We start from the raw sequence: 576,716 nt of genomic DNA on the forward strand, positions 1-576,716 counted from the left end.
TTCCCACAACGAACCAAGGTGTTTTGTTAATATATTTAGCACTTTTACACCACTTAAAGAACACTCACCGGACTGATAAGAGTAAAAAAAAACAGGAAAAAAATCGGAAAAAACGCACTCGCAAATTTTCTAAAATAGATTTACGTGTGCGATGTGTAGCACGCATGTTGTTTTCTCTTCGTGGAATTCCTTGTGATCTTATATAATGCTTCAACTATAAAACAGGTATAGTGGATGCCAGTATTTTTTTAAAAAAAACAGCTAAAGTAGTTTTTAAGAGCAAGTTTTAATTATTATAGTGGAAATTGCTTTGTTAAGTTGTTTTTATTATCTTGTGGTCTGTTGTTTATTCTGGACTCACTGTCCCTTACCTTCTGTGCAAAAACTAGATTTAATAAAAACTATATAGCTACAAAAACTGTTTATGTCTTTTGGGCTAAAAAAGCGACTTCACAATTTTCCCTAAAAAAAACCTGACATTGGCGTGAATCTACAAAGATGTTAAGCTGAAGAAGCAGTGAAGCCAAAAAGGTGTGAAGTAAGTCAAAAAGTGAAAGTTTATTTCACACAATATATACCTACTTATACAATACAATAATAATGATTGTGGATAAGAAGGATATTTTGAGGTATTATTCTCTCGATCAGAATGTAACATGGTACAACTTTTCATGGTCAAAAGCTCACAGAAGAAGCTTTGATTAAATAGAACAACAAGTATCAGGATTAAAGTAAAACTGAATTAGCCAAAACTTACCTAAAATTACACATGACAGGTTTAAAGTTAGTAAACAAAGATTCTTTAAAAAATTCAGCCCCGTTTATGAAAAGGTGACTGGCGTAAATGGTGACCTGTATATAATTGGTTTAAAAGTATCACTTGACATTTGCCGACTGGGGGAGAATGAAGGTAGTGAAAAATAGCTAAGCAAGTAAAACCACGTCACCTCTCCCTAGAGAGAATGTGCAAAAAGGAATTTTGGGTATTGAACACAATGAGTTATTTCACATTAACAGAAAGGGAGGGGGGGGCACAAGACAAACAAACAATGCTATAAACATGCAATCACACAGGAGACACCCACAGCTACAAGACAATGCATAAGCTACACAAAAAACATTGTCATCAAGTTGTAAATAAGTAGCTTAAGGGGGGGGAATTCTAGTTGTTCCTTTGTCAGTTGAAAGGTTGAGGGGTTATTCTAAATATAGCTAAGCCTAATTCTTCAACTTTTCGCAGTAGTTTTAGGCCCAGGATGGCAATCGGAATAGAAAATATGAATCCAGTATTACGCACCAACATTGAGATTATCAAATTCGTGGTATCGGGAAAATATTTGTCGGATTAATTTATCTATCATCTCTCTTTTGTTAAAAAGAAAAAATGAATTTTTCTTTTAGTTCTTTTTTTAACTTCTGTTAGTTAAGATTATTTAATTTGAAGCATTTTAAAAAACATTTGTAACATTTAGTTGCCTGAAAGTGACCCGGAGCAAATACTATATTTTCGGGGAATTTTGTACATTTGATTTGGTCTTTTTGCTTTTGTCTCTCACTAGCGCGCGCTAATTAAATTGACAGATTTGTTAATTGGCACAGCGCCAATTTATGCGAACGCCAGGTTTGACCAGCGAAGAAAAAAATTAAAATAACAAAAATAGTCCTTATTTTCAGGTTTTAGAAGCTATTTTTTATATTATTATTCATCTGGGTAAGTTGAATCGTTTAGCGGAAAAACACCTTCCGTTGCTCTTTTCCTTAACAAATTTTTCCCCGATAAACTTCGGGACCCGCTAACACGCGAGTGAAGAACACAATGCGCATGCCCTATCTTTCACTTTCAAAATAATATGGTGGCAAATAACGTAAATATTCATGAACAACGACAAACGGGGAGATGCAAACTGCTGATCCTATAGCACATTTTTTTATTATTTTAGATATATTTTATCTAGCTATGCTTATCATCGTTTTTAAGACTAAATTAAAGCGTTTTAGTCAAACGTGCCGTGCCAGGCTAGCTTCAGAAGATTGCATCCATTCCACTTCTCAGTAGTCCAGTTGGCCCCATCACGAACCAGGAATCCTGTGATCCAGATATTAGCTGTCCAGGAAATCTAGGATATAGAAAATTAGGTCCCAGACCTAGATTCCAGACATTGGATCCCCTTGAACTAGGGATATTTGATGTTTTCACTACTGTTTTCGTTTGTTGATAAGTTGGGGATCAGCTAAGGTATCCATACATTCCAACCTTCCTGATTTGAGCGAAAGACTTCTAGTATTAGGGCCATACTCCAGATGTTCTGTATGGTATGCATTTTGATATTTAACGTATTTAACAATTTTTTGTGAGCGCATTTAAGAATTATTTTATTGATATGATAAAAACATTTCTTGTTCTTCCTCAGAATCAAAAGGAAGCTTTGTTGGATTAATCAAATTATGTTTGAAAAACAAGGCACAATATACATGTTGTACCAGACTCCTATGTTCCAATTATTAAAATCCGCCTAGTTCATGAAATTATGATAATTTCAATGGAATGCAGAGAGACTACATTTCAAATAGTCAACTATATATATTTAAAAATTCATGCAAAAAGCATGAAGAATGTTTGTTGTAACACCCTACCAGTTATGATGGTGCATTTTGTTTCATGTTTGGGATGATTATTTTCTTTAGTAGCGAAGTTGCAGATATATAAAAAGAAAATTTTAAAATAGCAAAGTAAAGAATTAGTTACATTTATCTGCATTTCAGTGGCCCTTTATTCTTAGTGTAAAAAGAAGAAACAGAATCTAGGCATCACCATCATCATCATTCTTGGCTTAACGCCAGTTTTCCATGCTAGCATTGGTTGAACTGGGTATATTAATGACCCTCTTCCAATCTGATCTAGACTGTGTTAGATCTAAACTCAACTTCCTCTGTATCAAGTCTGTTCTTATAACCTCCTGCCAAGTCTCTACACTCTCTTACCCAATTATCCTTCCCCATTTTTTCGAAGTGCCCCAGCCAATTCAATCCTCTTATCTGGATAACATCTTTAATTCTACGGATACTTAGCCTGCTTCTTAGCTCATCTGAACTCTTTCTGTCTCTCAGACTGGCGTTACACATCCACCTAACCATTCTCATATCATTCCTTTCTAAACGGTCAAGATCTTCCTGCTTAACTGCCCATGTTTCACTACCGTACAACATAGCACTTTTTACACAGGCCTCATACAACCTACCTTTTACCTCAAAACTCTGCTAGTCAACAAAGGAAGTAACTCTCTTCATTCTCCATAATCTCACTTTGCAATGCTTGCATACAAACTGAATGTCAGCTGTTAACCTTCCACCAATACTACTGCACTTCTTATGTACCCAATGTTTGCAAGTCTGAGAAAAAATTGAGTTACTACCAACCCCTTTCCTGCAAACTCCACAAGGCTACTTTCCAACTACAAGGTCACACTTGGCTGCAATGGGACTAATCATGACTTTAGACTTTGCTGTGTTCACCCTTAGCCCTGTCTCTTCTAATCCTTTCTTCCACTTCTCAAATTTTTCAACTAATTCTTCCATCGACTCTGTTATGCGAACCAAATCGTCTGCATACAATAGCTCCCATGGACAACCTGTTCTGAACTCCATGGACAGCGCTTCTAAGACTAGAACAAACAACAAAGAGCTAAGTACAGAACCCTGATGTATACCAATATTTACACTAAATTCATCACTAAGTGAATCGTTAATCCTGACACGACTTCTACAGGCCATTTCTTAAATAAAACTATGCCAGAGCTACAAAGTGCTATGCGAAAAATCGCACTCGTGAGCAAAATTTAAAAGTCCTAGTCCTATGACAGGCTATTCCTTGAGACGAGTGCGATCGCACGCACTCGCCCGCACACTTGTAAAAAGATTTACGAGTGCTTTTTATCGCACTAGTGAATTTTTTTCTTTTTCTAAAATATTATAAAGCGATGAAAAAGGCTATTATGCTGATTACATAACTTTCATTTCTTCGTGATTGGTTTGTTTAAAAAGTATAGAGAACATTAAAGTTGGCCCCTTTCCTTCATGCTGACACTCTTATGCTCGGCTGGTGCATTACACTGAGACTCGAACGAAAGACGGAAGACCATTTGGCCTTCATCGAAACAGAGAATACTGCAAGAAGAGTGCCCACTCATGCAAGTTAAATATAACCAGAACATGGGAGAGGTTAGGTGTCCTGTACCTTAATACAGCTTTCGAACGGATGTTCTCGTGATGTACTACCAAAGAAAAAACATGTTAAATAAAGTTTAAAAAATCTTTTTAAAAGGGGAAAGAGAAATCAAAAATGTCTAGAAATATTTTTAATGCCAAAAACATATAGCGAATCTGCCAACACATCATCGCGTTCAACGTTGTTTCAACCTTGCCCTTGTAATTAATACGTTTTACCATGGTTTTACAAAATTTATTTCTATACAGCTTAAATAGCATATAACATTTAAATGAATAACGTTTATAACGAATATTTGCAAGTGTGAATCACACTTGCAAATATTCACATCGCACTTGTAAATTGTGCTTACGAGTGTGATATTTCGCACACCATGGCACTCGTAATTTTTTTAACGGGTGCTTTTTGTAGCTCTGGCATAGTTTTATTCAAGAAATGGCCTGCTATGAGAATATTTGCAAGTGTGTTTCACACTTAACTATTTTTTGTTTTCCATAACATGTCATAATATGTTATTTAAGCTGTATAGAAATGATGTTTAAATACTAAGAAATCGTCTCTACGATTGCTTCAAATCGTATAATATTTTATTTGAATTGATCTCTATGCGATTTTATAAAGTGAAAATACCAATTTGGATCGTTTAAAAATCATAAAGACAACATCGTAGAAAGCGAAAATATCGCTGTAGATTGTTTAAAAATCAGGAAAACTGAATCGTAGAAAGCGAAGAGATCGATGTAGATCGTTTAAAAATCATAAAAAACGGATCGTAGACAGCGAAAAGATTGCCATAGATCGTTTAAAAATCATTAACACAGCATCGTAGAAAGCGCAGAGCTCGATGTAGATCGTTTAAACATCATGAATACGGGATCGTAGATTGCGAAAAGATCACCGTAGCTTGTGTAAAAATCATAAAAACAGCATCCTAGAAAGCGAAAATATCGTTGTAGATCGTTTAAATATCACGAAAGCTTTTTTCATCACTCTATAGCTAATATTTTAGAAAAAGAAAAATTCACAATTCAAAATTCATGTAAAAATATTAACCATGTGTATAATAGCAAAATGTGTATAAAAGAATTTATAAAAGCTTAAAAAAAATTGTTTTTTTAGTTTACATGCATTTTGAATAAGAATGTCAAATATAGTAAACGATACAACTTGTGGAATATCTGATATGGAGAAACCTAGAGGGCGTGGAAGAGGGCGTGGTATGATGCACAAAAAAGATACTCCAATTAAAGAAGGTAAGATTTGTTTTTTCAGAATTTCTCTGATTGAAATGTTGAACTTAGTCACTCATAAACACCTAAATTGATTTACAGTTTATACTCCATGAAGTACTAGTTCACAAACTTCCTTATGTTTTCTCTCTATTAAAAAATATTTTGATCAGGTTGACTTGCACTGTATACAATAGTATACAATAGCATAATAGTATATACAAATCTTATTTTTGCAAAAGCTTTCTCAAATTATCAAAATTATGATAAAGGCGAAATATAAAGTCATAGAACGATTTAAGAAGGCTTTGCAACACTTATTGTCAACTTAAATCCTTTCATGTACGTAGAAAATTGTGTAATTAAAAAATGCATATTTATATAAATTTCTTATATAAATCACTTTAGTTCTTCTAACGAAGTAAAAAATGGAAAAATAAATAAATAAATAACAAGAAAGCAAGACAAGCCTCTAATAATAATTCGATCTAAATTTATTTTTAGATCTTTCAGCTGCACCAGTTTCTAACACATTGAATTCTAATAGTGACAATAAAGATCACTCCTCTGACCAAAGTCCTAATAAACCAAGAGAAACTAAAGTTCGACGTACAAGAGCAGGATTTGAACCATATCAAGTTAAAAAGAAGGTTGCTGTCACCCCTCCAAAAGACAATGAAACCACCAAAACAAAGTTATTATCTTTAACTACTCAGGAAAAGAACAGTAATCATAAAACACGCTCCTCAAGCAATAGAAAACCAAAACCGCATAAAAAGCATTCAAACGAAAAGCCCTCAGGTTTTCATGGATCTCGAAATCAACACAGACAGAGACAGTCTTTGATTGCAAAAACGGAAGGAAACCATTTTCCTGAAAGGGAAGATTGGGATTTAGAGGCTTCCCTGCAGAATAATTCAAATAATGATAGCAACTGTGCCAATCCAACTGTGTCTATGGAGGAAAAAGACGAAAAAGAAAGTTCAACGTGTAATGGTGTCAGTATCAAAAATGATGATAAAATTATACTTAATAATAATAAACTACAGAAAAAGGAGGATATCAAGAGAAAAACTCAAGGTATTTCTTTACTAGAATGTCCGTGCACATGTAACATGTCTGGTGATAGAATTGACAATTGCATTGGTGAATGCAGAAGTAGGGAAGCAAGTCCAAGTTTAACAACCTCCATAACTACATTAAACTTAAACGACAGTATTGATAACAAGTTCTTAGTTGCCTCTCCTGTTGAGGCACAGGAGGAGGTTCCAGAACATTCTGTTTTAGATTCTGATGCAGAGAATGAAGAAGATGGAAATGCTTCTTTGCAAAATATATCAAATAACAAAGTAATAACTAAACATGATAATGATATCATCATGACAGAGAATAAGAAGAAAAGTAATGATCTCAGAGATAGTGATAGTAATAACAGTTTAGTAGGTTCAGAACCCTATGACTTTAGAGCTGGTTTAATTGATTGTTTACAAAATGAAATAGACCGACCCTCTTCAAAAAGCTCACTTTCAAGAACCAGTAGTTCTGGGGAATCGTCCCTAAGTAGAAAATTTTCAACAGGCTCAGATAGTTTGTTCACAGTAACGAAACCCTTCAAAGAAAACACTAAAAATATGGATACAGCATCTAATTTTGACAAAGCTAATTCAAATCAAATAACAACATCTGAGACCAACCATAATGTAAAACCGCGAAGTCAGATGAATAATATATTGTCAATACTTAATGAAAACAAAAGTAAAAGCACAGGTGATGCACAGCAAGATAGAGTCCAGGATAGGCGCAAGGTAAAAAACCGAGACGAAAAAAGAAAAGATAGATCACCTGCTGAGAAGAGAGATTCGCGACACAGAAATTCCAAACAGTTAAAAAATTTGCCAAATAAGAATATAGCTGATTCTGAAAATACCAATCATAAGGAAACTTCATCCAAAGGTGGACTTATAGTTTTACCAAAATCTGAATATATCGATGAATACGATAGATCGACAAATTATAGCACATCACCAAAGCATGTTCATTTTTCTGCAGATGCAGGTATGTATACAATATACTGTTTATGTCTAATTTGACATTCCATTTTTTTTATTTATTTATTCTTTTTTTAAATTGCATTATATTACGTGTATTAAATGGGTTAGATAAATTAGGTTATTCTAAATGTTCTATATATACAATTAATAAATAAATTGTCAAGTTCAATAAAAACAGTGAGTGTTAAATATAATAGCTAAAAAACAGACACACACATAAATAGCTGAAGAATATCACAATAAGAAAACTGAGAAGATATATTGAACAAATAAGGCCATAAGAGACGCTATTGAGGCCAAAAAAGTCAAAATCACACAGAAATTTGCTACAAATTAGAAAAGTTACTTCAATCCACACCACTAGCAACGTTATCTAGACCTTGGTCCCCAATATTCTCATATTGTCTGAATGGGACTCTTGAACCTCTCAGACAGAGTAGTAAGGCATGAGTTATTTCCATTGAGAGGCGAGTTGTAAGGCACGTTATTACAGTTCCATAATTTTCATTGTTTTTTTCCAAAAATTTATTCACTAGCATAGATAGAAACTTGCTGCACTCGTTTCCAACACCTCCATTGGTACCAACTATCAATGGTGTAAAAATGCCATGTTTGATTTCCAAAATACGGTGTAAATACTCTCTCTTTTTCTCGCTTGTGCCGCTGGAAAATTTTATGGGTTGCCTGATTTCTTAGTTAATGACTTAATACCTAAACCTCCTTCTGATGGTGGCAGTGATAGTAAATTGGGTTGCTCAACAGTTGTTCCACAATCTCCCCCAAAAAGTGTTGGAAAAAACTTATCGTTTAACAAGTTATCGATAGGCGAGACAAAATCGTCAAAACCTTCCATTGTTCGGAGAAAGTAAGTAAACTTCGACTGATAGGCTTTTGGTTTGTTTGTGGTTGAGAATCGGCTATTATGCAAAGAGTGTCAAGGTCTCTTTGCCATTTCTGTACTAGTTGTTCGCAATATTCCTGTTCGTACTCTTGTGATCCAATGCATGCTCCAAGATGTCTTTGGCCTTTCTAGGTTATTGTAACTGAGTCTTTGAAAATTTGTTTTGCTTCCTGTGCTAGTCTCTCAGATTTAAAAATTAAAACACACTTTTGCAGTTAACAAAGTACCCATGCTTCTCACCTATCTTTTCAAGTTCCAAATACCATCTATATAACGATGCTATTTTTTCTGCAGCACTTGCATCGTCAGCCAGCCAGACTTGATTGATAGTCGGCTCAAACGTTTTCAGTGCTTCGATTAGCATTACTGTACTAAGTGAGTACCACGGCATTGCTAGTGGGTCCCCTTGTGTTGTTCCTTCTTGTGATAGAATAGTATCACCACCTTGTATAAATAACTTGGATGGTGCACAGTACGTATTAACTAAGTAATTGGCGATTATTGGGCAAATCATTCTGATATTATGCAGTGCAACCGATCTATTTAGACAATTGAAAGCATTACTTGCATCAACGCGTAGGACTGTGTCTGTGTAATCTTCCTGATAAATGTTCCTCATTGAAGGTATAGTTGCTTCTGCACCTGCAGCGTGTCCTGCACACTTTTGTAAGGGGTCAATCAGCCTCTGTAATCTTGTTTTTACAATGCTGGCTAATGACTTTACCTACAATTCTTCGTTAGACTTCGCCTATCCCTATTGGACGTATACCTGGATTTTTGTCTAACGCAATAAGTTTTGATGAGATGTATCCTTCAAGTAGGCTGGGATGGTATGTCTTTGATGCTACATTTCTTGCAAAACTTGCAATCTCCCCATGAAATTCTTTACTAAGTTCAGCGTCCATTCCTGAAGGTCCAGCAGAACCTTTTGTTTTGAGTGCTGCCTGAAAACCGTTTTCTTCGTCAATTTAGTCAAAAAAACTACTGGGTGTACTGTGAATAGGCCCATGCAGTAAGGGTGTGTCGTGAACTGGTGAAGGCTGAGGATGTTTTGATTAAAGATCTTTCAAAACCTCCTCCAAGTCTCGAAGTACACCCGGCGATTCACAGTCTAAAAATTTTAATGCTGCTGAAAGCTTTCCTTCCATAACGAGCTTGGCGAAGATACGAGAAACATCTTCTATATTTCGTTGCCTTTTTCTCGAAACGAATCTACTCTGGATGAATCTCCCTTCCTGCATCAACTTGTCAAATTCGCCATTCTTCCACAGTATCACATGATGGCTTAGGCACTCAGAATGTTCCTTGGCCTTTGATTGAGAAGAAGGCTGTTGTAGCATGAGTGTTGAAAGTATCATGAAAGCTTTATTAGCTACCGTATTCAGTTTTGTGTTTAGATTAAACTGCCGTAGCCAAAAAGGTAATTCCTGAATGTAGCATTTCCCTGATTTTTCAGGAGGCACTCTGAACAAATTTTTCCTGAAGTTCAAAATTTCACTATAAATGTTTGAGACATGTGCGGCTAAACAATTACAAGGGACAATTCCCCATATTATTTCATCCTGGTTGCAATCTGAAGCATTTACTTCGATTCCAGGAAGATAGGGTACGCATAGTTCATTGTAATTTTCTAACTCAAGAGGTATTTCTATGTCTTCATACCCTGGCTCAGTTTCTACTGATAAATTCTCTTTAACGTTTTTGATATTGTTAACAACGTTGTTTATTGCTGTTGATGCAGTGTGATAAAGTGCAATAAAAACTCTACAACTGCTTTGATGAATCTTTAATCCCTTGACGGTTGAAAATGTTTTACTGCAGCTTTGGCAGGTAGAAACCATGCCGTAGTTGTTTTGTAACTTATGTTCACATGAATATTCACATGAAATTTCAATATATCCTCTAGTATTTATCACCACAAAACTCAACCAAATCAGTTGGCATCACTCCAACAATAAACATTGTTTTCTTTGCGAAGTTCAAATAATATAACCAAAGAAATTGTCAAAAACAATTATCAATACTTAAAACACATCTGCACTTTCCAATGACTGGACATTCGCGTGAATCACGCGCTTTCGATATTTTTTTTGATTTTTTCAATTACACATGCCCCAATTTTATGATCAGCGAGCACGTTTATAACCACTTTTTATTAAATCTTTTGAAATCTTACACAAGGCTAAACCCCATACTTTTGATTTATATTTAGGTCAAGAAAACCCTCCAGCTGATAAAAAACAAATAATTAATCAATATTTAACGGAAATCAAAGACAAGCATTATCAACTTAAAAAACTGTTGGCACGTGGTTTTCAGTCTCTGGAGTCAATTAACGTGATGTTGCGGGCATCAGAAATGATTCAGCAAAAATATGGAGAGTTGATTATAACATACCAAGATTACGCATTTCGTTATGATTACGAGAGCTCTCTTTGGAAGAATGCTTTTCATAATATTATTTCTTGCTTCAGGTGCGTATATAGCAAAAATGTCATGTGTCTCTCATAAGTACCAAGGAACTGAAAAAAAGAATAATGACTTTCAGAAATTGAAATCTGCTTTTAAATCATTAACCTCAAACATTACGCATTTAAAAGTACTATCTTCCATAGTTTTTAATTAAAGGGGCTACGAACCGGTTAAAATGATCACATTCTGTATATCCCACACACATATTAAAAATCCAACAAACCCGTTTTGCGTAATGAACAGACCAACGCACTTTGCTCATTGCTTCAATATTTTTTTTTGAAAAGTGTTTTACAAAGAAATTTTACAGCGAGACTCATTCTGGATGAAAACATGACTAGGGCTGGAGAAGATAATTCTAGCCAGAAAAATATTCAGTTTTTTTTCGCTGCCATCAGCTCGACTTTCATGTGAGTCCCTAAAGTCGAAAACCAAGAGCTTTTCTGTAGCCCCTTTAAGATGTGAAAAGGCCTAACCACCAAAGTTTATTCTCAAAGAATTTATTGAAATATATCATTCAGTTAATTCTTGGAGAGATCTTTGGAAGACCATTTGAGAAGGTTATTTCTTGTCATAGATTTTAATTGGGGCTAAGTACAAAAGTTATTTACCTTTATTTCGTGATTTTTTTGGCATGTGAAAGTTTCTGACTCTAAAGTATTATCAAGATAAATATATTATCATACATTTTGCATTATGTCTTGCTTATGTTCTGGAAATCACTTTAAACATGTATATAAACAAGTGTTGTCAATTTAATGTCTTTTTAGAGAATTTTTAGAGAACAAAACTGTTGCACCCTCTACATTGCAAGAGATTGGTAAGCAATACTGGAATTTTTTGCAGAATGGTGTACAGTTTTTAGACTCGCTTACTCTCCAATTACAAGAAGAAGGAAGATTTGATTTAGATGATTATTTAAACGATCCTGTAAAGATGACATCTTGCGCAAAACAGGTAGAATTGCTTAACTTCTTTCATTTTCATACTACATTGGTGGACATTGTAAACAAATTGTCTGGGGACCTTATTCTACCCATCTACATGTTAAATATATGTGTGAACTCCAACTTTAGCATTTTTTTTGTAACTCCTGCATAAAAGTCCCTCAAAAATGGTATGAATTGAGAAACACAAATCATTGAATTCTTTTTCACAAGATTATCAAAATTTTACGAAGTTCACAAAATATTAAGAAAAGTTAACTCTGCAAAAATTAGCTCTCATGAAAATTAGTTCAAATGAAAATTAATCTCTTAAGGTAATTAATAGTACATTTCCGTAAAATACAAATTTTAAGATTTGCTAATACAAAATGAAAATTAGATGTGTCTTTTGATTTAATTAAATTAATTTTTCCTTATGTAGCATATATCTGTATTTTTTTTAGATAAAGTTTGCCCTACGTAGTTGCCACCTGTTGCTTATTTTTATTGGTGACCTGGAACGATACATTGCTCAATTGCAACAAGAAAACAACTTTGAAAAGGCACAAGTATGTTACAAACAGGCTCAAATATTAGCACCGAAAAATGGAAAATCTTATAATCAATTAGCAGTGGTAGCTGTGATGACAAAACACAAACTTGACGCTGTGTATTATTACACCCGTAGCTTGCAAGCGAGCAATCCCATTTTAACCGCCAAAGATCGTCTAACTTCTATTTTCCAAGAAATTAAAAAGAAGGTAGTTAGTTGACTTTCTTAGTCACATGCATTTGTTTGATCTTGTTATGACAGGTGTTTATTTGAGCTTTTTAGGTTTTGTCCTAGTACTCATAGAATTGTGATTATTTTAGGCTGCAGTATATAGACAGAAACATAATACAATTGCTGACACAGTTATCACATCAAATAGTGTTGGACTTTCCTTTGCCACCTCTAACTCAAACAACTTTGATCGAAATACAAAAAAGAAGAATGCAGATCATTTACGGTAAGACAAATCTCAATAAGTTTTCTTGAGTAACACTTGAGTAGACCACATTTAATTTTGAACAGTTCAAAGAAAGTCCTCACCACTAGATGTTTGTATAAAATCAAATCTGTTTAAGATGGTCACTCAGGGGGGGAAGGCCAGTAGCAAGTAGATCAACTGATTTTCAAATGTGTTTAATAATAATTATTTTATTAATTTGTGCTTGAAAATTGGCTATTGGCTGCACTGAGGAGATATGAGTGACACAGGATTTTTACTTAAATGCTTGAAAGTTCTTTAAACAACCTGTTTTTCTATTTAAGAGATGAAATCTGGATATTTTACCGTAATAATCATATGTTTAAAGTCATGCTAACTGACTGCAACGAAATCATCAACCTCACACCCAGTTCTCAACTTGCTAAACAACAACAAAGAAATGAAGACTTAGAAGTGATTATACATGACAAATTGACCTTGAAAAAGGTATGTATATTCTCAGACATGTGATGTCTTTGTAACGTGATACCAATTGAAACTGCTGCTTTGCTGGCACATTGCACTCACATTGCATTAAAAATGCCAATAAACAACCACTCTATTTGAGTTCATCAAAGACAGAATAGACTTCTTTCATGTCATATTGGCTTTGTATGTGCAAATTTAAAAATGTAACAAGGCACTTCCTTTATTTTTATTTATTTATTTTTTTTTTTGCTTTTCCTCATTGCCTCTTGCTGGTATTTTCCAATTTTGTTCCAAAAGTTATATCTGACATGCCACCCAAAAATGTTGTTTACCTACCCATTTTTAATAGAAAAGGGCTGTCAGTTCAAACGAGGTTTGAAAAGATATGCAATGTTGAAAAGCAAACAAAAATTTGTAGCTATAGTAATACGAGAAGCAGATTTTGTTTTCTTTCCATTTTGCAAGTTTGATTTTTAAAACTAGTTGTGTGATCTCTGCTGTTATTGCTTTAGGTTAATCATGGTTTTATTGTCCATTTTCTGTTTCTTCATTGCAAGTTATACACCAACATAGGGTAAATTTTGTTATCTGCTTCAATAAATAGTTGCACGAACACAACATTTTAAAATGCTTTAATTCTTTCAAATATACCTCTAATTTATTTAACAACCTTTTAATCCTGTGTTTTTTTCTGTTTATTTGCATTTGTTTTTTTATTTGCAGGCTTGAAGAGTTTACCTCTGTTCATGAAGAAACGCTATCAGATTTAACAACTTTATTAGCATATCCAAAAGCTTCAAGTGTCAAACTCAAAAATCTTATGAAATACATGGCCATCAATATTTTCATGATTCATAATTTAATTGAGAAGCAAGGTCTGTCTGTTATTTTTTGTAAATTTATTTTATTTATTTATTGATGCATGTCCCTCCACCGATTTCCCTGATTCACTGGTTTCCATGCCAGACCCCTTGGAATTTAAAGCTAAAAGAACTGATAATGTACTCATTCAAATTTGGGACATTGAGGAAGGGCGCTTATCCAAGGCAGCTGATCTTTTTAGTGATGGTCCTCATTAATTATATTGAAAAGATAATAAAATTATTTTCAAATGCTTGAAGATGAAGAAAACAATTTCAATTTAAAAAGTTTTTGTGAAAATCTTACATAACATCACTACTTGAAAATTCTACGAACCAACTTGGTTAAATAATTTTGGTGTTTTAGCATTATTGAATAATTTCCATAACAAGAAACTTTTCAATAAAGTTGCAACATTATTTTCTATATGGAAGATTAATAAGTATTTCCGCTCTATGTACTTACGAGAAAGGTAAAAATAATATTACACTACAGTAAATAATACCAGTAAAAGAAATTAGTATTAAAAATTTAGCTTTCTTTTTAGATCATAATGAAGTAATAGCTGGTACAGCCTTGGATTATGCGATTGTATTTGGCATGGACATGTTTGCTGTTATTTGCAAACATTGCAGTAATCTTCTGACTGCGGACCCAATCAGTGAGTTTATGCCGATTTTTTCCAATAACAATCTCTTTCTTTTTCTGTAGTGAAAATTTATTATAAGGGAAAAGAACGAAAAATGTGTGTGATAAGTTTAGATGAAAATTTCGCATCGAAAACTAAAATCTAAAAATTTGAATTTTTTAGAAAATCTAACAGGAATTATTAAATTAGGGTTTAAAAATTGCATGTTTACCATTTACCACAAAAAAGAGAATATAAATGAAACTTCACAACGTTATGTAAAGACATTTTACATGTTACAACTGTAAAAATAGGACATTTTAATAAAAAAAGTGATTTTTCAACTGACTTTAAAAGAAAGTTGCAAAGACATCAGAAATAAGGAAAAATTCAAAAAAAAGAAAGAATATTGGTATTTGTGAAAAAAATACAAAATTTTAGTATTCGGAAACAAGGCAGATTTGCAAACAGTAATCCTGCATCTTATCTTAAAGTAGTCTGCGGTCGGTTTTCGAACAAACACATTTGAACTAATAAAAAATGCCAAAAAAAGTTTACTTTTTCTTTACATTTGCATTTTTAGATCATAGCTTAGTAGTTCAATTTCTTCCTGCTGTAAGGATATGGCTTCGTTGGCTATCTCAACACTCGTCTATTGTGGCGAAATCGTCCGTCAGGTTTGTAGTCTGTCTAACCAGAGATGACCATTATTTTTATATTTTCTCAAAACTTTTGTAAGCTAGAGTACATATTTTTTCATGTAGTTCGATGCTTGATCTCTGGGCAAGTGTTTGTGAGTTATTGAATGTTATTGAAAGTGCAGAGGTGATTGATCCAGTTCCAAGTAAGTTTCTCTTGTGATAACATGCAAATGATGCATTTTTGTTGTGCTAGTGGTATTCTTAACAAGCGTTAATTGAACTATAGTTTTCAAGACACCTGTACTGTTTTATTAAGGGAAACCAGGAGGACATATATTGCTGTGAAAAGCATATTTTCTCGAGTCAGCTTTAAATTCCAAATATTCCTACAACAATGTTAAGTATTATAAGGGTCAAGTTGCTTGCATCTTTCGAATCAAACATGTATAACTTATAAACAATATAAATAAAAGGCCTACCCGAGATGCAAATCTGGCCTTTTCTTTTGAAAGGTTTTAGGAGAGTTAAAATGCAGGATCACTGGTACCTACCACTTTAAACAGCTTAGTTTCTGTCAAGTGGGACGTCAGTGATGTGGCGAAAGGTGACAGGACCACATCCCTTGTTGTATTTGTCACGAGTGTTTAAATGGGCCATTGTAGAAGACACATGCGTAAGAAGTAGAAGGTTAAAATTTGAAAAATAGCACGAATAGAAAAGTGAAGGGTAAAATAAGCTGGAGTTAACCAAGGGTGGGATGACAAAACTAACTGTATCAACAGATCAAGTGTTTAGGATTGTGAATTATTGGTTATAGGTGATAACGAGAATGTCAAGAACGTATATTTATTAGAAGACCTGGATCTTGCTGGTTTTAAACCCTTGACACCTGTTCTTACTTATCGCTCGTTGTCAAAAGAGGAGGAGGTTAGTATCGAAGTTGTCCAGTTATAAAACCCTGTCTAAATTTCCTTTTTTTTAAAAACCAAACACCTAAAGAAAACAGTGATCCTTCCATTTTTTACTTTATTGGCAAGTGTTTACCAATCTTGTTCAGATCAATCATTTATGGCCGTTTTATATTACACCGACATATTTTGAACTTGTCGATGTTCACAAGCGAAGGACTCAGGATCTTACGCTATTTGCTTAGCTCTGAAATCTCAGCCTGTACTAATTCTTACTGATGTCTGCCCGTCCTATTCTTTATTTTCTACCTTTGCATGTTGTCATGTTAATTGTTCCAAAATGCAGACATCACAGGAACTGTCACTAGTGCAGTTTCGATGTTCTTTAACCAGCTTACATATCGACCCAAGGATGACAGCTGCGGAGCATTCTTTCGACCAAGCTGTTTGACAATTTTGAAACGTAGCCAAAGAAATTCCAAACAAATTACGAACAAACTTGTAGTTGATAAGTAAGTTAACTGGCAATAGGTACGAAAGTAGTTCGAGATAATTAATTCCTAATTTGTCCGTGATTCGAGTTTATGAGTGATATGTGTAAGGAACTGTATACACAGGTTCAAGACCAAGACAAAATGTTTGAATATAATAAGTTTTGGTGTCTAATTTCCCAGTAAAAAAATATATATATATATATATATTTCATTGTTACTGTCAATTTATTGTGCCCTCCTTAAAAAATCTACTAGCGTTAAAATACCAGTACCACTATTCACATTACCACCTGCCGTCACATTTTGCTGTTGTTGTTGTGTTTTAGGAAATTGGGTGTTATAACCTCCGTATATGTGACATGAAAAAATTAATCAATAAAATAGATGAACATGGTCAATTACCGTTTGCACTCGACGAGAGCGAGAATGTGTATAAGCCTGTACAGTCAACAGTAGTTTCGTCCTCACCTTCAAAATTACCGAAAATGTTAGAAGACGAAGATGAAGTCGAGGTAATGTATTGACGACAGAAATAAATCTCCCGCCGTGGGTACATGTCGGTGGTTATAGTTATTTTTAAGTAATGTATGCAGGACAGAAATATCTCTCTTTTCGTGTGTGACTAACAACCAATTTCTAAGAACTCTAGCCTCGTTTTTTGTAATTATTATGCTATTTGTTATTGTCTCATTCTCTATTTGCTCCTCCCTATGGTTAGTACATACGTCGGAAATGCGCTGGGCGCGTTTAAATACAAAAAATTGAAGAATCTAACTTTGTTTCTGTTTATCCCATTTTATAAAATTGGACTACTATTTCCTTAAAAAATTAGTTTATTCATTTGTTCTCGCACTCAAATTTAATGTCCTGATTCAAATTTTTATTTTTAAAAAAATATTTAAAACCATTTTCATTTAATTAGGTTTCTGAAGATGTTGTGATAGAGGACGAGGAGGAAGACTATGGGTAAGTTCGTTTTTATTTGACTAACTGAGGTATACTGAATATATACGCGTTACTAAACCTTTAAGATCTGTTTCAAACCTTAAACTATGTACCATAAACCATCTCATTTAATGTATTTCTTCCTTATTCACTAGGGATGTGTCGCATGTTGACCAGTTAAAGGTATGCAGGATTTTTTGTTTTTGAACAGTCTCACGTAGTCATTCTTATTAGCCTTTCCATGGTCATTTGTAGGCAAATTTAATTCTGATTTTGCCAAAAACCTTTAAAATATTGATCTTTCAAAGAATTTAGCTTAAGATTCGATGCTGGCAACTACGCATTTAATTTAAAAATCCTCACCATTTACGATTTTTTTCTTAGACAATGTTCCACTTCGCTAATAATTTTTCTTTTTCGTACTGCACCGCGAAACAGGAAATGGACCCTAAAGAAATATCTCCGTGAGGTGGAAAACAGGCGTTATTGTCTTAAAAAATTTACTATAGATTTTATATTTGTACAAATAAAAGTTCTTTTAACCTTGTAGACTTTGAAAGCGACGTTAACGAAACAAATACAAGATCAAGAATCGCAGAGGCAAACAGCACTTGTAAGTCACAATCAATTAAATTATATGATATCCAGCTGGACGAATCTGGGTACAGACGTTATGTTTTTTGGATCCAAGACATTTTAAGAGATGTTTCCTACCTAATGTTTAGTCAAGGTGTAACAGTCTTTTACTACATTTTTTTTCGTTCGCTCGTTCACTCGTTCGTTCGTTCGTTCTAGTATTTAAACAAAAATTTAGGCAGTGCTGGAAAGTCACAAATCACAAGGTCGACATCTTTCAGAAAATTCACCAGCTTATTTGGTAGCAGATACGAACTGTTATATCGATCATCTGCAGTACATTATACAACTACTGGATTCGAATGATTTTACTCTGATTGTACCTCTCATCGGTAAGCACGTTTTCCGTTTTTTATATCACTTTAAGTTATGTATGGTGGTTGATTTAGTGAATACTGTAAATGACGGATAAAACCCCCAGGGCGATTAGTTAAAAATTTCATCTTAACAGGGGGCGCTTATTAGAACAGGGGCGCTTATTTACAAATTTTTCCTAACCCCATGGCGCTTATTGAGCACAGGCGCTTAATCTGTCATTTACGGTAACGAAATCTTAGAATTATGTGATAAAAACCGTTTCGATGGCACTACACTGTGGATGGCTTTTTAAACCGTGTTGCCCCTGAATAATTTTTTTTGTATATTTAAACGCGTTAATTTTTTAAAAAAGTTTTTTTTTTTGTTCTATTTAGTCCTCACTGAACTGGATGGATTGAAAGTGGGATCGTATTATGACGAAAAGAAGTTTCAGGAAAAACAAAGGAATGTACAAGAATATGCCAGGTTCGAATTGCAAGCTTTAATTCTCTTTTTGTTACTTTTTTTAGCTGAAAGCATTTAGTGCAGGCCTATCAATAAGAAAATAACACCGGAGCAATAAATCGCTCCCCCAAGGTTACAATAATTTAAACTGGGCGAGCAATCTGAATAAATAGAATAAGTTTATAAATGCATATTTTATCACAAACTCTTTTTTTTATATATTTTGGTTCTTTTTTACTGTAAATAATAAAAAAGGAAACATTGATTTCCATGTGAGATGAATTGATATTGCTCAGCAAGAAAAACTTTTTTTGTGGAATTGGGGGAGCAATTAATGGCTCAGCTAGTTTCTCATTTCTTAGAATTGGGAGAGCCTTTGCGGGAGCAAAAGCAATTGTTCTCCCCTTATTGATAGGCCTGTTAGTGTTAAGTAAATCCAGGCGTCTGTGGTTGTTGTTGTTCTTGTTGTTTTTGACGTTGCTGTTTTTTTTCTTGTCGTTGTTGTTGTTCTCGTCGTTTTTCGTTGTTGTCTTAATTGTTGTTGTGGTTGTTTGTTTTTTTACATTTGTTGTCGTTTTTCGTTGTTGTCTTAATTGTTGTTGTGGTTGTTTGTTTTTTTACATTTGTTGTCGTTTTCTTTGTTGTTTTAATTGTTGTTGTGGTTGTTTGTTTTTTTACATTTGTTGTCGTTTTCGTTGTTGTCTTAATTGTTGTTGTGGTTGTTTGTTTTTTTACATTTGTTGTCGTTTTTCGTTGTTGTCTTAATTGTTGTTGTGGTTGTTTGTTTTTTTACATTTGTTGTCGTTTTCGTTGTTGTCTTAATTGTTGTTGTGGTTGTTTGTTTTTTTACATTTGTTGTCGTTTTCGTTGTTGTCTTAATTGTTGTTGTGGTTGTTTGTTTTTTTACATTTGTTTTCGTTTTTCGTTGTTGTTTTAATTGTTGTTGTGGTTGTTTGTTTTTTTACATTTGTTGTCGTTTTTCGTTGTTGTCTTAATTGTTGTTGTGGTTGTTTGTTTTTTTACATTTGTTGTCGTTTTTCGTTGTTGTTTTAATTGTTGTTGTGGTTGTTTGTTTTTTTACATTTGTTGTCGTTTTCGTTGTTGTCTTAATTGTTGTTGTGGTTGTTTGTTTTTTTACATTTGTTGTCGTTTTTCGTTGTTGTCTTAATTGTTGTTGTGGTTGTTTGTTTTTTTACATTTGTTGTCGTTTTTGTTGTTGTCTTAATTGTTGTTGTGGTTGTTTTTTTTTTTTAACATTTGTTGTCGTTTTTCGTTGTTGTCTTAATTGTTGTTGTGGTTGTTTGTTTTTTTACATATGTTGTCGTCGGTGTTATGGTTGTTGCGGTGTAAGAGAGTGGCCGTGGTCGTTTTTGCTGTTGTGTTGAAGAATTTAGGTCGTTTTTTCTTTTAGATTATCTGTGGATGTATTGGAAGATCGGTTTAGTCGGCAGGACTCCAATATACGCGCCATCACTAGTAGCGGGACGGAGATGTTAACGATAGCGTTCCGCGCAGAAGAATTGTCGAGTGACAGGGTGAGTACTCCTTCGCGGTGATGATAATTTTTCTTTTTGTTTGAAAATAAAGCCAATAAATTAAGATTACGAAATAGGTGGAAAAGATTTCTAACTTTTATTATTTTAAATTTTTATCCAGGGTACAAACGATGATGTGATTTTATCTTGTTGTTTAAAATACTGTGAAGAACAAATAATACGTACGGAAGGTAAGTCAAAAACTTTTGGACGCAATCAGGAAGTTAGTGATATCCAAGCTGTGATAGGGGGGAATGTTTTAAGCACATGCTAGGCATATTGCTAAGCCTTAATGAGTTCTTCTTTTTTCTGGTGAGTATTTTAATTAGACAGCCTTCTCTTTTTTCTTGTACAATGAAACTTAGTTAACCCTGTTATATTTTGCATCGTCAATTATACCTTTAGTTTTTTTCTTGGATTGTTTTGAAAAATAATGATATATAGCTCACGAATAAGAATTATGAATATATAGGCCACGGTTCAGTTTTTAATTTGTTTCTTCAATTAGCAAACGTTAGCAGGCTTTAGTTTTAATAATGTTTTCAGCAAGATGTTTTTGTATTGAAATTTTTAAATTTTTGCATATAAAGTTTTCGAGGTTTTTTTTTTTCGCGCATCAATGATTGTGTAAAAAAAAAATAAAAAACATTCACTTTTTTTGTTTAAAACCGAGAATTTTACTAGTCTTGTTATTTGTGGGAGAATTTAAACTTGTGTTGTGAATTTTTTTTCAGATGATACTAGTGTCGTACGTCGTAACGTCGTTCTTTTGACAAATGATCGAAATTTACGAGTAAAAGCGCATACCCGTTTTGTACCAACAGTCGATATTGCGACGTTTATGAAAATGGCGAAATTTGTTTCGTGAAATTTCATTTAGAGTCGTGTTTATATTATATTTTTTATTTTTAATGTGTATAAATTTCAAATTATCTATCTAAAGTTTTTTGTTGTGGTTTTATAATACCTCTATTACCCGAAGGAGACTGGAAACTAATACTACACACGTGATCATTTGTATGGCTAATAAGTTTAAAAGAGTAATTCACTGTTAAAAAGGTTTTCCATACTACTGTCGTGCAACACGTGACTATTAGTATATGGCCGTGCTTGAAACTGCTCTATAGTCGCACGGGGATTGCATAAGTTATTGTTGTTTATTTGATATTTTTTGTATATGCTATTACCACGTGTAAACCGGGACTTGCCTGTACTGGTCATAGATATTTGTGAAAATTGTGCTTAAAAGTAAACTGCTTTTTGGTTAGCCTTTCCGTGGTGAATTTTTGAGGTGAACTTTTGAGGTGAATTTGAATGATTTTCCTAAAAATCCTATGTTTAAATGTTTGTGTTAGAACTTTAAAAGATCAAGACAGTATCAAAGTTCGTCTGTATTTATTTGTTTATATTCAAATATAAACCTCTCTTCCATGGTTCTAAGAAGCTGTGGAATATATGTGAGAAATCTAGTCATGTTTTATCATAGTTGAAATAAATTTTTACTGATTCTTCCGTTGTCATGTTTTTTCTTGGAACCCAGAATGTTTTTATTAAAATAAATTGAGGTGATGTCAAGGGTTTGAAAATGCCATTGTGCTTTGAAGATCACTGGGACAGGGTTGTTTATATTGCTTTTAGCAGCTCGATTTTTCAAGATTTTGTCTACATATTTTCTTCGGTGTTCAAGTATCGAAAATTATTTTGGCTAAGGAAGTCACAAAAATTGTTGTTTTACGGTTTGGACTTTTCAACTGATTTTCGTGAAAACTATTTTAAAGGCTCCGGCAAAAAAAAAAGGGCATTTTATATGAAAAGGCTGGAAAAGTTCTCTACGAATTTGTATTTTTTTATTTAAAACTAAAAATCTGCATGTGACTGAGTGACTATTTATATGGAAAGTATGACGGGTTTAAATCCGAGAGCAAGCAGAAACGGGATCTCGGTTCCCCCAACATTACTAAAACAAGAAAGCCACATGGCTTTGGGTCTGGTGAACTCTCTCTCTTAAAAACGTGTGTAGTATAAGCTACCGTTTGTCAAGCCCTATTTCTAGAAATCATAATGTCTTTACAGTATGAATGAGCCTAAGTTTCTAGAAAGACTGAGTCGACACTTTTTAGAGGTAGAAACTGTTAAAACATATGTCATTGGAAAACTTTTAATTCATAGAATATCTATTTAGAATAGAGAATATAATTTTTTGACTGAAAAAAGATAAAATATGCAAATATTTTTAATAAAATTCTTTTATAAAGTTCAATGCGAGTTGTCCATATATTATTAGAACGCAGAAATCTTTAGATTGATAATTTTCTTTCAACTTTAGCGAGACGATATCTCTCGATATCATTCTGTACACGTTTTCATTTTGTCACATTATCCAAAGATGTTTTCGCTGCCACCGCAAAATAAAACTATATTATCGCTGATACAGTTTGTATGATTCACAGAGAGCATTCTAGTTCCCAGAGCTTTTTGAGATAAACCCCGAGGCTTTTTTTTAAAGAGCTTTAGAGTCGAATGCAGAAAAGGAAAACGCTTAGCAGCCTTTTTTAATTTTTCGTATTGCCATAGCAATCGATAACACCATCGGCTAGGTATTTTAACAACTTTGGTAGATATTTTCAACTTTAGGCATATGTAATATCATGGAAGCCTAGTAAGAACGTTTCTTTGGGTTAACGGGGGAAGTGGGAGGGGGTTAGCACAACACCAGCCGTTAAATTTCATTTATCTTCCTGATATAATCTCGGACGGCAAGACATTGATAGAGAAGACAAAAAGCCTAGGGACGAGATTGACTTATCCAAGGTACTCTAGAGTACTTAATAAAATAATTAAAAAATTTATATCAATTTTTTTGCTAAAGTTTCACGAAAAAGATTAAAGGCTGAACTACACCAAGTAAAAAGTTGAAATAGGGAATGTAGCATTTTAACTTGATCCTTAACCTCAGCATAAAAAAGCCACAAAAGTATCTGGTGCATTGATTCATTATAAACATAAAAACCTTAGTTTCTCCCTTAGGTGCTGCGTCTAGGTAATATAGTAAAAAGACTATGCCCAACCTCGTCTCCAAGGGCCTCGTGGCGTCTGAGACGTTATTACGTAGCAGCTGATATCAAATTTATTGAAAGGCAAACACCCTGGAAACGAGGTTGTATCATGCCAGCATTAATGCTCCTCGGATAATTAAGAAATAAACGCCAGCTAGTAGAGTTTAGTTGCTACTCGCAGCCAGGATATAATAAATTTGCAAATTAATTAGAGCATTTCTCCTCTAACATGTGCCGAACTTGTAAATTCATCTCTATGTCTATTTAACTTGTTTTTTTATAAAATCTAAATAACCTGGAGATGAAGTTGTAAAACTCCAAAAATATCTTTCTTGGTTTATCAGAAACATTTCGCATGTGCATTAAATTATTTTCTCAAACCATACTTTTTTCTGTCTTGAATAAAATCTGTTAAAATTAATACCCGCAAAAATTAGCACCAGCCTAGTAGTTGTTAAGCTGTTAAAGAGGGCGATAAAATTTAAAAAGGCTTTTTCCTTCATGACGCATATAAGGTGTGACATTTGGCCACGTTGTATTCGTCAGCCGTGAACTGTTAAACCTCTCAATTTTAAAAAATTAATAAGATATAAGAATTAAAGACGAATGGCTGTTTATCAATGAAGACCCAGCGTGATTATAAGATTTGATTTATTTTATTTTTTTAAATATATTTATAAGCAACTATTTTATACGCAAATATATAAACCTGCAGAAGTTCTAAGTAACAGGATTATAAACAATATTGGATGTAAGCAAATTGCTTTAGGTGTGGTTTTAAAAATGCATTACTGGGCTTACACTGATTTTGAAATCGTGCTTCTTTTTGTGTAAATTGAGATATTCGTTTAAACTCACTGAACAACATGATCATTTTCCTGTTTTTAAAAATATATATCCTTAAAGTCAGTGATATCTTCTCATTCTTCATAAAAAAAAAATAATTCATTTTTTAACTTATGATGAAGTTGCAGTAGACGAAGTTGCAGTAGTTGAAGTCGCAGGTAGATGAAGTTGCAGCAGATGAAATTGCAGTAGATGAAGTTCCAGTACATGAAGTTGCAGGTAGATGAAGTTGCAGTAGTTAAAGTTGCATAAGATGAAGTTGCAGGTAGATGAAGTTGCAGAAGATGAAGTTCCAGTAGTTGAAGTTGTAGCAGATGAAGTTGCGTAAGATGAAGTTGCAGAAGATGAAGTTCCAGTAGTTGAAGTTCCAGTAGTTGAAGTTGCAGCAGATGAAATTGCAGTAGATGAAGTTCCAGTACATGAAGTTGCAGGTAGATGAAGTTGCAGTAGTTAAAGTTGCATAAGATGAAGTTGCAGGTAGATGAAGTTGCAGAAGATGAAGTTCCAGTAGTTGAAGTTCCAGTAGTTGAAGTTGTAGCAGATGAAGTTGCGTAAGATGAAGTTGCATAAGATGAAGTTGCAGTAGACGAAGTTGCAGTAGTTAAAGTCGTAGGTAGATGAAGTTGCAGTTGATAAAGTTGCAGCAGATGAAATTGCAGTAAATGAAGTTGCATAAGATGAAGTTGCAGGTAGATGAAGTTCCAGTAGTTGAAGTTGCAGGTAGATAAAGTTGCAGTAGATGAAGTTGCAGTAGATGAAGTTGCAGGTAGATGAAGTCGCAGTAGTTAAAGTTGCAGGTAGATGGAGTTGCAGGTAGATGGAGTTGCAGTAGATGAAGTTGGTGTAGATGAAGTTGATTGATTTTACGTGTTTTTGTTCACCAAAAGCTATATTTATTAAAAATAAGTGTCTAAAAATAGGTGTTTTTAGGCGAATTAGCCCTTTCAACATGAGTTCGCATTTGCCAAGGAGATTTCTTTTCTTCAAAAAAATCGAAATAGCAGTTGGAAAATATAGGAATTATGCTGTATAATCAAAACTAAAAGAATGAATATATGTGAAACGCCATATTTTTTAAGTGGGGGGAAACATTATTGCATTGCAAACCCCTTATTTTTATTTACTTTTTAAAATGGTAGCAAAACATGACCTTAGATTTTTTGCATAAAATATGACGTGGAATCATAGTTAATAGAAAAATCACTATGATGGAATTAAGCAATTCCTTGATTGGTAATTTTTGACAGGAGTTTAAATAACCTTTTCTTTTTTCTGCTAAGTGACTTTCCTATTACGTTGAAGAGATTTGTCAAGTCTTAGGTCCGAAGTTATATTATTATAATTATAAAACTTGAGTGTCTTGACAGATTCTACAAAAAATCTTAGGGAAATATAACGATTTACTGTTATTTTAGAATAGAAAAATGCTGCATGCATCTGTACCACACAACACATCAACACTTCTTCCAACATCATCGCTGTTAACCAATAATTTCACGACCACCCAAAACTCCGCATATACCAGTGAATACCCATTCGGTCATACTTTAAGTAAAAACTTCGCCATCTTTATTGCCTTTTGTTTTCTGGTCATAATTGTAACATCAGTTATCTGCAACACAGTCTTGATTTTCATTATCGTGTCAGTTAAAAAGCTGCACTCCGTCACACATGTTTTCATTATAAATTTAGCAGTCAGTGACTTGATCACCGTATTAGGAACAATTCCATTCGATGTAGAAATAATGATAAAAGGCTACTTTCCACATGGTAAAATAGCATGCGGTATAATGTATACTACGTTTTTCACATCATTACCATCTTCGGTCCTAAATTTAACTTTACTGACTGCAGAGAAATATATAAAGATTAAATATCCGTTTTACAGTATTGTATATTTAACCAATCAAAAAGTGATTTTTGCTGTTTTGACAACTTGGTGCTACACATTATTCGTTGCTTTATTTCCCACGTATTATAACCCCAGTGCTATACGCGTGTACCATGGTCTCTGCTACCTCACACACCCTTATTTTTATGATATATTTCAACTGATTGTTAACTTTCTCCTACCTATATTATTTATATGCTACGCCAATATTGGTATGTTCTTAATTTCCAAGAGACAAATACAAAGAATTCGGACATCTAGCACACCTCTCGGATCGTTTGTCGGTGATACTGATGAGGAAAATAATGACGTAAAAATCAAGAAGAGTCGTTTTATCGACTTAGCTGGTGATTTTAAAGCGGCAAAACGTACCGCTTTACTTGTTGGCGTTTTTTTATTTTGTTGGTTGTCGTATATAATCCTAGTGACGACAAATATTTTATGTGACGTTTGTCATTCTAGGGAGTTGACGTGGATGGGTAACGTTGTGAATTATTCAGCAAGTGCTATAAATCCGTTGTTATACGGTTTATCAAGTAAAGCAGTCCGCAAAGAAATTTTAGAAAAATTCCGCAAGGTTCTGGGCCGTTACTCTGAAAAAGTTGAAGAACCAAGAGTTCGTTTAAATACTTTGATTGTTAGGCTTTCTAACCTCAGAGACGAGCCGGTTAGCTAGAGGTAATCTAGTACCCAGACCTCGTACGAAGAGGAAACAAGGCGAATTTGGAAAAAGTTGTGTTTAAATAAGATTTACATTTAATTTATTTTTTTCTATATTTATTATTGTCATTTTAAGGATACGTGAATATATGAAATAAAGGATGATATGCTACCTCGTACTCAGGGTGTTTTTTCTTAAGAAATTTGGTAATCTGATAGCAGCGTAATAACGGCTCAGAAGCCAAGAGACATAAAAGGAAGATATAAGGAAGGTTAATTCTTGTTCTATATTTTATACTTACTATTTTTTCATATGTGGCGTTTGTAAGTACCCTTTAAGCCATAGCCTGTTAAGAACCAACCTCGTTTCCAAGATTCTTATTAAGAAGTATTATTTAATAACTAGGAGTACAATATTTTCCTTAGAACAAGGGCAGCTTCAAATTGATAAAGCGCGCGATCTCAAAATGTTTACCATTAGAAAACTTCGTCATATAGTCAAATTAGCAATTTTAATTCTCTTGTTCTTGTTATGCGCAGAGTAATCTTGTATTTAAGATTTTTAGGCAGAAGATTCTTGGTTTAAGGTTACCAAAGAAAATTAAAAAATGTTTCACCGGCCCCTCTTTTTTAAGCTACTTGTTTCTAAACAGACAATGCTTAAAATTTTTGTATAAGCAATCGGAATACGGGAAAAATGGGACACATAAACCAGAGACACTAAAGTGTGGAACCGGGACCCTGGAATGCAAGGCAAAGTCTTTAACCCAAAATAATATGAAGACCAACATGCTGCAAGTTTAAGCGTAGCCTAGTTGACTAAGTTTACTTTGAGGATATCAAAATGCTGTTTCTCTCAATCGATAGACGCAAATCCTCAAAATTTAAATGCACCAATAACACAAAGCCAGCGGGGTCACTTCTTACCCCCTTAAAAAGTAAGGAGAATTAATTATATTAGTTCGGGTGGCTGAACCCATTTGCGCCTAAAAAATGATTCCCTTATAACAATCATGTGAGTAAGAACAACAGAAATAACCAATCAAAAATCGAGATCAGTTTTTTGACGGCAGAAAATTCGTTTACGACCCTGTAGAATTTTTCCCACCTTAACTAATCCGACTTCCCAGTGCTAAGAGAAAGGTTTCCTGGCTAACATGGTAGAGATATAAAGCAAGGGAGGAACTTTTCCAATGCTTTGGTTATTCCTGAAAAAAGATAATACGAGAGTGCCAAGAAATGTACATGAAGGTAAAAATGGCAAAAGTTTGTCCAAATTCTTTAAAAAAAAACAACACTCTTGCTAGTCGTGTGAAACTAGCTTTGGACATCGTGAAAAAAGATTGTATTAACATGGCTATCCAAGTATAACTGAAACAGTCAAGCTGAATTTTTTTTTATACTTCTTTTCCGTATTTGTTTTGCGACGCAATGAACCCTTTTTGACTCTCTCATCATAATCATTCTTTCTTTTGTTAGGCCAGCTAACTAAGCTTTCCCTGGGCATATCAAAATTTGATTCAACACCATATTCTTCTGATTTTCTGATGGTAAGAATAATTATGCTTGATCTTCTGAATATTCTTATCCAAGAGACCCAACATATTTTTTCTAACCACTAAGAAATCAGAATAGTTGAGGTGGGAAAAATGATGTGGGAAAAATCAGTACTGAGTTAACTAGGCTAGGATTGTTTGTTAAACCAACTAAAGTGTTGGCTTTCTGTTCCCTTTTGGGCATGAGCAGGCGTTAAAATTTTAAGAAAAACTTAGCCTACATTCTTTGATTCGAGATATTAAAATTGAGTACTTTTCCGATTTTCAGGTGGTAAGGTCAAGGCATGCTGGTTCTCCTGTACGCAAAATTCTGCCCTAACCATTTCAGTTTTGGACTAAAGTCGTTTTAAGTTTTTCACATATACGAAGTAAACATGTCGATACATACCAAGTTATTTTTCCACATAGGCATAAAGCATATTGTGGCGCCGTAGTTTAGTGGTTATAACTCTTGCACTTAGTGCATGAGACCGGAGTTCGATTGCCCTTAGCGGCGATGCAATATGGGCGACTGAATGTTACCATAGATCTGGGTTAACCTAAGTCATATGAGAAAAATTGGGAAGATGGCACACTGTGTGGGCCGTTGGGTGTTGCACGGAGTTGTCTGATTGGGTCTGCGTAGCTTAAAAAGAGAATTAAATACTCTAAGCCATGACCCCTACCGGAAATAATAGACAGGGTATAGATGCATACTTCGAATGAAACACCTGGTCTCACCTATATGTCGAGATATTAATTTGGTTTTCAGAACATGTCTATTAAAAAATTAACTTGTGTTTCGCGTCCCATGCTCTAGAGTACTTGGATCCCTGGTCCCACTTTTATTGTATGCTTAAGCAATCCCCTTAAAATAGAAGTTTATTAATAACAGTCTCCTTCTCCAGAGCTCTGAACCAATTTATATTAAAGAGCACTGAGGCGAGTATATGTTTGCAGATTAATCTGTCCTTCCTAAATTATTTGTCACATTTCAATGTTGATAAGTTTTGTGTTACACAGAGTACATGTCACTAAATTACAACCTCGTCCCCAGGGTTTGCTATGTGTTTTTAATAAAAACGCCTAACAAGTCCTGGGGACGAGGTTGATAAAATCAATGCATAAAAACAATCTTTATTTGTTTTCAGCGAATACGAAACTGACCTGTTAGGCATGTCCGCCTTTAAACAGTTAAAATCCTTAGACTGTTTGGTGCAGATAAGTGATGTATAGACCCTTTTTCCTTATGGAATTTAAATTTTGGAATATAATCGTTCATCCTCAGCAAAAGAGCCTAGTAATAATCGTTAGCACAGGATATATTTATAAATGTACATAAAAACTTTTTTAAGCCATACTTATACAATAGCTAACTTGATTTTACTTCAAATTCTCAGGGCTAAAAAGTCTCAAGGCTAGCGTTTTTTTTATTCGACAACTCGCTAAATAACTCTAATCAAACTACCCAATAGACTGACGTAAGGTATTTCTACTTCGTCTTACTCGCATTCCGCCTTAAATTGAAAAATATACGAACAAAAAGTCCAAAAATTCTTTCACTGTTAAAATTATACTTTGGGTTATAATTATTTTTTTGGTCTTCTCTTGTTTTACCTTATTTGTCTTTTTCTTTCATCTTATTTGTAAACAAAGCTGTAAATATAAATAATTTTCATTGCATTTTCATTGTGTTTTATTTTAACTTTGATAGTTTTTTGTTTGGCTTGTTATACAAACAGAAATAACATCACGAAATTGTGTGTTTGCAATATTTAACTGTAAGGTAGTACTCAAATATGGTAATTCTTTTTTCCCAGACCTCCTGTACTTTCATCTGTGACGGATTCGCGCCAAATGATGTGTATAGCCACACAGTAGGAGAGTCTTGCAAAGTTTTTTGGCGCACTAGTAATATAATTTCGAAAGAACTCCATAACACTAACTAAAAGAGATATTGCACATAAAGCAGTTTTTGATAATAGTATGGCGTTCAAGAAAAAAGAGCCCTGGGATCGAGTTTGACACATAAAGAAAATTATATTTTATTGTACTCTAAGCTAATAAAAATATTAATGCTACGTAATTAATACTACCCAATCAAATTCAAGGACTGTAGTTTGCAAGAAATTCAAATTTAGCAGCTGTGTTCATAAAACCGTGTTTACAAATACGTCCGAATATTTAATTTCCTATATAGCCAGAAAATGCAATATTATGTTAAGCATATATTTGTTAGCAAGGTCAAAGAAACTCGTGTCCAGGATAATCATCAGGTAAGATAAAAAGTTAATTCAGGGATTGCTTTATGTAATAAGAAGAAAAGAGTCTGTTGTGTCCCATGATATTGATGTTCTTGTCTATCAAGACTAACGATTTATTTCTTAATTTTTTATTTTTATGTGTATGAATCAATACAGTGATTTGACAATAAAGATCGAACAGACTTCAGGCGTTTAATTTTTTTTAATTATGCTTTTCTCGAAGCTTTGATATAGTACTTTCGGTTTATCCTATTTTTTTTTTAAAAAAAGATATTCCGTAGGCAGAAATTATGCCGCTGAAGGTGCTATCAGAATCCCATATCGAAACTGATATTGGAATTGGCGAAGAGAAATTTTAAAAATTAGATATAAACCGTGAATCCTACCTATAATTAAAATTATAATTACAAATAAATAAAAAAGAACAGATGAAAGTATAAGGTAATGAAAAATCTTTTATTCTTGCTCCACAGAAAGATTTTTGCAGTAATTTGTGGTAAAAACCCAATATATAAAAAGAATTAACATGTTTATTACGTCCTCCTGTAGGGGGTGGGATTTTCTTTTATATAGCTAAAGAAATAAACGTCTTCTTCTTCTTCTTTCAACTCACAAAGGTTAACTTAGTTAGTATCTAAGTTTTAAATTCATCTTCAGACTCTCTTGGCTGTACTCGCCATCAACATTTCCTACATCAGAAAAAAAACTGAAAACGAAGTTCGTTTAAATTTTTATTTACAGTTTATGAAAGAGCGTATGTGTGTTTTTGTTTACTCCGTCTACAACAGAGCACGCCCTGCCAGTGTTTTACAGTGGGTTAACCTTCGTTCCCAGGCCTTTTTTCTGACAATCTGTGACAGCAAGATTCTTCTTGCCATTCAAATCTGGCCAAATACATTGACGGATTATTTCCAGCGCAACACGTTGGTCTAATTAGCTATCGGTAACTTTGCCGCCCTTTTTGATATGTCTGGCGGGAAAAGAAGTTGAAATGTAAAGGATGACGCATATTGTGTTTATGCATAACATGTGTATATTATTTCTGTTTCTCTTCTTCGAGGACTTCAAAATTAAGCGAGGACATACCATGTACCATGTATGAATCTTAATCGATTTTCTTCGGATCTTTATCAGTAAGCGTGTGGGTTAGTGAGAAACAATCCTGGCTAATCGAGAAGCATCCTTTGAGGTGCATATTTATCGAAGTCATTGAAATGTGTGTGGTAAGTGTGAAGAGGTTGGTCATCACTTAAAATTTTCTGTTCACAAAAGCATTTTGTCGATATGGAATTTCATGATGGTATTCACTCTTTGTCCAACGAGGAGAAGTAGTTGTAGTAGTATTAGCTTATATTTGTCAAGAGTTTCATGAAGAGAGAGAGAGAGAGAGAGAGAGAGAGAGAGAGAGAGAGAGAGAGAGAGAGAGATCTTTATGATAGACAGTTTTTCGAAATACTGGAAGATAATGTTGACATCCCACACTGCTGTCAGTTTTGGCTAAGGCGGTCTTAAGTTAAAAATTGAGAGCCTGCTATATGGTGGCAGTTGCACAATAGTTCCAATAGATAATTTGGCAGCATATATGGAACTGGTGGTAAGGAAATCTCAAACAGGTGTTGCATTGACATCCCTTGTAAATTCTTCTGCAGCACTTTTTTAACCTGGAAATATTATACCTAGTTCTAGTAGTTAATCGCAGTGAAGCTTGTATGTAATTTCTGTTGTTGCGGTTTTATTTTTGTTGTCAAAATCACCATCAGAATCCTTCTCTTTGACAGTGAGTGTCTTGAATCCAGTCTACGAGGTAACTTAAGCTAACAAACTACTATAGTTTGTTAGCTTTCACTGGGAATGTTTTCTTGCGTTCAGCTATCTTCGCAGCGTGAAAATACCAAGATTGGGTAGACCAATTTGGAAATACTAAAATCTAGCTCTAGAGTCATTTCTTTTTATATTCGCTAGAACCTTCCTCAATCTATATTATAAGACCCGTATACGTCTGTCCGTCCGTCTGTCTGTCACGCAAAATGGTAGCTTAGCTGCGCAGGTAGCGAGACGCACGCAATGCGGTATAAAAAGGACGGGGAACCTGTGGATTTTTCCACGGGCTAACGACTAGTTTCAATAAAAGGAGGAGATGTATAAATAAATTGAAAGTTCCATTTAATGGTATCAGGTTCTGGCTTTCAAGAAACATATTTGATCAAATGTTTATTGACCTTGGAAGCAAACAATGTCAAGACACCCTAAGTTTGTGAGCAATAAATCACCACCAAAGCTTAATAGTAATTTTATTGCATTGTGGTGATCTCATGCTACACTTTTATTCACATAATCACACATCTCCCTCACATGATTATGGAATGCAAAATTGCTTTTAGTTCAATTACACTGATGTGTAATTCTTGCTCTACGAAACTCCACATACCATGCGAAAACCTATTTAATATTTCTCATCCTATGTTGTGTGCATAAGCATGAATGGTGATGTCATCCTCAAGTAAGTGGATGTGGGCAAATGCTGATATAATATTTCTCTTCAATCATAAAATTCCGCTCTTAGCCTCTGTGCTCAAGGCACAACGTTTATGAAAGGACCCTTTTGATAATTGACCCTGCGAAGCGATCGGAAAGGCAGCAACAAAGTTTCCTATAAGAATAGAAATTTCTCTAATTGTAACAGACGTTAAGTTAGAAAGTATTTTCTCACATAAGTTTTTAATTTTGCATTTTTTCAACTCGGTTATTGTGATAGTGATGTCAAAAGAGTTTATAACAAACCCAAGAAAGCGAGTTTTCACGAAAATCCAAGAACTGATTTATCTGGCCGAATAGTAAAACCAGGCAGCCTGTTCACTGCTAATATTTCTCATTAGAAAAAAACATATAAGCCCACAAAAAAGTGTGGATAATTAATCTTCCTAATTTAATAAACATTTTTTTTTTGTATCAAAAATTTGTATTTTGAACCGGATTTTTACTCTGGGCCTGTTTATTAAATGACGTCGTTAAGTTCCTCCTTTCTTTGCGGGGGTGGTAATAATACATCACAGTTGTTATAGTTACAGGATAAACATTTCGGGTGCTGCGCTCAGGAACTGAATGCAGGTTTTAATATACGAATTTTTTTGTCGAAAATGATGATCCTGTGGTAGAATTCTTGCATGATAAAGGACACATAATATTTAGTACTGGGAACGAAGTTGATTTTAATTTGACTCTGGCAATTTCAGTATGCCACAAATACACATTACAGAAAGATTACATCGTTTTTAGAATGTACATGAAAAAGAGATTAATCTTTGTATGTTACTTAAATAAAATATTCTTTATTGAATGAGTTAAGTAAAGAAGTATATAACTGGAAGATAACAGAGTCTAAAGTATGAAAGAAAACTTCGAATTTAGATCTTGATGAGTTTTTGTAATATATTTTGCTTCACTGTGCTGTTAGGGCTTGGTGATTCGTATCGTAAAAAATAGTGTCTGCTGTGTCAAGTAACGTAGGAGTAAACACAATGGAAACATTATTGTTTTGATAATGAAGACAACTTTTTATAGTTTTATTGGATATAAAAATCGACATTTATATATCATTTTTTATTTTTTCATGGTAGAGAAAACCAAAGAATGACTGGGAATGTGAAATCCAGCTCAAAAGAAAAATTAATGTGATGCAATATTTATAAATTTATTAAAATATTTAAAATAATTTTTAATAAAGTAAGAATATTTATCGAAGAAAAAAACAAAGATATATAGGTATGTGTCTTTTCAAACCTTGTCTCCTATAGCATTCTTTTTGGTCTTTTTGACAAAAGAGAATAAGAGCCCTGGGGACAAGGTTGGCGAGCATTAAATATTTTGTTTCCAATCTTCCAGCAGTACAGCAGTGTTTTTATCCTTCTCGAATACTTCCCAAAATAATGTCAAATCCGCCAAAATTTAATACAAAAATATCTCAACTTTCGTTATTTCGCATCCCTCTATTGTTTTGCGCGATTAATTTTCGCACCTTTAATTCTTGCGCAAAGCTGTATTCGCGCAGGAAAATTTTTGCGTATGTGTATTTTTCGTGATGTTAAAAAGTTTTAGAAAAGAATGAATTAAAAGGAATAATTCTTCCTTAAGAATACACTATCCAGAAAACTAAAACGAGTGCAAAGTTCATTAAGGTCACTACATATTAGGCATAAAACATAACCATGTTAACGATTAGTCTCTTTATAATAAAAGTCATATTCTGTCTGTCTGTCCGTGAGAAAAGCGTCGTGCAACAGGCTCACGAAATAACGTGTAATTTAAAGACAGACGACAGTGTGGGTTTTTGCACGGGTTAACGACCTTTAATAATAGCCGTATTCTCTGTTTTTCCGTAGGAAAAACGTTGGGCCACGAACACACGTAAAAGAAAATCCGATTTATTAACAATATATATTAACTTAAGGATGGGGAAACCGTGGATTTTTAACGGGCTAACGACTAGTCTCTATAATAATAGCCGCATTATATGTATTTAAAAAGGTTGCGTGCAGCTTCATTCTGGTTTCTTAAAGAGTTCTGAACAATTAGCTAATTGGCAAACCCTTGGACTTTTCTACGAGTATAATGCTAGTTCTATAAGATTTATTTCATTTTTCTAGTGACACGAAATGTTATCTCCAGTAGAAATAGATACCAAAGAACTTATTATCTGTAATAGAATCATTCCTGCTGCTAGAGTTATTAATGAGTTCACCTGCGCAATATTTTTACAACTTTGTTTAAGGTAGGGTTTCAACATAAACATTGCGAAAAGTTTGATAACTACATCACATTGCTAAAGCGTAGCGTAAATTACACTCCGTCGTTGCTAAAGTTCAGAGATTAAAGTTCAAGGCTAGTAAGAAATGTTATAATTGCATGTAAGGGTGAGATGAACACAATATCAAAACATTAAATATTCTTTTATATGTTGAAATTTATAGCGGTAATTTTTACATTTATTCACACTATTAAATATTTTAAATTGTTATATTAACAAAAGCTTTACCAGTGTTATCGTTGAAACGTCACGAAAAAGAGGCTAAAGGTTGAATAACACGACCTCCCTTTGGTATGACTGCTTTCCGTTGTTTGCACGAGCATCGCTAAATCATGAAATAACTGATGTTTTGGTTTACTGAAAATAGCTGGCAGTTAAATATTTTTTCTTCTTTTAATGAGATCTGCCTAAAAAGTTAGGACTTGTGAAAATTAGCAGCTTTAAGTGGGTTAAACAATTGCATCAAAAGCAAAATAGTTTGCCACGTGATTGACGTCACGTGATTCCACAATTTATAGATTCCTTTTGTTTATTTTCAGCCGTTAGAAATCTTCATCTCAATGTAATTTATACAAAAGTTTAATACGACAATAATAAACTGAAGTAATATACTTTTTTATTGAAATATTCATCATATTTTCAACGAATAAAAGATCAGTCTGTGTCTGGCGGATTGTTCTTGACAAATTATTATGAAAACGAACATAAAGGGTTTGTATACCAGCTATGATCCTATGATCCTATCTTTAATTTTCATTGTTTTTTTATGTTTTCTTGTTATTCTAGATTAGAAAAAAAATGCTACATGCAACTGTACCATACAACACAACAACACTTCTTCCAACATCGACGCTGTTTACCAATAATTTCACAACCACCCAAGATTCCGCATCTGTCAGTGAATACCCATTTGGTCATACCTTAAGTAAAAACTTCGCCATCTTTGTTGCTTTTTGTTTTCTGGTCATAATTATAACATCAGTTATCTGCAACACAGTGTTGATTTTCATTATCGTTTCTGTTAAAAAACTGCACTCCGTCACACATGTTTTCATTATAAATTTAGCAGTCAGTGACTTGATCACCGTATTAGGAACAATCCCGTTCGATGTAGAACTAATGTTAAAAGGCTACTTTCCACATGGTAAAATAGCATGCGGTGTAATGCAGACCACGTTTCTTATATCGCTACCATCTTCGGTCCTGAATTTAACTTTACTGACTGCAGAGAGGTATATATCAGTTGGATACCCTTTTTACAGTCTTACATTTTTATCCAAGCAAAGAGTGATTATCGCTTTGTTGACAACTTGGTGTTATACATTCATCGTTGCTTTATTTCCTACGTTTTACAACCCAAGTGCTATCCGTGTGTACTATGGTTTCTGCTACCTCACATACCCTTACTTTTACGATATATTTCAACTGATTGCTAACTTTCTGTTACCTATTGTATTCATTTGTTACGCAAATATAGCTTTGTTTTTAATATCCAGAAAACATGCACAGCGTATTCGACGCTTTAGTACACGTCTTGGATCTTTTGTCGGCAACACTGACGAGAAAAAGACTATGGTTAAAAGCCGAAGAAAAAGTTTCAGCAACTTTGGTGCTAATATTAAAGCAGCAAAACGTATCGCTTTACTTGTCGGCGTTTTTTTGTTTTGTTGGTTGTCGTATATTATTCTAGTGACGACAAATATTTTGTGTGACGTTTGTCATCCTAGGGAGTTGACGTGGATGGGTAACGTCGTTAATTATTCAGCAAGTGCTATAAATCCACTACTGTATGGTTTATTAAACAAAGCAGTACGTGAAGAAGTTGTCAGAACGTTCCATGTAATTATTGGCCATTGCTTTAAAGAACACGATCAAAAAAGAAATCGTTCAAAAACTCTTATTGTTAAACTCTATAACGGCGAGGAGTTGGAAGTATGTCGTGAAAGAACGCCGATAAGGGTTAGCAACAATTAATCAACCTCTTACCCAGGGACAATTGATATCATATGGAAGAATCTATATTCATTATTTTATTTATTATTGTTATATTTATTTTTTAGCATGTTAATTTTATTTATATATTTCACTTTAAAAATATGACGTAATCGCTTGCATTTGATTAGTTAATACACACAATTCAGTTAGCATCATTTTTCTTTGCTACACTTTTAGCAACCCAGTTTATTTAAGGGTTAAGACCCGGACTAAAAATTATGCACACCTTTAGCCCCGCACTTGCCCCTGAACATATTTCCTCCACTTTGCGACTTTCCTAGTTGTACGATGACAAATATTTTCTCCGAAACAGTATATCAGGGTTTAACAGCACCAAACTCCCAAGACTCTTTTTATACCGAGACGACGAGCGGTATCAAAGGGTGTAAAAAGTCTTGAGTCTGAGCTTCCAACCGCTCTGTATTGTGTTTGTGTTGAGCTTACTACTGACAAACACCATCCAAATGCATCTTCATCCCTAGGTCTTCTTGGTCCCTGAGCTGTAAGTAAGGCAAAATGCCTTGTGAACGAGGATAAATCCATATGGTCATAACAGGGCTAATGATGTGGCAAAAAAATTATGATAAGCAGTCAGTTAAGTAACCCATTCTCGACCCCAGAGCTTTTTAAGATAAACTCGAACCTTTTGAGGTTTTAATCTCAAAGAGCTCTGGGAAGAGAATGTTCTGCTTACATTACTGGGTGCTTTTCATATTTACATTTTTGTTGTTATGGAAAAGTAGGACAAGCGAAACAATAACATGTAAGCACTGTATTCGTTACATGCAAATCCAGGACTATGCTACGATTGCCTATATCCACTTATGTTGAAATTTCTAACAGTATTTCTTGTTTTGGTAAGAGAGTTTTAAGTTTCCAACAAAATACTTTAACGTGATTTCAGATAATGGCTTTAATTTGACCCAGGCATATGCATGTTTTGGTAAGTATACGCAAAACACATTCTCATCCCCAGGATTTTTTTTAACAACAAACAAGTAGGTTTCGAGGTTTATCTAAAAAGGATCTGGGGACGAGAATGCACGAAACATCTTTACATTCGAAACATCTTTACATTCAGAAAAAGATAAAATGATAATAAAAAAATATTCTATAGCATGCACCCTGCTAAAAATTTGAGCACGGGCGTAGCCGTTGAATCGCAGCTAGAAAAAATTGTGCTCAAAAATAACACAAGTTTAAAAAGTTTACCTAGGTAAATATATAGATTATTTGTTTTGTTAACTAAGTTTAAGAAAATGAGAAGACGGATGAACTTCGTGATCTTCTGTTTTATACATATCATACAACTTTCTACTACGTTGGATTATCACAAGAAAACTTTAAAAAGTATACATCAAGAAAACAATGCATTAGGTGAGATGTTTACATACCCAAAAAAGTGTTTATGCTTCAACGCCTGTTTGGTAAAACTCATATTTTGGTAGTTATTTTTGTATGCTAGATATAGCTGGTACACAGATTGCTAACTAAAAGTAACAAGACGTATGATATACGCAAACAACCTCGCGAATAAAGTTTACAAAAAGCTGTCTATCAAATTGGGATTTTTGTTACGAAGTTAGACACGACATATTTTACTATTCAGATACGCAATAATATTTGTTACACACTTATTTTTCAAAATTGATTTGTGAGACCTTCCTGAACGGAAAATTCCTCGAACTTTTAATTTTAGATGGGTCCGTCTTGGGTGAACCGACTGACAGGAAGGAGAAAGACCACAAACCCACAAACCCCAAAATTTGCGAAATTTATTAATTCAGTTAATTCTGCCTACATTCACTTTTAAAAAGTTTGGTAGAAACACCTTTATTTACTAGTTAGTTAAACAAGTGTTTTGAACACTTGTCTTATCTTTTTAAGAAAGAAAAAAGAAAAAAAAAGTAAAAATAGTTACCAAGATGAGATTCGAACACACGACGACTCCCGTGTCGGTGCTCAGGGAGGCAAAAATTTCCATTCTTGTAGGACACATTTGCGTTTTAATACAAGCTCACGAGCTTGTAAAAACTGTGGACTCGAAAAAGATTTCTAGTCCACAGTTATTATAAGCAGCATAACTGCCAAAAAAGTTTTTATGTTTACCGAAAACACTGCAAAATATACTGTTATTCCCCCTTGAAGCGCTTTACGCTCTCAGGCCCGGCGCTAATAAGAATCTTTCTACACCGACTTTATATATATAAACTCCGTTCTTCATAGCGGCTCACCCCGAGAGCTCCAACTTCTGATAGCATTTTTGTTTCTTTTTTGCGCGGAATTTTGTTGATTTTGAATAGTTTTTTATTTTGACAGCGGCTAGATACCGTATAATACGCTAATGAGATTTCTCTCAAAGCAAAATTTTCCGCACACTCTTGTAAAAAGTTGGAGCTCGTGAAAGGTACTTTTTCTTCTTCTTTATTGCATATTTATAAACGAGTATATTTACTGACTCAGCAAAAAATAAACATAACTGTTTCTATGTGCCTAAAGGCTAATATTTTCAGGAAATAACAAAGGAAATTCGTATAGATAACACACCGACTGAAAAACCCGTCTGTTTAAACGACTAAAACAGCGTTCTTATAGACATCAATAGTCTAACCAATCATGATACTAACTATTTTATAACTTTTTCTTGATATGTTTTTGGAAATTTTAAAATCTAGTTTTCGCCTAAAAGCTGTAAATATTTTGCTGCTTCCTGTGGTGTCTACAAGCTTGGGTACGGCACATAGAGTACTATTACAGTAGTTTCATTCCTTTTATCGTTATAGGTAGTAGCGCATGCGCCGCAGGAGACATGAATTACACAGATGCATCCAAACTCATTCGTGACCTGTTTAAAAAATACCCAAACTATCGACCAACCTTTTTAACATATGGAACAAAACAAAAAACAGTTAAAAGCAGCACAGTCTACCAAGGTAAAGAAAGAAAAAAAGTTGAATTCTCATTACAGAGTGGCAACCCAAGCATAAACAACTCTCAGCCGTTCACTAGTCTAACCTTAAGCATACAGAACCCACCTTACTCTACGTTTCTTTCATACAAGAAAATGAGGGAAGGGGGAGGCTATAAATTATGGATTATTTTCTCGACCTCCTTTCACGGGACGTGAAAAGAACACATACGTTTGTTGTCACCTCACGCTAGTTATTTAAATGAATGGTTCTTGTGTAACAAAATTTCGACCTCCAATCCCTTCATTAAGCTCTTCTCCCCTTCGCTCTCGCTTCTCTCCCCCTAACCTCACTAACTCTGTTAGGGTTAGAATTTTAAAAAAAAATCACTTCTTGTATTTGTTACTCCGTCTCCTAAGTGTAAAAATATTTTATTTTTTTTCTGCAGGCTTGGTAAAGATACTTCAACGAAACGGCGGTTATGATGTTGTGCTAACAGACGCTGTCCCTCAAACCTTTGGAGGTAGCACGTTTCGTTCTGGAACAGCACATACAACACAAATGTACAGATGTACCAAAGGTACTGCTTATTTGTTTATTTATTTATTTATTTGAAGTCTAGAGTCAATACGTGGTTATCAAAAATGATATAAACCTTATTCAATGCATTTTAACCCGCTTCATCTCGTACTCAAAACTGTTTGAAATTAAAACACTTAAAGAGCTCTTGGGTTAAGTATAAACCCGCCTTGCATTCAAAATATAAATCAGAACCCAATTTTTTCACTCAGCTGACCTACATAATTCAAAAAAAAAACTTTCTGATATGAGGAAGGAAAAACGCCACAGGTCCTAGGATCGAAGTTGTGAGTAGCTATCAATTATTATTATTATAAAATTTTATAAATATTATTATGATATTTTTATATGCCATATTTTATAATAAACAAACTTTACTTAACTTCAGCTATTCAGTTTTGCACGGGAAACCCACGGTATTGTCAATTTGAGGAAGGGGACATTGGAACAAACGTCATACTTATAGCACCACACGGCGGGGGACTGGAACCAAAACAAATGGCCGCACGCACTAGCGGGTACTTTATCAATGGTAAATGTCACTTTGAACACAAATATAACAAGAACGGGCTGAAGCCGGATACTGAGAAATGTCCTGTGAATATCCTTCGAGATGACTACACACGAAAATTGACAATCACTATAGCTGACCGTATTAAGCAGATGACAGGAAGAAGACCTCACGTGATTTTTGTTAATTTAAAGCGATCAAAACTAGACGTGAATAGAGTCATTGAAGAAGGAACTTTTAATGAAGATGAGGCCACGGTTGCTTATGAAGACTTTCATGCTTTTATCGCTTACGCAAAGTCATTAATTAAAGGAAGAGGACTTTTGATTGATATACATGGTCAATCTCACAATCATTATTTAGTGGAACTTGGCTATCACATCCAGGCTAAAAAAGTAAATGAAGGTATGTCAGGTTGACCACTAATAAAATATGAACAAAAGTAAGGATATTAAGGAGAATTAAAGAGACAAATTGACATTTTTTAAGGATATTTTGCTGCAAACGAGAATAAAAAAAAAAAAAAAATAAGGATAATTAAGGAGAAACCAATTTTAGTTCTCTATCTTTAATGGTACATACTAAATTCTATGAGAAGAAAATTATACATATTATATAAATATACATAAAAATTATGCCCTGAAAGAGAGAAAAAAAAGGATTTTCTTTTTCTAAGGTTATTTAAGGAAATTAAGGAGGAGTGGTCACCTTGTATGTGTGACCACTACTTTTGCAGGAACTCTTTTTATATACTTCTCTTCTTTTAAAATTGATTCTGCAAAATTTCTACCATGAAAGATGTTTTTTCCTGAAAAATTTTAAGTTTGTTATTTTCCTTATTCTGATTTTATTCCCGGTCTCATTCCTTCTATAAGGTTGTTTTGGAAAAAAATCTCTCAGTAATAATAATATTGCAGTAAAGTTGATAAAACTGTTAAAGACAGGAACCTATTATTCTCATATTAAATTTTAGTATTTCCGCAGGAATTTATTTCACGCATTTCCAAATTTCTCTGCGTACGTTATTTTTAACTACTACAAATACAAAAAATAACGATAATATCAGAGTTCCCGCAAAATTTGATATTTTATTAAGATGACTTTGATTGGTCATAATTTTTGTAAGTGTTTTCTCTACAAATTTCATATTTTAAAATTGGGGCTAATGAAAATTCTGAGATTGTCAGATTATTAATGTCTCCACGCCGTCTCGAATAAATTAGGCTGCATTCTCTTTAAGCTCTTGTTAAAAAGGCTAGTAGACAGTGTTGTAAGCTGAATTTTAATGTTTTAGGAATTCTACATGCGAACGATTCATCAATCTATGCACTCGCAAGACACGTTAAAATTTCATTCAAAGAACTATTCCATGGAAATGCAAGTTTAGGTTATTTTCTTGAAAAAGAAGGGATCGGTACCATTCCATCACCTGTCCATGAAAACAGAGTACCTGGCGAACGGCAGTACTTCGATGGCAAACACATCACCAAGTTTTATGGTTCAGAAAAATCAGGTTTAGTGGATGGTATACAAGTGGAAATTCCAAAAACATATCGCAAGAAAGCGACGTATCGAAAGTTTGCTAGAAAGTTGGCAAAAGCTATTATAAATTACATGGAGCTGAACTATGTACACCGAGGTATTAGAACACACCACGATTTCTTGTAGTAAGAAGAATAAATAGTAACATTACAATTGTAGAGGGAAACCATGGAAGTACAATCTTGATCACCTCCGGAGGACTCTTAAATGTTTTGTTTGTTTTGAAAAAGCATAAGAGAGTAATGATGATGCACGAAAACTCAAAGAAGAACAAAGAAGTGATGCAACGGAAATTTGTTGACTTTAGGATTTTCCACACATTTCAGTGACTTTCAACTGAGGATTATTGTTTATTTTTTTAAGATTTTTAAGCTGAGATGATACACAATACAAATACTTTGCTGCTTATTTCCAACTCATGACCTGCCTACCTTCAATAAGATCCATTTTGTCTTATCAGACGATACTATGTAAACTCGATTTGTGCTTGATTTTGGTTTACAATTCAACTTCTAAAAAATTAGATGCGACGATGAAACTTCCAGAAAAAAATTCTAAAAACCAGTTGTCGAGTAAACTAGAAATGGGTTTATATATTTACACGATTTTTGTCTTACAAAAATTAAAGATTATCATATCATACAAATATTTATAACAAGTCGGTAAATATCTACCGCCATATAATAGCTACTACATGCCCATATATGGGCAAACTTATCTATACTGAAACAATGAAGACGTAGGTTTTAGAATAGGCAATGTATTCAATTGAATATAAAATCAAAAGGCCATATATGGGCATTAAATATCCATATTAAAACATGGCATAAATATATATGGTTTATAATAAATACTGTGTCCAACTGAAGTTTCCATCTACAAATAATGTGCGTTTGCTAACGGTTTGCTAGGGAGTACAAAATATGGATAAATAATTCTCTCTGAGCTAAAATAAACATGGCCTACCATATAAAACTGTGCAGGGATATAACTATTTTAAAAGCATAGATGTTTACAAAACTTAAACCTATTATTCAAAACTACTGTTCTGTATAGCGATCAAGATGTTGGTCTTGAAGTACTGGAGGTTCGGCCTAAAATACCGTTGGAAGGTCTGTAACTATCTTCATTTTTACGTGGCCGATAAGACGGCGAAGTTAAGCTTGTTTCAAAGGAACTGGACGAAAATTTAAATGATCTGTTTCGGCGTGAGCTAGATCTTCGAACATTTGCCGGCGACGTTAAACTGTCGTCACTTCCGTAGACGTCATCTAAAGTGATGTCTTCGTCGGAAGAAGCAGCCATCTCCTGTTCAAGGGATTCTTGCAAATCACGAATACGTTTTTCTGCAAGAGACAGTTCCGTCTTTTTGAGCGATAGTTCTTCTTCCATGTTTTGCAAACGATTCTCCTGCAAAAAAAAAAAAATAATTCCAATACTATCATAAGATTATTTAATCTTAATATCACAAAAAAAAACCTTCTGTATTGCTACCTTGATACGACAGACAAACACATGGTTTTAAAAACGGGTTAACGACTAGTGCCCGTAATAATAGCTGTATCTTGTCTGTTTGTCCGCGGGAAAAACGTCGTGCAACAGGTACACGAAATAGAACGGGCGACCCCGTGAATTTTTCTACGGGTTAATGACTAGTCCCTGTAATAATTGCCGCGTTCATTCTTCTTAGAATAATTGGGCAAAATTCCATATTTCTCCACGGTCTAACGACTCGTTTCTGCAATACTATAAACATTCTGTTCAAAAATGGGAGATGAATCACTACTTTGTGTTAGAAATGCACGAAATAAAGATGTCCGAAACATGCGCGACGTGTGAAAATGCGATGCCGGATCGCATACGTCAGGCGAACCTGTGGAATTTTTCACTCCCAAAGTTAATTTAATTCTGTAGTTAACTGTAAGAAAATCCCCACTTACAAAAAAGCATTTGTACAGAGCAAATAAAACACATGCGCAGTGATCGCAACTTCAAAATGATGGAGAAGGAATATATACATACCGCCTCTTCTTTGCGTCTTTTATGCTCTGCTTCCAAACCTTTTACGCTTTCCAACTCATCGCGAAATTCTTTTACTTGCCGCTCGAATCTAAATAAATATAAGCAAGTGATTATGACAAAATCAAGAAAAAAAACTTAACGTCAATCAAATAAAAGTTTTTTTCTATACCTTGAAGAAGTTTGCAGTACACGGCTGTGATTATTTTGTAAGTCTGTACGTTCATCCGACACACGCTCAAGTTGGCCTTTCAAACGGTTGACTTGATGCTACGAAGAAAAACACAGGGTTAGTTTATCTTGTATACAATTACGCACAATTTCGCTATACATTGGTCTCCTTCTTCTAAGTGCAATTTTCCCAGCGATTAAAGTGTCGCGATGGGTGCACTTGCTTTAGCTGCCAGTGACCATAATGGCGGTTGCAGTGACGACAAAGCCATTTTAGATTAGACAGTTTTTAGAATGTAAAACTGCTGTTTAGTCTTTTGTAGACAAAAAAATGTCATAAATTTTAGAAACTGTGTTAAAAGTGCACAAAACACTGTAGATTCCAGCAGCAGGAGTTATTCGACTAAGCACGTCATAGATCTGTAAATATAAATACAAACGTCACCTCTAGCTTTATCTTTGAGGCTGTCTCTGTTTCGAACTTTGATTCGATGTCACGTAGCTAAGATTACAAGAATGTATTCAACATTTTAGGTGGGTGGTAGTATGTGTGAAAATACAAATATGAAACGACGTTATCAACATTGTACCGAGTGATGGAAATAGAAATCAACTCACCCTAAATTCAAGCCGCTCAAATTCTGTTCTTTCAATCATATTTTTCTGTTGAGATTCCAGTTTTTGAGTGAGCATATCAACCTGAGGTAATCAACAAATATGATTTAGACAGGGTGACCACTATTAAAATGAGAACAAAAGTAAGGATATTAAAGAGAATTAAGTAGAGAAATTGACATTTTTTAAGAATATTTTGCTGCGAACGATAATAAAAAAATAAATAAAATAAGGATAATTAAGGAGAAAACCAATTTTAGTTCTCTAACTTTAATGGTACATACTATGTTCTATGAAAAGAAAATTATACATATTATACAAATATTCATATAAATTATGCCCTGAAAGATAGAAAATATAGGATTTCAAGTAATATGTGTAATAAGAAATATGTCTTATTTCACTGGTGATGAACAAACCCTGAACACATTTCCAAAAAAGTTACGATCAGAAAAAAATAAAAAAATAAGGAGAAATTAAGGAGAATAGCTAAAATTTCCATTTTTCCAAGTATATTTAAGTAATTTTAAGGAGATTTTCTTTTTCGAAGGTTATTTAAGGAATGTAAGGAGGAGTGGTCACCCTATTAGAGATCAATATTAGATCTTGAGTATGTGATTTAGGGTAAGAAATGTAGGGTATGAGATGTAGGGTATAGGATGCAGGGTATACACACCAAAGTAATACTGCTATGTGAAGCTAAGGCGGAACAATATACATTTTACAATGTCGAACAGACAACTACGAATCAACCTTATAAGAATTTGAGGGTTTATTTAAAATTTAAAGACCTTTAGAACATACTACTTATATAATTTATCTTTAATTTTTAGCAGTAATTTTTTATAGAGCATGATGACTTGTTTAAAGTTTTTTCCTGTAACAATATGTTCCGATGAGAACACCTTAGAACAATATTCCAGGATAAAACTAAATCAGCCTCGCCAAATTGTTAAGACGTTCTTATAAACACAACACGTGCACAAGTTAACGCTCATTAAGGTGATGATCTTGCAGTAGGCATTTTTTTTGTTAACCTTTTTTTGAGGAAACTCCACACTAACTTATAATATAAACAAAAGAAGAAATTCCTTCTTCATTACAATTACCTTCTGTGAAAGAACATCTTTTTCATCTTCGATAGATCTGTATCTTTCACGAGCGTCTGACACAGCACCTTGAGCCTCCGACACCTACGTGAAAACAACAACAACAACAATAACAACAACAACAACATCAGTTACGTACTGTAACAATATATCATGTCGAATAGTCAAATCAAAATCTTCTTCATGTATGCGTGTAAGGGGCTTGGCCACTAACTAATCAAAAAATCGCAAATAAAAATACACGCATAATCGTATTTTGTCTTATCCCTCGTCCATCTATCTAGCTGCTTAGAATAATTGTTTGGAAATAAACAAGAAAAATCTTTGGTCGAGCAGTTAATAAGAATTAAACCAGCCAACCCCGGGATAATTTTTCCTGTTAATCATTTGCACTCTGTACTTAAAGAAATGTGACAAAAAACAAATTTCTTAACGCGAGGTTCTAAAAACAACCAAATTTGTGAAATTAATTATCTGTGTATGATTTATAAAATCTAAAGCTAAAGAAGCTAAAAAAAAGCCACAAAAATTTAAGTTTTAAAAAATAAGATTTTATTCAAAATTGTACGCAAAGTCTTACCTGCGAGATAAGCTGTTTATTTTTTCGAATCAAGTCTTCAACTTCATCTTCAATTTCGTCTAAGCGCGTTAAATGTTCGGCATTTTCTCGAGATAATATCAAACATTTCTCTTCAATCTAAAAAACAGAATAATCATTCTTTGAGAACGTTTACACACAATTCGCAAGTTAGTCTTGAGAGTACCATCGCTGTTCTTTGCTATGTAGATGCCGTCTTTCGTTGCTATGTAGATACCGTCTTTGTTGCCATGTAGATGCCGTCGTGATGCAGCTGGATTTTTATAAAAGCATTTAAATTATCTGATAACCCATTTTTCTGACATGTGATTGGACACATTTTTTATCCAACTACAGTGTGGCTTTTGCTACTCCTTGTGCACAGGGTCGAAGCACCTCCTAAAATCTCCTAAATAACCTAAAGTTTGACCAAAATACTGATTTCTTTCAAAATTGTTTATCTGGCATGCATCTTTCTAAGTTTTATTACCTTGTTTTAAAAAAGATTAACCAGTATTCACGTCAGGAAAAGCTGGATAATTAGTAACTATTGTCATATTCCAACTAAAATTCAAAATCAAGAAAAGGAATGGATTCTGTACGTTTTAGCGTTTCCTTCTAAATTTTGACCTCCAAACCTCCTAAATTCTTTAAAATCTAAAATTATGAAATTTTAGAACACAATTTATTGGAGTTTTTTTTTTACACAAATCAAGAGTTTCAAGAGTTGCTATTGCGATTTCTTTTGTTTGTGACTTGTGCATGTGAAGCGAAAGTAGGAGAAATGTATTAAATCTTAAGTCCTGGTTGTTCACAGAGCTGCAACAGAAAATAATCAAAATTAACACCACTTTTTTTCTAGTTTACCTACAAAACAAAAACAAATAGCAATACTAGTAGGCGAGTCAATTTTCTAGCGGGGAAAGGCGGTAAAAGTGTATCCAGTGAAATTCGCGGCACTTGAAAACATCCATAATGGCTGCAGGTTGTTCGAAATCTTCTTTTATGCGAGCTCAGTGCACTGTGTAGCGCATCAAGCATAAAAAGCTAGTTAATGAAATATATTTAAAGTACCGTTTCTCTTGCGTTGGATAAATTTTCGTTCTGAGCTGTAAGTTCTTCTAGATCAGTCTCAATTTGAGCTTTCGCTTTGATCGCCATATGCTTTGCAAATTCCGCATCCTCGAGCTGACAAATATATATATGAAGCAACGTCAAGGCATATAAAATAAACGGCCAGGTATATACTTGATCAAACCCTATCAAAATCAAGATATGAAGAATTGAACCGAGCTTACAGACCATGATGCTAATATTAATACCTGATTTCGAAGTGCTTTTAATTCAGAAGAGTCTCCTGATCTTGCAGCCTAAAATGTACAATAAAGTAGCTATTTATATTAAAGCTAAAATTAGATCATAAGGTTATAAAGAGGGGAAAGTTAACACAGATAGGGAATCGTCAACAATAAATATAATCTGTAACTTTTTGAAGTGAAAATACCTGGTTTTCCAAAGCTGTTTTCGCGTCCTTATATAAAATCCTCAACTTTTTTAATTCTTTCTTCAATCGTCTTTCCATACTTCTGTCAACATCATCAGTAGAACTTCGAAGTTCATACACTTGCCTTTCTAACTCACGTTTCACCTGCAAAAATAGTTGATAAAGTTTTACTCAGAAATAAAAAAACATGACGTCGTATTAACATTTAGGACAATAATAACCCTTAAAGAACATTTTTGAAAGGACCTCTTTTTTAGTCAACACGCAATCAGCTTCTCCAAAATCGATTGGTGGCTGTGGACATGGCAAAATGTTCGTACTAGGCACCTTTGGGTAGCTCAATTAATTCTCTTTCTAATAAAACATGGAAGCACTTTTCACAACAACCTGGAGAGTTACGGCTGTCCAACTACAGGGCTGTTTTTGGTCGAGTTATACCGTGAGGGAAGATCAAGAATCCTGGTATTGCATTTGTACAGGTCTTGGAAATAGCATATGAATAGGGTTTCATTTCTCAACAAGTCGCGAGAATTACCTTGTTAACATCGTCTTTTCGTTTCATTTCTTCATCCAACTGCTCCTCCAATGCGCGCATCTAAACGATAAACACGATAAAAGGTTGTCTAAACAAAAAACACGATAAAGGGTTGTTTTAAACGAAAAGCACGATAAAAGATTGTCTAAACGAAAAACAGGATAAAGGGTTGTCTAAACGAAAAACACGATAAAAAAATTGTCTGAACGAAATACACGATAAAAGATTGTCTAAACGAAAAACACGATAAAAGGTTGTCTAAACGAAAAACACGATAAAAAATTGTCTAAACGAAAAACACGATAAAAAATTGTCTAAACGAAAAACACGATAAAGCGTTTCTCTTAACGAAAAACACGACATTTTGTCTAAACAGAAAGCACAATAAAGGGTTTGTTTTAGCGAAAAACACGATGAAGGGTTTGTTTTAACGAAAAACACGAAAAGATTGTCTGAACGAAGAACACGGTAAAAGATTGTCTGAATGAAATACAAGATAAAGAGTTGTGGCTGTAGGAATGTGCTGATATGCCAGCGCGATAATGATAATAATAAAAAAAACTTGTTTAAGATTAAAATCTAACAAAGTATATATGTAACAGTTGATTATCCAGTGGGCAGGTTAATTCGTTGAGCTCTATTTATTTTCACCGAACCACAAATACTGTCAAACATTTTAAAAAGGATAGCCTTCGCAGTTATTTCATGTGATAAGGAAAATACATTTAAAACACAAATGCATTCGGGTTAGATAATAATAAGAAAATTTTGCTAGTATCTCTGTTTTAAATACTTTTGAAGCGCCTTTTTTGGAAAAAAATATATAAAGCGCGATTTCCTCAAAAATATAACACGGTGCTATGTTATCCAAAAACATATATAAACAATGGGACAACAGTATTAAAAAGATAATACCTTTCTTTGGTGATCTGTTCGCATTTGTTCGATATCCTCATCTTTCATGTCCAAGTCTCTTTGAAATTGATGTCTGTCTCGTTGACTGGCCATTTCCAATTTTAATTTAACCTGAAAAGATAGTTGGTCGTAAAAACTAATCAGAAAAATTTTAATACCAGATTTCATTAAGTTAGTTCGATGTATTAAACAGATTAGCAACAAAACTCGTTAATACCGCATTAATTTCTGTTATTTAGTTTTTAAGACGTTCATGCAAGCGGAACTTAGACAAATATAAATAGACATTTTGTCACACGTTTTAATAAATGTTATATTTGAGATTCACATTAATTTCATTAAAAAACTTAACTTAATAACTCGAACTTCTAGTAATTTAAACTGTTTTTCACTAATCCTTTTTTATAAAAAACACTAAATGGAAGTCAAACATCTGATAACCAACTATTTTAATGGTCTCCTGGTCCAAATACCTTCTGATAACTCAAAGATGTTATTATTTTTCTTTCCAGAAAAAAAATTGAATTTTTAAGAATACAAACATCGTTTCTTCAGTAAACTTTAAAGAAAAAAACACTCGCATACCCTCTTCATCACTAAGATCATAGTTTTGAGTTGAAAATTTTCAAGAAATTCGAGTTAACAACGTCTCGATAACTCAAACTATTGTTCGGAGCGTCAGAAGTTCGAGTCAAATTTAACGTAAATTAACAACACTGGTAAATATAAAACGGCTAGACATTTGTGCGAAAATCACTACATTATCTTTAGATGAATTTTAACTGTAGCAAATATTTGTAGGTCATTCATCAGTATAGAACGTGACGGCATATTGAGCTATATTTGTCCTTATAGCTACATCAGGAGGTTATTTGCCAAACAGAAAGTATCATAGAAGATAAAGATAAAAAATTGATTTTAACTACATCTTAAGCGCCCACCTGTTCCAGTTGTTGAATTTGTCCGGCTTGCTCGTCCAACTCCTCTTCTTGGTCTTGTACCTTCGTTTCCAGTTCTCTTTGAATTCTCTTGACCGCAACAAGCTAAATATATCAATGCGTACCAATGAGCAGCAGTTGCAGTCAAATAACCGGCAGTCGAGAAAAATTATTATTTTACCTCCTGCAAAAAAGCAATCTAAGATAAAATGCGAATTAGCACTTTTGCATTGATACAAGTCTCTTTAAATATAGCCGTATTGTCTTTTTGTCCGCAAGAAAAGTGTTTTGCAGCGGGCACACGAGATAGCGTGTAATTTAAAGACGGACGACCCCGTGGATTTATACACGAGCCAAACAGAAAATTTGATATATAAAAGAGGGGAGAACACGTGGATTTTTTCACGGGCTACCGACTAGGCTCCTTAATAATAGCCGTATTCCGTCTGTCTTTGATGCGCGAGAAAAGAATCGTGTTACAAAAATAAGAAATGCGATATATAATTTATTTTGGTTTTTGCACGGTTTTTACTTAAGCTAAAAAAATTGTGATACAAAAGTCATAGGTAGTTGATTTTGTTTAGTTTGTTCCCTTAACGCAGATTCTTTGTTGTAAATTCGTGCACGGAAAAAGTTACGGGAAAATAACATTCAGTTGTCTATTTCATTAAAAAAGATTTAATATTCGCGCCTTTTAAAAGAAACTAACAAGAACAAACTTTATGATGAGAAGAACAATAAATTTTAAGAAGATTGTGTAAGTGGATTTTTTGTTTGTTGTTTTGTTTATTATGTTCCCGCCTTTTAATTGAAATTAATAAATCGACGGTATTTACAAACTCGTAGGTGGGTTCATGCAAAAATAATTTTGTTCGAGTCAAGTTGGAAATTTCGAAGTTCATTGCTACAAGTAGATATACAGGCGATTTCCATACACGATTCACGAAATTTGAACATGTCAACTTATTTGGTTAGATTCCAACTCTCAAAAAGTGCCAACTAATGCCGACGACAGCGTGGTCATTTTTTCTAAAATCTCGGGGACTTTGTGTACCATGACGTGGATTATTTCTTGAAGCGGACATGTAGCGCAAATCAAAGGCTGCTTACCTGGCCTACGAATCTAAAAAAGTATCAATTCCGCAGCTATTTTACGAGTTGATGCTTTTTGCCAACTGTAAAATGGCAGATAAAGTGCCATTGTTATAATATCCTCGCAGGGGTTGTAGCTACAGCTTAAAACTTACTTCAGCATCTGTTTTTCCTGACAAGCCATAATCATCGATTTCTTCATTGAGGCGATCGATTTTTCGTTTGAGTTGAATTATCTCCTCTTCATAGCTAGTTATACTGTTTTGCAAAGCAAGTTTCTCTGAATTATTTTTATCTCGCTCTCGTTGCGCTGTCTCGCGAAGTGCCCGCTCTTGCTCGAGAGCCTCTTGCAGATTTTGCATTTCGTGGTCAAATCTAGAGAGGAGGTAGATTCGAATAAACGAGACGATAAAACACACTACATGACAATGTGGAGAAACATTTCACATATATCAAGAATATTATGTCTCAAATTTTTTAATTCCCTCCTTAATCGAGTCAAATAAGCAGAAAATATAAAACAACATAAAAATAAAAAACAGAAATAAAACAAAAACAAAGCAACTCCATAAGAGAAATATAAAAGATTAAGCATATTTATTAGGATAGTATTAAAACCCATTCAAACTAATGACACTATTTTGAATAACATATATGTAAGCGTTTAATGCGTAGAAGAATCATGAAAAGACGGTTAATGAATAAAAATGCTCGACAGAAATTGACAATAGCATAAATGCAAAAAATCTTAAGATTATCGCACGACGAAAGTAACTAAGCCAAATTCGATATAGTTAATAAATATGATATTTAATCGCAGGAAATCTCGTGACGGAGAAATTCTTAACTAAGATGAAGAATTTCAACGATATTGCGGAGAATCTCAATGAGACGGTAGAGAATTTGAATGACATGGTGGAGATTGCAACATGGTAAAGAATTTTAATGACAGGGTGCAGAATATGAGTAAAATTGAGGAGAATTAAAATGATATTTAGGAGATTTTCAATGATCTTGTGAAAGCACTATTGTAGGGGAGTTCAGTGACATTGTCTATGACAACATTAATATTTTGAAAAGATTCGATAATTGTTTATCTGGTTTGTAAGAATTACATCAGCTGTTAACACATGCAAGCTTATGGCATAAATAATTTGGGAGGAGTTTTCAGTCTACGACTCTCTCATGATTAAAACATTTGAACAGCAGCTAATTAATTAAATAAAAGAACGTGATTTAAGAACATTTAAAATGTTAATGAATAATTAAAAACTAAAAGACGACAAACAAAAGAAACAAAACAATCTGCTCACTTTCGTTGCTTCTTCTCCACGTTTGAGTTTCGCCCTTGCAAACCTTCAAGCAACAATTTCAAATCGTCCATCTCTGCGTTGACTTTGTTCAACTTACGTTTCGTGTTCGCTAGTTGTCGACGCGCTTCATCTGATTCTGCTCGTTCTTCCGCAAGCTAAAAAAACATACATTCTGCAAAATATGCCAACCGCTGCACATTTACATGAGAGGTTTCTTGTTCCTCGTAAGAAGGAATAGAGGAAACGTTTTAAACATAGACTCTGTGAAATATTATGTTTTTGATTCCTCCAGAATTCCTGTTGTAAAGACAATAACAAAAACCAAACTACGCAAATTAACCAAATAGTCTCGCCTAAAAGCTTTCATTTAGGGATACCCGGATAGTAGGCGGACACCTCTTTTTTGAGTTCTTTTATTACTAGAATTTTCTTCAAACAAACATACTGGGACCGCATGTGTAGAACGGGGTGGTGATAAGTTGGGCTGTCTACGCTCCAATAATGTATTGAATGCAAACGTGCTGTCTACGCTCCAATAATGTATTGAATGCAAACGTATCCCTGCCCATGAGTTTATTAAAACAACGAAAGAAAATACTTTATAATAAAGAAGTTTTAACATTTAACCAGTGTCGTGTCAAGATTACAAATACATCTCAAATCATCGACAAGCCATTGTAATTGACATAATAATGACATTTCTATCACTAGCTCATCCTAAAACGCAACTGAGATCGTGTTTATGAGATGCTACACAAAAATACACTTACAGCTTTTTCACCGCTTCGCTTTAAGTTCATCAGTTCTTGAATTTCCTCTTCAGCTTGATCAGTCAGATTTCTGCGGGTATTTTCTAACTCGCGGGACAAAGCTTTGTACTTCTGTCTCCACACATTATCTGAAAAATGTGAAACATAGACACGCACATACATATTGACGCATATCATAGAAAGTTCCCTAAGTTTTGCCAATTTTCTAAAGTACAAGTTAAATTGTACATACCCTATAAAAACTTTCTTACCACTAACATCACTGATTTTTAAAAAATATCAGCACTTTCCTATTTTTTTGACCACCAAAACATTTTGTGACATTCTCTAATTTTCCAGACTCTGTAAAGCCTTACAGGGGGTACGTTTTCGTTTTACGTTACATTTAATCAAACGAAGGTTTATAACAGTGGTAAAAGCTTTACTTATTCACGCCTATATATTAATGTAACTAGAGAAGGTCAGAAAAATAAATAAAATTCGTGATAGAAACCAAACTAATCATTTTGCAAATAATTGCATTCAATTTATTGAAAAGCCTAAAATTTACTAGCAGCAATACCATTTTCTTCCAGTTCTTCTGCATCAACTCCTCTCTCGTAAGAAAAACCACCATTTGAAATAGAATGAACCTTCATATCACAGTACTCAGTTTGTAGCTGATCGTACTGCCGTTGGATACGTTCAGTTTCCATCTACAAAATAAATAACAAAATGTAAGACTGACAACGGATCCAGTGATTTGTTTCAGCAGCGTATTCAATTGAGTTCCCAGACTTTAACATATATAACATTCATCCTTATAATAAAAGTCTGGGTAGTAATAGAACTGTTTCTTTGCATGAAACGATTTTAATTTACAACAATTGAGTCCTCGGAATGCAACAAAACTGGGCTAGAGGTTTATTACACAACAGTTAGATGACGTTCAGATCAGTAGTCGAGAAGTACGCAAACTACCAGTTTACAAGGCTTACCTTTGCTATTTGAAGGTCTTCTTCCAATCTTTCTCTTTCGGCTGTCTCGTGGTCTAGTAACTCTCCTGCACCGTTTGCAGATGAATGCACCTCACTAAGTTGTGATGATAATTCTTGTACCTTGAAAATGAGAAGAAAAAGAAGAAGGCTATAGACAATACAGATCAATTCACATAGGTTTTCCTAAAACCTAACTTTAAAACTTGGTAAACATTTGCTAGTGGTATATGGTATAAAAACATAAAAACTTTTAGGGATTTTTTTACCCAAATTTAACCAAACACGCACAAAAATGGCACACACAATATTTTTGAATGCAATAGAGAAATTAAAGAAATCTGAGAAAATATTTCTACAAAATTTTGTTTTTTAGATATGTTCCAATGTGATTATAAAGAAAAAATTTTTTTTAAAGGCAGTGGTGTTGCTGAGAGCAATGAACAGAAAAATAACACTAAACGAAGTATTTTAAAAAAACAGGATTTCTTATACAACTTCACATCAACGATACTGCTATGATTAAACAGGGGTCTAAAACCAGTACTCTGAATTCGGTTGAGATCATGACAACTGATAAGTAAAAAAATACGAAGACGGTGACAAAAACAAACAACAATAACACCACCAACAACAACAACAACGATGGCAACAACAAAAGCATAATACAACACTTCAGAAACAAGTTATCACAGTTAATCACAGTTATAATCATTGGTAAGTCATGAACCAATTGTCATTTAAAAACACTCCAGTACCATTTTATGGAAACCAGAAAATACATCTGTATTATCCCATCACAACTTGTATTTCAGTAACCTCTTAAATACTAGCTCGTATTTTTAAATAAAAATTTTCAGAAAATCCACCATTTTTGTAAGTCACACCTTCTTTAAAAAATGTTTTCTTTATATGTTATGAAAAGTTAAGATCAAAAAACATTTATAGAGCACATTAGCACTACATCTCATACTTATGTTTTCAAACAAACTCCCTAGTTTCACAAAACACTTGTATAAGACATTAGTAAAAATTGGTTTAGGATTTCACAACAAAACAACAAGAAGAAGAATAACATACTTTCTTTTTAAGTCTTGCATTTTCATCTGTTAAGTCGCTATTTTCACTGGTTAGTTTGTTGATCTTGTTATGTAATGTACCAACTTCAGACTAAAAGTATGAAATATATTAATTCTCTCATTTGCCTAGTCTCAATAATGGCAATGAAGCAGTGCTGCAATTTTATTACACAGAAATGATTTCTAGTTTAACAAAACTGACTTCGTTAGTCAGGATATGTAGAAACGTGGAAATTAAACTGCTTGAAGGTGAATGACCATTATATCTTCTTTGTGTTGTCTAAATCCAACTACACAAATTCATGAAAAGTTAGTTAATCAGATATTCATGAATCGTTGTTGGTTTGCTGCTGTAACTATGTCATAACAAACGTTGTATCATGGTCATTGATAAAATTGTTGCCACACAGAATATGACATTATACACCAAATACTTGTAGATTTCTCCTGATGTCACTAGTCCTCTTCCTAACAATTTACATAGCATTATATGCCACACTCTAATATCCTTTCTCATTATTAACTCATATAAATAAAATATCACACGTACTGTTTTGCTTTTGAGCTCCTGTTCTGTTCGGTGAACATCTAGCAATGGTAAAACCTTTGTGTACACTCTCCACCACGGCCAATTTCGAACCAACAAAAATTTACGCACGTTTTTTTGCACACAACGGATAGCCATGAGTTGTAACTGAAATAGAATTAATTTTTTTCCCACAAAATGCTGGGCTATAATTCAATTGTGAGTACACAATAACTATTCTTGAGGTTTCAAAAAACTAAATAGGAAATAGAAAGTTTGGGAAAGTAAAAGGTGAAAAACTTTACCTTTAGTTTTTTCAGATTTCTCCTCGCTAAGACACCTCTACACAAAGCTTGAAATTCAGTAACAGATTCACTAAGTTTTTCATCCCTCGTATCTTCTAGCTGCGGCAAAACACCAGATCGAAAGAAAATCTAAAAAGTACAATCAAATCGAGGATATAATGTAGAATTAATGAAATTATTATTATAGGGCTTTGGCCAGTGTACAGTTTTTCCTTCAGTATATTTTAGGACATTATGTAAAGTACATAAATATAGATTGGGATTTAAAGTTGAGAATCAACATCTTTTGACAAATCTCTGTGTGTTGCAATCTATCCAAATTTTTTTCAAATTATTTTTGATTTTTACTTTTAAACCAACTAATTCGAATAAATAACAAATTATGAAATAATAATCATATAGAATAAATAACAAATTATGAAATAATAATCATATAGGAACAAAAAATTTGAGATAGGAAAACAATTCTTACTTGACTTATACCAAGTTTGTAGCTACGATCTTCAAGGTCCAACTTCTCAATCATCGTACTGACAGTCTAAAAGAAATTAAAAACCTGTTGATATCATGAAAGTCCAATTTTTTTTAAAGGATTACAATCTGACCTAATCGTCAAAATATGACTTAATCAAGAAACAAATATTGTTTTCATAATCTAAACACCTGAGTTAAATTACCAAGGGTAAAAAAGTATGGTTACTTCTTAAGTGAGTGTTGAGGTTTATTTTAACTTTGAAACAACAGATCAGACAATTTTTGTCGCAAAAAATGGATGCTTAATAACTATTCACTTTCTACACGTTTAAAAAAAATTTTGGTATTCATTAGTTCACATTTACTTAGAATAATATGTACTTTGATAATTATTATAAACAGTGGTTGCTTCTGTAAAACTCGACGAAGCTTACTTACTTTAGTTTCAAAAAAAACTAAAAAAAAATATATAAACATATACATATTATAATATCAAAATAAAATTAAACCTGCTTTTCATCAAGTATAGTTCGGTTTTCTTCATTTTCTTTTGGTAAAAGGATTGAAAATCTGCGAAGGAATTCCGAAAAATTCATATGATCAGGGTAACCTAAATACAAGAAATTATTTTCTTACTAACAAGTAATGATTCGTGTTTCGCATAGGGCTTTACAATATTATTCGTCCTTTACCTTCACAACAACCACAGATTACATTATTGTATGTGTCAGCATAATCATTTGTACTTCGAACTAAGTATACATGCTTTACGAAACCATTATCTCGCTTTGGCCAGAACTTAAATGAATGCGAATATATTCTTCCATTTGTGTTGCATGGTTTAAAAAAGTCATTTTCTAACAATGTATCAGATTGTAGATTTCGGTTCTCCAACCCATTCATTTCTGTTATTTACACATCATATAATAGGCTGTATTAAGGTTGTTTACACTACTGTTTAAAAATTATTATTTTAAAAGACCATTTCTCAGTAGTTGTTAACCTTTTTGTTTACTGTCTAAAAACTTAATTCAGACAAAAAATCGAAAGGGACACTTAAAAGTTTGTCATTTTAATAAGAAACTTTAAACATGTTTAAATTATTTTAAAATAACTAATAATTATCTCCTTTTTCCTGCCCCTTGTAGTTACATGGGAGTTGTTCCCCATAGATCCTTGACCCCCTTCTTTTGGAAATTTACGTAAGTTTTCAGGCACTTAGAATTTCGATAATATTTTTGAAACACTCCTTAAAAAGAAGAAACATTTACCAGAATTGGAAAATCCTACCCCCACCCTTTCCTCCCAAAACAAAACCCACTTTTTGAAAATAAGTAACTGAATTGAAAATAAATAACTATCTAACTGAGTGCTTTAGCCTGTACATACACTTCCCTTAACTTTTCACAACTTCAGAAAATAAACGAAACGAAATGTGTTACTGCTATAATTCATAATAACATTTCAGTCTTATTAATTCAGTTGTTCTTTCGTCTTTTTTTTTTAAAACAAAGGCTTCAATGTTTTTTCCTTTTAAAATTCTTAAACACATGTAAAGTAGATACATGCAATAAATGATCTCTCTCTCTCTCTCTCTCTGAGCTAACACATATTATAAACCTATAAAACCAAACTCACATAAAGAATCTGGTAACAGTCAAACTGCTTGTGATTTATAAATTTTCAAATAACATAAATAATTTGTGAAAATTTTTTTTCTTGAGTTCCATAGATTGAAGCTTAAAGTATTAGAAGAAATTGTACAGCTGGTAGAATAAAATATAAAAACTTGTCTTTTAGCTTCATTTTATTTAATAAAACTAAACACAACAACAATGAATTATTCAAAGGAGAGTACCTACTAAAAAAGAGAATAGTAAAGAAGGGATCAAGAAATAAAAGGACTGCACTTTCCTTTGCGAAATCTGTTTACAACATACTTGCAGGGATAATAACAACTGCACTAACAACAACAAAACAAAAAAAATTAAAACAAAAAACATACAAAAAACATACAAAAAATGAAAAATAAACACAACAAAAAACAAAAATAATTGACAGTAATGACAGACAAAAACAAAACAAACAACAACAAACACAAAAAGACAAGAACAACCATTGCACCAGCACTAACAAGACAAAAAAATAATAGCAAAAATAATTAAAGAAATGGAACATATAATATACAAAAACAACAAATAAAAAAAATAAAGATGTATAATATTTTAGATCAATATTAATTTGAAACAGCACAATATCATACACAAAAAAACAACCAAAACGGTGAAAAAAATTAGATCTGCATTGTTTCCGATAAAATAAATTTTAACGAATTGAGAAATCATTAACACATCTATACATATTTTTATTTCACTTCCTTTAGTTGCCAAAGTATAGAGAAGAAACAAAAAAACCTCTTGAGAATGCCCGTTAAATATATTGTAAAAATAACATAAAATCTTAATTTTTTTTAGCAGTAAACTTCTGCTAATCTCTCTGATTATTTTCTTTCTAAAACATGAACTAAAGTGGCTGTAGTTCTAAAAAGGACAGATGATCAATGTAAAAGAAAGCAGCATAAAGAATTACCTTAAAAATTACTGTTCATCAAAAAGAATGAAAAAAAAAAGCACAAAATTAGATACATAGGCTATTACTTGAAGAAATATACATTACAATCACATAAAACCATAACCTATCATGCTAAGGATGGTTCACCGCATTCTTTCTTTACTACGTCTTTTGTTTTTTAAACCCCTTTCGTTATTGGTTTAAATTTATTTGCACTTCAAATTCACAACAACCCAGTCAATTATGCATTTAGTTAACAAATAAGAACTATCAAAAATAAAGCATGTAATAATGCGAAATAATTTAAACTTACAGTTTATTTAAAACAACAAAACTAAACAGAAAATTACATCAAACATGTATTTTCTTGCAAACACAAACAAACATAAAAACAAACAAACAAAACTAACAAACAAAAAACAAACAAAAAAACAAAAAAAAACGAACAAACAAACAAAAACAACACAATTCCCTGCTCTTACACAATAACTCGATCGAGAGAAAACGAACTTGCTATTCTAAGCCATCACAACATCTAACAAGTCAGTAACACAGAATTTTTTTTAATTTACATTAAAGTATTTATAATACAAATGCTGACAGTTATGTTTGTGTTTCGAATTAAAAACCTAACTGATAGACTGAGTTTTCGTCTTAACTAGTAGATAATCTGTTTATTCTTCCTTAACATATGACAGACTGGATAAAAAAGGTGGAGAAAGGAAATGCTTTTGATGTCACAAATTCCATTGCCATGAACATTACCAGACTGTTTTAGCAACCAAGTCAAGCAAGTAATCTTTTAATAACAATGAAGTCACTTCTATATATAATAATTCTTATATAATTGAATCAAGGTAGATTTTTAATGACTGCATTGTTTTAGATTCAGTCTTAGGAGGCCTTTACATAAAAACGACACCTAGAGTGAAGCAATATCCGCAGGTCATAATTAAATGGTTGCAATTGGAAATTGCATTAACTGTTTGCATCACCTATTTCAATAATGGTTGCTGCAACAAAATAACCATTATTAAGGGATCATTGGCAAGTGGCCTAGAGTGCTCAGAGACTACAGCTGGCTGTGGTTTCCTTCTCTACAGCTAGCATATTTTTGCAAACTTGCTATACTTCTAATTTAAACTCTGTGAAGTGAAATCACTTCGATTACCATTGATGAGCTTTACAAAGAAAATTCATTTAGATCTAAATTTTACTTTTTACTAACCTTGCCTATGAATCCTCATGCTTTCAACCAAGTGTGCACTTTTTAACTGCTGTCGTAAAAATGGAACATCAAAAACGGGTGCTGATGATTTTTCTCTTTTACTTGATTGTTTCACTGGATTTAAACATCCATCTAGAGGTTCTGGCAGGAAGCAGTAGACAAAATGAACTGTTGTACGATCCAAAATCTCAAGTATGCGTTCCTAGAGGAAAATCGGATACAATAAAGCATTTTTATAGTCCATTTAAGGATCGGAGCAAACCAAACATTTTGATAGACTATGATTAAATTAACTCTATTTGGTTTACATAAATTACAAAACATTTCTGACCTTAATATTTTGGAAAAATATTTTCCACTTTTTTTCTAATCAGAAAATTTTTATTTAAAAATTAAGATGAGATAGAAGACAAGGCATTTCCTTTCTCAATCAATTGCATGCAAAGAGTCATTAACATAATAGACAACAAAAATTTTCCACATGCAACGAGTCCCCTAATGGAAGAGATTTATATTAAACTATTCACCTTATAAAAAACAACTCTTGTTCAATGATTTTTTATGCAGTTATAGCAGCTATTCGTGATTGATGATTTTAAATTAAGATAAAGCTTAATCAAATACACTCTGGCCCATATAAAGAGAACAGTATCCATTAGGAACTTTGAACACTTAAATGTTGGGACAACAAAGATTTTCAGATGTCAGAATTTCGTTCAAAATATAAATTATCTTAAAATTCTGGTAATTAACGTCTATTATTATTCAGTTGGCTGAAATCAAAAATGGTTACCTTACAAATGGTTACCTGTATTACCAGGTATTGCATTTGCTGTTGTATATTTGTATTCTGTATTTTTTCAGCCTTCATTTAATCAACAAGCACAAAAACAGTGCTGCATTGCATTATTAAAAATAGTAACTTTGCATACCATAAACATTTGATTAAGCAGATCCCCCACTTTTAATTTATACATTATACACAGGGGATTTAAATAACAATATTTTTTAAAAAAACGGTCTAACCATTTGAGTTTTTAATTGCATGCTGACAGAGTTTCTTCTAACTGATGATAAAGCTGTATGACCATGTGTCCTTCTACGATTTCCACGTGTATGTTGCGAACCTTCAGCCTGGAATGTTCCACTTTGATGTCCAGCATATAACTCTGTTACATGGGACCTAGTTTTAAATTTAACTTAAAATAATAAAAAAGTCGAGGGAAGCAATTTTTTATAAAACAACATCAAAAAGATCTACTTTTAAACAATTCCATAGATGCAAAAATATATTGTAATGTACAGACAGACAGGCAGACAGGAAAGACAGACAGACAGAACACTCACTTAGATGAGTCTGACAACACACTATATGCCATTTTCACAGCAGGATGTTCTCGAACTCTTCTCAACCATCCATTAACATTGTACTTAACTGAACATGTGTTTTGTAAATGTGATACCATAAACATTTCTGGAAGATTGGCATCAGTTGTCACTATACTGGTTCCTATCAGAAGCAGAAATTAGTGTCATACACGTGAAACCTTTTAAACGTCAAAAAATCATGACAAATGATAATGTATTCTTGTACACATTAAATATAATTATTTTAAATATAGTATTACAAATTACATAACTCCAGGGCACATTATTTAGATGATTCCGGCTATTTGTAGGTAAGAGTAATAAAAGTAAAATCGATGAAATAACTAATTAATATTTTTTAAAAATCATTGACATTCAATAGTTTAAAATAAGAGTACTTTAAAAATTGCTAACCAAGCAAGTACATTGGATACCTCTGTTTACAGTATGTTGTGTTCTGATCTTTTCAACTAGTGCAATTTCACTGGGATTTGATCGAACTGCTTCCTCTTCTATCATCCAGAACAAACCTTTTGCATCAGATATATCACCATGTGAAATCCGTCGATCCTAAATACATAGTAAATCAGTACATCAGTATAGATCAATATTTCATATGATCTGCACAAATATGTTTGATTTAGCCTTTCTTCTTCCCTAGAAAAAATAGTGAGCCACAAAATCAGCTTTGGCTTGTTTTTGCTTCCGTGGACAGACTTTTCAGAAACATTTTTATTTGCATTGACTTGGGAAGAAGTATCGTTTTATGCAAGACTCATAACTTCATACGGAAAGTCAAAAAAAAGGCAAGAGTTTTTTTGTCCAAGCAATCTTGTGAGTTGAGAATGTGATGTTTTACTTTTTTCCGTACTACTAGCTATCAAGTGATATATTCTTGACATATGTTCATGTTTTTGCATCACAAACATTTTAGAAATTGTTTTGTCCCCCAACAATATTTTAGCTAGCTAGCTAGCTGCGTTATAGCTTTTAGTTCAGTTTGTATATTTGTTTGTTTGTTTGTTTTAGGGGAATGGTAGTGTGTTCAATTACTGCTGGTGAAATAATTAAGAAAAATGAACTGTATTACTCTTTCTGTAAAAATAATGTGGCTTTAGTATTTTTTTATGGAACTTTTAATAATATAGTAGAGTTTATTGTTCAACTATGGCATTAAACATTCAAGGAAATAATTTTTATAGCTCCTATAATTTTAAAAATGTTATTGACATGTTACGCCATAAACTTAGCAAATTAGCAATGCTTGAAAGCAAAATGAACACAAAATTTGCTATTTAAATATGATAATTTATGCAGCATAATTAAATCTAAAATTCTTTAAATGAAAGACTTTTTAACCAACTTTTTGAGCTCTATAATACCAGTCCAACATCACTTTATATCATAGGTTTCCTTTTAGAGAACCAATAATGCAAGATGCATATGGATGCAGAGGTTTTTAACGAGACACTGGTAGAAAAAGCACTTTTTTCTTCTTCCAAATACTGTCTTAGAGAAATTTAACTTATACGATATGAGTAACTAGCTAGAGGTTAAACAATAAAATGTTGAGACATATATTTAACACTGGTTAACATCACATACCACGGTTAATTTATCAATAACAGCAATAGTCATATCTGGAGATGCAGTTATTTCGTAGCTGTAGTTACAATCAATATTCTCCTAAATATAAAGCAGCAACAAACAGATTAGTACAAAAATCTAGAAATCTTGGAAATATTGATAGCATAAGCAATCTGTCAAAATATATTAAAAATAATTTCTTGCATTAGGTAGAGATTTACACACTGATCAAATAAATGTAAAGAGCACAAGCAACCTTATATATACTTTATTGAAATAAAAATAGAAAAAAGTGGTCACACATACCCTATTATATCTCTCAATTTGTGAAGTAAAGGTACAATAGTGCATCAACCACTGGAGCTTTTCACAACAATAATTTGAACATAAATCTTCAAACGTGCCACTTTTTCCAATTAACAATTTATTTTGAAAGCCTGGTCCATCATACATATTAACAACAGAGGATACCCGTGCAGCTGTATTTATTGCTCTATTTATTAATCTCATCAAAGCTGTGAATGCTTCAACATACAGGCCAGCTGTAAATGCTTCCAATGAAATCAAACAGTTATCATACATTGTCTCGCACGAAAGTAATGACATTGTAGGTGAAACAACATCACCAACTCTCTGTCCACTCTCATCAGATTTATTAAATGTCACAGAGCTCCGTGATGCAGTAGAATTAGACCTTGATAAAGTTGAACCAGAACGACTTCTGGATGCCATCTGTACAGACGATGTAAATATAATACGAGAAAGATTCTCTTCTGTTGTACCAAGTATACTTGCAGCCTTTTGCGCAAAGGTGGGATTGTTAAAGTAGGGCTTCGATCCAGGTGCTAGACAAGGATGGTTGTTATAAACTTATTATGTGTAAGATTCACAATATTCCCTTTTGGCTGTTGCAATTGATATTCACATTCGGCAGATCTTTTAATTGAATAGTAATTTGAGAATAGTTTGAGAAAAAAAGTATCTTTTTGGTTTTAGCAAGAGCAACAAGAGTGCAATTAAAATAAATTTGCTCTCAAATTTCAGCCACTGAGAAATACTAATTTTCACTGAAAAGGTTGTTCTTTTTGTAGAAAAATATGCTGTTTTATGTAAAGGTATATTTACACAGCGCATAAGAGTGCATTATTTCTTTGATTAGAATTAATGAAGCGTGATAAATTAAAATTTAACATTCCTAAAACATTTTGCTGGATAATCCTCCTTTTTTTTGAGGCCTAAAGGTACAGTATGTCAGAAGATCAAGGGAAAAACACAACAGCATGATATTAAACTCAAAAGTGTGAGACTGTAAAAACTTGTTTAATACTATCATTTGATGGAGACTTTTTATAATTTTATATAATTTATTTTAAAGTTTAGGAAATAAAAACAGTATTATGAACATATATACTTGTAGCAACTCCAGCAGCACCAAGATGCAGGATAGCTGCAATGGGTGAAATAATCCCTTTCACTTCATCAGGAGATATGTTTAACTGTTGGAAGGCTGTTTGCAGCCTACTCCAATTTTGCAGGTGTGTGTCTTTATCAGAAAACTAAAATATTAAATGATTTTTTCACTAATAGTGGGACAAAGTAACAAAAACCGTCTAGAAAATGAGTGGGCAAGAAAATGACATCTTATTGAAGCAAAGATAAAGGAGTACCTGCTCAACTGAAATTTTAAACAAAGTCAAAATGCCTATGTTAGATGAAAAAACAACCAGGTAAAAAAACAGAAAACACAAACAACTGTTCTATAAAAAAGGGAAATTTTGCCTATTTTTACACGTCAACTGGACAAACTACCTACAAGCATGGCTGCATGCAGTGTAATGGGTGTGTCTGTGGCAATCAGGTCTAGGGATCATGGATCAAATTCCTGGCAGTGATGAGCAAAGTAGTTCTACTTGAGTTTCTTTTTTTTTCAATATATGAGGCATATAAAGTAGTCTAAATTTCTTTGCAAGTGAAAATATTTTGATACTGTTAATAAAGTCATTTTTCGTAAAAAAAAAGGTCCCTTGCCCACCCTTTAAATGAATGTCCAGGTAAAAGAAATTTGCAAATAAATAGTTAAAAAGGGTAATATATATCATGACATGCTAAAACAGAAAAAAATTTATAGACAAAAACTACAATGAATAATGTTTTTAAACTAACCTTTTGTTCAAAATCAAACAAAAAGTTTCCTTCCCTTGGGAGAGAATCCAGGAAAAGGTCTTGCTTCAACTTTTTATCGCAACCATCAAGTAACTCGTAGAAAATTTGATATGACGATTCATTTGGTACCATCCTTGAAACTCGAGTTTTATCCAAAAAGAAGTTCTGCAAAAAAGTGATAATGCATATACAATGAAAATAATCCAAAAAACTAAAAAACTAAAGCTAAAAACTAAAAAAATCATAATCAATGAGAAATGTTCTGACAGAAATAACGATGCTGCAATTTGGTTACTTTTTATATGTTCATTCTGTGTGATGAAATATAAATTTACAATTCGCAGCAGATAAAAAGAGGCAAAATTAATACCCATTCAGCATTTTATACTCCATTCCACAGAAAACTATATTTAAGCAAAATGTAAATTAAGTTAAAAAAAAATCTCTTTAAATACATATATGTGACGATTCCAGGGAATTTGATAACAACCTATATTTATCGATCACTATTTAGCGATAATTCATGAAAAAAGAACAGAATTATCGATAAATAAAATGGATTAGCGATCAGGTCATTAGCGATCAACAATGCTGAGCTATAATTATTGCTAATTTGATTTGCTTTGTCAGCAGATTATCGATAATAGTGCAATATGGCCGACGCATAAATTTGTTAGCTTATTATGCGAAAAGCAAGCTAGACAACATTCTTTTAATGTTTGTTGATTAAATAACTTGCAAAACAGCAAAAACGGTTTACTTGATGTTTTCATAAAGTGTATTAATATTCTTTTTAGAAGTAAATATAACTTGTTTGATCGCTGTAAAGAATAAAAAAATAATTTAGTTAGTCTCTTTTAATTTTTTTTTGTTCTGCAAAATATCACACACTGTAAACATGCGGCACTGTCCAGAGCCCTTTTTATTTTAGATTCTTCTTTTGGACGTAATGGCTGCGCTGGAACAAAACGTTATTAAATTAACTTACTACTTTATAATAATAAGTAAGAAACAAGTTTCTTTTTGTATAAAAGTCTACGCCAATAAATTTACAGCTTTTTTAAAAATAAAACAAGTCTCGGGTGCTAGGTAGCCTCTAACAGTTGCATTGGAATAATTTTAATTGTGATCGTTTATAATATGCCAAACTTTCACCAAAAAACAGCAGGAACAAAACCTTGAATTAGCTAGCTACTTTATGACAAGTAAGAAACAAGCTACTTTTTGTATAAAAGTCCACACCAGTGAATTTATAGCTTTCTTAAAACTAAAACAAGTCTGGATCAAGGGAGCTAGCTAGCTAGCCTCAGCTGTTGCTTTGCAATAATTTTAGTTGTGATGGTTTAATTTGCCAAACTTTCAGTCTGAAAAATTATATTATATCGGCAAATAAAATAAGAAAATCTGCTTAAATGCAAATTGATACAGCCAAATTAGGGGGTGTTTTTGTTTGTGTCACTTAAAGCCCTGTTTACACAAACCACGCAACATACAAAACACTACTGGAAATTCCTGTTTTTAACCATGTTAGATTTTTTTTACTGCTTGCATGCCATTTCTTTATATTACACAAAATTGCAGTATCAAAAATATCATTTTTAGACACTGCCACAATAAAGCTAGTGTGTGGTCATTCTGTAACTAATTTTTCCCACACCTGTTGAATTACATAACTTTTTGTAATGTTTTTTTTGGAGTGCCAGTAAAATCATGTATCGGACATTTCATTTATATGAGAAGGTGTCGTCAGACATTTGATATTTTGATACCCAATTTTTGGGCGAAAATTTGCATTGCATATTCCTTTAAATTTAGAATTATGGTGTTACATGGTGGAGAAGAGTTTTGTGTGCTTCAGAAATCTTGATGGTTCCCATGTTCCACTCCTGAATTATATATTTATAGTAATGTATTTTAACCAAAAAATAAATTTAACCTCTTATTTTTGGTTACGCGATAGTGAAGTTACCTATAAATTAGGGTCTGTTCATACGTCAAAGCTTTTCTCTAGGTCCACTCATCACGATTTTCTGATTTTTTTACACAGTTATTTATAAATAAATACTAGGAAGTAACATTTTTGATTATCATTACTTTTTTCTATAAATGGTTTAAAATATTATTGCAGATCATTATCTAGTCCCACATGCGGCCTCTGGTTTCAAATTTTTTTCACATTTTCTTAAAATATAACCTGAGAACAATATTATTTACCAATTTCAGTTGATTTAATGCTACCACCCAAATTAACCGTAAATAAGGTTTTCATGTTTGTCTAAAAATTTCATTATTTATTCTCATGTTTGATAATCGCGTGTACAATCACTGTACAGAAATAATTTTGATATGGTTTACATAATTAGTAAGTAGCACAATTTAAATTTTAGAAACTTTCTTTGTTTATATATATATATATTTATTTTTTAAATGTTAAACTTTGAAATTGTTGTTAACTATTAATTATAATATATCATGAGGAAAGTATTTACATCCGTAGTTTTTGCATTTTACGTTACAAAATAATATGAAATGGAAATGTTTATGTATTCATTTTAGTTTTACCTTGTGTTACCAAATTAATCCCTCATGAGGGTGGAATAATTTCTAAAGGAAGAAACTGTTTGCAGGAGAAACTATGCAGCCATCCCCAAAATTTGGACGTCCTTTTAAGGATGACTCTATGCATTATGAAAGAAAAAATAGCCAAAGATCTATTCCCCTACCTTGTTACAAAATTTGTCTGGGATAGAAAGTGACACATTTTATTTATTTGTAACAAAGAGTACATGAAACGCGTGCCCTATTAAATTCCTTGGTTTACTGATTTTATTACAAACTTTGTTTTGTAAAGAAAAAGTGTTACTGTTTCCTAAAGTAAGACCTACATGAAAACGCGCTGTTGAAGTAAACAAAACACAACTATCCACATGTTCGACAGCTGTCCTCTTGCTTTATTCTCTAGATTATGATCCTATAAAAATAAAATTTATCCTGACTAAAAATCAAGGTAGCTAACTAGCTAAACTTTCTTGGTCAATTTTGAATCTTCTGATTGCTTTCCTTATCTAGAAAATAATTATCTAAAAAGAATAAAATAACAGAGATCAAACAAAAATAATTATTTAGCTTTTAGACACGGTGTTTTTCCCCGCAGCAAGGGATCAAAACTCGGCTTCCTTTAGCTCGCTAGCATTTATCAAGTACCGCTGTCATTATTTTAATTTATGCTAATTTAGCCCTTGCAAAATAGCGATAAATAAAAAAAGAAAATCCCTTAGCGATATTTATCGATAATTTTATATTTTTAATCTAAATTATCGATAAAACTTTTTGCTTAGCGATCAGGCACTATAAGTGATCGATAATGAAAAATTATCGCTAAATAGCTTGTTATCAAATTCCCTGGAATCGTCACATATACAGGCAAGTTAATGCAGAAAAAAATGTTTATGGTCAACAGTTTAAATCACTCAGTCCATGAAGCCTTACCTGTATTGAAGCACCTATCACAAGACCTGAAGTATCAAAATCGAGAGTATACAAAAAACGTCCAAAAGATGCATTATGAGAAAGTTTTGTTCTAGCTTGCGTAAACGATCCAATCAATGATAATGCAGCTTCCATGCTCATCGCTAAAAAAGAAACAACAAATTTACACAAATGTATCTTACTTACTTTAGAAAAGGTTGCTTGAGAAACAAATACTCGCTGGTTTTTAGTTTACAAAATGTTAATGCTGTCCTCCAAAGTCATAACTGCAGTGTCCAATTTGCAAAAAAACAATCTTTGAATTCTAGTTTGGAATATTTAAGTGATTTGTTTAAGCAAGAGAAAAAACTAAATCTTGTTCTAAATAGATCTGAATATTGTTAACTATTTGTACACAAAAATAGTAATAGAGAATTTAATGAAAAAAGTTCTTAATATTCAAAAATTCAAAAAATATTCATAAAAATGAATCCTGCAAATTTCTATATTTTTGGCTAGGAATAAATGCATTAATCATAGTTGCAAAATCTTAAAAACATCAGACATATTTTATTTTCACCAATAGGATAGCGTTATTTTTATAATGATATTATATAAAAGAAATATGTATTTTCTCATGTTATGGTTTTTAACATCAGAAAACAACCACATTCTACAGTAAAATTTTACCGAAACACATTTTTTCTCGCTATAATGTATTTAGTATTTGGGGGAGGATTAACTTGAATTAGAAAAGCATAAAAGGTTAACACTGGCAAAAGAAAAAGTATATAAGGCAAAACATTCGGACACACATTTGTAGAAAGAAGGTGTATCACAGTACGCAGTTTGATAACAACATGACCATCATAAACAAAACAACAACCTGTAGCATTACTTTCCGCTGATTTTGTTACCGTAGTGAAGTATTTTATCAATTGGTGCAAATTATAGGTTTTCCCAGAGCCTGCACAACCTTGAAGGACAATAGATTGGTTAGTGTTTGCTGAAAACATTGTCCGATAACATGTCTGGGCAGTTGCGTATATGTGGGGTGGCATATCTTCTCTTTTACAACCCTTAAACATCCACATAACCTAAAACAGAAATTATAACTATGCAGTGTCTTTAAGGAGTTGTATAAACAATAATTTTTATGTAATTATCAATATTGAAAATTTTAATTCTACCTTCAATCTGGTTTTACGTGGCGTTTGTTTTTACTCTCAATATTAACATATGAAAATTTTTAACTGTTGCAATTTGGAATTTCTGTTTCTGATATTTTTTTTGAGTTATATTAAACTTACGGGTAAAATTGTCAGCAATAAAAATTCAAATGATTTGAGCAATGTTGTATTAAGCAAAATGTTTTATTATATCATAACAAGATATAGTTCTTATTCTTTCCACCTTTTACTTTGTTTTTTGTTGCAGTTGGGGACTTTTAAATTTAGACTTGTATATCATTTTTTGGAAGTAAAATTATGTGACTAATGGCCACGCATGTAAATACAGATATAACAGTAAAATGGCCTCCTTACTTAATCATTTTTAAACTAAGGCTTTTCCTTGACACTTTTAATTTTTGCCTACGTTTTTGAAACTGAAGCTGTTAGGATCATATTGAAGAAGTACTCTGTGTCACTAACATACTGCCTGGCAATGAGCAGGATTCAATCTGCGGTCCCCAGAACTGGGAGCTGCAGATGAACCCACTAGACTACGTGCGGCAATATGTTAGCGATGAACTCAGATAGTTTATCCGGATGGTGTGTATTATAATTATTCATCTTATTATAATATTCATCTGTTAGGATCGATTGGAAATTTCATATAAATAAAAAAATAAACAAATAAAAAAAAGAATTCTGTTTTTAATACTTTTTGCTTATAAATTAGGTTTATTTATTAAACTCTTTCTCTCTCTGTTCCCTGTAGCAATTGTGAGTCCTGAACTAATATCTATGTTTTCTTGATAATACTGAAGATACTGGAAATTTCAAAATACATTTTAGTGTAGGTTGTATGGGGTGTACCAGTGACAGTATTCGAATGGATGCTCAAAAATAATTTGTAACACCTGTCCTTCTATTTGTCTTTGTCTGTTTGTTTGTTCAATTGATGCTCATATATGTCAATTAACACGAAATCCCTTAGAATCTACATCTAAGACATCTAAGCAATGCTAGATTACACTCTGCTTTAAAGAAGCTGAACCTCTTAGGCTAAACTCCCTTTAAACATGCAACAGTAAATAAAGAAATAAAACTTCATCATTTAGAAGAATACCTTCTCAGGGTATATACATTCCTTCTTGGTGTATATACATACCTTCTCAGTGTATATCCCCAACTTATCTTTTGGTCTAATGGCAACCAACTTGTTACCAGCATATGTGTAAGTTAAACTTCCAGCATAACGCTGACGTAAGGTATGTAAACAACCAGATTCATTAAGATAGCGTAACGTGCACAAGTCTTCAACTTTGTCAAACTGAAGTGGATTGGCCTAGAATATAAAATATATATATACTATGGTTTACTAGAAAAATGAGATGATTTTAGAAATGGTTATAACGATGAAAGTAATTTTCACCTTAAGACTTTTTAATGCAAGTGTGAGGTGAAAAATAAAAAAAAAATAAATAAAAAAATTAAAACAAAATTTAAATAACATCAACACTTCTATACTTCAGAAAGAAATAAACAATACAGGACAATAATATTACTATATAATTGGGTATTCAATTCCTCTTTAGTTGAAACAATTAAAAGACAATTTGTTTCTCAGATAGAAACAAAAAAATATTCACCTTCTCAACAGCATCTTCTTCCACTTCAACCACCTCGCCACCATGGTCCAACTTAACTTTACATGAATACGTTTCACCATCAGCATTTTTTTGTTTATATAATAATCCAGCAGAATAACCTCCTTGGTGTACCAGCCAAACCTTTTCAGACTCGCGCCATGAACTTTCATTCACAGAGTCACTTTCTGCTTTATTTTTCTGAAATAATAATTTAATTAAGCATGAGGATATAAAAAAAGTAATTAGTACTGTACTTGGATATGTACTCTCTTTGAAATTCATGTTAATATGGATAAGGTTGTGATGCAAGGTAGTAATTATTTACTGATGCCTTTATGCAATATGATGAAATAAAATTAAGATTTTCAGATTGATAATTCTGGCTATAAATGGAGTTGACTGGTGCTCACATGTACACACATAGTTAATTAAAGAGGTGTGGTATAGGATGTCATGTGTGAAGTGTCAATGTTATAGAATTTCAGAAAAAGGTGGGGGTTGGATAATTTGGCCTATACAGGGGGATTTTCCAGAAAGGGGGAAAGTCATTTCAAAGGTGAAAACGACCCATTTAGGGGTAAGCTAGAAAATCTCCACCAGACATCTCACATATAACATGAAAACGTATAACTTTACATAGGCTGCACTGTCTAATTGGTATTATTCATATTGTCTTAATACTGTTTAAGTATTTTTGGAATGTTTTCTATTCTATACAGCGTTGAGAATGATAATCTTGCCAAGCATGCACACAAGTTCAACTTTCTGATGATTTTAAAAGGAAGGGGTAAGGGCGGTGTTTCAATGGGGTTCTAAACTATCTGAACTATGTAAAATAATCTTTGTTCATTATTTTTCTATTTTCTATTTGGAAACACAATAATTACCATAGGGTGTCTGTAACAAAGAGATACGTTGGGTTCTACTCTGATTTCTTATATTTCGTAATGTGCAGTGTGAATCAATTTAGCAAGACAAATCTGTTTCTAGGTTCAATATACCTTATTCCACTATCTGACATACCAGAAGCCTTTGGAATTTTGTGTACACAGTTTTGGTAGATGACTTTATGTTATATGTCAAACTAAATTCGCAGATCTAGATTCCAAATAAATGTGGCATAATATTAGTAAGACTGGGTAAATCTTTCTAAGCTGAAACTGTAATACGTAAAAGAAACATTTTTTGTGCAGACAATTCACTTTTATAGTTTATTAGTCACCTAAAATGATATAATCAAAATCCTGATTTCTACTACGCAAAGTTTAAATTGCTATGTTACTTGTTTTGCTCCTTGGAATGTTTGACACAATTTTTTTATTTTTGCATGGTTTAAGCAAAGTGAATTTTATGTGTCTCATATACCACATATCTTTGAATAAACTTCACTTTGAATATCTTTCAGATTATCATATTAAATGCCACACCAAAATCACCTTAAAATGTCAAAAATTAGAAAACATAGCTTTTTGCAATTTTACCAAGATTTTTAGGCCTACATACTTGTAATGCTGAAGAAATTTAGTGAAACTCTATATGGAAAGAATTATTCTGCAGTTATAAAACCTTTTAAAAAAGTTGAGGAAAATCTTTAGGTTGTACCCTTAGTTTCTTTTTTTTTGTTTGAACAATTTCCTGATTTCTTTCCTGTATAAACCATTTTTTTATATATTACTGATTTTCCAGAGCCTGCCCTGAACCAAGTTTTTGAAGCTTCAAAATGTCATAAGTATTGTTTGCAAACTCTGTTTTTTATTTTACAGGGTCATGCTTATTAAACTTCTTGGGCTATAACTCAGTGCATTTACTGGGTGGGTGTCATTAAGTTAAAAAAAACATCAAAGAAAAAATATTTGAGAGATTTAAATTAAATTGTATTAAATATAAAATTGAATTGAATTTTATTATTATTTTATTATTATAGTTATTCAAGCATGTAATTTCTTTCTTTGGGTTGTGATTATGTCTGTTATGAAATAATATACAGATTAAAACATAAAAAGTTAAAGATTTAAAAATTGTATTATATACAATATAATATTTTTTGCATTTTAGTAGAAAACAAAAACACATGCATATGTTTATATCTATTTCAACATATAAGACGCACATCAAAACATAGAATAATATATGTATCAATTTACATTTAATATTGTATCTAACCTGAATTCGGACACTTTTGTTTATTTTTGTAAAAAGTTTGTATACAGGTCATGACATAGTTATTTTGTCGAGACTTTTTACTGGTGTAATCCTTTTAATAACCATTTAAACCACTTAATGATTTATTAAGAAAATAAAAAAGATGTTCTCACGGAAAAGGAATACATATTTTTTACATACAAAAAAAGCAGAAACCTATTCTGTAATGCTGCCAATTATAACAACGAAACAGCATGTCAACATTATACACAACTAACTAACAAGCTATCTATTTCACAGTTTAATTTTTTTTTTAAACAGTGGTTATCAAAAGGTCCTAAAATTTCATTTCTTTTTAAGAATCCTTTTCTCTTACTTTTATTCATAAGTTGATCTATAAACAGGAAGGTATTAAGAGAATTTAAAATAGGCATTCCGTGTAAGTAAGCTTAAACATTATAAATACTAATCACAAAACAATTAGGGGAAAATACATAAAAGTGAATGCATAAAATGTCACACTGGCCTATAATTACCAGCCTGAATTTTTTTTTACTTTATAATGATAAAGAATGAAGACAATGCCAGTGAATCCTCTATAATGTTAAAAATCACAAAATGTGTGTGATCTTAATTTTAAATAGATTTTTAATTAATAATGTATGTTAACCATAACCATGTTTCAAAAATCAGTGTCAAAGAAATTCATGTTATATACATAATTTATGAAAGCATAAAGTTTACTGTACAAGAATTTTCAAGATTAATAAAACAAAATAAAACGAAAAAATGTCTTGTGAATCATTGCATACCTGCACATACAAAACTTGAATCTATAGGATGAACAGGTTGTGAGTAAAAGTAGTCAAAGGAGGCAAAATTGCTCCCGCAAAACCTTTTTGGTTAACAAAAATTGCACTTTCTATACAAAGACAAAATTAATAACTCAATTTAACTTGTGATTATGTTTAACCGTGTGTTTACCTGTACCCTAAAATCACTATAGGTTGTGCGTATGAAAATGTAGCTGAGATTACAAATAATTTTTCGTACCAAAACAAAACCTCAGCGTATTTCACTTGCACACTGTCAAATCTAATCAGCAAAACAGGTTAAATTTAAGAAGATTTGAGGTCTTTCGATGAGAATTTTCAACCTTTTTTTATAATAAAATTGAAGAAATTTGCATAGAATAATTAAGTGTATCTGTCAGAAATCTATTAAAGAAATCCCCATATTGTATAACAACAATACCACACTTTTGAAAAAAATAATTGACAAAAGTTATAGGCCTAAAAATCCTGTTAATTTGATACAACAAAATGTTTATAAAGCTGTAATTAGTTTCGTAATATTCACACATTGTACGTTAAGACTTTCTAGTTTTAAATGAACCATATACAGACATAAAATGAACGATATACAGCATATAAATCACAGGCTACGGAGATGAAAGGAAATATTTTTACCCCTGGTATTTACATGCAAAAATTTATCTATACTCTGATAATAAAAGCAGTTCATTAAAGAACCACATGAATTAAAACTCACCTTTATCTTTGCCAATGAACTACCTGAACGTGCTAATGAAGCCACTCTGCCTAGCTTGGGTGAATGAGCATGCACTGCAGCAGTTCTTGAACTCAATTCAGCAAATTCAGGGACAGGGGCAACTTTTAGTGTCACTGAATTACCTATAATGTGAATGAAAAGTGATTTGAGGGATATTACATATTAGAAGCACAGTTATACGAAATAGCAAAGTACATCTCTAAAAGATAATAAAGATTGGTATAAATAGAATGAAATTCCATTGAAATTAGTGAAAAGGAATAGTCCTGTGGGAGTTATCCAGGGAGAAATATCCAAGCAATTATCTAGGATAAATTTTTCTCTCACTGCCACCTTAATACCACACTACAGACACAAAAAACATAATGATGGTTGAACCACAGATTTATCCTCTGATACAAAGATCTAAAAATTATAATACCTGTATACGTCTGTTTGTCAAAATGGTAACAGAAGTAGCGACACCCACAAAATGTGTTATAAGGAAGGGCAACCCCATGGATTTTTCCATGGGTTAACAACTAGTATTTATCAAACACCTATCAACCAAGACTGGCTACTGCTGTAAGATAACTTGTTTTAACAACGGGGTGTGCGCTGAGTCAACTTTAATAGTCAGTATTGCTTACTATGCAAACAGATTGATTTGGTTTATTAGGGTAGGATAGTCTCCTTAGGTTATGTGCATCCATGTTGAAAATATCTTGCAGAAAATTAGGCCATTTTCCAAAAGCAATAGAAGGAGGTGCAACACAGCGCTTGGATTCTTAAATTAAAACAAACTAGGTGCTAATGTTCTGACAGCGCAAATGAATCTACATATTTGGTCATTGAAAGGTAATTTGATAGAATTTTTTAAGCTAATATATAAAAGTTGCGAGTATATATGTAATGGAGAAACAATAGGTAGCAAAAACCATTTTGATAGCCTAATTAGGGGAGATAAATGGCCTATAGGCTATGACAGACTAATTAGCCTAATTTGCAGTTATCCACTGCTAAAATGCATGGTGTATGTACAGCTGTAGTAGCTACCTGCTGATGCAACTTTTTCAATGATTTCTTCCCTACTGCAATTTTCTACATTTTGACCATCAACAGATACTAAACGATCACCAGGCAATAAACCAAGAGACGTATTATCATTTGTAGGTTCAACAAAATGAACAACTTTATCACCATCTTTTTTTACGGTAGATCTTCTTAATGCAATACCATAGTCACCATCCTGTTTTCTTGTAACAGTAACTTCTCTAGTGGAATTGGAATTAGGCTCCGTTTTTACTTCAGGCAATTTTAAATTAACTCCTTTTAATTTTTCTTCTGTTGCTCGTAAAACATCAGCAGCAAAACTTTGGAAAGTCAATGATGAATCAGTTCCAAAATCTAAACTAAGTGATCCACTATTGGAGACTTGACGTTGATGGCTATTAACAGAAGAATTCTGCTTGCGTGTATCATTATTTGTTTCTTCTACAACAGGTTTCATTATTTGATGAGGTGCACGAACAAAATGTCTTTGAGTAACTGTATTTCCAAAACTTTCTTCAACACGTATGCCGTCTGTATCAGGAGAATCTTGGTCCTGCAAATTCTCATGTTTCTTTTTGTCTCTCCTTCCAAATATAAAAAGTTTCGAATGCCTTTTTAAAGAACCATTTTTTTCCTTCTCCCCCTCCTCATCAGAAGTAAAAAATGAACCTTTTCTTTCCTTGTCTCTTTTCGACCTTCGAAACATTTGAGTTGATCTAATTGAGCTATACTAAGTGGGACATGCACGTATCAATGATCTCTCACATATTTAAGTGCTAACCATCAATGACACATTTCTGAGGTTTAAAAAAATTCCTTAGCATTTGTTTTTTTTGCAGCTCACATTTGCATCAAGCTCCAAACAATCCAATATGGTAGAAAGAAATTATAAACTCCATCACAGGGTTTATTTTTTTTTTCTTACCGTGTAGTTACGCCGCCATCTTCAAACAACAACCGCCGCCTCCTTTGAATGCAACACGTCGTGCGCATTTGCAAAGCATAGCAGGGCTGGTGAAACAAACTGTTTTTGTCATGACTCACCCCTACTCTTTCTTTGTAAAAGCCAATTTTCAAACGCTCGTTATGCACCAATAACGACGACGATCTACGAGACCTCATCCGCCTCTTCTCCTCGAGAATAGGGTTTGGGAGTTAAGCTGCGAAGGAAGAGTCATGGACACTGCAATAAAATCCGTTTATAGCAGACACCTTGTAATAGCCACACTTTTCGCTAAACCAGTTAAATCGCTGTTAAACTCCTAGGAAAACTTCAATATATTTTATACCGAATAGCGCAAACGTTTCTTTAAGGGGAAGCACACCAATTTTCCGAGCGAGTTAAAAACACTCTGTTTCGAGGCGCCTTGTCCCTTTTCTTTCCCTGATGGAAAGAAGTTAAAATTAGTGGCAACTTTAATAATAGAAGTGTAAGCTAGATCAAACTGTTTATTTTAAAAACCCTAGGAAATAAGATCAAAGATTGAGATTAATTTGAAAATTTTCTTAATATTCAAGAACCTTGATTACAAAAGTTGTAAGTAAGTTTTGATTTTCCTTTCGTCTGTCAGTGTCACTTTAGTTTTAATTTTATTAGAAACAAACTTAATCCCATCTTTCCACTTATCTTTTCAAATTATTCTTCCGACCTTTTCATATCAAATATTCATTCATAGAAATGTCTACTGAAACCAAGTCAACGAAGGACAAATTTTTATAGCATCACCTAAGTCACCTGGCGTTGGTGGTCTTCACACCTACGAAGGAGTTTAAATGGTAGATCTGCATAATTGAAAAACTATAGATCGCTGCGTCTGGAATTTGTGACGCACTGGAATTAGATAAAATCAAACTAGACAGAAGAAAAAAAAAACTGAGTCATTAAAAAGTTTTACATAAAAATGGTAAAGTAAGATAAATTACAATTCTTGGAACATTATCAACACACTAATTCAGACTTCTGAACAGCAAAATACACCAGTAATGTACAGCGATTGCGAAACAATGCAGGTTTTTAACTGGTATTCACAATACTTCGCTGTACAGATATCCTACTTATAAATCACGTATTTTTATATCTACATAAATATCAATACATTAGAACTTTTTTTCACCGAATGTATATACCTTTTAATAAATCTTTCTACTGTTTACTCGACCACGTCCCCTGAGCTTGCTAGGTCTCTTTGGCACGAAATCCATCAAGTTTTGAGAATGGGTTGCAGTGCACGAACTAAAGAGTTTACTTGGAAGAGGAGTGGCGAAAGAGAGAAACTTTTTGATAAACCACAAAGCTAATTTTCACATGGTTGTTCCTTAAAAAAACAAAAATCCTGGCCTTTTGCGCAAAAACCCATTTCATATTCCAAAAAAAATATTTTTTAAAATATTAAAGAATATTGGCCAAACGTAACAACACCCACCCTCAACCCTACTCTCCAGAAAATAAAAAAGGAAAAGAATAAATCATCACAGGATCAAATATTTTATTTTTGTACATTTAAAATAATTACGTAATTGTCAACCAATAGCGTTTAAGCGTGAGCAGAACGAACCCTCACCTAAACAATAATGGCAGCTCCAACACGATTAATATTAGTTTAATTTATATAACACAGCTTTGAACCCAACTCCGCTTTGTTTTTACAAGAAAGAGAATTGGGTACTAAGGTTGTTTACAGGATAAAAATCTATACAAATATACACTTTCCTTAACTAAAAATTTGACTTAGACCACAGGCAGGTTTTTCGCTAAAACTTTTCTGCATTAGGATTACAACTTTGAAAGCATTGTGTTTGTTTAAATAATCGCGGAGAAAAGAAACATTTTTAAGCTAAAACTACAAAGTTCTAACCAATAAATTTAATATCCCTTTATAAATAGAGAAAAGACAGCTAACTTTATTTTTTTTGTCTCTTACATCATTTTTTTTTCACATTACGAAAAGACTTAGCGAGGCGTTTAGTGAAAAGCAAACACACAAATTTTAAGTGGGATTTAGAAAGACTAGATATGAAGCAAGTTAAATATCCTATTTATAAAATCTGCACGGCATCATCTGTCGTACGCACGGCATCATCTGTCGTATGCGCAGCATCATCCATCGTACGCATAATCAGCTTTATTATGCATCACTAGTTCATCGTTAACGAAATAAAAACTATCGGATTTTGTTTCGTAAGGAGCTCTCACCATCTCAGCAACTAAACGAAAAAAAATTGTAGAAAAAATACTTAACACCAGTTGCAGGGACCATGAAAAATCCACTTTACGAAATTACACACATATTATTATATAACACAAGTCGTTATTCCGTGGATCTACGGAAATTTGGTCTTCGCTATTCGTAGATTAAGAAGCTGATAGAACAGCAGAGAAGGTAAACAAACTTACTTTCTTCTTCAGACAAACCAGGAAATTCATATATATGTTCACATGTGTTTTTACTGTTAGGCATGCAAAATCCAAACGTGAAGTCAAAACTCTTTAGTAATTTATCTTTAAAGTAGTGTTTCTCAATCATTCGAAAGTTCTCCACTGGTTTAGGGCCAACTGTGAATTCAACTCTAAAAAAACATAGATACATATATTTGGGTTTACTTAAGGCGTGGTAGATGATCTCACGTTGAATTGCTCATACAAATACTTCAACTGATTTATGAACAGCAGAGGAAGGGAAGGGTTGGAGGGTGGGATTTTGAAAAAATGTATGAGACAAATGCGAGATTGTAAGAATGAATCGGTTTGTTCAACACACATACAAGGGTAAATAGAATTGCATAAAATAAAAATCTCACGACTTACGTGGCACCAACTGAAGTAAGACGCAGAAATTCATCAGTGAAACGATACCTAACAAATCTTCCAGAATCGGGATCGTCCTCGTCTATTTCCATTTCGTCATCAGGATCTTCCTCAGGTTTAGCTATTTCAAACAATACAGCACCTGATTCAATATCACGAATTTTGAAACGAGTGAAGTCAATTTGATAGGGATTCTTTCGGCCATCAACTAAGTAACCTAAATTCAAGAAATATAAGAAGAGAATGACCATGTACCCCGTACAAAGTATTTAGCTGTGTTTTCAGGTAGTATAAACTTTTTCACATTATTATAAATAAACCATAAAAATAATACTAAAAAAAGAACTTATGATGTTGGCATCTGTTCACTCCAATTTGTAGCAAAAATTGACATGCCCTATTTTTGACCTATGGCTTAACCATGACAGAACATTTGCAATAAAATACCTGAAGGGGTTAAATTTCACAAGTACTGTTGTTTTTTTATATTTTGCAGGCATTGACATTCCTCAAAAAGCTCTGACTATTAATTACTGTTCTTTAAAACACGAAACTCCTTGCATTTCGCCGAGCCACATTTGTATGAGAAATTTCGAGTAGAAAGTCACCACTTAACGTCTTTAAAGATTTTTTTATTTTTTTTGTCTTCCAATCACTTTTAATAGATGCAGACATAAAAGAATATTTAGTTATTGCCTACTAAAACTTTTTGATAAAAAGCATAATTTTTATGCTATATGTTGATTTTGTGATGTATAAGAATGTTTTAATTACAAAAAATGTAAGTGTTTCTTCTAGTTCCCCTAGACTTACTTTTGTCAGTAACTTAACCTGAGCTAAAACTTTCTGACTTTTTATAAAATTTCATAAGCGCCAAGAATATATAAAAAAAAATTGATATGACGTCACACCTGTTGTCATGGTGACACATCTGTCAACAGGTAGTATAAAAAAAAAACTAAATTTTTTGTAGAAATTGTTGCACATTTAATTTATGCATTACTTATAGGTTTTTTAAACATATTTATTTGTTTATAGGTCTCAGAGCCCCCAAATAGCCCAGCTTGAATAGGACTAAACTTTTTTGTCAATCATTTTCTTAAATTCTCAAAAGATATTGTATATAACTTGAGTTAGTTCATTTTTTCATGTGTCATGTATGCAAATTCATTTCTCTCCACTGCAATGCCTTCTTTTTGCGATTGATTGATATTTATGACCCAATAAACTCCCTTTCTTTTGTTTCCTAATGTACCCAAATACTATCGAACAACCTGTTTTTAAATATTATGTTTGTATGCTAGGTGTGTATTCTACACGTAAGCACAATCAAGCACAATGCACAATAGCTTTTTTGAAAATATTAGTAAAGAGAAAAATAATTTTCAACAACTAAATTAACAAATCAGCTGACATCAATATTTATATACCTATATTAACATAAGCGAAAATCTAAAATGTCTTTGTTCATTGAAAAAACTGTACATTTACGCAATAATCTATTACAATTTTGTTGCAGATAATTTTTTCCTTTGAAAAATCCCTTAATAAAAAGCCATCTGTCTGTCTGTTCAACGGTTGCCCCACAGCTCTATTTCAAGCCTGAGTTTGAGTGATCTTAATATTTGAAGTTATAACAGGAATGCACAAAATACCGATGTCTGTAATTCAGGCAATCTGTGCAGTAGCAAATGTGCTAATAATGAGTATAATAAAGATTTTTTTGTATTAAATTTTTAAGCCATGTTTGGTCTGCGGTTTCCCTGCCCCCACAACTCTTAATTAGCTTTCCCAAACAGAAACAAACTAAAGAAAGGAACAAGAGCAATATATTTTACTAAGTAAATTTAAGAGCTGACATTCAGTTTGTATGCAAGCGTTGCAAAGGTGAGATTATAGACAATGAATTATTTTCAGGTTTAATGATGTATAACAGTGGCTAGTTAGAGATAGTTCAGAACTTCTGTTACTTAGGTGATATGTTGGGTAGTGAAGGAGGTGTTAAAAAAGTGTTGCTTGCAGGATAGGTTCTGTTTCTAAAGTCTTGTCAATTTAGGCAAAAGGTAGGTTGTATAAGAAGTGTTATGTTGTACGGTAGTGAGACATGGGCAAAGCCCAAAAGGAAGACCGGGAAAGCCTTGGGAGAAGTTATAAGGACAAACCTGATGCAAAGGAATTTGAGGTTAGAACTAACCCAGTGTAGCTCAGATTGGAAAAGAGTCTTAATACCCAGTTCAACCCATGCTAGCATGGGAAACAGACGTAAATAGGAGAATGATGATGATGATTTACACACTTTTCTATAATATCATCAGAAGCTTAAAATTTTCAAAATAGTGATTGTTTCAGCCTAAATTCAATTTGGTGGATTCTAACACTGTTTGAAGTTTTAACAATGTATATTTGAAGTTTATTAGCCAAAAGATATTTAACAACATGCCCATTTTAAAAAAAACTAATCATATGTTTAGACTGGATTTTTTAACAATTTTAATTATTTGAGTCTCAGATGTTTCTTTTTTCCTTATTTAGCCCTAAAAAATCTTATATACAGCCATGGTTTGGTTTTGATATATATGTTTGTAAGTACTTTTCTGTATATTTGATTCAAGAGAAGTTTAAAGATTTACCATTAATTGGCATTAAAATAATTTTCTTTACCAAAATTTATCACCTTGTGTGTAATTCAATGTTTACACATGTTGTTTTGTGCTAAACCGTTTTAACAGAAGACACTTATAATTAGCATTCTATTGTTACATAACTAAACTAAATTAGAAACAACAATTTAAAAGAATTGATTAAAAAAATAATTAAAAATTAATTTTAACCTCAGTGAAATAACGTTAACATAAAACTTTATTTCATTAAATTTTAGTTCTTACTTCTCATTAGTATATATTTTTATTTCTATACGTTTCTGTGGACAACCCTGAAGAATTTTTCAGTCATGTTATAAACTGTCCCAAAACTTGAATCTTTTTCTTTTCGTGATAAAAAGATAAAAACTGTCCTTTATGTTTTCAAAAGGAATCAGCTTGATGTCCTAAGCAATGAGAGTGATCCCACCCCTTGCAAAGAAGTGTTGTGTGCATAGTTCACTAAAGTTGTGCTTTGTAAAAAGAGTAAATTTAAATCCCTTGCGTGGACATTTCTTTTTTAAAAATAAAATTAGTTTAATTATAAACTCTTACATCCATAAATTTGTTAACATGGTTGTGGTGCAGCTATCTTGACAGATGAAACTCACATATACAGTACTGGAAAAAGATTGTTTAACATATCGAGAGCGCGCAACGTGCGTAGACTCCCTCGATATGCGATGTACCACGTTTATAATAATAAGAAACAATTAAAATAAATTGTCGCGATCTATCGAGTATCTAGTATCGTGACAAAATCCGTCTCGATGTGTCGCGATGGTATGTGATAATGAGAATAAAGAGAAAGTTTTTTTAATGAGAATAAAGAGAAAGTTTTTTTTTTCAAACACATCTCTGCTTTATCTTATTTTTATTTTAAATAGGTGTATATTATAAGAAAATTTTTAACTTTCGTATTTATTAAAGTAATTCTAGCGCATTACTTTTTCATGTATTTTTTTTTCTAAGGCTACTTTTCATTCTTAAACTTTTAAAATGCGATCTATCGAAGCTTTTCAATCGTCGTTCTTCATTCTTAAACTTTTAAAACGCGATCTAAAACGGCATTTCTATCGTCGTTTTTCATTCTTAAACTTTTAAAACGCGATCTAAAAAACATTTCTATCGGCGCTTTTCGTTTATAAACTTTGAAAATGCGATCTTAAAAAACATTTCTATCGCTGCATTTCGTTTATAAACTTTTTAACCTTAATCTAAAAAAGCATTTCTATCGCTGCATTTCATTCTTAAAATTTTAAAAGTCGATCTACAAAACATTTCTATCGTCGCTTTTCGTTTATAACAACTTTTAAAATTTGATCTAAAAATGCATTTCTATCACAGCATTTCGTTCTTAAGGTTTTAAAATGCGATCTAAAAAAACTTTTCTATCGCCGTTCTTTGTTCTTAAATTTTTAAAATGCGATCTAACGAAGCTTTTCTATCGTCATTCTTAGTTCATAAATTTTTAAAATGTGATTTAAAAAAGAAAGATTAACGCTAGCTGTATACTCAGATTGTTATGCATAAGTTAAAAAATATAACACAAAGGAAGTATAATTACATTTAAACATCCGCAATCATTGTTGAATACACTCTTATTTTTAAAATAGTTCTATTATGAAAAAGTGTTAATGGCCTCGATAGCTTCAAGAATGACATCGAGACGGATGCATCGCGAAGCCCTCTTGATACAATTTGAAAGTAAAAAAATGTCTATCGCGGATCGAGAATACCGTCGCTACACGCGAAGCGCGATGTTAAACCACCTTTTTCCAGTACTGTAATGATATAAAACAAAAAGATAAAACAGGTGTAATGAGAAAAACGAGAAGTTAGGAAATGAAATAAAAATCAACAAGAACTGAGAAATATGTCTTTTTACCATGGATACCATCCGTTATTGTAAGTCTGAAGGTTAAAGGTTTAGTTCAGACCCACCTACTCATAAGGCGTGACATAATTATTGAACAAATCCTAAATAGGTGTTTCTTACATTCCCTTTCTTAATGTGTCTTTGGTAACACTTGTACAACAGCAAAAAATATGTGCAAGAACTAAATTCGTTATGAATTCGAGTGCCTTTAAAACAGTTAATTAATCACTACATCAGTCTTCATTTTAGACACTTATTATTCCTATTTTAATAAAAGATTCCTTTAATTTTGCTTTCATTTACTGTGAGCAAAAACAACAGAAGTATTTAATAAACATAACATAATAATAATGAAATATACTAAAAGTATAGTGTGTCTAATAACCTTTTTCATGACCAATATTGTATTCACGGTGTTTGCTACGTTTTAACTTGTGTATTATTAGTCTATTATTAATTTAACAAAATGGGTGCCACAGTTATGTTTTCTTTTACATTGTTTTTTAAACAAATCATTTTTATTTCTAATTTTGTTATTATTATAACAATTATTTTTAGCAAACACCATGGGAACAACAACATTGACTGACAAAAATTGCACTTGAAACGGAGGCTAAAAAACAGCTGGCGTACATTTAAAACGAATAACAAAATATGGCTGCGAAATATGATATTTTCGTAATTTTTTGGGAAAAATTTTTATCCGACCGACTGACTCACTTTTGTAATTAGAAATGACGCTAACCAAAAATATTTTCGACGGTGGCCTTATATACAGGTTTTAACTAACCCTGTCCTGTCAGTCTATTATGCACACTTTCTAAAGAAGCATTACGATTGGATAGAAAAACTTACCATCAGTAGCCTTTTCCAGCTTTTTAATATCTTCTGGTGAAATTGTATCCTTTCGTAATAACTGTTCTTCAGTGACAGGTTCAGCTTTTTTTGACTTTGCAACCTGGCGACTTAAAAAACCTCCTCCTTTCTTTTTACCTTTTGAGGTAGCATTCTCTGAAGATGGCATATTTAAAAAAAAACGTTTTAGGATTAAATTCTACTAAAACAAATGCCTTTACATATCTGGTAAAAAAACTTCACCTGTGCGAAAATTCACTTTTAAAATGTATTTACAAACACTGCCAGAGAAATCAGCTAAATTGAAATTTGTAATCGGTGATCAATCAAACTATTTTTTTTTTCGCAAGAGAAATGTGTTTACACACGTAACTGAGTACTACTGGCCAGCATAGATGGTTTCGTAAGTCCACTATGTTTTCCCGTAGCTTGTATTTCTCACCTGAGCAAAGTTGATTTGTCTAAAAAAAAAACAGGAGCGCAGCACACCACGTTTGTTAGAAGAAACGGAACAGAATGATGATGATGTGCATATTTTTACATGGCTAGCCTCACAAATATCGAGGGATATACCCTGTCTATTATTTCCAGGAGGGGCCATGGCTTAGATGGAGAGTCCTAGAGTATTTAATGCTCATTTTGAGCTACGCAGACCCAATTAGTAGGGCCCACGCTCTACTAGACAACTCCCGGCAACATCCAACGGCTCACACAGTGTGCCATCTCCCCAATTTCCCTCACATGGCTTGGGTTAACCCGGGGCTATGGTAACATTCACTCGCCCATGTTGAATCGCCGTCAAGAGGAATCGAACCCCGGTCTCCCGCACAGAGTACGAAAGCTATAACCACTAATCTACGGCGCCACAATCTACGGCGCCATAAAAATTCTGTTTTCGTTATCGTTTTTTTCGTTTGTTTTATTGTTAATCAAATAACCCTCCATCAAAAGTGGAATCTTTCACTACATCAGGTGCTTTGCTTCGTTAAATAGGGAGCTGACAAAGGGGCATTAAAAAATTATATTTAAATAATATTGACCTTCACTCCCATCCACCCTTCTATTTGCTCATAATCACACAAGAACTTGTGACTATGGTTTGCTCAAGATTGCTTTTGACAAAATCCCTATCTTTTTGTTCATTCTTACATTACTGAGACTATTCCTTGTTACCTTTAAAAATAATGGCTAGACCACTTTTTACGTGACGTAGTTGTTTTGATTTCATTTTAAGAATGCTCGAACTACTTTTGTGTAATTAAAAAAGCAGGACTCTCAAAGGGCAAAATGGCTATTAATGAAGATTACAAAAATGCTTGTTATACAGCGTAAGCCGAAAAACTTTTACTTTTAATAAAATGTTGTTTTTTAAAATATATTTTTTAAAATACAGGAAGAATTATTCCTTTATTGTTTTAAAAGTTATACAGAATATACTTGTGCTGTTTTAAATAAACAATATATTAACTATACATCAAGTTCTTCTCCTCCCACTTGAAGTAATAAAAAAAACCCAGAACTATATATTATTTTCTTTTAAGAAAATTTAAATCTAAGTGCAAAATCTTTTTACGGACTTTTGTTGAAATTATTTAAGTCTTTTGCAGAATTAAAATTATATATATTTGAACTTCAGATAGAGGAGGGTGTTAGAGGATAAAGCACACAAGTGACATATCTTACAACAAACGCAAACAAAACGAAACGAGTCATAATAAACTCACATTTTAAAAATAATTGCTAACAAAAAATACAGCCTATCATTCATGGTTGAAAGTCTTACGATTGAAACGTTTATCTTATTATCTTAAACAGCATTTAGTTGACAAAAAATCAAGTTCAGCATATTTTGTTTGTTAACTGTGGCAAATTATGTCCAAAATAAAGTAGTTTAAATTTTTGGACCAATTTTTGGCCTAAAATGACATTTAGGTAACAAGAAATCAAAATTATAATGTAGCCATTATGTTCAGCATACTTTTTTTGTTGGCTGTGCCAAATTTTGTCAAAAAAAAATACCAATTTGGCCTGAAACGTCATTTAGATGACTTCCCAGTACTTAGGGAGTTTGGGTACGAAGTTTAAATCTGTGACATTACAATTGACCATTTGGGACAGGGTTAGTTAGTCAGTTACACCAATACTATTCTCCTTTCAGAGGAGCGTGAAATCCCAGGGTCGATTTTTTCTCAATAAATGTATCAACAAACATGATAAATCAGATGAATCAATTGAAGTTTCTGTGTTATTCTTTATTATTTAAACATTTTAACTTACCGAAATCAGACTTCTTTGCAACAACAACCTCTTCTTGTTGTTGTTTCTGAAGATAGCTTCGCCTTGCTAGCTGTCTTACTTTTTGATTATTTTCCTTTGTTCCATACAGAAACATTATCAGATCTAGACAATTAGAATACCTAAATTTTTAGAATTTCCCCTTTTCACAATGTGCATTCTCCCCCGTTGGGTTTTTTTGCTTATAATATGCCATAATCCCTTCATGCTAATAAAAAAAAAGCGCGTGATAAGCATTAATTATCATAATTAATAACTACGAGACAATGCTTTGATTTCTTTTTTCTGTTTTGTTTTGTTTGGTCTCCAAAAACAATGGGGAATAAAATAAAGACAAAATGTGGAGAAAGTGACACAGATTTTTTTGCCACAAGCCGGAAAGAACAACATGAACCTACTATATTGGCGATTTTATCGAACTCCATTTCAGTGCTCATTTAAAGTTAAGGCTGTTTGTTTACCTACGGTTTCACTCAAACATTTTGTGACGGCCTGTTTATTAGACAATCTTGTTTTTCACTTATATTTTGGCGAAAGTAGCTAATTTTTGTTAAATCACATAAAAATAAAACTTTTGTTTTCACCATTACAGTGGATACAACGTGGTACGGCACAGCCTTTCTGCTTGTTCTGTGTTTTAATGTAATCCTGCAGTATGTACTAGCTAAAGGTACTTCCTACGATGAAGCAATGTTTTGTTAATATATTTAACACTTTTACACCACTAAGGGACTCAATAAAAGAAAAGGAAAAATTAAAAAAAATTGCATGCACAAATTCTCTAATATGGATTCACACGTGTTGTTTTCTTTGTGGAATTCCCTGACTTCTAGGATAAACAGGTTATTGCGCTTGTTATTGAAAAATATCATCATGTTCATTTCATTTTTTAAAATAATATATAAAGAAGGCAGAATACCCTTTTCATAACACCCTTCTCCTTTATGACTTACATGTTTTTCTCCTTGTTGATTATACAAAAATATGTAAAATGTAATATTGTTGTTAAATGTACCAACATATGGGAAAAATGCTTGCTGTAACACCCTCCTTTGTTATGGTTTGAAATAATTTTAATGCTGCAAAGGACATTAACTATTGCCAAATCCTATATATATGTGTGTAACTATGTCAGTCACTTTCTTATGACGTGGTTTTACGCTAAAATTTACTAAAAACATAAGTAAGCCACCAAATGAGAAAAAAGGGGGTCCATATGTTTTTTTTCTACAGCACTGTACCCGGCGATTATGTCCTAAATAATTTAATTTTACCTCCGTTTTATCATGCATGCGACTTATCTAACAGTTGTTTATCAACTGTAAAAAGTAATTTTTCTGTTGTTACTGTTTTAAATGCTACGCTTTAAGTTGATATCTTTTTTGTACGACTTGGCAATATATGTTGGATTTTTGGATGTCTGGGGTGTACTTCTGGCATGGCAAAGCAAGTATAAATTTTAGCAGATTTCGCTTTTTACGGAACGGTTGTTAGACGCCTTTGATTTTGTTGGACTTCTACATTTTAATTTTATTTTTATTTTTTGTTGCGCCTGCTTATATTTTTAGATGTTTTGGTTTTAGCGGGTATAAATATGAAGTAATGAAAACTGTGAGCAACCTCGATCCCTTGTTTTTTTCTCTTTTTGCTGTTTCGTTATAAAAAAAGAGACAAAGAGCCGAGGTTGGATTGTGAGTTTATTGTGAATTTAAATTACTATGTTGTATGTTTTTGTTTTGCTATCCCTTAAATGCATTCAATGAGAGAACCTCTCATTGGACACCACAGAAACAATATTTAGTCTTGTCAAGACTGAATATGTAACCGCAAACACAAAAAAGATAGTTTCAATATTTTCTCAGCACTGGGCGATTACTACTATTACTCATAAGTAAATTATAATAATATTTAGCTTAGTCTTTTGTAGCAACAGACTTCCTGAAGTAAAACTTAAAAGATGCTAAATGTGTAAAACAAAATATAACAAAATATTTCAAAACAAATTAATGGCTTTTTGAGTTTTAATGGGTTTTTTAATGACATCATCAACCCGTCCGTTTACATCATCAACTTGTCCGTTTTAAAATAAGTTGTTTCACCTAGCTGCTAAAAATTGGTTTAATGTTGGTCCCAGATGACATCAGTTATTTGTATAATGTATAAGTACATTGCGTATTAGCTTTTCAAACTTAATTTAAGCTTTTGACCTTAAATTAATGTTATTGACGATGCAATTTTAATTTGTCAATTAACATAAGCATGTTCGCTATGGGCGTTACAGACCAACATATTATCGTTCTGCTTCGAGTTGACGGTCATTTCAGGTGTTGACAATTTGTGATATTTCTTTTAGTTTAACTGAAGCTGGGGACACACAAGACATTTTTTAAAGAAATTTTGATAACTCTTATCAGGTATCAACGGAATAAAAATAAAGGTAGCAGGATATATATAAAATTTATTTTTAGAATTTTAAAATTCCACCAAAAAATCAATAATACATAAAAGAAAGCAAAGATGAGCACTATATTACAGAAAATTGCAGAGATTGAGTCTGAGGTTTGTTTCAAATATTATTAATTACTTTACTTTAGGCCGTCCTTAAAAAATTTATAGTTTGCTGTTTTCCGACCTACCTTCCCAATTTCTCTCTGTTCACAAAAAGTTTTGTTCGGGATTTTTTTACATTCTTTAATTTCCCAGTATTTTGCCGATTTCCGACCCAAAAACAGTGGAACTTCCAACTCAAATTATTTTTCCATAAGGTGTAAGTATAGTTAAATAAAAATATAGGAAACAAATCGCTAAGCAAATGAATACTTAAAAAACAACAGATTACGCCCGTGATGGCGCACTTCAAGCGGCTACCATATTTGTTTATATGTATCGGTACCGTATGTATTTACGCTGACGTGTAGAGTAGACAGTAAAATCTTTTTTTTTGTCTGACGAAAAGGTAAAAAAAATAATCTGTTAACTGACCGACCCTGCAACAAAACTATGAGTCGTAAAACGGCAAACCAACAATTAATAAAGGACGGCCTTATTATGCTTTTAAAAACTCCTGTAATGATACAACCATTTAAAATCTTTAACCCATCATATATATCATATATGCATATACTTATTTAGATGGCGAGAACTCAAAAAAACAAAGCTACTAGCCATCATTTGGGTACATTGAAAGCAAAACTTGCAAAATTAAGACGAGAATTGATTGAACCGAAAGGTGGAGGTGGAGGCAAGGCTGGAGAAGGTAATAAACCTTATAGAAAGATAGTATAGGTGCCTCTATCCCAAGTATTTCCAGGCACTTTCGATTTCCAGGCACTTTCTTTATGTTCCCTAAAGTCTCGTGGGAGTATTGCCTCATTCTTTCAAGTTTTATTTATGTGTATATGTATATTGAACTAATTATGTTATATTTAATAAGTGTAAAAATTTCCTTGGTAGCAACAAAAATCATTGGCTGTTAATAATATTTAATAATATTTAAACAAATTTACTTTCCTGTTTTTTGTGTATACATTGCTAAAAAATCTCTTTTGCGTTGGTTCTTTTTACATTGTTATTTTTAAATCAATTAGTGAAATTTAGAAAACAATACCATATTTCGAAAAAAATATTTTGTGTCTAATTTAACACTAAAATGATTACGTCAGCATAAAGATGTCAAATTTAGGCCTTTTTTGCAGTGAATGGAATTTTAATGAATGAAGTATTTTTTGCATTTTCTTTTTAAGCACTGTTCAGTAATTTCTACACAAGTAATTTTTTGAACAAAAATTTTAAAATTTCACTTAGACTACATGGGGCTGATTTTCATATTCTTTTCAGTCTGCAAAAATATGACATTGCCACCTTAAAAACTGTACAGTTTCATATTATATAGGCATGCGGGGGACCTTAAAAAACCATAAAAGAATTTTTGCCTTTTAAAGTGACAAAATGCACTGTATATATACCATGGTGGCTAATTTTTATTCAGGTTTTGATGTTGCGAAGACTGGTGATTCAAGAATAGGTTTCGTAGGATTTCCTTCTGTGGGGAAGTCAACACTGTTGTCAAATTTAGCCGGAGTGTACTCTGAAGTTGCTGCCTATGAATTTACAACTTTGACCACTGTTCCAGGTGTGTATAAGTATGAACAAAATTAGTTTTTTAATAAAGAATGAAATGATTGGTTCATTAGAATATGACAAATATATTGTTTTGGCATAATAATTATCCTTTTTAATTAAGGTGTTATACGATACAAGGGTGCTAAAATACAGGTACCATATATTTCTTAGTAATTTTTCTTATAGCAGTTGTGTAAAAGGTATTTGGATAAGGGGTGTTGATTTTAGTCTATTGTGCAGGGCCATGTTTTATAAAGTGATAAAAATAATCCCTTTATACTGATGTATATTTGCTTTTTCTGAGAGTTTTGCTTATCATTTTTGTTTTAGTTGTTGGATTTACCAGGAATTATTGAAGGAGCTAAAGACGGAAAGGGAAGAGGAAAACAAGTTATAGCAGGTTGATGTCTGTTTCTCTGTCCAATATTTAACATGCTTACCTAAGCTCAACATTGTCCTTTCTCTCTGCTGCTTATTTTTATTTAAAGGCATAATGCTTATAAGCATATTTAGGCTCAGATAGAGAAACTTTTTAAAGCATATAAGCTAAGCATATTGCTTAGCCATGTTCAATCCTTTTTTTTAATTTCTTTATCCTATTTGAATCAGACTTTTAAACTTATTTGACACACGTACACTGAACTTGTGTGCTTATACCTTTAGTTTGTGGCTGTTCTTTTAAAGCTAAAAACAAGACCATTTCATCTTATCCTTATAACTCAAGACAGCGTTTAAATTTTTTTATTTGTAACCTAAGCATAACTTTAAGCCTAATTGTGTTTTTGGCATAAGCATATCCCAGCCTGGTTTCGAAGTAAATATATGCAACCAAGGCCTATCCTCTGTTAACCACTGGAACAATAACCTAATTCTCTTCTTGAATTGGGTAGCTTGGTTGTTAAGATGAGATTTTGTTTATGATAATAGGAAACTAGTGTTCAGCAAAAATTAGGTTGTGTTAAATAAGGCAAAATACTTTGACTTTAAAATGCCTCAAAATTTCTTCAAATTTTTCAAAAGTCTAAAACAAAAATACAAAATGAAAAGAAAAATGTGTTCAGTTTAAATTTATTATTGTGGCTTTGATGAAAGCAAAAATATGTAATACCTACTACAACATTGAAAAGCAGTGTGTCAATTATATAACATGAAACTATTACATTTAGATAGTTTTTAAAACAAAATTTGGGTGAAATATGGACACTGTGATACATGCAGGAGCTAAATATTGACTGCTAAAACATAATAGCTAGGAGCTAGATGGTGTAAATTTCCATTTAAATTTGCATTCACATTCTAATCTCGATTTCATTAAATTTTTATACGGCTTAAATTTATTCATTGTGTCTTGCAAATGTCATACATTGTGTGTGAACCATGTTATTTCTTGGGTCTTCTTAATGTTAATGTGTTACTTTTTGTTATAGTTGCACGCACATGCAATCTCATTCTAATTGTATTGGATGTGTTAAAGCCGCTTCATCATAAAAAGATATTAGAGAAGGAATTGGAAGGCTTTGGTATAAGGTGTGTTTTTTGTGTTTATACCTAAAAAAGAAATTATCATTTGAAACTTACTTATTTTGATTTATATGACTTTGTTAAATTGTCACAATTGATGTTTGAGGTGAAAATAATGTTCTTGTTTGTCTTTTGCTGTTCTTTTAACACAAAATTCCCACGTCAGTAAAAACTTCTCAAATTGATATGCTATGTGCCACCGTGTTTGTTAAATATTGGCATTCACGTCGGAATTTGCTTATTGCTGACGTAAACTAAAAAGCTAAATTTGTAATATGCTGAATTTGTTATATCCTTTCTCTTTTAAGCTCCCTCCTAAAAAAGGAGTCATTTTTAATGTGATAGATTTGTCTAGTGAATAACTAACTTAACTGAGTAATTAGTAGGATGGAAATTAACATTGTTTAGAAATTGAGAATGACTATACCCGTTGAGTTTGCTTAAAATACAGGTCTCAACGTCGGTTTTTGTCTTCCTAGTTAAAATTGATTTTGAAATAAACACCTTATCTTTAAACAAGGTCCTGTTACACAGTTTGAAATTTTAATAATCTTCCTACCTGCTCAACCAAAGCATCATAGTGGTCTGTTTTGAAAATATCGCTAAGTTCTTTAACTTTTTTGTGTAAGCTAAGCTAACGTAAGTAATGTAACAATTCACTGTTCGATAACACAAGAAGTATTATGTCTGTTTTGGCTTTAACATTCACAGATGCGTAATCGTTGATTCTAAATGTGTTTTTTTTTAAACTTAGCACGTTTGCAGTTAGAAAGTTGCTCTAAATCGATCTGCAACATGGTATATATTGCAAGTGGATCAGAGATGGAATCGATTCATTTACTGAACTAAATATTCATTTATAGTACACTTGACTTTGTTTTCTGTTTAGATTAAATAAGAATCCACCAAACATTACTGTACGCAGGAAGGAGAAGGGTGGAATCAATTTAACAACTACAGTGAGTAAACGTTTGCACAAGCTCTATCATGGTAGACATTTTGATGTTTTTTTTCCTCGCTTGTAACGAATGCATCAGAACGTTTTGCATAATTCTGGAAGCACGATTACTACTCATATCTCTGAAAATGTGCGTTAATAAATCTATTTAAATTGCTCTGGGTAGAAAATGGTTAATGCTAGTTTTGCTGTTTTATTATAATGGCGGTGTTCAACTTTTATTAATCATTTCGAACTTTTTTCATTAACATTGTAAGTAAAATAGTAGGAAAGATTGGAAAGGATATCCACTTTGTCAGGAAATTCAGGAAATTGTTAGGAAAGAATGCGAAAGCCTGATATGTTTTACTCTAAACTATTTTCTTTCGTTAAAATATTGTCTAGGATCGGATTTCAGATTTGTACTTGAAGAATTGGGCCTATCAATATCCTTGTATCAAATTTACTCTATTGAAATTTCTATATTCTCCGAATAGTTTGGAAAATAAGGGAAGTGTCAGGATTTTTAGTCTAAAAAAATCTAAATAATGTCAAGGCAAAGTTTTAAACTAACATTGCAATTTCAATTGTAGTGTGCACAATCTATCCTTGATGCTGACTTCGTCAAATCCATCTTGTCTGAATTTCGAATATGTAACGCTGATGTCACGCTACGTGAAGACGCCACAGAAGATGATCTCATTGATGCTATCGAAGGAAACAGGTTTGATCTGCTTTTCTTATGTAAGATTTGTGTGTCTATAAAACCCTAATTCCCCTTTACTGTATGTCTGGTATGTTGAAAGAATAACAAAGGTAGGAAAGAGAAAATGTAAAGTTAGTAGATTAGCTATATATTTTGATTTGTTACATCCCCCTTCCCCTCCGTCTTCAGTGCGAAATCCACGCCAAGCATGATTCCGAACAATGTAAAGTGTATATTCATTTTTGCATCCAAGTAGATGTTCTCTAGTATTTATAAAAAAAACTAAACTGATTTGTTTTACATTCCAGGATATACGTACCCTGCATATTTGTGTTGAATAAAATCGATCAAATCTCTATACAGGTAATATTTTTTTGTATATGTATGTTTCTGCATTAAAATTGAAACCAGCACAAGACAATGTTTACAAATAACAACAAAAAATTGTTGTGTGTAAAGGCTGAGATGTATTTTCATTGTTACTGCTCCATAAACGCTTATAATAGTGATTTTAAAAATGTAGAATTGTTGTTTTGTTGAGAAACGTAAGCAATCAACACGTGCTTGCTTGCGCAGTTAGTTTCATACACGCGAATTTAAATCTATTTTGAGATTTAGCTGTACGATGATTTCTTACTATCCTTTCTAAGTCATCTCATAGTAGTTGGGTCCTAAAAGACAGTATTATAATAACCCTATACTAGAACCTTTATCTTTTAACCAATCAAATAACGTCATTTTTGTTATTGGCTTGTTCGTCCATGTATAAACAATAACAAAGCATTCTAATTTTAACAGCGAACAGAATTTTTTTTATTGCTTTTATTTTATTTTGCGTTTAGGAATTAGATATTATTTACAAAATTCCACACTGTGTGCCAATCTCTGCGCATCATAAGTGGAATTTCGATGATCTGTTAGAGAAAATTTGGTCGTACTTAGCGCTAGTTCGAATGTACGTATTTATTGTTGTAAAACTGAGCTAACTTCACGGTGTAACGCTCTAATGTGATGCGCTGTGTTGTACTTTGTTTATCCTGAACCGTTCGTTTATCCTGAACCGTCTTGGTTTATCCTGAACCGTCTTGGTTAATTCAGAACAGCTTTGAACCTTATAATGTATGCTGCTGTGTGATTTTTTATCTATTATTTTTGTGTTTTAGCTACACGAAACCAAAAGGACAACTTCCTGATTACACAGCGCCCGTCGTGTTGCAGCAAGGAAAAACCACCATCGAACACTTCTGTGAAAATATACACAAGTCGATAGCCAAACAATTGAAATAGTAAGTGGTGTAATTTTGAACAAACATCTAAGTACGTGTGAACACGAATAAAACAAATTTAGACAGGAATGCCATAATTTTACGTTGCTGACATTGTCTTAAAACAAAATTACACAAATTAAAAAATTGACTACACAAAAGATTTTTATATTTTATCACTTGACTAAAATTTAGTCATTTAAATACTCCATGGGCGAACTCACTTTTGAAGCGAATCGTGTTATCATCAAATCTTGATTTTTATACAGTGCGCTAGTATGGGGAGCATCGGTAAAACATCAACCGCAAAAAGTGGGAAAAGAACATGAACTAATAGACGAAGATGTTGTACAAATTGTCAAAAAGTAAGTGCTTCAATATATATAGTAATTTTGGCGATGTTGTATAATGTAATACTTTATTGGGAGAAATCGTTGTCATAAGAAATTTCCCTAATTTTTAAAGATTTGCGAATCATGCAAATTTAGACATTTCGCAAGAATTTATTATCGCGAATACGCCTTGTAAAATGTAAACCGCATAAATATTGAACCAAAATGCGTTTTCAAAATAACGACTTACAACTGGAATTACTAAATATTCTGGGTAGCGAGTCCACTTGCGAATAAGCCAGTAAATATTTCGCAAGAAATTATTCCCAGAATTAACCATGTTTTTGTTGCAGGTAGTGTAGAAAACTTCGGATATTAAACAGGGTTTCCCACGCTCCTCAAAACTCCTCAATTCTCCTCATTTTTGGAATTTTTTTCAGAGTCCTTATCCTCTCCAAAAGTGGACATGAGTGCAGAAATAATTTGTTCTTCACTCGTCTAGATACCTTTAAAATTTCCTCAACTTTTTTTTATAAAATTACCGTCATCTTCTTAAAAAAGCTTGCAATTTCTCATCAGAAGTCCTATAAATCTCTATTAAAAGAACAACCCTGTTAAAGTTCTTGCTAAAAATTGCTGCCCGTTATTTGTGTTAAAATAGTAAAATTTGATTTTTGAACTAGCAAACGTAAAAAATTGTTCTCTTTTGTTTGTTTGTTTGTTTGTTTGTTTGTTTGTTTATTTTTTAAAGCGCTCGATGTAAAATATAAAAAATCGCTCAGATCAACCTCAAGATTTTAATTTTTTTTCCACGCTCGCTTCAGGAGTGTATAGCAAGATTTATTAACCACTTCTACTTTTTGTTTCAGGGTGTAACGAAAAAGATGAATCAATACATTATTACACAAATTTGATATATATCCGAAATAAAATTAATCGAAAGAGATCTTTGCGTTTTTGTAGCTTCAACTAACCATAAACCCTTAACCAGGTTAACCTTACTATTTATTTGACTTTTTATATTTATCTATCAGGCACCTGATTGTCAAATTTTGAGGTCCCATACCTCTCATACCCTTGATATTGGCCATTACTCGAAACTACCCGTCAAATTTCTATGAAATCCTTATAATCGGAAAATTAAACTTTCGTTCAAGATTGCCAAGCCTCCTTAAAGTTTTCTCCAAAATTAGATTTTTTAACAACTTTATGCTATTTTTTTCCCAATTGTAGTGTAACCAATTTTGCAGCAATCTTGTTCAATTGTAGTTTTACAACCAATTTTGCAGCAATGTTGTTCAATTGTAGTTTTACAACCAATTTTGCAGCAATCTTGTTCAATTGTAGTTTTACAACCAATTTTGCAGCAATCTTGTTCAATTGTAGTTTTACAACCAATTTTGCAGCAATCTTGTTCAATTGTAGTTTTACAACCAATTTTGCAGCAATCTTGTTCGATTGTAGTTTTACAACCAATTTTGCAGCAATCGTGTTCTCCACGTTTAGCGTCACCTTTAAATCCTTTCAATACGAAAATGTCCTCCAATCTCAATTTTTTTGTGAAAATACCGTCATGTCCTTGAAAAAAGTCGAAGACTCTCAGCAAAACTCCCCAGCCAATTTCATCAAATTTAACGCTATAAAAAGAATGACAACCCTGGTCTTCGATAAGACAAAAGAAAATAGTTCAAGATCTCTTGATGGATCTGATTACTCTAATTAGAACAGGCTTCAGATATTTTTAAATTTACCGATGCAACAATCCAAAACAGTTTGCCAGTCTGATTATACTTGGGGATGTTAGATCCTATTACGTAAAACCCCATTGAACGTATCATTTGTCCCATGAAGGAAATGCCTTTTTTGCTCACGTGTTCTCTTTATAAGTATATTTTGAATTACGAAGAACTGATCAGGATTTTTTGTAGAAAAGTGGAAGTCAGACTATGTCACATCACCAAAAATAACCTTACGAAGACACCTTTCAAATTAGGAGCCTTAAAAGATTTTTTTCCACTAGAATGGCGAACCTGACTAAAAAAATGAGCAGAATTTCTCTGCACACTCTCCGTCGCGTGTCCCATGGAAAACATGCTTTGTTATTTTCTCTTGCGTACTCTATATTTTCAAGTGTAAACAAGGTCGGTTTTCGTTAAAACAAAAAATGTTGCATTTAATTTTTATAGTGTTATTAAACACAGCTTTACATTGATTTTTAAAAGACTTGTCATCGTCCAACTAGGATTGTTGCTAAGTGAAGGAACAGTAGTATTCAGAGATGTCTGACATCAAGAGGCTGCTATATTAATGGCTAGATTTGAATGAGGATTATTTTTTTCAAACATGTATAAAAATTAGATAATCCTTTGTAAAAATTCTCTTATCAAAAGTGAAAATGGAAAAAGTTTTTGTAATGAAGATCTTTCTGGATTGCCAATGTACGGCTCGGTAGGATTTTCCAAAGTTAACTTGGTTGTTCGTTTGTTTCCAAATCGTGCATTTTTAGAATCACTGCAAACTGGCTGTGTTGCACCGTAAAGGTTGTTTTCCACTTCAAGAAAATTTTCCGCGGAACGGAACGGAAAGGAACAAAAGTTTCTGAGCATGCGTACTTAAAATGTTTACATCACGTAAACGGAAAATTTTCTTGTCCGTTCCGTTCCGAGCAAAGTAGAATCGAGTTCAACTTTTTCTTTACGTTGTGTACGGAAACGACAGGTAGAAAACTTTTTAACCAATCAGATTATTTTATTTCGTGAGAATTGCGCAAAGTGTGTTTACATTCTGTATTGAAATGTGCGCAATATTTTGAAGTGGAAATTACTTGTAGAAAATTTTCTGTTCTGTTCCGCGGAAGATTTTCTTGAAGTGGAAAATACCCTTAATTATTACGCCTTTCGCGAATGCTTATTTTGGAATCATGACACATCTTATCTTCCATGTTTACCTTCTTCTGTTTCATTAGAGAATAAATTATAGTCGTGAATATCTTCTCATTTTTATCTTTATCAGTACATTCTGATTTCTGTTCCTGCGAATCCTACTTGAAGAATATGTTTAAAAATCTTTCCACAAACAGGTTTTAAAAATCTGGCATTGCCTCATTATAGCAAATAATATGTGATTCGCTCTCGATCTAAAATAATTTGTTGCTATGTAAATAGGACTAAGAAAACATTGGAACGAAGTAGTTTTGTAGAAGATGTCACTTGATCTTAGACGTAAAACATATTTGCTTTTATACTAACAATACCTGTGACATAACAGTCCCTAAAAGCTCTCTGGAGACGAGATGGTAATTTTTATAAAGGCACGAGGTATTTCAAAAATGTAGCTATTTTTTTATTAAGTTAAAAAATTCAAAAACTTTTTCTATATTATTTGGTACTCTGGAATACAACATCTCTCTAGAAATACTAATCATCTCATCTAAATTTCCAATCTACTGAATATAGAGAACATGAGAGGAAACAACGGGAGGATGGGGGATGAGATCTACTTATACGACATTAATGTATTGCCTCCAGGATCTTTTATTATCGCAAAACTAGCCTTTTCACCATTTTGCGATTTAACTTTATCCTGACACCCCAGAGCAGGTTTTTGAAACAAAACCAACTTGGAAAGAGCCCTAATCATGCCTGATGTAGCGGACTCCTCTCCATAGCGGAAACATTTTTTTATTTATTTTCAAATTTGCATCCATTTTAAGTCAAAACAAACAAGTACTTTTGTTTATTTCCACCAAAAGATGCTATTTTGATTATTTTTTTCCTGATAAGACGGAAAGTCTAGGCCTGTCCATGTTTAATAAGTAAGGCTAATGACAGATATCACTCTCGTTTAAAATGGCGTAAGATACGCTAGAGGAAAAAAGAAATTACAACCAACTGAGTTAATACAAGGTAAATTTTTGGTTATGAAAGTCTAACTGGACTATAGTCATTCCTATTTTAAAACTTTGGACGTTGGTTCTGAACTTGGAAAAAGACTACATTACATTCTAACTCTTGTATAACTATAATAATATTTTATTTCTTTATTGCCCTCTTTATTGTTATGTTTATCTCTATGTGCCCATCTGTTTATATTGTGCCTAGCTCAAAAAAAAATTCTCATGGAAATATTAGGAAAAAAACTTCTCTATTTTTTTAAAACCAATTGGGTTTCTTCAAAATAAAAATTGGCAACGTTTCAAGAGTGATACTATTGTTACATATATGCCGCACAACTCGACGTTACTTTCCTGCTACTCAATTTCCCACAAAGTCTTTGTTTTTGTCGGAATTGTCAGTACGTCATCGCAACAATTCATCTTGTTTGTACACACAACATTTTCACATTAAGGGTGGGTTTTTATTAGAGCTAATAATGTTTCCAAGCATGTCTCCGCTACTTAAATGCAATCTTATTGGTTAGCTTAATTATTTACAGCTATAATTCTTACTTTTAATGAACAAAAAAATGAAAAATCAAATAAAAAAGCAACATGAATGGTTGCATCTGTTATTGCAAAACTCTCTACCCCGTGTAAATCCGCTTTAAGAAACAATACAAGCGTAAAGGAGAATGGTAACGAATAAAGAATAATCATAATGGCTGCAATATTATTTGGCGGGAAAGAATAACATTGGGCTATTTCTATCTCGAAATCGAAAGGGACCAGAAGATTTGTTCGAGATAGACAAAAGACGTGCAGAGAGAAAAAACGGCAAAAAACCCGTATATTTATCGGAGAAAGTTATAATTTAGAGTTAGAGGGTATTCAGGATAGAGATAACCCACTTTAAGTAGAGGAAACCAATGAACTGGATTGGAATTGATAGAACTTCTACACCAACATTTAAGAAGCATATTGGTGACTCAGGCGAATAAATCTTATGTTCCATTGCTGGCCCTTGCACACAAAGAGAAAAGATAAACTCATATTTACATATGAATAAATAAATATGCCTTTTGTTTTTTTAAAGAGACCAATGAACTTCCAGACATCATTTTTTTCTCGAATTTACCAGCCAATGAAACATCAAATCTTAACAAAACTGGTTTCCTATTGGTTACTACAAAACTAACCCTCAATGCTTCCTGTATTATCGTCTTTTCACCTGCCATCCTAGACGAGTTTCAAGCAGTTGAGTAAAAAAGTTTTTGAACCTCGTAGACATGAATGGTATTTTTGTCTGTGTTGAAGTATTCTACTGATGTATGGTTGAGAGAAGTTATTTTGAGAAGAATACAAACAAACGAAACATGACGTGAGTTTTTAATAAAAATGTTAAAATATTCTGTTTAAAAACATCTAACTTGCTGCGCCTGCTAAAATTGCGTTGCACACTATTTTTTCTAACTTTCATATCCCAACCTCGTTCCCAGAGTCTGTTATTTCTTTTTTTATAATGGAACGGCGAGTTGACGTCCCGAAATAAAAACAACAAGTGTTGATTCTTCATATATGGTTGCACGTAGGTTTATTTCGGACCCTCTCCCCTGAAAAAGTAAATCAGCACTTTATGTTAACAATGCACGAAATATCATCTTTTTTTAACGGACTAAAGACTAATTATTTTATGTATATTTTGGCATCTTCGATCCCAGTTCCTTTTTCTATAACATAGAATTCATTTGATATATGTTGATATATGGTGTACCATCAAAACTGTTACCGATAATGTAGCATTAGTATCGGACGATCCTTTCCACCTTTTATTATTATTTTTTTGCTTCTTAAAAACTTAAAAAGTTTTTTAATGTTGTTCTTGGCAAATTCATAATGAGTAAAAATTTAACAACCTCGTGCTAAGGGAATCTTGTATCTTGTCATGTTGTGTCGCCGGTTCCGATTACAAAAATGGTACTTGCCAAGCTATACTTTGGCAGGGGTGTAAGTTCAAGTAGGCAACGTCAAAAATACGATATCTGTACTTTCTGCAATGTCCGCACAATGTCCGCACAATGTTCGCATTATGAAACAACCTGCTAAACGACCCTAAAATGTCCGAAAAATTGTAGAACTTAAAGGTGCTGATGTCAGCACAATTTGCACACTTTAAGATTTTGGAACTAACCAAATAACCTAAAGATTCTAAGTTCCGACATTGAGAAGTTTGACATGTTACGTCTGGTATTGTAACAACGTTTTCTTAGAGCAACACGAGGAGGACTGGTACTAGTCGTGACGTCTCACGTAGAGAATGAACTTAATCAAGCGAAATATCATTTGAGAGCTTAGTTTAGTGAAATATAGACTCTCTAAGAAATAATTATACAATAATAAGGGAAATTCTTATTTAAAATTAATTATACAAGTTCGTTCTTATATTTTTGCGTATATATATATACATGAGTTGTAAATCTTATATGCTGCTTTAACGCAACTAAATGTTCATAAGCTGAGAAACCACCAAAAGATGTTTAAGGCAATAGCTACAAACGCTAAGATATATCAACTTTTAGGAGTAAAAGTAATTTTTGTTTAAAAAAATTAAAATAAAAATATTTAGCCTATCCTTAAAAAAAATAAAAAATGATGTTAACCTCCCAACTAACCTCGTTTTCATGGTGTTTTTAAATTTTTTGTAGGAAAAAAATTCCATGAAAGCGAGGTTAGTGTTACTCTAAAAATTTTAAAATTAATATTTTATCATTATTGAAATAAAAAGTTTTCGTTTCAAATTTTCTTTAAAATTATTAACAGTTATAAATTTCCTAAAAATATAATAACAAACAAATATTAAATATATATATTATATATGTTATACATATATATATATATATATATCAATATTGGTAAAAAAACATACCCTTCAGTTCGCTATACTTTATGGCAAATTTTCCATGGTTAAAAAATGTCGTGGAGACTTCATATTTACTTATCCACATGAAATGTGTAACAAATTCCAGGACCATAGCAAGTAACAGAGAAGGGTAAGCTTGACCCCAGACGTAGAAAAATGCACCATGAATAGAAAAAAGGTCTGGGGAAAAGGTTGGGAGTGAGTGATGAATATTTCCTAAATGTTTAGTCATCAAAGTATTTTTCAATTTTTTTTGTTAACTTTAGACTACGAAGTTTTCGAGATTTTAGTGAGCTCCACCCCTCCACTACCGTTCTTTTACACTCTGCAAATTTTATTTTTCTTGCTATGGCTTTGATTTTATTTTAAATTATTAAAACAATGATATGGATTATCAAGGCAAACTATAGATATAGCGATGAAGAAATATGTTCTTGCCAGTTGGAAAAAAATTATAAAAAACATTTTAAAACATTTAGAAAAAAGGAGGGAAAATATCGCAATCTTATGCAAAAAAAAACAGTCCATTTTTCCTATTTTCAGTCAACAGTATAGTCAAGTAAATTGATCATTGGTTTTTTACACAAAAATTGAATATCATCAGGTAGGAAAAAAGATTCGTACATAGAATGAAATCTTCGCAATTTCAAATTAGCGGTAAGAAAAATCATGATCAACATATTATATTTAAAACCGTTCCTGAACTTACTAAGATAAATTTTTACTAATCCTTGCTCGTATATATTGTTTTACTTAAAAAAAGTTTTCAACTTTGCACAAATTCTGTACAAATATAATTACATGTTCCGGTAGAGCAGCTACCATTTTAATATTTAAAATATCAGCCTGAGTATTAAATAAACTGCTTGGTTGCAAACCACCATGAACAAATTCTCACGTTCATCCTCATTTCTTTTTTGTTTTCTTTTGTTGTCGTAAATTCGGCCATCTTGAATTTTTTTATAATTTCGATCTAATTGATCTCCCATCTGAACCAGTCTTCTAGATGACATAATAATCATCGACTGCATGATTTGCGTGTTCACACTCTCTAAGTTGACAGTAGCTACTTTGCGTTTGATTTTTTCTTCCAGTATGTGTGGCAAACACATTTTTGAAATTAACCTCATATAGTTATGAAGAGATGAGCAATCCAGTGAAGACAAGTTTCCTTTCGTTTTCCTTGGTTTCATATACCTTTAGTAACAAAGTAACATATTAGTGCTACATGCTTTCAGTACGTAAGTTCAAACTTTATTTGCCATCTATAAGGATTTGAAAATATTTTATTCCTTACACTTTCGAAGAGCGCTTCTTTTTCTTTTTCAACTCGTGACTTGTTTACGTCACAAATAGTAAAAAGAAAAAAAGAAATTGGTAACTAGTTTCCAGTCTCATTTAAAATCCCCCGGGGGTAACATGACACTGCAGTTTTGAAGCCCTTTTTAAATAATGGTTTTCGTAAAAGATCTTTCTCTTTACATAAGAGAGGTCATTTTCTTTACATAAGTTTTTTATGTAAATTTTGCAAAAGGCATCTCCGCCTCCTTTAATAAATTCTTTTTTTCTGCAACTTTTTATTTTAATGAGTCTCGCGTTGCCATCAGCAACAAAGAAACAAAATGCTACCCCAACAGCGCAACAGAGATTCTTTGTTATTTTATAGCGAAACAAGATTTTCTTGCAAGGTGGTCCACTGCTTTTAAATTTCCCAGACCCCGGAAACTGCATCCAACGCAACACTAAAATATTATTACTAAAACAAACACTAAGGCTAAAGAATTTGTTTTGAAAGTGAAAGCCAAATATATTATCTAAGGTGAGCCCCACCATGGTTAGGTCTCTCTTTTCCTTAAAGGAAATAGTGTATTCAAAGCTATCCGAGCTATCTCCGAAGAGCCCCCCCCCTTGGTTTTGAAGGCCCGTCACACACAAAAAGCTAATTAGGAATAGCTTAGTTTGACAAACCGGTTTGTCCCTGACGATTTAATTCATTACTACATAGTCACAACCAGTAGCAAAAAAAGTTTAAACCAATCACCAGAGAATTAGAAGGAGTACGTATAAAAAAGTTCATGCTTTTTTTGAGGAAATTTAGTATAGGTCATTAATAGTGAAGTTTTTTTTAAAAATTGCTCAAACTTGCCTTTTCCACAGATGTAATTTGAAAAAAAAATTAGACATAGAAAGACACATTCCACGCACGGAAACAACAACAACAACAACAGTAACAAACAACTACCATCCTGTACCAGCAATAACACCAATAGGAATTACCAAACAGCTAAAGTACTTATTTCTTTTTCTCCAAAGAAGTAAAAGAGCTTTCTCTAAGCCAATGAGATTTCAATTCGCTCATAGCAACACGATAAACCAAACAGTTGCCATGACAATGAGAATACAATTTTTTTATTGAATTTTTATTGAACAGATAATATATTGTATAACGCTTTACCAAATTTAGACATTCCCAAAACAGCTTTTAAGAAGGGTTTTTCCCGGCGAAAATTGTGGGGGAGTCACTCATGTGAGATTTTTATTTAAGTTTTATTATGGTGGTTGGTAGGGGGGAGGCGTTCGAATTTGTTTCAATGAATCCCATCACAAAAGCTAGCTAGTTTAATACGTCTCTCTACTCTCGTTATAGTCTCATTTTGTTGATAGTTAAGTTAGAAAGAGAGGACATGTATAAAATCATACTTCATGTTAAAATATATAACTGCTGTTCGCTTTAAAGGATACTTTGCTGCACCAAATTGCATGTTATTTCCATGCCCATAATGATAGCTGTAGATTTTCATCATTTCCTGTAACAAATATGTACTGTACGGTGGTATTTGCCACTTCTATATTGATAGATGCAAATTTCTTGTAAGAAATACGTTCTATATGGTGGTATATTTCACATCCATATTGATAGCTGCAAATTTAAACTTCTTGTAAGAAATTTGCTCTTTATATTCCACTTGCAGATTGAAACTTTTTGTAACAAATACGTTCGATAAGGTGTTACACGGCACTGCACATTTAACTTACGCATTGTCAGCCTCATATCTTATAGAAAGTAAATTAAATTGATTTGATTGTTGAAAGCTAAATTCACCATCTACCCCCTTCCCCTTGCACTTTTGTGATGTCGCTTCATAATTAACTACTTCCCTGATTCGCAAGAAAAGTTTTCATTTTCTAATTTTTGATGAGATAACACAGAATGTGTCATGAACACTAAGCTTACCTTTATTTTGCATCAGTTTTTATAGCAAAATGTTTTTGGAATATGAACCTTATATTTTCTTATCTATTTTTTCTCATAGTTATTCCTCCATTTCATATATATTTTATGTTAGATTATAACAGATAAATTTGAAAACATTACGCAACATTAACTGTTTCCTTACATACTGTGACTTGAAGATACAACAGACTAGCTGGGAAAACCACGCCTTCTTACAACCTCATCTCCATGGCTCTTTTTCATCTATGATAATCTGACTGAACTGTTCCCGTCAAAAATATCATGAGAGCAAATAAGCTCTGGAGACGAGGTTGTTTTCATAGTAACTTATTATTACAGTAGGGTGGGGCCTAATTTGCTTCTGCAAGAAATTCCTTTGCATGAAATTTCATGGATTTTATTGTGAGAGTTTTTTTTAACAACATTTTATTTTTATTGAAACAAATTAAAAAGATTGCTTGCCTTTAAAATATGCTGACTCTATATTGTTAAAATGCAGCGGGGAATACCTCTTTAAGGATAAACTTTGTATGGAGCAATCAAAAAATATGCTGACTCTGCAAAATTTTATATTTCATGATGCAGCAGGAAACATCTCTTTAACAACAAACTTGTAGAGTGTATAATCACAAAGTTGCAGTGTTTACATCATTAGTAAATAGCTATAAATAGGCCAATAAGTTTCCTGCATGCGAGACAAACCAGAAAATGGATGATTGAAGATTGAAGGAGGGATGGTTTCTGTTGATTGCTCGACTTATAAATGCTTGCCTCGTAAAAATGTTAAGTAAAACTGACTATTTGCTATATGTTTTTATGTACAATTTCCATGAACAACAAGAGGCTCAAATCTTTTAAGAAAATAAAGCAACGAAAAAAAAAAATAATAATAATAATAAAAAGTACTAAAACGCAAACTAATACACAAAAAGTATACAATAATAGTCGCTGAAACATATCTTGCCTTAAAGGTTATATAAGTTTCATGCAAAAAAAGTTTAATTTCAATTGGCTCATTAGTCTAAATGTGAAAGAAAAGTGTAAATTTGGTCATTTCAAGTAATGAGTCAACAAGCAATAACTGAATAATGGTTAAGCCTGTAAACAAGAAAATATTAAGCAAAATTAAACAGTAAAGCCGAAATTTTATTGCGTATAAAAAATATGTGTATTTCAAGAAATATTCTCTCAACAACAGATCCTATATTAGAGGACAATGTCCTCTATAAAAACTACATTGTCTTCATTTAAAGGATAAGACTTATTTTTTTATAATGATCTTTAGGCTGTTTTCAACATTTAGTAAACAATTAAATTCTAAATTTAAAACCATCTTTTATATCCAGTAATGCAAGTGTTTTCAAAAAATTGACTTTTAGTTATTCTGTTCTGTAAAATACGCATAAGAAATCACGTGCTCGTTCAAACCAATCAGGTGTCAAATACAAGCCGACCCCGCTAAATAATACGTGGGTACATATTACAAGAATAAACACATGCTACGGGGAAAATATTAATAAAGTAAAAATCTTCTCCTTTGTGACCGACTTAATTGATAAAAAAGAATCCAAGAAACAGAGAATTGTCGGTGTAAAATAAAGCACCGTGTAGGAGAGTAACTCATTAATTGTATTGTAATCGGTTTCATAGCATACACATACACAAAAGAAATTTAGGGTAATTTTTTTTTATATATATTTATTAAAAATAAACACCATATGCTTATGAAAACAAAGAGAAATTGAAGTTAGTAAAAGGGGATCGTGTTTATATTAATTTAAATATTGTCCCCCGGCTACGTTGTTTATCCAAATGTTTCTCTCAGCTAGACTAGTTGGTTTTAAAATTTAATAGGTTACTCGGATTTTTAAATCGGGATACGGGTCTATTACAACTTTGCGCAGAAAGAAGCTGCCACCAAGTTATGTTTCAAGCGAAAAAATTGTTTTAAATTCAATTTATCAATGAATAAATCAAATAACAGATGTATACTAAAAAAACATTTTTCGTCCTGGAAACTTAAACAGGTATAGACACTTTTCAATGTTTACATTTTCCGCTCAAAGTTATTTTGACTCTAACAACTGCGTCGTAGGCAGAAAAAGGAATTTGCTGAAAAGAGATCTTTTTTGGTCGTTGTTTTTTTTACAGAAAAGTTCTTAAGTGGTTAAACTGTAATGGGTTGAAGACGGATAGATACCTTCTGATTTATCTGTATTTATTTAAAATATATTTTTGTACAAAAAATTGACTGAAAATGACATCGCTATACCTAGCGTCCGCATTCTAATGCCTATCACGCAATTGCCACAAATAAAGGTTTACATTCAAAAAAAATCTATCGCTTTCTTTTCTCATGCACTTTGTTGGTGATCATACTAAACACCATGTAGTTAATAAGAAAATCTACAAGGAGTGGTAGAAGCAAAGTTCCTATACTATCTCCTTAGTTAGATGCAACCTGATTCTCAGACCCTTCTTCAAATGGAAAATTTAAGATTCTAATTGAAAACACACTTCTATTGTGACAAATTAAATTCTAGTAAAAGCAGTATATTTTTAGTAATAGTTTATAAATAGATCAAAAAGTTTCCTGCATGCGAGACGAACCGGAGACGCATTTAAGAAGGAGGGAGGGATTCTGTTGATTACATACCTTATTTTAGGACAAAATATCTCCGTGTTTGCAACAACATTTCCAGACAAGATATATACATAAAGTGACTCAGCTAAGTTGAACAATAATAATAATAATAATAACTAGTCGTTAGCCCGTGGAAAAATCCACGGATTCGCCCGTCCTTTTTATACCGCATTGCGTGCGCCTCGGTACTTGCGCAGCTAAGCTACTGTTTTGCGTGACAGACAGACGGACGGACAGACGTATACGGGCATTATAGTATAGATAATAATAACATAGCATCCACCTGTTTTCTTACAAGCAACCCAATGTTTTAGCCTGGACTCTCAAGTTGTTTAACAGGTTTCTCTGCAACTAATTATCACATTGCAAATGCTTTGTAATTGGAATCTTCTGAAAGAAACAACTGTTGTTGCTTTTTGAAAGACTTTGTTTTAGTTAACAAGCAAGAGGGTGCAGTAATGATTATAGGACGGGAGAGACGCCTCAGTCTAAGACCTAGACTCTTAGCAACTAGGTCGCTTTTATAAAAGAATGTGTATTTAAAAACAAAGATTGGATTCAAATGTTGTTAGTTGGAATTTTGTTCTGGTAGTCTACCTATTTCCTTGAATACCTGTTTCTTTCTTATGCGACCCTAGTATATAACAATGTTGAGTCTGAATTTTTGACGACAATTAAAAGTCACAAAACGTATTCAATCTTTCTACTTAGATCATAAAAAAAAATAATAATAATTTGAATCTAAAGTTACTTAAAAACAATTCTATTTCTAACCAGTTTTTCGTTCTTTTAAGATCATTCTACTTCAACATCAACTATTTCTTCCAAAACTAGTAAACACAATTGAAAGAAACAGCTTTGTATCCCAAACTCTTAGCTAGTGTGAGAGTCTCAAAGTCTATTTTTACGAACTTCGTATATGCAGAAATAAAATAGTTTTATCCTCTATTCACGATGAATTGCTGATTGACGTTCACAATACCCTCGTATTAACAATTGACTTCTTGCATATCAAAGAACAAAGAAAGAATTTTAAAACGTCGTACGAATAACACCTTCCAGTGACTTAATTATTTCAGAAGGTTTTACCTTGTATTTTGGTACTGTGGGTATTAAAATAAAAATTATTTTTACTATACTGAATTTTAAACGTCTTTCTTAAGCAAACGTTCAAATTAGACGCCCTGTTATGAATACAGAAAAAAGGTGCTTATTTGGTACGAGCCAAAGAAACTACATATATTATAAGGGTTAAAAAATATTCAAAATAAATGTTGAAAGTGAAGATTATATGCTAAAACAAAAATTAAAGCAAATAAAATATAACAATAAAAATAAAAACATGGAAAATAAAAAAATTAAAAACAAAACGAAATTTATAGAAAATTACCACCAATTGATTTTAAACTTCATTATTAGAATTTTCAAAGATCAACTCTCTCAAGCCAACTTTAATTTCCAGCAACGATGTAATAAAAATCTTTGTAAAGTAAGAAAAAAATTGTCCTAATTTTTTCCAAACTTATTAAAAATTCAAATGCAATGCATAATTTATGTCTTCGGACATTTTGTTTGTGTCATTTTATTATGTAAGTAGTCTGTAGTTCCCAAGCTCTATCCTGTTTTCTTATTTGAAAAATAGCGCAAAAGAAAGAAATATAAAAAAGACCTGGGAACGAAATCGTAATTAGTGACGGTCCTAAGATCCTTACTATTTGTTTATTTATTTATTTGTTTATTTACTTATTTTATTTTATATTTAGAAGTACAGAGAGATGGTATTGTCCATCGTCTTGCGTCAACTGAACTCACCCACAGAGCTTCGTAACCACTCGCTGTTCTAAACGTAAATCACCGCACAAAATAACAGAGACAAGCTTTAAAGAACGGTAAAGGAACGAGCGTTTTATGTCCAAGATATCTTTACACGTTTCCACAAAATATATCTGAATTCATACTAAGATGTTTTGGAGGCGGAGTTATACATGAGAAGCTATATGCAGATTATTCCAAAGGATCTCGGAAACATATGGCGTGCTTATAAAAGCTTAAATAATAGCTTTATTATCCATCTTCGTTCCCAAGCTTTGTTTGTGTTGATCTGTTATAACAGGGTCGCGGTCAACGTCTTCAAAAAGGCAGGAGGCCCCGAGAACAAGGTTGTTCATTTTTAAAATCCTCTTTTATATATTCTCTAAATACAAAAAGTCAGAAGATCGGCTTCACTTGCTGGTTCTCTTACAGTACCAGACTCAACCTCGTCCCCAGGGCTTTGTTTTCTTTCTGGCATTCTTAAATGGCAAGGAGATTGTCCGAAAAAAAGAGCCCTGGGGACAAGTTTTTGTCATACTATTTCACTTTGTTTATAGCTTTATCATAAGGGCGTGTTCTGTTAAGTAAATAAAAAGGCTGCACAGGCAAAATATTGTAGATGCGAACAGGTAACGCTTTTTTATAGAGGAATATGCGTTATAAAAATATCAGGCTGGGATTTCAAGTTAAAAACAATGGTCTTTTGCTTAGAACAATAGAGAAAAAAAGAATAATGATCAGCCTGGTTACAATTTTGATACTCCTATAAAAAATATATATAAAAATAAATGTTTTCCAACAAGCAAAAAATCTAGTACTCAATCTTGTCTTCATGCTTCTTTGCTTCTTAACAGCGCTGCGCTTTTTGATAGTTCTAAGGTGCTGGGGTCTAACTTGATAAGTACTTATAAACTGCGCATAAAGTAATTATTTTTAGTCTAGAGTGGGCCTGTTTCATGTTTGATATTTTGAGGCCTCTTCCCGCACTCAAATTGACTAAGTCCTTGCGAGTTAGTTGCGTTGTCATTGCAAGGTAGTAATAACAGGAGTTTTATCATAAAAAACAGCAATAAAATCAATGTTTATAATACCAACAGTCGTAGCAGACAGAGAGGGAGGGAGGAGGAGGGGAGGGGGGATGAAGGGTGGTGAGGGATAAAGCAAGGGGACAAATACTGGAACGATAGACAAGCTCATAAGATTTTAAAAATAATGTGCTTATGTTTCAAAACACATTGACGATATTACTGTATTTTTGCCGTATTCATTTTAAAAAGGTGGGCGGACGGACGGACGGAAGGAGGGATATTATACTCCAGAATTTTCTGTTTGTAATTTTCAAAAGATCCAGACGATAATTACACCTTGTTAAAATTTAATATCGAATTGAATATCGTGGCCAGAATTTTTGTCATACAGTACATCTTATTGAATATTTCGTGCTCTCTTTGTAATGTTGCAAATAAACATATCTTATAAAAGGGAGTGCTTTTTTATCCCATTTTCAACTCATCCCCAGAGCATGTCGTCTCATCTTGATTTTATGACAACGAGGTGAAAATAGCATTGGCTTGAAAGAAAACTGATTGGCGCGGGTTCATTGGAAAAGGCGGCGATTTTGTAATCTAACAAAATGGCTGATTAGTTGTTGCTTTTTCATATAAGTCTTGCAGATCATTAAAATTTAATCAGTATCAAACTAAAGTGTTTTTATCTTCTAGTTTCATCGCTCAATAATATTTCTTACTAAAGTTTACGGCTTTTACGAAGCTACAAATTCATAATTCAACTTTTAAATTAGTCGCTCACACCTGAACCTGAACAGGGTTACGGCTCGTTTTCAGCTTTTTAGTTACATTTTATCACTTTAGTGACGGCATTCGTGTATGTGACTAAATTCAAAAATGAAGAAACGGTTTCGTAGTCTCTTTCACACAGCAAACTTATGTCTTTATTTTATCGATACTATTATTTTTTGTTGTTGTTGTTGTTTCGAAATCGCGGGCGGACACTGTTTACACACTGACACTTTTTGTGCCGGTTTTAACTAGCGTTAGTTTTTAAATGCTTATATCCTACTCTCCGGTTACTATCACGCTGCGTTACAAAAAAGCACCATCAATTACGCTTTTAGATTGCTCAGAAAAGAACGAGATAAAATCACTATTCCTTTAAAAAACATTTAAAAAAGCACAATAAAAACCGAAATTTAAAAATCCTATAAAATTATAGCATTGAGATTGAAATTCTCCTAGGCTTTGAGCTTGGTTTCGGACAACATAAAAATTGTTGAGCAACTTGTGTGCATCATTTACACTTGCGACTTTATTGGAAACACATGTTGGAGAACAATGCGATACAAGAGATTCTTTGTGAGAAATTTTTCCCTGCAACAGTTTCAGACGTTATTGGACAACAAAGTGCATTTTTCAAAAAGTATTAAATTCCAGAAGACAGTAGCAAGTGTACGTAAGTGAAAACATATATCTGTTAAAAGTAGGGTTCTTAGTTGACAGAGTGCTAAACATTTTAGGTTTCGACAGAGAATTTTTTCGTGTGGCTGCATTAGACTAAACAATAACGATATCATTGCATTTTGCATCTTCATGTGTTCTACCGTAAACAATATTGTTCTAACACAAACCACACCGTTCTATCGTAAAACATACTATTTTACCGTAAACCGTAATGTCATCCTCGTCTCCAGGGTTTCTCAACCCCTGAGCCATTATTACACTGCTGTCAAATTTATCAAAAAGGCAAAATGCCGTAGGAAGGAAATTGCTGTACTGTTCCACCGTAAAGTTTACTGTTTCTCTACTGCAAAACGCACTGTCCTACGGCAACCGTGCTGTTTTACCGCAAACCACACTGTTCTACCGCAAACTGTACTGTTCTATCGTAAAACTGTACTGTTCTACCGTAAACCATACTGTTCTACCATCAACTGTACTGTTCTACCGTAGAAGATATGTTTGCTTATGACAGTATTAATGATGAGGATGACGATATTGATGATGAGGATGACGATATTGATGGTGCTGATAATGCAGATATTGTGTTAAAAATATGTATTTCATTGTCAAGGAAAAAGAAAAAAATTACAAAAATTCATTCAACTTCTATTTTAAACACCCCCTCGAATACACGTCCTACTAAAAACTGAGCAATTTTCAACGCCCTGGGCGGTTTATTAGAAGTATTGCGGTATACACATTTTAAAAAAAGAGCCTGAGGTATTGCCTTAAGTATGAGCTCCAACCATTATTTTTTTGGCGGGAAAGCGTGGAGGATAGAATATCAAATTAACTTGAGCGCCTCATACTAATATATTGAAATAAATAAGAAATAAGCGCCATAAGAATGAACGCAATATATACCTGCGTATTTATTTCTTGCAAAAGATGAACACTTGCATGCTTGTGAAGTTCAAAAAACGTTTCTGCCTTGACCAGATGTGTGTCTATCTCTAGAAATATTGTTTAAAAAAGGATTTTAAAGCTATATATATTTCGTACTAATAAAAGAAAAAAATATTTAGCTGTTGTTTTTGTGTTTATTTTTTCTTTCTTTTTATTTTAATTGCTTATCCCTGCATCCCAACCGACAGGAGGTCTGGTTTATAAAAGGAGGAGAATCTGCTCTCCTTTATTCTGCATTCTACTTTTTTTATACATTTTTACATTGTCTTTTTTATTGCATGTTATTCCTTCTGTTAGTTCTTATATCCATCACATTTTCAGAATATTGTCGAAAGCAACATTTCGTGGATTTAAGTGACTGTTTCCCGTGTGCATAAGCTGCTTTACTATTTCATAACTTGCTGTGTCTCTTAAGAAATATGGTAACGCAGTTGGTTACATGATTACAATGGACTTTTTTAGAATTTTATTTTTGATATACCGCGGGGTGAAGGGTGAATATCGTGCTTAAAAATTGTTTAGTAGCTAAACAATTAAAAATCAAACAAAATGCTACTTTTTCTGTTAATCTCATCATAATCAGCCTCGTTATGAAAAAGACGCTGGTATGGACAGGTTAAAATATCAGAAGTATATACGATGCCATATATACAAAATTTAAATAATCCAACAGGCACATTTACATTTACACAAACAGTGCGCACCATTTAAAGATGGTAGCCTTCCGTTACGTGTGGTTAATAATTCATATCAAATGTTCAAAACAAGAACACGATCAACTTCAGAGTTTATTCTTTTAAATCCACCATCTGAGAAGGCTATTGTAAAGGATACCACAAACATATTCTCTGTGATTAAAATTTAACTGCTGTGCTAATTGTTTGGAAAATTATGCACACGTGACCTTAAGATGGCTTAGGGAGGTCCAATCTTTTAAGAATCGTATTTTTATTGAGAATACATGAAGTATTAGCTGCCTTAAACATCTGTGTACGCTTTATTTTGTGTCTTGATTACACGTTTTAAATAAGTTCAAAGTATTGAGTGCTGGTAGATTACAAAACAGATGTTTACAACTATTAATCCACACCCATTTGTTTTGGATATTGTAATATGTTTAAATATATATTTCACTAATCCGACAAAGCGCCTTTATAAGCACACTGGGGTCTGCTACCGTTATCTTTAACGATTTCGTTTCTAGGATCCTCTATCTTGCGTAAACTTAATTAAAAGTGGTATTGTAGGGTTTGGGAACCAGGTTGATAGTAAAGCCGTTATACGTGACTGGAAGTCACATAACTGGAAATGAACTCGCTTTTTAACCTCGTTCTCAGGGCCTTTAGGTTTTATATCAGAGACGGTGCAAGCAAAAATGTCCTGGAAACGACGTTGCTCGGTAAAACCTTAAAATTCTTCTTAAGAAGAAAGAAGGCTGGTCTTGGTAGGAGCTAGGATGATTGGAAACGTTTCTCCTAGGTACTAGGTTGTTTTCTTAGAAATCATAACTGGATTACTTTGGAAACCATTCTTTCGTTAGAAAGAATTTTTTCTAAAAAAAAAATAATTAAAACCCATACTTATAGTGTATTTATTTATTGATTTAAAGAAAAGTAAACTTCTTTATAAGACAAACTTAAAAGGAGGAGCGCTTATTTAAAATTAGTCTTTAAGATAAGCAAAAGAACCACAGAGTTTTCGACTATGTCTTTTTTGAGGTAGAAATAAAAAATATATTTTAAGTGCTAGGATTCAAACAATGTATAGTAACTTCAGACGACTTGGAAAGAATCTTTATGGTCATGTGTAAACATATCGAAAGTAAAAACATGTTCTTTTTTTGTGTGAGTAGGTTAGGAACAGCCCTTGGTACCACATTTATTTATTTACCTTGAATATACAAAAGACTTCGTTTTTAAGAGGAGGTGGTTGTGCAAATAACCAAATCAAATATTTTTATTATTCGTCATTCCATGTTTGAACTTAAGTGTTGCTTTTAGAGATTACACAGATAAAAAGAGAGAGGTATGGGGACGAAGTAGGACTACTTGTTGATCACCAGAAGGTCGTATTGTGAAGTCTCTATAAAGTCGAAGTTAACCAAAGACAAATGAATGCAACTTTTATATATTTATTTTTACCGCTATCTAAATCTATTAACAAGATGGAATGAAATTTAGCATGTTTCGTTTGTTTTTATCAAGTCTGTAATTGCTATGGTAACAATAGCACAGCTAGTGTGAAGAAGGTCTGATTCTTTTTATCTTTTTATTTGTATTCTTGTTTTCTTCTTATTATTATTATTGTTTTTTATAGATGTTATTGTTTATCGGATCCTTAAATACAGTAAATATAAATAAAAATAAGCAAATTCGCTCGTAAAAATAGTTCTTTCACTGTCCCAACCGCGTGCTTAGGCCTTGTTGGATCTAACTAAGACTGACGCAAACGTGAATCTAAATTCGGGTTGAGGTTTTAAGGAGATATTAACCACGCTGGGATGGGGATGTAAACGAGAAAAAGTAAGGCGATAACCCTTCGTCTTGTGGCTTCCATTTTATAGGATATTTCAAAAACAGCCAAATATTCTTGTTTTAGTGTTAGGACATAAAGATGATTGTTTGAAAAAAGATTTACTTCAAAAGTTGCGTTAAGTTCTCAAGAAAGCTGTTAATTATTATACATGTTTACTTCAATGAAATTAATGTATCACTGCAAAATAAAACGGCTGTCACAGCTTAACAAGACACTGGTTTCCATATGCAAGTTGTGTGGTATGGAAAAATATTTGAATTTATAAAAAAAAAATCAAGCAAAGTTTTCTCTAACGTAAAAAAAAGTTCTGATGAGGCGTAGAATTACATATAGTCTTGTATTGCTTCAATTAAACGCCCCCTTTTTAATAGTTATTTTCAAACGCCTCTCCAATAAACGCCCCTTTGAAACTTGAATGAATTTGCAGGCAGAGGAGGCAACCCAACATTTATAAAATAAATATAAGAGTAATGATTAGGGCGTCCCGTCAAAATACCATGGGCGCAGAAAGGTCCTTGTGAAGAGGTTGAAAAATAGGTAAAAAATAGAAAAAATGACAAGATTGTTGTTTGACTAATAATCTTTCTTTAAACAGCAAAAGAAAAATATCTGGAAATACATCTTTCAAGGCAGAAATCAACCTCGATCCGAGGGCCTGTAGCGTTTTTGATATCATCCTTATAACGAAAAACGCTACAGGCACTGGGATCGAGGTTGGGCAGAAATTTTTACAGAATTAATTGTCGAAATTCTGAAAAAGTTGTACTTACATTTTACAGCAGTGTTTTTAATGTAATCTTAATTAATATAAAATAAAAGAACAATTTAAGACTAAAAAAATGAAAAAAAAAGTGAAAAATAAAAATAGGAACACCTTCATCGCATTTTATGGTTCTTTTTAAAACTGTCCACCTGATTAGCAAAAAGCTGGGTCAGATCTTTTGTGTAAAGCAATGCATTTGATCTAAAATGTTTAAAAGCCAGTATCAGAAAAGCTAAAAGAAAGAGCGCATAATGTTCTAGCTTCTAGAAGACAGTAAAAACCAGGTTTATTAAAATTAAAAATCCGAAATAGACAATTTATTAAGTGTGCCACATAAAACGCTGCATTGAAAATGATCAAAAAAAAAAAGAAAAAACGCTTGCAGATCCACTTTTTCGAAATAAGAAATTAAATATATTTAAACAGACATTAAAATATTATTTAAAGTAATCAATGTATTTACTTACTATTTTAATTCATAGACAGATGTTTCCATTTCTTTGTATACTCGCCGTTCGAAAGTGTTAAAAACATCAGAAGGTGTGACATTTAAAGCCTAATATATCTAATATTTAAACCCTGGAAAATATATAAAAGGAAAATCGAAATTTCTGATTAAACTTTCGTTTCTATATTGAGAAAAAAATTGGAGTCAGTCGATAGATTACTTACAAAGCCATGCGTTTAGTTGCAGTTTTTATTATTATATGTTATATATAAGATAATATTAACCGACATTATTGGCATTAATGTAATGTATACGAATTTGAGACAGCAGTTGAATAAAGAAGCAAAAATTCGAACTAGTGATGATGATGATGTTGAAAAAGAAATGGAAGAGAAAGAAGTTGAAAGGAGAGAAACTGTAGAGCGTTGTTTAGAGGTGAGCTTGCTTCGTACTTAGTTCTTTTATGAGCAACTTTAACCATGCATGTTTTTTTATACAACTCGAAAAATGTTTGGGACGTTTCTCCTGCAGAAAAATATAAAAAGATTCTAAAATTCTTATTAATATTTTCGATGTTTTCAACTCTTATTTTTTGACTTGACTTTGAAAGCCTTTATGTTCTTATAGAGTTCTTTCTTATCATACAAACGCGGTGAAAACTCAAAAGCCATTGTATTGTTTCGTTCATGTTGGTCTAACAAACTGTATTACATTATTAAGCTTACTCCAGTTGCCAGTTTAGCGTTCAGTTGGTTTTAAACTTCGTCTCCAGATCACCAGTTGAAGCTGATGAAGATTTTCATGGCGTTTTTCTATTGATTTCCGTTAACTCTTCGTTTTTAATACCTTAAACAAATCCTGAGCTTTTAGATGGTTAAATAGGTCCGGTACCTTACCGAGTCATGACTTAATGGTTTGTCAATGTCTTCTAAACTCACTAATTTTTTGGCGGTCAACATTATCCACAAAAAACTTTCAATCTGAAATTATACCCTTCATCATATTCTAAATGCTTTGAATAATTTTATTTATGACTTACGTTGCAATTTATTACTTACAGTCTCACTTGTGGCTTTCTTTATAAGCCTAAAATTTGCCAGATATGAATTTTACAGACCAGAATTGTAAACTCAGAAATTATGTGTGTGATTTTTATCATCTTAAGGGCGAAAAACTGCTCTAATGTTTCTAGTCTTGTTTATATTAGTAAATTTTCTTTATGTGCTTGCTTGCATGTTTTTATAAGAGTTTGGTTTACAAGAAATTAGTAGCTCAAATTCAAACATGGACCTGGTCTAACTACTTACTTAGACCAGGTCCAGCCTTAGTTAGCTATCCAATGCAAACTGCGTCGCACGAGACCTGGTTGTTATATCTTCTCAAGATCTAGCTAGGCCAACCTAAAAAGCGCGTGAATTTAGCTGTCGCAGGTACCATCTTAGGCCTACAGACGGGGTTGTACATCCGGCCGAGGTTCCTATAGGTTGTGTCGAAAAAATCCACTTAGGTGGAATGCATCTATGCAGCTTTTTATGTATAATGTCTTTTTTGAAAAAAAATATCTTGCACTCTCGGCTGAAAAAAAGCAAAAACTACAACGAACACAGTCATAACGAAAAACGGTCACTCATTATTTTCCATCTGAGGAATAAGTTATCGTGAAGTTTAAAATTTAATCGTGAGCAACAATGGATTATTGCATCCATCTTCAAACCTTAACACCACAACTTTTAAAATGGCTCTTGTCATCCTAGCTATAATTGTTTCATGTTGCTTTGTCAGCAACAAAGGCGATCACAACAAAGTTGTTAAAAACATATCGCATTTGTTTTTACGTGAACTTAGAAAACTTTCGTACACACAGATTACAAGTATTATTAATATAGAGAGATATTGGAAACTAAAATTTAATAAAAAAGAAAAACTTTATAGAAACAAAGATTATTCTCGATGTTGTAATTTGGCGCTTTGTTACATTTAGAAAATATTAACTATTATTTTTAGGTTTAACGTTGACCTCATTCTCGTCACCAGAGCTCTTTAAAATAAACTTAGGTACTACTTTCGAGGCTTATTGCAAAGAGCTCTGGCGACGAGAATGAGGTCAACGTTAATCCGCAAATATGACACAGGTCCAACTTGCGGTACAGGTCCAACTGTTTTCTTCATATTTTAATGTAAAAAGCAGTCGGTTTAGTTTCTGCGTTGCTCAAATTATTGATTACAAAATAGATTTAATTTTCAAAAAATATCATCTCTGCAATTCAGCTAAAATATAAGTATCATGTAAAATATTTAACAGTGTTTTAGCCAAGCCACGAAGTTCTTAGATCCTGTGACGTAATCCGAAGTGTTAAATATTCCTGACGTGTATCAAACTTGCGTTAGTTTAAATTAAATTTTTACAGGAAAATTCTAATTCTTAGACTGGCTTCTTTGTTTCTCTTAGAAATCAAAAAGATATTTCGCAGCTAATTCGCTGTCGAATTTGCTTCGCTTTGTGAAGCGAATTCACTTTCAAGCAGGTAATGTAATTTAGTTACCGTCAACGTTGAAGAAGAGCCCACTGTTAGAATGGAATCCCCAAACACCTTAAAATTTTCCCTTATTAATTTCCCGTTACTTACTCTCCTCTCCGGCAGGTTCAAGTTCACAAACTGTCAGGTATAAAGGCGCGTTCGAAGTCGAAATATTGTTGGCGAAATAAAGCGTAAATTACGGATTCTTTGAAAAATATCGTTTTGAAACTGGTGTGCTAATTCATTTTTCGCTGTGAAAGAACTTTCGATTATAAGGAGTTAAACATTATGATGTAATCCAAATTTTTGACTTCAAATACCATTTTAGGCCAAAACGAGTTCATAAATTTTGATACCTAGTAAAAGAATTGGTCATTTACTCGACGGATTTGATAAGGTTACCAATACTAAAAAGCTAAGATTGTATGCAACAGCACACGTTGTGTTTCGTGCTCGGCTGCCTTCATTTATTGGTTATATATTCCATGGAACCCTCGTGTGACAGGATCACAAAATAATAGTCTATACGACGAACATTTACTATTAGAGTTGAAGTGCAAATTCTATCCGCGAAGTCTTGCGTTATCTATACGCGAAAATCAAGCGATATAACATGTGGGTAGATTTTATTTATAAGCTTTCAATACCTGCAGATGTGCACTTTCTCAAGTAAATAGAATTAAATCTTACCATCTCCCATCATCGACTGGTTTACTTGCTCATATTTACACGCAATGGTATAACGTAAGACGCTACAAGAAATTTTTCTGTGTGGTCTAAAAACCACTTACTTTGTGTATTTTTTATTAGCATTTTCCAATTATTACCGAAAGCGTCAATTGGTTAATCCTTCACAGCAACTATGAAGGTAGATTATTATTTCTACCTCCATGCAACAAATAAGCTAAGAAATTACTAGTTTTACAGATACGATTTCTCACCAAAAGAATTTCAATATCAAATATATTTTTGTAGATTTTACAGAACATGTGACGCAACAGGGAGTTGTGAACAGTTGGCAGTTTTTAGAAGTAAGTCCTTCAAAACCTTGCCAAAACTACGTCACAGAAGGAAGAAGGAGTTCATCATGTGTTGTATTGCTAGTGTGAACGGGGGAATAAATTACCGTAAAATAAAAGAAAAATACTTTAGGGGCAGAAACTTTCGCGGGCATTAACTTTCCCGTGTCAAAAAAAGGTTCATATTCGCGTGAAGAAACTTTCGCAAATGGGTAAAATCCAAGAAAAAAATTTATACGTTAAATCACATCTCGGGTATTTACCGTAATCAAAAATGTATAAAATATACAAGGTTAGGCTATGTAAATTTAATTATCTCCCTCTTCCCATTCTGAGTCAGTATCGTCGCACTTTCTTGTATCTTGCTTCCACATAACACTTCAAATTTCTCAACTGTGACATCACAAACTCCTAAGAGATGGCCATCATCTGATTGCCCAACATCATTACTCAGCATCGGATCTATATCTTGGAAAGGATCAATCGATGGCATTTTGCCTGAACCGAACAAAACCAACAGAAGATATAGCGGTTGGAAATCTGTTCAATTTCGTCATGACGTTGCCGCCTACAGTCATTACACCGCAAGCCACCGGCAAAAGGAAGAAAAGGCTGCATCCACAAGCACTACCGTTTCAAATAATCGGGACACCCGAGAAATGCTTGCAGCTCCAAAGAAGAAAAAACACCAAGTTTTATTGTAGTTGACGACGATTAAAGTAGAAATAAATCATTACTTTTGACAATTCCCCATTTTTGTGATTTTTTTATGATGAAAAAACTTTCGCGTTCTGAAAAATATCCATGATTTTGCGTGAAAAAACTTTCGCGTTTTGATGATTTAGAATTTCCAAAGTCATAAGCTTTCCCGAAAATGACTGAAAAACGCGAAAAACGCGAAAGTTAATGCCCGCGAAAGTTTCTGCCCCTAATATCTGAGTACCAGAAAAAGAAAATAAACAAGGAAATAATTAGAAACACCATGCCGATTCTGACAGCTCGGAAATAATGTAAACACGTTAAATATTTCTCTCGATTGGTTGCAGTCAATGCAATTTCAATACAAGTTATTAAGATGAACAAAGTAACTATCTAATTTTCTTGTTAAATTTAGCCTGTAATCAATTTGAAACAATATATCCGAATAAATGCGCCCAGTCTAAGATAAGGAAAGAGTGGCATCTCAAGAAAGTAAAAAGACTTTTCCTTGATGTATCCATGTTTTTTTTATATTCCAACCCTCGATTTTTGCATTCTCCCAATTGATAATTTTGTTACATCTGCCCATTAATCATCTCCCCCTGTCTATCTGATACTCTACATTAATGCAGGTGTAATTTAGTTGCGAAAATGAGTTTTTCACGTTTCCTTAAATAGTCTAAAATGGCATATGTTTCCTTATTTTCGACCCCAGAGCTTATTTGTATTTGTGCTTTTTTTGAACCAAGCACGCAACTCTTTTTGGTCGCTTTGCAAACCAGCCTCCCTGATAAATTTACTGCTAAAGCTTTTCCAGAAGTCATAATTTGCGGAACAGATATCCAAGAGAACTGATTTTGAGTTTGAATATGACATAATGAAGGAAGCTTTTTTGTGCCTAGTGCTCTTTGCAAAACAATTTTTTCAAAGAACTCGGGGTTAAAAATGTGAAGGAAAAGTCAGCAACGCATCTCAGTGCCCACTGTCTCCATTTTGTATTTTTGACGACGAGGAGAACATTTTTCCTCATATCTATCAATAAGCGAAGCGTCAGTAAAGACAAAAGCCCTGGGTACGAGGTTTAGCAACGTATTTGATTTTATTGTCCAACCTAGTTCCAGGCGAATGTTGCCTCTTCTTTATTACCCGGAAGGCAAGTCTTGGTGTCAGAAAAGATACAAAGTGCTCTGGGGGCGAGGTTGCTAATTGTGTGAGAATTTAAAGTTACATACTTTGTAGTGAAGTAATTTTATTGGAAAAAGAAAGATCGATGAAATGCACTTCAAAATTTTAAATTCACGCGAAATTTTATCCGCGTAAGGACAAAACAAAATACAGTGTTTAGCCGTTACGTAAATAGCCCTCTATATATTCGAAGACATTTATTTCATAATCATTATTATCACTTCGTCTCTAGGGCCTTAAAAACTTTTGATATTAACTTGACTATAAAGGGTGGGTACAAAATTACAGCTAACACAAAGCCATTTAATTGTTAGTGGATATTAATAATATAAATTATTTCTTTGTTGTTTCAGCTGTTTGTTCTCTCCCTCTTCCTATAATTAACATTCAATACTTTTGGTGCTTCTTTTTCAACTATAAAGAACTTAATGAAATAAGAAAGGAAACAACTAATTTTGACCAAAACAGTGATCCCTCATCATCATATTTTTCGCTTGGAATAATTCGCGATAGGTTAGCTTTGGGCATGGAGGAGAGTGGTCGTTAATGCGGCAAACGTTTACAACGGGCCGAGCTGTACGGAAGTCATAACAAATATGGCGGATGTCTGTGTTTCAAACAGTACGTTTCAAACGAACAACAGGGTTATGGAACCGTCAAACTGCAATGCATTCTAAATCGGTTTTGTTATTTGTATGCTCTTATGTTTTTGGTAGTTTATCTTATGATTGTATTGGCAGCATTGCTTTATTTTTCCGTGAACGTTAGGTAGCTTTGATTTATAATAAAAATACATGATAGCTGCGCTTTACATATAGATAGCTATTAGCTATAGTTAAATGTTCGTAGTGAGATAATAACTTCCAAAAAAGACGTAGTTCTCTTTCTTTCTGTCAGGGGGATGAGAGGGAAGAGGGGGACTGCGAGAAACCTGTAAAGACGTCTTTGCTTCAATTGGTGCTTGATGGTCAGACCAAGAGTTTGATTTGGTTGTAGCTATATATAGCTATAGCTAGCTAGCAAGCTACCTTTTGCAGAACCACTTTATTCACATCAAATAGATATGAAATTTTATGGGCACCATTTAAAAGTTCACCTCCTGTGAAAAAAAGAGCTTTAAAGATTGCCTAGGATTCTTTTTTTGATAATTCTTTGTTAGTTCTTGAAATATATGTCTTAAAAGTTTTGCTAATTAGCGTATAATCCGCCAACTCCGTGAAAAAAACACATTTAACGTCCTTATATCCATATCGTCAACATATCGGTTATTTGAAACTTTTATTATCGTAGCGCTATCTGTCGTGGACCGTTTGGGGGGTATGACAAGAAAAAAAATACATTTAATTGTGGACAAATAAGCCGGATCTGACATGTACTATCATCCGATAATGCCGTGATGGATCCTTCAACTCCGTGAAATTTGAAAAACACGTTTGCTTTCTGATGACTAGCAAAAATATTTTGAAAATTAAAATATTCATTTGAAAACATTCTCGAATCATTGGAACCTCAGTAAAGGTATATATAACATGACCATAATTAATTAACTGAGATAACAATATATATCAAAAATGACCACCGTCGCGCTTAACTTGAAAATCACAAAAAGTTGTAGCCGGCTGAACTTAGTGCTAAATTTTTGTCATGTGCAAGTTCCGACACCCCTAAAATGATTAGGTGGTAGTATCAAACCCCCTGAATCGAATTCATTCATTAAAAATGGTAGGCAGAGCTGTGGTAAGTTGTTGTAGGCTTCGAAAGCAGTTTCACGGAGTTATCGGATTCACGGAGTTGGCGGATCATACGCTATACAAAATTTTGACATCATGAACTAGCTTTAAAACATGGCATTGTTGTTATGGAGCATAGTGGTAGTAACTAAATATTATTTTATTTGTGAAACACCAATCGGAATGAGCAGAAAACATTTTTAACCGATATGCTTCAGCAAAACTGGTAAATACAAACCTTACTCAGAGCTAGTTCATAATTTCATTCAATATTAGTAAAACTTCTAAGTTTAAAATCTTTTGAACCAATAAATATATTTTTAAAGAATATACAAATTCCTTAATAAGGTAAGCTTTATATCCAATAATGCATTTACAGAATTCTGCGTTTAGCATTTTTTTTCTGATTGTTTTTGTGTATAGTTTCAGATTATGTAGCTTATTTTATGTTTATGTGTAGCTTACTTTACTTATTTTAAAAAAATAAAGGAACTTCTTATTTTTTTAAAAAATTAAAATCAAAAAGTAGCAAATTTATCATAAGAAATTAATCATTTATAAACGGGTTCTAAAGTGTGTATGAATTTAATGCACCTTGACCTTTTGATTGGTCCGTTTATTACATGCCATTCTTCATATATTGCGAGCATTGAGCTTCTTAAATGTTCAGACACTCAGTTCTCATGTTTGTGGTTCACAAGTTTAACTGTCCACTACTTTTCTCTAACATTGATAAAGGATAATAACATAAAAGTAAAAATGCAAACAACCAAGATAAATTACAACTGCACACCACCGTATGTTATAAAATTTCTTGGCTTGTGAATATTGCATGCAAATATATTTTGAAATTAGTTAAAACATGTACATTGTTATATTCTTTTAAACATTTAAAGCTCTGTTTGTGTAAAACTATCATTATGTGACATGTATACAGTTTGGCAAGGACATAAATACATCAGAGTGAACCAAACTATGAATATAGTGACTTTGTTCTGCTTTGAAGTCTATGTTCTTTTTGACATTTCGAGCTAACCTTTAAGCTAGGCGCTGTCAGGAAAGTAACATCCTACCGGTATGTGCTGATTCTTGCAAATTTGTTTCATTTTTAAAAACAAACATAACTTTTGATATAAGGCCTATACATCAAAAGTGAACCCATGCTAAAAATTTAGGACAAAGAAGAACTTCATACTAATTAGCAGTCTATATCTATATCTTAGCAATCTAGTTTTATCAAAATAGACAAAAAGATAGGAAAAGTTTAAAAGTAATCAAAACAAATCAAATAATGAATATGGCAGCTACTGTCAAATAATTTTAGTTGTCCCATATCTTAAAGTCCAATATCTAAAATCATTCATTTGCTGTGTTTTGTTGTTTTGATGAAATTTTAATTAGATAATTTCCCATGTCCATGTGAGCAATTTCTCTAATTGGTTTTGATAGATCCTAATAGGCATTGTTTTATTAAAGGAGTTCCTCTTTACTATCAAAGTATTAGCTTTTCATGTAACTATAGTAGTTTTGAATATCATGTTCATACAAAATTAAACTTAACAAATATTTTCTTCATTGTTCAAGTATCTCCATTTTTTAGAAAAATCAAATACCATCTACCTTAAACACTTCCCGCAAGCCACAAAAACCAAAGATGCAACGTAAATACAATATGGCACTGCAGCATTTTTACCAAGCAGCCACACACAGTACTACTGATGATGTTAAAGCCAGACTGAAAGATTTGTCAGACTCTGAAGAAGAATTATTTTCCATGGAAAAAGAAAAAGAGGAGTATTATGAAATGGACGAGAAAAATTCGGACATGAATGACAACACATATTTTACATTCAAGAAAAACATGAGTGTGAAACGTGTTAAACCTGTTGGTGTATGCACATTGCGGGGATGTGGAATGTTGTTGCTATGGCTATTGTTGTTTTTATTGGGTGTTTTAAGTGCAACATACTTCTTACAGATGGCAATTGGTAAAATAAAACCAAGAAATGAATATATTAGTTACACAGTTTATGGAAGATATAACGAAAGTAAAAATACGAAAATTAAATTGACTAATTATTCCAACCATAGCTTGAAAATGTGTTCAGATTTTCATGTAGAAAAAGTATGGCATCAAACATATGAGAAATTTCAAACTGAATCAGCCATACGCTTAGTTGATGTTAATGGGGATGGTGTGGATGACATCATATCTGGTTTTGTTACAAGTTTAGATGGCTACGGTAAGATTGGCGATCGTAAAAAAGTATGTGAAAAGTATTTTAATGGTATTTTTCCATGTTTTGGTGGTATTGTAGCAAGTGATGGAAAAACAGGTGACCAACTCTGGATTCATTACTCTTGGCATGATGTTTATGCCCTAAACTGCAATGGGGATATCGATAGAGATGGTGTAGCTGATTGTTTATGTGCTGGCCGGGGTGGCGTATTTGAAGCTGTTAGTGGTAAAGAGGGGAAAATGTTATGGGTCTTTCTTGGTAAGTTTTTTGTTAAACACTGGCATTCTTATATGTAAAATTTTTGTCTGCATTGTTCATCTTAACACCAAAAATCAGAAATTTATTTTCAAATTTGTGATACGTTTAGATTCACATTTTCGTGACGAAATGATGAATTTGTATACACCACAGTTTATTAATGATATCGATCATGATGGCGTTATGGATGTTCTACAAATTCATGGTGGTGACCCTCAAGCGTAAGTAAATTTATGCATATGTAAAAGTAATGTCTGACTCGCATAGGGATTCCTGCATTGAAAATAATATTTTTGTAGAGAGTAAAAAGTTGTTTATCATTCAGTCCTTTAAAAATATTTGCAAGTTTTTTTGTTTTTAAGATGTTCAAATATTTAAAATCCAGGAATAAATAAGCCCTGACTGTACATTTCTATCGATGATTAAAGATAAAATTATTCCTTAACTACAAAACTTCACAAGATGTCAAGATATCACCAAGAATATTGGTGCACACTGCTTAAATGTTTTGAAATTATGTAAAAGTATGGAAGATATTTTAAGTATTAATTTATGCTTACTACATATTGCATCATCAACGATGATGTCATAAAGTCAAGGAAATCTTTGAGGATAAAGATCTTAAAACATACAAAAAATTCATTTTTAATGCAGAAATCACTTTAAGTCAGAATGACTTGTAGATGCATCTATAGTCTATTTACTTCCCATATATTAATCCTTGTGTTTGAAAGGAATTTCCTTTTTTTGTACATTTTGGTTTAGTTTTTTGTATAAATTCCAGCAAGCTTACAAAAACGGCATAATCAAGCGTCTGCTCAAACTAAAAATCTAATTTTACCAGATCGAGTTTAAGACGAAAATTTCATTTATATCTAATGCTTTTACTATAAAAGAAATACATGACACATAAAGTGCAATAGCTTATAAAATACACTCAAAGTGATAATTATATTAATCCTACGTGTCTTTGATTTGCTTCATAACAGATTTTAATACCACATTTTGTGCATTAATAGAATTGATTGTGAGTATTAGTGAGGTAAATAGGCAGCCATTATAAAGCTATTTATGTCCTTAAATAACAGTACAATTGGACTATTTAATAGGATGGAATGTGTGCTCGCACTACTGTGCACCCACACTACTGTGCACCCTCACTAAATTAAAAAAAAGGTTTTAACATTAAAAGTACCGACAATGTTTTCTTTCCTAATTACTCCAGGAAATTAATGAGAGAATTACAAAATGAACACAAAGTAAATAAGAACCAATCCCTTCAACAAAATACAAAAAATTTAATTAACGTGATTTGGCTGAACTGATTTACGAATAATACGAAATGCGAATCAGGAAATTCAAGACAAAATTCCATAGTCAATGGATATTTATTTTGAGCATAGGTTCATAAACAACCAGTTTCTCTTGTTTTCTTCAATATCAAATTGAAATTAATTATTGGGATTACTAGAAAAATATTTTTTCGAGACTATAATTGCAGATTTTAACTTGTAATTTTATATTATATAAATTAACTTGTAACTTTTTAAACGTCCTGGATATTTACATTACATTTAATAAGACACGGTAAATTTTGCACCTTGTTTATTTCCTGGAATAATGTTTTTTTTTTGCATAAATCGTTTTGTGAAAGGTATAACCAAAAAAATTATAGATAGGATATTAAACCATTAACAGTACAAAAAGAAATAAAATTGAGAATATTTAAGTGGAAACCAAGAAATTATCTTTTGTAAGATTCAGGCTAAGGAAAGAAGGAAATTTTTTGTCATTATTTTTCAAATATGTATACAGGATAATTAAATTTTGTTTCTTTTGTAATGCAAAAAAAAAAGTTTGTAACTATTCTAAGGTTCCATACATGTAAATTTTGGTTATAGAATAGTAACATACAATGCTAAAATGTTGTAGATAAATTTACAGTTCATTTAAACAAGGGATATTTCTTCTATACACCCCAATGGGTGAAATATTTAATAATTGGCACAGTGACGCTAATAAACTGGAAAGTATAGAAATTATCATTTTCAAGAAAACACCTTTCAGTAATTTTTTTTCATAACATTTTTCTGGTGGTTTTTGATATTATTCGTTTAATTTTCAATTTAGAGAGCCTTTCAGTAAAAAACGACGTGCTGGAAAAATACTGTTTCTATCTGGGAAAACTGGGATGGTTCTATCATCACAAGAAATCCCAGACAACACCGAATCATACTTTTCACCAGTTATCTACAACCTGAAAAATGGCAGCGAAGTTGTGATATATGGTAATGGTGGGGAAACACATAAAGGGAGTTTGTTTGGAATTCTGCTCAAGGATTTATACAAAGGAGAGGTGAAGAAATCATGGAAAATACTTTCAAACAAAAAGAAAGGTATACAGACTTTTATTTTATCTCTTTTATTATACTGCCTTTTAATGTTTTTACTTTTTGTTTTTATATTTTTTTATTATGGTACTTTTTTACTACCTGGGCACTTTTATACGATGACCTAGAAGGGTCAATATACTTGACACTGCGTACTTCTGAAATGACACTATGCACTTCTGACACAACGCCCAGCGTTAGCGTGTTAAGATCCGATTTTTGGACACCTATTTACTGTTAACTAAATCAAAAAACAACACAAAGTTTTTTTTCCAGTCAAATATTAAAGAAGTTTTTTTCTTAAATAAAAATAAAAGATGTCTCAAATAAAATACATACTATAATGGTATTTAAAAGAAAAAATTTTAAATAAAATATCAACCTGTATTTACCGATTTGCAAAGAAAAGGGTCAAAAAACGGGTTTTTTTTTATAAAAAGCTGTGTTAAAAGTGCGCAGTGTTGGACAAGAAGTTCACAACAGTGTTTTATCAAAAGTGCTTAGTGTTGTATTAGAACTGGTCAGTGTTGGACAAGAAGTGAACAGTGTTTTATGAGAAGTTCGCAGTGTTGTATTACAAGTGCGCAGTATTGGACAAGAAAGGCGCAGTGTTGTATACGAAGTGTATACTGACCCTTCTGTGCCATTGTACTTTTGAACTTCAAGTTCTGAAGCTGTTTTTTCCCGGGCGCTTTTCAAATCGTGACTCTGTATTAGGGCGGTGCCTTTATTTTTTATTATGTGGCAAGCAACAAGCGAATTTCAGCAAACTTTTTATTTTTTTTTCAAAAAAGAAAAAATTAATTTAAATATTGAGACCCATATTTGTAATAAAAGAACTAACTAACTAAGCGTTTTTTTACAAAATGTTTTTAAAATTACACAAAAACCCAAAAAATGGAGGATCCATTGCCGCTGCATGACTTATTATAAGGCCGCACTAAGAAGAGCTGGGAACTAGAGAGAATATCTTATCTGCAATATTTGACACAAGCTTGGAAAACAACATGGCATGATAGTGTTTTCTGATGTAAAATTTATGCTTAGGTTACATGAATCCGCCAATATTAGTTGACATCAACAAAGATGGCGTCGTAGACATAATCAGCGCGGGTTTTGGCGAGTTCATTCAAGCAGTGGACGGCCAGACGTTTCAAGTTCTGTGGACGTATTCAGCTCCTAACTCGGAAACGTATTCGTAAGTTGGTTCGTTATCGCAATCAATCCGAAATAATATCCAGCCCACACGTTATAAAATGATGAAATTTAAAAAAAATAAGTAACAATATTAAATGTTTTCAAATTTTGAAAAATAGTCCTGACCGCACTTGATAATAATTTCTGCCGTGCTTATAGACAAACCTGAAAATAGGTTTAAAGTTAAGTAAGTACTCACTAACTTATCTATCCACTTCATAACCACAGGTGGTATCGACCCGAAAATAGACGTCTAAAAACGTCTGTTCTAACACTAAGCAATGAGCCATTTAAGGGACGTTTGTTTATGTTTCTTTATGAATATTTAAATGTTTGATAAACAGTTTTCTGTTTTTCTGTTCAGTGCAAAGGAAAGCTTGTAGTTACATGACTTTTCATGATTTTGTGTCTGGAATAAAGCTTTCTGTTAGCTGTAATCCTGTTGTGCTCTTCACATTTGCCGTTATTTGCAAGCGTATAGACTGCATCCTTGTATTTGGTTTTAAAAATCGATAAATTCAGCGAATTCTGTTATGTCCAGTTCTTGGTCAGATGTTGTTAATAAAGTGTAACTTTTTTCAGCATTCCTGGTGTGGGATATTACAATGAAGATGGCGTAGTTGATTTTATCATTCGAATTAGTGTCGGTACCGGCTTTCCAGTATATTTCTACTCCAAAGTATGTAGGAGAACTTTTATAAATGTTTAATTAATACTTGATTTGTATTTTGTCTTCTCCCAAATTTTATATGCAGTTGAATATATTACGTTATTTCTTTAATCCTGTATTCATATTCTTGTAACATATTGATGTCTTTTAAAATGTAAGCTGGCCAAATTTTTTTTGTATTATAGCTAGTTCTTTTTCTTAGGTTGTTATTATTGATGGAAAGAACGGTCGACCTTTGACGAAACCATATAAAACATCTGCCCCAGCACACTCCTCCCCGTTGTCGGTGAGTATGGAAGGCACTGGTAATGATTTATTTGTATACTGGTCTGTTGACTGTAAAGAACACGAGCACGAAGGAGGAGCGTACAAATTTGTGAAAGGGACGAATGTGCATGAGAGCAGCCGCGCCGATAGCTGTATGCTGCGATACAATACGAAGAGTTTCAGCAAGTTGTATGTCATGAACAGAAAAACTGGATTTCCAGGAAAAGAGATATACTTTTCCGGTAAGAAAGTTTGCCATGGTGTTATGTGCAATGTTTTGATCATAACACCTCTATCATCTCATTATACCCTCGTTTTATGCGGGGTTTTTTTCCTCGCCGGTTCTGATACTTGTCTGCTTTACAGTCTTTTATTTACTGATGCTATGTAACCTTGTAAAATGTTATTTAATACTAATAATAATAACTCGCGAAATTTTATTATCAAAGGACAAGTTTTTGAATCTATTTACCTCAGTAGTCCTCCAAGTTAAGGTGATTTGCGGTCGGTATTTTGTTAGGAAGTAGTGTAGAATGTTTATATCTCACCATCACTTCTCGGAATTTACACTTGCGTCAGTGAGCGGGGATACCGGTCGAATACAGCACACCGGTTAAAGTAAACACACCGGTTATCTAGCTTTCTACTTGAAAGTACCGAATAAATTTCGTTATTCTGTTTTTGTTTAGACGACTACTTTAATATCGAGCACGGGATCTACAGAAGACATATCGGGATTCCCGATCACGGTGGCGTTCAGCGCGTACTACAAACCGGCTCCATCGTTCCTTCTTTAAACGTAAATACTTCACACCAGTTGAGTGAGAGTTTTGACGTGGTATTTGCAATGTATTTCATCACACCGCCTGCTGTTCGAGCAATACTACCATCTGATGTCAAATGTATCAAAGATTTTCGCAGAAAGGCCAAAAATGGTGAGCCATTATGTTGCCAATGTCAGTGACGTCATCAAGTTCGCTACTTGTTTTGGTACTGCGTTGTTTGCAAAGTGGATTTATTCCTATTTAACTAATTTCAAATAAACATTCACTACCTTTATTTCTGAAAACCATGGAGTAAATATTGCTCAAATTTTTAATGATAATGCGAGCCAACATTTTTGTGCTTATAAGTTAGCTAGATTGGAAGCAAAGATAATGTTCTTTTGTGTAAGCCACATTTATTAGCAAACTGTTCTTCAAACTAATCGCCACAACATTTTGTGTATGCTTTCCAGTACTCTCCATTCGTCGAGTACTAAGGACTATAAAACGTACATCTTGGTTAACGAAATTGCTATTTAGCATATTTGAATGTTGAGAATTTAAAAACTTCTGAAATGTTTAAATGCATAAAGCAGAATAACATTCATACCTATTTTTTATTATGTGGATATAATTTAAAGATGTTCTCGATAAGGTGCTTATCCGTGTCTACTTTATCGTCTGTGGTAAATGTTGGTGTTATTAAACCAATTTTACCTTTTTCTACTCTTCATAAAGTTATAAAATGTCTTTTTTAGGTCAAAAGACAAACACGGTTGACATTGATGAAAACCTCCGCTTGGGTATATACGATGAGGGCGACTCGGCTGTCAATTTCTGCCTAGGTAAGCGTTTAAACGGAACAAAATTCGACAATCAAGAAACAGCGAACAAAAAGAACTTTAACACGGGTAAACTAACATTTTATCGTTTCAAAGTTTCTTGCAAGTGTGAACACGGAGAAAAATGCGCTAAAGTCTTGCCAAAGAGTGAACAAGGTTGGACTGGATACATGGGCTCACTTGCTAACGGATATTTTAATCAAAGACCTAAAGGGCGTTTTGAAGTGAAACCCAAACCATTATAATTATTTCCCGAATACACGTGGTTCCATGGCCACACATGACATTGCGTGATCTTATGCCCGGTCAATGTTAAACCGCGGATGTGCCACAAATGTTTGATATTACATGTAGCACACATATTCCAACCGTTTTTTCTGGTCTATACGTCATATGTAGAATCTTATTCACGCGTATATTTTTGATAAAGCTACTGTTACACTTGACATTCTTTCATCAATTATATCTTCTCTTCACATATTATATATTTAATATATTTATTCATTAATTTGTACATATTAGCTAGTTTGGGAAATATTTGTAAGTTTATAAAAAGAAGATTTTTGACGATTTTTTTTCTTTTTCTGTAGCAAATGTTTTTATGCTCTCGATAACTCGAACCAAGAACAAATCTTGAGATATCAAACGTCCGAGTTACCGAGACATTCCATTACTCGAATTTTAGCGAAAAAATATTTTTTTAACTCAAACAAAGATATTATCGTGAAACCTCGTTCCCAAGGCATCTTTTATCTTTTCTGACTTCGGGACTGCCGTGCTGATATGAAAAAAAAGACAACATGCGCTGGGAACAAGGTTGATTATCGTGTTAATCATCAAAGTTTGCACGTGTCCGGTACTTTGAATTTATTGAGGATGAACGTTGGTATCTCTCCTTGAATAAACAATATTCGTTTAAATAAAAATTATAAATTTCAGATTTAATGAAACTTCAACGGAATACTAACTTTGACAAAAAAAACTTATCGTTGTTGTTGTTTCTTTCGTAATAATTTGTCTAACCTGCTTACTTATTTTTAAGCTATGTAGAGACATTTTCCTATGCAAGAAGCAATATCAATCTATATCTCACGCTATTAAAATTTAGTTTACTACTTGGTATCCAGCAATCTTGAAAAACAGCACAAGTCAAGAAAATATAAAATTAGTCAGGGTATTTATTATACTCGTATACGTCTTTCACGCAAAAAGGTACCGCAAGTAGCGACGAGACGCACGTGAAAAGAAAGATTAATATTTTAATGATAAAAATTTCGGGGAAAAATGAAAATAAAAATTGACTAGCCACCTTCCACTGAAATACATTTCAATACTAAAGCGTATAAAGTAATCGAGTGAAAACCATGGCAACCCGTATTTGTGCACAAAAATTTGTTTTATCGAGTTTACTGTGGAAAGCCTCTTGTTCAGTCATGCAATTTATAACTTCGCTCTTTTTTCTACACGCTCTCCTTCATCGTTATTTCTTTTCTGTACCTTTTCTCAAGTCGTAAGTAGACACTGTGAAGGAGAGCGTTCAAAGGCGGTTACTTTGAGCATGATTATTCTGCGATTTTTAAAAATTGTTCGCACGCTCGAAACATCGAGCCAAATTGAACGACCTACTTATATTCACACAATGGTTGCTAATTTATCTTGTTAAAAATAAAAATAATTATATTTTCTATACTTGAAACTTTACATTTAAAACATTACTTTCAAACATGGCGGATGTAACTACAAGCGATAAAGAAGAAGCAGATTCGGGTTAGTACTTTGATTTTATTAGATCTCACAACCCTCACTTGAAGGTAGTGCTTTTAAAAACGCCTAATCTCAAATGTAAGGAAAGGCTTTTTGTTTTCTTCCTTGCTCTTTAAAGAGCAATCTGGCTCTCCTTATGCCCATATGTGTTTTTGATTAATCTTTTGGTTAGCTGCAAGATCCATATTAGCAGCATCCATTTGCCACAATCCGTTTCCGAAAAAAAAGCAGAGAATTCATACTTTTATTTTTTTCCAGATAATTTAATTTAATTTTTTCTAATTGTTCAGATGCTCCATCATTTACTGTGGAGGAAGCCATCGAAGCAATAGGTTTTGGGAAATTTCAGATCAAAGTATTAGCAATGATCGGATTTGCATGGGTATGAATAATTCACATAGGGATTACTTTAGATACTGCTTTTATAGCTAGCACTTTTTCCTTTCACTTCAAAATATCTGTATTTTAAGTTGCATTCTTCAAATTTAATTTTTGCGTATTTCATTTTATTTATTTTTTTGTGTTTATATTCTAGAGCGCTGACTCTTTAGAAATGGCTCTTTTAGCAATATTGGCCCCTGCAATACGATGTTATTGGAATCTCACACACTGGCATGAGGCGTTTTTAACAACAGTAAGTTGCGAATCACGTGAGTATGTGCCCAAGCATATCTGCCCAAACCTACGTTAAAATAAGACGCTTTAAAATATGAAGGGGGTAAATACCCTCTCTTAACAACCACGGTGCAAAACATGATTTTTAAATTTGATTATACGTTTTTCTACAGCCCTCTAAAAATTTCGAAGGCAAACCATGACACAAGGGTAAAATTTCTTAAAAAATTTAAGCCTCCAGATTACCGGAAATCACATTGAAATTAAAAAATCAGTGCAGTGGATTAGTTTTGGAAGAATGAGGAATCGATATTGTCATTATTTTGTTGTTTTAAATTTTACCACTACAGCACTGTTTTATAAGAACACTAAGCTGCGAAGAAGCCACCATGATCTTTAACTCTTCCCCGTTTCAAATGAATTGCTAAGTACTTTATTGATGTGGTTTGTCCAGAAAGGGATTATAGAGGGAGTGTGGTAGTACGCGCATCTTGAAAAAAACTCTGGATACTAAAGTTACGGAAACCTCAAAAAAATTCAATATGGACTTTGTTTTAAAATTTCTTAAAAACTGTATATGTTTATATAGAAATGAAAAAGAACACGGCAGACGACATTTGCTCGACCACTCCGCCGGATAATACCAACACTAAAAAATAAACATATATTTACATTTTTTTAAGGTTGTGTTTGTCGGAATGTTTCTGGCAACCTATTTATGGGGATACGGAAGCGATAATTACGGTAGACGAAAGGTAATTTGTACTGTTTACTTTTTTGGGCGCATTACATGGATAATCTGTTAACCACTTGGAATACTGGCGGTTTTTATGAGGATAAAATATCTCGCAGACGAAGTTGAAAAGTGGAACTAAAAATTAAATTTTCTGGAGAATTTATACTTATTTCTTTGTCTCATTTAGGTGTTAATGGTTGCAACATTGGGCATCTTTGTGTTTGGCTTATCTAGCGCCTTTGCACTTAATTATGCGATGATCTTAGTGTTCAGAGGTCTTGTTGGAACATGCATGGGTGGGGTCGTACAAGGGTAATATTTTAATTAACGAATCTGAATATATCGTACATTCAGAAATATATGTGTAGCTGAAGATGACAGAAAATAGGTTCGAACGTGTCGTGGCCACCAATCAACTTAAATTAAATAAAAAAAGGAATAAATTGTATTGAAAGATTGGGCGATGTAGCAACCTCATACCCAGGGGCTTTTGACATAACCGTTATGTAAGCGCTAACGGCTTTGACATAGGCACCAAACCGATGTAGGAGAATGTTCTATAACTTGGAAGTTAGGGTTGACGGTAGCTTCTTATCTTTGCTGAGCAATCTTTAAGAGTGAAGAAGCCCTGCAAGAGTGTTATCTTTTAATAGTCACGCCACATAGAAGAGATATAGTAAAAAGAAATGTAACCCAAAGTTATTTTTTTCAAAATTTAATTGTTCGAGTTATCGCAAGAAATCATTTTAGTAAAGAGAATAAAATAAGACATATGTAGAAAAGTTCTGAATAGCGAAATGTTTGAGTTGTACGATATTCGAGTAACTCGGTAGATTAATACTTCGAATTCATCTTACGAGCAAATCTTACTTTATATTTATTAAACGTATTGATACGGTCTAAAGGAACAATTTTAACAGAAAAATAATTTTGCAACAGTAAAAACATTGACATTGTTTGAACATGAGAATCCATTTTTTTGCTCTTATTATAGCACAACATTAATAGTTGAATTTTTACCAAGCGCGACTAGAGGCTTAACCGTGAACATTGGTAGTGTAAGTCAATTCTTTTATAATTGATTAATGTTATTTCAAAAAAAAAAAACGACTCATTTACGACGTTATTCTAATTTTTACTAGAAATATTTTTACGATTATTGAGGCTAGCTTTAAGAGGCAAGATAAGCTTTTTAAAGTCAATTGTATGTAATAACCTGGAAAAAAACTTTCTTTCTTTTAGATATTTTGGTCGCTAGGCACGTCATTTGAAATTATATTAGCCATGTTTGTTATGCCTCGCTATGGATGGAGAGTGTTATTATTTGTATCAGCGTGGCCATGTTTGATATTCGTCATCATAGCTTTGATTATCAAGGTAAGATTTTTCTATTCTCTTGACTTCAATTTGATCTTCTCCTCTGTCAACAAAGTGGATCTCCAATACATCTAGACGACAGTAGTAACCTATACGTAAGCAAATATTCAGGAAAAGTTTAAAATTGTCATTTTGAAGTTCAAATTCTATCGACTTGACTTGCCTATCACACAATCTGGTGTACATTGAGTTTAAAATAAATGAAAAAAAATCCAGTCGATTCATAGAGATATGTCTAATGTATCAAACACTGGACCCGTGTTAGACGTGGTTTATGGTTTATCGTAAAAGGCTCATGGTTTTCGATAAAATACTTGTGGTTTTCCATAAAATACTCATGGTTTTCCAAAAAAGACAAATAGTTTTCCATAAAAAGCTCATGGTTTTAAAAGAATAATGGTTTCCCATGAAATGTTTGTGGCTTTCCACAAAAGGCTTGTGGTTTCCATGAATAGGTCAACTAGTCGAGATAAAGTGTTTTAGAAATTTTATCTATGGTTATTTTTTAAAAATATAATAAATCCTATTTTCAGTATCCTCCAGAAAGCGCAAGATTTCTTGTTTCAAAAGGAAGAATAGACGAAGCGTCCACCATCTTGAAACGCGCTGCTAAAGACAATAAATCAACGCTACCGGAAGGTACCTTAAGAGATCAAAGTAGTGAAGTTGAGGTAATAACCTTTAGCTGCTTTTCAAAACTATTGATTAGTTCCCTTCCACCTCCTTTAAGTGACGTATTTTAGCCTAACGAGATTAATTTTTGCGAATTATTATTTGCGCTAATGAGAGTTTTCGTGAATTTGCGAAGATTATTCTTGGCGATTGAGTATCACATGTTTTTTTTGCGAAGACTAATTTCCACGAACGAGTATGATATGGTCTTTTTTACGAATACTAATTATCGCGAACCATAGGCAATAAGAGCAATGTTCATGAGAATTGCAGAAAAACAAATATTTGATGTATACGAGTACAATCTAGTAAAAAAGTAACTTTCACGAGAAAATGATCCAGTTACTCTTTATTTTCCAAATATTACCACCATTGCAAACAGTGTCAATTTCCGTACATTGTCACAAATATCGCCTATTTTAATTTTTCGCGAAGACTTTTGCAAAAGCGTCAAATTACCGCAAAATTCATGCATATATAATTTATAAACAAACTTTCTTTTTTCTGTATGATTTCATCATAAAATCTACCTAGATAATATTTTTTCTAGAAAAATGACCACGGTAACATTTTAGCAATGTTTAAGAATGGATATTGGAAAGTTACTATAGCGTTATGGATTATATGGTAAGTTAGTCCATGTCAGTGCCTTTAATAATAGTATGTACCCAGTTTCAGGGCTTCGTACCCCTTCTTAACAACCTTCTTAGGTAATTCTGGTTAATAAGTTATAATCTACAGCCTGGGACATAATGTATTGGGAAAAAGGGCGGAATTTTAAAGATCGCAACCACAAGCAATTAAGAACAACGTTTTGTCCTAAGTCTACTGAAAAGATTGATAAGTGATAAGTTAATTGGTAACGTCTAAAATGTTAAAGGGTGCTAATTATTGCTGACTTAAGCATGCTTAAATTCCACCGTATGTCCGACCTATTCGGGTGCTGGCGTGAATTGTTCAATAATACCGACCTTGTGGAAAGTGCGGCTAGCGTATTTTCGACTTTGGGCACTAGACCTACGTCCCCAAAGTGAAACTTTGCAGTCTACCAAATTCTAAGCAAAGCACTGGCTAAATGATCCTGTTTGTCCATATCGAAAAAAGTATCCTAAATATTTTTTTCAGGGTTGTAGCTTATTAGTAGCCCGTCTTCGGAATCCATGACTGTTTTAATGTAACATATTTTCAACGAATTATCTCTTTTTTAGGTTTGCGTCTCATTTTAATATATACGGTTTAGCTTTGCTGACGACTGCATTATTTTCTAGTTCTTACACCTGTTATGGTAGGTTTCTAATATATTGTTGGTACTAAGTCCTTTACAGGGCCTGTGGCTCTCAGTAGCAGTAAGTTAACAACTAAATCTATGCGGTTAAATCGGTAGATGAAAAGAATTATTGATTGAATCGTTCGCTGCCACTTCGTGTTGCATTGCATAGAAAAGAAGACATTACATTGTGATCATGTTTTGTGCAAACACGAAATTGCACACAAGAGAATATGTATTGTTTCCTGTTTCTAAGATTTCGTTTTTTCTATAATGTTAATTTTAATTAATCTTTTTAATTTCTTGTATTCAGCCTGTCCATGTTTCTTAAATGTTTTTCAGTTTTTTTGTTTCGGAGCCTCGTGTTTCTTATTTACGTGTTTCTTAAATAACAAAGATGTGTAGTGATACAAAACAGTGCAAAAGCTGCCGATTAGTTGATTAGTAAATTAGTTTTTTCATATTGACAAAAGGTTATTTGTTTGTTTTAGGGAGTGTGAACTCTACTGCAACAGCTGCTGCTAATTCGTGTAAAGTGCTGACTCAGGAAGATTATGTTAGTTTCTTCTATGTATTACTGGCTGACTTTCCAGGTAGTTACTTGAATTCTTGTTACCCGACATCATCGCTGTGTTGTTTCCCTCATTTCTAGCCGCATATAACATTGCCTCACTTACTATTTTAGCTGTGTTGTTGACCGCATTTCTAGCGGATACAGTAGGAAGAAAATGGTTGCAAGCAATTGGTTTTTTTACTATGGGTATCTTTTTCTCGCTGCTTGCCATATGTACAGGAAGGTATGTGGGCACATCATTTTTTAAGTTTTTTACAAGTATCTCTGGTGACTTAAATAAAAAAGTGGGCGCTAAACGTCAATTTGACTTTAGGGAGGGAAGGGGCGGAGACGGATAAATTTTATGACGTTTAAATATACTGTCAGCATCAAGTATTTGGATAACGGACACAGTACTTGGAACTGATTCCTTTGTTGTTAAACATTGCATCACTTTCTGATTTAGTCGAGCGTGGACAACCTTCATTCTGTTCGGTGTTCGTTGTTTTGCAGCTGTAGCTGATATAGGTGGTTATATATACACTCCAGAGGTAAGTCTTTGCATCGCCTTATTCACCCTGACCAAATTTGTGAAAAGTGCTGTGGGATTATCATGAACACTGTAAACAACTGTAAACAAATTTTAAACGCTAATCTACTTTAATCCTATGGCATCTTTTGGTGAAGAGAAGTTCCAAACCGATCACTTTTGTGTAGCATAAAATAATAATTTTGCGATTTAAGATATCTTAATTTTACTTAGGTATATCCAACGCACATACGTGGTATGGCGTTGGGATCATGTTCTGGGATATCGAGACTTGGTTGCATGCTTACTCCGTTTGTTTCTCAAGTAAGTACAAACTCAAAAAAGTATAAACTCACGGTGACACCTATGATGGTCTTGTTTAAAGTTAACCCTGCAGAAAGAAAATTTGCCGGTTTCCAGAATTCGCCGTTAAAGCATGAAATTAAAACTCATAGAATCTATTTAAGCTAGGGATGGGGAAAGTCATCCCGGTTTTTACCCAAACTTCTAATAATTTTGCTTTGTTCATTTGACAAATTTTATTTTAGGTTGTGACGCATTACTCAGTTCACTTGTCACTAGCTATCTACGTCTCGCTGTCTTTGCTGGGAGGAATATGTTCTTTACTTCTACCGATTGAGACAAAAGGAAAAGGTTTAGAGGAAATAAACAATGATTTAAAAAGCCTCAGTAAAGACTTTTCCGCCGTAGACGTTTCTTGTGCTGAGGAATGTGAAGATACAACTAGGCTAATAAGCAAAGATTCTAAAAGCCCATACGGATGAGAGTTTATAACAATGCTTACGCGCATGCGCACAGTTACAATGAGCATCCTCCATCTTAGATGTTCCTGCGTGACCGCTGATGAAGGTCCTGTGGAACGAAAAATATATTTTATCATACTTACACTGTATATTTATTTATTTTTATTTTTACAATAAAATTTATATGAATGATATACATCAGAAAAAAAGAATTACAGTAACAAAAATAAAAAATAAAGACAAGTTAGTAACTATTCAGTTTTATAGTTCTGATAAATATCGTAGCTGCATGCTGCAAGCTGTGTCGTCAAACGAAAAAAAAGTTTTCTAAGTGTTGCAGATATTTTGAAAGAAAAAAAAAAAAACTCGAGCGGGAACGGAAGCTTGACCGATCATGCTCTGCTACTTCAGCACTTCACAACACTGCAAAATACCTCTTAAAAACAATTTTCAGTTTAAATTTTTATTATTTCGTTTTTGGGCGATTGAGTTTAAGCGGCTAAACGGTACACTGGCATCCAAGACCCGCTGGGTATGTCTCTGGAAGGTTTAAAAATTTAGGAAATAATTTTTTAAAAACTCAAAAAAAAGTTTCTTTTCTACATCCACTTTTCAAGCTCGTCTCTTAAATCCTGTTTCATCAAAAGTTCATCGTGAATTTCTTGATATTCAAAACTTGGGTTTACATATGCGCCACCACTTTGACGTGTCTCAGTTGCCCGACCAAAACCATCCTCTTCACACTGACCCTCCCAGATATCGTTTAATGAATCATCGAGCTGAGCAAACTTCATTTCAATTTCTTCGTCGATAAACTGGTAGTATTTCTTTCTCTTTGGAACAGAAACCTTTTTATCAAAGCGCTTCTTTTTTTTCTTCGCATTGAAATTATCTTCGCGCTGTTTTTGCTCTTCTTTGTCAAACCTTTCCATTATTGCTTTTCGGCCGCCGTCTCCTTTACCAATGATGTGCTTAAATTTCGATATCATGAAATCTACTAGCTCGTATTCTTGACTTTGCATCGACAAATCGTCCTTCACCGCAGCGTAGGTTTCCATGATGATTGACAGAAATACATTCATAATATACATAACACCGAAAAGCATGATCAACACAAACCAAATCCGACCGAATATAGGCTTGGCGTTCTCAATTTCTCCAAACGAAAACCCGCCAAGCAGCAACGACATCACGGACTCGGTAGCCGTAAGGTAACTTTTATAATCAGGTAGGTGAGGCACAAATAAAAGATAAGCGAGAGTTGTGAAAGCAATGAAGAAAATGAAGAAAACGACAAAGAAAGCTGCAAGAGGTTTGGCGCATCCCTTTAGAGTTGAAGCCAAAAGAGATATTGTTTTGTTGTACTGTAGTAATCGAATCGATTTGATACAAGAAAGAAGAACGATTACCGAAGTTAAGCCCGAGAACAACACATCCCATTGCGTGACTTTGTTAAAGCTAACAAAAGCCCCAGGATGCTTTTCGATTTTCCCGATGGCTCGATTAACCAACATCATACGGGAAAAGAACACACCGATTGTTGAAATGACTAAGACAATCGTTGCGAATTCCAGCAGATTCCAAAAACCCTTAAAATATGCCTTCCTCTCTCTGTAGATCTTTTTTCCTTCTCTGTATACTGAGATCGCAAAAAATAACATCACGAAGAACTGACAGGCGAGAGTAAAGCTTTCTGTACTTCCCCCGAACGTGTACAGACGAGCAATCTTGATACTTGAAAACAACTCCACCCCATTCGTGGGTAAGATCTCCACAACAAAGTTCATAATGGCGAACAAATTAACTTGCGCGTTGTATACGGTTACTTCTAGAAACACTGCACGCGTTTGTTCATCGAGCCATTTGTTTTGATATAAATGACTAAGTAAGGCTTGAGATTTCTGTGGATCTTTACCCATGTCTCCAACGTAACCGCCACCGCGGTAAGCTGTGATGGAACCTAGAACGAGAGAAGAACATATAAAAACAGATTATGGTTGATTTTTTATGGCGAATTTTTTACGGAAATTAAATTTATGCTAGTGAAATAAATAAGGCAAAGAAATTGATAAAAGTAAAAAATAACAACCACAAAAACAAGTAAAAAGTTGTACAATCTACAAAAAATTATCAATTCCGCCTTTTTACATTTAACAGATTGCACTCACCTGCAAACGGGTATGTGTCCAATTGATCTGATGCCTGATACTCCCACGATTGGTAATATTTGCTTGGTTCATGTTCAGATTCATTTTTGATTGGAAGCCAACTTGGTTCGTATCTTCCTTCGTCCTCTTTACTCCACGAATACCAATCGTGACAACCCGGTATCATGTCTTTAAAATCCTTGTGAACTTTACATGTATCTATGAGTGCAACAAGAAAAAAATTAAAACAGGAACAGTCTTCTCTTGTATAGGTCTAAAACCAGACCAAATTTAAGTGTCTTTTTTACTGATTTTAAATTGAAAATCGATTTCATTATTGTGGAAGATACACTCTTTACGTTTAGGATTCAAATTTAACGTTTTTTGAACACTTTCACAAAAGCCGTTGCGCCATCTTCAATAGAAATCGATGACAACGCAAGCAAAGCTTTCACTCGAGAAAAAACAATCAATGCATGTCAAAAACCAGAGTGACTGATACTGTAAATGCTTGATTAATTACAAGGGGGGGCTTAGTTGTTAAAAAGCGACCCAAGCTTATTTAAAGAGGTGGAGGTTTATGAGGCTTCAAAAAATAGTGGTACATGATACAAAAAGTATTTCCTTTCTTTTCCTCCTTGACAGCTATAAGTTGAATTCGCTCCTTTTTCCCCCGGAACATGCTCAGAAGCCGTTCTGTTTCGGGGAAATTTGAAGTAAAAAAAAAACTTAAGGCCTTGCCTCACAATCCTTTTTTGGTTCGTTTGGTCATTTGAAGCTGCAATTAGGAAATGGAAGACAGAAGTGTTATTGACAAATTTACAAAACGTGATTGACGTGAAAACTTACCCCTTTTAATTCGTAGTTGTCTCAGTCTCGATCCACCAAACAAGTTACTGTAATGATCACTAACAAAACCTGGTACATGGGAGTCGCTATTGTACCATCTAGAGGCATACAAACCACGTACAACTGTCTCTTGCAACCACTTCCAAATGTCATTCACATCTTGAATCTGAAAATTTGCAAGATTCACAAGATTTACTTACAAAATCATTGCTGTTTTAATAAATAAAAGAGTCAAAATGTTTCTGCAGCATTGGGACAACACATTTTTGAAATAAGTAAATCTATAAGCCACTTTCATGTTCGACGAATGACTTGAAATATTAACCATCAGAATATGCACCCATTTCTTTTTAAAAAAAACCTTCTTGATCAAAAAATAATTATTTTTTCAAAATTTGAGCTAATGACGACTGAGAAAAAGACCGAGATAGTACAATGTACCAATTCACCTTTTTTTATAAAACATTTTTCATTACAACACAGTTCTTAAGAGTTATGGTGGTTCAATTATCGGACAGTTTTTGACTAATTTTTTCCTGTATTTTTGCACGGTTGGTCATCTAGAGATTAATATACAGAGACAAAAATGCTGAAATAATGCAAAAATTGACGTAACAAAAACAGATCTAATGTAGGTAATAGAATCGCACATGATAAAGATATAACCAAATTTTATCCAAACAAATACTAACAATAGTAGAAAAGAGACCTTTTTTTTAATCACAGTGAATTAGTGGGAGAGAGACCACAATGCCCCTTCTCCCTCCCTCCACCCTCCCCCACCTACAGTGAACAACTTATTCATACAACGAGTCAACTTACCTTTGTGAAAGGAAATTTCCCTTTCGCAGTATTATGCATACCATAATCTCCATGGATAAAAATATCTTCCATGCTTTTCCGCACATGGTAGGACTGCGGATCAAGATGGGAATATGTGACTTGACATAATGCGACAACAAACACAAGATAGATGAACAAATCACGAAGTAAGCTGTACATTTTTAGTTCTTTCAATCTAAATGTTTAAAAATTCGCAATACGGCATTTTGTAAAAATTAGGCTGCTATCTCAAATCTTAAACGTATGACCTAGCTAGTTATTAGGCTGGGTCGATACAAACTCATTTATCTGACACTGGTAGCAATAAGCAAAAACTAACTGTATTTTTTCTCTTTGTGTGTTATAAGTAGTGGTGCTACAGATGTACGAAATATGCATAAATATGCACGAAATATCGACGCAGGACATAGTCACGTCGGGTTAATGTCTAGTTAAGTAAACATACCTGAACGATCTCAGTGCTGCAATCTTTTCCCTTGAAGGAGGTTGGAATCTAATAATGTCTTTCTTCTCAGGCCTCTTTCTGTCAACATCTTGGTTATCTAAATATATTAGCTACATAGATTACCAAATTACACGTTTTTCTACGAAAAGGTTAGAAAGGAGTCCAAAATGTTTCTTAATGGAGGGCGTAAAACAATTTTGTTGTTGTTGTCACTCACGTTCAAGAAAGGTTGTGAAAAACATATAGATGCATAAAAATAAAGAGATAAGGACTTTAGGGAAGCAAATAAACTTGACATTTGGAACTTTCTTGAGAATATTCGTATCTCACCACGTCCTACATATTCCTCATCAATCTGCTTCTTATTCGCTTCCCCTTCCTCTTCATCATCATCTTCAGCAGGCTTCTTGACAATCAATGCAATAAACAAGGCCAATCCCAAAATCTTGATTGGTTGAGACACGCACACATCTTGGAAAAACGAGACAAACAAAGCGGAAATCCACTGCGCCGATTTTTCTTTGCCAAACTGGAATCCATACAAGACAACAAAAAATGCAGAAGTGAATGACGTCAAGATGAGTAGGGTCCATGCAAAGTACTTCATCCAGTAAGGTAATTTCTTCTTCTGCTTCTTCATCTTCAATTTCTTTTCTTCTCTTTGTTTTTCTTGAGCCGGTGTTTCCATCTTGAAGCCGATTTCATCTGAAATCACAATCATTAGATCTGCTAGGTAAAATCAAATCAATGAAATTATTGACCAATAAGCAAATAAAACCATTGTGGGCGTTGGTGAAAGGCGTTGGTTACGGGCGTTAAATATCATATGTAGTGTCCTTAGTAACTTATGTTGGTAATTTTCACAGTGTAATACATATATTTGCGTGAATATGTCTACTCGAAGATACGATGTGATGTCAATTTACAAGAAGATGTGATGTCAATTTACAAGAATAAATATTATTATATTACTCAAAACGACCTTTTCGGTAAATTAATCTTTCCAAAAATTTCGAAAGACAGTTTTTTTGTTTTTCCTTCTCTTGTTTTTCTTATAAATATAATGGTCTGTCTTTGTGATATGAACAAAGTTTTATCAAATACTAACTTATCTCAATAAATTAAAAGTGTAATACAGATTCGCAATAATTCTTCGCAAAAAAAATTTACAAGGTTTCATTCGCGAAATATGTGTGCGTCGTAATTTGTTTGTTTATACTATTTAAAATATTTTATAAAAAATATAAAAACTAAAAACACAGTGTACTCTAAGCTTAAATTAACCTGTTTACTATTAATTCCCATTTTTTTACATGTTAGATGTTCATGCGCCCTTACCTACTGTATTCGATTGGTTTAATACGCCAAGCCTGCTCACAGGGCGTGATAAATTGTCATCTTTTTCCTTTATAGAACTAATGATGTCAATAAATTCGCTTTTCTGTTTTCTTGGACAACAAAAGAACAACTCATACACCCACCACCAATTGATGGCTTTCTTTTTCGCCATTTCTTCCCGTGTAGGTTTTGGTCCCAGACTTCTAAATACACCTAAGAAGAAAAGCCGTATGCTTATATATAGTTCGCGCTAATCATGGCTTGGGCTACTTATCTTATCAGACTTGATACTTCTAGCCTGGATAATGGTACAAGCTAACACTGCGAGAGTTATTTAAAAAAGCACCAAAACCTGAAGAAATCCTTTATCAACCTTGCCTGACCGACCCTGAATGCCGGTCAGCTAACATCTACGTACCTACAATCAGGATATTCACTGGAAAAATGATCAAACTTGTCATAATTCCAATTCCGATCTGCGACGGAGAGAATGCAAAAGGACCCACGTGTATTGTTGTTGACGGATCAGCCTCTCCTCCCACTTGATAAAACATAGCGTTTGTAACCATAGTACAGTATAACAAGGTTAAACAACACGATAAACGTTGAACACGTGTAAACCTCGATTTCGGTGGTCGTATAAACACGCTAAACCATATGTGACTATCAGTTATATTCTTTTGTGTCGTAGAGAAAAACAAGTGGTTAAAACTTTTCATGTCCTCAGGACCAGCGATGGCGAGAAGGCGTTCCAAAGAGCCATCACCCTCTTCCACAGCTATAGCGTTATCGTTTAGGAAGAGATACTTTCGGTCAGCGTTCAGATCGTGTACCATCACACGACTAAGGTACCATGATGGATTTTTGCCTGAAAATAGAAATCACTAGAGTTTATAAAATAAATCTTGATGGCCACATGCTGAAGCTACATTTAGCTAAAAAAATTAGGGCATTTTGGTCAAAGCATAACATTATGCATACCCGCATGCATTTACCTGTATTATCATGCCATATTCTTAAGTATTGCAGGTCACCAACGGTGTCTGGAAAACTAGCTAGAAAAACGTCCTGTCCTCTTTTTTGAAATATTTTCCGATTCTCATCTTTAAGTTGCCTTACTTCCGTTTGATCCTCGTCACCGGAAAGTTGAAAGAAGACGTTAGCAGTGGTAGCAGCTGATGAAGTAAAGCCAGTGTAAACGGTAATCTCGTAAAACTGCCGATCGGACGGATCATTTTCAACAAGTGGTGTAACTCCAGCCTAAAATATTTACATGTTGACTGTACTTTTGTTTTGATAGTTAAAAACCAGTTGAATTGATTAGTCAAATTTTTTGGTTAATCAAATTAAATTTAACTTATTTCTAACATGGAAGTAAATAAAAAGCACAAAGGATAAATTTTGAAAAAATATAATCCAGAACATTTAGGCTACAGACAGACAGCAAAAAAAAATGCTTTAACCATATCTGTTAAATAATATCAAAATGTCAAATTCACAAAGTTAAACTTTAGTTATTTCGCTTTTTGTTCAACAAAAGCACAAGTTCAAAAGTACAGGCTAATGTCTGCTTTAGTCCCCGTTAAACCCAAGCAATATCACACACACCCTCTCGATGTCTTTTCTATCTTCCCGTCTCGCCCAAAACAACAGGATCAAATACGCGCCAAGGATTGACAGTACGGTAGCAAATGCGACGGGATTTTCGGCAAGATTAGCGAAACCAGCGAAAGCTTTCGAGAAATCAATTGGATTCGGCATGACGAAAAAACCACCAGCAAACGTCGCTCTTGTTATTTTTTTCTTGCGTGACGTCCGTGCAGCCGCAGTTGTGGGAACTGCAGTAGTTGTGGTGGTGGAGGTGGTGGTGTTGGTTGCGTTGGGTGAAAACATTGGGGTTTGGTATGGCGCTTCTTGGTCTTCTCCTCCCACCTTACAGATGCAATGTGTTTTATTAAAAGTAGTTTTCGGTCCAACCTGAATTGGAAATAAAAACATTGTTATGTTCAACTACTTTGCGCGATAACTGCATGAACAAAATAATACCCAATGTTTCTTTACGGTTCGTTATCGGATTATTGAAATAACATCCAAAGGAGAAAACAAATAAACTAATACATCGAAAAGCGAACAAACAAGTAAAAGATGCTATCTAGTAACAACGACAACGACAATAACAACAAACAACAACAACAACAACAAAAACAACAACAGCAACTTCAGAAAAATCAGAACATTCTTTAAACAAATAAAGAAATGCAAAATTAAAACTTACCCGGCAACCACTAGTTGTAAAGACCTTTTCCTCTTCATCCCAAATTTTACATAAAGTTTCCCACGTTCTTAAAGTATACTCCATCGTTGGGTCATATTCATACTTAGCAAAGATGTCCTTTCGACTAGGCGTCATTTTTACACCAATGTAATACTCCCCAGTTCCGTTTAAATCATCTGTGGAGAAGAGCCATATAAATGGATCTGGCAAAGTTTGGTTGGCTGCTTTCAAAGTCACCTGTGTATAGTTTGTGACAGCATTTGATACGGTCGGTCTTCGTTCGTGACTTATATACACATGGATTACTGTATCAGGATCAATAGGGCGAATCTCAATAGCGGTGTAACTTATGTTTGATGTGAAATTGACCCGGTGTACCTTCATAGCGCCTTGCTCAGTGTCGTACTTGTATTTGATTGGTGGAATATCATTGGTTAAGTCTCGCTTCACAAACATTGTCATTTCTTGTCCGGACAAATCCATAGGGCTTCCATCAGGTCCGCTTAAAGCAAGTCCCATTACATCCGATTCGACGTCATCAGCACCATCAGCGCCTTGGTAAGGATTGTTACCCGTCGATGTTACCTGAAGTAGAAATAAAACTTTCATTTTCAAATATGTATCGTCAGGGAATAACAAAATCAGGAAAAAGAGATCAATTCTTTTATAAGTGATTACATTATCCTCAACTATTTCATTTTTAACCTTCTTAGTCTTATTCTCCGATAAGAAATTTAAGGTAACAGAAAATATTGTAATCAACCCCAAAACAAATTTAGGATTTGTGTGAACCATCCTTAAAGTCATCCCTAATATAAAAAAGCGAAGAGGGGTCCTGGGGACGAGGTTGCCTGATAGTCACTACAAAAGGCGTTAAAATAAACAAGAACTTAATATAATTTTTTACCATTGCACCAATTGAAGGGCGTTTCCCAGTCACTTCAATAAGACTTTGATTTCCAAGAATATATTTAATTTCCGGTATTTGGAAACCTGTTTCGTCCTCATCAGCGTTGTCTCCCACTTGTGCCATCTCAATGTCCATGTTGCCAGCCCGAATGGTTTTGGGCGTATCTCCAGCAACTAGCTGCCGCATCAGAGCACCGCCCACTTTGTTAATGGTATCCATAGCTTTGTCTGCGTTGTTCTTACTGGTGGTGTTACTGACGTTCTAAAGGCATCAAAACAAATCATTGATTTGTTTATTTTCTTTTTTTTTTATTTGTTCTCAGCTTTTTATTTTGACGAAACAAACTACAGAATAAAACTTATTTTATGCGAGAGGAAGAAAAATAATTTTCTTCGGATGTTTCAAATACAAGAAACCTTTTCGAATTTTGGAGACATCCCAAATAACAAAGCAAAAATACAAAACAAACCAAAAAAACCTTTTTTGAATTTCCTTTTTATTAGCGTATAAAAACGGTTTCAATTTCTGCATTTAAACCAATACTATAGAATGAGTGACACGTGGTTGTATAAAATTGCACGAAATTTTCTCAAAGTACCTAAAATTTCACCGGATGATAAATCCTCTCCAAACATAAATTTTAAAAATTACCATTTTTGAGATTTAAAACAGCATATGCAAAAAATAATGTAAACTAAGGCTATCTTCACACTTCAATTTTTTGCTGTTCCAAATGCTTTAAACTGCGTGTTCAGATAGGTCAAAAATCGCTGATTTGCAAATAAGCAAAATTATTTGTGGCACAAATAGTCATAAATATTCATTTCATCGACGAAATTATTTTCCCCCATTAATTCCTACCTTTTTATTAGCCGTTTCAGCGTTCAATACATTAGACGAAGCTAAAAACATGCTCTCCGCAGTGCTGCTCATCTCTGGGTCGACTCCACTTGCTTGTAGCATGCAGTCAGACATAGCATCTAACGCGTTGCTTGATTCTTTCTAAAAAACACAGCAATCAGAATTCTTTTAAAATAAATGAAAAGGGTTTTTCAGTTTCCATAAACATTTAAATATAGGAATAATGTGCGCCTGCGTGATAATAAATCCCAAAAAAAATTCACACAAAATAAAGACTAACGCTTGGTGGAAAATCGATTATTTAGTCGCAGTTCTGATGAAACATTTAAATCTGAAACTTCACCTTTCATTTCAGATTGCAGGGTAAATCTAGCGTTTCTAACAAGAAAAGAAAATAGCAAAAAGCGAGTTTAAGTGTCTGGTCAAAGATTCTGCCAATTCTCTTTTAATTTGGTGGAAATAGATGAAACTATCGCCGTTTTTTATTGGGCGGGTTTTTCGTTCTAAGAAACATTTCGCTCGGATGAAAAATTAACGATTTGCTAAAAGGGTGTTTAGTGTTAACACAAAAAAAATTGTATTCTCACCAATCAGGTTTTGTTAGTTATTGTGTCGAGCAAATAACTTTTTTTATCATAACACCTCATACCGAAGATTAAGAAAATCCAAACTACCTGCGCCTCTTCTGAAACTTCGTCAGTACTTTTGGTGAGCTCCGCCTGCACCCCGCCCATTTGTTTGATCTCACTCAAGCTACATGCTTTTGCTTTGTTCATCGAACGAATTAACTTCTCACGTGTCTAAATACAAGGAAGAAGGATATCAAGAACATTTGCCGTTTTAAAGAAGTAAGAAAAAAAATTACTAAAAAGATGCAATTTAAAAAATTTTCCTTTTAAATTTGATCCATTTATTTAATCATTCATACATTCATTTAGTAGTTAATTAATACGTTAATATATTCATTCGCTCGCCTGTTAATACATTCATTCATTCATTCATATTCATACATTCATTCAGTATTCAAATAATACATTTATCTGTTAATATATTCATTCGCTCGCCTGTTAATACATTCATTCATTCATTCATTCATTCAGTAGTCAATTAATACATTCACCCGTTAATTCATTTATTCGCTCGCCTGTTAATACATTCATCATTCATTTATTTATTTGTTCATTTGTTCATTCATTCATTTATTTATTCATTGATTTATTTATTTATTAATTCATTTATTCATTCATCCAACAGCAAAGAAAAGTTAGTAGACACTTTTCTCATAAGTGTATTGTAACTTTAGTTCAATAAATTCATTTTAAAATGCCTTCAGGGGCTTCTTTCTTAAGTGCTGTGCAATCTAGTTTAGTTACATTTTTTAGGTTGACTGTCAACTTTGGTGCAGTTTGCACTGAAAAAATAAGGTGAATTATTTATTTAAAAAATAAGTGAAGTATACTAGCTAACATCAGACAAACAAAAAAGGGGATGAATAAGAATCTCACCTGCTTTGCATCATCGGGGGTTGTTTTTGACTTTCGATTTTTTTTATTCATCAACGAACCGGCAGCAAACGCTAGACGAGACAATACTTGCAAATTTCCCTGTGCAGCCAATGATTCAAGATCATTGGAAACAGCATCGAAATCCACGCTATCTGGCTCTGTAACCTGTTGGGATAAAATCATAATCTCTATAATAGTAGCAGTCTGTCCGCAAGAAGTGTTGTACAACAGGCTCACGAAATAGCGTGTAATTTAAAGACGGACGACCCCGTGGGTTCTTCCACGGGAATACGGCTAGCCTCTATAATAATGGTCGTATTCTGTTTAAAATAGTTGTAGCGTAGCTTATTGTGATCCTCCAAAAACGTATATTAATTACTCCATGCTAACTGGCAGACAAAAATGCAAAAACAAACGATAGGGAAAATATATGTATGATGCGAGAAAATCTAAGGAGCGACAGATCCGTGGGTTCCTTTTCGCGGGCTTATGACTAGGCTACAGTATAATACTCGCGGTCTGCCTTTCTTTGAAGCAAAGATGGTAGCTGCGAATAGCGATGAGCAAATTTCTGTGTATTCTCCTTTGGCTCACGAAGGTTCTGAAGTTATTATCTATAATCGCCTAAAATACTATTTTACACATCTATTAATATGCTCACCTTGACTTTAAAATTCTTGGAAACACCAAACGCAAAATGATCTTCCACTGTAACGATAAGCTCGTATTCATAATTGTCTTCCTCCTGACCGATCGGAAGTATCATTGAAACTTCACGCTCGAAGCCAGTATACATATTCTGTCGTTCGCCACCTCGAAGGGTGTCTAAAAGAATAATATTTTTCTATTTATTTATAGAATTTTTACAGAGGTAAAACATATTTTCTATGTTAAATTTGTAAAGGAAGGTATGAAAACGGTCTGTAAATGAACAAAACAAACAAAAAATATTCACCAATTTTGTATTTTATCGGAGTATCTTCATCAAACCATGCATCGCATTTTATTTCAAACATGGTAGACAAAGTAACACCTTCACGTGGTGAAACTTCACAAAATCCACCAGAAGGAGGTCGGTTAACGGTAAATCGAAAATCACTAAACCCACCTGCTTCTAAACAAAAAAAATACACAGATTAGTGAGAAAAATAATGTGATAAAGAGAAAGCTATACAAGAAATACAAATGCAATTCCTATAATAAATAAAATGCCTTTCCAAGCTTAATATTTCAGATTCGTAGATACTAATTTCAAGTTAGGAATTGTAATTTCTCATCCAGTTTGGATGAAAAGAGAGAGATTGGATTATTTTGTCGTGTTTAGCATACGTTTGTGCGTACTGGCAACTTCTGGCCGAGACCCTAAATGTGGATTTCCTTACGACCAAATTTTTATTAGTCTTTAAAAAACACCAACTTTTTATATTTTGCTTATTATATATATGCATATTACCATTACGTTCAGCATGCTCTGTTTGGACATAATTAGAAATTTAAATTTTTATACCAAATTTAGCCTATAGTTGAAAACATTTAGATGACAATCGACGTTATGATGTCACTGTCAATTTTTCTCCACTTGCTGTCACAAATGGTGAAGCAAACTAGTCGAAACCAGTAACGAAATTCAGCCACAACCACGAATCACATAACACAAGTAGACAGCGCTTGAAAAAACAAGAAATGACCTTATAATAATTGTGTGAGCCTCTTTTAACAAATCACTCACCTATGGACATGATTAAGTACTCTCTAAACAAGTTTCATTGTCTAGATTCGTTCATCAAGTTGAAAAAAATTCTATTTTTTTTCTTTAAAATATTTGGATTCTAAAAAGTACCCATGGAACAACATTTCAATTTTTCTTCACTTTGCACATTTAGAATTTTCTATCAGTGATCAAGGTCCTTGTTTTATTGGCACGTATATATGACATGATGGTTAAATAAGGCAAAAGAAAGTAAAATATTTTCATAAAAAACAAACAAACAAACAAACAAACAAAAGTAAATCCAATAACTAAAACAAATCAAGCTTTACCAGGATCACTTCCCATCATCCGAGCCATGACACGCAAGATATAATTGCTGCCAAACTCTAGCACATTTCCTTTCAAAGCGATATTCGCATTGGTTAAGGATGTTGTAGTTTTCGATTCAAGATCTTTAATTTCAATCTCTTCATCGAAACGTGCGCCATTTGCATCTGTGCTTTCATTTAATAGATACATTCGCCAGCGGTAGAATACGGCTGTGGTTGAGTTGCAGTTTGAACACAGACTTTGAATTTTCAGCGGATCTGTTGGACTTAGCTTTTCATAACAATTGAATGAGCATCTATTGGCAAATTGGTAAACATTTCAATCAGCAAAAAAGTGTATCTCAAAAAATACACTTACTTCCTAAGAGACAAAATATGATTGCTTGTTCCTTATATTTCTCTTATTTTCACTGGGCCGGGCAAGTTCAATTTTGTTCCACTTGGAAAAATTGAAATGAGAAGATTATTTTTTTGTTTGTTTGACTTTTTAGACATCACAGGGGCGTATGTAAATGTTATAGAACCTTGTCATTGGCAATGCACATGTAAATAGATTTACTAGGCTACTATTTACTAGGGAGACAAATGCAGGAGACGCAGGAGGACAGTGAAACTAATCGCTTTTCGTTTTTTTTTAAAGTAGCTGATTAGGGCATAACTTACTGAATTTCAAGTGACGGTGGAACACCGTTGAGAATTTTAAATTCTTGATCAAATATTCCTCTTCTTTCACCTTTCTTTACATAAACTCGCATCACATACATCGCTCCCTTGACCAAACTGGTTTTGATCTAAAAATAATTTCTACTTGCTACTTGACATATTTAATTCCTTATCTTGTGATTTGTCAATTTAGTGAAAAAAGAAAAATCTTAAACAGTTCCTATGGTAACAAAAAAATGCTTCCCAAGTAAACAAAGCAATGATAAAACTTACTGAGATTTGACTACCATCAGCCTTTAGATGTCTCAAGTTTGCAACGCCTTTGTATAATCGAAATTTTCCATTTTTAAAACACCCTGCAGTATCATTATCAGGTTGCACTGTATCAAAACGTTCTGGAAACTCCTCATCATGCCGTCTGCAGTACCACTCGTATTCAAATGGAACGCTTCTGTTTGCTTGTAGGTTGTCAGGGTCATAACTTCTTGATGCATCAAATGGAACATTGACATCAAATCCTACAGCTCGTCGCACTCCACCTTTAATGATAAGGATACTGGTAACAAACTCGCACACAACAACTCAAGGTGCAGAAACGTGAAGAAGAGTTGTGATTGATACCAAACTTAAAACAAATCTAAAACTTTGTTTGTGAAAAAAGCAAAATATTGAAAAATCATTAAATGCAGAATTAGGGCTGTGAGATTGACACCGATGCAAATATAAATTTTATAATTTCTTCAGTCAAGTTAACGAAATAAATTACTTACTTTTACAAATAAATTTTTCAAAGGCATAAAATGGCGTGAAAAAAATTGAGCAAAGCAGTCAGCCAAAACAACTTTAAGCTTTTTTGTATTTCGTATAAAAATTGTATCTCCTTACCTATAATGGAAGCCTTCAAGTTTGAAGGAGTTATTTCAAACCAAGCTGTATCCGTTGAATTAATACCTTCCAAATTCTCTCTGTCACTTTCATAAGCAACATTCAATTCAATGCGCAGCAAGCCATACGGCAAAGTATTTTCTGGTAATTCTAACACAGTCGGATCTAATGTTCCTGGCTTCCTAGTAAATGGCATTTTCAGTCTATGAAAGCCATAGTTGTTCGGCAAAGCTATTGGAGTGTCATTACCAACTGTGAATACCTTCCACCATAAGGTGACATTGTCAGCCTTGTTGCAGTCTAGCGTGACGTTTGATTGTAATACAAACCCAAAACTTCTCATCAAACGCTTTGGAAAAGTCTGGTTGCTATTGTCTGATATTATCGCTACAGGATTTGGGCATGGTATGTAATTCACGTAAAGTTGAGATATTGCAAAATAAACACTGACTTTGTTTGAAACATGGACAGATACATTATGCCATCCCTTGGATGAGTTGTAAAAATGTTCGAGTTGAATAGGGCTATCACTTTTTGCTTGAATGAAAGTGAAGTTTTTTTTCTGATTAAATTCAATAAATCTGCAATTATTTCGGTTAATGATGTAAACGCAGTTGTCACCAAAGTCAATCTTTGCACAGGTGTCCGTTCCATATGTCTTTGCAGTTATATTTACTTGAACTGAGCTGCCAAATAAAACAGTTGGTGTGACATTGAACTTCATATCTTGAATACTTTCCTGAACATGCACCTCTGTGTGACTTTCAAACACACCAAGAATATTGGCAACACGGACACTGACATTGAATTTACCTGGAGTTGCATATTTACGCTCGTATGAATTACTTATACTTGATTTAGTTTCAGTGCCATCACCAAAATCAAAGGTATAAAGCTTGTCTTTCTTCTGAGTGGTTACATTAAACTTTATGATGTCCTCCAATGGAAAATACATGCGATTGGAACCAAAACCAGGAACAAATACACTGCTGTTTTTACGGAAGCCTGTGATTTTTATGGGAATAATTTTTTGTACATCTATTGTAAATGGGAACTTTTTTGAGCTTACGTTGTTGTAGATTGTTACTGAGCCAGCATATATACCAGGGATATCGTATTTATACATTCGAATTATTTTGTCTTCTTTCGGTGGCACAAGAGGAACAGTGTATGTATGTCCATTTCCAAAATCCCATTTTAATAATGCATTTGTTGGTAAAGGAACATCATTATGTGCCTTTAAGTAAAAAAGCACCTCTCCTGGTTTAAATCTTAGTGGGCTGTTAGTTGAAATAAGGATATCCTTTACTGGATGCTCAGCAATCATGAAATCATCACAGTGGTCTTTCTTTTTGTCAATTAAATTCCATGCATATGTTGTAACATTGTAGTGTCCTGGCTTTTTGTATTGATGTTTTACTATGGTACCTTCTAAAAGCATTGAGCTTGCGAATGTTTGATTATTACCATCACCAAAGTCTACAGCGTATGATAATTTTGAACCTTCTGATGTGTAAATGGAGAAATTGTGTTCTTTGTTGACAGTGAGGAAGTGTGGGTTTGGACACTGTATGGCGAAACCACTGATTGGTTTTTCCACAGCCTGCACAGACGAGGCATTGGCAACACCATTTGGATTTTTACAGGAAATGGAAACTTTGTAATCACCAACCATACTGTAACTATGATTCAATACATCACTAAATTGTGATTTGTCAACTGTAATCCTTGTCCCGTCACCTAGATCCCATTCACAAATAAAAAGCGTTCCCTCTTCCATACTTGCGGAAATAAAAGATTTCTTTCCGAAAACAGTTCCTTGCGTTATCACCTTTAAACCTGTTATGATTTCTTTTTCTTCAACTACAATTGTACCATTAGCTATAGTTTCAGCTTGTGATATCGAGTTAAAGCATGTAACAGATGTTCGGAATGTTCCAGTTTTCTTGTAGAAATACTTCAATGTTGTGTTTTTCGTTTCAACAACAATGTCACTATCATTGAAATTATAACGACAGACTATATTAGAACCTTGAGTGTAAAGCACACTTAAGTCAATAGGATCCTTTAACCAAAGATAAACATTACCAGTCAGATGAAGGTGGTTTGTAAATGCAGCCAGACCAGTGATTGGAATTTCAACTAAAGCTTTGGCAGAAGTAGTTTTAACACTGCCTATATTATTTGTAGCATTAATGGTAATGGAATAATATCCTTCTCTATCATATTTATGTTTGATGTTATTACAATACTGAAATGTAGGATTAATCATATAATTAGGTGATCCATCACCAAAATTAATATGATAGCTAACATTGGTTCCTTTCCTCACACACCATTTAATGTGACTTTCGCTTCCCACAGCTACTGGTTTTATTGCCTCAGTCACAGAAAGTCCTTCTATATCATCATAGATCTTCACAGAACACAGATCAGATATTCTTGAAACGGAATTGAATGCAGTAACTTTAATTTTGTATATTCCAGGAACATGATATGCGTGAGTTACAGGATAGTATTTGACACTAATGAAAGTACTGTTTCCAAACTCAAAAAAATATGTTATATTGGTCCCGATGTGTGTATCTATATTAACGGTAAACTCCTGACTGCTAAATTTATAGGGTGGGCATTGGATATTTATTTTGTCAATGGGAATGTCAACATATACAAGCCGAGGTGTGGTGCGGTTTGATGTGATGTAATATGCACCATGTGAAGTATAGTTATGACGCAACAAAAACTGAGATGGATTGATAAAATGGGCACTCATCATGTGATACCAATTCTGTGATTCAGAGTTGGAATGAATGTAATCTTCCTTTCCAGAGTCATACATAAACTCGATATTGTTGTTGTCTCCTGTGAAACTTATTTCTCCCCCTTTTGAAGTCCAACCTATTACATCACCTTTCTTTGCAATCATTGGTTCCTGAAGCTTAAGAAATTGATGACCAAGTGATTTAATTGTGTATTTTGTCTGCTTTACTAATGAGAAATCAACATTAAAACTAGTTTGAGCCTTCTTCGAAGGACATATTCCAGATAATGGGATACACCTTTCAGTTTTGAAACAATAAAACTCATCAGCTTGACATCTCAATTCATGTAGTGTGTTACACGAAGCACCATCACTTGCACACATTTGCTTCTGTTCACAATAAACTTTTCCACTATCACATTTTGGACGAAAGATCTATATTAAAATAATGAAAGAAAAAGGTCTTTACCACAGCCTGTAATACGTAAAATAAAATAAATTGCTGATAAATATTTTTGAAAAATTGCTTGAAAAATTTTGATCAGTTCTCAAGATGTTTGATTTTGAAATCTTGATAATTATGCTAATTAAAGCATGACATCCCGTATTAGATAAAACGAGGTTCTGTTTCAAGAGTTTATCAAGGCAGTAACGTAAATATGTTTTAACGTATCCAGTTTATGATTTTGAACATATTTATATATATGAATTTTAAAACTAATTAATCCTGATTATCATTTATACAGTAATTTGTTTCCAAACATCTTATATACGATGTCATAATTCCACATAATTAGCTAAACTTTCAAGCCCTATATCTCAGAGATCAATAAAGGTTTTACCTAAAGGCAAAGAACCATTACTAACTTTTAAAAGACCTTTTGAATGAAACAAACTGTTTTTTGTCACAGGAGGTAAGCTTTAAATTACATAATAAACATTTCTTATTTATTTATTTATTTTCTTCCACTGAGATTTTTTGTACAGCTATATAGCAGTAGAAATTTTAAGAGATATATGAATATGGTAGATATGGTAAAAATACCTGCAAATATATATCTCCTTGCAAAATGGTCTCGAATTCCCATGCATATACTTCACTGTCATATTTAAAGTAAAGATGTGGCATTATTATTGTTGGTCTTTTGTTCATTGGTGAATGTGTTCCACGAGCAGTTCTTTTATTGCCAACAGAACCATAAATCACATCTAAATGGCGTCATTAAGAACAGTTACGTACCCACTCATTCTTACTTTACATGTGGATTTAGTTTTGCATATCCTGTGAATTATTTGTCTTTGGTATTTAATCTCTCATATTAGGTATTACAAAAAGGGAGACTTTGTTAAATTTTGATACAAATTCGTTTCTACAGAAATGAAAAGGGCCAATTTGAAATATTTCTCACTTCGTTCATGCTTTTAAAAATTTGAAGAATTAAATAGAACATTTAAATTTAAATTAGTACAACTTAGATGTAAACGATGGATAGTGCCAAATACAAATAGATGAGTATTAAAAAACTTACTTGCAATGACTTCTTCAGATATTCCATCTCCAAATGTAAATACCGTTATCAATGGTGACCCTCTTTTAAATGAACCAGTACATTCTAAATCCTTGCCAAACACTTGCGATGGTGAGCATGAAATAGTTGCATCTGATACAAGTGGATCAGTCACTTCAATGATTTCTTCTGCAATATGTGGTTCAGATATGTTATTATGTGCTTCAACACTAACCTAATAAAAAATTTTAACGATATTTAAAGGAACGATTGAATATTATCCCTAAAGTTACTGCATACTAATTTGTTCAAGCATAAATATCTAAGAAAATTGATGTAATTTGATGTTATAATAAAAAGAATATATATATACCTTGAAGCTGCCTGGTTGACTGTAAACATAGGTAACAGCAGGGCTTGTGGAACTTTCTGGATAAACTGTTGTACCATCACCTGTTTTAAACTGAAACGCCGCACCTTCTCCGTGAAACACCTCCGCATTAATTTTAGTATCTTTGTATACTGTTACATCATTTTGTTTGTGTAATTTCAAGTCGAAAATTCTTTTACGAACATCATAAACACTTATTCGATTAACTCCTCCACAAGATGAGTGTGTTTGATTACCTGTTCCAGGACATGGTGAGGAGCATTCCGCATCATTCAAATACTTTGCAGGCTGCCTACTTGTACAGAGACACAACTTGCCATGTTTGATGCCAGCAAAGAGCCAATTCTTCCCACATGCTATCATGCATGATATAGGACTCAACTCACTGGGGATGTAATCTCCAGGTGTGTGAATAAATAAACTGTCATCCTCTCCTTCCTGGTAGCAACCAATGTATTCTGAAACCGTAATAATTAGGTATTATACTTTAAAATCACATAGTATAGTACGAAATTATTTAGACATTTAAATTAAGAATTGGAAAATTTCATAGTGTTATTTTGTGGTGTTGGTTGTTTACAAAATGTAGTTGTTTTTATGCAGAATTTCTCACATAAGATTTCATAGGTCTTGCCTTTTCTAGTCACTATTGAAGCATCTTTTTTTTAGTTTGGTCATGTTGTCATTCAGCAAAGTCAGTCTAATAACTATATGTACATGGGGCCAAAACCAAGACGAAACCTCTCAATAAAAAGGGTATTCTATAGCTACTGATGAATTACTAGTAGTAGTGAGTTATATTTTATGCAAGATAATATACCACAGCTAGGTTTCTATAAAGATTTCAAAAACAAGTGGCAGACATTTTATCATGTTTTAGTCTAAATTTGCTTTAATAAAAGTATAATAAACATAGCATCACAAAAAAATTGCAAAGTCAAACTCCTTTCTCTTGCCATAATAAATGATTTCGAAAGCGAAACCGCCATGTTACCTTCACCCGTAATCTAGCACCACGTGACACACTTCTACGAAATCAACCAAGAGAAACTGAAAGACAACTCATGACGAAAACTTTACCCCCCCCCCCCCCCCCCCAAAAAAAAAAAAAAAAAAAAAAAAACTAAAAATAAGAAAAAACACTAGGTAAACTTTCATGAGTCGCGGCACCAAGAGCTTGGGTTCTTTTTTAGATTTGGGAGGTAGATTGTATTTTAAAGTAAAAATAAAAGCTTTTTTAGAGGTCTTAACACGTTGTTTGAAGCTAAAAATATTCTTCGTTGGCCAACACGGTGAGCGACAATTTTTACTTTCGTAACCATATTATCCTTCCTCCAACAAAAAACTTACGCAAAGACGGTCATCAGGAAATAGCAGTTTATACTCACTCCACATGTGTTTAGCCAACAAAAAACTTACACAAAGACGGTCAACAGGAAACAGCAGTTTATACTCACTCCACATGTGTTTAGCCAACAAAAAACTTACACAAAGACGGTCAACAGGAAACAGCAGTTTATACTCACTCCACATGTGTTTAGCCAACAAAAAACTTACACAAAGACGGTCAACAGGAAACAGCAGTTTATACTCACTCCACATGTGTTTAGCCAACAAAAAACTTACGCAAAGACGGTCAACAGGAAACAGCAGTTTATACTCACTCCACATGTGTTTAGCCAACAAAAAACTTACGCAAAGACGGTCAACAGGAAACAGCAGTTTATACTCACTCCACATGTGTTTAGCCAACAAAAAACTTACGCAAAGACGGTCAACAGGAAACAGCAGTTTATACTCACTCCACATGTGTTTAGTCAACAAAAAACTTACGCAAAGACGGTCAACAGGAAACAGCAGTTTATACTCACTCCACATGTGTTTAGCCAACAAAAAACTTACGCAAAGACGGTCAACAGGAAACAGCAGTTTATACTCACTCCACATGTGTTTAGCCAACAAAAAACTTACGCAAAGACGGGTCAACAGGAAACAGCAGTTTATACTCACTCCACATGTGTAGCTTAGTCAACAAAAAATGACCAAATTTTTGCTAAGTGACTAATATTTTTTGCCAACCAAAAATTTTTGCCGATTTTTTTTATCCGACTATCATTAATTGCCATTTTTCATTTTTTTTTAGCAATTTTTCATTTTTTATTTAAGTATCTATGAAATCATAACAAAAATAAATAGAATACAAAAACAGCATTGTATCAGTCTCTGCACTTATCTTATTTCTAAATAACGTTTCAAGTGAGCGTAGATGAGGAAAAAAAGAAAATCGAGAAGACAAGAACGAAGCGAAAAATATTCAAATATAAGAAGAAATAGAAAAAATAATCATAGTTCTCATTTTCCTCTTGTTGAAGATTTTTATTAAAAGAAAAAAAAAGCTTGAAAATTTAACCTTTTGTGGTCATTATTAATTTAAAAATAAATTGGTAAAAAGTGACGTAATTCACAAAATTAGTCGGCAAAAAGTGACTAAATTATGCCTAAGTGATGAATTTTTTTGCCGCATTTTCTTGTGCGAAAACGTGATTTGGTTATTTCAAGATTTCTTTGCAAATTTGTCAATTTTTTTTTGGCATGCAAGCATTAAAGAGTTGGAATAAGGTGTCTCCTTCGAAAAAAAAAATCTTTACATATATTATTTTTTTAGCATTTTGTGCTCCTTTTGTTACGAAATATATTTCTTTAAGTAATTAAGTTTTGGTTTTTGATCTATTAAGTTCATAAAGGCAAATTCCTATGTCTTATCTTATTATTCGCATGAGCAAAAAAGGCATATCATTCCTAGCATACCTAAAAAGTTTATTTACATTAATTTGTTAACAATAGTTTTCGCGCGCTTTCATTTTGTCTGCGTAAGATCACTCTTTAAAACAACAGCTGCCGTTCTCGTACTACTTAAATTGGCGCCGCCATCTTAACTGCCGTCCTCTTTGCGTTAGGTCTTAAATAATACAACAGACACGATAATTTACGATATGTTAATTCCGTGAACAACTTTTGTTTTTCGTACAAAATCATTTTGAGGTGCAAAGTGAAATGATTTCCCTCTAGAGTGGGCATCCCTCAAATTGCGTAGATTGCTGCGTATAGTGTAAAAATAAACATTTCAATCTCAATTTCAATTCTAGTGAGATATGTTTGCAATAGAATATCCAAGAATATTCCCGGTTAATATGTAATTGTTAAATAATTATTTTAGATTATTATTAAAAAATTTTTATTATCTAAATCAGAAAAATTAATGTTTATTGAATGCAAAGTCCGATTTCCAAGCAGCAGCTCCTAACGTCGGAACACAATATGCTGATTCTCTACGATACTGCAGATAGCAGAGTTTTTGAGTTGTTTGTTAAAAAGGACGTTTGCTTACTGCTCACTTTGTGTGGATCCATATTGCAATTTACTACATTCGACTATTTAAATGGAAATAAACCGCGTGGATTATTTGCAATCAAATTATTCATTGCTATCTCGTTTTAACCGCTTCGCTTCCTTGCAGTTTCGTAAGGAAAACGTTTACAACATTTCAACCTCGTTCATGCTCGTATGGCTGTCAAAAAGATACACGATGGCCTGGAGAGAAGGTTGGTAAGGTTTTAATTGAGACAAATGTAATTTGAAATTTAGGGTTTAAGGTTTTGTCTATCCTCGGATCCCTTGTAAGAACCTGTAATCACAAGGTAAAAGTCCTGGAAATTAGATTGGGTTTAAGGTGTTCTAGGGGTGGCGCACCAACCTTAAAAAAGGGTCTTTGCGTAAATAATTAAGTGATAATAATAAACGACTAGTAAAGAAGCAAAACTACAACCTCGTTTCCAGCATTTTGCCTTTTTGATTATTGTTGGCCACTCTGTAAAAAGACCTTGGGGACGAGGATGGTAATACTAATTAAATACAGCAAAAGTAAACAAACCTTCAGGCGTGTTTTTGATTGGTTCACCAAAACAATGGATTGTCTGTAAGAAAAACAATAAGTCATCAAATTAATAGTATTTTAGCATAATAGTTTTTTTTAAAGTTATTAAAGTCAGGTTACTTTAACTTTGATCTCCAAGCTTGTTAGTTCTTACGGTTCTAATACAAACCCTGGAGACGAAGTCGTGGTTTCGTTTGTTTTATAATTGTTTTTTAAGAAGACGCGAAATTAAATTTTTATAACAAAAATTTCTGTCTTATTTTGACCTCGTTATAACTTATATCACGACAATAAGAACTTGAATTTTACATGAATAAGAACGTTAATGCTAGCAAATATCACCCGCGAAATTATCTCACATTATAGATAACATATCGCCAGTTTTTAATCGTCCAAAATTTTTGCCAGCTAAATTTATTGACCTCTTTAAAAGAAAAAGCAGCGTGGATTTTTTTTGCCATTTAGGCCATCCGCCAAAAATATTGAAAAGGCTTCAAAAAATATTGAAGTTAAATTTTTATTTGTTATGGAATTTTTTATTATGAGATCGACAAAACTTCCTTTTATGTTTTGTGTTATAATTGTCAATCAAGTCTTTGACTAACTTTGCACGCTATTTCATGAACCCATGATAAAATAATCAACACCTATGCCCATTGGATGGGTTGATTCTCGCAAAAAATCATTGATGGGTAATTCGCCAAAGTTAATTCTCGTAAAATATCATTCAATGGGTAATTCACGGAAGTTAATTCTCGCAAAAAATCATTGATGGGTAATTCGCGAAAGTTAATTCTCGCAAAAAAATATTAAAGTGATCATTCCTAAAAGTTAATTCTCGCGAAAATTTTTAAAAGAGCGCATTCGCGAAAGTTATTTTCCTTGATTTTGCGATTTTTTTGACTTTAATGTATTTCATAGTTAAAAAATATTTGTCCTTTCTGACATCGGAACACATTTTGCTTCAATTAAATGTTATAAGCATTACGTAGCTTCACCCACGCAAACAAATGTCACAAAATTGTTGCCCTTTTGCAAAAATGAAATGTGACCACGCTTGCAGACAAAAATCACAAATATAACGGCTTCAAAAGTGCAGATAGTTTCAAACTTCGAATGTAGGTAAAAGAAAAAGGTTACTTGTTTGTTTGTTTGTTTACTTAATAACAATAAACAAAATAATAAATTCCTCACCAATGTTGAAAATAAAATGCAAGCCAATAAGAATTTTGTCATTTTTTGAGGAACAATTAAATAAATTTCAGCATATGAAATTTACAACTGTCACTAACGTTCTTTTCTTCGTTCGCGCTCTTTTCTTTCTGTCAGATTAAAAAACGTTCTTGTATTTTTTATTTATTTTATTTTTAGCAGTGAATGATTTCGTTTGAGTGAAGAGTCCGTTTTTATTGACTTAACAATAATGGTTCGCTAACTGCGGGTTGAATTTTCTTTTTCTGCTTAAAATTCTATTGCATAGATTTACTAAAAAAAATTATTTCTATGTTGAAGATTGACGATTTTAAAAAGCCATCTCAAGCCGGGACATTAATTATTAATTTATTTATTTGCTGCAGTAAAAATGGCAGCTGTCTCTTGTCAATTTCATGTACGTTTCATAAACAATCTTTTTGAGACATAAGATTCACCTTCGAAAGTTATATAGCTATTAATTATTTAAAATAGATAAACATTAAATCCCAATATTTTTTTGATTTTTTTTTCTTTTTCGTTTTTTTTGAACTTTATTTTTATTTCTTTATTACTGTTTTACATTTTTAACAGCCGCACTCTCTAAATACGTATTTTAACGAAACGATTCAATAAGCTCAATCCCCGTGTAATGAAGGGGACCACTCAAAAGGTTAAGGTGCAAGAAATTATACGGACTTTAGAACCACATAGACGTTTAGACAATCTGTTTATGAATAATTTATTTTTATGAGGAATTTGCTACTTTTTATTTTTACTTTTAAAAGCTAGCTAATAAGGTTTGGAGTTTATTTCATTAGAAAGTTTTGTTGAAAGGAAGGCAACATCGAATAAATCATGGAATTCCAATATATGTAGGAAAATTTTCTGTCATTTTCAGTTATATTTTTATGTCCAATATGATATTTAAGATGATTAAGCAGTTGTTTTTGTCCTCAGTGATCATAAGCTTTTTCACTGTCATTGGCTCGGCTTTCGTGTAAGTTACTAAAGTCGAAAACCAACAGCCATTTCGTAGCCCCTTTAATGGAAAACATAGGGTACCCCAATTTGGGTAGGATTTGGGGTAATGGCTGGGGTAGTTAATTTTGATATTCAATGATTTTATTGTGTAAATATACATTATAGATTCAATTTTACTACAGTACAACGGCTCTTAGCTCGCGTAACACACCGAATTTAGCGCCCAGCTGTTAAAAAAAGTTCCACTTTTATATTTGGTTTACAACGTTTAGCTCCACCATATTTAAATAATAATTTACAGACCAGATACCTTTGCAGAACTGAGCCGCTGTGTAAAGTTGATAAAAGACGAAAAGACGGGCAATGTTGCAAGGTGCGGTTCCTATAGGATGGTTGCCACATGTAAACCTCTTACAGGGCTATAGCCTCGTTTCCATGTTATTTAATCATTGTAAAGACAACTTCATTAGAAAAAAATTTGACATAAGAACCTTGCGGGGGTAGCCTCCTTTTCAAGTTATTTACATTCCAAAATAGTTGCTAGCCTCGTTTCATGTTTTTTGGTCATTGACAAATTAACATCGTAACGAAAAGATTTGCTGTAAATCCCTTGCATTTTTCAAGTTAATTTCATTTGAAATTATCGAAACTATTCAGTCTGCTAATGGAACGGTTTCCATCTACAAAGCTGGTCAGCGGCAAAGGACACCACATAATTATCTGATCTGTAGAATAAAACTATGCCACCCCAAACAATACCCCAATGGGGGCACCCCATGTTTTTAATTAACCCATATAGGTCGTAATAAAAATTGTTGTGAAAATCGTCTCGTGGAGATTCGCCTTAAAAGGATTTGCGTGAACTTGAGAGAGAGAAAGAAGACAGTTGCCTTTACCAAGTGTCTTTCCAAATTTTCTTTTAAATTAACTGAAATATGACAACCAAGTCATTCCTTATAAAGAAGAGCAGTTGCTTCGTGTAACTTCCAACTTTCCCAATCCAGGCGCAGAAAGGTCTTTCTTCTGCTTTCTACTGGGGACAAAATTGTAACCTACTGTGTTTAATTTGCAAGGGGTACTTCCAATCTTTGTTACAGCTAGTTTTTCGTCAATTATTATTCTTGTTCATGAACTGTCAATAAGCACTTGGAATAAGTTGCATGATTTGATGATCATCCAACAGCTTGTGAAACGCGGATGAGGAACATTTTGACCTGGGGACGAGGTTGGATAACTATTTAAAAAGATTCATCAAAGTCGGTGCTCTTTTGAACAAATTGATTACAATTTAGTTGCAATTATTTAAGTTTTTTGTATATAAAAAGTAATAAAATATACAATATAAAAACATAAAATTCCATATGCATAAAACAAACAAACAAACAAACAAATATTACCTCACAAACTTTTTTTAAATTTTGAGTTCTGTAATTCTTTTGTAAATAATCGACAAAATTTGTTGCAAATTTTTTATAAAATTCTAAACATGCCTGTAATAAAGAAATACAATTATAGAAGAAATTACAAACTTAGAAAATAAAAACAGTGCCTGGGAATCCTTCCCTACAATGCTACCTTCTGTTTTGTAGCAATGCTTTCCCTACTGTCTTATTAGATTTTGAGAGTTTTCTATTTACTTGTGATTTGTCCAGTTCGTTTTGATACGAAGTGAGTTTAACTTCTAAAGCATCGCTTCGTTTCAACAACTTCTCTGTTTTACTTGTAACAGAAACTTTTCTGCGAGGAACCGATGTATTTTCACCGCTAACGCCCTTTGTGCGTCCATGCTTTGAAATATTATTTTTCTTTTCAGCGGATAAACTACTGCCATGTAATTCCGTTGATGCGTCTGTACGCACACCGTTATCACTGTCATTCCCATTCGCTTCATTTTCATCTTCAGTAATTTTTTCCATCGAACAATGGGATTGACCGCTATTGGTTAATGTTCCTGGTTTGGATGTTGTGATTGGTGGAAGAAAATAACGACGCGGGGATTCTTTCTGACGTAACGATGGATTTTTTTCCAAAATGGCAGCCGTATTCGAATTCCCTCGCATGTCTCTCATTACCGCCTCCATAGCGGCAGACATTGCTGGTAAATCGTCAGTATTTCTTGAAAAAAATTTTTTATATTCGGACTGTTCTCCTTCCATGACCACACTGAGCAAACTTTTCTCTGTCGGTAGTAAATAAGGACGCTCCTTATCTTGGAACCTGGAGAGTGCGATCACTGCAAGGCTAGCATTTTTAAACCTCTTTTTGTTGGAATGCATAGTACACTCGCCCAATAAACTAAAAAAAAATTAAGATTACCAATTAGTAAAACAAGTGGAAATACATGCTTTTTTATAAACAACATTTTATGAACAACTTGAGGCAAGCAAACGCATAAATTTGATCTTTAAAAGTAGGTAGGCAAGCAATGGCAATCCGCCTCAAAAATCACAAAATTTTAAATTTTGAAGCCCGTCCCTACAGATGAGTTGGACTCTTTCTATATTAGATTTATATAGTTTAAATTAGTTTAAGTTCACTTGTCATTGCTTACAGCATGATCCTTTTCCCGATATTAAAGCACAAGTGCGTGCATTTATAAGCAAATATACGTACATGCAAAGTTGCACTTTCGCAGTGTCTTAGATACAGGGCATTGACGAGTTTACCTCCCACTTTGAGACAAGTCGACTTAGCATGAAAGAGTTTTAAAATGTTGTATAATTTGTATAGTTTTTTTGGAAAAATTATCCGCTTTTGAAGATTTTTGACTTAGAAGTTTCTCTAATTATGCATGACGTCATTAAGTAGCTCTGAGTTTGGTGTTGTGCTTTACAGTTTTACTAATGTTTTAATTCAACGTTTTAAACATTTTTAATGACTTTTTATAATTAGTAATTATAATTATGATTGACAGCAACAATTGTTTTAAAGCTGCTCGATGACATCATAATTTTGCATAATTAGTGAAATTTTATCCCCGAAACCAATAAAGATTTTTCAAAACAAGTAAAAAGATTTTTAGACAACTTTTCAAGTTCTTTTATATGAAATCAACTAGTTTTTGAAGTAGTGGGAGGTAAGTTTTAACCAACAGTAAAACCTATAAAAAAACAAACTTAGGCAGCATGGAAACGCACCCAAAATTTTGTGTTGCATCCAAAGAAAACGTTAATTGTAAAAGTAAAATTCCGACATCTAGAATTTACGCTGTCATCGCCATTTCTAGCGTGTTTCCCTCACAAATCTTAAACCCCTATAAAACTAAGGGAAGCGAGTTTAGTTTCTCTGCCATACTTTTAATGCACGTATGCTTGTCAGTATACCTTAATGTTTTTCCAAACACAATTTGCGAAAATATTTTCACGAAGTCAATCAAATTCGAGAAATAATTATCTCAGAGTGAAAAGAATGCAATGTTTCATTCGCACAGAGAAAAAACCTTTTTTATTGTATTTGCGAAAATAATACCCACGAAACTTTTTGTTTTTCTACCTACGAAAATAAATCCCCGCGAAAATTAGTCACAACAAACAAACAAAAACAAAAAAACAGCGAGTAGAGAATACTTACAATCAATTATGGACAATCTTTAAAAAAACTGCATTTTTTCAACATCTACACACGAGAGTCATCTCACACTGCTTATAACAAATTAAGATGAACATATTTTCATCTCTCTAGTGCTTTCATCAATTTTTTTAACACATCAAAAACTGTAGTTTGTTGCTAGGCAACCTCGTATATATTGGGACGGTATATTTCTATACGTTTTAGGCTAAAATATGTTGAGGAAATTATACAAAATTGTTCTGGGGAAACTCTCCATAGACTCCTCACTTCGTCAATTTTTTTTTTCTAATCAGCATGAGTAAGAATAATTTACACGTTTGTTTTTCATTCTCACTTACGCTATATTGCGAGTGTACCCGACTTTTCTTTATAGAGACATTAGGGCGAGCCAGAATGTTTTATAACTTTGGGAGTTTTTTTTGTAAATTATAGAGTTTAACCCTTTTTATACCTAAATACTTGTCGGCAGGAGACAAACTTATAATAAATTTACTCTTAACTTTCTCAACTTTCTGCAAATTAGCTGTGAAAGTACATCTCTTATTGCCCTCTGTTTTTTAAAGCTATTAAAGATGTAAAGCGTGGTTGATTTCAAAATTGAATTTTAGAAAAATATGAGTTATTCGTTGAAAAATTTTTGTTATTGTATGCAACTTGGTGTAAATAAAATTTTTCGTACGATTGTTCTGTGTTTACACAGCAAGAATAGTCACCTACTTCAAATGGTATGCGGCAAAACCTAGTGATGAGTTGTACGCGCAGTAAAACAATAAATAAATACAAACATTGGGTTGAAGAAGAAATTAACACCAATTCTCTTTTTTACATACATTAAACGTCATGGACACTAAAGTATAAACGATCCTGTTGACTAAGAACGTTTAGCATGAGAATACAATTGGCAACCTTTAATTTTGGCAAAAAAGACCTATCAAGTCCTAATATTTCGCATAAATTAAGTTTCACGAATTTTGCAAAAAAGGGATTTAACATTTCTCTTTCAATTTATACTGTGTTCCAAAGTCTTTAATGTAAAAAAACCATAAAATAAAGACTGTTGTAAAGTTTGAATTTATGTATTAGATATAGTGAGGGGAAAATTGTTTAAATTTCGCGAGAATTAATTTTGACGCCAAAAATTAAAAGGGCTTTGCTTTCCACAAATATTTTGCATGATGAACAAAAAGCAATTTACCTTTTCAGACATGTTCCACACGTTTTGTTATTTATCAACATAAGCTGGTGCAGCGAGGGAAAATATGATAAATAACATTTTCAATGTTTTAGCGCCTCATTCTTTTATTATATTGCACTAGAAGATTAAATATTCGAGTGTACCATTCATTTTAAACGTCTAAAAGCTTTTAACTAACTTTGACAATGGATAAAGGTCGCTCATTGATTAAACAGGTTAAATTTTCATGGCAGCAAAACATGTTATTTCCCACAGCAAGAACAGAGCTGGTTTATCAAAAATAAAGAAAAAACGAATAAGAAAAAAAAATCAACAAGCTAAATCTATTTCCGCAGATATATTTTGCGCTTAAGAACATTCGAGGTTAAAGAAAAATCAATTTAATTTCCACTCTTTACATATATTCTTAAATGTTTACAGTAAAACATATAAATATCAAATTAATATTCCTGGTGCATATAAAAAATTCATGTTCTAATAATTCAATTTTTTATTCACGTGCGTAAAAAAGCAATAAGCTTTCTTATTTTAGCCTCCTAACTCACGTGACCAACTCACGTGACCAACTCACGTGACCATATCTGTGGTCACAAATCCGAAACAGGTGACTTTTAAAAAGCGAGTATATGGGTACCTTAACATTTGGTTACTGCTCCTGCACAAATCACAAGCTGGCCAGTTTTTAATTGGTACCTATGCAAAGATAGATAAATTGTTGATGTAAACTGGAGTTTAATATAATTAAAGAAGCTGAAAAGTGAGAAAAATCGAAGTTTTAAAGTTTAGTAAAAAGTACTAAATTAACCCGTGTAAATAATTTTTATGATAAAATAATGCTGTCCAAAATTATTTCGGTGCACACAAAAGCTATGTTATCAATAATATCTATCTATGTTATCAATAATAAATAATAACTGTAAATATTATTAACTTAAAATAAAAATAGGCTGCTTCCGGGTTGTTTTTTTTGTCATTCACGAATTACAACATTATTTATCATGCTGCAGTGAAAAACTCTAAAAGCATAAAAAAAAATCGAAGTAAAAAATTGACATGCCAAAAATGACGAGTGAGAAAACTCGAATATTTAGAAATCCCTCACAATAAATTACTTTCGATCAATATTTAATTTCAAATTGACTAGTGTTAAAAGATCAAATATATACTTTTTTTTTTAATCCCAAATTTAAACCCACGCTGACAGACCCCAGGCAATCTTCGCCAAATGCGCTGGAAACGAGACTCAAACATTGATCAGAATAAGGTAACACGCATTTTAAAAAAAAACCTACGAACATAAAAACAGAATAAATATTACAATCATTCCGAAAAATAATAAAAAAATCCTCACCCTTATCCAACCATTCAAAAAATACATTTTATTTCTTTGTCTTTTCCTTTGCTTTCTTTTCACTTGCTTTTTTAGGTACCTTTAAAACAGAGAAATTACCGCCTCCTGCTTTCTGTGCCAATTCAATTTCAATTGTATGATTAATCGATTTTTGCAAGTGCTATATAAAAAAAGATAATTTTACGACAACCTGTACCTTTCATTTTATCAGATTCAGTACTCACAAAATCGTAGGTACACAACTGCGAACAAACGAGATAATAAACAAACAAACAGGGAATGAGTCATGTACGCAAGTAACTAAGCAAGTAAGCAAGCAAGTAAGCAAGAAACCATAAAAACACACAAACAACTACACAAGGAAGCAGACAAGCAAGCAAGCTTAGTAACAAGAAAAGAAGCAACCAATCAATGGAACAAGCAATCACGCAAGTAACCAAATAAACAAGTAAGTAAAGAAAGAAACGAAGACGCAAGCAAGAAAATAAACAAACAAACAAAGTAAGTAAGCAAACAAGTACAAAAACAAACAAACAAACATACCAATTTTAGTTTCTGTTCTTTGACTTTCTGTGTTTTCTTGGGTGCTATTTTTCTTTTTCCTACAAAAAAGCAAGAACCGCTAAACAAAAACACAAGGCCTGAAACCGTTCCCGATTGTGTTGGAACGCAAAAATTTTTGCCAAAAGATATACAGATCCTTAACTAAAGTCACCAGATTTTCTAGTAAACTAAAAAGAGAATAGATAAAATAGTTCGTACCTCCTTTTTTAGGTCCTAAAACTTTTTTCGAGTGTTTTGCTTTCTTCTGAATGTTAGCATTCTTCACTTTCATCTTCCCTTGGGCCATGCTGTTTTTTCTTTTATTATATCTACTCTCTATCAAGTATAAAAGAAGTTAATGAAAAAGAAACTGTCAACAAAACTAAAATACTTTCTAAAAATGCAAACAGTTCCCTGGATGTTTTTATTACTGGTCAAGTCTGAATAAGATTCAAAATAAAGAGTTAGCCTAGGCATGTTTGTTCGTTTGGTCCCTTTCAGACTTGAGTATTTTATAAGTTATTTCAACATTTTCACTAGCAACAGACGGCAAATTTATACAAATCCAGTCTTGGAAGCAACATAACTCGATCAAGGCATCGGCCTATGCAAAACATGGCAACACAGCACTAACACATAGCAAATATTATATTAAATTTATAACATTACAGAGGGTAAAAAAACTCCAGCGTTTTAATAAAAACTTGGAAATTACAACTGCGAAACCTAAACTTTTGAAGATACACAGGCGAAGTAAACAGCATTTTAAAAAGCGTAGCTTTTTTTGAACTCACTGCAGAAGTTGCTCATTACTTCTATCAACAACAAAAACAAGATTAGTGAAAATTATTTGTAGTAACTTGGCGAAGATTTATTTTCGCGAATTGATTATTTGGGTATTTTTGCGCATACTAAAATTTTTGATAAATATGTACAAAATTTGGGAAATTACGAATAATAATCACCAGAGGCATGACGAAATAAAGTCCTACTGACTCGCAATAAGTCAATTAAAAAAGGTCTTTCGAAGCTACTGCATGTATCTGTAAGCATCATAAATGCACTTTACCAATATTCAGAAACAATCGCTATAAAACATTGTAAATGACAAGCAAAATTATAAACTCTTATATATGGAGAATCACATAAAAAGCAACTTTTTTTAATAACGCCATCATTAGATGTCGATAGCGTGGCGTTAAGTAGTTCGGTGAAGGGATCACTTTCTTTATTCTGCTTCAGTTTTTTTCTGGATCTAAAAAGTAAGTTTGTGATCACTTTTTTGACTCTGTGGAGTAAATAGCAAGTGTTAGGTTTTCTTTATTTACAACATGACATTCATGCGTGACTTGAGATACAAAATCCCAGTTCAGTTTTCAAAGAAAAACGGTGAAATTTATTATGAGGCAGTTAGTAAGCTTCAAATATAAATGTTAAGTCAACACATTTTGACCTATATCGTCTCTGGTTTGGTGGAAACAATGCCAAACAGTTTCTACTTTTTTAAGTCTTGTAACATTGCCTTATTTGTTTTAGGAAAGGTAACGAAAAACAAAATTTCTTTGTATAGTGAACCGAAAATGATCCACTTATTTTGCCAAGATTCGTATTTCCACAAAGTTAGCCAATATATTGTTTTATATTTATATAATATAAATATATGAATCTACTGGCTAAATATGAATTGTAGCCACAATGCACTAAAAATTAATTTTCTATATTCTAATTTCCTCAGCAATTTGTTTTCGAAGATTTTACTTGCACGTGATAATCAGCTATAATTAAGGATTGCAGATATAAAAACACTAAATTTGAGTTATAAAAACTCTATTCCAAGTTTGCTTAAATTTATTTTTTAATTCGACCTACTTTCCTACCTACAGACTAAAACCTACTTTACGTTTATCTACGACACAGTTGTGAAGAGAAAATCAATTAATTGTACTTACATCTTTGCATGGGAATATGTGACGCATAACCCATGTGATAATTATTTCTTTTGCATGTTATAATCGACCAAAGTTTTGAATAATTAAAAAGTAGGTCTTTGTTGTATTCCCTCTTTCCGCGGCGACCTAATAATAATAAAAATAAAAAAAAACGTATTTTACCGACTAACATACCAATAGTCTGATGGATTGACTAATCAACTAATGATCGACCTGATCCGCCCGCCAACTAATCATCGAGCGACCAACCGAGTGACCAGCAAAATGAAAAGTATCTTAATTTATATATAGTTCTAGGGCTTTTATGCAGGTACATAAAAAAAACTGCTGAAGTTAAAATGCACATATAAATTATATATAGTTCTAAGTGGATCAGAAAAAAAAATAGTGTAAATCATGTCTTATAAAGGATGGCAAATCTACATTTCATGGAAATTAATTTTTGCGAATTTCGCAAATACATAGTTTCCCAATAATTTTCGCGAGTCTAATTTATGCGACAATGACAAAAAAATTAGCGAAAATCAAATCAAGCCACACCAATCAATCAATGAAAAACTACACACAAAAAAACAAGGCTATTTTTACACGTACGTACCAAACACAAGGCTAAAAACACAACCAAAAACAAACGATACACACAAACCAATTCCAGCATACCACAAATAAGAAACACTGTAGAATGAAGCGAAAGGATTCCTAAAACAAGTTTAAAAAAAGTCTTAAAAACACAAGTTGGTTTATCACATAATACAGGTAGTAAAAGCACTGCAGGAGGGTTTTTTAGGGTAGGGATAATTACAGAATAGCAAATTTTCAACATTTACAACAGCAAATACATATTTTTTTTATAAGCATGACATTTATGAAGGCTTAAATTTGGTCATTTTTTAAGCATATGCTAAGCATTATGTGAAGCGTAAGAAAATGTTTTGGAGTTTTTATGTTTTTTTGTTTCGTGAGCAGTTTTTCTTTTTATTCTTTATGTCTGAATTAACCAGCATGTAGTGAGATTTAAATTGTAATTACTGATGTTCTTCAGAGCTTGATCATGTGTTTTTTTTAAATATTTTTTAATAAATCCTTTTGCCATTAAGCACAACCTAAGCTTTTATTCGAGCCTGAAAAAGTACTTTTCATAAGCATCCCTCGATTCCCACTGTGGTTTAAGTGTGTTTAAAGTGTGTTTTAAATAAGAATTTAAAGTTAAAGCATAATGGGAACGTGTTCACGTTTTAAAATTTTCGGCATAAAACCTGTTTAAACTACAGATAAAATAAAATCTTAGATTAAAAAATTTTGACATTGTGGTTTAAAGTTCAAAGGCGCCGACATTTGCCGAAGGAGTTTTCAACGATTTTAGGGCACTTTTTGCGCATTTTCACGTTAAGACAGAAAAGAGAATAAAAAATGGCAGAAAAAACTAAGTTTGGTACAGGAAGAGAATCCTAGCGTACTTTTTCACCAATATCCAGTGATTTTTGATAAATCACACAAAGGCTACCAAGAGAGAAACGCTACATGTTTTGCTTTTAAAACACAGTGGGAATGCTCAGGGTTTATTTCAATTTTTAAAACACATTTAAAACTTAGGGTTTACATTTAAACCCAAGTTAAACCACAGTGGGAACCAAGCTTTAAACCTCCTTTTGGAATTTCAATTGCTCATAACTTTTAAAAGTTTAGTCAATATGTTATGGAAAGTACATCTCATATGCTAGCATTAGCTTATTAATAAACGCATGATTAAATAAAAGAAAGTGTTTATTTGTAATTACATCGATGAAGACTATAACCGCGAAAAAATATGTGAGAAAATATACTTACACATAACCATGGTGTGGAAATGAGATTACACCAGTGCTGTTGGTCAGTGTAGTATTAAAGCTTGAACATTGTTCTATGGACACATCCAAAATGTTTTTGTCTGGTGGGTACATGAATGCACCCACAGATAACCATAATGTTATTGAGAAGCCAAGCAAACAACCCAAACAAACACCCTGTATAAAAATTAAAAAATATTATATTTTGTTTTAACGAAAACAATATGTTATGGCAGGGTAGCAGAAAATGATTTCTTAAATTAATTTCCTAACAGGAATTTGTAGAAGTTTATTTATTAAAAATTATTACAATCACAATTATGGTACTTTGGGGAATAAGTGTTTTAAACTTTACCCTACTGGATTGCGTATATAGTCCTGAATGTAATCTTTTAATTTATCCTGGTGGTTATTGTTGATTTTTTCAAAATAAAATTTGCTGGCATTTTTTGAATATATTGTTAAAAATTCTGATTGACATGAGTGGTCCCAAAATGCTTAATTTTGCGGAATATATTTTTAAGGTTTATTACATTTTCCTAAAATCATTAGCTTCCAAAATTGAATGTATTTTTAAATGAGCACCAAGAACTCAAAGGCTTAGGTCCTACAAACATAAGGAATTGAACAATTTTGTGGTAAAATTTTTTGCAGATACCAGAAATGGAAAATTCTGCGGAACGTATTTTTGCAAAATTGAAAAAGAAAACACAAAAATAAATTGCGCAAAAATTTCCTCCACAAATAATTTATACCCTTTCCATCAAAGAACAAAACAAAAAAAGCAAAAAAAACCTAAATAAATATTAAATAGAAGAGTCGACTTAAAAAACTGCAAACTTGAAACGACTTGATGGTACCGTGTCATTTTACCGTGTTATTTTTTTATAAAACGAAATCTTTTTCATGTGAAAAAAAATTATTAGGTACTCCAGACAACAAGACATACTATACTGTTTCCCCATGGAAATAACATGCCAACCGCGAACATGCCCATGTAAGGAGCTCCTATAATGCCATGAATACTGTATGCAACCTAGTGAATACAGAATATGGGTAAAAACCTTGACAATGTTATTCAAAATTAAAATCACAAAGGGTAAGAAATTAATTTATACGAAATAAAAAATATAAAAATAAGATTTGAAACAAGAAATTAGTGTAGACATTATTATCGCATTGATGCATTTTCCTTAGTAACACTCGATAGCGACGTTGAAACATGCTTAGCTTAAATGCTTATGTCACATGGTTGCCTTTAAATTGAATACTAATTTACACGGATGTGACAGAAAATCAACTACACAAACCCTAAAAGTGAAAACTTCCTACTATTTTTTCCCTTTAATGAGCGAAAATTAACACTTGAGAAACACATTTTTATAGCTAGTGTGCGAAAATTAATACACGCGCAATTCGGTAAAAAAGGAAGACAATATATTCAAAGAAAATATAGCTAACAAAAAAACTAATTTAGTATCAGTTTGCATGCCAAAACGTTTGCTCAAGGTATACAAAGTTCACGCATCTTCAAAAGTGAAAGAAAAAAAAAATGCAGCGCAAATAGCGTAACTTTGATGGCTCAAAAAAATCGAAAAAAATAATAATTTGCTTTGAATGATTTGCCTTAAATTTCTCCCCTTAAAAAATGTATCAAACTAATAGAATCAAAAAGAATATATATATTTTATTTTAAAGTCGCACCTGTAAAACCATAGTTCCTACATATGACACAAGAAATGCACAACCAAGTACCAACAAGCCATACAAAAATGCTAAACAGAAGTCAAGGCGAGAAACGATTATAATATTAGCATAGTATCATAGATATCAGATAAAATATAAAATAAAGAAAACAAGGGAAAGGGGATATGTAACCGCAAATCATAAAACACTGAAGTATATAAACAAACGTAAGTAAATGAACTCACCAATCAGTTTCGATATTTGAGTTGCCCTATGCTGTGAAAGATTTGGATGGAATGTTTTCACAAAATCTTCATACGTCACAGCTGCCAAAGAATTCAATCCTGAAGATGCCGTGCTATGAATTTAATAAAAATACATACAATATTTTCTCTCTTTCTTTTCAATAGAAGCATTTAGCTTGTTACAGTTTGAATGTAATTACCTAAGAGCGCCACTGAAGAGGCTTGCCATGAATATTCCAGGTACTCCCTTCAAATGGTCAAGTTTATTCACAAGAAAAAAAGCTAATATCTAAAAAACAAACAAAAAACAGCAAACCAGTGATCCACAAAATGCAATAGGGGGTTACAGAAATTGACAAAATCACTAAGATTACCTGATCGTTACTTTTAATTTGGTGATTTTCTTTTAAATCGCATTTCTCATACACAGCAAACATAACCAACCCAGCTAATGCACACAAACCAACAATAAACATCAGACCAGGTATATTCATCAATAAAGCACTACAAAATAGGAATATATAAATAACTAATAATAACTAATACATAAATAAAACATAAGACATACAAATAATACAGCAATGAAATCAGTTGTACATTAAAATATGTTTACAATGGACGTTTTCTTGGCTCGTCAGAAGGGTTTTATAGGAGGGTTTTATACACCCTCCTATCAACTAAGTTGTGAAATTCCCCAACTTTGTGAAATTCCCCAACTTTTCTAGGTTTTACAGATCGCTGTCCAACCTAATTTCAGTTACACAGCATCGGTGACAAACGTTTTTCTGATAATGACATCAAAAGTTATTGCGAAAAACAAAATTTTGTTGGGTAGTGTTTATTTTGTTTTATACAAAAGGAGTGATAAACTTTCTTAAAGGGAAGGCAAAAACAAGAACTTTTTATATTCCACAGAACAAATAACTCATCTCACATGTTAACAGCCCGTTGTGATTTCCCTGCTAAAACACGTTGTACCATCATTTGGCTGACACAATACACTGGAATACCACTAAACATTCCTCCGAATACCAACGTGACGAACGTATGGCGAATTCTTGGATCTGGATTAAAGCTGTTTTAAAGAAATAAAATGTCTAAAACAATTGTGAAACAAATACTTACAAGCCTTGATCGCATCCAAGGAAAAAAAAAGTATTTTTTGCAACATTTTGGCGGTCTCGATACATTCCTACATAAAATAAAGTTTTTAGAGCGGCCATTTTTAGTAACAAAATTCATTTTCCAAAATTTAAGTTGTAGTTAGTGGCTTGAAAAAGACCTAAATGGTTTATGTTTGCTATCGGAGGGTAGCTCAATTTATCTTCAGCCTAAAACATGCATTTTCTAGAACAAATAAGTCCTTAGGGTAATGGCAGTCAAGCAATGCACTGATTCACATTGTTAGGGTTAATATATAATGCTTATTTTATACACACAAGACGTAGTGAAAAGTCGCCACTAACAAGGACTTACTTAAAAAAGTTGAGTCTACCTCCTTGATTGGATATTTCAAATACCTTTCTCATTCCACCAACGTCATTCGCACCAATCGATATAACAACAATAAGCCCAACTACCATAATAAATGTCTGAAACACATCAGTCCAAATCACGCCCTTCATGCCGCCCTAAAAAGAAAAATTGTCACTCTTTAACTTCTTCGCTGCATTTGATTTGTTGGGTAACACGGTAGTAAAAGAAAATAGATGGTCAAAAAATAGCATTACACTAGTTTTGCTTTTATTAGCTTCCCTTCGATGCTGCCATGAAAATAACACAACACAATTAAAATATCATGATTTGAAACTACTCACAATTGAGGTGTATACAGTACAAACTAGGCCGGTTGTTATCAACGATATTTCCATGGGTAAATCTGCCACTACACGAATTCAATATAAACAACTTTAATAAATACGCGGGTTAAAATGAACGAAAATTTTTGAATGATGCTGTAGACATAATTTTACTCTTCTTACCCGCTTGTAAAGCCAAACTTGGAGCATACAAAACGACTGCAAGATACAGCACCTAAATGCCAAACGACAGTAACTTTATGAATGCATAAGATTAATTCCTTTTTCGAATAAAATCCTCTATTTATAAATCACTAAGAGCGATATTTTTGAGTGTTGTTAGGAGATTTCTAATGAAGATTTCGTAAAGTTAGTTTGAAAAGTGAACTTCTAACGCATTTCAAACTTTCATTGGTCTATGAAGTGGCACAAGCAAGATTGCATAAGACATTAGTGAATGTTGTAACCTAGCCTTGCATTGAACGAATAATGCGCAACGCAGCAGTTCTTTCGAATAAACTTGACTGACTTTACAAGATACACAAATGAAGACATTAAAATTTTGCGAGGCAGACTCACGTGAATTTTTATTTTGGGATTTTTATATGAAGAATCCTAAGGTCCAAATTCTGGTATTTCTTATAAACTGGTGTATTGGAGAAACAGACATGTTGATAAAACAAGAATCAATACATACGTATTCTAGTATAAACATGAGCGAGCCAAGTAATCGAACAAATTTTGAAAATCGTAATTCCAGATACTATAAAAAAATGAATAAATAAAATTATTCACTTTAATAAATAATAAAGGGTTTACCTGCATACACTGTCGGATAAATGGGAGAAAAGAAGTATTGTTTTTTATCGCACTAGAACAGAGTGGTGTATTGCTGACATAATTGCCACCGCCGCCTTCCACCGCCCCCTTTATTCATCAGTTTCAAGTCTCTTCATAAACAGGTTTAATTATCCAGTCTGTTTGAACCTTGCAGAGTTGAAAAGAGACAGATGAAAGCCTACAGTGATGGCAAGACCCTGCCCTAATGCGCTTTAAATGTATGACATTAAAAAAAGCTACTTCTATAAAGAATTGCACGAGTTAATATTTTCTAACTTTATTTAAGATCTTTTTAGCTCAGAGACCAAATTCAAAAGGTTTACTTGAAAAGCACTAAACATACCTCATTTGCACTTGTAATATGGTTGCGTCGAAAAATGGGTCCATATATGAAAACACACTGTGCTATGATGAGTGGATATGAAAACATAATGATCACATACTGTATACCGTAAGTATAAACTTCACTTGGCATTCCCAACAAAGCGATTGCAGAAAGATAAGATGCTACAAGTGATACAAACAAAGGGAACCAGCCAATGCTCCTGCCTGCTAACAAATAATCATCAGTGGACGCCCGTTTCCTTGAACCTTTGTAACCATGATACAATCCGATAGAACTGGAGATGACTAACATCAAAGCAAAGACGACGTAATCCCATGCACTTAAAGCACCCATCTTGAAGCTAGAAATTTTAAAATAAAAAATAAATTCTTCTAAAGAAGTAAGAATTGACGGTTTTATCAAATCTAAATGAGTCAGGATAATCTAAAGAAGTAAGAATTGACGGGTTTTTTATTAGTATTTTTATATCATAGCCCAACCTCACAAATCTAAATGAGTCAGGATAATTTAAACGTGTTTAAGTGTTGCAACACAGCAGCTCTGTGTGAATCTATCCAGAATTAATTAAAAATAAAAAAGACAAACATTGATAATAAAAAAAAAATAGAAAGAAATTATCTACCCGAAAACTGAAGTTAAAACTTTTTTAAAAAGTTATAAATTCTGCTATTTCTTCCCTACTAAAGTCTTAAGGAAAAAAATAATTGTTTTTAATATAAACAACATGCAAATATTATTAAACCATCATAACAAATTTTATTTACACGGACAACATTGACAGATTGTTTGTATTAGAACTAAAAATACAGTAAAATGAACAATACCCGACGAAATGTAAACAATTCTTCTACTTGCATTGTAAATGTCGCTTCTCCAAATCTAAGGGAAACTTTTAACCACATAAAATTTCATCCAGATTCTTTTCGCAAAATTCTTCACATTTGGTTTTCACAGATATATCGTTTCCAGGTATTCACTAGACATTTTTAGATATATTCTGTTTTGTCTTATATGAATTTTCATTTCGAAGGAGAATGAAAATGTTTTTTGGTCTCTTATCTATGTTTACATGATCTCAGGAAAAACGAAACTCATTCTGTGTTAATTTTATTTCGTCCTCAAAATATTCATGTAAACACGATTTACCAAAATGAAACTATTGATGTTCAAATAGTTATTGCGTATTTGTGGCAAGTTATGGCCCATCTTATGTAAAGGACACCGTACGCAAGAATCATGGAAAATAATCAAAAAAACATAGAGAATTACCATAAAAACGTAGAGAATTATCATAAAATGTAATCTGAAGCAAGATGACCAAGCGTATTACCGTAATAATTACATCTCTCAAACATTTCAAAACTTCTGTTTACAAGCAATATATTTCAAATTCAACTTTAAAGTCACACATTATTAGATAACTAGCCATAAAATATATTGTTGTAAATCACACAAATGGAAAGCTGATATGATAAACGTGATAAATAAAATTTAGAAATTTCTTATATTTATATTTTTACATTGAACTAAAGGCTAACAATTACTGATGTTATATTGCTCATAACAAGGTTCTTTTGAGACAACGATAATTCCACTGACAATTAGAAAATTCAACAAGTCATCATACTTTTCCGTTAAACTAATGTTCCCATTTCATTTAATACAATTGATTTGAATTATTGTAGCAAGTAAGACACACTTGTAAGCGAAGCACTTTGTTAATTGTACCTTTATTTTTATAGCAATTTAAAAAATACTTTTTATTGGTAATAAAGTGTTAAGGTGCAAGACCAAATGTAAATTGATACACAATTTATATAATGGTTTTAAGTAAAGCTACATCCTATTCTCAGTCTGATTCAGGTCTAATCACTTTAATACTTTGATATCGGGAAAAAGTATCAACACTTTAGTAGACCACTCACATCCTCATCTTTTTTCATTTGTTTTGAAAATCTTTTGGTATGTATACCAAACTATGTTTTTGTGCCTTCATACTTCTTACTGGTACGTCCTGGTATGTAAAAACAAGGCGATCAATCAAATCTATTATACTTTTCAAACAATAATAATTTTAATTCAACAAGACTAATAATAAATACTACAAAGTAAATATAATATAAAGAGTGTTTTATGAATCTTTAATAGGAAAATGTTAAAACAATAATTCTAGTGTAAAATTAAAATATTCTTACTAATTAGAAGAGAACTGTTCAAAATTAATTTATGTTTATATCTACCGACATTCTGGGTATTTCCACTGTGTACTCTCAAAGCATTCAAGCTGGGTTACAAACATTTAAGGCATACACCATAGGGTTACATATAAGTAACTACTTGACTGGCTTGTCATTGTCAGGACCCGTGCCTCTTAGTCTTTTAAAAGCATGTTCTAAATTGGCCGGTTCAATACCACGTCCCATCAACTCCTGTTTCGGATCTTAAGAGAAACAAAAAACAAACTAAATAGAAAAATAAGGTTTACTAAATAAAGAAAGTGTACTGATAGAGGATGGTACATTTGGTTAGGTATATTTATACTACATGATTTAGCAAATAATAAACAAAAATCAAAATAATTTTCGTCGTCATAAAAAACATAAGATTCTCACTAAAGGAGTATTTTTAAAAAAATGCTGATGTTGGCTCTGTGTATCTACATTGAATCAATAACATCAGTATCAACTTTTATACCTAACTCTGATGAAGAGGAGGCTCCAGAAGTACCTCCCTGTTCGTTTAACTTCTCATTTGACGAAGACTTCCCAGGTTTTAAAAGTTTACCGAACAACAATTTCTTGGCAGATTTCTTTTGAGTTGTTGGCTAAAAATGTAATATTTTTATTTCCAAAACTTTAAATTATTTTTTTTATGCTGAAGTCATCAACAATTATACTACCGAAGTAAACTTTGTCCTAATTCCATTGTGAACATTCAAAGGGTTAAACTATGGCCATTCAGTACAGATAGAACATATATAATTACTTGCAGGGGCAAACTTCAGAATTAACTGCCTAGTCTTAACATAATTTGTAAAGGATTGCAGCATTTTTTTGAAAACACGAGGGAAACTTTGTTAAATAAGTACTTTTTGGGGGGAATCTAGCTATTTCAAAAGAAAAAAAAAACATGCAATTAAAAGTAACGTTTAAGTATGTGGTAACTCGTCATAGTGGATTTACCTTTTCACCAAATAATAACTTTGCCTTGTTGTTATCACTGTAAACAATAATAAAAAATAACACTTTATTACCAACAGTGGAAAAGCAGTTGAACAAGTGTGTACCTATTGGGTGATACAGAAGGCAACCTTGTTTTTATGGCTATAACATCTACAACAAAACTACATCTTTCTGCAGAAGCACTTGATTTAATATCTAATATCAACTATGGCATTTACTATTGTGCCACTGGCTGCACTAGACGATGTGTGTTGTGAATTTGCAATAAAAGAACGTAAGAACAGCAAAGCAAGAAGATGTATTTTGAACTAAGAATAGAAAGATTACTTACTCTACTTGAGCAATGCTTGGTTTCGTATCTGCACCAGCACTTTTTAGATGGAGCTTTTCTTTCAAAATCTAAAAAAATAAACCACAATAGCAGTTATGCAGGACATCTTCTTTTTCTTCTTCTGCAACATAATACAAGAAATTAGTGTAGTGCAAACGAGCTTTTACCTGTGGAACAAGTGTTTGAGTATAGTCCTTTTTCAGTGCTTGAAATAAATCCTGCCACGTCCACGTACGACTGTGATATTCAAGTGTTGGCAAGCATAAATTAAAATCGTGTGCATCTTCTATATTTCGCTCTTTTTCACCCTAGCATAATCACATAAAAGCAATTTAAGCTTGGTTGGGAACAAATTATACCCAAAATGCTTTATAGCTCTATTCTTTGTGAATTATTTCTTATCACTAACCATTTTAGTAGATCATCAGGATGTCAATGTCAGAATGTTTGCTTGTACATCTACACATAAATAAAAAAACTCAAATACCTTATAGCTGAAACAAACAGGAACTTCTGGTATTTTTACGTAAATGAAGGTGTGATTCTTTGAAGCTCTCTCCTTCATCGTGTTCACATCACGATCAGCTGATGACACTGATGCAGACAAAGACACCTCTTTAAATGAAGTTCGTTTAAAACTCGTTCCCTAGTTAAAGCAATTTTCTACAATGAATTATCATGGTTATAATGTAGTTGAACCAGATAGAAGATGAAATTAACCTTTTAAAACAATAAGTTGAAAACAGAAACCCGAATTTTTGACAATAATTTAACAAAGATGTGTGTAACATTACCATACCCGTGTTAGAGTAGGTGGCGCAGAGGGAGACAACAGTGGTGGACTGATCGCTTGGTCTGGAAGTTCTAAATTGGGAACGTTCTTTTTCGCCTTGGTGTTTGCTGCAGTCTCACCTTCCACTATCATTGATGTAGCTGAAGTTTTCCGTCTTATTGAGCCACGCATGACAGGAGGTGCTGGTCTTGGTGGAGGTGGTCTGGGTGGCGGAGGACGTGCAGGAGGTATTTTAAATGGTGCAATCTAACATAAATGTTCTGTATTACTGATACATTGATAGTGCTAAATTAGTTTGGATTCTGTCTTAAAGCTTTTGGTTCAGTTAATGTGAGCCAAACTGAGTTAATTTTTAAATTCTATGCTGTCAAATGTTTTATCAGCAGCGACAAAACAGTTCAGTAAGTTTCCTGTTCGACGCATGATATTTTAACCTGACATATCCCTAAATGAATTCTCACAGCACTTCCATGTTGTATTCAGTTATGGGTAGAAAACTTTTGTGATGTCAAAATAATTTGTTTGGCTTAAAGATCCCTCTGTCATGAAATTCAAATACAAAGTTTTTTTGATCACTATTAAGTTTTAAATAAAAACGTCTAATCAGTTCATGGTTAGACAACAAGCCTAAGATGTTTACTACAATGAAATCAGAAAACTTAGGAGTTGTTAAAACATAAATATCCAGGGATATAAATTTTAATGTAAGGAATTACTTACACTCTGTTCACTGCTATCAGCATCTTTCTTATCATCCATTGCACTGCTTTGGACTAAAATAACAGTGGTTGGTACTACTCGACTACTCTAACATTTGCGATTAAAAAAACAATGACAAATTTTCAGTTCACACCAATGCCCCTGTAGGTGAGAAAAGCTCCTAAATACTGTGTGATGCATTTTAGAATTACAAATAAAGATCTACACACGGTGCATAAAATACTGCAGCAAACAGAATTTGTTGATAGAAAATTAGGTACTTGGGTTAAATATTAAATGATTGAAATTTGAATTTTTTTCTCAATATTTGTGATGAAAGCTCTATAAAATCAATTGAAGAGAAATTTCAACAAATTAATTTTCAAGCAGCATTATCAGAACATTGATATTTAGATCCCTCATTAAAAAGCAGTACTTAAAAAACAAAATCTGCTGCAGTTAGTATATCTTTCGATGGAAAATAAAACTTGCTAGACCTGGAACTGGGGAAACTCACCCTGCATTCCGGGTTGAAATTCATGCTCAACAGTTTCATTTTGTTGTGGCTTCGGAAACAAAAAGCTTTCCATATTTACAAACAATTTATACGTCAGTCGCACTGCAATTGGACACACATTGACTTCAAAATGTTCCTTAACCTCGATCCCAGCCACTGGTGGGGACACTCTACAAAATATTCTCAACATAACACTTTTATCTAAATGGCGACGAATGTTAACTTCATGTGGAATAAGAGCTTCTCTATATGTTTCATTAGGTAGTAGATTCTTGACTGCAAAATGACCAACTTCAAAACAATGTTCAATACTGTTGTCAGTATATGCGAATTGATTATACCTACAAAAGAAGAAACAAACAAATTTAACGCTGAATAATCTTTATTTTCAACATTTAGTTGTAAATTCAAGCAATAACAGCAACTAGTAGCCAGCACTAATAAAGATAAGATAGATTTTATTTCTTAGCAATACCTACTTATACAATGACTACCGCTGGGACTAAAATATTCTAGAAGGTGTAATAAATATCATTATCACCCTAAGGCACAAAGTATAAATATAAACACAAATTTTTTTTAGTGTTTTCACTCCGTTTTCGTTTCAAAATTATTGGAGAATAAGGACGAGAGGCTTTTTACATTTGGTAAATTGAGGAGATTTAAGGCGTTTTTCATAGACACCAAAGAGGAAGTAACTTTGTTACCAGGGGAACATACAACAAACAAGTGCATAATCAATTTATATACATGGTAATATGACCTATTGGAAATTATGCATATTTTGCTGGATATTATGTATAAGGGCTAGGTTAAAGTTACATTGTGGACGAATTGTCAATGTCGATTTTTACGGCCAATTTAATAACGCATTGGTGAAACTCACAAGCTGACCTTGCAAAGAGACAAGCTGATCACTCAATCCGACCAGAAAACGTAAAACCGATAAGCAAAACTGATAAGTCAAACCTACAGACAAAACTAACCTTTAGAAAAGAATTTGTCTGAAATTTAAATCCGTAAAAATATTATGATTTGAATAATGGAAAACTCTGTGCTTTGAGAAAAGCAAGAGTGTTTAAGTCTAACTAGTGTAGCATCAACCATGTTTTAGCAAAAAATAAGCTTCCACGGGTTTTTTTACTTAACATTAAACAACAGACCCTGTTTTTTAAATATTTTAACTATCATTCAACTTGAGTTTGACTTGCCAGTTTGTCTTGTAAATTTGACAACTATGTTTGGTATATCGAGTGGGTGGCTTAATTGGCATTGGTCTATTCGCTAGATTGTATAGTCCATTTGCAGAAACATTTCATTCATTTCAAGGACTGACTTGTCAGTTTTACCATTGCGTTATTAAATTGGCAATAAAAATTAAAAATATGTCCACAATATAACTTCATAGTTAGGGTTAGGGCTATTGTTATCATGTATAATAGCCAGTTATGCATGCATAATTCCTGAATTCATCACAATCACCATAAAATACATATGAAACATGCCAAAGCCAGTGGAAAAACCACACATGAGACAAGTATCATTTGTGTATAATAATTGTGTACCCTTAATATATATACTTTGTCAGGAAAATTTCAAATTTCTGTCTTTTTGGAGAAGAATTTTGAAAGATTTTTAATTTGGACGAGGGGTGGAAGTAATATTTGGATGCACAAACAACTATAAATAGCGCATAAAACGAAATAACATACTTAAATTTTTTGATGAATACATTTGCTATACCAAGTTGTCCATCCTGTTTTACAATCAACCATTGCATCTCATCAAAAAGTACATCGATTTGTTTTCGTAGAGACGAGACCCCTGAAGATTGTTATAAAAGATTACAACACAGAATACAATTCTAAAATAATTTCAGAATTGAGTAAAGGTTAAAGCTTAAAGGAAAAAACCAAAGTTTATATTTTATTGCTAGAAAAAGGCGTGTCAACATAACACCAAGTCACATTAAGTCACTAGATGTTTGGTGTAATCATATAGTTAACTCTGATTCCTATGTATGTGAATTGTGAGATCATAGCTATTTACCTCTGTTGTTATTAGGTCATTAATATCATTTAATAAATACAGTTTTCAAAAGTGTTTTTTACTTGCCTTTCTGAGAAGATGGGGTAAGAGAAGTTATTTGTTCTACATCTTTGTACACGCTGAAAAAAAGCAGGTAATGCAAACTGTTAGTACTACTGGTAACAAAAAATAGCATATACCATTCAGAGGAGATTGCTCACTTACTTTATTAGTATTTTTAATTCTTCTACATCTTCAAACAACTGTTCTTTTGTAACTTCAATCTGATCTTGCAAATCAAAAATTATCTCTTGAATTTCCAACAATAAGTCAGCACTGTCAAGGAAAAAAGTGTTAAAAATGACTAAATAATTATTCTGCAATAAAATGCAATAAAAAGTCTAAAAAATGAGCACTTTACTTTTCTTCAGAATCTTTAATTTCTTCCACTTTTCTTTTATAATCGAAAAAATTTCTTTCGTATCTTCTCAATTTCAACAAGGTCTGCCTGAATAAAAAATGTTGTTATTGCCTATTTTATCACTCTATATCTGCTGATTGCAAAAATATGTTTACAGCATAAATTAAGCATGCTATCATTTATCTAACTGTAAATAAATAAAAATAATAATAACATAATAATAACAACAACAATAACTTTTTAATTATATTCAACTAGATCGGTGGTTCATGGATAAATCCACAGTTTTTCCCATCCATTGTTTACCGCAATTCGTGTGTTTCGCTACTGCGGTTACGATTTTGCATGACAGACAGACATATACGGGTATTATATTATAGCTGTAGAAGGAATTGAACATTTTAATCCTGTTCACAAACTGTGAGAGTAAGTTTTGAAAAAAATGGTCGCAAAAGTTATTATCACACAAAATACCAAACACATGTTTTTGTTATAGATGTGCAGAAATTGTAGACTAATTAGCAAATACAAAAATAAACATCAAGTTTGAGAACAAGTAACTAACCTAACTCTATTTTGCAACTGGAGAATATTCCCTTTTAAATCCTGTTCAGTGGAAAGTTGTAATTTAAATTTCATTTTTTCCAGTTTTTCTTGGCCCTTTTTCTTCTTTGGCTCGGTATAAAAGATTAAGTTTTGACAGATATCAGCAATTACTTCATACTGTGCCTAGATACAGATGTAAAATACAAATTATAAAAATACAGGAACCGCAGTTTGCCGACTAAGTCTTTTTAATTTTATTTATTTAGTGTCGACAAAAAATTGCTGACGTGAAATGCCATTTGCCAACTTCAGGTAAACAAACATGTAACTTAATTTTGGCAAACTTGTGTTTAACGTTGCAAAATATATATTTTGCTTTACATACACATGCTTTCATACGTCAGCAACAGTTGAGATAAATAGAAAATGAGAGTACATCTTCTGTCAGTTACATCCAATTTAAAGAAAAATCTTTTCGTCCCACAGTTAAGCAGGAATTTTTGTAAACATGTCGGCATTCGCCTGTGCAATTCCAAGTACCAAAAGAAATTAGCAAAGCTGCAATTGACTTGTGTTTGTTGTATTTTTGCGAAACAAGGAGCACCACTTACAGTACTTGTAGACATTTCCAACTTTCCATGTTTTAAATACAGCGTGCTTGCAAATTCAGCTTTGTTTGTAAGAGCTTCAGATGATGGCTGGATATAAAATAAAAGAATTTATATCACGCACAATAAAAACAATAAAATTTATACTAATTTTTCTACAGGTGTCCAACACAGACAGAAAAACTACAGGAACTACTTTCAGGCATCAACTTTTTTAGCAGATAATTTTAGTGAAACCATATGCACAAAAAAATAGAAAAAATGATTGTTTAGTAAAAAATTATAACTAGAAAAATATCTAAATTGATCACAAACAAACTAAAATTAAATCTGCATGAAATAAAACAACTTCCAAGATGTATCTTGTGTAAAAACTTAAAATTCATTATCTCAAAAACTAGTTGCTAGTTAAGTTACATAATGCAAAGCGTAATTTGTGATTAATTTTTATTAGCTTAGGCAAAAATTTGGCAAAAATTTTTCCCATCCAACAATGTATTGGCAGTATACTTAAGAAAAACAAAAATAAATAAATAAATTAAAATACAAATAAATAACCAACTTACTTGTGGAGTTGAGGGGCCATATTCCTCTGCAACAGGATCTAACTCATCATCCAAACTAACGTATCTAAACTCACATCCACAACGAGAAATAACACGTTGTAATTGACACGTTTCACCAAGAACATTCACATCAACAAATGCACCAACCGCATCACTGGTTTTCATATAGGAAGAAATGTTATGAGGGTCATCTTTTTCCTCCGTCGATTCACCAACAATAACATTCTCAGTTAACCATGGAATGTTATCAACTGTGATGTCTTTAAAATTTGTTACGGTGGAAAAGTGCTACAAAAAAAGCATAATGGATAAACACTATATAAAAAAAAGGAAAATTAGAGAGGCCTTGTGATAGTAAAACTGTATCATTGCCAAATGAGTTTGTTTACAATTAATGTTTCACTGATATGGCATGGCAACACATGAGATTGCATAAGCAAACAACTCAATTTTAAACTATCCTGTTTTATTAGTGAACGAGAAAGAAGAAATGAGAAAGGTAAAAGAATTTTTAATGAGGGGAAAGGATATAGGGAAAAAAACACAAGAACAAAACAAGAAATAAAACAGCAATAAAACAAAACTAAAACAGCCTTGCAACATGAAAAATTGGATCAGTAGTTACAATAACAAACCTGTAAATTACGAAACTTCCCACACCATGTCACTTTATTGAGTTTTGTAAGCACTTCAGTGGCAGCACATATAGGAAGATGCAATCTCTTTAATATTGTGGCATTTGCAGATGTAACAATAATTGCACCCTTGGTATTTTTCCCGTGCAGCAAGACTTGTGAATTCACAAGTTCAACTATGAAAAAACAATACACTTTTGACTATTAGAGAACTAATAAAAAAAGTGAGCATGGTTCCAGTTTAAATATAACACCATCAACCTCCTGTTAGTCAAGAAAACTTAAAAAACAGAATATTCTTAAAAGTTTTTACTTCCTGCAACATAAATCTAAAAGAATAAAATAAGAAAAAGGTCAAGCCCTTTTCTTATTTCAACCCCTGCAAAAATGCTCCTCAATACACTTAAGTAAAAAGTATAAAGTATATAGAAAAAACAACAAAATCCAAACTTGAATTACATACTGTGCCAATTTTTCTGTATAATATCAACATCCTCATCATCTGTTGTTTTCTCAAAGTCATAATCCGAACTTTCACCCTAGCATTTTAGAAAGATTACAGTAATTAAATAGATACTATTCAGGTAAGGCATTGATTTTAAAAGAAAAGGATGAATAGTTTCAAACCTCCTCTGACTGAGCAATAAACTTTGATGATTGTTCTGATACGAGCTTCTCTAGTAGCAAGATTCCATTACCAGATTGAAGTCTTGTCAAAGGACTTTTTGTTGCAGATGTATCCAGCAAAGATGAATTTGCTGATTTGTCTTTTTTTGAATCAGCATTTATTTCACTTGTTGATTTTAGGGCTTCGGCTGACAAGACTTTTTTCAAACGCTGTAAGTTATAAATGTAAAAAGAAGTAATGAATTATCGCAATAGCCTGAAGGAAGTATCAAAATTTTACCAAACCTCAAATGTCAACAAATCATTGATACCGCATTAAGTTGTAGATACTATTGTTGCAGATGTAAAGAGATTTTATAGGTCAATGAAACGTTTTATGAAACATTATGAGATTAAAAATACATCAGCAATCAGAAAAGAATCACAAACTGCAAAATATTATTTATATTAAACCAACAGTATTGTCATGGTGAAGGAAAGTACCTGCATTTTGGAATATGCAGCAAACAAACCAACAGCTAGTTCCCTGTTGATAACTGTCCATGCACCTTTAAAACAGTGTAGCAAGATCTTGTGTGTAAAAGCCTCCTCTAAGATGGCTGACTGTCTTTGATATTCAACTCTAAAGAAAAAAAGAGCAAAACTAAAAACCAAGAAATGAATTAAGAAGTTCATGCAAGGAAGTGACCAGGGAGGGCAAAAACTGAGAAAATGTTTAATTGCTTTTTACTAACTCTGGTATGTAGATTCTCAATTTGTCAATAAAATAAAAATTTATATCCTTATTGACAATATATCAACCAAAATTAAAATAAAATAATCTAAAAATACCACTCTTTTACTAAAGCAGTACCAATATGGTAACATCAGTGGCCAGCAATAAAAATTGGTACACAGATTTTTGCCAGATATTAAAACTCTAAAACAAAACCCTTCTTACTTACTTTCATCACTTACTCACTTAATGCTACTTACTTTGATACACTGAACAAGTAATGTTTCTTCACAGCACTCTCATCTTCTTCACATAATAATTCATCTTCAGTGAATTCAGCATCAAGTTTCTTTTCAGTTGACTGAAGAAGTGAAACTCGTGTTTTTTCAAAAATGCTGTTTAACCCCCTGATTATCCAATTGGCAACTGGCCTACGAATCAAATCCATGCCTTCAGGTGGACTGATAAACACCTAGAAAGGACAAGGACAAATTTCAGACACAATGACATCTATTCTCAGAAATTATTCAACTTGAACAAAAGCTAACCATATCTGAAAATAGCAAGGGTTTAAAAACAATATAAATATTTATGTACATCAGGTAAATATGTCCGTCAAAGTTACCTGGTAAGCAACTGATAAAAGTCCAGAACAGATGGTGATTTCAAAACCAACTTCTTGTTCAAATGATCCCCAATACGTCACATTTAAAGATGGAAATTTAAAATCAACACCAACTAATCTAGAAAATAAATAACAGTAGATAAAAGATATCTTTTAATCAAAACTATACATTGTTTATATTTCAGATGCACTCCATCCCTTTGGGTTAATACCTATATATTTCGTTAAGGTTGTGTTTTTTTTTGCCTTGTATGAAATATATCAAACTATCAAATATCAAATCAAATATATATCAAAATCTAAATGGTACTGCTTTGTTTAAGAGTTGTTAATTCATCATTGTGGCAAACATTTTTATTATGATTAGTGAAACATAAGACCAAAGAGCAAATTAGGAGAGAATATACGCAACTTCTTTGTAAAAAAATACAAATTTTAGCATACTTGAAATGTCTTCCCAATGTTAGTTTCCGCGGTTTCACATTGTTAAACAAGGGACCACGTTTTATTGGTCTTGAAACTCTGCTAATCACAACAGCTTGATAATTTTGAAACCAGCGAAAGGTACTTGCATACAAAAACACATGAGGAGGGTCATCTCCTAACTGCGTCTGAATTTAAGAAAAGTGATCTTTACTAGTTAGTTTCCAAACATACAAAATTACAAAAAATTAAGAAACTTTTACTACGATATTGTTGATTAAAAATATTTGGAAAAGAAAGGTAAAAAAGTAAAATTGTTTATAAAGTCATTGTGGTGCAAGTGAAATACTTAAGTTTCAAACATTTATTTAATGCGTTTAAATGTTTATTTTAACAATTGTCTGTGCAGTTTAGAAAAAAAATAATTTTACGATCGCCTTGAACTTCAGAAACTTTTCGAGCTACCTTTAGAATTGACATATAAAACAATCTTTCAATAAAAAATAAATAAACTAAATTAAAAACACTGTGAACTTTTAGAACTAGGCTCTTTGCTAAGTTTCCTATAAAAAAACATGCCTAATTATGCAACAAAAGGAACAGCTAACTGGAAAAAGAACTAAGGAAGATGACACATTACCTGAGAATGGTCAGTGGATACTTCCATGGAAACATTCATATTTAAATTAGAAGAACGAAACATAGCATATGAATCATGTTCCTAAAAATAAATATTCCACACACAATATTCACACCTACTATTACACAGTTTAGTGACAACAAATACACCTTAATATTATTGGTTTCAGGTTGAAGAAATCTATGTTTCAACTTTTCAGGCCGAAAGAGGTCTATTAGTAGAAGATGCAAATAAGAAATGACATTTACTTTAAAAGACAAGAATTTTTCTCCAACTTTTTCATTGACATTAGGTCTAATTAAAATTGTTCACTTTATGGAAAGCAATAACAAATGGTAAGACCAGTGTTGAATACACGAATCACCTTATCACTGTCAAGTGTTTTTTATTACTTATTTTACTATTCAAAATATTTTGAATTTAATTTGCTTGCACTTAATTCTTAATTTTCCTAAATATGTATACTTCATACTTCTTCATCAATGTAATTTGGATTGGTTGGATAAACATTATGGTGATCATTGCAGTCTCCAGCACATAACCATTCCAACTGGAACCTAAACAAACACGATAAATAAACACTGTTCTTTCTTTCTATAAACCTTATTTATGATAAAAATACACTTCAAGACTTTAAACAGGTGATAACAATACAAAATAGTTTAATTTCTTAATTGGATTACCCTAATTTGAAATCAGGAAAGTGTATAACTTGACTGTCATCATATTTTGATGCTGTACGAGTAAATAAATCAAAGTCCCCATCAATGGAAATTTTTCCTATAAACACAAAACATTTTATTATAAGTTACGATGTAAACAAAAACATTACAAGCAAATGTTAGGTTATACAATTTGCGTTACCCTATGCTACATATTACATTTGCAGGATTTTTGTTGTAATTGAAGAACCTTTAATTACATTTTTCTATAGCATAAAAAAATAGAATTTCTGATAAAACATGGGTATAATACAAGTGGGACTAAGCTACTACATTAAGGTCAGAATAAATTCCACAATCCCACTTTGTCCTTAAACTTGAGAAAGCATACATCCATAGATAAATTTCTTTTTTTTTTAATTGAATAAAAATGAAAGATATTCCTATAAAACCTGCCATTGCCGAAACACAACAAGATTTATATATCACTACATTGAGCTAATAAGTTGTCAAATTGTACAAAGCCATCACAGCACTTTATTAAAATACTGAAAATTCATCACAGCAAGCCTAAACGTTTGTTACAAAATCACTACAATCGTACAACGTGTAAACAAACATTGCTGTATTACGTAAATGGCTTTCGCATAAAGCCTGAACATCATCATCGTCCTTAGAAAACTGTCAAAATGTTATTAGGCTTTATTGAAGATACCATAGCATGCATTGAAACTTTTAAAATATTTTTTCAACTATAACAATGATGGCCTTATGGAAGTGGTGCAATAAAGAGTTTATTTAAACAAAACTTCTTCAAATCGCAAAATGTATCACAAATAACTGCAACACATCTTAAATACTTATACACAAATATGTAACATCAACAAGACACCCTCACATTATCAGAACATTTTTGAAAAAAATAAAATTAGTAGTTCGGTATTTAAAATAAATATAATATTTTATCCTCAAGTTTTCTCATTGGCATTTTTTTAAAATGGGCCTTCATAAACCCATATTTTTTGCTCCAACACAAAGCACTAGCAATTAAGTTACCATTGGTCCATTCCAAGGTAACAGCACTCCACTCAATCTCTAATGTCTCTGTAGTATTGTATGGATCAGTGGAGGCACTCAACAAAATATTAAAGTCTGCAATATCGGCCTTTAATTTACCATGAAATAATAATCGCATCTAAAAAAGCAACAAAAAAAGATACTATTATTTTTTACTAACATTTTACAATGCTTTTATACAAGGCTAATATGAAACTGGAATTGCAATTTTTGGCACTGTAATTTTTAGCACCGTAATATCTTGCACTATGAGTCTCTTATTTGGGGACTAATACATGCTTATTCATTAGGAGTGTACATTCTAATCAGTTATAAAAACAAACAAAAAAAACAACAAAAAACAAGTGGATACTCGTAGTAAAATACTTTACATGTAAAATATGACAATATAAAATTCTTGGTAGAAATAAAAAAAAACTTATTCCGAAGCTTGAAAGAACTCTTAGCACGTCCTTAAATAAAACAAAAAAGTGACAATGTATTTCTTGACACTCACACTCACACTGAGGCCAGATATTTATTTTCGCATATCAAACTTGTCTTTTATGATACATGGGAATAAGAACTAGTTATTGTGCGGTACAGAGTAAATAAGGCACATACTTTTTAAGTTTGGATATCTTTGTGGAGTTTAGAGCCTTCAGGTAAAAATATAATAAAACAGACATATTTAGCTTGTGTTGAAAGTTAAATTCGAAATGTCTTAAAATACTGAGAGGAGGAAACGAGGCAAACCCTTATGAATAGTTATTTTTTTATGTAAAGGAATAATTATATCAAATCAAATATTTTTTCATAATTTTTTCATAAATTTTTCTTAAGTTTGTTGATTGTATAACTTTGTGCAATTATGATAACAAGATGATGAAATTTTACATCAAAAACAAACATAGGAGTTTTACGAAAATACTCTAAAATATTAGAAGATGCAAAGATTACAGCCATGAAATACATCATCATTCTTTTAGCTTTATTTAAGAACATATAAAGAGTCTTTTTAGGCTTTAAAGTAAGAGAATTAGAATAAAATAAGGCTTATCCAAAGTTTAGTGTCCCATGTTACCTAAAAAATTTACATTGTACTATTTACACGTAAAATACAACATATATTGGATGTATTTATGTCTTTTCCTAGTCAATAGCCTTTGAAATATATCTCTGCTAGGATTCCTTAGAAAATTTGACATTTTTAAACCAGTTTACCATCTTTTAAAAAAAACCTTATTTTATCACAACACACTCCAGTTCAAATTACAAATAATATCAAACCTTATCCCAGAAGGGAAGAGGTGGACTTGGATCAATACTGGCCTTCGAGAGAATATCTACAAAAACAAAAAAATATCCTTATATAGTATTATCAACGCATTAATCATTTACTTGAAGTTTATGAATATATAACAGCAACTATTATTTTTATTATTATTGCTTTGACATACAGGAACATCACAGTGAAACAAAGATTTTTACCAGTACTAGGTTAAAAGCTATAAAAATTGTTTTCTTATTTACCCACAGGTGACTAACTGTATTTAAAATTTTTACCGAACGCTTGGGCCACCATTGCAAATGTGGGTTCAAAGTGAGCACCCCATGATACTTGACAGCTTGACATATCTAAAAAGATAAATCGATAAAAGTATTCTTAAGGCTGTCAACCGATTTTTTTCCAGAATAGATTGTGGGACTATCAATTCAACTGAACATCTTTCACAGAGTTAACTTAACCTATGTATAAGCAGTTAAAATAAAAACTTTGAAATTGCGTTTTTTAAACCTGTTTTTTAAACTTTATTCTAGGCAAACAATTACAAATAACAAATATATATGAATGAAAAAAAAAAAATCAAAATTCACTTAAATAGACCTTATTATTATCCATAAAATTGAAACAATAAACATACCCCATTTTAAATCATAGTAAAACTTCAAGGGTGGCATATTTTTCACAATGGTTAGTTCTTTCCAAGGTTGACCAATTTCAATGTTTAATTCTCTCGTAGCTACAAAAAAGAAAGTGAAAAGTTACTATAAATCAGCCTCAACAAAAAGCCCATTGCTTGTGATCTTGCCTACTGGAATTGTTTTTACAGAAATCAGAACAACTTTTGTTTATTTAACTTTGTGGAGGTTACCTGATTCAACTCCGCAAACTTCAGATCCAATAATCATTCCACGTGTGGTGAAGGATTCAATGGATAACAATGGTTGAGGATAATCTCGAATCAACATCTAACAAGCAAAACCAAGTATGTAATGTTGCAGATGTTAAGTGCAACCAAAACAATGAAGCATACGTAGTGAATATGCTTATGAATGCAAAGGCCATTAAATTTTATGTCATAAGAAAAAGCAAACTATTGAACACAATGTGTAAGGCAAATTTGAGGTACCATATTTTCAAAAAGGAGGTGGTGGAGTGGCAACGCATTCAGCTTGTAATGATATGGTTTCAAGTTCGAGTCATAACTCGGGCATATTTTAAAATGTAGTGTTTTTCACCAATTTCGTGCCATCTACTGACTGCTAATGGGCATGTGTGGCAGGCAAGCAAGTTAAAACAATGCCATACGTATCTCTAGCGGTAATGTAACATAGTTACAGTCTGAGGGGAGGAAGAGGCAGCCGTTGGAATGGAATCTCCAAGGACGCTAAACTTTCCGTTACTTACTTATTCACTTACTTTTGATAGGCTTGTCTGTTTATAGAAAAAATTGAACACAAGCTTTAATATGGCTTAGGATTATACTCACAAGATCATATAAAGGGCCTGGTTTGAGTAAGCTACACCATTTTAAACATCTTTTTAGTAGTTCTCATTTTGTTTCTGTAACCGCTAAATGTCGGCAAAGTTTGAGTCGTTGTCCTTTTAATGTCAAGAATTATGACAATAGAAAATATGAAATAAAAAACTGCCAAAATCTTTAACGTGAATACCCTAAAGGGAACTCGAGGTATAAAATGATATTGAACTTACAATTTAAATATTCTATTATAAAAAAAGGACTTGTTAACCAACTTTTAAGCTCTATAAAGTCCAACAACATTATTTTACCTCTGGTTCCCTTTAAGACAAAAATAGCTTTTTCAAAAATAACCAACTTTAAGATCCCCAAAACATAAGTTCATAATCGTTATCAACTTATATTCCAAGTAAAAATTGACATCTTAACTTCAGGTTTGATTTTCCCTATAATGCTTACGAAACAATCTAATTTGGAAAAATCTGAAAATCTGAGCAAACCTTCTTTTTTGACAATAAAAAAAGTATAACCTACCTTTAAAAAGTTAAATTTCCCACTGATCATTCTGCCCCATAGCGTAGTAAATTCCAGGTTATCAGGAAAAGGACTGAAATTTTAGAAAAGGAAAGAATTATTTCTTAATAACAAACATAGGCACTAAGCTTTAAGGATGTTGACGGACAAAAATTATCTGCAAAATGGAGAAGCAAACGAAGTAAACATAATTTTTTTTCTCCATACCTATCAGGGTCCACTGTTGTCATATGTGATATAATATTTTCCTTTCCATGCAGTGAATCATCAGCAAGTACTGACAATTCAATTTGTTTGAAAAAAATCAAAAACAATGTCTTCCGTGGTGGACGATCTTCGTACATTTCCTAGTGGGAGAGAAGCTCAAGTCAAAACAAAAATATTTCACCAAATCACTCATGACGGTGTCACATTCGATGTACTTTGAATTAAAATTCTGTAGCGAACATTTATCAAGTAAAAACATTACCAAGTAAAATCTCTTACTTTTGAACGATCGATATATATCTGGGCATTCTTTTCTTTTAAATTTCGTTTGAGCTCATCCAACTTCTTTCCTAAAGAAAAACAAACTATCAGTTTAATCTAACGAACTGGTTGTTTTGACTGATCAAAGGATGAAAAGTGCAGGTAAAAAAAATATACAAAATACTACTTGTACCTGAAATGAGTGCTCCTTTTTCTGATTTGATCTGATTCAACTTTGCTTCTAGTTTTTGTTCTCTTTCAATAGCTTGTTCAATTTCATCACTCAACAACTACAGAAATATAAATCACAGCACTTAATGGATTTTTTTTACATCTATTACCCAGGCTGATATATATGCTGTTATCCAAAGTTAGAAAATTTAGATTCAATAACAAACCCTGCAGACAAATCATTAAATTTAGTGATTTAAGCAAAACATCCAAATTCTTGTTCTATTGTTTTTCCTCATGTCCTCAGATAATCAACTATAGCCTAGGTTTCAGTGCTCTATTATTACCATATGCTTGCTTTCAACATTATTAGATAATAGCCATTGAGTAATACAACTTATTGTGAAAAATTTAGACAACTTACCAAAAAGTTATCGCCAAGGCGCACTTCAAATGGATCGTCATCAAACTCAACTGTGACATTCTAAATTGATCGTCAAAAAACTTTGCATCAAATAATTCGGTGGAATATACATAGCTGTAATTAATTATACAGAACAGAGTTCAATTTTAGATTAATTTTAAATAAAGTCCATAGGACAAGATAAATTTTGCTAATATAACAGCGGGGTTTTAGCAAGCCTTCATTTTGTCTGTTAGACAGTCAATTGAAATTACTAGTTGACTTTTCCAAGTGTCTATTTTTTTCTACAAGTTGCTTTTCTTTTTTTACCAGCCAGTACTAACCATGATTAGGTTTCGTTACAATGGTACACTGTGCGATTTTTTACACTATTTTAATTCATGTATGTGAGGCTAGATCATTTGTTTCTAATTTTATTTACCATCAGTGAGATCAGAAATAGTTCCGCACAAGGACTTAAAATGGTAGCAATCGAGTTATAAAACACAGTAATGTCTTAAAACTTTGATTGATGTTATGAAAAATCACTGTCTTGAGAGTTGCTTAAGGGCATTTGAAACCATAAAATTTCAAAATTGTTCCTCTGGATGCCACCATGGCCATCGTCTCTCTCGAAAATTCGCCATTGGGGCTAACTGCCGCAATTTTAAATTTCTAGCTAACAACCTAACAACATTGTTACAAGTTAATAGAATTAATAAAAAAATATGCTGTAAAAAAGGAGAAATATTTGAGATTTTTGGTATCACCGAACAATAAATTAAAGAAAAACACAACATTTATAATAATAGTTTCTGTTTCTATTTTTGACAGTTTATATCAATTTCAGTTGCACGTAAAAAGGGGCAGAAAAAGATTAGTTGTAACAGTCATTATTAGCCATTTGTTTTATTTGATGATGCATTGAAGAATAATAAACGTAATTAAATTTTTAGGTTGAAGGCATAAAAGAATTGTCTAAGGTTCACAATCAACACTGATTTTGCCCAAACTAGGCCCAAAACCTAGGCTTTTGGCTGAAACCTTTTACGCAGGACAAGCATGCTTCTTCAAGCCATGTTACTTTTTGTTTTTAATTGCTGCGAAAGTTAAATTAATCTACCTCCAATTTGATATGCAAGTCGGGGAGTAATGTTTCAACATAATCAACAGGTTTTGGTTTCTTGTGTAAAAGTTTTAGCATCTTTACTATAGCTTGAAACTAAAGAAAATACATCAAATTATGTAACACTATGATAAATGACAACTACAGTTATTTTAATTTACGTCTCGTATTCTGTCAAAATGTTTTTAAACTCTACTCTGATGGTTCAGTTGCACAGCTAATAACTTTATTTATAATAAAAATCGACACATTACAAAAAAATGTTTTAATAAAAAACTGTACCTTTTCCAATGATTCACCAAAATCAAACTTATACGGAAAGTTTGTGCATACATTATAAGCAGAAACACTCCTGTATTTAGAAAAGAAATCATAAAACCAAATGTAGTATCAAAATTTTCAGAGAAATCAGAGAAACTTATGTAGATTAAAATATTTTTTACCCAAAGTACCAAAGGCCCAACATGCATATTATTGAAATTTTCTCTGTTAAAAATATCTTATCGTAAAGAAACATTTAAATAACTTACTGTAAATTGTTAATGCTACCTAATATATTGGAGACAACGATAACATATGTTATTGTTGTTATGTAACCTACCAAAATTTATTCTCCACTTGTAGAGATTTAAAGTCTTGCCTTACATGGTGCAATGTTTCATCTTGAAGCTGCTTCGCTTGAACATTCTGAAAAATGTTTGATGCATAACACGTATCAAAATTAACAATATCTTGCGTTAGTAAAGCAAAAAAAAAAAAAATCAATTGATTTTCTTTACTTTCTTTATCTTTACAAAACATACAAATGTGTACCTCAAATTGAAAAATCTCAACACCATCAAACAAAAGCCCAATATTTGAATTTTCAATATTTATATCTCTGCCACATATATCAACTGCAAAGCCTGTAGATTGTAAAGCGAAACTAAAAATAATAAAAAAATTGTTGTGAGACAAATCAAAACAGTTACATTACACAGTTACATTGTAGTGCCTACATTGAATATTTAGGCTGTGCAAGTCTTGAAATAGTTCAGATAGAACTGTAAACTTTTTTCATCAGTCAGCTTATAATAGTTTATATTAAAGAAAAGATCATGAAATTTAAAATAGCAGTTAAAAGTTTCTGAGCATTTACGAAAAATTTTAAAATCAATTTATCAGATTTGATAACATCTTGGTGGTCCGTTCATTACACACTGTTGTTCAGAATGTGCAAGTATGTGCAGGAAAAGAAGTAACATCAATGATGAAGATTTTACGTGATCAATTTCAACGAAAATATGCATGTGTCAGTCATGCAAAATGGTACCACAAGTAGCAAGACGCATGTAATGAAGTATAAAAAGGACTGGTGAACCTGTGGACATCTCCACGGGCACTAACTAGTTTAAAAAATCTCCCTTTCAACAAATTTAGACTATTTCTATTTGTTTTCATATTAATTTTCTTACGTATGGTCTTTTGCTGTTGCCATGTTCAGAGCAAATGATGCAATGCTGAATTTCACCTCAAACGCATTTGAACTGTTTGGGTTTTTATCCTTTACTTTGTTTCGCAGAAGATCTAATTCTAAAATGCAAAACAACAGTAAATGTTTTCCCTAATAAATTTAATTGAAAGGAATATTGAATTGAAAAAGAATATTGCATTAAATTATATTTCTTTGAAAAACATTGGTTGAAAAGTAGGTGTTCCTAAAATCTCAATGCAAAACGAATGTTTTTTTTTCCACCACTTGTAAATGTGCGTATAGAATTTTTTACTTTATTTTCTTAAATTTCAAAGCAATGCAAAAATCCTACCGTTAACTGATTGAATACATGTCTCTACTTCAGTAATTTGTTCGTAAAGAGCCATGTGTAAATTTGGTGTCCAGTCGATGTTTACAACACCAATACTCACATTAAAAGTCTGTAACATAAAAATAAATTGTTTTAGTAAAGGCGAAAGTAAAAACAAGAAAAAACTCTATCTTTAAAGCACAAAATTTTTTGGAAATACACAATCCTAAAATGGTAAACATGAAATAACTTTACAATGTTCAACACATCACTTCCGTTATTTTACAACAAATACGAATAATTGGAAACAATCAGAGCTGTTTCATTATTTGCTGTTACTACACTACCAACTACAATCAAAAGCAAACTAGTAAACCTACCACAAGATTTGTAAAATTTTTTGTGCAAGCAGAAACTGATGGGATGACGAATAAGTTGTTCCTATACGTTTCTGATTTACTGCAGAAAAATACGTCACCCTAAAAAAAGGTTATTACATTATATAAATGAAAAGAGCAGATTATTACAACAAGAGAAAAAAAGCAATGGTATTGTTTTTTTAGAAACCCTTGAGTGTGAAAGCTAAGATAAGAAAATAAATGTATTCACTAGTTTTAATTTAACATACAAATAGACAAACATTTTTAAATAACAATAGAAACTCCTCCAATCTAACTCTTTAATACTGATGATACACAATAAATAAATTAGACTAGCAAAAATCTAAAACGAAAAAAAGTAGTGGAATAAAGAAAAAGATTTTAGAACATGACATTAAACAGGTGATAGAGTACATCAAGTGATTTTTCATACCGTTTTGAGTTGCCTCAACTCAGTGAGCTGGGTAAACACAACTCCATTGGCTTCCATCATCATTGGTTCTGTTTTGTCACCTGTTGCAACATTGAATGTGTCAAGTTTAAACAGTAGTGAGTTGTAACCACCTGAACATAAATAAAAATACATATTACAGGAACTTTGTTACTTGAATGACTTCCTAGTCATTAACCAGTGGGAAAACTCACAGGAATTAAGATTTATAAGACCTTAATAGGTGGAGTTAAAACTTTGGAAGTGTTGTCTATCATAAAAATATTTTATAGTTACAACGTTTCTTGACAATCAACAAGATATTAAAATTCAAATGTGTCACAGGCAATTTTTGTTAGCCCCCATATCAAACAGGGTTAAATATTCGTCAAAACCCCATATCATACACAATATATTGATTAACGTTTCAAGCTCTACAAAATAGAGATAATGGATTACCAAATTTCTTAAAAATATTTTTTGATACATAATCAAGTGAAATTTTTTACAGTATTTAGATTTTGTTACATATCAGCCTAGTCAACATAATAAAAATACTGCATAACAACAGAATTGGCATTTCAGGTTACCTTCTTTATCACCAATCATAAATAAGTTGATATTTTCCACCTCAACTTCTGCATCAACTAAAACAATAAAAATTGTTTTAAGTAAACTTGATTACGTGTGAGATTCTGCTTAATATCATTTCAGATTTCTTTTTTGAACTTGTAAATACGTATTCCTGACAAACAGGCTTCAGGAGACAAAATCATCTGTGGCTATTTGTTAGACAATTAATAAATAGTTAAAGATGATTTCCATCATTGCCTGTTGACGACATATGTAGCTGGCTTGTTTACAACATAATAATATTGGCTATTATTTAATGACTTATATTTTTAAAAGAAGTAATGGAAATAATTCAAATCACCTTCAAAAGACCTTTCATTTTTTCCTTCAGATTTTCCTTCTTTCATGTTTTGTTGGAATGACTTGATTTTCATTCTTCTTAACAAATTGATAAGAGAGGTACCCATAGCCAGTGACCATTCAAGTGAGATAAAGGTAACTTTTGATTTACAATTTATAAGACCTGGTTGCACATCAAGCTAAGGAATATAATGAATGGTTAGTGCAAAACTAATTATCCCCTTGTACTCTTAACCTGCTACCTTAGGCCTAGAACACTGGATGGTTGGGAAGCCGAAAAAACGTAAAACAAATACACCACAGTGTGAACAATATGTCCAAGGTCCAAGACTTCCCTTCTTTTCCCTCAATAATTCATATCTCCATTCACTTCATTTTTGTGCACAAAGCAACTGCTTGAAGAAAAAGTTTTTTCACATTTAACACCAAATCTTAATGAACATAATAAACATGTGAAAGTGCGACACATTAAATTAACCAGTAGTAACAACACTTCGGATCAAAAAAGCTGAAATGCCCACATGACATGTGTTGAAAAGATGATTAACCAGAATTCAGATTCAATACAAAAAAGGATTGTTACAAAGATGGCTATTTCCAAATGTTCAGGGAAATGGCTTGCACAAAATAAAGGTGATTAAGGTTTTTCAGATCAATACGAGCAATAAAGTGAAAATGTAACCCCTCAATTGACAAAGATATAGCTTTCCACCAGTCGAAATTTCTCACGACAAAAATTACATACACAGATCTATCAGATGTATTGAATATTCCTCAATTTCTCCAATCAAATTCCTGAATTTTTGACCTCATGAAAAAGCTAGCTTTTTTCAATCAGAAAAAAAACAATAAGTCACATACTTGTAAAGAGATTTTTCCAAGCTCAAATATTCTACCCCATGCATGTCTTTCAGAAGAAGGCAAACACGTAGGTTCATCATCCTCCAGTTGACATGGAAATGTACATGCGTTCTCGGTGAGAATATTCTCTACATTCATATAACAGTAAACATCATTTAGTGATATACCACAGCTACAAAGAAATGGATCAATTAAAAAAACAGTAGACAAGAAAAATTCAATGTACACTTACTGTAGAGAAGACTGGTAAAATATACCAATTTTTTAATACCTGCATTTATAATACCTGTCATAAAGAAAACTTTAACGTTAGAGAGATTATGGAACTAAATTGGGTAAGTACCCCAAACCTGGGTTATACCACCCTTTCTGGAACAGATGGATTGACAATGTCATCAAAATACTTTTATTTCTACCATTCTTTCAAAAGTACGTCACGTATCTATACATTTTTTGGCATTTACAGCTACACAATGAGCCAACAAATTTCTAAATTTTCTTTATTTTTTCAGTGTTCTTCTGTCTAAGTGCATTTTTCACAGTCCCTATCTATAGTTTAACAAAAAAATTTGAACCAATGGCATATTTTTATTTTATTGTTCCGTTATTTATTGAGCATGTTTGATTATTTCAATCTATTTAAAGTATTTCTCAAAGGACAGTTTCCATTTAAGAAAAACTATTTAAAAGTAGGGTTTGTAAAATACAGACACATTTGCATTTTTAGGTGGAATAAAACACACTGCACAGTATGTTTTTGAGGCTAGCATGCAAAACAAACATTAGATTTTCTAGGCTTAAAAACTGCAGGCCAAAGATAATCTATCTTCACATATTAGTTTCTGAACCTATCTTAGCACCTAACAAATATGAATCAACACAAAAAGTACAGAAATAACACTGGCTTACCATAGTGTTTTCTTGTCAATGATACCTGAAGAAATAAAATTACATATATTTTAAAATCTTACAACAGATAAAAGTTTAAATTTCAAGTTTAACAAACACACAAAGAATAACTGAATTACTCAGAGCACAGTGAACAAAGTTATTATTTCATGTAAAAACAGAGTGCAAGGGTATTTACAACATTAATACCCTTTTTTACCCTACACCTTTGAAACAATCATATCTTCTGTGTTTATACCATTGGTGGTTTTGTTGACATCTATCACAAAAGGGATGCTTATGTAACTTTATGAGGACATAATAGAAACTACTGTGAGTTTTATAGAGAGAAAATATGGAAAATCATTTTTATTAGGAGCCCCTTATATCATTCTACAATAAGTGCCAACAACTTTATAGTATTTTTGGCGGGAATTCTTATTCAACAATTCTAGGCAGTCAAATAATAAAAAAAACTTACCATCCTTGATACTGAGAGTCACATTTCCAAAGTAGAAGGTTGATAAAGATGAACCTAAGGATTCTTCTAATGTTGTGTACAAATCACATGAGCAATTTTCAAGTGAAACATCAGCATTAAATGCAAAGTTAGATAGCAATTTTGATTTCTTTTTCTTTGTCACAACAGCATCTCTAGGAAAGGTTAAAAAGATTTGGTTAGTCAGATAGAAATATCATCACAATCGAACCAGCCAGGTGCAAGCTACAACCCTGGATGTAATTTAAAAATGAATTTTTAAAATTGTAAACAATATTAACTTAGTATGCCATTTCAATATCAGTAACACACACTTTAAACTTGTCAATGTTTAATTACTGATGTCTACACCTCTTTTAGGATCTTATTTGATTTAGTTAAATTCACACACGGTACTAATTTTACTGACGGTAGCACACCTATATTTCTTGATTTATCGGGTCGTCTGGGGATGTGGAGCAGATTGTTTCATAATGCAGACATGATGAAGAGTGAAATAATAAACCGCTTAATTTATTCAATATTACATTCAATGATTGCTTCAAAATGAATAAATAAAAATCAGTTTCAAAAACACAAGGTGCTTAAGAGTATTATATTCTGTAATAAAAACAACATCTCAATACGAAGGTTTCTAGAGGAGTTAAAAATTTTTCGAATCAGGTACATACTATTGTGGAAAGATTATCATTTCTTGAACATGATAGTTTAGTATGCGACGTTTTGGGAGATCGTTTTCCTATCATCGGGCAAAGTAAAATGATGTTGAGCATGTATTTATATAATTGCAAAGGATCGAAATTCATAAAGATTAACCAATCAGAAACGAGCTGATAATTATAGTTAATTACAGTAATTAACATTTTCGGACCTAGATGTAGGTAACTACTTCTTCTGTAGGGCTAGTAACAAAATCTTAGGAAGCTGATACGAGATGATGTTTATGTGTTTGTTACGTTCACTGTTGATGGTTTCTTTAATCCTCTTGCCCGTTGTTCTGGATTCTCTGTCAATGATTTTCTTCTCATCCCAATTAAACTGGTGACTTTTTCTTCACATCTCCCTTTCTTACTGCGTGCATATGTTCTTGTACTCGTTGTTTAAACTTTCTTTTTGTTTCCCCTATATACACTGCATCACAATCTTTACACGGGATTTCGTAAACAACATTGCTTTGTTCTTCCAGGTTTATTTTGTCTTTTGGTTTAGACAAAGTGCTTCTTAGGGTGTCTTGAGAGTTAAGAACGCATTTGATCTTGTGTTACCCTAAAACTCGACGAAGGATCTTGCTGGTACTTTAAGAATTTCGTTCCTCTGCAATTATATAAATACATGCTCAACATCATTTTACTTTGCCCGATGATGGGAGAAGGATCTCCTAAAACGTCGCCTACTAAACTATCATGTTCAAGAAATGATAAACTTTCCACAATAATATGAATACTGAACAGACAAACCAAAATAATATCTTCAGGTACACACTATTTCTTTCCCATTAAAAAAATAACAAACTATTAAATTGATTAAGAAATTTTAGTATGCATACAAAGCCTGTTTTGGATAATTTGAAAAGACAAGAGATGTGAAAAGACAAGTTTTGACTAAGACACAAAAACAGTATTTTATATGCCGAAACACTCTCCCCTATGCCTTCTTAAAATTCTAAGTACATATTACCTGGGATTGGAATTATTTAAAAGTTCTAATGCTTAATACTGTAATTATTATTTATATTTACAGTTTTCAGGAGTTTTGTAAAAGGTTAAGGTTAGTACTAATGTGTCTGATGATTCTATATGATATTTTGTTTGTTATGTTTTTGCCTTGTTCGTTTCAGCATTATTTTAGAAATACTGCGGGTCTAAATTCTAAATTAACCAAATGAAGAAAAACAAGACACTTTGACCGGAGCTTTTAGAAACATGTCGTAACAGACTAATAGTAAGTTTTTTATTATTTTATTTTATTGATCAGACATTCTTTTAAGTTTTCGTCATTACCTTCATAACTACTAAAAACTTCAGACTTCACTCATATGACATCTTAAAGTCAAATCGTTTTGAGTTTTGAGTTGAAATACTTGTATTATGCCTTAACAACATTTTCATTGCTTACTTTTACATCTTCATATTCGATGTAAAGCTACCTCTCAAAACCTTGTCAAACTTTTTGGCAAAGAACTTTAAACAATAAGTAGTTGTTCACCGAAACATGTCTAGAAGATTTGCATCAAAATCAAAGTCCATGCATAAATTAAAATAGTTGTATCCTGTGGAAAAAAATAACTTATTACATATTAATTAATCTCTTATATCAACTCTTCTACAGCCATTGAATTCATAAATAATGCTCAAACTTGTTCATTAAGAACGAATCTAACACACATTGAGAAGATATATGTAGCTATACAGACAAAAGTAAATTAATTAAAAAGATTGCTATAAAACATTGAGGATATACAAATTTAAAAGAGCAGCAAAAAAATATTTTATGAATTCAACAAACATAAAAGCATCAACACTACAAAAACAACATGGACATCAGTGCTAAGCTGTTAAAGTTTTACCTTGAAAATGATAATAATATTATGCTGGAAGGGCAGGATTTTAATGTAGCAATAAAATTATCAGTGATTAAATGTTTTGTACCTGTTATGAAAGCATCGTTGGAAACAAAAATAAACGAGGGTCAGAACAAAACACATATAACGTTGTCTCAAGAATGGGACAAAGAAACAGTGAATGTATTTGTGAGAATACTTCAAGATAAAACATTTCACAGTAATATTTCATGGAGTTTACTTGTCAAGCTGCTACGATTTAGCCATTTCTATCAAGCTGAAGAAGTTGTAAAGTTTTGTTATAAAAAGGGAGAAAACCGAATTCCATGGAATACTCTTATTGAAGCAGTGCAACTAATAGATGTTTACATGTTTGAAGAGTGGGACGATCAAATTTTGTACTTAATAAAAACATATCCTGGTATACGAAAAGACGCAAACTGGAAAACACTTTTTGTTGAACATCCAATTACAATGTCTCGTATCATGTCCAAAATGTTTGAAAAGTAAACTTGTATATATTTAAAAAAAGTAACATTGCAGTTGCCTTTTTAAAAAAGGGCGACCAGTGATATTTCTTAAAAAATACCTTTTTAAGGAAACAATATTAAAAATGTAATTTTCTTTTATATGAAGAATATCAAAAATTTAACTGGGCTGGTCATTATTTTATTTCTCTATTGTTTCTATTTATCTCTATTTTTTTAAATACCAGCAAACAAACCAAATTCTTATAAAAAAGCATGATACAATATAGCCAAAATAAATAAAGAGGAGGCAGTGGTTATTTGGATGAGTGGACAGTGGTTATTTGGATGAGTGTTAGGTGTTACTAAAAAAAGCAAAACAAGGAAAAGGGTACACTTGGGTGGGAAATCTTTAAAAAAAAGTGAGAATAGTGAATAGTGTACACCTACACGCTTTTTTCTTTCATAAGAATATGCTTCATACAAAATATCAGGCTGGGATTTTGGATTCAAAACAAAGGTCTATTGTTTAAACAATCGAAAAAATAAACAATCATGATCAGCCTGGTTAGAATTTTGATATTCTTATACACGAAATTGTGTAACAAATTTAAAATTAAAAATATGATTAAATAAATATTGATTTACTTCCTCTATGCCTTCACGTTGGCTAGTATAAATATGGGAAGCTAAAAATTTAAGACTTTAATGCACCTAGTCAATGACCCGGATGTTGTGTTCCGTAATTTGAAGAAAAAATGAACACTTTCTGTACCAGCAAAGCGTTAATCCACATACAAAAGATATTTTTAATGTGCACTTTCAGAAGCTTGTAATACATTCACGAAAGCTTTTACACCACATTAAATTGATGCGTTTTAAAATAAGTTCTGTACATAGATTTAATTGTCTTTTCGATAGTATGCTTAAATCGCCTATTTTTTATGAAAAAAATTGCGTGGGTTTTGCTTTCCTAAACAAATGACAGAAAGAGGAAAATTCTCTGAATCCCTACAGTGTATTTTTAATCTTTCTTCATATGTCCTTTCCTCTTTACAGTTTACAGTGTTGTGATTAGTTATGCCTTGAAGATTGAATTTATTTTGCTCCAATTTAGCAATTTCGTCGAAATATTAATTATTTACACATTAGTTCACTTGCGATAGCCTAGTTGTTTGGCATATTGCACTATGATGCAATGGTCTGCTGCACTGCTGGTTATAATTCCCTAGGAAATATTTGTCTAAAATAAAACTTTGCGAATAAAACCTTGTTGATGAGCTTTCTACTGCAATTTAGGGAATTGATAGTTAGTCAGTTGTTTAGTTAGTCGGTTACAAGTTGGAAACAAATAGTATCCTCACTGGCAAGAAAGTAAAAAATAAATTGGTTTATAATAAAGGGTTTGTTGAAGAGCAGCATTTTGCAATAAGGCTTTCTAAAAGTTTACAAAAATTTACTTTTCATATCTTTTTATGTAACTTTGTAAATTAGAGCAGTGAAAGGCTTTATCTATATAATATTTAAATTTTAGAATCAATAAAAGCAACATGTAAAGTGAGCAAATTTTAGATGTTTATTCTGTGCCCTAATGTTTTTTTTGTTAATAAAAAATAAATTTGACATGTAGATGTTGGAAAATATATATTAATACTTATTAATAGAAAACACTTTCATAAAAAAATATTTGTGACTTTTTAAAAAAAATATAAAGTTATAAACTAATTCTCAGAATGCAATTAGGCGATGATTTAATTAAAATTCTCAGAACTTTATTCGATATAAAAAACTAAACAAGTTTTAATAGCAAATATAAAATTTTAATATTTAATTAATATACATTTAAACGTTATGACATCTAGACTGAAATCTTCTTTTTTTTTAAATATTCTTTAGGTGGTTGCATAGTAGATTGATAGTGGTAGACTAAATAGCAAAGGCTGTCTAAAAAACTGAGTAATTAAGGTTGATTTTTTTAACTTTACTGCATAAGCAAAATGATATCTTAACCATTTATTTGTTAGCAAGCAATTTTTAACAGCTTGGAAAGTAAGGTAAAGTTTTTTTTGTTGAAATGGATAATGAACTCTAAGTTAAGAAACAAATCTCCTGCCAATGCTAAATTATTTGATTTTGACGAAAAGGTCTGTACAACTCTTGAAATTTATTATCATTTACAATTTTCTAAACAGGATAAACATTTAGTATTTCTACATTGTTATTAACATGTCATACTAAATGCTAAAGTAATATCAAAACAACAACATGTGAAGTAGTTTTTTTTTATAAATAGGAATCAGCTGATTATTAAAATCACCAGGACAACAACCATCATCGATAAGGAATCAATAGCTAGACATATTAAAAACAGATTAGCCTTGCACATTAGAACTGTTGATATACCTACAGACAAGTAAAAAGATCAGGCTTACCAACAAGGACAAAGCGAGAGAACAAGGAAAGAAGCAAATCACGAAACAACAATGTTTAGCATTAACCATAAACTGCTAAATTACTACAAAGAACATGATGAAAATGTCACCCTAGTAGGAAACGACTTTGAAGTACTGATTAAGTTATTTGTAGTAAGGTGCTTTGTACCTGTCATGAAGACTGCTTTAGAAACGAAAATAAATGACGCTGACAAGAAGAAACGAAGACACATTGTGTTATGTGGTGATTTTGATAAGTTTACAGTTCAGCTGTTTGTAAAGATTTTACAAGATACTGAAGCCAATGTTTCTCTATCGTGGTCTGATATTGTAGGCTTGATTAACTTCTGTCATTATTACCATGCTGATGAAGTGATCAAGATTTGCTACAGTAAGGGAGCAAATAGAATAAATAAAGAAAACATATATGAAGCAATACAGCTGGTGGAAACTTACAGCTTTCGACAATGGGACGAATCTATATGTTATATCATCCAGCAAAATCGCAGTATAAGGAAGAACACAGAATGGAAGTACTTATTTTCAGAGTGTCCAAATACAATGTGTGACATTTTAAACAAGTTACTTGATGAAAAAACATAATTTTGAATTAAAAGTTGCTACATTCTCTAAGAAAGGATTGTATTGTATTTTGTTAACCGTCTGGATTTTGCAAGCAGGCAATACAGGTTTTTAGGCATTCTGATTGCCTTAGCGCTCTTAACAACAGGGCAATATTTTGCGGTATTGCCTGACGTCAAGAAAAATGGTAGCTTAAAATGTAAACAAGCACGAAAAACAAGTTTTAAGGAAGCATTGGAAATGATTATATATCTAACTCCTACATTACATCTATTGATAAAAACACTTTAGAATAGAATAGAATAGAAACAACAACAATGTCAAGTTTAACAATTAAAATAACCAGATTCAACAATATTCTGTCTGGAATGCTTCTTCAACATGGCTAGTTTGTCCAGAAAAACGATAATCTAATATCCACTTCTATCAAAAAAACTAAATACAGGACGGCAAAACTATAACAAATATGTCTCCTCTCATTTTCAGACTCGTTTCTTCAGCTTTTTAGTAACTCAGTCAATATAAAACTTGTTAAAGCCCATGTTATTCTTGGCTAGCTAGCTACCTAAAAAATTTACTTCAATATTCACTGTAACTAAATTTTAGTTAAACATTCAACTTTCCACATTCCTCTGTAAGTGTCGAACTTTGTAATGTCTTGTTTACAAAGATATATTCTATAGGGAGTTTCGAATTCTGCATAGAATGTTTGTTTTTAGACAGAACTGTTTCGAATTTTGACCTTAAGTGTTAACGGAAGTAGTGCTAGTGGATTATATTATTATAAGAACAGTAAACCGAAATTCTTATTTTTTACTTTTATCTAACTTAGGCGGTTAACAAATACAATAATAACCAATTACCACGTGCTGTACCGAAAATAACGCCCTCAGTGGTTGCACCAACCTTTGGTTATTATTGTATTATTACTACATTTTAAACTAAAACTATAGTTAAAAACAGATACTAGTTTTGGAATAATACAGAGTAAAAATGGAACAAATTTTTGAGTTTTTAAACTACTGTCATTGCTTCGGAGTCCTTAGGTAAGAGAGTTGTTAATGACTCAAAGAAGTGTTAGGCGAAATATAACTAGCAAGACACAAACAATTTTCACACAAGTTTTGTAGCCACAAAACGTCACTACAATTAAATCACATCTACTAATAATTTAACTGTCTATAAAAGATTAGAAAAACAGTATTAGTATACTTGCTAAGGATCAACGCTACATACCTGTTAGTAAAATCTCCTACGCTGTGTGTTTCATGCAAGGACAAGAAGTGCGCTTTCCAATTTAAAAGTTCTTCGTATATAAAATCAAAATGGCATGAATCAACTTTGGTATTCAGTTGTAATTTTTGTTCACGACTGTCTGTATATATCTAGGAAAGAGCATCACAGCACACAGATTAAGTTAAATGTCCAAGGTCTGATACATCAAAAATATAAATTGAACTTACATCTAATTTTAAAGTGACTTGTTTAAACAGTAGTAATTTGCAGTGATTTGTTCCATTAATTATAAAACCTAAACAAAAGAAAAAAAATAATACAACAACAATAAACTATATTACAAATGTGATACTGCTTTTAAGGTACATTTTTAGATTTTTAGATTATTTTATCCGGCTTTCCTGATAATATTTTAAGTACCACCTTAAAAGTTAAAAAATCTTTTACAGTTTTTGATGTCAAAATACTTAATAACTTGAATTGGAATCGTTTTTAGGCTAACTAGGGGTGGTGATGTGGTATTTTGTAGATCAGAATAGATGAAAATTAGCTCTATCTACTTTTCCCTATAAAATAAAATTTTGACAGTCAATCTTTTAAAAAACCAATTCCATCATTGGACAGAGTTTGAAGGGAGGATGAAAGATTAGTATTAAATGTCAAATTTATTTCTTAAAGTTAAATAAAATGAAAAATAGTAATAAAGGACGAAACAACATGATATTAAACTTTTCTTATTTTTCCAATGCTTAAAAAAAATCAAGCTATAGTTACCACACTTAAATTTTGATAATCATAGCACAACAATGATTATCAAAAAATCTGCAGCATTAGGTGAATTACCCCCAATTGTGACAACTAAACAAGGAAATACAAAAATACATTCATACCTAATACATCTAAAGCTGCTTGATATTGGTCAAGTTCAAGCCTTTGCCAGGATAAAACACAATTCCAATCCATACGTAATTCTCTGCAAAACAATCATAGCAAACAGAAATGAATACTCATATATACCTCTGAAATTCAAAAAAATTGTGAATTTTAGGGGCTGCTAAGTACCATCAGTCTTTACTTATGAATTGACATAAAAAACACCTTTAAAATAACCTGCTTAACTAAAAAAAGACTGTTCTAGTGGATAACTTTAAAAGGGAAAAAAAGTCTAACCCCATTTTTTTGTTTGTACTAAAATGTATAGTTTCAGTTGTTCACTTAAAAAACTCTCCAGCATATAAATATTGTTTGTCAGTGAAAATTAAATATAGAAATAAAAGGAAACACATTTGTAAAAATATTACATACCTATGGTCATTTAATTTATAAACAATTTGAAAATTTTCAATCGAACATTTTATTGCCTAAATTAAATATAGCATAATTGTTACAATTGTTATGTTGAAAGATCAAGGACTAGAAGGAAAAATCCCACTTTGAAGAAACAGAACTACTATATAAATGAATTAGTTTGTCAAGTTAAAAGGAAAACAGTTGGTGTAACAGAATAGTTTGTTTGTGCGTGCTCTATTCTTATGCAGGGGTTGTATCAATAAAACGGCACGCGTCTATCTTAATACCCCAGGTGAAAATAATGATTCAGGGTTGCCAATCTTTTGTAACAATGTGTAGAGATTTAAGAGAGAATAAAAAAGGAACAAAATAAAATGTACCTGAGGTAATATATTCAACATGGATATAAATTTATCTATGTCATCGTTACCAGCTTCGTCAATAATAAACTCATCTATAAGTCCAAAAGGAAAAATTTTTCACCTGTTAGGAAGGTAAAAGTTTAAACAGAAAAAGAAACAGAAAAAGAAATTTTTATGGTGCTTACCAGAAACTGCTTCTACAGGTTGCGAATACTTTAACCTTTTTTTTGCACCAAGTAGGAAATCCACTAGATCTGAAAATGAAAAGAAAACAATTTAAACAGTAAAGCCAGGTAACCTATGCATTAGCAGTATGCACAAATATGGCATTGGAATTTATCTTATATAATAATACGGAGTGTATGTGACGGTCATAGTGGATATCGTCATTTTCCTTTGATGTCGCCGAAAAAATGTTTCAAATGTTAAATTTTATGACGTTACGGCGCAACGTCAATAACACTACTTTAACGTCAATATCCTATATTAAATTAATGAAGCCATTACAGTGCACCTAAAACTTTGAAGCCAAATAACTAAGCCATGTCACTTATGCATTAGCAGTATGCACAAATATGGCATTGTAATTTAGATTATATTATTATTATTATTAGTAGTAGTAGTAAGCTTGTCATCCCTTTACCATATTTGTTATTTACTTTGCTGATTGTTTTTGTCTCTAAAAATCACTTGCGTCAAGAATTTGTTAATGTATTTTCTTGATACTAGAAATTCAAAGCTAGTTGTGTTATTTCTTAAGATTTATTTACTCTGTTTAACATTTAAAATAGTATTTTTGTTCCACAAAAGAAGGGTATCATCAAAATATTGGGGAGTAAGAAGGTTAAACATTTATGATAAACATACTTTTTTTCATTTATTTGTATTAGACATTAATCACGATAAACCATACCTTCACTAACATCGACATGCAACTTCTTTATATTCAACTTGTGTCTCTAAAGATGCAAAAAACAAAATGAACACTTGATGTCTTTTTATAAAAAGTGACAACATTTAAGATTTTAATATAAAATTCTTGTACCATAGCACTGACAGTCAGCCCTGGAGTGATGAAAGTTTGTATTTTCAACTCATGAGAGATGAACAAAAATGGCATCTCATCATGGAGTGTCGTTAGTTTGGAATTTGATAAATCTACTTCAATGCAGAGACTAAAATACAAAAGGATTTTTATTAACAAGTGAAACGACAATCAGTTATATATTTTTTGTATCAGCAATCCACAGTATTTAGTGAGATAAATATATATTTAAACAAAAGATGGACAGAGAGAGGATAAGCCAGGATCATCGGCACAAGATGCTTTTATTATTCTTAAAAGAGGAATAATACAAACATACCTGTCTGATAAAGTTTCAATCTTTAAGGTCATGTCAGTTGACCAGTTTGTTGTAAGGTCACAAAATTGTGATGTTATCGACAAATTCTGAAACACTGCTCCAATATGCTATAACATATAAATTACAACACAGGTTACATAATTGTATAATTAGTCTCGGAATGCACTCACACATATTCATTTGAAAAAAAAGTTAACAAATTTGACATGTTATGTGGTCTGGGTCACTTTTTAAAATTTCCAAGGAAAGCAAAGCTGCTACATATAATAAAACATTTCTCACCATCAAAAGTTTTAACATGGCATATCAAGTATTTTGTAAATTTTATATGTAATGCTGTAGCTTTTGTAAGTAGCCCAAACTGTGCTATATTTTCTTAAGCAATAATAATGTTTGGATTTTTTGGTTTAACACTTCTAAAAAGCTTTTTTATAAAGTTTGAAAATCGCTGTATTGGAAAATGTCTAAAAGCTTTCTCATAAAACACAAACATTACCATATTGTACATTGCCAAGTTTTGAAATTGTGAAATGTTTTTTATGTTATTCTATCACAGCTTGATAAAGAATTTTCTATGCTTCTGAAACACATATATAACTCAAATCACAAAACATGTCACTATACTAAAATAAAAAAAGAAAATGATACACACTATAGTGGAACATACCTGAAAACAGAATCTGACCATATTAGCAGCCAACATATTTAGCAAGACTGGATCTGTAATGAAATAATAATTTTACCCCCCAGGGTTCGAATTAGCAATTCACAATTCGCAATTTGCGAATCGAAATGCTATTTTTGCGAATCACTTTGTGAAGAATAGAATCGCGAAAAAGAACGGCGATAGAAAGGCTTTTTTAAAAAGCGTTTTTAAAATTTAAGAACGAAAAACGGCAATAGAAAAGCTTCATTAGATAGCATTTTGAAAGTTTAAGAACAAAACGCAGCGATAGAAATGCTTTGTTAGATCGTGTTTTCACTCTTGCAAGATTATTTTGGCAATCGGAGAAAGAAAGTTAAAACTGAGAGAGTCACTAGTTAAGACGCTCAGTTCTTGTGTTTGGGGTTCCCGAGTTTAAACGTCCCCCACTTGTCTCCAACATAAAAAATAATAACGCAGAAAAAAGTAAAGCTCGAAAGGTCACAAAAAAATACAAATTCTCGTCGAAAAACAAGTAGCTACTAATGAACAAGCCAATGGTAATTTATCTATGGTGTTCTCAGGCCACATCTACTGGTGGTTTACTTCGTTACAGAGTGCCGTAATTTTTGCGAATCAACTTTACTTTTCTAATTCGAACCCTGCCCACTCTCTTGAAACGCGTAAAAATAAAATTACAAACCAATTTTACCTTTTAGTTTTGCTTGTTTCTTTCTCTTTTGCTTTTCATCAGACGAACAATTTAGCATTAAAGTAACTGTTGTTGGCCCAACAAATAAAGTCAATGGTTTGCTAAATATATAAAGATATTGCACTACTTCCTTTCACACAAGAGACTTGAATTATCAAAGCAATGAAAAAAAATCATAGGCTCAATTCCAAAGTTAAATAAACAGTAAAAATGTTTAAAATACTCCATACTTGCATAAGGGATTCAACCATTTTGAACTTAAACCAATGCGTTCAATATGCTAAAAATAAAAAGAGAAACTTAATATAATTTGTCTCTACATGCCATGCTAGGTTTCTTCAAACAAAGAAAAAAATAGCCTAAGAAATATTATTCAACCTGTAAAATGCAGTCTACTACTAGTTTTGCAGATTAAAGCAAAATTATTTTCGTTCGAAAGGCCTGTTGAAGAAAGAGGGTTGGCAAAAGGGGTAATGATTCTTAAAATTTATCTGTTTTTTATCCTATTTTAAATTATTTTTGTAAACATTTAAACTGACCCCTAGCTTTTAGAGCAAAATACACACATGTACGAATTCATACTTTGCAAAAAAGTTTGGTTGCTTCTCTAACGCAATTGAAAAAATACTTAGTTTTCAAGTTTAATATTTGTTTTTTTTGTAACTACTAATATAATCCTATACCACAGGGATCAAAACAAAACCTTTAGAGCTAATTTCATCATACACTATGTTTCAAAATATAGGAAAAGCGTAGTAAAAAATGCCAATAAAAATCACATTTTCCTTGCTTATGTCATAACAAATGCTAGCCCAATTGCAATAGATTTAAAAGTAGTATATCACATATCACAAGAAAATTTATAGTAACATTTTTTAGCTTATTTACTTCTGAATACCAGTACAAAACAAATACAAATGTGACATATAATCTTACAATTTTAAACAGTCCCTCTTTCCGCAAGACAATTCCTTCAAGGTAGGTGAAGTGAATTCTGTTCACTGTCATTGTGATCTTGAACTTTTCCTGCACCTTCACAGACACACACTTGAACAGCAACCTGCAAGAAAGAAAACACACAAATGAACCACAGAAACAAAAGCTTGGCATTGCTGTATTAAATCTTCAATCACATTCTGTCTGAACTTTTTCAACCGTTTTTGAATTATCACAATTACTTTCATAAATAAAGTTGAGAAGGCTTAGTATGTCTTTATTGCATGTGTTATTCTGTTATTTCAAAGTATGTGTGTGAAGTACAGTTCTAAAAGCAGATTAAAATTGGACATTGTGTGTAAGAACGATTACGTTAATACAACCGTGTACACAGTTAAAATAATTATCTTACCGCAATCCCAGCCATTTTGTGAATGCCAGTACGACAAACAACACCAAAACATACACAGCATAGGCCAACATGCTATTTAGTCCTTACCTTCAACATTATTTATTTTTCTAGTAAAGTAACAGAATGTCAATATGATCTTACCTTTAGGCTAGCAATCTGATCTAAACTTCAATAATTATTATTATGATATGGAGTTTCAGTTAATTTTCATCTTTAATTTTAAATGAATATTATATTCACAGGGTTCTCACTCATTTTGAACAAATTTTTTAGGATATTTTTGAGAGAATTTCAGGGGATTTGAATCACTGAAAATTAGAATCACAAGAATCAAGGTTGACAAGGGAATTGAACAAGGTTGACAAATTGAATTAATTAGATTTCATTTCCACATTAGCTGATGCAGAATATAAATATTTTGGATTGATATTTATTATAAATTTACAAGATTTTTTAGGAGATTTCACAAAAAAAGGAAATTTAAGGATTTTTTTAGAAACATTTAGGACGTGTGAGAACCATCAAATAACAGACTAAATTAAAAAAAAACAGATGATCGAACAAATCCATAAGACATAACATCACACTAAGAGGGCGTGGTTTACTGATCATAAGGAGAAGACAAATTAATCAATTGTTCTACTGGCAACAAAGGTGTTTTTACAGTTGTTGATCAGAAAAATAAAATAGCAATAATTTATTAAACCTGAAATAACCAGTTGCATTCACAAACACTTATTTTTAAAAGGTTATTCTCGTCCAAATAAAAAAACAAATTCTTCATTTCGTTTTCTACTTTGAAACTTTTGTATTATTAATTTATGGTGTTTTAAAAAATAAGATCGGGACCATAAAAAAGGTTGTCTCAGGCAGATAAATCGTAATAAAAAAAATTGATTTTCTATAAACACAAAAATCTGAATTACAAAAAATCACTACTTATAAGGATACTTATCCCAAGGCTCTGTTTATATGGAAGCAAAGCCAGAACAATAGAAAAACAGGACAATAGGCAAAACAGGAGAAAAAATGGATATTAAAAATTTCTCCCGCATTCATATGTTAAAATTTTATTCATGGATGTCTTTCATCACACTGTATCAAATGATATAGCTTGTAAGCCTAGGCCATAGAAGTTGATTTTCGTTCGTGTGTTTCTGTCTTGCCAATTGATATTTAAAACCACAAAATTTACTTTAAGAGATTGACATATATACTGAACTTGTTTACTTTTAAAATAGATGAGAAAATATGCACAGATTTGAATGTAAAGTTAACAAAAATAGTGTGTGGATAGCAAAACAGAGATCAACTAATCAAACTTTGCACAATCAGTCTTAAATGCATGGACCTCAAAGTTGATTGTCCTAGTTGCTATAAATTTAATACTAAAAATACAAAAAACAAATCAGTTCTAGTTGATAAGGCAAACCTTTCTATTAAATTTTTGTTTTTTTATATAATGTATTAAAAAATAACATTTTTAATGGCCATACATAACACAAGGTATCCATTTCAGGCACATGGGCGGGATGTAGCATTTGAAGATTCATTTTATTTACATTCTTTGCCTTATTTACATTCTTTGATTTCACATTTCCTTTTTAGTAAAGCAATTTTTAGCTAAATTTCAACATTAGAATGCAAAGGAAAAAATAGAAAGCGTTGGCATTTTCTGATAACTTTAACCCAGGTCCCAAATTGTGCCATAAGATACATCATGATTAAAAATGAATAAATAAATATACTAAAAACTGAAACAATAGGAACTTTCTCTTTAATATTATAATATAAAAATACGTTTTTTAAAGAAATAACAGAAGCTCAAAAATATATTTTTCTTACAAAACAGACAAAGTTATTGATCAGCTTTTGGGGTTTTTTGTAACGAATTAGAAATAGATGGAGTTTTATATCACGTAAAAAATACTAACAGTTCCAAAATTAAGGAAGGGTGAAGGAAAATAAAAACGCACAAAAAAAGGGTTTCAATAAACCATATGAGAGTTTTAGAGAAATAATGCTGTATAAGGGCTTTTTAAAAATTTGTTAAGGTGTAAGGAGGGATGTGTCATGTAACAACAAAGGGCTTTAATAAAGCTTTTATAAGGGTCAAGAGGGTGGGAATGGAATGAGGTCTTTCAATATATATTTTTCTATAACTTTAAATAATGAAGCATTTTTATTAAACACATTTTGAGACTTTTTTGATGAAAATATAGACATACAAAAAGCATATTAAATAATAAACAAAACGTATAACGTATAATAAAACAAAAGAACAAAGTTTTTCCAGAATATATTTTTAAACATTTTTTCTTTTTTAACAAAAAAGTTCTGCCATGAAACACAACAAACAATAACCAAAGTATTAAACAATAGCAAAGTCAAAGAACAGCGAGTCATCACGTCTTGCAAACTGAGTGACATCGAAACAGTCCTCATGCTTGTATGCAATGTTCTGTTCCAGCACAGGCTTACAGGTATGAACAAAATTCATGTTGTCAGTTCTAACCGTTAAAACTGTTTCCCGTTGATTTGGTTTGCTAGGATCTGTATTGACATTTAAGCATATGGTTTTATTGAATGGCCAATTTAAGACATTATCGTAGATACCATGCCTTAGTCTAAAATAAAACTTTAGCATGTTCTTGTATATAACAACACGGAATTGACAATGATAACCAGGTGTACAAGTGTAAAAAGGCTTCGATTCAACTGAGTAATCTTTGCAATTACGTGTTGATTCTACCATAATGTCGTGAACTTTATCTATCTGAAAACAAATTGTGTTTTTTACATCCCCAGTTGCAGCATGATTGTGACTGATGACAGAGGGAAACTGTGGCCTTCCTTTTAGTCTACATAACTCAGACTCAGAATCTTTCAATGAATCTTCTAGCGTTTGATATTTTACCATGGCCCGACTATAGTGGTTCAAAAAATTCCTAATAGTGGTTCGCAAATTTGATATGACTTTTCTTGTTTCTGCGGTTTGTGTTTCAGACTTCTCCAACAATTTTACAGTTTGTCGATACTTCTTATTAGTTTCACGCAGTTGCTTAATGTCATTGGACATATTAGTCATTTCCACCTTGATTAACTTATCAACGACAGGTGTAAGTTTCAGTAATTTTGTATCACTTTCTGTGACAGAATTGGCAGTCAAAATTTGTGACTTATCTTTAGAACTATGACACACATTTTTTCCAGTTTCACTCTCATAATCTATCTGAGCATTTAGCTTTGAAATCTTGTTTTTTAATTGAATAATTTCCAAAGTTTTTTTCTCAACTGCTGTTTTTACTGACGCTAGCTCTTTTCGAAGGTCCGCAAGTACAACTCCTTGTACGCTTTCGCTAACAACAATTTTCGATCTCAAAAGAGCTTCATTATTCAAAGTTACTTGTAATTTTTTTGCAATGATATTTACTTCTTCTTTATGCTGTTCTTCTTTATGTTGAAAAGATAACAAAGCTGCTTCTTTCTCTGTTAGCATGGACCTTAACGAATTGTGTTCTTCCTTCAACTTCCTGTTCTCTGCAATTATTGAAAGTAGATGTGAATACTTCTGTTGCATACGCGCAACATACAATTTCAAATTAGAGATTCTTCCTATTAAATCATTTCCATCGTTATCAGCTTCCATGCATTCCCCTGTTGATTGCTCATTTTTTACAGAATTTGAACTACAAAAATCAAATTCGTTTTTCACATATGTATCCATAGATTTAATATGTTCATCACATTGCAAAGTTAATAGTTCGATTTCTTTTAAAGATTGTAAATATCTTTCATTAATGAACATATTTTCTTTTTTCAATTCTTTTATTTGGTCACTATGTTGAGTGTATAACTTACAAGCCAATTTCAAATGAACCTCATTGTTTCTTTTACAATGAATCTCAAGTTCAATAGCAGTACCCTGAAACAGGAAGAAAAAATCGTTTATTACCACTACAGTTTATAGCTTGGCTAAATTTTAACTTAAAATGTAAATAAAGAAAACAATATTTTGAAAGTACAGTGCTATTTATAAAACACACCTGTGCATTACTACAATGCTCATAATATTTAATTTTTCCATATCACTGATGTGGCAAATTAAAAATATACTATCCTTAAAAAATAACAATTTTTTAAGCCCCTGTTAAAATAATCAAATAGAAGATACAAAAAGTAGTAGTTTGATTTGGCTTGTTATCATAAGGTTGCAGGTGCGAGTCTCCACTCGAAAATGCACACTTTAAATACCATGTTGTTAGTCCAAATAGAGCCACCTACTGACTATGAAACAGCTCTCTGAATTTTTTTTTTTTACTTTTGTTTAATAAAAAAATATGATATTTATCATTAATAAAATATGATATTCAAGAGAATAACAAAACATCCTACCATTATACTGCACCCTAGGTAGGAAAATGGACATTTTTCATATCCTTTTGTAATTCTCTTATCTTCTACATCACATCTTTCACCAAGCATGCTATCAACACTTGATAGATTTTCAACACTTCGCCAGTTATGATAAAGCTTTGATTCAGAATCTGAATGATGGTCAAAAGATCGACTTCGAGTCCTCCCAGCTGCTGCAACATTCCGAGTTAAGCGCCGTCCAAACCTGTCAGCGCTGCTCACTTTTTGTCTAAACTGTTCACTGCTACTTAATCTTGGAACCTCAACTTCATTCCTTGTCACTGCTGTGGCACTTTCCACCTGATTAGCGTTGTCATTTTTTTTTGTTAAGAAATATTCGTCAACAATCGATGATTTTAATTTCAGTCTCATTCTAAAAGTGATAATAACAAATGTAACATAAATAGACTCCAACATTATGCTAAACTAATTTACAACAATAAATTCTAACGTAAACCTTGACACACCTTTAACTTCCCAATAGACAATAAAATATTGCTAAGACAACACCAATAGCAGTAACAAAAAACATTTTTACCTAATGGCGCATGAAATACAGCTGAATGGATTATTTCAAAAGAAAAACCATTTATAATTGTGTGCCAAAAATACAGTAATTTTCAGGGTTTTTTTGCATGGCATGTATAACTTTACGAGTATTTGAAATTTCCCAGTTAGCTAAGCATTCTGGAATTCATAGTCTGCCCAAGCAAGCCAAATCTTATTTATGCTAAAAACAAACTGCTTTGTGAAATAAAAATTCTTGGCAGCATAAGTGGTATAATATAAACACTCATATTTAGTGCTGTAAAACACAATGCAAAACAAAAGATATCTTTATTAATATTAAATATACATCTAATTAACAACCTCAAAAATATCTATGTAAATATAAATATTATTATCGATACAATAACAAACACAAAATTTGAAATAAATAGAAACACCAAAGTTTAAAACTTTTAAACACAAGACACTTTGTCAGGCAGAAATGAAATATGACAACCCAGGGCCAAAATAACACAAGGTATTTACAGTTTTTTAGTTCTATAAATTTTCTATGGAAAAAGTTAGCTATGAAATTGTGTCAGGTCTGAAATTAAATTTGTGTTCTCTTTGTTTAATTCAACGATAGTGGCTTCTTTGGAAATGATAGAGACAGTTTGTTTAAAATTCATCTCTTTTGCTTTTCTTAACTCCTCTTCTTTTTGACTTAGAAGGTATTGTGTCGCCATCAAACTTTGCTTTACACTTTCCAATTCTTTCCCATGAAAGTGCATGCTGTTGTGTAGTTGTACCCGTAGTTCAGAGTTCTGAATCTTTAGTTGATTATGCTCAAAAAAAATATTTTGCAACCATCCATTTGATTCTATTACAAGATTTCTTCCACTTGCCATAGCAGTATGGCCATTGTTATGAAAAATACTTAAGCCGGCTTGTTTCAACCATGTCTCAGACTCATTCTCTAACCTAACACAGTCCATGGCATTTCTTTTTAGCTCTTTTTTCAAGTCTTGGATTTTATCTTGCATTTCATTTTTCTCAGCAGCCAAAACACTATTTGATGCTATTGAATTCTGTAACTTGTTTTTGAAGAACTCAAGGTCTTTCTCCAAACTTTGAATGCGCTGTTGCTTAAGACTTATCTGGCGCAATCTCAGCTCCAATTGTTCCTGCAAATCTTTTACTTCAGTTTGAATTTGTTCACTTGCTTCTAATTTCCTTTTCATTGCAGTCAAATCTCCTGATAACTTGCTGTTTGTTTCCTCTAAGGCTTGAAGTTGCTTATTTATCTTTTTATTTTCTGCAGCTTGTTCCAGTGCTAACTGAAGATGAACCTCTTGATGCTGGTCGCAATGTGTTTGGATTTCCATGCTAGTGCCCTAAAATAAATTTACAAAAAAGTTTGTTAACAAGCAAATGTAGTAAACTCGTAGAAAAAAAAGTTCAATTAATAAAAACTAACGGAGGCATTTCCTTGCTCTATGTTCCAAAACAAAAAAATAAGTTTGGTATTTGTATACACGAAATCATTAGACTGATGTTTTATTTTGCACAGAACATTTTCCTACGTTGATTACTTAGCTGTAAATTTCAAGAAAGGGTATACCATTTCCATGACAAGTAAATTCAATTTTCTTTCTGTTGGTGCACAATAACCTGAAACCATTCTCATTGAAGAGAATGTTTTGTACTGCTTAAAGCCTATTTTGAATTTTGTTAGATGACAAACTAAAGCAATACACTACAATAAATGGACACAAGTAATAATTTCGATAACATATATAACACCTATATTTATGAATTTTGGTATAGAATCATTGCAAAAGCAGTTGTTCGAAAGCATCTCACTGGATTTACATGAGAAATTGTTAAAATTTTGTGATATTTTAATGGTAAAATAAACTGCACTGAAAAAAATCCCTTAATTACAAAAGTTACAATTTTATAACTTTTAAATGGAGCTAAACACAGTTTAGCTCATGTTAATTGCAGTTTCCAGTTGGGTTGCTAGCTGATTGGGTGAACTAAAATACAAAAACACTTCATCAAGCTTCAAAATTGGTGCATGATGTTTTGTTTACCCACATTGGGTATTGTCTCAATTAACCAGGCCAAAGTCTAGAAAAAGGTAAAACTGTTCTTGAGAAAAATCAATATCCGAAAGCTTTCTATGACCTGATAATTAAAAGTACGATATCTAAGATTATGGAAAATAATGATAACGAGAATCCTGATGAAGAAAACGAGAAAGAAGAGTCTGAAGAGAAGATGATTTTCATCCAATATCGTGGGCGAGTTTCGGAGAAATTTGAAACTTCTATGAGAAAGTTGAATATTCCGTGTAAAATTATTTTCACATTGAAAAAGTTGAAAAGTTCTCTGCCTCCATTGAAACCTGTAATTGAAAAATGTTTCAAAAGTTGTTTGGTATACAAAATAGAATGTCCACGATGCAACTCGTGCTATGTCGGACAGACAAGCCGACATTTAATCAAACGACTTAAGGAACATAAAAGAACTGGTCCGGTGGGAAAGCATTTCGACGATTGCAATAATCTTTTAACAATGGAAAATGTATCAATTTTATGTTCATCAACACGGAACGTTTATCATTTAATGACTCTTGAGGCGTTAATGATCAATTACATCAAACCGGTTTTAAATACAAAAGACGAATATAGAAGCAGAGCATTGGTAATAAAAATTTAATTACCTTACTCTCTTCTAAACTCGTTTTGTTTTTAGATTTTCTTGTAAATTTGATTTGTTGTAGTGTGAGGTGTAGTTTATGTATGATATGTTGAATAATTTTATACTTGTTTTTAACTGTTTTTAACATTATTTATTTGCTTTCAGACCTGATGATGGATAATGTTTATCCGAAATATATTGTCAATAAAAAATAATAAACATACTCATTGTTAATCCTAATATTGGTATTTTATCGTGAAGCCACAATGTTTTTATCTTATTCGTTATTTTCTTTTTCTTTTATGTTCCACCTTATCACTACTGTATCTTGGTCACTTCATCAAGTGGGTCAGCCACTGGGCGTCCTGTCCAATTGCTTTTGCTACACGGTTCCTTGCATTGATTCGATTTGGCTCTATGAATCACCAAGGTTTTTTTCCAGTGGTGGAAGCAATTGGCCTTACCTCAAGCTCTAATGTTTTTTTTTGGTGTTCATGTTGGGCAGCATTTGAGAGTCTACTGTTTATGGTGTGTTATCGTGTGTGTACCCCAGCAAGGATACGGTGTGTTAAGCTCAGGTGTATGTTATAACATAGCGTAATAAACAATGAGACAGTTAAAGGAAAGGAAGGTACAACAGGTAGTTGTTACCTAGGTGAGTGAATACTTTTTCAGCCTTCATTTTGTGGTGTGTGCGTACTCATGAGATAAGGGCAATTTTACACGAATAGTTTTAAAAAAGAGAGAAATGAAACAATGAGAAGTTGTAAAAAAGAGAGATAAAGGAAAATACAGAAAAGAGAGATAAAGGAAAATACAGAAAATACACAAAGAGAGAGAAAAAACAATGAAGGACTGTTGTAAAAAAGAGAGAGAAAAGAAAACAACAAAGGACAGTTGTAAAAAATTGTGAGAAGGGTAGTTGTTGAAAACAATACGCTTTACGAGATTAGGATAGGTGTCACGGAGAGTGTTATCAATTGGGTACATGCGCAGGAGAGTTTTGTGTCATTTTGCTTGTCCAGCATCACCTCTTTTCGCCAAATATCGCTTTATATTAACATCACAAAGTTGTTAAATGAAATACATTTGTCTTTCTAATATTGTGTTTTTTCTGGAAACATTAGCAATTAATTAAAGTACACAAAAAATTAAAGTACACAAAAATTAAATTTTTCGTCAACATGCAGTCTTCGAAAGCCTAAACATCAGAAAATATATTGTTGTTGCACGTTTCAGACTTATTCACACAGTGTTGTTGTATCTTATACAGAGAAGGGAACTATCACAAAATTCCCTTGTTAGTGTTTTAATTTAAAGTCTTGTTACAATAAAGCACCATGCTTGGGAAGTCAAGCAAATTACATATTTAAAAAACATATTTAAAAAGTGACAGCTTTACTTAAGAACAAACACTTGCAACTAAGAAAGGAATTGTATAAAACTACTAATTTGTATTACCATAAATCGGCATCCAACTTCTTGAAACATACAGAATTCTTTGTGCAGCACATTTGAGGAGGTTGAACTGGATACTGGATCAACTGATATAAACTCATTGTCATCAAAAATACTTCCACTCTTTAACCTAATCTTCATATTCTATTGACTTTTTACACTATATATATACATAAAATGTTTTTATATATACATGATCTTTTTATTTCTAAGCTAAAATACTTCGAAGGGAGAAAATTTAACGGGTTGTCAAAATTTTAAAATTAATGGAAATAACTTTTGTAAGTGATATATATGTAAACTATTTAGCTTTGATAAATATACAAATTGAGATCTGAGCAATAGTATCCAAACAGTCCTCGAAATTGCTGTATTTATTTTATCACCTCTTTTTGTCATGTCAGAAAAAAGTTATGTATGAGGTTCATAAAAATATAAAACAAAAGCCTGAACACTATAGTTCCTCGCATAAACATCAACAATTAGCAATCTACCTATACATTATGTGCACATGTGACAATAATATAAAGTTCAACCTTGCTCAGAGATTTTACCTTCTCTTGTATACATGTATTGATGGCATCTTCAAAAAACTCTTCAGATTGAGTTGCCTAGTCAGAAAAGGTACCTATTTTAATAAAATCTGCAGTTAGTTTGTTTTTTCTTAACATCTTTTTTATTTTATATCAGTGCATATGTGTAGCAAAATGCTTATTGTAAATAAACAATTAACAGCTTAAGAGATATAACAAAACAGGCAACCAATACTCGACTGCAAAACACGGGGAAATAGTTTCCTACAATTAGGAAGCCACTAAAATAAAATTAAAACTTTTCTCCACAATGTTTACCAATAGAACAAAAAAATCATTTTAGCCTCTCTGCAATTCAGTAATTTTATTAGGGACTGAAAATGGGCAAGAAAAGATAATATCTTTCTTGTAAATTGCTAAATTGCTATGGAAAAACGCCAACGACTATACTATCTGTACAAGAATAATGTGAGCCAAAAACGCATAGAAGATTTGAGAACATGGCACAGAATACTAGGACACTGTAATATTGATGATGTGATAAAATTAGGATCTGTAGTTCAAGGAATGCACATCAGTGAACAAGAAAAATTTGACTGTGAGGTATGTACACTAGCAAATCAGATCAACAATCAATCGTAATCGTCAGCCAGACATCCGTGCCACGACTCCTTTCGAACTTGTACACACCGACCTAGCTGGACCAATAGAACCAGCGTCACTGAATGGCTTCAGATATGCTCTTGTTTTCAATGATGATTTCACAGGATGTATGTTAACTGATTTTTTAAAACAGAAATCTGATGCGTCCCATGCATTAGAAAATTTTTTAGCAGACATAGCGCCCTACGGCAGAGTGAAAACCTTTAATTTTGATGAAGAAATTTTTCCATTTGGTGATGTAAAACGAATGCGATCGGATAGGGCTGGGGAATACATATCACAGGACTTTAAAACTATCCTGACAAAACACTGTATCAAACACGAAATCTCTGCTCCACATTCTCCTCATCAAAATGGCACTGCAGAGTGCAGCTGGCGCACCCTTTTTGAAATGAGAAGAGCGTTGTGACTTGAAGCTAGTTTACCTAAACATTTATGGACATATGCTGTTATGGCTGCTACACATATTCGAAATCGTTGTTTTGTAGACCACATCAGAGAAACACCATATGGTCTCATCACGGGACTAAAACCTGACATCTCAAGATTACATGTTTTTGGTACAATATGTTATGCATACGTCCATAATCAAAAGAAACTGGACCCAAGAAGCTGTAAAGGAATTTTTGTTGAGCATGACAAAGAGAGTCCAGCCTATCTAGTTTACTATTCTGACAGCAGGACTGTATCAAGACATAGACTTTCATGTCAAAGAGCCGAACACAGCCATCAGCAACAACTTATTTTCAACTGAAGCCAATACTAAACCGGCTACAAAAAGTAGTTCAGAACAAAATGAGAACCCAGAGAGAAATCCAAAGGCTCCATACCCAACTAGGGAACGCAAAGCTCCACCACGATATGCTGATTATCACTGTTGTGATGTTGAAGACACCAATTATGATTGTTGTTATATGAATGTTCCAATCACATACAATGACGCAATTCAACAAGATGATGCAGATCAATGGATAAGTGCGATGGAAGAAGAAATCTCTTTGAAGCTCAACGATACATTCACAGAAACACTACTACCCAAAAATAAGCAAGCAGTGGGGGGAAAATGGGTGTACACCATCAAAGGAAATTCAAGCAACCCAATTTACAAAGCGTGTTATGTAGCAAAAGGATTCAGTCAAAAAGAAGGAATTGATTACTCAGAAACCTTTTCACCAACTGCTAGAATGGAGTGTATCCGTACTTTACTACAGGTAGCTGTTCAAGAAGATTGGAACATTCATCAAATGGACGTTAAAGGAGCATATTTACACGCTCCAATAGAATGTGAAGTTTATGTTCAACCAGCTCCTGGATATGAAACAGCCAATAATGTTTGGAAGTTAAATAAATCTCTTTATGGGTTCAAACAAAGTGGACGCAATTGGCACCAATTGCTGCATGATTTTTTATGTGATATTGGTTTTGTCCAATCTCATGCCGATCCATGTGTGTTTGTTCGTAGACAATGTGGTGATACCATTGTGTTACTTGTTTGGGTGGATGACATTATTATTACATCAAGTAAGGACGAACTGCTCAACACTGTCAAGATCCAGTTGAAGAATCAATTTAATATGAAAGATCTTGGAACACTCTCATCGTTTCTTGGAATTGATTTTGAGAGGGGGATTGACTACGTCACCATGTCCCAGTCCCCCGTTACCTTAAAGATGTCCTTATCCGATTCAGTCTCAATGATTGTAAACCGAGGAATACCCCATGCGAACAAAACCCTGCTGCATGCATATTAGATGAGACCAGTGATACTGAGAAGACCGATAACGACACCAAACTATATCGTCAAATGGTGGGAAGCATTGTATATGCCATGACTTGCTCCCGACCAGATTTGAGTTATGTTGTAACTAAGCTGTCTCAACACTTGTCAATTGTTGTAAAAACTTGGATTATGTTAAAACATGTATTTCGATATATAAAGAATACTGTGGGTTATACATTCCTTTTTCGTAAACTAAACCATGAATAATTTCGTCTCTATGCATTTTGTAACGCTGATTGGGCTTCTTCTTTGCATAACAGAAGAAGTATTACCGCTTATTGTATAAACATCAATCCGAGTGGGCCACCTATCAGTTAGAGGTCGAAAAACAAGTGTCTGTGGCACTTTCAACATGCAAGGCTGAATATTTAGCCCTCTCACTAAAAGCTCAGGAGACCGCCTACCTAACGCGACTTATCAAAGATTTAAGAAATTCTGACCTCAAGCCGCCTGTGACTAAAAATGACAACCAAGGTGCCTTAACATTATTGAAAAACCCCGTAAAGCACATGAAGGTCAAACATATCGATATCCGATTCCATTATATTATATAGAGAATGTTTTCAACAGAATCAGATAGCTGTAGAATATATACCTTCCAGTGAAAACAAAGCTGATATATTTACGAAACCGCCAAAGAAACATTTGTTGACAATGTTCAAACAATATTTATTTGGAGAGTATATAATTTTACGTCAAGTGGGGGTGTTAGATTGCCGCCATATTTGTTTTTGGTTGCTAGACTTTCGGTGCCGTTTAACTAGAACGGCATTAGGACTAAAGATAGTAGAGTTAAAGAAGAAACACATGTTTGTTGATTTTTATTCAGAAGAAAAACCATTTTCGTATTTGTTTATTTTATTACCACCAAGTCATGGCTGAAATGTTCACACCTAGTGCCCAGGACTTAATTATTGACTCCTGTTAAAAATATTGAAAAATATTAAAATCAAAGTATAGATAAATTTTTTTTTATCTTCACTATCTTTGAGCAATAGGGGTCCACTAAAAATATCAAAAATAAATATAAATATAAAATAAAATTAATAAGACACACGCAACTATCTCCTCCTCATTGCCGCCATTCATTTTATCATGCACACTGTAAATAGATAAACAAAATTTTATAAACATTAGAAAAGAAAGTTCTGAACAACGCTGTTACAGACAATCCGTAATAATTATTATGTTGTTTATTTTTATGCCAAAAAAACTTAAATATACATAAAAAACAGAGATTTTACTTTAGGTTTATAACCTGATAGAATGGGGGCTTTTGTTCTTTTTTTGTTTATTTGTCGATCTTCTGCATTAGCAGAAGATCGACTTGTCAAATTAATTTTAATTCATTATTATTTCGGCAACTGGAGACAAGGAAGTTAAGACTGAGAGAGTCGCTAGTTCAGCCACTCGGTTCTCGTGTTTGGTGTTCACCAGTTTAAACATCCCCCACTTGTCTCCAGCATGAAAAAAACAGAACACACACACATTTTTATAAAATGATTAGGGTAAGTAAAAATACGCTAAATTTTTTTCTTAACACGATGCGGGTTATGCAAAGGCGCGGGTAAGTTAAACACATCGATTGAAATTTTATGCGTGTTATATGAAGGTGCGGGCTATCTGATAGCATCTAGTTTATAACTCACTAAAAAAGCTGAGCTGCGGGTTATACGGATGTGCAGGTTATATACCAGAAAATACCGTAGGCTAACTCCTGTACTAAATCACGTTAAAGTTTGTAGTGTTGAAATAATTAAAAAATATATATATTGTTTAATTATGGAAAGCAAGTGAGTTAACTTGCAAACAAAATAATCAGTCTTTCCAACTGGAGAGAATAGGAGAGCGTAATGGCTTCTACAGACAAAATTATGTCAGTAAAACTTTGGAAAAGATAGTTCAGCTACCAAGGAAGTTAAGATTGAGAGAGTCCCTAGCTGATACAGTTGGTTCTTGTCTTGTGATATACATGCTTGTTGTGTATCTGTTTTTTGGAAAGAATAAACAATTTTGACACCACACAATTGCAAGCTGGTGTACCTAATTTTTACCATATTCACTAATATCTAAATTTGGAAACCTTGGAGAATACCAAATGTCTAGCTTACACAAACGAATACTTTATTGCCTTTTTTTTTAGAAAGCCTAAAATCCAGGTTTTTTTCTATCTTGTTGGCTAGTGTTATTTTTTTTTTACAAATTAATCAGTGTCCTAAAATTGGACAGAAAATAAAGATAGACACCACTAAAGTAAAGCTCCAAACATCATGGTAAAAGGTAAGTGACGCTACTCAGAAGATTATTACAAGAATCAAAAGTATTCATGTGACAATGTGAATGCACCCTTCTTTTTTTCTAGCTAGCTATCTAGTTAGATAACAATATGTAGGACTTTTAGCACACAGTTGTAAAACTCAGGGGAAAACCTTTGAAGCATGGGAAAAGATCCAACAGTGACCCTGGAGAGCAGGAGTGATTTGATCCAGCTGACCTTGATAAGCAGTGCTCAGGCAGTGGATTTGTGTAGCGCGAACACGGACACGTGGTTTAGTACGGATCTCGGTGTGCATGCGGCCATCACACTGCTTTAAGGGGGATTTTCACGAAGCGAATTGACCGCGAAATCGACGGCGAATTGTGTCTGAGCATGCGCAGATTTGTTTGTTATGTTTTTGCATCGAAATATTCGCTTCGCTGAAAAGTAGAAACATTTCCTACTTTTTCGCGGCTAAAGGTTTCGCTGCTAGTTTTAGACCAATCAGAACGCGGTTAATCAATGTAAACAATGAATTTGACGTCTAATTTATTTTGTCCTGAAAATTAAAAAGCGAATTCGCCGTTCAATTTGCTTCGTGAAACCCCCCCTTTACATCAGCCCTTTCGGGTGGCACAAAGCCCTCGTTGACGACCGGCACCCTCGAACTTCTATAACAAAACCGTAAATAAACAGTGGGGATCGGGTCATTAGGGGACTGTGATTATGTGGGGCCGTAACAATGATAATTTCGTTACAAACAATAAAACATGTGTCTATGTAAGAATTCGACACATTTTTATGTTTAATCCCGTTGTGTTTAATGCTTAATCGTACTTTCGCAGGTACTACATCCAATTAACGCTAGCAGCCTGAATCCGCGAAACAGTCCTGTTAAGCCGTCAGGACAGCTTGTGGGGACGTGATTTTAATAGCTGAAAAATGCAAAATAATTCATACTTTATCACACACATTGCGTCCTCATATTAAGGCATGAAAAAGGGTTTAACAGAAGGTATACAGTGTAAGAAGCTTTTATTTTAATGTTACTACAGTAGCTTTACTTCTGCTACAACCGCGAAGGAGGGTAAGGTGTTTGTAAGGAAGAAAAGGAAAGAAATGATAATAGCGGGTTTGTCATTATAACATGTTAAGAAGCCAAGTGCAAAATAACCGTCAATTTTTAAGGGAATAGTAACATATGTTTTGCAACATTTCGATTAAAACACCTGTGAAGAAGAGTGTTGCTTTATGAGAAATCTGATCCCACTCACCTATTCCATCCACCCACCGTATCCAGACATCATGGTATGCCAAAGCTATACCATAACGTAACTTTTCAAAGAGCTTTGATTACCTATTATGTTCGAATATAATAAGTCAAGTTCATTTAATAAACCTATTCAAAGAGTAATAGTAATAAATAATGCAGAAAACCTTTTTAGTGAAATAAATAATAGGGAATGAAAGAAAAGAAACAACGACAAATAATTATAGGTATTTAAAACATCGACTTCGAGATTATCATTTATATAAGTGGTAGAGATAAGACAAGGAAATAGATGAAATATTTGGCCTTTTAACAGTGAAGCGATTTTATGCATTTTTCTCACACAAGTTGAGGCTGGATTCCAAGCTTAAAACAGTCGAGAAAGTAAGTGAATATTTTTGGTGATCTTTCTACACTAAAAAAATATCCACAGCAGTTTAAAAATGATATAAATCTATAAATTTTTATATGCAACTAAGGACCTGCCAACGAAGTTGCTTATTTTTCAACAATCTCAGGGCTAGGAATTGGTGAACAGTTGCTGATATATAAGTATTAAAAAAACTTAACTGTGTTTTGAATAACTTTACTCTTTTTTAATAATTTGATTTTAAAATCGAAAAGTTGCTTTGAGATTTATAATCCCAGCATTAGTTGATTGTTGATCGGTTGCTTATTAAACAAACTTCACAGCTTATCGTGAAATCAAAGTCGATCTTTATATCAAATATATTATACTAGGTCTTAAAAAGATCTTTTCACTGCACTTAACAGTAGAATAGTCCATGTTCTCGACAAGATCCGTAATTACATGCTTTTTGTTTTATAAGAAAAGAGTCATAAATTTTGCTAAAAAAATAGAACAAAATAAGAACAACCTCTCTTTAGGCTCCATCATCGGTTTAAATACTGGGAGCAACCAGAGTCTAAATCTTTTTCAGCCTCGATCCCAGGTCTCTTTGTTCCTTTTTTTTAACACGGGACAGCGAGACGCCCGTCCCGTTATAAAAGCGAGACAAAGAGCCCTGGTATCGAGGTTAAATTTTTTCAAACAATTATTTTTACTAGCAATCGTTTCTTTTCTCGCCTACAATAACAATATTTATATTGATGCGATGTTCACGAACACAATTTTAAAGCTGAATTAGCAATAAAAACACATCCAGCTTTCTAACATAAACTCAGAGATTCCAAATTCTATTAATTAGAATAAAACGAGGCTGAATTTTAAAGTTATGTTCTGTTAAAAACAAAATAAGAACAAATAATACTGAAAAAAGCTACGCCAGCCTCAGATCAGATTTTACTGGCTCTATCAAGCTTGTTAAAATTGGTAGGTTTTTTATAAGAACCTAGTTTATAATAACGTCAAGGCTAATAACTAAAATTAAATTTCCTCACTGATCAAGAAAATAAGTTACCGTAATTCCTCTTTTTAGCCCCCTCCTTTTATTTAGCCCCTCTTCTAATAATCCCTCCTTCCAGTGACTCAAACAGTTATTTAGCCCCCTTTCTTTATTTACCCCCCTCTCCCCTGAAAAAAAATAATTTTAATAAATAAATAAAAATAAAAAGGTAAAATTAGTCAAAGAAATTCGATTATATTCATTGATTTAACGTCATATACAACGATATCCATATGCTGCAGCTTTAATTTTTTCTCCCTAAGTTTTGTTAGCAAAATATCTGTGGTTCCTTTTTTTTTACAACGGACTGTGTATGTTTTAGGCACTAGGTATAGGGACAGGAGTGGTGCACGGAAGACGTAGACCTTCTTCTGTTAGCTGAAGATGATGATGAAACAGATAAAGTTAACAATATGTATTAATTTGAAAAATAGATATTGTGTTTAAAATTCAATATTTATTTAACCCCCTCCCTTTATTTAGCCCCCCTTCTATTAAGCCCCCGTCTAAAACCTCTAAAATTTAACAAGCCCCCAAGGGGCTAAAAAGAGGAATTACGGTATTTTCAAACAATCCCTTTTCTTTTTGCTAATATATGTATGTTTTTGCAAAAACTTTAACATTAATTTAATATATTTCTATTAGTGCAAAAAAATCTTATCATCATTCATGACAATACATTTTCCTATATTAAAAAAAAACACACCAGTAAGAACATGTGGAGCCTTAATAGTGTGTATAAAAGAACGTCCAGCCTCAGCTTAAATTCAGACATTCTTATAAAAACACCTTGTGTGAACATATTGAGTTTAAACATTTCACAGCTCAGTTTTTATATGCTTATAAAATATTCAAAGTAACCTCTTAGGAAACCGTAAATAAACTCCAACAACAGCTAAATTTAAACGGGTGTACGTTGTTCAGTTTGTCCCATCATTTTTTCTTCTTAGCGGAGGTATCAAAGCGCGGGAAAAAACGATTCGTAATTTCGATATCGTATTTATGTTTGAACAAAACGATCAGACATTCCTGGTTTTCGTTGAACACTAGATAAACGTGTTCAAACATACTAAACAAAACTTGGTTTTTGTTGAACAATAGATAAACGTGTTCAAACATGCTAAACAAAACTTTTCTCTTTGATGCAAACAAGATTTTTTGTTTAATAAACCGGAAAAAAGTGAATTAAAAAAAAGAGAATTTTTATTATTAGAAACTAAGAGGTTAGAACGACTCTCTCTCTCTTCTTCTTGCTTGAAAAGAAAAATACTTCAAATAATAGATTCAGAAGAGTAAATAATTTACGTTTTTTCTTTCACTAAATTACGCTCGTGTTGGATACCTAACGAACGTCTCGTTCTATGAAAGACATGGTTTCAAAGTTAAATTCGTAGGAACATCTGTTTAATCAAGAGCAAGCAAGCGAAGCTTTTTATTCGTCAGCTTTGCGACGTAAAAAGAAAGTGTGAGAATATTTGTTTATAATAAAAAGCGATTCGCTATAATAAAACATATATTGCATGACCCTAATTGTTAAATATTATATTACATTTGTTACTTTTGGTGAGATAATAATCCACTCGTCTGCGTTTCGACAGATATTGTTTTACCTCGAATATATTTGTAATATTAAAACCTTTTTATAATTTTAGCCCGTTGCTTTACAACGGCAAATATTTCCCCCAAAAAAAACAATGACAAACCTAAAGGTGGGAAATATTGTTTGGTTTTATCCTAACTAGTCTGGTGTAGTTTTGCACAAAAAAATAAAAACACAAAAAAAGTTGTTACACGTAACAACTTTTTTCTGATTTCGATTGTTATATTTAGTTACCATGGCAACAGTGGACGAGCAGTCGAAACAACAAAAGAAGAAAAAGTTGAGCGGTATAAGAACATTCTTTAACAACAGAGTGACGTCACGGCAACAGAAGAAAATGTCGCGAACCACATCAATGCCCGTCGGATTAGAACTGATTAGCAATGACACCACCGATGGTTGGAATGTTATATCTCACGCGAAAAGAAATTCCGGTATAGATTCAAGAGACCTACTGAATATTAAACCGCTATTCCATCGTCCCCAAAGTGAATATCTTGACTTTATCTCTGAAAAAAGCGACTTCACCATACCGCACGATAGAAAGATGTCCGATCAATCCGAAGATCTTCAAACCAATTCTGTCGAACGATCGGATGATCTGTCGTCTTTACCAAGTTCGTCTGTTGCAGACGATGACGAATGGAATAACTTATCACCCAGCGGGTACCAATTTGATTTGCGTAAGGCGTATTCTGATATCAATCTGACTAATGGATATGATAATGACTTTATTCATGGTAATCTTATAAAAACTAATACAAAACAGGTTTATGCTCGAGAAAAGATACCCTTGCTGACAAATAGAAATCGAGCGCCAAAATTGCCATCTGTTGATCAGAATAAAAGCAAATACAAGCAAAAAAATCACAAGCATCCGAATGCAATTAGGCAGAAGCGCTATCGAAAATACAAAGCGCCAATTCCACCAACGAAAGCAAACCTAAATGGCGTGCCGAATGTACAAGAAATTACCGATAAAATTGATATATCAAAAGTCGTTCGAAGCGACTCTCAAACTTCTTTGCATAGAACTCGTAGTTTCATGCGAGAACGCAGGCAAAGTACGATGGATAAAAAACGACGATTGTCGGCTGAAAGCAAAGACATCTTCGAGAACGCAAACTTAGCTGAAAATATAAACCAGTTAAAATATCTAGTTGAGCTCGAAATAGAAAGTGTTCTTCTAAACAAAACGTACGACCAAGCATTATGCACAATGTGGTGTAAGGAAATTTCAACCAAAGTGCGCGACAAAGTACGACATAAAACCGAGAAAAACTATAAAGTCGTAGCAAATACATATATCGGTGCAAACTGTCGGTCTAGCGAAGGAGAAGATTCGACACACGTGTCTGTGCAAGGTATTACAAATCCAAGCACTGATAAATTTCTAACAGTTGCTTTTGAAGGCAACAATTTTTTCGTGTGGGTCACCCTTTGTTTATTTGAATATTAGAACTCCGCGTCTAGCGTGTCAAATTTGTCTAACTTGTAGCATGATTGAGTTTTAGTGGAGTCCACAACTACTTAATTTGTTCATACGTTGAAAGTAAAGCACTTCGCTTATTTAAATAATAGTCAAAGTTTTGTCTACCGTTAAATACGTGGCTGTGTATTTACGCCCCCAACAAAATCTTGTTCTCACCCGCTCATGAATTTTTAAAAGCAAAAGCAAAAGATGCTTTTCTTGCAGAAATAAGGATAGAAGAAGTCGCTCAATCCAGAGTAGGGTGGCTGCCTAAGATTGAAAACCCCGCCCAACGACCCCACGGCATCTCGTATCTTTTGTCACATCCGGACGGCGAGACAAACATGTTTATCTCGCCGTCCCGACAAAAAAAGAGAGATAACAGGCGCTGGGAGCGAAGTTACGAAGTGAGGGATTTATAAATCCTACCTGGATAAAAGCAATACTGTATAAAGCAAAGCAATTTTAATCAGGTTAAACTACATTCTTATTAAATCGGAGCTAATTTGAGAATCGCGTTGGTGAGCAGCATTAGTATCACGGTCAAACTCACTATATTACATGCAGGAATATGTCATCGACGCACGGAGACAACTTATGGCGTGGGAGGTAGTTAGCTTCAGAGAACACTTTCTGCGTGGGTTTAAATTCGGATTTAACTAACTTATTTAAAAGAATTCAAACAAAGCTAGTATTTCTGAGCTGTAGTGTTGCGCGGAGGCTAATACTGGATAAAGATATTACTTGCTACTTTGAAACGATCTTTTTAAAATAGAGTTAAACATTGTATAATGTTTACCTTTAGTGAACACAATGATGATCGCTTGTCAAGGTTCGATAAATTCAACGTATGTAACTGTTATTTGATAACCCGGGCTGAAAATTTAGATGTAAAAAATACTAAAACTGAGAAAAAGTTCAGGATATGCGAAATTCGAGCCATAATAAAGAAAGGACATAAAGAAAATATCTATTTACTCCAAAATTTTGATGATTTTAAATTTACCTAATTTCTTAGCCAGCTTATGAGTTGTAACCACACATCAAAAATTAACAACAGACAAGGCGGAGCAGCTTGGGCCTTAATTTGAGCTAATGAGCCCCTCATTGCGAATAAAATTTTTTTCTCCTAAAATTATCCTTAAACACATGACGTGCTAAACATAAATTATTTTCGCAGGGACGGATTTAGACTTCGTGCGGAAATCATATGTATTTACATCGCCCAAAGTTTCTTTCCGCACCCCCACACCCGGGTTAATAATTTAATGTCTACGCAGGAGTGCTCGCTGAAGTTACCCTTCCTTTAATATGTTTTTCCAAAGTACTATGGTTTTTCCAATCGAACTGCATATCTGTGCATATCAATATTTTTGTTGATCCTGATTCCTTCGCTTTCCTGGCTCGAAATCAGTTAACCCCGGCATCCGCTGCTGAAGTGTGAATTTTTGGCCTCATGACGTCAAGTTTACATATGGCTTAAGCATGTAAAAAAATAAAGTACAGTATAGTCAAAACTGTGGGTTCCACCTTTTCCTTGGTTGTACAAAATTTTTTTCGACCTATAGATGTTTGTGTTATGTAATTTAATAAATACAGCCAGCACCACTATTTTTATTTTTACATTATAACGTTTTAGCTAAATAACTAATCGAGTAAAGCATAGCGAGACGAGGCTTTTCTGACTACGTTGGTGGTGGTAATTTGAAAAACGTAGTATTGTTTTTTTAATCTTCAATATTTTTGAGGATCAATCACCCCCCCCCTCCCTTCACTCAGCTATGGGCATGCATGAGAACGCTGAAAATCGAGCTATTCCATCGTCAACAGATTGACAATAATGTCCAGGTCAGCATGTAGTCTTTACTGTAGTTACTTTAAGGACATTACCATTATCCGCGACACTTTGTGTCCGCGATATATTTTTTATTTATGTCGTCCGCGTAAGTTTATGTCTGCGAAATACTTTATATTTTTCACTTTGTTAAGATTTGGGATAGCAATGTTGGCACGAAAGTTTCATTTAACGAACACCCCACTGCATAAAAATAATCTTTAAATAGAATCGGGAAATCGGATGCGTAGTTTGTAAAATATGGGATCTTATGGGAATTATTCGTTAGGAAGAAAAAATAAATAACTAATTAACTAAGTCTACTAATAAACGAGACGAGTGTTGTCGCATTTTATCCTGTTTACAATGACGTCAAATGCAACATCTGACGTCAAATTCAAACTTTTCTACACAACACTTTAAAAAGCGGCAAACAACATACCAAGCAACTTTTGGTTCAAGTAATACCATAACAAATCTGCAATATCATCTGCAGCATCCAGTGATAACATCAAGCAAAAGTGCCATGGACGTATTTCTCCTGACACCGAACGTAATGAAAATCTTTCTAGAAATGAAAGAAAATGAGAAATAAACAAAGATATGACTGTCAAAGGTTATGAATAACCATCCAAAGCCGCCCTCTCAGGTGAAAAGAAAGATCTTGTTCAAGGATAAAAGTGTAATAGTATCTCCGGTAACAGAAGATGTTAATTGGAAAGAAAACGCAACAGCATACAAAGCAGGCTTCTCAGCTGGTAGGAAATATCTGAGTACAGAAAGAAGATATCAATGGAAAAAGTAATTAAAGAGCGTCCGACGTGATGTACGACCCCCAAAGAAGGTCTTCTTAAAGGAAGAAAAACGAAATAAGATCTTGACGACAGAAAGTTTATATTATTAGCAAATATTACGAGAGCAAAACGAGGATGTCAACAGGAAGGTAAATTTTAAAAGGTTCCGAAGCCGCCCTCTCGGATGCTAAGCAAGAGCTTCTACAAGGATGAAAGTTGAAACAGCATCTTGAGTACACTAAAGAGAGGATATCAATGGGAAAAGACATGAATGGGCATGCGAAAGGGCCATCTCGGATGCTAAGGAAAAACTCATGGGGTAAAAAAGTGAAACATCTCGGACACAGAAAGGAGACAACAATGGGAAAGGTCATGTAAGACTATCCAGAGCCACCTTCTGAGATGCTAAGAAAGAACCTGTAGGTTGAGGGGTGAAATAACATCTTGCAGACAGAAAGAAGATATCAGTGATAAAGTTATCTACTATCTCTTGCAGCCACATTCTCGATGCTTCGCAAGAGCATGTACACTATTGAAGAGTGAAATAACATCTTGGAGAGAGAAGGAAGAGAGCAGTAGAAAAGGTTATGAAAAAACATCCGAAGCAGTCCTCTCAGATGCTAAGACATAAATTGTGGAAGAACGAAAGAGAAGAGGGAGATAGAAAGAAAATATCAATGATCAAGGTTTTGAAAGGTCATCCGAAATCGCCTTGTTTGTAATTTTGTTCGAATTTGTAATTGGAAATAGACAGAACAACCGGGAAGATAAAAAAAGATATCAATAATCTAAATTATGAAAGGCGAACCGAAGCCGCCCTCCTGGATGCAAGGATAGGTTTTGTACAAGAACGAAAAGAGAAATAAAATCGATAAGATAAAAATAAGATATCAATGATCAAGAAAATGAAAGAGCATTTGAACAGCCCTCTCGGATGCTAAGAGAGATTTTGTACAAGAACGGAAAGAGAAATAACAACGGGAAGATGAACAGAAAATATCAATGATCAAAGCTATGAAACAGCATCCGAAGCCGCCCTCTCGGATGCTAAGACAGAATTTGTACAAGAACGAAAAGAGAAATAAAATCAGGAAAATAGAAGGAAGGTATCAATGATCAAAGAATTGAAAGAGTCTCCGAAGCCGTCCTTACGGATGCTAAGAGAGATTTTGTACAAAAACGAAAAGAGATATTACATCGGAAATATAGAAATAAAGATATCAATGATTAAGAATATGAAAGAGCATCCGAAGCCGCCCTCTCGGATGCTAAGACAGAATTTGTACAAGAACGAAAAGAGAAATAACATCGGGAAGATAGAAAGAGGATATGAATGATTAAGAATATGAAAGAGCATCCGAAGCCGCCCTCTCGGATGCTAAGACAGAACTTGTACAGGAACGAAAAGAGAAATAACATCGGGAAGATAGAAAGAAGATATCAATGATTAAGATTATGAAAGAGCATCCGAAGCCGCCCTCTCGGATGCTAAGACAGAATTTGTACAAGAACGAAAAGAGAAATAACATCGGGAAGATAGAAAGAGGATATGAATGATTAAGAATATGAAAGAGCATCCGAAGCGTCTTTTCCAATGCTAAAGGAGAATTTGTACTAAAACGAAAAGAGATATTACATCGGAAAAATAGAAAGAAGATACCAATGATTAAGAATATGAAAGAGCATCCGAAGCCGTCCTCTCGGATGCTAAGACAGAACTTGTACAGATACGAAAAGAGAAATAACATCGGGAAAATAGAAGGAAGGTATCAATGATCAAAGAATTGAAAGAGCATCCGAAGCCGTCTTTTTCAATGCTAAAAGAGAATTTGTACGAAAACGAAAAGAGATATTACATCGGAAAAATAGAAAGAAGATATCAATGATTAAAGAATTGAAAGAGCATCCGAAGCCGCCCTCTCGGATGCTAAGACAGAACTTGTACAGGAGCGAAAAGAGAAATAAAATCAGGAAAATAGAAGGAAGGTATCAATGATCAAAGAATTGAAAGAGTCTCCGAAGCCGTCCTTACGGATGCTAAGAGAGATTTTGTACAAAAACGAAAAGAGATATTACATCGGAAATATAGAAATAAAGATATCAATGATTAAGAATATGAAAGAGCATCCGAAGCCGCCCTCTCGGATGCTAAGACAGAATTTGTACAAGAACGAAAAGAGAAATAACATCGGGAAGATAGAAAGAGGATATGAATGATTAAGAATATGAAAGAGCATCCGAAGCCGCCCTCTCGGATGCTAAGACAGAACTTGCACAGATACGAAAAGAGAAATAACATCGGGAAAATAGAAGGAAGGTATCAATGATCAAAGAATTGAAAGAGTCTCCGAAGCCGTCCTTACGGATGCTAAGAGAGATTTTGTACAAAAACGAAAAGAGATATTACATCGGAAATATAGAAATAAAGATATCAATGATTAAGAATATGAAAGAGCATCCGAAGCCGCCCTCTCGGATGCTAAGACAGAACTTGTACAGGAACGAAAAGAGAAATAACATCGGGAAGATAGAAAGAAGATATCAATGATTAAGAATATGAAAGAGCATCCGAAGCCGCCCTCTCGCATGCTAAGACAGAACTTGTACAGGAGTGAAAAGAGAAATAAAATCAGGAAAATAGAAGGAAGGTATCAATGATCAAAGAATTGAAAGAGTCTCCGAAGCCGTCCTTACGGATGCTAAGAGAGATTTTGTACAAAAACGAAAAGAGATATTACATCGGAAATATAGAAATAAAGATATCAATGATTAAGAATATGAAAGAGCATCCGAAGCCGCCCTCTCGGATGCTAAGACAGAATTTGTACAAGAACGAAAAGAGAAATAACATCGGGAAGATAGAAAGAGGATATGAATGATTAAGAATATGAAAGAGCATCCGAAGCCGCCCTCTCGGATGCTAAGACAGAACTTGCACAGATACGAAAAGAGAAATAACATCGGGAAAATAGAAGGAAGGTATCAATGATCAAAGAATTGAAAGAGTCTCCGAAGCCGTCCTTACGGATGCTAAGAGAGATTTTGTACAAAAACGAAAAGAGATATTACATCGGAAATATAGAAATAAAGATATCAATGATTAAGAATATGAAAGAGCATCCGAAGCCGCCCTCTCAGATGCTGAGACCGAATTTGTACAAGAAAGAAAAGAGAAATAGCATGGGAAAGATAGAAAGAAGAAATCAATGACTAAGAATATGAAAGAGCATCCGAAGCCGCCCTCTCGGATGCTAAGACAGAATTTGTACAAGAACGAAAAGAGAAATAACATCGGGAAGATAGAAAGAGGATATGAATGATTAAGAATATGAAAGAGCATCCGAAGCCGCCCTCTCGGATGCTAAGACAGAACTTGCACAGATACGAAAAGAGAAATAACATCGGGAAAATAGAAGGAAGGTATCAATGATCAAAGAATTGAAAGAGCATCCGAAGCGTCTTTTCCAATGCTAAAGGAGAATTTGTACTAAAACGAAAAGAGATATTACATCGGAAATATAGAAATAAAGATATCAATGATTAAGAATATGAAAGAGCATCCGAAGCCGCCCTCTCGGATGCTAAGACAGAACTTGCACAGATACGAAAAGAGAAATAACATCGGGAAAATAGAAGGAAGGTATCAATGATCAAAGAATTGAAAGAGTCTCCGAAGCCGTCCTTACGGATGCTAAGAGAGATTTTGTACAAAAACGAAAAGAGAAATAACATCGGGAAGATAGAAAGAGGATATGAATGATTAAGAATATGAAAGAGCATCCGAAGCCGCCCTCTTGGATGCTAAGACAGAACTTGCACAGATACGAAAAGAGAAATAACATCGGGAAAATAGAAGGAAGGTATCAATGATCAAAGAATTGAAAGAGTCTCCGAAGCCGTCCTTACGGATGCTAAGAGAGATTTTGTACAAAAACGAAAAGAGATATTACATCGGAAATATAGAATTAAAGATATCAATGATTAAGAATATGAAAGAGCATCCGAAGCCGCCCTCTCGGATGCTAAGACAGAACTTGTACAGGAACGAAAAGAGAAATAACATCGGGAAGATAGAAAGAAGATATCAATGATTAAGAATATGAAAGAGCATCCGAAGCCGTCCTCTCGGATGCTAAGAGAGAATTTGTACAAAAAGGAAAAGAGATATTATATCGGAAAGATAGAAAGAAGATATCAATGATTAAAGAATTGAAAGAGCATCCGAAGCCGTCTTTTCCAATGCTAAAAGAGAATTTGTACTAAAACGAAAAGAGATATTACATCGGAAAGATGAAAAGAAGATATCAATGATTAAGAATATGAAAGAGCATCCGAAGCCGCCCTCTCAGATGCTGAGACCGAATTTGTACAAGAAAGAAAAGAGAAATAACATCGGAAAGATAGAAAGAAGAAATCAATGATTAAGAATATGAAAGAGCATCCGAAGCCGCCCTCTCGGATGCTAAGACAGAATTTGTACAGGAGCGAAAAGAGAAATAACATCGGGAAGATAGAAAGAGGATATGAATGACTAAGAATATGAAACAGCATCTGAAGCCGCCCTCTCGCATGCTAAGACAGAATTTGTACAGGAGCGAAAAGAGAAATAACATCGGGAAGATAGAAAGAGGATATGAATGACTAAGAATATGAAACAGCATCCGAAGCCGCCCTCTCGGATGCTAAGACAGAATTTGTACAAGAACGAAAAGAAAAATAACATCGGAAAGATAGTAAAAAGATATCAATGATCGAGAATATGAAAGTGCATCCTGCGTCCCTATTTTAGGTGATGAGACAAAATTCGTACGAGAACAAAAAGAGAATTAAGATATTGGTGAGTGAAAGAAGATATTTGTGTGTTAATGGTGATGCGGAAGCTTCCGAAGCAGCCCAGTCTGATAACTTGAAAGAAATTGTACAAATTTGAAAGGTGAATCAACATCTCGTAGAGAGAAAGAAGATTTCAGTGTTCAAATTGATAAAGATCATTCGAAACAGCCCTTTTGGAAGAGGGGTTAAATACTACCTGAAGCATCAATGGAGATATCAATAAGAAAAACAATGAAAAAGTATCTGAAACCGCCATCGTCGATCATAAAAAGGAATTTTATCTATGATGAAAAATGAAATTAAACCTTGAGGTCTGACAGAGGATGTCAGTGAGAAATATAATGGGAAAGAGCATCCAAAACTAAGAAAGAACTTGGAGAAGGGTTAAAATATCTGAAAGAAAATGTCAGTGGAAAAGGAAATGACAAAGCATCTCAAGTTGTACCCTCGGATGGTGAGAAAGGTCTTGCTTAAGGATGAAAATGTCAAATATCTGCTTGAATACCAAGGACGTTGGCAATGGTAAGTCTGGTGAAATGTCTTTTAGAGTTTCAACTTGGATACTAAGGGTTTTGTTTGGAACAGAATGAATACAAATTATTTTCGGCGATGGTAGTCTCAGTAATCTTCATGTTTTTAGAAACCCTCAAGGAAAAATTTGTATGGAAGCAACTGACATTGTGTTTGGTTGATGAATAATTATGGAAGTAAAGAAGAATCCCAAGCGTGACTACACATAATGACGCATATGTGGAGAAAATAATTGTGCCGCAAAGAAGAAATTGCTAAGCTTTTTCTGCGATCTTGTGGAGTTGAATTCTTTTTTCTACTACAACCATATCAAGAAATAAAGAACTTTAATGTCTTGTTAAACCTAGCATATCAAATAAAGTATAACGCCGCATATTCCTCCCATTCTCACACTCACTCCTTCCCTTTCCGACCCTTTTTTAAACTAAATTTTTAATATTTTCCAAAATATCACCGATTGACTTGTTGACTGCGGAGTTTCGACTGTAACACCAATAGCTTAGTGGAAAAGCAGGACATCTTCAAATGTCTAGACGTAGGTTCGAATCCTACTTGGTTTACAGTTGAAATTTTGCATACCAGCAAGTTATGACGTAATGTTGAGGGAAATTTTTCCCTCCTTGTAATCTGTTATATTCCATTTGTCATGTGGCGTGACACTTTATTAGATGTGTTTTATTTGCGTTGTAAAAAATGAAGAATAATAAAACTTCACATTGAATGAATGGTACTTTCCTTTTTTTAAGCCTTCTGAAATCGACAGTGTGAGTCTTAAGTTAATCCACAATAAATGGACTAGGTGATTACGTGAATTCCTTAAAGTTTATTAACTGATTCCATTTTTTTGTTGTTGTATTTTTTAAAACAAGGGTCAGTCACTTTTAAACAAGGGTTATCTTATCTCAAAAGATAGGCCTGCGAACTACAGTGGAATCTCTCTATCTCGACTACTATCTCGAACTTCTCTTTATCCAAAGTCTATCTAAAATCTCGGTCCCCATGTGGTCTGCCCAAGAAATTAATTCTTGAACGATTCGAATGATTAAAATGAAAATCAAAATGATTAATTCCATTAATTAATAGGGGCGGAATATCATGAATTATTCGACAGACCGTTTCACCCACAAGTATATAGCATTAAAAATTCTAAAGTAGCGCATTAAAACGCAGAAGTTGTAACCCGAGCTATTTTGGAGTATATTGTGAGATTTTAAAATGCATTATAAAACCAAGTTTTGGAATGGTATTATAGCATTATCTTCGCGGCTTTGTGTTTAATGTTTTAACCATGTCCTACCTTTCTCACACCACTGGCAGAAACCTCAACAAAAAAGAAACGAAAATTTATGCTATTTATTTATACCGAAAAATGATCTAAATTATTTTTATAATTATTATATATTATAATAATTAAATAAACTAAAAAGGTATTGTTTTTTTCATATTTCCCTGCTTTGGAGGTAGAGTTATACTTGCGCAATATTAAAAAAAATTGAAAATTTTGTGAACCTAATAATCGGTGAATCGTGGATAAATCCATGGGTTTGCCCGTCTTTTATTTACCACATCTCGTGTGTCTCGCTACTCCGGTTACCATTTTGCGTGACAGACGTATTTCTGGGGCCCTCCCGTGCCGCCAAAATTTTTATGTACAACGATTAACCTGGAGTGGACTTATTGCACATGTGTGCAGCAAATATAAAAAAATTAATGGAAGCAGTAAGCTTTTTGATTACGGTTGGAACTGCATGTTCATGGGATCTTAACGAGAAAAAATGAATTGGGAAAGACTGTGTTGTATAAAAATGCTCTAAGTTTTTGTACGTTTTTTTTGTTTTTGTTTTCGTGGTTGTAAATCCATGTCATTGACACAATATGTGCGAATACAAATAAAAAATCTAGTAAATATCAACCTCATCCCCAGGACTTGTTAGATGTTTTTTATTTAAGCTTCCCGTCTCAATAGAAAAGCTTAACATCCCTGGGGACGAAGGGTAAACTTTGAGAGTTGTGTCATAAATAATATAAAATAGGCAACCTTATATGCTGCTAAGAATAAATAAATATCGCATATATACAGTGTAAAAAACATCAAAGATTTAAAATATGTTACGCTGCGACGTCAAAATCATTTGATGATCGTTTTCTTTTTCGTTCCAAGTTCTCATCTGAATTACTTTGAAGAAGCTGAAACAAAATTGAATCGTTTATGCTTGAGTTATTCTGGTCCTTGATTTGAAGTCTAAACCTAGGCCGAGACGTTATTGGTTGAAAGTGGTCGCTGAGTTACTGGTATGCTTAAAAGAATTCTCTCGACTGGTTATGGCTAAATTTGTGACCTCACCAATTTTCAACAGACATGTTTGCAACCTCAGTCCCAGATTCTTAGCTAATTGAAAAGGATGGCAGAATTTATCAGCTACGTAAAATGCACCAAGGGAAAGGTAGATGAATTTTCGTTTTTGAAATTCATTATTACCCATAATTTGTATTGTCCTTGTAGAACTTGTTAAAAGCTATTGCAAACTGACATTTACACATAAATTTATGAAGTCCTTAGTCTTGGCTGTTGGTATAAATTACTAACTGACTTCAACTTCATCCCCAGGACTGTTTACGTTTTTACATAAGAATCTAAAAAATCCTAAGAACAAGGTTGGCCTGTAATTTTCTATAATACAACAAATGTCTTACCTCGTCATACTTTCGTTTTAACGTGTGATACTTTTCTTCCAATTCAGCTTTTTCTGTCGTTAGTCTTGTAACGGTGACTTCACAACTATGACATGTTGTCGATGAAACCTGAAATATTATTTTTAAAAATAATTTACCACTTGTCATACCATCATAAAGCAAAGAACAAAAATTATTCGAATATAAACTACATTAAAACAAATCAATGGGTTTTACTCATAGAGGTATATTATGTTGCCCTTAAGCTTGAAGTCTTCCAAGCGTTTAATATCTGGAAAATTAGTTTGATGAACCATGTGAGACTTTGTGTTCATTTTAAGTTCCTTAAGCTAAGTTAAACTAACCTGTTGCGTCTTTGTACAGTTGTTCTGCTTTTGCTAAAAGATAAAAATGTTAAAGTTTACTGATGAATAATATTAAAATAAACCTGATCTTTTTATCAGGATCAGACACTCCGACGTGGTTTTTAAAGCAGGATTGGGGGAAGGAGGTAAAGCCTTTGTTTGGGCCATTTTAGTCATTTACAAACGTCCTTTTTACTACGTGGGTGGATAGCTCCACCCCTGCCGTAAGCTGGCAGCGTTCCATAAAAAATTACTGTTATAGCGATTATTTATTTTAGCGGGGGGGGGGGGGGGGGGGGGGGGGGGAGGGGGAGGGGAGGGGAAGAAGGAGGAGAGTTGCATGTTGTTGCTCCGAAATTAGTAAAACTTACTTTTACAAATTCTTTGGGAGATATTTGTCCTTTTTCCAGCAGACATAATAACCTGTATCTTTCTTCTTCTGTCCTTCCATACAAGAAGTTGAAATAACTCTGGTTAACTTCCTTTTCGCGAGAACCTTCAAGCAGGCCGAGGGTAACTTTTTGGTGGATTCCTTCAACGAGGTCGAAACATCTGTTGCTTAAACTGGCAACATAAAAGTAATGCTGCAGAGACTAAAGGAAATCAATCAATCAATTAATCAATCAATCAATCAATTCACGAATCAATCAATCAATCAATAAATCAATCAATCAATCATGAATCAATCAATCAATCGATAAATTAAGCGATCAATTTGTTGCAGAACTAACTTTTAAATTCTTTTCGCAAAAAAAAAGTTTAGAAGAAAACTTACATAATTAACTTTGTGTTTTTCCATTGCCCTCCATAATTTATGAACATTTCGATCCGTTGGTGGTTCCTCCGTAGAGAAATCTTTACCCCCTAAATAGTAAAGTCTCTTTCGAAGAGCAAGCACAGTTTCAAAAAACGGGGGAGGACGAAACCTTCCAGTTGGAGAACTTCGTTTTTCCGCCGTTTGTTGTTTCTTGACAGTTTCATCTGGAGATTTTCGTGACCATGTCACGCAGGATTCTTTTTTAATTGGAGAAATTGGATCCGTTAGTCTTTGATACGATTGTGTCCAATTAGGTTCCCCGTGTATCGTTCCGAATTCCCTATTTAAATATGGTGGCTGATCATGGTACGAAAAATTTCGTAACGACGCAGCATGTCTGATAACTGGTAGCGGAAGAGGTCCTTCACAACTTTCCTCGTTTCTTCTGATAACTCGACTGTAGTATGGTCCACTAGATGTTGTAAAATTACAACACGGGTCTCCAGATGTTGTGTAGGCTGAACTTTTATTCCGCGTATTTTCATTCTCCTTTTCTTTCTTAGAACGATTTGTTGATAAAATTCCACTGATAGAGAACGTGATTGAAGAGTTTTCTAGAGAAATAAGAATCGTAGAACACTCAGTAAAAATATATAAACCGAGTTGAACGAATTATTCAATACATTACAGGGCATGAAACAAGAAACTTGTTCGAACTATGAATACCGACGTAAGAAAGGTCGCGCTTTCATTGTATTGAGAAAGAATAAGTGAGACATCTAAATAACCCTGAATTAATTCACAATTTTTTTTGTCTAAGTCATTAAAAACTCGCGTAGGTAACCATAGAAACAAACTACCACAAACGCATAAATGACGTCCATAATATCCAGCATATTAAGGTATGTATGATAGTTAGCCCGGGAAACTATTTATAACATTTAGCCTGTAAAACTAAAAACCGTATTCTGTTTAAATTGGTTGCATAGTAGCTTTATTTCTGATCAAAATCTGTGCGCGGGGCAAACCCGAAAAACTTTACACGGGCTAACGACTAGTCTCTTTAATAATAGTCGTCGTCTGTCTGTCTGTCTTTCCGCCAAAGACGCGTTCTGTTACGGAAACACGAAATGCGATATATAAAGGACGGGCGACTCCGTGGATTTCTTCACAGGTTAACGACTAGTCTATGCATGTGGGTGAAAAAACAGCCAGGCTACGAAAAACAAAATAGTAAATGCGACGGGCAGATTCTTGTGTAATTTTTCGCGGGATAACGTCTCGCCTATGTTATAGTCCCGACTTTCCGCATGCAAGCCAGATATGAGAAAATGCAAGTAGCGACAGGTAAATTCTCGTGGATTTTTCCACGGGCTTACTACTAGTCACCTACATCACTTAGCCTGCCAAGCTATGTATAACATTTCCCCTAGTTATCCTCGAATTAAAAATTTCTCTTGGATTACTTACCCATATCAGATGTTTTCATTTTTTCTTTGCCTAAAAATGATTCTTCAGGATGTCCGAGATACTGATAAAAACTCCACCGAAATTTCATTTTTAAACTCAAAACGCTTTCCGACATTGTGAAATGTTCGTGCAATACTAACGCAGGTAAGCGCGAACAAGACAGGACGAAATACGCCTGCTCTCCTTCGCAGGGTTGTTTTATTGTTCGATAACGGATGTACCTTGAAATATAAGCGCGGCGGGAAAGTAGTAACATTTTTGTCCACACCTTTGTGTGTTGTAATGTCAATAGTACGTTTTGACACTTCAAGAGTTTCGAAATATTCACGCATGTGAGTTAAAATGCATCGTCCCTTTAAACTCAGACCTTCCATCAAACCCACCCTATTACCACATCAATGGCACGTTGACAGAAATTTCCTGAAAATCAATGGCAAAAATCGTTTCCATCGACAAAATTGTTTACATGTTAATGCGATAAAATTTGACCTGTTTTCCATCACCTTATCTTTTAGTCTTATTTTAAATAAAAATTGAAAAAAATATGCTGTTTTGATTGCAGCAGAATGCTAAGTACTGTTAGGTTGTTTCGTGGGCTAATCAAACCTTCGATTATTAGCAACAGCGGAGAAGTGTGCATAAAAAAGACTGGGTACGGTTTACTCGGAAGTATATACTGTATGTAGTTGTGAAGTTATCGGCTAACTCGTCTATTTTGTCACGCTGAATTTCAAAAAACAACATTACAATTACAAATTTATTTTTCCCTTCTTACAAATAATTACTGCTGACACTTGACACAAGTGTCGATTTGAAAGAAAACTATAGGAAATAAAATCAGAAATTAAATTAGAAATAAAAACAGACAAATTAATTATAAAAACAAAAATCTGAAATATTTCACGCTTCGTAGCTGAATATTTGCCTTCACTAGGGTTTTGTTCAATACGTATTTAGTAAAACTAGTCACCAGATCTCTTGCCAAGGGAAACAGGGAACTAAGTAAATACCGGATGAAAATGGTTTCAGGAAGAATTCATGATTTTCTTCCATATTTTACATCTTTTTAACCCCATTCGAAATGCATACAGTTTACCTAATTCTATAAGAACATTCGGCCGGCATTTAGCTTAAAGTATGATTTCAACCTTGTTTTTAGGGCTTGCTAGGTTCCTTATATTGGAACGGCTTCCTTAGGAATATGGGTATATAAAATAGTGTATTATAGGTTTACAAATTCGTTACCAAGTCTCTTTTATTAAAAGGTCATATAGTTAATGATGTCATGGGAACAAGCTTGCACCTTAAAGACGATCTTTTAGTTTACTTCATAAGAAATAAAACAAAATTTCTAAAAACGAATATTTATACGGTATCTATACATCTATTACATGCAGAAGAAAGTTTGATAAGGCGAGAAAGCTCTTGGGAAAAAAGTTGTCATTGTCGGAAAAGTGCCGACAAATGCACGTAATGTTTACATAACATACGTCACATTTTCTCGCTCTTGCAATAACTCTTATATCGGTATATGATCCAATATTCTTATGTTTATTTTGTAGTAAAGTACGAAATAACGTTCCGTCTATATATATATATATATATATATATGGAGCCGAAAAATGCCGAATGTTGTATTAATCCGACGATTTAATTAAAGAAATGCCTCTACAGACATCATAAAGAAATATAACACTATACTTCTAGCGCTTACAAGTTCTTGTATTTAACAAATGCGCTTCAGGTAAGAAACGTAATGTTTCACCAGCGTTCGGAATACAGTATTCCTTAAACGGCCCGCATAGGCTAAAGCGTTTCCGTTTAATGCTAAAAGCGGTCACACGTTCTCAGTGGTTTTCCCGGCCCCACGACTCCAAAACATTTTTTGATTATTGAAGCCTAACCAAGCCCTCTACAGCGGTCAAGCATGCAAAACACTTTTAACGAGTTTCAATGCGAGCACACGTTTTCAATTGTTAATCTCCGTTCCTAGTTCCTCTAACAGTTTTTGATCGTTGTTGGAGAAGCAGATCCCTACATAGGTTCGACTTGTAAAACACTTCTCAGTTATAACTTGCCACATGTTTTACGTCTTGTGGTAATTCAACGCCAGTGTCTTTGGAAATTTTTCAAAGCTTTGCAGCCAGAAGGCACTAAAGCGCAACTTCCATGTACATACATCTGGTAAGTCGAGTTTACAATACGCTAGCCGATTCTTTTTATTATACTGGATTTACGAAATAAACCTTGTAAGCTTAAGAAGTGCTAAATATAACAAAAATACCCAAATTTAAGGAAGGAAGCTAATTTCTTCTTCAAGATGTTGCTACAGTAGCAAAGAATTTTATAGATAATGTTTACATGCTTATATACTTTACATGTTTTTTTAAAAAATTAGTACGTTAACACTGCATGGGCCGTTGAATGTTATAGGGAGTCTGGTAGAGCGCGGACCCTAATAACGTTTGCGTAGCTCAAAAAAGAACATTAAATATTCCAGGACTCTTCATATAAGCCATGGCAGGGTATTATATCCCTTGATATTGGCGAGGGTAGCGATGTAAAATATGCACGTTTATCTATCTAGAATGATGTGAATACATTTTTATTTTACTGTTCGCTGGCAAATTTAAAATATAAACAAGAAATGCTGCGCATATAAACAAATCGCGTGTTAGTGTTATTTGACTGGCTGTGTGAATGCTAAAAGTAGCAAAGAGAAAAGTATGACGTTATATCACAGACAATGTACCAGTGTGGACTTGTCTGACAGCCGTCAATTTGTCCGTGACGTAACTCGATAGAAAGGATTCTGGGCTAGTTCTCGGCGGATGGGAAAATGTTACTGTAATTTTTTTCTGTTCATAAAGGTTTTCCCGCCCATGGAGATCTCGTTGAGCATATTCGTGATGGCGGTATGAACGCAAACACATTCTGTTAGTTCATATCAAGTCAGGGTTTCGAGCCAAAATTTGGCCTTGAATTTCCTGGACATTATTTACTGTTTCCTACAACCATTGAAATTATCAGGTTAAGAAACATAATCAAACTCAGCTTTCATGACATTTGGATAAGGGAACGTTTTTCCTAACATTTCGACCATGTTTTTAAAGTCACTGGCACAGTGTACACGCTTTATTTGACCATCATAATAGCTTAGAATTTTTTAATTAACATACCGAGTGTCCCTACTTGGCACTGAAACATTTTCCACATGAACAGACACAAAATTTGTTTTTATCTAGGTGGGTAAGGACGCGTAAGCATTTACAATAGGGCAGACTTGTAATCGTTCATTAAGCATGACAGGTTGGTTTACAGTAGCCTACGGGTTTACAGTTGATGCTGCTCGTAGGACAAACAATGAATTCTTCATTTTATATCAAATAGTTTTCTAAAAGCGTCCTGATAAGCTAAAAAAATAATGAAAAGCCCTTGCAGGCTAAAAGATTTCGGATTCTTGTTCGTGTGTAATTTTGTTCTCTATACCTAGGTCGCCAGTAGTCTGTTTTGTACAGAACTTTTACAATGTTGTTCCGTTTTTGAAATAAACAGGTATTATCCCATGGTATTATCTTGAACTTGCAAAATGTTTCGTGTAGTACAAATATACAAAAAGTGAAAATTAATACTTTAACAATACTGCACTACACTTAACATTCATAAGAAAGAAACGAAGACGTTTTAGCAATCAATGTATTAAATATTATTGCTTGTGGTGTAGTGATATTTCGGAAATGTTTTATTATACCTGTGACATGACTAAAATCTTTATCACGTTTAAGATATCTCAGATTTGACCATAAAGTTAGATCTTACAAGTTTAAAAACAAAAAAGGAAATGGAAGAAGATGAAAGACACAAAAAGGTTCATTGGTTTAGAATTAACAATAGAGACTAAATCCTTAAGCACAAGTAACTGTGTTACCTGGCGTTGAACAACTGGAAGAGCGATTAATAAGAGGTGTAAGCTGTGCCATACATTCAGGTGAAGGGCTTTAGTATCGTATGTCAAAAATTTAGTGAGGCACAGAACATGATGTTTCTGGTGTAATATATTTTGAAAAAAATAACTTTTCACAGCTTTAGCTGAAATAAAAACACAGTTTACAACTCATTGCTACCCTGTTATAGTAAAAATAATTGGCCAACCTTTTTTATTTTTCAGAGAGCGTTCCGCCAAAAGTTCAAAGATGAATATTACTCCGGGCTGAGGGATTACTACAGGAAAACAATGACACATATCCATAATACCCTTTTTTGAAAAAAAAACATTATCGTAACTTCGGATAAACAGAAACTCAGAAAACAACATTGGACTGAGCGCTTAGTACAGGTAAACTGTGTCGTCAATGTTTTTAGGCGTAATATATCCTTTTTAAAAAAACTTTATTGCAACTTCGGTTTAAATAAGAACATAGGAAAAACAGCCTGTCGTTACCCTGTCGAGCTAAAAAAAATCACTCAGAAATTCTATTTTGTGGAGTAAGTTTTCATAACACTAATAAATGGTGCCACTACCTACTTAACTGCATTTAACATAACAAATATTCATATGAATTTTGTGTAGCTAGCCCAAACTGCATTTGACTACTTTTAGCCCAGAAGTAACTAAAGAGCTAGCTAGAAGAGAGCCACAACCCCAACATAAAAATAAATAATAATATACCAAACTTTAAAATAATAAGAATAAATAAGGCTAGTCAGCTAGCTGGCTTCAGGAGGAGGATGCTGCCTTGAAATATATGTTAGCTAGCTAAAATCTTGAAATTGGTTTGGTTCAGATTTTCACATGGCTAGAAAACGTGTTATTTTCATCTTAATAGGCGAAAACATAGACACAATGTAGAGAATATCCTAAACCTTGATAGAACTGAAATTTAGACAGTTAAATAATTATACCAACACACCAACACAATGATTCGCAGCGTGGTAAAGTAAAGAAGCCGGAGTCTAACAAATATTGCGTCCTTGAACTCGGCTCTCGAACAAAATCCGCCTTGTTAAAAACATGAAAATTTGAAGGAGTATCTAGCATAGCTCATCAAATAATATTAAAATAACAGTCTATAACAATATTTGTGATCAAATGCATAACACAGTCTTTGTTCTTTTTGCCAATTTAACAAATATCAAGATACGCCATAGTCATATAACTATGGATACGCACACAGCTGTAGCGCTGGATCAGGTTGGACTTAAAACTTGAATTTGCACGCAAAGCATGATGGAAAGCAATGCATGCGTGGAAAAACATGCAAAAATGTCGACACGACGATCGCTTACTATACCAAACAACTCGCGTATACGCCATTTGAATAAAACTACATAGCGCGCTAGCTATAGCTGGCCATAGGCAAAACAGCGAGTAGCTATCCAGCTAAGAATCAGCTGGAAAAAATATACTGAGAGTTTCATTTTGACTTCTCCCTTAGTGGGTTAGGAGAACGGATTATAAGATTAGTTAGCTACCAAAAAGCAGTTTTAATAGTACGTTGCTCTTTCAACAAATAACAAAACCAAATATATTTTAAAAATTTTAACTAACAATACACAGTTTTATTTACAAGCTTCGTTAAAAATAAAATAAATAATGTAGACAACATAACACTTCTATGAAAGGAAGATCCAAAAAAAATCAAAGAAGATTGTGGCACAACTTGGCAGCAGGGAATTAAAATCTAAATTTCAGGAGTTTCAGTACAACTTTTCTGACTTTTGCAGGACAATATTATAGAATCCAATCGAAATTAAATTCCAGGCGTTGAAAAGTTCTGGTGTTTGGGTACTTTTCCAGAAGTTTTGTCGTAAGGAAAAAAAAATCACAATACTTAAAAATTACTCTTTAGGACAATTTTTGGACATCTTTATGCACTCCACTTTAAGAAATTATCAAGTAACGCACACATCATTGAGGTGTACATTAGCTAATAATTAGCGAATAATCCGTATTTTTTACATTTTTGGATTAAAATGTTTTTGTGTTGTAAATATCAGGGTAATTTAGGGTGCGCAAAGATCAACAAGGCATTTGCTCTATCACGTTCATCGTATAAAAGTATGAACAGTTGTTAACAAAAAGATCGTAACGTCAACAGCTTACTTTTTCATTTACAATACAACAACTCGACTAAATAATTCTCCACTACGAAGATTAACCTGAACTACTGCACATGTAGATAAAAAAGTAACGATTCTAAAGTTAATAATAATGGAGTTAAATATCATGGTCGTACAAACATGATAAAAAAGTAACTTAAACAAAGAAAGAACCATAAAAATAAATACGCTAGCAATGGTTTTACCCATTTTTCGTGTCTTAAAGTGGATTTCTGCGCTACAAATATTTTAACTAAAAACGTAACTGCTCAGTAAGGTTAAATGAAATTGCAGACATTAGATTTGATTCGCGTTTTAAGAAGCACATAAATTTTTTTTATTTTAATCGTTTTAAACCATAAATGATCGCTGAATTTAAGAAGGTAATAAAGATTTTAATGCTTACTTTATTCTCTCTTTTAGGCCATTCTTTTTTATATACACGGGCCACTGTATTATGATCAGAATTTTAGTATGATGTCCAAGAGAGTCTAGTGACGTGAATTTGTAAACACACCTTAACTTTGAAGACTAGTGAAGACATGTTAAATTAAGTTGGGTGGTATTTTTAATTTCACTGTTTGTATTTTGATTACTTATACAGTTATATTGTAACTTTGATGTAATAAGTCCTTATCCTGGGTAAACAATTTCGATACTAATATTACAGTCCTGACTGCTTGCATTCGTGGGCTCACTTTAAAAAATGACTAATCCGAGCGTAATGCTTTTTGCACTTCATAGTTCTTCAATGCACATCATGTTCCTATCGTTCTTCATTCTTCACAAGTGATTCTTGAATCAGTTGAATCAGTAAAGAAACAGGGCAGAAACTCTTTATGATATGGACATGAGGTTGATTTTGACGTTTCGTGAAATCTTTCTTTTATGGCGAGTGTGAGCTGCATGAACAATATTCTTTGCAGAATAACACTGAATACGGGTTTCTCGTATTCCTAGCCTCGTTTTCAAGTTACCCTAGAACCGAGGCTTAGGATGGAAGAACGTAATCAAAATGGCTACAGAAAGTGGAAGTAGCAGTGCTGTGAGTAAAAAGAATTGTTGGAACTGTTATGGAGAAATATCAATTTATTAATTGTAATTATTAACGAGTTAAAAAACAAGTTGCTGCATTAGATACTTGAGGATAATCTTTGTCTCTTCTTCCTGCGTTCACATTAAATCAAATTAAAAAGCATCGTTTAAGTAGTGAAAAAAAACGCCAGAAAGTTAAATATCAAAAACTGATCGCAGAAAAAATTTTAAAAAACGAGAGATATTTAACTTCAGATTCAGTGAAAACAAAATGGAATGAACAATGCTTTTATTTAAAATGCCAATGAAGGCAAATAAGCAGAAAAAAAATATGTGTCTGTAGCATTGGGCAGGTCTAGTGGAAAAGTTAACAATTACATAATGGCATTCCTACTTGAGATTGCAGACTATCCTTGTACAAGTTGTCTACGACAGTGGGTGGTTCCAGGCGAAGCGTCGAATAAAGCTCCTGTTATGGATACAGTTATTCAAAGTCAGACTATTTCAGGAGGAATATCATTGACTCTATACGATCCTAGGAGAGATAAAAATACACCGCAAGATATATTTTGGATTTAATGCAGTTTCACGAAGTTTGAATTAGCTGTGGAAATTGTCAAGAAAATGAAAGATTGGTTCACGCGATACTCGTAAGGTATTTATTTAATTTTTTTTTTTTTGAAAGCCTTGTTACTTTTTTTATAAGAAGAACAGATCTTTCATATACTGTACGTGAGAATTTTAGACATGGGTAACTGTATGAACCTATAGCTCGAGAAAAATATGAACACACTATATAATTTTACTTAAACCGCGATGTGGAAAAAAGAAAAACTGGATGTGTAATACGGATTTCTCGTATTCCCTGCCCCGTTTTCAAGTTGCCTTAGAACCGAGGCTTGGAATGGTACAATATTGTCAAAATGGCTACGGAAAGTGGAAGAAGCAGTGCTGTGAGTAAAGAAGAATTGTTGGAACTGTTATTAAGAGATATTGATTTACCAATTGCAATTATTAACGAGTCAAAAAAACAAGTTGTTGAATTAGATACTTGGGGAACGTCTTTATCTCTTATTCCTGCGTTCACAATAAAAGAAATTGAAGAACATCGTTTAAGAAGTGGGAAAACGCCAGAGAGTTCTATAATAAAAACTCTTGATCGTGGGAGAAAGTTTAAAAATGAAATATTTAACTTCAGATTCAGTGAGTAAAAAATGGGATGAAAAATGCTTTTATTTAAAATGCCAGTGTAAGGCAAGCATGAAGAAAGAAAAACGAGATGTGTCTGTAGCACTGTGTAGGTCAAGTGGAAAAGTTAGCAATGCAAAATGTTCTTGTCCTGCTGGCTTAAGTGACTACCGCAACCACATAATGGCATTCCTACTTGAGATTGCGGACTATTCCTTAAACCAGCTCCCAAATGTGCCACACTGCAAGATAGCTTGAATTTAATGCAGGCTAAGTTGCAGGAGAGGGACAAAAAAATTGGATTTGCTTGTTGTGTACATACCGCCTGTTGGATTGAAACAAGAAAAAATAAACACAAAATTTGGTCAATTTGTTGTTGGTTCACCTCTTTCTTTTCACCTGAATCCAGTTGGTTTTACAACGAAAGTTGAAACAAACATAAACAAAATAAAAAATCTGTTATATAGTGAGCACGATTACACTGAACTACCCTTATTATTTATAAAAGATGAAAATGAGCTAGTATCAAAAGATTGGGTCAATACTCCTACAGAACAGAACTATCTAAATTCTATCAAAATATCTAGAAAAAATATATATAGGCATAAAATGTAAAAATTTATAGGAAATTTTATAGGAAATTTTATAGGAAAAAAGCTGAAAGAAAATCGTTGCGTTGTTGAAATTCTTGTATTTTTTCTCTCAGTTCTTTTAATTCCCTTTTCAGTATATCAAGCTCCGTAACCTCTTGTGAAATTTCCCCATCAAATTGGTCAGCAGACACTACAACAGACTCTCCGGACTCTGAAATGACCTCTTCACTTTTACTGCTGCTACTACTAGGGATATGCCTCTCTTTAGGTGGGGGTCTTCTACGTACTTTGTGTGTCTCTATTTTAAAGATAAAAGGTACAGCATCAGCGACTTTTTTACCAACTCCCAATGTAATTCTGATATTTTCAGTTTTGAAATGAAACTTGCACACTCTATAATTTTTTTTTGGATCCTCAATGTTAAAATTATCAGCGCCACCTTTTCTTCTAACATTTCTAATAACATTGGTCCACTGTCGTCTTAGGGTTTCTTGTTTAGGAATTCTAAAAAGTCCAATGTTTGTTTTCTTTCTGTCTGAGTCGTAAAGAGCACTTTTACAGCCAGGAATACAATAATAATTCCCAAATCCACCAGATAAATTTTTTTGAGGACGAGTTTTACTAATACCTGCGTATACTTCTTGTGAATTCATTTTTTATTTTTAACTGTGGAACACATAGTTTCTAAAATGAGCGGCAAGTCACCCTGGTCGCGAAAAATTTCCTGATCTTTTCAGTATCTCCACTTTATCAACATACGCAGTTGGGTAGGTAGGTAGCGTTGATTCTTTCGAAGGTTTTTAGGATGAGTTTCCATTTCAAGCCATCTTGAATTTTCTGACTTCCAGCGCTGTGAGGAGACAAAACCGTGGAGTGTGAAAAGTAAGTTGATTATTTAATGACTTATTGGTTTTACTGTCTGTTGTTCTAGTTCCTGAGTATATACTAAGCTTGTGTATTGAGCTTGGCACTCATTTCTATTCGTTTTCCACAGTCTCACCAATGTGGTTGCAGCCACCAATAACATGCTTTTTCTTTTTTTTTTTTGTCGTGATTCGCTGAAAATTCTGCTCTTTGCTTCTGGAAATATAGAATTGAATCCAGGTCCTCATATAAAATGTATTCAAGCTTCATTTCACCAGGGTCACGAAAAGTTTGGAAATACTAGAGGAAGACAATGCTCCTGCATATCCCTCTTTAGTATATGCTTTTTAACTTTCAAAGCAGTAAGTCGATGGACATGCAATGACTTAGAATATATATTTGAGCAAGGTGACACATAGTATAAACAACAAAACAGTCTTGAGTTCCTCTCTGCTGCAGAACTCCCGAAATCTATTACTATACAGCATTTAACTATAAACCTCAATTTCACAACAGATTTCTTCGGATTTCTCCACAGAGGCTCTAATTCGCAATCTGAATTTATTCGTAACATACAGTTGCAATGATTTCATTGGGATTTTAATTTTCATAAGTGGATACACTTTTGCAGTCATTCCAAACAAGCGCCATTAATATTTGGTAGATTCTCATAGCCGGGATGAGACAGGCATGCCTTCCGGAACAGGCTCTGCAATCATAATAAAATTTGCTGATGTTGTGCAGCTTACTGGCTACATTTTTGAAGCTTATTCTAACAGTTCATAAGTCCAATTCAGTACGAACTCCAGTTCATTGCAGTGGAGGATGATGTATGTTTGGCTAGTGACAGAAGTAAAATTGTAGCAAAACACAGGTCTGAAGGAAACTTATTTCTAATGCTAAAATAAAAAATGCTTAACGCCTGCATAAGAAAAAAGCTTCATGTGAAGGTCACATTTCAAGGAAACTTGTTTCTAATGGTAATGCTGAAATAAAAAATGCTCAATGCCTGCATAAGAAAAAAGCTTCATCTTGACTTGACTGTGTAAAAAAATTTTGAGAAAAAATACAACTCGGTCCTGTCCACATTTGCGTTATATGTAATAGGTGTTTATATCGGAGATCTGTCAAATTATCTCAACACAAATGTAGTAAGTTCAGATGGCAAGAAATATATTTGTTTTACATGTTCTTCGAAAGTGTCAAAAAATAAAATTCCCTGCCAAGCAGTGTTCAAAAAGTTGGATGTTATTGATATTCCAATTGAGATATCTAGATTGAATAAATTAGAGACTGCTCTGATTTCAAGGAGGTTACTTTTCAAAAAAATTGTCATTATGTCCAAAGGGCAAATGCCAAAACGCAAAGGGGCAATTTGCAATATTCCTGTTTTAGTAAGTGAGACATTCAATTCTTTGCCATGTAACGTCGATTGACATAAAGTCGTTTAATACGAAAACGTTTTGCACCAACTGCAAGGAAGAGATAGTGCCAGAAGATGACGACATTGTAGAATGGCCTAACTGTGATAATGTTATGTCGACTGAGGAATGCTCATCACGCCGTATCTTAGCTTTCACCTTTCGAGATGAAATTTCAATGGAGAAAGTTCAATGCTACTCAAACTTCAACCTAATTGAGAAGTTCTATGGCTCAATTACCTCATCAAAGATGAAGTTAGCCAAGGTCATGCTAACGACCCGTGCAAAGATAACGTGGGATGCTGACGAGGAAAAGATTACATCAATAACCCAACCGGATGAAGAAGATGAAGACAAAGAAAACACGATGTTGGAGGGGGAGTGATCTTTGGCCCTTGCGATGAACTTGATTATGAATATTTGATCTGTCGAAGCTTTTTCAACTAAATTTTGTTACTTTTTCAGTTTTTAGGCTGACGTACCTTTCTTTGTTCAATGCACGTATTTTCTTATAAGCAACCTCGTTCCTTAGCAAGTTGCTTGATTTTTTTCAGGTTTGCCTAGGGTTCCTTATTAAAAAATCATATGTACGTCATGTTTGTTTTCTTCATATTTACTCAGATTTATTTTATTTAGTTATAACTTCTGCTTTAACTCATATGTTATCCTGACGTCTAGTTTTATTTCTATGATGGAGTTGTTTTGCATTATCATATTGTGACAAAGAAAATGTCGTTTTTTATTCTTCACAATACCAAAGTATACAACTATCTTCCTCATCTTCGTGATTGGAATCTACAGCAAGAAAATCAGGCCCTGCTATTGCCATGTCGGACTCTCAAATTTCGTATTCATTGTGAATTTCAATCACAAAGTCCCACAAACCTTTTTTAGAGTTATCGGTCAGTAGACCGCAGCACAACTTGCTAACATTGGAAATCCAAAATCCTTCAGCCTGCTAGAGCGTTTTCATTAAATACTTCAATTTCTTGTGTTAGTAATTTTTGCCCAAGAAAAATTTGCGAAGTAAATTCGCGCGTACAGCCTTTGGGCATCATTATTTCGCTATAGTTTTACCAAGTTCGACTCTCTTGGCAGCCGCTCGCCGTTGGACCAATCCGATTGGTATGAAATGTAAACAACGTAACCCCTTCCCCACTGATCCCACAGAATATTTGATTGAACGTAGCATATTTTGGGTTACATTTTGTTTTTCTTTTGTGTGCGCCAAAAGACTGGGGATACATGGAGGATGTACGCGCACGTACAAAGTTTCTGCGCTTGCGTACGCGCAGGCAAGTTGAGGTCGGCCTTTGCATTTAAAGCGCTATTCCTTCAATCAAATTTTGCGGTAGGTTCCACAGTTCTTTAGCCGCCCGGCTTTCTTGTTGTTTGCTAACTCAGCCACAAGATAGTTGAGGTTCAGCTTCATAAAACTTATTTAGAACGCATTTTAGTTATTGACTACAGGTTCTCATATTGTTTTTTAAAAAATATTTCAAAAGATTTGGCAGGTAAGCACGTTTTTAATTTGCTCAAAACTTTTCGAGGTTCAGGTGTTAAAAAACGATTTGATTTCGCCTACTTTGTTTACATTTTACCATTTCAAGCCTCGTTTCCATGTATAGCGAAGTATTGCGCAATCGAATACAAGAAACCCGTATTCAACAAACCTTTTTTAACTAGTCGCAAGTCCTGACAAACTTGCCAGTGATCGACAAGCTGATAATAACAATATTTTAGGACTTGTTAAAATGAAATGCCCCAAAAGGAATCACAATATACCTGATTCAATTCCCAAGCTTGACGATTTTTATAAAAAGTGCATGTTCCATCAAATTGCAGAAAAATGTGATGACATGTTTCTAAATAGTTTGTAATTACAACAATAAATATCCACTAGATAATTTTTTGAGGGTGAATTTTACCACTAGCTCCGTATTCTTCTTGTGAATTTATTTTTAATACTTTATTTTTGTTCGCCAACTCAACCACAAGAATGGTTGAGGTTTAGCTTTAGAAAACTTATTTAGCACGCATTGACTACAGGTCTACATTTTGTTTTTTGAAAAACTTTTAGAAATATTTGGCAGGTAAACACATTTGTAATGTGCTCAAAACTTTTTCAAAGGTTAGATGTTAAAAAGCGATATTGATTTCGCCTGCTTTGTTTACATTTTACCATTCCAAGCCTCGTCTTCATGTATAGCGAAGTGTTGTGCAAACGAATACGAGAAACCTGTACTACAACTTGTCTTTGTGTATTACAACAGCAAAGACAAGATAAATAAACAATCCAGGGAAATTTCCATATGAAGTTAACTATTGCTCTTTCATTGCAATAAGAGTTTTGGAGAGGGGCATACAGCTTTGTCAATATTTTGTGACTTTACGTACATGCGCCAACCAATGAACACTAAGGCATTTAATGAAATTCAAGATAATGTTACCAATATTTTCAAGAATGCGACAAAAAAAATTGTATGCAGCGCGGCTGACGAGTTTTATTTGACGGACAGTGACGCTGCTGTGGTTTCAGTTGATGAAGATGATGAAATAATATAAATAATATGAAATAAAAATATACATTAGATTTTTTATTTTTTTTTATTTTAAACAATCTTTATACAAATCTTTATAAATCTTTTTGTGATTAAACTTCGCAAAAGAGGGATTATGTTATCCTAAATGGAGTTGTAACAGTTATTGCTGGTGACCCAGGAAAATGTATCGACTACTAAGTAATGTGAAAAACATCTGGTACGTGGGAGCCTCATGGGAGCGAAAGACAAAAAGCCAAAATTATATGCTAACTTTGTTGCACCTTATGAATGCTTAATTAACCATGAAGGATTTTCTGGATCCATGGATGGAACAGATCAGAAAAAATTGCGGTATACCCACTATATTCCCCTTTTCCTCTATACGGCTAATTCGCAATGCATTATGGTAGTTGTATTCTACAGCTTTTTCTCTCCCAGAAGCGAGAATTTGTAAATAAATAACAGCATTCTTTTTATTGTGGCGGTAATAACAAAAAGCCGTTATTGCTTGTATTAATTTTCAAATCTCCCCAAGAAAATCATTATCTCCCTTATCAAAAAACCCGTGTTCTTGATGTAAAAATTTAAAAATTGTTAGTTAGTGAGGTTTTAGGAGTGGAAGCAGTCGAAATGGAAGTAATAAATAACGATACAGATTTAGATATAATTTTAGGCTCTCAGGATCTTGGGCCTAGCTTTTCTCAAAGCTCTTGTGTGGTACCAAGACCTGTGGAGGAAAGAGCACATGAAGATATAAGTCAATGGCCGACTGATCTTGCAGCTATGCCTTCGATCACCCAGGAGAAAATTCACCAATATTTAGTTCTTGGAAATAGCTTTGATAGCAAGCCGAAGGGTGCTACAAAGCATAAAATTCTTGGATACCAACTATTCAAGAAGAGCTACATGAAAAAAGTGAAAGTTAAAAGTAATGTTATGGCTGAAAAATTAACTTTTCTTGTGAAATGTTTTGTAGCTGCTTCGATGAAAAGAGAAAAATATGTTTATGTCCACCTCTTTCAAAGAAGTGGTGATATTTTGTATGCGAAATGTTTATTTAAAGCTGGAGCAGGAGGATGCTGTAAGCATGTCGCAGCAGTTCTATTTCAATTGGTTGAATACAAACAGTTGGACTTGAAAATTGTCCCTGATGACAAGAGATGCACAGATTTGTTACAAAATGGCATGTACCTGGAGAAAGTGCAAATTCTGCACCAATAAAATTTTCTGCAATGACATTCAAGAAAGCAAATCTTACGAAAGACACAAATGAAAGTCGCAAAAGACCGTTGGTCACAGAAAATAGAAATTTCGTTCTACACCAAAAAAGTCAGAAAATTAGCGACAGACTTATTTGAAATAGGGCAAGGAACTTCAATGGCATAATTATTACAAGGAAATGACTATAAACCATCTTCATTTTATGACACATTTATTGATTAGAGTATTGTATATCGCTTTGGTTTGCAGGAGAATTAAGGATGAATTGTACTTGTTCAGCCGTCTTTGTTACTACGAATGGTTTGTTTACGTTTTGCGGAATACAAGTACCATAATGCATTGCGAGCTAGGCGTATAAAGGGAACGGGGAATTGGTGACGGAGAACCTATGCACATGTTGTAAAGAATGATCCATACCTTGATAAAGTTGTTAAAAATTTAGATTGTGTAAGTCATATTCAAAAAACGCCTTGTCTGTCGCCTGCGCAAATAACAATCCACCGAAAAATCTAAATTAGTAGATGGAAAAACATTGGGAGGTACAAACCGTCTAACAAAAAAAATCATGAATAACTGTAAAATTATTTTAAAATTATTATAGGTATTATTTTGGTATCGCTGCGACAACATGCTGGTACGTCTGTTTACCAACTATCAGAAGTAATTGGTGTCGTTTTATTTCATTGTTCTGATGTGTCTGCGTACTAAGATAGTTGGTGGAAGTACCAAGCTGACATACTGAACAATACAACTTATAAAGAGAAACCTAGTATACCAAGTACAGTTTGTGAAGAAATCAAACCCATTTTTATTGATCGTGTTGGCAAGTTATTAAGCAAATGTTGGCATGGTAATGGTATGATATGTAAACAGTGTCCCAAAGACGCTTTTGTAGAACGCAATACGTTAGAGTTAGGTGTTTCATCTGCAGTTATATCGTTTAATGGTGGTGCTACTGGCATACTGAAGTGTTTAGACAAACTTATTTGCCTTGGTGTTTCACAGAGCATGACCAAACAACTATATCTTGATAAAATTGTTAACAATTATACAGTCCTGGCCGAGCAGTTAAGGTGTTTAGCTTGCATCATTTGGTTTCCTCTTCGATAAGGATATCACGAATAGTGTGAGCGGTTGATGACAGAAAACTCATTCATTAAAAGAAAAGTAAAACAGCTCGAGTCACAACAAAGAAGTATACTTATGAAAATTTTTAAAATCATCTCCTGCAGCCGACAAAAGCTTTGAAATACAATTTTCAACAGAGTGAAATAAAAAAAACCGTACCTTGTGTCTGACATTATGATGTAACAAAATCCACAAGTAAGCAAAGACAACAACCGAAAGTTCAGTCAGAAATTTATCTTAAAGATTCAGTATATTTTAATTTAATAAGATAAATAAAGGGGGCAATTTCATTAGGGTACGCTTCAATGGACTTTAATAGTAAATTTTCGATTATAATACTTTACTTTCTACTTTAGTTAAGACAGATTTTTTTGGTGTTGTGTGAAGAAAGTGATATCAACCAATCAAAATGATTTAACTACTGATTATCAGCTTTCTCAAGGGCATACTCAAAAAACGGTCAGCATGGAGAATAATGGCAGCAGTTATTCAAAAGCTATGTAGATTATGTGGGAAGAAAATTGTCAAAAGTAAACATTATGATAATTTTAAATCTTGTGATATTTACAGTGAAGTGTTTCAATCTAGCTATGGAATAAATTGTGAACAAGAAGATCCTTGTGTAACTGCTGCATCATTTTACCCTCATGTGGATGAAAACTGTGTATGCATAAATTATGCTGTAAACAGAAAAGATAGCTTGAAAATACTGGAATTAAATTTGAGTATGAAGAAAGTTGGTTTTAATATATGTAATAAATTGGATAACTACAAACGTGTCTATACATCCCTTTGTCAAAATGAAAAAAAATTGAACCATTTGTTTACAATACGTATAGACAACAACAATGGTTGGGACTTCTTTATTATGGTAAACCTATGGAGAAAGAAACAATGCAATTAACAAAAACTCTGCCATATGTTTTGAAAAATGAAGATATTCCAACTTCCTTTTCATTCTGGAAGTCGGTTAGTGTTTGCACTAGGCTACAAGGTTTCGAAAATGTAATAAAGTAGAGATGTAGCTAATTTCGAACAGCCATTCATGAATCAGAGTGGAACAGTAATTATTGTAGTTATTATAGTATTGAAACTTTTAGAAACATGATTGTTTGAATATTTTATGGATATTTTTTTTTGGTATGTCAGACATTTTTTCCATTACGCTCTTTCAACATGAAGTTGTTTTGTTATGAGTGTCTTGTTTTTTGAGTTACTTCTTTTGCAAATATCTTCAGCGGAGTATGATTTTGACTTTGATTTGAAACATCTTTTTGTAAACAAAAAATTCAGGTTTGCTACTTCATTATTGCTATGTTATTTTTACATATTTTCGGGAAATTACAACTACTACGGAATTTCTTTCATCTTCATTTGGATCCGCCATACGTGAATAAAAATTATAATATTGTATTGCTTTTTTATATACTCACACGTAGTGAGTTAAAACAGTACAAACATAATAAGGGTATAATTATTTTGCTAGGAAACACACATTTAATACATGGAATACATTTATTAAAGTTAAATGAAGTTGTAAAAAGAGATATATTTAATTAAATAGTGTTGTATATATTTTAGCGTGATTGGATACTTCCATATATATTTATTTTGATTGGTTATTTTATTCACGTTACCTTGAGCACGTCTTCTTGTAAATTTTATTTTTTAGGGAGACCCATAAAAAAGTTCACAAGGAACGGACGTTTTCATTTTCTTTTAATTTACTTTATAAAATTTTTGATGTTTTTTTTCAGTTTTGGTTGAATAAGATTGTGCCATTGTGTGATTTTGATAACCTAATGGTCATTTCCAAATTTTTTAGATTAGTTCTTGGTTTGACATGCAGTCCATTTCTTTTGAATGGAACTATTCGTCAACATCTTCATACGTTCGTTCTCGAGTTTCCAAATGTTTTGAAACAATTAGGAGGATTTATACGTAGATGATAAACAACAGTGTGCATGACGGGCGAGCAAAGCAAAGTATTAATTTTAAGAACGGAAATAAAGCATACATTCTCCCCCCTAACATGCGCTTAAAGCCGATCGATTTTTTTGGAATTAACACCTGATATGAAGTTTAATTCGTTCATCCTTACATTCAAAAGATTCACATACCAGAAATTATAAATAGCGACAATTTTAAAACCTTTAAAATCATCAGTAAAGCCACACTTGTCTAGTGTTGGAGTGCATCAAAACCTCTCCATGGTGGGGTGGATTCTACGAGCGCCTAGTGCGTACAGCGAAACTAGCTCTTAAGTAAGTGTTTGAATATCAGGAAAATCATGCCTGACATTCAAACATCTTTAAACGGTATTGTGTAAAATTGAAGCAGTTGTTAATAGTACACCGTTACACTACGTATCAGGAGAGGATATAGATGAAACCTTGACGCCAAATCATTTGCTTCACGGTCGAGATATAGTCACATTCACTAATCTTCTGTGTGGTGAAGCGCCTTTAGTTTCAGCTGAAGACGCCCTATTCACACCTGACATTAAAACATGTTTTAATGCAGTGTTATAAAACCAACTTTTGTATATCCCCGTTTACACCAATGCAAAACATGTTTAATAGAAACCAGTTTTATTTAACCTGGTTTTGATAAACAATCTCCCCAGGTTTTTTGATTCGTGTTTTATTTAAAAGGTAAACAAAGATGGACGCACACGCTGCACAGAGAAATAAACCAAACAAGAAAAAAAGGCAAACTTTCCAGACATTGGGATCAAATGAAGACAAAAATTCTCATTACTAAATGGTCAGAAGAATTTATTCAAGAGAGGATGAAATCTTGCATACAAAAGGTTATTTGGGAGGAAATCTCCGATTTTTTGAAAGCCTTTGGTTATGAAGATCGAGATCACGAATGTGCTTATCGAAATTACAAAGATTGCACCACCTAAAAGAATTGAATTGCATTCTTAGTGATAGAGCTACGACTGCTCCTTCCCATTTGATAAGCTCTACCAAAAGTAAAGAAAACACTGAAAATGAAAATACTGAGAATAATGATTCAAAGAACTCTTCTGTCGACGATAATGTCACATTTGATCATCTTTTGCTACAGCAAGGTGAGCTACCTATTAGCATGAACTGCCAAACAGAAAGAGGTGATGAAACAGCTTCAAATGCAGATAGTAATGCAAGCTCTGGTAGATTTGTTTTTAATAAGAAGTCGAAAAAGGTCGGAAATGCTTTTTGATCAACTAAATCGCTCAATGAGCAGTTTTATGAAATCACAGTGTGAAACCAATAAAGCTTTCCTTATTTACTAAACCAACAGGACAAGATCCCTTAGAAGATCCCTCATTTTACAAGTACGTGAAAAGGGATCCATATTGCATTGAAAGAGAAGACACGGGTGAAATTAGAACAATGACTAACCTAGCAAGGCTTATCCGAAATGAATATGGATTTGATGCATCTCAGAAACTGTTGATTTTCAAACATCCTAACATTTTAATCCGTAATGACAGAGAAGTAAAACGTATAAAACATGGGACAAAACTACAATTTTCAAGAATTTATTCTGAAAATCCTGAAGAAAACTAAAATTTATTATGAACATAACATTTGTTAGAAAGTCTTTTTGTTTACATTTATTTTATGTTGGTGTTAGTTTTAAGACATAATAAAGTTTTCACTGCTACAATATATTCTACACAATTAATTGTACAATATTACATAAAATATATTTTGTAGCAGTGGAAACTACTTTTAAAGGGATTCCTGCATCGAAAGTGATATTTTTGTATGTTATAGAGGATAAAAAGTTATTTATCAAAGTTGTTTGGAATTTTTTAAAAACTTTTCACGTTCTCAAGATATTGAGCTTAAAAGATTTCCAGCTGACCTTATGACATCATAAGATCCCAGATTTTAAATAGCGTAATTCGGGGCAAGACGGATCGGCGGGGTCAGACAAGTCAGAATTTAAAATCTCTTGTTTGGCCGAGATTGATCCGGTAAAATAGTTATCTAAAGAGCTATTGTTCAAGTTACATCATCTCTGAGCGCCATTCAACAGCTGAAACTTTACTGTAAGCAACGATTGAGATATTACGAAGAAAAAATAAAGGTACGGCAATTTTTAATCTATTTTTTTATTTCTGCTATATGAAACACATGTTAGGAAATTTCTCTATACTTCTCAAACATCATAGCTATATGTTTTAAAAACTTTAATCCTAGCTATACCTAAACATATCAATACAAAATGTCAAACTTTTTCCAATATGAAAATAATTTGGGGTTTTCTCCAAAGGGGTACTTGGGGTAAGATGGGTCACACAATCAATAAAAATTAGTGAAAATATGCTCTTCTCACGCTTACATTTTACATTGTAGTTTACCCAGTCCAGTCACTAAAAAAAGGCTGGTTAGATAGCTAATACCTACTAGCCAACATGTACCAAGAAATTTTGTTTATTAAATTAGCAAACTCCTTTATTAAGTCTGTGTTTGATGCGAACTGTTCAAGAAAATTTGATAAGTTTACCTGGTTTCGCTACGTGTATAGCTACCTGACTGTGGGTGGGCTCCTTTTCTTTTCCAATATATATACACCACCAAGGCCTGTGACCTCTTACTATATTTCTCATTTGTTTGTTTGTTAAAGATGCGAAACTATGTACGAAAGACAAATCGTGGAAATTGGAACGAGGATCGAAAAAAAAACAACAGCAATTGAATGTGTAAAAAGAAAAGAAATGTCGATTCGAAAAACCCGGTTCATCTTTCAATGTTCCTTCGGAGTCTCTACGTAACGGACAGCTAAAGCAACTTGCGGGAGAAAATATGTATAAAAAACAATTGGGTCCTATCCGTACTGTCCTGATTGAAGTACAAGAAACTGATCTGGAATCATATATACTTGCTCTAGACAATTCTTTTTATGGACTATCCATAAATAAACCAAGAAGGGTTATATATAAATATGGTGAAAGGAATAAAATTAAGCACCCTTTTAATAAAGCTCATCAAATGGCAGGAGGTGATTTTGTGTCACGTTTTCTTAAACGCCGGCAGACATTGTCATTACGAAAACCAGAGGTTGTTTCATTGACTAAACAAAACCTCCACCCATATTTTGAAAATCTTAAAACAGTCTTAGAAAAAATTAACATTACGCCACACCGAATATTTAATGTCGATGAATCTGGTTTAACATGTGTTCATAAACCAATAAAGGGCAAGCGAGTTGTAGCTACCGCAACAAGTGGCAAAAGAGGTGTAACGACTACCGTTGTTTGTTGCAGTGCTACGGGCAGTTATGTTCCACCAATGAGGACTTTCAAATGTAAAAGAAAAAGGCCAGATATAACAGAAGGTGCTCCAGTTGGAACACTAAATGAAGTTTCTTATAGCGGGTTGATAAATACAGAATTGTTTATGGCCTACCTTAAGAATTTTGCTGAGCATACTAAACCGACAAAAGATGATTGTGTCCTTTTAATTTTAGATGGGCACAGAAGCCATACAAAAAATATTGCACTTATAGATTTTGCACGAGATAATGACATTGAGTTTGTATCCCTTCCACCACACACCTCGCATAAATTGCAGCTTCCTAATTAGACATTTTTTAAACCGCTCAAAGTTGCTTTTAATACAGCTTGTACTTCTTGGATACGACTACATCCTGCCCAAAGAATTACCATCAAATTACTATCGACAAAATTGGTGCCCTGTTTAACACCGCATTTCTTAGGGCCGTCACAATTGAGAACGCGATATCTGGTTTTTGATGCTCTGGAATTGTTCCGTACAATGCATTAATTTTGCTGAAAAAAGAGATTTCGTTAGATTGGAGAGAACTACTTGGTGACCTAGATGATAGCACCTAGCAGAAGAACCAACACCATCATATCTTCATCGCATGCTGGATCCAGTGTCTATTCGATTGACATGACTATGCATTCAACGCCAGTGAGATTTTGGAAGTTTAGAAGTTGCCGATATTGATAAAAAAAAGAACAAAAAAGAAGCGAAGTGAAGAACCTAAAATTATTACCGAATCACCATACAAGTTATGTTTGGAGAAAACTGAACAAGTGGGAAAAAGCAACATTAAAAAAGAAAACAACGAAAACGACACAAGTTGTAGAAGATTGTGAATGTTTAGTTTGTGGAGATTGATGGCACAACTCTTTGCCAGGATAAAACTGGATACAGTGTAAAAGTGCTCAGGCATGACATCATTAACTATGTTGTTCTGAAGATAATGCTATTTGTGACATATGTGACTAACTTATTTTTATTTTATACGGGTATTCTCATTTTGGGCAACATTTTGTTCCACAGGAGGTCAAACATGACTTTTTAAATATACATGTCATTTTAACTGAAATAGTTATGTATACCATGTAGGAATATGGAACAAAAAGATTTTTAGCAAGAATGCAAGCAGTGAGTCGTAATTTTGAACAAAAAGTAGCGTTTCAAAGTGCTTGGTATGTTCAGTAAAGGCAGTACTGGAAATTCATGGTTCCTGTTTGGCCAAGTGGATTTGAGAGCTGCTGAAAGAACAAACATGCGATTATGCTGTTTCCACAAACCATGTCAGGTAACGGTCATTCGCTTTAAAAAATATCCATTAGCCTAATTATTACTCGTAAAAATATCTGGAGTGACTAGAAATGTAACTTTTATTATAAATAAGTTTATATATCACAGGTTAGGAACGGTTGCATCTAATTAAAACAATGTTGCAACTGTATTTCCAGGCAAGTTCCAATGAAAGAGTTTATTTCCGTCATTCTGTGACCGAAAGTGGCATTCCCAAATTGTTATAACATACAAGTTTGAGTTGATTATATTACTTCAGGAAGTGCTCTAGGGATAAATAAGTAAATAAATAATGCATAAAATAGAGCATATACACAAAACACTTATTCCTTATTCATCAAAGAATGTATTTTATGTTGACTAATTTTTGTCATCATTTTAATCAGCAAATTGTGCCTGATGAAATTCAATCTTTACATTGGACACAGACACAAGCGACTGTGTAACCAGTAATTACCTTCCGAAAAGATGAGAATGGAAATTTATTTTGAATCTTCTCGTGAATATCCATTGCCAAATAATCAAATCTCTTGCATTATCTGCAGTATGTACTGAAAAAAGTGTGATACCCAATGCTAAGGAACTTTGTGAATTTTTATCAGAAAGAGCTACATTAAATAACAACACAACTGCATCTGGAAACATGGTGTTCCAAATAGAGAAATATTCTTTATTTCAAAAGAAGAATCAAGTCCATACAAAAATAGTCTTTGAGAGACACCTTACAAGACGTTGAAGGGCACCCAGACAGCTCCACCAGCAAACAACTCACCTTGGTACGAAATTGAATGACCTTTCAGTAACAAAATATGCTGTCTATGTATGAATTATCAAAAAATGGATGGTAAGTGTGAATGAGGCGTACTTTGGTAAGCATAATTAAAAAAATAAAAGTGAATTTGGACGGAAAAAGGAATGAAAGTAATGATATTGAATGTGACAGTGGTGTAATGCGATGATGTTACTTGGGAACAGAGTGAAGCTGTTCAAATAGTTCAAGTTCGTGATGTTGTAGTGATTAGATCAGGGGATGATTTCTATCCGTATTACAGGTGTAATGATGGTTTCTGATACAGTTACTGATGATTATGGTCACCAATTTCATGCAGGGTTAGATATAATGCAAGGACACTATTTAGAAGTTCACAAACCTTTAAAGGACGTGACTTTAATATTTGAAGATGTTTCAAAAACAGTTACAGCTTCTACATTCTGCATTGTTGGAATAGCACCTACTTTCACTTTTTCAGTTGGAATTAGAAGAAGAATGGAATTTAGGGGTACTAGCCTCTTTGATTCCATGATTGTTCTGGAGGGATAATTATCCCACATATATTTTGCTATCCATTGCCAAAGTAGCTCCTTTTCCAAATCACAGAAAAACTACAAATAAATTTAACAACAACTTTCTTGTTTTGATTGCAAGGTCACCTACATTGCACAATCATTTATCAAGTGAAGACACAATTTGTGATACTTGCGATGTATGCTGTTGCAAAGTGCATGATTGCACTTAGAAGAGACTTTGCTATAAAGATGATACTACTACATGCTGACATCAGCAAAAATTTTGCTGACAGTCATCATTTAAGTTAAAATTTTAATGTCACATAACTAGATGCAACTTGAAGTAACTAATGAACCATTGGCCAATACAAATATAGCATGCACAGGGTGTCTCCTGTGAAAACGTCTAGATTGTTTTCACATTTTAAAATAACTTAAACAACTTCTGTCAACATTTATGAAGCTAGTGTGTACCATGCCAAACTACCTTACAGGAGGCAAAATTAAAAATTCCACCTCTATCAAATAATTCAAAACATTATAACAATTATCAAGTAGGAGATGTCAGTAAGTATCAATCTGAAGGTTCTTTGTTTGAAGCAAATAAAGAACTACCAGCTCTTGACCAAAAGTATTTATAGCAAACAGGATAGCAGCACAAATGAGAAAAAGAGAATTTTTAAAATAATTAACAAATGTTAAATTTGATGCATATGAAACTTTGGTCACATCGATCCTTTTGTTAATATATTTTTTTCATTTTCTTCTTTTTGCATTCTTAATAATTGCTCTTGATTAGACATTAGGCAGTTTTAAAAAAATAGAAAAAATATCTTCCACTACAGAAATTCACAATTTTCTGCAAGTAGACAAGAATGAAAAAATCACCTCTTTTATTTAATCACCAAGGTTAAAGAAACATGTTGAAACTTATCAATGCACTGTTTTAGGGAATAATTTAAAAAAAGATTTCTCCAAAGAGATTAGGAATAAATCTTTTCAGAAATTTCATGAACATCAACAACTCTTATGCATTTTGAGAGGATAAAGTAACTTATAACAATAGATCAAGTTAATTTAGATTTTTTTGTGCTGAATTTGAAGAAAAACAATAATGTACAATCTTATTGACATTATTATCAACAAGAAATTTAAGGACACTAAATTGCAGGTAGATGGAAAACATTTTTTTGTGTTTTACATGCAGCTTTAACACTTTTGTTGGTACGGGTTAATGCATGTACAAACAGGAGGACAACACCCTGATAACCATAACCTGTTTGCTTCAAAGTAAATAATGCTAAAGCCGAGTTGTTGTCCTTGGTTATTATTTAATTAACATTATATCTTAACACGATGTGTATTATGACGAAAATAAATTTGATTTGAGGATCAAAAATCCACTGTGAGCACTTTTAGTTCCTACCTATTCCATGAACCTCACATACCAAATCAACTACGTATATAATCACCATAAAAATAATTTTATATATAGTATAATAAAGTTTGTCATATTAAATTAACCTGAGCTGTACTTTAGCTTTCTATTTTCATTCGCTTTGGAGGTTTGTTTTCCGGAACCTGCTGTATTTTGCTATCATCCAATGATGTAACAGACTTGTTAATAGTCTCATCAGCTGTGTGAACGTCTCGAATACCTTCCTTCTAAAATGCACCACAACACATTCTTAAACAAACAGACACTTAGCAAAACTGTATGCAATGTCTACAAACGAACTCACCACTATGTCAAAGGGAATGGTAGCTTCTTCTTGGCAAGGTGATTTAAATAACTGTGCATATCTAAAACAAATAATAGTGTTACATATTATAGATTTACACAAGCAGAAAAATAAACAAATTTTTTAAGTTTTAACAACATTTGCTAATTTCGCCAAATCTTTCAACTTCAAACTTTCTTCACCAAATAATAATGTTTTTAAGTGCATAAAAACATCGTTTATTCATCTAAATGATTTAAAAATACTTTGAACTAGACAAAACTTAAATCTTGACAATGCTGTATGACAAAAGATTTAGGCTAAACCTCACAAGGAGACTCAAGGAGTTTCATGTAGTGAACAAGTCAAAAACGAAAGAAGAGCTAATTTTGTCATGCGCAAATAAAATAAATAAATTGAATAATCATACACACACACAGATTAGAGTAACTCTCCAACACTAAAGTCAAGCATAATTAGCTTTCTAAGTCAAGCACAACTTTGAAAAGGAAATTAGCTTTCTTGTAAGGATTTTTTTTAGTAAATCTCTGTATTAATAATATTTGCTGTCTGTCGCTGCACGATTTTTATTATCGTGCTAGAGACATGAAATAGCAAACGCGATATACATTAGAGGGCTACCGACTAGTCTTAGAAATGTTAAACTATAAACGGCAGAGTGCATTGTTATATGTCACACAAAACTCCTAACTAATTGCTGGTTATGTTTTGTAGGAGGAAGACTTGCATAGTAGCATGTACTTAAACATGCATGGGATGAATCAGTATTGTTAGTGTAGAGGCCGGTAATTAAATAACATGTAAAATAGGAAACATTCGCTTTAGCATGATACCGTGTGCCCAGCGATGTGCACACTAAAAAATTTTTTCTGGAGAACTACGTACCTTTGACCATTTCTACTATTAAGAATAATTCGTACTGTGCATGCATGTCCCCAGCTTTGACCTATGTAAGAAAAGCAAGTTAAACTTCCTAATAAATGTAGAAACCGTTCTCTTAACTTACAGTGACTTGTTGGCAAGCGTTAGTTTTGAATGTCATTAGTAAGTTTAATCTATTGTTTAATCAATTAAGGTTATTTTTTGCCCAATAGTCACAAAATGGAACTAAGTATTGCTATGTGAAAATGCAGGGTCAGATATAAACCAAATGATGTAAAAAAAAGACATCTTTAAGTCGAAACATTCTATAAAGTAGTGAGTGAAATTTACTTGTTGATTTTCGCCGGCGAATGCGGAATCTTTAATATCGCATGGGAAGATAGAGAGAGAGAGATAGATAGATAGAGACAGCCCAAAGCCTGGACGCCTAAAACTTATCCAGGCTAAAGCTTAAATCCTCGTTTTGACAGATTTTTTTATGAGAACGAGGCTAAAATGAGTTTTAAGCCAACAAATTGTTTTATTATCCAACGAACATTACTTTATTTTAAAGTTTATAATCGAAAGTTAAAGCTTGTGCAGTGTAGCATAATGAAGATTGTCTTATAATGCGCCATCTTTGATGTTATATAATTACGTCATTTCCTTCTGTACTACAATTTTGTAAGCACGTAGACTAAAGGCCGGTTTTCATACAGCTACATTTTGCGCCCAGTCGTAAAATGCGCCATGACTTTTATCACATATACCGAACCATTTCCATTTAGCGATTTTTGCTCACGTGTTTTTTTGCAAAACATGGCTGATGTAAACAGACGATATTTGTTGTTGCAAAATTTGAGAGTAGTCCTAGCAATATTTTTTTATGACGTAGAAATAAACAACGTTGTTAATACGTAAGAAAAACATGTGGATGAGACGACTTTCCATAGAAAGAAGAATAAAAGGACTATACAACGTTTTGCTTATGGATTTAATGTCGTCAGATCATGAGTAGTCTTTTTAAGTTTGTTTACAATGTTGTTTCTTTGTGCCTCCACAGACTCATTAATGTTATTTTGTTTTTCATCTACTTCACTTGATTGATATATATTCTGATTCTCTAAATTCATTTGGCTTTGACAAAAATTTAACACAGAAACAAGATGTTGCTAGCCATATTGAAATAATCTAATCAAAAATTCTTTCGTAATTCATGTAGATTGCTACCTTTTGATTGGCTGTTAAGCTGAAGCGCAAAATGTAGCTAGCAAAAAGTAGAGCCTGTTCAACTTTTTTTAAATCGCCCCAGCGCATGCAAAAGCGCGAGGTCAGAGGCATTATTCTGATAATGCGCATGCGTAGATCAAAAGTCACAGCGCTTTTTACGACTGGGCGCAAAATGCTGTTGTATGGAAACCGGCCTTAAAGCTATATTCAGCAGAACTAATTAATTATCAATGAATTTTAATTTAAACAGGAATTGTTGAGGCTGGATATTTTTGGTGAAAGATAATGTATTATAGCTATAAAATCGCGACATGTATGTCACGATTTTATATCTTTTTTCAGATTATTGCTAATGGCGGAAATCTTTAAGCCGCAGGGCTTCTTGTTGTAAATGAAAGCTTCCAGACTTATATCTTAAAAGGATTTGCTAACCTAATGCAAGACTTGATTTCCAAGTACTACTAATACTTTAATAATTGGATTTCAAGCCTCTCACCCTTTGTGAGGTTCTCATCAATAAAAGTTTTAGTAACAATGTACCTAACGCTGGTATTAGCCTTGATTCTTCAGTTGGAGAGATTTTTGTTGTCATCTGGTTCATAAAGACTACCTAGAAATGTTACCAAAGCTTTCAAAAGTATAAAAAAAAAAACTAAAAAACACAACAACAGTTTTTTAAGTAAAATCTGCACACATAAAATTCATAACTATTTTAGAAACAGCTACTAAGGATCGTAAATCATGGAAAGCTGTCATATATATATTCAAGTGGCCATCATAACCAAGTTTTTTTTGGAAGATTAGTTAGAAAGAAGTAAAAGTAACATATAACAGCAAAATATGACTGCTGGGATGAAATATAGTAGTTAAACCATTTTTCAGAACATATTGGTGAACGAAGACCACCTCTCAAACGTGCCTGTTTGATTATGATTAAACTTAACGATCAGTATGCTGGTTATATGTACATAAATGACTGTGTTATACCAGTTAAGTAAATTTTTCTTAAAGAAATGTATGAGAATAGTGACAAATATACAATCAAAAATATACGTACAGCTAACTTATGTTCATGGGCAATTTTCATAAAGCTTTGCACAAGACCATGCAACAATCTTGTTCTTAATCCTAGATCTTCAAAATCATGTCTAAAGTGAAATGCAATGCTGTCCAAAATGATAATTTTGACCTAAAAAAAGGAAATGATTGATGTTATCTGCAGAACAATCTTTTAATCTACTCTAATTACTTTAAACTATTACAAAAAAAGAGTACAAATTCATATAAAAGGAAAAAATAAAATTTTTTACAAAGTAGTTACCTTTGGATGTTCTGTTAAAAATTCAGGCAGTAAGTGAGACAGTGCAATTAACTGTATGTAATCATGACAGCGATATGTGTGTATACCCTTCAAAACAGACTCAAAGTTAAATCTTCTTGCTGTCTCTAGAAACAACACATAGGATCCATATTGATAATGAGAAAAAGGTAAACTCAAACACAGTCTTGGCTGTCAGAGAATGCACCTTAACACAACCCTACTAACGATAGGTGTGTATCATGTGACAAGTATGACTTAACTGCCCAAAATCATGAAAAAAAATTTCTCCAACAAATGCTACTTGTTTACGGTAGGGAACTTTAGTTCTTGAAAATACATTGCAAAGTTTATTTAATCAAATTGCTTGATTATTTTACCAAAAAATACCAATGTATTTTTCTTCACGTTGTTGTGTTCCACACCAGCTATAATTCTCTTGCATGGTTGATAGTAAGGCAATGTTTAAGCTTTGCGAGTAAATCTTAGTTTCTTCATAACAAAACACAGCAATGCCAAAGCCTTATAAAAACCCTTCTGGATAATTTATGACAAATTGCAGCAATGTTTAAGTTGTGTAAGCAACCTTTTAACATTTTTTTAATGAAGAAATTGATGCTAAAGTTGTGTAATAAAATTCTTAACTTGTTTCAAAACAATTTTGTACAGTTTGTAAAAATGTAAAATGAAATTTTTACACATAAGATATATGGGAAATCTTCTAATGACATATTGATGCATTTTAATTATGTTGCAGAACTGCCTCTTTAATGTTTTATAACATGCCAGTAGCGTATTTACTCAATTATTTCTGTGGTGTTAAAATTAATGCAGCAATTTCAAGACAGTTCTAAAATTATACAATTAGTTGTTAGCTTGTGAAAGAATCCACAAAAAATCGCCTATCCTGCAGATTTCCAGCGTCAGTATTTCGTGCATCTTTGTTTGCTTTTCATGAAATTACTGGTAGCCAAATATAACTGAACTATAAGCCAAATGTAAATGTTCAAATGTTTTTTTATAATCCGATTTGTTATAACTTTTATCTTAAAGTGGAAAGATAATTGTCAGCAAACAATAAATCCCATTGCAACAACTTTTTAAAATTTATTGTTTTTCTCGTCATAAGTTGTGTTCTCGTTAATGTCTTTAAGGAGGTGCGAAGACCAAACAGTTTAAGCTGTGTACAGGCATTTTTAACAGCCAGACAGAATAACATGGACTTAAACCCTTTCTATGAACATTAGGTCTACAGAAACTAGACTTTTTCTCCGAATTTGAGCCTATTTTAAGCCCTTAAAATATACAAGTACAATGTTCCATGCACCTTAGAAAAAAACGCATTGTCTTCAGCATATAAAATAAATAAATTTGAAAACCACAAATTTAAACAGGACTTATGAAAGATGGGATTGCATTTAGGCCTCCTAAATAGCATGCCATATTTGTATTTTCAGCATAAATTAAACCTGTTCACTTAACTATGTCAGATAAGTTTCTTTCAAAGAATTCCAAGGAAATTTCTTTCAAAAATTCAAAATAATTTCAAGATTATTCAAGGCATCTGTTGAACATGATGCCATACATTTTTCCCCTCCCGGAAGAAACTAGGAAAGAGGCTTTCAAATAAAGATTATTTAGAAATATCAGACCTATCCAAAGGAGCAAGCGATTGTGCCCAATTCTAAGAAATGGGATAATAGGTGAGCCATTAACTGCTACCTCCGTTCGACAAGATTTTGGCTAGCTGAGCGATTTTGATTTCACAACTTCGAAATTTTTTTTTATTTGTTTTATCATTTAGATTAACATGGAAAATGCTTAGTTTCAAATTTGAAAAAATATTAAATAGAATAATGCCAACGATTTATTATTTGTTCTGCTTGTATAAGTGCTAATTATGCACACTTGTTTCATTCGTGTCTCATCAGTATTCACCTCTGCACCAGTAAAGGATCTCATGGCTACGTAATTCGCGGCTACAAACTACGAAGGGGCTATGTTGATAATATCTTAGTCTATGTAATTCTCTATCTAGGTCAGGAGCCAGAGGATTAGCAAGGATGTTTGGCTTTGAATAGGCTTTCATTGGTAACTTTTTACAATAAGAAATATTCCTGGGGTGCATGATCATTACGTTTCCTGGGAAGGTATAATCGCTGGGATTTTGAAAGGAACAAACTTACAATCATAATATTTGAAACCAGTATTTGAAGTGCTGGTATGGTTGCCTTTTGGAGAAAAATAAAGTAAGTCAAACATAAAAAGGATCTTTGACAATAATGGAATATTACTTTAAGTAATTACTTTTATTATCCATCATTAGTGTTGCCATTATTAGTGAGTGTTTAACTTTCCGTATTTTTTTACATATAAATTTGTTTGTTCCAAAAGTAGTTTTATAAATATTGTTTGTAAACATTGCTGAAACTTGCACTACGCTTGTTCCCCTCAACTTTATTTCACAATTTTTATATTTCAGGATTGCTCGCATAAAAAAATTTAAGGGTCTAATTTTTTTATTAATAGGCCTGCCATATACCTACCAATTTCTTTATCAGTCTCTGCAACATTGCTTATATGTTTACATGCAGCATCAGCTATTTCAACAACCCTTTCACAAACAAAACTTCCTTCACAATCTAAATCACAGATAAAAAAATAAGGTAAAAAAGCTTAACATAAGTTTAAATATCCCCCTTGTCTGCTATAAAATATTTCTTTGCATGAACAAAATATAAATCGCAATAAGGCCAAAAACCCTCGAATTAACTTTTGGAGACTCGTCAGACAAAATATATGCCACATTTCCAGTTTGGTCGGACATGTTCATGGCTCGTTTTGAACTTTCGTCGGATAAAATATCCAATAGGTTTCAGCCTTGGTCAGACACTTCCATTTGTTAGATATAAGAATTATTTAATAGTCCTGGTCCTTTTAATCCACAAGCAAGCTGCCAAGGAAAGTTGATTATTTATTTTGCGTTATCAGCATTTTTGCCATTTCTCATCATTTATTATTTCATCTTTAAAAAAATAATTCACTGGTGGTAAATCTTTACACATAAATTTGCAAATATTTAAAATGTTTGTTTGAATTTATATTATTCTTTATTTCTATGGTTTTGTTTTTATTACATGTTAGAATCTGTGAACACTGTGTGAACCTGCACTATCGATTACAGATTTTACAAAAACAATTAAACCATTTCTAGTCCACACTTTTCTGTCAGTTTTATTATAAAAAATCAATTACAAATTAAAAAAAGTTTTCGTCATTAATATTTAACATATAAAGTGTAATTCTGCGAAAGTACATTATTATGTATATAACAGGCATTTTATCCTTTAAAAAATAGAGAATTTCTTGTATTTCATATAAAATACACCTACTTCGCAATTTAGGAATGTGAAATTTCTGTATTGTGTTTTTTTCTGATTTAAATGAGTGGAAGAAAATCCAACTAATACATTCTGAGAAAGGCAACCTTTTTTTCTTTATTTTGTTCAGATTGGTTTTCACAAAGTAATAATAACATTTCAAAATGTTATGTGGATTTGTAATAGCACATCTTTCCATGAATAGAAAACTATATTGTTCATCACTTATTTACCTGACAAAAATGATGTACAAAATAAATATTTTTAAATAAATATTCGGTAGAATACCCTAATCATACACGCCCTGTTTTGATTTCTCTTTAAATTTTGTAGCCTAGTTAATTAAGCTTTCTTCGAGGAAATAAAATTTAATTTCTCACAAATGAAAGCTGAGATGCAAATCCATAAAATTCAAATCCGTCTCATAGAAACCCCAAATTACAATCAAAAATAAGTATAAAGCCGGCATGATCACATCTTACCCTTTTAAATAATATAAAAATAGTTATATTCATTAAGGTGAGTGAGGCAATTCACAGTCAAAACTAAGGGTTTTCCAAAAATGACCATGTGAGCAAAGAACAATAGAATTAACCAATCAAAATCAGGATAAAAATAATTAGTTGCAAATGGCTTTAAATTTTTGCTACTGCTTAACACAAGTTCAGTTAAAAAGTTAGCTCAATCTCACCAATGTAACATGCTTCTCCTTCTACTCCACCAAAAAGTTCGGGAATTTGTGCATCTACAGAAAGTTGAATGCTACAAAACGAAAAAAGAAGTAAAGCCAAATAAAGTATTTTTGTTTTTGTCTTTGGCAAGCTGAATTACTGAAATTGTCACACATTTACAACTAAATGATTTTTAATTAAAAAAATCTCCACTGAAATTCCATATAGTCCGCAAAATATTTAACTGTCAGTGTCAATTTCTAAGTCCAACAACAGCGCAAAGTATATTTGTTGTATCTGTAGATACAGTGATTATTGAAACCATAATTTTCAGTAATAGAAAAATAAAATTTATTTATTTGAATTGCAATGTTAGATAATTATCAAATAGCTATTATTAATTAATTATAAAATGCAGTACAGTCTGAATGTAATCTATCACACCGATAGCTTTTGTTTTTTTAAGAAAATAATTGCCTTGCTGATAAACAATGACCCCACGCGACCGATTGTTTAATCACAATAGGTTGCTAGATCAATTTTAGCAATCTATTTTGCGCAAACACTTTTGAAAATTTTAATTGCAGTAATTAAGCGTTTTTTTTAGATCGCATTTTAAAATTTATAAACGAAAAGCGGCGATAGAAATGTTTTTTAGATCGCCTTTTAAAAGTTTAAAAACAAATAGTGGCGATAGAAAAGTTTTTGTAGATCGCATTTTAAAAGTTTAAAAATGAAAAGCGGCGATAGAAATGTTTTTGTAGATCGCATTTTAAAAGTTTAAAAACGAAAAGCGGCATTTAATAGTTGTGAACAATGCTTCTCGTATGTTTCTTAGATAAAACTTGCTGGAATCTTTTTAAGTAATTAAATCAACAATACATTCTCGCGCAATGTATTATAAAACTTCGCGAAAGATTTTTATTATTTAATTACTTCACGCTAATACTTAAGGGAATAGCTTATCAATACATTTACACAATGCGTCTCGCTATTAGAAGAAATATAATTGCTCCGATATTTCTTTGCGAGCGCATTGTTTTTTAACACGCAAATATAAACTCGCAAAACGCTCAAGGGATTTAATTATAACAAAAGACAAACGACTGCCGTCCTACACGCAAAGGTGTGATATTAGCATGTATGCGGTAGATTACATTCAAACTGTATTGTATCAAAGATTATTTAATTGAAACATGACAGCAGGGATTATTCCAAGACTTTACAGTTTTCACTGTAAGATTAAGTAAGAGTCTCAGTCTCAAATTTAAGAATTTTGTGTTTTCGATTGGCTAATACAGCCTTTCCGATGACTTGGGACCATCAGCAGCACATTTTTGAAGACACTATTTTGATTATAATTTGATTACAGAATAATTTGACAACGAATAATTAATATTTTTTGTGTGACAAAGTTGTACCCAGAGCACGCTTTTTATTTTTCTTCAAATTAAAAGAGGCAGCAGTAATGAAGGTTAGAAAGGAAAATGTTTTACAATAAACCAACTGTCTTTTTGACACTCTTTGTTGATTTGCTTTGGTTCCGTATCCCTGTGATTAAAAATAATTCTATCTGTGGAAGAATTTTAAGTGTGTTTCTTCGACCACCGTCCGTTTTTTTTAATACTGTTAAACAAAAAATGGAAGACACTAGAGTGCGTTAGACAAAACATACACATCATTCGAAAGGTTTAAAAGTTTAATTGAATCAAAGGGATACTAAGGTTACTACTGTTTAAGTGTAGCAAGAAACCGCTGAAAAAAATTGCGGCACAGGAATATTTGTGAAAACCCTTTCTTAAAATAAATGCCTATCAAAATTACCAATGACAATGACAATAATTTATTAAGCGAAACTATTTTTTAAAGCTAATTCGCAATGTGAAAAAGTTTTATTTAAAGATTAGTAAGATTCTTAACCAAATCATAATTTGAAGTAATGACAATTTCCCAAACTCAACCTGACAGAGAGAAACTAAAGCTTCACTTTAACAGTTTTAGGAAAGCTGGTTTGTTAACAGGGTTTCCACCAAAAATATGGTATCAAATTTCCTGACTTTTTCTGATTTTTTCTTTCTTAAGTTTTTAAAATGCGATCTAAAACAGTATTTCTATGGCCCCTTTTTGTTCTTAAAACTTTAAAATGCGATCTAAAAAAGCATTTATATTGCCAATTAAAAATATCCGATTTGCAATTTAATCATTTTCTTTGCAAAGTGATTCGCAAAAATGGCATTTCGATTCACAAATTGCGAACTGTTAATATGAACCCTGAAATTAACTAAAAACACGGCAATAACATTAATAAGGCATGTAATTTTTGAATTTATAGAAATAAAGTTCTATCAGTCTATAAGTCCAGTTAAAAGACAAAAAATTCCCTGACTTTTCCCTGACTTTCCCTAAAAATAGGTCTTTTTTCCTGATAAAATTCCCTGACTTTCACTGATTTTTCTGACTCAGTGAAAGCTCTGTGTTAATCCAGCACTTGCCTAGTTTAGCGAAACCCAATTTCCGCTCTTACATGAAAATTACATGTTTATTGTGGGTTCTTCTTAAAAAATACAAAAACAAGAAAACTGATTTTAAAACTGATTTTATCTTCCTTATTCATTATTTCCTTCTGAATAAAAAGAGCTAAAAAAATGTCATATATTATAAAAATGTTATAAATAAATCTATAAAAATAAATATGAAGAAACAGTTGCCTTTATTCTAAAATAAGTTTGGCACGTTCTTCAAGTATGCTGGCCAAACAGTACCAACATTTGGGTTTACTTTAAACACAAAAGAAAATAAAAGTCTTACCCAAATTGGGTCTTTCCCATTCCTGGTGCACCACAAAACTCAGTAATCTTTCCAATAGGTATTCCTCCACCGATTATTTCATCAAGAGCAGCACAAAATGTAACTATCGGAGTATCTTTTTCCTCCTCTTTCATCAACTCATATGCAGATTTATTGTAAGATTGGATTCCTGTATCACCCTTGATGGCATTCCTAATGTCCAATGCTTCGGTTGAGGTGATTTGCAATTCTAAAAGAAGATAAAAACATTGCGTACATGCTTGCTTGTTATCATGCTCATTTTCATAAAAAAGCAAAAAAAATATTTTTTATTGACTGATTAGTGAAATTAATTTAGGATGAAAAACCTTAGTTATACCCAGTTATAAATCCTCATATTCTAATAAATGTTTAGTTCCAAAGCTTAAAATTTTTTAAATTCATAAAGATAGGAAACACGCATATTTATGAAAATAAACGGAGTTTGATCCAATCAAGAAAATAAGTTCTTGCAAATTCCACAAATTTCCTGAATGGTGTAATTCACATAAATATGGGATACTGAATTTACATCTCTGATCTTAGCAAGTACAATTATAAGAGTCCTGGTTTAGACTTTCACAGTTTCATATAAGCCTGATATCAGAAGTCAGTTTGATGGGATTGATCAGATTATCAGCCCTATAACTTCCAGAAAGTGCTAATTCAAGCAGAAAAATTTAAAGAACTTATATCAACCTTTGCTGAGTTCAGTTGCTGTGAGCTCCAACACATCTTTTGAGTTAACAAAACCATTAGCATGAAGTTTACTTAGCTGGTTGGCAGACAGTGGATATGATGATAAATCGGCTGGCATTATGGATATAATATTGCAGAAGTATATAATTTAGAAAATTCACCTAAAAATTCAAAGAAAATTACAATTAGGATTTCAGTATCAACCTTTAGCAATTACTGATCTGGTAACAAAAATTTATGTTATTGTCATTGACCATTTTATTAATTTGACGACTGTTTTACTTCCATTTTCTCATAAAATTTAACTGTTGCCCACGCATGGGAATGTGTAACTTTTAAAAGATATTGCCAGTTTGCTAAAGTGAAGCAAGGCATTGTTGATCTTCTATCTAGGTGATTACTTAGTGGTGGGGTTTTAATTGTGTTGAACCACTATCATTGGTAATTCGTTGTGTTTAGTGGTGTTCCATAGTGTTGAGTTGAATCAATCACACTAATTTAGCATTGCGTTATACACAGGAAAGAACTATTGCGAAGATAACCATATATATATTCCTAATTAACAGGGATTTGTGCCATCTAGTAAAACTGACTAATTCATTATTTATAATTTTTAAAATACGAAACACAGAAATTTTTACATTTTTCAAAATACGAAATACAAACTTAGTATATGATATTTCTAAGAGTATGAAATTCCTATTTCTAAAAATGAGAAATTATATTTCCTATTTTTAACAAATTTTATCTTTTAATTTCACCAAGTTTACAAGTCCCTTTTTTGTGATTTATTTCTGTTTCAATAGGACTTAAATTTCAAATTTTTATTTCCACTACCTTGCAAAATTTTACTGTTTGTTTGTAACAGAAGTTTTTCAAAATATACATCAGTATGCTTTTGGTCTCAAATCTAAATATACTAATGTTGAAACAAAAAAAAAAGCATTTTAAAAAAAAGGTGTGTAATTTCATTGTAAAGTTAAACAAGAAGGCCTGGGGGCTCTAAGAATTTCTGCTCGCTACCAAAGAATTTGATGACAAACTGCTAATTCGTTGTGTTAACGTGCCAAACATTCGAAGGGGTTTGGTGCATGAAGCTCTGAAGATAAAGCACACAAGTGACATTATATCTTACTACATACGCAAACAAAACGAAACATGTCATACTGAACTCACATTTTAAAAGAAATTGCTAACAAAAAATATTCATGGTTGAAAGTCTTGCGATTAAAACGTTTATGGTCTTAAACAGCATTTAGTTGACAAAAAATCAAAATTTTGATGTGGCCATCATTTTCAGCATACTTTTCTTATTAACTATGCCAATTTTTGTCGAAAATAAAGTAGTTTTAATTTTTGGACAATTTTTGGCCTGAAATGACATTTAGGTAACAAGAAAAATTAAAATTTTGGTGTCACTATCATGTTCAGCATACTTTATTTGTTAAATGTACCAAATTTTGTTGAAAATATCGTATTTTTAACTTTTAGACCAATTTTGGCCTAAAATGACGTTTAGGTAACAAGAAATCAAAATTTTGGTGTCACCATCATGTTCAGCATGCTCTATTTGTTAACTGTACCAAATTTTGTCGAAAACAAATACCAATTTTGGCCTGAAATGTCATTTAGATGACTTCCCAGTACCTAGGGAGCTTGGGTACGAAGTTTAAATCTGTGACGTTGCAATTGACCATTTGGGACAGGGTTAGTTAGTTAGTCAGTTATACCAATACTATCCTCCTCTCAGAAATCCCAGGGTCCAATTTTTCTCATAAAATGCTCCGAAAGAAAAAAAACGACGGTTTTAAAGAATTTCCTACGCCTTCGGGTGCGAAAATTCAAAAAGTGGTAGGTTACACCAGGCCTACCAATAAAGGGAGAGCTATTTCTCTTGGTTACACAAAGAATCGTCCAATTCTGAAAAATGACAAACCAGCAAAGCCATGAATTGCTCCCCCAATTGCACAAAAAGTTTGTCTGGCTGAACAATATCAATTTATCTCAATGAAAATCAAAGTTATCTTTCTTATTTGCAGTAAAAAAATAACCAAAATATATAAAAAAAGATGAGATAAAATAAATAAAAAAGATTTTGTAATAAAGTATATGTATTATACACTTATTAGCTTAGAAATCATTACATTTTGTTTGAAAATGATAAAAACACAGTAAAGCTTACAAATTGCTATATTTTGCTGCTCAATTAGCTTTAAAAAAAGGTAAAAAATGACGTTGGACTTTATTATAGAGCTTAAAAAGTTAGTTAATAAGTCCTTTTAAATTCTTTAAAAAGCTCTTTTTGTTTTAAGATATTCAAATTTAAAGAATTTCAGATAAGTTATAGAAAATTTTGACATTTCCTGCCATCAGAATTTTCAGAATTTTAAGTTGTATTAAGGGATGTGTATTCAAACTTAAGGTTAATTGATTAACATAAAAGTTTTTGCCTCTTGAATTTTTTCCAATGAACAAGTAACTCTGAATCTGCAGCTTGGTTTGAAATAAAATTTTCTGGGTAAACTTGTATAGGCCCTATATGTTTACTCACAAATTTTGATGGGAAACTGACATGTGGATCATAATTCCTTCTCAATATAAAGGTGTAACAGAAAAATCAGAAAAAAAGGTTAGTTGTGTATTTGGATAAATCTCTTTCAATACGATGAGTGTTGTTGTATTTATCTTAACAGTTATATTTATATTAACATTTTTCAAGTGTGTTCGTGTGTTTGTAACAAGCAAAGTGCATGTGTTGAATTTTCTTTAAAGTACTCTAAAAATACATGCTTTACATGTTAAATAACTTGGACACAAGCTGGTTATGTCAGTAATTTTTTCACTGCAGGGAAAACCTGGGATCAAACTGGGTAGTTTCCAAAACCTCAAAATGGACAGGTTGACGATTCTTAAAAAAACTTGGCAATATTTTTGTAACCGTTCCTAAAAAGTATATTAACTTATACATTTTCTTTATCAGTGTTTCAAGCTCTATACAAAGAAGGCAATGTTTTGTTTTTTTGCAGGTCTTTGCTGACGTCTGCAAAACTTTTTAACCCCTATATCTCCTTTTACATTGGTTGAAAGAAAATTCGTTTCATTTGAGAAAAATAACAACTTTGCCACCAGGGCTATTTTCTTGTCAGAAGTGATGATGAATGATATAAAAGCCTGTTGGTCCTTATTATGTTCGTTTTATAATAAGTTACAAATAATATAAAAACATAAGCCGCCCTCCCCCGATTATGTTCGTTCTGTAATTGAAAAATAATATAAAAAATATTGTACTTAAGCCCGTCTGCCCCAATTATGTTGGCCTGATTATGTATTGTCTGCCCTGTTTTTACCGGGGCAAGCTGTCGTACATAATCACGGCAGCGTTTATTAACCGGACAGAACAGTCCTTTTTTGTAAACATGCACAAATCATTTATTATACCTAATGTTTAGTTTCATTTGAGTTTTTGCTAGCTCACTATTCTAGTTAGCTTTGAGATACTTGTTCTTGTTTAATCAATGCTGAGAGTTTGACCTTAACATACTTGTGTTTTTCCTCAACACATCAAAATCGTTGTTTAAGCAAGACATCGTAGCGAACGGACGTGTTCATAAGCTATAAGCGGATGTAAAACTTCTCTATCTACAACGGGGAGTGATTAGAATAATAAACTTAAATAAATAAATAGTTAATTTCAAATAAAGATATAATGGCTTCGTCTTTTACACTTGCCAACTTAAGTGACATTGTGGGAAAATCTAAATCACAAATTGATAAATTCACAAAGCCAGATTTGGTTCAATTTTTGATAAAAGTTCAGGATGAAGTGAAAGAAAAGGTTGGGCTGAAAGAAATAAAAGACAGCGTAGATGAAATCAAAAATAATGTTCTTAAACGAATTCTCGACGACAACAAAAATATGAAAAAAAGAATTAGATTACTTGAAAAGGAAAACGACGAAATTTACGAATCTCAAATTAACCTTGAAATGAAGATTAACGCCCAGGACCAATACTCCAGAAGAAATAATCTGGAAATCATTGGCATATCAGATGATATCGCTGATCGAAATCTCGAAGCAAAGGTAATAAGCATTCTTCAGGAAATCGGTGTTAACTGTGATTGTAACGAAATTGAGGCTTGTCATCGCCTACCAAAGTCAAAGAGGGAAAGAGACTCGAAATTTCCAAAGCGCACTATAGTTAGGTTCGTCAACAGGAAAAAGGCTGAAAAAGCGCTCGAAAACCGTAAAAAGTTGAAAGACAGTGTAAATCATCGTAAAGTTGTTATTTCAGATAATCTTTGCCCAGCTTATAAAGCCCTGTTGGGAATGAGCAGTCAATTATATCACGAAGGTAGAATTGCATCATCTTGGTCTTGGAAGGGTAATGTTTTTATTAAACCAAATATAACAGATGAACCTTTTAAAATTTTTCACGTAAGCGACTTAGATTATTATTATGACGATGTTTCCTTGGAATAAGGTAAATTTTTAAACGTGTCTTTTTCGCGCCAAAAAAAGGCGTTTTTTTTTTTTTTTTTTTTTTTTTTTTTTTTTTTTTTTTTTTTTTTTTTTTTTTTTTTTCGTTCACTCGATTTAATAATTTATTTATTTATTTATTTTTGCGCGCTTGCTTGCTGAATCGGTCATAAATATCAATTTTCACTCCCCTGTAGTTTATCATCTTGTCTAGCTTTTGAAACGCTAAACACATCTTTTGACACATCCCATTGTCATTTTGTGTGTTGTGTCATTTCCTGCTTGTTTTCGTCTGCTCTCATACGTGATTATCTTGTTTCTATAGGCTTGTTGATAATTTTTGTGTGATATTTTTATGTTCTGTGTGTTCACTTAAAAATGATAAATTTTCCGTGTGGTGTCTGTGGAAAGTCTGTTAATTCAAATCATAAGGCTATTCAGTGTGATATTTGTAAATTCTGGATTCATATTAAATGCAATGGTCTCAATGCTGATGATTATATATCTCTCCAAAACTCTGATGAACTTTGGTTCTGTTGTAAATGTATCAACAAAATTCTCCCCTTTGGCTCAACAACTCCCCCCTTAGTTTATGACAAGAGTCTTTCCTCTATGGAAATGAAAAGGTTTCTCTCCCAGCTCAACTCTATTGAAATCAACGAGGTCCCCCATCCTGAAACCATGGGTGGTGTCAACTGCAAATATTACGATCCAATTGAATTCTCTGCCCTTCAAGTTAATTCTGATAAATTCTCCCTTTTTCATATGAATATCGCCTCTCTGTCTAAACATATTGATGAACTAAAGATTCTGTTAGGTCAACTTGGGCATGACTTCAGTGTTATTGGTATCACTGAGACCAAATTCCAGACTAAAATCCCACCTATTAACTGCGATCTATCGGGTTATTCCTTCACGCACACACCTACTGAAGGTGAAAAGGGTGGTGCTCTTTTGTACATCCCTAATCACTTGCAATTTATTGAACGTCCCGACCTGGATACTCTTGCATATAAAAGCAAGGAGCTTGAATCTAAATTCATTGAAATTATACGGGCCAAAGATAGAAACATGATTGTTGGATGCATCTACAGACATCCCTCGATGTCTGTTGATGAGTTCAACAATCATTTTTTATTGCCTCTTCTTGAGAAAGCGTCTTCAGATAACAAGTCTATCTTCCTCCTTGGAGACTTTAATATTGACCTTCTAAAGTCTGAAACAGTCAAAGAAGTGTCCGATTACATCGATATTACTTCGCAATTTAACTTACTCCCGCATATAATTCTTCCCACAAGAGTTACTGAAGTTTCTAGCACGATTATTGATAATATTTATTTTAGTTCAGCCAAGTGGGACACTGTGTCTGGTAATATTATAAGTTCAATATCTGACCATTTCCCTCAGTTCTTAGTCTTAAAAAACTTGTCTGCAATCAATCCTTTGCACACCTCTGATGATATATTTGTTCATGATTGGAAGAAATTTCATCACAATGACTTTCTCACCGAACTTCACAATAAAAATTGGGATGATATCCTACAATTGAATGTAGATGATCCCAACTTATCGTTTAACAATTTTTACAATTGTATCAACAGTCTATTGGTCAATCATGCTCCTCTAAAAAAAACATGCAACAAAAAAAGAAAAAAAAAATCCAATCCTTGGATTACTAATGGTATCCTTACCTCAATAATCAAAAGAGACCATCTGCATAAATGCTTTTTAAGAGAGAAAGATCCACTTTTAAAGTCTTCCTTGCTAGAGAGTTTTAAAAAGTACCGCAACAAAATTGTATCTCTATGTAGAATGAGTAAGAGTAATTTCCTCAATAAATATTTTAGCAATAACCAAAAAAATATTGGCAATATTTGGAAAGGGGTTAAAAATATTATTTCTGTTCGTTCTTCTGTTTCTGCTTCTCCCACCTGTATGAACATTAATAACTCTGTTGTAACTGATCCAGTGACAATTGCTAATTCTTTTAATGATTACTTTGCTTCAATTGCAGATAACATCAGAATGAATATCCCGTTCACTCGAAAACATTTCTCCTCTTTTCTAAAAAATTCTACTTCTAATTCGATGTTTCTTTCACCAACTGATGATTTAGAAGTTCTGCATTGCATTTCTTCCCTTGACCCTGGTAAATCTTCTGGGCCATTCAGTATTCCTGCCCATATTTTAACTCTTGTTAAATCTGAATTATCTATACCACTTTCAAAACTTATTAATTTGTCTTTCACAACTGGTATTTTTCCTACAAACCTAAAAACTGCCAAGACCATCCCTATTTATAAAAAAGGGTCCAAATTAGAATTAACAAATTACCGACCTATATCCTTACTCTCAAATATTGATAAAATATATGAAAAAATCATATACAAACGAGTGTATGGTTTTCTCGAAGCAAACAACGCCCTCTACAAGCATCAATTTGGCTTTAGGAAAAATTACTCGACTTCTCAAACACTTCTGAACATCTCTCAAAAAATTATGGATGCTCTTGATAAAGGAAATTATGCATGTGGAGTGTTCATTGATCTTCAAAAGGCTTTTGATACGGTTGATCATGAAATTTTGCTTAAAAAGCTTTTTCACTATGGAATTCGTGGTACCCCACTCTCACTATTTAAGTCTTACTTAACAGGACGTCAACAGTTTGTATCCATCAATGGAAATATATCAACTAGTAATCTTATCAGGCATGGTGTCCCTCAGGGCTCTGTTTTAGGACCTCTTTTATTTTTAATTTATATTAACGACCTGCATTGTTCAATTAATTTTTCTTTGGTGCATCACTTTGCTGATGACACCAATCTCTTAAACTTCAGTAAATCTTTGAAACAACTGGCCAAACAAATGAATTTTGACCTCAAGCTTCTTTGCCATTGGCTCAATGCCAATAAAATTTCTCTTAATGCTAGTAAGACTGAGTACATTGTTTTTAAACATACACGGAAACCTCTTAATTACGATTTTAGGCTTTTTATCAATGGTAAAAGGCTTATACCTAGTAATTGTATTAAATATCTTGGTGTTCTATTAGATTCTGATTTAAGCTGGAAGTCTCAGATCAATGATACTGTTGCCAAGCTCAAGAGGGCCAAAGGAGCTTTAGCTAAACTTCGTCACTTTGTGCCTTTAAATGTTCTTATTCTAGTTTACTATGCCATTTTTCATTCACACTTGCAATATTGTAATCAAATTTGGGGTCAGCCAAACAGTCTTGATGTTAATCGTATTACTGTTTTGCAAAATTTTGCTATTAGACTCATGTCTTTTGAATCTCGAAGAGCATCATCCAGTCACCTGTATGGTAATCTTGAGCTCCTCAAATTCTCTGATATTGTCAAATGTCACAATATTCTATTTTTACATAAACTATTTCATGAAAAATTGCCTGCTTCTATCCTTAATACATTTGCGGTTGACTTCACCCATGCTCAAGGCACTCGGGCAGAGAAAATTGGTTTGATCAATCTCCCTACCTTTAATACTATTTCTTTTGGTAAAAACTCAATTAGATTTAATGCCATTAATTCCTGGAATAAATTGCAGTCTTTAATGACTAGAAAATTTGTCTCCCTTGATTATTTTAATCTTAGAAGTGATCTGAAAAAGTACTTTGTTTCCTCTTACTAATCCTTCCTGAATTGTCAGACTTGGCCATTTGTTTCCCGCATGGTTGTTTATCATTTGACCCACTTTTATGTGTGTGTTGTTTTGTGCGTCTCGTATCGTTTACTGTAATTGTCCAAGGGTGGCCATACCCTTTGCCTTAGCTTTATGCTATTAGGTATGGTCTCCCTTCAATAGCATTATATATTTTAATTTTGTTACCCTGACTAATTATGATATTTATTTTCTTTTTCTTTATATTTATTTTCTTTTAATTTTAATTGTATATATATAACTGCTATTGATAAATAAAATATCTATCTATCTATCACAGCTGTCTATAGCTAACATGCCAACCAGGAGAATTGACAAGTTCAAATCAAATGCGTGAATCCGTCTATGGAATTACTGGAAACGAACTTTGAAATTAGCCGTCTTGTTTCAATGTCCTTGACTTAAAAATAAAAAAAGTTTTACCTAACTGCAGAAGGTTGATAACTGTTGCCTTGTGACTGAAATGGGAACCAATGCGATACCTTGTATTGTATTGCACGTGCGTTCATGCTGTATTTTCCACACACTCTCCGTGTTCCACACAAAGTGGGGTCTTATACAAGGTCTGACACTAACATCTGGTTTTAGTCAGACTTTGACAGTTTTTGTCCTACATGGTTCATGTGTGAAATCTGACAGCGTTGATTGAAGTGTTTTATTGGCTGGGAATAAAGAAATTATGTACGATAAAATAAAGAGAAACTTTTTACCATAAGTATAAGAAAACCACTGTATTGCAAAAAATGCCTTTTAGTCAGCTTTGTACAATTCTAACCAAAATTAGGATCAGTTAAAGAGGGAATCTTTTTATCACGATATCAGGAAAATATAGCTATGTTGAAAAATAACTTTAAAAAAACAACCTTGTTTTAAACAAGAACCTTAGCCTAAAACTCAAAAAGCACAAACTCTTTTTATTCTAGTAACCTTTATTCGAAAAGCCTTAGAGCCAATTAAAGATGTGCATTTTCATCATTCTCGTCCTCTGAGGTCTTCGATATGAAAAACTTGAAACTAGCTCTGACAAATACCCCCATTTTATGTGGCGTATTTTTCCAGGTACGGCGGCACTAAGGGGGCTGGGGGGGGGTTGCTAAGTAATAATTTTTTATTTTCTGCCAATAAACAAAGCTTTTCTGCAGTTCAAGCTAGCCGTTTTACGTGTTTTAGGACTCTAAAAATGCAATGGTAACAACCTCCCCCACCCCCCACTTTGAAATTGTGGCACCGCACCTGTTTTCTTGAATCAATTACCTAATGTTGTGCTTGTAAACGAGTCGTTTTTAATTTGATTAATCGTTTGTGGGGACCTAATTGTATTCGTGATTCGCACAGCTTAACAAAGCTGACCTCACAGTGCAGTAATGACTCATAAGCACTTATTTAAATTTATAAGCTACATCTACATCTGAAACTTAGTTACGTAGCCAGTCTCTTTTTTGTAGCTTAAGTGCTGGTTTTAGCTAGTTTCACACTGCACATTGCTACAAATTTAGCACACTCCATTTATCCATTGTATTACCGTTTCATGTATATAGACATAGCTAGATATTTCTGTGAGAGCTGTTTTGTTAAACTAGCCTAGAGCTTGACTATATAAGATGGCCTCAATTATTTGTAGCTTGCCATATGCTCAGTGTTTTCTTTCACGTCATATAAAGCGAGTATGTGGAGCGAACCATCATAAGGCAAGTCTGCTCGTTTCCTGTTTCCAGCTCAGAATGAGTTTATTCGGTGCGTTGACTCGATATATATAATATCGCTTTGGGGAGCCAGTGCCAGGTTGAAATTATTCGCATAAAATAAAACTTGCGACTTAAAATACTTGAAACTTGCAAAAGCTTTGCTCTTAAACTTGGATGAATGAAATATGGTAAATCACTAAAAGTAACTAGAATCCATCACGTGACCAGGGTTGCCGAGCTACTTTCAAGTTTACCTCAAAGAGCAATGGGGTCGAAAATCCATTTTAACTTTGAGTTACTTCGAGCATTGTTGTTTCGCGCACCGACTGCCTAGCCAAATCTGTTTTTACTTCCCTGCCCAATTTTAAAACTAGTACCCAGGTATATTCTTAATTTGGGTAGTTTTGATTTTTAACAAAAGTCGGTTAAAAGTCGTCAATATTAAAATACTGTAAAACAATTACAATAAAAGTCGGGCCAAAAGATAAGCCTTACTGTGGGTATCTATGTAAGCTATATTTTGGGCAAGCTTTTACTAAAAAAGTTCTCGATTAAAAGTTTAAATTTTGGTTAAATTTGTGTTCATAAAAGCGATTTTTTCATTAAATCAAGTTCAAATATCTTCGTAAAAAATAGTAAAGCTTAAAGTAATTAATAAAATATTTTACGAAGCAGTTTTAACTATAAAAAGAATGTGTTTTACTTTGTATAGCTTTGCCCTCTTTAGGGTATCATTTAAAAATGCCCGATGTTAGGCAGTCGCCCCACTTTGGGTGAAATTTTCTGCTTGGAAGACCCTACAAAACTTCCGCCATCACCGGTTGCGGATTTTCACTAATCATAATAAATCCAAAAATCATTCATGCGGAAAGGACTTCGTGCAATTTCCACACAAGTTGTAAACAAGCCGAAAACCAAAACAGGTGTTTGCTCCGGAACAAATCTCGTCCGCAGGACCTCTTTTTCGATTTCTGATATATGACCAGCGCAAAAGTAGTGCTCGATTACAAATCTATGTAAAAACACACCACGCCGTCAAAACAAATACCTTATTCCATGGAATGAACGAGTTATGAAGTTAACGCGGTTTTTCAAAATTTTAACACGTCTTTTTCAAACAGCAACTGACGGACTCGACTGTTGCCGTAACTTTTGCTTCAAGCGGTATCGTATATTATCAAATTTGCCTTAATTAAATGCATTTTTGAAAGCAACCTTGATTAACCGCTTTAATTTCATGACCGTTAATTTAATTCGAGTTAATTTCTTGACTCGTTTAATTTCATGGAATAAGGTATGAACGTATTCAAAGAAAAGTAAAGATGATATGCGACAGAAGATTAATTTGGTTTAAGTTTCGATAATTTTCAGATTTAATTTGTATACAGTTGAACTCATCTAATTCGAATTCTCAAGGGACCGAGAATTTTGTTCGAATTACATGAGTTTCGAACTAGATGAGTTTTCATATTTTTGACCTAATTCGATAAAAAAAGTCTTTCCCAGGTTTACTTTCGAACTATTTTTTGTATTTTCGAGTTAGAATAATGAAATACTAAATTCATAATTTTTCGAAAAAGTCTTTGATTGTTGATTGTTTCATTTTCTGCTCTCGTTTCTTGGAAATCTCTTCGGAGATCTTCTGAATCAATGGGATGACGTTCGATGATTCGAAAAGGGTCATCTTTTTGAGAGTCTCGATTGCATCGTCAATCTCATTTTGCGATGGGGGTGGAATTGGTTCATCATCAGGACACTCTGCACTTTCGTCGTCTGAAGAGCCGTCATCGATGACTTCTACTTCCGGATTTTTATACATATCCACGATTTCTTTGACAGACAATGGGCGTGATTCATTAGTAACAACGTTGAAATCTATATCAATGAACGATTCGACATCCCGATCGTCAGGTGCAATGTCAGGTCTAATCTTTCGTAATCGGTCTAGATCTTGATTCAAATCTTCTACAACATTCGTTTCATCATTTTCGTCGTCTGAATCGCTCTTGTCACTTTCCGTATCTTTGAAAGGATCGTCATTCTCATCCATAGCACCATTCCTTGCAACCTCCGAGATTCCTGATTTTCGAAAGCAATTTACGATTGTTTCACTCGACACACTATCCCAAGCCGTCTTGAGCATTATCATGGCTTCAAGAATTGATGTTTTCGGTAGTTCAGCCTTCTTGTCTAACGCTTTCAAGATCCTTCGAATTACCAGTGATCGGTATTTTGCCTTCAAAGACCTGAAAAAAAAAAAATGAAAGTCTATTAGAATGAATTAAGATCCATTGTTTGAGATAGCTCTGGGGATTATAATTCGATAAATTGGAAACAATTGTTTTTTCTTCGAATCATTACATTTCTTTCCTTCTAAGAAAATAAAATTACATTCACAAGGGGCATGAATTCAACTCTCTCTTAAGAATGTCTAAGTATTTTTCTTCTCCTTCAAATGTAATCGTGCATGGTATTTGTAAGCCTTCTCCATCTCCTAGGTTGACTCTTTTTCCAGTGACGGAAATATTAGCAGCATTAGTTGATTAGATCGTAAAAAGTAAAAGATTGTTTTCGCATATCGACCAGTTTTTCCTTTTTTTAAATGACCAATAACTTTGTCGTCTTTTGTCACAGCAACTGCATATTTATCTATTTCGTTCTCAGGTTCAGGACGCGTTTGTAAAGATTCACCAATAACTGGTGTCCATTCATTCATATAGGCGTGATACCCTTTAACCATTGACTCGTATTTGAATTGCCTTACTACGGACAATGGAATTTCATAACTCAAAGAAATCTTCTTCCCACAAACTTCAACAACTTCTGCAATATTAGTTCTTGCCATTTTACTTAAGTTTAGTATGACAAAAAAAATTTTTGATTTTGTTTTGTTTTGGTAGAGAGTAATTGGAAGACATTCTAGTGTTACCAAACAAACTTTTTTCTTTGACAACACTGGAATGGCTTCAAAACAATGAATGGGAAATAAATATTTCCAAACAATGAGTAACTTTGAAGAAATTTTACCTGATAACTCCTTGATCCATAGGTTGGGTACAAGAAGTGGTGTTAGGTGGCAGGAATTGTAGATTTACAGCCTTTAACTCTGTGATGTTTGGGTGTGCGGGACAGTTGTCGACTATTAAAACAATTTTCCTTCCTTGTGACTCGAATTTACGATCTAATTCTCTAACCCATTCTTCAAATAATACTCCATCCATCCAGGATTTATTTTGCGAGCGATACCGACAGGGTAGATTTCTCACGTTTTTGAAACATCTGGGTTTCGCGGACTTTCCAATCACAAACATTGGAAGCCTTTCGCCCAAAGCATTGGATGCAGCCATTCCTGTTAGGCGCACTTTGCTGTGCTTTCCGCCGGAACAGCGTTTTCCTTTGAAGTGATAAGACTTTGATGGTAGCGCTTGGTAGAATAGGCCGAATTCATCGGCATTGAAGATGTCTTTTAATTCATATCTGACCAATATAGTTGGTAGGGTAGTTTCTTCCCAAGGTGCTGTCATCTCACTTGTTACTTTTGCGGACTCCCCAGATACTTCTTTGAATGTGATTCCATATCTGAATAGTAAAAAAAGATCATGTTGCAAATATCGAACTTACGGAAGTTTTTATCCTTATGTGCATGGAGTGAAAGCATTCATATTAGAATAAACCCTGTTGGAACATAATAGACAAGTAAGTATTACCTCTCCTTCCAGCCTCTCAACCATCCGCTCGATGCTGAAAAATCTTCATAGTTGAATGCTGTGGCAAATTCACGAGCTTTCTCGATTAAAATTGGTCCATTAATTGGGATGTTGTTACCGCGCATTGAGGTAAACCAAGTCAACAACGATTCATTCAATTTTTCGTACGTGTCAGTCTTAACTCTCTGGCGTTTTAGTGACGACTTTTTGAAAGCAAGGAATATCTTCTCTTTATTGTTCTTCCATGTTGACAAGGTGCTGCTTGGAACATAGTACTTGATGGATGCGTCTTTATTGGACATACCATCCTCCAAGTCACGGAGAGCTTCATATTTTGTTTTTAAAGTGAGTTCTTTATGCTTTCTTTTCCCCATCTTGTCTTGATAAGAAATGGAAGCCAAAAGCAGTGGACGAGCTTCAATCGAATGTAAAAAAAAACATTCGATTGCAAATTATCGAGTTGGTAAGCTTCAAAAACTCAAAAAATTCGAAAATTCGAATTACATGATTAAAATTTCTTGATGAGACCCGAAAATCTGTTCGATTTACATGATTTTTCGAATTACATGGGTTCGAATTATAGGAGTTTTTTTGTAAGGTTTTCAAGGGAAATTCTGAGTGGACCACAGAATCTGTTCGAATTAAGTGAGTTTTCGAATTATAGGAGTTCGAATTACATGAGTTCAACTGTATTATTATAGAGATAGCCGGTAGAGCCGGCGTGAAACGCCTGGTTAAACCACCATTATTCCAGGGTAACCTAACGGCAAACGCCAGGTAGAGCGTTTAAGTGCAGAAAAACCGAGGTGGACATCAGGTTGGAGCGCTTAATAAATGTATACTTTACGTCATGCATCTGCTTACTCAAAAATAAATTTCTTGCAGGAACGGTTGAAATACAAACAAAGAATGCAGGTTATGGAAAAACTTGTCATATGTACAACAAGACACCCTGTGAAAGTTCCAAAATAAAAGGTAACTCTGGTTTAAATAAAAGCAAAAAATATAACTAACTGGCTAAAGTCCTGATCTTGTCATAATGTACGTTCGTAGTAAAAATCTTTAAATAAGTGTGTTTAAGAATTGTATGTGGCTAAAAAAGTAATGATATATTCACCTTAACATATGAAAACATACCAGAAAGAAATATTCCTATAAATAAAAAGTATTCAGAAGAGAAAAATGTAAAAATAACCTCACTTGGAAACCCAAATGGCCTTCGTCCATGTAGCCCAATCGTTTCATTTTCTTCTGTCAGCATGTCAAGGTTTATTGAGACTGTTGTCTCCTTGAATCAATAAACTTTAGACTTTTAGCTTATTAGTTTATATTACAGTAACATAATGCATTGGACATAAGAATTTTGTTGCAGCCAAGCTGCATTGAACTACTGTCACTTTTTATCCAGAGGTAGCTAGATAGCCACAACTGCAACATTTAAACAAATACTGTTGGGAAGGATAAAAGGTGAGTAAAAGTGAATAAAAATGAATAAAAAATAGCTATCTAGCTGGCTTTTAAGGTGCTGCCTAGAAATCTAGGCTTGTAGTCAAAGTCTGGTTTGGTTAAGATTGGCTACAAAGCACGACAATATATTTATCTTAACATTTAAAAACGTATAAAAAGTAAATATTAAAACAAATATAGAGCTTTCAGAAAACAAAAAGACAAACAAACTTCCCTCAAAATAGCCACCATTACATTAGATCGCCCACCAAGCATATCGTCATCGCTAAAACTTCACTTAATTAATGGAACAGATCACAAAGCGTACGAAGGCTTATATTTAAAATGGCGTGGTCGAATTTCTTTTAATCTTTGTTTTTGGTTTTTTAATAGATATTAATTGTTTTTAAAATTTTGAATATAATTATTGTGTTAAGTATTAAATAAAATACAATAAAATAATAAAATATAATGAATTAACCTCCGCTTTTTTAAAATCATTGAAGCTAACGCGGCTCTGGTACCATAATGTCGACAAACAGACAAAATAGGGCTTTTACTATAGAGAGAAGTCGTTAACACGTGGAAAAAACCACGGGGTCGCACCTCTTTAAATTACACGCTATTTCGTGTGCCCGTTGCACAACACTTTTTTTTGCGAACAGACAGGCAAAATACAGCTATTATTATAGGGTCGTTAACACGTGGAAAAATCCACAGGTTCGCCCGTCCTTTAAATTTACCTTTCGCAACAAAGTGATTAAAATATATCGCATTTGACATTTGTGTTTCCGTAGCAAGATTTTCTAACCCAGCGGGGGATCCGCACAGAGACAGACAAAATATGGCTATTGTTAAAAAAACTAGCCGGTAGCGCGTGGAAAAATCCACGGCGTCACTCGTCATTTAATATATCGCATATTTTTTCACGTACAAATAGACAGACGGAAGACGGCTATTATTAGCTACTGTCGAAACGTTGGTTTAAGACATCAGTCAATGGGTGACCCAGCATTGAAGGCAAGGTTAAGCGCATATGTGCAGGTATACAGTGTGTCACAAATACAGTGAAGTACTTACAGTCATAAAGCCTATTCAGGAGGTGATGGAATAAACGGGCGGGCGTTGGAGAATCTGTTATTACCCGTATACGTGTTTCTGTCACGCAAAATGATAACCGCTGCAGAAAGACATACAAAATGCGGTAAATAAAGGACGGGCGAATCCGTGGGTTTATCCACGGGCCACTAACTAGTGTATTGTAAATAAATGATTGAGGTGGGGAAAGGGATGGATATAGAACGCATGAGTATTTCAGGGGGTGGCTGTTACGGTTATTTTTTCTTTTGAAATGTCCCTATCAATGCAACATTTTTCTATTTCTCTTTGTTCGGGCCAAATACGCTTTCATATATGGTTTTGATTACAGATAAAAATAAAATGATTAAAAATTTCAATAGTTAAATAATCTGCTTATTACCTGGATAAAATAATACAAGAAAAAGCGTGGGGTGGATGGGGAGCAGGGTATGTGGGAAAACGTTAACAGTGTGCCTCCAAGGCTGCATAAGTTTTAGAAACGTTACGCCAATTACAACATCGAATCTATCATGTTTCTTCAAGTAGATTTCAAGCCAACATATCTAAACAAAACAAACTAAAATTGATCAATTTTCTTTGTAAAAACATCGCCAGATCTCAATAAAATATTTGTTACTAATGTTACTAATAACATAGTTAAAAACTCAACTACTTTACTCTCTTGACAGTTTATAAAAGAACAGTTTAAATATAGAACACTAAAAACATCTACAAACAATGATCTACAATAAACCTTCTCACATCTTTGACAACTTTTTAATTTCTTTCTTTTCCTTCATTGGCGATCCATTAATTCTTTTTATTGTTGAGGATGCTTTTAACTTTCGAAATGTAAGAAAGTATATGATAGATGATCTCTTAATCTTCTTTACACGTCTTTAGAATTGACATTATGTTTTGTATTGTCGTGTTGTGGAAGCACTGGGCAATATTATCTTTTTATCTCCATCTCTTTTATGTTATTTTATTCTATTTTTTATTGTCCAACTCTAGCTTCGTGTTTTCGTTTTTTATTTTAATTTGTTATTAACAAGATCTTTTAGCAAATTGATTTTTGTGTGTACTGACTTTACATTAAATAGCTTACTTTGTCTGGAACTAAGATTTTTATAAACAGTCATAACCACATCTTCAAGAAAGAGATTGTCATTGCTACGTTCATTAAGAAGGTAAATATCCACTTTGTTTAAAGCTAAAGCAACAATCAAATGGTAGAAACATGAGGTATGCAACAGTAAGGAAAGGTGTATTGTCAACAGGATCCAAAGTGAAAATTTAAGTTCGATGTAAAGTGAAAATTTAGAAAATCGGTAATTCCAACGGTACATATAAATTAAAAACTCGCGTCAACAAAATGGCCTACTGTTTGAACTATCCATTTAAACTTCTGATCTAGCTATTTTCGCAGGTGTTCAGTGTTATTGTTCTTGATATTCTTTAAAAGAAATACTTTGAAATCACTCAAAGGCGATGCTTTGCCTTATTGCACAACAGGTTAAACCTGAGTTTTAAACTGCACAACTTTTAAAAGACAACGTTTCTGAAATTAAGTAAATACAAAACATAAGCACATGCATGACTAAAAGATAAAATCTTATACAAGTAGTAATTATCGGGGGTACAAAGTACAATACCGCATGTATTTTTACAGTTCTGGTATTTTTGTTTGGTTGTTTCTTTTAAAAATTAAGTTTTCTAAGTACAGAATATTTTTAAAAAGCTGTTTAACAGCCATGATCGTAGAAAATCGTGGACAATAAAAGCACGCATGCGCAGACAGATCTCAGTATACATATGAGAGTTTTGTTTCCAAAAAAGTGTTGCTTAGATATCAATAAATTTTTCGCAAATCACAGTGAAGATATTCTGCATGCTAATATTAAACTTAAACTAACACCACAGCCAACGCCGTACTATAAGAAAGCGCCTATCAAATTAATTATAAATAATAAAAGACACGAAAATGATGAAAAATGAGTAAAAGAAGGAAGAACGTAATAAAGAAAAGGTTGCTACGTGCATAATTAAACAGTTTCCAAGTTTTAATTTTAAACGAGAACTGAGAAACGTACTAAACTGTAACTTCATGTTTTTTTTTCCTGTGAACATTCCTTTTTCTATTGTATGTGATAGATAAAGAGTAGGCTATTAAGAAGTATATAAAAGAACAAAAGAACGAGTTGGGAACTGTGGATGGCATATATAGCTAGCTCGCCACAAGAAAACGCAAACACATTGTTTGCGTTTTCAATGTTTGGATGTAGGTAGATGTATAAGCTGGTTATTTTAGTGAATATTTTTTGCATTTAAAAACGTTTTTGATGTTTGGACACTTTGCTGTTTGTGTAAGTTTTATTTGTGCATGATATTAACCTTGTTTGAATACACGCTCGTCATATGATGCAATGCCTATTTCCTCTTTAAAATATCCGTGATAGAGTAATACTATTTGAGGTTTAACTATCGTAGTCTTTTCAACTCGATCTGTAAGCCAGCCAATCATATGCATACGAATACTGGAAAAGCCACTTATCAAACCAAAAGGGCAGGTGTATACACACAACATCAAGGATCAGAGTTATCAGTTATCACTATGTGTTGCATACTAAATATGAACTTCTAATAATTATTTTGTGAAAGACACTGCATTGGAGGGACACGGTATGTCAAATAAAGAAGTTTATCAACTTTAAATTACTTTTTCCCTGATAACCTTAATACACCACGGCAATTATCAGTTTATTGATTTCTGTATCGTGTTGTATATTTTTTTACTTGACATTCTGAGCCAATTAGTTTAGTGCATGCCAGAAGAACTGTCGATAACAGCTTCAATGATTCGTTCGAATTGAAATAAATAAATAAAAAAATAGTTACAGGTTATTTTTCTTTTTTTCTTTAAAGTTACAAAATGTTGTTCTTTTAGAATGGATAGCTACGACAATTTAAATGCGACATTACCAAACAGTACAACAATTTTTGCATGTTATGAGGGGGTAACCGATGCCGTTAATGGCCCAAAGAAGATGGATAAAATTATACTGATGTTCCTATATGGCATAACAGCGTGTTTTATCACCGTTTTAAATGCTTACATGTTTAATATTTTGAGAAAGAAGGACAGAAAGCGTGCAAATATGCAATTTATGATTTTAACCTTCTCTGATATGATGAATGGAATGATATCGCTACCTATTGTGATGCTGAAGTTTGTGAATTTTGGCGAAAGTCTGAATTGCAAGATACGAGTGCTTGTGCAGTTTGCTTACCTTTTTCCTGTCACATACTCATGGCTAATCACAGTTGGAATTTTCTTTGACCGATTGATCATGATATCAATACCAATTTTCCGTGAAGTGCTAATGAACCGAATAAACTTGTTATACCGTATTCTTTCCTTAATTTTGTGTCTCTTAATCTCAATAAAGAGCACACATTCGGCTTGGAAAGAAAGCAAAGTGCAATACACGTTTACCGAAGCAAGTAACAAAAAGTCAAGTGCCGGTAGTGTGTTTCAATTATACGGTGAAATATGCGTCATTATCTTGGTCTGTCTTTTACAATTGGTGCTTGCCGTCAAGGTGAACAGAAAAGAACGCGAAATCGAACAAAGTCGAGGCGCAAACAGCTATAATCGCAGAGTAACAAACACGATTATTTTGTTGATGCTTTTCACTGTCCTCTCCACCATCCCGAGGATAATCATATTTTCGTTGGAAATACACAAGAATGCATTGGCGGATAAAAGAATGCGATCAGGCTATTATTGGGTGAATATTGGAGTGTTGGGCGTGCATTTTAATTCTTTGTTTAGCGCAATAATTTTAATACGAAGAACGTCCACATTTAAAGTTGCAAAAATTAACAAAAACAATACGGTCATGGTGACATTGAATGATGACTGATTGAAAAAGAATGAAAATAATTCAGACTAACGATGGCACGGAATTATTTTAAAAGACAATGATACTGAAGCTATGAGTTGCTTTCGACAAGAATGGAACGGAAATGAACATGTTACCGGAACTACACACGCGAGTGATGCCTTGTCCTACATAATTATATTCTGAATAGTAAAATTGATATGGTTGATGCTACGGTTCTTATTTTGGCGAATGAAGGAAGGATGAAAAATGCGACAAGGCTTCGTCTGCAACGACCTCATTGCAGCTCTAACGGAAGTTTCCTTTTAAAGACGAGTGTTGGTTGTGTTGCTTTCTTTGTGAACTTATTAATCTTGTGAATATAACTGTGAGGGTAAAGAACAACAGAGAAAGATATATGTATGGGCGCATTCTATTAACATACGCAATTATTTAACATTACCAAATGTTTTTTCAGACCATTCTCACTTCGGTAATAGTGTGCTCGAAAACATCTTGATTGAACTTACTTGAAATAAATATTTAATTACAATATGATATTTTGATAGAAACAAAACCAAATAACAAAATGGATTCTGCAATGTGCCTAATAAACAGAAGCAGCGTCTAACATGGCTAGATTTTCTCCGTTACATATGTCTATGTTTTGAATTTTCTATTTGTGTTTGCATAAGGAGCAACCCCGTTCTTGTTATGATTCATCTAACGCTAATGAATTCTCACACAAACTTTACTAAATCCCTCCAGGCTTTTGCAGATATCTGGTGATCATGATAAGACCGATTGGTATATAATTTTTAACTTTTTTTGCAAAATGTATTTTACTGTGTTTATTTTTTAATACACTACTCACTGAAATATGCACATGCAACAGATGTGTTTTACATTAAGAGAAAAAAAAAAGTTATTTATGGATTCCATTTCTCAAAACTGAGTATTTCAAACGCAATAGATTAAACCATCGCTTTTATAAAATTCCCAAAATAAACAGCTGCAAAAAGCATGCATAAACAACACCTTTTCCCTTTCCCAGTGATTTTTTTGAATCTGGGCAGCAAGCTCCAGTTTATTTTTCAATTACGTGTTTTACAGGTAGATAAGCAACAGTGTTTGGATTCCAATTGGCTATCCGCATATGTATCATTCTTATTACGTCGTACTCTGAAGTTATGTCTTTTTATACAAAATCCTCTGCCAATTTTCTGACAATAAAAACATTTGGAGAATAAATTTTTGCAATAGATTTGAATTTGCGGCAAGGGTAATCTTTAGCAAATGTCTTGCGTTATCTCTAAAACTAATGATTCTTGGTTCTATTAGTGAGCTTCCAGACCGATACAACTTCATGTTGTTACGTGCAACACTACTGCAACTCATTAAATGCATGAGTATGTTCAGAGCAACACAGAAGCAATATGTGCTTGTCTACCTCTAAATGTTGGTTTAGGCACCAAAATTTCGCTGATTGCTTTAGACAGTCAACTATTCTGCTTCACGCCCTATCCAACCATTTCAACTGAAAGTGACGTCTTCAAAGTGGCATTAGGCTTATTGTATCTCTGGCTTCCTTGCTGTAAATAGAGCCAATTTAGAATTTTTGCAGCTCCAACTTACTCTACTCTATTTTTTTCTCACAATTAGCTTTTTGGAATTTTCTTGTAACCTATATCACTTCATATGACACTAGTGAAATTAAATTTTTTTAAATGTCTGTAATTTGACAGGGTAAAAAAGATGGGCAGCTTAGCTACTTAATGAAATTCTCTTCACAATTTTAATAGGCTATGACTGCTTAATGGTACATCTATATTTTTGTGGAAATAAAGAAGTTAAAAATTTAACAGGAACATATTTATTTCAAAAAAAAAATCACGGGTGACTGTTTTAGCAATAATGGGGTATTGCCAAGCTTTGTCCTCTTTTTCCTAACCAAATGGAAGTTGCGGGACTGTTATTTTTAAAATAACATCTTACGCCTTACTGGACGTGCGATAAAGTTTCCTGTACTAAAGAACTCCGATGATTAAGAACAGAGTTAAAAGATCTTTTACAATATTTTTACTGGCATAAACTTAGTTTGAACATTCTGGCACAACAGCACAATTAAAATTTCTCTAAAGTGGTTAAAGCATATGTTTTGTGGAAACCCTAACTGAATTATTTCCATCATGAAAATTGATTGCAAATGTGGCTTTGTCAAAATTGAGATGCGCCACAAACAGGTCATATCAAATATCATTCTGAGATTCAAGTCATTATTTTAATTTCAAGTTATAGAACTTTCAACTTAAACGAAAGGTAGCTATTATTTTTTATGCCAACGAAATGATGACATCTGTTCGGATTTTTTTTAAAAGAATTTGATATGTTAACCGTCTTGTAATGATATCTAAAGTTTTGAATGATATATCACTGAAGCTCTTCAGTTTATCTGTAGACATTTAAATTTAATCTTAGACCCCTACATATCATTTAACATAATATTCCTGATACGCAACTTACACGTGGTTTACCATTACTAGACACCCTAGCCGTTGTCTGACACAACTTTAGTGCACGTTTTAACATAGCATTGACAGTCTGTGTTTTCTATTTGAACTGATCTTGTTAAGGAATTTTAAAAGTGAAATTATAAGCACTCCACTTGATGTTTGGCACAGTTCACCTGTACCCATTGCTCAAACTAAGGCGCAACGCCAGATGTTATAGCAAAAGACAGGCGCCAATTTAAAGCAGAGAGTGTTTTTCCCACTTTTTTGCTGCTTTTTTCGTTTTTTGCTATAATTTGTCCTATTTTGTGATAGCTTGGCTCACACCTGTGAGCATAATTTATTTACACATGTTTTCATGTCAGGATATAAATGTTACCAATTTTCTTTTTCGGGCTTTCACGGTTTGGCAAGCATGCTAAACAAGTCATTAACATATCGCTCTACTGAACACACACCGTGCTTATTTAATAGTTAATTAACTACCCAGTTATCTTGTTAGGCTATATAAACAATAATAGTATTGTAGAAACGCAATGGAACGTCTTACAGTCAAAGTAAGAATCCAATTTAACGAGAATAAAAAGATGGAAATTTATAATTTAGTAGTAAATAGTAAATAGTTCTTTAAGACGATAATAAACCAATGCTTGGAAACAAATGTGTGTTGTGAGTCTATACGACGTATACGGTTTTATATGGTACGAAAAGTCTCGCTGTTGTATTATTAGAAGGAATTGAGCGACATGCAGTACTACGAGGTTTTATATCTCATATTTGTCGCCAACTTGTTGCTAGTAATAAGTAAGTTCTATTTTATTTAAATAAGGAAATGTTGATGACAAATGTATTTGTGTTTTGTTATTCTATGATATTATTTTAAACTTATCATTTCAAATCCATTCCTTCTTCTTTACATTTTCTTATATAATCAACACTAACGTTTAACTGACGTTCAATGTTACTGCAACTTTGTATTTCACAAGCTCAATGTTAAGCCTAGTTCTCATAAGCACATTTATTATTAAAAATATGTTTACTTCTAGACTCACATATGAGTTTATTTTTATCTAATTGATTATGAAGTTAAGAATTGTAATTTGTAAATATGGATGTGGAGAATGAGGAAATCTGACGTTTTTCACAAAAGAACGGTTGGAGATAGATAGATGAAAAACTAGGGTATGACCAAGGTTTAGTGTTTATTTGTTTTTTAAAAATGTAGTTTTTATCATACGTAAAAAGAGATAAGCTAATTCTGAATTTTTCTGGCTGTCCACATCCTTACAAGTCACAAATCTTAATTTCCGTTCGAAAATTAAGTTCAGTGCGAACGCATAATCTTACTGCATAATTACTAGGATATACAGTAGTATAAAGTAATATATAGTAAGTATTAGCATATTTGAGAAGAATTTATAAACAATCAGAAGCCTATTAACCACGAAATATTGAGAGTTTAAAGGTCTGTTGTAAATTTTCTCAAATTCTGGTCTGCAAAATATACCATATAAATATAAAAATATAAATACAAAATAGTGAAAAAAAAAATCTACATAATTGACAACGCATTCGATTTAAATAGCTGATCTGTAATTTCTCAAACCCCTGTCTATTAAAAACCTGATTTTTCCTTCCTAATGAGAAGAAAACATTCAGATGATTCACTCCTTAAAATAAATGCTTTATCGAAATGATTATGATTTGGAACAGTTCAAAAGAAGTTTTATTACCATAATGTCGCATAATTCATTTTTCTTGCTTTTACAATTAGTATTGTTTAGCTGTCGTTATGGTAAAACAGAAACAAAACAGAATAAAGATTTAACTTAATAACTACATTAAATAATAATTCCGTTTGACACAAAAGAAAAAATACGCTGTTTATAAAAAGAACACTGTAGAATATCAGCGCCGAAACGAATCTACAGTAAAAGAACAACTAAAAATGGGTCGATGTGAACATAACAGTAAATACAAAACTCTACATGATAGAATACCAACACCACAGAAACGCTTAGAAAATCTTGCTGAATACAATGTTGATACTTATTTAAATGAAAGTTTCACATCATGAGTTTGAAAAATCTGTGACATGCATATATGGTGATAGTATTATAAAAAATGTTAAAGGATGGAAGATCAAAGAAAAACTCTTAGAAAAACAGGATATCATTATTCGATCATTTCCTGGCGCCAATACAGACCGTATAAGAAATTATATTATACCACTGGCAGAAACGGATAAACCAAATCGCACAATTATACATGTTGGTACGAATGATCTTTGCTCTTCTAAATCACCAAATGAAATTTCAGACTCATTATTGACTTGGTTACTGATGTCAGCAAATCATGTCCTTCTGTAATGGTGTCTGGACTTACTATGCGAGATGATAATTTTAACAGAAAGGCATTAGAACTAAAAGGATTTTAGAACGATCATGTCAAGAAAGAAATATTTGCTACATAAAACATAGTAATATCAGCAAACACCATTTGAACGGTAGTAAACTTCATTTGAATAAGAATGGAACAAAGAACATGACTAAAACATTTGCCAGTTATATCAACAAGTGCTGATATGTACTGCACAGAGACGCACTTCTATCAATTGAATCTCCTCAAATTAGTAATGTCAAATCCATTAAATATTTGAAAACAAAAAACATGTTCAAACTTATGATTGGACACTTAAACATCAACTCAATCAGAATAAAATTTGAACAGTTAAACAATCTCTTGTGTGATAAAGTTGATATTTTCTTAGTATCAGAAACAAAACTTGATGGAAGCTTTCTGAACTCACAATTTCATATGGATGGTTTTTTTTCACCATTCAGAAACGATAGAAACCAATATGGTGGAGGTGTTATGTTTTATGTTAGAAATAACATTGTTTGCAGAGAAATCGATAAATCGTCCTTACCTTAGATATAGAAGCAATATTTTTTGAAATTAATTTACGTAAACAAAAATGGATTGTTGCTGGCATTTATAAACCACCATCCTTGAATACTAAATATTTTACAAGATGCATTCGTGAGTTTCTTTCGAAAATTAATTCTGATAATATTATTTTAATGGGTGATTTCAATGCTGTTGAACATGACGATGATATGTTACTTTTTAATTCAGAGTTGCGTTTAAAAAACCTCATTAAAAAACCAACGTGTCACAAATCATTACATAATCCATCATGTGTCGATCACATATGGGTGTCTGATTCTAAACGATTCCACCACACCAGCATTTTGGAAAACGACCTTTCTGATTATCACGATATAGTTGTAACTTTCTTAAATGTGGAAATACCAAAGAAAGATCCTAAAATTATAAATTATCGTTGTTACAGACTTTTTAATGACGAACATTTTAAACATGACCTTGAGTCACTTATTGCATCAAACAATGACTTAAATTACAACGACTTTGACGAACAATTTAGTCAGTTGGTCAGCAAACACGCCCCTATAAAATACAAAGTTGTTAGAAATAATAACTCTCCATTTATAACAAAAGCAGTACGAAAGGAGATAATGATTCGATCGAGATTTAAAAATATCTACAAAAAAAACCCTTCTATTAAAAACTGGGAAAACTTTAAAAGGCAAAGAAACAAATATGTTTGTAGGGACGCGAAAAGAATTTATTACACATCACTAAATATGAACAACATTTTTGATAACAAAAATTTCAGGAAAACTGTAAAGCCGATATTTTCTAACAAATGTGTAAAAGATACAGTCCAAGGAATAGTTGAAAATGATCAAATAATTCGTGAAAAATAACATATAGCAAGTATAATAAATGATCATTTTGTTAATGTCACGAATTCATTGAATATTGATGGAATTTCCGCACGAAAACTATGAGGATATTAAAAACGATATTGGAAACGTCATCAAGAATTACGAACAGCATCCAAGTATAATATGGATAAAGAAACATATTACCACTACCAACAAAATGAGCTTCAAATCAATTGAAATTGACATCATGAAAAAGTATATTGGTAACCTAAAAGAAAACAAATCTGGACCGAAAGGAGCGATTCCACCATGTTTCCTCAAATATTACGTCGATGTATACGGAGAACATATCAACAAGCTGTTTGAGAAATCTATTGTCGATGAAATTTTCCCTGGAGCAATGAAATTGGCTGATATTTGTCCACTATTTAAAAACGGAGATCGTTCATCAAAATTGAATTATCGTCCTGTTAGTAAACTGAGCAGTGCGTCAAAAATTTTTGAACGCATTATGTTTGATCAGATTTATGAATTTATTGATAGTAAATTATCACCTCTTTTGTCAGGTTTTCGTAAGGGTTTTAGCAGCCAGCATGTTTTGCTTCACATGATAGAATCGTGGCGAAAAGATCTTGATAAAGGAAATGCTGTAGGGGCGCTATTGATGAATTTGAGTAAAGCTTTTGATTGTGTGGATCATAATCTGTTAATAGCGAAACTACATGCATATGGTTTCTCAAAAAGTGCTTTAGGTCTTTTAAGGAGTTATCTCACCAATCAGTTTCAAAGAGTCGGAATTGATGGCTATTTCAGCTTGTGGAAAGAGATTATTATTGGTGTTCCACAAGGTTCGATTCTGGGTCCACTTTTATTCAATATTTATATAAATGATTTAATGTTTATTTTAAATGATAGAGCTGATGTTAAAATTTTGTAATTACGCAGATGACAATACACTTTATACATATGGAAAACAATTTGAGGAGATAAAGTTATGTTTAGAAAGTGCTTTTTCAACTGTTAGCACATGGTTTTCCAATAATGGGCTTCAGTTAAATTCTGAGAAGTGCAAACTGCTCATTCTGGGAAAATCAAAAACCAAAGATTTTGTTACTTTAAATTTGAAAAATAATATATTACAAGAGTCTCCATACGTAAATTTGTTGGGTATAATTCTTGACAATCAGCTTTCTTTCAGGCAACATGTTCTTCCATTATGTAAGAAGGCTAATGCCAAGATCAATGCCCTAAAACGTATATCACCATATATGTTCTAATTATAAGCAAAATGTTATTGCTAGTTCATTTATTTCTAGCATATTTAATTACTGCCCTCTTATATGGGGATTTTCAAGTAGAGATCTACTACATAAAGTTAATAGCATTCATAGTAGAGCAAATAGACTTTTATGCGACAGAATTGAAAATGAATGCAGAATCAGTATTCATGAAAATTTCTGCCGAAAATTGTTAAAGGAGGTTTTTAAAACAAAAATGAAACAGAATCCCTCCTACATGAATGATGTTTTTGCATTCAAAAAGACAGCATATAGTTTCCGTGCATCAAGTTCTCTTGAAAGGTGCAGAATTCGCACCACAAAGCATGGTCTATTAACCTTTTCTTATATTGCGTCTAAATTATGGGAGAAGCTTCCAAACTCTGTCCGAAATTCCCCTTCGTTGTCTTTATTCCATCACGGGGTAAACACCATTCCGTTTATTCAGTGCAGTTGTCGTCTCTGTGCCACATATATTTGTAACGTAGGATATACGAATTAGCTTCTTATTATTATAATATAAATCTCTTATTTTTTTAGAAACTTTATTTTAGGACAGTCGATTTTAATTAGCCCAAGGCTAACAAATTTTAACTTTTTTTAATGTGTCTAGCATGTTATATTGTATATTGTATATCGACTTTAAAGAAAGAATAAATAAATAAATAAATAAATGTTACCGAAATTATGTTCAAACACACCCAGCGAGAAATTTCAACTCCGTCTTCAAGATAGAAGTGAAATAAAGCCGGAACGAAGTTATATTTCGGATCTTTCATGTAAACAGACATTGGCTTTTCTTAGGAGTCCAAAGTTCACGCCGGCGTGAAAAAATACTATAAAGGACCCCTACACGGTACTATATGTCACGTGATGCCCCATACTTAAAGCGCTCAAAAAAACTGCTCCTGAATAGGTTAAGTTGCCTAGTCACTACAGAAAAGGTATCTTGTATACCATATTCATATTCATCAATGCAATGAAATGTTTAATAACACAATTGACTATTTTTATATATATAATGGGGTATCCTCTTCTTATCCTTGTCCTTTAGGGCATGATTGATTTGTCAAGGAGAATGAAACGAAAGTTGAAATAAAGTCAATTTTCATGAATACCAAAGGTTTTCCTTAAACGACTCTGGTTTACGTTGCTAGAGTTTTTATCATATCGCATTGTGGATAATTTTAGGTTAAAAATTGCGTTTTACAGTGCTTTACTCTCGTTAATTATTTTTTCAACTCTTTTTAGAATGTGACAAAAACCTGACTGCAAGAAAGTAAGTAGTTTCTTTTAAAATAAAATTACCATTTATCTGTTCAATCATTGTCTTTGAATAATATAAAATATTATCATGCACCTCAGGCGGCAGCGTCTGCTGAATATATTTGGATATTCGTGCAGTCGTTAGACGAGAGTTAAATATCTCAGCAGAAATCCGATATCAATTATCTACTCCAGATATTCGATAGTCCCTCCGACACTTATATTTCGTGTATGTATGTAGTTCTCTTATAAAATCACATGAAAGTCGATCAGATGAAGAGTCAAAACTAATAAAAGATAAAAAAGTTATCAAACAGGAAGATGTATTATATCGCACTCCTATTCTTATTGTTCTCGATAGTGGTGCACAAGAGATAAGCAATCAGATGGAGAGCTGAAAATAACTGAAGGGCGAATGTCTTAGAACAACAAGAAACAAGAACGGCATAGATACCCTGATTGTTTTTATTTATTATTTTTTTTGGCGGTGTTTTATTTTAATGAAAATCCTAATCTTTTCTCATTATTTTCTTGTTTTTTCAACATAAGATATCAGAGATGATATGTTGGTTTATTTGAAGCAAGGCGTACGTTCAATCGAATGAAATTTGCTTTCGGTTTAAAAGTGTCGGAACATGTGCGCATACTGTTTGCATAGCACTCGAGTTGAATGTGGTCAAACCTTTTTTGAAGCAATGCAAAAAAAGAGACCTAATATCAGAAACTTAGTAGACTTTTTAACGAGAGAAACGAGGGCAAAGAGAAAACGAATACCAATTACAAATTTAATCGATCCATCAGCTAATGCACGAACGGAAACACCATCTACACTATCGCTATCGCGGCCTACTATTGTTTCAACTACTTAGCAGACACATACGTCATATATAATGCTACCAATTGTATCATCTGCGCATTTAATATAAACATCTCCAATACTACCATCAACGCAATCTATTCCACCTTTAACACAGTGAATAAACCAGCAACAACTGTACCCACAGATAATGGTTATGTCTTGTTCCTTCTCAACTTCGCCCACAAAAATGTATCAACTTGCTACTGTTGTGGAGGAAAATTTTAGTCAAATATTCCATCGGACAATATGCAAAATTTAACCGTAGTTTCGAAAACCAAAAAAGTTATTTCGACCCTACAGCGAAAAAACAAACATTCTCATTCATGTTTAAGCTGCTTTGCTGCTGGTTTTATTGTAGTTCCTGGCGATATAAAACCATTGTTGAACCAGCAGCATATTCGCATATCACGTGCAACAAACATTTCCGTATAACGAAGAAATATAGATATCAAATGTGTTTTTATCATCGTTCATGTTAAAAAAAAAAAAAATAATAAAAAAAATCAGGGCATCGGGTCTGAAGTATCGGTATCAGGGTATTGGGCATCGGGTATTGGGTCTCGGGTCTCGGGACTCGGGTCTCGGGTATCTCATAGGATCCCTTTTCTGATATGCCAACCAGAGCAAAAATTTATGATTGTGTGAACTGTTATTGTCATCTCATTTGTTTTCAATGGTGCATGATAAAACAGAAATTCAGCGCAGTAAAATCAGATATCGTGATTATTCAGTCTCGTTTTGTTGATATTCGACTCCGCTGCGAGTCGTCGTACATCACAAGCTCGGCTGAATAATCACGGATATCCGATTTTACCTTGCTGAATATCTCTTTAATATGACATGATAATAGATGTATTATTCGATAAAGTAAGTATTTGTAACTTATTTGCATCGTCCAAGTGCGAGTATTACACAGGCGAAGTGCAGTTTGTTATCGTACTTAAGCTTGATATACAACTGAATGAAATAACTTTTGAGCGAACATTTATAAAGTATTTTGGCAGGACACTGATTATATGTTACCTCCGCTTTGTTTCTTCATGCGATATAACAATTGTGTCATGTTCAATTAGTCTAAAAAATACTGCCCTTAATTGCATAAATAAATTTTATGCTGACTTTTGCAAATACAGTTTGCCCTTTATGGAAAACATTTTTGCACAAACTAGATCTAGTGTCCAATTAAATTAATGAGAGCAAGTTTATATTTATTAGAAAATTCACTAAGAAAACTTAACTTGCAAAATTGGAATTAGTTATTACACCTATACTCATATGCGAGACGGTTTACCGTATTAGGTGCCGAGTGTGGTGTTAACAACGGATTGTTTTCCCATGTTTTTATTTAAAACGAAGCTGTGATAAAGGTTTTTGAAAAGGGTACTACGCCTATACGGATGTGTACCGCACTTCTTGAATTTTAGCGGAAAATTGTAATAAAAAATAAAACAATGTTGCTTAATTATTTTTGCTATTAAGGGGTTACAAAAACGGGTGGTAAACTGTTTTTATTTCAGCCGCAGTTGCAGGAAAGTTATTTCTTGGAAAATATATTACACCCAAACCACTATAATGCTGTGTGCGCTTCAACAATCCAAGATATAGGGCATTTCTGTACTGTACTATACTAAATACCTGTCTAATTTTCTATCCATTTTTGCTCAAGTTTTAGTTTCGTTAATTAAGCCAATAAGAAATAAAATAACAAAATTTAATATAATAGCCTTACCCTCATTTTTGTTTTTATGCAACAAGATTGTAAGCTATTATTAAAGGTGTAACAACTACTTGTGTTATTATTTTCTGATTTTTTTTTTAGTTGCATTCCCTACAAAGATATATTACCGCATGGGCAATGTTTTGATGCTTTGTCTAAGTATAATATCTACAATTATAACATGGAGGAGCTGAAAAGAACTGATAAAATTTTAAGCATAGTCTTCTCGCTCGTTTCTGGGTGGAAGAATGCCGATAACCATACAAAGATGATAGCGATTAATAGACAATTGCGAGAACACCTAGGTAAGACTGCTAAATCTCAATAACAATAAAGGTTGACTGTCTGTGCAGTAAAACCCATAACAAGAAGAAAAGAGTTAGTTAGAAATTAGATAACCATACAAAGATGATAGCGATTAATAAAGAATTGCGAGAACAACTGGGTAAGTCTAAACTTCTATAACAATAGAGGTTGACTGTTTCTGTAGTGAAATCCATAATAATAAGAAAACTGTACTAAGCGGTCCAATCGGATGTGAGACACGATTTACACGCACTAAACGCGTAACTGGATGTGCGACGCGGCATCTCCTGGCTTTAAGTCTATTGCATTCAGTTGATCTAATTTAGATGTATGCAATAATTTTCCCAAATTAAAAACAAACTTGGAAAATATCACTGAAGTATACAAAGAGAAGATCTCATTATTCTTTAGTTGCTTCTCTTATGATATCAAGTGGATTCTTTGTCATCTAACACATTCAGTGTGCTTACAATCAAATGTTGATGCTTCAGTTATACTATCTCCACCTTGTAAATCAACCTGCGTCAATGACAAGTGTTTTGCTTTGTTCAAATATGTTTACAATCTGATGAAAGATTTACGTAGTATCTGCCATGTATCAATGCCTCACTTGAATGACAGCAGATTTAATCTAAATTGCCAAGCTTTACCTGAAGCGAATCTTACTTATTTTGAACGTTGTCAAAACAAAGGTATAATTTTAATTAAGTTTAAGTAACTGGTTTATTTCCTTTCCCCTTTCGCTAAGGCAACTATACAAATCCAGTTTTTCTAATTGTTAGTTTAGTCTATTTGCTACAGTTATAGGTTTTATGATGGAAGAATTCGGTTTTTAATACCACAAGGAATTTGTTTTGCTCCTTTTTATACAGCTATAGGCAGTCTTAAACACTTGTAATGCTGAATCTTTACGTGGCGAAAAATGTCAAAGGGGAGCACTTTTTTTGCTGCTATATTTTTTGCCTCGTGAAGATGGCTACTAGTAGTTGCTCGCAATAAATTCACATTATTAGTAAGAATTATATCAATGCCCAATATTGTACTGCCTTTTTTAGAATCGGCACGACTGAATTTAAGTTGTATGCATTTCGACATTTATATTCATGATGTTATTAAAAAGTTACTATACCTTTTGACATCAGTCAAGTTAAGTTTAATATAATAAGGCACTCGTTGTATCGGGCAAACCATTTTAGTCAACACTGCAGCTTCGCTTTGCCGAGACTTCGCGTTTATGAATAGACATTTTCGTTTGCGTCCAAATTCTCGTATGAAAAAAAAGCACATTATAATATCTTTGAAGAAGACTTAATTGATTAGTTAACTTATTTCACTAGGCTACTGTATAAAAGGTTCCTCAGATAAAGTAAAATGCAATCATATTGAAAATGAGCCAATCTAGTTTGGCGAGATCGCTTTCATATGCCGTGATCTGGGTTAGGCAGACAAAAAATTTCTCGTGTAATATAGGTTGAATTTTATAATTTTGTGCATTATTATTTTAATTGCAGCCGTCTTTTTTGGAGACTGTTAAGGATATGGGAAACACCCATACAGCCTATAATAAAAATATATGAAAGTACATGTATTTTAAAAGCTAAATTAATTTCGTTTTTTGTATTAAAGTAATAATTATTTGGGAAAACGTAAAAAATATCGAACGACCTTTTTGAAATTCTGACTTTCAAGCCTGATACTTTTTGCATAAAATAAGTCGAGCTTATTGGAGTGTTATATATTAAAATGCTTTTAACACACTAAAACCTTTATTTTGATACATTATTGTATATATGTTATGACAGCTTATATTGTTTCGTTAATAATGGTATAAAAATGAGAACGTTTGAAGTTTAATTTGTTTTACAAAACTACTAGGCTTTCGTCTTTGCCGTTTGCTTTTCTGTGATCCCAAAATATGATCTAAAAACCATCTTTACATTTCTTCTTTACATTCTTTATTTTTGGAAAAGTTTAGTATAAATTTTTTATACGATTTTTAACCTAATATCGTCGGAAAACTAACTTACCGTAACTTGCGTTCTGCTTGCTGTAGGTAAAACATACCTCTCCACTTTATGGTTTTGTGAAAGAGGTTTAAAATGTAAGAAATACTGTCCTAAAAATTTAGTCACAAAGGTAACCACCATTACCTAACTGTTTTTTACATCTTCTTATGCTGCACGTGGTGGCTCATATAAATGATCATTAAAATTGATTTCTAAAAACATTATTTGGGAGAAAATATTTGATCGTTATCACAAAGCACAAACGTCAAATACATTTTCAAAAACTATTTTTGCACCGTCCAGATCTTTTTCTATCTGATCACTAAAAATCTTTTTTAACAAAAACTGATTTTCTTTTACACTTTTGCGATAAATCCCTTTGATACCCAAATATAACTAAAAACAGCAGAAATGTACCTTACCAAAGTTTATATAATTTATAATTAATTTATGCGGGAAATCCGCTGCGATGATTGGATAAGAACTTTCACTACGGGCTCTATACAGCACGGTAGAACTTTTAACCTTCGGTCGGCGTATAGTCCTCGCAAGCTTGGTCGGCACTTTCGCCCTGACATTATATTTCTCAGCATAGATAGACAGAACAGCTTATATTGTTTTAATACGCTTTATGACCTCTTATCTGGCTTTAAAATTAAGTTTTCTGGCAAAACATATTTCGTTCATTAATGTCCTTGCTTTTGCCCATTGCAGAAGTTGAGTTTGTCGATATTTTCATTTGATTTAAATGTGTCAGGTGCTTTACGCACGCGTTAGATTATGTCTCCTAAAGTTGAGAAAATATAGAGAAAGTAAGTCTACCTTTTATGTGTCCATTGTTTAGTATCAACAGATGGGTTAACTTACCCACTTTTCCTGGTTTACTTAGGGCTGCAAAAAGAGCAATACTATGACGAGTTACAATTTGTTAAAAACATGTACTTTATGTCTCCTTTGCATAAAGCGTGAACGTATTTACACATGGATATATCGGATATTTTTTAAAAATAGTTTAATTAAAATTCACTTAATGACAGTGTGTAATACTCAGAAAGTCTCGTGTATGCTTTTTAGCCTGCCCAACAAGACTAGCTCGCTCTATGTGATTGTATAGAAAACGTTAGTGAGCTCATATGATCAGTCCTATATCATCCTTTTCAAATACAGGTTCTACAATGAATATAAATTATGTGCGAGATTTCTTACAACGACACATTTCTCAAGATGTTTGTTTTACTAAATTACAGAAAACCGGAACATCCTGCACACGCGATACTGTCACAATTATACCCGAAGAGACGACAGCTTTGTTGGAGAAATCGGCGAGGGATGCGTATTTTGGAGTGAAGCAAACCCGTACGTATCAGCGAGCGTTTATCCAACTTTGTATAAGCAATATTGTAGAAATCCACAGGGATTTTCCACCACACCATGGTATTACACTGATATGCGAAGCCGTGCCTGGAAAACGTGTGGATACTTAGAGAAATGTTTGACACCTGAAGAAAAAAGTAAGTACATATTTTTCCCTCGATCATACTTGATTTTAAAGGTACACTAATTGAAGAGGGAGCACAAAGCTGCGGATAGATTTTTGCTCCTACAAGCCACAAAAGAAAATTTCAACAAATCGAAAAACGAATTTCATAGAACTTGCACTTTTATATTAAGTTGTGTCAAAATTTTTAAAAGTGTAAAATCATATCACATGGCTTAATATAAACAGTATGGACAGCATCAGAATGTTAATTGGGCACAAAGCGTCCTTAACAAAACATTTCATAATAACAGGCTAGCCCTATGATTTGTAGGATAATCCACTTATTACAGAGAAAGTATGTTTCACGAAATCAGGTTTAAAGTTCGTAAATATATTTTTACCTCATCAAAAGGCAAGAATAAGAATGCCACTTGTCTAAAAGTCTTTTCCACAATACTCCATAACAGTAATACTTTCTTTTCTTTATATTTATGTACTGGACACCTGCCTGCCAAATCTTTGAATCCTATGTATTAAAACTTATTTCTTAAAATGAATCACATAATCACAGAAATAAGTTTTTAATGCAGTACTTGTTCAGACCTTAACCAGGTTTTAACCAGCAAGTACATACACAAATCCCAAACCCTCTTAAAGTTTGAGTTGCCAATCAGTATTGCTTTTACCTATAATAATCTAAAATAAGTTCCAAGACACGTAAGGTTCACTAAGACTGCAGACATGTCTTCTCGAGACAGCGTGAAGTAGTAAGCATATAATGTGATTTCATTTGCCTATAAGCTATAACCACAGCTGTAATATTGCTTGTCTAATAATATTTTTAGATAAAGAACTTTGGACAAAGAAGTAAGCATATTATTTGTCTATATTATAATACCCGTATACGTCTGTTTCTCACGCAAAGTGGTACTGCAAATAGCAAGACGCGCGCAATGCGATATAAAAAGGACGGGCGAACTCTTTGCTTCCACGAGTCACTGCCTAGTTAACACTATTTACTTTAAAGTCTCAGTTATTGGATGTCGCTGAAGTGATGTAAAAAATATTTAAATGATGCTGACATGAATTTGTATTTCGGTCAAATAGATCAGAAAAAGGACAGAAAGAGAACTATCTTATCCATATTGTAACACTAGAGTGAGCGAGCCTCGTGTTCTTTAAATAATTGAAGTAGAATTTTAAATAAATAGCCATTACCTGTTACTTTATTGAGGTACCAGTTACACAAATAGTCTAATACTTTGATTTGCTTTATGAGGTACAGCATTTATTCGCTGCATTTTAGGTGAAGATACATTCTTACCAATTTAGCGTAGCTGTCACTGTCATTAGCACAAAAAGCGTTTCCGCAATAATTGCAGAAATATTTCAGAGGAATTTGATTCCGTCGCAAAAATATCGGGGATTACGAAGCGTGATAAGGCTGAAAGAATCACAATTTCCGATAAGTTTGTGATTGCAAAGTGTGACAAAATTGTGTTATAAAGTGCGATGTATCAGAGTTTACGGGGTGGTGAAAGGGATAACAGGATCCTTGGACCCCAGTTGTCTTTTGAGCATGGTTAGAAGGGTTTTCAAACAAAATGCTTATGTGGCAATACTAAGATATATGGAGATAAAGTTAGGTAAGTGTTTTATTTACGTTTGTTGTTATTCTTATCAAACACATAAATATATCATAAATAATTATTCAAATGTAAAAGAACAAAACATGATAACACAATCTTTTCCCTCTGGTGCCAATTGTAACAAGCAGTAGATATTTAGTTTTCGTGAAAGGATTGCAAAGCCTTAATTATTTCTTTTTTTATGAAATCGTTTGCATATAAAAAACACCAAACAAGGCTATATTTTTCGAAAACATGTACAATTAAAAGTTTATCACATGAATCAAACACAAGTCATTGTATTTGATAGCTATATTCGGTAAACTTTTGTCCAACTTCAGATATCGTTTATTAAGTTCTTTGGTTAACAGCATATAGTCTAGGAACCCACAATGAATCCTATGTTGTCATACAATTAAATTTTCACATTTGTATATAATCGAAATAAACACAAATCATAACTATTTATCTGAAGTTTGAGGTAAACTAAGAATTTTTCAGCGGTCGATAGCACCTTGCTCCTAACGGCTATATGCTAACAAAAGAATAATTGGAGCGTGAATATCTGTTTGTGTCATAAAAAGTTTGTTATATTCGAAAAAAGACTTGAAACAACCAACAAGTTCTTCTTTCTAAAGTAAATCATAACTTCACTCTACCAATCAGGAATATCATATAAGGTCTTTTTGCCTGATATTTCAGCTAAAAAGAGAAAAAATATATGCTTTTTGCACTGTAAAATTAAAAGTTAAGTAAAGATTGAACACGTTCCTCGATGTAACTTGTGTAGACTTTAGCCAATTAAAGCGTCCTAAGGCAAAATTAGACAAACTTTGACCCCATGATGATAAATTTAAAAACTTAGATTTTCTTTAGAGCCATATACCAATTTTGGGTTGGATAAAATTCTATCAAATTTGACAAGAAGTCTTCAAAATGTTATTGAAGAACTTAGCCAACACCCAATTCTATTCAAAAGGATTTTCTGTATGGTACGATTTAGAGTTTGCTTAACTTCGTCGAAAGATAAATCATTCATTATATCCTGGCCATGCCGCAGCTTATGCGAAAAATATTTACCAGTTTCGCAAGAAATATATAACATTCTTCATCAACTGAAAAAACTACCTTCAGAAGAATTCATAAACGTGCCCGATTTGGGAAATAAATCTATCTGTACATTTCTTCCGGAACAGGATATAACACACTTAGAACGATGTCAATTAATTGGTGAGTAACTAATTTAGTTAAAAATTTCAGAATATTGTTAGTGGTAAAAATATTTGTAAGCATTACCTATCTCGGTTTATTTGTATTGCAATGGCCTTATCATAAAATAAAACTGGAACTTCAAACACAAATTATCTATTTTAACCAATGACAGCTACCAATTTCAGCTGGTAATTAGATATTTTAAAATCTTCTTATTAATGAAGCGATAAGTACAACCCGTTTTTGCGGGTTATAAGGGTTCAAATTAATATAGCGTGTCTTCAAGGAAAAGGTACAAACTTTTCAAATTAAGAATTTAAGAGAAAAGCATTGCAAAAAAAAGCGGAAAGACTTAAACACTTACAGATTGGTTATTAACAGGGGTACAATATAAAAAAATAAAGAAAAATAACTTATTATAATCAATTTTAGTAAAATATGTTTTATGTTCGCCTATGGTTGTTTTCTGGTTGCTTAATTTTACTGATAAGACTGGTTTAATGACCCTTTGTGTCAGGTCGTAGAGGTTACACCCTCTAAAGATCAAGCACAGTTCAAGATCTCCCTTATTGCAAAGATAGTCTGCATATTCACGAACGAACGAACGAACGAACGAACGAACGAACGAACGAACAAACGAACGAACGAACGAACGAACGAACGAACGAACGAACGAACGAACGAACGAACGAACGAACGAACGAACGAACGAACGAACGAACGAACGAACGAACGAACGAACGAACGAACGAACGAACGAACAAACGAACGAACGAGAGTATAGGATATACGGTAAATGCTTGTAGTATGGCATTGACATAGCAAGTATTATCCTTGTTTGTTAGACCAGCACGGGTAGTTTCTGATTGAACATAAGGGGGAGGAATTAAACTGTTTAAAAAATTGTTCTCAGAAGTTATGTATTTTTGTTCTAGTCGAGACGAGTCATTCTTGTCCTTGGCACGAGACGAATTTTTGCTGGCCTCTTTCTTACCTTATTCAATGTACTTTGGGTGCAACTGTCTTGGCTCCATTCCTTTGAATTTCTTGCGAGCCAAATGCAAAATAATGCTTTCATACCAACATTCCCAAACGAGTTGAAAAGTTTCTCTGTTTCAGTAACCCAATCTCTTTAAACAAATAAAAGCTGTTTTACATCACATTAATTATACAGGATTTAAAGCATATACGCCAGTGCGTAAATTGCTTAGAGATGAAAGAACATCGTAGGTGGAGCTTAAAAAGAAAGAAAACAGTTTTGGTGGCATAGCAAGTAGACATTCCCAGGAGAGTTCGGTCCATCTGGTTCAACATCCCCACACCCGCTGTTTTAAAATTTTCCTCATATCTTTCTTCCATCAATTTATTTTCACAACTTCTAAGAACCTTTATAAAATAACTTGTCAACACTCGAGAGACCTGCAGGTAACATTTCATTATGTTTGTCAATAGCCTTTCTATCTGAGGTAGACCCACCAATAATAAGACGTAATAATTGCACAGGCATGGTGTGGATAGAAGAAAAGAAGGAAGAGAAGTATGTAAAGTCTTAAGGCTTTTTGACAGCAAAAAGAATTTGAACTGAGGGACTTACCCTTTCTGATCACAAAGCCACTTGATTTGTGCACACGGAAATCTATGGCAGCTGATTTTAGTGCTACAGAACACCTAGAAAACAGCGTTTAGGTAACAGACATTGATAAAGACATCATGGTGATATCGTCTATAAAGGCCCTTATTAAAGGGAGTGACACTTTGTTTTATGCAAAGGGATCCAGTAGTGTATACCCATGAATAGTATTAATGATTACAAGAAAAAGAATAATTGACGGTGTACAACCCACAAAAATTCCCCGCATATGTTTATGCCAATTGCTTGGTGCATACAGAGAGACAGATTTTCTGTAGACATTGATGTAATATTTTATTATAACACCATAGCGTTTCAGGGCAAAAAGGATAAGTCGGTGAAGAAATGATGGATAGGCATTTGCTATATCTTGCCAGATTGTACCTAGATCTGACTTAGAAGAACGGTCATCTTTTAGTGCTGACCATACAATTGACATGTGTTCCTAGCATAGAGGAACTCTTTCCATGCATTCCTTCTAAATAAGATACAAAGATACAACAGAAGCTTACCTACAACATACCTGGGTCAATGAAGCCGTTGTGGAATTACCTGGTTGGTGACGTCATTAATAAACATTCACACAACAACATCTTTTCAACCGTTTGTTAAGAGTACATACAAGGTCTGGTAACGGAATAAATATTGTAAAATAAACCTTAAATTTTTTTAAACTCTCATATCTCCTTAGCCACAGGAAAAACCACGTGATCTTATACATTGTTATCATCAGAGTTTCAAGCTCTAAGGAAAAGAGGTAACGGCTAAAATAATTTATTTGTGCATCAACCGGCCATTACTTTCGTCATCAAAATTCAAATGAAAGATCTTTTTTGTTTCCTTTTGGCCTGAGTTGAACTTTCCATCAATTAATTTGGATATTAATCCAGTCTTTCTCACCAGAACTAGCTAAGCTTTACTTCCGTTTTACAGTGTCATTTACTATTGTTTGTCACTATCTGATATATCATTATACCTCTTAGGCTCAACCCACAAGCCAAACTGGCCACTAAACAAAGATGTGTGAAAGTCTCTTAGTTGCATCTTCTTTTTGCCATGTATACATTTGCAGCATTTTCGTACTAGATCCTAGTACGCACCCGCTTGGGTTCGGGGTTCGGGATCTCAGCATGCCCATTCCTAGAAATAACTTGGGTTCAATAATTCCATGCACGAAATCTTTAGCATCTTGAACAATTCAACCTCACATGCTTGGCTGAATGCGGAATAAGGAACAAATGAAGTAATACAATCGCTTGTATACAATTATTTTTCTATAATCATCATGATTATAATTAGCATTCAATGGTCGTCGGTATATGCAAAATCTTTATACCAATGCTAGTTTATAACAATACTTGTTTTCAAAATTTGTTTTTAAAAAAGCTGTGTTTTTTACTTACGATGGTGATTTTGACGAGAGTATATGGTTTGCCAAGTTTGCAGATTCAATTGTCCAATATCTCAATGGCGACTGGAACTTTATTAACAAATGTACCAGCAATGGCGATATATGCATCCATCTTTTTTTTCTTCAAAAAAAACCTTTTCATGCTTAAACGTTGTGTGTCCAGTGAAGATGGTTCACTTATTGTGGTTCAACTGCTTTGATAATCTTTTCTTTTTATAGGTTTTTATTACTGCATTTACTCTGCTAGAAACTGTAGTCTACTATGCTAATTTATGATGCTAATTTATCTATTTCTTTAAGATTTCCATTGTTCGTTCACGCAACTGGTATTCTTCTTGTTGTAATGACATAACTTCTATATTTTCATTCAAGGGGCTACACAACAGTTCTATAAATAAAATCCCCGCAATCTCCGAAGAATTGCGAGTAATAACGGACCAGGTCAATGTGCAAGAAATTATACACAATTTAGAACTACGTAGAGGTTTAGACAACTTGTTAAGGAATAATTAATATTTTATGATGAATGTGTAATTTTTTAATTTTTATATTTTTAAAAAGGAATCTTCCAGAATCAATTTAGTTCTCATCGTATTTCATCATCAGCGGCTAGAATTTCGATAATTACATCCATTGTTTTTTTCACCGGTACTGATGGATATAAGTTTACAACATCATACTAAACTTGTACTTCGTCTGGCGTGATCGTACAATCTTTTGAAGTTTCGACAAACGTTCTCGAATTCTTCAACCTTGTGCCGTTTTTATTCAACGTTGGTTGTGTGTTCATGACAAGATGTTCTGATGTCCTATAGCTTGGTGTACCGATCGTTGATACCGAAACTCTCATTGGGGAGCTTGTGAGCCTTTACTGTAGCATACATCCTTGGCGGAATGGGGTTGTTCGGGTAGAGATATTCGTACTTTTTTCTGGTGAACTTGTTTTGTTTTTAAGTTTTAAGAGAGTAGAACAGCATTTTCGAGCAAGGGATGGTGTCGGATCGTTTGTTATGACTTTGGTTTCGCCGATTTGCTCGTCTATTTTCTTGATCGCTTCATTTTTCTTAATTCGCGCTATTACAGCTCCTTTATCGTACGGGTAAATAAAAATATTTTCGTCCGATAGCAATTCCTTTAACGCCTTCCTTTGGCCTGATTATCAATCATTAATTAATTTATTATAAATATCAGTAATTCGAAAGTTTGTTTTGACAAAACAACAGAGGCAACATGAAGAGCTGTAATTGTGAAGAAATGCTATGTTGCTAGCATGAGAAGATAATTAATACCTCTTAATAGACTTCAAGTCATTGTTGTTGGTCAGACTGGTTTATGTACAATAAACTTATATGCTTCTATCAAAAATTTTGAAGGATATACCTAGCTAGCTACTTAAAAAGATTTGAAGTTTATTTTATTAGAAAGTTTGAGTTAAAAACTTTTTATGAAACTGATGTAGTCTGATGTAGTCTTACATTTGACATGCTAAACAAGATTAGATAAGTCCACCTAGCTTTAAATTTTCCTTTCTGATGCAAATTGTTTTACGTTATATTGCAACACCATATTTTTTCAATTAGATATAATGTGCATTTAAATGAAAGCGCTGGCTTTTAACTTTATATTACCAGATTTATTGGGTTACTAATGAGATATTTTTTGAAAACCAGCCTCACCACCAACTCTATTGTTCTACATTTTTGATAAATTAGATTTCAAAGCACTGAAGTGCGTAAAAAATATGAATTCTTATAAACTTTGTAAATATTGAAATATATATATAAATATATATATAAATATATAAATAAATATTTGTAAAAATATTATAAGTCTATAAAAAAAGAGCAGCTAGCTAGCAAACTGGGCCATGTGCAATTCCTTACAAAAGTTTTATCGCTATTTGAACCAATAGTGACCCACAATCTGACAGCACACACGCTTTTAGCGGGCGTAAAGATCATGGAGGAAAGGAAGCGTAGTTTCATTTTTTTAGATTCCAAAAGCGTAGTTGAATCAAAGTGGCGAAGGTGCCAGAAGCAGTTATATATTACAATCCATGAACAAGTAGAAGGATCGAATTCGATTCCTCATAGTGACGAAAAATATAAGTAACTTTCAGAAACAATTTTACAGTGGCCCCTATAAATCTTTTTAATTGTTTAAGTAGCCTAACAGCAGAAGCGAAAACGATCCTAAAAAAAGCTGGATTAAAGCAAACAGCTTAAATAAACATGTTTTTTTTCTTCACTATTACTTTAGAAGATTCAAATCAGAACTTCACCAAAGTGTGTTACGAAGGAAATGGAAGTGGTTACATTGGGATCATTAATGTTACGTCTTCTGGAAAGACCTGTCAACCCTGGTCTATAAATCCTTATTTAGACCCTGGCTCTTACCCAACATTAAAGGAAAACTTTTGCAGAAATCCACAGGGTCATTTGGATAAACCTTGGTGTTACGTAGAAAAGTCGATGCAACGTTGGGAATACTGTGACGTCAAAGAATGCAGCAATAATATTATTGATGGTAGGTATATAAATGATTATTGCTCTGCAAACATTTCACATAAGTGTGTGTAATGAAAAAACCCAGTAACTTTAAGCTGATATTTGTATACATTTGCTAGAGAGTTTTATTTTTTCAGTTTTTTTCTTTTCAATATCATTAAAGAAATGGCTAACTTATATTTTTCCCAATTTTCTTCACACTTTTTATTTTAAAGAAGTATAAAACGTCATTTTGAAACTTGTTTTGTTACAGACAAGGAATTGTGGGAGATAAATGTTTGGATGATTTTGTCATTGCTTGGAGTAATTATGGTTTTGTTAGTAATGGCTTATTTCATCAAAAAACACCGGAAACAATGCAGGAGTGAACAAGGTTTGTTATTGGTTATACAAAAGCATCAATATTTTCCCGTTTATGATTATTAGTGACAGAAAAATCTAACCTAGCGAAACATGCACAAAAATACTTGGATGTTGTTCAACACGTAAATAGATAGTACTTATCTACCTATCAACCTACCAAGCAAATTGTTGTTTAAATTGTCTGAACACATGACTACGTAATTCCATAAAATCAGTTCTGTACTTTGTCTTTTCTCGCGATAATTTTTAACCGGTCTTGCGTGGCTGTACCAAAATAATATATTTTTGAATGACGACAGATACTTTTCCTCATTTTTCCTGTGAACACGATCATTTTTAAATGATGTTTTAAAAAATTATTATTTAAGGTGATGGTGTATTTCGTTTAGTACAGCAGAAACAATTAATGCCGGGGCAGGGGGAACGGAGAGAGGAGAGAAAGCATGCCCTACCTGGGACACTTTCATTCATATCGTTAGAACCATTAACCCATTGAGCTTGAAAATGGTGGTTAGGCACGCCCATTTTATAAACTCTATCTCATACCTTTTTAATGTTTTGATATGTTAGTTTTATTTTGGAAGAATAAATATCCCAAAATTTAATTGTCCGAGTTTTTAATAGTCCGAATTTTAAATTGACCTGACAATTTAGAAATTTTCCTAATGTTGCGTCCCCCAGGGTTTTTTTTAATAAAAATAAAGAAAGGAAGTAATTAATATGTTCTTTGTTTTTGATAATGCGATATATTCAATTTCATAGTCTTTAAGAAACACAATGAAATCTTTTTCTATTACTTTTTTCCCTTTCATCATATGATACATATAGAATATTTGTAAATACAAGTAATTTGTTCAATTATAAAACAAATTTTGTTCAAACTTATTTTTATAGTCAATATACCGTTATCTCCTTATCTTGAATACAACTGCAACGACGACAAAACGTTATTAAATCTTCTGCTACCTCCACAAAGTGAGTCCAAAATGTAAAACTAGAATTTGTCGTAAAATGCGCCAAAATTACACATGTATGTGTTGATGCAATATTTGCCAATATTTTACCGATGTGGTTAATCGTTGTGGTTAATGGTTGTAATGGCACCGCACACCGTATGTCTGCAAAGAACCAACATACTTACTCTTCTCGGCAAGTTAGACGAAAAGAATAATCACTGTAATATCTAAGAAGTAATTTATCTCAAACTTATTCGTAATGTATAAAACTTACTTTTTGCTTGTCAGTTTTTACTGATCGTATTTCCAACGTTCTTTGTTATTAAATACAATTACCCTTTAATTATTTTGCAATTATTCATAACCCTGAAACTAACGGAAGCGGAAACGACGACAGAGGTATTCTCCAGTAATTAGTTTATGGAATATAACCTGATTATAACCTGATAACTTAAATTGGATTTTATTTAATTTATTTCCTTTCTTTCTTTTCCGACAGGAGAAATCAGAAACTTAAGTATTTGAATTTGACGTTTGAAATAATCAGAAACATTTTTTTCAAAAATAAAGAACAATGGCGAAACACCCAAAGTTATCAACTTTACAATGCGTTGTCAATCACAAATCTTCATCGTTTGGGATAAGGGTTGGGAAAATTTAATGGTTTTGTAGACGCAATTACGTTTATGTTGAAAAACTAATTTTAAATGTCTCGTTCTTTAAACATTTTTTTAAAATATTATTGTATAGTTGGAACTACTGTAATCGCTCTGCGGCAGGAAAAGGACGCGGGAAAAAGGGTTTATTTTGGATTAATAGGGGCATAAATCACATATGAAATATTTTTTGCAAGGAAATTCTTGTCTTGTTGTGGTGATTCCATCTTTTTGTTTTATAGCCACTGACTTTCTTAATGTGGAGAGGTTTAATGTATACGCCAGAACGTTTAGTTTTGATGTTTTACTACTTAAAACTAATGAAAATTTCCATTACTTTTTATAAAATTTCCGAAGTTTTTCACAGTACCAAATTATAACAACTTTAGAATAGATATTTTGCCGAACTTGAAAAAATGTGACAAACCTTACTGATGCATCGCAAGTGGGGCGCAGGACAAGCTCTCAAAAATATCAAAGAAAAAACCTCTCTAGATACAAATTGTATATACCCCTTTGGCCCAAATCAAATAGTTTTTGTCCGACTACTATTCCTTTGCTATCTGCATATCTCTTTTGTTGCGTTGCACTTGGTAGTAAAATGTTGCGTTATGCACTATCACTTAATCTTGTGTGACGAAATATAACACAGGGAAGAAGTAATGGCACTACCTTTTACAGGTTAATCGTGGGTCGAAAAAATTATATTTCCCTTGTACTACTAATATTAACAAAAAACCTTCTCCTAATGAAACACTCCCACAAGTACAATTTAATAATTCTTTGTTATGACCTTGGCGTGATCGTTATGTTCCCTTTGTATGTGATAGAAACTGCCCTCTTTTTCTGACGAGATAAATTTATATTCATTACGCCCTAAAAATTTGTAGTCAACAATTACTTTGTGTTTTGATGTTTTCGATAAGCATCTATATTTTGCATCCTTCTTTCTTATCTAAGAGAACAGTCGTAAAGTATATTGTTATGTTCTTTATACTTTTAACATCGATCTTTCACATTACGGATTTTTTTCCATTACTCTTGTTCATACAAAAAGTTACTATTCCTTTTTTTAGGGGCCGAACGATGCCTTTGTTGAAATTACCAACGATTATTTACCAGTCAGACGCCCTATATCGATTAGGTAGCAGCTAAAATGTACACACGAAAAAGTTAACAAACTTTCTTTAAATTCGAATGCTGTCAAACGTCCAAATAAGATATACTGTAAATATTTGATTTAACGCCGCGGCGCTTAATTAAAATTCGACTTTTTTGGTGAGGCGCTTAATCGAGGGCGGCGCAATCCAGAAACTAAAGATTTCAGGCAGATCCATATTTTCTATTTTATTAAAAGAATACACTGACAACCAATGCAACTAGCAAATGTCTACATTCTCATCTTCATTCCCTTCCTCGTCAGGATCAATGACCCGGACTGGCTCAGATTGACTGTTATGGAAGGCGTTACTTTGAGGTTCTTCGAGGGTTTGAGGGTTGTGTTCGCAATAGTTCTGCTTTGAAGGTCTTCCAAGTCATATGTGACGCTTGTTAACTCAATGTTTATCCAAGCATTGGGGGAACTTGCAACAACAGCTTGACTTTTGAATTCTTGAAAGAGGACCTTAGTTTCTCTAACAGTCCCCTTTCATTGTGATTGTTTTTTGCTAGACGCATCAACGGTTTTTTGTGAAACCATGTCACTCCATACGGGAGTCTCATTCATTGCAATTATTTGCGAAACTTGGTAGTTATGTGCTCTTTGCATTCGATGTATTTGGACAACGTAAGATACGACTTTAGCAATAAACTTTTCAGGATCCTTCTAAGCTAAAGAAGTCTTTCTTCTTAGTGACAAGTTATTACGGCGAAGTGCTCATTTCCTGATGCAGTAATTTTGCTTTTTTTCATTATAAGCTTTCTCGATTCTCGATACTCCTAATGCTCGCCGAATTGTTATCCAGTTCATGATGCGCTGTTCAAGATTGGTACTTAAAGGCTTCGCACCACCACCATGTTTAACTGTTTTTTAAAGAAACCAGGGTGGATTTCTTCGGCTCTAATTCTTTTTTCGTCTACCCCATTCTTTCGTCCAGCTGATCTGTTACCACGAATTCCAGCATAATTTACAGCTTCTGTTTTCATTTTTACAGGCAAGAAAGAACATTTTTCCTCTTATAAGACATCTCTAATTCGTTTGAATCTGCCATTTTGATGTGGAGATTTCCGACTGGAACGTGGTTTGGTAAAAGAGAAGGAAAACAAAACATTCGATTTTCGAATGACAATTCGATCGAACGTGTACAATAACAAAACAGGAAAAATCAAACAAAGTACGGTAGAGTTAAGAAGAAAAACATGGCATGGTTACAGCTTGTTAGTTTTGTAATTATTTACAGAATATAATTCCATACAAACATTCGTGAACATCATGTCTACAAAGCAAGCTGGACGCTTGAAATTGGGGAACAATTGATCTGTTCTAAAGACAACTGCAGTGACGCTATGGAGTACGACAAGCACTCATATGGTGTTTACAAAAAAGTTGACAAACCAAATGCAAAAGTAAAACTTTTTAAACACATCCCAATTGAATAATCGTCCTAATTGGATTATTTTCTAAATTATTTTCTACGTGATGCTAACATTCTACATCATAAACTGAAAGTAGGAAACTAAATATGGTCATTTTGAAATTGATAAGATATCCTTTGACAGAAAAAAATGGCCAAGAAGTGATCCACTATAAATTATAACGTTTTAGTCTTTTCGAACTCCCTTTATCAATTAATGCTTCGAACAAGCGACGCATTTATAGTGTAAGATGCGGTGCTTACTCGAGGGCGGCGTTATTTAAAAAAAAGCATAAAAGCGCAGCGCTTATTAAAGGGCGGTGCTTACTTGCTGTCGGCGCTTTATTAAGGATTTACGGTAAGTTTTGTAATAATTGAGTTAAGCTTTTAACAGTACAATGATAATAAAATGATGATAATAAAATTCTTAATAATAAAATCTATATAGTATATGTTACGGTTCTTTTTTTGACGAGTAAAAGAAAGATGAAAAATGCGACAAAGCTTCATCTACAACGAGCTGATTGCATTTTTAACGGAATTTCCTGTTTAAAGGCGAATGTTGGTTGTTTTTCTTTCCTTGTGGACTTGTTAACTTTGCAAGGAGAAATGTGTGAGTTAAAAAACAAAAATATATATGTATGGGTGCACTTTGTTAACATTCGCAATTATTCAACATTACAAAATTTTTTTTCAGACCATTCTCACTTCCGGCAATAATATGCTCGAAAACATTCTGATTGAACTTAGTTAAAATGAATATTTAATTACAATATGATATTTTGATAGAAACAAAACTAGATAACAGAGTAGATTCTCCAACATGTCTAATAGAAGAAGCAGCGTCTAAAATGGCTATGTTTTCCTCTGTTACGAAGTTGATAGCCATGTATTAGGATGACTTAATTGTCTTTAAACGCCAATAAGTGTGACACAAGTTTTTGGGAGAGATATATGACAAGGACCATGAATTTCGGATACAATTAGACTACTTTTTGCGAAAGTTCTATGTCTCTGTTCTAAATACCTTATTTGTGTTTGTATAAGGAGCAACTCCGTTCTTGTGACGATGCATAACGCTATTGAATTTTAACTTTACTAAACTTCTCAAGTTTTCCAGATATCTGGTGCTCCAACTTACTACATCCTTTTTTTTCTCACGATTAGGTTCTTGGAAATTTCTTGTAACGTTATTCACTTCATATGTCACTAGTAAAATAATATAAGAGTGTCTGTGATTTAACAAGGTAACAAAGATGGACTAGGGTCGTCTCCGAGATTGTTTCAAAAAAAATCGTTTCATTTTTTAATTAACATAGCATGTCATACGAATTTGAAACGATTTTAAAGTAATGTTTAATTTTTTGAAATCGTTTCAGATCGTATGGAAATCGTTTCAGATCGTATGGAAATCGTTTCAGATCGTATGGAAATCGTTTCAGATCGTATGGAAATCGTTTCACTATTTTGCAAATCGTTTTATTAAAGAATAAAATTGTTTCATAATCGTTTCAAGATTATTTAAAGACTGTTTTGTTATATTTACTTGAAATCGTTTCACATACCATAATTCGTTTCAAAATCGTATCATTATGATCGTTTCAGTATATTTATTTTAAATCGTTTCAAACTCGTTTCAAGGTAATTCTTTTACATTCTTTTAACATAAAAAAATAAAAGAAATTATTAACCTAAGAAAGGTCTCTTAATAAAACCTACGCGCTATCACATAGGTTTTTCTATCGCTGCTTTTCGTTCTTAAACTTTTAAAATGCGATCTCAAAAAGCATTTCTATCGTCGTTCTTCGTTCTTAAACTTTTAAAATGCGATCTCAAAAAGCATTTCTATCGCCGTTTTTGTTCTTAATTTTCTTTCATCGCAATATTTTCCATTTTTAAAGAAATTGTTAGTTTTAAGAAAAACTTTTATTTTTAGTTTTGAAAAAACTGTTTTACGATATTTATGATAAAAGATGTTGTTGATGATGTCGATGTTGTGTTGAATGAATGAAAGAGAAACAATAATTTTACATTTATATATAAGTTTAATTGGTTTTTAATTAGTTAAACATCGTTTCAAATTTCGTTTCAATAACTTCAAAGACTTTAACATCTTACAGATAGATATATAGATCGTTTCAGAATTTTTTCTAATCGTTTCAAAATCGTTTCAAAATAGTTTCACAATCGTTTCATTTTTACGTAGTTTATACAAAGTCGTTTCGCAAATAAAATATGAAACATTTAATTCGTTTCATGATACGATTATGAAACGATGTGAAAAAAATATTGAAACGATTACCATACGATGAAAATTGTTTCAATTCGTATCAAAACTGAAACTATCTTGGACACTATCCATAACATGTTGTCTTGAGAATTGTACTAGGCCATTACCGCTTGATGGTACATCCATTTATTTTTTTTCGACAATTAAGAAGTTAGAAATTTCACAGCATAATTTATTTGCACATATTTTTAGGTCAGGAAATCAATTAAGATTTTAAATTTCACCAAGCAAGCTAATCAAGTTAGTAACAGCAGCTTTCTATTTGTTTCACGTTTTAAATTTATATACCTCTACTGAACACACACCGTGTTTTTTTAATAGATCATGGTACCTTATTAATGGTATCTCAGTTAATTAACTACCAAGTTATCTTGTTAGACTATATAAACAATAATAGTATTGTAGAAACACAATGGAACGTCTTATAACCAAAGTATGAATACAATTTAACCAGAATAAAAAAAATAAGATTAAAAATTATAATTTAATAGTAAATACATTTTTAAGACGTCAATAAGCTATTTCGTAGATATAAATTGGTGTTGTAAGTATAAGGTTTTATAGTACGATAGAATGTCTAGCTAAATCTCGCTCTTGAATTATTAGAAGAAACTGAGATGCAGTACTACAAGGTTTTATTTCTTATATTTGTGGTTAACTTGTCGTTATTAAGTAAGTTCTATTTTATTTTATGAGTAAGGAACAGGACAAACGTATTATTTTACTTGTTATTCTACGATATTATTTTAAACTTATCATGTCAAAGTCATATTTTCAATGATCCTTCTTTTTTACTACACTTTCCTATATAAGTAACACAACCGTTTGACTGACGTTCAATGTTACTTGTATTTTACAAGCTTAACTAATATTGTATTTTACAAGATCAACTGTTAAGCCTAGTTCCCACCAACGCGTTTATTATTAAAAATATGTTTATTACTAAGCTCGTTGAGTTTATTTCTATCTAATTGATTATGCAGTAAGATTATGTGTTCATACTGGACTTAAAGATAATTAACTCCTATATATACGGAGGTGTGGCACCCGAGGACCAAAATATGCTAATATCAGCAGCAAATATCTGAAAATCATAAGGCAGAACCACATTTTTTCAAAATTACCCAGAGTTCTTCCTCAACGTTGTCCGTCATTTTGGCTAGCGCTGAAAGTTGTGACTGAGACGGGGTTGGAAGCTCAGGGATCGTGGCTTGAAACTAAAGACATGCAAAGAAATGCCATGAGTAGTGCAAGGGAAAGAAGAGGAATTCTTAAGTAATTTTTATTCATTGGATTTGCAAGAATTTGAGGTGCCCCACAATGAGAAGTAAAGAACAGAAACGCCTTTCCGATGTCTGATGATGAGTGATGGTCACATCTGGATAATACTTATTTTGTGATTTTAAGCTACCTAGCCAGTACCATGCCAGCACTCCTGGGCACATTTGTTATTAAATAATTAGGTGATAAGGTACAAGAGCTTAATATATTACTTTAATCTAGCTAGCTGCACAAGAGATTTTTCAAGGCATTCTGTCATTTTAAATAAAAATAGGTAGCTATTTGGACCTCCCATAGCAGTGAACATTTAAGACTTGAGTATATAGCTAGTTAGGTATGGAAGACATTGCATGTTGGTAAACATGTTTCCACGACAAACTGAAACCTATATTTCATAAATAAATTTCTGCATATATAAATAATTTTGTAGATTTTCAGTTTTCTTTTATGAAATAACAAAATTTGGGAAAGTATAGCCAGAAGTAATATTCGCTTGAAGTGGGAAGACCTAAAGTCTTCAGGTTAAGACTTAGTAAAGCGTAAACTTATTGTAATGTGCTACAAATCCAGTGGACAATTATAGCATTAAGAATATCTTTTTCATAAACCAACACTCACAGGACTTATGATAAAGATAAGCCTATTGTTACTTCTGAGAAGCAAATACAGTTGTTTAGCATTTTTCATTTTGCATAAAAAGTTCCTGTGGATATTCAAAAATTAATTGTGAGTGGCACCAGACTGGGCGATTAGTGCAAAGTAAATGTGTTGCAGATGCAGGTGGACATTTAGCACTGTGCTTTAGAAGCACATTCCTTTTTTCTCTGAGCTGGATAAGGTATTTGGTCCTAAACCTGGGACACATTGTATCTGTTTGAATTATTTTTAAGCCTGAGAATCACTTAGAATGTTTTCTGTACACTTGGCCTGTCAAAATTGATATGCTGTCAAAAAAAGTTTATCGGCGTCTCCAAAAATGGCGAAAATTAAGAACTCAGAAACTATGATAGTAGTTTTGGGTTCATTTCATCAAACTGGTCTAAAAACATGTAATACTAAGTTTCAGGTCATTATTTCAATTTTTACTGAAGTAATAGGACTTTTACTTAGTATAGTTTTAGCATAGTGTTTCATACAGCTGACACCAAAATGACTGCAGGGACTAATCGGTTTGAAATTATTTATAATATTTTAATAACAAACTTTCTCTCTTGATGTGTTTTTATTTTCCTGCAAAAGTTCTTGCATAGCTTATGTATTAACATTAAGATAAGAATGAAAAAGTTACTGTGAGATATGGGTTTTAAACCTTAAAAATTTCCAGCGAGAAATTTGAAAACTAATGAATGACAAAATCGCAAAAGTTTTTCTTCAAATTTTTATTTTTGTTAATGTAAAAGTAATCCACATGAAAAAAGTGCCTGATGCTTTTTATGAAGAAATCTTCCATATTAGCCATATGGGGTAACTTGATGAACAATGCATTTTCCTGCAGGTGTTCTCAAATATGTGTAGTATAATCTTAAAAATGTGATGTAAACCCATTGGTATTTTTGTAACAAGTACCAAATTTTGTTCATTTCTTGCGCTTATGAGTGCAACCAAAGTGCCCTGTACGTAAGTCCTAAGAATTTATGTCATTGACTCACTCTTTACGAATGACACCACGTAACAAAGGAAGACCATGCTTTGCTATTTCCCGTAACCTATACCGAGTAAATGTGATATATATCAGAATTAATTGTCTTTAATTTTCGAATGAGAGTTATGAATTGTGATTTGTAAGTATAGATGTGGATAGCGAGGACATCTGAAGTTTTTTACAAACAAATTTAAAACAAAACAAAAACAACACCAAACCTTGTTTATACTCTAGTTTTTCATCTATCTCCAAGCGTTCTCCTTTCTGTCTTTTTTCTTGTATTCATCATAGAGACAGGGATAGAGTCTCACCAGCTCAGACAGTGTTCCTCTGCTACTATTCTTATTTAAGAAAAGAGGAGTGTTTATTTTTTTGAAAGAAAATTTAGTTTTTATCCTACTTAAAAAAAGATGACATAGGCTTTCTTAAGAGTGCGACGTGAAGTAAAAATACGGCATAAAAATACGTGTAACTGACCCATATACGGTATGACACTCAAAAAAAAGCTGCTCCTGAATAGGTAAAGTTGTCTAGCTTCTTCAGAAAAAAGTATCCTGTATGCCATTTTATAGTCATTGTTTAATAACACAATTCGTTACTATAACACCTAATTGGTTATTCTTCTTATCCTTGCTGAAGTACAGTTGTCCTAAATTCCAAAGTTTTTCCTTGAGCAGCTCTTTTATTGTTTTTCAACTCATTATAGAATGTGACGAAAACTTGACTGCAAGAAAGTAAGTAATTTTCTCTTTTTAAAAAATTACCATTTATTTGTTAAATCATTGTCATTGAATAATATAACATAATATGACATGATAATACTTATATTATTCGATAAAGTAAGTATTTGTAACTTATTTGCACCGTCCACATGCACGTTTGACACATGCAAAGTGCATTTAGTTATAGCGCTGAAATTAGATATACAAGTGAATTTAATAACTTCTGAGCGAAAATTTGTAAAGTATTGTGACATGGCACAGATTATATGTTACCTTTGCTTTGTTTCTTCGTGCAATATAACAATTGTGTCAGGTTTAATTAACTTTAAAAAATACTGCCCTTAATTGTATAAATAAATTTTATGCTGACTTTTGGAAATACAGTTTGCCCTATATGAAACACATTTTTGCGCAAACTAGATCTATTGTTCAACTAAATTAATGAGAGCAAATTCATATTTATTTCAAAACTTAATTTGCAAAATTGGAATTAGGTATTACACCTGTACGCATATGCGAGAGGGTTTACCATATAAGTGCTGAGCCTGGTGCTTTCCTATGTTCTTATTTAAACCGAACCTGGGATAAATTTTTTTGAAAATAGTATAACGCCTATCCGGATGTGTACCGTACGTTTCGAACTTACGCGGAAACTTTTTGTGTAAAATATTTTTTGGAGAATATATTACACCTGAAACACTATAATGCTGTGTGCGCTTCAACCATTTAAGACATTGAGCATGCCTGTACCGTACTATAGTACATACATATCAAACTTTTTATCCATTTTTGCTCCAGTTTTGGTTTCGTTAATTAAGCTAATAAGATGTAAAATAAATATAAGAAATTATTCTCTTTAATAACAAAATTTAATAAAATAGCCGGACCCTTATTTTTATTTTCCCGCAACAAAATTGTAAGCTTTCATTAAAGGAGTAACGTGCTATTATTTTCCTGATTTTTTTTCTTTTTAGTTGCATTCCCTACAAAGATGTGTTGCTGCATGGGCAATGTTTTGATGCATTGTCTAAGTATAATATCTACAATTATAACATGGAGGAGCTGAAAAGCACTGATAGAATTTTGAGTGTAGTCTTCTCGCTCGTTTCTGGGTGGAAGAATGCCGATAACCATACAAAGATGATAGCGATTAATAGACAATTGCAAGAACACCTAGGTAAGACTGCTAAATCTCAATAATAATAGAGGTTGACTGTCTGTGCAGTAAAACCCATAACAAGAAGAAAAGAGTTAGTTTGAAATTTCTTAACACAAAAACTCGTTCTTCGCGGTACCCTCTTTTATGCAACTTTCAATCCGCTTTTAATGGTGTTTTGGCCTAAATATTGCTTACAACTTATTGAATTGAAGGGTCGAAACCGTTCTTGGCTGTTGGTTATAATAACTGGGGTGGGCGTCATTAGAGACGACTTTAAACGATAGTGACGGTGAGAGCATTTTTAAAACAAAGTTGATTTATTTTTTTCTGAACTTTCAGTTACGATTTTGTACTCTAAATTTTAAAGTAAATATTTAAAAACGCTTTTAGCCATTGGTCATAGATTTCGTTTCGTAATCACAGGTTCTGTGATTCGATCTACCACGCGGGCATGTTTAGCAACCCATACCATGTAAGAGAGATTGTATTGGTGTATACTTAATGTATATATTCAGAACACAGGACCTACATTGATAACAGTGTTTCCAACACTGAAGTGGCTATATTTTGTATAAATGTTTACAATAAACAAACAATTTAACGATTTTGGCTGCAAAGCTACATCCGTCAAAAACTTGGTAACTATTTATGTTTTTTTTTGCTTGTGTGTTCTGCTGAACAGTAAAAGTATTCAACATAAAACAGATTTTGTGCTGAACAGTGTCAATTACACAATTAGGCAAAAACAGCTGTTTCCACAAATATTATTCCTAGGTACGTAGGCTTAGATAGTCACTTCAGCACAGCGACTCTGGCAATACGTCCATGAACTAGCTATACTTTCCTTTTTTTGTTTTAAATGCGCTCTAGCTAGCCGACACATTTTACTGCTGTTTCATTGCTAAAGTTTGTATTATGAATGCATAACCATATTTAAAGTAAACACACACATAAAGTCCTATCTACCTAGCTTGACTAACCTAGATGATATTCAAATTATATCATCTGCAATGGCGGATGTGCCACAAAGGATGCCTGTATTAAGCAGCCCCATCGGATGTGGTGTTAACGAGGTGTGCAACGCTGCGTCTCCTAGCTTTGTATCTACTGCATTTATGTTGTTCTAATTTAGATATGTGCAGTCATTTGCCCAAATTTAAAACAAATTTGGAAAATATCACTGAAGTATACAAGGAGAAGATTTCGTTATTCTTTAGTTGCTTCTCTTATGATATCAAGTGGATTCTTTGTCATCTAACACATTCAGTGTGCTTACAATCAAATGTTGATGCTTCAGTAATACTATCTCCACCTTGTAAATCAACCTGCGTCAATGACAAGTGTTTGCCTTTGTTTAAATATGTTTACAATCTGATCAAAGATTTACGTAGTATCTGCCATGTATCGATGCCTCACTTGAATGACAGCAGATTTAATCTAAATTGTCAAGCTTTACCTGAAGCGAATGTTACTTATTTTGAACGTTGTCAAAACAAAGGTATAATTTTAATTAAGTTTAAGTAACTGGTTTATTTCCTTTCCCCTTTCGCTAAGGCAACTATACAAATCCAGTTTTTCTAATTGTTAGTTTAGTCTATTTGCTACAGTTATAGGTTTTATGATGGAAGAATTCAGTTTTTAATACCATGGGGAGTTTTTTTGTTCTTTTTTATACAGCTATAGGCAGTCTTAACACCTGTAATGATGAATCTTTACGAGGCGGAAAATTGGGGGGGGGGACTTTTTTCGCTGCTACATTTTTCGCCTCGTGGAGATGGCTACCAGTCGTTGCTCGCAATAAATTCACATTATTAGTGGGACTAGTCGATAAAGCCCGTGGAAAAATCCACTTAGGCAAAAGGCCATTAAAAAAATAAGTTGCTTTAGATGTTTTTTGCTGATGTAAGAAATGCATATAGAAAAAAAATGTTCTTAAAATCTTACACAAAATGTCAAATGTCAAATCTTACACAAAATAAAAAAAGAACAGCTTGCAAGGTGCAAAATCTAGTTGATAAAAAGTTACAACAACGACACTCACAACATCGACACTCACAACACCAATACTCACAAAACCGACAGTAAGAACACCAACAGTCACAACACGGATAATAACAATGTCAGAAATAACGCATCTCAAATATGTACATCTTATAAGTGATTATGTTGAAAACCCTCAGTATTTTATTCTGAAATGTCAAAAAGTTGGCCTGCAAGAGTTAGCACAAATCAACAAAAATAAGTTCTTTACACATTTTAAATATAGCCATAGTTTAGAAAACATTAAAGGTAAGTCTACAAAAATCAGTCATTTCAGTTGCATACCATTCTCTCTCACAAAAATTTACACACAGTGTAAAAATCAACCAGTTAAGAACACAAAAAAATTTCTTTTTTAGTATTATGATCCGTACTGCCCTTTACCAACAAATCTGAACCTAAATGTCAAAAAATCAATAATCAAAGAATCTTGAATTAAAAAAGATCATTATTTTGGAAACATTGTATACGGTTCGTAAACAAAAGTTTACACAAAATGTAAAACAGATTGGTTTTTGAGAAACACATCTAAATCAACAAAAATAATTTCATTCAGCATGTCGTATATTGCATCAATCTTCCACCAAAAGGTTACGAAACACATTAAAATTTAGAAAAATCAGTCATTTCAGTGCATACAGTCATCGCCCATTAGGTTACAAAATCAGAAACAAAACAATAATAAATAACTTAACACACACACTTTAAATTCTATAAAATTCGTTCCACTTGTCATATTGCATGTGTTAAAGTGCACAGGTAATGTGAAAAAAATTATAGATGAATCCAGCGTGACGTGATTTGTTTACTTTTTAGCGGTAAGCTCCTTGGCTCTGGCTTTTGCGTGGCAGGAAAAAAGATGCTAGGATTTGGTAAAGAAAGGTCTTTTACTGTGGATTTCTTCTAACGGGGACATCGCTGGGGTTATAAACTATTATCGAGTGTAGGTTGATGCCTTGTTTTATTTGAATTCATTAAAAGTCATAAGAAGTGAAAATTACTTTGCTTCACCTAGCACCCCAATCTTTTTCCCTGCCATGCAAATGCCAAAGCTGAAAGAGCTTATCACTGAAAATGTAAACAACGGAATTCATCTATACTCTCTATGGGCATAAAAATACATCCTACTATCCTGCAAAAGTTCAAGTCTTTGAAAGATTTTGTAGGTAGCTAGCTAGCTTGTTACATCAAAATTCGTGCTCATAAAAGAAGAGAAATTTGGAAACTATAGTAGTTAGCTATATATAATTAAAAAAGAGGAATAACAACAGAAGTCATAGGTTAGAGAGCTAACCATGGGATGGGGAGCTGGACTTGGAGGCTAACATTAGCTAGCTAACAGTAGAGCTAAGACACCAAGTTAAATACACTTAAACTGGGAACACTTACCTAAAATTAAAGCTAGCTATTTATGCTTAGTAAAACACATATAGGGGGAAGCAAATATGGCTACATACGCGGTAAAATATGAGACTGTAGTTTTTATTGGGAAATGCGAGTCTGCTTGCTCCACCGACATAAAAACCAAACGAATAAAAATATCAAAGTTCTTACTATTTGTGATTTCAAATCCACTTTAAACTCTAGCCTTTGTTTTCTACTTCTAACTTTACTTTACATCTAGCTCCACTTCTCACTTCACTTTTCTACTTCTTCACTTGGTCTCTTTTCTTTTTAAATATATAGCTATGCTTTTTTAAACCACTTTTTTTCCTTTTTTTCAAGGTAAAAGGATCGTTCTTCTGTGCTTCCTTTTGGTGGCCTTTATTTTCTACTTCTAAATTTACTTCACTTCTAGCTCCACGTAACTCCACTTTCACTTCCAACTTCACTTTTTCTACTTCTTCACTTGGACTTTTTTCTTTTTAAATATAAAAAAATATCAAAGGTCTTACTATATGTGAATCCAAATCGACTTTAAACCCAAGCTTTTATTTTCTACTTCTAACTTTTCTTTACTACTTCTAGCTGCACTCTTCACTTTCGAAGCAACTTCTCGTGGCTTCTAACTTTACTTTTGTACTTCTACTTCTCCACTTTGACTTTTCTTGCTTTTAATATCTGCACTTTTATGTGACTAAGGGATCGTCGAAAATAAGAAATTTTTTAACCGCTTCTTCAGTTCGCCTTTTGTGTCGAGAACTTTGTCGAGAAATTTTTATGTTTGTTTGTTTTTACGCTAACGGAACTTTTTATTCGAATGCCGTCCCGTTCGAAAGTACGCATTTCAGCCAATCATACTGCTTATTTTCTATCACGTGGTTTCTAACGGTTGCGAGACAAATGTAAACAAAACAAAAAAACTCGGCAAACGCGCGCACTCGGTTGTTAAAGAACATCGTATTTGCAAAAGTCACAGACAGAAGCTCTGTATTATTATAAGAGATATATATTGAACTGCCTTTTTTGGAATCGGCGCGACTGAACTTAAGTTGTATGCATTTCGACATTTATATTCATGATGTTATTTTAAAGTTACTATACCTTTTGACATCAGTCAAGTTAAGTTTCAAGGCACTCGTTGTATCGGGCAAACCATTTTAGTCAACCCTGCAGCTTCGCTTTGCCGAGACTTCGCGTTTATGAATAGACATTTTCGTTTGCGTCCAAATTCTCGTATGAAAAAAAAGCACATTATAATATCTTTGAAGAAGACTTAATTGATTAGTTAACTTATTTCACTGGGCTATTGTATAAAAGGATCCTCAGATAAAGTAAAATGCGATCATATGGAAAATGAGCCAATCCAGTTTGGCCAGATCGCTTTCATATGCTGTGATCTGGGTTAGGCAGACAAAAAATTTCTCGTGTAATGTATGTTGAATTTTATAATTTTGTGCATGATTATCTTAATTTCGGCTGTTTTTTTTGGAGACTGACAGCTTATATTGTTTCGTTAATAATGGTATAAAAATGAGAAAGTTTGAAGTTTAATCTGTTTTACAAAACTACTAGGCTTTCGTCTTTGCCGTTTGCTTTTCTGTGATCCCAAAATATGATCTAAAACCATCTTTACATTTTTTCTTCACATTCTTTATTTTTGGAAAAGTTTAGTATAAATTTTTTATACGATTTTTAACCTAATATCGTCGGAAAACTATCTTACCGTAACTTGCGTTCTGCTTGCTGTAGGTAAAACATACCTCTCCACTTTATGGTTTTGTGAAAGAGGTTTAAAATGTAAGAAGTACTGTCCTAAAAATTTAGTCACAAAGGTAACGACCATTACCTAACTGTTTTTTACATCTTCTTATGCTGCACGTGGTGGCTCATATAAATGATTATTAAAAATTGATTTCTAAAAACATTATTTGGGAGAAAATATTTGATCGTTATCACAAAGCAAAAACGTCAAATACATTTTCAAAAACTATTTTTGCACCTTCCAGATCTTTTTCGATCTGATCACTAAAAATTTTTTTTAACAAAAACTGATTTTTTTTACACTTATGCCATAAATCCCTTTGATACCCAAATATAACTAAAAACGGCAGAAATGTACCTACCAAAGTTTATATCCATAACTTATTTACTGATAGCTATTTTTAATTAATTTATGCGGGAAATCCACTGCGATGATTGGATAGGAACCTTCACTACGGGCTCTATACAGCACGGTAGAACTTTTAACCTTCGGTCGGTGTATAGTCCTCGCAAGCTTGGTCTGCACTTTCGACCTGACATTATATTTCTCAGCATAGATAGACAGAACAGCTTATATTGTTTTAATACGCTTTATGACCTCTTATCTGGCTTTAAAATTAAGTTTTCTGGCAAAACATATTTCGTTCATTAATGTCCTTGCTTTTGCCCATTGCAGAAGTTGAGTTTGTCGATATTTTCATTTGATTTAAATGTGTCAGGTGCTTTACGCACGCGTTAGATTATGTCTCCTAAAGTTGAGAAAATATAGAGAAAGTAAGTCTACCTTTTATGTGTCCATTGTTTAGTATCAACAGATGGGTTAACTTACCCACTTTTCCTGGTTTACTTAGGGCTGCAAAAAGAGCAATACTATGACGAGTTACAATTTGTTAAAAACATGTACTTTATGTCTCCTTTGCATAAAGCGTGAACGTATTTACACATGGATATATCGGATATTTTTTAAAAATAGTTTAATTAAAATTCACTTAATGACAGTGTGTAATACTCAGAAAGTCTCGTGTATGCTTTTTAGCCTGCCCAACAAGACTAGCTCGCTCTATGTGATTGTATAGAAAACGTTAGTGAGCTCATATGATCAGTCCTATATCATCCTTTTCAAATACAGGTTCTACAATGAATATAAATTATGTGCGAGATTTCTTACAACGACACATTTCTCAAGATGTTTGTTTTACTAAATTACAGAAAACCGGAACATCCTGCACACGCGATACTGTTACAATTATACCCGAAGAGACGACAGCTTTGTTGGAGAAATCGGCGAGGGATGCGTATTTTGGAGTGAAGCAAACCCGTACGTATCAGCGAGCGTTTATCCAACTTTGTATAAGCAATATTGTAGAAATCCACAGGGATTTGCCACCACACCATGGTGTTACACTGATATGCGAAGCCGTGCCTGGAAAACGTGTGGATACTTAGAGAAATGTTTGACACCTGAAGAAAAAAGTAAGTACATATTTTTCCTTCGATCATACTTGATTTTAAATGTACACTAATTGAAGAGGGAGCACAAAGCTGCGAATAGATTTTTGCTCCTACAAGCCACAAAAGAAAATTTCAACAAATCGAAAAACGAATTTCATAGAACTTGCAATTTTATATTAAGTTGTGTCAAAATTTTTAAAAGTGTAAAATCATATCACATGGCTTAATATAAACAGTATGGATAGCATCAGAATGTTAATTGGGCACAAAGCGTCCTTAACAAAACATTTCATAATAACAGGCTAGCCCTATGATTTGTAGGATAATCCACTTATTACAGAGAAAGTATGTTTCACGAAATCAGGTTTAAAGTTCGTAAATATATTTTTAACTCATCGAAAGGCAAGAATAAGAATGCCACTTGTCTAAAAGTCTTTTCCACAATACTCCATAACAGTAATACTTTCTTTTCTTTATATTTATGTACTGGACACCTGCCTGCCAAATCTTTGCATCCTATGTATTAAAACTTATTTCTTAAAATGAATCACATAATCACAGAAATAAGTTTTTAATGCAGTACTTGTTCAGACCTTAACCAGGTTTTAACCAGCAAGTACATACTCAAATCCCAAACCCTCTTAAAGTTTGAGTTGCCAATCAGTATTGCTTTTACCTATAATAATCTAAAATAAGTTACAAGACACGTAAGGTTCACTAAGACTGCAGACATTTCTTCTCGAGACAGCGTGAAGTAGTAAGCATATAATGTGATTTCATTTGCCTATAAGCTATAACCACAGCTGTAATATTGCTTGTCTAATAATATTTTTAGATAAAGAACTTTGGACAAAGACGTAAGCATATTATTTGTCCATATTATAATACCCGTATACGTCTGTTTCTCACGCAAAGTGGTACTGGAAATAGCAAGACGCACGCAATGCGATGTAAAAAGGACGGGCGAACTCTTTGCTTCCACGAGTCACTGCCTAGTTAACACTATTTACTTTAAAGTCTCAGTTATTGGATGTCGCTGAAGTGATGTAAAAAATATTTAAATGATGCTGACATGAATTTGTATTTCGGACAAATAGATCAGAAAAAGGACAGAAAGAGAACTATATTATCGATATTGTAACACTAGAGTGAGCGAGCCTCGTGTTCTTTAAATAATTGTAGTAGAATTTTAAATAAATAGCCATTAACTGTTACTTTATTGAGGTACCAGTTACACAAATAGTCTACTACTTTGATTTGCTTTATGAGGTACAGCATTTATTCGCTGCATTTTAGGTAAAGATACATTCTTACCAATTTAGCGTAGCTGTCACTGTCATTAGGACAAAAAGCGTTTCCGCAATAATTGCAGAAATATTTCAGAGGAATTTGATTCCGTCGCAAAAATATCGGGGATTACGAAGCGTGATAAGGCTGAATTACAAAGTGCTTCATGAAAGAATCACAATTTCCGATTTTTCCACAATTTCAGTGTGACAAAATTGTGTTGTAAAGTGCGATGGGATTACAATACATTTGATGGTTCTAATGTTATAAAATAAAAAATGTCAAGTAGGTTATTTTGCCTCTAAAGTATAATGTTCTTTTTCTAGGCAATGTGTGGAATACAAGAATATTGTACCAGATCAGTTAGGGTTTTGCACAAAATATCTAAATAACAAAAAAGTGTATCAGAGTTTACGGGGTGGTGAAAGGGATAACAGGATCCTTGGACCCAAGTTGTCTCTTTTGAGCATGGTTAGAAGGATTTTCAAACAAAATGCTTATGTGGCAATACTAAGATATATAGAGATAATGTTAGGTAAGTGCTTTATTTACGTTTGTTGTTATTTTTATCAAACACATAAATATATCATAAATAATTATTCAAATGTAAAAGAATAAAACATGATAACACAATCTTTTCCCTCTGGTGCCAATTGTAACTAGCAGTAGATATTTAGTTTTCGTGAAAAGATTGCAAAGCCTTAATTATTTCTTTTTTTATGAAATCGTTTGCATATAAAAAACACCATACAAGACTATATTTTTCGAAAACATGTACAATTAAAAGTTTATCACATGAATCGAAAACAAGTCATTGTATTTGATAGCTACATTCGGTAAACTTTTGTCCAATTTCAGATATCGTTTATTAAGTTCTTTGGTTAACAGCATATAGTCTAGGAACCTACAATGAATTCTATGTGGTCATACAATTAAATTTTCACATTTGTATATAATCGAAATAAACACAAATCATAACTATTTATCTGAAGTTTGAGGTAAACTAAGAATTTTTCAGCGGTCGATAGCACCTTGCTCCTAACGGCTACATGCTAACAAAAGAATAATTGGACCGTGAATATCTGTTTGTGTCATAAAAGTATGTTATATTCGAAAAAAGACTTGAAACAACCAACAAGTTCTTCTTTCTAAAGTAAATCATAACTTCACTCTACCAATCAGGAATATCATATAAGGTCTTTTTGCCTGATATTTCAGCTAAAAAGAGAAAAAATATATGCTTTTTGCACCGTAAAATTAAAAGATAAGTAAAGATTGAACTCGTTCCTCGATGTAACTTGTGTAGACTTTAGCCAATTAAAGCGTCCTAAGGCAAAATTAGACAAACTTTGACCCCATGATGATATATTTAAAAACATAGTTTTCTTTAGAGCCATACACCAATTTTGGGTTGGATAAAATTCTATTAAATTTAACAAGAAGTCTTCAAAATGTTATTGAAGAACTTGGCCAACACCCAATTCTATTCAAAAGGATTTTCTGTATGGTACGATTTAGAGTTTGCTTAACTTCGTCGAAAGATAAATCATTCATTATATCCTGGCCATGCCGCAGCTTATGCGAAAAATATTTACCAGTTTCGCAAGAAATATATAACATTCTTCATCAACTGAATAAAATACCTTCAGAAGAATTCATAAACGTGCCCGATTTGGGAAATAAATCTGTCTGTACATTTCTTCCGGAACAGGATATAACACACTTAGAACGATGTCAATTAATTGGTGAGTAACTAATTTGGATAAAAATTTTAGAATATTGTTAGTGGTGAAAATATTTGTAAGCATTACCTATCTCGGTTTATTTGTATTGCAATGGCCTCATCATAAAATAAAACTGGAACTTCAAACACAGATTATCTATTTTAACCAATGATAGCTACCAATTTCAGCTGGTAATTAGGTATTTTAAAATCTTCTTATTAATGAAGCGACAAGTACAACCCGTTTTTGCGGGTTATAAGTGTTCAAATTAATATAGCGTGTCTTCAAGGAAAAGGTACAAACTTTTCAAATTAAGAATTTAAGAGAAAAGCATTGCAAAAAAAAGAAAGAAAAATAACTTATTATAATCAATTTTCGTAAAATATGTTTTATGTTGGCCTATGGTTGTTTTCTGGTTGCTTAATTTTACTGATAAGACTGGTTTAATGACCCTTTGTGTCAGGTTGTAGAGGTTACACCCTCTAAAGACAAAGCACAGTTCAAGATCTCCCTTATTGCAAAGATAGTCTGCATATTCAAGAACGAACGAACGAACGAACGAAATGAAAGCTGTTTTACATCACATTAATTATACAGGATTTAGAGCATATACGCCAGTGCGTAAATTGCTTAGAGATGGAAGAACATCGTAGGTGGAGCTTAAAAAGAAAGAAAACAGTTTTGGTGGCATAGCAAGTAGACATTCCCAGGAGAGTTCGGTCCATCTGGTTCAACATCCCCACACCTGCTGTTTTAAAACTTTCCTCATATCTTTCTTCCATCAATTTATTTTCACAACTTCTAAGAACCTTTATAAAATAACTTGTCAACACTCGAGAGACCTGCAGGTAACTTTTCATTATGTTCGTTAATAGCCTTTGTATCTGAGGTAGACCCACCAATAATAAGACGTAATAATTGCACAGGCATGGTGTGGATAGAAGAAAAGAAGGAAGAGAAGTATGTAAAATCTTAAGGCTTTGTGACAGCAAAAAGAATTTGAACTGAGGGACTTACCCTTTCTGATCACAAAGCCACTTGATTTGTGCACACGGAAATCTATGGCAGCTGATTTTAGTGCTACAGAACACCTAGAAAACAGCGTTTAGGTAACAGACATTGATAAAGACATCATGGTGATATCGTCTATAAAGGCCCTTATTAAAGGGAGTGATACTTTCTTTTATGCAAAGGGATCCAGTAGTGTATACCCATGAATAGTATTGATGATTACAAGAAAAAGAATAATTGACAGTGTACAACCCACAAAAATTCCCCGCATATGTTTATGCCAATTGCTTGGTGCATACAGAGAGACAGATTTTCTGTAGACATTGATGTAATATTTTATTATAACACCATAGCGTTTCAGGGCAAAAAGGATAAGTCGGTGAAGAAATGATGGAAAGGCATTTGCTATATCTTGCCAGATTGTACCTAGATCTGACTTAGAAGAACGGTCATCTTTTAGTGCTGACCATACAATTGACATTTGTTCCTAGCAGAGAGGAACTCTTTCCATGCATTCCTTCAAAATAAGATACAAAGATACAACAGAAGCTTACCTACGACATACCTAGGTCCATGAATCCGTTGTGGAATTACCTGGTTGATGACGTCATTAATAAACCTTTAAACAACAACATCTTTTCAACCGTTTGTTAAGAGTACATGCAAGATCTGGTAACGGAATAAATATTGTAAAAGAAACCTTAACTTTTTTTAAACTCTCATATCTCCTTAGCCACAGGAAAAACCACGCGATCTTATACATTGTCATCATCAGAGTTTCAAACTCTAAGGAAAAGAGGTAACGGCTAAAATAATTTATTTGTGCATCAACCGGCCATTACTTTCGTCATCAAAATTCAAATGAAAGATCTTTTTTGTTTCCTTTTGGCCTGAGTTGAAATTTACATCAATTATTTTGGATATTAATTCAGTCTTTCTTACCAGAACTAGCAAAGCTGTACTTCCGTTTTACAGTGTCATTTACTATTGTTTGTCACTATCTGATATATCATTATACCTCTTAGGCTCAACCCACAAGCCAAACTGGCCACTAAACAAAGATGTGTGAAAGTCTCTTAGTTGCATCTTCTTTTTGCCATGTATACATTTGCAGCATTTTCGGACTAGATCCTAGTACGCACCCGCTTGGGTTCGGGGTTCCGGATCTTAGCATGCCCATTCCTAGAAATAACTTGGGTTCAATAATTCCATGCACGAAATCTTTAGCATCTTGAACAATTCAACCTCACATGCTTGGCTGAATGCGGAATAAAGAACAAATGAAGTAATACAATCGCTTTTATACAATTATTTTTCTATAATCATCATGATTATCATTAGCATTCAATGGTCGTCGGTATATGCAAAATCTTTATACCAATGCTAGTTTATAACAATACTTGTTTTCAAAATTTGTTTTTAAAAAAGCTGTGTTTTTTACTTACGATGGTGATTTTGACGAGAGTATATGGTTTGCCAAGTTTTCAGATTCAATTGTCCAATATCTCAATGGCAACTGGAACTTTATTAACAGATGTACCAGCAATGGCGATATATGCATCCATCGTTTTTTTCCTCAAAAAAAGCCTTTTCATGCTTAAACGTTGTGTGTCCAGTTCAGATGGTTCACTTATTGTGGTTAAACTGCTTTGATAATCTTTTCTTTCTATAGGTTTTTATTAATGCATTTACTCTGCTAAAAACTGTAGTCTACTATGCTAATTTATGATGCTAATTTATCTATTTCTTTAAGATTTCCATTGTTCGTTCACGCAACTGGTATTCTTCTTGTTGTAATGACATAACTTCTATATTTTCATTCAAGGGGCTACACAACAGTTCTATAAATAAAATCCCCGCAATCTCCGAAGAATTGCGAGTAATAACGAACCAGGTCAATGTGCAAGAAATTATACACAATTTAGAACTACATAGAGGTTTAGACAACTTGTTAAGGAATAATTAATATTTTATGATTAATGTGTAATTTTTTTAATTTTTATATTTTTAAAAAGGAATCTTCCAGAATCAATTTAGTTCTCATCGTATTTCATCATCAGTGGCTAGAATTTCGATTATTACATCCATTGTTTTTTGCACCGGTACTGATGGATATAAGTTTACAACATCATACTAAACTTGTACTTCGTCTGGCGTGATCGTACAATCTTTTGAAGTTTCGACAAACGTTCTCGAACTCTTCAACCTTGTGTCGTTTTTATTCAACGTTGGTTGTGTGATCATGACAAGATGTTCTGATGTCCTATAGCTTGGTGTACCGATCGTTGATACCGAAACTCTCATTGGAGAGCTTGTGAGCCTTTACTGTACCATACATCCTTGGCGGAATGGGGTTGTTCGGGTAGAGATATTCGTACTTTTTTTTTGGTGAACTTTTTTTTTTTTTAAGTTTTAAGAGAGTAGAACAGCATTTTCGAGCAAGGGATGGTGTCGAATCGTTTGTTATGACTTTGGTTTCGCCGATTTGCTCGTCTATTTTCTTGATCGCTTCATTTTTCTTAATTCGCGCTATTACAGCTCCTTTATCGTACGGGTAAATAAAAATATTTTCGTCCGATAGCAATTCCTTTAACGCCTTCCTTTGGCCTGATTATCAATCATTAATTAATTGATTATAAATATCAGTAATTCGAAAGTTTGTTTTGACAAAACAACAGAGGCAACGTGAAGAGCTGTAATTGTGAAGAAATGCTATGTTGCTAGCATGAGAAGATAATTAATACCTCTTAATAGACTTCAAGTCATTGTTGTTGGTCAGACTGGTTTATGTACAATAAACTTATATGCTTCTATTGAAAATTTTGAAGGATATACCTAGCTAGCTACTTAAAAAGATTTGAAGTTTATTTTATTAGAAAGTTTGAGTTAAAAACTTTTTATGAAACTGATGTAGTCTGATGTAGTCTTACATTTGACATGTTAAACAAGATTAGATAAGGCCACCTAGCTTAAATTTTCCTTTCTGATGCAAATTGTTTTACGTTATATTGCAACACCATATTTTTTCAATTAGATATAATGTGCATTTAAATGAAAGCGCTGGCTTTTAACTTTATATTACCAGATTTATTGGGTTACTAATGAGATGTTTTTGAAAACCAGCCTCACCACCAAATCTATCGTTCTACATTTTTGCTAAATTAGATTTCAAAGCGCTGAAGTGGGTAAAAAATATGAATTCTTATAAACTTTTTAAATATTCAAGGATAAATTTTGTAAAAATATTATAAGTCTATAAAAAAAGAGCAGCTAGCTAGCAAACTGGGCCATGTGCAATTCCTTACAAAGGTTTTATCGCTATTTGAACCAATAGTGACCCACAATCTGACAGCACATACGCTTATAGCGGGCGTAAAGATCATGGAGGAAAGGAAGCGTAGTTTCAGTTTTTTAGATCCTAAAAGCGTAGTTGAATCAAAGTGGCGAAGGTGCCAGAAGCAGTTACATATTACAATCCATGAACAAGTAGAAGGATCGAATTCGAATCCTCATAGTGACGAAAAATATAAGTAACTTTCCGAAACAATTTTACAGTGGCCCCTATAAATCTTTTTAAGTGTTTATGTAGCATAACAGCAGAAGCGAAAACGATCCTGAGAAAAGCTGGATTTAAGCAAACAGCTTAAATAAACATGTTTTTTTCTTCACTATTACTTTAGAAGATTCAAATCAGAACTTCACAAAAGTGTGTTACGAAGGAAATGGAAGTGGTTACATTGGGATCATTAATGTTACATCTTCTGGAAAAACCTGTCAACCCTGGTCTATAAATCCTTATTTAGACCCTGGCTCTTACCCAACATTAAAGGAAAACTTTTGCAGAAATCCACAGGGTCATTTGCATAAACCTTGGTGTTACGTAGAAAAGTCGATGCAACGTTGGGAATACTGTGACGTCAAAGAATGCAGCAAAAATATTATTGATGGTAGGTATATAAATGATTATTGCTCTGCAAACATTTCACATAAGAGTGTGTAATGAAAAAACCCAGTAACTTTAAGCTGATATTTGTGTACATTTGCTAGAGAGTTTTATTTTTTCAGTTTTTCTCTTTACAATATCATTAAAGAAATAGCTAACTTATATTTTTCCCAATTTTCTTCACACTTTTTATTTTAAAGAAGTATAAAACGTCATTTTGAAACTTTTTTTGTTACAGACAAGGAATTGTGGGAGATAAATGTTTGGATGATTGTGTCATTGCTTGGAGTAATTATGGTTTTGTTAGTAATGGCTTATTTCATCAAAAAACACCGGAAACAATGCAGGAGTAAACAAGGTTTGTTATTGGTTATACAAAAGCATCAATATTTTCCCGTTTATGATTATTAGTGACAGAAAAATCTAACCTAGCCAAACATGCACAAAAATACTTGGATGTTGTTTAACACGTAAATAGATAGTACTTATCTACCTATCAACCTACCAAGCAAATTGTTGTTTAAATTGTCTGAACACATGACTACGTAATTCCATAATATAAGTTCTGTACTTCGTCTTTTCTCGCGATAATTTTTAGCCGGTCTTGCGTGACTGTACCAAAATAATATATTTTTGAATGATGACAGATACTTTTCCTCATTTTTCCTGTGAACACGATCATTCTTAAATGATGTTTTAAAAGATTATTATTTAAGGTGATGGTGTATTTCGTTTAGTACAGCAGAAACAATTAATGCCGGGGCAGGGGGAACGGAGAGAGGAGAGAAAGCATGCCCTACCTGGGACACATTCATTCATAACGTTAGAACCATTAACCCATTGAGCCTGAAAATGGTGGTTAGGCACGCCCATTTTATAAACTCTATCTCATACCTTTTTATTGTTTTGATAAGTTAGTTTTATTTTGGAAGAATAAATATCCCAAAATTTAATTGTCCGAGTTTTTAATAGTCCGAATTTTAAATTGACCTGACAATCTAGAAATTTTCCTAATGTTGTGTCCCCCAGGGTTTTTTTAATAAAAATAAAGAAAGGAAGTAATTGCTATGTTCTTTGTTTTTGATAATGCGATATATTCAATTTCATAGTCTTTAAGAAAGACAATGAAATCTTTTTCTATTGCTTTTTTCGCTTTCATCATAGGATACATATAGATTCTTTGTAAATATCATAAAACAAATTTTGTTCAAACTTATTTTTATAGTTAATGTACCGTTATCTCCTTATCTTGAATACAACTGCAACGACGACAAAACGTTATTAAATCTTCTGCTACCTCCACAAAGTGAGACCAAAATGTAAAACTAGACTTTGTCGTGAAATACGCCAAAATTGCACATGTATGTGTTGATGCAATATTTTCCAATATTTTACCGATGTGGTTAATCGTTGTGGTTAATGGTTGTAATGGCACTGCACACCGTATGTCTGCAAAGAACCAACATACTTACTCTTCTCGGCAAGTTAGACGAAAAGAATAATCACTGTAATATCTAAGAAGTAATTTATCTCAAACTTATTCGTAATGTATAAAACTTACTTTTTGCTTGTCAGTTTTTACTGATCGTATTTCCAACGTTCTTTGTTATTAAATACAATTACCCTTTAATTATTTTGCAATTATTCATAACCCTGAAACTAACGGAAGCGGAAGCGACGACAGAGGTATTCTCCAGTAATTAGTTTATGGAATATAACCTGAATATAACCTGATAACTTAAATTGGATTTTATTTAATTTATTTCCTTTCTTTCTTTTCCGACAGGAGAAATCAGAAACTTAAGTATTTGAATTTGACGTTTGAAATAATCAGAATGATTTTTTCAAAAAAAAGAACAATGGCGAAACACCCAAAGTTATCAACTTTACTATGCGTTGTCAATCACAAATCTTCATCGTTTGGGATGAGGGTTGGGAAAATTTAATGGTTTTGTAGACGCAATTACGTTTATGTTGAAAAACTAATTTTAAATGTCTCGTCCTTTAAATAATTTTTTAAAATATTAATGTATAGTTGGAACAACTGAAATTGCTCTGCGGCAGGAAAAGGGCGCGGGAAAAGGGGTTTATTTTGGATTGATAGGGGCAGAAATCACATATGAAATATTTTTTGCAAAGAAATTCTTGTCCTTTTGTGGTGATTCCATCTTGTTGTTTTATAGCCACTGACTTTCTTAATGTGGAGAGGTTTAATGTATACGCCAGAACGTTTAGTTTTGATGTTTTACTACCTAAAACTAATGAAAATTTCCATTCCCTTTTTATAAAATTTCCGAAGTTTTTCACAGTACCAAATTATAACAACTTTAGAATAGATGTTTTGCCGAACTTAAAAAAAAGTGACAAACCTTACTGATGCATCGCAAGTGGGGGGCAGGACAAGCTCTCAAAAATATCAAAGAACAAATCTCTCTAGATACAATTTTTATATACCCTTTTGGCCCAAATCAAATAGTTTTTGTCCGACTACTATTCCTTTGCTATCAGCATATCTCTCTTGTTGCGTTGCACTTGGTAGTAAAATGTTGCGTTATGCACTATCACTATCACTTAATCTTGTGTGACGAAATATAACACAGAGAAGAAGTAATGGCACTACCTTTTACAGGTTAATCGTGGGTCGAAAAAATTATATTTCCCTTGTACTACTAATATTAACAAAAATCCTTCTCCTAATGTCTATCAGAGGTCATAACAAAGAATTATTAAATTGTACTTGTGCGAGTACCTTTGTTATGACCTTGGCGTTATCGTTATGTTCCCTTTGTATGTGATAGAAACTGCCCTCTTTTTCTGATGAGATAAATTTATATTCATTACGCCCTAAAAATTTGTAGTCAACAGTTACTTTGTGTTTTGATGTTTTCGATTAGCATTTATATTTTGCATCTTTCTTTCTTATCTAAGAAAACAGTCGTAAAGTATATTGTTATGTTCTTTATACTTTTTACATCATCTTTAACATTACTGATTTTTTTCCATTACTCTTATTCATACAAAAAGTTACTATTCCTTTTTTTAGGGTCCGAACGATGCCTTTGTTGAAATTACCAACGGTTATTTACCAGTCAGACGCCCTATATCGATTAGCTAGCGGCTACAATGTACACACGAAAAAGTTAACAAACTTTCTTTAAATTCGAACGCTGTCAAACGTCCAAATAAGATATACTGTAAATCCTTTAATTAACGCCGCGGCGCTTAATTAAAACTCGACTCTTTTGGTGAGGCACTTAATCGAGGGCGGCGCATTTCAGAAACTAAAGATTTCAGGCAGATCCACATTTTCTCTTTTATCAAAAAAAAAGACTGACAATCAATGCAACTAGCAAATGTCTACATTCTCATCTTCATTCCCTTCCTCGTCAGGATCAATGACCTGGACTGGCTCATACTCGCATTCAACATCAGATTCATTGTTATGGAAGGCGTTACTTTGAGGTTCTTCGAGGGTCGAGGGTTGTGTTCGCAATAGTTCTGCTTTGACGGTGTTCAAAGACATATGTGATGCTTGTTAACTCAGTGTTCATCCAAGCATTGGGGGAACTTGCAACAACAGCTTGACTTTTGAATTCTTGAAAGAGGACCTTAATTTCTCTAACAGTCCCCTTTCATTGTGATTGTTTTTTGCTACACGCATCAACGGTTGTTTGTGAAACCATGTCACTCCATACGGGGGTCTCATTCCTTGCAATTATTTGGAAACTTGGTAGTTATGTGCTCTTTGCATTCGATGTATTTGGACAACGTAAGATACGACTTTAGCAATAAACTTTTCAGGATCCTTGTAAGCTAAAGAAGTCTTTCTTCTTAGTGACAAGTTATTACGGCGAAGTGCCCATTTCCTGATGCAGTAATTTTGCTTTTTTCATTATAAGCTTTCTCAATTTTCGATACTCCTGATGCTCGCCGAATTGTTATCCAGTTCATGATGCGCTGTTCAAGATTGGTACTTAAAGGCTTCGCACCACCACCATGTTTAACTGTTTTTTAAAAAAACCAAGGTGGATTTCTTCGCCTCTAATTCTTTTTTCGTCTACTCCATACTTTCGTCCAGCTGATCTGTTACCACGAATCTCAGCATAATTTACAGTTTTTATTTTTATTCTTACAGGAAAAGAAAGAACATTTTTCCCCTTATAAGACATCTCTAATTCGTTTGAATCTGCCATTTTGATGTGGAGATTTCCGACTGGAACGTGGTTTGGTAAAAGGGAAGGAAAAAAAAACATTCGATTTTCGAATGACAATTCGATCGAACGTGTACAATGACAAAACAGAAAAAATCAAACAAAGTACTGTAGAGTCGAGAAGAAAAACATGGCATGGTTAAACCTTGTTAGTTTTGTAATGATTTTCAGAATATAATTCCATACAAATATTCGTGGACATCATGTCTACAAGGCAAGCTGGACGCTTGGAATTGGGGAGCAATTGATCTGTTTTTAAGACAACTGCAGTGAAGCTTTTGAAAACGACAAGCACTCAATTGGTGTTTACAAAAAGTTGATAAACCAAACGCAAAAGTAAAACTTTTTAAACATATCCCAATTGAATATTCGTCCTAATTGGATTTTCTTATAAATGGAAACAGTTCATACAAAATAACCGTAACTGTGAAAGGAAAAGGAATACGCGAGATCGGGTTATTTGTCCAGAAAAGTTCATCTGCTTTACCAAACAAGTACGTGATGCTAACATTCTACATCATGAACTGATAAAGAAGAAAACTAAATATGGTCATTTTGAAATTGATAAGATATCTTTTGACAGGAAAAATGGCCAAGAAGCGATCCACTATAAAATGTTTTAGTCTTATCGAACTCCCTTTATCAATTAATGCTTCGAACAAGCGCCGCATTTACAGTTTAAAGGGAAGCGCTTATTAGAGGGCGGTGCTTACTTGCTGTCGGTGCTTAATTAAGAATTTGTTATAATTGAGTAAAGCTTTTAACAGTACGGTAAAACGGATTAATTTTATGCTAGATTAACAGTTTCCGACGCCTTGTCCTACTTAATAAAATTCTTAATAATAAAATTTATATGGTATATGTTACGGTTTTTATTTTGACGAGTAAAAGAAAGGTGAAAAATGCGACAAAGCTTCATCTACAACCAGCTGATTGCATTTTCAACGGAAATTCCTGCTTAAAGACGAATGTTGGTTGTTTTTCTTTCCTTGTGGACTTGTTAACTTTGCGAGGAGAAATGTGTGAGTTAAAAAACAAAAAATATATATGTATGGGTGCATTTTATTAACATTCGCAATTATTCAACATTACAAAATGTTTTTTCAGACCATTCTCACTTCCGGCAATAATATGCTCGAAAACATCTTGATTGAACTTACTTAAAATGAATATTTAATTACAATATATGATATTTTGATAGAAACAAAACTAGATAACAGACTAGATTCTGCAACATGCCTAATAGAAGAAACAGCGTCTAAAATGGCTATGTTTTCCTCTGTTACGAAGTTGATAGCCATGTATTAGGATGACTTAATTGTCTCTTTAAAAGCCAATAAGTGTGGCACAAGTTTTTGGGTGAGATATATAACAAGGACCATAAATTTCGGATGGAATTAGACTACTTTTTGCGAAAGGTCTATGTCTCTGTTCTAAATACATTATTTGTGTTTGTATAAGGAGCAACTCCGTTCTTGTGACGATGCATAACGCTAATGAATTTTAACTTTACTAAACTTCTCAAGTTTTCCAGATATCTGGTGCTCCAACTTACTACATCCTTTTTTTTCTCACGATTAGGTTCTTGGAAATTTCTTGTAACGTTATTCACTTCATATGTCACTAGTAAAATAATATAAGAGTGTCTGTGATTTAACAAGGTAACAAAGATGGACTAGGATCGTCTCCGAGATTGTTTCAAAAAAAATCGTTTCATTTTTTAATTAACATAGCGTGTGATACGAAATGGAAACGATTTTAAAGTAATGTTTAATTTTTTGAAATCGTTTCAGATCGTATGGAAATCGTTTCAGATCGTATGGAAATCGTTTCAGATCGTATGGAAATCGTTTCAGATCGTATGGAAATCGTTTCACTATTTTGCAAATCGTTTTATTAAAGAATAAAATTGTTTCATAATCGTTTCAAGATTATTTAAAGACTGTTTTATTATATTTACTTGAAATCGTTTCACATACCATAATTTGTTGCAAAATCGTATCATTATGATCGTTTCAGTATATTTATTTTAAATCGTTTCAAACTCGTTTCAAGGTAATTCTTTTACATTCTTTTAACATAAAAAAATTAAAAGAAATTATTAACCTAAGAAAGGTCTCTCAATCAAACCTACGCGCTGTCACATAGGTTTTTCTATCGCTGCTTTTTGTTCTTAAACTTTTAAAATGCGATCTCAAAAAGCATTTCTATCGTCGTTCTTCGTTCTTAAACTTTTAAAATGCGATCTCAAAAAGCATTTCTATCGCCGTTTTTGTTCTTAATTTTCTTTCATCGCAATATTTTCCATTTTTAAAGAAATTGTTAGTTTTAAGAAAAACTTTTATTTTTAGTTTTGAAAAACTGTTTTACGATATTTATGATAAAAGATGTTGTTGATGATGTCGATGTTGTGTTGAATAAATGAAAGAGAAACAATAATTTTACATTTATATATAAGTTTAATTGGTTTTTAATTAGTTCAACATCGTTTCAAATTTCGTTTCAATAACTTCAAAGACTTTAACATCTTATAGATAGATAGATCGTTTCAGAATTTTTTCTAACCGTTTTAAAATAGTTTCACAATCGTTTCATTTTTACGTAGTTTATACAAAATCGTTTCGCAAATAAAATATGAAACATTTAATTCGTTTAATGATACCATTATGAAACGATGTGAAAAAAATATTGAAACGATTTCCATACGATGAAAATCGTTTCAATTCGTATCAAAACTGAAACTATCTTGGAGACGATCCATAACATGCTGTCTTGACAATTTTACTAGGCTATGACCGCTTGATGGTACATCCATTTATTTTTTTTCGACAATTAAGAAGTTAGAAATTTCAAAGCATAATTTATTTGCACATATTTTTAGGTCAGAAAATCAATTAAGATTTTAAATTTCACCAAGCAAGCTAATCAAGTCAGTAACAGCAGCTTTCTATTTGTTTCCCGTTTTATTTTTATATACCTCTACAGATCATGGTACCTTATTAATGGTATCTCAGTTAATTAACTACCAAGTTATCTTGTTAGACTATATAAACAATAATAGTATTGTAGAAACACAATGAAACTTCTTATAACGAAAGTAGGAATACAATTTAACCAGATTAAAAAATAAGATTAAAAATTATAATTAAATAGTAAATACATTTTCAAGACGCCATTTCGTAGAAAAAAATTGGTGTTGTGATAGTCTAAGCGAAGTATAAGGTTTTATATGGCACGATAGAATGTCTAGCTAAATCTCGCTCTTGAATTATTAGAAGACATTGACTGAGATGCAGTACTACGAAGTTTTATTTCTTATATTTGTGGTTAACTTGTCGTTATTAAGTAAGTTCTATTTTATTTTATGAGTAAGGAACAGGCCAAACGTATTATTTTACTTGTTATTCTACGATATTATTTTAAACTTATTATGTCAAAGTCATATTTTCAATGATCCTTCTTTTTTACTACATTTTCCTATATAAGTAACACTAACGTTTGACTGACGTTCAATGTTACTTGTATTTTACAAGCTCAACTAATATTGTATTTTACAAGCTCAACTGTTAAGCCTAGTTCCCACCAACACGTTTATTATTAAAAATATGTTTATTACTAAGCTCGTTGAGTTTATTTCTATCTAATTGATTATGCAGTAAGATTATGTGTTCATACTGGACTTAAAGATAATTAACTCCTATATATACGGAGGTGTGGCACCCGAGGACCAAAATATGCTAATATCAGCAGAAAATATCTGAAAATCATAAGGCAGAACCACATTTTTTCAAAATTACCCAGAGTTTCTCCTCGACGTTGTCCGTCATTTTGGCTAGCGCTGAAACTTGTGACTGAGACGGGGTTGTAAGCTCAGGGATCGTGGCTTGAAACTAAAGACATGCAAAGAAATGCCATGAGTAGTGCAAGGGAAAGAAGAGGAATTCTTAAGTAATTTTTATTCATTGGATTTGCAAGAATTTGAGGTGCCCCACAATGAGAAGTAAAGAACAGAAACGCCTTTCCGATGTCTGATGATGAGGGATGGTCACATCTGGATAATACTTATTTTGTGATTTTAAGCTACCTAGCCAGTACCATGCCAGCTCTCCTGGGCACATTTGTTATTAAATAATTAGGTGATAAGGTACAAGAGCTAAATATATTACTTTAATCTAGCTAGCTGCACAAGAGAATTTTCAAGGCATTCTGTCATTTTAAATAAAAATAGGTAGTTATTTGGACCTCCCATAGCAGTGAACATTCAAGACTTGAGTATATAGCTAGTTAGGCATGCAAGACATTGCATGTTGGTAAACATGTTTCCACGACAAACTGAAACCTATATTTCATAAATAAATTTCTGCATATATAAATAATTTTGTAGATTTTCAGTTTTCTTTTATGAAATAACAAAATTTGGGAAAGTATAGCCAGAAGTAATATTCGCTTGAAGTGGGAAGACCTAAAGTCTTCAGGTTAAGACTTAGTAAAGCGTAAACTTAGTGTAATGTGCTACAAATCCAGTGGACAATTATAGCATTAAGAATATCTTTTTCATAAACCAACATTCACAGGACTTATGATAAAGATAAGCCTATTGTTACTTCTGAAAAGCAAATACAGTTGTTTAGCATTTTTCATTTTGCATAAAAAGTTCCTGTGGATATTCAAAAATTAATTGTGAGTGGCACCAGACTGGGCGATTAGTGCAAAGTAAATGTGTTGCAGATGCAGGTGGACATTTAGCACTGTGCTTTAGAAGCACATTCCCACTTTCTCTGAGCTGGATAAGGTATTTGGTCCTAAACCTGGGACACATTGTATCTGTTTGAATTATTTTTAAGCCTGAGAATCACTTAGAATGTTTTCTGTACACATGGCTTGTCAAAATTGATATGCTGTCAAAAAAAGTTTATCGGCGTCTCCAAAAATGGCCAAAATTAAGAACTCAGAAACTATGATAGTAGTTTTGGGTTCATTTCATCAAACTGGTCTAAAAACATGTAATACTAAGTTTCAGGTCATTATTTCAACTTTTACTGAAGTAATAGGACTTTTACTTAGTATTATTTTAGCATAGTTTTTCATACAGCTGACAACAAAATGACTGCAGGGACTAATCGGTTTGAAATTATTTATAATATTTTAATAACAAACTTTTTCTCTTGATGTGTTTTTATTTTCCTGCAAAAGTTCTTGCATAGCTTATGTATTAACATTAGGATAAGAATGAAAAAGTTACTGTGAGACATGGGTTTTAAACCTTAAAAATTTCCAGCGAGAAAATTGAAAACTAATGAATGAAAAAAATCGCAAAAGTTTTTCTTCAAATTTTTATTTTTGTTAATGTAAAGGTAATCCACATGAAAAAAGTTCCTGATGCTTTTTATGAAGAAATCTTCCATATTAGCCTTATGGGGTAACTTGATGAACAATGCATTTTCCTGCAGGTGTTCTCAAATATGTGTAGTATAATCTTAAAAATGTGATGTAAACCCATTGGTATTTTTGTAACAAGTACCAAATTTTGTTCATTTCTTGCGCTTATGAGTGTAACCAAAGTGCCCTGCACGTAAGTCCTAAGAATTTATGTCATTGACTCACTCTTTACGAATGACACCACGTAACAAAGGAAGACCATGCTTTGCTATTTCCCGTAACCTATACCGAGTAAATGTGATATTTATCAGAATTAATTGTCTTTAATTTTCGAATGAGAGTTATGAATTGTGATTTGTAAGTATAGATGTGGATAGCGAGGACATCTGAAGTTTTTTACAAAGAAATTTAAAACAAAACAAAAACAACACCAAACTTTGTTTATACTCTAGTTTTTCATCTATCTCCAAGCGTTCTCCTTTCTGTCTTTTTTCTTGTATCCATCATAGAGACAGGGATAGAGTCTGACCAGCTCAGACAGTGTTCCTCTGCTACTATTCTTATTTAAGAAAAGAGGAGTGTTTATTTTTTCAAAAAAAAAAATTAGTTTTTATCCTACTTAAAAAAAGATGACATAGGCTTTTCTTAAGAGTGCGACGTGAATTTACGCCGGCATAAAAATACGTGTAACCGACCCATATACGGTATGACACTCAAAAAGAAGCCGCTCCTGAATAGGTAAAGTTGTCTAGCTTCTTCAGAAAGTATCTTGTATACCATTTTATAGTCATTGTTTAATAACACAATTCGTTACTATTACACCTAATTGGTTATTCTTCATATCCATATTGAAGTACAGTTGTCCTAAATTCCAAAGTTTTTCCTTGAGCAGCTCTTTTATTGTTTTTCAACTCATTATAGAATGTGACGAAAACTTGACTGCAAGAAAGTAAGTAATTTTCTCTTTTTAAAAAATTTCCATTTATTTGTTAAATCATTGTCATTGAATAATATAACATAATATGACATGATAATACTTATATTATTCGATAAAGTAAGTATTTGTAACTTATTTGCACCGTCCACATGCACGTTTGACACATGCAAAGTGCATTTAGTTATCGCGCTGAAATTAGATATACAATTGGATTTAATAACTTCTGAGCGAAAATTTGTAAAGTATTGTGACATGGCACAGATTATATGTTACCTTTGCTTTGTTTCTTCGTGCAATATAACAATTGTGTCAGGTTTAATTAGCTTTAAAAAATACTGCCGTTAATTGTATAAATAAATTTTATGCTGACTTTTGGAAATACAGTTTGCCCTTTATGGAACACATTTTTGCACAAACTAGATCTATTGTTCAACTAAATTAATGAGAGCAAATTCATATTTATTTGAAAATTTAATTTGCAAAATTGGAATTAGGTATTACACCTGTACGCATATGTGAGAGGGTATACCGTATAAGTGCTGAGCCTGGTGCTTTCCTATGTTCTTATTTAAACCGAACCTGGGATAATTTTTTTTGAAAATGGTATAACGCCTATCCGGATGTGTACTGTACGTTTTGAACTTTCGCGGAAACTTTTTGTGTGAAATATTTTTTGGAAAATATATTACACCCGAAACACTATAATGCTGTGTGCGCTTCAACCATTTAAGACATTGAGCATGCCTGCACCGTACTATAGTACATACATGTCAAACTTTTTATCCATTTCTGCTCCAGTTTTGGTTTCGTTAATTAAGCTAATGTAAAATAAATATAAGAAATTATTTTCTTTAATAACAAAATTTATTAAAATAGCCGCACCCTTATTTTTATTTTCCCGCAACAAAATTGTAAGCTTTCATTAAAGGAGTAACGTGCTATTATTTCCCTGATTTATTTCTTTTTAGTTGCATTCCCTACAAAGATGTGTTGCCGCATGGGCAATGTTTTGATGCATTGTCTAAGTATAATATCTACAATTACAACATGGAGGAGCTGAAAAGCACTGATAGAATTTTGAGTGTAGTCTTCTCGCTCGTTTCTGGGTAGAAGAATGCCGATAACCATACAAAGATGATAGCGATTAATAGACAATTGCGAGAACACCTAGGTAAGACTGCTAAATCTCAATAACAATAAAGGTTGACTGTCTGTGCAGTAAAACCCATAACAAGAAAAAAAGAGTTAGTTTGAAATTTGTTAACACAAAAACTCGTTCTTCGCGGCACCCTCTTTTATGCAACTTTCAATCCGCTTTTAATGGTGTTTTGGCCTAAATATTGCTTACAACTTATTGAATTGAAGGGTCGAAACCGTTCATGGCTGTTGGTTTTAATAACTGGGGTGGGCGTCATTGGAGACGACTTTAAACGATAGTGACGGTGAGAGCATTTTTAAGACAAGGTTGATTTATTTTTTTCTGAACTTTCAGTTACGATTTTGTACTCTAAATTTTAAAGTAAATATTTTAAAACGCTTTTAGCCATTGGTCATAGATTTCGTTTCGTAATCACAGGTTCTGTGATTCGATCTACCACGCGGGCATGTTTAGCAACCCATACCATGTGAGAGAGATTGTATTGGTGTATACTTAATGTATATATCCAGAACACAGGACCTACATTGATAACAGTGTTTCCAACACTGAAGTGGCTATATTTTGTATAAATGTTTACAATAAAAATGCTTATAAACAAACAATTTTACGATTTTGGCTGCAAAGCTACATCCGTCAAAAACTTGGTAACTATTTATGTTTTTTTTTTGCTTGTGTGTTCTGCTGAACAGTAAAAGTATTCAAACATAAAACAGGTTTTGTGCTTAACAGTGTCAATTACACAATTAGGCAAAAACAGCTGTTTCCACAAATATTATTCCTAGGTACGTAGGCTTAGATAGTCACTTCAGCACAGCGACTCTCGCAATACGTCCATGAGCTAGCTATACTTTCCTATTTTTGTTTTAAATGCGCTCTAGCTAGGCGACACATTTTACTGCTGTTTCATTGCTAAAGTTTGTATTATTAATGCATAACCATATTTAAAGTAAACACACATATAAAGTCCTATCTACCTAGCTTGACTAACCTAGATGATATTCAAATTATATCATCTGCAATGGCGGATGTGCCACAAAGGATGCCTGTATTAAGCAGCCCAATCGGATGTGGTGTTAACGAGGTGTACAACGCTGCGTCTCCTAGCTTTGTATCTACTGCATTTATGTTGTTCTAATTTAGATATGTGCAGTCATTTGCCCAAATTTAAAACAAATTTGGAAAATATCACTGAAGTATACAAGGAGAAGATTTCGTTATTCTTTAGTTGTTTCTCTTATGATATCAAGTGGATTCTTTGTCATCTAACACATTCAGTATGCTTACAATCAAATGTTGATGCTTCAGTAATACTATCTCCACCTTGTAAATCAACCTGCGTCAATGACAAGTGTTTTGCTTTGTTCAAACATGTTTACAATCTGATGAAGGATTTACGTAGTATCTGCCGTGCATCGATACCTCGCTTAAATGACAGCAGATTTAATCTAAATTGTCAAGCTTTACCTGAAGCGAATGTTACTTATTTTGAACGTTGTCAAAACAAAGGTATAATTTTAATTAAGTTTGATTAACTGGTTTATTTCCTTTCCCCTTTCGCTAAGAAAACTATACAAATCCAGTTTTTCTAATTGTTAGTTTAGTCTATTTGTTGAGGTTATGACTTTCATGATGGAAGAATTTAGTAGCATAGGGAGTTTGTTGTGCTCTTTTTTATACAGCGTTTAAAACACCTGTAAACCCGTATCATCACTAGGGCAAGATGTTGACACGGACTACTTTTTGCCGCTATATCTTTCCCCTCGTGGAGATGGCTACTACTAGCTTGCAATTGTTGTTGTTGTTGCTTTGCAGATAGATTCACGTTATTATTAAAAATCATACCAACAAAGGACGGATCGTATGATGTCGACGCCATTTTGTGTTTTTCAAATGGCCAAATACAAGAACTTTGTTTACACTTTGTTGCATTCTGATTAGATAATTTTTGAAGTAGCCGCGAACAGTAGAAACAGATCCCACTATTCGTACCTCTACATTTTTCGCCATAATCTTGAAAATAGTGCGCAATGTCTACCAGTGTGCAATATTGTACTGCCTTTTTTAAAATTGGTGCGACTGAATTTAAGTTCTAAGCATGTCGATATTATGTTCATGATGTTATTGATAAGTTACTATACCTTTTTACATCAGTAAAGTTAAGTTTAATAAGGGGCTTATTACATGAGGTAAGCCAGTTTGGTCAAGCGGGCAGCCTCGTTTTGCCACTTCGTTTTATTAATTGACATTTTCGTTTGCGTCCAAGTTCTTGTATGAAAAAAAACAAGTTACAATATCTTCACTAGGCTATTGTATAAATGATATCTCACAAGAAGTAAAATGCAATCATGTGGAATGACCCACTCCAGTTTGGCGAGGTCGCTTCAATATAACGTGATTTTGGTTAGGCATTTACAGGTCTTCTTGCGGAATATTAAGGATATTGGAAACACCTAGCTATATTTTGTAAACTGCGAATAATAAAATATATAATTAATAAAAGTATATGACAGTATATATATTTTCTAAAATCTAAATGAATTTCCTATGTGATAGTGTTTTTTTGTAATAAAATAATAATAAACTGAGAAAACGTAAAAAATTATCGAACGCCCTTTTTGAGATTCCGACTTTTAAGCCTGATGCTTTTCTCATAAAACAAGTCGAGCTTGTGGCATCAGGAATTAAGGACATAAACAACATTGTTAAAGGTGTGATATTTTAAAATGTTTTTAACACACTAAAACCTTTTATTTGATACATTATATGATATGACAGCTTATATTGTTTCGTTAATAATGGTACAAAAAGTAAAATGTTAAGAGGTTTAATACACAAAAATCTCTTATACAAAACAACCAGGTTCTTATGTTTGCCGTTTGCTTTACTGTGATCCTAAAACTGTGATCTAAAAACCTTTCTTTAAATCTTTAATTATTTTCTTTACATTTTTTACTTTTGGAGATATTTAGTTTTAATTTTTTTTTACAATTTTCAATCCACTACCACCAGAAAACTCATCATAACTCGTGTTCTGCTTACTCAAAAGAAAACAACAGCTTTTTGGATCAAATATTCCCTTCCACTCTAACCATGCTCTCCACGCCAGGGCCTTTATAGTTTTGTACAAGAGGTTTGAAAACGTAAGAAGTACTCCCTTAAAAAACTGACCACAAAGGTAACGACAATTAGCTAACAGGTTTTTTTTACATCTTCTTATGCTGCTGTGTTTGCTCGCATAAGTGATTAGTAAAAAAATGATATCTAAGAGAACTATGTACGAAAAAATATTCGATCCTTATAACAAAGCAAAAAAGTATTTCTTTTTAATTTTAAAAAATCATGTAAGTTAATTACATTTTGCAAAAAATATTTTTGCATTGTTAGAAAATTCCAATTTTGTGCTATCTTATCACTAAAATTTTTCCACTCATGCCCTCAATCCTCTTTGAAAATGTATTTGGCGCCTAAGTATAACTAAAAATGACAGAGAAGAATCTTTCATACAGTTTATATCCATAACTTATTATCTCATAGCTCATTTCAAGCCGGTCTATACGAAAAATCCAGTGCGCTGATTGGCTAAAAATTGTTGCTAAAATTGCAAACAAGCAACGTTACCAAAGAAATTTTAACATATACATGCATACTCAAAAATCATTCAAAAACCACTTCGCCAGAAAAACAGCAATGAATGTGGATAATTTAAAATCCACTGCGTTTTTAATATCAAAATTAATCGCAGCGATGAGCAACATGCAAAACGGCGTCAAATTTGTGTGATGTACACTTCTTTTGACGAAGAATAAACTTTGGTTCAAGAATCGTTTAAAAAAAATTCTATATATGGATGTTAAAATGTTTTGTTTTCTTTTTGTACATGTATTTAGAAAATTGATAGAATGAAATTCAAATCGAACGTTTTCTTTCTTCATCAAAACCTCGTTTTTGCAACCTTTTAACAACTAAATCGTTAAAAAATAATCCCGGTTTCCCTCGGTCAGCGTATCAACATCGCAAGCTCGGTTTATACTTTTGGCCTCGGTCTATACTTTTGGCCTAATAATTCTCAGTATAGATAGACAAAACAGTTTATATTGTATTAATATTCTGTAAAACCGCTTATCTCGCTGTGAAGTTAAGTTATTCTGGCAAAATATTTTTGATTATTATTGTCCTCGCAACTCCTCACCGAATGCTTTTTACTTTCAAAACTTTAGTAATAAGATTGAATTTATCGCAATTTTCATTTGAATTAAATGTGCCAGGTGTTTAACGCACGTGCCAGATAAGGCTTCTATAAATTGAGGAGATATATAGAGAAAAAAAGTCTACTTTTTACGTGTCCATTTTTTAGTACTAACAGATGGAACACCTTACCAACTTTCCCTGGTTTATTTAGCACTGCAATAAAGGGCAATAATCTGCAGGGTTATAAATTAATAGAAACGGGTACTTTATGGCTACTTTGCATAAAGCACGAACGTATTTACACATGGATGTATCGGATATTTTTTAAAACAAAGTTTGATTAATATTTGCTTAAGGACAGTGTGTATATTCAGTCTCGTGTAGGCTTTTTCAGCCTGTCCAACAGGACTATCTCGGCCCATGTCATCATTATGCAATAACAATTCTCCAGTACATCTAAATTATGTGTGAGATGTTAAATTTCTTACAAGGACACATTTATCAAGATGTTTATTTTACTAAATAACAGAAAACCGGAACATCCTGTACACGCGATACTGTTACAATTATACCCGAAGAGACGACAGCTTTATTGGAAAAGCTGATCGAGGATGTGTGTTTTGGAGTGAAGCAAACCCCTACGTATCAGCTAGCGTATATCCAACTTTGATTAAGCAATATTGCAGAAATCCACAGGGATTTGCCACCACACCATGGTGTTATACTGATATGCGAAGTCGTGCCTGGAAAACGTGCGATTTAATAGAGAAATGTTTGACGCCTGCAGAAGAAAGTAAGTAAATAGATTTCCTTCGATCTTAGTTATCAATTCTTAAAATGTACACTGGTTAATGAAGAAGCACAAAGCTGCAGACAGTTTTGTGCTCCTACAAACAACAACGAACATTTCAACAAATTGAAAAACGACTTTCATGGAAATTGTATTTCTAAATTAAGTTGTGGGGGAAGCTTATTAATTTTCAAATTCTTTCCCCCCCCCACCCACACCTTATTAGGACGCCTCCGCTTATTATTTTCGTCCAATGAATAATCTCCTTATGGTCTTATGGTCCAAATTTGAAATTTTGTTTTGTTTTGAACGTTCATACATTCTGTGTGTTTTCTGGTATTTACTTACCACCATTGACACAAGCTAGCACTACGTTTATTAATAGTTACGCACTGCATTTGTACCTACTTTGTATCACAAATTTTTGACGTATGGGTGAAGATGACTTGAAACGAAGCCACTGCAGTGTCGACAACATTTTTGAAACTTTCGAATGTTTTATTCGAATGTAATTCTTGTTGGTTGTAGAAGTGATGTATATTGCTGTACACTGTAGTCGTTACATGTATCATTTGTTTACCCTTATCGTCATCATTAATTCGAAAAGAAATCATTGCAGTGCACACAAACATTTTTTTTTCTCATATATGTAAAAAATATTTTGTTTGATTACCTCATGTCTCAGTCAGATCGTAATTTTGCTTGCGCTGAAAGATATTTTACACCAGTAGTTAGCACAGCAGCCAGAGAAAGACCCAGAGAATATAAAGATGGTCTTCTTGAACCGATGGATACGAAATTGGATGAACAAATTTGGGGTAAGCCTTCGACACCCTAACAAACGTTTTCAAATTAAACAAGCTGACCGAGTGGAACATGTGCCTGAGTACTCAAAAAAACATCTGGACTGTCCGCAAGTTCTTCATAAACAATTATGGGGTGGATCCACTCATAATAAATGGTGATCAAATGCTTTACATAGGAATGAAAGTTTATTACAAAAAATGCTCAACTTTACAGGCATTGATACCTATGTAAAGGAAAACTATAACCTCTCCCGTGAACGTGTTACAGTATTCACTCAACTTTGTAGCGATCCTAGTGTACCACTCAAACCTGAATTTGTGTTCAAAGGGAATAGAACAAGAACAGTTCTTCATCCACCAGAAAGTGTCAAATTTAATTTGGCTCCTAACACCACCAAATATCGTAAAGCGAAAAGATCAACAACAAGGGGATAATGTGATAGATGTACCAACAGACGAAGGCATTGAACTGATCGACTGTTAAGAGAACTGTTGCAAAACGAGAAAAGAAAGATGACGATGATAATGGGGAAGACGAATATGATAACGAGGTTCAAGAAATCGTTGAAGGTCCAATTGCTGCTGATAAGGAAAATGTAGTACCAGCTCAATCTGCTAAGGAACATCTCCCCTGTTATGTTATTCTGACGTATATAAAGAAGCTGCATTTCTTGACCACCTGGGAAAACTGTTGTTTAATGCTGAAACATCAACAAGTTTTCTTCCTCACCTCAATAAGCGAAGTTACATAACTGCTCGTTGTACTGTTAAGAAACGCATACAACGCTCTAAGGAAGAAAAGGACTTAGTAGCTGGTAACCGTGAAGTACTAGCTGATTATCGTGAAGTAGTCAATACCCATAAAGTAGCTGAGAATCACGAAGAAGAGGATCGTCAAGTTGTAGTTGATCATCAGGATGCAGATGAAGATGAGTACCCGAATATTTTTAAAAACTTCTTTGCCTAAGATATTGACATTACATATAGTAACTTGTATCGTAAATTGATTCTTTAGAAGACATTAAAGTAATACTTACTATATTTTTATATTAATGTACTGCTTGATTCCCATGCATTATAAACTTATTTCTGTAATTATGAATCCCCTAAATAAAAAAATAAGTTTTTAATGCACTACTTGACTTCCTTGTTCAGACTTTAACCAGCAAGTACATACACAAACCCTCTTTAAGTTTGAGTTATCAGTTTGATCTATAAGCCTCGAGCCAAATAAGGTCCAATAAGGCTAAAGAAATTACCTCTCTAGACACTGTGAAATAGTAAGTACACAATGTGATTTCACTTGCCTATAAGCTATAATCACAGCTGTAATATTGCTTGTCCAATAATTTTTTTTAGATGAAGACGTGTCGAAAAAGAAGTAAGCATATTTACTATTAACTATATTTACTTTAAAGTTTCAGTCAATGAAAGTCGTTGTAACACTAGAGGGAGCGAGGCTTGTGGTTTCTGAATAATTGTGGTAGAATTTTAAATAAATGGCCATTATCTCCTACCTTATGGAGGTACCAGTTACACAAATAGACTGAAACACTTTGATTTGCTTTTTTAATGAAGTACAGCATTTATTTGCTGCATTTTATGTTAAAAAGACACGTTGTTAACGGTTTAGGATTGCAGTAAGTATATTCACTGTGCTCCAAATTAACACAGTGCCATAAACAAAACAAAAATTTGCATAGCGCAAATAAACGTAATGCAGAGGAAACATTAACGCACTGAAGGCGTAAATGGATGTCTGTAACAAGAGGCGTAAATTAATTGAGCTTAAACCTATAACATAGAACTTCATATGTTGCTTTAGAAATGTGCTTGATAATTTTACAGAATTTGTTTTCAGTTTTTGTATTTCAAAATTATGAAAATTCCGTAACCGAAAGTTCCAGGGTCACAGCATTAAGCTCAAAAATATGACATACTAGTTATATAGTTGAGGACAATAAATGTGTTCGGATGTACTTTTCACAATGACGTTAAACTTTTGGTTACTTTACGTTACGCACTTGAATTATCGCTGTGGTGAGCTTCAGTAATGTAAAAACCTGATAAGCACTGGAAATGTCACATGTTAGAATTTATATCTACGTGTAATGTAAAGTGAAAAGACGTGTAGTTGCAACTGTCATCAGTTATTTCCTTATTAAATACCACTGTCATCAGTTTTTTTCTTATTGAATACAAAAAGCGTTTGGGAAACAATGGGAAAATTATACTAGAGGAATTTAATTCTGTCGCACAAATGTTGGGGATTACGAAGTGTGGCAAGGTGGAATTACAAAGTGCTTCATAAAAGAATTACAATTTGCGATAGGTTTGAGATTACAAAGTGGGAAAAAACTGTGTTACAAAGTAGGTTATTCTGCCTTTAAATTAAAACAAGAGTATTGTACCAAATCAGTTAGGGTTTTGCACAAAATATCTAAATAATAAAAAAGTTTATCAGAGTTTAAGTGGTGCTGAAAGAGTCAACAGGATCCTTAGAGAGAGATTCTCTCTATTATACATGCTTAAAAGGCTGTATAAACAAAATGCTTATATAGCAATAAAGAGGTATCTTAAGATAAAGTTTGGTAAGTTTTTTATTTGCGTTTCCTATTATTTTTGTCAAACATATAAGTATATAAAAAAATAATTACTCAAATGTAAAGGAATAAGATGTGATAACACAACCTTTTCCCTCTGGTGCTAACCAAAAAAACAGCAGATATTTAGTTTTCGTGAAAATATTGAAAACCCTTAATAATATTTTTTATGAAATAAGTTGATATGAGCATGTAGTAGTTATCACACAGTGCCGAGAAATATATTTTTTAGTTTTTATGTTCTCCTTTGCATATAAAACACAAACAAAAAAGACTATAATTTTCGAGAACATGTACAGTAGGAAATTTATCATATCAATCGAGCACAAATCATTGTAATTGGTAGCTATACTCGGTAAATTTTTGTTCAATATCAACCATTGTTTATTAAGTTTTTTAGTTAACAGCTAGTCTAAGAACCCACAATGAATTTTATGTGATCGCACATTTAAGTTTCCTTATTTGTATATAATTGAAATAAACACAAATCGTTAACTATTACTTTGAAGTTACAGGTGAACTAAGAATTCTCAGCGGTCGATAGCACCTTGCCCATAGTGCCTATATTCGAACAAGAGAATAATTAAACCATAAATATTAGTTTGTGTCATAATAAAATTATGTTATGTTTGAAAGGAAGGCTTATAAAATATAACTTCACTCAAACAATCAGTAATATCATATACGCTTCTTTGCCTGCTATTGAGAAAAAAAAATTTTTTACACTGTAAAATTGAAAGATAAATAAAGATTGCACACATTTCTCGGTAGAAAAATATATAGCGTGGATTTTTTGTATTATAGCGTTGTACTGCAAAATTAGACAACAATAAACTGAGGAACATACACTTTATTTAGAGCTATACATCAATTTTGGGGCGAATGAAATTTTATCAAATTTGACAAGAAGTATTCAATTCATTCTAGAAGAATTTAGCCAGCATACAATTCTATTCGAAAAGTTTTTGTGTATGGTACAATTTAGAGTTTGTTTGACCTCGTCGAAAGATAAATCATTCATTATTTCCTGGCCATGCCGCAGCTTATGCAAAAAACATGCACCAGTTATACAAGAAATATATAATATTTATCATCAATTAACAAAACTATCTATAAAAGAGTTCGAAAAGGTTTTAATTCCTGATGTGGGAAATAAATCTATCTGTACTATACTTCCGGAACAGGATATAACACACCTAGAACGTTGTCAACTAATTGGTAAGTATCTAATGTAGTTATAAATATTGGAATACTGTTCGTGGTGCAGATATGTATAAATGTTACCTATCTCAGTTCATTTGTATTGCAGTGGTCCTGTCATAAAAAAAACAACTAGAAATTCAAAAAAAAGGCTGCGAAGCATATCGTTAGTTGCGAGAAATATTGAAGCTAGGCTTTTTTGTCCCTACTGCTTATTACTTCTCCTCAATATATTATGGTGAGGTGCCGAAATCTTGTGGGAGTACATCAAAACTGCATGGCTCAGAGGTATTGCTTTTGAGCCTTGGCAGTTTTAAATTTGTTTAAGCAGGGGAGTTCCTACCGATGTGTTATTATATTTATGCCTGCTTTTTTAATATATTAGCATTCGCTTCAGGATTTTGCGCAGTGCCAATGTGAAATACAATGACTGTTTTTGGTAGATTTAAAGAAGTTTAGCTCCAATTCTATTTATTTACCATTGAAGATATGTCATGTTTGCGTCCCAAAGCCCATGCAAAAAGGAATTAACTGGACGAATTTTCACCTTGTACTTTTCAGATTGGCAAAAAAAACTACCTTCATTTCTAAAATAGGAAAGATTTAAAAATAGTAGTTTTATTGATACTTGATAAATAATTTTTAGATTTTTAGGAACCAAGTTTCCTTTTACTTAAGCCAAAAAATAGCTGCTAATTTCAGCTGATAATTTGGTATTTTAAAAATTTCTTTCAAAATCTTTGTTTGTTTGGTAACATAGCAAGCAAATATTTCCAGGAAAGTTTGTTCCATCTGGTTCAACATCTTCGCACCTGCAGTTGTAAAGCTCTCCTCATATCATTTTTTTCTATCAATCACTTTTACAGTAACTAATATTAATTTTCTGTAAATATGACATTGTCTAAAAGAAAGTACATTAGGCTTAGAACTCAGACCTAAACCGCCATTACCATTTTGGGGTGACCCCATCATTTTTTGTACCTTCAATTTTGCTTCAGCCATTCCAACGGATTTTAGCCCGCCACATTTACCGACCTTCACTTTTGGTACGGTTGCTGAGCTTGTTGGTCTTTGGAATTTCTTAGCAGCGTCCGCTGATCATAAAGGACTCGGGTATGGAAGTTAGGTTTTTCTAAATAGAGCGCAAGGTGACCCAAATGCACAAACACAAAAATTAGTAGTGGGATGGTAAAGATTGAGCCACAAGACATTGTGACTCAATAAAACACACATTGAGACTTCGTATAACAACAATGATCACTGTTTGCGCGAGATTAATAAATGCTGCAAGATCCACAACATCTGATAACCATTATAAAATGACTTGTCAACAATGGAGAGGCCCACAGATAACTTTTCATCATGTTCTTTAATAGCCTTTCTATCTGAGGTAGACCCATCCATAATATGGCGCAGGAATTGCACAGGCATGGAGTGGAGACAAGAAAAAAGGTATGTAAAATCTGAAGGCTTTTGAACATCAAAAGGAGTTGAATTGGGGGACTTACTTTTTCTAATCACGATGATAAGTAAATTGTGAGGACAAAAATCCATGGTAGTCCATTTAAGTGCCAAGAAGACATCGGGTTGATATCGTTCATAAAGGCTCTTAATAAAGACAGTTACACTTTGCTTGGTGTGATATACCTAGAAGCGGAAGCCAGTGTTGCGCACTCAGGAATAATTGATGCCTGAAAAAAGAGTTGATTGATGGCAGTTGCTTGATCGAGTCCGATGATAGCTAGATCTGACTTAGAAGAATGTGCATCTTTAAGTGCTAACCGAGCTATTGACATATGTTCCGACCAGCGCGGAACCCATTCCATACTTCCTTTCTGAACAGATACAAGGCGGAACAAAAGCTTACCTTCGACATACCTGATTCAAAATTAACGGGTTGATGACATTTAAACAACAATATTTAGTCAGAAGTGAATGATCTTATACATTTTCCTGATAAGAATTTTATGATCCGTACAATAGAGATAACGGTACACAAATTTTGTCAAAACTCTCATATCTGCACGGGTAAACCACGCGATCTTATACTTTAAATCACCAGCATTACAAGTTCTAAACAAAACAGGCAACGGATAAAAAGAATTGTGAAAAGAATTTATTTGTGCATTAACGGGCCATTAAATTTAAATGAAAGATCTTTTTTTTGTTTCTTTCAGGCAGCAGTTACTTTGTCTACGGGACTTATCAATTACTTTGGATATCAACCCAACCTTTTTCACCAAACCCAGCTACGCTTTACTTCCGTTTTACAGTGCCATTTAGTATTGTTTGTTTCTTAGTGAATTTGCAAAAAGCCTTTCTCCATTCTTACCTTCATATAATTTTTATGGAATAAGCAATCTATCACCATACATTTTGGGAAACAACTCACAACCCAAACATTGTACAAAACGAAGCTTTGTGAAAGTCTCTTAGTTGCATGTTCTTTTTGCAATATATACGTTTGCAGTATTTTGTTTTTTGTAATATTATAAATTTGCCCCGCGTCTCAAATTCGGGACCCAGCTGCTAGAGTTCCGAGTTCCGCGTTCTGCATGTCGCTTTTCTTGTATGCCCATTGCTAGTAACTTGGATTCATTAATTTAATGCAAAAAACCTTTAATATCTTGAACGATTCCAGTATCAACCTCACATGCTTTGCTGAATACTGAATAAAGAGCAAATGAAGAGTAATTCAATCGCTATTATTTAATTTGTTTTCACTAAAAAATCCTGATTATATTTAATATTTAATGTTCGTTGGAATATGCAAACGTTTTGGACCAGCTCTCCACAACTGTAAACTTATATATTTGTATTCAAAATTTTAAAGGATACTCCAAAACGTTTAAAGTTTACTTTATTAGAAAGTTTGAGTTAAAAACTTATTATGAAACTAATTTAGTCTGTTGTTGTCTCACATTTGACATGTTAAACAAGATTAGATAAGGCCACCTAGCTCTAAATTATTATGACGGTTTTTTACTGAATTTCAATATTTATCTATTTATTCAATATTTAAATTCCCCCTAAAAATCTCTATGAAATCCTTATAATGGGGAAAATTTAATAACTCCTGTTAGTATTATCCTTAGAACTTGAAACTTGCAACACAACTTTATTTATTAAGGAGAATCATTTTGCATAATTTGGACACATGATTAATCAGATTTCCCGATTTTGTCGGATTTAACCCGAAAATCGGAAAAACCCGGATTTTCGGACAATTTTTAGCCATTTTTTGTGCGTTCCATCTAAAAACCGGAAAATATATTTAGCTTTCAAAAATTTCAAACAGAATGCTAAAATTCGTTCTGGAGCTGAAGTAATTAAATTTTAAGCAGGTAGTGGCATTTTTAACGAATTTCAAGCTTCTGATGACGTCACAGAAAATTTGCTGAAACAAGCAAAAATTTATTGCTGCCATTTTGTTCCTTTTATGGCGTACTTTAAGTGTGGCAAGGTTGATTCAATTTGAACAACCCTATGAAAAGTTATTGAGGGGGGGGGGGGGGGGGGGGGGAGGGGCGTATTCCGCCCCCGGTCATAGTATGTTTGAAAAACCCCAGACCAAATAGGGTTAACGGGCGTATAAATTATGCAGAAAGGCTACGCAGTTCCGGCTTTTTAGACCAGACTATAAGTGTAATTTAACACAAAGTGACAAAGGTGCCAGAAACAGTTTAATAATTATATTATTTTAAGATACTATTAGGTTAGAAAGACAGAATGAAAATATATAATATGAGAGAATTCGAGTCATAGTGAAAATAAAATAAAATATCATTATCAAACAGTCTTACAGTGGACCACTCAAATAAACTATACAAATCTTTTTCAAGTATTTTAACAGTTTCCCTTTTTTAATTTTAAGTAGCTTAACAGCGAGCATTATTAACCTTTAAAACTTACAATGAAGAAAATAAGAAAAATCAATTTATTATCGTATGCATTATGCGAGGTACGCCTTATTGCATAAGAAACTTGAGTAAAGCAAAAGCTTAGATAAATAAACATTTTTTTTCTTCATTTTCACTTTAGAAGATTCAAATCAAAACTTCACAAAGTATTGTTACGAAGGAAACGGAAGTGGTTACATTGGGATTATTAACGTAACGTCTTCTGGAAAAACCTGTCAACCTTGGTCTATAAATCCTTATTTAGACTCTGGCTCTTACCCAACATTAAAGGAAAACTTTTGCAGAAATCCACAGGGTCATTTGGATAAACCTTGGTGTTACATTGACAAGTCGATGCAACGTTGGGAATACTGTGACGTCAAAGAATGCAGCAGTAATATGATTATTGGTAGGCGTGTTAAATGATTTTGTCTTTGTAAACAACATGACATAAGTGTGTTTACTCAAAGAAACTACAAGCTGCAAGCTGATATTTGTATACAATTGCTAGAGAGATGTCAGACTTTGAATATCTATGTCAGTTATTTTTAAGGTTTTTCTCTTTACAATATCATTTAAGAAATGGCTTACTTATAATTTTTTTCAATTTTCTGTACACTTTTTAATTTAAACAAATATAAAACGACATTTTGAAACTTTTTTTGTTACAGACAAGGAATCATGGATGAACAATGTTTGGATGATTTTAACGTCGCTTGGAGTAATTATCGTCTTGTTAGTAATAGCTTACTTCTACAAAAGGCACCGCAAACAACGCAGAAATGAACAAGGTTTGTACCTAATTGCACAAAAGCATCAATATTTTACTAGTTTATTATTATTGGTGACAAAAAAAATCTCACCTACCGTAGCGTACACAAAAATATTTGGATGTTGTTTAACACGCACCAAGCGAATTTTTGTTTCAACTGCCTGAACACATGAATACGTAATTCCATAAAATTACTTCTGTTCTTTATCATTTCTCGCGAGAACTTTAAGCCGATGTTGCGTCACTGTACTAAATTATTCATTTTTGAAGGATGACAAGTACATTTGTTGCCTGTTAACACGATCATTTTTTATTGATCTTTTAAATAGTGATTAGGTAAAGTGATCGTGTATTTCTACCTTTAAAACACCAGATATTTCTTTTTTATTATTATTACTACTACTTATATCATATTTATACAAGTTTAACAGCTTCAGTTTGATATAAATATATCTAAACTGGTATCAATGCGTGACCTGTTTAAACGAAAAATAATTCTAAGTCAAACAAGAAACAAAAAGGTGAAAATAGGTGAAAAAATTTGTTTAGTACAGCAGAAATAAATAATGCTAGGAAAGGGGGAACGGACACTTTTATTAATAACATTGGAACTGTTAACCCAATGTGCCTGAAACATGTCGTCGCTGATTTTTTACCATTTGGGATTGAAAAGACTAAAAAAGACAAAGTGCAAGTTTGACACGCCCATCTTATAAACTCTATTTCATATTTTTTTAATGTTGTAAAAAATTAGTTTTACTTTCGAAAAATGTATGTCCCAAAATTCAGTTGTCCAAGTATTTAATTGTGCGAATATTTAATTACCCTAAAAATCTAGAAATTTTTGTAATGTTATGTCTTTTAGACTTAATTTTCAATAAAAATAAAGAAAACAATAGTAATTGATATGTTCTTTGTTCTTGATAATGCGAAAAATATATTATCGTCATCAAGAAAGACAATGAAATCATTTTCTGTTCCTTTTTTCGTCTCCATCATATGGTACTAGTAGATTCTCTATAAATATGGGTATCTCGTTCAATCATAAAGCTCATTTTGTTGAAGCATTAAAATTGTCCGAAATTGTTGAGATAGTGTCCAAAGATTAATGTCCGAAAATAAAAATGTCCAATTTTTTTGGTCCGACCTTTTTTAAAGGTGATATACCGTATATTTTAAATTTAGAAACAATGGTACCTGCTTATCTTGATTTCAAATGCAAGGGTGAAACGTTATCAAAACTACTGTCACCTCCACAAATTGAGACCGAAATGTAAAAGGTTTCTTTGTCGTGCAATACGACAAAAATTTCACATGTGTATGTTGATGCGTATTGGTCAATATTGTACCGATGTGGTTAGTAGTCGTGGTTAATGGTTGTAATGGCACTGCACACCGCATAGCTACAAACGTACCCGTCCTAATAAGCACTGTAATATCTAAGAAGTATTTTATCACTTATCACTTATTCGTAATGTATAAAACTTACTTTTTGCTTGTCAGTTTTCACTAATTTCGAAGGTTCTTTCTTATTAAATACAATACACTTTACTTATTTTGAAGTTATTCATAAGCCTGTAACTGATTGTAGTGAAAGCTACCACAAAGGTCGGTATTCTCCAGTAATGCCTGAATAAACAGTAAGTTTATGGATTATAACCTGATTATAACCTAATAACTTGAATGGAATATTATTTCTTTTTTTTCTTTCTTGACATGAGAAATGACATCCTTAAATATTTAAATTCGACGTTTAAAATAATGATTAAAGATTTCTTTTGAAAAAGGGGAAACACGCAAAGTTTACAACTTTACTATGCACCGTAATCAATCACAAATCTTTGTGGTTTTGGATAAGGGTTCGTAAAATTTAATGAATGACGCAATTACGTTTATTTTGAAAAAGAGCTGTAAATATCTCACCCTTTAAGTATTAAGGTTAAATCTTGTGGAATAGTTGGAATAACTAAAAGCTAAAAGTGCTCCGCAAAGAAAAGGGTGCAGGAAGAAAAAATTGTTTTTGTATATTGGTGTGGCCGGGAATTACATATGAAATACTTTTTGCGGAGATGTTGTTTTCTTGTTTGTAGTGACCCAAACTTTCGATGTTTTACAGCCACTGATTTTCTGAATGTGAATGTGAATCTCTTATAATAATACGGAGAGTGTGTCTGTGTGTCTGTAACAGACAAAGTGGATGTGTTCATTTTCCTTTGATGTTGTCGAAAAAGTTATTAAATGTAACACTACTTTAATGTAGTGTAAATAACACTACTTTAATGTCAATATTATATATTAAACTAGTCGATAAGGCCCGTGGAGAAATCCACTTAGGCAGAAGGACAATGGAAAAATAGGTTCTTTTAGAAGTTTTTCTGACGTCAGCAGTGTATATACAAAAAAATGTTCTTAAAATCTTACACAAAATGTCAAATATCAAATCACATTAAATCCTCCACACAAATCTTACACAAAATAAAAAAGAACAGCTTGCAAAGTGTAAAATCTAGTTGATAAAAAGTTACAACAACGACACTCACAACATCGACACTCACAACACTAAACTCACAAAACCGACAGTAAGAAGACCGACAGTTACAACACCAACAGTCACAACACGGATAATAACAATTTCAAAAATAACGCATCTCAAATATTTACATCTTATAAGTGATTATCTTGAAAACCCTCAGTATTTTATTCTGAAGTGTCAAAAAGGAGGCCTCCAAGAGTTAGCAAAAATAAGTTTTTTACACATTTTAAATATTGTTTTTCCCTTACGCTTATACAAAAATATGAAAAAGCCGTAGTTTGGAAAACATAAAATTTAAATCTAGAAAAGTCAGTCATTTTAGTTGCATTACCATCCTCTCCCACAAAAATTTACACAAAATGTAAAAATCAACCAGTTAAGAACACAAAAATTTTCTCTTTTAGTTCCGCACTGCCCTTTACCAACAATTTTAAACATAAATGTCAAAAAATCAATGAGCAAAGAATAAACTTGAATCAACAAAGATTATGTGTAGAGCTTGAAACACTAATCAAAATAATGTTAGAATCAAGTACAACACTAACAATAATAATAAAGTCAGAAATAACACATCTCAAATATTTACTTCGTTGAAAACCTTTAATATTTCAATCAGAAGTGTCAAAAAACATCAAATTTATATCTGGAAAACATTTATTCAATTACATACTATCCTGTTTCCCAAAAATATACACAAATTGTAAAAATTAACAGGTTAAGAACACAAAAAAATTTTCCTTTGTATGATGATCTGTAGTTACCTTTACCAACCATTTTAAACTTGAATGTCAAAAATAAATAAGGAGTAAATTTGAATCAACAAAGATATTACTTTTGGAAAACAGAGTGTATATACGGTCCGTCCTCACACAAGTTAACACAAAATGTAAAACAGATCGCTTTTTTGAGGAGCACATTCAAATCAACAAAAATCAGTTCATTTAGCATGTTCTATATTGCTATTGCCCATAAATCTGCCACAAAAAGGTTATGAAACACATCAAATTATAGAAAAATCAGGCATTTCATAAAATATAAAAAACAAAAAAGTTTTTTCATCATCACCAAACACAGTTATATATTACCACAATTATAAAATTCTTAACAAAAACGTGAAACCATGGAATTTTCTTCCAGCAAAAATGACATCACATACAGCTTAGTTCTCCCCAACAAAAGTTTATAATACGAACTATGAAAAAGCTATTAGCTTACACAACAGCCTTTAGTGGAGGCCAATTCTACAAAATTTGTGCTTTCAGTATATTGCATGTGGTCTTCTTCCCACAAAAGTTTACAGAAAATTTTAAAAAACAGCAGTTTGCAACACAAACAAAAACACGAACAACCTTCCCGAACCGAACGACCATCCTCTCATAAATTAAAATAAAGTCAAAAACCCATGTAAATTTTCAATCAAATGTCTAGCTACACCCCCCTGTAAAAATAACCTGGCATTTTACATGTAGGCTGACGAAAGTTAAACAGGATGTCAGAAACAAAACAATAAAAAATAACTTAACACACACGCTTTAAATTCTGGAAAAAAAAATATTCCACTTGTCATACTGCACGTGGTCCCTTTGTAAAGTTTACAGGAAATGCGAAAAGAAATATAAAATACATCTGCAAAAGTTCAAGTCTTTAAAGATTTTGTAGGTAGGTAGCTAGCTTGTTACATCATAATTCGTGCTCATAAAAGAAAAGAAGTTTGGAAACTAAGGTAGCTAGCTATAGATAATTAAAAAAGAGGAATAACAATATAAGTCATAGGTTAGAGCTAGCCCATGGAGGACAACATTAGCTAGCTAACAGTAGCTAAGACCCCCAGTTAAATATACTTAAACTGGGAACACTTAGCTAAAACTAAAGCTAGCTATTTATGCTTAGTAAAACACATATAAAGAGAAACAATAGTAATGTAAAAATAATACCATTACAGTGATCAGTAAGTTCAACAAACCAAAGTTTTCCGTTTGTTAGTCAGCTAACAGCTTTATGTAGCATTTTGAATTTTAGGACAAACACATTAGTTACGCACCAGGGGATACATTAATTATGCAACAAAAACATAAACAAATATGGTGGCTAGGTTTGTTTTTAAAAAAGCGCTGAAATATGAAACTTCAAGAATTTGAGGCTTTTCTTGGAAAATGCGAGTCTGCTTGCTCCAGTGACATAAAAACTAAACGTCTAAAAACATCAAAGTTCTTACTATTTGTGATTTCAAATCCACTTCAACCTCTAGCTTCTATTTTCTTCTTCTAACTTTACTACTTTACTTCTAGCTCTAGCTACCACTTCTCACTTCATTTCTTGGACTTTTTTTTACCTGAATTACTTTTTGCAATTTTTCAAGACGAAGGGGCTGTTTTCTTGTTGTTGCTTTTGTGTCGAGGGTTACCATTTTTCGGGAGTTAACCGTTAAAATTTTTTCAGCAAATCAAGTTGCTTCATTTAGATCACGTGATGTAAACAAAGTAAACCCGCTGGCAAAATGGATATAACTTTTTCGGAGACTTCAAAGGAAATTTCGGCTACATCAAAGAAAAATGAACACATCCACTTTGCCTGTCACAGACAGACGGACACACTCTCCGTATTATTATAAGAGACTAGTCGATTAGGCCCGTGGAAAAATCCACTTAGGCAGAAAAACAATTGAAAAGTTCTGTCATTTGAATTTTGATGACATCAGCAAATATTTCAGTATATTGAATATGCCTTTTACTAAAAAAAATAATCTGAAAATGCATAAAAAGAAAGTATATAAGTCATAATTTAACAAAAAAGTTCTTAAAATTTAACACAAAATATCAAATGTCAAATTGCATGAAATTCTCCCAACAAAACTTCAGACAAAATATGAAAAACAATGGCATGCAAGGTGTAAAATCTAGTTAGTAGAAAGTTACAACATTGACAGTCACAACCCAGCCAGTTACGACAACAATAATAATAATGTCAGAAATAACACATATCTCAAATATGTATACATCTTATTATGTGATTATGTTGAAAACCTTCAATATTTTAATCTGAAGTGTCGAAAAGAAAGGCTTGCAACAGTAAGCACAGATCTATGAAATAAGTTCTTTACGCATTTTAAACATTGTCTTTTCCCTAAATGCTTATACAACAATACAACCTGAACAATATCAAAAAGCCAAACTTAAACAAACAAAAAACACCTAAAAACAAAAAGTTAAACTTTGAAAAATCAGTTATTCGGTTGCATACCATCCTCTCCCGCAAAAATATGCACAAAATGTAAAAATTAACCGGTTAACAAAACAATTTTTTGTCTAATGAGCCGTACTGACTTTACCAAACATTTTAACCTGAAATGTCGAAAAAGCAATGAGCAAGGAGTAAATTTTAAATCAACAAAAATCATTATTTTGAAAACATTGTATATATATATGGTCCTTCCTCACAAAACTTTACAATAAATGTAGAACACAAAGGTTTATGAGGAGCAAATCAAAATATGAACAAAAATCAGTTCAATTGGCATGTTCTATATTGTCTTCAGCCATAAAATCTTCCACAAAATTGATATGAAATCCATCAAATTCAACTCAGAAAAAGCAGTCATTTAAGTGCATACAAAAATACAACTTGTAGAATATCAAATTATTATTTTTAGTATATATAATTGCATATGGTCCTCCCTCACAAAAGTTAAATAGTTGCACTAAATTTGCAACACAAAATACAAATTCTAAATAATTCCTATGTTTTACCTCAAAAGTTTAATCAAAATATAAAAGATTAGAGGTGAACGACAAAAGCAGAATTTAATTATTTTGGTATATATATGTCTATTGATATATGCCGTTTATAACAATATTTCAATCCAAAATGTGAAAAAGAAAAACAGTTTGCAACAAAATCAGTTATTCTGATGACATTGCATACACTTTTTCTCCACAAAAGAGTAAAAAAAGAATGGTTGTAGGAAATACTTCTGATTCAACAAAAATCAGTATTTGCATCTTGTACTCATTAAATATTACCCAAAATTTCAAAAAACTGTGATTTGGAACGCATCAAATTTATAAATAGAGAGGGATCAGTCATTTCGGTATGTTGTACAGAGTCCTGGTAAGAATTTATACAAAATATAAAAAAAACACAAGTTTTTTCGGTGTTGTACTTCCTCAAAAAAGTTGAAACTTTTCTTAATTGAGACAAAATGCCATAAACAAAAACATTTTAGTCAGAACATCTAGAACAACAAAAATCACTACACTTAAGGTACCAGAATTACTACATGTTAAATAAAAATCGTTTCGTCATATTGCATGTAACCGATGTATATAAGTTTAGTTACACAAAATGTGAAAAATACATTATTTGCATACACAAATTGTGAAAAATACATTATTTGCTTAAAAACAGTCCTTAAACTCTTCTTAAATATTATGTAATACTTTTTTAAAAGTTGTTGTGGCTTGTTAAAATGCTTAAAAAAAAGGCTTTAAATGTCAATTAAAATAAGTTACAGTCACATTCTTAGCAAAGACCACTAAGATTAGCTTACATGTAAAAAGCAACATAAAACTGAAGCTAACATAAGGTAGCTACAGCAGCTAATAGATGGTCACTTAAATATAAACTGGAGACTTGGCTAGGTATAAAGAACATGGCTACATATTTATAAATTCCTAGCTACCTAGCTAGTTGTTGTTGGTGTGGTTGATGCTAGCTAACAAACATGTCTCGCATCAATAATATCATCAAAACTTTAAAAAACATGAACAAACCTTAAAGAAACCTTTCTATACTTCATTTATATACCATGCCCCTTTTTTAAATGCTTTTGTAAAGATTTATTTTGAAGGCAAGAGAAGACAAATGCTTAAAAAGGACAGCCATCTTTTTTGCAAACACAATTTCCGTTACTTTGTGCTAGAACTTCATTTAACAAACCACACAAAACTCGCGGCTTTTCACGACAAAGAAGACATATTTTTTTCGGCAACATCAAAGATTTTTTTCGGCAACATCAAAGGAAAATGACGATATCAACTTTGCCTGTCACAGACAGACGGACACACTTAGCGTATTATTATAAGAGACTAGCCGGGAGACCCGGCGTCGAAACGCCGGGTTAAGCCACAAGTAACTGTTGTTGAACGCCTTGAGGAGCGCTTAATAAGAACCGCAAACTGTGCAACCCGGTGAGGTGGAGCGCTTTAGTACAGGTATGCAGTATGTCGTAAATCAAGTGGAGGGCACACACCATTGCATTGTTGCGACTGTAAGATATTTAAAAAAAAATAATTTCCCGCAACAAAAGCTGAATTAAGACAGTTTACAAACCATTGTTACTCCACCATAGCAAAAACAATCGGCCAATATTATTTTATTTTGCGGAATAAGTTTCCATAAAAGTTCAAAACTTAATCATGACAGTGGGCCGAGAACACATAATACCCTTTTCATAAAAAACTTTACTGCAATTTCGGTTTAACTTAAAACACAGGAAAAATCCAGTCGTTACCCCATAAAAAAACTAAAAAAACTCCATAATTGGAGTGCTCTAGTACAGGTATGCAGAATATGTCGTGAATTGAGTAAAGCTTACACAACATTATAGTGTTTCGGTTGTAATGTACTTTTTAAAATATATGTATATATATACCTTTACTGCAACCTCAACCGAAATAAAAACACAGTTTACAACCTGTTGTTACCCCGTCATAAGAAAAAAAAATAGTCAATATTATTTTATTTTGCGGAGTACGTTTCAGTAAACCTTAACAAATTAATCATGACACCGGACTGAGCACTTAGTACAGGTAAATGGTGTCACACATGCGTTATAGCCATAATAGCCTTTTCCCAAAAAAACTTATCGCAACTTCAATTTAAATAAAAAACACACAAAACACCCTGTTGTTAACACCAGGTTGAATGTTTATTGCAGGTAAAAAAACTTTATCACAACGGATTAAATAAAAACACGGAAAAAGCACGTCATTAACACCAGGCTGAGCACTTAACATGTAAATTGTGTCATACATGAGTAACAGGCGTAATAAAATTTTCCAAATAAAATTTATCATAACGGTTTAAATAAAAACACAGGAAACAGCCCGTCGTTAACACCAGGCTGAGCGCTTAACAGGTGAATCGTGTCATACATGAGCATAGGGGTAATACCATTTTCCAAAAATCCTTATCGCTTCGGTTTTAAAAGAAATCAGTGAACAGCCTGGCATTAACCCGGTTCAGTTTAAAAAATTACTCAGCAAATTTATTTTGCATAATAAATTTTTAAATCAGTAATAAAAGTGGCCACTGCCAACTGCATTTAGCATAAGAATTGTTAAGAATTGTGTTGCAGCCAAACTGCATTTGGCCACTTTCACTTGCAGCCAAACTGCATTTGGCTACTTTCACTTTTTAGCAGGATGTAGCTAAAAGAGGAGCTAGCTAGGTAGACCCAACTTCAACATAAAAATAAATAATAATATACCAAACTGAATAAAAACTTTAAAAGTATAGGAATAAATAAAGCTAGCTATAGCTTAGCTGCCTCAAAATGTACGTTTTGTAGCTAGCCAAAAACTTAAAATTGGTTTGTTTAAGATTTATACGTAGCTAGAAAACGTGATGAAATATTCACCTTAACATGTGAAAACAAACTAAATAATCCTATAGGATAAAAAGTACTCAGAAGAAATAAGGAGGATTGAAAGGAAACCTACAAACTTCACACCATCACTTCCAAACCAAAATGGCCTTCGCAGGGGTAGCATGTTTCCTCCCGTCGGCATGTTGAGGCCGCGAAGCACTTGGATTGGTCATTAGTGAAATTGGAGCCTCGTGATTGGTTTATTACAATGAGCGGCAAAGCAAGGCCGGTAAAAAAACGGGGTCTGCCGGGGATTCGAAATAAAGCTGCAGGGCCGCGGGGATTTTCGGCGGGTCTTGCTACTTGCTCCGCCATGTTGCGCAGAGACAGACAGACGGAATACGGCTATTATTAAAGAGATTAAGGAAGCCATTACAGTGCACCTAAAACTTTGAGGCCAAATAACTTGGAAACGAGGTGGTGACGTCAATGATTATTCACCGCGTGGGTAACTAGGGACCACCTAGGACCAATTTGGGTAATTTTCCCAAGCCTGGGTTCCCAAATCCGTTTCGGAATGGACGGGTTGATGACGTCATCAAAAAACCTTTAAACCTTATTATCTCTGCAACCGTTTGTCAAAAGTACATAATCTTATACATTCTTTTGATCAGCGTTTCAAGATCTATGCGATGAAGGTAACGGGTATATGAATTTCCAAATAAAATATTTTTGTACTTCGGTTTGACTTTGCTGACGTCAGCAAAATTTTCAAACCTTTGTATCTCTTTAACACCGTTCGTTAAAAGCGCATGTTACCATATATTATTTTCGTCAGTGTTTCCACCTCTTGGAAACGAGGTGGTTACGTTAATGATCTTTCATCGCGTGGGTAAGTAGGGTCCACCTAGGACCAATTTAGGTAATTTTCCCAAACCTGGGTCGCCAAATCCGTTTCGGAGTGGACGGGTTGATGATGTCATAAAAAACCTTCAAACCCTAATATCTCTGCAATTGTTTATCAAAAGTACATGTTCCTATACATTTTGTTGATCAGCAGTTTAATCTCTACACAATAGAGGCAACGTGAAAACAAGATTCTAATTTTTTTGTGCGGATGGGTTGCTGACGACATCAAAATTTATATTCTGCCTCAGTGGATTTTTCCACGGGCTTTATCGACTAGTTAATACAATAATAACCGATTACCCCGGGCTATACCGCAAAATATCGCCGCAGGTCTAACTGCCGACCGAGCTTGCAAGGTCGGTGCAATGACTGAGTGCGATATTTTCGGTACAGCACGGGTTAATCTGTTATTATTGTATTTGTTAACCGTCTAAGTTAGATAAAAATAAGAATTTTTGTTTAAAGTTCTATAATAACATAATTCACTAGCACTACTTCGAAACAGTCCTGTGTCTAAATAAAACATTACGTTCGACACTTACAGAAGAATGTGAAAAGTTGAACGTGCAACTAAAATTTAGTTACAGCGGATATCAAAGTAAATTTTTAACTAGCTAGCCAATAATACCACGGGCTTCGACGATTTTTATTTTGACTGAGTAACCAAAAAGCCAAAGGAACGAGCGTGGAAATGAGAGGCATTTGTTATATATTCGTCGTCCTGTATGTAGTACAAATTTGTGATAAAACTAGATATTAAAACATCGTTTTTTATCGACAATGTAGCTAGTCCACTGGTTATGTTAACAGTTAAACTTTACTTTGTGTTTTGTTTCTATGCTATGAAAATGTTTTTTTTTTTATAAATGTATTGTAGGACTTGATAATAATCATTGCGAATGCTTCCTGAAACTTTTTCGTGCTTGTTTACATTTTAAGCTACCATTTTTCTTGACGACGGGCAATACCGCAAAATATCGGCCCGTCGTCAAGAGCGCTAAGCCAATCAGAATGCCTAAAAACCCGTATTGCCCGCTTGAAAAATCCAGACGGTTAACAATGGCTTATATCAATCACGTCAGCTGGCGCTATATTCCAGTACCAACCAGCTAAAATCTAAACAAAATGTAAATAAACTTTTGTGAAGTTTGTAAGCTGTAAAGTGCTTCATAAAAACAGAAGTTTTACCCTAATTGGTTTAAGCTTTTGCCAGCACGATGAAATAGATTAATTGATACGAGATCAATAGTCTCTGAAAACGAAGTTTGCTATTAAAGAAGAGGCCCCTTAAAAAGCTTGAAAGCTGCTCGCTAAACTCATCTTTTCAAAATGTCTTACATCTCGTGTTCTTCAAGCAAGTTTTAAATAAATCCATTATGCCACGTCCGAATCATCATCAACTATCTCATCCAAAAACAAGTTTAATGTGATGTCTCTATACTTGTTTTAGTTTCTTTCTAGTTAATTTGCTTGTTCAATTTCACAGCAAACACAACCACTTCACCAACGCCAAATTTCAGAGCTGTCAGAATAGAACTATAAAGACCGAAAAAAACAACTCCAACATTTCATCCAACACGCTTCTCCCATGTTATGTTGGATGAAAAACTTCATGTTGGATGAAGTAAGATTTTAGGTTTGTGGGCACTTCTTTTATCTAACATTTGAACGTTTGATCTTTCATTTATTCTTCAAAACAAATGGCGCATGACAAGAGGTCAGTGGTGCTTGATGTGTTATTGAATGAGCTTCTTGATTCAGATGACGAAAAATCAACACGTGGTGAAACAAGGGAGTGAATAAAGAGGAGAGGGTAAAATTGATATTCTAATAATATCATAAAGGAATTGAGAACCGAAGACAGGTTCGGATTCAGGAAAATGTTTAGAATACCCGTAATTGCAAATCATAGTTCTTTAATGACGCATTCGAATAGTGAACATTTCATTAACAGATTCAAATGTTTTCAAACGACGTTTCAAACGTTTAAATGTTCGAAATTCACAGAGTTTGTAGATGTTAGACATAACTTACCGCTAAACAAATCTAACATAAAAAATGACGCTTTGAATCAGAGACTTTCTTTTATCTTGCTGAAATTGTTGGATGAAATGTTTAACAGCGATCAAACTTCATTCAACATCATTAAACACAATTTTTTTTTCATTCTTAAAATTTCAAGATTTTTATAAAGCGCATACAAACATTTAATCTAACATCACGAAAATGAATGTTGGATGAAATCTCTCATTGAATGCATGTAAGGGATACCAAACAAAAACATACAGCGTGGTAATTTGAATTTTTAAAACTTACAACACAACCTCGGCTCTTAGTCTCTTTTTATAACGGGACGGAAGAAAGAGAAAAAAAGCCCTGGGATCGAAGTGGCTCACAGTCTGCATTACTTTATATTTGTACCCGTTGAAACCAAAACGTTGAAATATAAACAGGTGCAACAACAACAACAACAACAACAACAACAACAACAACAACAACAACAACAACAACAACAACAACAAAAAAAGCAAAATGCAATATGTCCAACAAAATCAAAAGGCGTTTAACAACCGTTACTTAAAAAGCGAAATCTGCTAAAATTTATACTTGCTTTGCCATGCCAAAAGTACAACAGGGAAAAAAGTATATCAGACATTTAAAAAAAACCAACATATTTTGCCCAGTTATACAAATAAAGTTATTACAAAATTTCCACGCTGTACAGTTTGTAACACGTCATACCAAAATCAGATAATCAGTCTATTGCATACAGCAACCCTTTCAAAGTTTTACACAAAATATAAAAAAATTAACAGTTACCTGAATTCCCGTGGAAGAATCCATTGAATCTCTCATTCAACCGTTGTAAGGGATACCAAACAAAAACATACAACACAGTTATTTGAAATTTTAAAACTCACATTTCAACCTCGACCCAGGGTTCTTTGTCTCTTTACTGACCGGGCTTTTTGATTGGTTAATTCTATTGTTCATTGCTCACGTGGTTAACATCGGGAAATTCTTTGTTTTGAGCGCGAATGACCTCACTAACCGAACAAATATAATTAATTCTTAAATTATTTAAGAGGGGAAGACGTGACCACACCGATTTTGTGCTGATTGGTTGATTGTAATTCAGGGTTTGCTATGAGGTGGATTTGATTTTTAGGGATTTCCTCTGACATTTGTTTGCGTCTAAGCTTTCGTTTGAGAGATACTGAATTTGATATCCTGGAAGAAAGCATAGTTAACTAGGCTATTTTAACTTCTGCAAAAATCAGAAACCGAATGAAAAACTTACAGTACTTGAAAAACAAAAAAATTATGAAGCATCGAGTGCGAGAATTTCACTAGTTTCTTATAAAGAAAATACGTGCACAGCAAGTTTTGCCGAAATGTATTTTATAAATTTGCATTGAATTGCATTGAATTTGCTTTGATTAACTTTGAAAATTGAAAGTTTAATACACATATTTTGTAGAAAAATATTAAACTAAAATTTTTAGTTAACATAATTTCTTTTTATCCAAAAGACATTTGTCATCAATTGTAATTTTGATCATAAATTTCTCTATTTTTAGAAGGATACAAAAAGGAACATTTTTGTTGAAAAAGATGCAAAATACAATTTTTGTTGACAAATAATACTTTTTCAAATTTTTCTATTAAGAGACGTTCATTCATCCAAGTCTCTCATTTGGATGAATGAACGTCTTTGGCAGCTGTTGTTAATAGGCACTTTAGGTCACTTTTTTTGACTTTAATATGATCTTTCGCATTTAATATTATTAGAAAAAGTATGAAAAGAGGAAAAAAATGAGGGGTGAACCAAGTTTTAAGTTCAAGGCAATCCAAAGTAATGACACTTTGAAATGAGAAAAAAAGACCTTAATCCTGAAAACTGTTATAAGCAGTTATAAAGAAAAACGCCATCCGATTTGGTACCAAAGTGAATGTATTTTGAAAAAGTAGGAAAAGTATTGTTTTGAGTTCCGAAAATTGGTAGGAATATAAAAAATAGTATTGTTAATAATATAAAGAAAAATATGGACATGTCACATGACTAAAACATGTATTTTCCAGACCGATAAAAGATTTTGCAGATCAGCTCCTAAATTAAAAATAAGCTTTATAAGAATTATGCAAATCCATTAGCTACTATTAACTATAACAATGGAAAGATATTTTACACGTTTAAGGATGTCACATGATCAAAATAGGTATTTTGCGGACTGCGACAGGATTTTACAGATCAGCATATAATGTACATAAAAATGATATAGAACTTCGAAAGGCAATAATAAAATGGAAATGAAACTTTAAAAACATTTTAAATCTTTCAGATATATCATGATATGAAAATGTGTATTTCAAAGAAAACAAGTGTATTTTACAAACTAGCTTTTACTCTAAGTACAAATTGATCTTATATAATAATACGAAGTGTATGTGACGGTCATGGTGGATATCGTCATTTTCCTTTGATTTCGCCGAAATTTTCTTCGAAGTTGCCGAAAAAAGTATGTCTCAAATGTTAAATTTTATGACGTTACGGCGCGACGTCAATAACACTACTTTAACGTCAATACCTTACTTGTATTTGGATTGGAGTCGTACTATTTTTCACTCAGTTTTAAATTCGCGCGACTTAAATTCGCGCATCCTAAAGTGGAGATATTCGCTCAGTTTTAAATTCGCGCACCCCAAAATGTCTACTCTCGTTAAAAACTCTGCATATTGTTCTAAAACGATGGTCGAAATGTCTTTCAATTGAAATTTATTCGTCAAACTAAAGCAAACGTTGCAAATCAAAGGAGATTTTAAAAGCTATTAATTACAGTACAGTTTGGTAGATCTTTTCTTTTTCTTCAAACAGTTCTTTTCAACAGCATAAAAAATAATACAAAAATTATTCGAAAGGTTCCTCTTTGTGAACTTGCTCTCTAAGTGCATCAATGATTCCCGATCTGCGCCAACCGTTTATTATGATTTCTTTTCTTGTACGAATATGATCATAGTATTTGGTGACCCATTTAGCATGTAGAGGCTTGAGAATGCTGATTTTCAAGTCGACAGAAACATTTTCTGGTGCAATTCCATTAGCGATCTGGGCTTGCACTTGTTCAGCATACCACGTCTGTGCTTGGTCACGTAAAAATGATTTACATGATCGATTGACAGTAAGGTCAAGTGGTTGGAAGTAATTTGTCATATTATGAGGAACTGGAACCATCTTTCCATGATGTTTTTCGTCTAGATCTTTGACCTTGTCAGTCCATTGTGCTTTGAATACATCTGCAATCAATAGCCATTTCTTTGATGAACGAAAACCAAGCTCTTTTTTCTTCTTGTGGACGTAAGGTACGAGAACCTTGTTGATGAGCTCAATTGATTTTTCTTCGTTTGACCAATGATTAATGCTATGTGTAATCCTATATTAAATTATTGAAGCCATTACAGTACACTAAAAACTTTAAGGCCAAATAACTTGGAAACGAGGTGGTGAAGTCAATGATTTTTCACCGCGTGGATAACTAGGGACCACCTAGGACCAATTTGGGTAATTTTCACAAACCTAGGTCCTCAAAACCGTTTTGGAATGGACGGATTGATGACGTCATTAAAAAACCTTCAAACCCTAATTTCTCTGCAACCATTTATCAAAAGTACATGAAGGGTCATGACACATTTTCTTGATTAGCGTTTCAAGATCTCTACGATGGAGGCAACAGGTATAAAAATTTCTAAAAAAAATTTTTTAAGTTTTTAAACCCTTCTATCTCATTAACTGGTCATCAAAACCACACGATCATATACATTTTCTTGATCAGCAATTTAAGCTCTACACAATAGAGGTAACGTGAAAACAAGGTTCTGATTTTATTTTTGTGGATGGGTTTCTGACGTCATCATAATTCAAATGACGCTCTTTTTCACTTTTATCCTGCCTTAGTGGATTATTCCACGTGCCTTATCGACCAGTTATCTGCATAATAGTACGAAGAGTGTTTGTCTGTCTGTAACAGCCAAGTGGATTATATTTTTTTACATTTTTCTTTAAAAGCGTCTATTATACATGCCCTATAAAATGTTCTGTATTTTATAAACTTTTTGTTTACGATTTTAATTGACTAGAACAAATCATATTTTAAAATAAATTTTTTGGGAATTCCATTTCATGCTAATTTAAATTTACCGAGTGACGCTTTAAAGGAGTGGTCCCACGAAAAATCGAAAATTTCATTCTGCTCTTAGGCAATGCGTCAAGTTCAAGAATATTTCGCCAAATAAAACTGGAGTGTGTGGAAAATATTTAAAAAACTATATGTTTATCAAACTGCAAGAAGTGTTAAGAAAAGAAACAAACAGGACACATTCTCTTTTAGTGTATTGAGAATGATTATCCGACTATATAAAGATAACAGTTCCTAGGCTATGATAAGATAACTAAAGTTAAGCCTTTTACGTATGTGCTTTATCTATTTTAAATTTTTGACTATAATTATTTTTGCTATTGTTATTTTTTAATTGCTCTATTTTGCTATATTAACTTCTCAATACAATCATTGATGTATAAATGAAGACCAATAGAGGCTTATACAGCCATATTTTAACGACATGCCACCCAAAGAAGAACAGTCGAAGAAGGAATATGTTTGGGTTATGGAGTTCAATTCATAATCACAAGGTCCGTGGCTTGATCCAAATTACAGACACGTTCACAGACATGTCTTTACCACAGCTACAAGTCAACCCATGCCATGTGAGGGAAATAGGTTAGGTAATGCCAGTGTTTACCTAATGTATACATTCAGAACAAAAGACCCAAATTCTTAGCAGTGTTTTCAACACTGAAGTTGCTATATCCTGTATAAACATTCAGAATAATAATAAGCCGTAATATATGGTGAAATGTGTTGTTACCTTAAACTGGTTAACAGTGCTTACCGAATTTACTATAGTATATCTTTACTGTGCGTCTTTCATTTGTGTAATTCATCTCTTACAAAATAACTTCTTTTTAACAAGAATGCGCTTAAGATGCTAGTTTTGACATGCAAAAATATGTATGAAGCAAAAAGGAAAAAAAGGAATGAACTAGTCTATTCAAAATAGGAAAAAAGAAAGTAGAAGAAGCGGCGAGAAAGATAGTTTGGAAACACTTCTTTTTAGAACCGGTAATCAACTTTGGAGTAGATAAAGTTGTGAACAATTTAACAAAGAGTATTCGTTATGTCACACGATACTATTCGGCTGAAGAAAATATGGCTACAGTTGAAATTGCATATTGTAACTTTAGATTTGAAGTTTGTTTAACATCATCATAAAGCCAGTCATTTCTTTTCTCACGGCCGTGCAGAAGTATATGCAACAAGCAATTCATGTACATGAATTGAGAAGGCTTCCTACTCTTGGAAATAAATCCATATGTTCACTATTTCCCAAAGAAGATATCACAAACATTGAACGTTGTCAGAAACTTGGTGAGTAAGCTATACTATAGCTATTTATTTTATTTTAGAAAGGCTGTGATTGGCTGTTGGTGTGTATTTCAGCAAAGGAATTGTCAGTGACTTTTAGTTCTAACTACTTTTTTAATAACTTTATTCTACTTCTTTTCTCTGGTACAACTATTAAAAATTAGATAGACAACTTCCAAAAATAATCGTATATCAGAGCCTTTTATGTTGGGTCCTGGAATCGTGCGATGACATTAAGTAGGTGTCATATCATTTGAAATCAAGTTCCAGCTCTCTACATAGTCGTATTTTGTCCCCACAACAAAATTGTTCCAACTACGAAACAAATAAAGTGACAATGATGCACAAACTATGTGCGGCAGCCAAAAACCACGATGTATTTTCAACAGGCTAGAAAATATCTGTTTAAACATCTTTTGAACTTTTAAATGTATGAGAAATTCACAAGACGAACAACAGTAAAAACTGTTTTAAGATTCCCCATTATATGTAAGACTTTTGGATTCTTTCTCTATGCACAGGAGTAAAAAAAGTCCTGACAGATGGAAAAACAAAATAAAATGCCAATTACTGGCCTTAAACGCCGTTTGAACAGCTACAGCTAAAGCTGCAGAAGACGGTCACTCTGACGACTTAAAGAAGTCGTCGTAGGTCGTAGGCCAGTTGGCGTCTTACGAAACATCTCTGTAAGACTGCCAGCTTCTGATCTGGCCGCCTTAGACAGTTTTTTCGAAACACAATGACCGGGTGTTTGCGGTTAGCAACTTTTTTAAACTTAACTTCTTTTTCTACTTTTTTGAAATAACAGCGTCTCCAGTGTCCAATTCATTTTAACATTTATTTACTTACAGCTGATCATTTGACATAATGATAGCTACACTATGATTAAAAAAAAAGCATTTTTTAAAAAAACAAGGCAAAAGCCAGAAATAATTATTTGTAGAAGTAACTCATTACTTTCAGTTTTTACCAAAAAAAATTTGTCCTCTAACACAGGTATTGTCTTGTTTCTATGTTCTTATCAGGACTAATTACTTTGTAAAATTTTAATTAGTTTAACGCCTTGTACTAACATTAAAGTTGTTCGATGAAATATCATAGCGGTAAACGGTAAGTAAATTATTGGCGGCTAATATCAGTATTTACCACCTGACACTCAATTTGGTTATTTCACAAGTGTCCCGGTTTGGAATAAAAATGCATAGAAGTTAGGAGGATGCTTTTAAAAAACAAAATATTGTTGTGTATTTGAGACGTACTGCAAAAGGAAAGGGTGTTTAGTCCAGGAGGCAGAATTTGGTTGCCTTATTATTTCCTAACAGAGAATATTCACTGATAGCTATTTTCAACCGGTTTATACGGGAAATCTGCAATACCGATTGGCTAAAAAGCCTTAACGACGGGCTTTATACAGCACGGTATAACCTTTTACCTCATAGCAACTAAAATGGTAGCTATAAATGTAAACAAATAACATTTCCGGTGAATCGTTAAAACATACAATACAGACACAAAAATCAAAGTACAGTAAATCCAAAATCATGAGTCACTTCGCCAGAAAAGCAGCAGGAGATATTGATAATTTAAATCCACTGGGTTGTTATCATAAACATTGATCAGCACAATAAGCAACAAGCAAAATGGTTTCGAATTGATGTAATTGATAGACTCTTCTTTTGTTAAAGAATAAACTTTGGTACAAAAGAAGCTAAAAAAAATTCTATACATAGTTATTCGAATGTGTTGTTTTGAAAGATTGAAACAAAACAACGTTCTTTGAAGGGGCTACGAATAGATTCCATAAGCTCAATTAAGAAGGATGGTGGTAATAAACATCCACTCAGAAGGTCAAGGTGCAAGAAATTTTACACACTTTAAAACCACATAGACGTCTAGACAAAATGTTTATGAATAATTATTTTTAAAAAAACATTTTCTGATTCCTTTTGGCGGTAAAATACACTAGGTCTGTAAAATATAATGAGTGGGTATTGTTAAGATAGAGATTATTTTTAAGCTACGAGTGCTTACAGAATTAAGATTTGTGATAGAGATATTGTTCCTTTGTTAGTTATTTTTCCTAATTTAGACAATTTGAAACAAAATTACACAAAAAGCTGTTAAGTAGGAAATGGAAGTGGCTATGTTGGTTTTATTAATGTAACATCTTCTGGAAAAACCTGTCAGGCTTGGAGTTTGAATCCCTATCTCCAAATTCACACTTATTCAACCTTAACGGAAAACTTTTGCAGAAATCAACAAGCTTTTAATAAATGGTGTTACACAGACAACCTTGGTGTTACACAGACAACCACATGCAACATTGGGAATATTGCGATATGCTTTAATGACAGGTATTTTGAGAATAAATTTACATTTTGAAATTCAATTGTTAGTATATTATATTTACTGATCAGGTTATCAATTTTGCTAACTGTGTTATTGTAATAGCTCCTGAACCACTGATGTTATTTTCTAAGTATTTGTAAATTGGACCAATTTTACGCGAAATCAAAGCTCTCGAGGTTTCAGTTGATAGCAATGATTTGATCCATGAACGCGTATTTACCATGGGCATGGTTAATACCCAAGAAGGACACGACGTTCCAGCAACGTTGCTATTACAATGATTTAAGTTGCAACGTCGGATTGCCAAAAAGAAATGTCGGAAATACAACGTTGCAACCTGTTTTCTTAGAGCTAAAACTTTCTACTTTTTAAGAAAAGTGGATTTGCAGTCCAAAAATGCTTCAGATATTGTCTAATTACTAAATGTGATTATGGTGCCTTTTTACACATGCCTTGTTAGTCAAATCAGTCACCCGCAAATTCATTACCTGCTTCGTCGCGTATACAAGGTAATCACCAAAATAGGGTTGGCTTAGATAATTTGCTTTTATTACTATTTTTTAGAAACAAATTCGTGGAAGAGAAAACATTTGGATAGTTTTGATAACAACTGCGTAAATTATCTTCGCGTTACTGGTGATTTATTTTGTGAAAAAGTTCTGCAAAAGTTTCCGAAAACAACGAGGTAGGCATAACAAAATAGTTACAATGTGAACAAATAACACACAAACAGACTCAAAAATCAAACTAATGTAAATTACAAATCTCGAATCACTCCGTCGGAAAAACAGCAAGAAATGTTATTAGTGTTAAATCCAAACATCGTAATGTTTTGTTACAAAAATTTATTCCGTGGGGATTCTATGGGGCTTCTAAATAATTACGCCCACAATTATCAGACTCAGTGATGTTTTGCATCTTGTTATCATCACAATTAATGGCGCTGAGTAATATGAGCATTTTCAATATCTATGTCTATACTATTTTTTGAAAATAAGTAATATTTTGTTAAAAATAATAGATTTTTAAACTACAGTTTACCTCTATTTTTAGAAAGCAAATATACAGCTCCATATGCCTAGTGCGATCTAAACGACAAGAAGCAAATTTCAATGCTACTATCACTGCGCCAAATTGACATGCGTACGGATGATTGAGGAATTGAAAATTTATGCAGATAAAAGATTGTTTAATTTAGGCTTACACATTATTTAAAATCATGCTCAATTGCGCAAACAGTTGTATGTCATATCATCGTTATTGGAATAGTGTTTATTGTGTAGTATTTGCGAGGATAATAGGCCTTTGATATATTTTATTGTGATCTATTTATTATACCTTGTGGTATAAAGGATTTTTCCATGAGTTCTGAAGGAGAGTTATGAGAAGCGCTATTTAAAGTTGTTTAACGTGCAAACTTAAATTTAAACAATTTGAAATCGATTAAACGCGAATTTGAGACTAAGATTTAAACTTATTCAAAAAGGATTAAAAAAAGTGCTATTGATTTTACTGATTAGATTTATTGTAATTCTTAAGACCTATAAGATAAGAAGTTTCAAGAACTTGTGATAGTAGCACTGTTTTTTATGCGTAAAAACTTTTACTTTGTCTTCCTATAGTGGGTACCTTGGCATTTTGAGTGCTTGGTACAACTTCACTAGATAATCAAAAGTTTCTTGCATTGGAAAGGGAAAGTTGCAGTCATGCAACAGTTTTAACATTTCTCACTTAAATTGCTCCATCCCGCTTAATAGAGATGTGTAGTTCATAGAAAAATACGAGTTACAAAAAGAAAGAGGGCTAACGTTAAGTGACTTTAGCAGAGGCAATACTTAACCAGTTAGATAATGAGAAGGACGTGGCAGATGAGATAAATGTATCTGAGGATGTTTAACGAGAGATCTGTAGGAAAATAATGCAGATAGATTATTTAATGAAAAGAGTAAGCAAATCAATTTGAAGAAAAAGTTTATTTGAGTAGGGTGCCAAAAGACAAATCAGGCGTAAACTGCCAGAGATAGAAAAAAAAATGTTCTCTGGCTATAAGAAAGTATTTCAGTATCTTGCATTGAAAAGTTTACGTATTTTGCTGATATATTAACTATTGGACCATCACGTTCAAAGGACTCGTGTTGTCAATGGAAAATTACAAGCAAGCATTTAACGTTCTAGAAAAAATATATGACACTAAACAAGTAATTATCAACATTCGTTTGGAAACTCTTATTAAGATTTAACTAGTCACACGTCCGCATCATTAACAAAAAGGTTCATAGATTGGTATCACAAGATGGAGACGAACAGAAACCCCGGGTGAAGCAGAAAGTGTTTCCCACTGCAAAATTTCCGATAGGATTGTGGTTTTAATGTCAAATTTGGACCAGAGTTACCTTGTTATATCCTGATTAGTTATTTGAAAAAAAAAATTCAAAATTTTATGTTGCCATCGTAATGACGTCACGAAATATATTGGTAATTGGGGAAATTTAGTTAAAAATGAGTAGTTTACAAAATTTGATACTGAGAAAGTTGGAAGAGGTTTATTTTGGTTCTGTTTTCATTTTTTCTATCTAAATATGATATATAATGAGATATTATTAAGGAATATGAGTTAATTACACTTAAAAATCCTAGCGGTGGGAAGCTCAACTTTAGAATAATTAAAAAATAATTCGTAAAACCCGCCTTTTCATTTTTTTTTTACATAAATACTCATAACTTCTTATATAATTAGAATTTTTGCATAAAATTTGGAGTAGTTGTAGCCATATTCTTTAACCTAGCTAAGCTAAGTCGCAAGTTTATATTTAACTGCTACCTATTTGCTACTGTAGCTAGATAATGTTAGCTTCAAACTTAAGATTACCAGCAGTACCTAGCTAACCTCTGAGTTTTATGTTGCTTTTTACATTTAAGTTATAGCTACCGTAGTTATCTTAGTGGTCTTTGATAGGAATATGGCTGTAACTTATTTGACTTGGTTTTTAAGTTTAAATTAGAAGATATAACAAGCCACAAAACTTTTTAAAAAAGTATTTAAGAGATCTTTTTTATGCAAATAATGTTTTTTTCACATTTTGTGTAACTAAACTTACATCGGTTGCATGTAATATGACAAAACGATTTTTATTTAACATGTAGTAATTCTGATCGCTCAGGTGTGATGATTTGTGTTGTTCTAGATGTTCTGACTCAAATGTTTTTGTTTAGGGAACGTTCACATATTACGTAATCAAGTGGGGGAGAGGGGGTCATCGAAATTGCTTACGCTTGATTATGGGGGAGGGGGGAGGGGTCAAGTAATTTGATGACATAAGCAAATCAAAAAAAAATTAACAGCATATTTTATCATGAGTGTGAAAAATATCAACTATCTAAAGTGTTTGTATTCGCCATATTCTATATTTTATATGCAAGATATATATCTTGCATATAAAATATAAAAGTAATATATAAAACTGTAAATATTCGTTGTTTTTTACGGATTTTTTGTTTTTTGGGGCGAATCAGGGTTCAGTAGATGATGACGTAATTCTGGGAGGGGGTTAACAAAATAATTACGACTGATTACAGGGGAGAGGGGGAGTAGAAAATAGGTGAAAAATTGATTACGTAATTTGTGAACGCTTCCTTATGACATTTCATGTCATTTAAGAAAATTTTATGTAAACTTTTTTGAGGGAGTACTGTATACATGAAAAGAAGAATTTACATTTTTTACATTTCATGTAAAAAATGTACAGAAAAGGCTGGGGTGACTATCCATTTATATACATATTGTATATACTATATATATAAAAACTTTTTTTTTTAAAAAAAAATTATGTTAACTTTGTGGCAAAAAGATCATGCAATTTACCGAAAGAACTAATTTAATAGAATTTAACTTTTCACCTTGCAAGCCTGTTCCTGTTTTTTATATTCAAATGAGAAATTTAGCAAACGTTATTAAACCCTGAAAATTTTAGGCATTTTCCTGATTATTTTTTTGGTTTGCGAAGTTCTTTTTCTGCAAAAATTTCTGAAAATAAAGTACAGAAATTACTTATTTTTAATGTAAATTTTAATTTCTTCTAATTTATGGTTTTGATATTTTCATGTAAGAGTGTGTGGGCAAAGGCAAATCAACATGCTAAAAGAACTGATGTTTGTTGATTTAGAATTACTAAACATAACTGTTTTTTAAATTTAGTGTAAACTTTTGTGCTTATGCCAATATTCACTACACCAAAAGAGCTACTTTGTTGATTTCGGTTTTATACTCTTTATAAGCTGTTTTTTCTTCTTTTTGACATTTTGGATTAACTTATTGTTGTAGAAGGCATATACATTAAATGCATATAAAAAAATAATATTTTGCAAATTTCTGTTTTACAACTCAATTTTCACATTTTATATAAATTCTTTATGACAGGATGGTTTTAATTTACAGGCTGTGCCTGGTGAAGCTTTAAGGTTAACATTTTGTGCAAGACAATGACATGACATACATATATAACTGGTAGAACTGATTTTTGTTGTTTTAGATGACATAACTGAAACTTTTTTGACATATTTTTGTTATTTTGTGAGGTCGTCGATACACAAACAAAGAATTAGATTTTGCAAGCTGTGTTTTCTATATTTTTTACAAATTCTTACCGGGGAGGACTCTGTGCAACGAACCGATAAAGACTAATTTTTGAATTTTATGGTAGGATTTAATGGGTAAAGGACAACATGCAAAATGTCAAAAAATACTGATTTGTGTTGAATCAGAAGTACTTTCTACAACTATTCTTTTTTTTTAAATTGATTTTTGTTGCAAACTGTTTTTTTTTTCTTACATTTCGGATTAAAATGTTGCTTTAGAGGGTACATACATGCAATAGATATATATACCAACAGAATTAAATTTTGCAAACTGTGATTTTGTCGTTAACCTCTCATCCTTTATATTTGATTAAACTTTTGTGGAAAGACATCGTGGGCATGCAATGGACCAAAACAAGAGAATTTAGTAAAAATTGATATAAAATGAACTGTTAGATTGATCGTTGTTGTTTTTAGGGGACTCATTATGACTCAAACTTTTTTTTTGCATTTCTAATTTGACTGATTAGCCAAAAAAAAAATTGTCAATTGGTTTCACACTTTACTAGCTGTTATTTCTTACATATATTTTATGTGAACATTCGTGACAGAATACTATGTGAGATTTTAAATTTTAACCTTGCAATCCATTTTTACACCTAAATAAAAATTTCTGGCAAAGGCACAATTTAGTGTTTATTTTTTACATTTTGTGTCAACTTTTGGCAGGGTTTGTAATAAACTAACTTTAATATATATATTGACAAAGATTTGTGTATGACATTCATCTGTTTTTTTTGTATGTGACATTATGAGTAATTTAAATTTTATGTGTGGGATGTAGTTTGAAATGCTTTGGTGAACTTCTTTCCTAATAGTTTTTGGATTGTCAGAGGGTCAGGGTAAGTAATTTTTGAAATGTCACATTATACTACAGTTTTTTTAAATGTTCAATTTTTTTGGTCATTTACATAATAATGCAGATTGTAAGATTCACACTGTTGTATTGTTTGTTTTTTGATGGACATATATCTGTTACATGAATTAAATGAGAAATCAGTGGATTGTTCCACGAGAATCAGCTAGTCTATTTAATAACACGCTATTTAATAATACGCTAAGTGTGTCTGTGTGTCTGTAACAGGCAAAGTGGATGTCTTTATTTTCCTTTCATATAGCCGAAAAAATTATGTCTTAAATGTTAAATTTTCTGATGTTACGGCACGATGTCAATATTACTATTTTAACGTCAATGTCCTATATTAAATTAATGAAGCCATTACAGTGCACTAAAAACTTTGAGGCCAAAAAACTTGGAAACGAGGTGGTGACGTCAATGATTTTTTATCGCGTAGGGACCACCTGGGACCAATTTGGGTAAGTTTCCCAAAACCTGGGTCCTCGAAACCGTTTTGGAATGGACGGGTTGATGACGTTTATATCTCTGCAACCGTTTTTCAAAAGTACATGATCTTATACACTCTCTTGATCACCGTTTCAAGATCTATGCGATGAAGGCATCAGGTATACAAATTTGCAACATTTTTGAACCATTATACCTTCTTAACCGTTCGTCAATAGCACATGATAAGATGCATTTTTTTCATCAGCCTTTCAATCTCTGCACATTACAGGAAATAAACTAAATTTCGCCAAATTTTTTTTGTATATGCACTGCTGACGTCAGCAAAAATCTAAAACAACCTAGTTTTTCCATTTTCTTTCTGCCTCAGTGGATTTCTCCACGGGCCTTATCGACTAGTGCAAGGAATAATTCAGTAGTAAAAAAAATTGCAATTTCACTGTTAATGTGGTGACTCCACTTATAATTATTCCAAATTACTAATTATTTATAGTTATTGAGACTCTCAAAAGAAACCTATTATCTTAATAAAAACTTTGACACCAAAATATAATCAAAATAAAAAGGACACAAAATATAGGGCGTAAGTCTGCAACTTTAAGTGAGCATCACAGACCACATTTTCACATTCTTGGCATTGGGATTTTAACATACTAAGGTTTCATCTATTTTCTTTTTAGCCCGGACCGGGAATATTTTCCAAACAAATAGAGCTATTTCAATATCCATTTCCATTCCGCTAAATACACAGCCGGAATAGACATACTTACATGAAAACGAGGTTAGTTTAGAAACAATTTTAATTTGTCAGCGAAGGGATGCACACATAGTTTGTTTACCTTTATTATTTCTCAAACTTGTCAAATGGGCAAATTATGAACTTTTGGTAAAAAATAGAACATGGCACTTATTTCATATCCATTGGGCTTATTAAAATTGCTGGTTTATATTTTTTTTTCTAGTGTTTAGCTAGCTAGCTAAGGTTGATTGGTTTGGATTTTATATTTAGCTACACTAGCACTAGCATTGGTTACTACTAGCTAGCTAGTTGAAGCTAGATAGATAGATAGATGTGCATATTTTACATGGCTAGCCTCACAAATATCGAGGGATATACCCTGTCTATTATTTCCAGGAGGGGCCATGGCTTAGATGGAGAGTCCTAGAGTATTTAATGCTCATTTTGAGCTACGCAGACCCAATTAGTAGGGCCCACGCTCTACTAGACAACTCCCGGCAACATCCAACGGCCCACACAGTGTGCCATCTCCCCAATTTCCCTCACATGGCTTGGGTTAACCCGGGGCTATGGTAACATTCACTCGCCCATGTTGAATCGCCGTCAAGAGGAATCGAACCCCGGTCTCCCGCACAGAGTACGAAAGCTATAACCACTAATCTACGGCGCCACACAATGTTGTTGACATATATAAACACTTTATTCTTTGTTAGTGGATATCTCTTATTTTTAAAACATCTGTAAATAACATTATGTCTTGGCTATCCTAAGCATGTTGGGTTGGTGGTATTAGACTGAATATTGGTCTGCATCATGTTATATATTCAAGAAAATGTAATAAGAGCAATGCAATCATCCAAGGTAATACTCATAAGTATCCTTGAGCCTTGATTATTTAAAAATTATCGCCTGTAAGAATGTTACTTGTGCAGCAACAGCCAATTATTGTTTTTTTTTAAATTCACAAAATGTTCTGTCAATAAGTAGTATTTCTATAAGTATTGCCAGTAATACTATACTTATAAGTTTTACCAGAGTGTTATTCCACGTCAGATATATTTATGGGTATTGTAATTATTTTGTACGTAAAAGCAAAGATCAACAACTTAATTTAAAAATAATTTTTTAAAGGGTGCTCTTCTTAGACAAATCTGATAGAATTAACAAAAAAACTTTTCTGTATTATACTTGTTGAGTTTCTGAATTTAAGCTACTGTAAGAGGGAAATAGATTTTTTATGCAGAAAACTATATATTTTTAATAAATTAATAATCAATAGGCATTTTTTAGGAGGTGGGGGATAATTTCTTTAAGAGCTAAGAGAGTTGTAGATGAACAAACCACTCACGATTTGTTTCAAGTCACATGTTGTTTCAATGCAATAACATTTAGCCATTTAGGCTACTCAACACTCCTTCAGACATGTTTAATACTTGATCGATTCACCACAATAACTTATAACAGGCGGTCTAAGAAAGTTTAGAAAGTTTTAATTATATATACAGACATGTATATATTTAAAACTTTCTATACAGGCCTTTCAACTAATAAATGGCTTTGTTTTATTTTTTTGAGGATAACCCAAACAACATAACCTTATAAGTCTAACACTGTCATTTTCAAAATAGTTAATGGAGGCCTAAACTTACTGTCAACTTAATTCCAAAGAGAATAAGAACAATTTGGAAAACTCGAATCTATTTTCGTAGAGAATATAACAACACTTCACCTACTAAATATTTTTTATGTAAAATTGTGACCTCTGATAAAAAAACATTTTCGTGAGAGCAGCAGCATTTTCAGTTGTTTCCTCACCTGCTGAAAAAAATTGGTTTATGCCAGAACCGAAAAAATAAACAATGCATTGTCGCATGTTCAAGAAATGATAAACCTACAATACTAATATGAATCTGAACGGACAAACCAACATAATAAAAAATTTGTGATTACTGAGTACACTGGGTTGAGCAAAAATATGGTTTTTGTAAATGCTACTAAATGGAAAGGTTAAAGCATATTAGCAGAGGAGTGTGACAATAATAATGATACATAGCTGGGCAGCACATCATCCCTGAGTACATGCTAGCTATAACGTCCAACCTGACTATGAAAAGCTGGGTAACTTTTTTAGGAAAATAATTATAACCTATATACTTATAATATATATAAATTATAATTATATAAGTTATATGAAGTTTTAGTAAACTAGGTAAACATTTTGTAATAGTAGGAAACAAGACATTTGTTGGCTAGCTAGCCAACATTAAAGTTGCTATAAAAATACACACTTAATATCAATAAATATTTATAATATTTGTCACACTACCAGTACTAATACCCTTAATATACTTGTTTCGACTACGATCCTTTCAATATGGCAGTTGAAAATTATAAAACCAACATTTGTTGATAACTAAGGTCAGAACAGCTAGTAAACAACCTGCAGCCTGAACTTTATCTAACTTACCCTCGTTTTCATGCTATGTTTTGATTTTTCGCCACCACCACTATTGAGCATCGGTGTGGTTATTGGGAATAGATTTGATTTGCTTTATTTTGATAATTTTAGAATTATTAGACAAAAATGACCTTCTATCCCCGATACTAACCAGAAATATTATCTTTGAATGAACAAAACAGTCATACAGGACGAAACTAACTACAGCATAATACGGGCCGTCGCACATTACAACGCCCGAAATGACCGACAATATTACACGCCCGTTTTGACAGCTAACATCCCACCGTGTTGAGACCTTGTGGCTATAAAAAAGTCAATAATGTCAACTAAAATTAATATGAAAATAATATTCTAGACCTTAACCCCAGAACTGCAAGCGTGTTCACATTTTGAAAAAGTCAACGGCCGTCGACAAAGTGGTCTCACCTGAAAATATAAGCCAACGTTTTATTTTTTAAGTGTTTTTTATCCAGTATAAAATTTGGCAAAAAGTCATAAAATTTCAGACTGATCCGTCAAACGGTTAATGATTAGAAAAACAAATTTACAAACCTGTTGGAAAGTTTTTGAAACTAATGATGCTAGAAGAAAGCATTACTGCATGATACTAAAAGGGCTTTACTTTTGTGGGAGTAAATAGGAAGGATAGAAAAGAACTACAGTTTCAATTTAAAGGAGCAACCAGCTGTCTAATAATACAGATTTAAAAGAACTTGCTTCAGTATCATATGTGGCATGACAGAGTCGACAACTCAGCATTATCTTAGAGATTGTACGGACACAGATTCCGAAATTATTGAGCAAACATAGAAATCACAATAAGTAGATGATTTTTTAAGTTGACAACACCCATTGAAAACAGGTTTTTACTACCTCGGTTGGCAAAGAATATGTTCATAGATGCTGTTTCAAAATTGAAAAGCAAATGATAATGCATCAGCGGAGCTCATTAGGCTGAAGAAGAGTTGAAGAGTCATGTCATCGATGCAGGGTACACAATACTGAATTAAACTTGAATCTCACAGATTTATTACCCGTCACAGTAATCAGATACTATAAAACAGCAGCTGTGACAGGTTAAATACATAGTTGTTTGTGACTTAGAAAAAGGGATAACCAAGAATTCATTATTGAGTGATGTATCATCTGTTGAAGACTCACTTGGTATACCCTCACCAGCCGTCTTGTCGATAAAACTGCATTGTGCAGGATATGTACATGCAACGTTGACTGGGATCAGACACTTTCAGATGATGATGAAAAGATTGTACAAAATGGTTCGCAGCGCTTTAAGGCACGAGGTAATTAAAGTTAAAAACTGGTAATCAACGACACCATCTTCTAGTTCCCAACCCGTAGGACTTACGAGACAAATTTTCAGCTCTATCATTATCACCATACATCGTCACTGAAAATGAATTTGCTGTGATTCAAAACCGAGTCAATCATGAATACATAATCGTCAAACATCTCCACTACATCTCTACACGTACTCGTTTACAAGAAACAACACTATATTTGGTTACCTTCCCCGAGAAGGTTTATCTATAGCAGTACTAAGTGCGTTGCAAACCTATATGTACTTTAAAATTGTCTCCTTGAAAACGCATTATAAAGTGCTTTAAGCTCCAAAGCAACATTAAACGTTATGGACCTCGACATAAACAGAAATGTGTACACTAGTACATAACTCCGCAGAAAATCGCTTTAGTGGCCTCATCGAAGAACGAACTGTTGTTCGCAGAGAGAAATAAATGCGCGTATATCATTGGCGTCTCACACACAAGCAAGTGAGACTCTAAGGTTGGTTCAAACTGTAACGAAGTTAACCAGTTAAAACACGCTGATGCATGTTAGTCCACAGAAGCTAAATAAAAATACAAAATCCTTACTTTATAAACAGACACAAAAGAAACATAAACAAATAAAAAGACACACAAATACTACACTCCTACAACGGACACATAGTTCTCACAAACCCATCACAATAAACAAGGTAGGCAGCAAGTGGAAAACGGTATGTAGAGACTAAAAATTAAATACACTTGTATAATTCAAACAAAACATAAAAAGGTCTTACTAAACCACAAATCCCACCATATAAGGATGCATTACGCAAAACTTTCTTGGCTAAAACATCCATATGCTTATTAACTCACATCACTCATGAATCTACTATATGCTAGAAAAATACATTAAAAGCATATTATATAAAAAACAAAAGAACTTGAAGAACAAAACAATACGAGGAGCAAGACAGCAATTAAACATACATAAAAAAAAATTAACGAGCAACATAAAATTAATCAACTGTAACATTTAACATAAAACTGATCAACTGTAACGTTTTAAATTTAAGGATAACAACATGCAAAACAAGAAAGGCTACAAACACAGACTTCAAAAATTACACCACCTTCAGAGATGCACGTTACTCAGCAGCAGCAGATACAACCAGCTAATAAACCAAACAACATAAGTTTAAAACTTAATAATCAGAAAAAATATTCACTAACTTAATTTACTTTTTAAATATCTTATTTCGATCAACAATTCTTAAAAATTCTTTTAAATACTCTGCTAAAAAGTAAATCTGACGGTCAAATATTTTTTAAAAAACTAAGTAGTGAAGATTACAAAATATTATTTTTCGCTACGATCAAATAGTTATTTGCTCTTCCCGTAATGCAAAGTGTGTTGCCTGATAACACTTTTTAAAGTCATGTATTTAAACCCGCCAACGATAACTCACATAAATATATACCCTTAACGCATTATGGACACACGTTTTCTCCATGCTACAAAATCTTTGTTATTTTTTCAAAATCCATTTCTTTTATAATCTTATTTGTGTTTAAAACATTCTAAAGCGTAGTGGAAGAAGAGCACGTTTACAACCGCGACTACAGGAATTATACCTTACCTTAAAACTTACCTAAATTTAAGGGAATTGATAAAATTAATTAAAACTTGGAAGAGTTGAAGTGACTGTTGTATATTTAAGAAAAATGCTTGGGAAAAGTTAGTGATTTCTAAAGTGTAAATACAAATTTGAAATAAGAACGTTTTATCGCGATTTCCGGTATTGCCATTTGCCTATATATATAGCTGCTATGAAGCCTGTTGTTAAATGCAGTAATTTCTGAAATGTAGCACACAAAGATTTCGATCTAGGATTTGAGAAATAACGTTGTGTTTAGTGGTGTTAAACGTAAAATACACGGAGGCGGTTTGAGTGTACGTCAGCTCTGTGGGCCGAATAAGGAAATATTTGCAAAGGAAAGTAAAATAACATTAGGGTACATAGTTTCTTGCATCTGCGATAATTGAACTTTGCGAAATTTCTGTGAGGGATTTGATTGATACGGCAAAAAAAAGACTGGAGTTTGATCAATTTTATTGCAAGTTGATTGGTTGGCTTGTCGAAATAACATGATTTAATTTGATTGAAGACAATTTCCCTTATTTACCTAGGGCGAAGTTAGGTGTGGCCATGGTGTGGCCATGGTGTTGCTTATACTTCCTAAATACTTCTTAGAGTTTCTCAGAGGTGGATATCGTGTTATTCATATTCGGATCAAACGAAAGCAATTTTTGTTAGAAATGCAGAACATATTTTGCGAAATAAATTACAAAAAGGAAACTTTGCATTTTTTTGTTACTTTATATTGCTGACTATATACTGTTACCAAAAACATGAACTTCGGTATAATTTTCAATTTGCATCCCTACTGTACATCACTATATGTCACACTCGCCACTATATGTCGCAATCGTCACTATATGTCGCAAAATCAACACTATATGTCGTAAATCGCCACTATATGTCGCAAACTCAACACTATGTGTCGCTGTGAAAAACACCACTATGTGTCGCAAAAATTCCAAAATTTACCACAATATGTCGCAAAGCAAAAAAAAAAAAAAAAAAAATTCAACTGAAAAATTCGTTTTATTTTTTCCTCAGTTGACTAAAGAAGTTGCCTTTCTTAATTAGCCAATATGTGTCACATAATAGAAATGTGCTGAAAGTAATTATTTATAATTTTTATCTCTAAAATAAACCGAATAGTGTGCAAAAACTTCACAAATTTAGAAAACATTTTTACAGTTGTTTACAGATTAATTCAGAATTAAATGAACAAAGTGAAATACATTCAATCAACCAACCCTTAACATAAGCCTTGGACTGCCAAATTATCCTGAAGAAGGTGAAGGCGAGATCCATGAAAACAATGACGACATGATAGAAAAGAGTGAACAAGTTTCTTTGACAATAGAAAATAAAGATGAATGTGCTATTAACCCAAGTGAAACAGGTTCTATTGTTGTATGCGAAATTTTGAAAACATTAAGAATGAACTACCAGCAAGCTTCACAATTTCAGCAAAGTTATTATAAATATGACTGAAGGGAAACACAGCGGAATTGCGGTAGAACTAAGACAAATGTTATCTAACGATGAAAATAGGCCGAAAAATAATACAACCGGACGGCTGCTTTATTGGGATCAAGCCATAGTACATCTCAAAGCACTTACTTATGGATGGTTTGCCATCACTTATGTCAGATGCCCAAAACAGTAATATTTGAAATGCGTATATCAAAGCAGAAAGTTACATATCTCTTTGTTGGAATTTCTCCACTTCTTTTGTTAAAAAATTTTTTGTTCACTTTTTTTACGTTTTTTGTATATATTATTTTTATGTAAAAAAAACTTTTTTTATGAAACATTTTTTTATGAAAGTATTGTCTTCTTACAATCACTTGCGCAATTGTCGTTGAATGTTTGCAGATTTTACAATAAGGAAAGTTTCCTTCAATCTTAAAATACATTATTGGTCCAAATTAGCAAAAATAACATCATATTTATTGAAAATGGGAAGATCAAAAGAAATTTTGGTATTGCGACAAATATTAAATGTTAAGTTTGCGGCATACATTGGCGATTGCGACATATAGTGCCGATTTTCACATCTAGTGGTGGTACATCTACAACTAGAAATGCAATTAGATACGTTTTCCAAAGCAGATAAATTAGATTGATAAATGGTTGCGAACTGGCTCATATTAATTTAATTAAAAACATAAAAATAAAAAATGAAACTTTGTTCGTCACTAGACGTTTCGGTGTATATTTTGCGTCTTGTCACTAGAATGCGAGATTTTTCAAATTATATATATTAACTTATTATCACAATGTTAAACCTGCGTGATGAATTACCGATTTAAACAGTGAATTTCGCGTCACTCACGATTACGTTTTGAACACCAAGGAAACTCAGTACGAAAAATACAAAATGCTGGGCGAATATTCTTGCTTTCATAGGGTAACAACAGGTTTTATTCGTAGTCTCGTTAGGGTTACTTTTTGAAAAAGACTTTACACCTGAAGTGATGTAAAAAATCAAAACATCAATTGAAGAGATTGTTGAGCCCTTATAGTTGGCACAATATCCTACATGTAAAGCTAGATACTCTAGTCTGTTCAATGTTATGGGAAGTTTTCTAATACTCTAAGTAGCACACGGCTAGCTACATCTTTCGATTTAAATCTCTAATAGATATAAAATGCAAAGAAGAGCTGATCTCGAGAACAACAATGTCTAGTTTATATGGATTAAAATTGTTTGGGAAAATGCATTATATATTATAGTCTTTTACTTGAAACCATTCACCAACGTCCGAATGGATCGAAATATTTGTCAAGAACTTTGAAAATAGTTCAAATGATATGCTATCAATCGCTACGTTTCAAACATATGAAATGATGTCGCATAGGAAACATGAGAATTGATTATCTTGAAAAAAAGCAAATAAAGATAATAAATCTATTTTTAAAGTGTAGGACATGAAACAATTAGTTAGCAAAGTAACCCGAGTAACTGGAACTGGAACCACCGGGGGCGGAAGGGGGTCACTGGCCCCCAATAATTTTCTAAGTTACAGTTTCTAAGTTACAAAAATATTAAAACATTCATCGTGTTTTTTACCATTGAACCATGAGATCGTTGACGTCTGGAAAGGCATTTTCCCCCAATCTAAAGATGTGAATTTGCGCCTCGGGTACCCATTATATAAAGCGAAATTCATATATGTAATTTTTATATATAGGCTCCACCAATATTAAAATTGTGGTTACGGCACAAAAAACTAACTGCGAAACTTTGTGACATTGGTCTTATGCCTAGGAAAATTTTTTTAAACCAGTTTATTGCCTAATAATTTCAATAAATTGCTTTCCCATAACATAGATTCGAAAAGTAATTTGACAAAGTGCAAAGTCTAAAATCATTCTTAAAAAACAATGAATTTAAATGTATCCTGGAACTAAAATTAAAATTGAGAGACATCTGAAATATATCCGAACATGATGTAGAAAAAGAGAAAATTATTTTTTAGGAAATTTATAATTAAAGACTGACATTTCAACACTTGTACGTTCATCCTTCTTCGTGCTTCTTGGCTCATATCGCCATGCTCTGCTTTGGCGCGGAAACGACACCGGACAATTTGCCAAAATTACGGAATACGCCAATGACGTCAGAAAATGTGATGTTTACAGTTTAGTTTTTTATTTAGAAATCAGCTTTTAAAAGATGGGAAAGGAAAGTTTCTTTCAACTAATTTGATGTTTTTATTTTCTAAATACTTCAGTACAAAACAACAACAGACAAAACAGAAAGGAGTCTGCAGAAGCCGTGTGGTGGAGCTTTAACGAAAATGTGCTTATACCACTCCCTTTGGAAGAAATGTTAAGTTCAGTGATTATGGCTTTGTGCAGCTATTTTTAAAAAAAGTGTTTAACACAGAAATAAAAAACCTGGGCCCCTTTCATTATTAGTACTGTCATATTTGTGATGAGATAAAAAAACAAAAAATGTCGCTGGTGATGAGATTAGTAAATAACCGAAATGAGAAGTCAAAAAAGTGTGGTTTATACGTTGTTTTTGAAACGTTATCTATTTATCATGTCGAACGAAGTTACGAAGAAGAAAATACAACTTAAAACTTTAAAGAAACTTACAACAGAGTTATTTACTAAGTCGAGTAAAATCATACACGACGCAGAGTTATCTATCGAAAAAAAGATGTTAAAATTACGACCACTCAAAGATGTACTACATGGGAAAACAGGATATGTTAAGAACTTTTATGAACAATTAAATATCGAAAAAGATAATCAAGGCATTTATCGCTGTCAAGGCCGTTTACAACATGCACCTCTACCGTATCAAGCCAGATTTCCCGCCGTAATCAATCAGAAACATAAATTAGCAGAGTTAATTGTTCTAGAAAAACATGCAATCGTGAAACACGCAGAAGTTAGTCAAAAGTTAACCGAGATCAGACAGGAGTACTGGATAAGTAAAGGGCGTAGTTTTGTCAGAAAGATGTTACGACCTTGTGTAACGTGCAGGAAATTCCTTGGAAAGCCGTATCCGTACCCATCACCACCACCGTTGACAAAGTTGCGGTTAAATGATAGTAGGACATTCGCCGTGATTGCGGTTGATAATTGTGGTCCTTTATTTGTCAGGAACATGTACGGGGCAGATAGAAGTATGTTGAAGGCGTGGATTGTTCTGTTTACTTGTGCAGCTAGTCAGGGAATAGTGCTTGATTTGGTATCTGACATGAGTGCTGACTCATTCATTTGGAGTTTAGAGCTTTTTCTAAGTCGTAGAGGTTGCCCAAACGACATAATATCCGACAATGGAAGAAACTTCATCGCACGGTCCACGCAGAATTATGCTACTCAATACAACATCAAGTGGCATTTCAACTTACCACTCGCGCCATGGTAAGGGGGCTTCTGTGAATGATTCATAAAAACAGTCAAGTCGCATTTGCAAAAACAACTACGCAATACTAAATTAAACTACGAGGAATTGATGACAGTTTTGCTCCAGATAGAACAATAGTGAACAACAGACCGATAACCTATGTGTATCTTATGGAATTACAACAATGTCTCACGCCGAATCATCTACTATTTGCACGTCGTCTTGAGTCTATATATTTATCACCGCATGACACATCACTCGCGTATATTGATGTCACAGCCCACCATCAACAGATATATCTCACCGAACTGCGTGTACAAAACCGCCATAAGAAGACACAGGAGGTAAAACTTGACGACATCGCGTTAATACAAGACGAGAAATTGCCACGATCCTTGTGGAGAATAGGCAGAGTTTTAAATATTTTGGAAAGTAAGGACAATAAGATAAGAGGGGCCGAAATTATACTATCCAACTCAACCTTCCTTAAGAGACCTGTCAGAAGCCTTTACCCCGTCGAATACAGTCCTCAGAAAAACGTAGACAAACAAAGTGATAACATTTGCAATATAACGCAACGTCGTTCGCGTAGAGAAGCAGCTATCGTTGGCGAGCTTAAAAATAAAAGGTTTGATGTAAATATTGTAAATATTGACTCCTCAATAATGTGGGGGAGTGGGCCGTTTTATGTGTTAGTTTTGTTTTACTTCTGTATACATTTTCGCATGCGCGAATTTTGTTTTTAATACCATGCCGTACGAGAGCTGACAGTTCAAGAAACTATTTTCAACGATAACACGTAAAAGATTTCTTATCTTATTTAAAGTTACCATTTCATGACTGTTGGATTTATAGACTGCCCGACAAGATTTGATTTTTCGATGACGACTGCAATTTTCCTTTTTAAACATGTCGCCATGACTATCAACCTCGCTGTCAAAAACCTCTTTCTAAGCAATGCGATGAGCCGATGAAAACTGTGGCAAAGTCAGTAGAGGAAAGATGGCTTTGAATAATCAATGTTCTTCCCGAGGTTTTTTCTGACACAATGGACTTTTCACTATCGTCAAGTTGATTATTATGGTAAACACATGACGAGCAAACACAACAAATGGCAAAAATTATTTTTACATCAACGAAGCAACATAAAAAAGTCTTATACTTTCTAGTATTGTAGGCATGAATTCTATATGCAGAACATTTTAGGGATGTCGCCTAATTATGCAATTTTAAATGCAAATTTGCTCTTTTTTAGAATAACAAAATGGAGGCGAAGATGAGCCACAAAACGTGTTTGCAAAAAAAAAATTATTTGAATTTGTTCGTTTTGATTTTAATACACGAAATTTAATCATAGAGAGCAATACGCATACGAATTTTGATTAACCTCGAATATTCATTCAAATCCATTGACGTAAGTAATTGTCCTATTAAAGCCACGCAAAATATAAAATGGTAGATAAGTGGCTACGTATGAGAGTTGAAGCCGGAGATGAAAATAAGAATAACATATTTAGCTTAATCCGGTAAGAATTATATTAAGATAAGAATTAGTTGCAGCCCATACGTTTGTTATTTACAAATTATATTCTTCTTTTTCTCACAACAAAAATAAAGTCAATATATTAGTAGTATAAGTATATGTTAGCACGCGGTAAAGAGTTTCGTTTTAATGTTTTTAAGAAAAAATCCGTTTTAAACTCTAATTAAAGCGAAACTCACTGTACTGCGCTGAAAGATTTACTTTTTATTGCCCTAGTTGTTAATTGTTAAAATCAATGTTTATATTTTTAACAAAATCATAAGAATTACACTCTCTTACAAAAAAATGTGTTAAAAACATGCTAGACCAACATAAATTCACACTTCTGCCCCCAATGTTTACCTATTTTTCGGTTAAATTGCATTTTATTTCATTTTGATGGTTTTTGGCCATTGGCAGCTCACATAAAAGTGTTTTGTTGCAAAATGCAAAACTAACCAAAATAATGTGTATATATATTCTATAGATCGCAGAACAACAGAGAAAAAAATGTGACAATACAATATAAGCAGCTTGCAACTAAATTAGCAAAAATACACAGAAGTAAACCTTTCGGTAATGTGAAGTTATGAATTATTTGGAATTAAAGCACGTGTTCTTCAGCTGTTTTTTATCTATAATAAAATGAAACATGATCCTTTTGCACAGAAAACTAGTAGTAAAAACACATTGACTTTATTTGCATCTTTACCTTTATAGTTTTCTTTGATGTTGTGTGTGTGTGTGTGTTGGGGACATGGTTTTCCTTTTCACCATGAATTTTTGCCTTCCTCTTGTTAGAGAATAAGTCACTTAAAACTCTTTTGTGTTATTTTTTTAAGAGCTTCATTATAAAAGTGTATTTTTAATTGTATCATTTATTTAAACTTTTATACATTATGCCTTATACTATCTAAAAAAAATTAAATTTTTCTCTCTTTAAGGAAATTTTGTTTGTTTGTTTATTAATTGTTACTTCATTTGTTTCTTTGTCTGTTCTTTTGTTTGCATTATTATTTCTCGGTAAAAACAAGAAAAAATGCAAGAAAATACACATAACTTTTACATCTGGCAATTGTAAAGCTTCGAAAGCATAAAGACATACATAGGTCAGCTTTAACCTGCTCTTTTAAAACTTTTAATGGAAATTCTGATAAGCAAACAAATTAATTTATTGTAAGGACGTACTTATATTTATTTTGCATAAAAAGTATTGGAGAACACTGAAACGATTAAAACTTAATTTAATTATAAATTGTTATTACATACCCATTGTGGATCTGTTCATTTTTATGTCTGTTAATGTTAATCGACGAATTAAATGCCACGAGGTCAATAACATTAAGGTAACGTTGAAGTCCCACAAAATTTTCGAACAAAATTTATTCCTTCTTTGGATTCTTCACTATTTAAATAGTATAGAGTTTTTATTCATTTTTCGAAATATTAATATTGATTTTTTAATCAATGCGCAAAGGTCATCTTTTTATTGAGAACCTTTTGCTGTGACGTCATAATTGGCGATGTTAGTTTTGAGGAAGAGAGAGAGGGAGAGAAAGAAAGAAAAGCTTGATACTCAGATCACATGTATGAACACAGGAGAAGCAAGATGTCAAACAGCGAAGAAGAATTAGAGTATGATTTTATTGAAGAAGATATGTTCCATTTCGGCGTTGTGCTGGATAGATCCATTAATGAGCTTTGGCTTTGTTAATCAGCGTTTTTCTATTTTTGCTGTGCTTTGGAGTAAACAAAAATTGTCGGTAGCTACAGCCCCCTCCGTTAAAATACGTTCTGTAGGCAAACCAAGCATTTCATTCCGTAAAGAAAACGAGATGGTAAATGAAATAATGATAATAAATAATATAGTATAAAACATAAAAAAGATTGTCCATAAACATTTAAATAACAGAGAAGAAGATTGTAAAAAAACGGCCGAATAAGAGCCAAAAAAAGGTTTCCAACATTTCCAATAAAATAAAATGAATTTGGTTTTATTATTTTTCCACTCCTATAATTGCTTAACTTGAACCAATGAAACCATTACAATGGACTTAATTTTGAGGCCAAACAACGTAGAATCGATTTTAGTCATTTATCAATGCTAACTAGGGACCACCTTTTACTAAATTGATTAAGTTTCTCAAACTTGGGTTACCAAATCCGTTTCGGGATACCAAGTTGACGATGTCATCAAAAAACTTTAAACCACAATATCTCTGTAACCTTTGTTACATATAAAGGTTATATCTCTGTAACCTCTGTAACCATAACCTCTGTAACCTAGCGCTATACAAAGAAGACAACGGGTATACAGATCTCTAAAAGTATTTTTGTACTTTAGTGAGCCTTTGCTCATGCCAGCAAAGCTCTTAAAGTAATGTACACTTTTCCATTATTCTTGTATTCACGTAACTTTATAATGTTGACAAAACATGCGATTTATATTTCGTTTTGAGGAAGGATAATAAGTGAGGAAAATATGATCCTTCGTTTTATGCCAAAAGCCCCCAGAAATACTAGACCAACAGTCAAACAAATCAGTAAGTTGAAAAATACAACGTATTTCCAGATGTGTTTATAGTTTTAATTTGACGTGTCTTTAGAACAAAGTAATCTAGCAACTGACAATTACTGAAGGGAAATACATTTATGTCACTTAATTAATGAATTAATTTATGATTAATAGAGTTTCTTTCCTTGTTTATTTATATTTTTAGCGATTGGTATTACCATTTTAAGCTACACAAAGCATTTATCTTCTCCATGAATAAAAGAAATAAACACAACACTATGTTAACAATCGGAAAAAAGTTAAACTCCACCAGTTCCCGCCATTTTGAGGAGATTTTTAATATTTTGTACTTCCAATACTAATAATTGCACTCCACCTTTAATATTAAAAAAAGAAACAGTAAAATTTTAGTGAGCTTCAATGTTACTATTTTATTTCATAATTTGAGCCTCAATTGTTTTTATTTTGTTTTTATTGATGTGGCGTCTCCTCTTGTGCTGGATTTCAAGAGGAATGGCGTCTATCATAATTACAAATCAAACATGTGTTAAGATCGAAAACAAATTGTACTGTTTACAAGCAGTGTTATATTATATCCCAATTACACAGCTTCAATGATTAAAGGCACTCAAAAATTAGAAAAATATATAAAATAATATAAAATAATGCCTTTGATACTGGGTGTGACAAAACCACCTGTTTGGAATTTTTCCAGAAATATTTTTTTGTTCTCTCATTGTAAAATAGTCACATATTAAGCACCGAAACTTTGTAAAACATTCGTTAAGCCATTCAAGTGTTATTACCGAAGGTATGCTGTGTAACTGGTTGGCAATACCACCCCCACCCCCCCTGAAATTTTCCTCACGTATCTTCATCAGTTTTAATTATTATTTTTACCTTTTGGACTTACTATCTATTAGCCTTCTGTGTGAAAGTTTAGAAAATAGGAAATACATCATTATATGAAATTATTATTTTGAAGATGTGGGTCATTATAATATCGCTGAGCCTTACTGAAGTTTATTAATTAGTTACGAAGAGCAATTTTTTTAAAAATACAAGATTCAAAAGTTGCATAAGCTATCTCGCATTGTTTGCACGCTCATTAAAATGTCTCTTTTGAAGACCAATCCTCCTACGAGTTTTTTGCGGTTCCGTAGAAATGTAATTAGTTTATAATAAGCAAGACAAAAAAGTGTATTATAAAGAATAAAATAACAGTTGAAAAGTTACCTATCACTTATAAACCAAGAGCTAAAGAAGCAGCTACCACTATAAAAGAAGTAAGGAAGCAGTACAGAGCAGGGCAGACTGAAAGACAAACGTGTCTATTAGGATTCCATATATCCGATCATTGCCCTGATTGTAACCACTAAAGCAATAAAAACAGATTAGATTCCACTGTTTTTCCTTCTAGGCACGATGTGTGGTGAGTGCTAAAACAGCACTGCAGAGAAGGTTCTCATTTTTATTTCAATATTATTTACCTTGGGGTGAAAAAAGTCTTTCTCTTTTCTTGATTGTTTATTTAGATTTTAGCATCAATATTACGCTTCTCTCGTAAAAAATTGAAAAAAAACACTATATAAAAAAAGCTTCTTGATAATAGCTTTTATTGAGCATAAAATACGTTAAATATAAAAAATGTAAAAACGTAATGCAATTTGTCATGGTCTTGTGGTTAGCGTGTTGTGCTTAGATGCAAGGCATCAAGTCAACATGGTTTCAAATTCCACTACAGTAGATTTTCTAAAAAAATGTTTGCGATAAAATCTCTTCGGCAGCTTCCTTAACAACGATTAGAGAAGGTTTGGGAACGACTTTAAATCTATGACGGTGCTACTACAATTTAACAGATTGATAGCTAGTTACGAGTTGGAAACCATTACTTTACTCGCAGACGAGATAGTAATTAAAAAAAAACGATTAGTTACTCCATAATCAATTCGTTTCAGGTTTAAATAACCAACAAATAACTTTGATAATTTAAAAAATGTAATTTTAGATATGACAAATCAAAGAGGTTTATAAAGAGAAAGAGATACATCTAAGCAACGTCTCTTTAAATTCCATTCAAATTTCTTTTGTTTACGCTGTCCTTTGAACCCATCCGTTGCGCCGCTATTGGTGTATTTTTCATATCAAGAGTGAGACGTGAGTTTTAACGACAAAGCAGAAATTTTAAAAATATATATTAAGAACTATACCAAACATGGATACAACACATGGCTCTGTTGAACTATAAGAATTAATGCTGGTAAAGTCTTTTTCTCTACTTGCAAAACGATTCAGCTGGAGCTTGCATTGTGTAAATTGTTGACCTGAGATATGCTATAATTTTATATCCTGTAGATATTTCTGTATGTTCCCTCCTAGCACAGCGTCAGTTAAAAGATTAAAAAAACTTTTAAAAAATGGTACTGTAAGAGGGGTTGCATATTGGTATATATTTCTTTCTTTAAAGTTAATGAATTTTCGGTATAGAATCGTTGTACTTGGTGGCTATTGTTTCTTTCATAGAAGAAAAGAAAGTATTTATCATTTGTTACTATCTCTAAAATATGCATTTTTCGTTTAGATGATTTAATTTTATTTCTTTGCGTTTTTGTTTTCTGAGATTGTTTTTTCTGATTTTAAAAGATCAAATTACAAACATAATAATTAGAAAAATAATTTAAAATTTATGCAGAAATAACGGTGAGTACGGCTACTTTTAATTTACGCGCAAGATTTCAAAAATTTTGTTTACAAAACTGATTTTAAAAACAATGCAGCAACCTGCAAATCGGCAAAGGATGGTTTCAACAGAAACTGCTGAGATGTATCTCCTTCTCTCTTTAAACCTCCTTGGACAAACCGTAATGGCGGCACCTATATAAAGCTCACAGTGATGATTAACTTCATTCAGGCCCCGGATTGGAGAGAGAGGGACGTCCTTACCCAGCAAATTTTTAATTGCATTAACCCTATTAGGTCGAGGTTTTTTCAACAGGGGGGATTCCCCTCTCCCTCCTCCCTCCCCTCAATAACTTTTTGGCACACTTATAGAACGTCCCAAAAGGAACAAAATGGCGGGAATATATTTTTGCTTACGTCAGCACATTTTCTGTGAGAGCATGAAACGCTTAAAATTTGTTCCAAATGCCATCATCTGCTCGAAATTCAATTACTTTAGTTCTAGAGCGAATTTTCACATTCGGTTTGAAGTTTCTGAAAGCTGCATAAAGGTTATTTAACATATTTTCCGGTTTTTACATAGATCGCATCAAAAGTTGCCAAAAATTACCCTAAAATCCGGTTTTTTCCCGAATTTCGAGTAAAATCTAAAAAAATCGAATAATCGGATTAATCACGTGTTCAAAACAAAGAAAGCGATTCTCCTTGATGAAACAAAGTTGTGTTGTAAGTGCTAATGATAATCCTAACAAAAGTTAGTATATTTTCCCGTTGTAAGGGTTTCATAGAGATTTTTAGGGGTAGTTGTGAATATAATAGCCGATATCAAAGGCTCTGAAAGGCATGAGACCGAAAGATTTGGCATTACGGAGTTTCATATTGCGCAGGTCTGGGCACTAGCGAAGCGCTTGTGGGGACAAATTTTTATATCCCCCGCAGAGCGTAAGGCATTTGCTAAGAAAAACATGCAGTACGAAGAGAATTATTCACTTTTTCCTTTGTATTTTTACTTTTTAAACTGGTGCGATATATTTATTTTACAATTATTTAAAGGAAGGATACTCAGTATTGACATAAGATTGTATATTATGAAGGCTCAAGACCTTAACTTTTAATTCAATTGCTTCAAGTTGTGGGGTACACTCATCATGAAAAGTTGGCAGTCAAAAGAGAAAGAAACCTTATTCTGGTAGTTAGTTACATCACAAGTTATAATATTGTCTTAAAAATATCACAGTGATGATCAAAGAGGGATTGCTAGCATGTCATTCAAGATTTATATAGCTACTAGTACAGCCAAGATAATGTAGCTCATTAAACACAGTAAAGAAAACAATGGGTTTTTTTCTAAACTAACAGTTTCATGCCCATTAAACAGATACCTAGCTAGCTATAATATTAAGAAAAAATTCCAAATTTTTTTTTTTTTGTATCTGAATCTTATTTTGTGCTTGCTAGAAACTTCATTTAACTAACCAGGGCGGAGCTACCTACGTTTTTTATAAACCAAATTAAAAATTGTCAAAAAGCTGGCTGTATCTGTCTTGTTGTAGTTTTTGCTAGCTAGGGGTCACACTGGGTCACTCATATATATCGTAGCCTTATTCATACAGTAATTAGATATATAGGTGGGTAAGTGCCCAGATGCTAAAAATAGGATCATAAAAACTCATTTCTAATATCACTCAACTTAACAGTGCAGTTCAAACACCAACTTAGCCTTAAAAATTGCTACGCCTCAATTTTGCATTGGAATAATTTTACTGTAAAGTACAAAGTTTCGACTGCTGCGAAATATAAAATAAAAAATTATACTGTGGTTAAAATAAACAAATTTAATGGAAAATAACTTTTTAAACAAATTTAATGACTTTTACTGTTTTCGTCAAATATTTTCGGTTGCCAAATTTCACTTATGTCAATGTACCAAAATTACTATAGCTATCACAAAATTGTAAAAGTGGACCTTGCCTAAATTTATTCTTGCATTTTACCAAAATTAAGAACACATTAATACAGTGTAACATGCTATTATATATATCCCTTTCTAGCTGGTTATGTAATATTTATATACAATAATTTCTAACGAAAAGTCAAAGCCAGTCATTATATCATTGAAGTGTGTATTTTATTTTCAGTCGATTTCATCTGTGCTCTTTTTTATATAACTTATAAATTAATAACCATTTAAACGTGTTATTAAAAAGCAAAACTTCAGTTAAAGTAAAAAATTAGTTGAAGAAACATCAGGCAGGATTTTGCATTTCTGCCTCTTTGAGCAGCACTAAGCAGAATAGTTGTGAAAAATTGACCATCAAAATTATTTGGGCTATCGAGACAAATGAAAACAAGCCAAAAATTTGTTCCTACAAAGCGCTTCACTGGCGCCCAGACCTGCGCGGTATGAAACTCCGTAATGCAGGTTTCGAAAAGATAAATATTGTAACTGAGAAAGTATCATAGCCATGCAACATAGCGTTAAGGAGTTACTAAAAAAAACTGTCATTGGGGGGGGGGGGGGGGGGGCGGGCGGTCCGCTCCCTCCCCCCCTTGCGCCTCCTGACCGAATAGAGTTGAAACAGTTAACTGGATGACTCCGCAACTGTTGGTAGTTGATTATTTCAAAATGGAAAAATCAACATTTTTTTTAGAAATAAATTTTAGACCGGTTAAAAACGGTTAGGTATTTTAGCTATCGTATTTCAATTTAAATTTACCATGACGGCTTTTAAAACAATACGAATGGAATTGCTTTGTTATAAATAATTACGCACGACAAAGTGATGGCTAATTACACTCGTCCCGGAGGACAGGAGTGTATTGGTTTCAGCTTGTGCGACCAAAAGTGACATGCGATCTGACCGAATATCGTAACTTACCCGCTCCCCCGCGCCATAATTCTTCTTTTTTTCCGCGACCCTATTTCCCGCTTCTTATCACGTTGTGCGTGTCTTAACCCGTATTTTGCAAACAACAGACCAGTCGTTTATGCATCGCTACCGCTGAAGTCGAAGCATGCGCACTGCCCGCTGAGAATCGAGGCACTCTTAGCTGTGTTTTCACATTTCTACGAAGTTCTTTTAAAAAATAGTAGCGGAATATAAATGAAGTATCGCTGGAATATTTATCTTGCTTTATTGCAATCTGCTATCTTGCTAGACCTACTGTTGTTGTACAAAGTGTGCCTAGTGTGTTGTTGTTCTGCAAAGTCTACCTTCAATCACTGAAATTTAAAACTGCTAGATCGAGAAGACTTTCAATACCTGGGGAAGCTGCTTTAAGTACCAAGGTACGTCGTGCTGAATATTATTCATCAATCCATTGACTTAGTGTATTATTTTATTTCATGTAACTAGCTAATTATGTTTTTCTGCCATGTTTTTACGATATCTTCTTTCTTGCACAAACTTCTATTATTTTTGTGCGGGGATATTGAATCTAATCCAGGTCCGGCTTACCATATTAAATCAGTTAATGGGTCATTTAATCAAGGCGACAAAAAGTTTGGTGAAACTGCTGGTATTCAGTGTATGTGCAATGCTCTTCTAGCTATATGTTGGTCCCAACTCAAAAGAATTTCTTTTTGAATATTATTTGATTTAGTCATTTGATTTAGATAACATCTTAGAACATGGTGATGCTAATTTTAAGCAGTCAAATTTCAACAGACCCTTGGCATGTTATGGGTTACCAACATCAATATTGATCGTTTTCAAATTGCTATAAGTTTCCTGAGTATTACGTCAGCTCTTTTGGGTGAACATTACTTCTTAGCTCATGGACAAATGAATTCAGAAACAGTTCATTGTGGTTTCGAAAGCATATATTGGTTCATAATGTTCATGATAATCCTGGGGTCAGTTCTGTTTCACTTCGCAAACCGTCCTTTTCATTTGATGTTCTTAATGTCATGGTTATTTACAGAAAAGTTAACAGTCATCTGCAGACATTTTACAACATGCTGTCAAGGAAAATTGCAAGTTCTGACATACATGTTATACTTGAAGATTTCAATATAAATGCCCAAGCTGACCAGCCAGAATTAGCAAATATCATGAATGATTATACACAAATTGTACCAGGACCTACTCATCTAGCTGGTGTTATCCTTGATCATGTTTATGCTGGGTATTATACGACTCACATGCAGACTTGCCTAATCTTATAATGGAAAGAAAACGCATTACGTTCTATGCTGGGACATATACGATTGACATGCAGAATGTTATAGAACAATCTTGTGGAGCAGGTTGCTACTTCGTGAAAACGTCAGCGGAACAATGTTTGTATTAATTTTTTATGTATTAATGCATTATTCGAAACAATATTTATGACTCAAAATTATTTGCGTACTAATCATGAAATTTATAATCGATTTGTGAAACCATGGGTAAATCTCTCTACGCGGATAAGTTTTCAAGTCTTGTGATTGGTTGATGCAATAAGTTACTCGCTTAATTATTTCTATTGCCTAATCCATGACACATTGGTGTGAGAAAGTTTCGGATATGCGCATTTTGTTTTGAAATTTCTCAAATCATTTTTCTTTCGAAAATCTCGATCACGATGTGTCGTGAAAACAACGCATTGAAACGTTCTCAGCCTTAGGAAAGTGTAGCGCGAAGACAGCGGTGATGTATGGATAGTCGCCTCGGGGAAACGTAGTGTGAGACAGTTATGTGTGGATAGTCACGTGTTACGGAGACGTGAGACCGTGCTTAACAAACCGCACAGCTGCGAAGCCGGTTCATGGGTATTTGAACGCGCGCTCTGAGCAATCTGAGGATATTGCGCAATATATATGATCTTCCGTCCGATGAACAAAACTTTTCACTTGGTAGTTGAACCCGCGCCCGCTGAACTACGGCCGTAAAGCTATATGTCCATTTAGCGATTTTGTCGCTATTTCGCAAAATATAAGTAATAGAATACTCATGAACATGCACATATACAGAAACGACGAGTGTTTTAAACCGTCAAGGTTTCTTGTTGAACATTGTTATTGCTGTTGTCTATTTCGTATCAATGTTTAAATTGATTTTTCGAACCTTTATAATAAAATTGACAACAAACTGTTTGATGATGAGAAGCACATTAGATTTCAACATGTATTTTCCTAAGCGGATTCTTCCATAGGTTTAAGCAACTGTTTTGATAAAAAGATTGACCTTGCAACAACCAATGTAACACAATTTGTCAGTTTTTTGCTGACATTAGCAAACAGACATGTGCAAACTATAAAAACGACGCCGCTCTCATAGCTTTTGAAGGGTGTCCTGTCTGTTAAATAACTTTAAAAAAAGTATTTATCAGAGTTTGCAGGGATGGCTCAATCTTACCCACCCAACTCCCACAACATTTGACCGAGTTGCCAATACTTACTAAACATCAATGGACTTTATGTACAACAAGTTTCCGTGTTACTGCTGTAATTATAACAAAACAAGAAGCAGCTACTACTACGGCAAAAAAATCTAAAAGTTTAGAGAAAATTCAAGGCAAAAAAAGTAAAAAAAAATAATTTAGGACATTATAGAATTATAGATTTTTCAAACTCTTTCTTAATTTCAATCAATTTCCCAGGTTTAGGCACCACCCCAAATCCAACAGACTTGTCGATAGCTCACTTACCCAAGCTAAAGTCGAACAGCAAGCTTCTATATAATAATCTTGTTTTTCTCTGTGTGAGCCAATTTAAAAGCTAGGGGCTTTTGTAATCCAAAACGCCATTATAATCGAACATATAATCATTGAAATAGAGATGCGGGAAATGTGCAAGACGGGCAATCACCCATGCAAAAAGGGCCAACGACTAGTTATACTATAGATCACGACCTTTACAGGCTAAGGGAATTGGGGAGTGGAAAAGTATAAAATGAAGTTATTAACAAAACGTTATTTTCTTTATAGACGCTCCGATTATTAAAAAGCGCATTTACGTCAAGGCAATGTCAAACACAGTATCTATGGAACAGAAAACATCGTTTCAATGTCGCAGTCTTAGAAGATTTTATTGTATAAATAGAAGAAAGTGAGTTTGACGTAATATGTAATGTGTACGACCTTTCCTGAACTCTGATAATTCCAATTACCATTAATTTTGGTATTATACGGTATTAAAGGGTTTTGATGTTGTGCTGCGAAATACAAAGCCTGAGGTCGAAAGTAAGAAGAGATTGTAAGGGTCTGTTACCTTGACCGTGGGCTTTACATTTTACAGTACAAGGTTAAAACTCGTCAGTATCTATTTTATTACCTGAATACAATTTCATCTAAAATAAAAAATCGTATATAAATAAAAAATTTAAGGTCACTTTTTTGTTTGGCCTGTTCTTCCCAAGGCACCAAAGAAGAAATAATACAAGTTAGATTTTGAAACTTGCGTTAACGCGAGGGCGAATGCATCGAAGAATTTCATCACACGGCGTATTTTTGTTTGATGAGTTTTTCAATGAAAATTTGAACGTTTGATAAAATCGAATTTTTCATTTGCATTAATTATCAAATCGGTTTTATCACAAAATAATTATTTAAAAAAGTCATTCATCCTTTCAAGATGGCGATGGGGGGTCAGGATTTTACAACTCTTTTGCTGATAAATGAATTAATGGATTTATATGATGAAAAGCCCAACCGGGGTAAAATAAGAACATGGGTAAAAAAGAGACGTGAAAAAGATATTTTAATAATATTATAAAAGAATTAAAAATAGAAGATAGGATTGGCTTTAGAGAAATGTTTCGGATGGACGCTACAGATTTTAAGTACGTTTTGAGTAAATTTCGGATACTCATATCTCGAAAAGAATGGGAACATTCTCCGTATACAAAAATTTTAAGGGGAGAATTATTTTGGCAAATAGTTATTAGAACATTTCATTATTAAATATTTTAAAATATTTTAGACATTTGGTAATGATACTTTCGCCTCTTTTTAGATTTTTTTGCTTTGGCTGTCTTGTTCTCAGTACCCTATTCATGGTTCTGCCTGGCATTTTTTACCTGAAAGAATCTCTAAAATTTTCAGCGCTGAAATATGATGATGCTGATTTCTTAATACAACTTAACGTCGAAGATTTACAGGATAGCGTTGGTAAAAGGGAAAGGAATTGCTGGAAAAGGTTAATTCTTAAAAACAAAACGAGCCCTTTAACAGTAGTGTGTGCGTTTCAACCACTAACCAACAAAATATTTAAAAGAAAACGAAAAACAGTTGTACTTGGCATGGGCGTTCATTTAGGGCACGATGCTGATCAAAAGTTTTCGTGCAGGAAATCTGGAATAGAGTATATTAGTTGGGAAACCAGGAGTAAAGACGCGCCAGCAATAACCAAAAAGTTCTCAATTCATCCATATCACCAAACCCATCTGATGAAAGCGCAACAAGCAATCTGGAAGAGTTTACGCAATCACCCGCAATTAGTCAAAGCGGACATCATAATATGCGGTTTTGACGCATGGCATTGTCTCATGTTTGCACCGTTTAATAAGAAAATGATTATAAATCCTGGCTATAGATTTGAAGGCCACTTACAAACAGATGGTGAGCAAGCTAAGCACCTGCAAAGTGTTCTTTATAATGCAGTTCGTTACAACCCTGATGTGATCATGGCCGGACATATTATTTATGATATATTGTACGAGCAGCACTTTCTAGGCTCTCACAAAATCATTCCACTCCCTGCAACTGGTTACTATGTGCGCGGACGACTTAAACTAGAAATTAATAAAGGAATATGCCCAGATGTACCTTTAAATAGTAGTGGCTATCATCCAAACAAAATGGAGGTGTTGATCATGCCCAAACGATTGTCTAAAGGGGGACATATTGTTGCTGAAGAAATCAAAAAATATTCAGAAAATGCGAAAGGAAAATACAAAGTAGAACTTTTTGAGAACGCAATAAAAGGGCGATATCCCTATTGCCAAATAGGTATGCTTGTTTAATGTGGTCAAGTATTGTTCAGGTCAATACAGTGATGATTTATTTGTTTGTTTGTTTTTTTATAAGTTTCTTTATATTTTTGTTTTTGTTTGTTTGTTTCTACTTCGCCATTTCGTCTTTCTAAGGTTCTAATTGCACACAAAACTAAAATTAAAAACCATTTAAAACAGCAAATCTACAACACTTTGATAACATATACCGATGTAATATTCTTCATCAAGTAACTAAGACAGCCAGAAACTCAAAGATAGGAAAAAACAAAAAACAATGATCAAAAGATTTGTGGTGAAGAAATATTGACGTCTAATTAAATTCGAACAATTTGTAGATAAATATTTGTAGTTTGAAAGCAGCTTCTACGCTCGTCTTTGTTTTAAATTCATTTTTGTCTGTGTAAATCAATTTGTGCATGAATGTCAAAAAACACATGAATTTCGTGTTTCTGGCACAGTTTTATTTTCGTGTACTTATCCAATTCTCATTGTCATCAGGTAAAGTTAATTAGACTTTTCTCTTAGGAAAATATCAGGCTGGTATTGTGCTTGGCTATTCTGTCATGTCATCCTTCACAAGCGAAGTGGCAAGCTTAGGTATTCCTTTGTTTGTGCCAACGCCTCGTTTGTATGCCGAATGGGAGAGGAAACATCATTTAATAGAAGAAAGAAAAAATAATTTAGACCAAATTATTCTAAATGATATGGAAAAAAATCCGCGGGCAATAAATATTGGGTAGGTTCGAAAATGTATTGCGTTTATTGTATATCGTATTAATTTTTTTAGATAAACGTTAAAATTCTTGGACACAAAATTCGCGTGTTTTTTTTATTATTTCACGAAGTAAAATGTTTAATGCTGTTTGCGCTTTTTTATATTTTTTGTAATAAAGCGAAGGATGATTTATTCATATAAATTCTGGGCATTTCAAAAATTCTCTGGTAAACCTGATCTTGATAGGGACTAGAAGAATAGAGAAAGAGAAACATTTAACTTGTCCAACTACTTTCTGCAAAAAGATGCCAAAATAAATCCGCTAAGGTTTTTAACTTGCTGTCTGTACTTTTCCAGCGGTTAAAATTAAATAATTAATTAATAATTTTTATATTGGTGTATTAACTATCATATTTTCTGGAAGAGAAACGCCTGAAAATTGTCAAGTTTGACTTTTTGAACGCATTGTTTTGACACTTGATTTTTTTTTCGGGGTGGGTTGGAGCCAAAATTTAATACCTGTGCATGCTCACGTTAAGGTTGTAGATAATCCCCTTAGAAAATTCCAAATTTCCCCCAAAATTTATGGAGTTGTTTAGGTAATGAAAGAGACTGTGATATCACCTACAGAAATAGTGATGGCACATTTACTCTCCATTTAATGGCGTTTTTTAGTTTTAAAAGTGGTAAATTTAAAGTCCGCCATACTTTTTTCTCAACTTATTCATATCTTAAATCTTATAGAAGTATACAACGTGACACTTTTCATTTTGTCATATCAAAGAAAGACGTGTTACTAGTCCTATCTAAACTTTGCTAGCTCTAGCTTCCTGTCAAACTTCTGATTTTATGGCCACCAGAAAGATAATTTTTTGGGCTTTTGTAAGCATGGTAACCGACATGACCAATGAAATTATTTTGCAGTCACGCGATACAATACTTTCAACTAATATAGTGTGTTTCAAAATGTTTTGAATATTGTAGAAGAAAAATTCATGACCGCGTTTCAACCTTATGACGATTGAAAAGGTTTTTCGTTAGAAAAATTCTATTCTGCTGGGTAGCTTATTTAGCATTTATATTTTGCAGAGAAACTCTGGATCTTATGTTTTAAATATAAATTGATGAGTGTCAGAGGAAGAAGAAAATCAAAATCCTAAGTCAATATAAAAACGTAAAAGATAACCAATTGTTGCATTTTTAACCCCATTAAAACCGCACTATTCAGGACGGGAATTACCCAGTTGACATATTTATTTTAATAACAGAAACCCTATTCGGTTCAGGAAGTAAGCTCTTCTAAAATTGAATCAAACCCGAAACACTTACTTACACTTAGGTAATTTATGAAAGCAACAAGCCAGCACCTTCTTTTCTAACGCTGTCGGAAGCTTGAAATTTGAAATTCACAAATTGGTCAAAAATTTCCATAGAGATTCCTCTAAGAATGAAAAAAAAACGTTGTTTTGTGAGTTTTTGAGTTCTGCGGATAATCCTAATAGAAGTTATTATATTTTCCTGTTTATAACGGTTTCGTAGCTGACTTTTTAAAGCATTGGAATGATATGACTCCCATTTTCAAAATTTTTATCTTCTATTTTTCGCAATTTTCTAACACATTATTGATTATTTTAATTACAATTTAAGTTGTCAAATTTAAAGCTCCTTTCTAATAAGCACCACATGCCTACTGGAGATAAACCCATTCAGACCGACTTTTTTGTGTGCTCAGCATGGCCACGGAGCGCCCACTATCAAAATGATTGTCACAATGCTTGTTAGCACATGGAAGGATAATGCAGATAAAAAGGTTAAATCACGTATTATATATTTCCGATCCGTAAAATATATAAAACGTTAAAAAATTTATAAACTATTTAGATGTGTACAATTACTTGACAAAGTGATAAAAAGGCTAAAATATGACTTCGGAAATGTTAAGAATAATCAAATAATATTTGCGATACTAAAAGCTAGATGTTTCTTGATTATCAAAGATTTTTAGTCACAAAACACAAAAGAATTTCGTTAGTAAAGAAAAACGGCAAAAAGATATCTCCTTCTGTGTGGTGGATGTTTTAAAATATAAAATTGTAAATTAAAAGAAAAATTCTGGGAATTGTAGTTCCAGCAGTTTCAAAAAAATAAAATTTGTTCCGAATTAATCGACTCTTTCGTTTCGTAGGCAGCTGCAAAGTTAACCAGAATTTGTTTATGATATTTTTTTTGTGGTGGGTTAAGTACCCGGATTCCCCAATTCTTCTTGATTTAAATGACGTAAACATATCTCTATATGTTTTGTTATATTATTTAGGTATAACCCGAATGACGATTTCGATGAAAAAGCAATCTTAGAATGGGTGAAATATTCGGATTATTATTACTACGACGGGGTCCAGCAGTTTGACAGTTATGAAGAACTGTTCGAAAAATTGGAGAATTCCGATCTTCAAGCGATGAGTGCTGCAATGCTCAAAGATAGAAAACAAAATCTAGATAACAACATAAGGAATTTAAATGCTATAGAAAAGTATTTCTTCAATGGAGAACAGGAAACAAAGAGTTATATGCCTAAGACATTCTCGGAGGGAATGAAACTTTGGCAAGAAAAACTTAATCCACCTAAATTTGTTTTCAACCCTACTCGCACCACTGCGAAAAGAGAAATCGCGAAAAGAGAAATCGTGATAATCAACTACGAAGAATATATTAAAGTTTTTAAATCGAATCCACTATGTTTACACGCTGTGGAACAGAAAGTTATATTATATGGTGTTTCTCTTGAGGCTTCGTCTACCCATGCAAATTGTACTTTTTTGAGACTGCAAGACCTGCAATTGGATTCTATTGTTGCTGGAATAATGAAAAGATTTCCTTTGTGGACGTCTGATAGACTTGTGCAAGATTTGATAATTCTGATTCATACAATTCAACTTAAAGCAACATCTGTAACGAAACTATCTCATAACAAACTTGAATCTTGTAAAGTGACGAAGTTTTCACAGTTATTGCCATCAAGCATCGCCGGATGGAGTGAATTAACGTTCAATACTACAAACTTTTGGTACGCTTGGGTACCCTTTACTGATTTTACAGTGGTCAAAATGTGGTTCCAACTTGCGTTAAAGTTTTTGAAGTTTAAACCAAGGCACGTTAACTGTTTTCCACTGTTATCTTCCACATTTCATTTCTCCACTGAAGACATCGAGGCCTTGAATGATTACCTTCAGTTTTGGAAAACAGATGAACAAAACAATTTTTTAAATCTTTTGGATCAGCTAAATTTTGAGCTGGCTGTTCGCGGATATACGACGAAATACTACGCTGAGTTACATCGCACGTGGTTGGAAACTATATCAGGCTATATCAATACGACGAGTATGTTGATGCAGTGAATGCCGAACTAGATTGCCTAAAGGATAAGCTTGTTCGCAATCACTAATGTTTTTTCAAGAGAGTGAATACTTTTTTTGTAAGAAAAGGATAAACTCGAAAATTGAAGCATGTGGTTAAAAACGCTTTAGTAAATACTAAATTTCTTGTTAATTAGCATCTGAATTTGTAGTTATGCATTTCATATTCTTGTTTGATATGTTTCTTAAATTTTGAATGGTTAACAGATAACAAAACGTACGGTTATGTGATTCTAATTGAATTTCCATTTTTTTCAAAAATTAGTACTGTTATTACAGCCTAAAAGTATCAAACAAAAGCCACATGCAATATTTTAGGTGATAAGAATGTACATCACGTTTGTTATGACACTTAAAGTGTGCGGTTTTTTTGTTACTAGATAAAACTTAATAATTGTAACTTTTTGATGCACGTAATTCTTTGATGCTCTTGGCTTTTAAAAATCATATTCTGATGAAAATCTCGTGTGTTTAAGACAGAAACATATTATAAAACACCCATGAGAAGAGAAAATTAACATGTCAGGTTTCTACATTACAATACCCATGACAAATTAGTTAACGTGTAATAAAAGTATCCATTTACGTAGAGGTAGGTTTCCATACGGGAGTGTTTTTCTCTTGAGCTTGAACTTAATGGAAATCAATTTCACGCTTGAGAGAAAAGATGTTCAAAATAAAATGGTTGCTGTAAACAGAAAACACATTTGGCTACGAAATTTAAAAAAAAAAAAAACATTGTTTTTATGGCAGCGAATTAAAAGAAGACGTAACAGGAAATAACAACTAAGAAAGACGGAAAACTTTTTTCAAGGAAAAGGGGAAAGTTATTATTTATTGCTAGTATATGAATTTAACTTCCAATCGGGAGCAGCTTTTTACGTCGAGTCAGCGGTCATTCTACTTCACTGGGCATGCTTGTGTGAAAAGCTCTGGAGCTTTTTTCGCTCAAGCGGAAAATGCAGTCGTATGGAAACCTACCTTAAGCATGCAATATCCGTTTACGCGAGCGCACAAGAATTAAGTGTTGGCATTTTACCACCGTGGTAATCAAAAAAGGGAGCAGTGAGGAAACAAAAATCATTACTTTCGATAGTTTCTACAGTTCAAAACATACTTCCTCGAGTAATTAAGTCAGAAATGACACGCTTTCAAATTTTTAACGATAATATTACAATAATTTTATCACTTTCACTCTATTTAAAAGCCATTCTTCTTTTTTTATTTCGTACATAAAAGTTGTAACAAACGCAGAAAGCAAAATTACACACAGAAGAGTCATCTTGAAAAAAAACATTAAAAAAAAAAATTAAGTAAGGCATGCTGGGAATGGTCCCGGGTCTTAAAAATGGGTCTTAAAAAATATGTAGCACACGCAATCAAATTATTCCAACCAATTTCTCTAAACTTAAGAGTGTGGGCAGTTTTAAGATCATATAAACAGCTTGGTTTTCAATAACAACGTGCAACCTTTATACTGCGAATATAAAGCAAGTCAAAAAAATATTTTGCCACAAGACACTTTAGGTGGAAGGAAATGTCTTGCTTTAAAATTGAACTTATAATGTATAAAATGCAATATGTCTCTTCAAACTTAAGAGTGTGGGCAGTTTTAAGATCATATAAACAGCTTGGTTTTCAATAACAACGTGCAACCTTTATACTGCGAATATAAAGCAAGTCAAAAAAATATTTTGCCACAAGACACTTTAGGTGGAAGGAAATGTCTTGCTTTAAAATTGAACTTATAATGTATAAAATGCGTAAAGTAAATCATACGCGATTTCCACCATCATTTCATCAGTTTCAACTCTGAATGTTTAGGGTTATATTATTCAAATGGTAGGTAGAAAAACACAGCCGTCTAATCACAGTTTTTTTGTGTTTCTTTCAACAAAACTTTGTCATGTGACTTAAATAAAGTGAGAAACAGCCGGTATGTTTAATATTTTGGCGAAAAGTGCCTTACTCTTTACCATTCCATCCAGGCTAATTTAGACAAAAATCCTTCGCAGCATAAATAGGCTAATTTAGACAAAAAGGAGTTAGATCGTACTCGAAGAAAGTTTTTGTAATTCATACGATGAAACATAAAAGAATGAAATGTAATGTCAATTCTAGTTCCAAATTTTACTCATTCGAACTCATATTTACATAAACTATTTGATTTCTCAACATCATGTATAACAATTTCTTTTTAAATAACACTCTATATGGATGTCTACACGAGAATATTCGAGTTCAGTTTTCCTAAATAAGTTATAGACATTTCTAATTGATTATCTGGAAAAACATAAGGATAATAACATCATTCAGTGAATAGCGGAAAACATTGTCTACAAATTTACGTTAACAAATACGCAAAAAACAATTTTTTTGTTCAATCACTTTCACCAGATCTTATGTTACACCCACGTCAAAGATTGTTCAAAACTGAACAGGAAATTTGCAAATGATGTAGCAATGTATTATATTGTGGAATGTAACCAAGTTAGTTCCTGCTTAATATCACATGAAGACGAAATTTTATGAGTTAAGGTTAGAGCATGTAACCTATTTTGTTAGTGATTAGTAAAATAAAACTAATTCATTTCAAATGCAATTTCATGGCATTTTTTTAACTAAACAAAAAGTAGTGCTATGTACAATACTGTTGATAGAAAATATCTTTTTTTATTATAGTTCTCGAAATAAATCGTACACTTTAGTTATAAATCTCTTTTACTTTGTACTTATTATTTTATTTGGTTTGGCAGTTTGTTTGGTTGTTATCAGCATCAACTGGCATCATTTAGCAAGCATCAAAACAGAACAACAAAAACTAAATTATATACTCAAACCAATCAAAAGGGATAAATGCGAATAATCTCCTCATACGTTCGCCAAAGGCATCTGAACGTTTAGTTAAGACATTGAAAAAAGCTAAAATCGACCAGAATGTTGGTACAACAATTTTAAATTAGTAACGCTCTGGTCATTTTTATATGGCAATTGCTGACTCCCACTTTAAAATGGTGTTAAAATTTTATATTCCGTTTATTCCCCTTTTTTTCCAGACAACCGTTTAGTTGCCGTTTTTACATAAACATGTGGTATTTTTCGCGCTCTGATTTTTATTATCGACCATTTTTCTTTAATTTCATTGACTGCCAAATTTGGAACAAATTTTACTTTAAGAACTGCAAAATGCCCAAAAGCATAACTCAAATCACTTTCTTAAAAAGAAAGGCATTTCAACGTAACAGCTAATTGCGCCTACTGGCCAGTCATAAGGTGTACAGTAAGAAACAGTATAAGTAAAGTTAATCGGAACACTGCAAAATAGAAGAGGTAGCTAAGCACTAACTCCAGTGGGGTAACATAACACGGACCAGATAGATATAATTAATAGTGGAGCTCCTCTACCAGTTGCTGCTTTCTTAACATACGATACTTTACTTTACAGGCACGTGATAAAAAGCACGTGTCTAAAAAAAAAATTTAAAAATGGAACACATATGAGAAGGGAAAATTCAAATGTCAGGTTTCTACCTTGCAATGCCTATGACGAATTAGGTAATGTGTAATAATAATATCCGTTTACGTAAACATGCAATATTCGATTATGTGATCACACAAGAATTAAGTATTGGTATTTTAACACCGTGGTATTCAAAAAACAGGCGAGACATTTCATACGAAGAGATATTTCCTCTTCAGAAATTCTATTCCGAACTGGAAAAAAAATTTTCCGCAAATACGATAAAATATATTAATAACAATTCTAATACAATTATTACTTCCTGAAGTAATTATAGTGGAAGTGCCACGCTTTCAGAGTTGTTAAAAATATATTACATAAGTTTGTCACTTTTTACACTATCTAAGAGCAGTGTTTTAACATTTTATTCCGTTGTTCATTCATTTAACCTATGCTGAAAGCATAATCAGTACAATTATATAAAAATATATCTTGAAAGAATGTAGTTCACTCCTTAACAAAAAAATATTTTGCACTAATAGTCTGGTCCAAGAACTCTTTAGTTAGTGAATAAATCAGTAAGTAACAGAAGTTTTAATGTCCTTCGGGATTCCATTCTAAAGGCTGGCTCTTCTTTCCCTTTGACTGTAACTATGTTTCATTACCACCAGCGATACGTACAGCATTGCTCTAAACTGCTACCATGCCAAACAAGCCGGCCAGCGTTAGATGGCACCAAATGGACTGATAACACTACATTTAAGTGCGCTGGACTGGAGACTTGAACCTGAAATCATATCATTACAAGGCGAATACGCTACTACTACACCATCTCTGCTACGCTCACTACATTGCTTCCACTCTTTAATTGTCATAAAAACATTTATTTAACGTCAATGTACAAACAACAAGTTACAAAAAAAAACAGGTTTTTAATGAAAACTGCAAGATTCACAGTTTTCATCAGAGAGGTTAGATAGCCTAAATAATACGACGATAGAAATTAAAATAGAATAAAATTATGTATCTTCAGTTTCTCGTGCGAAAAATGAAAAATGACATACCAATTCGTCCAAAGCCTTCAATTCTTCCCATCCTTCTCAAAATGTCCCAACCACTCGTATATATAGATTGTTATTACATTTGAAGAGTCTACCTCATACCAAACAAGAAAGCGTTTCTCTTTCGTTTAATCATTTCCCTCAAGCAAACTCACAATTACGTTAATGAATATAGATATTTAGGTCAACAGGAAACAGTTATTCTTCTCCTCTATCCTGCATCCGTCCCACTCGATTCATCGAAGCATTACTAGTAAATCTACGCTGCTCTGTATGACACACAATGAGTGTTCTTTGGTTGTTTATTCGGTATAGCTTATATTGTCTTACAAAATGTTTTACCTGAAAATTTTAGAACTGACCGGTACACCTTGTCACATGAGTTGCTGTGACAACTTGTCACAGCAACTCAGTTATTTTGGTGTTTCTTCTCCCACAATAAAATGTAAAAGCCAACCAGTTAACGACATGAAATACAAATTTCCAAAATTTAATTATTTCAGTATGATCCTTACTGCCCATCAAAACATAATAAACAGGAATGTCAAGATAGCTTAGCGAGGAGTATGTGATTTTTAAATCAATAAAGATCTTTATTTTGGTAATATTGTATACAGTCCTTCCTCACAAATGTGAAAACTAACATAAAGAAAAAAGTTTTTTGAAGAGTAAGGCCAAATTAACAAAAGTCAAGTCTTTTGGCCAACCTCGTTCTCACGAAGTTTTGTCTCTCATTGGCGCTGCGCTTATTGATAGGTCCGACAAAAATATTTCAAAATATGCGCACTTTAGTTGTGGAATTTATCACTCAAAACATGTTTCGGTAAAAACTGATGAAAACTTTTTTTGTGCAGAAATTATTATCTTCCTTATGAAAGATTTTAATCGTGAGGGGCAGATTGTCCCCTAACTCTCCATTTAGCTCAGATTTAGTTTAGATTGACCATTCCAAGAATTTAGTAAAAAAAAATTTTTAATATGGAAGCAATTTTTAGTCCTGGAACTAAATTCTTGACGGGTGGTAGGTAGTAGAGTTAAATTTCCATCAAATGCAGTTTAATTTTATATTGCTACATTGCTAATTACTTGGTGATTGTAAAATGACACACAATCCTAGAAAATAACTATATAGAAAAATTAATGAGGTTAAATGATCACCATTATAGACAAATAAAGGCGTGACAAGATGCATAGCAAAAACAATTCTAAACCAGAAGTTACTGGGGTGACGTGGACTGACAATACAAAACTAAAAAACTAAAAAACTACAAAACTACGAAAACAGGAACATTCCAAACAAATTCAAGATGAATCAAATGCGTCAATGTTAACAAATTAGATGTAATTCATTATAATTAGAATCTACTGTTTTATAACTGTTGCGTCACCAAGACGACCTAATCAGCCAATTAGTTTTTTTAGTTATAATATCTAATTCATTAGGAAATAAACAACACATTAATTTCCTGTTTTTGTCCTTCAATGTTTTTTGTTTGTAATTGTTGTAACTGGAACTTTGATTATTGGTCAGTTAAAGAAACTGCGTATCGTAAATGTATTTTTATTTAATTTGTGCCATATGTAGTAGAAAAAAGATTTTCTTTCTTTTTGGAATAAAAATCCACAGTCAATTGAACATTTAAAAGTTCATTTTCTTAGTCATGATTTGAAATTTTAGTAGTTTTTTTATACTCCGGATCCTTAATTTCAAAAAATCACACCCGTCATCAATTTGAAATAGGCAATCTTCTTTTTGTGATGAAATTATACCCCGTCAGAAAGGCGTAGATGGTAGGGCCACTTATTTTGAAATCCTAAAATGAGGTGGAGTCATACACAAAAGAAGCAGTTTACACTACTTTCCCGAATTAATTTCCTTTAATTTACCTCTGTTATATCTCGACTTTGTTAAACACATGAAATCTTCAGATTAATACAGCTAACAAACAACCTGTTAAAAAGGAGGTTTCTTAATGTTGTCATAATTGACCTCTGCTTGAAACTGAGGCTTATTAGTACAAGTTGAAAATTAAGAAGACTTTGTAACATTAATATCACCAAGACAGCATTTTTACATGTCGGATCAAGTTAAATATTTATACATACAACAATTTTATGACGCTAAATATGATCTTAAAGTCGATGTCTGAAAATTATAAAATTATGTAAAACATGTAACTCTGGGAACGTGTATTAAAAGGAAAGAGAGGCATTCATATTATTGGAAAAAAATATTTGCGTATACACGAAATGACCATGCAGTTTTCGTAACTTCAGTTCCTGACAGGAATATAGCACTCTTTCCTCATATCATAAAACACATGAGTAATGTGGTAATAAAACTTTTCCGCAGACAATATTTTCACCATTTCTGAAATGTAAAATTAGTTAAATTACCCTCTACAGTTTTATTATAAAAAGAGCATGTTCTTCACCAATTGAAACAAATCAAATCAAAGATATTAAGATCAGGTACAATAACAAAGGAAAAAGAGTTCATCTTGATATGAAATTTCATCTATATGTAGCATTAGTTGCTACTGCCCTGGTCTTTGCTAAAATGGTAACTATTATATTTCTCTTTGTACGCAATCTTAATGTTTCGTTTTATTTCCATGTGAGATTTATGTAGTATACATGTTATATTCTTTTCTTTTTTCTTAGAGTCAGTGCAGAAGAAGTTGTGAAACAAAAATCCGTGCAACAAGTGTAAAAGTTGCATTATTAGCGAAAATATGCAAGGTTAATGAAACTTTAAATGTTGACTTGAAAGAATTTAAACCAGGTAACGGGTTAGTGAAGCTGATAAAACAATTACATGTCAAGGCATTTTATATAACAACGACCAACACTAAAGATGAAAGTCGAACAAGCCGAAAAGATGTTCTATATTTCCATAAGGCAGAGGTCGACAAAATTAAAGTTGCCTTGCACGAGTATGTTTTGTGTGCTGAGAAAACATTAGGAATTGACTGTCCCTTTCCACAATTTAAGAAATTAACTGGTAAAACTCATCAAAAGATAAAGATTTACATAAATTTTAACAAGAATGCTTACAAAGTTCAAAAGGCAGTGATCGCAACAAACCGCTTAAATAGAACATTTAGTACGTTCAGCCAAACGCTATGTGACATCTTTCGACAACACAAAACAGAAGTAACTGTAATTGCAACCAAAACTCTGACCAGCGGAAGATCGCGTAGATTTTTAACCGATAACCAGAGAACTGCAAATTTAGACATATTGGGGAATGATACAAAATATTCCCACGGATTGGGATATTTCACAAATCCGACAATTCTATGTCCGCCTCATTTCTCGCATTGTAATGGATTTGTCAAAGTCACTGAGAGCCCCCGTCTTAGGAAAAGAAGAAGGATCGCAAAAGATTCCATTTACGTTTTCATAACAAACCAGTTATCAAAGGGGCTACAGCTTGTTCAACACAGGCTTGGAATGCAATTTCAGAGCGCTGACAAAAAGTATACACCAAAGAGACACGGATATGATGACGAAAAAACAAGAGATAAAGAAAGTAATGGATACAACGTTGACAGTGCAGGCGAACTTCTAGCGACATCTTCTACATTTACTAAGCCAATCAGAAGATATACTCCTTCAAAATCGATCGTTATCAAATACTTTAAAAGTGCCAACAATTTTGAAAGCACACTTAGAAAATCGGATGTGTCAACTTTTCTTGAAGACGTAAAAATTCTTTCTGAAATATTTTTTGTTTTAACTGCGTAAAGTTACATTCAATATTAAATTGTAGTAAGTATAAATAAGCTTGCACATTAGCTTCCAAGGTGCTGAAAAATTGTGGATCGAGGAAGTTCTTCGAAACACTTACAAATCTAATGTGAAGATTTCCTTATACTTCCTTACATGTGATGGTTCCTAATTTTGTTACAAGATATAGTTTCGTTAATATATAATAATTGGTGTAGACATATATGTAGGGTAGGGTAATATATTGTTTGATATATGGTGAAATAAATATACTTCCATTGGAAATCTGTGTCCAGAATAGCTCTACATAGTAGTAAAAAAATCCACAACATCTTTCTATGTCATCAATATCCACATTTCGTTGGTTCCACCTGTTAAAATCTGTCTTTAATAGGCCAGCTTAAGTTTTTATTGGGTAACTTTTATTCAGGGGCACTTACCTAAGGAAAAATTGTCGATGCAAAATTATTTGTATCCAAAACTAGTACTTCATCATAAAGCAGTGTAAATCTCTGCCTAGGAGTCTTTGCCGAGGTTCCTTTGATGCGCTTTTCCGAACTGCTACGATTTTTACGGTAATCGAACGGTTTATCAGTGCATGTTAATTTTTTCATTGCTCCCAATTCTTTTTTTCTCCACCTCGTATGCCGTGATATCAATCGAAGTTTAGACTTTTGGAACCTGTTGAAACAAAATAATTTTTTGGTCAAGATAAATCTCGCTGAGATCGCCTAAATTTACGGAAGCTGAAGGCAGTTATTAAGGGACGGGTGTAAGAAAATGAATAAATTGTTAATAATTGTTATTGCATTACGGTAACCGTATTGTTTGATAGGTTCTGCAAACTTCGACGAGCTTTTAACCCGTACTTAATCCTGGTTTCTTTTCGATTCAACATGTTTACCGAAATGAGCTAAGGATTTGTTTTATACTCATTTGCAGCAAAAGTATTTACGAAATAAAAACTTCTCAGTGGGTAATTGTACGGAAGCTTATTAGTGCCATCTGTACGGACCTACTTTTCAAAGAAATTTATAAGTAATTTTTTAAATTTTATTTTTCCACTTGTTAATTTTTTTTACAAGTGGCTTTTTGCGTTAAGAATTTTTCCACTTGTTAAATATTAACAAATGGTTTTCATTTTTATCCTCCACGTGGTGCTCTGTTTTCCTGTCGTATGCCGTAATATTTGTTCTGGAGAGTGGCGAAGATGGCGGACAAGAGTAGTAAGTACTATCTAGAAACAACAAAAAAGATCCTTTTTTTTATTCTCCAAACTTCAAAACAGCTTTTAAACAGTGTAAAATATTTTACCTCAGAGTTAGAACCACATGATAGTGCATCCGCCATATTTTCGTTTCGTTTATTTACAAAACGCTTTACCGCAGAGGTTGAATATCGCGGCTCTTCCTATTAATTTAAATAAACAGAGCGATGTAGCGTGCCGTTAAAAAAAAAACACTTAAAAAATTTTAAGTAGTCGAAAAATATTTTTTAATAAAAAAACCACTTAAAAAGTATTAAGTGGTCAAAAAATATTTTTTAATAAAAAAAACACTTAAAAGATATTAAGTGGTCGAGGAAAAAAAAATTTCCGTGTACTTATCTGTTTACAGGAAAAACTACAGCACCAATCACGTATTGATACGCCTATTAGAGGATTGGAAAAAAAACAGGATCTGAATTATGTGGTCGGTTCAATATTAATGGACTTATCAAAAGCTTTTGACTGTGTCCCTCACGATCTACTTATAGCCAAACTTCATGATTACGGTTTTGATGTAAAATCACTTGAGTACATTCTATCGTATCTTACACACAGAGAACAATCCACACGAGTAAATGCGGAGTATAGTATATTTGAATTAATTTTGTCAGGTGTGCCTTAGGGTTCTGTGTTGGGCCCAATCATTTTTAATATATTTATGAATGTTATTTTATCGTAAATAGTGACCTACATAATTACGCAGACAACAATACGATATCAGCTTATTTAAACACTATTAAAAATCTCATTAAGACTTTAGAAAGGGAATCCGAAATAGCCCCTTCTTGGATAAATAATAACAAAATGATAACAAATCCAAACAAATTTCATTCGATCCTTCTTTTATCAAGAGCCAAAATTTATAACTCAAAGCTTAAAATAAACATTGGCGATAGAGTCATACAATCAGAAAGGTCCGTAAAACTTTTAGGAGTAACAATTGATAATAAATTAAATTTCAACTGCACATTAGTAATCTTTGTCGAAAAGACTCAGCCCCCAGCTGAATGCATTATTTAGATTTAAAAATGTACTGTCTTTGCAAATAAGATCTATTTTAGCACAAAGCTTCGTGTATGCAAATTTTAATTATTGCCCCTTAGTTTGGCATTTCTCTTCTTCGAAATCTCTTTTGAAAATTGAAAAACTCCACAACAAGGCTTTAAGTTTTATTCATGATGACCCAAGACCAGTTGATTGCCTCCCAAATAAACATTATAATGAATTACTAAGGCACAGACATTTATGTATAGAAATATTTAAAATTCTGAGAAACATCAGTCCTTCTTTCATGAAAGATATTTTCCTTTTTGAGGAAACTGATAGGCCAGTAAGAAGTCAAAACATAAACAACCTAAAAACCATCAGTGTAGAAACAAGCGCCTTTGGTCTAAACAGTTTGTGATGTTTAGCCCCGAAAGTTTGGAATAAGTTTCTTTTCATACGAAAAGTTGTGAAGATCTAGTTAAATTTAAGCAAATGATTAAAAAATGGAATGGCTCTCACTGTTCATGCACAGAGTGTCGGCAATTGATTCCATAACTTACGTAATCAATACGAAAATGGGAGAGGGGGGGAATGTTTATATTTTTTTTATTATTTATTTATTATTTATTTATTATAGTTTTCATTTAAATTGTAAATATATAAAAATATTTGGTCAGTTTTGATTAGTTTTTTGCAAAATTTTAATTTTTTAAAGAATTATCTATATTATAATGCCTGTATACGTCTGTCCATCCGTCTGTCTGTCACGCAAAATGGTAGCTTAGCTGCGCAATAGCGAGAAGCACGCAATGCGGTATAAAAAGGACGGGCGAACCCGTGGATTTTCCACGGGCTAACGACTAGTTGTATATAATAACCGACGGTAAATAAATTAAATCAATCAATCAACCCTAACTTCCCATTCCGCTATTCGCCTAGAATACAATTGGCATAAAGGTACCGTTTTCCACGTTCATTCTGCGTTCATTATAGTTTCCTTTTCTTTTCCTTCGTTTCGTCTAAAGCATTTCTAATCCATTGTATCTTCGAGCGTTTGGGTAAAAAAAAAACGTGTATCAAAAAATGCTCGTTGATCAGGTGTCCAGAAACCAGTAGTACTGATATCAAGTCTTCCCTCCTGACTAATGTTTGTTGTACGAAATTGCATTTCTTCACTTTCTAGTTCTATCATTTATTGTTCTCGTCTCACGTCTTTGCATACTTCGTCAAAAAATGCTGAGGTGATATCGCTCCTTACGACGTAATATTGCAAGTTCACCTTGGAAAGATTCCAGTTATACCTGATACGTAGAGCATCCCTGAACTGCTCTTTTTTCAGGTCATATCCAAGATCTTTATAGGTAGACTTGTCAACCAGCTTGAAGATTAGACCATGGTATTGACATCGTTCAATCGCTTCTGCTCGTCATCCACATTAGTTTTTAACTGTGTGAGCTTTTGCTTACAATTTTGTCTTCTTTTACTTTTAACCTTTTTGATCGTCATCCCGCAGTCTTTGCTGCTGCTTTACCAATGATATTGTTTTGAAGCTTTGCCGTCAAAGACTTTAAATTCATATACTTGACTTGAGCTACTTCGCATATGTTTTAGATGCCAAGACCACCGAACCTTGGCTGCAATGACAGTAGAGCTCGTTCTTCATCGTGACTTCATGGCCTGTTATTGACGGAATCAGTTGATGTCTCACGTCTTTTTCTTTAATTGGACCAGGCATGTTTCTATAAATAGTGGAAAAATCGATGTTGGTACCCACTAACAAAACAAGAATACACAGCTTTAGGGTTGTGCCATCGCGATCTTTTATAGCATGGATAGCTCTTTGAGCCAGTCAGGAACCGTTCTTTTACAATACTCCACTTTGTATTCAAAGCTTCCAATAACTGCACTTAGATGTTATTCTCCTCTCAAGGATATTTGTATATTAGTTTCTCCAAATATTTCAATCGCTTCTGTGTAGAACTGATGTTTGACTATTAGCCAAGACTTCTTCGGTTGAGGAAAATAACCAAAGATTTTGTTAACGAATGCCACCATTTTTTTAGTGATACACTTACAGCAGTAATATCATCTGCACACGCAACATTTGATCTTGTAAACTAATTATCGACAATATCAGGTCAAAAAAGTGGCAAATAATGCCATACCAAGCGTGACACCTTGTGTTTTCCCTTCGTTCGAACTCAATTCCACACCTCCCCGAACAAACACTCGTCAATACCAAATGGCCCTGTTCCTCCTTTTGTTAAGACGGCTGCTTTTAATACGAGAGTTTATCAATTACGCCATACACAATCGAGTTTACCGTTAAGGATGGTCCTTGCAATATGTTGTCATAATTTTCTCTGGACGCGGAATGTTTTTCTCTCCGGGGCTATTTCTTTCATACCTGAGAGTTAAATCTGTATTCTCCAACAGTTCCAAGTGCTCTAGTGTACAAAAAGAACAGCGCATGTTCAAATCTCAATGCTTTGAAATTTATTGCATGATTTAAAGATGCATGCTCAGCATTCTTGCATAATTATGAAACCAAACTAGATTTAACTTAATCTATTATTTTAGTTTTTTACATAATTAGTTTAGACCCCATTTGCGTTTTTAAATAATGCAAATTAAGTGGTTTTTAATTGCAAGGATCTCATCAGCAAACAAAAAATGTGACCGGAGAAATGGGTTTCCAGATCAAAAAGGTTTGATCGTAGTAAGTCCAATTATTAGTTCTAAGTGGTTCAAGTTAACTGCTCCTCGCGAAGTTATTCTAGATTCGATTCTGATTACCCCAAAGTACCAAAGATATGGTAAGTTGAGCACTTGGAGCATTCAGAACTAAATCTCGTGTGCGAAACATTTCTGATTTGTGACATTTCTTCTTCTTAACTTTTAATTGGCGACAAGACAAAGCATCTGCTTTATAATTTTTCAGCACTTCGTTGCGTTATAATAATATGTGCATTCTATCATTTTAGTTCAATCTCGGTTACTGGGAACTAGAAACACCTCCGCCATCTGCCATTGCGCATTGAAGTTTAAGGCTAAATAACCAAAACGGGACTTAATTTCCTAATGCTGGGTCAACCCACCCGTTTCGAAACAAACTGGTTGATGACGTAACCAAAATACCTTCAAACCGCAATATCTCTGCAACCGTTTATCCTATACTTTTTTCCTAATGAGCATACGATAAATCTTACAAACCTCTAAGAAATATTTTTGACGTTCGCGAAATTTTAAAATCCTTATATCTCCTTAACTGTTCGTCACAGACACGAGACTATAAATTATCTTGATCGGAGTATCCAGCCCTTCCCTTTGCAGGCAACGGGTTAAAAAATTCCTCCTTCTTGCTGACGTCAGCAAAATTCCTAAAACAACCAATATTTGTTCCATTGTTCTCCTGCCTTAGTGGACTTATTTACGGGCCTTATCGACTAGTATGTATGTATTTCAATATAGTTAACGATTTCTGCTCTTAATTTATTTAAGTATTTATAGCCATTATCGCATAACAACTACAAAGTATTCCGGAAGCCATAAATTTTACCTTAACAAGTTACAAAATGATTAAACGCATACCTTTTCAACCGTTCGTTTTCTTGACCAGCATTTCTAGCTATACACAATAGAGGCAACGGGTAAACAAATGTCTAGAAAGGTTTTATACGAACCTTGTACCGAATTTCACCTTACTATTAGAAAAAAGATTATAGTTAATAAATGCTGTTATTCTTGTTTGGGTCTTGGAATAACAAACCAGCTATACAACACAGTACATAAATACTCTAAAGGCAATACAAACAATACACATTGCATGAACTCCCTAAGGGAATACATAATTACACAATGGAAAAAAATAGACTTTATACACAACATGAACTAATTAAGTTAACTGATATGTAACATAAATCAAATTTTAAACACAACTTGAACAATAAATAAATAAACAAGGACATCACATACATAGAAAACACAACTGAAACTAATACATAGAAATCACACAAAGAAAAGGGAACCAAGGTTCTTGCCTAATCTTCCCTAAGTATCATCTAGAGACAGAATACACAACAATAGTGTAGTAGCATAATGGCATATCCTTCGTTTTTGATTGCTGAAACTCAATACAGGTGCAAGAACTCTATTTATAATCCTAGTGACTTAGACACGTTAAACTTTCGTTCGCGATTGTCCTTGATATTAACCATTTCTACTTGTGGTTGAAACCAGCAGCCGTGTTTTGAAATCATGCGATCTGGTATATTATTATTAGCAGCAACGGATGCGCCGCCGGACCTCAGCGAGAGTAAAGAATATTTATTTGGATCGGCTATCATGGAAATATTTTCAGTGAATGTAATTCGTATTGTTGAATAGGAAACAGAATTTTCTCTGAGGAAACTGGAGAATTCAATTAGACAAACAATCAAAAACGTAGTGAGATTTTCCTAGCATCCGTAAACATCGACTATTTTTATTTATTATTTCAGGGCTAATGGCTTCTTTTCTGTTTTTGTGCGTGTCTGTCCTTGCAATGATACGTTTCGCACCTTCCAACGCAAGTTTCGCGAAGGGATGATTTGTCGGTGAGGGTAATCCAGCAGTGTGGTGGACCTAACAGATGTCGCAAAAACCTATTTTTTTTTCTCCATTTACAATTTCGTTGAAGTAAATGGCGATATCAAATGGATGGGCTGAGCATGCGTTTACCTCAGTAAAATTCTGACTCCAGGCAACCCAATTTTTTTATCAATAGTAGTGTCGACGTAAGCTGAATGGATTAGGCTTGGAAGAGATGATAAGCTGTGCCTTAGCCTTGGGTCTTTGACTTGATCTATTTTCTCCCATATTCCAGTAAATAGATGGTACTGAAATTATATTTGGAAGTCTATTCATAAAAAACATTCATGCAACGCTAAGGAATAGAACTTAGCCAACCCTTGAAAAACACAGTTGTTTTTGGAATAATGAAAGAAATATGGATCATCAAATATCAAAACTCTCTTGATAAAGTCGTAAAAATTCATTCCGTCGGGAGTGAGAATAGGCCAAAAATGTCCATATTGGAGGTCCATGCAATATTTGCAATTTTTGCAATTTTTTTATATGCGTCAAAGTTTTTCCAAATAAGTGCATTGGATGGGCAAGGTCAGTTAAATTCTCCTGCCCAGTTGATAGTGAAGGCATCAACTGCGCCCGTGTTAGGACAATAGAATTTTGAATTGAATTTTCTATTCTTTGTGCTTAATTCGTCAGAAATTCTATCAAAACTTAATTGTCCGAAGTTTATTCCAGTAACATTGATATTGCCAGTGAACCACAGAACTGTTTCTTTTCTTACGAGATGAGAAAGAGACCGTGAAACTCCAACGACTGCTGTAAGTTCGTGGTAAGTAGAACAGCGCTTTTTCTCGAGATCGGTGAAAGTTTCTTTCAAAACAATCTTTCTTTCTATCGCATAACCTCCGTATCCCTCGCTGCTTGCACCCGAATACACGGCTTTTGTAATCGTGGGATTGCGTTTGATACGAAATCCGTTGCTTTTTCGAGGTTTATTTTCTAAATATTTAGTTCTTTTCGTAAGGCCTTGGGAGTGCAGTATAAACTATACCACGAATATCTGGCTTCGATAAAATAATACATTTATCTGGTAAAGAGTCGAGCCAAACGAGCCGATTGCTGGGGACATCGATATAATATGACCCGCAATTCTTGAGATTTGTTTTGGTGATACAATGGGTTGGCTTAAACTGACTTTGATCAACTGGAGCAAATTTTTAATTTTTTGTGGTGGCACTAAAAATTCCATGAGTGTTGTATCGATTTAAACTCCAACCATTCTCCGATTCTTGTAGAGTCCACACTGGACTTTATGATATTAAAGAGGCCAACGTGTTACAGATCATGAACTAAAATGTCTCCTATTTCTAATATATCAAAATATAATCAGCATCCAGGTTTTCCGCCGTCTAAGTACAACACACATCGTATTTCTTAAGCTTTTTGACCAGCGGTTTGAAAGTTTCCGTAAAAATGAAACATGCGCTAGCTAAGTCAAATGGCAACACGAAGAGAACATGATATTTACTTGTTTCGACCGCAAAATTCCATGAAAATCCTAAATATTACCAGACATGATAATAACCGCTTTTAGGGTCGAAAGTAACAAAATAATAATCTTTTTCAAAAAAACCCAGATACGTTGTTAATGGTTTCGTACTTAAACTTTGGTACATCTAATAATTATTTACGTGGCGTAATTCCAAAACGAGTCTCAATTATTCCTTGTTAGTTGCAACAGTGAAAGGGTTCGCATAATAAGGTGGATTCGCGTCTTCTTTAAGGCTGTGTAGGTGGTCGCCTATAGTATTTTTAACAAACCTTTTCTCTTTGAGACTAAATTAATTATTTGTAGCCAAAAATGAAGTTGCAGTCAATAAGAACGGTAAACGGTACTCATTTTTTACTGCGTCTAAGACGAATGGGGGCGCCTGCAATTCTCTTTCCAAAAAATCGTAGGGTGCTGTAATCTTATGCAACAGAAGCTTGAGGGTTGGTAATTTCTAGAATCAAATTATTTGGAGAGAACCGAGAGAAATTATAACAAATTTAACATTTTCAATTTACGGTGACACGTTGAATATCACATAAAGAAATGAAATTAGCAATGTGTGAAATAATGCCCTACGTGTTTACAGTTATAGCAAGTCACGTTGTCCACAGATAACGTTCGCCAGAGCTTTTAGGTTTGTCGCTTTTATTATCGTTGGCCTTGGCCTTTTTGATTGTGTCCCTTATTTCCTGAGCAAATTTAATTCCCGATAAGACTTGTTTCTTTCCTTTTTTGTAAGCACTTTTTGCTTTGTTTAATTTGTTTTCTTCGACGCCTTCCAAGAAATCGTCGATGGCATCTAGGATTTTTACAGCAGCATTATATTGTTCCTGGTTGCCTTTTTATTGCGATGGTCCATGTTGCATTTTGCGGTTTCGTTCAATTCTGGTTTTCAGCTTGCCCACATGTCCACATGATTGTTTTGCAGCTCAACAGCAGCTTTGGTGGCAGCGTTTTCGGGAATTTTTGGCAGGAGTCTCTCGTTGGTTTTGGCGATCACGGCTTCCAAGTTTATAACTTGACAAGATCATTGGGTGTTTTTCCCATGGTGGTACGACGATGATGCACTGCTAACACCGAGTTAACTTTCCACCAAAATAAAAAAGATCGAGAAGTATATATAGCACTAGTCAATAGCCCGTGTAAAATCCACGGCTTCACCCGTCTTTTTGGCACCGCATTGCGTGCTTCTCGCTATTGCGCAGCTAAACTACCATTTTGCGTGACAGACAGACAGACAGACAGACAGACAGACAGACAGACAGACAGACAGACAGACAGACAGACAGACAGACAGACAGACAGACAGACAGACAGACAGACAGACAGACAGACAGACAGACAGACAGACAGACAGACAGACAGACAGACAGACAGACAGACAGACAGACAGACAGACAGACAGACAGACAGACAGACAGACAGACAGACAGACAGACAGACAGACAGACAGACAGACAGACAGACAGACAGACAGACAGACAGACAGACAGACAGACAGACAGACAGACAGACAGACAGACAGACAGACAGACAGACAGACAGACAGACAGACAGACAGACAGACAGACAGACAGACAGACAGACAGACAGACAGACAGACAGACAGACAGACAGACAGACAGACAGACAGACAGACAGACAGACAGACAGACAGACAGACAGACACTGCGTCCTGAGTGCTGCGCATGTGTACCGAAACGATAAACATCCGTGCAGACTCGTCAAGAAACTCGGTTTTCGACTATCTTCGATTTCAGGAGATCCTGCGTCTCTCTGTGAAGGCTGCGAGGCCACAACAGGGACAGACACCGTTGTATATGACGTTGTTAAATCAACGAATACCTTATTCGTACAAATTTTGGCGAGCATTGAATTTGGCGATGGCAAAAATATCTTAAAATTGGCGCGCATTTAATTTGGGGATGAAAAGATTTTCTTTAATTATTTATGTTGCTTACAAATTTCATCTTAAAAGCTAACAGAACAGAAAAGAAAAAATAACGATTTTTTTAAAGCATTATCAAACAAAAAGAAGTCATGTAACATTTAGCTTAGTTTTTTTTGTCACAATTTTTTGCCTATAAAAGAGTTAAATTTTTATGCATTGAATTTAGCGAAAAATTAAAAAAAATTTGGCGAGTATTTATTTTGACAAGGGATAAAAAAAATTGAATTTGGTGACTTGAGACCAAAATCTTTGACTGTCGAACAAAATATTTAAGAAAATTTTATTACTAATTTTTTTGTTGTATTGGTAAAATAACGTAAATAAAAATGCCAACATATGCGGATTAGGAAGGAATTGATTTTTAAGCTGTTTTTACCATTGGCGGGAGTTTATAAGGGAGGGAGCTTCCAGGGAACCGCTCTCGGATGATATGCTGAGGCTCAACGCCCCCTCACCTCCAGTTTATATTTGCATCAGACAAAAAAATCCTAAACCAAGACATAATATTTAGAAGGGGGGCTAAATAAAGGTTGGGGAGGGGGGCTAAAAATAGGAATTACGATCCCGACAATATGGCATGAGTTCGGACAATATATGGGTTATTACCAATTTTTAGACAACATCGGTCAGTCCACATAGGTCGGATCAGTGCCACTGTGACGTACAGAGTGTGGTTTCCATACGGAGTAATACTCCGTATAGCTGCTACACGGAGTTTGGTTTAGCTATACGGAGTCGGCCAACGAATGTTCTTAAAGTTAAAGTTCTTAAAGTGGAAATATTGCAATATCCAAAAATAAAACTATTTCCGAGAATAAAAAATAATCACCATTAAGAACAAGTTAAAAAGTCAAGCACGTCATTTTCCTACTTTTTATCCATCGTAAACATACGAGGTATATTGTAGTTATACGGAGTGTGGGAACATTAGTTTGATTGCAAAAAAAGGATTATAGCATACAGATTGTGAGATACCGAGAGCAAGTTATGCAGAATTCGCTATGGGGAGTATGCAGAATTCGCTATAAGGAGTATACCATACGGAGTATGCTATACGGACTATGCCATACGGAGTACTCTATACGGAGTATGCCATACGGACTGTGACATGCTTCATATACGAAGTATTACATTCGGAGTGTGACATGCTTAGTACATGGAATGCGAGATGCTTAGTATCCGGATTGTGACAGGCTTAGTATACGGAGTGTGCCATGCTAAGTATGCGGAGTGTGACATGTTTGGTAGGAACAGAATTCGATGTATTGTTAATGAGTTAAGGTTTACAATGGCTGGTATAAAAGTACACAATTATAAAGCTACATAATAAAAAGTCATTATTTGTATGGTTAGTTTTATTGCATATAGAAACATACAAAACAAAGTTATAAAGCTTAGAATGAATATAATGGAAGCCATGAAAATAAACTTCATACAAAACGCAAATAGTAAACTACATCATGCAGTTGGACTGCCGGTAACTCGAACACCGGTTAACTTCAACACTCCCTTCTGCCTTATCATTGTTAATAACAATATCAATTTCGTCGTCGTCACTCTCGCCGTCGTCATCACTTCCGTCGTTTTTTTTGTCTTCCTTCTCGCCAGTGTAATCATTTCCAATTGTTACAATGAATGGTTTTCTCATCAAGTTTCCCAGCAGTTGGAGAAAGGCATAAGACCTGCAGATATTAAAGTGTCGCTTAATCTAACCGAATTAAAGGTGATGCATGCTAAATGGATTTCAAAACTTTATGAATTCTTATGTGCTCAAGATAAAATGATATTAAATGGCTTCAAAGCTGCTGGTATAACAGAAGCAGTGGAATCTGCTAATGCTGTCTTAGAAAGAATTGAAAACCCTTTTCGTTGTTAAAATATTTACTTATTTTTCTCTGCTATTTGTATGAACAGTTTGTTGTTGTTGATTATGTTGTTTTTGATTTTTATATTACAAAGATACCATTGTTAGCATAATATAGCGGAGCTCCGCTATTTGGTGTATACTCCGTATAATATTGCGGATAAGGCTTCATAAAACGACAAAGTCTAAATTTGATTAGAATCCCTGGAATCACTTTGGAAAGTCAAAAAACTAAAAAATTGGAGGTTAAAAAGTAATTCAAAAAATCGGCAAATATTACTAGTCGGTAAAAAAAAAGTCGGTAAAAATTTTCGGTCGGCAAAAAAAATGTCGGTAAAAAAATTGGTCGGTAAAAAATTTAGTCACCTAGCCAAAATTTGGTCACTTTTTGCCGACTTTTTTTTTACCGATAAGGTATACGAAGTTACACTCCGTATACGTATGCCTATACAGAGCCTTACTCCGTATAGCTGCACACTCCGAATGGAACACCACCATCTTCTGCGCGGTCAACACACTTTCTTGCTCCAACACATCTTGTTTTGATTACCACTATGCCGCAAAGGTTGGATTTTATTGGAAAAGTTGCAGTCATAACCGGCGCTGGTGGTGGATTAGGAAGAGCATATGCACTAGAATTTTCTAAAAGAGGTGCTAGTGTGGTTGTCAACGATTTAGGTGGGAGCTTTCATGGAGATGGAAAAGACACTTCACTTGCTGATAAAGTTGTGGAGGAAATAATTACAGCTGGGGGTAACTAGCTACCTGTTTTAATAATAATGATTTAATTTAAAAAAGATGCTAAGGTAGTTCATACAAACTGACAAAGTCTTTTCATTATTGCAGCTTGCAGTTGAAATGTTCTCCTTCGTGCTCTCCTTTGGGTAAAAAATTAACTTTTCACGGTCACACCTTCACAGTAAAAATCTTGCTTAACAGAACTTACAAGACATATGGTCTTTTAATGTAGCTAAATAAAAATTAACCATCTTAAGTCTTCTCTTATAATAATACGGAGAGTGTGTCCGTATGCCTGTGTGTCTGTAACAGGCAAAGTGGATGTGTTCATTTTGCTTTGATGTCGCCAAAAATGCATTTTTTAGTATATATGTTAAATTTTCTGACCTTAGGGCACGACGTCAATAAAACTACTTTAACGTCAATATCCTATATTAAATTAATGAAACCATTATAGTGCACCTAAAACTTTGAGTCTAAATAACTTGAAAACGAAGTGGTGACGTCATTGATTTTTCACTGTGTAGGTAACTAGGGACCACCTAGGACCAATTTAGGTAATGTTCTCAAACCTTGGTCCCCAAATCCAATTTGGTATGGAGGGGTTGATGACGTCATCAAAAAACCATTAAACTCTACTATGCAACCGTTTGTCAAAAGTACATGATCCTATACATTTTATTGATCTGCGCTTCAAGATCAATACGGCAATGGGTATACCATTTTCCTAAAAAATGTTTTGGTACTTTCAGGAGACTTCTGACGTCAGCACAATTTTTCATTTCATTAACCGTTCATCAAGAGCACATGATTTTATATACATTTTCTTGATCAGCGTTTTAAGCTCTACACAAGAGAGGCAACATGAAAAGAATGTTCCAATTTTTTTTGTGTGGATGGGTTGCTGTCGTCATCAAAACATCTAAAACAACCTATTTTCTATTGTCCTTTTGACCAAGTGGATTTCTCCACGGGCCTTATTGACTAGTATATTTATAATGGTTTAACAACAAAAACATCATAGTTACGACATGTGTACACCATTTCATATAGCTGTGTAATCTGAACATTAGCTAGTGATTGGTTCACTGTTAAATTCTTTAAATAAATTAAAGTTTCATGGTCAAAATCCTGTAAGACTAAGCATGTGTTATCGCTCTAAGTAACAAAGATCTACAACGCTGTATTTAATTCGACTCACAAGGTGAAGTATACCAATTCTTAACTCCAATATCATGGGGAAAAAATTCTTAGTCAATCAGTAACTTTAACAAAAATGTAAATCTATTTTTAAACTGCAATAAAAGGCATAGTACACTCAAACGAATGCACAACAAAAAAGATCAATATAGTCACATTTTATTATCAGCTTTATGTTTATACAGTTAATCAACATGTCCTTGATTTACATAAAAATAAGATTACGAAAAAAAATAATTATATAAGGAAACTTATCAAGAAAAACTTTTCCAGGAGAAAACACAGGGATCTGAGCCTTGATTTTCAACTCCCCAGTGTCCTTGAATGGTTATACTTTATATAATTCTGATCTGTAAATTTATGTGCAAGCTAGTTGTAACATTGGATGTATGTATGCACATTTAAAATATTCTACTTATACATAATTGCTTGTGTTTTTGCAACTACTTTGCAAAACTACTCTGGCTTTAACCCTTCCCGTCCCGTTCCCTGACTAGTCCAGGATATTTCTACGCTAAAATAATCTCGATCCTGGACAGGGATTTTACTAGGACCACTTTGAACGGCCCTCACAACCACCCGGTATCTTTAAAACTAACAAGATCGATTTTTTTTAACACTAGAATAATTTATTTCTTATTTGCGCCTGATCTGACGATTTTTAAGTTCGGCAACCGTATGTTATGCAGATTTGCTTTTCAAAATTAAAACAAAGATGGCGACTGGATTTAGCGCATGCTGTGACTTTCCTTTTATATATTTACAATTCTTACTGAATTGTCTATTACTGGGTTCAAACTGGGACTTAGATAATGCTTTATGACCATTTTTTAAAAAAGAGAAATACCTTACATGCATTTTAAACATAGTATATATGCTTTAAATTAGTTGTTAAGGTTTATTTTAGACTAATATTATAAAAGTTACGAAAAATGTGTTTTCTGCTAAAAACGCCTGGAATCAGGGACATAATGTGTTAAAAAATGCCTGGGGCGGGAAGGGTTAACATCTTGCTGACTCAACATCTTGCTAAAATGTTTTCCAGATGAAATCCTTTACCTTTATTATAACATTAATTTTTCTAGGAAAAGCTGTTGCTAACTACAACTCTGTTGAGCATGGAGAAAAGATTATTGAAACCGCCATTCAGAATTATGGCAAGATTGACATTCTTGTCAATAATGCTGGTATTTTGAGAGACCGATCTTTTCTCAAAATGAGTGAGAAAGACTGGGATAAAATCTTTGAAGTATGTCAAAATCCTCTTTACCTTCTGTATTTTCTCTTACTCATGTTTTGAACACTTTAAGTGTTTAGGTCCTAACTTGTGTGGGTATGACATATTTTAGGTGTGTACAGTACTGCTTAAATTTAACTTTACATGCACACCATAGTTATCACCTTCACACCAGCAGGGAGAACTTTTGTTGTCATGGTTAACCTATAGATACTATATGTGTGAACTATTTTAGCATGTTGAAAACAATGCAGTTCATTTCTTGCAACTAAATTTGTTTAGCTCATATAAATTTTGCAAAAAGTTTAACCTGTTTTACATGTGAGTAGTAATATGCCTAAAAACACATCCTACAAAAGTTTCAAGATCCCTGTATTTTGTTCTAGATTGACGAGAAAATGACTGTATGACGCTCAAAAATCGTCGCATTTTGATCTGAAATGACAAGAACATGTCTCCTTGTTGCTTAAGTTTTGCTGTATTTTATACTGAAATGACAAGAAAGGAACCTACAAATCTAAAAATTGGTGTATTTCGTTCTGAAATGTCCCATCATAGCTTAAAAAGTGCCATATTTTAGTCTAAGAAGACAAGAAAACAATTTTTGTGTTTTTATTGGAAATGACAAAAACATGATTCTACAAAGCTTAAAACTCGCTGTATTTTTGTCAGAAATGATGAGAAAACGACAGTGCAACGCCTAGAAATCGCTCCGTTTCTATCTGTTTTGGTAGAAAACATCCATCATAGCCTCAAAATCGGCTGATTTCATTTTAAAATAACAATTAAATCTTATTGTCAACTTCTGCACATGATGATAAGCAATTAGGGTTCATGTGTAAACAAAAGATTGAAAGTTCTTTATGTAGACATAAGGTTGTTGCGTGAGGTCTTATAAGTTGCGTATATATATTCATATAAAGTTACATTCAAGCAGTAATGATGATTGGGCAGTTAAGGCTCAGTCTTTGTGCAGCAATGCTAGAAGTCGTAGGATTAACGATTTATTCATTCAGAAATTTAGTGTAACTGTTGATGTTATTAGAGTTGCTGTCAATAAAAAATAGGGTTCTCTGGAAATTATTTTATGTGAATGTCTTAGTTCTCATACTGGCATTGTTGGAAAAAGTAGTTATGCGCGAGAAGTGAAGGAAACGACTAGGAGAGAAAGGGAAAGTGATTGCAACAAAATCTAAAATCATGATTTATAGAATTTAAGCCAAATGTGATAAGTTACCTTTGCTGAGTTTGTGAAAAAGGGTAGAAACTTAGTAAAGTTTAATAGTTACTCAATCAGACCTTTAACACAAAGTATTTTTTAGCTCAAAAGAGGTACAACAGTAGCTGGATAGAGATACATGAGAACTTCTCTTGCTTTATGTATATAAATAATATTTTTGGCATGTAGGTTCTGCTTCATTTAGCAGAGTCTTGAGGATTGAGGTTAAATGTACGTTGTTAGGCCCTTTTAAAAAGTGTTAATGTTGTATGAGAGACATTGGTAGTGTAGCAGAAGGATCTTGACTGTTAAAGGAATGATATAAGAATGGTTGGGTAAATATATAAGGCAGAGACAGAAATGGTTTAGATGAGCTAAGAAGCAGCCTATCTTAGTCAAAAGTGTTGAGACAAGGCAGCCAATTTCACCACAAGTTTATCACAACAGGCAGGTTTTGCCAAATTTTAAACTTGTCAATCTTCAGAGTGAACTTAGGATCTTGGGTTATTTGGTCCAAACTCTTGAAATGTGCTTATTGTTGCTTAACTGCAGCATGGCAATTTTCCACGAATTTTGTGGATGTCGATTATTTTCATGTGTGAGCGGGCTAGAGAGTGCAAATTTAAAAGGCTGTCTGTCTGAACTTTGTGTGTGTAAAAGTAACTGTATTGACCATTTGAAGCCTTTCTACATATTTAAAAATGGACGGAAAAAAGTTGCCTTCGTCTAGATATTTTTTGTCGAAGATTGTAGGTATACTTACAGTTTAGAAATGTTATCCACAGCAGAAGATTGTTGACCAGGGAACTTAGAGATAATGGGGGACGATAGTTAGGTAAAAAGATGTAAAGACTTAATGGTTCCTGGATCGAAGCCCAGACATAAGCTGGGAAAGTTAGGCAGGAAATAATAAGAAGGGACTTGTTGCAGTGGATTGACACAACTGACACAATCTATAGGTCGGATTATAAAAAGCCATTGATTGTCCTCCTCTAACCTATGCTAGAAAACAGACTTTATGACAAGGATCCAGGGATGATGACTTTAATACAACTTTGCAGTTGAAAGGAACATTTATAAAATTTATCTTGTCCCTGTTGGTCCACTATGACTTCAGTATTTTGAATCTAAAATCTTGAAACAAAGTGATTAAACAAATCGATTCAAATTTCTAGTTCTACTTGCCCTACAGTGGATCCTGAAGTTGTGTGCTAGTCAGTTGGGTTTGTGGTCTGATTTTCTGGTGTATTTACTTTTAGGTACATGTTAAGGGAGCTTTCAAAGTAACAAAGGCAGCATGGTTGCATATGCAAGCGCAAAAATATGGTCGTATTGTGATGACCACGTCACCTGCTGGTTTGTATGGAAATTTCGGTCAAGCTAATTACTCTGCAGCTAAAATGGCGTTAGTGGGATTAGCAAACACATTAAGCATTGAAGGAAGAAAGAAAAATATTTTAGTTAACACTGTCGCCCCTTTAGCTGTTACTAGAATGACAAAGGATTTGATGCCTGGTTTCGACTTACAACCCGAACATGTTGCCCCTTATGTGGTATTTTTATGTCATGAATCTTGTAACGAAACAGGGAGCATTATTGAAGTTGCTGGTGGATTTGCTTGTAAAACGCGATTGCAAAGAGCCAGAGGTGCACAGCTGCGGCAATACGTCAGTGATTCTCCATCAGTTGAAACAATCGCTAACTCCTGGGATAAGCTTACCGACTTTTCTGTGACATCTAATCCCAGTAGTGCTGATGAAGCTGCGCAAGAAATTATTAATACAATGCAAAAACTTCCTGAGGAACCTGTGCCTGTTAATGCTCCACCTCATGAAAAAATGATGGCATACAACTTTCCTGATTGCTTTTTTTCCTACACTGAGGAGGATGTCATTCAGTATGCTTTGGGTGTGGGTGCTACTTTACCAGACGATGACCTTTTCTTATATGAAGGACATTCTTCCTTTTCTACACTTCCAACATTCGCTACTATAATGGGTCAGGTAGGTTATTTCCACTTCAATGAAAATACGTTTCAATTATGCTTAACCGACCAAGAGCAATAATGCTTAACAAGTAAGTAGAATATAATTTTAAATTCAAAGAAGCAAAACTGAGCTAAAGTTTCCATACATTTTTATCAGCAGAACATTTATTTTTTTTATTTCAAGAGACCTAAAAGACCTAAAATATCTTCCCTTTATGGACAAAAAATCCTCTTCCCACCCTGACAAAGCTTTAAGGCATCCTTAAATAACACATGAAATAATTGTGTTCCAGCAAACTAAACTTTTATATGTTTTCGCGTATTTTAAGGTTTCTTTTCTCTTTTTTAAACATTCCTTCATTTGCACAGTCATGCTCTAAATTTAACATTATCTACACGTAACGTTATCTTTTCCCACTTGTAAAAGTTGGATGTCTAGAAACGCCCTTTTTTCGGTGTTCTAAGTTAATAACTTCTGTTAGAAACATAGTTGTGTTATGTTATATTGCTATAGTAAATTTTTGTTTTATAGGGCGCTGTTTTTGGACAGTTTGCGGAAGGGATTCCTGGACTTGAAGATGTGGATGTCAGCCGAGTTAGTATTAGTCTTAATGTCATAATTCAGACCATCTCAGGTTATAATGTTGCCTATCTCTTTTAAAATTAATCTGCCATTTTGTTCTCTAATTAAGTGTTAACATACATAAACTTTTTTTGTAAACAACCCTAGTTTCGGGGTAAATCCGTGGGTTGTTTAAGGGAGGGAGCCTTTTTTGACTCTCAAGTTGCTTAGTTGGTTGCTAACACCTAATTATTTTGCTGACACACTACTTGTAATGTGCACCTTGACTTTAGAAACACACTAGAAGGGTGTTTGCACACTGAGTATATTTGTTTTCTGAGAAGACTTTGCCACAATTCATCTGGAAAAGTTGCCGGAGTAAAGTGTTCAAGGAAGGCCCGAAGGCTGCTAAGCAATTTCCTTATTTTTGCTAAAGTTTAAGGCCTAGACTCTGAGCTGAGATACTTTAACTTTTACCAAATATTTGTTTGGACGTTTTGACATTAAAAAGATTTCACTAAAGCATGCCAAACTTTAAAATAAATCAAGCACATATTATTATATTTCTTTTTCTTTAGGTTCTCCATGGTGAACAACATACGAAAATTTATAAGCAGATACCACCATGCGGCAAAGTTCGATGCAGTGGTAAAGTTGTTGACGTATTGGACAAGAGGAAATTTTGCCAAGTTATAGTCGAGAATAATATTTATGACGCTAAAACAGACGATCTGCTTTGCCAGAACCAATTTGTAGTGTTGTTTGTTGGTGTTTCTGGTATTGGACGAAGAGGAAAATCTAAAGTTCAGGTTTTTAAGTAATATCTTCGCAGTCCGATTGAAATATATATGACAAGCTCCAATATTTTTCTTGAATAAATTTTGATGGTAAAAATTAAAGCTTACCTATAATGTGAAAAACAAGTTGAAGTATTTATTGGTTTCCGAGTTGTAAAAGTTTGAAAAGTTAAGCTACTTATGCGAAATTAGGACATTATCGATTAGATGCTCAGAAACACTTGCTGGTATGAATGTCAGGGTAACTACGTAGGTGTCAAAAGAATTCAAAAATCTTGAGATCCGATTGAATTTTTTTCAAAAACAAAAATAATATTCATAGACAATGTCTTTCATATGAAGCCAACTTGTTTTTTCGCAGGAGGTGAGCTTTAAAAACGCACAAATGTGACGTAAATTGGTTTAAAGGATGAAATCTACGTAAAACGGTAATTATAGGTTCCATCTCTACCCCCGCCTGCAAGAGCAGCTGATGCCGTATACGAGGAGAAAACAAGCGTTAACCAAGCTGCTCTGTATCGTCTGAGTGGTGATAAAAATCCTTTGCATATTGACTCTGGTTTTTCAACTGCAATGGGTAGGTTTTATTATAACTATATTCTTTGAAGCTTTTGTGATAAATGTACAAAATTTATAAGATATGTTTTTTTTTCAGGTTTTGAAACACCTATCCTGCATGGTCTCTGCACTTATGGTTATGGATTTCGCCATGTTCTCAAAACGTTTGGTGATAACGATAGTTCGTTGTGTATGGGAGTCAAAGCACAGTTTTCCAAACCTGTGCTTCCTGGCCAAACTTTGCAGACAAAAATGTGGTTGGAGGGCCGTCGAGTTTACTTTCAAACTAGTGTGAAAGAAAATGGATCGGTTGTTCTCCGCAATGCATATGTTGATTTTGTTGCTGATGTTCAGGTTAGCGTAGAATACTTATTTTTGTTTATCAAATAATGTTACACCTTATTAATTTTCAATGAAAATGTTTATACGCGCATCGCATCAAAATCAAATGGTCTGATAGTAAAAGCTTTTAATAGTGGCCAAAATAGCCGTTTTTTGGTGTCTAGAAATGACTAAACAACATTATTTGGACATTGCTTTGTAGCTGGGTAGGCGTGTGAGCCAAGTAAACAAGGTCTGATGTGTGCCAGCCTCACTTTCACAATGTCTGCATTATGGAAAAACCCGCGCACAGCAAATTAGTGAATAAAGTACCCGGGGTACTTCTTTCAGAAGTCATAACTTTTATTGGGCACTGATTTAGCGTTAAAAAATTTTTCCCTTTTAACTTTTATTGAGGCTTTTGATTAAAAGTAATGTTTATTTTCTACTTTGCGAGAGGTAATGAAATTTTTGGGACATGAGTAAATTATTTTGAATTCTAAAAAAAACGGCTGACATCTGTGTAAGAGTGCAGAAGTATGTTGTATTTGTTATATGTATATTGGTTACCAGGTAGAAAATATATATAAGTGCTGGAATAAAATACAGACCAGATTTAAAGATTATTTGGCCCAGTGAAAAAGCGCGCACTAGTAAAATGACCCCATTACATTGCCGTTCTTGATCTTGATCATTTTTAAATACAATATTTTACTATTGACATTCTTATTAAAAAAGAAATATTCTTCCAGGTAGGACGTTTTTTTACTGACGTCTGAAACCAATTTTTTGATATTTAGTCTAGTAGTTTAACAAGGATCGAGGTCATAGCATTATTAACACGTGAGAATTTATAGTGCCATATAAAATTAGAGAGTTGGCCTACTTTTGTGATATGTGACGTCATTTCTCATTCCTGTTACGTCATCAAATTTATGTATTTTGAAAACGAAGAAATGTCAGTAACATTTTTGTTTGGAATCCTTAGTAAAAACAAAGCAAATTGAAAGTAGGAAAATGAATAAATTGTTACGCGTTACAGAAGGTAACAATGAAAAACACATTTTTGATCCTCAAAAAACGTGCGCAATGTTTTAAAAATGGCAATTTGCAAGAGATTCTACATAATTTTTTTTTAATTTTTTTTGTCTCGGATTGTAATTCGCACTTAGAAAATGAAATGTTTCTGATAATAATGGTAAAAAAAATGCTTACGTTTGCCTAAAGGCGTAAATATCGCTTTTCGCGAAAAAGTATGTCGCCGGTTTGTAAATTCGCAAACGTTTTTATGCAATATTTTTTTCCAGTGTTTTTAATTGGGAAAATTTATTTAGCTTCTATGAATTTTTATGATTTCTAGCGTTCAAAACCTGCGCTCGTCACCACGAAGCAATGCAAGTCGTCATCAAATGACAATATGGAAGTTGTTCACACTGCTTACGGAATACAACTTGACAAACCAACTAATGTGTTGACCAGAACAGGGCGTGGTTTTCCGTTCCAAGTTATCGACAGTAATAAGGCTGAAGGTACTTCTTTTTTCAATGCATAATTTGTAATTTCTTACGTTTTCCGACGTACACACCAAGAATTAGCCGAAATCGCTTTGACATCCTGGTTAAAAAATTTTTTTTTCTGTGCTCATCCATAATATTAAGTTGTATAAATAGCAAAGACTTAAGGATTGTTTTCAAGAAATTGTGGAGAAAAAAGGAGACTAAGTACGACTCACATAATAGAAAGTAGTGCCTGCTCTAAAGTAATTTTTACCTGCGTTAATTCATAAGATACAACGTTTTAACTTACTTCAAGCGAAAACCAAACGAAAATAAATGTAATATTTTTCAAGATTGAATGGTCGAAAATAGTTTTTGATTTATTCGAAAGCTCGTTTTAAAATCAACCTGTTCAGTCTTCAGGCTGTAGGGTGTGAATAATGTCATCAAAAATTACGGCTGCCGAGAACAATGTCGCTTAAAAGAGCTAAAGTCGACCTGTGGGTTGCAAAAGAGTTACCGTGTCCTTTTTCGCGACAAAATCTAATATTAACAATCAAAAAAGAAAATTACCGTCTCACAAATTACCTCCGTTGACAATAATTCCTTACTCTAATTAACTGCATAAATTTTAAAGAATGCCACATGCATCCATGAAGAATTGATTAAGAATTGATGAAAAATAAATTGATGAAAATATATTGATAAAAAGTTTAAAAAATATTTAACAGGTCTAAAGGCACGTGTGCAAGTGTTGGCGAAAGTTACCATTTTATCATGTGTAGGTTAGATAAGCAGCGTTTGAATTACTCAAGTAGCACTTTTTCACACGTTACCTATACGGAATAATCCACGTTAGAGAACTCACAATGGCTCCGAAATTAAAGAAGATAAAAATGGCTCCTCGTACGTCCGCAACAATTGGATTATTTTGAGACTTAACTAAATAATCTAAGTCCGTTGTAAACATTGACAAGTGAACTTTGATAATCATAAAAATGGTCTAAATAACTTCCTGTAGGGACGAACTTCGAAATTTTGTAGGGCACTGTAAATTGTGCAAAAACTATTTGTTGTTTTTGCAATTTTTTTTTGTTTTTAGGTAATGAAATTCTGTCGTGTACAGTCAATATATCTGAAAGTGCATTAGCTGACGGAAGGTTGAGACCGATGGAGGCTTTCATGCGGGGCGAGCTAAAAACTTCTAATAAAGTATTGCTTACAGGTAGTATAGCGGATATATTCAAAGATTGTGCATCAAAATTATAAATGTTTCGAAGTATACTTCAGGGGATGGACGAACGAGTTATGAAATATGGTGGTAAATATGGTCTTTAACCGTGTTTTTTGCATATATTTATTTTTATGCAACGATATCTGATTGCATAAAGGGTGACCAAGCGCTTTATAATAACTGAAAGTTTTCACCCATCTCTTTGAATCTTTATCAACATTTTTTTTGTGTCTCACAGTCGTACCATTTCTTACCGATTTTTTATTGTTAATTTAGTTAAAATAATCTTAAACTGACAAATGTTTACATTTTTAGCTCGGTTTTCTCCGAATTTTTTTTAACTTATCTACTTCAGTTCGTGGTTTTTCGGACATATTATGGCTGGGGACAGAATCCGCCCCCTTCCTTTGATTAAATAGGATTAAAGTTATATTTCTAGATGGAATACATTTTTGTTTCCTTTTTACTATTTTTTATAATGAAGATAGATATGTTCAATTTAAACTACTGTTTTTACTAGTAGTTCTAAGTTTGTTCGTATAAGGTGAACAGACCTTGTTTCCTATGATGAAGCACTTAAGTCTATTTTCCTTATCGTGAATTTCAAATTACGATATCGCAATGACTGCAACACGAAAATGAGAGAATAGATTCCTTTCTTTGTAAATCGAAGTTGCAATGGCGTTCAGTGCATTGAAAAAAGGCAGTGCATGTTGGTTTAATTTGAGGTTAGAAGTATTTCACGTACTTAGTTTCTGCTGCATTATTCGAATCCTTTGAAATCCTAACCCTCTAGATTGAATAAAATGCTTTTAAATTTTAGCGCAATTATCTTTACTCTTTAGTGAACCTTTTTTATGTTTCAAAAATTGTATGTTTATGTAGTTTCGACAAGAATTAACAATTACGTTCGATGATAAAGATTGTCGGCAAAAAATCATGGATCTTAGTTTTTTGAATAACAGAAAAGACATGTATTTGATGTATGGAATATTATCGTTCTTTGTAATTTTTCCCTAAAAGTTGAACCAAACAAATCTACAGTCGGAGAAGCCGGTATCCGTAGAAAATACTAAAAATGCTTATTAAATATTTGTCACTGTCACTGACGCACATTGACAAACTGTGACCCACTTTTAGAAGTGAAGCTGACGAAGTATAAAATGTTTATGACGGCCAAAAACCTTGGTTCGATTCTTGTTAATAACAATCATAGACAGAATAAACAATATGGCTAATTTTGACTTTATTGATCATATTGATGGTATTAGGGGCCGCATTTTGAACTTCTTACGGTTCACATAGATATAGTTAAATCCATACTCGTAAAACATGCCAATTCCTCCTGACGTCAACACAACAATTTTTCTTAAATTTTGCGACATTTGTGGACTGTGATGCGGACTATTTCGTTGTTAGGGTGCGTTACTAGTGAAATTCACACGCTCTCTACCTAGCCTAAAGTTACGCAAAAGTAACGACTTTGTAGACTTCTGGACGTGCAGTAGTCCACCCTTTTGTTTGTGGTTGATTAAAATTATATGCACCGTAAAACCCAACCTCGTTTCCAGGGCTTTTTGTCTCCTCGGCGACGCGCTTATTATTAGGTTTGACGATAAAGTTCGTCTCGCCGTCCGGTATGCAAAAGGAGACAACAGCTCCTGGGATCAAGGTTGCGCAAAACCTCGAAAATAATACATACCATCCGCACCAAATATAAACCCTCTCTGCAAATCAGCCCTCTATTTCTTAATTATATTTTCACCCTCAAAAAACTTTCATTCTTAAAATTGACAGCAAAATTGACAACAATTGTCTGCTGTAATCTTTAATGTTATTTCCACTCCGTTGATTATTTAACGAGTTTCGCAGCTTTCGCAGTTTGAACTGGACGGTAGGCGTCCGTCTGATCTGTTATTTGGGTATTTAACTGATCCTGAAAGTAAAACACGCAGCATTATATTTGAGGTTAAAATAGCGACTGATGAAATTACAATGCCGCTATAACGCAAGAAAACTCCTCCCTCTTTCGTGATATTTGTTAAAAAAATAAACGTAACTAAACATTTTGTTTCAGCTTATTTTGTTTTCCCATGTGTCAGCAATTTTAACACCACAAACCGTGGTGCAATGCTCAAATCTGAAACAACAAATTGTTATTACCGTAACGAACATTTTGCATGTGAAAACATGCTTAGTCTTTCTTGATCGTTACCAGCCTTTTTTTTACCAGCTGTCGGAAATTTTATGCAAGAATAAATAAATAGCCATTTGAAAATTTGAAACAAAAAGACATCTTTCTGATTCATTTCAAAATTCCCCGGTTATAGAAATGCAATAAGATACGCACATTGTATTGAGACAAAAAGTAATTTCAAAGACGCACGTTTCCAGCTCTACACTGGAGGGTGTTCTATAATTAAAAAATTAAGATAATTAAGACAGTTGTAATGTTATTGCTTTGTTTTTAACAAAAACTATTATATTCGTTTAGCCGTTAACTGACTAACGCTACATAATTTTCTCCGCTCTCATGCTGAGGTTGTTGAAGCTCTTTTCGTCACAGTAGAAAGAACCAATTTTAAATAGCATATATTTGATAGATTTATTATGGATGAGGGTGAGTTTAAAGTATATATTTGTAACTTTTTTTATCATCTGCAATCACTCAGTTCTACTGTAACATACGTCTCAATAAACTCAGCTTAAATGTTCTTAAAAACAAGCGCAAAGGATTATGAAAACTAAATGAACGCATGAACTTTTGTACACGTTTGTTCATAAGAAAGCAAGGAAACGCCCAACTAGTAAAAGGTTCTTAAATTCTAAGGTCGTTTTGCTAGAAAAAGTTTAATTTTGACAAAATTTGATAAAAGGGATATATAATCAAAAAACATGATTTTGACAAAAAAAATTAAACTTCCTTTAACATATGTAAATAATGTATGCAATTCCCATGATTGATGTGTTTTATAAAAAAAAAATTAAAGGCAACTTGTCAGTTTCTTTTATAGTGGTTTCTTATATATAAAAAATCAACGTGCAATTCTCATCTACAATATTGTGATACATAAAACATCTTGTTCACGTTTCTATGCAACGTTGAATACAGAATGTGACTCTTCATAATTTAATTTGAGTCATCATTTTATATTTTATTTCTAATTATAATATCAAATTTGACAAAACATCTTCCGATTTACCGATAATCCAAAAAAATCCCTTGGTGATTGGGAAATTCCTTTATTCATTCAGATTTTTATTTTCAAATTATACCGAGTGATAACGGAAGAGACAAATAATATCGACTTTAATCACAGCGACAACAAAAAGTTTGTTATAAAATCTTTTTAGAAGGGAAAGTTTAGAATAAGATCGGAATACATAGAGCGAATACATCAACTGTTTCCCTTTAAAGGGTTTAATAACGGCTGTTAGTTTTGAATTTAGTGACTTACACGAAATTCGAGCTAATAACGGTGGAAAAGTTCGAAAGAACATCTTAATCACCATAAATATTTGGGCATCCTGAAAATGACAGAAAAGTTCCCTACATATATTGGATATCCATAATTTATTCGATATAAGCACATTACCTTGAATTTAACTTAAGTTTTTAAGTAAAATAAACTTCAAACTTTTTGAACTAGCCAGCTAGCTATATCCTTCGAAGCTATGGATAGAAACACAAGTTTAACGTACATAAAGCCAGTCGAAGCAACAACAATGACTTTAAAATTTTTTTAGAGGTATTAATTACCTTCTTAAAGCCAGTAACATAGCTTTTTTAACAAATACAGATCCTCCTTGTTGTCTCTGTTCTCTCATCAAAACAAACCTTTGATTTATTGATATTTAATATATTTAACAGACCGTATTTTACCGCCAAAAAAACACTGAAGAAAGTTTTTTTCTTTTTTTAGAAAATAAAAATAAAAAAGTAGCAAATTCACGATTCAAATTAATTATTCAAGACAAGTTGTTTAAACGTCTATGTATTCTAAAGTGTGTATAATTTCTTAAAACCTTGACCCTTTGATTGGTCCGTTTATTACACAACATGCTACCCTTTAGAAATTGAAACTCAACTCGTCATATTTCTTTTTTAAGTCTTCGAAATCGTAAAACTTTGTCATATTTCTTTATCATAACACTCATACTCCTTTTTTCTTTTTTCGTCGCTATCTGTCAATGTCACCCCGTCGACATCATTAAATGGTGAAGGGTCAAATTTTATCACCAAACGGCTCATCTTGCTCCTTGGATCCACCTAGGACAAAAAGCAATGCACATTCTTTAAGGTTACAAAGTTGGATATATTTATTTCATCTATCCGTTATTTTAAACATAAAAACAATATTTTTCAAGAAATGTCAGACTATGATGGGTTATAAATAATTTGAGAAAATAATAAAAATACTTTTTCTATCTAAACGACGCTTAAGAAGGTTATGGACAATATTTTGGTGTTATATTTTGATTCTATAAACGGTTTATAATATGTCTTAAGAATGGATAAGTACGGAAAATATTAAAAATATCATATATTACAAATTTAAATATAAATAAGGAAAAGAGGATTCAGAATTTAACTATAATGTTTAAATAAACCCCATTTCCAAAACACAGTTCACATATTAACACATTTAATTTAAGTATATTCGCAGCAGATATTTAGCCATCATTGTGCTTTTTTAGAAACATTCAGTAAAAATAAAAAGTGCTAACTCCTACAAAAGGAAAGATGTATTCTCAAAATTTTGGAAAGACGTGTTTTCAGACTGTTCTGACGAAACTGGCATTACAAATAATTTGTATTAATTATACTTTTGTAGAAGTATATTCTGATAAAACGAGCAATTAGGTAAACTATTTTTGGTGAAAAACATTTTTTTTTTAATTCTTTTGTCTTACTTATCAATATAATTCTTCCTATTAAAAAGCTAACTGCTAAGCCGTAACAATTGTGCTGCACTCATTTTTGTTGTTTAATTGATACTCGATCAAACCACAATGGCACATGCTACTTGGGCTGTGATCACAAATGAAACTGGATTTAAAACCTAGAGACTCCAAACAGTAATCAATGATCACAAATATTAAAATAATTTTTAAGTTTGCACAACGAACGTTTAAAGAGAATTTTTACTTAAATATGGCCATTTAAGTAACAATTTATTTTTGAGGAGATAATTTTGAAAATGTTAATGTTGAAGACTTCTGCTTAACACGCTTACTGATTTCGGAAAATAAATTTTTTGATTTATTCTAGGCACTTTTTTTTCGAAAATTTGTAGTTTCTAAACTGTAGTGTCTAAAAATTAATAAAGTTAATTGTAAAATAAAATTTGAGTTGTAGAAAAGTGAAAAACAGCTGGCGTGTTGTTGCTAACTCTCATCACGAAAGTACGCTTTGGGCTTTTTTTAAACATCAATTCTACAGCAATGTCCGTAAATAAATTTATACCATTCTTGTTTGTCCAAAATTTTAAACAAGAACTTATGTCAAAAAGCCTTTGAAGTAAGTTCTGAAAAAACCTAACCTAAAAATGGTTTTTATCTTGTTGAACAATACTTTTGCAAAAAATTCATTCGCATTCTAGACAACTAGTCGATAAGGCCTGTGGAAAAGAAATATGAATGAACATAAAAGTACTGATGGTAATTTGCTATTGCATCTTTACATACCACATACGTTTTACTTTTACGCCGAATCTCGTGTTTCTGCAGCTTCATAATTTGCTATACCTTTTTGGTAAGCGGATTTACATGTCAATCCATATTTACGTGTACATGATTTTAAAGCCAGAAAAATCCAGTTAGCTAAATGAACACTTATAATCCATCATCACAAACAGTATAGAGCGCCTTTTTGCACAGATTATGTTATGCCAAAAGTCTACTTCGTTCTTTTAGCACGTCGGTTTAAGGCGCACGCACCAAAGTGCTCAATATTGCGCCATATTTGAAAACGTGTTCATCGTTTTGAAAATCAAAATCATTTTGACTTTTTTTAGAGCGCTGTGAGTGTTGCGGTGTAAATTTACGTAAGTAAATAATTTCGACCAATGATCTTGTTTAGATCGCCGCTATTATGAATGTTTGCGCGCATTTCTGTTTTCAGTGGACATTGTGTCGCTTGGACGCACGACCGCAGAGCAGTGATAAGTAACAAGGCGAAAGAAGTCAATTTTACATATAGATACTAGATATTAAAGAAAAAATGTGGAGCATTTGGCAGTTGCAAGTAAAATTTGATTTATAATAAGAACTCCTCTTCCAAATCGTTTTTATCGAAGAAGGGCGTAGGCAAAGACGATTAACATCGATGCCGTATTCCTCCTTAAACCGATAAAAATAGGATCGACTGGCAAACATGGATCAGTATATTTAAATGCTGGAGTAATTGGACAAAATTTCGTAGCAGACATGCGCACTAAAAAGTTACTATCTTAATCGTAGTAAGATTTGGAAACACTCATAGTTTACCATATTTTTCTCTTAAGTTAGCGTCCTTTTAACGTATTATACGGCTATAATTTTTAGCACATTTGCACAATTATTAAACTCCAACAAGACTGGTGATGCCCGTTTTTGAAATGTGAGGAAAAAGTCATGTTAAATTAAATTTAAATTAAAATTTTTACTGGATTTAATAAATAGTCGTGCGAATTTTTTTACGTACATGACTATATTGCATAAATGTTGCGGAAAAGTGGGTAAAGTAATAGATGTTATGCGTGTTGGTTGTATTATAGTGATAAAGTTTTTGATAGGTAATAGAATCGTCACTTTCGTGTCAGTTTATGCTTCACAGTGTGGAGAAGATAGGTAGCAAAATTAGAAGCGTATAGAGATGTGCATGGAGGCTATTGGTATGGGAGCAGATATAAGAAAGGTGAGAGACTACTTCAGTTTGGAATGGCAACCGACATGAGGTGTTCAACAAAACATTTAGTATGAGACAGAGTAAGCTGGTTATGAGTCAGGTGGTTGTCTGACACTCATACGAAAAGGAGGTGAAGGTGAAGGATGTGAATGTTATATCAGCAGTGGGGAAGGGGGCTTTTGATATTATTTTGAAGAGTGTTAAAGAAGCTGAGGAAAATTATGATGATAGTGCTTTTGTCAAATAAACAGAAAATTCTGTCAAAAACTTCACACTTTTTCTGCCTGTATAAAACGCGATTACTTTAACTTGCGATCTTAAAGCCAGCGATATTTTTTTTTATTTCCAAGCAATGAATTTGGGGTTGGAGTCTGACTGATATGGTCAAAGGTTAAAGGTGGGAGGAAAATGCCTTACTTTTGTAACTTTTAACTCACTCCTTTAGATCTCAAGTTATTTTACTGACATGTCACCCATTACAAACTAAGATGGTAGATACCTTTCACCTAGTTAAAAACGTACGTCAGCAAATGCACCCTTTCCGGGTAAGCTCCATTTGAAAGAATGTCAAATTAATTCTATGGACAATAATTAATCAGATTTTAAGACTTGTTGTTTGTTCTCAAGCTTCTTTTCGCTTTTCTATAGGGCAAAAATAAAGATATTTTCATTTAAGTTTGTTATTAAAGTTGTTCTAACGTCAAAATAGCTATAAGCCTATGTGGTTTAACACCGAAGATAAAACGAGAATTAAAAAATATTTTTCATAAAAATAGCGTGAGAAGAGCGATATTAAAAACAACATTAGAGAATGGTTTTATTCATTGTGTAGTTAAGAAAAAGAAGTTTCTTTACTATTACCACCATGCAACATAAGTGAATTGCGGACGGCAATCAAAAGTATAGTCCCAAAACCCTGGGTTAGGCTTTTTGCCCCCCCCCCCCCTGCCAGAACGGGTTTAACACTTAAACCATCCAGAATTAATTCTCAAAACAGTGCATGAAAAGTTTTACAACTTAATATCCGTGTTTTCAAAACTTTTATATATTTTTATAGGTTTCACTGACCAAAAGAATAATTATTCTTACAGCTATCATTTTAAGTCACTGCGAAAAAATTCTATCAGAATTTAAAAGTTCTATTATTTCCTTGAACTTGTTTATAGACATGCAACGACCTGAAGTGTGACTCCACATAAGCAATTTGATAGTAAATACCACTCATGCTTGTAAATACCTCCTTCTTAAAGTTTTGGTTGCGTTTATATTATAATTGCACTTAGTGAGTTAATATTACCAACGAGAAAGACGTTTGTTGTTAGTGGCAAAGTCAAATTAACGGGCTTTTCTTCTATAGCTAAATAAGATTATCTTTAGCAGGATGTTGTGGCATAGATTTGTTCAGTACGATAAGTTATATATTTGTTTTTACCATTCGTAGGCCATAACCATAATTTGTATGGAAAACATGTGTAGCGCGTATGTTTACACAAATAAATGTGAAGTGTTGACACAATGTTATGTTTATAACGTGTAAATAAACAATTGGAAATGTAATAAAAAAGACACGTCTGCTAAGACTCTGTTTATTGGGATGGCGCATCCGAATGACAAGGGTAAGAGTTTCACATAGCGTTGTTATTCTGCCAACTATTTAATGTTTTGTTTTATTTAATGAAGAAATATATTGTGCGTTTAATAAACCTTTTACGGTCTGTGAATTGTCAAGGTATTTATTTCAAACACTTCAGATACTTGCACGAATACCTAAATTTAAGTTTATATAAGGGAGTCTTGAATAACTAACCTCTGCACCACTTGGGAAAATGTTGTACACTACTATATATAGGTAGGTATGTATATATATATACTATATGTACATTGACTTTTATTGACTTTTTAAGTGTCTTTATTGTTTGAAAACTCTTTTTCTTACATATAATATTTTCTTGTGTAGAGCTAGAGGCTTTGTTTTCCAGTTTGTGTGTGTGCCACAGCAGTGTCAAAATTTGGAAAATGTAAATTTTTGTTGGCAGAAATTAGAAAACACGCTTGTTTACACATCAAAAAAACATCGAGTATGGAAAGATCTTTTGAGGTTTTAAACTATTATCGAGTGCAGATTGATGCCTTTGCCTTCTTATTTAATTTTATTTAAAAAAATGGTGGTGCACAGAATATTTTATTATCATAGAAGAAAGTTCCCACGGATATGCTTTTTGCAAAATACTATCGTACGAGTGGAAAATCCACGGGTTCGACGGCCCTCAGATTTTCACCAAACATACAAATTTCTCACATCGGTATTTCGTGCATTTTGTCCACCTGTTAACATGAAGTTATTATATTACCTAGACGGGTGTTGAAAATGAGATGCGGGGAACCAGATCGCCAAATACGGAATATTATTATAGAGAAAAAAATTTATCCATATCGACAATTGACAACTGTTGAAGAACCGTGAACGTAATTGCGGATTTTATTGCAATAGAAAATTAGAAACATTGATGAACATAGAAGGAATTTGCAAAAATTTCAAACTTCACTGACTAGCCGTTCGGGTTTCTTCAAATTAATTTTCCAAAGGAAATCTCTGCAATGGAGTTATATGTTCAGAAGAAAATTTAAGAACTTACAGAGTTTGCCTTTTTTTAAATTGTTAAATATCAATGTATTCCGCATTTCATGAAACTAAACACGTGATTCTTATTTAATCACAATGTGAAAATCCGCAAGGTAAGTATAAAAAATATGCACATTCATTTAATGGATAACAAATATCTTCCTTATAATAGAACAAAGAGAACTTCAATCAAAAAAGAATTTTAGCATACCTTATCGGTAAACAAAAAGTCGGAAAAAAGTGACTAAATTTTGGCCGACTAAAATTTTGGCTGACTTTTTTATTATCGACGAAACTGTTTTACCGACTTTTTTATCAGACCTAAATTCTTTTTGACTAAATTTTTTTGCTAATTTTTTTCTTTTCTTGTTTTACCAAACAACGCTTTTCGCTGATTTTTTACGAACAAAAGTTTTTTGCTGACCACCTTTTTTACCGTTTTTTCTTCCTTGTTGCTAATTTTTATCAATTGGATGCAATTATTTGGTTCGCCCGTCCTTTTTATACCGCATTGCGTGGGTCTCGCTACCTGCGCAGCTAAGCTACCATTTTGCGTGACAGAAAGATGGACGGACGGACGGACGGACGGACGGACGGACGGACGGACGGACGGACGGACGGACGGACGGACGGACGGACGGACGGACGGACGGACGGACGGACGGACGGACGGACGGACGGACGGACGGACGGACGGACGGACGGACGGACGGACGGACGGACGGACGGACGGACGGACGGACGGACGGACGGACGGACGGACGGACGTATACGGGTATTATAATGTAGATATAACGATTTTTATTGTTGTTGTTTTAAAAAAACCGTTCAATACCTAAACTCTATTGATCATTTTTGCCTGGAAATTAATCGGTAAAAAAATAATTTTGCCGACTTTTTATTTTTGGCCGACTGTTTTTTTGCCGATTTTTTTTTACTGATGAGGTACATTTAATATACAACAATCATTGACTGGAAAGTCAAGAGTTGCTAATTTCACGATCTAATGATATTGACAATATTTTTTTTAGAAGAGATAGAAAAAACAGCGACAAATTATCAACAGTGTTATATTTCAAAATAATTTGCTGTTAACGATGTATAGCAAATTTCACGTAACAATGAAATTAGTACCGAAACTAGGAAGCTTAATTTTTCATTATCCTTTCCACATGTTTTTAATGCCAATAACCGAGCTATTTACTTTAAGTAGGTGATAAATTCGATATTAGCTATTAGTATGTATTGATTGATAAGCAACAACTTGATTAAATTTTATCTCATCTATTAAGCGCCCTTCTCTTAATAATATTACCTTCCCTGCGAAAAGAAATGCGAAACCAACAACAACCTAGAGTAATTTCATGTAATCTTTTTTTGACACATTTTCTATCATCCATTATTTAATAAGTCGTTTAAATAATAGTGTTGGGTTAAAAGGTGGTGTTGGGTTAAAATGGTTGTGCTCAGTTTAAATGGTGGTATTCGGTTAAAATGGTAGTGTTCTGGTAAAAGGTAGTGTTCTGGTTTGAATAATGGTGTTTCGTTTAAGAGGTGGTGTTGGGTAAAAATGGTTGTGCTCAGTTTAAATGGTGGTATTCGGTTAAAATGGTAGTGTTCTGGTTAATGGTAGTGTTCTGATTTGAATAATGGTGTTTGGTTTAAGAGGTGGTGTTGGGTTAAAATGGTTGTGCTCGGTTTAAATGGTGGTATTCGGTTAAAATGGTAGTGTTCGGAAGGTAGTGTTCGATTTGAATGGAGGTGCTCGGGCTTAAACGGTTTATGGGCTTTGATAGTGATTTCATTTTAATCGTCTCTAAAGAATGTTTGATATACTTATGCAGACAATACCAAAAATGTTTTTAATAAACACGTTTAATTAACAATTACAAAAAGTCAAGTAGAAAGCAGTAGGTGGGACGGATTAGCAGCAGCATGATTTTTTATTTTTAATTAAATTGAAAGTTGAGTCTTATTGACTTAATTCGTATGAATTTTTTTTATGTTTTTCTTTTAATTTATACATTACACATTTTCGTTCCCAGAGCTCATTGAGATAAGACTCTCGGTTGGTTTATCTCAAGGAGTTGTTGGGGAACAAAAATGTATTTAACAATGACTTTTCATTGACATTTTTTATTCAAAAATAAGATTATTTGAAAAGAATATTAAATGCGAAGTAATATAAGTGAAAATTAAGCTCAAAATAAATAGGTTCGAGGTAAAATGTTGTGAGTTAATGTTATTAATGAATTTAATAGTATTTGTATCACTGTTTGGCAAATTATAACCTTACCTCCACCATCTTGTGTTTTGGGTTTAAAGACGATGCCTTTTCTAAAATATTAACTTGGGTTGCAGTGTTGCGTTAAAATGATCTCACTATTGGAGACAGAGTGAATGATTAGAAGTACGGAATGCAATTCACGTCATCGCCAATTAAGGCCTTGAAAGTCGAGAAATATGGTAATGCGAACGTCAGCAATAGTCAGCACAATTTAGGAGTTGGGATGTAGCCATAAATACCTAAATCGTCTAAAATTAGCTACTTCCGGAAATAACTTCAAGATTTACAACATTGTCTACACTTAAGTGACCGAGATTGTAGTGGTGAGCATATACGGAAAACTTGAAGAAGCAAAATCAAACCTTTCCCTATAGGCCTGTTCCGGCTGTGACCATGCATTGCTTTTTTTTCTCCAAAGCTGAAAGATCGAACTTGTTCCAATTCCAAATGCTTTTTTGCCATACCTAAAGGCAAATTCCCTATCCGTCCGGTATCTGAAAATAAGCGAGAAGTCCTGGAAACTAGGTTAGTGAGAGTTGAGATTAACTTTTTAATAAACAAACTGTTTAATGATGTTGTTGTTTTGAGATTCATGTCATGGCATTCCAATTAGCTTAGGAGCTCAATCAAACTGATTACAAAACGCCCTATAACGCCCCTAGATAAAAGAATTACCTAGACTCGCGCCTAGTAAGTAGATAGCAGTAGCCTGGTTATTAATGAGGTTAAGAATGTCGGTTAGCTTAAAACGTGATTAGAGTTCTTGCGTCAATGTAAATAGCCATAAAAGCATGTTTATACCTTTTAATGGAAAACCTTTTTAAAAGCAAATAAGATATGAGCTTGACAACGAAGGCGTTGGTAAATTTTAATTAATTTTGCTGTTTTGACTACTTTGTTGGCATAAAAAAGGTAGTTGCTGCTAAATCGGATTGAGTGTTGGACGAGATAAAACTTGGTGAGAATATGTCTGGGAAAGAAAATTTTATCGCAGTGAATGGAGTGAAGGTTGAAGAAGGAACTGATGAAGTGAAGCAAGGTAGAAGTTACAGATATAATCCATATAATCCTTTTTTTCCTCTTTTTTATTCGACAGCTAATATTAGTAGTCTTTTATTGCTCCAGATATTTTCTGTTTTTGTTTCTTTCTTCAATTTCTTTGCTCCTTATTAATATTCGTCTCAATTTTCCTTCTTTTTACTTGCTTGTTTTTTTTTTATGTAATTTTTTCGTTATTCTTGTACTTATACATACATAACTTTTACTCGCTAAAATTTCAATAACAAGTGCATGTTAGCCAAAACTCTACGCTCATACGCTTGTAGAAAAAACACAAATACGAAAGTATTTATAAAAAACGTTCAACGTGTAACACAGCAAAAAATTAGCAGCTCAAAATACGTAGAGAAGCTTAAACGTGTCTTACAGACATAAGTTGCAACGTCAAAAATGAATTTTACAAAGTGAAGCCTAGGTCATATGTGAAGGTAAGAAGATTATGCAAGTTAATAGTGGTCTGTAAAATATCTCCGAAAAAGCGATACAGCAATAAAAATCTAGTCGGTATTTATCCAGATGCTTGATCGTCATGGTTACTCAATATTTGATAAAATGATCAAGTTGTGTATCAAAAGAGCGATGCATCACAACGGAAAAAATCTGATAAGTACGGATCAGGTCTTGCTAATAATATCTGAAAGATATACATCAGAATTTTAAAAACAAATTTGTGATTGTTATGTAGGATAATAGCTAATTACAAAAGTTGTGTTCGTGAATGTGCTCTTTATGAAGCGCCATCTTACCATTTTTTGTGGAATTATTAAGAAAGACTTAGTACTGGATTATTCACCATTTTAGTTCAAACAATGTTTGTATCAACTTCTTAACAATAAATTTTTGTGAATCGTTTGTCACAAAAACTCTGCTCTACAGACAATAATATATTAATTTTTTTTAAAAAAATAGGGGGGTTATTCCTATAACTTAAGACAAACAACAAGCCAATTAAATCTATGCATTTATTTTAGACAAACTGATTGAAAAAAATGGAGCTTTCGACGCAGACAAACATCTGGATGAAGAACTTGATCAGAAGGAAGGAAGAGAAGCATGGGGAAGTAAAGCAGAATTTCTACTCGCATCAGTGGGTTTAGCTGTTGGCGTGGGTAATGTATGGAGATTTCCATACTTGTGCCAAAAGAATGGTGGAGGTTTGTTTGTTCTTTCGAATCGTCTTAAATTACTGTTTTTCATTTTTTCAGTACACAGTACGCAGATATGCTCTAAAAAATCAAATTGGACAAATGTTTCTCTCCTGAGCCTAGAATATTGGATTTTTAGTCTTCTGTTTCCACTACTGGTTTACTATTGTTTTATTGAGGTGCTAAAATGACTATATTTATTATTATCAAATTATCTTAGGTTGTCTATGTAAATTTCAAAACAGTTTCGATATAATACTTAGCACATTTGTGTTACAATGTTATTTAGGCCAAAACGTAGGGTGCCTATGTTGCTAGAACTATAAATTTTGCTATGAAAGGGGTGCGAAACAGACAAAAACTACAAATTATCATGAAAAACCTTTACGCTCACATGACGCAAAATAATATGTGAGGGCGGAATAAAGAAGTAAACACTACATAATAAAGTACTGTATACAATTCCGAATTTCTTTCCATAAATCAACTTTATATAGATGGAAACTCAATTACTGAAAATTTCACGTGAAATAAGTCACGCAATCAAAAGTTACAAGTAAAAAAACGGAAGCTCCACCCAACCTAAGTAGTAAAGTAAAACTATTTATTATGAAGTTATGGAAATTTGTTTGTGGTCAAATTCCCCTCTTTCCAGCACCCCAAATAGCTTTACATTTCATCTCCTGGAAACTAAAAACAACTTTGACTTTGGCATAGATTGAGTGTCTAAAAATTCAAAACAACTGACAAAACTAAATCTCCTATTTAGGTGCATTTTTGATTCCGTACTTTTTGATGATGATTCTGCAAGGATTTCCTTTATTCATCATGGAGTTTGCTATGGGTCAAAGAATGAAACAAAGTGCAGTCAGATGTTGGACCAATGTCCATCCTGTCTTTTTTGGTGTTGGCATATCATGTATGCTCGTTTCGTTTGCCATGTGTTCTTACTACATTGTTGTCATCACGTGGTGCTTGTACTATTTCTTCGTTTCCTTCACAAAAGAACTTCCTTGGCAACAGAAATTTTGCGATAAATACGACGCTTACATGATCGTTAAAAATAATTTAACACTCTGGCAGCAACAAAACCAAAGCCTAGTATGGGTTTTTAACGCAACACAAAAAGCTCAAGCCATGGTTGATAATTTTACGGATTGTTGCGTATTAGATCCGCCGCAGTATTACTGGTACCATTCTGCACTCCAAGTTTCGCCTACAATATCCGATGGTAGTAGTGTCAATTGGAAAATCTTTGGTTGCTTAGCAGCCGGATGGTTTGTCGTTTACATTTGTGTCCTGAAAGGTGTCAAATCTAGTGGAAAGGTTTGTAAAAACTGTTTCTGTCACCGGTTTCAGTTACCTTAAAAATCACATTGTTCTTGAGATTTTTGTTTAAAAAGCATTTTCGGTTTTTCGAAAATAGATTTTTCTTCCATCTAACTTCCTTCTCTCAAATCTTTCTATTATTCTGTCTATATTTTAGGCTGCATATTTTACCGCAACGTTTCCGTATGTGTTGCTTTTTATTCTATTTATTCGTGGAGTTACACTAGATGGAGCTGGTGATGGAATCAAAGCTTTTTTCACCCCTGATGTAAGTAGTTTTTACTTTTGGTAATGTAACATAGTTACAGTCGGAGGGGAGAAAGAGCCAGCCATTAGGGTAGAATCCCTAATGGCTGGCTCTTCCCATTATGACTTCCTGTTACTTAATAAGTTACTTAAGTTGTGTACATTCTGATGAGTATTTTCATGATTTATCAAATAACTTTCTAGATGTGTGTCATTGTCTTAGAGAACAAATAAATTGCAACACATTTTCGCGTTTTATGTTTAGATAGACGGTATTCTAAAATTTGAAGCATGGATGGATGCAGCTACGCAGATTTTTTACAGTTTAAGTATTGGCTTCGGTGCATTGATAGCATTCTCAAGCTACATGCCAAGAAAGAACAACTGTGTTAATGATGCGATAACGGTGGTGTTGGTGAACTGTGGAACATCTCTCTTTGCAGGCATTGTAACTTTTTCGTTTCTTGGTTATCGACACAAAAGAACCGGCATTCCTGTCACAAAGGTAAATTTTTTGTTTTTTTTTCGTTTATGGTGTTGCAGTAACTTTTTAAAAAGCGACATTTGATGTTACAATAAGTTTTAAGAAAGCGAGAGATAATGTTGCGAATCTATCGGTAATTTGTTTGAGAAACTCCAAAACCAATGGGTCTCGTAATTAATGTCTTGGATTGTAAACATCCATAGACATCACAGCCTGATTGCATGGTGCCCACCTCCACCTAAAGGACAAGCCATTATGACCATCGCGGTTAAAGCTCTAGCGTGAAAAGGTCCCACCAAATCTGCAATGTTTGCTGACCACAAAACCATTCAACAATCGATTTGTAATCCGGTTTGTAATCCTTGCTCCTATTTATAATCTCTCTGCACTGATGTGTAATTCCGCTGCATTGATTTGTAATTCTCTTTGAATTTTTTGTCCGGAAATCCTTTGTCCACATCCTTCTTCGAATACATTTTTTACTGATTTTTGACAATACACTTACTTCATAACACAAACTTAAACTCAATAAAGTAACAGAAATGCTTCGGCTGAGGCGAGATGTGCTTATTTTCAAACACTTTTTCAGCCTCAAATGTTCTTATTTCCGTTCTTTTAAACTGTAAATTAGATAAAAATATAGGGCTTCTAAATGACTGAAGAAAGGATTACAAATCAGAACGGTGATTACAAATCAGGATGGGGTTGCAAATCGAGACAGGGTTACGAGTAGGCACAGAGTAGAGCAGTCAAATTTCCATATCGTTAAAATTTGAATTTCAGAAATCGGGTGTAATAGTGAGATAAGGATGACCTTTATGATCATATTCATGAAAAATATTGAGCATAAATATAACTTTTCTCATAGGTTGGTACAGGACCTGGTTTAGCATTTATGACTTACTGTGAAGCGTTTCTGTTGATGGATGTGTCTCCATTGTGGGCTGTTTTGTTTTTCATGATGTTGGTGCTGCTTGGAATAGATTCCGAGTTCGGTACATTAGAAGGAGCAGTTGCTCCTCTTTATGATTTGAAATGGGTGACAATGGCGAAACCAAAATTCATGGGTAAATGATTTAACATCTTTTTTTTAAGTGTCTATCTAAAATATTGTTTTCTTGATACTACTTGCAGAAGGGAACAGCAAGAGTGCATTGTTAAATGGTGCTGATCACTTCTGATCAGTAGTCATTTTTTTACAGCATCTGCTTACCATAAAGAGTAATATTAAAGGCGTATTGTTTTTTTTGCTGGGAAAAGGAATTAATCTAACGGTACTTATTTGTAACAGAGCACAAAATAAACATATCGCTTTATCATTTTACTGCTTGAAACTGTTTCGAAATAATTTCGAATTAATTGATTATTTGTGATATCTTAGCGAATACTTCTCTCAGTAACATTTATCGGCAAAATTTGGGGCTTTTTTAAGTATTGTTTCTTAAATTCAACTGTTTTCTTAACTTCTTTTTTTGCATTCTAGCCATCATTGCAGTGTCATTCGTTATCTTGGAGATAGTGTTTTGTTTGGGCAATGGTTATTATTTATTCCAAGTGTTTGATGATTACTCAGTTCCAGTTCCTTTGCTAATTATAGCATTGTTTCAAGTTCTGGCGTTAGGCTGGGTGTATGGCTTGGATAGGTAAGGAATACGACAAATCTTATAAGCTCAATACGACAAATCGAATTCTTACTTAACCATAAGTGCTTCTCTGCTCTCTTGCAATTTAACATCCTGCTTAAAAACGATTGACCATTTTTGACTATTTTCTATATTCGCAAACAATTTTAACGACTCAAAAAGGATGGCTTAATTGTGAACTTAAAAATTGATAAAACACCTGCGTGTAGAACATTTAGGGAAAAATGTTCGTATAATGAGTTCCTGAAAATGTGATTTTATTGCATTTTTTGAATTTTATTTTACTGAAATGCAGTTAAACACTTTTGCAAAAATTGTATTAAGAGATTTTGACGACAGCGTATTAATTTTTTTTCTCGGTTTCTTCTACACAAGTCTTTTTATAAATATTAGCTGCGTTGGAATATTCCACACCTACGATGCTCAAAGAGATCAGGAGTCTTTATTTTTATGTTTCAGACTGGCAAATGATATTGAATATATGACAGGAAAAAGACCTAATATATTCCTAATGGTTTGCTGGAAATACGTTTCACCTGGTGTACTTATAATCGTGTTTATTGGATACATTGTTACTATGATCTCCAACACACCTACATACAAGGCTTACGTTGGTTGCGTACAGGTAATAACTATGTTTTGTCAAATTTTGTTGCGAAAGAGAATCTGCGCTATAATCAGCTGAGAAGATTCCGACTGTGCCATTGGAGACTGGCTTTTCTATTTTCGATAATTTGATTTCAAAATAGCCCCATATCTTTTTATTTTTCCCCTCTTATTTATTGTTTAGGATCCTTTCGACTTGTCCATCAGTGAAGGTACAGAAGTATGGTGGAAGAAGTTTGTCTATCCTTGGTGGTCACAACTGCTAGCCGCTGTTTTAGTGTTAATGTCTGTATTGCCAATTCCAATATACATGTTCAAAAATTGGCCAAAAGGTGGTTTTACTGCAATCAAAGAGCACTTACAAAACAAAGCAAGTTATTACCCAGATCCAAGCTGGATTGAACCAGAGAGACGAATCCCTCCTGCTGAGATGGAGAAGCAAATCCGGGCGGCAGATAAGGCTGCATTGAAACAGTTGTATATCGACCGTGGAGATAAAAGATTTTTTGATGTGTAAGCACGCGACGTTTGAATTAGACTCTAAAACCTATTTCTGAAGAATTGAACTTAGACACTTCTTTGTAAACTATTTAGAAATTATGGAGCAGCGTATTTTTTTTGCTTATATCTTTCATAATCATCACGTTTATTACGTTAATGTAATACTTTGAATTCTCTCACTTTTAACTGAAATATTTTGTCTTATAGGAAAAACGTTGAATCAAAGCACGATTTTTGGGTTTAAGATAATATCTTCTAAATGTTTTTGCACTATGTAGACTGCACACTGTAAATAATTGGTAGCATCCCATCCACATATCCACACACAACTCACATCGAACCTTCTAATCAACCAGTGGAGTATAAACTGGCATTTTTGCAGCCAGTTTTTTAAAACCTATAAGATGTCGACCATTCAGGCGTTGTGCTTCTGAGTACATCCCATTTCCATGTTTTTAGCTAATAAGATTAGTGGAGTACTTTTAACTTTAATGTTAATTATTTGCGTCCCATGCATTTTTTTTTTATTCTATCCATTTGTAGTACGACAGAGCAACAGAGTCAACGCATGTTTACGAGTTAGACTAATAGAAGTTGTGTCAATCTATGTTCTTTTTTTAGAACATAGATTTACTAAAACAAGTGCACTAAAATGTTTTTAATATTTTTTAAAAAATATGTTGTAAATATTTACAAGCGTATTTATAAACCGGCACAGTTTGAGAACTAACTTTTCCAGTTAAAACAATTTGCAGTTAAATTATTGGCGCCAGATGAACGGAAACATTCGCTTTCGCTTATAAGCTAATTTTTACGTACATTTTTTGGTAAAACTAGCCTCGGTTCCCATCAGTGCGTGATATGAATCAATTTTAACAAGGGTGAGCTGTGTTTAAAAGTAGAAATATTTAATAGGCGTGTTATTTAACGCTGCGTGTTTATAGGTTAACGTACTTTTTAATAATGATGTACTCACTATGGCAACGCCAACAATAACAAATATATTTTCCCTTATTTCGTTCCCTCTTGCAGTACAGAATAATTGCGTATTGTGTCAGATACTTAACTATTAATGGCTTATATACCGTTTAGTCGCGTGCTACAGGAAAATAGCGACATAGGATATGGCGTCTTGGGCCGAACACAGTGAGGTCTACTCAAGCAACCCAGGTTGTTATTTTCTCAAGTTGTTTCGACAGGTACTGAATGGCGTCATGCGGTTTTTTCACTAAAATTTAGGTTGGAAGTAATACTATTTCTTATTTTACCCGTTAAAATTATTAGCTTGTTCTTTAAGCTTGGTTCTCACCTGGCACTAAGGAGCACTAAAGAGCATTAACGAGCGATATGTCGTGTTTTTTTCATAAGTGAGAATCAGTTTCAACGCTCCTTAGTGCCCATTGTCGCTCCTTAGTGCTGTTTATCGAGCACTAACGAGCACTAAGGCTTAGTGCTGTTATCAAAAACTTTTGATAACAGCACAAGATTCTAATGTTCGTTTTATTGTTTTCTTCTGAGATCAAAGGTGCCGACATTCGTGCAGAAGTATTTTGTACAGAACATGATTTCCAAATAATGAAATAGAGTGTGAATTGTGAATATATTCTGTGTGTGTTTCTGTGTGTGTTTCAAGACAGAGGAGAATGTCGTTGGAGAAATCGAAACGTAACCAATCTTCATGCATAGCAGAGGTGAACGGCTAGCAGAATGTGTTAGAAATTTTCCTGCGCTTTATTCCCCATTTTCATTTTGTAGCCTGAATATTGGACGTATCAAAAATCTTTTTTCCTTCAAATTGTGTTTCAGTTTTTGTAAACGTAGCAAAAGCAGCAGCCCAAAAAATCTCTTCCTTTACGTTCTTCCATGTTAAAAAGATTTCTTACATTAAGATTTTCCTCTTATAGTGTGAATCACTTTAAAACAGACGCTCATTTTCCAGTGCTCTTTAGTGCTCAATTTCTATCGCTCTTTAGTGCTCTTTAGTGCTCCTTAGTGCCAGGTGAGAACCAAGCCAAACTGTTTCTTATTTTACCCGTTAAAGTTATTAGCTTGTTATTTAATCTCTATTGCCTAAATTCTTAATAATTAAAATTATTCCCGTGTCGTTGACTGTAGAAAGTTTAAAATTTATTAAAATTTAAAAATTGCGCTCCCAGTAAATCATTAATAATTTTCATTTCCTTCATCATTGCATAATGGTACGTCTCGGCCTATAGTGAGCAAGTTGTTCTATCATTTTGACGGCTTATTTAATCAATTCATTGTTGGGAAAGAAAAAATGTGCAATAAGGTTTAACAATTCGATTGTGCAAATACTGAATTAACATCAGTTTATTTGTTGGTAAGTTGTCCTTGACATCTTATTTTGGATTGTTTTTGAAATCGTATTTTGGCTTGGTTAGTTGTTTTTAAAATTCTATTTTGGTTTGGTTTATAAAAACCTCATTTGAAGGTCCAAATTTGCATTACACCAAGGAACTATCTCTACACAGCTCATATAACGGCTTTTTCGTTCTCCTGGTTATGTGTTTTGGAATAAAGTTAACCGTGGTCGGTTTGAAATCACACATACAGAACAAAGTCAACTTATTTACAGACTAAACGACTTGTATACCTATAGCAATTAATGTAATTAATTAAAAGTAATTAATTTTGCTAAAAATAATACATTACTTAATAACCGTTATATGGCTTTAATCTCTGAGCAAATATTTAAATTCTCAGTTTTTCTCAGTATCATTGTCTGCAGGCATAAATTATACTATATCAATAAATTTCAATATGATTCCAGTTTACCTATGTAAAAAATAACAAAAGAACATGGCTGAATTTTCATCTTCCTCGTCCAATCCTCACACCACCGAGTATCTTGACTCAGTGCCATATCACGTGTCGTTTGGTGCAGTGTGTATGGCTGCTTTGGCGCACAGAGTTCTGCACTTTGCAGGCAGTAAGAAAAAACACCGAGAAGGTGATAGTGAGCATTAACACATGCCATTTTACCTGATAACACTGCAAAGATGCTATTCCGCCAGGATATATTCACTAGAGGTGCATGGTATAAATGTTATTTTCCCAAGAGCTCTAGCGAAGCTATGTATGCAGGAGCCTATAGATACGTGTTGAAAGAGGATAACAATGCTTTGCGCAGCACGTATCTAAAGCGCACCCAAGTTCACAAATGATTTGTAAAAATAATGAGGCTGTGAATGCAAATGCAGTTTATCAAAAAAAGCGGCTGTCAATTCCAACGGTGAAAACACTGGTGTGCTAATTTTATTTATGGCACATTATTCACGGCACTTTCGTCCCTTGGCACTTTGAATCTAAGGGTTCTGAACACACATACTCGATTATTTCGTTTATCGATTTTTTAAAATCATCGGTTAAGACAGATTTTTGCTCTGCTAGCAGCACAAGATGCCAGCTACTGTTTATATCGTGTTTAATGTGTTATTGAAGTTATTGACATTTCTTTATGGTTTAGAGTATTTTTATTTTATGGTTAGCAACAAAAAGCTGTACTTCCTAGCTAGTTAGTAGAATGGCGACCTTTATTTTCACATCAATAGATCCACTTATTGAGAAGTTCTTGCCTGTTCCTTGCAGCATTACACATTAGCATTCTTCCCACGCAATTATAATTCTTTTCAAACAATAGAGGGTTGTAGGTAAACAATAGGTGAATTTCAGCGTGACGTTATTTGTTTTCTTTTCAACGGCAAGCGCTTTGGTTCTAGCATTTGCATGGCAGAAAAAAGGATGCTAGGATTCGGTTAAGAGATGTTTTTTTCTTGTGGAATTCTTTTTACACAAACATTGTTTGAGGTTTTAAACTATTATCGAGTGTAAATTGATGCCTTCTAATTTATTTGCATTTATTTAAAGTTCCAATAATGCCTTGTGTGACGTAATGGACTGAAAATAATTTTGCTTCACCTAGCGACCCCATCTTTTTTCCAGCCACGCAGATACCAGAGCTAAAAGAGATTGCCGTTTAAAATGTAAACAGAAAAATTCATCCATGGCGAAAGTTTTTTCAATTTTGAAACGTGACAATTTTCTAGCTAGCTTACATGTGATTTGTGTGGATAAATTTTGTACAAGTGTGATGTGCCTGCTAGCTTGCTATACACAACAGACAAACAAAATATGTACATGTTTGCAAGATTGACAAAATGCCAAAGGTCATGTTTTTTTACAAATCTTTTAAAAACAACCTTCATTTTTTGTCAACAATTGAAATCTTCCAAAATAACATCCTTTATAAATATTATTATTGTGTGGCTCACCGTTTTTTTGGTCAATCTTTTTTAACATTTTTTGTAGTCAGGAATCCTCTTATGTTTTTGTACCAAAATCTGCTATCTTTATAGTAAATTATTTCATATATTATTATGGTAAATAAACGGGTAAAATAATGTCGAATGTACACCAATCGCATTACAGAACTGACCAGCCTGTACGAAGGGTTTCTTTGCCGCCAGCCTTCATGTCAAAAAAGCAGAAAACCCTATGGGCGAGGTTGTGCTACCCTAAGGTCGGATAGCTAGTGGCAAACATGACGAAATCCTAATAAAACAATAAATTGAAACGGTTAGCACTAATGGCAGGACATTCATTTTTGAAAAAAGATTTACCTCAAAAAACATTTTTTAGTCCTTGTATTCTCAACTATGCCCTACTTTAGCCTTACAAATAAATGCATCTAAAAACTTATGGCCTACTGAATTGAATTCAAATAAATTTAAACAAAAAACTATATTGCAGATTTTAAATACAAGGTGATATCTGTCAAAATGTAGTCGTTGGTGAGTCATCAAACGACTCCCTGTTCTCAAAAGTCGACTTTCAACATTTTGAGCGAACAGTAATTGGTGGTTTGGTTAAAAATTTTATGTAACACAAAAATTTACAGAATTAATGTCATCGTTTATATATACTTCTTCATTTTGTTCAGTTTGCTTACTTTCTTTAATTTCTTCTTTTTCAGTAACAACATGCCAGATATTTTTTCGTGCTAATCTTCGCTCTTTCTTTCTGTATTTTCCTAACCCAGGGTTTCGTATTAAAGTCAACATAAGGAAAAATCTGTTTCTCACTATTAGGTATCTTTTCGACATATCAACTCTTGATAGCCTGTTTTGTAACTGAATTTTGTGTCCATCTTCTGAAAACAAAGAATAAAACGTATGAAGCTAGAATTACTCGTTTTTTTTGGTTTTTTTTAACTATTTTTAAAAAATTTAACATTTGCAACTTGCGAATAATAAAATTTGTGAAATTTTAATGTTTTTTTAAGCTCTAGTTCTTCACCTTCTTCTATAAATGTCATACCGAAAAGTAACTCTAAGTTACAACAAGTAACAAGTAATATCAGAATTGTGATTGAATGGTATAAATATTATCATGTCATGACCAAGCGAGTTTATTCTAGTCTATGTTTCGACAGCTACAGCTGTCATCGACAGTCGTGATCATCTTTGGCTATTTATTAGTCGAGATGATAATTAGAGGATCGAAATCATGATATTTTTAAAGTTATCAGAATTATGGTTAATGTCAAGTTTTTTCAAAATCCAGTGATCAAGTTTCAGCGACATTAAACCCCATAGAAATGAGCATTAAATATGTATACCTGTTGGAGAATATGAAGCTTCTACTTCCTCCGCATTGTAGTTGTGTTTCGCTTTATCCATGCACAGATGAATAAAAACAGTCAGAACAGGGTTTGCATGTGTATGTTCAACCAAAAGATATCCAAGGTAAGCATTGTAACCTACGATATTTTAACATTGCTTCATAAATGGATGGTGAAAAGCAAAGCTTATACAACCTGCAAATAATACAGAAAATATCTTCCTGCATGTTAAGCAAATAACAGTTTACCTGGATCTCGTTTCTCATAGGATCTTGGTAATACACTTTTTTGCACCCTTTCCAAGAAGAGAATACCAAATATAATTTGAAAGATGATTCGAGTTAAACAGGAAGCTAGGCCAGCGAATATGTTGAAATAGAACATGAAGTAGGAGTAGATATGAAACGCATTCCTATGAAATATGAAACACTTTATAAGTTGAACTTTAAGCGTAACGCTAATAATATTGTAAACTAGCCGGGCAACTCGGTGTCAAACGCCGGGTTAAGCCGCAAGTAAAATGTGTGACCCAGCGTTAAACGAGAGGTTAAGGGCTAATAACAGGCGTAATCTGTTCCGTAAATCCGGGTGTAGCCTTTTAGTATATATATACAGTATGTCGTAAATCGAATGAAGTAAAATATGCTGATACTCTAATATCTTACAACTTTGATATATTAATCTCGTTCTTTTTTAGTTTATCATGTCGCGATTTGACTGTGCATTGAATAGCCAATTATATGACCTTTGATGTGCAGCGTTCTTTTTGCGTCTGGTCAGTTGTAAGTTGAAAGATGCTCAAAAGTTTAGAAATTTTGTCTACATTATTGTTCTACTAAATCTTACCTATTATTGACTGCTAATGATTTCCCATCTCCATACACGAAGAAAAATTTTGAAGCCAGAGTTTGAGAAATGATAAGTGCTACTGCAATGACTATTACTGGCCTAAAATGATTTATACCCTTATAATCTGATTTTAAAATTTTCTTCCTGAAATCAAGTTAATCAACAAACAAGTACACTCATTCATCAAATTTAACAATCTCCCAAACACAGATAATAAGCAACTGTTACGCACCTTAAAGACATTAAATTTTATCTCTCCTATAAATGCTTTTGTGATATCGGAGAATGTCTCAATCGCAAAGAACAACAGAATTGCAAAGAAGATATACCTTATTCCAGGTCCAGACCGATAAAAAAGTTGCTAGTTAATTTAAAATCTGTAATTCAAATTTAAAAGTATATTTTTCTGACAATAAAAATAGACATTTTAAAATAGACGCTATTTCAATGTTTCAAATCCTCGTTTTGAAGTTAGTTGGTGAAGCTTCTTAATAATTTCGTGATCGTTAATTTTGTGTCTCGTTATTTTTCAGGAATAAGGTATGTTGATATGCTTGTTAGAGTTCTTCTTCAAGATCTATAAGTCGGATGCGGCAATGCCAGATAAAATATTTAATTAATTTTTTCCGGTTCTTATTCAATGTCTTAATCACGAAAGATCCTGATCAAATTTGTTTTCTGTACTATCTTAGGGGAAAGGTGCTATAGAACTATTTAGGCAACAAATTTCAAAAATGGTAAAAACCTTCATAATCTTATCTCTTTCAAAACATGTATAAAAGTTTATAAAAGTTTATAATACTATATATTTATAAAACTTTTTATTCGCATCAAAAATTCTCTATTTTTCCTGAAAGTCGTGCCAAAATTTAAAAATACCGTCATCATCATTTTTTCTTATATATTCATGTAGTTAAGGGAATTTCTTACCATATTTTAAGAAATAGCCAAGTGAAGGTTGGCGGGTTCCAGTCCCATTTTGATAAGGGATAGAATACAAGTGAACCAGCTATAGCAAGGCCCACCCACAACATTAATGTGAACACAATAAAACCTGAATATAAAAATCACATGTAAGAATGAAAGTTTGGACGGTTAAAAAAAAGGAATTAATTTGAAAACACGTTTGGGCAATAAAGAAAAAAAGTCAAATGAATGTCGCTTACTCCAAGCAATATATGAAACTTGATAACCCGCATATTTCATACTGCTGGTCTAAATGAAATATAAAATGCTTTGAATTTATGTAAGGAGAAATTATGTACATAAAATTATTTAAAACGAGACAATCCGAAATATTTAAAGCAATAATTTCTTTGCAAATTTAAAAAAGTACCGGAATCTAATTCGAGACAAATCTGGTTCGAGTAGAGAACAAGAATAATATCGGAACTGTTTAACAACGAAATTTCTTTTTCGTAGTTTTAACTTTACCTTCTTAAAACAAAGTCAAAGTTATATAGCTTACCACCAAATCAACAACACTGTCATCATTATTCTCAAACACTGCTTTTCTAATTGATGTTGGTAGCCAGCGTTTGTCGCCTTTTCTCAATTTAATGATCTGCTTTCGATACCATGACATCATGTTGGTGATGACGACCCAAACCTTGATTGCTCCAACTGCAACGCTCACATAATAACACGCTACAATAACAATCCTTTTAAATTAATTATCAGGATAAGTTGCTCAGAAAAGAAGCAGTAAGGAAAGTTATTTTTTAGAAAGTGGGATTTTATTTTTTCAAAGGACTATTTTGTAGATTAGTAAGTAAGACTAAATCTAAATTGGGTAACAATATATTTTCTTTTAATAACTCTTTTTTGCTATGCTGCATGGTTGTAATACTTACTGCGTGTTCATATTTATTTATTAGGCACCTGCATTTCAACTTTTTAGGTCTCATACCTCTGACAGCTATAGTATTGGTTATTACTCAAAGCTACGTCTAAAAATATTCATGAAATCCTTATAATCGGAAAAGTAGAGCTTTCGTTAGGTTTATCTTTCGAACTATGTGAAAACCGGAAAATATGTGAAACAACTTTTATTTGGCTGTCAGAAACTTGAATGCAAAAATTTGCTCGGTGATTGAAGTAATTGAACTTTAAAGAGATGTTTGTACAAATATCCAGCTTACGGTGTAAACTGCTAACATAAGCAAAATTTTATTCTTACCATTTTGTTCCTTTCATTTGAACAAGCCTAACAAAAGTTATAAATGGGGTGAGGTGGAAACCCCAGTCATAATATGTTAGAAATTCCGGACCGAATAGAGTTAAGCGTTTGAAAATATATAATAGACTAATTGTTGATTAAGGTTGATCCACATTTTATTCTACGTAAAGAAGCTTTGTAGGCCGTTAAGACATGCTCTCGTTAAAGTTACCTAAGTCAGGAAATCACAAACAATAGTTTCACCGATTTCTACTCTTAACAACAATGGCAAATTTTATCGCATATGCTGTTTTAAGCCAATCAAAAAAGACAGTTAAACGCTTTTAAAGAAAATTTAAAAAAATATAATCGACTTTGAAAGAGACAGTTGTCATAGTAATAATATGAGCTATAAAATTAACAAAAAATACATACTGATTAAAATGCCAAAATGCACTTTAAACATTTCCAAGTAGTCTTCCCAACCAATTGCTTTCAAAATGTTTTCAAATCGGTCTCCATACACGAATGAATTTAATGTTTTATCAATAACAAAGTAACCAAAGAATGCGATGATAAGAATCATCATGTAGATTGTCACTGCTGAAACAGCGATAGCACAGATGATTCGAGTAGAGTAACGGAATTCTGGAACATTTGAATACATAATATCTTTAATTTTATTTTTGAACTTTTTTTCAGTTTTAATTTTACCATCCTTATTTTGAACTTTCTCTTTGATTTGCTCTAAACCGTCGATTTCCATTTCTGTAGTTGCTATAAAACTTTTATTGCCAGTAAGAAGCTTTCTGGTATAGTGATAGAAGTATTCATCTTGCCAATCAACCTCTTCTTCTGCAAGCAAAAGTTGCAAATACTGAAAGATATTAATAACGAGTGGTTACAAAGGGGTCAGAGCCTTTTAAATACGGTCATATTCTGAAACTTGGAACAACTGGAAATTGGGTTTGTTACGAAAACATTTAAAAACAACACACGACATTGATAGGATTCTTAATCATCACAAATTATAAAGAAGGACATGTAATATACGGAACACCTAAAAGGGAAATGTGCATTATCAAGTTATTGTTTTTAAACTTCTGAAACTTTGATTTTTAAAAATAAACTAATGGAAGTGAAAACAAAAATATACAAGTATAAGTGAGAAACAAAAGCTTGTTTTTACCAAGGAAAAAGTACCAACGAGAAGCTATATTTCCTATATAAATAAAATGTTCTAGTTTCTGAAAGCAATCAGAACCTCTTAAAAGCTTGATGTTTTTATTGCCTCGGCTATTTTTCTGTGGCACCTTCTATTCTTCTGCAAAACTTTGGAAGAATTTGCTTGGTCGAAAAAGTTTGAAAATGTTTACAAAAGAGTTAATTTAGTAGCAATTTAAATGCAACCTTGATTTTTTTATTGATAACACATTGGGAGGTCAACTATTTTGAATTATTCTATATTACATCTCAATTAATTTAAGATTTATCAGAACTTTTATTTATGTTGTTTCGAAAACTTAAATACTTTTACACACGTGCCATATATACCATTTTATTCGTAAGGAAAATATAAGAAACATTAAACTCTTTCTGTTAAAAAAATGTATACATGTTGTTGTTTTGTGATAGTTTGGATAGAGAACACAGGTTGTACTTACCAAGCCATGCTTCTGTATGCATTTATAGGCGATTTTAGCAAATATGAATGCAAGAACCACTAAACAGACCAAGCTTGGAAGATCAATTAATATAAGGTATAAGGTATTCTGGACAACATCGTGATCGTAACAGTCATAGACTTGCTTCTCTTTCCAGCATTCAAGACAAAACCATATAGTGCAGTAACAAAAGCCAAAGATAGCTCCAACGAAGCGTCGTTTTGTTGACAAACAAGTAAACAAGGGATAACATACAATGGCGATAACTATTGCACAAATGGCGCGAATAAACACTATAAAAAAAATAAAAACAACTGTTAGGCTCTGGATACTAAAACAACAATATTGCCGGTGTGCTAGAGAATAAATATTCTAAATACTCACAGTTAAGATAAGGGGGCCATTTTGACAATTCGTTATAAATATCTGGACCTAGCACCGCTCTGGTATCACCAAGAATTACATTACTAATACGCGATACAGATACACAGAAACAAAAGGCGTGAGCGAATCTGTTCTTGTAACTGTCCAGCATATTTAATGGTCTATAAAAAATGAATTTAAATATTTACCAAAGTCTAAAAGGTTTACTAAATCTAATCGTTTGTTACTCGAAGTGTTTAACCCTCCGAACAAATCTAAAAGTCTGTGTTTTGTCGAAAAATATGCTATTTTATATAATTCCAATGAATGTCTTTATCTAAACGGTTTTTCAAAGAGTTATTTAAAAATAAATTTGAACCAGGGTTGTTTTTACGTTGCAGTTATGTAATCAACAAACACACTTCTCTTAACCATAAGACAAAATCAAATTTTGCATAGATACTGTACAAGTCGATAAGCAAAATGGTAAAATAAAGAACAAGCAAATTATCTTACATAACTGGACCGCCATGGCTATTGCAGGAACCAAGGCAGCAACTCTTTCGTTTCTTTATAATGGTCATGATGATCAGAAATAAACTTTCATTTTTGTCATTTTGGCACATATTTTTCATTCTTCTAGATATGTTTGAAGAATGCGACAAACTTACTGCAGGTATCATCAATACAGCTCCAACAAATGCTGTCCAGTTACCAATAAGACACGTATTTTGTTTTTTGCAGAAACTTTTAATAGGCGATATAACACCATGTCCATCGAAGTTAAAACTAGAATATAAACATGATTATTTTTAGACGCATGATCGAAACAACCTGCAAGGTTATTTATACTGGATATCTTTTACAGAGTAAACTATAATCGAAACACTGATTACACTGGTCAGAATTGCAGTTGCACCCAGCTAATAGGAACTGGAAAGAGAGTTAGCAAGTACTGGCTTTGCTTTGAGATTGATTACTCTCGAGTCTCCAATAGTTCAAAATGTAACAAATGATGTAGCTACATTGCTTTAGGAATATTATGTTATGTTTGAACGATTTAAGATCCAACCGTTTCCAGTCAGTCCGCCTATCACAATCTATTCTTTATTCTAGTCTCCATGCATACACCAGAAGATGTGAAAAAAGATACTAACCGTATTCAGAATCGGCGAAGAAACTAAAGTTAGGCAGTAGAATTTTTATCAGTAAAAATGCAAGGAAACATTTCGTACCAATTACACATTCCATCTCGAGCATCGTCGATACTTTTCGTCACTTTAGTTTTGTTAACAACTTTTTCTACACATATCCTTGCATCTCGCACTATAGATTCAATTTTCGCGTACTCCACAGTAGTTTTATTGACAAGTCTTTCAATTTGTGCAGTGCTATTGGGTGACAAAAACACATCAATTTTTCCCAACACTTGATCGGGAACAGACAAGGGATCAACTGTTATGTCAATATCAAGGTAATCTTGGAAGACAGATTGAATGACTGTGTATATTTTAAAAACTGTAACGCCAGTTTTGTAAATATCCGTGATGGAAACCATGGTTCATGCACCACAAGCAAGAACTGATATCACATTTTCTTGTTCTTTCTCTCTTGTTTACTTTTCATCGACGAAAAAATTGTTCTCTATGACCTCAAGCATGTTAGTTAATAAAACATGTATGAACAATTAAGCTCAAAACTAACTAAAGAATTTATTTATTTTCTTCTTACAAGAATTTCTATAATACTTGAAACTCCTTGGTTAAGACACTGTTGTGAATAAATAGGCCTTAATAGTTACTATAGTGATGAATTATAAATAATTAAACAGGAGAAGATACTGAATGATCTCCTTCCTACAGCTTTTAATATATTCGCATGACCTCGTAATGTTGATACGTTTTTTGAGGGAATCTTTAATCGGGTTAAGGCATCGCTTTTATTTTTATCATATGTTTTTATGTTCATTGCAAATTAAAATAAGCGATAAGTGATGTGATAAATGATGCGATGACCCTGGAGCTCAAGCGAAGTTTAAACGCGCACGATTTCGTAACTCTTTTCAATTTCCACACGCTTTTTAAGGCACGCGCATTGATTCTTCTCACGCGCACATAGATTATTTTTCACACGCGTGTTTATTAGACTCGCATTCACCCAACCCGCAAAATCATCTGACCAGTATTTTATATGCTTTCGTGTGATCTTCAACATGTGTGAGCAGAGAGTTGTTGTTTTCGTGGAATCAACTGGCTATACAAGAAGATAAGATGAAACAAGATCATCCTATCCATTTTGTCTCTGTTTTTAACTCCAGATGTTAGCTAGCTCTAGCTCTTATTTTATCTGTGTTCTTCCCTCTTTTATCTGTGCTGAATTTATTTGCATATACACTTGATGACCTTCTAAACACTTGAAATTTCCCAAATTTTAAATACATGCTTTTAAAACCCCTGGCACTTATAATTTATGATTTTTTTTCACTTTTTACAACAGATTTTATGATTTCATCATTCAATGATTGTATCATATAACAGTTGTATGTTATAACACAGGAAACCAATGACCCAAATATTAAATTATTAAATAAATATAATAAACAAATATAATAGTATTATAAATTATAAATAAATATAATAGTATTAATGAGATATTTTTGTTGAGTTTATTCTTGTCTCTTGAGATAAGTGGGTTCTCTTTAATTTCTAAAATATAATCATGGGGTGGCAGTAATTATTTCTAGATGTCCACGTTATTTACTCAATGTTGTATGTTTTTAAAGTTTCCTTACTATTTCTTGGAAATATTGAGCTTAAGAAGTATAATAATGAATTTGACTTTCTCATCTAAATTGCTGAATTAGTAGGCATTTGAAAAGCAGTTAGTTAAGAATGTATAAATTCTAATAAATTTGTCTCGAATTGTCAATTTGTAGCAAAAAGTTTTTTCCTTGTTTTTTAACAAAGGGGAAATAGTGTTTTTGGGCACTTTAAACTTTTCTGCGGCAGCTTTATTTGTCGACATGTCTGCAATTCTCCTACAGCATTGCATTTCTCAGCCAAAGCCATTTTTAAAATGAGAAAGAATTTCAATGATTTGAATAAAATGAAGTTTTTATACCATTGTGTGGATATTTTGATTATTAAATTATATATTTAAATACATATTACAAAGAAAAATAAGAAAGATAAGTACGGGGAAGAGTAGCTTATTGGTGCTTCTCAACGCTATTCTTTATAAGTGTTTATTTCCAAATATTTACAGTTAAACAATTATAAATGAACATTTAATTATATAAAGTTTGAGTACGGTAAGTCAAATTGCAAGTTGTATTTTTCTAAAACTATGGCGCCAGATACAGTTCATGTTGAAAAATCTCATATACCCTGTTCCAATTACAAAACGACGCGAAGAACACATCATATCCGAAATAGACATTGAGTTTTTAATTCTGTTTTTAAATTATTCTGTTGTAAAACACAGAACGTAATTTAGCTTAACAAAAAGTTTGAATCTTTTAACATCGTTAATTAGCGGATAAACAGGATTCATATAAATTATTTTGACAAAAAATAATCTTCACACTTATCCACTAAGATAAAATGTTTATAATCGATTTGGTAAAAACATGTGGCAAAAAATCAAACAAACAAACTTACCAACTAGTTTGTTATTGTTTTTTAACGTACAAACATTGAATTTGTTTGTGCATATAAGTATATATAGCGATTTATAATTCTGTATTCTAATTTTACTTTAAATCCTTTTAGATCAAATGATGATCTCGAGCGAAGAGCGAAATATATTGTCAAAATGTAAAATTTATTGTTAGTGTTAATTCTGACAAGAAACTGACATAATAGGTTTAACACACTTTTTTTTTATAAGAAAACTTTTTTTCGACCTAAGCCTCGATTTTTAAAGCAAAATGCCTGAATATAGGTTAAAATGTTTTAATTTTTTTCTGTTATTTATTTCTCTATTTTTTTGTTTGTTTTCTTTATAAATAACTACGATTTATCTAACTTTTTATTTTTATTGAAGAAAAAAAAGACTTTTTTGTTATTATAAGGATAAAACTTTGTTAGGATTTGTATTTCAAAAAGGGAAACTTGATTGTGTTGTCCTTTGAAATTATGGTGATTTAATAATTGTTAATATAAATATCAAGGTCTCCAAAAATTGGATCCACGCCAAGGCTTAGGATTTTGTTAAACTTTCATACAATTTTATGGTTTTTTAAGGCTCATATTTTCAACAAAAAAAACGTGTAAATTATTCATCGAGTTTTTTTGTATAAGTTACAATCATAAGAAATATGAATACAATAAAAATTAGCAAGATAATACAATTTTAAATACATTAAATGAATTAAAAAAAACTGATATTCAAGTCCACTCAATTGTCTTCACTTTCTTTTGTCGCCACCTTCTCCCGGTTGAGGGATTTCAGGACATAACCTTTGGTACATTCAAACTTTCTTCTGTCGTAACTATTGCTTCCGCAGCAAAATGTGTACTTTTCTGTACCAGGCAGCAAGTCTTTCAACTTTTTGGAGCAGCAGATTTTTGATTGTCTATCGTATGGCTCACTTCCGCAACATCTCTCACTTTTGCCAGGTGTTCTTTTGATAACCTATAAACAAACACTAAAATTATAAAACTTGAACCAAATTTTTGCATTTCGAAAAAAACAACAAAATTAGTTATCGCCTAATGTAAAAGTGAAGGTCGCTTACTTTTAAATCACAACAAATTTCTTTCTTAACATCAAAGGCTTTTTGATTGCAGCATCCTGTTGAATACCCTGCTGTTCTTTTCTCGATATTTCTCGAGCAGCATATCTGTTCTTTATTGTTAAACATTTCATATTTCCAGAGGCCCATACGACAACAGCCGGTGTCTCTGCCATAAATTCGTTTCTTGATTCCATAGTCGCAACATATACTCTTCCTACTGTCCATCATTTTGCGGAAGCAACATTTATCTTTGCCAGGCGTTCTTCGGATGGTCTGTATATATCAATATAGAAATAAGTAATTTGAAAAAGGGGTTCACTTGACAGTTTGAGTCACTTTGAGACCAAGATTGGCCAGTGTGAAGCAAGTTAAAAAGAGATGGGTAGCTACACATTTGCTCTAGATCTGACAAAAACTTAATGTCTGAAGTATTTCAAAATTTCTCTTCTCCCAATTTTAGAAAGAGTTGGAACAATAAGACAAAATATTGGCAGAAGTTTATCTTTTTTGGTTTATTGTTTGGGTCAGAATCTAAGCCAGTGGGAGACACTACTCAATTATTAACTGTTCCATTAAAACAAGGACAGTATTCAGTATAATTGCTGAACTATGATTGGATGAATGCAAAAGTTGATGCAGAAATATGTTTTAGTACTCGTAGCATATTTCTGTTACCAGTGACAAGATACAAAATCAAATTTGGCAATAAAAGTATTGTTGAATCCTCTGTCAAAAAAAATTAATATACATACCCCTCCATTGCAGCACGACTCTCTCCGAAAGTCATATGTGGATTCTTTACAACATTTAGTAAATATCCCAGCAATTCTTGGTGCTATCTTTTCGGCGCAACAAATTGTCTTCTTAGGATCATGAAGAATCTTACCACAACATTTTGCTTTCACCGTCAAGCTGATAGCAAAATAGTAATGACGTTTAGGTCCAAATAAAAAAGTAAAAAGTACAGAAAAAATATTTACAAGTGGATATGATCTATATTATAATACCCGCATACGTCTGTCTGCCACGCAAAATAGTGGCTTAGCTGCGTAAGTAGCGAGACGCACGTAATGCAGTGTAAAAGGGGAGGGCGAACGCGTGGATTTTTCCACGGGCTAACGACTGGTATAGCAATAATTCTCTAAAAAAAGTAAAAAAAGTCTTACTCGAAGAGTAAATTCGGAGTGCGTGCTCCGTTACAACAAAACTCATAACTCTTCTGAAAAACTTCGTTTCTGCAGCAACCGTGCGTCTTCAAATCAATCAACTCTCTACCACAACACGATTTTTCACCTCGTTGATAGAACTAAAGCAGAAATGATTTGTTTATGTATGAACATGTAGAAATGGTTACAGAACCCTAACAATACCAAGAATATGTGTAGAGTTAACCATAGTTAAAATAAATTAAAAACTCACTTTTCCATAGCAACAGCCTGAATTAACATCGGTTTTCCTGAATACTTTGCCACCACAACAATCTTGAGATGATGGGTTGTAGGCTCGTGATCCACAGCATACAGTAAATCTACTGAATTTTGGGCTTAAACTTTTACCACAACAAACAAAATATCTTGGCGTCGCTGAGAAATATGTTTTTCCGCCACATACCATATAGGCGCTCACACCTAAAACATGTACAAAGATTTACGTCACATTTATTTAAGTTTTGTGATGCAGATTTTTATTATTTTTATCTTTTTATTTACAAATTATACGGAGCGTTATTATTGTAGTTATTCGCCCAAATGTTACTGTTCTTTTGTTCAAAAATGTCGCTATCTCTATCGTAAAAAAAGTTACTAAAATGGTATTAATTAAATAAATTGAAAGAGACACCCAACTAAAAAAGTTATTTTTTGCAGCAAACTTTGTAACCTAAAAATTATTTATAGTATCAGTGATATAACATATCAAAACAATAAAATAACAGTAAATAATCTCCGTCACATTTAACCCCATTTATATTGAGCGGGTTTGCATGATCTCAGTTTTATTTAAATACTCTTCCAACAAACATTTTCTCTATTGATAAAAAAAATTAAACCCTATTTTGGGAGTTGCCATGGGTACCAACGAAACAACCAGCGATTTTAAGCAATATTAACGTATTCGAAAGTGTAATAAAATATCAACTAATTTAAAAACAAAATTTACACACCAACCAATCTAGCCCACACATAATGATCAGTAATAATAACGCATCTTCCCAGAAAAAATCATAACGTCGTAGCAAATCGGACAATTTATAAAATTAAATAATATTTTTTATGTATCTAAGAAATTTAATAAAATATTGGTAGTTTACTTTTATGGTATTAGTTTAAACATTATAAATTACGTGAAAGCAATACACCGTTTACACATTACACATTACACATTACATACACTATTTATTTCCCCTTTTTTTTTATTCTTCTTTATTCAAACTTTAAAAAGTTGATATAAACGGTGTATTATATATATATGCGTATGAACAGTAGAGTATGACACTGATATCTAGATTATTTCAAAGTTTGAATAAAGAAGAATAAAAAAGGGGAAATAAATAGTCTTTCAAAAGAATATTGGATGTTTAGGACGAACTTTGGGAACGGTTTAAACTTACTTAAAAATTTACTTAAAAATATTATCTAACGTTAATTTAAGAAGTCAAAGTTAAAAATTTATTTCCGTAAAAAAAGATCCTCCCAGAACTTTATTAGCAAATTTCGATTACTTTCTTATTTTACAATGTTGTTCGCTCGCGGGAAGAAATTTGGCAACAATTAAGATAGTGAATTGAAACGTATGAGTATTGAAAAGTCTGTGCTGTGTAAAATCATCACGAAAAGTAGTTACGAGACTAAAAAACGCGCAAAATACATCTACGACACATAGCATATGTAAAACAATGAAACACATGCCGAATTTGAACAAAATGTGAATCACTAACCTTGATAAATATTTAGAAGCAAAAACGAATATAACAAAAATGTCTTCATCATGAAGACCGTCGTCCGTTCTGTTTAGCAACACTGTTGAAATTGAATGTTGTTAAGAAGCTCACACGTTTAAAAAGGCGTTCGCGCTGCTATGACGTCATAAAATAATTAAAGTATTATTTTTAACGGCTTATTGATGTCACTGGTAAACAAAGGTAAGAAAAACTGGTTTTCACATGGACGTAATATAGCACTTTCAAAAGCTATTTTTTGTATATTCGTAGATTTAATCCAAAGAAGGAGAATTTTCAATTGTTGCCGTCCAAACATTGATAGGATAGAAAGTTTCTGCGGAAGTGAAGTGGAAAAGAATTATTAGATGTTGCGAAACTATGCATGACACTTTTAAAAGGGTGTTAATTATCACACATCCTAATAATATATCCTAATATAGATCTTTTTTTCTTTTAACCCACAGGAACAATCAAAGATACGCACAATAAGCCAAATTTTGAAACGCATTTCTCACCTGAAAGTTCACAACCCGTTTATTTTCAATTATATAAACAGCAAATGCATTTTAACTAAAATGGCTGAAAAAAACTTATAAATTTTTAATTTAAGTAGACTTACATTTTGAATTGCATGAAATTATCAAATACATTACACCGATGATACTCGCCCGTCATGATCAGAGGCTAGATTGGGCTGACCATTTTTAGTAGAAAATGGACACACGGATGTGTCACGACAAACAATCATCTATGAAATTACTTTTTCGATATTTGTGATTGTGTTAACGAAAAAGGAAAAAGTGTTTAATTTGGGAAAGGAAATTTTCAGTTGTTGCCGCCCAAACATTACAAGGATAGAAAGTTTCTAGGAAAGTAATGTGAAAAAGAATTTTTACGATGATGCGAAACTGTACATGACACTTTAAAAATGTGTTAATTATCACATATGTAGATCCTAATAAGGATAAATTTTACATGTTTTCAACCCACTGACAATAAATTACAACAAATAATTATTTTAAATGGAATTAAAAACAAAGCTGTCAACATTTTGTTAAGGTATGACCAATTTTCTTAGCTGCATATCATGTTTTTTTTTAATTCATTCGTATATAAAACATACCTTACCTAGACGGAAAATATAACCATGTCAATTAAAAAAAAGGCAGCTTCAAAATGCTGTTTTTATTTTTTATATTAACTGACCGAATACTCATGCTCTATGAAATAGTTCTTGCGGTACATCGTTGTTTATTGATGCAGTTTTGTTCCCTTATATTAAAAATATATTATTTGCAAATAATAATATTGTTTAAAGTTGACAAAAAAGATCTAAAATAAGTCCCATATCATCTTACCAGACTGTCCAAACGTTTTATTCGCCGAAACTTGCAGGTTTTTCTGTTGTTGTATTGGCTTCCAAATTCGTTTTTCTTATGGCAGTTGGTTTTAAACTCTTATCTAGATCTTTTTTTTGTAGTTCTTTCTGCACTTGAGTGTCAAGAAACAAACTATAGCTGTTTTATAATTCTTTCACTCTTTTTTAACACAATAAATGAAACCAAATAATAGATATGTACTTGTCTGGGCTTTGGAGAATTTTGGTTGCGGATGGCCCGAAGTTACCCACCTCTAGTGTCTTTATTAATAACCATTGTCTATCTGTCTCTGCGCAAAATAGTACCACAGTAGCGAGACACACGAAGCGTGGTATATAAAGGACTGTTCCTTTAAACGACCCTGTGGATTATCTACGGATCCCTGATCAGTCTCTTTAATAAATAGCCGTATATTCTTAAAAATTCCAGCGCCGCGGCCTAATTTTGAATTCCGAAAAAAGCCGTGTTTTACCGGCTTTCTTTTTATCCATCGCGCGTTCACCAATCACGAAGCTCAATTTTCAGTAACAATTAACCCAAGTTTATCGCAGCTTAATGTACCGACGGAGGAAAATGCCACGATCGGAATACGCTCACAAAGACCATTTCGGATTAAAAGTAATGCTGTAGTCTCCCTTTGAGCTTTTTCTCCTCAACATATTTACTATGGGAATAGTAATTTTCTGTATGTTTTGTTAACATAAATGTATTGTCACGTTTTTTGACCATTTACAAATTTTCAATTTTTATTTTTGTTAAATTTTATTTTAAATTCATCCAATGGATAAATTTTATATTACTCACGACGTTTCAAAATATGCTTTAGTATTTTTGGTTTTCTTGCCATCCTATAAATTTGTTTCTGTTTGCATCAACACAGTGACGTTATTTTTGACGTCATATCCAATTGGTTTGTTTCTTTTGCGTCGTGTGGTGGGATGTATATATATATATAGTTCTCACATCAATAAAAAGTAAGAATTATTTTGATTATTTAGATAGATTAAAGGATAACTATATTCGTTTTGGGACAAAGGAGTTGATAAATCGCGAGCAATCATCTGCCGAATATGGTAAATTAACATTAGTTATGCTCAGTTTATATGATAAACAAGTTATTGCACTTGCTATCGAAAACTATCGTCATATTTGTTTACTTTTTAGTTCTCGTATGTTTTTATATATAAATAAATCTGAATTTTTTTTAGCGCTCATAGCTTTCTACATCTGCATACATTACTTGTGATTTCTATGCTACATATTAATTTCTGATTTTCATATCAGTATATTTTGCATTTTTTTACTTTTGAAAATTGGAGTATTCCTCGCAAAAATGTAGGTACACTAGTCGTCTTCATGATTGAACTCTTCTGGACTTATTTCGTGGAAATCAAAAAAGAAAGAAAATTGAGTACAAAAAGGGTTTTTAGCTTTTTTATAAGTTGCTTGTATTATGGAATAAGCGTGTTTTTTTTTGTATAAAATATATTTTCTGATATTAAGAATTTTAAATGAGATCGATAAGAGCTTTTGACAAACAAATATTAAACAATAAGTAGCTAGGCTGCTTTATCAAAATAATGTGATGAACACATAAAAATAATTCACTTTTGCAAAATTTTAGTTTTTAATGGCGGGGAAAAAATAAACATCACACAGTTCATGTTTGATATCTGTCGGTGAACCATTTCATCCCTCTTTCTAAAACACGTGGAGTATTTTTTATATTAAGCTAGCCCCAAGAGATGTGGCGGTCAAATTGTTGGACGGCTTCTGTCCAGTTTTTGTCCCAAGAGATCTACGTAAAGACGCGCTAACAAAAAAATTGTATGCTCTTTTGCGGTTTAGGGTGATTAAATAATTTCGTAACGCCTAAGGGTTGAGGGGGGAGGGATAGTCATTTTTGTAACGAACTGTTACGAAAATTTAGGGGTGAGTGAAGAAAAAGAACTCTTTTGTTATGCAACAGAGAATTTTTATGTATTGCGAATATTTTCAGTTATCTTAATGTAGATTCTACATCTTTAATTTGTTTTTTGCCTCTTGACTTACACAAAAGTACCTCTTACGTGCTAAATAAATGGCCCTGTTATATTTTTTCTCATATTAGAGCACTAGTTGGCGTGATAATCTGTTACATGAAGATGTTTGGTACAATAAAAAATGAATAAATGTTACGTAACAAGGCAGGTGGGTTGTTGGGTGGTACTAGATTTGTTACGATGGGTGGGAGTGGGAGGGTGGTAAAAATTGTCGAATTGAGGTGTGACGTAATTTTGAATGACTTTTTTAACGGAAAATTTAATCAAATGAAGGCTTTAAAAACCTTCGCCTATGTCAATTTTTCTAAAAGAGTCTTGTAAAAGTAAAGCGTAAATCAATGAAATCCACGGTGTTTTTTCACACGAAACGTTTTTACTGAGACATAACTTAGTAACGGTGTTTAGTGGACTCTCTATATGTCGAACACCCAAGGGAACAGAAATTTTATTCGAGACAGAAACGTTTTGAGAGAAAGAGATCTAATTTGCTTGGAAATGACAGAAAGAGACAAAGTTGAGTGATGGAGATAAGGTGATGTTAGAGACAAAAAGTTTTTAAGAGATTTCATATTGAATTTCAATAAACAATTATTAATTCCATATAGAAACCAGACTGTGTAAACAAAAACAAACATGCTTGAGAAACAAAGGTGCGACTCCTTTGAAAGGTGAATATATCTTTAAATTCTTTCCCAACCTTTAAATCTGTGTTGTTGTTTCTTATAGAAGGTATAAATTAGAGACTGTACCTTTTCTTCAAAAATAAAATCGTTTGCTCTTCATAAAATGATACATAAAATGATTTATGAAATTTCATTTGTCAACAGCCAAAAGCGAATAATAACATAAAACACTTATGTAATGAAATTTTTGTCAGGGTTATTTCTACATCATACAGCATTAAGTGTTGCAAACAGGACGATTGTTAAAACCGCATGGGATTTTTTGTATAAATATAATTATAAACAACAAAGTGTCTTCCAATGGGTTCTAGTCAAAAAAGAGATTTATAAACACAGATCTATATGCATATATTTATGTCATGCAGATTGTGAAATGTTCTGGAATTATGCATATTAAACAATTACAACCTCGTCCCCAGGCCCATTTTTCTCTTTCTGACAATCTCGGACGGCGAGAAGAAATGACCCTGGGCCACACTGGTCAGTTCTGCTATCTGATTGGTTTCTCAAGTTTCCGTTAATTATGAAGATAAATTAATTTATGCGTAAAAAAATAAATAATAACAGAAAAACAATAATGGCGGACAGCGTCCCTTTCGCACACACACTTAACGTGCAAACAAAATTAAATAGCTTTTAATTTTACTTTTAGAGACTGTTAAAGTAAGCTTCTGTTTTTTTTTTCGCAGTGCAGTTGAGGAAGTAGCTACTAGACTAGATATAGAAAGGCTAGCTATGCTAGCTTTTGTGCACAGGGTATAGTAAAAAACACAATGTAGGTTTGCTCGAACACATGTTTAGCAGCTATCTAGCTAGCTCAAATACAACACAAGGTATATACAGGTATACATAACTAATCCTCCCGAACAGACCTTCTTTTACACTCTAGCTAATATTTTTTCTAAAGGAGGCAGAACACATAAACATAAAAATAAATAAAAATAAATAAAAATAAATAAAAATAAATAAAAAATAAAGATAAACAAAAAAATCACATGCTGTTGATTTGGTTGAAAAAGGTTAAAAAACTGCATTAAAAAGTTTATACCATTTAATTAACCAAATAGTTATATGCTTAATTAATCTGTACGTACCTTCTAATTAGTCTTAATTAATCGGTTACAGATTAAATAACAATCGGTTACAGATTTTAAATAACAATTGATTACAGATTAAATAACAATTTTCTCTGACTGCATGAAATGTAACATCCTATGTTTTATGACTTTTAATCTCTTAGTAAAGCAACAAACATAAAATTATTGAAGAAAGTCAATTGGTTTGACCGTAGTGGTCATTTAGTTGTAAATGAGTTTCCAGGGACCCGTTTTGTGAAAAACCAAAAGTGCAGTATGATGAAAAAGAAAGATGAAAAAGAAAGATATTGAGCTAAAACTTGTTAGGAGATGCTTTTAGGCTGGTCTGATGGGATTAGCATAAAAATGATTCTGTAATAGCTATACTTTCCGAATTTCAGACAGTTATAAATTTTGACCTAACAATAACAAGTTAGGTAAAAAAATTTTGACAATACGATTTTATTTAGGTGTATATGCACGTTACAACAACAATAACAGACAAAAGGAGCCATTATTATTATATACGTCTAAACGTATATATCTGATCTGTATCTTACACATGGTTACGTTGATGACGTTTGATAACTCAATACTAGTATAATATATAGCTACACGCGACCATAATGCCGCCGTGATAAAGCTTCAACTTAGGTTTATAGAGGTTTATGTCAGCAATAAGTCGCCTGCAAGACAAAAATGGAATTAGAAAGATTGCATGTTCCTAAAAAAATACTAAAAACTTAACTAGCTATAGCTAGGCATCTTCAGTGTAATTCTAATCACAAAACCCTCTGATAATTCTGTGGCTAGCTAAAAGTACTTTCACTTTTAACTATAATATAAAATAAAGATAGCTAAAAATCATAACTACCTTGGTTTGCACAACCTTTGTAGCTACAAAAGTGCGTCTTAGGCTTTTGCTAGCTAGCTAGATATAGATGGCTGAAAACTTTAAAATAAGTATATATTTAAAATTTTGTATGTAGCCAAAATAAAGCGAAGACAACACTGCAATCATATTTCCTCGAAGCAAAAACTCCAAACACTTTAGCTAACTTGTTTCTGATTAAAAATAAAACATAAATTATAGCAATACGGTGTTCTCGGCGGTCCGCATGCAATTCTTAACAAAATGACCAAATTTTGAATACATTAAAAATTAGCACGAATCGTGCTGATTTTAACCAGCCTGGCCCAGGGTCATTTCTTCGCGCCGTCTCGGATATCAAAAAAGCGAAAAATTGCCCTGGGAACGAGGTTGAAACAATTATTGTCCAGAATAACAATAACCCTAACCTTTATACATAATATATAATACCGGGATGAATATGCATAATTTCTAACTATTCATATTTGCTGTACGATATATAATTTATAATTAAAGCAAGGTATTTGTAATCGTATTTATTCTTCTATATGGTAATTTTTAAAAAATAACTACTTAAAAATTATGTATTTTTGAATTATAAAAAAAAAATTATAGAAATTATAAAGCCAACTTAAAATTCAATATTTTTATAGATATGATAAATATTTAATATGCTATAAACTAAAAAATATAATTATAACTAACATCCAAACATGGGACATTTCGAACTAAGAACTAAACCACATATACTTTAAATACATGTACAAAAAAAATTTTTTTGACGCGAAAATACCACAACAGACAAGAATTATGAAGCTTTATATACATCTAGTTAAGCCAAATAAACGACTTTTTTAATCTCACATGATTTTTTCAAACAGAACGTAAAAAAACTTTTGAATCTATTATTTGGTTAAGCGGTACATATAAATTCCATCGTCTTTTCCAACACATTTACGATCACCATTCGTGCAAACCTGATAAGCAGTGTTGCAACAATCATTTACAGATGAACTCGCTGTCGTTGAGTTCGACTTCGACGCCCAGCATTCTCCCCAAAACTGAATTCCAAAGATGTTAAACCCACCAGTCTTTGCTAGTTTAGCACATTCGCAGAGTATTCTAAACAGGTCAAATGGTTTAAAGAGCTATTCCTATAAAAATTTGATGCGCTTTGAATTGTAAATAAGTGATTCGCTTACCTTCTTGTAAAGAAATCAAAGTTTTGCCAATCAATTTGATTACGAAAGTTGCCTATTAATTCAAAATCTGGGTCTTCCTGAGGGATTTTCTGTTTGCAACCAACAGAAGTAAATGAACCCCCAAATGAATATTCCGCACAATGGAAACCTAGTGGAGAAATAAGTGTTTTATCATTTCTCAACTGTCAAAAACATCCGTCTCAAAAATCGACAATAATTTCGGAGAAACTTTGTCACCACCCACAAATTCAATTGACTTTCAATTTATTTATTTTGTCACAAAAGGAAAATGTAACACAATGACGATTGAAAATCAATTATTAAACAAAAGGCATACTCTTATATAAGTCAAATATGACTTTAGGACATTTCTTTAAAACAGACCCAAGCGTCAGTAAGAAGAGCTTGTTTGGACCGTTGTGAAACAAAGGCAACACTAACCAGAATCAACTGAGTTGGAACAGCTCTGAGTTGATAAATTAAGTGGATCAATATTTTTACAATGTGGACAGGATCGTCCAGCAGGACAAACACACTTTCCATTTACACATGTCTAAAAAAGCATCCGTAAACTTTATTTAAAAAAAAAGAATTGTATTCATGCGTGCACAAGAGTTTAACAACAACGCAGAGGAAACAGATTTTACAACAACGACTTGCAATAGAGAAGCTGTGAAAGTAGTAAGAAGCACTTACACCACCATTCTTGCACTTGCCATCACAAGGGTAGTAAGGTTTACCATAGATATTGCTAGCATCATGTTGCGAGCAATCCAACCCGCCAAATGTTGGAAAGCAATAACAAACGCCTTGGTTAGTGCATACCTGAAGTAGAAAGGAATCATAAAAGCAACTCACGCACAATTTTTATTTCTGTTTTATAAAAAAATTGATGCATTTTTGTAAATTTAGGCGGATTTAAGTTTTAATACCCGTATACGTCTGTCTGTCTGTCACCCAAAATGGTAACCGCAGTAGCAAGACACACGAAATGCGGTAAGCAAAGGATGGCCGAACCCATGGATTTATCTACGGGCCACTGACTAGTTATATTTATTGTTTTGAAACATTGACAGTTTTTCTCGCAGTGTATATTCAAGTCATGCATCAGTAGCAAAAAAATGTTTTTAGGTATTATTAAGACGTTGACCATCATCCAGAGTCTGAGAGCGCAAGCAGAAAAAGAATCAAGAAATGTTTTAAATATGCTGAATAATGTTTTCCTCTTTTGGTATTCCATCAAAATATCTTACCCCTTGTCCGCTTTTACAAATACCATGACATTTTGGAAAAGCTAAATCATTTCTGTTTCTACATCTATGTTGATAGCAAACCTAAAAAAAATATTACATAAAAATCAATATTCATTGGTTTTTAAATATATATATATGTAACATTTCTGTCATTTAATCTGTGCATCCACAAAGAAAATTGCCCAAACAAAAGATGTCTGGATATTAGTTGAGTTACCTTATCCAAGTTGTCGTCGCATTTCGCGCCATCTTGCGGATATGTTGGGCTTTCCTTGTCATAAACAAACATAGTCACAGCTCTAAATTATAAAGTGAAACAGCCATAGCACTAGGTTTTGAATGCTAAAAAGTTAAATACCTATAGGAACTGCTCATCTGGTTTTGTCCGGGGTTTTTTAGCCTAACTGATGAACACTATCGTTACTTATGACAAACAATCAAATCAAAAGATATGAAGTCCACTGCAAGAAATCTAAAAAAAAAAAAATAAAAAAATAAAGTTTTATTTACTTACTTGCAAGTTTTTTGTCCATCCGAGTACATTGAGACTCTTCTACTTGTACCGAGGAGAGGAAAAGTTGGTAAATTGTTACCATGACAATGAATTCTGCCACAAGGAAGATCGCTAAATGAAAAATGTGATTAAACATGAAAACCTTGCTACATAGTGGATGTGTATGCAGTGGTATACTTCTCATATATCAAATAAGGTAATCAGTCATGGTTGGCTATTTTTTATATGTACGTCTGCTGCATTCACCGTAACTAAACCTTCACGAGCAAAGTTTCTCGAATATTTTGATTACTAACAACTGTGTATATTTAATCTTGTTCATACCGAACTGGTATAAAGGACAAAGGACAATGTTTAGATCCAATCAAACATCTACAATCATGTTTATAAATTTTTGGAAAATGGAAGGTTTTTTGTTTGTTTTTCGAAATGACAAATTCTCTGTAGCCAAAGTGCTGCGGGGGTTCTGCTTTGGCAAGTGTGTAGGTCTGATAAAGAATCGTTGATACTGAAGTTAAGCATTTATTCCAATAAATTTTCGAACATGATGGTAATTTTAATAATCTTGCTTAATACATAAATTTTGTACTTATTATTAGAGGTCCATATCTGCCTTTTCCTCCCTAACGCCGTAAAATGATTTTTGCAATTGTAAATCGTATAAATCAGTACTGTTCTACTTTACCTTGTCTGGCATGCAAGATAAGATCCATCCATTGACTGGCCGCAATTTTCAAATTCATTTGGATTTGTGAGCGATGCTGTAGGCACACATGTGTTTTTATTCCACTTTGCATCTAAGTAAAGAAAATAATATAGGGTGAGTCTAATTATGGAACTTCAGCTTTATAGTCATTTCTAATTGAACATTACAATTAGCAATGATGCTTACTCTTGCCCCATAAGTATTTACATTGCTCATTTTGCGTTCGAGCACATTTTCCTTGGTTGCACGAACTCTAAAAAAGGCAAACTAAAGTGTGTTCAAGTGTCCTTATTCAAGTGTAGAGAATACAAGAATTAATACACTTACTTTATTATCATTACATGGGTAGAAGTCTGGAAGGGTGACGTCAGGACACTAAAATAGAGTGTACTGTTATTGGGATAGTAGCAATAATAACAATTATCATTAGCACGAAGAAGAAAAATATCTCATACGTGACTGGCTAAAATGTTAATAAAGGAAACGAATGGGTAAAATATTACAATTTTGTCTGTTCATGAGATGCAAATGTGATTTTATTGTCCAAAATTTTCTACGACGATGACTGTAAAATATTTCTAGAAAAAAGCTTCGCACTTTCCCCAAGAAACAACCTGCACGAACTAAATTTATTATGAAGAAGAAGAAGAAGAAAAAGAAGAAGAAGAAGAAGAAGAAGAAGCCAAACCAAAACAGCAACTTACATCTCCGTTGTCCCCAGAGCATTTATCAACCAGATCGCACTCCCCTGCTGAGTTTCTACAAGTTGTTCCAGCCGGAACAAACGAACAAGTAGAGGTATCGCAGCATGTTCCATGTGCACATTGAGCATGTGCTGTCAGCTTACATGTAGCTGGATTGCAACATTGGTTTGTGCATAGCTGTGGCAGAAAGAATAATCATACGCATAAAAATAAAAAACACATCTGCCAACAACAGTAACGACAAGTATAAGCAGGAACTTACATCATGAGGTCCGCAATCGCACTCTTCACCATCTTCAACAAAACCATTTCCACAATGATCGGAGAAAACCTACAAACAAAGTGAAATAAAAAAAGACGAATGGACATAAGTTCGATTTTTATAAGAGTAACTCTCAAATTTTGTTGATCTAAATATTTATTGTTTTTTTCTAGACATAGCTGAATTATATGTATTCAGGAATTATGTGCTGGCAAACATGTGTAGGAATTGTAAAAAATGTAATTCTTGAAAAACTTGAGAATTTTTTTTATAATTACCTGGTTCGGTACATCAGTTAAACATGAAAGATATCCTCCTTCTCTGCGTTCATTTAGTTTTGCAACGCTGCAGTTTGACCATGCGTCCACTAAGGTACTAAAATCAAAGGTGATTACCTAGATCAGATCTCTATTACCCTGGCTTTTTTGTGACTTTGTTTCAAATAGGTTTTTAAGGTACTAATCGGCTCAGATATAAATTGACGTTATTGTCTTATTGGCCAGCTCATCATAGTGTTTGCATTTCGTTCTCACCTCACGTACGGCGACATTAAACAATCTTTGCCAGGACAGTAACAATTCGTAGCTAAATCAAAATGTTAATGAAATTCAAATAATAGGCAAAAATAAATGCAATTCGATTGGTTGAACAATGGTTAGCCTAAATAGGTAAGCAGCAAAAAATGTTTTTAAGACGTCGTTTAGTTTCACTTTTGCTGAGCTCAACACATTCTGTACAAGATCATAAAAATACTTACAATCATGCCCAATGCCCATGTTGTGTGCAAGTTCATGACTGATGGAACCAGCTACACTGTACGGATTAAAACTCCACGCCTGATTCAAAATAAAGCAATTAGTTGGAATAACGCATCACCTTCATGTTAAGGCTTATCAGTAAACGACTTCAGTAAAAGTAACAAATAATTCGTCTGATCTACTCAAAACAAAGCGAAACAACTTACGACACTCATAGCTTCTGATTGTGATTGACATAAGGTGCCTGTTAGTGCTAATCCTGCTAGTCCACCTAATTGTACGCCACTGAAATGTGAATATGAGTAATATAACTAGCTCGAATCGAAATAAAATGTTCCACAGTTAAGAGTATTAAGACACAAACTTTTATTATACCTCAAGAGATGAGCGTTGTGATGATCCCTCCAGTTGTTTCCTTGGATAAGTACATCTCTATGATAATTATGAAAGTTGCTCAGCGTGGCGAAGGCATTTGTTGAGCTAACTAAAATTTTATCTTGGTCAGACCAAATTTCAAGATTGGTAAGTGTAATATGCAAGTCCACCATGTTGAAGATCTAAAAAAAATCGCGAATGAATTTATCTTTTTATGTGATAAATTGGTTAGAGCCTGATTATATGAGGCGAGTTGGCTCGGTGTTGGCTCGCCACATGCTTAGCATGATAAAATTAAACAGCTCCGCATCATGGCAGATCACTAATAAAAAATATTTGTAAGGTGAGTCAACCCGCCTAGGCGTGCTGGCTCGTTTTTTCAACTCAGGACGGCTGGGTTAGGTGGGTTGACTGGCTTCATATAATATCACATTGCCGAGCCCGCTGCCGGATTGAAAAAGAAGAGCATGCGCATTGCGATCGAAAACAGAAGAAAAACAATAATGGCGAGCGAAGCAGCAGACTAGAAGTTTAATTAGACTTCAGAATAGGTTATAAATTTCCTAACTGATAATTTTGATTCAATCCCGCTTGTTTGTTTACATTTTGTATCCGCCATTTTTAAAAAAATAAGCGCATTTTTCTTAACCCAGCAGCAGTGTAGGTCTTGTTTCGGGCTGACTTTTCCCATATAATATGCAATTTTTTCAAGCGGGTTGCCCGCTAACTGGGCCAACACCGAGCCAACTCGCCTCATACAATCAGGCTCTTAATGAGAATGAAAAAGACTTACGTGGTTTATGTAATTGACTGCTGACAGTACGTACGTTGTCACTGCAGCAGAATCCGAATTAAATATATTGTACTAAAAAAGGAGTAAATAAAATGGTAACTAAATGAAATATATAAAAATATTTGAAATAATAATAATGCAGTATTACAAATCAACTGCAATAAAATATTGAGCAGCACATAAATAATTTTAGGCAAGCAAGATCTCTTTTAAAGTGTTATTTATTCCTAGTCAATAATTCACCACATTACATATGATAATTTTTCACTATAAATCACAACATTTACGTTTGGTGACGTTTAAAGTGATCCTTTATCTTCTTTTTAATTAATTGAAAGATGTGTATTAAAAAAAAAGTGTTCTAAGGAAACCTTGCACACAAAGAAATATTTCTGTGCATTATTTGATTAACATCTCGACCAATTTCGAACTATCCTTTTTTCGTATCTCTACTTGCATATGTCGCTACTGAGAAAAAAAGCAATAGAAAAAACAATTAACAATTTCATCACTTACCAAAGTGTGGTCAACAACCATTGCAAGCGGGACATATTTAATTTCAGCTGAGAGATCTCTTCGCTTCTAAACAACAAATGTTTATTATCAATATACAAGTCGTTAGCTGGTGGAAAAATTCACGGGTTCGCCCGTCCTTTTTATACCGCATTGCGTGCTTCTCGCTACTTGCGCAGGTAAGCTACCATTTGGTGTGACAGACAGACGGACGGACGTATACGGGTATTATAATATAGACATCTGTTTTTAAACATAAAAAGTTGTTTGTGAATTCATCCAAAAAATGACGATAATATTTTTTCCAATTAAATTTGATATTTTAAATAAAACCATACTCAATGTAAGGAAGAAACAGGTTTTTATTTTCGATATCTTATAAATAAGTTAAAGAAGAAAAATTTACCCTCTTTTTATTGAGATTTTTTACTATCTTTAAGTTACTTTCGTCCATGGCATCGTTGTAGTGTACTAAAAGAGATAGATGAGATTAGTAGCTCCTGACATGCAAAGTAATTTTTTTACTTTTAATAGACACTTAAACTACAGTTTACGTCTGACTTACAATTTTTTGTGATCAAATCTTGTCTATTATAGAATATGTGTTTATTGTCTTTGCCCTGTGTAGAAAAAACACGATTAAGAGATATGTTTTGAACATACATGTACGTAAAGAAATAAACAATGAAGGATTAAAAATTGTGTCCGGGTTCTTGCATAAATAATCAAACCCTACTGCAGTAAGGCTATCTAATACTTTTAAAAGTCATGTGGCAATAAAATCATACTCACAAGAGGTTCAATGAAGTACATTTTATCGCCTTTGGTATGAATGCTACCACTGAAAAAAAAGGAAAATTTACTTATTGATTATAGCTATCCATAACATTGTTTACATCTTCAGTTGTTTACATCTGATAGCAGCAAAGTAGCACGTACAGAAATATAGAAAATTTTATGAAATGACCTGGCAGTAAATTTACTCTTGCAAATTAATTGAATGTCAAATTTGAATTTCGATTGGAGTTTATAAATAAACTTAAAATTGAAAATACAACCTCAATACTTCTCGATAAGCATATCTCACCTTAATCCGTTGCATAAACTCATAACAACTTTCCCTTCACCATTTTTTAAGCTTCCATGATAATGACAGTTGGCTATGCTTTTAGTCTAAAAATAAAAAAGGGATCAATTTAAAAAAAGTAATGTCAGGATTAACTCATTATCTCCAGTATTGAGCATACCTGCTTATATTTCTGTCTCTTTCCGTTGGATGTGATGGTTACAGAGAACGAATCTGTTGTTACTACCCTTTAATTAAAAATAATAATAATAAGTTACTATACACTAAAATTGTTTGCAAAGTATTTATAAGGTGAAATCCTAAATATCAAGGTACTATCGTAATTCTTCTTGGTCTATAACGCAGGCTGTGGGAAAATCTAAGGGTCCGTCTAACCAAGATATACTGTAATTAGATTTTCAAGCATGACGATTTCCTACATTGTTGCCACACAATAGCGGTACGACTATTATTACAGAAGTATATTACTTTATACACAGGTTGTAGTACCAACAAAAGGTATGCTAAATTTTAACTCACTGGTTCTCCTTTAATTCTATATGAAATATTTCTTGAGTTGTTTGAATGATAACTTCTTTTGTGTTCTAAAAAAAAAGAAATTTTCTTTCTTAACACGCCATAGTCAGTCCCATTAAAATAATACTCCGTAGTATAAATACAATAATGGAACAAGCTATCTCATATTTATCTAAGCGAGGCATAGATAATTTGTATAAAATTTGAGTTTAATTTCCTTTTCCATTACCGTTGAAATGAAGCTGAGAGCTACTTTCCTATCTGTAAATTTAATTTCATGCGTTAACTTCATTTATTTTTATATTTGGATGGTTTTGACGGATGGTTTTATGACTCCATGTCAGGGATGATAGGACATTTGTTGTGCGTGATTTTTGACCGTAAATTTTAAATAAACTTAGGATATTATAACTAACTTACATTGCCATTGTAGTGCTTCGGCGTAACAACTTCATACTTTCTAAGTTCAGACATGATACCTGAAACAAAGATTAATTTAATTAACATTAAAGTTCGATACCATTTTAGTTAGTTTCAATTAAAACTATATTTTCATCAAGTAGACATCCATACAACATGATGACTGAACTAAGTATCTGCTTTTAACAAACAATAATTCATTACCAGTTTACTATATGTATACAAAGGTATTTTACCTAATAACATTGCAGCTTCTTTTACCAATGCAATGAGAAGAAATAATGGAATTTTCATAGCTAATGAATGGCGAAGCTGCGTTGTGTACATGCACTGAAGTTAATATTAAAAATGCAAGAAAAGCGTTCCCTTTTATAGTGTACTGCTTTCTTAACAAAAGGTCTGGTATATTACGAAATTAATCAAATTAAGAAGCACCCAATTAAAAATTTGTTATTTAAACAAGATGTTTTTATCCTACGTTATACACTTAATTTTTAGTTAATGAACTGTTTGTCTATTTCTACATTTCTTTCATCAAGATGTAATAACTTAATCGCTTGTATTGCAACTAAAATTATCTTAATCAAACTCAAATCTAAATTAGGAAGACATGTTAACTATTGTTAAATTAATTTGCCTGTACGAAAAACAATTTAATAATTCAGAATGAAAACGATGTTTCACTACTTTGAACAGGGATGCGGTGAAGAAAATAATTATCGTGACATTTGAGTATTAAGCTCTACTTGTCTTCTTCTTAAAAAAGCGAATATCGTAACTGCAACAGTCCGTGTCACTGTGGCACGTCCTCTTTTATAAGATAACGAATTTTTATTTGCTTAAAAGACAAAGCTGTAAAAAAATCTAGCGTGAGTTATCTCTAATCTCTAATCGTAGCTACACTACGTTTTTGAGCTTAGTGACGCAAATAGAATGATTAGCTATGCGTATATATTATCTCCTCTATTTTTACAGCTGCATTTAAATGGGAGATCTTCTTGTAAGGCTTTCTGTCTTTTAGGAGACTCCTTATAATTACTACTATTTAAACAGGTTTGTTTTTGTCTCCTTTGCTAATGGTTTTGTGGAGCCAAGTAAATCAAGCGTAGGACACAAGTTTTTTAACAAGGAAAGGAAAGTTTTTTATAATAACAGTTATTTAAGAATATTGAAAAATGCTAAAAATGAGGAAAAAATAAGAACATCGTCAAGGGGAAGATTTTACTAACTTTTCATTTTACTGAGAAACATAAATATAGGAAAATGTATTTCGACGCAGAAGTTTATGTAGAGCCCATTGACGAAATTTCGCTAAGCTTGTTTATTCTTAGATATTTGGTCGCAAAAATTGTAATGTATACTGCAGAATCAACAACATGTTTAAAAGTAAAAAAATATACTAGGATAGCATGCGAAAAAAGTACACTTCCGTGGAAAGCCAATTTTTTTTTTGTTTTTGTTAAAAATGCTTATACTCAAAGTATAAATTATAAGAAGTATAAATCTCAAATAAAAAGTGTGTTTGTTGTAAACTTAGTTTGCACAATATTAAGATTACAATTTTGTTTGTAAACAATGATAGCGAGCTATCTTCTGCGAAAACATAAAACAACTAACAAACAAGAAGCAAACAAAAACATGAGTGAACAAGTACCCCCTCTTCAAGTTTGATGACCGGAACTTTGTTTAAACCGTTTGATAATTACAGTACACCCTTGTTAAGTGGGTCAATCAAGGGACGGAGAAAAAATGTACTACTAAGCGGGCGTCCTACTTAAGCGAATCTCCTCATAAGTAGGATTTTCATCAAATATCTCAATTTGTCCCAATTATCGAGAGATTTTTTAAGAGACTTAGACAGATCTTAGAGGGATTCGTAAATTCCTAATCACAATATGGTGATAAGTAATTTAATTTTTCTTTTTCTATATCTTATGTATGCGATATGACTGCACTCTCACAATAAGAACTCGAGAGAAGTTTGTTTTGTTTACAAAACTTTTCTTTTAAATCATTGCAATGTCTTCAGTCTCGGATTTAAATTATTCCATTGAACGTCCCAATTAAGCAAAGTTATAATGCACTACTGAGCGGGCGTCTACTTTTCTGGGGTCTCACTTAAGCAAAGTTTTGTTGCTTGAAAAGGGTGAGGAACTTCAAGGGACGGAGAGAAAGCGTACTATATAGCAAGCGTCTGACTTATCCGGGTCCCAATTAAAGAGATTATACTGTATTTAATACAATAAAATTATTTATAGCCGTGAAGAAAATATCTTGTATACTTCTACCATTGACCTTTACTATTGCAACTTGCATTTTTCTCTTGGACCGACTACTCAAATACAATATATGTTTTCTAAGCTCCCACGGAATTGATCACATTAAAAAAATATTTGTTAATCTGATATTTGCGTAGCCACACTGTCTTCTCAGTAAAGGAGAGTGGTTTATTAAAACACGTTACGCATCGCTATTTTTCTTGCAGCACTTCTCCTGATTGGTTTCCTTAATCTGACTTACTGAATGGGGGGGGGGGGGAATTCCATTTTCGACAAAATTGGCACAGTAAACAAAAAATGGATGTTAAAAATAATGGAGAGGTCAGAATCTTGGTTTATTGTCTCCTTGATACTCTTTTAGGCCAAAATTTGTTCAAAAATATAAAGGGCTTCGTTTCCGACAAAAATTTGGATAGTTAACAAAAAAAGGCATGCTTAAAACAATGGTGATAGAAAATCTTAATCTGTATTAAGGTGAATTTCCGCTCTGACATTTCCCTCAGAGACAATGGAATACATGTAGTCTTCTGTTTAAAAAAAAATTTATTAATTTCCTCTCCAGAAAAACAAAAGAATAAAATTAATACGACTGGTTTGGTTATTCTGTAAATTTTTAAACTCTTCTAAAAAGTTAAATTTAATTTTTCTTTTATGGATATAAATTCTGCAACGTTCAAGCGGTAAAGTTGAAACTGCGCATATGCTCATGGCGGATGAGTGCTTCTCTTAAAGCGATATTTGTCCAAACATTAAAACGGTTTCGTTTTTCAAAAAAATTGTCACAGTAAACAAAGAAAGCATGATCAAAATGATAGTCAAAATGTTGTGTTTGTATCACGTAAATAATAGACTATTTTAGGCCAAATAGATAAATATTTCATTTTTTCACATCCAGTACAATATTTTCATCTAACTGCACTAGAAATAAGTTTTCTCTAATATTTGAAGTTTGCAATTTCTCACATTAATAGCGTCCCATTAATTCTCTCACAATTTCGTTAAAATGTAAGTTGTAATTAAAGTCTTTAAAATGCCTATTTTTATTTTTGATTGTTCACTTCTTTGATTATATCCTCCTTCCCCAGAAGAAGAAATACTTATTTAACAACAACATTAAAGGACATTTTGTAATCATATACGGCACACAATCATACTGTCTGGTTTTAGCGTAAACACACTTATTCCTAGTGGCCAATAATAGTCCTCTTTTTAACCTAGTATCATCAAGTTTTATGGTAATACAAAAAATAAGACATTACAGTAAAGTGGCATGGTAAGCACTTTTTTTGTTTTTGTTCTTAACGTCATGTAAAGTTTTTTCCCATAACGTGTCTAGTTACTTAATTATATGTGTTCTTAACTACTTTAAACAATCAAAAAATTTGTTTAACATTAGCTATATGTTAATAAATAAAGTCAATTCCGAATCAACTATAGAGTTTAAAATTTCACTGCAGGTTTATTTCTAATCCAGAAATACCACGATATGTTTACTTCTGTATTAGGAAAGAATCACAGCAAAAGAAGAAGAAAAAACGAACAAATTATTTAAATAAATAAACTTTACTTACATCCAAACATTTTTGACTGCCTGTCTATGACTATTTTCTTAAAACCCGTGACCCCTGAATTTCCTGAAAAAATCGGAAACAAATGTCTTTCATTACTACGCAACGCTCAATGAAGCAAGCGAGTGGCATATACGCATAATAACATACAATTTCTCACATTCTCACTATAGTGTGTTGTAATTGTACATACAATGTTTTCATGCAGTTAGTCAAGAGGATGTTCTCCCAACAGAAACGACGGAATAAGTGTCATATAATAACCTTGTCGTTCGTGCAATATGTTTTGTTGCATGTCGAGTAACAAGATCGTCGATATGTCTAACAGGATTAAGGAATATGTTATTATAAATTTGGTGAGTTTACATTAAAGCGGACCAATGTCCACTGGAAACAGAAATGGGATCACAAATTCAAAATGGTGGCGATTCAAGCAAATTCACTGGTTGAAATCATAAAAATACGTCATTATACACCACAACTAAATTAGACCATTTTCCCAATTTTAAAAAATACTTGAATTTTTGTTATGCGTTGTGGATACTATGGCCTTGACTCTTGGTAGACTAAATAGTAAAAATCGATTTCGTTTGAAAAAGTAATTTAGTGACGCCATTGACATCACTTTTTTGGATTTGCGTTCTCCCAACACCGGTTTGCATTTCACCCTAGCACCCACATAACTCCTATCATTTTGTTAAGAACTACCTAGTAACCAATGCAATAAATACTTTTAGAATTAAAAATGTTTGTTTGCTAGCAAGCGTACCTCCTGTCGAGTACAGCTACTCATTTTCGTTGGTGTGTGTTTTAAATGGATTTGCCTTTTGGTAGTAGTGTTATTTAGTTTTGGTATAGACATTTGTGTGTGACAGGCAATGATCCCGGAATGTATGAACCTTGTGTACTTAAATATTATCTTAACATCTATTTACTAAATTGATTTTACTTCTTTGTTTATTCTTTGTGTGTTTATACAAACAATTGATGCTACAGCAATTCTAAAGTCCCAAAGCATTTTTAAAAAAACATTTTCCCTAAAATTGTACATTTCGTTGACTTAAAAGCATCAGTAAAAACTGAAATAAATTGGGAATTTCTCATGCAATTATTTCAGGTAAGTCCAATTTGTAAAAGAACCTCGGGATTTCCTTATATAAAGTATGGCAGTTAGCTGAAAATATCCATAATAAATTTTACATACTGGGTATTTACAAGTCAAATTCAATTCTAAAAAACCTCTAAATACGTTAAAAGATTTTTTTCAAATCAAAAGACAATATACCTCCTAATTTTAGTGGCATATCAAATCCATGATATGTCATTTCTGTAGATGAAATGTTCAAAAGATTCATTTTATTTATTGATTTAAGTTCATATATCTGTTGTTTCGTAAATATAGCTAGCTAAATAAAAGCATTTTTTCATATAGTATTAAACAATTTCTAATGTTGGCATAATATTTAACTTTCTTCAATAGATGTAAATACGCGCATGGGTCTATAATATTCTATCTGGTAATTTCTTTTATTCCTCGTCTTTTTTAGTATTAAAACAACAAAATGATAACCTAGATGTAATTGCTTGGATGACAGAAATTTTACTAGTCCTTGCACGATCGCTTGCCTGTTCAATTGTGATTGTTTCTGTCAAGTTGTTTTAATAGAGCGTATAGACAATCACATACTTAGGACAGGTTTGTTTTTTAAGTTTTGTCATCTCTAATTCATTTTATGTGCAGAAACAAGAGGATATGTTATAAACCATTTATATCCCAGGGTTTTAAATTTGCTGATGGCGTCACCACAAAAATGCTGACGCAACCGCATTTTAATTTTTCGCTAAAATCATCTGCATCATTGAATGATTTAAATTTTTGAGTTTTGTTTCATTATCTAGTTGGCAACTTTCAAATATTAGTATAGCTAATTAAAGGTAAGAAGTAAAGCTATATCTAAGTTATATAGTTTCCTGACGATGTAAGAGATTTTACTTACGGAAAGCTTCCTGTTTTTATTTGTACAATTTTAGATGTTATTGTTTAATTAAAATTTAGCATTGTGAAGAAAAAAATTTTAAGTATAGCTAAATTTTCTTTTAAAAATTGAGCCACTGTGGTTTGGTTAATTAAGTAAAATATACAAGAATTCGTCAGCCGTGCATATTTCCTGCGTTGATATTTCATGCCTTATTTGTGTTTTTTGGTACAATTTTGTGTTAGGACGCGAAGGGACAGAATACGACAATTATAGTCATTTACATCATGAAATTTTGTGATACAATTATCTCGATTTTGACACTTTGTAAATGTTTCACCAACTTCCTAATCTCTTTCAAAATCTTATATCTCTATTTCTATATGAATAAATGGACTTACGAAAACATGTTTAAAGTTCATTATGTGAGTTACGAAACGTGACCGTTGTTTGCTCTGTGATCTTTCCCGATTATTTCAAATTCTAAGGAGCCGACGTGTCTCAAACGGTAATTATGATAATTATGTGTCTCTTTTGCGTTATTTCAAGTTCTATGAAATTAATACATTTAATTGTCTTTAAAAATCTGAAGCACAGAATTAGCAGTGACAAACTATCCTTTGGCACTTAAAAACTTAAAGTACTGCCACACCGACAGGTGGACTTGTGGTAGAGTGTTTACTTCCAGTGCGAGAGCTCTCGAACCTATCCTTTCTGCTTAGCGCTCAGCATGAGAATAGGATTAATATCTTAGACGGTTGTCTAGTTGAGCGATTTCTGTGTTTGCATGACTTTAGTAGCTCAAATCGAAGCTTTAAATGCGCTACGACCCTCTTTGCAGAACCCTTGTTGATAGCAGTACAAATAGGAACTAAAGAGGCTATCCTGGGCAAATAATTAATGATAAATAATAATAATATAAAAAAAACTTTACTGAATGACAGAACAGACAGGTTCCATTCATACCGTCATAATAAGACCTTACTTATGTACAAAATATACTTCCTTTTTTCCCTGTTTACTATTTCATTTTAATATCTGACACTCCTGCTCTAATAAGAAAATCTCGTGTTTTTTTTGTTTTTTTTCCTGAAGAAATCAAAATGTGTTAAGTTTAATTCCATTTGTAAAACCCTGTTAAAATTTTTGGATAAAGGAGCTCCTTGGTCATAATATTTACGAAAATATTGGTTTGCGGAACCAGTCTGTCTTAAAAAAATTAACAGTCGGAGACAGATGTGAATAAAGTTGAAAATTGATAGGAAGAACATTATGTATTGCTAAATGATCTAGAATTACTAAAGGCGAGGGCAGAGTAACACAGGAGGCGCATGGCCTATTATCCAACCTGACTTACAGTCAGTTTAAATCAATTAAAAAGACGGTCATGAATTGAAGGCAACAAATGACTGAGAAGCTAGAAATTCTGTTCAAATGGTATAGCGTTAACCTAGGATCCGTTCTCTCAACCATAGTAATGCTATTTTCTACTATCGTACTGACAGCTGTAGGTGGCGGGGGTGGCTCATGCTTGTTTATGTTTTTGAAATAAAATTGTTCAATACAAACAGCACTGCATTATTATTGTGATTATTTTCGTCAAAATCGCCGCAAATATTGTAGAATTCATGACAGGACACCCACATTCCTACATTTGGTGCCCTGACAAATGTTGTCGTGTATATAGAGACACAAAATGTCGTAGTTCTATCGAGTTGCATGCGGAGGTAGTCATGTACAAAGCTATCACTTTTCAGTTTAGCCAGAGACATACGGGAATAAGAATTATACTTAATTTGTTCTCATGCTTCTCTGCCTTGCTTGTCTTGTATTTTAATTTTTCTATCGTGATATTTTGGCCCTGAATTGGGCCGTAATTATGTGCCGAAAGTGACAAAGTTAAAACCATAGAAGGTTGTTATGAACAAGAATAACAATTTTTTTTTAATCAATTGCTTTGATAATACATAAGATTTGATTATCTACGTTTTCCAGATATGAAGATGTAGAAACGAAGACAAACTCCATTGCAATTGGGCTGTAATTAACTAGTCCAAGGGTACCTTATATGGGAAAATTTCTTTAGGATTTTTGGGTGTCTGTACATCTGGAATTAAATCAGAATTGTTTACAGTTTGACAAGGCGGCATTGTACTTTGTAGGCCGGAATATATGAACTCCGACTTCATGTACTTCCTTGTACCCTATTAAAAAATGACTTGTACCACTGGATAAAATCAAGAAGAGGATGCAAAAAAATGTATTACATGTCAAATTTACTTGTTCTCTCACAGAGATATAGACCGTAAAATGCCCCTAACACAGCCTAAAATTTACATTTTATGCTGATGTTAGCATTTCTAATTTGGATTTTTTTTAAAAATCAATATACAAACAAAATAGAAACCACAAAATATAACGTGCAAACGTTCTTTATTACAAAATATAACAAAAAAAAAAAAAAAATAGAAGCATATATCAGTAGCTCCTGTTTTTTTAACGAAATATAACAATAAAATCAAAATACCATGTACCATTCTTTTCTATCATTGTGTGTTCACTCACAAAATATTATGCCACTTCCCGATGAAACAGAGTTACCGTTTTTATTACTGCAGGCACCCTATGAAAAGGTCTTCTAACTTGTGGGTGAGGAATTTAAAACTTACCAGATGTATCCTCCATCCTTTTTTCTTCATTTCATGTTCTCTGATTTTTTTTATTCATTGCGTTACTGAAGTGTCTAAAAAAATTGACATTTGATTGAGAACTACAAACATTTTGTTATATCAAAGAAAGATCTGTTAATAAATTTGAGTTTAAAAACATTAAACATAGAAACTATGTTTCCGATATCACAATAAAATGCTTTAAAATTTGACAGAACCGCAATTGTGCAGAATATTGAAATTATAATGCATATTTAGAGTGTCTTGGTTAGTAATTAAGTTCAGTCAAACATAAAATATTTAGTTGGATATCTATATCAGCGCGTTCAATTGAAACCCATCTGCGTTAATGCCAGCAATGCAGTCATCAAAATACTATTATTATTTTACACCTTAACATATTTGACAATGCCAATCTGACCATTGATTAATCCATCATCTCTAGTTTTACTTTGATTACGGTTTAATACTCTGTTAATAGTGCTTTCAGCAACAATCTTTGATAACTTGTCAATCGGTTGGATAGTTAAACAGCATTCACATAAAGATTCTACCATTTGTTGGGAAGTTTAGCAGGTGCGTTCTCAGCAAATATATAAAGCACTATAAAAAGATACCTACTATTAATTGATATTTCGCCGTTGTCATGATTGGCAAGTCTGACTTTGTAGAACTAATCAATTAATTCTGATTTTGTCTCGTCACGTCTGTTATCTCAGTTAATTTAGCTATAATGCTTCCATAAGCGGACTAAGTCCAACCTTAACTTTTATTAATGTGGATAAGTTCTTCATAGACTTACGTGCCTATCTATAAGCAACATCAAAAAATGTGTTTTTGCTTTTCATATTTAATGTCATTGAACCCAAATCTTCATGATACATAAATTTGATGAATTACATGCCAGTCAGACTTCACTTTTGTTAACGAAACAATAACTTTCTACTTTTCGCGTACTTGCCCATGCCGCCGTTTAGTTTCACCCGAAGGAAACCTCCATACCGGCAGAATACTCAACCACGAGGCCCCCAGGATGCACTGATTTCACGCATTTAATCAGCTTTGTTTTCATCCATTAAAAGTTCAATCGCATTTTTATCACATATATATCAATATTTAAATGATTATATTTTGATCTTTTTCAACTTAGCTATAAGTACCAAGATATGCTTTCTTTTTTTGATCTCGAATTACCCTAGCTAGCATACCAACTATATTTTTTAGCTGCTTTTGTTCCTCATTTTATATGTTGGCTAACAAAGTAAAAATACCCAACTTAGTAGAAAGTCACAGCATTCTCTAGTGATTTTGTGAATGTGATTCTTTTTTTTCTGAGATGCACTTGGTGGAAGTATGGAAAAACAGATTTTTCAATGGCAGCATTGTTTGCCAAAATGTCCAGCTTAACGGCCTGTATTTTTTTTTTAAATTTTAATTCTTCGATGACGAGCACTGGATTACGTGGACTCTTAATATTAATATAGTACATGAAATGAAAACAATTCTTGTGATTAAAATGAATTAGTTAGGGTCTTAATAGAGTATGAATAAAATGTTCTATGTTTGAGATTTCAACATCCTCCTCCCCAGGGCTTGTTCCTATGCCAAAGCCGCTAGCGCTTACTTGACGGCCAAAAAAGACCCTGGTACAGGCTGCTTTTCATAACCAGTTTATTGGTTAATATAAATAATTAATGAGTTTGCCTCGCTATTACAATTTCTGCAGTTATTAAAAGCTCTTTTTTACATCCACACGACGTCGTTTGGAGGTTTATGTTTTTAACGCTTGACATTCGAAAGTTTTATTTCAAACCAAGTTATTATTTTTTCACCCTGAAACTATATTTTATAGTGATGAAATCTTTTAAGAAGCATTGTTTATCAACAAAATGTGGTAAAGTGTGATTGGATAAGCTGATTTGTTGGGATATATACTGATACAAAAAGACAATCTAGGCTCAATTTACCTAACTAGCTTTTATGTTTTTCAAGTCTAGTACCTCTTTGGAAAAAAGTGTAAGTCTTAGATTGTGGCATCTAGCTAGCTAGTTACATATTAAATAAGGAAATAAAGTTGAAGCTAGCTAGCTAGCGAAGTATAAAATATGTTTTCAGCGTTGGTAAAGTAATTATAGGTGCTAAAACCTACACCTGAGAAACTTGTGATAAAGAAAGGCCTTAGCAATCAATGTCTGACCCAAGAGGCTAGAGATTAATTTATTTTTTATTACCTAAATGTGTTATGTGGCTAGTTGCATAAACTTTTCCTTTATTTTGGTTACGTTTTTAGAATCTTTAGCAAAATATGTCTTGTGGATAATTTCATTATAGCTGTAAATTCTTTTTGTAGCGTTTTTAGACCCGAATTTTGCTTCTAAACGTGAGATTTTTCTAGCTAGCTGTGTCTTTTGTGGCTAAATTTAGGACAAGTGTGATTTGTCTGCTAGCTAGCTATACATAATAGACTAACAGATTTTTCAGTAATGGCTTATTACGCCTGCCTGTGTACACACATATTAGCAAGATAGATAGCTAGCTAGTCTTTTTTCGCCCACTTTAAATTGCCAAAAGTTATGTTTTTTACAAAGCTTTAAATGAACCTTTATGTTAATTTAAAATGTCAACAGTGGAAAATGGAAGACCATATAAAATCTTTCATCAAAATATTTACTGTTTGCCTCACCATTTTTTAGTCAATATTTGTGAATATTTCTCATAGTCAGGAATGTACTTTTGTTTCAATGTTTTTGTAACAAAATCCGCCATCTTTATAGTAAATCGTTGAGTCCTAAATAAATTATCTACGTTGGATGTAAACCTATTGCATTACAGAACTCGCCTACCTGTAACAGGGCTTTTTTTCGCTGCAATTCTCGATGTCAAATAGGCAAAACACCTTGGAACAGGTCAATTAATAATGCCTACATAAAGACTTGGTTTACACGATGGAATTTCTGCATTTTACATATTATGTTAATCGCTTGGCTAATGATTCAGAAACACATTTGTTAGTAAAGGAAGTAACCAACCAAAAGGGTGATCAATCCTTTAGAGGTACAGCCGAAGTGCGAGGCTGGGTCCTAGCTAGTCTATATTGTAATATTCCCTGTCTATCTATTGAGCATACTTAAAAACAGAGGCTTTTGCAATCGAAAACAATAAATTCGCACCTATAATTATAGTAATACCTCCCGTCAAACCAAATCTCGTTACTTCACGAAACAAGCGACAAGGATGTCAGAAATAAGAACAGGTGATTCACCGTGGAAATTTCCACAGGCTAACGTCTAGTTTTAATATGATTTCTTATGCAAATGTTAGGGCGAGTTCAAGCATTTATGTTATAGATAGCACCGCGAAGAACCTGGCTGCCAAATCATTCAGATCGCATTCTGTAACATCAGCAGACCTTAAAACGAAATCAACCATCTGAATGTGAGTGATATCCCAACCTTATTAGAACAAACGTCAGGTGAAGTTTTTTTTATTATTATTTCTTTTCACATAAGTAACACTCCACACAATAAAAGTAAATCCACTAATTACACAATCACGCTAATAATCTCACGACAATCTTCACATCAAGGATTTTTTAAAAGTTTTTCCAAAATTCATCTAAAATGAAAAGAGGAATAAGTTAAATATACAGTGCACTCTCGATAAAACGAACCCCCATATAGTAAAGTGTCGATTTAACGAACACCCATGTTGTGAATTCTCAATTTAACAAACCAAATTTTTTGTCACCTAACTCATAACACTAAATGTAATAGAAACTGGGCAATATTTTCAATTTTTTGTACATTATCGGTATTAATATTATGTTTTATGTTTGAAAAGTGCAATATTATCCAAATGGAACAGTTTGGATCACAGAAACATTAGTAGAACATGCAGCAGAACAAAAACAAAACAAATTTTGAACTTTCAGATATCATCTTGTCAATAATATTCTCATCAGCCTTATTTTTTTCTTATAAGAGATCCTTACGCAACAAAACAAGTGTAAGAACCACTGATCTTTAAGAGATATTTTGCCAGATTTATGGAGACATTGCATTGTGTAATGTAAGCAACAATTTGTTTTGATTTTGAATTATATTACGGTAGAGTCCTCTTTGAGCAATTAGGGTAATGTGTTGCCCTTAACGCTATAAATTTTGGTAGGGTTAAAAAAATATAAAATATTATTTAATTGAGCCAAAGCTCCTATATTTATTTTACTTTTCTCCGTTTCCCTACGCGGTTTGTTATACCGGGAGTCTACTGTGTGCATCTGTTGTGAGGAAGCATCTTGTCACTTTCAAACGTTTCGATAATTTGTTTTTTAATAATATTACCTTGAAAATCTTCTTCCCATTTTTTAGGATCATTCTCCATTTTCCAAGCTGCAATATCGTCTGCCAAATTGCCTAATTTACTCATTGATTTTGAGCCACTTGCTGACCGTTTTACATTTTCAACCTTTTTTCCGTCTGAAACACCTTTTTGAATCTCTGTGGAAGTAAAAAAAAGTGTAACAGTGATTACTTTCACTTTTTAACACGGAAAGCAATCACCGCAACTTCCGGAATTTACTTTTTGAAAAGTACTTACTCTGGGACTTCATCGTTTTGGAAACTGATTTTTTAAATTCGTCTTTCCGGAATGACATGGGTATATTATCTATAGATAACAATCTTGTCACATTAAAACAGCTTAACTGAAGAGTTACTTGAGGAAAGCGATGTTTGGCTTAAACTTTCCCTTTTGTAACTCGTAAGTGAAAACACAATGCTGATCATATCTTTCTCAATAAACTAAAGATTGTAGCGCAAACATAATTATAAACTACAAAATTAATTAGAAAAGTAACATAGAAAAATATCACAGAAAAAAATGAAGGGTCATAGCTGTACATAACGTTTTTCTCTTTGCAAACACATCTGCTTTCGCGTCTGTTATTTGCACTATGTGAAGTTTTTCCATAATATATTTTTGTTCTTTATCATAGAGCATTGAAAGCTTACCTTTTTTTCTGTCTAGCTCTGAATTCTTCTTAGTAGACTCCTTCTTTACAAGTTCTAAAATATAGTATTGGGTTGTCATACACATATTACATCGCAGTCAGTGTCATTCTCTGGTGCCAAAATGACACAATATCAGTAATTCTTAACTGACTGATGCAAAAAATCAAAATATCCCATAATTTTAATGGTTTCAAGCATTAAAATTATAGAAATATTATTTTCACATGATTTTTGAGCCATTCTAATAGGTTTGGAAAGGCATTATAAAATGGTACCATAAAAACGTAAACAATAAAAAAGCAGATAAAAACATCTCTTTCTTTTAATTCACATAGTGCAATCAAACGATGTTTAATTGCAAAATTATCCAAATCAAACATGTGTTTTTTAACTCCTTGACAACAACATTTTTTAAAAAATTGAGTTTAACATTCTGTTGACAAAAAAAAGGCCACCTCGATCTCTACTTATTTTCGCCGTTCAGTATCCGTTTATTATATCTGCAAACCTGCGATTTCGTCCAATTGCTTGTCTATCCCTGTTAGTGTATCTGATAATGATTTTTTTGTTGCTTGTCTATTTACGTCAGATTCTTTCTTTTTGTTAACACCAGGTCGCAAACCACCGCCTAAGTGTTGAGGAACATGCTTGATGTTATCATTTTCTAAAAAAAAAAAGTGCATTGGCTTTAGGTAGAAGTAGGTAGTTAAGATCTCAAATAATTGTAACCAGATTGTGTTGTTGAGTTCCATGTAATATTGTTGTTTAAGGGTTTATGCAATAGATAAATTGTAAGTACAATAAAATCAGTTATTTCTGTCTATTGCATGCCATCCATTTTCACAGGCGTTTACACAAAATATGTATGATGCAATTAACGCTAATATTATGTAGCACTGATGATGGATATGTTCTAAAGAACCTCCCCTCCAAATAAAGTTAGCGCAAGCTATAATGCCTGATCTTTTCTGCTTAACTGAAGAACTTGACGCAGTATAACATTACATCATTACCTATCGTTATCAAGAACTTCAAACAAAACCTTAAAATTCTGTCTTGAACTAAGTAATTGGATTGAATAACCCTCGACACGGTCTCTCTTTTCCACAATGCCGTGTGGATTGGTTGATCGTTTTAATTTCCAACAAAGTTTTTTCAGTTTTATGAACGTTTATGCAAATTCCAGAAGATGATTTATAATGTGAGATAAAAAGGAACGTCTAAGTTTCTTCTGCAAGTGTCTGGTCCCGAGCCCTCTTCTAGGGTCATAGATTCTGGCGGCATTCTACCAAAATCCTTGTCCCCATTTTTTCGGTCGATCGTTTAGATTGATGTGGATGTATTTCTACCAACGTTGCTAACTGTATATTTATTTTTAGTACTGCAATAGAAAAGTTTCATCACACACAAAGCTGAGCATGTTCTGTGACGTTTATTAAATCTGGTATCAATACATATTAATCCTTAAAGGACGGTCACTTTTTGAAAAGACTCCTTTTTCAGTCAACATATAGTCACTTCTACGAAATTAAGTCGTGATTGATGACTCAGAACAAGACCTACATGATTCATGTTTGGTATTTTTGGATAACCGAATTCATCATCTTTCTACTTTGGCACTTCGTCATTGGAAGAGGAACTTTTCATGGCAACCCTTTCCTCAAGAGTTATGACGGTTTTACTGTAGCGCTGTTTTACCAAGATATTCCCAGGACCCGCCCATTGAGGGTTGAATTTAATAATTGCAGACACATATACCTGGATTATCCGATAAGACTGCGTGAAATAACGGTTTTCCAACTTTAACTGAAAAATTAGAAAAAGAAATTTACCTATATATATATAAAAAGAAATATTTAAATAAAACAAATGTAAAATTATTACCAAATTTTACCGGTAATTAAAGATTGTATTAATTTTGGTATTTACTTCTTTGCAAATAACAAAATTATTTATGATAAATATTTCCGTTAAGAATTACACTAACCTTGTACATCAGATCTGGACCTAAAATCTTCGTGTTTTGGTGGACCATCGACTACAAATAATAAAAAAAAAAGAAAAATGTACGAAATAGTATATTGACTACATCGAGTGAAAAGTGTACGAGTTTAACAAGACTGATTGGTAAGTTCTTTTGTACTCATTTACAGAGATTTTTGAAAATAGTCTTAGATTATTTGCCAAACAGAGGAAAAATCTGTTACATGTCCATGGAATTACGGTGTACATTTTGATATATGAAATAAAAAAAGTCCAAGTTCCAAGAAAAAAAACTATTTCTAAGGCGTCAAAAATTGATTTCAAGCGGCAACGTAATTACAATCTATATTAAGATACCCGTATACGTCTGTCTCTATGTCTGTCACACAAAATGGCAACTGCAGTAGCGAGGCACACAAAATGCGGTAAATTTAAGGCGGGCAAACCCGTGGATTTATCAACGGGTCACCGACTAGTGTAATTATCCTCGAAAGAAGGGGAAAATTGTGCAATCAATAATATTGTTTTTGGAGTTATAGTGATGCTGATATTGTTTGCTGCATACAAATCTGAGGGGCGTATCATTCTGATTTTCTAGTCATCTTGAAGAATTGCAGAAGAAATGTTGGTAAAAGAAGTTCTTTAGAGCGTTCTACCGCAAGTTTTCGTTTAGTTGATTATATTCCACATAACCCAACACACAATACAGAAGATGTAATCGTTGACAAAATCGCATGCTGCCATATATAGAATAAAATCATTAAAATGATCTTCTGGCTTTACTCTCCTTTTTTATAGGAATTTTCTTTTTATCAAAGTTTATAATTTTGGAGTACTTTACCAACAAATATTTTTTCTTAAAATCCATTACTCAAATTTCTTGCATGAATAGTATAAATTTAATTTAGTGTACTTTTTATTCTTTAATTTTTTCTTTTCTATACTTAGAGCTTTCTTCCTCTAAGCTTAGAGGCATGCCTTTCCGATGGCTTTGCACTACCTTTAATCCTGGATACTTCTGTAAAACTAGCCGTGTTTGACTTTTCTCGAAATGAGCGGAAAGCATGACGTTGCCAGTACCCTATAACGGGTAGGCTGGGAAATAGTTTACCTAGACAATGGTGTAGGTCAAGTGAACAATGTTAAAAGTACTCTTTTCAAAGTATCCGCATTCAGTATATATTAGTTCCGTTTAAAATTTTGTATGCAACCACATAAACTAAGTCATAATTCTACATTCCTAAGAAAAGTGGTTGCGATCTTCAAAATCACGCCTTCCAGTCCATTATATTTTGTTTGGGGTTGAAGGTCGTTATCAATGAAATCACAACAGCATTGTAGAAATATATCAGTCAACATATGACAACAGCTTTTTATAAACATATAGTAATACCTCTTCTATCAAGATTGTTGGGATTAACATTTGCTGGTGGGTCAGATCTACCTGCATACGAATAGATATGTAAATAAAAATAATGTCTACCTTACATGCTGAAAAGAATAGAAAAAAGCAAAGTAGAATATCCAGTAAAGACACGGATTTTTGTAACATATATGTTTGATAAAATGTTGCAATTTTTTTGTGCTTTAATAGATTGGTTTTTATTACAAGAGTGTACAAAAAAATACGATCAACCAGTGAATATCTAGTTATCACATACCCGGATCATCAGATGAGACTTCGTGGAATAATGGCATCCCAAGCTTTACTGCTAATTTAAACAAAAAAAATTACCTTTGAGAAGCAAACAAAACAAAGTGATTTATAGCAATTCTCTAAAGTTTCCCTTGCACAAAGGTTTCGGCAAGTTGGGAATTTTGTTACACTAAGTCCACTAACCTTTTTCATCCGAGGGTGGACCATTAACTATAAATATAATAATGGGGATGAGAAATGCATAAATTTGTGTAGCAGAAAAATATAGTTTAATTATGCAAGTTTACAAAACACTCTCCACACTAGATTACAGACATTTTACTAAATAAAAAGTTGTTGCAACAAAAAACCATTAATGTTTCAAGTTATATAAAATCGGCTCATAACGATTAAATATGTAGCTACCTGGATTATCCGAGAAGAGTTCGTGAAATAATGGTACACCAACTTTTACTGCAAATTTAAACAGAAAATAAATATAATCATAGTGGGTATACTAAAACGAAGTGATACAAATAATTAGTTTTTAAAGTGTAATTAAATTATTTCATAAAATGTTAAAGTTAAAAACAAGTTCAAAAATCAGCAAAAGCTTTTCGATATATTATCATCATCGGTGCTATATACAAATGTGTATATAGCACTAATTATGTTCATATATCGAAAAGCTTTTGGTAAAAAGCTATACAAATGGGTATAGATCACTGGCAAAATTATTCTTAACACAATGCAATTAACTAAATTTATTATTTTTTGCATTTAAAAAAAAAATTTTGCAAAGAGATTTTGTTAAACAACATCAACCTTTTTCGTCAGATCTGAGAGAATCATGGTGTGTGGGTGGACCATCAACTATAAATAGAAATACGCGATTGAAAAGCGTTCAATTTTATGTAGAGGGAAATTGTGAGTTCTGATAAAGGTACGTCATAAGATTTTTCCTTTTTTATGGCTATGTGGAAATCGTTTTTTTCCATGACGTGAACAATCATATTTAGCCAACAAAAAGTAAGTACATAAAGAAGTCACCAACCCCCAACCTCCTTATAAATAACTTCTGAAGCATACCGAAGTTGATATTTGATGATTTTCAAACATTGTTTCTTTGTTATATGGCGTCAGAACAGTCAAATATTTTTTATATGATGTCATGTTATTACTATGTCCTTTCATTGATTAGGGAAAAATCGAGCAAAAATAATTGTTTTGTATAAATTTATATTATTTCTTAAAAATATTTTCTGGTACTTGATTTATGGTGCGCAGAAACCACCAAAATTTGAGTAAATAAAATGGTCTTGTTTTTAATTCAGCTTATCGAATGCTATCAGCATTCTTCTAAAGTACAATAATGAAACTTTTCTAAAAGTTATTTTTTAATTTATTTATTATTAACAAAAACTGCTCCGTCATACACTAAAACATTTGACTTGATTCAAAAAATTTAAAATCGATAATTAGAAACTAAGTAAATAAAAAATGACCGACTTGACAAAAAATACAAATGTTTCTATTGGTAAACAGATATAAAAACTCAAATTTAAACTAACCTCTTATGTCAAGCTTGCTGCGATCAAGTTCCGTTGGTGGGTCAGATTTGCCTGTACGTAGATAATGAAATGCGTTTACCTATATTTTACTTAGAGCAAATTACAACTATTATGTTTTATACATAGTGCAAAATCCAGCTAAGATCCACGTAACAATTTCCTATAAACCATACACATATGAAACAATACAAACGCACAAAAGTATTTGTTTTTCAAATGTCATATGTTTCGTTTAATATAACACTTTTGATTTTCCTCATATTCATTTCCATTTGCCTATTTTGCAAAGATTAGTTCAAGAACAGTTTCATTAAAATACAGAATACTTAAAAAGGTAAAAATTGTAATTTTTATTTTATTTAATGCTTTTATATGTTTACGTTTATAGTGACATATTTCTTTCTCTAACCCATAGCTAGGTGCAATTTTTGAATTCGTATTATCATAAATGCAAGTTTTAAAAGCATGTACATGTACAGCTAGTGCAATAATGGTAAGCATTTTTGCAAAAACACTCTCCACAGTAGATTACAGATAACCTGCACTCTCATTTCACTTCCTAAATAGTTGTAGCTACAACAGACCATTAATGTTTCATGTTATATAAATTCAACTCATAACGATTAAATATGTAGCTACCTGGATTATCCGAGACGAGTTCGTGAAATAATGGTACACCAACTTTTACTGAAAATTTAAAACAGAAAAAACAATATAATTCCAGTGAGTAAATCAAAACGAAGTGATACAGATAATTAGTCTTGAAAGTGTAATTAGTTTTCAGTAAATTGATAATCTGAATTATAATGCCCGTATACGTCTGTCCGTCCGTCCGTCTGTCTGTCACGAAAAATGGTAGCTTAGCTGCGACGGGCGAACCCGTGGACTTTTTCACTGGCTAACGACTATTATTGTAAAATTACACCAACCTTTTTCATCAGATCTGAATATAAAATCGCGGTGTGTCGGTGGACCATCAACTACAAATAAAAATACGCGATTGAAAAGTGTTCAATTTAGTGTAGAGGGGAAATTGTGAGTTCTGATAAAGGTCTGTTAAAACCTTTTTTCTTTTTTATGGCTATGTGGAAATTGTTTCAACTTTTCCATGAAGTGAACAAACATATTTAGCCAACAAAAGGTGAATGCATAAGAACGTCTAAAAGCCACCAACCCCCAACCTCCAACTTAATTTTTTATTACATGCATGCCTTTTTAAAGGTTGACAACCAAATATTTTTCATAGGATGTCGTGTTATTACCATGGTAACTTAACGGTTAACATTTGTTCAAGCAGAAATCAAGCAGACACAAACTTTTCGTATGTACTCAAAAGTAGCTACTTAAGAACATTATCTCGCTTTTTAGCCATTCATCTTCCTTCTAGGTTTGGGAGAGACCGAAGATACAAAGCCTGAACAAGGTTCATTATTGTAGTTTTAATAATACGAGTAGGCAATCAACGTGCTACTATCGCGTTCATTAAACGAAATGTTATTTATCTTCGTAAATATACAGTATAAAAGTATTAGATTTATTTACACAAACCTCTTATATCAATCTTGCTGAGGTCAACTGGTGGGTCAGATTTACCTGTAAAAAATGATAATGAAATATGTTTATACCTATTTTTCTTAAATGAGAAGAATATATATTCATTTAAGCTGCTTGTCAAGTAAATTCTCACACAAACCTGACTACATTTTTTTAAAGGAATCTTACCTTCACGCTTTTTCATAAAACGATGCAAACGTTCTAAACGTAAGAAAAATTAAATTTATTTAAATCTCCATTATTACTAACGTATCTTGGATTGTCGCTTTCTAAACTTTCTAAACCACGAAAAGAGCTATTTTATTCAATGGGTTGAACGTTACCATATCAGTATTTCTTGCACATTCTATCTGTTGACCTTAGAAAATCGCGATAAATAATCCCCTAAATTATATTTAGAACTAATTAAGTAAAAAAATTCTATTTTGGAACAGGATTAATTGTTAAGTTCTTTTGTCCCGTCTACAGAGAATCGCAATTCTTTGCTAAACAGAATTAGTTTGGGATGTTTGAAAAGTTGAAGAAGATCTTGACACAATCAAAAATTGATTAGACTATTTTTCTAAGAATAAACACTGAATATTGCGTTCTGATTGGTTAAAAGTTTACAGTGAAATATCTCGCCTGTAAAAAGTAGGCACTGTTTCTGATTGCCGGAGAAGCAAATTTTTCACAGCAAAAAGAAAATAAATAGAACTGCGCATGCTTAGATACATTTTGCCGGCGAATTTTCTACATAGAATAAGCAATGGAAATTAACATATCGTGGGCAAATTATGGTTTTGCCCGAGCAACAAATTTTGAAAAATTAGAGCCCGTAGATTTCCCTGAAACACATTAAAATAAAACACGATATTTATAAAACTGATAAAAAGGCAACAAATTTATTTCTAAGAAGGTTCTGCCAAACAACTCCGCCTTTTTGCTTACTTTTCTGCATGTTTCTACAAAATTTAATCGATCAGTAAGATAACATCAATTAATACAGGGATTTTGTGTTGTTAATTTTTTTTATGCTTGATTATGACGCCGTAGATTTTGTGGCGCCGTAGATTAGTGGTTCGATTCCTTTTGACAGCGATTCAACAAGGGCGAGTGAATGTTACCATAGCCCCAGGTTAACCCAAGTCATATGAGGGAAATCATAACGAGCATTAAATACTCTAGGACTAGGACTCTCCATCTAAGCCATGGCCCCTCCTGGAAAGAATAGACAGGGTATATCCCTCGATATTAGTGAGGCTAGCCATTTAAATTATGCACATGTATCTCTCTATTGTTGCTCTTTAAAAAAACAAATAGTTTCTGTTATAACTAAGTAGCTTTACAAATCAAAGAGAAAATTATTGTATCATTGCTGTGAAGCTATTAAGACCGTCAGGTATATCTATTAGGTTATCTTCTATTCAGAGTGCCACTAATCAAAATCTTTTGTCAGAAAATGGAGTTTTTGTTGCGACTTGTTGTTTATGCTGTCTAAAGATGATATTTTTGTCTTAGGTGACGAACATAAATACCTACAACTAATAATGACATAATAAGGAATACAACACGGGTGTTGGTAATAAGAAAAATGACAGAATATTTCTGAAGTGAATCAACACAACCACACACACTTCATTTCTACACACCATACTTTCAAATCCAGATACCGCAAACATTTGGAAAGTGTATATATATATGTTGCAAATTATTCTTTGAACGGTCAAAATTATAAGTGACGAGTGCTTGTTTTAATTTTAGAGAAAAAAGGTATATTAATTTACCGTGTCTTAACTTAAAAAAAATTAAATAAACCCTTGAACGTGTAAAATGGGGCCGAGAGAGATATAAGTCTACTCAGTATACCTTCCAGGCTTTTTAATTTGCTATCCAGTTGATCAAGTAACGGATCAGCTAAAAATAATAAGACAAAATGAGTAAAAGGTGGATACAATCCTAACGGTTCAAATTCGTTAGTTGTTATTCTGTTGTTGTTTTTTTTACTAACACTAACAACTTTCCCGACCATTTAAGTTTACACGCATATAAGAATTTAAATTACCAACCTGCGTATGCAACTGCAACAACAGCACATAAAAAGAAAATACATGAGTACGCCATTTTGAATTCCATTTGATTGACAAAACAGATTCAACTGCCAACACGTTCTAATTAAAAAAAAGTATTTTTCAAGTAATTTTAGTCGTTCAATATTTCTGACGCACAGACCAATTTAAAATGATTGCCTCAGGGAAAAATTAATGAAAATGTGTGTCAAAAAAATTCAAATTAAAAAATTTGAAAGGCGTTATGGCTTGAGTAACGCATCTTTTTTAGCGCCCTTTCTTTTAAACGCCCAAGTAGAAAAATCATTTCTCTTTTTTGTTAGAAACGCTTACTTAGCTAAATAAGCCTTCCCTTGCCTTCTATAAAACATACTGAATTTAGTTTTAATGCAAATAATTGATGTAAAAAACGTTTCCTCAAAAAAGAAATCCTTTAAATAAGCGGCTCTGATAGAATAAAAATGCAAGTAAATTAAATATCCATCTAAAAAAATAACATCATTACCTAATACCATGGGACAAATAAAATGCAATTCAGATTACTCATTTTTTTAATTGTTCACGGCCTTTTCAATATCAAAGCCACAAAAATAATAAAGTAATTCATTGTCAAGTAACAAGCAAATATTAGTTTTAGTCATGTCGCAAGGGGAATGGTGGCGAGAAGCGCACTTGTCGGGAAAAAAACATAATGACCGCTTATCAGGGAAATATGCTACATTTTTTATGCAGTCTCTGACTTTTTTGTATCACTTAACAAAGTTTTGTTAACTGAAACACAAGAAGTAGTTAGTGGTTGGATGGCTGTGTCTTTCTAGCTTTTAAATAACTTTTAAACTAAAGATTCTGTGAAAACTGATAAAATATTACCCTAAAAATTATGGATTGCCTTTCCATTATTTACTTAATACTGTGGATTGGATTTAAAGGCAAAAGCAATTTTAAAGTTGAATTTATTCCCTTGTGGACACATCGTCAATAGATCAAACTAATAACATATACACTACACTTAAATAGTAAAAACTGTTAAAAAAATAATAAAAATTACATAATTACTCTATAGACAATTTAAAAATGTTAAAATTGTTATAAATTGTTCTCCCAAATAGAAGATAGTACTTTTATCTCATCATTTTCAATCAATAATGGCTTATTATTTTTAATGATCTTGTCTTCTTTAGATTTTCTTCCTGTTTATGTGAAATTTCTATAACATTAATTTCGTGTTTTTTTTTTTTAAATGTTGTAATATTCTTGACATGCACTCATTGCCGTTTTTGCTTTCGCCCTGATTGTGTTCTTTAATCCGCGTATTTAACTGTTCCCCAGTCCCTCCTATCAAGGAGGTTTTGAGAGAGAAGGAGATACATCTCCTTATTTTCTATTGAAAAAATGTATTGTTTTCAAATTCAGTTTTGTAAACAAAATTTTTAAAATCTTGCGCGTAAATTACAAAAGAAACTGTTGCTCATTGTTATTTCTACATAATTATAAATTATTTTTCTAGCGGCTAAAACTCGTTTGTTTTGTGTTTTGATTGTTTAAAATCAGTTTTTAAACATTTCTGGTGGTGTATGCAGAAAATAAGTAAAATCAGCCGAATATGAGGGTTATTTTGGGGAAATTATGGTAAAGGGCCTGATACACTTGTATAATATCACTGAAATATACCTTATGATATCAATATAATTTCTTATAATATGTTTAAAATGTGGTTATAATTTCTTATAAGCATGTGCGCCATAACCTCATAATTTGCTGCATGGCTACAATAATTGAATAAAATCAAACGAGCTTGATTTTATTAATATTGTTGATGATCTGGTTTCGAATGCCTTTTGTTTGTGTGACAATATATCTATTATCTGCTAGCGTTGTTGTGGCAACGACTATATGAAATAAAGTCTTTGACACAACTATATGAAATGTAAAAAAATTATAACTGTATTATAGAATATATTTAAGAATATATTCAATATATTTAATGATATTATTCAAGTGTATCCTGGCCTTAAAATAAAAATAAAAAAACAATCAAAATAAAAACGCAAAGAACTAAAAGTGAATCATCATCAAACGAAAAATGCATAATCAGAGATAGTAACAAATAATAAATATTTTTTTCTGTTCTATGAAAGAAACAATAGTCACCGAATACTGAATATATACCAAAAATCCATTAACTTTGAAGAAAAAAAAATTGTACCAATATGCAACCCCTCCTGCAGTAATATTTTTTAAAAGTTTTATCAATCTTTTAACTGACGCTGTGCTATGAGGGAACATACAGAACATACAGAAACATCTATAATCTATAAAATTATATCATATCTCAGGTCACCAATTTACACAATACAAGCTCCAAACACCAGCTGAATCGTTTTGCAAGTAGAAATAATAAACTTTACCAACATTAATTCTTATAGTTCAACAGAGCCATGTGTTTTATCCATGTTCGGTATAGTTATTAATATGTCTTTTAAAAGTTCTGCTTTGTCGTTAAAACACTCGTCTCACTCTCGGCATGTGAAAATACAGCAAAAGCGGCGCAACGGATGGGTTCAAAGGAGCGCGCAAACAAAAGAAATTTAAATAGAAATTAAATGGACGTTGCTTAGATGTATCTCCTTCTCTTTTTCACAGCACCGCAATTTACTTTGTGTGGTACTCCCTGTCCGTCCTCTTTATTCTTAGCAACAACAGTGGAATAATTTGTTGTTGTTAATTATTTATTAAAATTTAAATGATCTTAAATTTCATTTTGGATCGGAAAAGAAAATTTTATCCACAATCAGATTCCATAAATCACAAGTGTACGTTCTGATTCGTTCCATTTTGCTTCCGATTGAAAACACACACTAAGGACATAGAGATTAATATGACTATGTTAAATACAAACATTTGGCCAAATTGTTACTCTAAGAACACACAATTAATTTGCATACATATCAAACTGAGGTTTCAAACTATGCACTCACATTCAGGACTAAGCTAAACTTCCCAACCAACAACCGTCTGATAGACTCATTTTGCAAGGACTTCAGGAATGCAAACTTCGCATTTGTTTTATAGTGACCATTTTCGTTTGTAGATACCAACCGCATATGTAGAGCAAAGAGATACTCTTATACTAAAACAAGAAGCAAATTGCATCATGCACATACATGTTGAAAAAATCCATTGCCTTTCAAGGAGTCACTTGAGGCTAAGTAAAACCAAAACAAGTTAAGCACAAAAACTGCGCTAGATGCGAAATGGCTGATTTAAATATATATAAACAAGCTGATAACAGGGCGTAAAAGCTACGTGTAGTACAACAGTCAAAATGGCGGACAACAAAGGTATGTAGTGTGCTGCAACGTAGCTTTCAAGACAAAGATTTCCAGGACACAGGTATATTTGGCTATATTCAGCTAAATTCTTAGGTAACTATTATCTAATAAGATGAAATTATAAAGTTAAAAATCTTGTTAAAAAAGATAAATAATCTATAGAATGATATAAAAAAAACTATTAAAATGCTAGGTCTGTAGTCTGTTAACTCTTGCAATTAATGACAGATGGGATTTGTAGCTAAATCGAACGCGGGGAATTACAAACAAAGTTCCTTCGATTTTCTTGTTTTTATAATAAAATTATTTCAGATCTTGCAAGCACGGTCTGTACTTTTGACCTCAAACTTTGTAAAAAACCGCTCAGTATCCGTTTTTTATTTATCCTTACATGTATGACATTTTTCATCGTGTTTTAAGAATGCCTACCTAAATGTAAAACATCGTGCTTATTAAATACAGGCGGTTAAAGAACATGACCGAATTGTTGTTCAGTGTGATTTATTCTTTAAAAAGTTGAAGAACTTTTCCCCACGCGAAAATATTAACTGCTTATACTTTGTGTTATAAGCTAATATTATCATTTAAATCAATGTTACAAACAACTTCAAGCATAAACATGACAGTTGTGCATCGAAGGTTGAAGGTTAAATCTGCCACATTTTAGATGCAGCACTGGCTGTCTATTTAGAGTCATAGACTAACAATGTGATAAGTTAACAAGTTAAAGGAAGCTGTATCTATATCTAGCAAGTAATATAAAACAATTATATTCAGAGAGAATTAGAAGGTAACTGATGCGATACATGCGAGATAAGGAGGTTAAGCTTACCGCTACTATATTAATAAGAGGAGCGGCGGAGATGATGCAGTGGTTGCGACCTCGGCTTGTATTCGTAAGGTTTTAGGCTCAAAAGAGTGCATCAATAAAATTTCTGCTTCATACATAAAAAGTGTTTTTCTAATAATAAATGTTTTCCTTTTTTCTTTTTTCGTCATTTCATACAATTGGAAGTTCCAGGAAAAAGGAAATTTTAATTCTAAATATGTTAATATACAGATACTTTATATATTTTGAACTTTTGACCACAATTATTTCTTTCTCCTTTTACAATTGCCCGGTTATAGCAAGAAAGCAATTTTGCTATTCGCAAAATACCTGTTCTGTTATAACACCCATTTACATCCGCTGTAACAATGTCAATATATCCTTCACCAACGATGAAGAATAATATTAATGTCCTTGCTGTTTGTTTGATCGAGCGGTGTTTATGTTTGCACCAATGTTGAAACCCAAATCAAGATGCTGATGCTGGCCTCACCACGAAGCCTTTGCAGGGAATGTATTATCCTTTCTTAATTGCTTACACATTAGTAGACACTACGTAAAACGGTATTGTTTTTGATAAGTCAATGTGAGATATATTTTTTGCAAAATCATTCAAGAAAACTAAAGACTTGAGTCGACTGGAAGTAGAGTCGGGATTACTGCAAGAAAGATAATTATGTTTAACTAGTGTTGTAATTAATACTGACATAGCTTTCATTACTTTGATTTGTTTAAAAATTTAACCTACGCAAACTTAATGAGATCAAGTGATTTGTTTGCACAATTAGAACAATATGTAGTTGCAGCATACAGAGAAATATGAAAGTATATTACCAAAGGACCCTTTCTATTTAACCACCGATATATATTGCTTTGGAGAGAAGTTACCAATTTTGCGTGACAACTATGATGCAGCAATTCTTTTTCTACCGAAAGTCAAGCAACACGTGAGGGAGCACATGGTTCGTAGATATAAAAGCCTGAATTATCCAACATTACGTTATTAAAACATTTAAACGGAGCTTCGTGACAAGTCAAATCAACAGGATATACTATACAAAACACACAATGGTAAGTTTGTGGCTAAAGAGATCGAAAGAATATTTTATTTTTGCAAACAACTTATGTATCAAATATTTGTAATTATTATACTTCTTTGTGTTCTAGATAATATTTCTTTTCCATAGTACTCGTTTCCCCTGGCGTTATTTTTAATCAGTCAAATTGCAACTGCTCCATTAAATGACGGGCAAGCAACAACAATCAGTGGTATACCCAGCACTATTGAAGGCACTGCAAGATTATTTACAGTACCACGCATTACCCAGAATTCTCATGTATTTAAGAAATCTGAAGAAACACTTTCGCCAAAACAGAGATGCAATAGAGATTGCGCTGACGCTAAACAACTTTATTTCCCATCTCCATGTTCTATTTATTCTATTTTTGTTTTCGAATGTAATTGTTGTGCTTCTGGGACATCTGATGACACCAGAGATGTGTCTGAAAAGAACGAAACATCGTATTGACATTTTAGAACTGTGAATATTATGTAAATACTACTTTTTTTATATACTAAATCTTCTATAAATACATTTGTTCTTCTGCATTATTATTTCTTCTTTAAACAACTGTGGGATTAAAAAGGTTGATAACTTGTAGATAGGAGGCAATGATGTCACTTCCTAAGTTGGATATTTTTCCTGACAAAATTTAGCTCTTACTGTAGATTACATATCATTTTAAAGAAAAAAAACTCTCACGAGTCCAAGAATTTCGCGATAAAAAACTTCTCTGAATAATTAATTCAATGATTTTTCGCTAAATAATGATGCGCTCATTAATTTTGCACAAAAATCACTTGGTTTTGAATCGATTTAAAAATTTGGTTAACAATTATTACACAAAATGATGACAGTGACGAATAAAGAAATTGTGTTTTTTTTTTACACAAACCAGTTTGAGCCAAATATCGTTAAATTAACGTTTTTTCTCCGCACCTTTCTTTCTTTAAAGTTTTGTGGAAATTATTTTAAGCACAACAATGGCTGTTTACAGCTTTGATTTTACAAAGTTCATACGGCATAACTTTAATGTCATTTGTTGTTTACTAGAAAGTCGTTTAACACTACTTTAACAGTGTCAAAAAACTTTCCTATGCATAAAAACCTTTCTTACCATTAACAATGTGCTTATTCGGTCTAATGCAGCATGCTTATATATAGTGATTTTGAAACCATTAAAATCTGTAGCTATTCTTTATTTCAAATTTAAAATACACATTTCAAGAAAGGGTCAATTGTTTTATTCGAATTTTAATAATTGCTCCAGAAAAACTTAAGGTTTTCTGATTGTCAGTAAAACGTTTTTCTTTGCAATGATTTATTGCAAAAGGGAGGGGGGACGGGGCATGACTTGTCATTCCAACGAATTGAAATAACATTTTTATAATTACGAGGGTTGACCAAACATAGCTCGAATGTTTCTTAAGGACAACGAAACCATGGTAAAAGTTATATCTAGATTGACACTTAGATTTCATGTTGGTGCTAATTTAAGGTCGACAAGTAAACAAAATCAAAGTAAACCTATAAATTAGGATTTCTATTTTTTAAAATTATTCGAATTAGATTTTTTTTAATATATTCTTTTATTTATTTCTTATTAAACTACTTTAAAATTAGATTAAGCATTTGATGCGTACACAAGCCTTTTTAAAACATTATTTGTTTCTAAGCTTAGTGTTAACTTGAGATATTTACTAGTTATTTACCTAGCAAAATATGAATGATTACTCAAGCGACTCTCCTTTCCTTCTTTTTGCAGTGTTTTTTTACTGTTTTGGGTAAAAAAACAGATTTTTTTCAATAATACTAGTACTGCTTCACAAAATGGAGATAATAAGGTGATGTCGGAGTTAGCAATGTCTGGTTTCATTTTGGTACACGTTACTTATATTAGCTTTCATCCATTAGAAACCATTGACTGGCTACTAATATTATTCTATTTAGAGGTCGAGCAAGGTATGAAATTGGTTCATTTCTTTCTTGTCTTCTTTAATCTTGTTCCTTGCATTTCCAATGTTTTATATTACACTACAATCTCTTACGCCTCAGGACAAATGGACAATCGATTTTGTTAAGTGGAAAAAGGGGTGTACCCTCCCACCTTTTTGTTGATGGCTTGAAATCAATTGTGTCAAAAAAATACTATCTCGCAGACATTTTTAGAATAGCATCGAAAAATTCTTCTTGTGATAAAAGTATATCTTAAAAATAACTTTGAAAAACTAAGTCCGTAATTATTTTGTTCGGGACGATCTCTGAAAATACTTTCATAAAACTATTCAACTTTTGAAGCTTAACCTGAACAGTCGTAATGTCATTGCGACACATAATTATGTTATTAAAGCTGCATAAGCGATGAACTTTTGTCTCGTATATATTCTTTGATTTCCGTCGGCAAAGGCAAAATCTTTAAAATCGACTGAAAAGATAGACGCACATTGTTCAGAAAAAATATTTACCCTGGGCTTTAAAAATAATTATTTTTAGAAAAGTGAATATGAATGCCTCGTCTTATTTTCAAGAAGTATAAATTTTTACTCTTACTTTTTTAGACGCCAAAAAAAATACTTTATTCCATTTTCAGCCAATGCAAACTTAGGAGAATCCGATATCTAGTATCACGCCTAAACTTTGTAGGAAGTATTTCGTCACATTCAAAGTCTCACAGACAAAACCGATGTTTAGAACTCTAGCATAATTTATGCAAAACAGGTCGTTGAAACTCTTTTAGGCTAGTTATCTGGGCGCAGGAGTTACAGCGTAGATCAAAATGTTAAACTAATCTGGCATTTGCTCCTACATAGCAGATACTTTAGCTTTATAAATAATCCAAATAAAGAAAATAATTCTGTTTGCAGAACAGCAAAAAGAGGAAAAAATGAAAAGAAAGAAAATAACAAGAAGAATTAAAAGAAGTAGAGCAAACTTGTAAATCAATTGTCATTTTTGTTTTAGATAGATATCTTCCTCGTAAACAAGGTCAGTTACACACCACATATGAAGTCAATTACTTGCACTAGATGCCTTAACATTAGGATTGTTAATTTTAATCTATATTTTAATAGATATTTTCTTTTATTTTGAACTTTAAACTGCAGCTACCTTCACAATTATTTTTTTGTTTTTTTGTTTCACAATTGATAAGATATAGCTAGCAATTTAGCTATTCTTAATATACATATTTTGTTATAACACCCCCTCACAGCTGCTATAACAATGTCAATAAATGCTCTAGCAACGATGAGAATAATACTAATGTCCTTGATATTGAACCGAGCTTTATTTATGCTTCCACCTATTTTGAAGACTAAATCAAAACGCTGAGGTTAGCACCACCTTTATTTATGCGCCACAAAACTTTCCCCGGGATTATTATCCTTTTATGATTGCCTACACATCAGATAAAACGTAATTAATAGGACAAGTCAATGTGAGAAATATTTGTTGTAAAAATCATTTAATGAAACTGAAGGCTTGAGTCGACTGGAAGTACTGGAAAACCAAGAATGTTAATTATGTTTTCTTACTGCTGTAATTGACACTGAAACTACTTTGATTTGTTTAGAAATTTAACCTACGCAATCTTAATGAGATCAAGTGATTTGTTTGCACAATTAGAATCATAAGCAGTTGTTGCAGGCAGAGAAAATATGAAGGTATATTACCAAAGGTCCCTTTTTATTTAACCACAGATACATATTGCGTTGGAGAAAAGTTCACCATTTTAAGTGGCAACTACAACGCAGCAATTTTCTTCCTACCAAAAGCCAAGCAAAACGTGTGTGGGAGCACACGGTTTCGTATATAAAAGCCTGAAATGTCCAACATTTAATTATTAAAACATATAAACATTCTGAACTGAAGGATAAATAAAATCAACAGGAAATACTATACAAAATACATAATGGTAGGTTTTTGGCTAAAGAGATTTATGCTGACCAAATAAATATTTCATTTATGAATTCAACTAATGTCTGAAAAGAGGAAAAATTATTATACTTACTTTGCATTGTAGATAACATAGTATATTTCTTTTCCATAGTCGTTCATAGTTACGCTAATTTTAATTGGCAAAGTTGCAACTGCTCCATTAAATGACGGGGAAACAACAACAAGCAGTGCTATTCCCAGCACTACGGAAGCAACTACAATATTATTTACACTACCACGAATTACCCAGAATTCTCATGTATTTAAGAAGTCTGAAGAAACACTTTCGCCTGAACAGAGATGGGATAGAGATTGCCTTGACGCTAAACAACTTTATTTCCCATCTCCATGTTCTATTTATTCTTTTTTTGTTTTCCAATGTAATTGCTGTGCTTCTGGAACTTCTGATGACAGCGGAAATGTGTCTGCAGACAACGAAACTTCGTATTAAAATTTGTGCATTGTAAATATTATGTAAATACTATTTTTCAAATATATTAAATCTTCTATAAATGCATTTGTTTCCCTGCATTCTTTTTAAAATCAAACGTGCAATTGAAGATAATTATGACAGAGCTAAGTTTTCCATAGTTTGTTGTACAATATCTAGTTGCCAAACTCTTTAATAGAATTCATATCCCTTGAAATAAGTTACAGCATTAGAAAGCCCTGTAAAATTGTAGAATTTGGTTTTTCCTCCGTGGAAAAGGCTTCAGAGTAACTAATATAAAACATAATGAAGAAAATTGATAGCTTTTGCGATATTTGTATCTAAACATTGTACAAATGTTGATATGCAATATCATCTTTACAGCATTCAAAAAGCTGCTGATTCAATCACAATTGTTCTTAAGGATGCATGAAACGCCTTTTTTCTGTGTTAGGTATGATGTCTATATTTCCACAACTGCAAATTGAGAATTCAGTATGACCAAAACAATATTTATATCAATATTTTAGTTTTGTTTATATTTCAGAAATCCCTTTTAGCCTAAAACGTAGAGGTGTGTAGCACAAATTGTTTTTGAAATAGCGAGATTTAAACTTTTTAAGCAGATTAAATTTTATTGAAGCGAAAATTGCTGTTGTTTTTTATCTTGTTTTCTTCACATTTTTCAGTTAAAAATTTATATTTTTCACTTAAAATAAATATTCTATGAATTATCAGCTTTCCCAAGATATAAAAATTAAAAAATTTAAAAAAGTAACGATTTGGGTGTTTCATGTATCGTTAAAATGGCTATGAAAGAATTTAATAAGCTCAATCTCTGCACATTCTGAAGAATGGTGTGTAATAAATGGCCCACTCAAAAGGTCAATGTGCAAGAAATTACACTTTAGAACCACATAGTCTAGACAACCTGTTTATGAATATCTTTTTCACACACACAAAAAAATTCTTTTAGTATTCTTCTTAGCGGTAAAATGAGAATGAGCTACGGTCTGTAAAATTTATTAAATATCAATAAATCGAAACTTTCTTTTGACTAGGGAAGAGAGACAACACGAGTAGCTGTATTTGTTAAAAATGCTACGTTACTGGTTTAAAAAGGTAATTAATACCTCTAAAAGATTTTAAAATCATTTTTGTTGCTTCGACTGGCTTTATGTACGTTAACTTGTATGTTTCTATGCAAAATTACAAACGATAGAGGTAGCTAGTTCACAATTTTGAATTTTAATTTACTACAAAGCTTGAGTTAAAGGCAAGGTAAGGAATAAATCATAGATATCCAATATATGTAGGAAAGTATTTTATCATTTTCGGTTATTTTCGGATAACCAATGGTAATTTAAAAATGAGTTCAGATATTGTTTTTCTCCTCAGTGATCATAAACTTGCGTGTAAACACTAAAATCGAAAACCCACAGCTGAAATCATTTCCTTTCCACAAAGTTTGAATGTCACACATCAAATATGATGATTCCGATATAAACTGCAAAACAACCTTATTTTAATGAGCAGCAATTGAATCTGCCAATTCCGTCATATTCTTTAACCGCTGAATTTTCTTTTCATAAAGATGTAAGTATATACATTGTATTTGCTGCAAGAGAAGCTCTGGCCAAGATGGGACAGTCCGGTCATGTATGTCGAATTTTGCTCATTAATAATACTCACCATATTTTCTTCTTAAACGTAGAACCTAAGGAATCGCAGACTACCAGAATAACATTCTTCATACAACGTTTGTAAAGGAAAATTACTGAAAAATGTGTGTAGTAAATTCCTTAAAATAAAGCTTTGATTAAGACGTAATGCGATAAGATAAATTTCCAAATAAAATTGATGCATTTTCATTTCAATTGCAATCTCCAACTTTTTGTCCGGAAGTGTATTTCACATATCTAGTCAATTAAGTGAGTACCTCTCAAAATGATGAAATGTGGGTTCACTTTATGTTACATATTACTTTAAAGGAAAAAGCTCTCGCGCATCACAAAATCGCGAAATCAAAGGAAAAAATCTCGCAGAAAACCGCTTCCTTGAGTTTTCGTGAAAAATAGCTTTTCTAAATGATTAATTCAATGATTCTTCGCTAACACCGCAAGAGGCATGTGATCATTATTTTTGCACAAAATCACCTGGTTTTGAATCGAGTGTTGGTGAACGATTATTTTACGAATCCTTAAAAAAATATTGATAATTCGGTCCAGTGCAGCTTGCTTACATATAGTGATTTCAAACCATTAAAATAACATTAAAGTAGCTATTCTTTCTTTCAAATTTAAACCTCCGCATTTCAAGAAGGGTCAAGTGTTTGTTTTGAAGTTAATAGCATTTTTATTTTAATAATTGCTCCAGAAAAACTTGAGGTTTTCTGATTGTCAGTAAACTTTTTTCACAATGATTTATTGTTGTCATTCCAACGAATTGAAAAAACATTTTTATAATTACGAAGGTTGACCAAACATAGCTCGAATGTTTCTTAAGGACAACGACACCATGGTAAAAGTGATATCTAGATTGACTCTTTAATTTCATGTTGGTGCTAACCTTAGGTCGACCAGTATACAAAAGCAAAGTAAACCTATTAGTTTGACTCTCTTTTTTTGTAATTATTTGAACTAGATTTCTCTAGTTTTAAAAATCTTCAATTAGTTGCAATTGAACTACTTTGAAATTAGATTAACCATTTGATGCACGCACAAGCCTTTTTTCCGCTATTATAACATTATTTGTTTGTACGCCTAGTATTAACCTGAGATATTTACTAGTTGTTTACCTAACAAAATAAAAATGATATCTCGTGTGACTCTCTCTTCTTTGGTTTCCCAGTGCCTTTTTACTGCTTTTTTATGGTTTTTTTAATAACACTAGTACTCCTTCACAAAAGAGTGAGAATATGACGATGTTAGAGTCAATAATATGGAAACAATTGTTACAGCGTAATAATTTGCTTAAGACATTCAATTGTCTTTTTCATTTTGTAACAACGCAGACAGACAATAATTTCGAAAATCATTTTGGTGCACGATAATTATATCGACTTCTATTTATTAAAAGCCATTTCCTGGCTACTAATTAATCTATTTAGAGTTCAAGCAAGTTATAAAATTACCTTTATTTTCTCTTGTGTCCTATTCAATCTTGTTTGTTAGGTTTCCATATTTTCTATTACACTGCAATCCCTGTCTCTTACGCCTTAGGACACATGTGTACCGGCATAAATTCTTGCTGATGGCTTGAAGTTCATTGTGTCAGAAAAATCGCTATCTTTTAGACTTTTTTAAAATAGTAGTATAATTATTCTTGTGTCCCTAATTATTTTATTCAAGACGATATCAGAAAACAGAGCTTAATATTTACGTGCGCATGTTTTCTTCAAACTGCTAAAAATACTTTTATACAACTACAAATTTTAAAGATTCACCTGTTATGTTCAGTTGTTAACAGTCGAAATGGCATGGCTATACATAATAATGTTATTAAAACTGAATGATTGGCGATGAAATCACGTGCTCTACACTTTTGTCTCTTATGTACTTTTTCCGCCAGTGAAAGCGAAATTTTAAAATTGACTGAAAAGATAAACGCACAATGTGAAGAAAAGTGTTTACGGGCCAGGGGGCCTTGTAAATTTTCGAAAAATTCAATAAAAATGTGTAGTGTTATTTTAAAAAGAATTTTGACAGCTACTTTAGCACCTGCCAAAATCCCAAATTTTTAAAGGCTATAAATACATAATTGAAGGCGTCGCAGAAACTCTTCACCATGGGGCTCGACAGACGCCATATTTTCTGTTTACATTCCTTAAGATAAAGATCGAGATTACATTATCTAGGTATTCGTGCTCAAATTTTTGGCAGAACAAATTTTTGTACAAACTATATTTGCTGATGCTAAATATTAATTAATTTTAGTGGTAGAAAAATCAAAGAACGTTGTCGTTTTGCGGATGATGGATTTTAAATATTTTTTTGTGAGCTTAACGGTATAACGATAATATAACATAACAATAATATAACAAAGGTATTTACAGTGCGCCATGATTTCCCCTGTCCCTTCCCTTGCCAGCTAACTAACCGGTTAGCTTAAACTATACCTAAGCTAGCTAGCTAGCTGCATACACTTGCTTACTTTTGTCCAATACTCCAGTCCATAATTATAGTGCCAGCAACTATTAGGCACAATACTTTTAAAAGATCAGAATAAAAACTACCAATATCGTGCCAACAGTAACATTTATTTCTTGCTTGACATTATTTTCACTTGACATTTATTTAGGTTAACCATATGACGGATTGCAACAGTTTTAATCATTGATAACTTTGCATTTTGTGTGCTTTGGATAGAATACAGTCCATAATCCATTAAAGAATACCCTTCTTCGATTATAGTGTATAATGGTGAAGCCACAAGTTAAATTCTCTGCTAATGTTGTCATAATTTTGTTGTTTTTAGTGTCGCGGTATCATTATCAATAACTTGTCTCTATAAACCCCTAAACTACACTGTAAGAAAGAAATAATGTTCCAAATAAGAATTTCAGAAAGAGATTTTAACCATATCGCACCACACAGCAAGACAATTAATTGTACGCCTCAACATGTATTACGGACGTTTTCTATTAACTGAGAGGAGCGAATTATTTACACTTTAATTTTTCAATATCATTGATTGATTAAAAAACTTATAAAATCACAATAGGATTTTAAACAATCTCTTAGAAGAAAAAAAAAGTTAAAAAAGTGAACTTTTTTTTATTTGATGAAACACATGATGAACCAACTGCTGTAAACATAAGTCGCTATAGTACTTTTTTGGATCATTTTTGGAAATACTTGGTCAAAAAGGTATTACTACGGTAACCAGATACACATGGCTACGACACCACCTACTTTTTTTATTTTTCTTCTAACTTAGACAGTTCACAAACACAAAAACAACCGATTACCAGATGCTGTACCGAAAATATCGCAAGATTGGTCACTACTTAGAACTTCAGTGATACTATGTCCGGGTAATCCATTATTTTTGTTGTACAAGGTTAAAATTGAAAGATAAAGAAACTTTGTAGAAAAATTAAAACAGGGAATAGTGGATAAAATAAAAAGAAGAAAAATAACAAGAAGTATTAAAAGAAGTTGTTAATTCGTGACTTTTTTTAGATAGATAGATGTCCTTTTGGTGAACAAGGTTAGTTACAGACCACACATCATAACAATTAATTGCACTTTACGCCTTAACATAAAGAATTTTGATTGTAATTGATATGTTAATAAGCAGATATTTTCTTATATTTTGAACTTTCGACCGCAGTCACCTCCACAATTATTTTTTTTTTGTTTGGTTGTTCCAGAATTGCTTAGAAGCAGCTAGCCAAACTTTTTCAATTCGCAATATACATATCTTGCTATAATACCCACTTACATCTCCCGTAACAGTGTCAATATATCGTTCAACAACGATGAAAAATAATACTAATGTCCTTGCTGTTTGTTTAAGAGAGTGGTTTTTATGCTTGCATCAATGTTGAAGCCCAAATAAAAATCCTGAGGTCAGCACCATCCCTATTCATTCCCCACAAAACACTCCGCAGTTCCTTTTGATATTGTTTTTGATAAATCAATGTAAGAACTATTGATAAACTGAAGACTTGAATCGACTGGAAATAGACTCGGGAAAAGTGGAAAATCAAGAAAGTCAATTATGTGTATTCAGTGTTGTAATTAATACTGACAGCTTTCATTGCTTTAATTTGTTCTGAAATTTAACCTACGCAAACTTAAGGGTCAAGTGATTTGTTTTCACAAATAAAAGGTATATGCAGATGCAGCACGCAGAGAAGATTTGAAGGTATATTACCAAAGGTCTCTTTCTATATAACCACATATTTATATTGCGTTGGAGAAAATTTAACAATTTTAAATGGCAACAATTACGAAGCACTTTTCTTCCTACCAAGAAAAAAGCAACACGTGTGGGAGTACACGGTGTCGTAGATATAAAATCCGAAATATCCAACATTTAGTTATTAAAACATATAAACAGTCTAAACTGAAGGATAAATCAAATCAACAGGAAATACTATTGAAAATACGCAATGGTAAGTTTGTTGCTAAAGAGACCGAAGAAATATTTTATTTTCGCCAACAACTTATGTATCATAATATGTAAAAATGGTATACATTCTTTGTATTGTAAATAACATAGTATATTTCTTTTCCATAGTACTCGTTCATCGTTACTCTAATTATAATCGGCAAAATTGCAACTGCTCCACTAAATAACGAAGAAACAACAACAACAACAACAACAAGTGGTATACCCAGCACTACGGAAGCCACTACAATATTATTTACGGTACCACGAATTACTCAGAATTCTCATGTATTCAAGAAATCTGAAGAAACACTTTCGCCAGAACAGAAATGCGATAGAGATTGCGCTGATGTTAAACAACTTTATTTCCCATCTCCATGCTCTATTTATTCTATTTTTATCATCGAATGCAATTGTTGTGCTTCAGGGACATCTGATGACAGCGGAAATGTGTCTGAAGACAACGAGACTTCGTATTAAAATTTTGGAAATGCAAATACAATGTAAATATTATTTTTAAATATACTAAATCTTCTATAACTACATTTGTTTTCGCAGCATTACCTTTTAAATCAAACTGTGCAATTGAAGACATTCCTGACAGAGCTATGTTTTCTAAGTTTGTTGTATGTTATCTTGTTGCCAAACTCTTCAACAGAATTCATCTCCCTTGAATGAATTTACAAAATTAGAATGCCCTGTAAAATTTAAAATTTATAATTTTGTATCAGATTTTGTATCAGATAACGTCAAAGTATTTTGCACCTTTTTTTTCTTTAAAGTATAGTGGATTTTTTTTAAAACAATACAATAATTGTTTACAAAAAATGTTCATACGGCGAAAATTTATCGTAATTTTTTTGTTTACTAGAAAGCAGTTTAACACTACTTTAACATTGCCAGAGGACTTTTCTTAACTTTCTTTGGGTTTATTCGGTCTAGTGCAGCACTGGAAGGTGGAAGCTTGGTTAATTGTCCCTAGCAATAAAATCCTAAATGTTCAGGATTGAGGAAATTTGAGTCACTTGTGGAATATGTTAATACAAACTCATTTAATAAAGAGATTAATTGGATAAAGTTTTAAGGATCATGAAGTCACGCATACATAAAATAGGGCTGTCATTTAATAATATACTTTAACTTCTCACGTATTATTAATGCTAGGACCTTAATTGATTGCAGACTTATGTAATGAATACTAAAGATTTGTTTTCTTATCAAAACATGACGGTACTGCACAAAATCCTTCAGGAATATAGTTAAGAAGGTCCGTTTTCACAGAAATATTGTTCTTATCAATAAACACCGTACAAATTCACAAATTGGCAATTTCAGACGACGTCATTTCGCTAAATTAATATTTCCTTTAATTCTGTTTTGTAGTTTTTTCCTAGTACCATATATCTCTGTAGAAACACGGGTTGCAACCACCTGGTATCGTATGTACACGATGCGATTAATATTTCTATAATCAATACAACATATTATTATAACACTCTTATATGGTTGTCAGCACTTTTTAAACATAATTCTGAAAATTTATTTTTCGACAAAACTAGGGCAATCTTATAATTTTTGCGAGGGAATGTAATAACATTTGCATGCGCTGAATGAAAGGCGTTTTACGACAAATAATTGATAAATGTAGCCATAAAAATTTCCCTATGAAATGCTGACGTATCGTGATTTGAACCAATTAGAATCTGTAGCTGCTATTAAAATATTATTTTTTTCAAATTTAAACCTACGTGTTTTAAGAAGGGTTTGTTGTGAAGTTAAATACATTTTAATTTTAATAATTACTCCAGAAAAACTTGAGGTTTTCTGATTGTCAGGAATTTTTCCTTTGCAATGATTTATTGCACAATGGGAAGTAATAGGAGTTGTAATTTAAATAATGTTTTTATAACTATGAAGGTTGGTCATGTAACTAACTGTTTAGATAAACCACCATTTCATCACATAGCTCGAAGGTTTCTTAAGGACAACAACACCGTGGTGAATGTGTTAGCTAGGCTTTCTCTTAGATTTCATGTTAGTACTAACCTTAGGTCGACGAGTAAACAAAATCAAAGTAAACCTATAAAATAGGATTCTATATTTGAAATAATTCGAACTAGATTTCTTTAGATTTTAATTTTTTTGATTTATTTCTGATCGAACTACTTTGAAGCCTTCTTTCCTGGTATTATAACATTATTTGCTTCTAAGCCTAGTATTAACCAGAGATATTTACCTAGCAAAATAAAAATTATATCTCATGCGACTCTTCCGTCTTTGGTTTCCCAGTGCCATTTTACTGCTTTGGGTAACAAAACGGATTTTTTGACAATGCTAGTACTCATTCACAAAAGAGAGAGAAGAGGATGATGTCAGAGTCAACAATGTCTGGACACAATTGTTGCAGTGTAATACTTGGCTAAAGGCATCTCGTTAGATTTCTCAATTTGAAACAATGAAGACAGATGACAATGTCAAAAGTTATTTAGGGGCAGATGGACAATCGAATTGGTAATATAGAAAACGGGGGTTACCACCATAACCTTTTGTTGATGGCTTGAAGTCTATAGTGTCAAAGGAATTGCTATCTTTCAGACATTTTTAAAATAGTAGCAAAATATTCTTTTTGTGATGGAAGTACATCACAAAAATAACTTCGCAAAACTTTGTCCTTAATTATTTTGTTCAAGACGATTAAACTTTACGTGTGCATATTTTCTTCAAACTACTAAAAATACCTTCCTACAGTTACGACTTTTGAAGTTTCACCTGTTGTGTTTAGTCGTTAACAGTCGTAATGCCATCGCGATGCATAATTATGTTATTAAAGCTGCATAAGCGATGAAAGCACTACTTGACACTTGTCTCGTATGTACGTTGTGACAACTGTGGGCGAGAGTAGAATCATTAAAATTGACTAAAATGATAGCCGCAAATTTTTCAGGAAAAGTATTTACCCTGGGCCTGTGAAATATATATTTTAGGATAGGTCAATATGAATGCGCCGTCGTCTTATTTGCAAGGAATAGAAATTTTGCCTCTTACATTCTTAGAAGCCAATAAAAATGTTTCATTCCATTTTCAGCCAATGTGAACTCCGAAGAATCTGATATCCAGTATCCTTTCAGGCTTCCTAAGAAATCTCCGAGTTCAAGGTCTCAGATTCAAATCAGAAGACTTCTATGCATAATAAGATGTGGTCGTCAAGACTTTCTTAAGATAGTTAGCAAGTTTGTATTCTACAATCCCTCCCCGAATTATGTGATTACCTAGCTAGCCGGCCTCACTGATATCCAGGGATTAAGGAACCCTGTAATTGTAAGGCACTACTAGGGTATGTTAGGCTCTTCACTGGGTTAAACAAATAGAAAACAACAGCCATGACGTCAGCTCCCATTTACATAACAGCTACGTTGGCACCTGTCAGAATTCCTTTTTGTCAAGACCATAAGGCACATAATGGAAGCCATCGCTATAACCCATTTACCATGTGGCCGAAGGTAAGCACTCTGAGCCATTGTCCCCCAATTTTTTGATTGTAAGGTAACTGTGTTAGTTACCATTCTTCCCCAATACATGATGACAAGGACAGAATGGTGATCCCCATTATGATAGTAACTACCTTCACCAAAATTTTAGAAAGTTAAACAACTCTGTCATTCCTGGTGAATTATATATATCATGTACAGCATATTTAATGTATATATGTTAATTCTGTCTCCATGGCTATCATATCGTTCTATTTAGAAAGTTTAGTTCGCAGGGGTTCTTCTAAAGTATATTTTCTACAACGAAATCACATTTTTTAGGCAGCCATGCATAAATTATATTTGCTAAGGCTGAAGATTTATTAATTTTAGTGGAATAAAAAACAGTATTGTCGAAATTCTATTGTGGAGAAAAAATGAAAAACTTTGTGGCAGAAATTTTTGTGGACAATGGATTTTAATTTATTTTTTGGTGAATTTAGGTTTAAAGTAGATGCAATTAGCACCTAACATAATAATAACATAACAGAAGTATTTACAGTGCACCGTGATTTTTCCTTGTCCTTGCACTGGCCAGAGGCTAATTATAACTAGCTAACTAGGTAGTTTAAACTATACCTACCTTTTGTCAGCTAGCTAGCTAAACTTGCTTACTTTTGTTCCACATTTTAGTCCATAATTATAGTGGAGTAACTAGTAAGCACAATATTCTTTAAGAGAAATTTTGGCATAGCAAACCACTACTACAATCTATGAAAGCATTAAATATTTTTCAGATAATTATTTTTCAAAACGTATGTTTTATGTATAAAATGAAAAGAGAATCTATACCCCGAATATTTTTTAACATGTTTCAATTTAAAAAAGAGTAAATAATCAATTATGTCAGCTGGTTAGTAATAATAAGCATGCAGGAAAACTAAGACCAGTCAGTTCTGATTTTCATAACGTTGTTTAATTGTCTGGTAATTTACTTATCTATGTTTATCTGCAAAGTTTCTTTATTTTTCAATTTTATTGAGCTCTTTTTATCCTAACACAATAAAGACCGATTATCCCGGGCTGTACTGCATAATATCGCCTGAGGTCTAAGTGACAATCGAGCTTGCAAGGTCGGTGCACTAACTAAGGGCGATATTTTCGGTAGAGCAATGGGCTCACGGTTATTATTATATTTGTTAACCGTTTAAGTTAGATAAATATAAAAATAGGTGGTGTAGTATGTGTATCTGACTACCGTAGTCATTATCGTCTTAACCAAGTGTTTCCAAAAGTGATTCAAAAAAATACGGTAGCAATTCTGACAGTGTTACAACTCATTTTCACAGCAGTAAAGTCATCATGTTTTGTATCATATATCCGTGCGAATCAACCAATAAATTTTCAATGTTCTAATTAACCAATAAGTAAATAAATTTTAAAGAATGAAAGTGCAAATAATCCTATTTGAGCTACGGAAGGCGTGCAAGCATATCAATCGCTGAACTAGACAACTGCTTAAGATATCAATCTCATTCTCATGGTGAACGTTAAGCAGAAAGAATAGATTCACACTTTCATAGCCTGTGGCATGACTCGGTCGGGGTTTAAACTCAAGACCTTCTGCACTAAGGCGAACGCTCTTCCACAAGGCCAACAGTCAGTCATATTTATTTAATTTAAATTTAGATTGATAAATTGATAAAATTGTAGATATACTCGGTATGCTGTTTTGCGTTCGATTAAAATTTTCCTTCACGAGGCTAATAGAAATGACCAAGCAGAATAATAGTCGAAACTTTTCAAGCATAAGCATTCGACCTGCCTTAATGCGCGAATTGAACACGATTTTTCATGTTTAACGTTTAATATGAATAAAACGATTTTAATGGCCACAAGAACAATGCAATGGCTCGTCCTGTTAAACAAATTTAAATGGCATTAATAAAAAAAGCGTGCACTGTTTACGCAAGTATGCGTCAATGAATTTTATAAATGTATTTTTAAGGTGTAGAAGAAAAAAATCACCAGTTTCATCAATTAAATATATTTAACGACGTGTCAGCCGTATACGACCATTATCAAGTCATGTTACAAACACTATTTCGTAAAAAGAAATTTTATATACATTACGATCGTACGATACAATTATCGTACAATATATTAATCAACAAATAGGAAAAATGGAACAGATGCAATATTTCTATTCAAAGCCGGTTTATCCTTATGGATTAAAAAACTCTCCTTCAGCTCTAGATCGTAATTATTCCTAGTGGTGGAGAGTATCGAAAAATTCTCCAAATAAGGCCTAGGAAAGCGACCAGAAGTTCTTATTTTTCAACCGTATCTAAGCATGTATTAATACTGTCAGTCAAGGCATTAATTAAGAATAAGCATAAAATACGAAAATATAATTAAAAAGTAACTACGGTGGCAGTATTTTTGACCTCGTCCCACTATACATCCAAAATATCAGACATGGATTATAGTTTTCCAGCGATTAAATGTGGCCATTCTCTAGCACAGTTTTAGTTAGCGAGATCACGTGTTTTTGGTGATAGAGTTTGGTTATTTCTTTAAAATGGTGCTAAGCACAGCTAGAAACAGATTTTTTAAGAAAGAAATTAAGGTTATGTACTCAGTATATTACTATTTTTTAAATGTTATGCATCTCTTCTTTAGCCTCACTTACACGAAAAGCTAGCTAGCACAACAGTAGCAGCTTGGATAATATTAGCATGAAACTTTCCATTAATGTCTCAAAAAATTCTCTTATACTAATAAAAAAAAGAATTATTATTTGTGACAGATTTTTGAGCTAGCTAGCTACTACACAAACTGCACAGTAAGCGACATAATTCTGCTCTAATCAGGAATGTCTGTTACATAGCTTATGCTTGGTAGTTACATCCCTCCACAAAATATGTTAGCTATGGCAAAATTTCAGACAAAATGAAGGACTAAAAAACTTAGCAAAATCAACAAAAGAACATAGCTGCTTATTCTACAGATATAACTTCCTGTCACCCTCAAGATCAATGTTCATATATATAGATATATATATATATATATATATATATATATATATATATTGATATAATGATAAGGCCATTTTTCAAGATTGAGAGGAGAATCGCATTTTCTGTGAGTAATTGTAGCTATAGCTGGTTAGCTATATATTTTGTTTTAAAAAAATTAGGACACATCACCCACACCAGGGTAGTAGAATTTTACCTACGGGTGAACGTAGCGGTGCTGGATGTCATGTTTGTTTGACACGTGCTTACAATTTTTAGTCGTGGATTCAAAGAAAAATGTAGAGCCATAGACTATTGCGTTCGAACAGACTGCTCTTTTGCTAATACAACAACCTCAGGATCACGTGTTTTCAAATCAAGTCTTTTTTTCGCTTTTTTTTTGTAACTTGACGCGCACACCAGTCCAGCTCAAGTTACGCAAATGGATATTATTTCCATATTTCTATATCGGAAAGATTTTTCTTCATAAAAAACTATATTTTCTATTAACGATGATTTTTGAATTCTGAGGAGCGGCTCTCGTGCAATCATCAACACGTACTAAAAAATTCATAAACTTATATATCCAAAGACGTTTAAAAAGAGAACGAGGTACATCTAAACAATGTCCATTTAAATTATATTCAATTTTTTATTGTTTACGCGCTTGTTTGAAATTCATCCGTGAAAATATTCAAATTCCTAGACAACCTTTCAAGCTATTATGTAATCGAGAAAGTTCCCAAATTCTTTTGAAGGGAATGTTTAAAACAAAACATAGCATGAATCCTTCTTACATTAAATTTATTTTCGATTTAAAAGGAATATTCCATATAGAACTAGGATGCATTGTGATATTTTTAAAAATCGCGCCAAAAATGGCTTTTTATATTAATGCACATTGATGCCTTGCTATTTCAGTGCAAAAGTGTAGGGATATAACTCAACAAAATGGAGAGCCATTCCAAATTTCCTCTGCAAATGCAGTTTTTGTGCATAGCATGTATTTATTTTATGTCAAAATAATTTTTTACTCTCTTTTTTATGAATTGTCAATTTAAATTACCCATATATAAAGGCTAACCCAACCAACCTCTCCTATTAACTCTATGATCAAAACAGACTTTATTAGAGAGTTGGTATTTACCTGTTTCATTTTTTTACATAAAGCTAAATAAATATATCTTGTCTTATCTTGGCGTCCCCTAATTCTTTCTTTTAAAACATCTGCACGAAACTCGTGAAAGTGTGAGAGTTCTCTGAAGCAAAGCGAGCCTGAGATGACTTTGTTCAATAAATTAAACAGATAAATAAATTGAACGTATACAAATAAAATTCTGTTTTTCTTTTTCGTTAAAAAAGTATATAAAAAACTAGGCCTTGAGTGCCAATATCTATTTCTCTAGTCTAAAATCCTGAAGAGGGGCCTTTGTATCGTCTAGCGTATTGATCTTACCACGACCACTGCAGCCTGTTTTAATAAATCACTCTCTTTCGGGTAAACTGAAAATTCGGTGGAGAGCACTAGCTCTATAATGACTTCTTCATGACTTTATGCAGAAAAAAGAATAGAATATCTCGGTACAAATAAAAATATAGTTCACGTTTTTATTTTCATATTTACCTATCAGCTTGCTAATATTAACAAGATACACATTCGAAATACAAAGTTAAGTCCAGCTTATTCCACTTTGACTAATAGATCCTCATTAATTGTTGCCACGATAATGCCGTGTTTCTGCTTTTGTAATTTTATTCATTGCATTCTTAATAGCCAAATGTGTGCTTATTTTAGCGAAGGTGGTGTGGTGGAAGCACATTTCGCTTGTACTAATAAGATTTCAGGTTCAAGGCCCCACTCTCCTAAATGTAGTGTTGGCAGCCCATTTGGTGCCATCTGCTAACCGCCAATCGGATTGTGTGGTAGGCAAGTTAGAGAAATGCTATATGTATATCTAGCGGTAATGTAACATAGTTACAGTCGTAGGAGAGGAAGAGACAGCCGTTAGGATGGAATCCCCAAGGACGTAAAACTTTCTGTTACTTACTTACTTACATACTTACTAACTTACTTACTAGAAATTTACCTCTTTCAATTATCCAATAGTATTTAAATGAAACATGTTTTTGCATCTCTTGTAGATGTGGAGTATGTGTCACACATATCATACCCATGTTGTAATGCAAAGTCATTTTCGTGCTAGCAAACTTGACAAGTAATTACATCCTTTGCAATTATGTTGGTATTATCCTACACTTCCGTTGCACATTTTTTCTTGTCGAATCCCTAATTAAACTTGTTAAGCACTATTTTTAATCTCCTTTTTTAGGACGATAATCTAACTCGGGGAGGTTACTATTCTGTGTAATTTTCTTTAAGTTCGGAAATTATAATGATATGTCGCTCCATTTTTGTTTTGCTTACTGTTAAAAGATTTTCTTTAGCGATTAAGTTGGCCGTTCAGTTGACTATTCAGTTGGCC

At 33.0% G+C, this 576,716-nt stretch overlaps 35 protein-coding genes and 4 long non-coding RNA genes across 59 annotated transcripts; 21 read left to right on the forward strand and 18 right to left on the reverse strand.

The window, feature by feature from the left end:
• The first annotated feature begins 5,022 nt into the window (after positions 1 to 5,022).
• LOC130623351 (telomerase-binding protein EST1A-like) lies at positions 5,023 to 22,186 on the forward strand. The gene is made up of 22 exons (XM_057438823.1): positions 5,023 to 5,478; positions 5,959 to 7,509; positions 10,619 to 10,880; positions 11,649 to 11,835; positions 12,269 to 12,565; positions 12,678 to 12,814; positions 13,120 to 13,282; positions 13,777 to 13,838; positions 13,988 to 14,139; positions 14,673 to 14,786; positions 15,337 to 15,430; positions 15,518 to 15,597; positions 16,212 to 16,321; positions 17,123 to 17,308; positions 17,719 to 17,762; positions 17,897 to 17,924; positions 18,292 to 18,354; positions 18,556 to 18,709; positions 19,070 to 19,160; positions 20,551 to 20,674; positions 20,796 to 20,865; positions 21,409 to 22,186. The coding sequence occupies exons 1-22, from the start codon at positions 5,367 to 5,369 to the stop codon at positions 21,540 to 21,542; spliced, it is 4,215 nt and encodes a 1,404-aa protein (XP_057294806.1). The 5' UTR covers positions 5,023 to 5,366; the 3' UTR covers positions 21,543 to 22,186.
• A 3,631-nt stretch (positions 22,187 to 25,817) lies between these two features.
• On the forward strand, positions 25,818 to 27,143 carry LOC130623102 (alpha-1A adrenergic receptor-like). The gene has a single exon (XM_057438599.1). It carries the CDS (start codon positions 26,001 to 26,003, stop codon positions 27,141 to 27,143), a length of 1,143 nt encoding a protein of 380 aa, XP_057294582.1. The 5' UTR covers positions 25,818 to 26,000.
• A 3,643-nt stretch (positions 27,144 to 30,786) lies between these two features.
• On the forward strand, positions 30,787 to 37,877 carry LOC130624007 (alpha-1A adrenergic receptor-like). Its single transcript, XM_057439564.1, has 2 exons — positions 30,787 to 30,938; positions 36,517 to 37,877. The coding sequence occupies exons 1-2, from the start codon at positions 30,870 to 30,872 to the stop codon at positions 37,702 to 37,704; spliced, it is 1,257 nt and encodes a 418-aa protein (XP_057295547.1). The 5' UTR covers positions 30,787 to 30,869; the 3' UTR covers positions 37,705 to 37,877.
• A 962-nt stretch (positions 37,878 to 38,839) lies between these two features.
• LOC130622898 (uncharacterized) lies at positions 38,840 to 43,647 on the forward strand. Its single transcript, XM_057438359.1, has 5 exons — positions 38,840 to 39,102; positions 40,509 to 40,658; positions 41,083 to 41,214; positions 41,602 to 42,129; positions 43,019 to 43,647. The coding sequence occupies exons 1-5, from the start codon at positions 38,985 to 38,987 to the stop codon at positions 43,390 to 43,392; spliced, it is 1,302 nt and encodes a 433-aa protein (XP_057294342.1). The 5' UTR covers positions 38,840 to 38,984; the 3' UTR covers positions 43,393 to 43,647.
• A 192-nt stretch (positions 43,648 to 43,839) lies between these two features.
• LOC130622897 (unconventional myosin-XVIIIa-like) lies at positions 43,840 to 79,019 on the reverse strand. The gene is made up of 37 exons (XM_057438358.1): positions 78,132 to 79,019; positions 77,076 to 77,218; positions 73,383 to 73,580; positions 72,902 to 73,078; positions 71,454 to 71,664; positions 70,589 to 70,731; positions 67,100 to 67,264; positions 66,348 to 66,492; positions 65,243 to 65,781; positions 64,955 to 65,035; positions 63,784 to 63,919; positions 63,329 to 63,491; positions 63,008 to 63,164; positions 61,982 to 62,183; positions 58,692 to 58,792; positions 58,181 to 58,246; positions 57,709 to 57,837; positions 57,428 to 57,571; positions 56,879 to 56,968; positions 55,802 to 55,921; positions 55,387 to 55,519; positions 54,825 to 54,952; positions 54,055 to 54,209; positions 52,897 to 53,116; positions 51,653 to 51,754; positions 50,712 to 50,822; positions 49,797 to 49,856; positions 49,262 to 49,405; positions 49,080 to 49,127; positions 48,832 to 48,945; positions 47,761 to 47,877; positions 47,181 to 47,264; positions 46,075 to 46,155; positions 45,902 to 45,958; positions 45,458 to 45,555; positions 45,289 to 45,376; positions 43,840 to 44,676 (listed from the first exon to the last, which is right to left on the reverse strand). The coding sequence occupies exons 1-37, from the start codon at positions 78,832 to 78,834 to the stop codon at positions 44,326 to 44,328; spliced, it is 5,904 nt and encodes a 1,967-aa protein (XP_057294341.1). The 5' UTR covers positions 78,835 to 79,019; the 3' UTR covers positions 43,840 to 44,325.
• Positions 52,427 to 52,890, reverse strand: LOC130622899 (uncharacterized). The gene is made up of 2 exons (XR_008981108.1): positions 52,585 to 52,890; positions 52,427 to 52,553 (listed from the first exon to the last, which is right to left on the reverse strand). It is a non-coding gene; the product is annotated as an uncharacterized LOC130622899 (long non-coding RNA).
• A 1,578-nt stretch (positions 79,020 to 80,597) lies between the features above and the next one.
• Positions 80,598 to 87,590, reverse strand: LOC130623785 (protein unc-119 homolog B-like). The gene is made up of 4 exons (XM_057439307.1): positions 87,307 to 87,590; positions 81,934 to 82,150; positions 81,523 to 81,695; positions 80,598 to 81,332 (listed from the first exon to the last, which is right to left on the reverse strand). Exons 1-4 carry the CDS (start codon positions 87,473 to 87,475, stop codon positions 81,226 to 81,228), a joined length of 666 nt encoding a protein of 221 aa, XP_057295290.1. The 5' UTR covers positions 87,476 to 87,590; the 3' UTR covers positions 80,598 to 81,225.
• Positions 87,591 to 92,063: 4,473 nt separating this feature from the next.
• On the forward strand, positions 92,064 to 99,428 carry LOC130623844 (developmentally-regulated GTP-binding protein 1-like). Of its 2 annotated transcripts, XM_057439372.1 has the most exons (13): positions 92,064 to 92,160; positions 92,734 to 92,857; positions 93,590 to 93,733; positions 93,845 to 93,876; positions 94,054 to 94,123; positions 95,151 to 95,250; positions 96,134 to 96,203; positions 96,775 to 96,905; positions 97,196 to 97,250; positions 97,730 to 97,842; positions 98,051 to 98,173; positions 98,422 to 98,517; positions 99,354 to 99,428. In XM_057439372.1, exons 1-13 carry the CDS (start codon positions 92,119 to 92,121, stop codon positions 99,358 to 99,360), a joined length of 1,107 nt encoding a protein of 368 aa, XP_057295355.1. In that variant the 5' UTR covers positions 92,064 to 92,118; the 3' UTR covers positions 99,361 to 99,428. The 2 variants fall into 2 exon arrangements, with proteins under 2 accessions (XP_057295355.1, XP_057295356.1); XM_057439373.1 differs by lacking the exon at positions 99,354 to 99,428 and having other exon boundaries at positions 98,422 to 98,521.
• Positions 99,429 to 101,378: 1,950 nt separating this feature from the next.
• LOC130623801 (uncharacterized) lies at positions 101,379 to 113,098 on the forward strand. Its single transcript, XR_008981158.1, has 2 exons — positions 101,379 to 103,739; positions 112,921 to 113,098. It is a non-coding gene; the product is annotated as an uncharacterized LOC130623801 (long non-coding RNA).
• LOC130623800 (uncharacterized) lies at positions 104,756 to 108,643 on the reverse strand. Of its 2 annotated transcripts, none has more exons than XR_008981157.1 (2): positions 106,576 to 107,646; positions 104,756 to 106,475 (listed from the first exon to the last, which is right to left on the reverse strand). XR_008981157.1 is itself a non-coding variant. In XM_057439321.1 (2 exons), exons 1-2 carry the CDS (start codon positions 108,080 to 108,082, stop codon positions 106,112 to 106,114), a joined length of 468 nt encoding a protein of 155 aa, XP_057295304.1. In that variant the 5' UTR covers positions 108,083 to 108,643; the 3' UTR covers positions 104,756 to 106,111. The 2 variants fall into 2 exon arrangements, 1 of the variants encoding a protein (XP_057295304.1); XM_057439321.1 differs by lacking the exon at positions 106,576 to 107,646 and adding an exon at positions 107,979 to 108,643.
• A 7,297-nt stretch (positions 113,099 to 120,395) lies between the features above and the next one.
• On the forward strand, positions 120,396 to 136,487 carry LOC130623683 (uncharacterized). Its single transcript, XM_057439194.1, has 9 exons — positions 120,396 to 120,572; positions 128,890 to 129,787; positions 129,897 to 130,008; positions 131,918 to 132,183; positions 133,225 to 133,375; positions 133,957 to 134,053; positions 134,247 to 134,553; positions 135,001 to 135,246; positions 135,834 to 136,487. The coding sequence occupies exons 1-9, from the start codon at positions 120,444 to 120,446 to the stop codon at positions 136,160 to 136,162; spliced, it is 2,535 nt and encodes an 844-aa protein (XP_057295177.1). The 5' UTR covers positions 120,396 to 120,443; the 3' UTR covers positions 136,163 to 136,487.
• A 144-nt stretch (positions 136,488 to 136,631) lies between these two features.
• Positions 136,632 to 144,216, forward strand: LOC130623687 (synaptic vesicle 2-related protein-like). Its single transcript, XM_057439197.1, has 15 exons — positions 136,632 to 137,684; positions 137,972 to 138,063; positions 138,217 to 138,315; positions 138,980 to 139,051; positions 139,220 to 139,344; positions 140,027 to 140,090; positions 140,275 to 140,409; positions 140,943 to 141,080; positions 141,632 to 141,708; positions 142,290 to 142,366; positions 142,840 to 142,941; positions 143,034 to 143,145; positions 143,368 to 143,452; positions 143,665 to 143,754; positions 143,979 to 144,216. The coding sequence occupies exons 1-15, from the start codon at positions 137,642 to 137,644 to the stop codon at positions 144,213 to 144,215; spliced, it is 1,548 nt and encodes a 515-aa protein (XP_057295180.1). The 5' UTR covers positions 136,632 to 137,641; the 3' UTR covers position 144,216.
• Positions 144,217 to 144,490: 274 nt separating this feature from the next.
• On the reverse strand, positions 144,491 to 169,538 carry LOC130623103 (polycystin family receptor for egg jelly-like). The gene is made up of 28 exons (XM_057438600.1): positions 168,744 to 169,538; positions 167,547 to 167,589; positions 163,598 to 164,073; positions 163,246 to 163,459; positions 162,762 to 162,925; positions 158,956 to 162,151; positions 158,344 to 158,609; positions 158,071 to 158,198; positions 157,408 to 157,703; positions 156,323 to 156,481; positions 156,029 to 156,192; positions 155,870 to 155,968; positions 155,594 to 155,668; positions 155,368 to 155,532; positions 154,537 to 154,662; positions 153,863 to 154,003; positions 152,999 to 153,262; positions 152,092 to 152,676; positions 151,425 to 151,793; positions 150,812 to 151,076; positions 150,235 to 150,684; positions 149,817 to 150,029; positions 148,809 to 149,183; positions 148,479 to 148,575; positions 148,013 to 148,208; positions 147,191 to 147,356; positions 146,363 to 146,560; positions 144,491 to 146,154 (listed from the first exon to the last, which is right to left on the reverse strand). The coding sequence occupies exons 1-28, from the start codon at positions 168,783 to 168,785 to the stop codon at positions 144,794 to 144,796; spliced, it is 10,293 nt and encodes a 3,430-aa protein (XP_057294583.1). The 5' UTR covers positions 168,786 to 169,538; the 3' UTR covers positions 144,491 to 144,793.
• Positions 169,539 to 171,022: 1,484 nt separating this feature from the next.
• Positions 171,023 to 176,738, reverse strand: LOC130623690 (uncharacterized). Of its 3 annotated transcripts, none has more exons than XM_057439201.1 (5): positions 176,603 to 176,738; positions 176,384 to 176,442; positions 175,841 to 176,000; positions 173,295 to 175,182; positions 171,023 to 172,019 (listed from the first exon to the last, which is right to left on the reverse strand). In XM_057439201.1, the coding sequence occupies exon 5, from the start codon at positions 171,998 to 172,000 to the stop codon at positions 171,296 to 171,298; it is 705 nt and encodes a 234-aa protein (XP_057295184.1). In that variant the 5' UTR covers positions 172,001 to 172,019; positions 173,295 to 175,182; positions 175,841 to 176,000; positions 176,384 to 176,442; positions 176,603 to 176,738; the 3' UTR covers positions 171,023 to 171,295. The 3 variants fall into 3 exon arrangements, with proteins under 3 accessions (XP_057295184.1, XP_057295185.1, XP_057295183.1); XM_057439200.1 differs by having other exon boundaries at positions 171,031 to 172,019; positions 175,124 to 175,182; XM_057439202.1 differs by lacking the exon at positions 173,295 to 175,182.
• Positions 176,602 to 185,793, reverse strand: LOC130623686 (sodium-dependent multivitamin transporter-like). The gene is made up of 16 exons (XM_057439196.1): positions 185,697 to 185,793; positions 185,072 to 185,414; positions 184,586 to 184,651; positions 184,072 to 184,123; positions 183,907 to 183,974; positions 183,566 to 183,720; positions 183,024 to 183,164; positions 182,464 to 182,593; positions 182,290 to 182,378; positions 182,090 to 182,202; positions 181,863 to 181,933; positions 181,108 to 181,194; positions 180,160 to 180,335; positions 178,931 to 179,031; positions 178,333 to 178,458; positions 176,602 to 177,638 (listed from the first exon to the last, which is right to left on the reverse strand). The coding sequence occupies exons 2-16, from the start codon at positions 185,405 to 185,407 to the stop codon at positions 177,622 to 177,624; spliced, it is 1,728 nt and encodes a 575-aa protein (XP_057295179.1). The 5' UTR covers positions 185,408 to 185,414; positions 185,697 to 185,793; the 3' UTR covers positions 176,602 to 177,621.
• Positions 185,794 to 186,353: 560 nt separating this feature from the next.
• LOC130623682 (protein hobbit-like) lies at positions 186,354 to 224,513 on the reverse strand. Of its 2 annotated transcripts, XM_057439192.1 has the most exons (63): positions 224,387 to 224,513; positions 223,975 to 224,098; positions 223,269 to 223,318; positions 223,039 to 223,139; positions 222,351 to 222,403; positions 221,684 to 221,790; positions 221,365 to 221,494; positions 221,233 to 221,278; positions 220,505 to 220,573; positions 220,338 to 220,411; positions 219,973 to 220,028; positions 219,558 to 219,640; positions 218,895 to 218,962; positions 218,668 to 218,816; positions 211,373 to 211,545; positions 210,913 to 210,937; positions 210,004 to 210,175; positions 209,144 to 209,321; positions 208,800 to 208,856; positions 208,213 to 208,343; positions 207,780 to 207,878; positions 207,421 to 207,529; positions 207,070 to 207,187; positions 206,429 to 206,540; positions 206,217 to 206,302; positions 205,898 to 205,967; positions 205,613 to 205,711; positions 204,511 to 204,570; positions 204,109 to 204,205; positions 203,934 to 204,004; positions 203,655 to 203,794; positions 203,448 to 203,520; positions 202,305 to 202,401; positions 202,074 to 202,172; positions 201,715 to 201,786; positions 201,439 to 201,494; positions 200,149 to 200,287; positions 199,114 to 199,210; positions 198,903 to 198,987; positions 198,431 to 198,511; positions 197,812 to 197,978; positions 197,368 to 197,485; positions 197,003 to 197,214; positions 196,511 to 196,649; positions 196,028 to 196,237; positions 195,864 to 195,939; positions 195,401 to 195,576; positions 194,766 to 195,053; positions 194,203 to 194,289; positions 193,611 to 193,774; positions 193,046 to 193,132; positions 192,850 to 192,960; positions 192,712 to 192,764; positions 192,309 to 192,420; positions 190,597 to 190,937; positions 190,101 to 190,153; positions 189,387 to 189,626; positions 189,075 to 189,233; positions 188,755 to 188,895; positions 188,588 to 188,655; positions 188,257 to 188,293; positions 187,769 to 187,898; positions 186,354 to 187,514 (listed from the first exon to the last, which is right to left on the reverse strand). In XM_057439192.1, exons 1-63 carry the CDS (start codon positions 224,455 to 224,457, stop codon positions 187,408 to 187,410), a joined length of 7,053 nt encoding a protein of 2,350 aa, XP_057295175.1. In that variant the 5' UTR covers positions 224,458 to 224,513; the 3' UTR covers positions 186,354 to 187,407. The 2 variants fall into 2 exon arrangements, with proteins under 2 accessions (XP_057295175.1, XP_057295176.1); XM_057439193.1 differs by lacking the exons at positions 186,354 to 187,514; positions 187,769 to 187,898; positions 188,257 to 188,293; ... (1 more) ...; positions 188,755 to 188,895; positions 189,075 to 189,233 and having other exon boundaries at positions 189,397 to 189,640.
• Positions 216,324 to 217,811, forward strand: LOC130623692 (uncharacterized). Its single transcript, XM_057439203.1, has 2 exons — positions 216,324 to 216,471; positions 216,711 to 217,811. The coding sequence occupies exon 2, from the start codon at positions 216,901 to 216,903 to the stop codon at positions 217,450 to 217,452; it is 552 nt and encodes a 183-aa protein (XP_057295186.1). The 5' UTR covers positions 216,324 to 216,471; positions 216,711 to 216,900; the 3' UTR covers positions 217,453 to 217,811.
• Positions 224,514 to 225,798: 1,285 nt separating the features above from the next.
• LOC130623684 (uncharacterized) lies at positions 225,799 to 229,370 on the reverse strand. The gene is made up of 2 exons (XM_057439195.1): positions 228,782 to 229,370; positions 225,799 to 228,311 (listed from the first exon to the last, which is right to left on the reverse strand). Exons 1-2 carry the CDS (start codon positions 229,217 to 229,219, stop codon positions 226,758 to 226,760), a joined length of 1,992 nt encoding a protein of 663 aa, XP_057295178.1. The 5' UTR covers positions 229,220 to 229,370; the 3' UTR covers positions 225,799 to 226,757.
• Positions 229,371 to 229,562: 192 nt separating this feature from the next.
• Positions 229,563 to 233,638, reverse strand: LOC130623689 (uncharacterized). Its single transcript, XM_057439199.1, has 2 exons — positions 233,459 to 233,638; positions 229,563 to 230,685 (listed from the first exon to the last, which is right to left on the reverse strand). The coding sequence occupies exons 1-2, from the start codon at positions 233,594 to 233,596 to the stop codon at positions 229,873 to 229,875; spliced, it is 951 nt and encodes a 316-aa protein (XP_057295182.1). The 5' UTR covers positions 233,597 to 233,638; the 3' UTR covers positions 229,563 to 229,872.
• Positions 233,639 to 238,298: 4,660 nt separating this feature from the next.
• LOC130623688 (uncharacterized) lies at positions 238,299 to 244,440 on the forward strand. Its single transcript, XM_057439198.1, has 2 exons — positions 238,299 to 240,342; positions 243,195 to 244,440. Exon 2 carries the CDS (start codon positions 243,200 to 243,202, stop codon positions 244,421 to 244,423), a length of 1,224 nt encoding a protein of 407 aa, XP_057295181.1. The 5' UTR covers positions 238,299 to 240,342; positions 243,195 to 243,199; the 3' UTR covers positions 244,424 to 244,440.
• A 9,246-nt stretch (positions 244,441 to 253,686) lies between these two features.
• On the reverse strand, positions 253,687 to 255,493 carry LOC130622916 (uncharacterized). Its single transcript, XR_008981114.1, has 3 exons — positions 255,466 to 255,493; positions 255,122 to 255,229; positions 253,687 to 254,614 (listed from the first exon to the last, which is right to left on the reverse strand). It is a non-coding gene; the product is annotated as an uncharacterized LOC130622916 (long non-coding RNA).
• Positions 255,494 to 261,764: 6,271 nt separating this feature from the next.
• LOC130622871 (DNA repair protein RAD51 homolog 3-like) lies at positions 261,765 to 303,075 on the reverse strand. 3 transcript variants are annotated; one of them, XM_057438321.1, is made up of 12 exons: positions 302,952 to 303,075; positions 294,374 to 294,534; positions 293,657 to 293,885; positions 290,869 to 290,939; positions 289,344 to 289,439; positions 286,801 to 286,925; positions 286,537 to 286,668; positions 286,020 to 286,089; positions 284,274 to 284,334; positions 283,389 to 283,449; positions 283,171 to 283,311; positions 261,765 to 263,888 (listed from the first exon to the last, which is right to left on the reverse strand). In XM_057438321.1, the coding sequence occupies exons 2-11, from the start codon at positions 294,489 to 294,491 to the stop codon at positions 283,183 to 283,185; spliced, it is 1,092 nt and encodes a 363-aa protein (XP_057294304.1). In that variant the 5' UTR covers positions 294,492 to 294,534; positions 302,952 to 303,075; the 3' UTR covers positions 261,765 to 263,888; positions 283,171 to 283,182. The 3 variants fall into 3 exon arrangements, with proteins under 3 accessions (XP_057294304.1, XP_057294303.1, XP_057294305.1); XM_057438320.1 differs by lacking the exon at positions 261,765 to 263,888 and having other exon boundaries at positions 280,940 to 283,311; XM_057438322.1 differs by lacking the exons at positions 261,765 to 263,888; positions 302,952 to 303,075 and having other exon boundaries at positions 280,940 to 283,311; positions 294,374 to 295,221.
• Positions 278,590 to 279,369, forward strand: LOC130623104 (uncharacterized). Its single transcript, XM_057438601.1, has one exon. The coding sequence runs from the start codon at positions 278,590 to 278,592 to the stop codon at positions 279,367 to 279,369; it is 780 nt and encodes a 259-aa protein (XP_057294584.1).
• Positions 299,229 to 302,498, forward strand: LOC130623105 (uncharacterized). Its single transcript, XM_057438602.1, has 2 exons — positions 299,229 to 302,044; positions 302,126 to 302,498. Exons 1-2 carry the CDS (start codon positions 299,229 to 299,231, stop codon positions 302,496 to 302,498), a joined length of 3,189 nt encoding a protein of 1,062 aa, XP_057294585.1.
• A 2,611-nt stretch (positions 303,076 to 305,686) lies between the features above and the next one.
• Positions 305,687 to 309,709, reverse strand: LOC130624200 (tigger transposable element-derived protein 4-like). Its single transcript, XM_057439774.1, has 3 exons — positions 307,921 to 309,709; positions 307,241 to 307,792; positions 305,687 to 306,459 (listed from the first exon to the last, which is right to left on the reverse strand). The coding sequence occupies exons 1-3, from the start codon at positions 308,292 to 308,294 to the stop codon at positions 305,775 to 305,777; spliced, it is 1,611 nt and encodes a 536-aa protein (XP_057295757.1). The 5' UTR covers positions 308,295 to 309,709; the 3' UTR covers positions 305,687 to 305,774.
• Positions 309,710 to 317,467: 7,758 nt separating this feature from the next.
• On the forward strand, positions 317,468 to 330,415 carry LOC130624124 (uncharacterized). The gene is made up of 4 exons (XM_057439693.1): positions 317,468 to 317,644; positions 323,121 to 323,148; positions 325,814 to 326,709; positions 329,271 to 330,415. The coding sequence occupies exons 1-3, from the start codon at positions 317,587 to 317,589 to the stop codon at positions 326,037 to 326,039; spliced, it is 312 nt and encodes a 103-aa protein (XP_057295676.1). The 5' UTR covers positions 317,468 to 317,586; the 3' UTR covers positions 326,040 to 326,709; positions 329,271 to 330,415.
• Positions 330,416 to 331,871: 1,456 nt separating this feature from the next.
• On the forward strand, positions 331,872 to 339,553 carry LOC130624364 (plasminogen-like). The gene is made up of 4 exons (XM_057439962.1): positions 331,872 to 332,361; positions 337,644 to 337,910; positions 338,145 to 338,264; positions 339,149 to 339,553. Exons 1-4 carry the CDS (start codon positions 332,121 to 332,123, stop codon positions 339,244 to 339,246), a joined length of 726 nt encoding a protein of 241 aa, XP_057295945.1. The 5' UTR covers positions 331,872 to 332,120; the 3' UTR covers positions 339,247 to 339,553.
• Positions 339,554 to 345,248: 5,695 nt separating this feature from the next.
• LOC130624361 (uncharacterized) lies at positions 345,249 to 365,764 on the forward strand. 4 transcript variants are annotated; one of them, XM_057439954.1, is made up of 11 exons: positions 345,249 to 345,401; positions 348,359 to 348,386; positions 349,349 to 349,551; positions 350,666 to 351,031; positions 355,927 to 356,190; positions 357,005 to 357,026; positions 357,783 to 357,991; positions 358,848 to 359,201; positions 363,872 to 364,138; positions 364,373 to 364,492; positions 365,360 to 365,764. In XM_057439954.1, the coding sequence occupies exons 1-11, from the start codon at positions 345,347 to 345,349 to the stop codon at positions 365,455 to 365,457; spliced, it is 1,986 nt and encodes a 661-aa protein (XP_057295937.1). In that variant the 5' UTR covers positions 345,249 to 345,346; the 3' UTR covers positions 365,458 to 365,764. The 4 variants fall into 4 exon arrangements, with proteins under 4 accessions (XP_057295937.1, XP_057295938.1, XP_057295940.1 ...); XM_057439955.1 differs by having other exon boundaries at positions 363,875 to 364,138; XM_057439957.1 differs by lacking the exon at positions 350,666 to 351,031.
• Positions 365,765 to 371,535: 5,771 nt separating this feature from the next.
• Positions 371,536 to 392,144, forward strand: LOC130624363 (muscle, skeletal receptor tyrosine protein kinase-like). 4 transcript variants are annotated; one of them, XM_057439958.1, is made up of 7 exons: positions 371,536 to 371,690; positions 374,646 to 374,673; positions 375,630 to 375,832; positions 376,961 to 377,326; positions 389,449 to 389,715; positions 389,978 to 390,097; positions 391,264 to 392,144. In XM_057439958.1, exons 3-7 carry the CDS (start codon positions 375,796 to 375,798, stop codon positions 391,353 to 391,355), a joined length of 882 nt encoding a protein of 293 aa, XP_057295941.1. In that variant the 5' UTR covers positions 371,536 to 371,690; positions 374,646 to 374,673; positions 375,630 to 375,795; the 3' UTR covers positions 391,356 to 392,144. The 4 variants fall into 4 exon arrangements, with proteins under 4 accessions (XP_057295941.1, XP_057295943.1, XP_057295944.1 ...); XM_057439960.1 differs by lacking the exons at positions 389,978 to 390,097; positions 391,264 to 392,144 and adding exons at positions 380,538 to 380,801; positions 382,964 to 382,985 and having other exon boundaries at positions 389,449 to 389,658; XM_057439961.1 differs by lacking the exons at positions 389,449 to 389,715; positions 389,978 to 390,097; positions 391,264 to 392,144 and adding exons at positions 380,538 to 380,801; positions 382,964 to 382,985; positions 385,066 to 388,128.
• A 17,386-nt stretch (positions 392,145 to 409,530) lies between these two features.
• Positions 409,531 to 411,145, forward strand: LOC130624304 (uncharacterized). Its single transcript, XR_008981198.1, has 3 exons — positions 409,531 to 409,941; positions 410,501 to 410,621; positions 410,990 to 411,145. It is a non-coding gene; the product is annotated as an uncharacterized LOC130624304 (long non-coding RNA).
• A 14,900-nt stretch (positions 411,146 to 426,045) lies between these two features.
• LOC130623107 (uncharacterized) lies at positions 426,046 to 428,976 on the forward strand. Its single transcript, XM_057438603.1, has 5 exons — positions 426,046 to 426,878; positions 426,977 to 427,505; positions 428,117 to 428,181; positions 428,298 to 428,387; positions 428,871 to 428,976. Exons 1-5 carry the CDS (start codon positions 426,046 to 426,048, stop codon positions 428,974 to 428,976), a joined length of 1,623 nt encoding a protein of 540 aa, XP_057294586.1.
• On the forward strand, positions 428,299 to 445,787 carry LOC130623904 (uncharacterized). Its single transcript, XM_057439449.1, has 5 exons — positions 428,299 to 428,387; positions 439,488 to 439,608; positions 440,515 to 441,509; positions 442,040 to 442,250; positions 444,544 to 445,787. Exons 2-5 carry the CDS (start codon positions 439,526 to 439,528, stop codon positions 445,622 to 445,624), a joined length of 2,370 nt encoding a protein of 789 aa, XP_057295432.1. The 5' UTR covers positions 428,299 to 428,387; positions 439,488 to 439,525; the 3' UTR covers positions 445,625 to 445,787.
• Positions 445,788 to 466,554: 20,767 nt separating this feature from the next.
• Positions 466,555 to 478,425, forward strand: LOC130623533 (peroxisomal multifunctional enzyme type 2-like). Its single transcript, XM_057439022.1, has 9 exons — positions 466,555 to 466,838; positions 469,109 to 469,272; positions 471,739 to 472,482; positions 472,999 to 473,061; positions 473,607 to 473,837; positions 474,264 to 474,402; positions 474,481 to 474,737; positions 476,065 to 476,233; positions 477,303 to 478,425. Exons 1-9 carry the CDS (start codon positions 466,640 to 466,642, stop codon positions 477,467 to 477,469), a joined length of 2,133 nt encoding a protein of 710 aa, XP_057295005.1. The 5' UTR covers positions 466,555 to 466,639; the 3' UTR covers positions 477,470 to 478,425.
• A 1,497-nt stretch (positions 478,426 to 479,922) lies between these two features.
• Positions 479,923 to 497,268, forward strand: LOC130623574 (sodium-dependent neutral amino acid transporter B(0)AT3-like). Of its 2 annotated transcripts, none has more exons than XM_057439071.1 (10): positions 479,923 to 480,054; positions 491,264 to 491,446; positions 492,207 to 492,763; positions 492,924 to 493,034; positions 493,278 to 493,517; positions 494,365 to 494,563; positions 494,980 to 495,139; positions 495,599 to 495,764; positions 495,930 to 496,258; positions 496,454 to 497,268. In XM_057439071.1, the coding sequence occupies exons 1-10, from the start codon at positions 480,045 to 480,047 to the stop codon at positions 496,488 to 496,490; spliced, it is 1,992 nt and encodes a 663-aa protein (XP_057295054.1). In that variant the 5' UTR covers positions 479,923 to 480,044; the 3' UTR covers positions 496,491 to 497,268. The 2 variants fall into 2 exon arrangements, with proteins under 2 accessions (XP_057295054.1, XP_057295053.1); XM_057439070.1 differs by lacking the exon at positions 479,923 to 480,054 and adding an exon at positions 490,114 to 490,272.
• A 3,724-nt stretch (positions 497,269 to 500,992) lies between these two features.
• On the reverse strand, positions 500,993 to 508,654 carry LOC130623917 (stimulated by retinoic acid gene 6 protein-like). 2 transcript variants are annotated; one of them, XM_057439464.1, is made up of 13 exons: positions 508,157 to 508,653; positions 507,592 to 507,710; positions 507,438 to 507,522; positions 506,943 to 507,103; positions 506,559 to 506,851; positions 505,330 to 505,771; positions 504,205 to 504,383; positions 503,903 to 503,951; positions 503,667 to 503,790; positions 502,734 to 502,835; positions 502,136 to 502,299; positions 501,885 to 502,025; positions 500,993 to 501,416 (listed from the first exon to the last, which is right to left on the reverse strand). In XM_057439464.1, the coding sequence occupies exons 1-13, from the start codon at positions 508,477 to 508,479 to the stop codon at positions 501,142 to 501,144; spliced, it is 2,457 nt and encodes an 818-aa protein (XP_057295447.1). In that variant the 5' UTR covers positions 508,480 to 508,653; the 3' UTR covers positions 500,993 to 501,141. The 2 variants fall into 2 exon arrangements, with proteins under 2 accessions (XP_057295447.1, XP_057295446.1); XM_057439463.1 differs by having other exon boundaries at positions 507,438 to 507,710; positions 508,157 to 508,654.
• Positions 508,655 to 511,192: 2,538 nt separating this feature from the next.
• Positions 511,193 to 514,751, reverse strand: LOC130623998 (galaxin-like). The gene is made up of 6 exons (XM_057439556.1): positions 514,595 to 514,751; positions 513,079 to 513,287; positions 512,826 to 512,965; positions 512,412 to 512,571; positions 511,660 to 511,932; positions 511,193 to 511,556 (listed from the first exon to the last, which is right to left on the reverse strand). Exons 1-6 carry the CDS (start codon positions 514,644 to 514,646, stop codon positions 511,320 to 511,322), a joined length of 1,071 nt encoding a protein of 356 aa, XP_057295539.1. The 5' UTR covers positions 514,647 to 514,751; the 3' UTR covers positions 511,193 to 511,319.
• A 6,768-nt stretch (positions 514,752 to 521,519) lies between these two features.
• On the reverse strand, positions 521,520 to 527,773 carry LOC130624016 (zinc metalloproteinase-disintegrin-like crotastatin). The gene is made up of 19 exons (XM_057439577.1): positions 527,732 to 527,773; positions 527,216 to 527,287; positions 526,423 to 526,604; positions 526,254 to 526,332; positions 526,047 to 526,125; positions 525,823 to 525,874; positions 525,568 to 525,664; positions 525,290 to 525,358; positions 525,028 to 525,204; positions 524,651 to 524,698; positions 524,510 to 524,576; positions 524,303 to 524,414; positions 523,618 to 523,728; positions 523,321 to 523,402; positions 523,104 to 523,184; positions 522,547 to 522,675; positions 522,292 to 522,403; positions 521,851 to 521,998; positions 521,520 to 521,770 (listed from the first exon to the last, which is right to left on the reverse strand). Exons 1-19 carry the CDS (start codon positions 527,750 to 527,752, stop codon positions 521,554 to 521,556), a joined length of 1,935 nt encoding a protein of 644 aa, XP_057295560.1. The 5' UTR covers positions 527,753 to 527,773; the 3' UTR covers positions 521,520 to 521,553.
• Position 527,774: 1 nt separating this feature from the next.
• Positions 527,775 to 530,082, reverse strand: LOC130623108 (uncharacterized). Its single transcript, XM_057438604.1, has 9 exons — positions 529,988 to 530,082; positions 529,752 to 529,810; positions 529,335 to 529,399; positions 528,976 to 529,042; positions 528,816 to 528,901; positions 528,521 to 528,569; positions 528,294 to 528,348; positions 528,135 to 528,199; positions 527,775 to 527,837 (listed from the first exon to the last, which is right to left on the reverse strand). Exons 1-9 carry the CDS (start codon positions 530,076 to 530,078, stop codon positions 527,775 to 527,777), a joined length of 600 nt encoding a protein of 199 aa, XP_057294587.1. The 5' UTR covers positions 530,079 to 530,082.
• An 11,634-nt stretch (positions 530,083 to 541,716) lies between these two features.
• LOC130624014 (uncharacterized) lies at positions 541,717 to 552,400 on the reverse strand. 6 transcript variants are annotated; one of them, XM_057439572.1, is made up of 20 exons: positions 552,378 to 552,400; positions 552,045 to 552,146; positions 551,845 to 551,892; positions 550,165 to 550,197; positions 549,991 to 550,035; positions 549,372 to 549,422; positions 549,082 to 549,129; positions 548,443 to 548,493; positions 547,697 to 547,744; positions 547,298 to 547,345; positions 547,076 to 547,102; positions 546,897 to 546,944; positions 546,629 to 546,679; positions 545,240 to 545,290; positions 545,011 to 545,058; positions 543,761 to 543,916; positions 543,253 to 543,306; positions 542,840 to 542,908; positions 542,584 to 542,739; positions 541,717 to 541,858 (listed from the first exon to the last, which is right to left on the reverse strand). In XM_057439572.1, the coding sequence occupies exons 2-20, from the start codon at positions 552,109 to 552,111 to the stop codon at positions 541,836 to 541,838; spliced, it is 1,122 nt and encodes a 373-aa protein (XP_057295555.1). In that variant the 5' UTR covers positions 552,112 to 552,146; positions 552,378 to 552,400; the 3' UTR covers positions 541,717 to 541,835. The 6 variants fall into 6 exon arrangements, with proteins under 6 accessions (XP_057295555.1, XP_057295554.1, XP_057295557.1 ...); XM_057439571.1 differs by having other exon boundaries at positions 546,897 to 546,947; XM_057439574.1 differs by lacking the exon at positions 549,082 to 549,129 and having other exon boundaries at positions 546,897 to 546,947.
• Between the last annotated feature and the right edge of the window lie 24,316 nt (positions 552,401 to 576,716).

This window comes from Hydractinia symbiolongicarpus, chromosome 13 (assembly GCF_029227915.1).
Source record: "Hydractinia symbiolongicarpus strain clone_291-10 chromosome 13, HSymV2.1, whole genome shotgun sequence".
Lineage (NCBI taxonomy): Eukaryota > Metazoa > Cnidaria > Hydrozoa > Anthoathecata > Hydractiniidae > Hydractinia > Hydractinia symbiolongicarpus.

What these genes read in the sequence shown, in the direction of transcription:
- LOC130623351 (XM_057438823.1), top strand. Translation starts at nt 5,367, where the DNA reads ATGTCAAATATAGTAAACGATACAACTTGTGGAATATCTGATATGGAG. An exon ending in TCATTTTTCTGCAGATGCAG is followed by an intron (nt 7,510 to 10,618) that starts GTATGTATACAA and finishes ATTTATATTTAG; the next exon opens with GTCAAGAAAACCCTCCAGCT. An exon ending in TAATTTAATTGAGAAGCAAG is followed by an intron (nt 14,140 to 14,672) that starts GTCTGTCTGTTA and finishes CTTTCTTTTTAG; the next exon opens with ATCATAATGAAGTAATAGCT.
- LOC130623102 (XM_057438599.1), top strand. Translation starts at nt 26,001, where the DNA reads ATGCTGCATGCATCTGTACCACACAACACATCAACACTTCTTCCAACA.
- LOC130624007 (XM_057439564.1), top strand. Translation starts at nt 30,870, where the DNA reads ATGCAATATTATGTTAAGCATATATTTGTTAGCAAGGTCAAAGAAACT. An exon ending in GTGTCCAGGATAATCATCAG is followed by an intron (nt 30,939 to 36,516) that starts GTAAGATAAAAA and finishes TTGTTATTCTAG; the next exon opens with ATTAGAAAAAAAATGCTACA.
- LOC130622898 (XM_057438359.1), top strand. Translation starts at nt 38,985, where the DNA reads ATGAGAAGACGGATGAACTTCGTGATCTTCTGTTTTATACATATCATA. An exon ending in AAGCAGCACAGTCTACCAAG is followed by an intron (nt 40,659 to 41,082) that starts GTAAAGAAAGAA and finishes TTTTTTCTGCAG; the next exon opens with GCTTGGTAAAGATACTTCAA. An exon ending in GGCTAAAAAAGTAAATGAAG is followed by an intron (nt 42,130 to 43,018) that starts GTATGTCAGGTT and finishes TTAATGTTTTAG; the next exon opens with GAATTCTACATGCGAACGAT.
- LOC130622897 (XM_057438358.1), bottom strand. Translation starts at nt 78,834, where the DNA reads ATGTTTCGAAGGTCGAAAAGAGACAAGGAAAGAAAAGGTTCATTTTTT. An exon ending in GAAAAGACGATGTTAACAAG is followed by an intron (nt 49,406 to 49,796) that starts GTAATTCTCGCG and finishes CTATTTTTGCAG; the next exon opens with GTGAAACGTGAGTTAGAAAG. An exon ending in GTACTGCAAACTTCTTCAAG is followed by an intron (nt 45,377 to 45,457) that starts GTATAGAAAAAA and finishes ATATTTATTTAG; the next exon opens with ATTCGAGCGGCAAGTAAAAG.
- LOC130623785 (XM_057439307.1), bottom strand. Translation starts at nt 87,475, where the DNA reads ATGCCATCTTCAGAGAATGCTACCTCAAAAGGTAAAAAGAAAGGAGGA. An exon ending in GCTGGAAAAGGCTACTGATG is followed by an intron (nt 82,151 to 87,306) that starts GTAAGTTTTTCT and finishes TCTTGAATTTAG; the next exon opens with GTTACTTAGTTGATGGCCGA. An exon ending in CTTACTTCAGTTGGTGCCAC is followed by an intron (nt 81,696 to 81,933) that starts GTAAGTCGTGAG and finishes ATGTTTTTTTAG; the next exon opens with AGTTGAATTCACAGTTGGCC.
- LOC130623844 (XM_057439372.1), top strand. Translation starts at nt 92,119, where the DNA reads ATGAGCACTATATTACAGAAAATTGCAGAGATTGAGTCTGAG. An exon ending in GATGCTATCGAAGGAAACAG is followed by an intron (nt 96,906 to 97,195) that starts GTTTGATCTGCT and finishes TTTACATTCCAG; the next exon opens with GATATACGTACCCTGCATAT. An exon ending in TCGATCAAATCTCTATACAG is followed by an intron (nt 97,251 to 97,729) that starts GTAATATTTTTT and finishes TTTTGCGTTTAG; the next exon opens with GAATTAGATATTATTTACAA.
- LOC130623800 (XM_057439321.1), bottom strand. Translation starts at nt 108,082, where the DNA reads ATGATGAAAATCTACAGCTATCATTATGGGCATGGAAATAACATGCAA. An exon ending in GTTATATATTTTAACATGAA is followed by an intron (nt 106,476 to 107,978) that starts GTATGATTTTAT and finishes TTGTTACTAAAG; the next exon opens with GTATATGAAACCAAGGAAAA.
- LOC130623683 (XM_057439194.1), top strand. Translation starts at nt 120,444, where the DNA reads ATGTATACGAATTTGAGACAGCAGTTGAATAAAGAAGCAAAAATTCGA. An exon ending in ACTTTCAAACAAAAAGAAAG is followed by an intron (nt 132,184 to 133,224) that starts GTATACAGACTT and finishes ATTTATGCTTAG; the next exon opens with GTTACATGAATCCGCCAATA. An exon ending in AAAAGAGATATACTTTTCCG is followed by an intron (nt 134,554 to 135,000) that starts GTAAGAAAGTTT and finishes GTTTTTGTTTAG; the next exon opens with ACGACTACTTTAATATCGAG.
- LOC130623687 (XM_057439197.1), top strand. Translation starts at nt 137,642, where the DNA reads ATGGCGGATGTAACTACAAGCGATAAAGAAGAAGCAGATTCGG. An exon ending in ATAGCGTTATGGATTATATG is followed by an intron (nt 141,709 to 142,289) that starts GTAAGTTAGTCC and finishes TCTCTTTTTTAG; the next exon opens with GTTTGCGTCTCATTTTAATA. An exon ending in GTTATATATACACTCCAGAG is followed by an intron (nt 143,453 to 143,664) that starts GTAAGTCTTTGC and finishes AATTTTACTTAG; the next exon opens with GTATATCCAACGCACATACG.
- LOC130623103 (XM_057438600.1), bottom strand. Translation starts at nt 168,785, where the DNA reads ATGACAAAATTCTTATTGGCTTGCATTTTATTTTCAACATTG. An exon ending in GTCAACCAGGCAGCTTCAAG is followed by an intron (nt 163,460 to 163,597) that starts GTATATATATAT and finishes ATTTTTTATTAG; the next exon opens with GTTAGTGTTGAAGCACATAA. An exon ending in AAGGAGATATATATTTGCAG is followed by an intron (nt 162,152 to 162,761) that starts GTATTTTTACCA and finishes ATTTTAATATAG; the next exon opens with ATCTTTCGTCCAAAATGTGA.
- LOC130623690 (XM_057439200.1), bottom strand. Translation starts at nt 175,867, where the DNA reads ATGTATTTTTTGAATGGTTGGATAAGG. An exon ending in TTTTGAATGGTTGGATAAGG is followed by an intron (nt 175,183 to 175,840) that starts GTGAGGATTTTT and finishes ATCTTTGCATAG; the next exon opens with GTACCAATTAAAAACTGGCC. An exon ending in AGCAGTAACCAAATGTTAAG is followed by an intron (nt 172,020 to 175,123) that starts GTACCCATATAC and finishes ATTTTTTTTTAG; the next exon opens with TTTATTGGGCGAGTGTACTA.
- LOC130623686 (XM_057439196.1), bottom strand. Translation starts at nt 185,407, where the DNA reads ATGGGTGCTTTAAGTGCATGGGATTACGTCGTCTTTGCTTTGATGTTA. An exon ending in TCAAATATCGAAACTGATTG is followed by an intron (nt 181,934 to 182,089) that starts GTGAGTTCATTT and finishes ACTTCTGTTTAG; the next exon opens with CATTTTTGTATGGCTTGTTG. An exon ending in TGTTTTTAGCCTTGTGTTTG is followed by an intron (nt 178,459 to 178,930) that starts GTACGTACGTGT and finishes TATTATTATTAG; the next exon opens with GTCGCCGCGGAAAGAGGGAA.
- LOC130623692 (XM_057439203.1), top strand. Translation starts at nt 216,901, where the DNA reads ATGTTTAGCATTAACCATAAACTGCTAAATTACTACAAAGAACATGAT.
- LOC130623682 (XM_057439192.1), bottom strand. Translation starts at nt 224,457, where the DNA reads ATGTTGGCCTATGCTGTGTATGTTTTGGTGTTGTTTGTCGTACTGGCA. An exon ending in ATTGAAACTTTATCAGACAG is followed by an intron (nt 221,495 to 221,683) that starts GTATGTTTGTAT and finishes TTTGTATTTTAG; the next exon opens with TCTCTGCATTGAAGTAGATT. An exon ending in CAAGTGGAGAATAAATTTTG is followed by an intron (nt 205,968 to 206,216) that starts GTAGGTTACATA and finishes TTCTAAATACAG; the next exon opens with GAGTGTTTCTGCTTATAATG.
- LOC130623684 (XM_057439195.1), bottom strand. Translation starts at nt 229,219, where the DNA reads ATGTTGGAGTCTATTTATGTTACATTTGTTATTATCACTTTTAGAATG. An exon ending in ACCTAGGGTGCAGTATAATG is followed by an intron (nt 228,312 to 228,781) that starts GTAGGATGTTTT and finishes TTCCTGTTTCAG; the next exon opens with GGTACTGCTATTGAACTTGA.
- LOC130623689 (XM_057439199.1), bottom strand. Translation starts at nt 233,596, where the DNA reads ATGAAGATTAGGTTAAAGAGTGGAAGTATTTTTGATGACAATGAGTTT. An exon ending in AAGTTGGATGCCGATTTATG is followed by an intron (nt 230,686 to 233,458) that starts GTAATACAAATT and finishes AATTTATTTTAG; the next exon opens with GGCACTAGCATGGAAATCCA.
- LOC130623688 (XM_057439198.1), top strand. Translation starts at nt 243,200, where the DNA reads ATGGCAACAGTGGACGAGCAGTCGAAACAACAAAAGAAGAAAAAGTTG.
- LOC130623104 (XM_057438601.1), top strand. Translation starts at nt 278,590, where the DNA reads ATGTATAAAAAACAATTGGGTCCTATCCGTACTGTCCTGATTGAAGTA.
- LOC130622871 (XM_057438321.1), bottom strand. Translation starts at nt 294,491, where the DNA reads ATGCCAGCCGATTTATCATCATATCCACTGTCTGCCAACCAGCTAAGT. An exon ending in CCCATGAACATAAGTTAGCT is followed by an intron (nt 286,090 to 286,536) that starts GTACGTATATTT and finishes TAACATTTCTAG; the next exon opens with GTAGTCTTTATGAACCAGAT. An exon ending in AATAGTAGAAATGGTCAAAG is followed by an intron (nt 283,450 to 284,273) that starts GTACGTAGTTCT and finishes TATTTGTTTTAG; the next exon opens with ATATGCACAGTTATTTAAAT.
- LOC130623105 (XM_057438602.1), top strand. Translation starts at nt 299,229, where the DNA reads ATGATAAATTTTCCGTGTGGTGTCTGTGGAAAGTCTGTTAATTCAAAT. An exon ending in GCCATTTTTCATTCACACTT is followed by an intron (nt 302,045 to 302,125) that starts GCAATATTGTAA and finishes TTTTGCTATTAG; the next exon opens with ACTCATGTCTTTTGAATCTC.
- LOC130624200 (XM_057439774.1), bottom strand. Translation starts at nt 308,294, where the DNA reads ATGGGGAAAAGAAAGCATAAAGAACTCACTTTAAAAACAAAATATGAA. An exon ending in TTGAGAGGCTGGAAGGAGAG is followed by an intron (nt 307,793 to 307,920) that starts GTAATACTTACT and finishes TTTACTATTCAG; the next exon opens with ATATGGAATCACATTCAAAG. An exon ending in ATGGATCAAGGAGTTATCAG is followed by an intron (nt 306,460 to 307,240) that starts GTAAAATTTCTT and finishes TTTTTTTTTCAG; the next exon opens with GTCTTTGAAGGCAAAATACC.
- LOC130624124 (XM_057439693.1), top strand. Translation starts at nt 317,587, where the DNA reads ATGCAGTACTACGAGGTTTTATATCTCATATTTGTCGCCAACTTGTTG. An exon ending in CAACTTGTTGCTAGTAATAA is followed by an intron (nt 317,645 to 323,120) that starts GTAAGTTCTATT and finishes AACTCTTTTTAG; the next exon opens with AATGTGACAAAAACCTGACT. An exon ending in AAAAACCTGACTGCAAGAAA is followed by an intron (nt 323,149 to 325,813) that starts GTAAGTAGTTTC and finishes TTTTTTTTTTAG; the next exon opens with TTGCATTCCCTACAAAGATA.
- LOC130624364 (XM_057439962.1), top strand. Translation starts at nt 332,121, where the DNA reads ATGGTACGATTTAGAGTTTGCTTAACTTCGTCGAAAGATAAATCATTC. An exon ending in CAGCAATAATATTATTGATG is followed by an intron (nt 337,911 to 338,144) that starts GTAGGTATATAA and finishes GTTTTGTTACAG; the next exon opens with ACAAGGAATTGTGGGAGATA. An exon ending in ACAATGCAGGAGTGAACAAG is followed by an intron (nt 338,265 to 339,148) that starts GTTTGTTATTGG and finishes TTATTTTTATAG; the next exon opens with TCAATATACCGTTATCTCCT.
- LOC130624361 (XM_057439954.1), top strand. Translation starts at nt 345,347, where the DNA reads ATGCAGTACTACAAGGTTTTATTTCTTATATTTGTGGTTAACTTGTCG. An exon ending in GGTTAACTTGTCGTTATTAA is followed by an intron (nt 345,402 to 348,358) that starts GTAAGTTCTATT and finishes AACTCATTATAG; the next exon opens with AATGTGACGAAAACTTGACT. An exon ending in AGAACGATGTCAATTAATTG is followed by an intron (nt 359,202 to 363,871) that starts GTGAGTAACTAA and finishes CTATTACTTTAG; the next exon opens with AAGATTCAAATCAGAACTTC.
- LOC130624363 (XM_057439958.1), top strand. Translation starts at nt 375,796, where the DNA reads ATGATAGCGATTAATAGACAATTGCGAGAACACCTAG. An exon ending in ACAATTGCGAGAACACCTAG is followed by an intron (nt 375,833 to 376,960) that starts GTAAGACTGCTA and finishes GTTCTAATTTAG; the next exon opens with ATATGTGCAGTCATTTGCCC. An exon ending in ACAACGCAGAAATGAACAAG is followed by an intron (nt 390,098 to 391,263) that starts GTTTGTACCTAA and finishes TTTTAAATTTAG; the next exon opens with AAACAATGGTACCTGCTTAT.
- LOC130623107 (XM_057438603.1), top strand. Translation starts at nt 426,046, where the DNA reads ATGTCGAACGAAGTTACGAAGAAGAAAATACAACTTAAAACTTTAAAG. An exon ending in AAAGGTTTGATGTAAATATT is followed by an intron (nt 427,506 to 428,116) that starts GTAAATATTGAC and finishes GCTCTTTTTTAG; the next exon opens with AATAACAAAATGGAGGCGAA. An exon ending in AACATATTTAGCTTAATCCG is followed by an intron (nt 428,388 to 428,870) that starts GTAAGAATTATA and finishes TATATTCTATAG; the next exon opens with ATCGCAGAACAACAGAGAAA.
- LOC130623904 (XM_057439449.1), top strand. Translation starts at nt 439,526, where the DNA reads ATGTCAAACACAGTATCTATGGAACAGAAAACATCGTTTCAATGTCGC. An exon ending in ATATCCCTATTGCCAAATAG is followed by an intron (nt 441,510 to 442,039) that starts GTATGCTTGTTT and finishes CTTTTCTCTTAG; the next exon opens with GAAAATATCAGGCTGGTATT. An exon ending in CCGCGGGCAATAAATATTGG is followed by an intron (nt 442,251 to 444,543) that starts GTAGGTTCGAAA and finishes TATATTATTTAG; the next exon opens with GTATAACCCGAATGACGATT.
- LOC130623533 (XM_057439022.1), top strand. Translation starts at nt 466,640, where the DNA reads ATGCCGCAAAGGTTGGATTTTATTGGAAAAGTTGCAGTCATAACCGGC. An exon ending in GAGGAAAATCTAAAGTTCAG is followed by an intron (nt 473,838 to 474,263) that starts GTTTTTAAGTAA and finishes CGGTAATTATAG; the next exon opens with GTTCCATCTCTACCCCCGCC. An exon ending in ATTTTGTTGCTGATGTTCAG is followed by an intron (nt 474,738 to 476,064) that starts GTTAGCGTAGAA and finishes TATGATTTCTAG; the next exon opens with CGTTCAAAACCTGCGCTCGT.
- LOC130623574 (XM_057439070.1), top strand. Translation starts at nt 490,200, where the DNA reads ATGTCTGGGAAAGAAAATTTTATCGCAGTGAATGGAGTGAAGGTTGAA. An exon ending in TGGGTGTATGGCTTGGATAG is followed by an intron (nt 495,140 to 495,598) that starts GTAAGGAATACG and finishes TTTATGTTTCAG; the next exon opens with ACTGGCAAATGATATTGAAT. An exon ending in GATAAAAGATTTTTTGATGT is followed by an intron (nt 496,259 to 496,453) that starts GTAAGCACGCGA and finishes TTTGTCTTATAG; the next exon opens with GAAAAACGTTGAATCAAAGC.
- LOC130623917 (XM_057439463.1), bottom strand. Translation starts at nt 508,479, where the DNA reads ATGGTTTCCATCACGGATATTTACAAAACTGGCGTTACAGTTTTTAAA. An exon ending in GCATACAGAAGCATGGCTTG is followed by an intron (nt 505,772 to 506,558) that starts GTAAGTACAACC and finishes AATATCTTTCAG; the next exon opens with TATTTGCAACTTTTGCTTGC. An exon ending in TGGCTATTTCTTAAAATATG is followed by an intron (nt 502,836 to 503,666) that starts GTAAGAAATTCC and finishes AAATCATTTTAG; the next exon opens with GCCAGTAATAGTCATTGCAG.
- LOC130623998 (XM_057439556.1), bottom strand. Translation starts at nt 514,646, where the DNA reads ATGATGAAGACATTTTTGTTATATTCGTTTTTGCTTCTAAATATTTAT. An exon ending in GCTTCTAAATATTTATCAAG is followed by an intron (nt 513,288 to 514,594) that starts GTTAGTGATTCA and finishes TACATGTTTTAG; the next exon opens with GTGTGAGCGCCTATATGGTA. An exon ending in CAGGCTGTTGCTATGGAAAA is followed by an intron (nt 512,966 to 513,078) that starts GTGAGTTTTTAA and finishes TTTCTGCTTTAG; the next exon opens with TTCTATCAACGAGGTGAAAA.
- LOC130624016 (XM_057439577.1), bottom strand. Translation starts at nt 527,752, where the DNA reads ATGGTTGTTGACCACACTTTG. An exon ending in CAGTCAATTACATAAACCAC is followed by an intron (nt 526,605 to 527,215) that starts GTAAGTCTTTTT and finishes GATTTTTTTTAG; the next exon opens with ATCTTCAACATGGTGGACTT. An exon ending in CATGGGCATTGGGCATGATT is followed by an intron (nt 525,875 to 526,046) that starts GTAAGTATTTTT and finishes ATTTTGATTTAG; the next exon opens with CTACGAATTGTTACTGTCCT.
- LOC130623108 (XM_057438604.1), bottom strand. Translation starts at nt 530,078, where the DNA reads ATGTACACAACGCAGCTTCGCCATTCATTAGCTATGAAAATTCCATTA. An exon ending in AGAAGCTGCAATGTTATTAG is followed by an intron (nt 529,811 to 529,987) that starts GTAAAATACCTT and finishes TCTTTGTTTCAG; the next exon opens with GTATCATGTCTGAACTTAGA. An exon ending in AGAGACAGAAATATAAGCAG is followed by an intron (nt 528,902 to 528,975) that starts GTATGCTCAATA and finishes TTTTATTTTTAG; the next exon opens with ACTAAAAGCATAGCCAACTG.
- LOC130624014 (XM_057439571.1), bottom strand. Translation starts at nt 552,111, where the DNA reads ATGGAATTCAAAATGGCGTACTCATGTATTTTCTTTTTATGTGCTGTT. An exon ending in TCCACCCTCGGATGAAAAAG is followed by an intron (nt 546,948 to 547,075) that starts GTTAGTGGACTT and finishes TGTTTAAATTAG; the next exon opens with CAGTAAAGCTTGGGATGCCA. An exon ending in ATGGGAAGAAGATTTTCAAG is followed by an intron (nt 541,859 to 542,583) that starts GTAATATTATTA and finishes TTTTCATTTTAG; the next exon opens with ATGAATTTTGGAAAAACTTT.